Source organism: Fringilla coelebs (genome assembly GCF_963513975.1).
Source record: "Fringilla coelebs genome assembly, chromosome: 5".
Classification (NCBI taxonomy): Eukaryota; Metazoa; Chordata; class Aves; order Passeriformes; family Fringillidae; genus Fringilla; species Fringilla coelebs.
Window position 1 is genome coordinate 72,218,060 of NC_140033.1, and position 567,569 is coordinate 72,785,628.

General features: G+C 45.1%; 3 protein-coding genes across 7 annotated transcripts; 1 reads left to right on the forward strand and 2 right to left on the reverse strand.

Moving 5' to 3' along the window:
- Nucleotides 1-42,238: 42,238 nt before the first annotated feature.
- On the forward strand, nucleotides 42,239-325,061 carry SOX5 (SRY-box transcription factor 5; the record flags this gene model as incomplete). 5 transcript variants are annotated; one of them, XM_084206503.1, is made up of 15 exons in its annotated part: nucleotides 42,239-42,407; nucleotides 80,196-80,427; nucleotides 111,513-111,723; nucleotides 175,736-175,822; nucleotides 189,303-189,475; nucleotides 191,958-192,026; nucleotides 234,430-234,553; nucleotides 247,205-247,290; nucleotides 274,771-274,917; nucleotides 296,056-296,233; nucleotides 301,547-301,692; nucleotides 314,288-314,400; nucleotides 315,261-315,430; nucleotides 320,281-320,497; nucleotides 324,523-325,061. In XM_084206503.1, 15 exons carry the CDS (start codon nucleotides 42,370-42,372, stop codon nucleotides 324,824-324,826), a joined length of 2,295 nt encoding a protein of 764 aa, XP_084062629.1. In that variant the 3' UTR covers nucleotides 324,827-325,061. The 5 variants fall into 5 exon arrangements, with proteins under 5 accessions (XP_084062629.1, XP_084062628.1, XP_084062630.1 ...); XM_084206502.1 differs by having other exon boundaries at nucleotides 234,433-234,553; XM_084206504.1 differs by having other exon boundaries at nucleotides 80,196-80,322; nucleotides 234,433-234,553.
- Nucleotides 172,545-174,235, reverse strand: LOC311154229 (uncharacterized protein). The gene is made up of 2 exons (XM_084206508.1): nucleotides 173,972-174,235; nucleotides 172,545-173,885 (listed from the first exon to the last, which is right to left on the reverse strand). The coding sequence occupies exons 1-2, from the start codon at nucleotides 173,998-174,000 to the stop codon at nucleotides 172,994-172,996; spliced, it is 921 nt and encodes a 306-aa protein (XP_084062634.1). The 5' UTR covers nucleotides 174,001-174,235; the 3' UTR covers nucleotides 172,545-172,993.
- A 198,293-nt stretch (nucleotides 325,062-523,354) lies between the features above and the next one.
- On the reverse strand, nucleotides 523,355-552,479 carry ETNK1 (ethanolamine kinase 1). The gene is made up of 8 exons (XM_084206535.1): nucleotides 552,276-552,479; nucleotides 542,630-542,889; nucleotides 541,791-541,931; nucleotides 540,938-541,080; nucleotides 534,769-534,852; nucleotides 533,198-533,358; nucleotides 531,176-531,249; nucleotides 523,355-530,118 (listed from the first exon to the last, which is right to left on the reverse strand). Exons 1-8 carry the CDS (start codon nucleotides 552,429-552,431, stop codon nucleotides 530,046-530,048), a joined length of 1,092 nt encoding a protein of 363 aa, XP_084062661.1. The 5' UTR covers nucleotides 552,432-552,479; the 3' UTR covers nucleotides 523,355-530,045.
- Nucleotides 552,480-567,569: the final 15,090 nt, after the last annotated feature.

Consider the following 567,569-nt stretch of genomic DNA (forward strand, 5'->3'; position numbering starts at 1 on the left):
GAAGGACAGTTACCCAAGATCATGAAAACTGAGGGCTGTTCTCCTCCATCATCATTTCACTGGGGGGTGTCAACAGCAAGAAAAGATGGGATTTTATTCTTTGTGGCTTAGTTTTGGTCACAGATGGGGTTTCAGACTAGTAAAACCCTTCTTCCTCAGCTAACATCCCCAAAAAGCTCTGCATGAAGAGGCAGGCAGCACACTGAATGTGTCCCAAACACCCTGTTTTCCACCCCCAGGTTTGGGGTAAGGGACTCTGTGGTGTGCAGCGAAGCACAGCAGTTTGTGGCTTCTGCTGCTGCCACACGAGACCCCCCCAAAATGAGGAGCTACCCCTGCAGCTGCATGGGGAGTGAGAGCCAGGATGCTGCCATGGGGCAGCAGCCACAAAAGCCACTTTCCTACAGATACTGTCTTGTCCTGGCTTCAGCTGATTCCTGAATCATTAGCCCTAATGAAGAGCTTTTGTCATAATGGGGGAAAAAGAAAAAGAAAAAAGAAAATAAAAAAAAAGGAAAAGGAAAAAAAAAAGAAAAAGAACAGACAAGAAGGAGAAAAGATGGGGAATAGCTGGGATTATCTGTGTGCTGTCTCTCAGGTCCAGTGACAACAGGACTACAATGGGGAGCTTTCAGGGCTGCATATGGTCTTCCTTCCGAGGGAGTTGATTAAGCGACTCCGGATGAAATTGAAATCCTGTGATTTGACCTTTGTCTGGCCTGGGAGGACTGCAATTCGCATAACAATTTCCTTTTGTTCTTTGTTTGGAGTTATTAATCCAACATGAGCCTCGAATTAATCAGGGGTAGTGCGTTGTTACATTTCTAATTCACAGCTCCACTGCTTGTGTCTTTTTTAATTAAGGCCGAATGATAGCAGGCCTTAGCCCCTGATTGCAACACTTACTAACCACACATTGAGGGATGAAGAGGCTAAATAGGCAGAATGAGATTACTTCAAGGTTTCACTTAATTGTTTTTTCCTTTAAGTAAAGAGCACTGAATGAACATTGTTAATGCCGGGCTGCCAGCATTTCTGTTCTATATGTGTTGTGTGTGTGCGGCTGGGGGAGGCTGGGCTGGTGCACCTCCGAGCTCTAATGGCTCAAGGGTTTGTAAAACTGAAGCCTTTGGTTATTGATTTAAACCATTCCTCCCACCTCCCCTGGGGGGCAGGGGCAGGAGGAGGAGGAATGGAGTTAGAGAGCATTAAACTTCAGTTGGACGCGTGGATTTCCTTGTCTCCTCAGCGAACCCATGGTTTGTGTGGCTTTTCTTGCTGTTTGCAACTGGTTCAAAGGTATAAAAGGCAGGAAGATTGAAGGCTATCAGAGATGCTAAAGAAATGAGCTGACACCCACAAAGCTCCCCAAAGGCTGGGAGGGTTAATAATCACAATAAAATAAAGGCCAGGCAGTTGTGTCGCAGCAGATTTTGCTCATGGGAAGGATGTTTGGGTAATTTTCAAAAGCCATTTGTAAATTTGTATGGTGAGAGCCATTCAAGGCCACGAGGGCGCAGGTGCTCTTCCAGGGGAATGGTGTGGATGATCTCAGACAGATCCTGGGCAGCACAGTCTGTGCCAGACACTCAGGATGCCAGAAAAGAAAACACGCTGAGTGTCCAGCCTTGCAACGCTTGTTTACACAAACACTTCTGTTAACTTAAAAAAGAAGGGAAGGAATAAGAGGATTCATATTGCAGGTGTATGCCTAGTGTTTTGACCTCCTATGGTGCAGTGCTTTGGATAGGATTGTTGTGGAGAAAAGGTTAATATTTAGGCTCCCAAACCTTCAACTGCTGAATGTACAGCAGTCCGATTGAATTCCATTTGTACCACACACCTGCAATACCAGCTAGAGCTCTGTAATTGTGGGAACTAACTCCCTGCCTTGGTCCATCCATCCAAGGAGCTGGAAGAGCTCCTTGGATGTTTTCTGTAAAATGGCAAGCTGGTGTCAGGCACACCAGGGGCAGATCCAGAGCTGCTGTCTGACTCTGGCATGGCCCGTCCAGGCCAGCAGCACTGCTCCCACTTCTCTGAGTTCTGCTGTCTGGAGGCTGGTCCACACAGGATTATCTGATGAAACCTCTAGGTAGATCGAGCAAAACTGTGGTGTAAACTCCAAAGGAGAAAAATGTGCCAGGTAAAAAGCTTAGTTCTGTGTTTAGCAATCTACATTTTAAACTGGGTCTGCTTTGTCAGATGAGCTTGAAAGGAACAGGCTATATTTAGCCTTCCACAGAAATGTATATATTATGTGAAAACAAAAACACCCAAGTTAGCACACCAATCTTTAATCTGGCTTTCAGCTGGTGCAAGGAAGCACTAGTGACTTCTGTGATCAGCAGTGTCAACACGGGATTTGCACTGAACTGGGTTCACAGGTTCAAAGCCATTTTCTGCACTTTCCTGCTCTTTTCTTAGGTGCTGCCTGATCCTGTGTGTCAGCATACTTCTGGTAGGTTGCCAGCTCCCGTGCTGGGAGAAGTCAATGGGATAAGAAGATGCTCAGCATTAGTTGGAGCAGGGCTGCCTGACAAGCAGTTCAAGTACCTCACACATTATTTTGTTTTTCAGAGGCAGTTTTGATGCTGTTACATTAAATGACACCTTATTCTGCAGCTGAATCACACTTTGCATGGAGAGAATAGGATTAAGCACACAAGGATCTGACCATCTATTGCTGTTTATTTCTATTTAAAGACTGAACGCTTCACATTTGTCCACCTCGTTCTCTTTTTCCTAGAAATCTTTGCTGTGTTTGTTTACAGCAGACCCAATTCCAAAACTGAAATCTATTTTCAGTGCTGTTCTGTGTCTTAAGCCAGCATCATTCTTTTTGATTTTATTATATTACTGTTTGAACGTTCACTGTGGTTGATTTAAAGGTGTCACATTACACCTCTAAAGGCTCTCAGGATCAATATGTTATGTGAGGGTTTTAAATACTATCTCAGACCCCAAGGCCTGGTCTGCCCTGTGTCCTGTTCAAACCTCATGGCAGTGGTCATTCAAAGTGATATGTTTGGGGTACTTGTAAAATCTTCTTTTCCTCATTCTTGCACATAATGCTCAGCATTGGTGTATTCAGTGCCTCTCCTCAACAAACTTACAATGCCATGTAGTGCTTTGGGAGGGGTGAAAGAAGTTGTATAAACAGATGGCAGTGGAGTTGCAGTGGTTCTGGAAATGGTTAACCCTTGCTGTGAAGGGTCCTGCAGGAGCCACCTTCCTGCCAGTAGATTTCAGCACTTGGCTTGCTCTGCGTAACATGACGTTACTCAATCCTTTCAATTACTCTGTGAAGGAAACTAGGCTTCCTGCCATTCTCAGGAACCAGAAGACCAGGTCAGGGTGCATGATAGTGCCCTTCCATCCTTGCCCAAAGTGGGCACAGTTGCAGCTCTTTGAGGGACAGTCCCTGAAGCTCTGTAGGTGACCAACCTTTGCAGCCACACCGATCAACGCTGCTGAGCCCGCAGATCAAACCTAGAGTGACTTTTGATGCTGCTGCTCTTCCTGGCAGCTCTAAGCAATCTGTTGCTATTTATGCCACCTCTCTGTTGGGATCAAAGCTGCCCCGGGCTGGATGTGCTCCCCACGGTGACCAGCCAGCCCCGTGAGCCCCGCGCCCATCCGCGGCGTGCCCGTCCCACGGAGCTGGGGAGCCCGGCTGGCCCCAGCCCTGCTCCGCTGCTCCTCCTCGGGACATAAGGTAGAGATTAGGATTTAATGGTGCTTTGAGCTGCCCAGCGCTCCTCCCTCAGCGCTGTCTCCCGCCATCCCCCTGCCCTCCCTCCCTGCCATCAATGGGAGCCTTTGATGTGGCACAAGGGAAGACTGTTGGCTAACAGTCTGGAGCTGCCTCGTTCGAGCCAACCACCACATGAAAACAAATGTGAGCCATCATATTTCATTAACGGGCTGCCCCCCGCTCAAGTGCCCTTTTTGATGTGGGAGCTCATCCTGACAGGAATCAGGGAGATACGTGTGATTAAGGCCAGCAATAATAGTTAGTGCATTGTATTGTAAATTACCTTTCTGGGCCCTGCTACTTTATCAGCCCCACTGGCCTTGGCTTGGGTACATTTTTGACTACTCTGTATATACAGTGTATTAGCGCAATGGAGATCATTATGTGGCCTGTATTTGAGTCATTTTTATTTAAGATGCCAAACAATAAGCTGTTGATTGGGGGAACAAGAGGCGAACAATAATGTTCTGTGTCACATAATACACCACCATTTTCCAGCTTTGCTTTAGAAGGGCCCTCTTTATTGTTTTTGTATAAAAATGGTTCTTAGGAGGAGGAATATTTTGCTGAGGTATGTCATTATTTTGCAAATTTCTATTATCTCATCATGTTGTCTTCATTGTAAATTGCAGCTAATTAGGAACCTAGTTAGAGCCCCAGCTTTGAGGCTGGCTTTTTTGTGAAAAGAGCCCACCGATTACCGCACTACAAGAGAGGAAGGGAGAGAAAAAGGAGATTAATCTGGTTACCTAGGCGACACTCGCTTCCATCTGCGAGGAACAATACATTTTTGTTTCCTTGGCTCAGTTCAGATCTGTTTTGTTTAGGGGGGAAAAAAAAGAGAGAGAGAGGGAGAGGCAGAGAGAGAGAGAAGGGGAAAGAGGGAGAGGGAGAGGAGGCAGCCCCACAACAATGCTGGACTCTGTCTGGCCCCGGCTTACCCGTTTCCATCCCTCCGCAAGTTCGGGGTCTCGGGGGAGTGGGAAGATGAAAGAGATAAGCTCCAAAGTTGTCAAAGGTCGTAACCTTGCCACACAAAGCCAGCAGTTTTACTTCTAAATCCCCTTCTCCGAAAAAGCACTTAATGAAATAATATACTGTGCTTCTCAACACCCTGTAGTCTTTATTAGGCAGCCAGGCCCCAGAGATGCTGAATTTCAGGAGTCGGTTCAAACTTCGGGCTGAGCAGTTGTGATGGGGATTTGCTTAGAGACACAGACAACTTTTCTTGTACTTTCCTTCGTTAGCACTCTTCTGGCTTCCCTGACACTTGTTTTAAAGCTGCCTTCCCACAAAAGGCTGAGGTCTGTGAAGGCAGAGCATTCTTATTTTTTATTTTAAATTTCTATTTGGTCACCTTCACAAGGTCATGGCATAGCAGGCAACAGTGACCTGTACCTCTCTTGCTGTGCATCAGACTGTTAAACCCTTGTGTGGCTTTCGCATAGGGTAGACAATGCAGGCACATTATTTGCTTCTTGTTTTGGAGCAGCTTGCCAGGAGAAGGAAGGAGGTAATAACCAGAGCTGATAGAGCCTGGCCAAGAGCTCAGAAATGCTCACGAGGTCTTGAGCTGAACTGGCTGAACCCACAGCCTTTCTGATAAGCACAATGCTTTCTCCAGGTGTTATGTCATCATGTATAATGCTTTACTGCACAGCAGTGTTATGGATGATGACATAAAGTCACAAAAATATCAAAGTTACCAATTTTAGCTTGTCTGAGCTTTCCAAGCCCGGACTGTGCTGATCAAATCAGAGCAAGTATCAGGTTAACAACCCTAAACCTCTGATTCTGCATTGCTCTGGAGTACTGTGCTTGCATTTTCTTCCTCTGAAGAAGATTCCAAGAGCTGCTTCCGTGATGCGTTGCTCACTCTAACTGGACATGATGGTCATAGAGTTACAAAATTACCAGGGTTCAGGAGGAAGGGCTGAATGAAGGTAGGACTGACTTTTTGGGTGGGGAATGTGAGACATCTTGGGAGTGAAGTCACGGCTGAATTTCCAGTTCTGCTGCGTGCTCTCCCTTGGATCTTGGCCAATTAACTTGGCCTATTTCTGCCTCGGACCTCGACCTACATAGAGCAGGCAAAGCTGTACTCCTCCACCACGGAGAATAACTTGAGTCTTAATTAATTAATTAGTGTTTCAGGAAGAGTTTGAGGTGCAGGGCTCTGGGTGCAGGCAGGACATTATTCCTTGCCTCTCTGTCTCAGTGCACCTGAACGAGTTCTTCTGAGAAGAACTCCCAAGTGGGAATTAAATCAAACACACTAGACTCTGTTCCTTGGAGGGGCTTGCTGAGATGTTTTGCAGATGTGTGGATGCAGCAGTTGTCACCTCACAGACAATTAGCCCAGCTCTCCAAGCTCTGAGGAGAGCGCCCACGGTAATTCTGCAACGCCACAAAATGAGGTGAGGGAGGAAAAATGGCTCTGTGTTATCTGTGTGCAAAAAGGAGAAGGACAGCACCCTTCCCTACAGCATTGGCACTGTGTGAGGGAAAGGTCTGGAGATTGAGGTATCAATCAGAGACTCTCAGCAGTATAAAGAAAGGAAGAGGAATATTTTGCAAGTTTTTAAAACGGCAATTTTCTATTTTAGTAGCAATGTTAATTCTGAAGAAATCATAAATTTAGAATGCTCCAAAATTGTGAGGGACAGAAATCTTCACCCATTAGGAAGAACCAGAATTACTCCACATAACAAGTTAAAAATGTTACTTTGAACTACATTATAATTTGAGGAGACTCTAAAGTTAGCCTTCCTGTTCTTAAAGATGGGTGGAGAGCAGGAATTTAGTAACTTTTGTTGGCCTACATTGCCCTTGCATTTTGTGGAAAAGTGATGGGGTGTGGACAAGTAATGGGGCCCATCACTTGTTAGACAGAAATCCTAACGTAAATAAACTCATAAATATTACTCCTCCTCGGGTGTGCCACACACGCATTTGGTCACCAAGGAGCATTGTCTCCAGCTAAGAATTACCAAGGAAAGAAAGGAAGACCAGGATTCAAGAATTAAAAAAAAAAAGGATTTTAGGAAGCATTTCCAGGGTGACCAAGAGCTCTCCTGAATGCTGAAGCTACAGAGGTGGAAGAATATTCTCAGAGAATTGTTAAAAGTCTCAGGAAAGGCCAATGTCTGCTTCAGCCCCAGCATGGAGGGTGGGAGGTTTATTGTCAGTTCTGTCATTTATTGTCATCACAACAATGCCTTGCTAGGCACTTCTAAGGACACATTTAGATCAGTTTTGTACTTTTGAGGACGAGGAGATCTGCAAGCCCAGGGATGTCCTGGCACTGCTGCCGTGCCCTGCAGTGCTGTAAAAATGCCCAGATCAACCTGACTTAGAGCTGAGGTTCCTCCATGGCCAGCCAGCTGGGTTTGTGAGGTGGGGAAGGGGAGATGCTGTGGCCCCAGCAGCATGGCACGGGGAGCATGGCATGGGGACAGGTTCCCAGAGCCCCAGGACCTTTCTGCTGGGGACTCCAGCGCTTCCCTGGGGGCCTTTCCATCCTCATTGCTGCTCTGTGGAAAGGCTGCTCGGCTCCATCAAATCTGACAAAGCAGAAGCCAGAGGGGAGTATTTCTCCAGCCTCACTTCCCAACTTTTGTGCTGTGTTTTGCAGCAATGCAGAGTGTCATCTTGTTAGTCTGGAAGCTCCTCAAAGGGTTTCTGTTCAGCCAGTCCCTTATCAGAGGCAGTTAAAGAAATTTAGCTCTTAAATTCCCTTTCTTTTGAAACTCTTTTTTCTCTGTTCTGTAATGGTTTCCCTGTGTTTCCAGTCCATTACTGTCAGCTCTTTTTGGAATGTCAGATTGCATAAAAGTTGCTATAAACATTCAAGCAGAGCTTGAAGCAACCCCTGAATGAATGTTGTCTTTGCAAGCAAAGTCTTTGCTCCTGTACCAAAATAATTTCCGAATAATCATTGGAAGTATGAAGATCTGTGTTTATTCTAAGAATTGGTAATTATTTTTCATGTAGGACTTTGAGGAGGTGTGAAGAATTTGGAGGGACAAGTTACAGTAATTCATGTTTCATGGTCTGGCACTTTAAACAATTTTACCTCCTCTTTCACCTTTATGAGAAATTCCCTGGGAGAATGGGATCCATGGCAAATGTTTCCCACTTCAGCAGCCCTCAAGCAGCCACTCGCAGTGGGCGGTTTGGCCTTTTACACCACACTTAGAGTCAGAATTTTGTGGGGACAAACCCTCTGAAAACTGTCTTGTTCAACCCTTCACTCCAAGGAGGTGCAGCTGGAAGTTAATTCAAGTTGTTCAGGATCTTGGTCCATTTCTAAGCACCTGGTGCAGTGCTCTATCACCCTCACTCCCACTATTTTTTCTATATATTTCTCATTATTTCCTTTACTGTGATTGCCCTGCTGACCAGCCTAGCTGGATTTCAGTCCCATTTCAGAACCGTGTCAGAGGAATGCGTTTGATGGAGGGAATGTACTGGTACAGGATTGAACATCAGTGCCTTTTCTGGCAAACATGGGAGGTGCTGAGTGTGACAGAACTGTTGGTGCACCCTGGCTGTCAGAGGTGCTCATGAGTGACCTCCTCTCACCAGCACAGCTCTCTGGCTGTGCTCTCTGCCGTGGAGAGGAAAGGAGGGAGGAGAAGAGGGAAAATCCTGCTGCTCCTTAGGAAGCATGTCCAGTCTAAGGCAGCAGTGTCCCACACACAAATACACAAGTGAGCTGTAGATCCCCTCGTGCTTTGTCCCTTTCTGGGCCACGCCACATCAATGCCTTGACTGGGGGCGCTTGAAAGGACTTGAAAGCAAACAGTTCTGACCACTTCTACTTCTTCCTTCCTTTATTTTATCCATGGTTACCCAGCCCCAAATTGAGAGGGCTTCTGTGTGACATTTGTGTTTTCTTTGTGAGCAGAGAGCTATCTTTAGATTCTCATGACTGAATAAATTTTTCAGAGATAAGAGCTTTCCTTAAGACAGGCCCTATCATGTGGGCATTCCATGAGACTCTTTCTCCTTTCTACTTCATCCTCTTTCTGCTCCTTCAGAAGGGAAAAGGACCAGTGGAAACAGATTTTGAGGAAATATCTGGGGTTTAAAGGCTTTCTCAGGTTAATGTGGAACCAGCAGAAAAACTGTGCCCTCCTCTGCAGATGGAATTGTTCCCTGTTAGCTCTAGAGAAGCTGACAGATACATCCTATATTTCTTATAAAAACCAGGCTGGAGATCTTTGAGGAGGACTTCAGTCCAGTGCACAGAGCTTTTGTTGGCTGCTTTGTTAAATGCTTCGGTTCAACGGTGCAGAGAGTAAAACAGAAGTGTTGCCAGCAAGTACAATTTGAAAATAATAAATTAAACCCCAAAATGCAAGCTTGGCATAATAGTCTTGATATTATAAAATAATGATTCCTGCATCTCTTCTTTTTTTCTTTGACTTTTTGTTTCTGGACTTCTTCAGTGCATGCAGCTGGGCATTAACAGTAAATTTCAACTTTTTAAAAGTGAATCCCAACATGATCTAAATGTGGTCATTGATTGAAGGAGTTGCAGCTTTGAGAGAAGCACAGAGTGGAAGATCTGTGAGTAATGAAGGCTAATAGGACATTCAGAAAGTCAGTTCAGTTTGGATCAGCTCCTGCAGTCTTGGCTATGTGTAGGTGAATAGTTCAGAGGTCTGGAGTACAAGTTAATGTCATTATTGCTGAAAACAGCCCCTTAGACAACAAAAGGGAAGTGCAAAATTAACAAGAACAAGATGGTATACACAGGTGCTTAAAGTGTGTACAGCATTTATCAGGAACTCAATTGGAAACAATTTATGTATGATTTTTTTTTAAATTGAACCATTCAAAAATGCAAAGTTGACTGGCTGCCTTTCAGAAAGAAATGTATTTCCTTTGCTAGTGCCCCCTATGCACCTGCCTAGGGGGGCTAGTGAAGAAAATTTACACTTTCAACTAGTAAAGAGCAGCCTGATTGCTCTTTCTTCAGCCTTTCCCTCTGGAACTTCTCATCACATTGATGAGTAGCAATTAAAAAAATAAATAAATTGAGGGAAATTGAAGGACTGATGGTTTTTCATGCTTTGAAAAACGTGCCATTGTGAGTCAGATTGCAACAGAAGAAGACAAGGAAATTAGGAACTCTCAAGAGTTTTCCCTTCTCAGCTGTGCTTGTGTGTGATGTTACGGTGAAACTCCCAAACTGGGCTGATTGCAGACCCTGGGCTGACTGAGGGCTTTAAAATTTAGTGTAAGAGTCCAGTGCACTGTGCAGCATTCTGCACACTTTCTTTCTGCCATCTCATGTCCACTGTGGCCTTTAAGGACACCCTTCCATAGACAGTGCTTTGTCCTGTGTAAATGGTTCAGCAGCCAGAGCAAGGCTTTGGCCAGCAAGTCAATAAAACTTGCTGTGAATCTGCACATTTTCTATTGCATTCAACTTTTATGCTTCCAGAGTGAAGATGATTAACTTTTAAAAAGTTTGGAGAAGTTGACTTTAAACATTGTTGACAGTTTCAGGAATCGTTGGGCAGCCTGACATAATGTTATTCATGATGAGAGTGCTGTCAGCACAGATCAGGAGTGATACCAGACAGAAATGGAAGGCAATATTTTCCTTATAGGTTGTGGGGATTTAGCTGTGTGACTTCTATTAATAATGGGAGTTTTGCAGTTAATTCCCCAAGCATCATTTCCCCCCCCAAAAAAAATGCTGAAAACGTGCCCTGTAGTGTAGCTTGGCTGAAATTTTATGTTGGTTGTTGTTTGGACATTGAAGATCATCTCATCTGAGCAGTCACTCTGCTTCCAGTTTCCTCCAGGTGCTGCCGAGGAGCCAGCAGGGAGTTGGTTGTGGTTTAACCCCAGCTGGCAGCTAACCACTGCACAGGCTCCCTTTGCCCTTCCAGTGGGGCTGGGAAGGGGAAAAGTGAGAAAATGCACAAGTTAGGAACAGTTTGATAATTGAATTAAAGTGAAAGAATCATTTGCTGTACTGAAAAGGAAAGTAACAGAGATAAAAATAAACCTCAAGGAAAACAAGAGATGCAACTAAAATTCAGCTGTGGCGCTGGGTATGTTCCTGAGCCATTGGCCACCTTTCCTCCTGAGGTCCTGGCTGTGTCCTGGGCTCCTCCAGCCCCTCCCAGGCAGGGCAGAGTGAGGAGCTGACAGGTCTTTGGCTCAGGGCAAAAACTGCTCTCACCCTAAACCCAAAACACAGGATGTACTAACCACTGGGAAGAGAATTAACTCTATCCCAGCCGGAGCCAGGAGGGGACAGAGCTGCTGTGGTGGCCGGAGGGAGGAGTCTGGGGTTGGTTATCTGTCCCTTTCTGTGCATTTAAGGATCAGCAGCTGTCTCCCAGCAGAGGCACTGGCTCTGGGCAGATCCCACTCACAGAGCAGGACTGCCCCAGCAGGACCCTGTCCCCGCTCTGCAGTGGCACAGCAATGCCTCTGGTCCATTGGACACAATTCCTGAGTGAGTTTCTGCTCGGACCTTTCTTTTCCTGGGGTGTGTTCTCGCTGAGCTTCCAGCATATTGAATTGCAGCTTGCTTCAGATGATGCAGATGATATTGAGAACTGGCCTGGAAAAGTCAGCACCAGGGAAATGATGAGATGATCTACCCTGCAATCATTTTCTTTCTCTGTTACTCTCCAGCTGACCTCTCCCCAAGATCTGCAGTGCTTGGGACGTTGGGCAGAGGAGAGGACATTCTGTATGAGGACATCTCTGTGCTGGGTTTGTGTATGGCTCAGGGAGGAGAGGAAGGCTGCTGGCAATGGTCAGCCACAGGAAAATGGCTGAGTTTTCTTTTAAATTATTTACTTCTACTCCTCTTTAGAGCCTATGGAAATGTAGGGACTTGGAGAACTTCCTTCTCCAGCAGCAGTGCGGAAGAAACAAGTTTAAAAAATGAAACCAGTTTAAAAATATTTTGTAACTGCCATTGCAAACCTGAGTTAATGTATTTGCATGGCATAAAGCCGTGGCTGTGCCACTGCAGAACTCACCTGTTTGGCTGCACATCTCTGGTGAATAACCCACAGGTGTTGGCTACAAACCCAGCCCAGCAGGGAGGTCCAGCTCCTCCTGCTCATTGTCTTCCAATGTAAACTTTTTATTTTAGGATGAGATTGTACCTCTGGGTTTGCAAAGTGGGCATTAGTTTGTGATTGCTAATGTAATATAAATAGTAATAATGGCATCTTTGTATTTTTTTTGGCCACTGAATGTTTTGTGTCTTACTGTATCCATAATTATTTTTGCTTTCCCATACATTTTTTTTCATTTATTTTTAATGGAATTTGGAGAGGAGGAGAATAGAGGAAGCAGAATGTAGCAAACCATCAAAATCTGTGCTGAAAATGTTTGCATGCTTCCACTGAAAGGTCTTGCATCTCATTTTTAACCCACAGCTTCAATCCACTCTTGTTTCTGTTTGCCTTTAGAGTATTTCCAGTCATTGTATACTTATAAAATAATTAGCATACTTCAGAAACTACTATTTCTGTAAAGCCAAGGTTTCTATAGTATGAATTTTTCCCAGCTGTGCTAAAACACTCTTGAAATTAACATTAGCTTGATGAGATTTATGGGGGACTGGGTAAACAGGAGCAGCCTTTGTGCTGCTGTGGCTGAGGTTACCTCAGCACTTCCCATGCAACCTGAGTTTCCAGGTGCTTGCTTTGCCTGTCCCCACATCTGTTGCAGTGATGTTTGTTGTACATAATTTCAGGGTTTGTCACCCTATCAGATTCAAATTTAAGGTAGTTGAACGATTTTCTCCTTGAAGGTTTGTTTGGGGTGTTTTTTTCCCTTAATACCATTATGCAGACTTCCTTTCTTTCAAAGCAATTTGTTGGGCTCCCTGGCTATTCCTGATTTACCTTTGGTTTTGTAGGCACATCCCTTCAATATTTCATGCTGGATCTTGCAGAGCCCAGAGTGGCTGCAGGATGGAATATGAGTGAGTGCTTTGTGGGGCAGGAGCAGAGCAGGCTGAGCTCTGCCACTCCCTGCTCCTGACAGTCAGAGATGGGAACATTTGTGTCCCTTCCTGCCATTTCCCTTGGTTAATCAACTGCTGCCTGAAAAATTCTGTGAACTCTTAGAGAGAAGTGCATGTTTGACTTTGTTTATGGGCACTTATAAGCATGCAAAATATTTATTTATTCCAATTTGATGGAGTGCTAGTCCCAGCTTGACTGCAGATGTACTACAAAATGACTGGAAAACCCTTTTGTAATGCATCAGACACTGTAATGTGCAATCCATGTCCCATCCTTTAAACTCTTACGATGCTAAAACTTGGAATTGCTGCAGAATGCCAGGTAAAACTAATCTTTTTATGTAGGAGTTTAGGACACTTATACATCTTTATGCTGATTATGAGCAGTTCTAGTCTCTGTGGCAAATGTTTTAATTTATAAAACTTCTGAGACAAACTTGAAGTGCTCTAAAAAATGCAAATACAAAGGAACTCGGTGTTCTTCAAATGCTTCTCCCCAGGGTAAGGCTGGGTAACCACTGATTCTTAAAAAAAAAGAAGTGTGGCTTCCAAGGCTGAGCCGTGTCACGGGACCAGCTGCAGGGCACACTCTGACAAGGTCTGAGAGCAGCCCCACTCTGGCATTGCCAGGGGTCTGGGGGGCTCTCACACACGCTCTGCCCTATTCTGACAGCCCACAGGGCTCTGGGGCTGCAGCAGAGCTTTGCCACATCCTCTCTGGCTCTGCCTCCCCTCCCTGGGGCTCTCCATCTCTGATAAAGTGATAAAAGCGCTGCAAAAATCCAGAGGAGGATTTTTCACACAGCTCAGGAGGGCGAGGTCCAGCCACCCCAGCAACAATGAGTGTCACAAGCAGAGGAAGTGACTCGCAGTTTCCCTTTCATGTTCCGTGCTGGAGGAGAGCTGGGATCCTGGCTCCTTGGAGCAGCTCATGCCTTTCTGCTGAGCACTTTGTTGTGGCCTGCTCAGCTGATCTCCCTTTCCCTGGGTGCATGGGAAAATGGCATGATGCAGTCTGACTGCGTGAGGCCCAGGGCTATGGTGTTTAGCTTGTTCTATTGCCTCTCAGAGCATGGTTTCACTCCTGTCCTGATGAACCCTCTGCCAAAGGAGCCTTGAGTGTCAGGAGACATTCTCAAATTTCATGTACCTGGCTTTAATCCTATCAGTGAGCAGCAAACTAAAATTCCTGGCTTTATTTTGGTTAGTGTCCAGGGATAAAGAGAAGGATTCCTCCACCTACACCACAATGGCAGGGGTTGTGTTCTGTGGGGTTTTCTTCCCTCTGGCAGAACACTGGCGCTGCACATGGATCGATTCCTTAGCTTGGGTGGGTGTTGTGGGTCTGGCTGCTCTTTGCAGGCAATTCTGGGTGATTAATCCACGTGCAATTACTGCACTCAAAGTGGATGCATCTTCCCCAGAGACCCAAAGACAATCTGAAAAAAAAATCCATTTTATTAATTCCAGGTGAGTGTGAGGGTCTCTGCAATGAATGCTGCAATGCACCAAGGGCTTCCTGCTGGTGACCATGCCCTGTTCAGCACTGTTTCCTTGCTGCTGCCATCCTAATTGCCAAATTTATGCAGACATTGGCTGAAGTTTATCCAGGTACATGGTGCACTGAGCTGGGGAAGTTTGCATTATGGAGTGACTTGCTCAGTGTCTCTTGCTGAGGACTTGGTGACATAGATGTTCCATGTATGTTCATTTCCTTCATGCTTTTAGCACAACTTGTACTGAGCTACTAATCCAACAGACATGAATGGATTAATCTGGCCGTGAAAACACACACATGAGGCAAGTTTTATTCTTCAGTTCATCCTGGTGTACATGAAAGATAGCCCCCTCAGGGGTTCTGTCTACAAGCACTAGGGACTTCTCAGAGGAAGCTGCACTGACAGATCTCAGGTCAATACCATAATCATCCCTCACAGAGATTGATTCCAGACATACCGTAGGTAATGGATATATTTTTGTTCTGTTGGGATTTATGTCACTTTGTGGTCCAATTGTGCCAGACATTTTGTCCATCAAAGCAGGAGCATCTACACAGAGCAATAAAATAACAGCTTGTCTCCTTGGATCTAACAAATAAAAAACCAAAAATACTTTCTGATCCTTCAGGCTTTTCCAGATCTGGAGCACTGCAGAAGATTTATTGCAGTAGTGGGTATTGGCAAAAGTTGGCTGCTCGTGGCTTCCTGGGCTCTCTAAAGAAGCAGCTGGCAAAAGGTGATGGTTTCACCTGGCTCCTCCCTGGTGCTTTCCCTCCTCGCTCTGTGCCCCCTGTGGATGGTACATTGCTCCAGAGCAGCTGCAGAAATCCAATGGGGTGGCACAAAAACGGGGAAAAGGCAAACTGCTGGCGTGGGAAGGAACTGCTCAGAGTGTTAGACCTGGGGCAAAGATGCTGGGTGGCCTCTGTGCCTTGGGATGTAGTGCAGGGATCTCTTTGGGAAAAGCCACTCTTCTGTCTGGCAGGGAATGGCAGAGCAACCTGTGTGAGTTTACAGGGCTGGGTAAAACCAGAGCCTGCAGATCTGATGGATTTGGGTGTAACCCCAGCCACTCACAGCTCAGATTCCTGAACTGCCCTCCCTTGCCACCAACATGTCCCATGGTTTCCTCTAACCTCTTTCCTTCTGCATTTCCCTTTTGACTTCTTACAGCATCCCCCTCTGCACAGCAAGGCCTCTCCCTCTTTCCCTGGTCCTTTCTGTCTCCCTTGTTTTTCCTGAGGAACTCCCATTTTGTTGCTGTTTTTATCCAGCCAGCAGCCAGACCTGCTCCCAGCCCAGGGAGCTCCTGTGGCTGGGGGTGCCTGGCCCTGCCCCTGGGGTATCCAGGAGAAGCCCTTGGCATGTTGACACTCTGGGATGAAGTTGTCACCAGCCCTGGCTGATCTGACAGTGTTTGCTTTCCCTGCAGTTTTGGTTCAAAAGGAAACCAGTGTGTCTGGGGAGTAAAGCTGCAATTTGCTCCTAAAAAACCCATAACTTTATAAAAACACAGTGAAATAGTTGGCCATCGCAGAAGATAGCATGTTAGTGATCTGTGATAATTTTCTGAGGCTCTTAAACTTCCAGGTGATTTGTAAAAAATCTTCAGTTGTTAAATCAGAACTTTTAGGCAAGGGAAATGTATTTTTGATGGTAAATGTTCCCTGTTAGTAGGCAGATATCCAACTAACATCTGCAAATGTGGTATATTCTGAAGGGGGCAAATACTACTTGTGGCATAGTCTTCCTCTGCTTCAAAGAAATGCCATTAGTGCTTGTACAGGCTAATGAACTGAGCTCCAGGACTGAAATGCTCAGTCCATTCCCAGAGCTGTCACACCACGCTCAGCAGCAAAGCTCAGCCCCACTGTGTTACAGAAATGCCTGAATTTGTGGTGGATTTCTGATATCCTTGCATAGGTACCCCTCAGTACAACTCATTTCTTGGCCCATTTAGTTCCTTGCACAAAATCAGGCTTGTCAGGCCCAGTCCTGAATATCATTTGCTGAATGTTGCAAACAAGCAGCTGTCCTTGTGAAATCAGTGCTCAGAACAGAGATGTATTGCTTTGGTGCATTTCCCTGACCTAGGAGTGTTCTTAGCCAAGCCTTCTCCCAGTCCTGCCCCTTGTGCAAGACAGGTTAAAGAAAAGAACAAGAGCTGCAGCTGAATGCTGTGTCACATCTTCATTTCTAGTACAAGCCATGTTCCTTTCTCCCAGTCCTGAAAAAAAAAAGGTTTGAATCATTTGAGCAGGGGGAATATCTAATTAATGTAATATCAATAGATAATACGAATCCTTAAATGGTGCCAACTGCAAATTCCTGCCTCTTTTGATGTGTTACTTAGGCGTAATTTCATTTCAGCTGGAAAAAAAAGGAAAGGGTCAAATTTTGCCCTTCCAGGCAAATCCAAAGGCAACATTTACATCTAAATATACAATTAGGTCATAACAAATCACTGGATCAGTCAGTGAGCTGCCTGATCTTCTCTGCCTGGCAATCAAAGGGCAGATTCTGATACCATTTTGGTAAGGAGCCAAATTGGTTCCATCTACAGGAACAGACTCACAGGAACTTTAATGTGAGGGAACTTCTTAACTCACATTTCATACATGCATGAAAGCCTGTGGCTCCCTTCTAACCTGAGTTCTCAGATCTGAGTATTGAAAAGTGCTCCAGCCCTGGCAGCCCGCAGAGCTGCACGTGGATATGAAAAGTAGCTGGGACTGTAGCCCTCAGCAGTGACACCTTACATCATAAAAAGCCAAAAAAAAGTAAAAGATTTATCCCCCCAAATTCCCACATTTATCTTGAACAGCTCCCTGAAGCTGCACTTCAGGGTTTTTCCAGAATTCTGTTGATCCTTCTGTCAGTTCCTGTCTCTCCAGCTGTTGACAGTGACTTTCTCCTCCAGTACCCATTCAAACCAGTACATTTTAAATACTTTTGAATTGCTCTTTCATGCTACTCTGACACAGAACTCCAGTGAGGGCAATCAGAAACCGGGGGCTCCTTATCCTCATAAGGCTCCCGAGGTGCCAGCTCCCACTCTGCCATGCGTTGCTTTAAACTTTACCATGTTTTATAATCTCTTCAGCTGCGTGCTCTGCTGTCATCTGCAAACATTAAATATTTACCTTAAAAATCTAATGCACATCCCAGGAGCAGGAGAGGCTGTTAAATCCTCACAGAGGATTGCTGAGGTGGTGGGGAAGCCTCGGAGAGTGCAAGAACCACCAGGACTCTCCCACCTGTCTCTGGGAGCAGCTGGGTTGTGCAGGCTGGAGGGCAGGGCATGCACAACAGGCACAGAACATCAGTCATGGGAAGAGTTACCTGCTGTGAGAATGGCCTTGCCTGTGCTCTCAGGATGCTCAGGAATTCAGCTGGAAATCAGGGTGTGCCGCCTGCCCCACTCAGGGCACAGGGACTGCTTCTCCTGAGTAGCACTGCCACTTTTTTACTTGAAAGGGTCAACCTCTGGAGCATAGCATTTATTAAAACAGGCAAATATTGCTACAAAGTGAGTGCTCTAGAGAGTAGCAAAAATAGATGCCATCTCAATTTCCCACCGTTTCTGTCCCCATGCAATCCATTACATGATGCTGCACACTGGCTGGATTTCCACCTTGCTGTTGTATTAACCATCTCTCTGGTTGGGATCAACTCCATGTAAGGCTTTTCAAAGGTGGTGCTCTTGATCTGCTCCATTTTATATCTATTGTGCATTGGCTGCTGACCTGCCATCAATCAGCTCAAATGCCTCCGTGCCCTTTCCAGCCATTTTTGTTTTCTCTGTGTGTGCTGAGAATGAGATTTAAAGCAATGTGCCAGTGATTAAACAATTACTCTGTCCTGTCTCTTTCCTATCAACAGTTTGAAAGAGAAAAAAGCCAGCTATTCCTTTTTGTGTTTGACTGTGGTCTTGGGCTTTGAAACTAGTCTATGACAAAGTGGTGTCTGCTTAAATAATAATAATAATAATAATAATAATAATAATAATAATAATAATAATAATATTGTAACACAGGTGGCCTTTTCAATTCTATTTGGGGACCTTTAGCCATGCTAAAACAAAGAGAGCAATTTAATGCAGACTTTGATAATGTCATTTTTGGCCACCTGTTAATTCATGGACATGAAGAAGCTGAAATTGGATAGATCTTCTGAGCTAATAATGGCAGCAGTGTGAACTCATTTCCAAAGACAATTGTAAGGGTATTTGAAGGTGAGCATTGCTGTTTAGGGAAAGGGTGGGATCACCAGCTACCAACTGATAGTCAGTTTGGGCTGAGACTGCAGGACCCTGCTGTTGAACTGCTCTCCATGTCAGCAGCTGTTTGATGCTCTAGGAGGACTAAATGGCAGGAGAGGTTTGTAGCTGAGCTGAAGGGAAGCACAGGGCAGCTGATTCCCCACCCAGCTGGGAGGAGGATTGGCTGGCAGCCTGAGAATGTCTGGTGCATGTCTCCTCTTTGTCCCACAGAGCTCACTGAAGGGCACTGCTCCTCCATCTGCTCCCTGTGGAGGCACAGGCAGGGTCCCTGCCACTGCAGCTCACTGCAGGACACGCTCTGCCCTCCTGGATGCTCTCAGAGTGATCATTCCAGGTGGGTGAGAGCCCACAGAGACCACACGTTGTTTGTAAGGCTCCAGGGCTTTGGGTTTGTTTAGTTGTTTTTGTTTCTGGTGTTTCTGGACTCCACAGCAGCTCTGCTTCTTGACTGCCCCTCTGCAGGAGCTCATAAAATAAGGGAGGGAGGACACATGGAAAAGCAGGATGGCTGTGACACTGGAAATGACTTCCCCTTGCTCTTCCATTTCTCTCCTGGGCAAACATGCCATTCCACATGCAGTGTGTGACCTGCAGCCAGGGCTTAGGTCCTGGTCTTTTGACAGATGTAAGTTTAGTCCAGGTTCCTGCTTTTGCTAAAATGCACAGAAGAGCTGCAATGCAGCTAGGAAAAGCAGAAGTGCTGTTTCAGTTTATAAACTTCTTCTGAAGAAAGGATGTTCAATGGCATTAACTGGAATATCTAGTGCTGATTATGATTATCAGGTTAGCTTGTCTCTTAACAATGGCAGTGCTGTAACTGAGAGGCTTGCTCTTTTCCTCTTGCTGGTAATCAGTGTTTTGCCACGTGGCAAAAAAGATGGCACTTTAAGTTGTGAATATCTTGCAAAACTCGGCAAAAAAAGTATTTTCAGCCAGTTTTTAAATGCTTCAAAATTCTCTTCATTTCTATCACTGAATTCCTCAAATTCCACAGCAGAAAATCCATCCAAGTCCACCTCATTGCCCAAGTAGTGAGCTGAAGTGTGATGGTTGTGTCCCAGGGCTCTCCTTTGGGCGGAATGGGCAGAGCCAGTGCCTTTTGCTGCCGTGGCCTGAGGGGGATCAATGCCAGGCACTGCCAGGGGAGCAGCTGAGGAGGTCCTGAACACACAACCAGAAAATACCTGTTGCCAGCCTTTCATCTTTCCAAAACTGGTAGGTTGCATTTGAATCCATCTGTTGCCCCAAGCTGTGAGGTTTGCACACGGGGAAGGTGCCTGCCTTCTGTCAAAGCTGATCACCTTCAGTGGGCATCAGTGACTCACCAAGCCTCTGTAAAATGTGGGATATGTGAGGCTTTGCTTGTAAAATAAGCAGGAATGTTCTCCAGTGACTGTGTTTGCCAGGTGGTTTCAATGTAAAATACCTTTACAATTCGTTATGTTAGACTGATCCTTAGGGAGATTTAGGAGTACATCCATCTCTGGGGCCCCCAGAAGAAGGATGTGGGTGTGCTGGAACAAGTTCAGAGAAGAGCAGCTGAGCTGATCACAGGACTGAGAGCACCTCTCCAAGGGGACAGGCTGACAGCGTTGGGGCTGCTCAGCCTGGCAGTGGAAGGCTTCAGGAAGACCCTAAAAGGGCTTCAAGAAACCCAGAGAGGGACTTTTGCAAGGGCCTGTAGGGAAAGGGCAAAGGGGAACGGCTTCACACCGACAGAGAGCGGGTTTGGATGGGATATTGGGAAGAATTCTTTGCCATGAGGGTGGGCAGGCCTGGCACAGGGTGCCCAGAGCAGCTGGGACTGTGCCCCATCCCTGGAAAGGCTCCAGGCCAGGCTGGACGGGGCTCTGAGCTACCTGGGGCAGTGGGAGGTGTCCCTGCAAGGTGTTTGGAATGGCATCATCTTCAAGGCCACCTCCCACCCAAACTGTTCTGTGATTCCATTATTTAAATTCCTGAGTTCTACTAATTTTGGTGGAAGTTAGCAGCTCACAGAGCATTAGCATGGGTTTCTAAGTGACTCTGGTGCTGATGCTCATAGTACAGGTTTCATTTGGAATGGGAGGGAGGTGGTTCTCTGCCTGGGAAGAATGACAAATAACAGCTGAGGAGACTGAAAGGATGTGCACCATCCATTCCCACCAGAAAAGAGGATGGTTTGTGTCCCACAGCCTTGAGTTGAAAGTGCTTCCATATACTCAGGAGTGCAATTTGGCTGAGCCACTGGTGGAATACAGGAGTGAAGGTGGCACGGAGCTGCATGGACAGGCACAAAGAACTGAAGGGAAATGCCCCAACAACTGCAAGCAGCAGGCACAATTTGAACCCCAGACTTTTCCCAGCAGTGTATCTACCTGCATTCCCAGTGGTGAATTGGCAAGAACACATCCCAGAGTAATCCATTTGCAAGCATCTTTTCTGAAGTGAAAAAAAGAGCAGTTAATGCATATGCAGAAAGGAAAATATTCTTATCTCATTAACAGACTTTCTTTAAGCTTGCTAAGATTAGAATACTTAGTTATTTCAAATTGGTAAAACATGCATTCATTATAAACATGATTATAATGATAACTTTGTAGATAATAATCAATTATTTAAATATGAATTATTTCCCTACATTAGAGTCATGTTTTCAGCTATAATCACCTCGGGTGCTCAATTCCTCCCTCCTTTACAGCACCTCTGGCTGCATGTGGAACATTAACTATTTGCTTCCAGACACCCAGGAGACAGCCAGACACAGAACCAAAATTTACTGTGTTGTCCTGACCAACAAGTGAAACCTGTGCCTCCTTTAGACTTTCTTAGATGGGAAAAAAATGCCATGCAGATGGCCCTCTTAACTCACCTTTCTCCCCCCTCTCATTTTTATGAAAAAGCTTGCAGAAATGCACCAGGAGCAATGCTCATAGGACTAATAAATAACAAACTGATGTCCTGGCTGTTTGGAAGCGCATGCAGTCATCCATTTTTAATAAGAGTTCTGGGAAGATTAGCACCCTACAACAAGAGCTTCATTTTCAGGATTGCCAGGCTCAGTGGCACAACCAGCTCTCCTGGCTGGAATATGCCCCTGAACTCAGGTGAGGACTGAACCAAGTCCTTCTCTTCTCCTCGTGGTGTGGAGAAAATCCACCTTGAAATATTAGCTCTCCTGAGCACGTGTAACACGCTAAACATTTGTAAGGTAGGCTATTCACAACATTTATGTGCAGCCAGTGGAATTTAATCTCTTTTATTTCTTGCTCCAAGTCTTGTCAGTTGTTTCCCCCCATTCTTTAGTAGTCTCTTTAATATGGTTTGCACATACTTAATATATTCCCTCTGAGGTTCTCAGCACACTTTCAAGAGCTACTTTGGCCCTGCTATGACTCTGCAGCCTATCTAGAATGTAATAGCACTATAATATACCTTTTTTATAGATATATAAACTGAAACATTGAGAAGTTAAATGATTTGCTGGTGGTTATGTTCAGAGTCAATGATAGGAAGGAAGGAAGGAATTCATAGAACTCGACTATCAATATCCTGCTTTAACCTCCAGACACAGTGGTGCAATCCATCTCACCCAACTTCTGCTGCCTTTAAAGCAGATGCTGGGGCAAAAATTAGTTTCCTCTTCTTTCTTTCTGTCAAAGCAGAGATGCAACTCACTAAACCCTTTAGTAGTTATTTAGGAGGTGCCAAATTAATTCCATCCTGTGAGATGCCACTTCTCCCTGCTAGCTATGAATGGAGTGTAGATCTGATATTAGCAGCTCTGCTGAGATGTGTAATATTAGGTGAGACAGATCCCATCCGAGCTTCCCTTCCCATCCAGTTCAATTCTGAGTGCTAAGTGGCTCTTTATCAGGGTTTCTAGAAGAATACTTTGGCAATAAGAATAATTAAATACTTAAAGGGAAAACTTGGCTGCTACCAGATTTAGCCCAGGAAGAAAGGGTTTATTGTCACAGAGCACTGAGATGTGTATGGGGAGAGGAGGAATTTTGGAGCAGTTTTTAGCACGATGGGTCAGGGCCTAAGTTACTTAGGCACAGGAAGGTTCATCTGGAATTTTAAAATGTGCTTAAAGCACTACTTCTGTAAGCAGCTTTGAATGCTACAGAGGGATTGTCTAGTTACATTTTAAGGCATTTTTTAGAATCTGTCCCCAGGTACTTCAGGAAAAAAAATCTGTGGATATCATAAGGCAGGTTGAAGAGAAATTCATATTTCAGAGGGGGAGTAAAACATGCTGGAGAAACTGTAGTGTATTTGGGCACAGTGATTTATATGCTTGTAGGGATTAATAACTTCTTTACTTCATAAGTGCTCTGCAGCACAGCTGTGTCTCAGGCTGCACTCTCATTTCAGAGCAGCAGAGACAGCCCTGGACAGAAGTCCATTCCTGCAGGAGGTGAAACGCTACCAATAAACCACAAAACAAGGGCTGCCTGCAAAGCCTGACAAAGAGGGGGATGAAGCTGTTGAAACTCTGGCTGGACTGACAGTTTGTCTTAATATCTAAAATAACTTGTTAGGTCTCTGTGAGACCGCTGCATAATAATCCTGAGCAAATGTATTTCATTACTTCCATACTGCTGCAGTCTAACTGCTGCCTCTTGTTTCATAACTTGCCAAATGCCTGGGGCAGGAACTATGATTTTTCACAGTAGCAGCTACCATCCACTGGTGGCTGAGGTTCCTAGGCACTACATTATAGCAGTTCTGTTCTGATAATTGCATAGGTAAAGAGGCAGATGCTCAAAATTTCATATATTCCTAGATGGCTCACTGAATTGCAGGAATACAGAGGCAAAGAAAAGGTAGGGGGGGGGAAGGAAGGAAGGGAAGGAAGTGAAGAGTGTTATTGTATAATTTGTCATTTTTTTAACAGTCTCAAGCCCTAAAAATAGGCACCCATCTTTAGAAAGTTCAGGATTCGAGCAGAGTGGGGAAGGATCCTGTGCTGATGTCTGAAAATGTTTCTAATGGAATTTGGCTCGCTTCAACAGAATACAATGATAGGAGTGTTTTATGTTGGGCTGGGAAAGAAGGTAAGAATTTAATTATGAATATCTTTGTAAATAGACCATTTATCATCATGATGGATATAAAGCTGAAAACATGGCACGGCTGGCAAGCACATTCCTTAAGTGAATCTAACCTGAACTTAATAAAGAAATGCCAAACTAACTGCAGAACACTGCTCAGCCAAGAGCCAGGCTCCAGTCGATCATCCTGCCAGGTGACACTGTGGTTAATGCTGGGACAATACATCACCAGCAGTCCCAGCTGCTCCCAGCTCAGCAGAATTGGAGGATTTACTGCCCAGCAGCCAGGGAAGCACTGCCAGCGGCACAGGAGCCGGGGCACTGCTGCTCTCAGAGGAGGGGGAGCTGCAGCCTGCCTGGGGAAGGGGGAGCAGACACCCCAAAGAGGACTGGGGGCAGCTCCATCAGGTGCACTGCTGCTGGGTTTGGCTGGGAGTGAGGGGAGCAGAGCCCACGGCTGGAGGCAGTGCTGCTGGTTGTGCACAGTTTGGGAGCCTTCAAACATGACAGCTACTCACTGAAGATCTGAAAGAGGTGGGATGGCTCTTCTTCCCTCCACAGCTTTCTGAATGAGAGTAGGGATGGTAGTTTCTATGTCTCAGTTATGCTCAGAAAAGCGCCTTGCCAAAACCCTCAGAAAATTACTGTTTGTTTTCTCAGGCATCTTCAATTTTCACATGTGCAGTTGCTTTCCATTATCTATTCTGCCCTAACCACTGTGCTGTATTTATGTGTATTTACTCTCTGACTAATTGAAGGTGTTTGTCTGCTCCTGAAAGTGAACGAGGTATGTGAGTGTGTAGCAAGTGCAAGGGCACATGTGAGGAGCCCAGGATACAGACCCACAGCAGGGCCATGTGTCTTAGGTGTTTCTTTTCTCTGAAGTGTGTCTTCAGGCCAGGTATTTCAGGGGTTTCTTTTCTCTGCAGTGTGTCTTCAGGCCAGGTATTTCAGGTGTTTCTTTTCTCTGCAGTGTGTCTTCAGGCACTGGAGTTGCCCACATGCTTCCAGAAGGAAATTGAAGAGTTAAAATGAAACTGGCACACTGAGGAAGTTTGTGTTTCCTATCACTGTGCAAGTGTCAGGGAATGTGAAATGCTATTTTCCTTTGGTCCTCTGCCTCCCTGCTGCAATCAGTGCCCAGGCTGGGACATGGCTTGGGATCCTGGATGGATTTTGGGGGTGGAACTACGAGCTGCCTGCTTGGGGCACCAGTGGGTCAGGGTATGGGATGGCACACAGGGTATAGGGTGGCACACAGGGTATGGGATGGCACACAGGTTATAGGGTGGCACACAGGTTATATGTTGGCACACAGGGTAGGGGATGGCACACAGCTTATAGGGTGGCACACAGGTTATGGGATGGCACCCAGGTTATAGGGTGGCACACAGGGTATAGGATGGCACACAGGGTATGGGATGGCACACAGGTTATGGGATGGCACACAGGGTATGGGATGGCACACAGGGTATAGGGTGGCACACAGGGTATAGGATGGCACCCAGGTTATAGGGTGGGACACAGGTTATGGGATGGCACACAGGTTATAGGGTGGCACACAGGTTATATGTTGGCACACAGGGTAGGGGATGGCACACAGGGTAGGGGATGGCACTCAGGGTATAGGGTGGCACACAGGGTATAGGGTGGCACCCAGGTTATAGGGTGGCACACAGGGTATAGGGTGGCACCCAGGTTATAGAGTGGCACACAGGGTATGGGATGGCACACAGGTTATAGGGTGGCACCCAGGTTATAGGGTGGCACCCAGGGTATAGGGTGGCACCCAGGTTATAGGGTGGCACCCAGGGTATAGGGTGGCACCCAGGCCAGGGCAGGAGGCAGCTCAGGGCTCCTGCTGAGCTCCTGGCTCCCCAGAGCCCTGGCTCACACAGAGGCAAGGCAGTGCCAATCAGCTGATTGGCAGCACGTCTCCTCTTTGAGAGGCAGCGTCTGTTGGCTCCTGCAAAGTTCCTGCCAGCATTCTTAAACTCTAATTTGGGAAGGAAAATTGCAATCTGGCATGTCCCTGCTGGAAGGGTGCCGACCCCTGCTCCAGGCTGGCAGAGCAGGGGGATGAGGCTCCCTCTGTTCAGGGCAGCAGGAGTGCAGGGGATGAGGCTCCCTCTGTTCAGGGCAGCAGCAGTGGGATCTGAGCGGGGCTCCTCTGAAGGCAGCGGGCAATGGAGCTGTCCACGTGGTGACAGTGAACAAATTGTCTCTGCCCATTGTTGCTGGATGAGCCACTAGGTAACCAGATTGATTTTATGATCCCTCACTGAGTGTTCAGGACTGCTGCTTGAAAAAGACATCTTTTATCTGTCAGCCAGTAAATCTCACATGGAGTTGCAAACATACTGGAGAGCTAGAGCTCAGCAATACCATTTTTATGAATAGAAACATTTTCAGAATAGACACTCTCCTGAACACACAGTTGTTTTTACAGGAATTAAAGAAGTCCTTATGGTGGAGGGATAAGCCAACTCTGGATAAAATAAGAACCAGTCTATACTTTGATCTGCTGTTTGAACAGAACCATTTTGAAGAACTTAAGAAGTTCTGAGTTTTGTTGGTCTTTTCGCCTTCTTCCTTGCTTTTCTCTTTCCAGGTTTAACTGGAAGCAAACAGCAATACAATACAAGATAGGAGGCTTGTTCTCCCTATCATTGACATGGAATCTATCACATTTGCAACAAATGTTTTTTCTGGTTTATCAGCATTGCTGAAGATCTTGGATATTTGACATGCATGTAAAGCAAAAAGCTCTGTTGACCAAAATCCAAACAGCCCCCCAAAGAACTTGTCAGCTGTATGGCCACCACTGTGTGCCTCATCTTTTCAAAACAGCCATAAATCCCCAAGAAGGCAAACCAAGTATGAGCAAACCTTGAGTTTTATTTTGTTTTTCCTCAAATGACTGTTCACAACATCTCCAGGTCGCCCAGTGAGCAGTGTTCCATCCCTTGCCCCATCTCTGCCATTTCAGTAACAGATGATTGATGAGAGGACATCAGAGGAAGGTGCACAATGTAGTCCCACTGAAATCCACTCCAGTCTCAACTTTTCTCCTGTTTTCTACATTGCTTGCTGAGTGTTAGAGAAGCCAATAACACACTAACAGTGGCTCAAAGAAAATAGCCTCTCAATGAGAGAAATTGTGGCTGTTGAACCAAGAGTTTCACCAAGACCCATTGGTGAGTTTTTGTAGCAATTCTCTGCACTTATGCATTATTCTGTGTTTTGAAAGTGCTGTAAAAAAAACCTTACTGGCCTTGGAAGCCCCCTAAAATAACTACTGGCTTTTATTTTAGGATTGGGATGCTTAGTGCTGGGGTTGGCAAGACCTTAAAGATCTGCAAGGAGCTGGACCAACAGTGGCCTTGTGAAGTGGGGAACTGCTGCCCTGTGTCACCTGTGTGAATTAGCAGGCAGCTCATCCTGACCTCAGGGATGTTTCTGCACCTAGAGATGACTGATGTGTAGTTTTTGGTGGTGCACATTGAAATCAGTGTTCATTATGCAGTCACAATTGTTCAGAGATGGCCAAGTGTCTCTGCAGCGTTGTTTGGGAGAGCCCTGCTGCTGTCTGAGGCTGTCTTGGCTCAGTGTGTTGTTTAACTGCTCTGCAAGGGCCCTGTGGTGAGTCCTGCACATATCCTGGTGTGGTTTGACAGTAAAACCTAACAAAAATTGACTTTTGTCTCTCCTTGAGCTTTTGAGTGGCTTTGAGCAGACATTGAAGGTGTAGCACAGGTTTATATTTTTCAGAATCAAAGGTACTAGTTCCAAGACATTGCTCAATACCAGATTCAAGCTCTGGAGTTTACATGTATTTCCAGCCTGTTTCCTGTCAGGGAGTTTTATTCCAACCACATCCATTTTCTCTACACAGGGAATATCTTGTTCCCTTGAACTGGAGCTGCACTTAGGCTCAGATCTGCAAGTGTTTAATGTGAGCAGTGACAGAGCCTAAGTGCCTAAATGAAATCTTGTGATCCCAAGAACCTCCTCTTAGCTTCTGTCTGCCCTGATTGTGCTGAAACTTCTCAATTGTGAGAGATCCTTAACTTAAAATAAAGTGCACTCAGAAGTGCAGCTTTCTGGGCTGAAATGAGCAGCCTGGCACTTATCTGCCTCAAAGATCTCTCTGGATGCAGGATGGAAGGCTGCTCTGGGGGCTGCTCTCTCCTCCTGCCAGGGGGATAAGGCTGTGCTTCCCACTTGGAGGAGTGTGCCCTCAGCACCAGAATGCAGCTGGGGCTGCCTGGGGTCGGTCCTGTTTTTAATGGAATTGTTGAGATTGGCCAGAAAGAATGAAAGAGCGACTTGGCTGCAGAAAGGTATTTCTCTTCTAGCTTAATGGATTAGATAATGAAACCGTTCTAATGCTTCATCCCTGGTCATTGTCATGTAAAATGAAGGAGCAGGCCGTGGGAGGGAGTGTGGAAAGGGGAGTGCCATCTCTCCAGGTGTGTGTTCTAGCTGCAGTGCCAGTACAGTGCCATTGTGCTGCTCACATCTCCCACCAGTGCCCTTTCTGGACAGACTCTGGCTCAGCAGTTGCAGCTTTAGCAGCTGGTGGTTGGAATGGACTTTTGGGAAGAGCAGAGGAGGGCTGGCCCTGGCTGGCTTCTCCCTCCCCAGGGTGTCCCCCCTGCAGGTCCCAGCCAGGGAGCTCTTTGGGGAGCCCTGGCACTGCCCTCCCTCCCCCCTGCCCTGGGGAACTGGGATCCTTTTCCTTGCCCTAAAAGCAGCAGCCCAAGAGGGTCCAAAGGGACGGGACCAGCTTGGGTTGTGTGGCCCAAGGACAAGGAGCAGCCTCCTGGCAGCAGTGAGTGCCAGCACCCCTGGGGATGGGGCTTGACTCCTGTCCCCGGGCTCTTTAATGAGCTTCCTCCACAGAGCAGGGTGCCTGAGACACCTGGCACAGTGTACGGACAGACTGACAGACTGACTGACAGACAGACAGACAGGGGGTAGGGACAGCCTGCAGACAGACAGACTGACAGACTGACTGACAGACAGGGGGTATGGACAGCCTGCAGACAGACAGACAGACAGAGGGTAGGGACAGCCTACAGACAGACAGGGGGTAGGGACAGCCTGCAGACAGACAGACAGACAGACAAACAGACAAACAGACAGGGGGTAGGGACAGCCTACAGACAGACAGACAGACAGACAGACAGGGGTAGGGACAGCCTGCAGACAGACTGACAGACAGACAGGGGGTAGGGACAGCCGGCAGACAGACAGACAGACAGGGGGTAGGGACAGCCGGCAGACAGACTGATTGACAGACAGACAGACAAACAGACAGGGGGTAGGGACAGCCGACTGACAGATAGGGGGTATGGACAGCCTACAGACAGACAGGGGGTATGGACAGCCGACAGACAGACAGACAGACAGGGGTAGGGACAGCCTGCAGACAGACAGACAGACAGACAGGGGTAGGGACAGCCTGAAGACAGACAGACAGGGGGTAGGGACAGCCTGCAGACAGACAGACAGGGGTAGGGACAGACAGACAGACAGACAGACAGAGGTAGGGACAGCCTGCAGACAGGGTGTTAGTGGGGTGTGCTCGTGTGGGTGGGCTCCCCCTCTGCTCTCCCCGAGGAAGGAAGGTGCTGCTGCTGTTGGTTGTACTGCTGTGGGTTTCGCTGGGTGGGTTTGTGGCTGTGGGTGCTGCAGGTGCTGGCTGGGCTGGTTCTGGGGGGGCTGAAGCTGGGGTGCCAGGGGGCTCTGGGGCAGCCCCAGCCCCATCCAAGGGCCAGCACGTGGGCTGAGGCTGGGAGGGCAGTCAGAGCTGAGGCTGGCCAGGCTGCAGCATCCCTGGGACAGGGCTGGTGGCCCTGGGGCTGGGATGGGCTCCTGAGTCCTGGAGGGGGCCCCGGGGTGGGCTCCAGGTCTGCAGTCCTGCAGTTAGACCTGCTGGGCACAGCTTCACCATTCCGGGCTGCTCTGCGTTTTCTGAGCAGCCTAACCATGGGTTTGCTTTCACATCCTCTGAGATTAGTCTTTATTTCAGACAATGCTTTCAACACTAAAAGGGTCATAAAAATAGGCATTTCCTGAGAGCTTAGAAAGAAAAACTGTTAGTCTCCCATCCTTCTCCCTCCCCCAAATTATTTGATAATGGAATGGGAAGCTTTCCCATAATCTTTTGCTTGATTTTTGCTAATATGAACCTGTCAAAGATCATGGCATTTCCTTACTGTGTGATGTGGAGCCAGCTGGAACCATATAATCCACCCACGTTTTTCATCATCTTTGTATTCTGATAGGAGCTTCTGCTTAGGAAAAAAGAGAAAATACCTGTTATTCCTTCCTTGCTGTCATGGTGGCCACATTGAGGCTGTTTCCTCCTGGCTGAAGTCTGACTAAATCTCAATAAATGCCACCAGACCAAAAATAAAGGGTTTTCTGCCTGGAACCAACAGCTTACTCTTATGGCAGTTCAAGAGGCAAGTAAATTGAGAAATGACACTTTCCACTCAGTGCCCCAAATAAATAATTTCTAGGATGAGTAAGGAACATTCCTCCTTTGGCTTGAAGGTGCAGAGGTTTGGGTCTGAAAAAACACCTTCCTTTATGCTTAACCCTCTTTTCTTACAGAAAGGAGAATTTTCATGTGAGCATCTGGACGGGCTTACCAGAGAGCATGAGTAATTGCTGCTGCTATATGAATTGTTCTCTTCTTAACAAAAGCCATCCAAAGGATGGGCAGCCAGTGCAGAACACAGCTCCTCAGCCCCTTGGTTTCCAGGCCTGATGCCCCTGCAGCTGCAGGAAAGAATCTCTCCCATTTCCTCTCCCATTTCCTCCTGCTCTCTTAGTCCATCTTGCATCTGTTTTAACCATCAGGGTTCTGTATGTACCATCTCTCAAAGTCTAATCCATCGCTATGGACCCACCTAGTGACGGCTTTACAGATCCTTTATATTCATAAAGGCACTTGTAACAATCTTCTCATTATTTTTGTTAGGCTTGGGAGGTTTGGGTTCTGGCTTTGGTGGGGTTTTTTTTGGTGTTTGAAATATATTTCAGCCCCTGAAATGAGCACTTTCTCTGACTTCTTCCTCCAGTGAGAAAGCAATGATACTTCGGTGGTTACACGTGAATAAAAGCCTAAGTGCAAGGAGTGTGGTCACACTTGTCAGAAAATGACCACAAGTGCTCTGTAAAACCCATCACAGCATCACAGAGCTGGCTGTGAGGAAGTGTGAGGGATCTTTTATTCCCTGTCTGGGAATGGAGGAGATCTGTCCAGTCTGGAGTGATGCTGAGAGCCTGCCCAGGGCTCCTGGTCTGTGCTGGAGCCCCCTCAGGGGATGCTCTCAGCCTGAAACTCCTCTGGACACGCAGACTGCAAAGAATCAGCAACATGCTGTGGCTCTCAGAGATATCTGCTGCCTTGCTGCTTTGTACCTAGGACATCTTTGGACAGCCAGAAACAGCTCAGCCACACCTGGCTTCGGTGACTGATGCTGGGTGTGTGAAAATGCTCGGCAGGTGCTCCTGGTTTGTGCACAGGGGTCATGTGCAGTCAGGCTAACGAGGCAGGGGTGCCCAGGACTGGCTGTTCCTGTGATGGGGGACCCACTTCAGCGTGTGCCAGGGGTCTGCTGCCTTTGGGCTGCCCACAGAGGTGGGGCTGAGCCTCCCTCCTGCCATTCCTGCTATTCCTGAAGATCTCAGTAGTCCAACAAACTGCCCCTCAGAGGTTTGCTCACTCTTTGCTCCCCATTTAGTGAACCCCCAGTGTTATGTTAATAACTGAATATTCCCATATGAGCATTCATTGTGGTACACAGATCTAGTGTGTAACAACCTTTAACAACACACTTCTAGGAATTTTTCATTGACTGTCCTGTGTTTTAGAGATAGGCTGCAGGTCCTGTAAGGACATTGGAGAGAGTGGCAGAGATTGTGAACATTTACCAGAAATGAAACTGTGTTGGCAGGTAAAGTTTTAGTGCAATGAGATATTTCCTAAGGTTTATAAGAAATATGTCTTTATTTCAGTTTTAAACACCCTCAACCTGTAAGGTTTTGATTAATAGTGAAATTCTTCCATCCTGCTTTTATATACTTTCTCTCATGCTTATGAAAACACTCAAACCCCTCGCAGCAGCCACACAAAACTCTGCAGTCAGATTTGTAAAAGCAAGTCATTGGATCATTTCTCAAAAAACACCGTATTTTTCTTATATGGACTAGTCCATGGTTGGATTAGTCCAGCCACGTCCCATGTGAGAGTTTTGGTAGTCTCCATCCTCTTCCATGGTACAAAATGTACACTTTGTGCAACCGTCACATTTGTAAATATTTTTTCCCTCTGTACCGTAACACAGAATAAAAGTTCAGGTTTTCTTCCTTGCTGTTATAACACAGAATAAAAGGTAAAAAGGGTAACAGGTTTGCTGAAAAAGAAAATTATTTCTGAGTCATACTCAGTTGTATAAGGCTTAAGAGGGAAATCTAACCTGAAGCCATTCTTTTGCAATATTAAGGATTGGCTACTGTCAGAGAAAAAAGTGAAGGAAAAGCAGATGCTAAACTCATCAAATGAAGAGCAACAGAGCAGTGGGAAAAGTTGGACATCTCAAAACGTGCACCTGGAAATTGATGATGAGCTGAAATAGGGCTGCTAAATTAATATCTATTCTTTCCTTTTAATATTGGCTTCTAACCTGTAAGGTTGGGGAAAGCCATTTTTCTGCTTCTCTTTAATTGAACAGTAGAATTGATGCTGAGAATTAGTCTAATGACTTTTCTTTCCTCACTTGATAAATTGGTTGAAATGGTAATAAAAAATAAAATTAGGAGACATATAGATGAGTGTTGTGATACAATAGCTATCCATCAGCATAGCTTTTGTAGAGAAAAAAATAGGGAAAAAGATAATTGCTTGAGCTTGTCAACAAATCATAAAATACAATCATAAGATTTTTTTTTCCCTTTAATGGCAGTTTTTGAAAAAGACCTTAACAAGGTGCTTGAATAGATTGACTTCTGTATGAGGAAAAAACTACGAGAATTTTTAGAGGAAATATAAATAATAAAAATAGAAGTTTATTAAATCAAAGAAAGGGAGATCAGTTACTTTTTATTTTTTCAGTTATAAGAACAAGTCAGTTAATTGCAAGCACACAAAATAGGAAACAGTCTTTTGTGTAACTTGTAATTTACTTCTGGCTCAGAAGTAACATACATTTGGATTTATATACTTTTATGAAGTAGTAAAGCAGTTAAAGCATTCAGCAGGAGGTGAGGGACAGCAATGAGTTTCCCCCTCCTTAGAGAACACTTGTCCAGTCTGAGCCCCCTTGTCTGAAGTACCCAGGAGAAAATATCATGCACACCTGACCCTTACTGAGATCAGGCTCCACTTTGTGTCTGAGGCAGAGTCCTCACTGAAATTCCATGGGCATTTTTCAAACTAACAGAAGAAAAAATTGCTTTTATTAAGTGATGTACTTTTTTTTTTTTTTTTTTTCATGCAATGAAACACAAATCCTGGCAAAGTCATGTTCTGGTGGCCCTGTGTGTCATGGCCCACAAATCACCCCAAAAGCTGGGATCTTTTTAGAGATTGTAGGCACAAGGCTCTGTGTGGCTGCTTCTGTGCCAAATGCCTGTCCTGGCTGCACACAGCAGGTTTGAACTTTAACACAATATTGGGACCCTTCTGAAAAATTTATGGCAAGTTGTAAAATAAATGAAAAAGCCAAGGCCAGTTAAAAAACAAACTAACAAAAAACTGAAGAAGAAAGTAGCTGTCTCCTTCTCCTTTTAATTCCACCCAGTTTGCACCTGTGGAAGCACCTGCTGCCATTCTGTGGCTGGCTCAGAGCTCCTCAGGAGCAGCAGTTCCACCAGAACATTCTCCTTGGTGAACCCCTGCCCAGAGAATGAACCACACTGCTGTCAGAAAGGGCAGCAGCCACAGCTCAGGGAAATGGTGACAGGAACGATCCTGTGGGGGCAAATGGCAAAAAGGAACCTACAAATGGGATTCCATTTCTTGAAAAAGTGTTAAAAGACTCTCTTCTATCTGGTGTGGTGACATTACACTGTTTCTGCATTTCGATGTTTTTCCTCTGTATGGCTCAGACTGTTAGCATTCAGAAGTTGTCTAATTTATTTTATTTTATTTATTGGATGGGGTCAGGCACTTTGTAAATTATGGACTGCATTCTCAGTGAATCAAAATATTTAGGTTGCTTGTGTGCTTCAGCCCTTGGCATCGTGTCACTAATTACTTTAACACAACTCTGAAATAATGACAAAAAGAAAACGCATCGAAAAGAAAGAGAAATTAAACTTTGTACAACAAAACAAAAGCCACATTAGAAATAGAAAATGTTATTGAAAGCAAAAAGTGGGTGACCAAATGTGCAGTCTGGATTCAGTACAATGTTACATGGCAAGAGAAGAGACACTCAGCTCTGGATCTTCTCCAGGCAGAGGAAAATTTATGACATAAATTTTCTTTGATAAACATTCCTGAGAAACTTCTTTGTATTTTTATCTTAATGAATGTCTGTTTGTCTCAGTCCAGTGGTCTTTTTTTTTTCCCTATGTTTTTATATTCTTTTATATCTCCTTTCTGATTCTTTTATATTCTGAATATACCTCAATGGCAAGCGTTGCAGATCTGTCTTAGCAGCTAATTGGTACTAGAAAGCAGGCAGCCCTGGGCCTGGGTTGCATTAGGGCTTCTGAAGAGGGTCCCCAGATATTCTGATTTTCCCATATTTATGCTTCAGGACTCTGTGGCAGTATTTTCTCTGTTTTTCCCTGTACAAGGCACAGAAGCATTCCCAGGGGCCCCCAGCATTCTACCCTGGCAATGTTTCTGTCCCAGGTAATGAGAGATGAGGAGCAAGAGTTAAGCCTCCATAGAAAGAGCAATAACAAGCCATTGGTCTGCTTTATACCATACTTAGCTATTTATTTCTCTGTAATAGTGGCTGAATTGAAGTCTGTGTGCTGAAAGTCGGAGTGGAGATTTCTGCTCTTACTCAGAAGTGGAAAATCACTTATGAAACTTCATCAGAGCCCCGTTAAAATAAATGAAGGGTTACGTATGCTTTTGTAAGTGTAGAAGGGAGCTGTAACTCCACATCCTCATTGATTGCTGATCACTGCTCAAGGTGTGAGACAGCAATGTGCTTTATATCTCCTTCCCTTGCACTTAATGGCATTAGAATCACTGCTTAATTTAGAGTTTGATCTTCACAGGCACTCCTATAGCCAGTTAAATATCAATTGACTCCATTTAATAAACACTGACTTGTATTTATCTTATCAGACACTGTGTACATAATGTAGGGATCTCATGCATGGCATCCTAGAAAGGAATAGAGTTCCAAATTTGTTCTGAATTTGACATTTCAGCATTGCTATTTATGAAACATTTTCTAGATAGCAGTTACATGAGCCCTTATGATTATATAGACTAAAAGAGAATAGAATAGTTAAGAGTTTACAGAAGGTAGGAATGGTACCTCTGTTTGTGTTCTCTGTCTAATTGCAATTGCAGTCAAAACTGTAAACTGGTTCAGATAGAGGATATTTCTTAGCAAAAGCCTAATTCTGTTCCCCCAGTAAAATGTGAATGCCTGATGGTCACATTATTTGAAAGAACTTTATATTGCTACTTTTTGTAATCCAATGAAGGGAGCACAACCATGAATTAAACTCTGCTTGAGTCATGCACACCTGCAAAGAGTTCAATCTGGCTAGCTCAGGGTGGCTGTAGCTCTGTGCTAAAAGTGTCACAAATGACTGCAGTGGCACTCCAGGGAAACCACTTCTAGTAAGGGAAGCAGACAGTCAGTGTGGGTGTGGAGAATCTGGATGGCAAACACCAGAGCAAACCTCATGGCCGCAAGGGGAAGGCTGGAATGCCTTCACAAAACACATTTCTGGGTGATGTGCGCTGTTCCAAAAACAGCCTTGCACTTCTGGCTGCTTGATGATCCATGGGAGCAAAGCTGTTTGTTTCAAACCCAGAGCCCGTGGTGTACGAGCTAGAGCAGGGCAGAGTGGGAAAAGCAGTGGGATTAGAAAGACAGAGACAAAACGGGATGACTAACCTTGTGCAGGGGATCGGTCAAAAAAAGAGATGGAGCGGTTATTGGGGGAGTGATGAGGATGGGATAAGCACTGTGAGGGCCATGAAGAAGGGCCCAGTGGGTTGAGCAGGGACGTCTCAATTTCAGAGCACTGGGAATCAGCTCCACAATTGTTATCTACCACTGCAAGCAGACCAAAGCTGAGGGTTTGGGATACTCAGGCTCATTGTCTACCACTGCAAACTGACCAAAGGGGTGGGTTTGGGATACTCAGGCTCATTGTCTGCCATTGCAAGCAGACCAAAGGTGTGGTTAGGGATACTCAGGCTCATTGCCTACCACTGCAAGCAGACCAAAGGTGTGGTTTGGGATACTCAGGCTCGTTCTCTACCACTGCAAGCAGACCAGATCTGTGGGTTTAGCAGACTCAGGAGCTGATGCTGCCTGTGAAGTGCTGATGCCTACCAGCCCCTGCTCTGCACAAGCACCAGCAGAAGGGATCATTCCCTTGGCTGGGGGCTCTCTGCTCATGCTGGCCGTGGTGGCAGGCTGTGGGAATGTCACTGAGGGAGAAGGTCCCTGCTGGCACTGTCCCTGGGGGCTGCACAGGGAACAGCCCTGGGAGCAGGAAGGAGGAGGTGGAGCAGGGACACCAGCCCCAGGTGAGGCTGGGCTTTGGTCAGCATGGGATGCTCCATGCCATGTAACTGCACTGGAAAAAGCTCATTAAAAAAAAAAAAAACCTCAGAGCAATAGGTTCCTATTTTAGTAACATGGCATGTTCAGAACCTTAACTAGATTTCAAATTTACAGTTCCTCATTATCTTCTTAAATCATTTCAATCACAGTTCCTATCCACGGGTATGCTCTCTATTTTTGTGGATAAAATTTTTTTTGTAATGGTCCTGGTTTTATTTAATTTTTTTCCAAACTGCTTCTGTGCAGACCAAGGATACTAATACAAACAGTAAAGAGACCTTGCATACAAAAATAATAAAACAATAATAACCCACAAAATCGAGGGAGTTGGGAGACTGAGATACCAACACATGATACAAAACCAGGATTGTGTCACCTCACTAACATTTTTTGGTTTTACAATTAAAAGTTACTCGTTGCTGAAATAGACATGTAATTTAATTTTCAATGTGTTTACGTGTACTCTTTTAATTTCTGAAAATCCCTACTTATATTACAGTTTGAAAATATATTAATGTTGAGATTCCTTTACCCTGGCTGATTCAGAGTGGACAGGATAAAAGAGTGAGTTTCAGCCTCCTTAAAAAAAATAAATAGGGACTTTATTGTAATATTCAGGGAAGTTTGAATTTAGATGAAGGTTCAGATTTCTTTTTAAGGGTAGCATCAGTCCTTTTTACAGGGAGGGTTGCAGATGGTAGGGCCTTGCTAAAAGTGCAAGTGAATAACTGATAAATGAGGGCTTCCCACTTACAAATGAGATGGTTTTACTTTTCCTTGAAGAAATGCAGTAAATTGAAAAACTCTAAATAGCACAGAAATTTCAGTCCTCCAGACCGCCTTCTCCTTCTCAGATTTTGCTATACTAAATTCAGCATTCAGTTTTGCCAACACTGAACATGCCTGATGTGGCATTTACATTCTTTAAAAAAGGCATAGATTAGTTTTATTTCTAAGAGTTAACTTCTCCTCTTGACACATGTACTTAATTCCCATTAATGGAAATGGCAGCTAGGCATGCACACTGGAAGGAAAAATCTGTTCCTAAGCATCTGATCCAAACTGCATTGTAGCTAAACATTTCCATGCTCTGAAGTAAGCACTCATTATTTGCAAGATATTTTTCATAATAAATGCATCAGCCCCGCTCCATTCTCCCTCCACTCTCCCATGGTGTGTTGCAAACACCCTTTCTTAGAGTCTTACAGATTCATTCTTAACGCTGCAGTTGTTTGGAGTGTGTGCCTAAAAAAGAATATCCATTTAGGATCTTCAGAGTTTTGCATATTTTCTGTGAGAATTTTCCAGTAAATCGTTCTGTGGAACATCTTACATTGCCTTGGACTCTGTGGGTCTCTATTATTAAAACCTAGTGAAAATAACAAAACCCAAAAAGCTCTTTTTTTTTTTTCCCCCAGATCTTCTTTGCTTACAGTATTGCAGTATCTGCCAAAGGCACTAGACTGAAGTGATATCATTTAAGGATTTTAAAAAAAAAAACCCAGTGTTTCATTTAAGGTTTTCCTTCTTCCAGCATGCTTGTGTAAAGACTTGAGGATTCTGCCTGTGCAATATTCCAGAGTTACAGGATTTCTAACTTGAGCTGGGTGGATAATTCATTTTTTGCTTCACTTCTTGAATTGGAGAACCACAATAGCAAAAAAAAAAAAAAAAATCAGTTAAGCACAATAATTCTTATAGGAATTTATGATTTCAGTTGTGTCCCCTCATCCAAATGAAAATCAGAGCTTTTTTGTTTAGTTCAACCCAAATTGTCCTCTTTTACTGGGCCTTTCTTGTTTGGGCACCCCTTAAAGAAAGCAAAGCAAGGGAAATGCAGATTCACTGAATTGCTCATTTTTCTCATCAGACATTTGAACTTGTCTGAATTCTGAGTTTGAGAAGAAAGAACTGTGAGCATTAAATGTGGCTGCTGGAGGTTGCAAGTGGGTTTTGTAACTACCACCCACTCAGTAAAAAGGACCACCAGAGCTTCCTATTAGTAGTCAAAAGTTTCAGAACACGATAAAATTTCCTATGTTAAAAAGTGCACAGTTCCATGTTATGTACATTTTCTTCTTTCTCAGTGGTTATTTATCTGAACTTCTCAGTTTTTCCACTTTCTGATGTGCTAGCAGACTCTGTGACATGTCCTGGCAATGTCTAAAAAGCAAGCTAAAAGTCAATATGAAATGATTTTTAGAAGGGTTTCAAGATTCCCTCAAACCGCTTAACTTGCCTTTTCTCCATCTTGCAATTGCAGCTGAACTTCTTATGAGAAGGTAATTTCATCAGAAAGTGTGTACTTTACTGTCTGTATTGCAGTAATATATATATTATCCACATAATCCAGTATAGGACAAGGATACCATAATACAGAATTACTACAACAGCAACAGTAAGTTGTTTTTTTCTCCTCTTTGGACACCACTCTGTTTCTCCCCACTCATCTGGGAGCAGGAAGTCAGCAGCTGCAGAAAACATAAAATGAAGGTAATGGGGAAGAAGGTACCTGAGCACAAAATTTATTGGGCTAAGAGTAATTATAAACTAGGTTAAGTAAAAGAAGTGTTCATGACAGAACCACTCAAAGGGGAGATCTCAATTTCCTTTCTTACTTCCATTTCCTCTCCCCTTCTCAGCTCTCCCTTTTGCTCAGTTATCTTAACTTTCTCTCCCACACTTTGATTTTTCTTTTTCTCCTCCTTTTGCTACGGTTCTTTCTGCTTCTTCCTCATCTGGCCCATGTCTTCTTCTCTAACTCCTGATGCTGATGGTGGCTGCTTTGGTTTATAATCATATTAGCTGAGAGCCAGCAGAGCAGGAGCCCCAGTGTGCTGGGAATAATCCCAGCTTGGGGGGTGTGATCATTGTCCTGCACAAGCTCAAGTGGGAAATGATACAGGAAAGGGGTAAATACAGAGCAGACAAGGGCAGGCCCTGGTGGGAGAAGGGCAGTTGTGGGGAGGAGCTGAGTTGGTAAAAGGATGTGAGGTTAGAGCTGAATGGAGCTAACCTGCAAAGTATGGTTTGAGCCAAATGCTCGAGATTTATACTTCTTTTAATAAAAGGTGGTCCTAATTTTCTTCCAGATGTGGCTTCTGTGTCGCTTCACTCTGTAAACTCCTCCCAGGGCCAGGTGTGAGGGGAGGCAACAGGGGAAGCAAAGCAAGGGCTGGGACAGAAGCAGCAGCATTTATGGATGGGCAGTGGTGCATCAAGGGGAAAATGAAACACCAAGAAGAGGGGCCCTACAGAATGGGAATACAGAAATGAAGCATGGTTTAAACAAAACAATAAAAGTAAAAAAGTCTGGGGGGAAAAAAGCTCAAGTGCACATATATATTAAAAAAATATATATGTATGTTTGAGCAGCATCAGGGCTGCTGTCGACTGCGAGGCATGTGGGGTCTTTGTTTGTCATCCTTTTGCTGGAGTTGGCTAACTGTGTCAACTTGGGCAAGCTACTAAGCCTGCCTGCATCTCAGTTTCCTTATTTGAGGCCAAATTCTCTTACTAAGTAGCCTCCTACTCCACACAGAGATTTGCTGATTTGAATGGAGCCCCTGCAGAGTGAGATACTTTTCAATACAAATAAAGTTTTGGAATCGGCCCTAATTATATTTATTACCTGCAGAGGAGTAATGTGATACTTAACATGGTTTGAGACCCTCGGATGAAAGAGAAAGTATTCGGAATTGTTCTTTTTAATCATCTGCTGCCTTTTCAAAGTCTACTTCATGGCCGTCCTAAAAGGGATAGCCACTAAAACGCAAACGAAAAATCCGTGTAGACATTAACAGGTTTGTCAGGCTCCCACGAATGCACCTCTGTGGAAAATATGATTTGCTGGGGGCTACCGGAGGGAGCCGCTTTGCCCTGCCCCACGGTGAGGATCCGTGAGCTCTGGCCGAGGGCAGGAGCTGGCAGATCGTGCCGGGGGGAAGGCAGGCTGGAGGTGCCCCTGCTCATCCTCCTTTGTGCCCTGGCAAAGTTGGCGGCGGTGTGTGCCGCGGCCGATGAGCGGCTCGGCAGTGGCTTCGCTCCCGGTGATGGAAGGAGCAGCCCTGGCTCCCAGCTGGCAGTGCCTTCATACCCGCGCTGGGCTGACCGGCCCCCGCATGAGCCTGCTGCTTTCTAACATGTGCACCGGCAGCGAAAAGCAGCAAATGAAACAGTGTAGCTGCTGGATATTAAAAATAATAAGCTTTGCTATTTGGCATCCTTCTTAAGCCAGCGGGCATTAAAATTTTGAAAGTTTTATGGATGCTCCGTGCAAATATGTGTGTATATTTCAAGAAGTAAACTTGCAATCTCCGTGCCACTGGGAGGCAGGGATGAGAGGGGTGGCAATGGACCTAATCAAACTGCTGTGGGGTCAAAACCACGTGGGTTTTAAAGGCCCTTAATGTTGTCCAGCTGCAGATGAAAGCGGGGGAACGGAGAAAAGAATAGGGCAGGGGCACTGGAAAGAATGGGGCATAGATACGCGCTCCTGCGTGGGTGTGCGCGCACGTGTGTGCGAGAGAACGGGGCGCCCGATCTATTTCTCTTTCTTCCTTTCCCCTCCCGGCCCTGGCGGGGAGCTGAGTGCCAGGCCGGAGCCTGTTGCGGCACTGTGCGGGCAGGGCAGCCCGCTGATCCCCGGCTGATCTCCGCCGCGCTCCCCCATCGCTGCCCCGTGCCCGCCCGGCGCTCGGGGATGCCCGGCCGGGATGCGGGGGATGCCGGCGCGTCCGGGGCCCGATCCCTGCCCGCCTCCCTCGCCCGCAGATTTCTATCGGGGTGATTGAAGTGCGGCGGAGGCTGCGCTCGCCAGGCAGCCTAGGGGCTCTGCGGCCGCGCCTCGTCCACCTCGTTATCAGCGATTGTCTGGGCAGGGGAAGGAGAGAGGAGAGGGAGCGCGACCCAGGGACTGCTGCTCGCCCGGAGAGTGGGGGGGAAGGGGGGGTGGGATTAAAGAGAAAACGAGAAAAGCCCCAACAGATGAACGGAAAGTTTATTTTTGTTGTTGTTTGAACACCCGTGTGTGTGCGTTCGTGTGCGCGCCCGCTGTTTTGGCATGCGGCTACCTTTTCCCTTGCACACAACGGGGCTGTTTGATGGAGTTTGGAGCTGAGGAAACTTTGGGTTTGTTGCCAGGACGGTTCGCAGCACTTTGTGGAAAGCAAGAGCTAACAGTGAGACCGACAGAGTGAGTGACAAGTTGTTTACAGGTTTCCTTGAAGGGGCCTCTGCTATATTTCAATCTGTCAAAGTTGCTTTTCTTCCCTCAGAACAATGCCTGATTGTTGTGCGGGTGATTTTTTTTTTTTTTTCTTCCCCTACCCAAAGAGAGAGAGAGAGAGGGAGAGAGAAAGCGAGAGACCGGGAAGGGTGGGGGGAAAGGAATGAAAATTCTTCAGAGCACAAATGCCTTTGGTAATATTTTTATGTGTTTAATCTCTTCTCCCCTATTTCAACTCCGAGAGTTGATAACTGTTTCCATTTAATCAGTCTGCTCTTGTTTTATCTTCTTTCTCCACTGATCTTCCTCAGCGCAGGGGATTTGCTCCTGGTTTGCCGCTTTAGGTGGATTGTCGGACTGCTTTTTGTTTTATTCCCCTCCTCCCCCCCGCCCCCCCCCCCTTTATCCCCTCCACCCCTCCACGTTTTTTTAGGACACTGAAGGAGTTGACTTTTCCCGTTTGGCGGCGGCGGGCGAGCAGAATTAAAAGGAAAGGACAGGCCCCCGGAGGTCGCGCAGCGCGGCGCGGCGGGGGGAGCTGCGCGGAGCGCTGCGAGCGCGCTGCCCCTTTAAGAGACTGGTCAAGGAGTCCTCGCTCAGAGCGAGCGAGCCGGGAGGGAGGGAGGGAGAGGGAGGGAGGGAGAGAGCGAGCGAGAGAGAAAATCAATCGGTTTAGAAGGTTTGGACTCACTTGACAGGTTCAGTTGGAGGCGACCATAGGTGGCTGCTGTGACAAAGGGAAATTGTGCTTTTCCAGCATGCTAACTGACCCTGATTTACCTCAGGAGTTTGAAAGGTGAGTCGAGTTGTTGGGGCGGGGGTGTGTGTATGCGTGCGGGGGTGTCTCTTCCCCCTTTTTTTTTTTTTTTACCCGTTCTGTTCCGTGCTTTGTTTGTTATTGCATTATTATTTCTATTATTTTTTTTTTAATTCATCCGAGCACGCCTGTTGGCGCGCGTGTGCGCGGATGGGCAGCGGGCACACGGACACGCGGGGCCGGGCGCGCAACTCGGGCAGGAGGCCGGGCAGAAGGGAGATCGTGCTCCCTCCTCCCCGGGCCCGGCCGCGTCCCCGGCGCTCCCCCGGTGCCCCGGCGCCGTGTCAGTGCCCGGGCTGGCGGCCGCGCCGAGCCCCCGGCCCCGGGCGGCGCGCAGCTTTGTTCGGGGCCGCAGCGCTGCCGTGCCCTCCTGCCGCTCGCCCTCCGCTATTCCAGCCCGGCCGCCGAGCGCCGTGCCGGGCACGGCTCCCCGCAGCGCCCGGCAGCCCGGCCGAGCGCTCCGGGGATGCCCGGCGGCGGCCAGGCTCCCGGGCATCCTCCAACTTCCAGCCCCGGGCTCCCGTCAAACTTGGGAAGGCGCTGTGCCGAGCACATGACCTTTTGTTGATCTAGCAGGAGCTATTATTTTTAGGGAAGTTAACATCCCGGCCCTCCGTCAGGAGAACATCTTTCTGCCTGAGGAGAGAGGGGGGGAAGGAAAAAACCAAAGGGAAAAAGAAAGGGAAAAAGTGAAACTCTTGCCTCCAAGTTTTGGCCGTCGCCTCTCTCGCGGAGTGTCAGGAGCCGGGTCTGGGTATGACGAGCGGGCTTCGGGTGTGACGTAGATGTGCCCGGCTCCCCCTGCCCGACGCAGGAGCCTTCCCTGCCTGGGATCGAGTTTTTGCTGTCACTGGTGGTGGCTTGTGACCTCCGAGAGTTCCGTCCTGATTTCATACGATCTGGTTCTCCCGAGATGTTTGGAAGCGTTTTCTCAGGCTCTCGTACGTCCGTGCGTTGATGGTCCCGCATCCCTCCCCTCCGGCTTCTTCTTGAAAGGTTATTAATAGCCCCTTGTGCGGCTGCAGTAAACAACCCAAACTTTCATTTCCAAGCAGTAAATGAAAGAATGCCAGGATGCGCGTTACTGAGGTTTTTCTCATATTCGTGAAAGCTACCTCCTGTATAAACATTTGGTTGTATCTGACTATGCAATACAAGCTAGGTGCTAGACCAGCTGGTTAAAAATATGCTAAGTCAAGCTGTTCATCGTTCAAACCTACTGAATTTGATAGTAAAGGCATAGAAAAGAAGGCAAGATAAAAACATTTTAAGTGGGCTGAGGAACACGCATGCAAAGGAAGGACAGGAAAGAACGCTTGAATTAAAAGATCGGAGAAAATTAAAATTTGGAAATGCAGAAAAGAACTATTTTAACACGTTCAATCCTTGTTCTGAAACTAGAATGCTTCCTTATTAGAAAGTGAAATTGGCTAGGTTGCTCTACTCCAAGGTTGTCTTTAATGCAATTAATTTTCCAGACTTGGAATACTTGGCGTTTTCCTTCTGTTTGTTAGCATTACAGTAATAGGACAAAATTGGTTTTGTTCACGTGCGCTGCATTAACTCAGTTCAACTACCTGAGGAAACTGTTACTGTTTCTGATGTCAGATTTGATCTGGCATCATGCTCGTGTATTTGTCTTTTTCATGCAATCGATGGGTTCAAGTATTTCGTGTGCCTCCCTAAGTTTACACATAGAAATTTATAAGCGAGCGATTTTGATTATTCTTGAACTTCGTGATGAACACAATGCTTGTAAACTCTCTGAAGCAGAAAGAAGTCCTTTCATTTTCCTGCTGGGGGACTTTTTTTTTTTAGCTGAAGTCTCTCTGTGTTATAAATATAGATATTTATATAAATTTTATATATAAACAAGTCATTTGGGGCAACCATCATCCTTAGAATGAGCTTCTCTACTCCCTTCTTTTTTTTTTCTTTTTTTTTTTTTTTTTTTTTTGACCCTAGGCATACGTTTCATTTTCAGAGATCTCAGCTTTGCTCTTGTAAACATTCTAGTTAAATAATCAATACGCTGCTCTCCTTTTGCCATGCAGATAATAGCAAGCAGCAGAAATGGGAAGCAATAAAAATGAACCTCAGGATGTGCAATCTTTTTTAATTTTTTTTTTTTTTAAACAATTTTCCCTCAGCAGTTGAAATTGGGGATAGAGAGCAGTATCTTTGTTAATCATTACCATTTGTTTACATTGCGTGTGTTTGACTACAGTCACACACACACACACACACAGAGCCAGGCACTGTCCATGTCATACGAGTGTGTTTGTCAGGGAGCAGCCACGAGGACACACTTCCTCCTGCACGGGGATCTCAGACCCACGAACGCCTGCAGAGTTGTGTGTGTGTGCACGATGCACAGATCCTTGTTTTCGAGGTGTTTAGGAGAGGTTCTTCCCTCGGATCCTCAGTCGGCGCAGCTCTGCAGTCGCTTGGCGTCCAGCTTGTCGTAGCAGCGTGTCCCACTTCGGTTCTGTCACTGTGACCCGTCTCCCCCTGCTCGTGTTCAGCTCGAGCAGCAGTTGACGAGGAGGTACAGGTTTGTCAGGCAGAGTTGTTGGCAGCTCAGATCTCAGAGCGCCCGTGTGTCTCTCAGGAGCTCTCTCCTCTCTCCCCGTTGTCTTTCCCGTGAGGTTTTGGTGCATCTCGGTGAACTGCAAACACTTCAGAAACTTTCAGTCGCCCCGGCTGAGGAGAGCTGAATTCAGGGGCTTCTCTTCTGTGTCTGTGGCCATCAGCAGGGGGAATTTACGGCACGCTCTTGGAATGAAAATGATCCTCGCTATCAGACAAATAAACACTCATTAATTCATTCAGCATCACTGGTAAATTGCAGTAGGTTTTGTGAATTAACATGTATAATTAATTACCGTGTCAAAATTGTGAGGATTTTCGTCCTTCCCCGAGAAGTTCCTTGCACGCCTTTATTTCTGTTTGTGGTTGTTCAGCTGCCTGGTTGAGAGGAGCATCAGAATACGTACGGTGAGGGGGATGATGCTTGAAGCAGCTTTGTGGGGAGATATTAGAACTGGGATGCACTCCGTGTGTTTCACAGGGAAAGGGCAACTCCTGGGATGTGCTGTGGGAGCGCCTGTGGTTCTAAAGGTCCTGAAAAGAATAAGTCTTTTGTTGTTTGATTTTTTTCTCTCTCCCTTTTTTTTTTTTCTTTTTTTCCCTTTTTTTTTTTTTTAAAGTTGGGTCATTATACTTAAATATAACAAGTCTGGCCACAATAGAAAGAAAGTTTACTTCACTGAGGACAAGGTAGAGGCGTTGCAGCCGGAACCATCGCGGACAGCTGGGAAATTTACAGAATGATAAAAACTCAGAAATGCCCAACATAAAGTTTTAATGTCTTAATAAAATCTGATTAATGAAAAATAGATAAAGTGACTGCTTAACAATATCCCTAGTGTACGGAATGTTCTTAAACCCAAATTAATGACTGCATATTTACATTTCTCTGTAGGCTGAGAGAGAGGCTATGCTAGGCATCCAGACAGAGTGACATCCTTTCTTCATTATTTCCTTCACTTTTTTTCGTCTTTATTCTAGCATGCCAGTGGAAGGTAAAGTGGCATGCAGTACTTGTGGAAGGCGGTGGGTTAGAGCCTCTGTAGGGGAAAAAGGCCGAGCTGGAGAAGACAAAAGGCGTGGATGGGAGCAGTGGGGATGGGGACAGTGGAACAAGTTCAGCGCTGGCAGTCACTGGTGGCGTGCTCTCGGAACGTTCCCCGTTCTAGTGAATAGCTTGGAGAAGGGAAAGGCTCAGGGATGTAAAGCAAGCCTCTGCTGGGAGGAAAAAAATATACTTAGCTGCTTTACTGCTGCTCTGCACGAGTCATTTCAGACTCCCACTGAATTTATTTTGGGGTTGTACCAACACTGTCAAATGGAGAAGTCATTTTCTTAAAAGGAAACTTTGCGTATTCCTAAGTGCTTTTCTTAGCTAAAGTTACCCTAAAAGCTTTATTCTGCTGCATTTGCTGAGAATTTTGGAGAAAGAATAACACCTTTCCGTTACTCGGCTTGCTCAGAATGCTGTTCTGCTCTCCTAAAATCTACCTGTAGAAGTAGATTCTTTCATTTAAAAGATTACTATCGAGCTGAATCTTTTAACTTCATTGAGACATTTTGGGAAAAGGACTTGCTTGCTTAAGTTTATGGTTCTGAGGATCTGGGATTTGAAGAATAGATAGACTGCCAGTGTAAAGTTGCAGATCCTGGTTTTTCGCAGTGACAAAAATGAACAGTTTTATTTCTCTGAGATAGTTCTGAAGGAATTAATGCGTTTGCAGACTATTCATTAACGTCCTGCATGCACTAATTTAATTTGTTGCGCTTATGCTTGGCTAGGAAGAAGTTGACTGTTACAGATTACAGATTTTAATGAACATCTCAATAATTTACCAGTTGCTGAAATTGTGAACTTGTCTTGGAAGGCAAAAGCCCAAATGAGAGAGCTGATGAGTGACACACCAGCCTGCACAATTCGACTGTTGTATTCATTGCATTTGAATCAAATTGGGAGTTTGGCATTACTAATTCTGGGTGGCTGGCTCATCATATGCATTCAAGGAGTTAATTAAAACACACACAAACACATACACAGTCTCCCACCAAGCATCTTGCCGTGTTTATGTGCGTAGTGTGTTTGATTGGTACCTTTACATGGGCGAGGAATTGTTTTTCCTTCTCTTTCTGTCCAGAGATCTTAAATATATAACTAGTTTACAAAATATTTACTGCCTCTCGGGGAGCTTTAACGAGCATTTATGGCTTTATCATTTAGGAGGCACAGAGTATCTGGTTGAGTTACTTAAATGTGAAGCTGCCTGATAGAATGGGAATATGTGTCTGTACAATGTGATATATCCGTAGGTGTATAAAATACACTTTAAACAAGATTTATACGGGGAAAAAGAGTGTCTCCTCCCAAGGTACAGTTACAGTTTCTTCACATGCTTTTCATACTGGACTTGAAATCTAGGGTAACTTTATGTTTGTGTGAGATAACTGAGCTTCACAACTGTTGCAGAAGTCAGTCTGACATCCTCTTGACTTTCCATTTTATTTTATTTTGTTAATTTCTTGCTCAGGCCTGGCTATGGCATAATTAACTCAGGAATGGAAGGGGAAAAATGTTGTCATGCTTTACCAGACTGGAAATATTCAATGCCTGTGAATTCTGCTACTGTAGTCAAGAGAAAAGAAGTGCTCACAGCAATTAATCAATAGCTGTAGTGCCTCTCTGATGATGGCAAGGAGTTTGTTGTTTAACAAGCAGCATCCTTAAAAGCAGAGAGTATTTCCCTTTTAAAGTTCCTATGGATTTTTACCAAATGTGGGAAACTTGTGATGTCTCCTTCCTACAAAAGGTAAAATTATGTTGTACACAAATATGTTAAAACCCACAAGGCTGCAAAGTAAGCAAATCCTCGTCATGTTACTGAATTACCCCAACCAGACCTTCTGGAACTTTTGGGATGGGCTGTTTTTCTCTGGAGCTTTGGGTGGCTCTGGCCAGCGGGCGAGGGCCGCCAGGCGCGGGGATGTACGGGCGGCGTTCGTCCCGTTCCATCTCCTCCCACGGCCCCCTTGTCAAAACACCACCACGGCCACCACGTCCTCGCCCAGGCCCCGTGCCCAGGGTGCTGTCCCAGCTCTCCCACACCCTCCAGAGGGGCTGCCTTGCTCCGGGTGGCCTTGCCCAGGGTGCCCAAGGCGCCGCAGCCTCCGTGGAGAGACGCCGCTCGTCACCCCCACGGCCAGCCCTGCTCACCCCTTCCTTCCTTCCTTCCTTCCTGCCGTGCCAGCTGGGGAGGCAGGAGTGCCCCAAGGTGTTCCTGAGCCCACGTGTCCTTGGGACAGTGTGCAGCTCCGTGCACGGTAGCTCTTGGGAGACAGCGAATTCAGACGAGGTTCTGGAAGAGCTTTAGTGAGCCGGCGCTGCTCGCGGGGGCCATGGGGCTTGAAAAGAATGTGAGAAGTGGATGGAAACTGTGAGGTGTACAGGAGTAATTCAGAGAAGCTGCCTGCCTTTTTGGGGGATAGGTGCAAAATTTAATTGTTCAATTGTTTTAAGCAGACTAAAAGGAGATGAATTGCGTTTGCTAGAATTATCAGATGTTGGTATGAAGTTCAGGTGCTTCCCATGGTATTGGGGGAGCTGTTTGTTTTGAAAGAAATCAGCAAACATTTTCCAGTGTCCTGGTTTTGATCTGGCTTGGCACTTCTCTTGAACTTGTCCTTTTGTCATCTTGTTTAAAGAAAAAGAAAAATAATTCCAACATGATGATATTATTTTTGACTTGTGGGACTCAGAGGTAAAGTGAAAATGAGGAAAAGCTTCTGGCTCGCTTTGGCAGCCTGAAATTATATTGAACTTGTTTCCCTTAAAAGTATTGTGGGATTAATCGGGTAATATTTCTCAATACTCAAATTGCATTTATATTTTGCTATTTTTTAAATTTATGTTTAATATTTTAAATTAATGTTTAGTATTCCAGATTTCCTTTTCATACTTCCATTTATTTTAAAGACCAAGTATTGAAATTTATTTTGGCATATGCTTTTTGAGATCTATAATAATTTTACTTTGTTTTGCCATGAAGTTCTGCTTTTGTGTTTTCTCAAGTTCATATAGACTGTCTTCAGTTTTTTGGGTTGTGTTTTTTTCCCTAGGGTGTGGGTGTCTGACTGCTATTAGACCTAAACATACCACAAAATGTTGCCTTAGTGCTAATTTTCTTTGTGATTTTGTTATAGTTTTATCATTCCTCATTTGTTTCTGTCATAATTTTGTTACATTTGGGAGCAAAAACATAAGGAGAGTGAATTGATATTTAATTTCTTGTGTGAATAATCAAAATTCTTTTTAGTGGTGAGGAACTTGTAGGAGGGATACGTTCTATTTTTGTAGTTAAGAGCATTGTCTACATCTAGTGTTCTTCATGGACCTTTGGAGCTGTAGAGGAAGAAGCCCTTGGAATGTAGTTCATGTAAAGAGAACCCATACAGTTTGTCATCCTCTTGGTTTCTTTGATGCTGGGCTTAATTGTTTTAGGAATTTGGGAATGAAGAAACTGACCCAGCTTCCACTGATATATCTCAGAGGTTGGGCATGGCCAAAGTCAGCCTATCTGACAGCGAGCTGGACTAACACTGCCAGCAAAGAAGACCAAAACTAATGAAAATATCAATGGTTCTAAACAATTTTTAATGCTTTTATTGCTGTTTTTCACCGTAGTTACCTGGGGATGTTTCCCCCGCTGTTTTTTGCCGTTGTGGCCGGCAAGCCTCCCGCGATGTCGGGGCTGCGCGCGCCCCTCCGCGCAGACCCCTTCGTGTTTGTGCTCCGTGGTTTGGGGGTCTGCTGGGGGCACGGAGGGGCTGCGCTGCCACAGAGCATGGTGGGGTGAAAGATCAGAGTTCCTCCGTGGTTTGGGGGTCTGCTGGGGGCACGAAGGGGCTGCACTGCCGCAGAGCATGGTGGGGTGAAACCCATCACAGTCTGAAAGATCAGAGTGCATCTCCGCACGCCGTTTTATACATTTGGAAGTGTTCCTTGATTTAGGAGAGGGAATGTGTAATGAAGGGCAGGAAACGTTGTGTCCTCTGACCTTTAGGAGTGGCCTGCCTGGGTTAGGACTAAAGTCTTGGGCAGAGCTTTGTGCTGGGAGGGAGCTGTGGTTCTGAGTGCTGTGTCAGGCTGCAGAGAAGTCTTCTGCTTCCAGATGAATTCCCTTAGTGTCCTCATTGCATTCACTTTGTAAAACAAGACTGAAAGCATCTTCTCCCAAGAATTAGTGAGGTTTCAGTTCATCGGGTTTTATCCCTGAATTTCGATACCGTGGCCTCAGCAGGGCAGAGGCTTTTTTGGATAGACATGAGATGTGTGGGAAGGTGATGGTTGGTAAGGGCGGAGGGAAGGATGTTCTTACCCGTTTTGCATGTCTATTAACAAACTGGGTCATTTTGCTGTGTTGTATTTACATGACTTGTTCCTGGGATGGTGTGAAATGTGAATCACCAAAACATGATGATTATTTAAAAAAAAAAATAGGCTAAATGAAACATAACTGAAATAGAACTGAAAGGCTAAATGAAATCAACTGAAAACAGAACATGCAACATTATTCTTTTGGTACAGTTTCCTTCTGCAGTTGCTGAGTAAAGCCAAATAGTTCTTTTTTTCCATGTCTGTTAAAAATATCTGGGCTTTTGAATTTGAATATTACAGGGGCACGGAAAATACATTTCTCTCTTCAGGTTCAGGCTTTGATTTGTTTTTTGCTCCTGGGTTTTGGACACTGAAGTAGAAATTTATGGTGTGTTTTAAAGAGGGCTACTGGTTCTCATCTTTGTCAAAACCCCATGAACATCGGGCTGATTCTGGTTTTACAACTGAGATTAGACTTTGGCAGAATTTCTCGGTGGAAGGCTCTCCTCCTTTGCTTATGTTCTGTAAGTTCTGCTCACTTTTTCTGTTCTTGCCTAAAGTCTGAAATGAATTGTGTGACTCGGGAATGCACATTAGGCGTCTGCATGAAATGCCAGGCAAATTATAAGGAAAATGCTGTGCCCCTCTGCAGTGTGCCATGCATCTCTTTTATAGATCATCTTCATCTGTATTAGTGTCATTGATTTAGTGTGTTTTTGTAGAGTGCAAGCATCCTGAATCAGGACCCCATTATGCTTGTCACTGTACAAACACAAAAAAAGAAGGTTTCTTTCCATTCCACAGAGCAGCCTTTGTGCTTAGAGCTTAGAGTAATATAAATGTGTCTTTGTATGGGGAAAATTCAGAAACAGGGAGTAGGTAAGAGATCCCTAGCATGGTTCATGAATGAGATTTCAGTCCTGAAGCCATGCTTAACAATTTATAAATTGAGCAATATATGTGTATGGGTATTCTCTTTCTGTTTTTTTTTTCCCAGACACACGTATGGAGAAGTTGCTTTACTGTTAGAAGTACTGATATTATTAATAATAGATTTGTACTTCCTGTAAAGTCTTTTGATTAGGGATTCAGAGCATTTGGTAAGCATTGATATACAAATCATGAAGATTTCTGTGCTTTTTAGATTGAGAAGCGAGATTAGCCTCAACCTATAGATGAGTAAACTGAGGAATGCTGTCACAAAATCTTTTGCATGTGTGAGTTTAAAAAGTAACGATGCTGACTGGTAGTTCTGTTTTTTAACCTCGAGACACCCTCCTTTTCCCTTCTTGAGATCCTAAGAACTGCAAATTACAGACTTCTCTCTGTCCAATTATAATTTCTAAAGGTCTCATTCTAGCAAGATGAACTATAGTATTCAAATCGCTTAATATGTAAAATAGGGACTGTGGAGTATAATTAATAAAATAAATTAAAGGAATGTTTGCAGCCACAGTTGTATCGTTGAGGGCTGGGAGGGAGCACTGTTTGTAGACCCTCCAGTTATCTGAGCTGCTTCTGAACCAGCTCCTGACCTGGAGGCAAGTTTGGGTAGCTGGAGTTGGGCAGCAGCACCTGCTGTGCTTAAGCAGTAATTTGGGAAGCCCTGTGTGCTACAAACAGGTAAACTTTGGTCCTGGGGAACAGTTAACATTTCAGCTGTATGTACCACAACTGTCATAGGTTTTATCACCTAAGGACCAGGCATGAGGAGAGCCCAGGGAAAAATTGTTTATGTGGAGAGTATTGATGTGAGGAACAGACTCCTCTGGAAGTGGCAACGTAGGCAGCCACAGTGAGCAAACCAACCAGCCTAAGAGCAAAAACCCCGCTGCAGAACACAAAACGCGCCGTGATTCTGCCCCAAACATTTGACAACTGCTTTTTAAATGAGATCTGAAATGAACAAACTGATGCAGGCTTATTAAAAGGGAGGAATTATTTTCTTATTCACATTAAAAGTTCTTCTGTCTGTTTTAGGGTTTTTTTTTTCCTTGTTTCCAAGTGTATGCTCTGCAAGAGCAGAGCGGAAATGCTGAGGTCTGCAGGTGGCTTTACATCTAGGCTGTGTGCTGCATCCTTTACACACTGTTTAGAAAATGGGTATAAGCTGAAGTAGTCCTGGGTGGATTTGATCTCTGCTGCCTTTGAATATCATGACTAAGCTGTTAAGTTATTCTCTTTGATGAGCTTTTTAAGAGTGACATTACTTTCAAGATAATGGATTATGATCAGGCCAGTTCCATAGTGCTTCAGTCGTGGTTTTTCAGCTGTGTGTTCACAAAGACCTGTTTTGTGATAGGGCCAGTCCAGGCATCCTTTTAAAAAGTGCCCATTCATTCTGAGTGTTTGGGCTCAGTAGCACTGGAGTTCAGTGTCAGGCCCTAAAAACGTAGGCCTAATTAATTAATTAACGTCCCGCTGAACTCCATGAACAAGGCTGGTGTTCTTCACCCCCGTCCCCTGGATGGCATGGAGATGTGACTCGTGAGGAGATCACTGAGCAGAGTCCTGACTTTCCTTAACCTGCAGCAGATGCCCATGGCTTGCAGTGTCACCAGAGTTTCTAAGGCATCAGGAGGGATTTCTGCAGGCTTCAGCAGATCTGGGGATGTTGGGAGTTCCTTGTTGCTGTGCTTTGATGACAGGTTAACTATCTTTTTCTCCTAAACAAGTATGCCTGGCAGATCAGAATGATCTGAATGGCCATGATGAAAATTTACCTGAATTATGCCAGAGCTAACATCTGGCCCTTAGTGGACTTGGCACTGCACAGAAAATCAATCTTTGTTTTGAAACTGTGTGTTTCCTAAGGTACTAATTCCCAGTTGTGGCCAGCAAGGCCTATAGACAGACTGCTGCACAAAAATGCCTTCTTCCAAATATACATTTGTTTGATAACCCCAGTTTTCCAAAGTGTGACCTCTGTTAATTTGTCACCAGGCAAATTATTGTCACCTGTTCACTGATTCCATGAGAAGCCCAGGCAGACAGCAGAGCCCCATGCTGGTAAGCATTTCTGGTTGTGCTCTTTGTGGTAATAAGCAACCCACGTAGAAATTGACTGTGGTACCTGCAACGGAGGTGAGGTGATGAGTTGTCCAGGGTAGCAGGAACAGGTTCATCTTGTCTGGAACTGACTCCTCTGGAGCAGCTGAGCCTATCTGACATTTAATTTTTAAATAAACTAAATGTTTATCAGATAAGAAAGACAAAGTCTTTGTCTTAAAATTACCTACAGAATTTCCTGCTAGATGTTTCTTAGGAAGATGAAAACAAGATGAATGGAGTTTCTGCTGTTGTGTTTGGGTAGAATTTGATGTGGAAGCCTGTATAAACACTTAGAGCATAAGAGAGTATTATTTTTAAAAGGAGATAAATACAATAGCTTTTTACATACGTGTGCAGTCTATTGAAAGGCCATCCAAAGCCCTGATACCAATTTAAGATTATGATCTTTTGCCTTAGTTATACATCTGGGAGGTATTAGCTGAACGTTTTGTGGAGAACTGTGAATACCTTAGTTGCCAGTTGTCTAAAGTGCAGCTAATGATTGCTTCAGTGCCAGTGTTTTGATGGCTGGAACCTAGGCCTGAATATGAATACAAAGAACTCCATCTGAAAAAAACGCATGTGCGCGCACACTTCTTATACAAAACAGATTTCAACCATCTGCTTGGCACTTAGCTTTGCAGCTATAGGCTCTGATATGAAAGGGAGCACTGTCCAGATTATGAAGGGTATCACTTTCGCTGGCACCTCAGGAAAATCCCAGTGTTTTAGAGAGCTCGTTTGTCCAGTGGTTTTCTTGGGTGCAATAATGCAAACAACACCCTTCTGGCCAAAATCTTGTGTCTGCCGTCGTTGCTCTGATGGCAGCGCCTCCCTTACCCTTGCAAAAGATATTCTGTAGTGAGGCAAAGTTTCTGCTCTGCACCTCAGCATTTCCAAGTGTATCAGAGGAGGCTGGATGAGTGGCCCTTGGAAGTGACACCCCAGATGGTTTATGACACAAAGCACTGTTTGCTCAGGAATACGCTGTGTGGCAGAGTCTGTTGCCCAAGCACTGCGGAGCGTGTCAAATCAGCGTGGAAGTTAATGGACCAAAAGCTCTTCTGAATTTAACACTTTCCCATTTGATTGGAATTTACAGCTCTAAATCAGGACCACGGGCTTCCTGTAGTGGTGCAGTGCTGGAAAGTACAGTTGATACCATGAATTACAGGACTGTAATACAATCATTTTGATCCAGTTCGTCTCTTTAAAGGTTGAGAATGAATGAGACGGACTAAAACCTGTGGTAAAACCCTATTTATGAAATGTATAGCTATATAAAATAAATTTTGAAAGTTAGGAGATTTGATTATGTGGGAATTTGGTACTCTCACCAGTTCATGTTTTACCCTTAAGTTAAGCAGAGGAAAATCCACCATAAGAGAAAAATAAACAATCTGTGGAGCTTTCGCTCTTTGTTAGCAATTGTCCATAAAATATGCAGGGCAAAACAGTTTCTCCTTTCCTTTTCTTCCCTGAAAGCCCTTCTTTGACAGGGCTTGATAGTATTTTCCCTTAGGTGCATGTTTGGAAAAAGGTGGCAGGAAGGCAAGCTCCTGTGTGTGCCCAAGCCTCTGTGTTTGGCCATCCATTCGTGCTCTTAGTCCCGCACTGGTAACAGGGCTGAGGGTCCTTGCTGCTGTGTCTGCAGAGCTGCTTCTGTCAGTTCCTCGTGTTTCTGGTGCTTTCCTCAGTAAATGTACTGCTGAGTTATAGGTGGGGCTGGATTATTTGCTTCCAAGACGTCAGGAGGGTGAATAAAAGGACTGATTGATATTTACGTTCTCGTTTTAATAAAAAATTCATTTTCTGTATGTTATTTAGCCTCAAGTAAATGCTACTTTAAACTATTACATTTTATAAGCCTGAGCCTGGCTTTTTGTGGAGAAGGTCTGAGATACTGAAAGACAGATAAAGTTGGATTTCTATGGTTAAAATTATGATAATATTGGAAACTTAAAAGCCTCTGCATAGTTTTAGTTGAATCGTGGTGTGTGGACCGCAAAAATCCGACTCTTTTAGAAAATGTGTGTGAAATAAGCCTTAACAGTATTAATGTTTTCAGTCCCAGCAAGAAGATAGACTTGCAGCCCCCTCTCTGTATTATCCCCATCCTTTCTCCTCCACAGCTGCTTCCCTGCCACATTCTCCCCACTTGTAGTCCCACTTGCTTTCTGTGTTTTTATGAGGAGTCCTGTTACTGTCCCAGGTGGGGATTAGAACAATAAACCTGTGCAGTTTAAGGAAGCTCTGAGGCCCTTTCAGTGGTGATGGAAAGAAAGCCAGTTCTGCCCCCACGGTGTCACCATGCCTCCCTGGAGCAGCTTAACCATCTTATTGATGAAGAGCTCTTCGTGTTGTGTGCTGTAAAATGGGTTTCTTCAGGAGCAGGGAGCAGCAGCCTGTTGGGCACTAGTGATTGCACAAGAATGGGCTCCTGTATTCAGGGATGGGGAGAAGGAACTCTCTAAAAAAACCAGTTTGGAGTGAATTCATAATGAGACCTTTGCTGCTCAGCCTTCGTGCTCTTTGAAATTTTAGAGGGGAAAGTTTTCTTGACCAATGTCAACAGTTTGGTAATTTTCGTTGCTTCCCCTCCTCCCTTTAGGCAATATAGTCGTATTTATTGTCAGTTTATTTTCTGTAGATTCCTCCAGTCCTCTGTGGTTGGGAGGGATTTCTGGAGTGACTGCATGGCAAGGTAAATTAGAGATGGCAGTTGGTGGTGTGGGAGGAAGGGTTGGGAGGAGGAGGAGGCAGAGGGTAGGAGAATGCAGCTACAGTTTTTAAACAACCTCCCAATTGTCCCCCTTTTTATTAAAATGGCAGCTTTTAAACCAGACCCCTGAAATGTTTAATTTGATTTACACTGTTAAGGCTAAGTTTCCCCTATGCTCTAAATATGAGATGAGCAAATATCTTGCCCTCCCCCTTCTTTTTTTTCTTTTAATTTCTTCTTTCGTTTCCAGCTCTGAAATTCTGGTTGTCTCTTTCTGGTCTCTTTGTGTTGTTTTTAAGGAAACTGCTGCATTCCATCACCCTTTCCACTAAGTTTAGCTCTCTGATCTATGGAAAACTGGAGATGGAGCGAGGCTGGTTTTCAGAGGAGGATGCTCTGGTGATTTTCAGCAAGTTTGGTGTTGCCATCAGCTGCATCTGTGTTAAACCTGGGTGCAAATGACCAGGTTTAACGGTTGGACTTCAACCTTCCTTGTGGCCTGTCTTTCCATGATCCCAAATAAAGTGGGGTTTGCACCATGCAGGTGCCAAATGGCAATGGCATGGCAGCCTGCCCGTGTTGGACTGTGTAGCTCCAGCCCCCGAGGGAAGGCGAGGTCAGGGATGTGGCACTGCAGGACCCTGGGAATCCCTTGGATTGGGGGTCAGGCACTGCAGGACCTTGGGAATCCCTTGGATTGGGGGTCAGGCACTGCAGGACCTTGGGAATCCCTTGGATTGGGGGTCAGGGATGTGGCACTGCAGGACCCTGGGAATCCCTTGGATTGGGGGTCAGGGATGTGGCACTGCAGGACCTTGGGAATCCTTGGATTGGGGGTCAGGGATGTGGCACTGCAGGACCTTGGGAATCCCTTGGATTGGGGGTCAGGGATGTGGCACTGCAGGACTTTGGGAATCCTTGGATTGGGGGTCAGGGATGTGGCACTGCAGGACTTTGGGAATCCTTGGATTGGGGGTCAGGGATGTGGCACTGCAGGACCTTGGGAATCCTTGGATTGGGGGTCAGGGATGTGGCACTGCAGGACCTTGGGAATCCCTTGGATTGGGGGTCAGGGATGTGGCACTGCAGGATCTTGGGAATCCCTTGGATTGGGGGTCAGGGATGTGGCACTGCAGGACCCTGGGAATCCCTTGGATTGGGGGTCAGGGATGTGGCACTGCAGGACCCTGGGAATCCCTTGGATTGGGGGTCAGGGATGTGGCACTGCAGGACCCTGGGAATCCCTTGGATTGGGGGTCAGGCACTGCAGGACTTTGGGAATCCCTTGGATTGGGGGTCAGTGCTTCCTTCCTGTTGCTCACTAGGAGTGAGCAGGGTTTCTCATCTCCCACAACATAACATCTGCACTTTCAGAGACCCTGGTGTTATATTTAACACTGAAAGCAGGAGGAAGGCATGAGTGTGTGTGTAGGAAGAGTATATGATTTTCATAAAGAAATAAAAAATTGTTTGGGAAAACACTGCGTGTGAGCCAGCCATACAAAGCACTTGGGAGTCCTTTTGGAATTATGGGGCACTTGTGAGTGCTTTTCATCGTTTGGTTCATGCAGTCTCTTTGGAAATATACCCCTTCCATGGGTATTTTAGGGAAAAACAAGAGCTCATTTTTCCCTCTCCTAATTTTTATCTGTGTGAAACATCCAAGTGAGTGCCTGAAGTAAGTTGTTTGCCTTTTTAAACCCTGTACCAGGTAGAGTTCAGTAAAGCAAGACAAGTGCAATGTAACTGAGAACTATTGTGCAGATTACCTGTTTTTCCTTTGAGATGAAAACAGCCTGGGGGAATAGGGGGCTCTGTGTAGCACCAGGGGTGGGTCTTGTATTGTGTTTTTAATTTTAGAGACACCTGGGGAGAGTAGCAGGTGAATGTTTGGTTTGACCAGGTGCCTGTGTCAGTCCTGTTTTCAGCTTTAGAAAGGAGAACAAGGGCTGAGTGAGCCCAGAGAGCAGTGTTTGCTCCCACCTCCAGAGCTTTTATTGCTGGCTCTGGAGCAGCTCTGGGTAGTGGGAACATCCCGGGAAGTTTGTTCTTCCTCTCCCTTTGCAGGGTGGTGGTGTGAATGAACAGAGGCTGTGCTTGTCACTGGGCTCCTTGCACAAACCTCACATTCATGTGCCACCGTGGGGCTCTGTCCAGCTCCCACTGCAGACAATTGTGAGCCTCTCATTGACTTCGCTGGGTGTTGGATTGGGCCCATTAGACGGGAGGAAAATAAAGTGCAAGTGTTGTTAGCCGTGCCTATTGATGCTTTTCCTGGCACAAAGTACTGCAGATAATTGTTTCTAGATGAAATGCAGTTGCATCTAAGTATTACATTTATTAGCTTTTCAAAGGAGGGATAACCAAAGTGGACATATGGGGTATTTGAAGTGTGATTGTGTGAGACTAAGATAATTTCAGGAGAATAGCTTAAGTCGCAGGATATGTGTGATGCCCTTTGTATACGAGATGTGGGATTGTGGAATTTATTTTGCATGCGCTGGTTCTCACTGAGAAGGAATCCAGAATACAAATATATAGTCATATTTAGAATATATGAGGAGTGCAGCCTCGCTGCTGCAGACTTCCAGACCTGTTAATCAGGCCTGATAGTGATGTGATCTCTGGAAATACTTCAGTTAAGCAGGTTTAATCCTTATTAACAGTAAGTTGCTTGAAACCATTTTGGGTAAAGTCTGGGAAGGAATATAGTAGATTGAACACATAAATAAAGGCCAGCTCTGTTAGGCTTTGAGTGACTTTGATTCCTTTGAAGTTCTGTAGGTTTTGGACTTGCTAAAAGCATCGGGCCACGAGCAAAAGAGTTTTCACCTCATCTTCAAATATTCCTGCTGTAATTTTCAGTGTCATTCTCACGTTAAAACGGGGCACTGCTTACGTTTCTGGTATATTTTAGGTGTTTCCCCAGCCCTCACCATGGCTTGGTTAAGCCATGTGAGACAGGAAGATTAAACAGTCTGCTTTTCTTAAACCTTGTTCTGGAGTGCCCAGGTGCAGTGATGGATGCGGTTCCTCCAGGTTTTGGAAAGTTTCCTGTTGACTGCAGGGTGATGTAGCTGTGGCTGGCTGTGACCAGAGCCTGTTCCTAGCACAGAGGTGGCAGAGGGCAGTGCTTGTTTTGGGGCTTGTTTCAGGGCTTCCTCCCCATCCAGCGTGGGCTGGAGGGCAGGGATGAGGGGCAGGGCTTTTGTCGCTGCTGCTTTTTGGAAATGTGTTCAAAGAACTGTTTTGGAAGGTGATGGTGAGCTTGTTCCTACTATTTGCACTGCGTGGCCTAAACATTGTGCTCTTGTGTGAGGTAATAGATGTGGTTTGTGGTGGAATTATGAAAACATTGCTTTGTTATGATGATGATTGCAGAAAAAATCCCGACTACATGGTAACGTATTTGTAATATTTTATTGAAGCGAAACGTGGAAAATACAGCATAGCTTGGAGTCCCCTTGGAATGATTTCATGTCTGGGGAATGAAGAAGCAATTGTGAAACACTGAAATGGGTGTGTGTGACATCAGTGAAAGAATAGATTTTGGGCCATTATTTAAGTATAGTTTTTTTGTAAGTGTTTGTTTCTTTTGGAGTGGGGTTGTTCAGGTTTTTTTAGCATCCCTATTACTTGTTAATTCAGTGGGTAGCAGGATGCACTTTCACATGGCTAATAATCCAGATGAGAAGGCATATTCTTATTTTGTCCTGTGAAATGTAGGCAATATTTCCTAAAAGATCAAAAAGGTAACTGCTGCTCCTGTAGGGTCAGGAGTGGGCCATGGGTAACCCCTGACAAGTTCTGCACTGTAGTCACTGAAGGATGCCCAAGTAGGTAGATGGGGCAAGAGGACCCCAGACTCATTCCTCTCAACAGCTAGCCTTGAGGGAGAGCACTCAGAAAAGTAAACAAGAGGAGATTAATGCTCATTTCACACACTCCAGCTGGGCAGGCTGAACTCCTGCGCTCCCCAGCTATGCTGACCAAGAGGTTTGAAATCATTTTTTATTTTTTTTAATTGTTTTGTTTCCTCTTTGTTTACACAACCTGTTTTTGTTTCTTGCTTGATTTTAGGCAGTGGACATTACTAAGTCCGAAAGCTTGGACCTTTTATGGATTTATTTTTTTTTTTAGTTTACTAAGGGTATACAATTAAAGCAACACATTATGGCCAGGGCACTTAAACATCCTAGGTGTATAAAGTTTCTTGTTATCCTACTTTGAGAATTTTCACACTGCTAGGTGTGTGAGTATATTTCAGTTCTAAAGCTCTGCTTCATCTGCGCTTGGGGTGTTCAAATAATCAAGTCAGAATCCCTCAGTGTTTAGTTAGGAGTGTTTGTGTGAGGAGTGGGTGCCAGAAGAGCTGCACTGGAACAGTGTGTCACTGAACCAGCTAACCAGCACTGTTACTTGCTCCATCTTCCTTTTTTTGTGTGACTTTTTTCCATCTTTTTTGTTGTACATTGTGAAACACTAACATATTTATCATTCAGAGAGCTAAAACTTCTGCAGTATTTTCTTCCTGCCTCTTGGTAATGACATGTCTCCTATACAGCAGAGCAGGATCTACAGCAGAGATGTAATGAATGACCACAGTCAGTGACTGTGATGTGCAATTGATTTCTGTTTTTTGAAAATACACCCTTAATAATTAGTCATTTGGCTGAAGTACCCTGTTCTTCTGTATATGAGTTGTGTACAGAAAGAGGCATGATACATGTTATTGCTCACATGGCTGTGTCAATAATGACACAAGCTATATAGATGTGAAAAATGGACTAGAACAAATCATGGCAGAGAACTGAACTAAAATATTTTCCTTTAGGTAAATAGTGGCACTTTTTGGTGTGTTAAAAAAACCACAATCTCAGAACAATTATGTTTAAAAAAATCATCTCTAAATGTGCTATAATCAAGTCTGTGGGATACTTTTTCTGGGTGCCTCCTTTACCACTTTATAAAGTATTTGACCAAAGGTGCAGCATTCCATTTATTCTGTGAAGACAGTGATCTTTGGGTTCATGTTCTGTTTGCACAGGAATGTCCTTTTATAATGTCACAGGTCATACCAGACTAGCACAGCAGAGCAGTTGGACTGACAAGCTGTGGGTCCCTAGGAAATCACCACAGAATAATCAAAAGGAGATATTAGTAATTAGTGTTGTCAAGCTCAGAATTGAGTGCCCAGAGTTTCTGTTGGAATCAGCTGAGATCTGTGCAGGGTTGGGCATCCTGCTCAAGTCAAAAGGAGGTTTTAACTCCTGGAGGTCACTGGCCTCACAGAATCCCAGACTGGTTTGGGCTGGAAGGGACCTGGGAGTTCCCACTCCGAGACAGGGATGGCACCCCTGGGTCTGGGGCTGTGGAATGCTGCTCCTTGGAGCATCCGTGGTCCTGCTGGGCAGGGAAAAGGGAATGGAAGAAGGAATTGACACAGGAGGGATGGGGTGGGACTGCTTACCTGGGTGAGCTTGTGTGAGAGACACAGCTGCCTGCTTTCTGTCCCATTGCTGAATTTTGAATGGAAGGTGATGTGATACTGGGCCCTTGGCTCTTGCTGTTGGGTTATTTTTAGTTCTTTTGGGGTTTTTGGATGGTGGCAGTGGATCACTCAGAATTGCTTCCTTTTGTTCTGTAACCAGGGCGAAGGGGGAGGTTTGGTTGACAATTCATAGGTTGGGGAGGGTGCTGCTGGCAGTATAGAGGGGTAGCAAAAAGAGAGAAAAGGGAGACAAAGATATTTTTAGTCTTTTTAAGGCTGTACAGGTTTTGAGATTCATCACCAAGTGGAAAAAAGTGAGAAACCAAGGGAAATAATCCTGTTTATTTGACTAGGCCTTCCCTTGACTGTGTAAGCCATCATCATCCTGGTGCTGGTTGTCCTTTAATGTATAATTAGCCTGGAAGTGAATGTGGCTGCTGGGTGGTATGGGGAAGTATTTTTGCAGAAAAAACTAAATAAGGAAAAAATGGGCTGCTGGGGAAGAAAAGTCTTGTGTGGCTTTTCAGATTTTTGGTTAGGACAGTGTGTGCATGTAACTCTGGAAACCAGAAATGTCCTGAGTGGAGGTCCAGGGAGACTTCCCTGGGAGCAGTCTGGTTGGAACATGCCCCAGTTTATTGTGATGATGGTAACATTTGTGCTTCTGTTGTCCCCGTGTGCTGTGGCCTCAAGGTGCTTTACAAGCATTAAGGGATTACCTTGCACAGTGCCACTGAAAAATAGGTATTGTTGTGCCCCCTTCCCGTCCTGGGAGCTGTCCCAGGGAGCAGAGCAGCTCGGCTGTGCTTTGCCTGGAGAGAAGAGCTCCCATCAGTTTCCCCCAGGGCAGAGAGAGGCTTGAGTGGGTCAGGAGGAAGAGTTGGTGTCTGCGGGCTCTGGAGGGTTTGAGCTCTTCCCTTCGCTGCCTTCACACTGGGCTCGGGAGGCAAACTTGCAACCTTCGAGGGACACGAGGCAAAACTGTAATGAATTCATCCCTAATGGGCAGAGCAGTGAGGAATTCTGCTTAATCCACTGCTTGCTGTGAGGATGAAGTAAAGCTGAACATTTGAGTGGTGGAGAGGACAAGGGGAAGAGGGGGAGTGGGCAGTGAGAGGTGGACACAGGCAGACATTTCTTGGGCCACATGGGGAGAAATACCTATAAAAATAAGAGACCTTTCTTATTTTCTCCTCAGATTGCCTCTTGACTTAATTGGGTGAAATGCAAAGAAATAGACAATTAATTTTTTTTTAAATCACTAAATTTTCTCTTCCCCTTCTTGTCTTTCATTCAGTCCATGAGAGTCTCTGGAGTGTGAAATGTGAAGACACCAAATTGGAATTAATTTTGCTTTTTCATTTAACAGATTGTGTTACATTAACACCACACCATTGCCAAGCAGCAAACCTTTCCTTTCCTCAGATGTTCGCTGCTAATACAGACTAAGAACTGCTGAAAGAATGCTTATACTGAAATGCTTTATTTAAGTTTCTCCTCCCTTGTGGCTGGAGCGGGCCCTGATTCTGCTCAGATGTATTCACATGAGCAGGCTCACCGAGTTCTCTTTTATTGCTTCCTGGCAAGTGAGCTGGATTCTATTTCATATAACGTGGCCCAAGTTAGAATTTCAAAGCTCACTCAATCCTCAGAGAGACCTTTGCAAGACTCTTCTCCCATGCCTAGACAGGCACTAAACACACTGAGGGCACAATTGAATTAATCAGGACTGCTCATGTACAGAAAATCAACCGAGGTTCTGTTTGAGAGATGACAACTTTGATATCATCGTGTTCATTACCAGCCCAGGAATTGTTACTGCTCGTGTAACTGGATTATTAAATTGTTTGCTGATGACAAATCTTGTTTCCAATATTAAACATACATTGAGAGTCTTGGTGTAGTTCTCCTGGAAAGAATTACCTGTAAATCACATCACAGCATTTATCTTCCCTCCTTAAACTGTATTTTACTTGCACTTGTGCATGTGGGTTTGGTTTTTTTGTTTTATTTTCAGTCCTGGAAGTTTAACCCAGGGTATGAGAGGCAGTTCTCTGGCTCTCAGGACTGTTCAGTGAGGTGGTGCCATCTGACATTCCCCCTGTCCAGAGCAGAAGCACACCTTAATAGCTTGGGTGGATTCCTTTGTTTTCTTTGCTCAATATTCAAGTATTTATAGTTCAAGCTCCTGTAAGAGCAGCAGCCCATTCCCTGGCACCATCTCACTGATGGAAATACAAGTCTATTCCCTTCTTTTTGCCAGATTTGTGTCTCATCTCTCTGTAAGCTTCTGTTCCATTTCAGGCTTCCTGCCCTTTGAACTGGAAATTTCATATCTATTATTTAAAAGCTCCTGGGCTGCAACTGTAAACCTAAATTATTTGAATTTGAGTATCTGAGCAAAACTACCTTTAAGGGATGGCTCTTCTTTCAGCTGTGCTGCTGTTGTGTTTTTCCATCTTTATGGCTGTAATCCCGCTGCATTTGGAATTATCAGGGCTCAGTGTGGAGTTGTTGCCAGTGGACAGAGGTCATGAACCCAGGGAGCAGTCAGTCTGTTAAATGTGAGCAGAACTCTCTCACTCTGTGTGTGTGTGTTTCCAAGATGATGTGGTTGCCCAGCTGTAGAACTAGCCTGCATTTTGTGCAAAACCAGGGAGATGTGTTGCAGTGCTGCTGGAACTGCCATCCTCAGGTGTGCAGGGCTTCAGCTGCTGCTGCCTTACACCTGCAGCCCGTGGTGGTGCCAGAGCACCTGGTCAGGTGGTATTCTTACCTGATTCAGGAGGGTTTTACCTGTATATTTTACCTGTATTTTTGCCATCCTCAGGTGTGAAAGGCTTCAGCTGCTGCTGTGTTACACCTACAGCCCGTGGTGGTGTCAGAGCACCTGGGTCAGGGTGATTTTACCTGGTTCAGGGTGTTTTCACCTGTAGAACATCTTAAAGCTAAAGCAAGCTGCTGTGCTCTGTAACCATGCAGCCTCTTCTGGATACTATTGCCAGATACTGTATTTCTAAAAAACCTCATTACCTGCCTATATCTTCCCTCTGCTATTAAATTCTTTGCTTCCTTTTCACTCTGGTGTGATAATACATGATTAAATGGTTGTCAGGCTGGCAGTTTGTTGTGCTCCTGTTTGGGATCCTGGTTGTTTTTAAAGTGTGTGTGCCAGGTGTGTTTGGTCACACTGCAGGTGAGAGGTGTGTGACATCCATGGGACTGTGCATGGAAGGGGATTAAAACAGGAACTTAATCAGTGGAATGATAAACTTAATTAGTGGAATGTCAGGTGCTGTACTCTGGTGGCTGTATTTCCCAATTCTGAGAACTCTCTTCAGTGGGTGTACTCAGCAGTTCTGGAGAGCAGCTCTCAGAATGTTTGCATCAAGGCTGAACTGGATTTTGACAAGCAGACTCTGGCACAGAAAGGTCCTGCTCTGATCTTGTGTGATGAGGACCTTGATGGGGAACCCTTGGTCTGCTCCAGGGTTCATTTTCACAGACAAAGTCTGGAATGGTCTTTCCTAGATTTTTACTGTTAGCTTGTAAGCATTGACTTGCAGTAGAAGAAAATCACAGAACTGCCGAGGGAAGGATGAAGTTTGTGTGTGTCAGCTTGGCTTTGGCAGCACCAAACAATTTGCTCTTTGTTGAGCACAGTTGAATGGCTTTAAATTAATTGTAGCTGCTACTGTACATGGGAAGGTAAAGAATGTAAAATATACCATTAGTAAGAAATGCTTTCCCTTTGGTGGATAACTAATTTTTAAGCTGCCTGGAAAATGCAGTGGCTGGACAGAATTCCCTTAGCAAGGCAGCTGCCTGCCCTGGAACTTGGCTGGGTTTAATCAGGGCTGATTGCACAGGTGGCAGTGACAACAATGGCAGATTTTCTGAGAAATCTATTATTTTCACAGCGCTGCTGATGGAAGAAACGCTTAGTAGCAGCTGATAATTAATGATCAATTTGGAGATTATCACCAACAATTTACAAAGGTTGACTTTTCCTTTAGAAGTCCCTTTGGATAAACTGGATGGTAAATTACCTGCCTAAGGCTTTTACTTTACTTGTGCTAATAAGATGAAAATGAATATGTTTGAAGAGCTCTGAACTGAACTTTTCAGCCTGCCTGATAATCCATACAACTCTTCTTTAAACATCTTAAGTGAGTGAGCAAATAGAGCCTATAATAAAATTGAGAACTGTCACGTGGGCACGTTACCACCCTGTCTGAGTAATGGGGCATGACAAATAAGAGGCACTGCTGTCGAGTTCATATTTTCATTTTATGGCATGCATTAAATATTTGATCATCAGCCAGCACAGAGGAACAATTGGGCTGAGAGTATCATTTGCAAATAGATGGGTGAGATTTAGATTGTCACAGCCTGAGCACGGGATGGGGAACTTCTGTGTCAGTCTGTCTTCAGTAGTTCCTCTGTACTTTGTGCTGTTCAGACCACTTGAGGCCCCCTTCTGTATCTCCTCAGACTGGAAAGAGGAGTTAGTAATCTGTATTTACTTCAGAGGGGATAATAATCCTGATTTACTTCACAGGAGAAGGGATATGTGAAGAGTAATTAGTATTTGTAAGTGCTTTTAAGGATGATGAAAGGGGTAGTGCAAGTATGGAATGTTTGCTAGTAAATTGGGTACAAGAGAGAAGAGGAGTAAGATGAGTTTATAGATCTGGGAAGGTGCTTGGAGCCAGAGATGGGCTCCCAGTCAGATTTTCAGAAATCTAGAGGTATCTTAATACCTTAATATTTGAGATTTTCTTAGCAGCAAGGCAAACTATGGTTTTGGCACTTCAATATCTTTGCAAATCGGGCTTGTGCTTTATCTTGCTGTCATGTGGGGTGGGAAGGAGGTAGAGTGAAGTCAGCAGCTTGGTGAGAGCTGCACTTTCTGATCATCCCCTGGAAAGCAAGCACGGGGATGGAGGGTGAGGGAGAAGAGAGGAGAACAGTAAAAATCTTTGTACATCTGAGGGGCTCTTACAGGGGAGGGGTTTCCAGGCTGCTGAAAATGCCAGCCAGGGAAACTGGGCACTGGGGAACAGGAGGCAGTGACATTCTCCTGATAAAGGCTGGGTTTAGGGGTTTTTGCTTGTTTAGAGTTTTTTTTTGTTTGGTTCTTTTTTGTTTGGTTGGTTTTTTGTTTGTTTGCTTGGTTTTTGTTTGTTTAGTTGGTTTTTTGTTTTTGTTTGGGTTTTTTGTTTTATTTTGGTTTCGGTTTTTGGTTTGGCTTTTTTGGTGGGGTTTTTTTTTTGTTTTGTTTTGGTTTTTTTTTTTTGGTTGGTTAAGGTTTTGTTTTTGGGTTTTTTTGTTTGTTTTGGGTTTTTTGTTTTGGGGTTTTTTTTTGTTAGGTTTTTTCTTTTTTTTTTTTTTGGTTGAGTTGTTTTGTTTCAATTATCACCACCGGGAAAAGAAAAGAGGGTTGAATAGATTTTAATGTAAATATAGTCATTAGATTGAAACAAAACATTATTACAGTCTATTGGCAGGACTCCACGAAGGAACTTCCTTGAGAGTTGGACTCAATGAACCTTGTGGGTCCCTTCCCACTCAGAATATTGTGTGATTCTGTGAAACTTACTTCTGCAGTTTCAAAACACAGTAGCTGAGAGAAGTTAATTTTTGTCATCACTGAAGTGTCAGAGCCCACAAACCCAGTGGGTAAATCAGTGATATAAGTAATTAATGCAAGCAGCAATCACCAGGAGAATGTTTCCTTTTAAAAGAGGAGAATCTGAGCAGGCAGGGCATTTTATAAAGGCAGTTGAACATTCTTATCTCTTATGTAAAAACAGACAAACTGGGAGCCAGCAAGGTTCAGTAAATGATGTGGGAGCACACGGGACGTTGCTGTCTGAGGAACTCCTGATGCTGAGTCCTGTTTCATGGTCCCTCCTGGCACAGGAGGCATTCAGTGTCATCAGTCTGGTCAGAGCTCTGGTCCCTCCTGGCACAGGAGCATTCAGTGTCATCAGTCTGGTCAGAGCTCTGGTCCCTCCTGGCACAGGAGGCATTCAGTGTCATCAGCCTGGTCAGAGCTCTGGTCCCTCCTGGCACAGGAGCATTCAGTGTCATCACTCTGGTCAGAGCTCCGGTGTTTGTGCATCTTTGGCTATCATCCATGCAAAGGCCCTGCTCTCCTTCAGAAATCAATTCCTCTGGGTATTGCAGTCAGTGCTTTCTCCAGGTTTCATTCAGCTGCTCTGGAACTTGCCAGGTGACCACTTACCCAAATCAAAACTATTTAGTACCTTTTCTAAATACCAAACAGGACAGTGGACCTTTCCTGTTGTGTTTTGTAGCCAGTTGTGGCTGTTCACCTTGAAAACTTGGATTATCATTAGCCTGTGATACTGGGTGTTTGTTAATGGATGGTGCTGATGAATGCAGGAATTTTCTCCATGCCCAACTTATTGTGACTATAATCATCCCTGATCAATTGCTCTGGCTGCTGCAGCTAAGCCACAGAGTGGCCACAGGCATCCTCCAGTACAGAAGTTTTCTTTCTGGAGTTGCTTTCAGATAGATCACAAGGCTTTCTGTTGCCCTTTTTACATACAATTCAGGTACGTAAAAATGGTCTGCATTTTTACATGCCTGAATTTTGCATACCAAATCCATGTAGCTCATGCAGGAAAACCAGAAATTGATATATGTGCGGGGAGTGTAGAAGGAACAAAAAAACGTGGGAAGTAAGGAAGTTTGTTGTTCCTTTTTGGTTAAGAAATAAGTGAATTTTCTGAGATGCTCAGCACCTTCTGCCTGAAGGAATGCAGAATCCTCCTTCTCCTGGGGGCAGTGGTGCCTTTGGCATGCCTCATTTCCCATGCAGTGGTCACTTTCCTCATGGGCCTTCTGGCTTGGGTCTCAGATCTGAACATCTGGATTCAGATTCACTTCTCGTGTAATTGAGTGCATCCCCAGCAGGCAGAGGGGTTTTGGTAGAAGAAGTCTTTTCAGGAAAGCTGTTCTACCCTTGCCATGGCAGTGGCAGCCAGGTTTACTTTACTGCAAAGTGTGTTTATTCTTTTCAGAGGCCCTTGCTGTCATCTGAAGTCGGACTTCCATGGCAATATGTGCCTTGGACTGCTAAATTGTTCTAACACTTCTCAGTAAAAGCAGTGGCAAGCAAGAGCTTTTTAATGGTGATTTTTAGGTCTGTTTGAAGGCAGTGTGTGGAGAGCGTGATGGAGGGGAAGAGTCAAATGTTTATTTGAAGATGTGTTTGAATGAATCTTCCTACATAAATTTGCCAGTGTTAAGAAAGAGGGGCTCTGCCCCTTGTGGATCACAAAGGCCTCTCAGTGGGGGATGGTTTTGGTAATGGAAAAAACAAAAAAGGTTCCAGTGTGTGGTGGAGGAGGTAAAATAAACAAACACAATGGATGATTACTTCTCTCCATCAAGGCTTCTTTATCCTTGCAGGCTCAGTCAGTGGTCAGCATGTTAGCCAGCTGTCCTGGGGTAGGGCAGGTTTGGGAGAAAACCTCCAAAGGGGAGCAGCAGCCTCTGAGTTTCCTTGGAGGGCAGGATGTGCCTGAGAGTTTCCTTGGGAGGATGGAGGTTCCTGAGAGTTTCCTTGGGGGGATGGAGGTTCCTGAGAGTTTCCTTGGGGGATGGAGGTTTCCCTTCAGGCTTGTTCTCCTCCCTACCCCACTCCACAGCTTCCAAAGCTTTTTTAGGTGGACCACTTCTGGCAGTGGTGCTGCTGTGCCTGCCACTGCAGCCTTTCTGGAGGAGTATTGGAAGCCCTTTATGGTTCTGAGGGTTCACAAGGGCAGTCTCCCATTTTCAGAGGGGTCTCCCATTATCCTGTTTGTTGGTTTGTTTTTACCTCGCCTGCCAACATGCATTTGCTTGTGCAGGGACAGACGTGTGTTAGTGACATGACTCAGAGCTGTGTTTTTCTTACCTAGCAGCTCCAGCAGTGTCTGGAGTTAGTTTGAAAAGCTGGGTAATTATCAGCTGGTTATGATTGTTCTTTTCTCTTGCAAGTTTACAGGTGTCTCTTAAAACAAAGAAAGTAAAAATGCAGCTTTCAGGCACTGATGTCAGTCCATGTACCTGCATGAGGAAATGTGCTAGCATGTGCAGGCAGGTTCTGACAGTGTGCAGGAGTGCTGGAAATGAACCCTGGATGCTCAGAAATCAGGGAATTACAGCTGGGAGAGGGGCTTGTACAGCCCTGCTTGGCTGAGCCGCTGTGTGATCGCACCATGCCCGTTTCTAACGTGGGTCTTTAATTCTGATGTTTTTCTGATCAAACCTGGAAGGAGCACGGCAGCCCTGAGCTGGCAGAGGCAGAGCCACAGCGCAGGGTGCGCAGCCAGTGAGGCAGGAGCCCGCACACCGTGCCAGGCGTTTCTCCTGTTCCACCCCTCATTTGCTGGGCCAGAGATGATCCGTGCCTCTGAAGTCGGAGATAGGAATGGAAAACCACCTGAACACTTGAAAAAAGTTCATTTTTTCTCTTGGAACAGCAGAACATCTGAGTAGAATTATTTTTATTTGAACAATTTTTGTTTTACTCTATTGGTATTTCAGAGTAATTTTCTGAGGCAGCAATTTTCACTAGTTTCTGAAAAGCAACATCTGGGCTTTGGAACAATCTCTTTTCAGCTTTGAAAATCCTACCTCAAATTGCTTGTACGTTATAAATGTTCAACTTTTTTTTTTTTTTTTTCTTTTTTGGTGTTGGTGTTTTTTTAGCATAATGGAAAGGCAGTGATGTATTTATTCCCTGTGATTTAATCTTCAAGTTCAGTTTGATTTTTATTTCTTGGGGTCTCCAGGATTATTTGTTCCTGGGCCAAGAATGCACCTGCCATGTACAAACCCTCCAGAAAGGGAGGAGGACTCACATGGATGTGAACAAAAAAGAATAATAAAAATTCTGGGCAGCTGGAATTAACCTGTTGGGAAGAAAAGGTTTTCATCCATTAGAGACATTGCTCTGCTAAAGTTTATTTTTTTTTCACAGCTCCCTCCACCACGTACAGATGCAGAACTGATTTCACTGTGTGTAGTTCTTAAAGGTACAAATGGTTTCTCTGAGGCCTCAGCTCTGCTCCCACTAAACTTAATTAAAGGCCCAATATTTCAAGAGATGCAAGTTTGTGCTGCCAGTGGTTATCTACTTTAGTAGCATGATCAGTTTAGCCAGGAAATGTTCAGGACACCTGTGGATGGATGTGCTCATGTGTGCTGGTGGGTTTTTGCCTTTTTCCTTTTTTTTAAATTTTTTTTACAAAGTGCTGACATGGTGCAAATGTGGATGCAAGTGATGGTTGGAGCAGGAGTTAGATGATAAGGTAGAATGATGCTGCAAATTCAGATGAGTAAACACCAGTGGGTACCTTGAAAATAATTTTATAAGTGTAGTTATATGTAGATATCCTGGAAGGAACCACACGTGTAATACAAAGTTATTATTGTGGACTTAACAGGAGGGAAACTGAGAGTAAAGTGAAGGGGAAAATAAAGAAACTTCTAAAAATTTGTGTTTCTGATTTGTGATTACACACACACTGCAGAGGAAATGTTGCTTAGAAAATAGTTCAAGTGCATTTGTTGAGTTTAGAATTTAAATAAAGAAAGGGGAAAGGAGAGGGGGCTGAAGCTCAGTGTTTGCTTGGCACTCACATCAGACCCTGGCGTGGTGGAGGAGGGGGAAAGCTGTGCCATATTCTACCCAGATCTCAGTCAGAATAATGGCTCCTCACACTGAAGTCTGGGCATCTTTTGGGGGAGAATTCTTGTTATTAATGTTGATTCTGCTGAAATTAATTAATCATTTAACAATGCCTGAAGAAAAACTTGTGTCAGCTTGATTAGACAAATACTGCGAATGAACGAGAATGCAAAAGTTTTAATATTTACTAACTTTTCAAAATGAGCCCATCTTCCTCAAATTTCTACGTAATAAGTCAATCATAATAGTCATAATTTTAAGCAGTTTCAAGTCCTTGCCTTCATTTCTCTGTGGGAATTAGGTGTGCATGTCTGTGTGTGATGTGTGTGTTCCTTGTGTCTCCCACTCAGTGTCTGCGGCAGGACTGACGACTTTCCTGTCATTTTCAGGTATTAGTTTGTAGAGTGAAATCTCAAGGCTTGGAATTTCTAATTATTTGACTAGATCCTCTTTGTAGTTCAGCAGGCAGAGGAGTGGTGATTCCCTAATCTCGCAGTGATTGAGGTGGTGCTTTCAGCGGCCAGCCGTTCCTAAAACTTTACATGAAAAAAGCAAAGCTCTGCTATTTTTGTGGTGGCATGATGACAAATTTTACATCATAATAAAAAAGGATAATAAATAAATAAATAACGAAAAAGCAAGATGTATGAGGAGCTGAAGAGTCTGGGTACTTTTCTGAAAGGTTGGGGGCTGGAAGGAGAGGAAGCCAGAGTTAATTTGAGGATGCACTGGAAAATAAATGAGCTTGTGGATTTAATTCAAAATCATCCAAGCAGAGTCTTTTGCATGAAAGAAGCCAGTGATCAGGCTCAGTTTGCTTGAAACATCAGCGACTGCATCCTGCTGTTTCGGGGTTTGTGCTGGTGGACGCTGATCGTCCCTGACACCGCGGCGCCGCCGCCGTGCGCTCGCCGCCACCACCACGTGCCTCTCCTGCCTTGGACAAGTGCTCCAAACTCACAGCTTTTGCAGTTTCATCCCTTAGAATCACACTTCTCAGGAGCTGAAACCTCGTCCTGGTTTAAAAACATTTTCCTGGATTTTTGGCTCTTTTGGCTGATAATGCAGATGAGTGAAAGACAGAGGGGTGATGGAGTTGGAAGGCGCCAAACAAAACTCAGGAGAACACGGGTTCTCCTCTGAAGCTGACTTTGAGAGAGTGTCCCTGGGTGAGCTGCTGGATGCTCCTGCTCAGCACACACCAGTGTCTCTGTGAGATCCATGGAGGAATTAGGTAACATTGCTTACAGTGATACAGCAGATAGGAGTGTGTTCATGACCTTCCATAGGTAACATTGCTTACAGCGATACAGCAGATAGGAGTGTGTTCATGGCCTTCCATAGGTAATGTTCTATACAGTGATATAGCAGATAGGAGTGTGTTCATGACCTTCCATAGGTAACATTGCTTACAGTGATACAGCAGATAGGAGTGTGTTCATGGCCTTCCATAGGTAATATTCTATACAGTGATACAGCAGATAGGAGTGTGTTCATGTCCTTCCATAGGTAACATTGCTTACAGTGATACAGCAGATAGGAGTGTGTTCATGTCCTTCCATAGGTAATATTCTATACAGTGATACAGCAGATAGGAGTGTGTTCATGTCCTTCCATAGGTAACATTGCTTACAGTGATACAGCAGATAGGAGTGTGTTCATGGCCTTCCATAGGTAATATTCTGTACAGTGATACAGCAGATAGGAGTGTGTTCATGACCTTCCATAGGTAATATTCTGTACAGTGATACAGCAGATAGGAGTGTGTTCATGACCTTCCATAGGTAATGTTCTATACAGTGATACAGCAGATAGGAGTGTGTTCATGACCTCCCAAATTCTGTTTGGGTTGAAGGCTGCTTTCTTTCAGGCCGCAGTATTTCACTAAAAACTTGCTCATGCAGTCTTTCCCAGTTACCTGCTTCAAAAAGTCCCTGAAAAGCTTTGTGTAGCCCATGGTGGGAATGTTCAGCATGAACTTTTTTTTGAAAATGGATTTTTACTAGACTTGATTTTACATTGGTTTTTTTGGTACATAAATTCCTTGCAAGTGCAAGAAAATGGGGATGATAAAATTTCGGTGGATGGCATAGAATTTTTAGAAAGTGGTTTTTGATTTTTTTTTTCATTTTTCTAATAAAAAAAGGGCTTTGTTAACTTTTTTTTCAAGGACACATACCAACTTTAGTATTTGACAGAATCCAATCGGGTCAAATTGAAGCCATTTATTTACCACTGGAACTTGGAGCACTAGCTTTTCTCAAAAACCAGTTTCCACAGTATGTGGAATATCAGTTTATGAGCTGGGCTGCTGATATTACACTAAAATTTAAAATGGATTGGGAATAACATATTCCCATCCCATTTTATATTCAGAATTCTCTAAACTGGAGCACTGTCCAAAATTGTTCAAGTTACCCCATGCAGAGAGGAAATCTGGAAAGCCAAAGGGAGAAGGTGGGCTGGGTGAAATGGAAATTATGGGGTGCCCCTAAGCATAGGATTTCTTGTGGCAGCTCTAATAATAGGCAGGTGCACAGAAATATTACTCAGGTGATGCTGTAGTGATCTGGGTTTGTGTTAACAAAGTCGACTTGTTCACCAAAATCCCCTTTGAGTAACACGAGTGATTCGTAGCATAGGTGTGCTTTAAAAGGTAACTGATTGATATGATCCTGGAAAGTAATAATTAGCAGATTATCCTACCTCAGTGTGAGTGACAGATCAGAGCACGTTTCATGCTCAGTTTTTACTGATTAGCAGATTTTGGACTTCTTTTTCTTGGTGGTTTTTTTTTTTTTTAATTGTGGAATTACTTCAGTGAAGAATTCCAAACCAGGCTGTAAATGACTCAAAGATATTGCCAAATGAAGTCTGTTTTTAGTGGTATGTGTAGAAACAAGTCAGGCTTGCAGTTCCCAGTGGGACAGTGTGTGGGAGTCTGCCACCCTTACTCATGTTGAGTAATACCTTATTACACAAGTAATCTTGTCAAAATGAATAGAGTTGGTTTTTTTAGAGGTACTAGTTATTCAGTGTACATAAATAATGAATTACTTTGGGGCTAAAACAGAATGGAAACCATTGTTAGTGTCAACTGGCACCTCTTGGCAGGGCTGTGTGGAAGGAGAGATCATAGTTCCAGTGAACCTGGGAAGAAGTGTTCTATTAGCATTAAACGTGGTCAGGGAGGAGGCAGATGCATTGCTGACATTTTGTACAAGCCCGTGTTTGTGCATCTATGTGTGTGTGTGTATGGTTATACATCGATATATGTAGCAGGGCTGCTGTCTGTAATCATCATTATTTCCTGTGGAAATGCAGTCTGCAGCTTTCCAAGGAGGACTGTAATTCGAGGTAAATACCCCTGCAGAGAGGCAGACTGAGTCCCAGTGAGGTTTTTGGACTGGTTCAGCACTCGGTGTTTGATTTGGACTCGGGCCGTGTTCAGGAGCAAATTCCTGGTGCTGGGCTGGTGCTGCTCTGCTCCTCATCCTCTGCTCCCATCCCTGACCCTCAGGGCTGAGGGCTTTAAACTCTGGCCACGAGAAAGCCCCAGGAGGGTTTGTGGCAGCCAGGAGCTCGGAGGTGACGCTCCCATGCTGGTTCAGAGCTGGCCGTGCCGCTGCAGTCACGCCTGGTTACGGTGAGAAAACAACAGTGCCTCTCTTGATAAGGGGCAAAAGAGAGCCTTGCACAGTCAGAGTTCTGACATACAGTTTAAGTCATCTTTCTGCATCCTCTGGACTTGGAGCTGTCAGAGAGGCAAAGCCCGTGTTTGAATGGAAAAGCTTTTTATTTCTTTAAAAAGTGCACCAGCTATAATTATCCGTAACTTTGCAGGCCTGTTTTAATGCTGGTTTATAATTACAGGTCTTAATGCTAGATTATAGAAAGTCATTTATAAATAGTCAGAACAGAGGGGCTTGGGGAGTTTTTAACCTGTGGATTGCTGTGGGTTGTGTGATTGCTGTGACGGGATTTTGCCTGTGTGTGTACGGGGTGAGCTGTGCAGTGATTGATGAATCCCTTAATTAACTCCCAACAAGTTAAGATTTATGGCCTCATATCTTTTTCTCCTGACACATCTGTGTTTGACACTTTTGAAGACATGGATAAGCCCCTTCTCCAAAAGCTTTTGTAGGTATCTGAAATGTTTCTGAGGTATTTTGCTTAATGTAACAAGATTAGAGTTTTATGACACAAAATTTATTAAATTTTATGGCACGGACAATCGAGTTGGAAAGGATGCAGGTTGTGTGCTAGAGGGCACTATCTCCTTGAGTACTGAACACCACTTCAGATTTATTTTGGGAGTACAATCATGGATGAAATGAGCTGAAACCAATGAACAAATGGAGATGTAGTGGGGCACCCTTAAGTGAGGTTCTGTTAAAAATAGTAATAATAAAAAAAATATAGCTATGGAAAGATCACTTTTGTGAGACACTGAATCCAAGGGAAACAGCAAACAAGAAAAATAGTCATATTTAGCAGCCTGAAATTATTTGGATGGAACCAATAAGTGTAGGAAACAATTGATGTGGATGTAGTGTAGCTCTTACTTGCTCCAGTGGGAAAATCCAGCCATGCTGAAGTCGATGCAAAAACTCGGAGATCAATAGACACAGGGTATCAATTTAAGCCTACAAAGAGTCTGTTACAAATTGAAGGGCATAAAGAAATATTTGGAGAAACTGTTGTAATGTGAATCACATAAAATATTTGTTGGATAAGAGTGAGTTAGAACAATGAGGTTTTTACTTCCCCGAAAAAAAAATTCTTCCTACCAGGAAAAGCATTAATTTAATGAAAATTGAACAAAAAGAATGTTTGGGTTTTTTAACTGCAGTTTCTGCATATTAAGAAGCCTTTCTGAAAACAGGTCTCTTTGCAAGGAACAGTATCAAATTTGAATTCATCACCGGAGTTAAATCTTCAGTTCCATCTGAAGTACTGATAAAATCAAATATGGAGTTTCATAATTCCAGTGTGTCTGTGGAATGGTCTGGGTACAGCCTGTGTCCCTGTGCATCAGAACTTTGCAGATTTAGGTTCTCTAAAAAATTGCCACCTGCCTGTTTTTGTATTCACCAGAAATGATTAATGGCATTTCAAAATGCAATTCTTCTTGAAACAATGAAGTTGCAACAGATTTCATCTGCAGTGACACCTTTTACATTTGGAATCTGGTGTGCTGTATTGCTTTTGTACTTTTGAGAGTTACATCTTAGGATTTTGGGGTGTTTATTTTAAATCCTATCCATAAATTGGTGCTTCCTGTTCCATTGTAAATCTTCTTTCGGAGTGATGTAATTGAAAACCGTTCCAAATTTAAATTTGAGGAAAGGATCTTGAAGTCCTGTGAGCTGTGAACTGCTGTGTTATCACTGAGGGCAGATCCAGGATGTTTGCAGCCCTTTGTTAGGATGGGATAGGACTTCACTAGATCTAGATCTGTTCAAAGGAGCTCAGTTTCAGATAATGTTGCTGCTCAGAATTTAGCTGTTTCCCTTTCCCTGTTGTTCGTGGTGGGAACTCTGCTTGCATCTCAGATGTGGAATCTGTTAAGAGCTGGTATTAGCTCCGTAGGATAAACCAGATTTATGGAAATCATTAGGGGATGCGTGATGTGGGGGCATACCAAATTTGGGGAGTGAACCAATCAAGCTGTAGAGATGATGAAAGACGCTTGTAGATGACTTATTCTGGTTTCGTGTTTTCTAATTGGGAACCTCTCGCAGATTTGATCCTTTGCTACTACAGACTTTGACAGTTATTATCCTTTAGGAAGACATTTCAAAAAATAGATGTGGATCTATTAATTTATTTATTAAAATCTTCCATTTTCTTGTGGATATTTCCCAGATGCTCATAAGGAGTAAGAAATTTCTGTGAACCTAATTTTTGCCTGACTCAGGCTGGCTGTGGACAGAGCTGTCTGAACACAAATTGCATTTGATGTCTGAGCTGCCAGGTTTGTGTGTCCATTTCTTTGGGTGTTCTCAGAAGACTAACACAGATTAAAGCCTCAGCTTTGCTGCCTTAGACATTTGAGTGATTTGTTAGTCTTCCAGGATGGTGATGGGCACATGGCTTTTAATTTAAACTGGATGTATTAGAGACAAAAGGAAAAGTTTCTTCTGCCCTTTCTGCTTTCACTTTAGTTTGGTACAATCCAACCTGTAGGTTTTCATTTTAGATTAAAAGCAAAATAATCTCTGTTGTTGCAAGTGCATGGAGGTGGACACCTCTATCATCTTTGTTGTCTGTTTATATAAATTCCCTGCAGAAAATTATTTCATCCCTGTTGGGAACAGTGACAAGCAGGGGAAGATGATCTGAAACTCTATATTCACATCTCAAGTTAACAGAAGAGCTTTATTTCAGCGTGATGTTCAAAGTTTCCTTGTGAAGCAATGTGACAGAATCTGTGTTATTCTAGGTTAACAGCAGTAGGAGTTCTTGACACAGTTTGAGTATATAATATAAAATCCAAATCATCAATACAAAGCAAGGCATCCTCTCTCTCTGTAATTGTCAGAGTGAATTGCAGTGGAGACTTTTGTGCGAGGCTTACAATATTTTCAGTCATTTTATCAAATATAAATGTTCTAAAGTATAGAAAATTACTGTGGAATAATTGAGTAATGATCTTGTGTCCGTCCCTTTTTGTTTGCCAAAACTGAGACGACTGCTTAGTGCTGATTTTCAGAGAGATTTTGTAAATGCTCAGGCTTCTATTAAAGTACTGTTAAAATGAGTAACCAAAAAACTTAAATTCAGTAGCAAATGTCGATCTTGGTGCAGTACAGTGCAAAATATGAATAATTCACATTAACTTTAGGAGGGAGCTGTGTGGTTTCTGCAGAAGGGTTTGAGATCTGTCACATCAAACATAGCTGTAAAATGCTGAATTCAGTGGGCTAGTAGCAAACTGCCAGTAAGAGTCTATCTGGTGATCTCTGTCTTTGTGCATATGCTTTGCTGCAGACACGTAGGTGGGAAAGCCTAGAAGACAGAATTCAGGTAGGATGTATGAAGTGTTAGTCTGTTGGACTAAGGCAGACATTAATAGAAAATACAGATTGGTTCTCTGAGCACTGGCAATAGGTGCTGTTCAGAACAGGCAATGTGCAGCTGCATGTAGGTTCTGGTAGGGATTTTTTTTGTCTGAGTTTTTGTTGTTGGTTTTTCTGGGTTTTTTCCTTCTTTTTTTTTTTTTTTTAATATAATCTAACTTGGCTCAGGAGGCAAGCCTCAAAATGAGATCATTAGAAGCAAAATAAGTCTTAACAAAGGGCTGTTTAAAGTCGCTGTTTGTTTTCAGACCCAGTTGAGTGCTGCTGAGAACCATTCCGTGCTCAATATGCCAAATCCTGTGGACATGCTCCACCTCACAGCAGCCCCACACACGGCTCAGGGGCTGCTGGGCTCCTCAAGGGCAGCCCTTTAGCTGGGGAGGGGAGAATGAAAAATGGGGTCAGGAGAATCACAAATGCGAGGTTTTTGAGGAGGAGCAATATTACTTCAGCCCTTTTTTTAACTTTTGCGCACAAGTAGTCTTCAGTTTCCTCATTTATAACTTTATTTATTTTTTTTTCCCTGTGAAACATTTCCCTGTTTTTCCTTTCTTCTTTTGGCTGTGCCTGGAGGATTTCTCCTCGTTCTGCTCCTTGCAGATGCCCCTGTTAGCCCCGAGGGCCATCCCTGGACATACCCTGATTTTCATGAGCGAGGTTGCCGTAATTAGTCCCAGAATTTGTCTGTGTTTTAAGACTTCACTGTACCCCCCTCTGTTTTGGAGACCAAGCGGGAAGCGTTTTGGGCTCTGTAAGATTTTTAGTGGTGCTTCTCTTGAATGATACTTGAATTTGCCCATGATTTAGGTTTCTTTCAGTGCTTCTAAAAGTTGAAGATAAGCATGTTCTCTCAGACATTATCAAAAACCTCACAATGTAGGCTTGAATCTCAAATCAATAGTTCACAATGTAGGCCTGAATTTCAAATCATTATGTGGTTTTACAATGTGTGTTCTAGGTATCTTCCTTATGTATCCTTTTTTCTGTAGGTACAGATATAAATTACATTTTCATGAGGGTTTTTTTTCTGATCTGGCTATATGTGGATAGGAGGAATTTGATAGATAGCTAGAAAGATTTGATAGCAGATCTTCATTCAATCCTGACCTTCATTCAAAGCCCTGACTTTATGTTGTCAAAAACCTTAGATTATTAATGTCCAAGTGTTTAATTGCTTAACTATTCCAGATCTGCAAACCTGGAAAGATCCTTGCAACATGAGTGGAGCACTCAGTTGCTCACATGGGTGAAATTTTGTAAACACAGACGTTTTGGCCCGCTAGCAAGTTCTTTTATTGTACCGTATTTTATTTTACTTTATTTTTTTTATCAGTTGTGGTTGATAATGAGATGCAGATGATTATTCCTTAAAAGCCAGGTTGACAATAGCTCGTATCGGGAGACATTCTATCTTCATAGAGTCCCTTGCAAATGCAAAACTAGATGGGTATTTTTTAAAAGGAATTGCATTTCATTATGCAGTCTTAGGTGAATTTTCATGTTTGAGAAGCCAGAATACAAGAGAGCGCTATATTAGCGTATTATTCTCACAACAAACAAGGCACTGTTCTGTTGCTACCTGCTTGGCCATTGTTCCCAATTGTGTGTGCTTTGCAGTGGTATTTGGATGGTTTCCTGCTCTCTGCCAGCACAAAAAAGGCATTTCTGTTACAATGGCCCCTAACCACACAATGACGGCATTAAGGATTTATTTGGAGGTTTCATTATTTTCTCCTCTTTTGTTCCTTCCAGGATGTCTTCCAAGCGACCAGCCTCTCCGTATGGGGAAGCAGATGGAGAGGTAGCCATGGTGACAAGCAGACAGAAAGTGGGAGAAGAGGAGAGTGACGGGCTCCCAGCCTTTCACCTTCCCTTGCATGTGAGTTTTCCCAACAAGCCTCACTCTGAGGAATTTCAGCCAGTTTCTCTGCTGACGCAGGAGAACTGTGGCCATAGGACTCCCACTTCCCAGCACAACACAATGGTAGGTTTGCTTTGCTCTCTTGTGCTTACCTCCCTCCTGAGTTCTGCCCGGGCAGCGTTCGGCGCCCGCAGCTGCCCTCGGTGGGGCGTGCGGGGCTCGGCCGCGTACAGAGCATCCTCACCCCGGGCAGCTCTGCCCTGCTGGGCTGCCCCTGCCCTCCCCTCATCCCTCCCAGTGCAGCCTCCTCCTCACCTTTGCCTGGTGGCCTTGAGGGTGCTGGAAATGGGCTCGCTGCGCTGGTGTGAGTTGGAAGTGTTCAGCAAGCGGCAAACAGGTTTGGAGCGCTGCAAGTGAGAGTCACGTTTGGCATGGAGTCTGAAACATCACCCTGGTGCCAAGTTTGTGCAACAGTAAAGCACGAGAGACTGTAGAAAGGGCAAAAAAAACCCAAAAAACTGAATTCTGATGACCTAAGAACTCACATCTGATGTGTGATTCACGTCACAGATACCCACAATAAAATTTACCGTGCTGATGAAATCAAATCAGCTCACTCACTGCTTTTTGGCTTGTGAGGTTCCACTCTAGAGCTGACTCTGAGCACTCCATCCATGGCAGGCAGCATTCCAGGGGAAGCCCAGAACTGGCTGTGTCTTAAAGAAGGCAAAACAATGCCCTGTTCCTTGCTGGTATTGCAGTGTCCCTGTTCTGCGTTTGGGCCCTTCCCATGGAGCACTGATACATTTCCAGAAAGGCTGAAAGGGGCAGGGAAAGGCCCCCAGCCCCGAGGCACTTGCACAGAGCTCTGTTGTCAGCACAGAGCTCTTGCCTATTTACAAATTGGCTGTAACTTTTCTGCCGGTCCCCCACCTCCACTAGGGCACTGGTAATTTCACTGGAAGGGAAGATAATGAGTGGACCTGCATATTTGAAGGCTTTTAAAAAGGCATTGCAAAATAGGTGATAGTGTATTCTCATAAAAGCCTGCAAGAGCTCCACAGTGGTATTTAAGCCCTTACAGCTCATTATGCATATGTAACAAGCCCTAAGTAAAAAGCCTTAGGGATTATTATTTCTCATAGGACCAAGTCACTGGATATTCACTGAAGCTGCTCTCCTAGACAGAATAACTCATTGATCCTGATCCATTTCCCTTCCTTTTTTGGGCTAATGCTTAAGCTCAGGCAGTGCTTTGGAATACATAATTTCAGTTTGTGTTATTGCAACTTTACATGGAGAAAGAACATCACTGGAGAAATTACTCATGGGCAGACAATGTCATTATCTTTTTTTTGAGCTTGTTTATTTCTCATCCTTTATCTTATGTTTTATGGAGATGAAATTCATTAATGTAGCAGTTCCAGCCAGTGGGATGGGAGTGTATGTAACTAATGTATGGGCTTTGCTATAATGGGGCCTATTTTAAGAGAGTGTTTTGAAGATAAGGCATTGTTTCTGACAGCATTTAAGTCAATAGATGAATTTGTGATGGCACCAGTAGTGAAGAATCAGACCCTAATGAAATAAAAACATACTGTTTTCTATGGAGCCAGCAGGAGTATTTCAGCTACACCTCCCTGTGACCTTTGACTGCTCTTTAACTGATTTTAACTAACCCCTTTGCTTCCTTGGTCATTGTAGTTTTTGAGAACAAGAGGTTCAGCTGATCATCTAGTGTAGCTTCCTGCTGTGAAGGTTGTGTTTAATGTGATGTCAGTAAAGTGTTTTCTCTCTTTTTACCCTACAAGGTGCTGAATCATGGCGTGTTTTAGGTAGTTTTGCTGCAGCAGTGACGCACTGCAGCCTTACCTGAGGCAGCGTTTGGGGGGCTGTAAGGGTCTAGTTTTGTCTTCATACATATTTAAGAACACTGCCAGCCTGTATGAATGTAACATTTTGGTAATATCTCCATTTTAGTGAGGGCTGTGTTGTGAATCATCACTCAGGTAGTTCAGAAAGGATGCGGCCTGTGTGTCTCCAGAAGGAAGGAAGTGATCAGTCTAGATGAGTAAAACAGACATAATCACTCCCTCTGCTGTAGTGGTGTGTAGTTATCAGAGGGAAGTCACTGGGTAACATGTAGATGACTTCAGTTTGTGTGCTTAGCAGTGACAAAAATCATCCCCAAAGGGCATTCACTTTCTAACATTGCAGAGGACATTGTTGTACTGTTTCCATTGACTTTCTGCTGTTTTATCGTCTCTGGGAAGCAGATCCAGGTTGTGTGCAGGTGTGCACACAGCTCCACAGGCTGCAGGCTGATACAGTTCTATTGATAAAGCTCCAGGAGCTTCACACTTCCCAGCTTACCCTTCTGCAAGTTTACCCTATTGCACTTTACCAAGTTGTAATAACCTAGTGAGACAGCTCAAAATTCTTGGTCAATTCCTATAAGGACATCTTTAAACCTAACCAAAATTGGCAAAAATCTGCAGAGCCTATCCTCCCACCAAAATGAAGAGGAGTTTTCATTTTCTGAGGATGCTGGGAGTGCAGCCAGAGGAAGGTTGGTGCAGTGGGCACAGGCTGAACCAGAGGGCCCCTGTGAGCATCAGGAAATGCTGGTTTGGGTGGCTGGGCTTAGGAGCAGCTTGCCTGGGGGGCTCTCCCTCCTCAGAGGCACTCAGAAGTCACCTGGCCATGGTCCTGGCTGGCTCTCAGTGGCCCTGCCCGAGCAGGGGCTTGGGCCAGGTCTGCTCTGGACGTCTCCACCAGCCTCAGCCAAGGCAAGGGGTCACGCTGTCTCAGCCTTTCTCTTGATAGAAGAAACTGGATATGTCAAGTAGGAAAGCTCTCCTCCTGATAAGAAAAGAAACAATAATTTATCAGATTTAAAGCAACTGCTCAGTAGAGAATAAAAGGCAAATGGTTTGACCTGGAATACATCTGAGAGTCCCCTCAGGACGTTCGTGGCAGGCCATGAGCTTTGCAGGAAACACTTGAGGATTACAGTATCAGTCAATAGCTCTTCTGAAGAAACCCATTAAGGCTACAGTATTTGGAGAGCACAGTTGTTAGCTCATCTGAGTTACAAAGGTTTGTTTTACTTGTTTCTATTTGCCTGCCTTTATGTTCTATTTGTCTGCTTTTGCAACTCTCAAGACCACTGATCTCACCAATGGTGTCTGTGCGCTAAATTCTGGAAATGAGAAATGTCAAGGCTAAAAGTACTGATTAAAGTATTCCACAGGCATGGTGTGTTTAAATCAGACCATCCTTTTTAGCTACAGAATATCAGTGAAATGCAGGATGGGATTAAAGAAAAAAAAAAATAAAGAAGTACTGCAGAAAAGGTCACAGTGGTAAGCCATAATTTTGCCGTTCCCTGGTTGTTCCAAACTGATGACTATGACTGGACTGGTAGCTCACATTTGTCCTGCACTTTCAGTGGGATTTGGAATTCATTTTCAATAGTGCTTTAAATGGGCAGGAAATATTCTGGTGCACTGTTCGGTAACTTTGTTGCTTCACACTAAAAGCAGTTGTGTTTCTGTGGTGAGTGAAGTTACTCCTGTGTAACTTGGGAATAATATTAAGAATGGCAGTGCTGCTGGTCAGAGAGCTTACCAGCACGTTGCTTTGTGCTTTTCCTCCACTTGTTCGAGTAAAAGGTTGTTTAATGCTTCATTTGGATTCTCTTATCACATCTCTCCTGGCCTGTGCCTCACCTGTTGGTCTGGAGTTGTCAGCATATGAATGGTGGTGGATCAGAACAACAAGCACTGGAGCACTCAGCTATTATTCAGACCTTCCGAGGAGAATGGAAATCTGAATGCATATAGCTTTTTAAAAAGTCAAATAGGACTCTAATTATACTGAGCTAAAGAATGCATATTTAAAAAAAAAAAAAAAACAACCTCACAGTGGTTTTAGAGAAATTTTAATTTCCAGTGTACCTTTGAGCATCAAGCTTAGGATAAGTTATTGTGATGATACAATGCACAGTGTTGTGAACACCAGTGCCTTTACTGTGCCAGCTCTCATAATGAGAATTTCATTGTTTGGGGAGAGCAGTCTCCTACACTCTAGACAAAAGTGTAATTACTTTTGAACGATGTGGAATGTGCTCAGTTTAATAGCATGGAGAATAGATTCACAAAGATTCAGATAAAGCTAGCTTGGAAGCCATATGTGCAGTGTGGCAGTATGAAATTGTTAGCAGGCACCATAATTACAACACACACACACGCACACAATTTCACAGTTTAAACTAGAAACTGTTGTTTTTGTAAGAGATAGGCCTAGCTGAACAGGACTAGTTCAATTAAAATAAACCAGAAACAGTGGTAAGTTTGCCTTTGTCTGCTGTTCTTTCCCTCCTCTCTTAGTGGCAAATTGATATTTATAAGACGATGAAATTGCATTGTTGCAAACACTGCATTATAAATGTCATCACAAGAGTGGCTCATGGAAGCAGTTTCTGCAGATACGATTTTAGGCTTTTAGCAGGGCTCAGCCTTTACCCTTGCAGCATTCCAGGGAGTCCCAGTGTGGGCTGTTAGGAAGGGGAGCAGATGGAAAGGAGTGCAGTCAGGGCCCCTCCAAGAGCTGCAGGAGATGCTCCTGCTCTGTTTAGTGCAGTCCTCGAGGATCAGCTCTGCTGGGCCAGCTGATGACAGCTGGGTAACTCTGCTGTCTGCCTGAGAAGCATCCTGCCTTCAGGCTGGGCTGACCTGTGTGTCCCCCCTGTCCTGAGCCCTGCTCTCCCTCCTGTCCCACCCTGTGAGTCCTGCTCCAGGTGCAGCTCTGTTCTGGGGCACACAAACGCACTCACCTGCGTTCTTCAGGTGAGCCAGGGATCAGGGGCCATTCAGGAGCAGTGCACTTCTCTGGAAGTCTCCCTGTGTTTATTGAACCACCCTTTTAACACAGTGACTTTTGCATCCCTTGGAGCCATGGAAGACCAGGGTGGATACATTATTCCCAGCAGAAACACCTGCTGAAGTTTGAGGTGACCCGTTTGATCAGACTTTGAAAGGTCCAAAGGGACATTAAATAAGTAATGAACTAAGAAAACTTTTGGGTTTTTTCCCCTATCCCCAAGCAGAAAGATTAAAACTACATTTAAAACAATAACCTGACAAATCAAGACCAGACTTTTAACATATATTGCCTGGAATACAGGGAGCAGATGACTGTAGTTTTTAAAGGCCATGAAGAGAAGTGGAAACAGCAGTTGTTTGTTTTTGCTGAAGACCATCTTACTGTGAAGCAGTCATGTTTTTAATGGATTCATTTGAATTCAGTTAAGCAGAAAATAATCAACAGAAAAGTAAACACCTTTGTTTTATGGAAGTGCCGGGAACTGTATGTGTCCATTGTTTGCAAGTGATTATGTGCCTAGGCATCAATTCATTGACTTCATACTGGAAAATGTCTTCATTTAAACTTACAGCATAAATACCTGCAAAATCTCATTCAAGTGAGTAGCTGAAAAATTCTGCAGAAAAAAGAGATAGGTAGAACTGTAAAGCCCACATTTGGTAGGAATACTCAAACCAGATGCTCTCTCTTGTGAGGAAAAGAAAAGAACTATTAAATGCCCTATCAAAAAACTATGTAAGCAAAAAATGTGGTCATCTTTCTAAGCAACTTCAAAGTTGAGATAACTTCAAAATTTTGTTTCAAATCTGTGCTATCAATTTGAGGAGCACTGCTAATGTCTAGGATATGGAGAAATCCCCACTAGGACTGCAGGAGCAGTTGATAGCAGCAATCCAGACTACATTTAAATGTTCCTACTTCTTGATTCAGCTTTTGCTTCCAGCAGACGCTCCCTGTGTGTGACACCACACAGGTGGGGTCTGTCTCCATCCCGTTGGAAGTCACACAACAGCTGTGGACTTTGTGGAGTTCCTGCAGTCCAGGTCCATCCCCTGCGGCACTCTGCCCAAATTTATTCTGAAACTCCACCTTTTTTGGTGACAGCGAGTCTTTCTGGTGCTGTAGTGAGACACAAACTCTGCTGCCACTGAAGCACCCAATTCTCCATGGTTCTGAAAACAGAAGTCCAGGGAAATGTAGTTTGAAATTCTTGTGCTTTTCCTTTCAGTGACTGTGTGTCCTTTGGCCAAGGTGCTGCACTCATGAGAAGCTTTTGGCCCCAGGATCAGTGCAGCTGTTATCAGAGTGGAGAGCAGCACAGCAGGCTTCCATACTCCTATCTGACATATTCCCCAAGGCAGGGCTGTGGGAATCCTGAGTTGATTAGGTTTTGCCCCCTACATAGCACAAACTCCTCCTTTTGGACACCACCTTGACTCATTTTTGCTTCAGTAGTTGTTAATTCATTTTAGAACTTCCAGAACAGTTTCCTCATGCGCTTTGTGTTGCTCCACACACTTTTCATACCCATGGTACTTCTTCTGAGCAGCTGGTGTGGCTTTCTCCTTTTCTTTTCAGTGCAGGTGCAGATTTCTCTGTTTCCAGCCTTATAAGAGGAGCTTTACTCTATCAGTTCCTGTCTGCTTTCAGTTGTCCTCTGAAAACCTTTTTCTGCTTTGCCCATTTTCTTCCTCTGCTTGTGGTCATATTTAGCTTAGTCATTTTTATTATTTAATCCATTCTAAAGCCTTCTAGTAAATAGCTCTTATGAAGATGTTGCACAGCAAGAATGGGTGTTGAGCCATTTGTTTGGACAGAATGTCAATAAAGTAGGGGATGGTTGGTTTGTGATATGCAGCTCTACTTAGCACAGATATACCAAACCTAAAAGGCATTGTGAAGTGTTGGTCATGGCTTCTTGAATTTCGGGGCTGCAAGGAATTCCTGTGGTTATAAAGTGGCTCTGAGCAGTGCCAGAAGCTCCTGCCACACTCAGTGCTCACAGTTGTGCTGCACAGTCTCTCCCCTCGCTGTCAGAGGTTTGTGTCCATGGGAAGTTACCCTCTGCAGTTGGGATGGGAAGCATTTCTTGATTTTCTGTCCTTGCAATGGACAGGTGACGTGATCATGGTTTTTGCACCGTCTCTTCAAGTGTGATTTTTCAGGTCATGCAAAATTCAGTTGGATTAGGCTGTGCCAAGGCCAGCTTGCTTTCTCTAATTTTTCTTCCCACTGCTAATGTTTTTTCAGATTCACCAAAAGCAGTGGTGGTTGTAGTGGGAATGAAAATGGCCTTTGAAGTGCCATGTCATCCAGTGATGCTTTCTCCCTTTCATGGAGCTACCTGCATCCTCTTGTCTTCAGCACATCAGTGAAATACCACCTCCTTTTCTGCTGTAATAAAACAGTTATGAATTTCCTCTAGAAATTCATGGCTGAAGGAGGACTTTTGGCAAGTCAGACTGCAGATTTCATTATGTGTTCACTTGGGAATGGACATTTACCAGTGGTGGGTCAGCTCCTCAGATGTGTTCAGAGGCCTCCCCACAGGAGGAGACTGATGTGCTGCAACATCTCTGAACCAACCAGTGTTCCAAAGTGTTGGAAAGACAGTGAGATGGAGGAAACAAACTTTCTGAAGTCAAGGGTGTCGTGTATGCCTGGGGTAGCAAGCGTGTCTGAATGGTTTGGCCAGCCTTGCTGCAGGTTCTCTTTAACACCCTCAGGTTCTTTGTTTCTGTGTCTGGTTTAGTTGCAGCTGTGGGATCAGATCAGGCATTTCTGCTCTTTGCAAGGGAGAAGCAGACTGGTGAATCCCCTTAGTTTAGCATCACTAGATAAACCAGCCAAAGTCACTGCGTGGAGCTGTGCCCGGTGTGACTCGGGATAGCTTTTGCCAGGCAGTGCACACTAGGCTGTAATCATACATGGAAACAGTCTGCTTCAGCATCCTCTTTTCATGCTTTTAAACTGAACCCCCCCCAAGGAAAAAATGAGAGCTCTAAAGATTAACTTTCTGTGGTTTGTACAGGCAGCAAGCAAATTACACAGATTGTCTAAAGCATAGAACAGTAAAATCTAATATCAGACTGTTATTATCTTTATTTATATTGTACCAAGAGCATGATTTATTTTTATGGAGACAGGAAAAAAGAAACATTCCTGCCCCAGAATGCTTAGCTTATGACCCTGTTCCTGCAAAATAATCTGGTTGATTGGAACCTAATGCTGATGGTAGCAAGAGGGAGGGAAGGAGAGGTCACTGACTATAACTCCTTCTGCACATAGCTTTCTGTGGGATTGGATTTTGATGACAGAAAATAAGAAATATTATAGCAAAAAGGTAAAATCCTTCTGACATCTCAAGTCTGAATTACTGGGGTAGATTGTATGTGTATCTCTCCACTAAGTCATGTCAGAGGTGGAAGCTTGCATTGCTTGTTAATGCTGCTAGCCAGAAATAATGCAAAACATCCGTGCTTCAGACTCTGTGCTGATGTTCAGATTGAATTTAAAGTGTGGCTTTCATCTCTGGAGCTGTAAGTGAAACCTTCCTCTTTCCTTTCACTTTGGAGTGCTGCAGCTGCAGTCAGGAGACCTGCTCAGTTTTGGATCCCTCCGTGCTCAGATCCAGCATATCTGCTGAGCTTTCCAGAAAACACCCAGATACAAGTGCAGAGCTTAGCACTGAGGGTCTGGGGCTCTGCTAGGAGCAGGTTGCTTTCTTGCACAGTTTTCAGTTACATTTATGGAGCCTCAGTGATAAATTTCTGGTGATTATTGGAGCCTTGGTGCAGCATGAGGACATCTTGGCTTTTCTCATAGAGAAAAGAAGTTTTTTCATCCCACAGAATGGAGTTGGCCACTAACACATCAAACAAAGCCATGTAAATCTGAATGTCACTTTTGGGGTAAAGATTCAAGGGTGAAGTCTCCCCATACTGTCTGTTTAAAAAGTGTATGTTCAGAAGTGAGCTAGTAAATTCAGCTTTAACTTTATAGTTAATGGAAGTGAATAGAGGATAGTGGAGTGTGATTCATTGTGTCCTAACAGATCCTGTAAGTAGGTCAGAGAACTCACACCCTGGAAGTGCCTGTTTTCCTTCGTAGGTTACAGCTGGAGCTTAGGGTGTTAAGCTCAGCTCTTGATCCCTATTGTTTATAAATCTGTGGTTAGATAACTTCAACCAAAAAAGCTTTGAGTGAGAGGTAATTGCCTGGCCAGAGCATTTAATAATTCGTTGTTCATAAGCAAAGCTTTGCTATGTAGTGCTTAGCTCTGTTGGGAACAGAAAACATTCTGCATCTCAGAGTTCAAACCACTCAACTCACCTGAGTTTGTGGCCTGCATCTGTCTAATGACAGAGAGTGAGTCCATGGTGTATTCTTTACTTTTATAAATATTAAATCTGCCATCCCCCCACTTTTTTTTTCCAAATTCTTAAATTCCTATTGTCTTGAAAGAGACAGTAGCAGAGCATGGGGGAGAGAAGAATAGTTACGTGTATAAGACTTGTTTAAATTCTCTTTAAACCTGTTTGATAAACTGCTCTGGAAAGCAGTTTTCAGAATTTCATAGATCTACCAGCAGAGTTGCAAATAGAGTCCTTCAGTCCTGCAAAGAATACATCTGTGGCAGGTGATGTACTTTTCCTGTTTGCTTGTGGCCAGTGTAAACTTAGCTTTTGGGCAGTGACCATAGCTTCAGTTTTGAAGTTGTCAACATGAGTATTGGGTAATATATTGACACAGGGCCACAGTGAATTCCTGAGCTTTCCTTGTGAATTAACTGATTTGACTGAAATATTTACTTCTGTGTTTCGGACCTGTGTCTTTGTATTGCTCGGTAAAATGTCACTGAGTTGTTGGACTTGTCCTTTGATAAATACTAACAAAGATGGCAAGTTTTTTGTTTACTGGGTGAAATTAGATGTTATTTCCAGCTTCCAGGTTGCTAATTTATCACAGGCAATTCACTTCTGTCACCCATGGCTGTGCCAGTAGCATGGAAATTGTCCTTGCCCTTCATCTGTGATGGTCTCTGATCTCTGAGTTTCCACCCTCATGGAGATCACTGATGCCCTTCAGTGAGATTGGGGTTCAGTTCACCAAAGTTTAGGCACATGAAAGTTAGGGCTGTCTTCACAGTTTGTGTGAAAGATAACCACCTGCCTAGAACAACCTTTCTGATCTTAACAAAAGCACCCAGCGCAAGAAAGATGGATTACCCTCGGAAAGTGCTGGTCTGTTGACTGTGGAGGGAGCCTTGATGACTGGTTTAGACTGGGTGTCAAATTTTGGGGCTAAAATTAGGTGAGAGTAATCCCATCCACAGTACGTGGTGTTAAAGTGTCACTGTGCAAAAATTCCCCTGTTTTTCTGGAGAAGTAGCCATGTTCTAGGTCACCCTTTTTTTACAGAGGGGCTGGGGGTGTCATGTGTGAATATTCTATCAGAATTCTTTTTTAACCAGTACTGATGGTGTTTAGTGGGGCTTTAAGAACTGGGTATTCCCTAAAAGCAAACCTTTTCTTGTATGTCTATTAACTATTGTTAAGTTCAAATAATAAATAATGTGTTGATTAGCATCATCTACCAGAGAATAAAGAAACACAGAACACCTTAGAAAGGCCATTTTGGGAAGGTTCTCATAGTATTGAAAAATGGCATTAATTCTAGTGCCATTTCTAATTCCATCCATTCCCTTTTAAAATTTAGAGAATTAACAAATGTTATTAGAAATTCAAATGCTTAATAAAGCATTTTTCTGTCTTAGTATCAGCTGCAATGAGCATCAGGTTTTATTGTTCAGTTCAACTGATTACAGAGAAGGTATGTAACCTGTTAAAGATTTGATTTAGCCTTGCTTGGTCGTTTTTGCAAGTCCAAATACTATGTGCAGGCATAGCAATGTATTGGTTAAGCAACTGTAGTAAAATTCCAGCCTTACTCTGTAGAAACCTGTCTGCTGCATGTGTTTTAATTCTGCTTACGTCCTCCTCTGTGTTTAATCCAGAAAACGGGGATATGTACATGTGCACAGCTTCACGTTTTGGCACCGTGTTTGGTATATTGTGTGCTGTGACTTGTATCGTGCCTGCAGGCCATAGGAAAACGACACAAATTAAATGTGAAATAGAGGGAGACGTAATTTAAAACTTGCATCTTCTGGAGATGCAGTATGGCATCTGAGAGTTGCAACATATTGCAGCAAATTCCCCCTATTTGCCCAACAGCACGGGGGTGTTTTCAGCTGTGCAGGCTCGGCAGCATCCCTGGCTGGGAGAGCTGTGGCCGTGTTTCCTTCCAGCTCCAGCCTGGCCACTGCCACCCTGGCTCTGCCTCCTCCTTCTGTCTGCCTGCACAGGTCCTGCTCTCCCTGCCCTCCGTGTGGCTCTGGAATTCTATTTATTCTATTTACCTCACACTGACACGCGAGTTTTTTCCCTTTTCCCTTTTACATATGTTGTTTTCCTTCGTGCTGAGAAAACTCCACAGCCTGACAGGGCGCTTTTTTTTTCTTTCCCTTTTTTTTTTTTTTTTTTTAAGCACTCCAAATTCTATCCAGCTTTAAACTCTTATGTTTATAACCCTGAATATCTCTAAAATGTCTTTACCTAAAACACTTTATGGTTTTATTACCAGGTTTATGCCAGTAATAATATTCACATCAGCTTTCTTAGGGATAATCTTTAAGCAGAACCTAGCAAGAAAGGCTTTGAAAACTATCATTCCCAGGAACGCAAATCTGGGAACATGAAACATCGGTTTAATCGCCCTCCCTGACAACTTAACACGACAGATTGAAAAATACAAGCCGATATGGAAGTGGGATCAATGGATTATCAAAGTCCTAAACATCTTTTGCTGGGCGGGGGGAGGAGGGGAGCTCTGGGGTCCGCTGGCATGCGAAAAGCACCAAGTTTGCACGGCTTACCCGGGATCCGCCGTGCCTGACTGGCAGGGAAGTTGGAGGGAGAGAGAGAGATTTACATGAGGGAACTCAGGGGGCTTTGTCACGGCAATTGTATAAAGTGATATACAGTGCAAATCGACTCGAGCATGTCCCTGGATAGCAGGCGGTTTACAGCCTCTTCAAGCAGAGATTACTGCTTTATCTTGTCATACTAAATTAACGTGGCAGCACACTGTTAAACAGTGGTGACCTCTTCATCTGTGGAAATTGCTGCCTAGAGGAGAGATGGTATTTAAGACTCTCTCTCTCTCTCTCTCCCTCTCTCTCCTTTTCTCCCCTCCCCACTTTTCTCCATCCTCTTCCCTTCCTCCCTGTCTCCCTCTCTGTATCTTGTCTTTTTTAATTTTTTTTTTCTTTTTTTTTTTTTTCCCTGTAGGGCCCTGAGGCATTTTTGGGTTAGGTTGTAACATTAAAGACGAAAAGAAAGAAAGAAGGGGGAAGGGAGAGGCTTTTAACATCAAGGTGACAACAGCTATGTGTTAATTGGGCCTTTGTTGTTTGATTAATAGCCACTTTGGTGTAGAATATTAAGACAGTTGTTTGGACAACTTTCTAAAAATGACATGTCCTTTCAGTAAACTGGGATTAAGCGGTGTTCTCTGGTCTGCACATTTTAACTCCTTATTGTTATTGCATTTAGTCCTAAGCTTGCTGCTCCTTTGGAGCGAGCGTTCCATCCTGGCACCATCCTGGGCTGGCATGGAGTGCTGCAGCTCTCGGGGGCACTCCAGGGAGCTGCTTCTGAGGGTCAAGGTGATGGAAATACCTCTGCAGCGTGCTCCAGCTGCTGTGCTGGGCTATGGCTCAGAACGGAATAATGCTGCCAGCAGTGCAGTTGGGTGGGAGAAGGGAAAGAGCCATTTCACTGGGCTGGCAGCATGGTGCAGAACAGGAAAATTAAATCCCACGTTCCCATCTTTTTCAGTCAGCTGAGTCGGTTAAGGAGAGGATGACATTTCTTTAGACCAGGTTTTCTTTTCTTGGTTTTTCTGTTTACTATGCAGTGCTTCACCGTGGGTCCAATCCAAAGCTCTTTGAAGTCACTATAAAGACTGCTTTGTCCTTAATAGGCTTTGGATCAAGGCCCACATGACCTTAGGCAAATTATTGCAAATCAGTGTTATGAAGTGCTTGGAAATTTGCAAGCATACGTGTCCGAAGCGTTACTTTTTGATGTACTTCAAGAAACAGTTGGGAGGCCAGGTGAAATCGGGGTGGCCTTGGAGGTATCCATATGTGCTGAAAATGGAAATGGTGTGGGTGCAGGTTTGGGCTAAGGAGGCTTTCCCTTCCTCCTCCTGTGCTGGCTGATGAGTGTTCATCAGGTTCTCTTCCTGTGCTCTTGGGGTTGCCAGTGGACAAGAGAAAATGCTTTCACTTCCAAAACTCAGCGCCGACCCTGGCATGCCACAGGACTTCAACCACTTCAGTCCTATGACGATGGCTGTAGAAATTTAATTATATGAGATGAAAAAAGATGATGATCTATCTTGGATTTTTCCCTGCTGGAGACAATTGTTCCTTACTGTGAATTTCTTGAGCTGCCACCTACACAAGGATTGATGCAAAATTCTGTGCGTTTTGTATGTAACATTTTCAGAGGCAAGTTTTTATTCGCTTCCCTGGGATGCCAGCACAGCTTATTTTTGCAGCAGAATATTTGCCATTTCAGATGCGGTGCATCTGTGAACGCTGATGTTATCATTGTTTCCTTTGGTTGAATTTTGAAGGCCATTGAGCTAAGCAGTTATTCTAGAGATATGGAAAGGACTGGCTTCCTGATTTATTATCTGGAGAAATCGATGCGTTTGATAATTTATGTACGGCTTACAGAGGCCACATAAGCGCTCATGAATCGATCAGCAGCCAGCAGAAATGAAAGCTAACGAGCTCGTTTCAATAGCAAGTTGCTCATTAGCAGGTAGGCTCACTGATCTTCAGGGTTTCCAGTTCAAAGTCACATGCTTTTCCATGTCCTCGGAAGGAGCAGCTGCCTTGCAGAGAGCAGGAGCACAGAAAGAAAGCACGGCAAGGTTCTGGACGTTTTCTGGTGGCTTTGACAGAAATGTTCACAGCAAATGCTGGGCTGGAGGGGCAGCCATGCAACGGTCCATGGCTGTAGGGACATCACCTTTCTGCCTCTGAAATGGAGTGTGCTGGGGAATTGACAGGGGATGTGGGAAGAAGAGGGTAGGGGCCTTTCCTGTGCTTCTGCAGAGGAATCTCTGCATCACCAGCTCAGCATTTTCAGTCCAGGTTTCCTCCAGCTCAGAAGCCACGTGTGGGATGCCAGCCAGCAGGCAGGATGTCCTTTCCTCCATCCCCAGTCACCACTGTGCCCCATCCTGGTTAGATAACACCAGGCTGTGCCTTCTCCTCTCCTGATAACGTTTGATGCCTTGTTTGAAGTGCTTTGGTGCTGCTGGGAGGTTTTTTTGTGGGTGTACACAAAAACTGGCTTGTTCAGCTCAGTTGGGACCCTTCTTGGTAGAGATACCAAGCACTGAAAGAACAGGGAAATGAACCTTCTTTGAGGAAATACTCTAAGGGTCAGTACTGAGAGGTTTGGTAGATTGTATGTGCTGATGCTCATAGACATTCCTGAGAGCAGGGAACTGGTTTTAGCTTTGTGCATTCGTGGAGGATCCTGGTGTCCAGCACTACTGTTGGTTTTTTTTCTTGTGGTAAAGAAGCAAATTCATTTTTAGCCTTTTTGGAAAGTAAACCCACTGCTTTAATTACCAAACTTCTGATAAAATGTTCTTGAATCCTTATGTTGCTTGTATATATAAGTGTATATGTAAAAATATTTAGGTGTATATGTACAAACACATGTATTTCATCTATCTCCTTTAGACGTGAGGAATACACCACTTCTAATCAGACTGAAAAATCCCAAAAAAACAGTTTCTTGACAGAGTTGCCTGAGGCTCTTGCAAAAGAGGGACTCTCAAAACATATTTTAAAAATATTTTAAAAAAAGACAGATTTTCCAAATCTCAGGAATAGATTTTCAACTGCCTGATTTGGCTTGAAATGAGTTGGCTGAATCAGTTTCTTTTTCTTTTAAGTAAGTCTATAAAGCTTTGATGAATCTGGCTCATTGTTTAGCACTTATCTCATGAGTAAAGCTTGAGAGGTTTGGCTTGAAACTTACCAAATCACATCTTTGGAAAATGGCCCAAGCCTATTGATTTATCTGAAAAAAAAAAAAGAAATCCAGAGCAAAACACAACTAAAAAACCCTGATCCAGCTTAGTAAGTCCCTTGCAGATCTATAGAGCTTCTACTGAATGAGCACATCCATTTCTCACCATTTGTCAGCCCTGCACTTGATGGAACTGTAGGGCTGAGAGGGATTGGAGAGGTCACCCAGACCCAGGGATCAGCTGTACCAATGTCATTTCCTTCAGAGAATAGCCTGATTCTTGAAGTTGCTCAAGGCAGGAGCCTCAGAGCCTCCCAGTCTGTCTGGCCCCAGGTACTGCTGTCTCTGCCTTTAGAGAATCACTCCTGGCTCATCTTTCCTGCATCAGTTTTCTCCCATTAGTTCTTGTCCTAGCCACTGCAGCAAAAGGAAATACTCTCTTTTCTGCAGTAAAGGTTTTTGCATTTGAAGTGTGATATCACGTTTCCTTGTCCCAAGCTATCCTTTCAGTATATGGGACTCATGTCTCCACCATGTTTTTCTAAAAATTTTTTGTTGTTTTGTTGCTTCTGTGGAACTACTTAGGGCAGAATCATTCACATTTTACCAGCTATGTCTCCTGCTTAAATCCAGATGCTTTTCCATTAAGGACAGTGGTGTCTGCAGCAGGTGCATCTGAGATGCTGCTGAGAAGCTCTAATCCCAAGTGAAAACATGCTCTGGGTGGCTCAGACACCATTTCATAAACGATGCTCTGGAGATTTGTTCAATTAACTCGCAGTTAAATCCTCTCTTGTGCATTTTTCTGGTGGAAGGAAGGCTTTGTGAGCTGCTCTCTTTTGCTTGGGTACCTGGCAGAGGACAGGTTCTGCTGAGCTCTGAGTGCAGAGCTCTCAAATAGCAAAATGGATTATAATGCCTCCTGCACATCCCAAGCATTGTCAGAATCCTTCCTTAGGAGAAGAAAAAAGAAACGTTGAGTTTCCAAGACAAGGAGTTGGCAAGGGGGAAGTATTTGCAATTTAAGGCATTTCATCTGGAAGTCAATGGGAAAAAATAAACATTAGACCTCAGGATATCAATTTTATGAGTCGGGTTTAAAAAGTACTCAGTCCCCTAAACATGATTATTTTAATATGTATGCAGAAGTGTGCAGAAGGTTTAAAATCATAATCCATTTCCTTTTATTATCTTTAAGGAATAAACTGTTTGCACTAGTTGAAATAAGGTAACTAATATAATGAGGATTATGCTTTTCTGTATGTTATGAATGTAGTAAATCCTCTGTTAAAAAGGCATTATCTAGTCAATCTTTCCCCTTTATTAGATGACATTTAGTAGAAATTGACCTTGATGTCAGTCAGCATTTCCTGTTCCTTTTGCTGTGTTTTGGGCTACTTGATAAGAGAAAAGCCTCTTCCCCTTCAAGTGATTTTTTTCTCCCTTATCTCTTGATTTTTGCATTTTGGGGTGCTTGCCTCGTGACCACCAGAAGGAAGGGCTGAGGCAGCTGGGTGAGCTGCTGTGTTCATGGACTTGATGCATTTTTACCAAGTAGGGAACCAATTCAAAGGGGAGAGCAAAGCCAAGGAAGGTGGTTCATTTGCTGCCCACCACTGCTTTTTTTGGAGCTCTGCTGTGATAACTGCAGCTCCAGGGGTGAGCACCTGGGGGTTGATCCCAGCTGTGATCTGAGAGAGGCTGGAGGTGAGTCCAGGGTGTAGTGCAGTAGAGGGCTGTGTGCTGCCAGAGGAAAACCACTGTGCAAGAGAAGTTGGCAGTGATGGGCAGCACTCCCAGCAGATCATGACAGAATCCTCGTGTGGTAGAGCTGTCTTCTCTTCCCTCTCCCTCCTGACCCTTGCAGGATTTTGAACAAACCTCCCAACCTTTGGAGGTGCAAAGCGCTTCTGCAGTCAGAAAGTCAAAGGGGTTGATGGCAGATGACAGCTGGTGATGAGCAGCTCAACCCCCTGCTCAGTGCAGAATTTGAGCAGAATGTCACTGCAGAAAGATGGTGCAGAGATTTTGCAGAGTTGACAACCAGCACACGTCTTGTAATAAAAGAAATAAAGTTCACGTGGTGGTGGGAAAATGATGGACAGACACCTCAGCAAACAGGAATTTTGGGAGCAGGTGTACCCAAAATGCAGAAGTGTAGGTGGTGTAGGTGATTGGGGTGGGCTGTGCCCAATCAATCCCCCCGAATTGGCTCCAGCTGTGCAGGACAGGTGAGCAGCATTGAAGGGAACGAGCCCTGGAGTGCCCAGGGGCACTGACCAACCCCAGAGGGCACAGAGGGCACACAGGGGCACTGCATCAGCACCAGGGCAGAAAAGGCTGGGCTGGGGGACAAGGAGGGCAGATGCTGCAGCCTGCTGGAGTGGAATGGTGTTACTGTGTGTGGGCAGGAGCCTGAAGCCTTCTGGAGAGGTTTGGTGTCACTGGGTTTGGGGTGGAGGTTTCTGGAGAGGTTTGGTGTCACTGGGTTTGGGGTGGAGGTTTCTGGAGAGGTTTGGTGTCACTGGGTTTGGGGTGGAGGTTTCTGGAGAGGTTTGGTGTCACTGGGTTTGGGGTGGAGGTTTCTGGAGAGGTTTGGTGTCACTGGGTTTGGGGTGGAGGTTTCTGGAGAGGTTTGGTGTCACTGGGTTTGGGGTGGAGGTTTCTGGAGAGGTTTGGTGTCACTGGGTTTGGGGCGGAGGTTTCTGGAGAGGTTTGGGGTGAAGCCTCTGGTATTGTGTGGTGGTCGTCTCAGCTGCTATGTGTGCTGTGACAGTAGGGCCAGCTCTTCTGAATTTTCTGCTTGCATTTCTGAGGGAAGTCGTTGAAGTCCTGTATGTACATATTAGCCTGTATTGTTTCTGAGAAAGAAGATGGGGGGGGAAAAAAGGAACAAAAAAAAAACAAACCCACAAAATGAAAAAAGAAAGCTCTGAGATTTTGTCAAAGCCACTGTGATTTAAGGTGCAGCCCTTTAAAATGGATGACTGTGTTAAAACTGGCTGGAGGACTTGCCACAGGAATTGTGGTAGGAAATAGCTCTTCATCACCAGCAAAAGATCAGCTTGTACCATTACAGTTTCCTTTTTGCTTCCAGATTTATCAGTTCTCTGTCGGGTAGTCTTTTGAACTGTTTTGATAAATAATTGTACTTGTGAAGGTTAATGGAGTGTCAGTCCCTTATTTACTCTCCAGTCAAATGTAGTGCATGCTAGTCAGAAGTGTAGGTCATGCTGCATGACCAGCCGACCTTAGTGCTTTAAAGTGTGGTTATAGTCAGATAAATGACTGGAAAAATGACATTAGAGGGTCCTGTGTTTTCTGTCTTCCTGTGGCTTTTGAGGTCAAATTTAGTTGCATAAAAATATGATATTTCTATTAATTGCCTATAATGCTATAACTTCAACCAGGGTTTGAAAATATGCTGTGTCTCTTTTTGCTTCACATCATCCCTAGTAATAAACACTTTGCAAATGGTACTTAACTGGTTTTTTTGATGATATGTCTGCAAAGCAGAGTCCAGTTCTTTTTTTGTTGCTGTATTGACTCTTCAGTGCTGAGGGCAGTTAAAAAGAAATAGTCAATAAAGCAAGCAGATAGACATGACTCAGAAAATACATGGGGAGCAGCTATGTTCAATGTAGGTGACAATTTAAAGGCACTGTTCTGTTTATCCCCTGACATAGTTGGACATTCTCCTGTTTCAGAAGCAGAACACAGATACTTTCATCTAAACTTCCACTAATCTGTGTCAATTTAATGCAGCCCTGCAGTCAGAAGAATGACCAGCAATTTCCAAAGGTGTTTGTTGCTCTCTGTTTTCCAGTTTATTCTGCTTAGTGTCTTCACTGGATATTATGTTTCTTTTCAGTAGTTGAGGGATTTCAACAGCTAATTCTGACTGTGTTTTGTTTATCACTGTGCATCATCTGAGTTTTTAATTTACTCTGTTACTTCTAGGGAAGAAAGTTTTACTTTGCATTGAAGTGAATAATAGCTGACATGAAAATAAACAAACACGAGGGCTTGAAATCAAATGTGTTCAGGAAGTGAGACTTCCAGAACAGTTCAGTCTTCTGAAAATGTGATCCCATTGTTCACTGAAAATAACCTGTGGAGTTAAATGCAGTTTGCTCATGGGGATCTCCTGAAACTCTTGCTGAGTTTTTCAGCGTTCTGGCCAGCTCCTGTAGAAAACAAATGTGCTGAAATCTGGAAAAGCGTGTTGATGATCAAGATCCTAATGGAAAAAAGTTGACAAAAAGATTGGGTGTTTTAGGCAGTCCTCAGAAGTTCTCCCTTCAGTCACTGGAATCTAGTTTAGGTATTGCTGTTTGATTCCATGAGCCTTTCTAGTCCCAGGGTTCTCCTTGAAGGGGATGTTTTGGCTGGTTTGGGTAACTGTGGTTTATACACCCCAGCCTGGATCAGCATGGGCTGGGTTCAGGCTGTTTCAGACTGGATCCAATTACATCAGACTGGTTCTAACTGGTTCTGACTAACTCAGGCCTGTTTGGACCAGTCTGAGCTGGTTGGATGCAGTTTAGATCAGAAGTTGTGACTTAGTGTCATTGTAGCATCTTTTGACCCTCTATTTTTGAAAGTTTCTCTGAACCTGAAATGATGAGACACTCTGTAGTGTTTGATCAAAAAAAATAAAAAAATCAAATAAATCAGAGTATATTGAGAAGGGCTTTATATAAATGTGGGAGTGCAGCCTCCAGTAGTGCCAGAGGAGCTGTGGGGAGGACTGGGTGCCTTTCAGAGGGGCCACTCTTACATATCTCACTTTTACCCCCTTGTAACAGACAAATCAGCTCTCAGCACAGTTCCCCTTTACATGTCATGTGCATGTGATTTTCACTTTTATTTCACGTAATTGCATCTGTCCAGGCCATTTGTTTTTCAAGTAACTCATTCCCACATAAATGTACATCTGAAGATTTAAAAAAAAAATGAAATAAAAAAAATTATGTGACTCTTTTGAGTATGCCTAAATATATATACTGTAAGAGTAGACACTCATAGAGCAGAAGGGAAGAGGAAAATAAGAAAACCCTTCAAAATGCACTGTAATGTCTTCTAATGTGTAGAAATACATATATATATGCACACACATATACATATATGCATTTATATATATTTATGTATGTATATATATATTTATATGAATTGTGACTCAAAACCAAATACCCTGTCTTTGTGTTCACCCCTTCTCTGTGCTCAAGGTCTCTAGGTGCTCAATAGGAGCTTTTTAATTATTTTTCCCTGTTTGATGTTGCTGGATATAATGAATGCATGGCAGAGAAGTTTTTGTTAGAAACCCTCTGTACATCAGCTTAGTGCTGGTGGGTGCAGTGGTACCTGGTTGGATCACATCCTGAGACCCCATTTTAATAAATTTAAGAGCAGAAAGAGAGATTTTGTGAAACCATGCTCTGTTAGCCAAGCAGTGCTTCCTCACCATAAAGCAGCCTTACATTCTTTCCAGTCAAAGTGGAGAAAATTGTGCCTTTCTTATTTGGGTTGGGCAATTCTGTGGGTTTTTCAGCATCACTTCATGATGACTGAAACCTACAGGGAATACTCAGAAATCAGTGATTCAAAGAGGAATTTGGAGAAGAAGGGCTATTTCCAGCAAAAGTTATTCATTCTCTGCTGCTGGTGGGTAGTTGGCTGTGACTGTAGAAGAATTGATGTTCCTTGGGGTTTTTTTGGTTTGTTTGTGAACATGATGTACATCAGCGCACGAAATTAATTGTTGAGAAAAATACGTTGTGCACTTAGTCATCTACAGGAATTTGATTTCTTTAATGAAATGATATAAGAGAATGAGAATGAACTGCTTTAAAGCTAATAAAGATCGTTTGTATTACTCAGAATAATTTAGGTAAGTGATGAGAAAGGGGAGGGAAATTAGCATTTCTGTACAGTTTGCTTACTGTGTAATTCTTAATCAGGAATGTCACAACATCCCTCGATATCATCTTATCACAAAGGTCTCTTCATAGTAGGCAACGTGTGCTGCTGACTGCAGTTTACAGAAACAGAAGAAAGAATAACTCATCTGCAGAGTGAGAACAACTGTGAATCTGTCATAAATTAGAATTTATTAGGGTATTTTGCATCACTCAACCGCAGCCTGATCTGGTGAGGTCTGTGTGCATTTTAAATCTTGTTTAAGCTCTGCTTGGGTGAGCTTTAGAATGGGACTTAAATGGTGAAATGGCATCATGCTGCTCCCTGGAGTAGAACATCATGTCACCACCTGAGTGTAGTAAGAGGCAGGAGAGTGAGCAGGGGTTGGTTCCTGATAACCCTTGGGTGCTGAGTGCTCTGCCTTCCCTTTGGAGCCTGGCAGGGACAGCTCCTGACCTGCCCTGTGTGCAGGACCACCAAGGTGTTCTGTGGGGATTGGCTAAACTCTGGGCAAGCTCTGACCTGTGCTATGTTTATGTATCAGTGGGACATTGACTGACTCCTGTCATATTGATGTTTAATAATTATCCTGATATATTTGGCATTTTTGATCAAATACTGTCCTTTGAAGTGTGCAAATAAGTTTGATTCCTACTCTGCAAGCATGTTCTGTGGAACTGCCTTGCTGTCAAAGGATTTATTCTCTCTTTATAAGCACAGAATATGGATATTCCTTTTCTTTTTATATCCTGTGCAATTCTTCCTCCAAAGGTGAGAAAACTACTTTGGTTTGCACCAGAATTCCAAATTCTGTTTCACTAAAATTATGTAACAGTTGTAGGTAGGAAGAAAATCAAATTATAGAAGAGCAGTATAGGTGAAATAAATTTTGGAGGGAAAGCAAGTTTGTTAGTAACTGTAAAAGATTAAACCAATTACTGCTTGGCAAAATCTTGTAATGTTGCTTAAGTTAGTTGTAGACAAAGTAATGGAAGTCTGTGGAAAGCAGGTAACAGAATAAAGAACTCAGGTGAAAGCAGATCCATGATTCCCTTGGGCTGGATGATATTCATTGCAAAGATAAACAGGATGAACTTTCTGAACCAAAAGAGTTTCTTTTTTTTAATTCCTATTCTTTTGCTGTACTAAACTCCAGTGGACACAGTGAGGCTATTTTGCAAGTTGCTATTCTGTTTTAATAAAGTTATGTTTTCTGGCCCTTCTTGAAAAGGAAAACTTCCGGAAGATTGCTTTCAGAAGAAAGAAATAGTGTGATGCTAATCTCTGTGGAGGCAGAGACTGTTTTGATGGTTATCTTCTTGTAAGGCTTGTTATAATCTAAAAAAGCAAAAGAACAAATGCAAGGTAAAAGTAGATAAACAGATGTGAATTGAGAAGGCTCATGAAAAATACACAACGTGTGTGAAGCAGAACACGATTATTTAAGAAGTGTAGTGGATTTAGCCACATGCCTTTCACAGAATTGATGCCTTGAGAGGCTGCCCTAGAGCAGAGGCTGGGCAGAGTCCCAGAATAAAGCAGGGATTTATCCAAAGGATCTCCTCCATGGACCCACCTGGGGCAGCCCCAGAGCCCAGCCAGGGCTGCACCCAAGATGACCCAAAATGGCCCCAAAATGCCCGGCCGGGCACGGGGTCTCTCCCTGGGATCAGCTCTGCTCCATTTGCACCTTGCAGTTCATTGTCCCATCCCAGCTTCAGCCCCTGCAGTCCCACCCTGCTTGTTTTTCTCTCTGCAGCCCACGGGGTTTGTGCTCCTGGCTGAGATTTGGGTCATTTGTCCTTGGTGCCCAGCTGGAGCAGGAATTGTTTTGTCTCCCTGCTCTGTGCACAGAGCTCACCATCCCATAATGCAAAGCTCAGAACTGCACCCTAAAGCAGCACAGAACCTGAAAATATAAAATCTAAAACCTGAGGCATCATAACTATTTCATGTGTGGCTTTTCTTTACTTTCCTCTCAGCCAGGCAGCCAAAGGAATGAAGTGAAATCATCTGCCTGGTACAAGTTTTTGCAGGCTACCAGAGAGCAGATGAAGTAATCTGCCATCCCTTTCCATCTGCAGGGAACTGAAGTGTGAAAGCTGGGAGCAGTCCAGGAGCCACTGCTGGCCCATGGCATTCCTTTCATCCCGAGTTCTGTTCAGAGAGTCCTCTCCCCTCCTTCCAAGGAATTAGCACAGACAATGGGTTTGTTTCACACTAACAAAGCTGGTGATCAAACTGGCTTTGACACTCAACATAGGTTTTATTACACTCACAAGCCAGAGTTGTTGTATCTGGTTAGTAAGCTTGTATTTTTACAAAGATAATCGTTTTATACTGCATGATTTCCAAACTATTAGAAGGATTTAATGTATGCTGAAGCCTCTACCAAGCTGTTTTGATAAGCAGTCTTATTTTTTGTTTAGCAAGGTCTTACGGGCGATCTTTAGTCCCTCAGGGAAGAGCTCATAAAAGTCTTAAAAGTGCTTTTGCAGAGCTTTATTTATTATTTTTAAGCATGAAGATTACTAGCACAAAGATAACAAGGCTCTTGTAGTACAACATGTTCTTTGTTTTTGCAGGTTATAGCTAACATATTAGGAGTTCTCAGAATGCCAGTTTTGTTTGTTGAGTGTTTGGAGAGCAAATAGATGTAATCCTGTATTGCGTTATTTTCTTGAAATGAGTTTAGGCAGAGAAAGAAGCAGTAGGAGAGATCTGGTCTGAGGATGGGTGTCAGGAATCATGCCACTAACCACATTCACTCATTACAAGGTAGCTCTTACAGTTTTACTGTATCTAATATCTAACCATTTGCAAATTACTTTTATATATGGGGAACACTTCATTGCAAGAAATGGGACAAAGAGGTGGGCTAAAAATAAAGCCCAAGTATAGACCACAGAAGAAAATAATTTAACAAACCCATGCTTGGCTTTCAATGTAAAAAAGTTCTAAAATGTCACTCACAACATTTTCTCATATATTTTTACTGCAAACAGATCCACAGTTTGCATATAATTCTTTGATTTTTAATAAATCAAATCGAAATCATGGGATAAGCAGTAAGAAATACTGAACTTGTGCTGTATGTTTGGGGATGGGCTGGAATGCAGAAGGGCCAGAGGAGAAATGTTTGTTTTAAGGCATGGGTTATCAGATAGGCTGATAATGGTCTGGTGAGGAGGCACTGGAGTCACCCAGCCACCCCTGCTGGTTCCTCCTCTTTATTTTCAGACACTTAAAATGAAGCCAGGGAGAATTAACTGAATATGTGTGTTATTGTGCATTTTCAGAAATCCCACTAGGCGCCTCCTTCTATCTGTAGATACTTAAATCCTTGAAAAATCTGTTCCTATGCTCTCTAAATCTCAGAGGATAAAGTTAGAAATCAGTGCAAAACGGATTATAAGTTATTCCTTTTGTGCCAACGCGACCAGCTTCTTGCGGCTTATCTCTGAACCTTGTAAATGTTTGAAATTTTCTCTTGCTGGTGCAGTTGTGGCAGCAGTCTGAGTATTGTGGTGTTTGGAAAAAAACCAAGGTGCGTTTCAGTGTTCCTGTCAGATATTGTGGGGTGGCACTTGATATATGAGAGAATTCCCAATTTCCGGTTTGGGGTGGTTGGGCCGTGGTGCCCCACGGAGTCATGGAAGAGTAATATAAGGGCTGAGTCTTTATTGCATCAATAAAAATGAAAACACAACCACTGTGGGGCTTCCAGCCAATCATCTCTGGGCTTTTTATACCAATTATATAAAATGCCTCAAGCTGCAGGAACTATTCATTAATATCTCCGTTTACGTATGGAGGAAAAAGGTAAAAGAGGGGAAGGTGTCTGATGTAGCAGTTCCTGTGGCAGATGGTTGTCTTTTGGAGCTTTGAACCATTTTCAGACAGGTTCATGGATACCAAGCACTGAAAATACCTGTCAGTCTTCCCACTGAAACCTCTGCCAGTCTATCTTCATCAAGAAGAGGTCATTAATTAGATACAGCCCTTTATGTCAAATAAATACAAGCTGAAGGACAAGAGCTAGTAATGATTGCTAAAAATAAGTAATATTCCATTACAAAGTGAAATTTGAACATTTTAGAGGGAGAACAAGATGCCATCAGGACTGTATAAGTCTTGGTAGTACCTCCAAGATACGGATCATGAAGTTCCAAATATGTTGTGTCAGTAAAGCCAAATCAGTGTTTTACTTGAATGTGTTTCTCTTGATGGTAGCAGCATGGTCACAGTAAAAAGAAAACAAAAAGTGCATTTCTGTTCACTGTGTTTAGTTCACCTAGTTCAGGTAAAAGTCCTCTGCCACCGTGGCCTCTTCAGCTGACTCTTCTGATCCATTCCCTTCCTTCCTCACTCTCTGCTGTGTTTGATTTCCTTGTCATCATTAAAACCACAGTCCTAGGAGAAGAAGTAATCAGAATAAGGACAGTGGTTGTTTTTCATGGATCTGATAACCTTTGGATCTTTATATGATGCCCTTAACCCTTTTATCCCTCTTTGGGTTAAGTGTCAGTTCTTACTTCCCAACAGTGTATTTATCCTCTTCCACCTGATTTTCCCTTCTGTGACCTTCTGTGGTCTCCCCTTTGCTTATGGTGTCCTCCACTGTTTCATTTTCAATCTCCTTGGGACCCTTCCTCATCCACTGATGAGCAACTTCACTGCATGAGGAGGCTCACAGACCAAGGACTGTTTAAATACCAGATAGAAGGAAGGAAATTCCTACATGTGAAAGGTGCAGTGTCCCTTGAGAAGCCCTGTGGAATATGGATTTGTTTCACCTTCCTGAAGGTGCCAGGGCTGTGGTAATCCCTGCTCTGCAGCCCCTGTGACACAGCATTTCGAAGGGGACATTTTTCCAAACCACCTAAGTGATTTGAAAATATGATTCCCATTAAAAGACAATGGCACTCAAGTTCCTGTAGTAAGCTAATTGCATTAATTGAGGCAAAGATTGTAAATGGAATGCTTTTTTAAAGCAAAAATTAAGAGAATCCTTGCTTTGTGAATATTGTGTGTCTGTTTTGTTTCTTTTAAACGTTAACAAATATTGGAAATGTCAAGTTGAATTTTCTTGTAATTGCTGGTGGGCCTCCTGTGGGCAATGGAAGTATTTCTACAGCTTCCAGATTTTCCCTTGAAGTAGCTGTGCTGTTGAATCTTTCACATAGATACTCATTTCCTAAAATATTGTTGGGGAAAATAAATTTTAAAAAATAGGAAACGTTACTAAATTGCTGGAGAATCGTTTTTCAGAAGAGTGAAGTATTCTGTTTTCTGATTATCTCTTATGTCATACTGTTATCAGCTTCCTGGTCACTATGGAGACTATAAAATAGATAGGCCTACATGTCTAATGTAGAAAGCAGAGAAAAAACCCTGCCTTTGGTCTTCTTTACACATTCTGAAAGAGTGGAGCATGGGCAAAATTCCAGCTTAGAAAAAAAGAACCTTTTTGGTTGCTTTTAGGATCACAGGCTTCTGAAAATCAGACAATATCTGTGCTTGTTTTAAAGACACAAGTATTTTATTCCAGGTGTTTTTGGCTGCAAAACCAGCAGCTTGATTCTCATGATATATTTTTTTTTTCCCTGCAGATGCAGACTTCATGCATACCATATGGTGGTAATTAACAGTTTCAGACTCAGTTCTCAGTTTTCTTCTGCTTCGATTCTTGGTTGGTTTGGGACAAAATTTTAATGTCACAGAAGCAGAGTGTCTGAGTTTAATTGCAGACAGGAATAATGTGCATCTCTAGATGAGGAAGGAGAAGATGAGATCTATTTAGAGCACTAAGAGATATTTTGGAGATCTCACCGAGTACAACCTGTTTCTTTTCATTAAGCCTTTAAATGTTCCTCTGTAGAACTGAAATATGCCTCCCTTGGACCCTGGAAACAGAGGGAGACAATTTGAAAGATACAGCTGGAATGAAGAGTTTCTTTTAACAGCACAATGTTTGCACTTTTTATGAGAGCAAGGGTAACATTGTGTAATCTTTAAAAAAGATATTGCTCAGTGAGGACAAGTCCATTGTCCAGTGACATGACTTTTCCTGTCAATCACAAAGGTGACAAGGGGGCTAGATTAAGTAAAGCTTGCCCAAGATTAACAAAGGAAGATTATTGACCTCATCCTGAAAGGGCAGAAGCCTGTTTTATCATTAAACCTTGGAAGAGGTATTTCCTCCATAGGTGGAAAGCTGTTTGGCAATATCCAGGCCACTTTCTTGTAAATGAGCAGGTCTTCCCGTGGATTCTAGCTTGGACCGGGAGCAGAAGACACGGACCGAGGGCTGGTCCCTTCTGTGCTGCTGTTGCTTGGGAGGGAGAGAAGGGCTGGAGCGTTTGCTTCAGCGAGATCTGGGCAGCCCTTGTCCGCCTTCCTGAAGGGGGAAATCGAGAAGCAGCAGCCCCAGGTGTTGGGTGAGTACCGTCCCAGCTCGGGGCTGCAGGAGATGCTGGCCAGCACGCATCAGCAGAGCAGTTGGCAGGTGAACAGCAGAGCCCTGTCCTCCCTCAGCTGCTGCCTGCATAAAACTGCTACCAGGATTAGCAGTGCCAGGGGCTGGAATGTAATCAAACTTGAGCAGGTGAGATGGTTCTGCAGCTGGGAGAGGCTGTTCTCCAGGAACAGTGTTTGTCCACTGCTCTGCTGGCTCAGAGATGGGTCCTGTGTGTGGCTTGATGGACTTAATTGTACAATGTCAGTGGTAGATATTGATCTTTCTTAATTCCACTCTACAGTGCTGTTGCTGTTCTCTCAGTGAAACTGGAGAAAGTCGTGTCAATTTGTCCTTTTAAAAACGCAACCTGCTAAATCTCACTTGTTGGGAGGGAACTTCTTCTCAGGGGATTGATTTTAAACTCTTGCTGACAGACCTTTCTTGCCATTGAGGATTTCTCTCAGTGTTTTCAGGGGGACTGCATACTTCTGTATGCAGCATCAGAGCATTTTCTGTAGAGTTTTTTGGCTTTATGCAGCCATTGACACGAGCAGGTTTTATGTGGTGGAAGTGTCCTTTCTTTTTATGTGCTAGTAGTAAAAATCCAGACCCATTGAGAGCTTTTTCACATCTCCATGTAATGGCATAAAAAAGAACAAAATAAAAGGGAGGGACATGAAGTGAAAGGCAAGGTAACTGTTGCACATTTGTTGTTGTGAATGGCAGAATAAAAGGATCCTGGGCTTGTGGGGAAGCAGGTTCTGGAGCAGGTCCTCAGCAGCAGAAGCTGGGTGAGCTCTCCTCCCGCAGCACAGGGAGCAGAGGATCCCTCTTGGATTGCCAATCACGCCGTGGATGTGCCGTTGCCTCAGATCTTTCTGAATGAATTATTCACTGGTGTGCTGCAATTTAGCCCACTGAGATGTGATTGCAGCTGTTCCCCTACTGTATATGTGTTTTGATTGAGGCTTAAATCCCACAAGTGTATAAATAGCCATGTGTGTGATATGCAAACACTGCATACGTGCACACCTAACCAAGAGCTCCAAAGAGACTTTTCTGGGGGAATATATTTTAGTATCTAACTTACCTTTTAAAAAAGATCTGTGTAGAGCACTTTCCTTTCTCGGCCAGCTATGAAGTCTTTCTAACTGTGGTGTTACAAATGCTTTCAGCCAACATTGTAATGGGAGGTTATCTCTCTCATTAATGAATTTCTCATTCTGGGACCTTTATAATATAAGAGATTACTTGTGCCTGTTTTACAGGTAGGGAACTGAAATGCAGGGAGAAAAAGTTTTATTTTCCATGGTTCCACAGTGCATTTGAAAGAGCTAGGAACTGAGTATTCAGAGTCCTTCAGGATGCTTTGTTCACAGACTACTGCATTGCCCCCTCACAATTCCTTTTCCCCAGAAAGCACAGCAGAGTTTTAAAAACACTTGTGAGCTTCATTTGAAAGCCAAGCAATTTGTGATTCTGAAAACCATCTTATATTGCTTTACATAATCATTCAATCCTTGTGTTCTTGTGCTTCTTCTCTTATAGCAAACTGGTTTTATATTGAGAATGTATTTTAGATAGAAAACCCCGCTTGCCTGTACCCCAAATGTGCATGGAAACAGCAGTGGTGATACCTGAGGTTTAGGCAACTTTGTAAAATACACAAAGTATTTGTAAAACGCCGTGTGTGACACACAGAAACAGGAGGGAAAGTCTTTGGGACCTGCTTTGGATTAAAATAAAAAACCAGTTCCTGGTGAAATGAAGAAACACACTGTTCTACACATGACTGGTGGCATAGGTAGATTTAAGAACTGTAACTAAGGATGATGATATTTGGCTTATCTGTCTCAAAGTGTGAATAAGAAAGCAGCTTTCAAGATATTTCCTCTTTTAGCCTTGTGTGTAGGAAAAAAAAATTGCCACTTGGTGATAATGATTTTGAATTTTAGATAAAGTCTGAAATGATGCTGAAGTTAACCATTTTGTTTGTTTGGCTTGGTGTTAAAAAATCAGTTTACTCCAGTCTGTAGGTGAAAAAAACTGCATTTGGCTTCAACTAAGTTTTGAAGTCCAGTGTTAGCAACTAGGAGTTTTTCAAGTACAGAACAAAAATGGAGGGGGTTGGAAGGAAAGAAAAAAAGGAGCATTTCTGTTGATTGGAGTTGGAAAATTTTTTAGGGCTTGGTCAAAAGCTCATTGACGTCAGTAGAAAGTCTCTCATTAACATCACTGGGTTTGGTTTTTGGGGCATATGATGGCCCAGATTGTAATCTCAGTTAAATCCGATTCTGTTAGGGAATTTATTCTCTAGTATAACACATTCAAGCTGCTCCAAACTGTTTGCATTAAAAGTTTTCTTAACCATCAGCAATCTTTTTGCCACAACAAAGTAGCCTGTGAAAACAAATCTATTGCATGTTTTCCATGTAGCTTTACTGAGATTTTATTAAAGTAATTTGTGGCCACTTACGTTCTTTTATAAAAGTGCGTTTTTTTCTGTGATTATTTAAATACTGTGATTTATTAGAGCAGATATCAAAATTACTCCAAAAAATATAAAATTATAACAAAAATCGCTAAACACAGTGCATGTGCATATTTATAGACATATGTAACACTTTCATACCCTCTGAAATGAAGTGCAAAAATGAAAACAAAAAATTAAGACTTTTTCAACCAAGTCTGTAACTCATATAACATGATGATCCAGTGGCTTATTTAAAAAGCAATATTCATTAAACAGCTAGAGTACAAAAATAGCGAAAACGAAACCCCTGGGAAATGACATCAAAATAAAACAAAATAAAACCGACTCATGTTTACGGCATTGTATTTTGTGCAGAGTATTACCCTGCTGCAATCTGTTTGGAGACACTGACCTAAGTTTTTCAGGTACAGATGGCATATATCAGCAGAGGGAAAAATGGGTTTGGGAGCTGTGTACAGAAGGGTAGGGTACAACAGACATGAAAGGAGGAGGAATTGTGCAGAGAACGTTGCTTTAAGCTGGAGGAGATGTGGAGGAGAAGGCTCCTGCGTTAATGAAGGCAGGTTTGAAGATGCTGGAGCCAGTTTTGCTTTCCATTAAAATTAATGAGTAGACCTGTGTGGACTCTCACGTGAGGAGGGTTGTGTGCACGTTCCAGGAAGTCACTGAGTTTTGCCATTGTGCTGCCAGGGAAAGTCATTAGGACCACCTTTGTGAAAAATACTGTTTCTACAAGAAATGAAGGTTTAAGACAGAAGAGAATAGATTAGAAAACAGAAAGCAATTGCTTCGTCCTTTATAGATGGGAGATCTGCCTGAACTGAGTAAAAATATGGCATGTGGTGAAGGACATTTAATGTTTAGTTGCTATTTTATTTCTTAAAACAACTAGTCAATCAAGGCATTAAGTACTTTATAAAGTCAGGAAATTAATGGTCCTTGTAAAAATTGAAGGTTTTTTTAGAAAGAGAGCTGTAAAAGAACAAACAATTACAGGTAATCAATACCATTGTTATTAGGAAACCTATGAGAACAACACTTCTTCTCAATTAGGGAAAAACTGTACTTTATGTTTCTCTCTTGCAAGCTGATCTTTGTTCACTCCAGCCTGTAATCTTGGTTTATGCTTTATGGATAGGCTTTGTTCTGGCTGTTTTTGAAATGTTGCTTGCCTTTTTTAAAGGTTTCAACAGAAGAACAAATAGCAATGAACTCAAAGAACAAAGGATCGTTCTTCCTTTCTTTCCGCCGATTCCCCCCCCCCCCATCCCATTTCTTCAAGAAAACCAAGGAACATTTCATCTTGTTTTTTCTCCCCTTTCAGGAAGTTGATGGCAATAAAGTGATGTCTTCGTTTGCCCCGCACAACTCATCTACCTCACCCCTGAAGGCAGAAGAAGGTGGGCGCCAGGGCGGGGAGTCCCTGTCCAGCGCGGCGCTGGGCACCCCCGAGCGGCGCAAGGGCAGCCTGGCAGATGTCGTGGACACCCTCAAGCAAAGGAAAATGGAAGAGCTCATCAAAAACGAGCCAGAAGGTAAGGCCTGGGAAGCTGGCCAAAATTTCCTGTGTTCTTTTCTTTTCTCCAGATCCTTTGGATGCGTATACTTTTTAATCGTGCCGTTTTTCTGCTCTGCTTGCTTTTCCTTGCCAGCAGAATTAAAGAGCTTACAGTTCTTTTCTGCATTAGAGGTAAATTTTATCAGTGTCCCATCACAGCTAACGTTTTTAGCTTTTCCCAAAAAAGAGAGTCTAGTGGTGTTTTTGTTACAGTGGCAGCCTCCTCAGTATGCCTGCAGTGAGCCAATTTTAATCACCTGGGGGCTTTTACACCACTGGTCCCCTCTCCCCCATGTCTGGAACTAAAAGAAGTACTATTTATCATCAATGTTGGTGGCTTTCTGCAGGGATCTAGTGTGCAGGTCATTGTTTGAGAGGTAAGAAGGTAAATTGGGAGTTAGTGGAAGCCTTTGTGTGGGACACATCGTGGTTTGTTTAGGTGTAGTGCCCGTGCTGTACAGGCAGGGAAGGCAGGTGTTCCCTGCATTAAGTGTGGCCAGCAAGTCTCACCTGTGGCTCCCAGGTGTCACTCCTGGGGAATGGGTGTTTGAGGGTCTTTCTGAGACCCTCTCTCCAGCTGGTGGTGATAGCACTCGTGCTCTGTGGGCTGGGACTAAGACCAGAGATGAGGATTTTTAATTTTTGCCTGTTTGGGGCAGAGTCCAAGATGGAAGATGAAGCTCTTGTTGTGCTCTCTGTAGGTATCTGCATGTGTATTTACAGCTGCCTTTTTGGGGCACTGAGAGCCAGCTGTGGGAGCACACTGAGCCTTGTTTCCTAGGGCACAGTAAGGAGACTCTATTCTCATTTACACTCACCTATCCTGTTACAGAAATCTACTCAAAATGTTTAATGGCAGGGCTCTCAGGGCTCACCTCAGTGCTGAAGCATGGACTGGTAGCACCCACAAGAAAATCTCAGGACAATTTCCTGCATCCTGGAGTGGAAGTATGGACACAAACACACTGGCACATACAGGAGCATGGCAGGATTGTAAATTTGGCTTTCCTTGACTGGAGCACACAGTAAGGGTCTGCTGGGAAACAAATTCTTTGAGCATTTTTTTAATATTACTTACAAGATTTCTTTTGCATTTAGGCTGATGTCATGGTCAGTGCCACAGCATACCTTGTGCCTTTGGATGGAAGAGATTGCAGGGGGAATGGGTGGGAAGGAGACCAGGCTTTTATCTGAGGGAGCAGAGAACAAGGAGCTCTGGGCAGTGCATAAATACTCTGCTGAGCACGAGGTTGTACAGGCTGCACAGACTCCATTAGGGAAAGGCCACAGATAGACATGAGAATGGCTACAGAGCTTGTGCATTATCTCAGCTCTACTAAAATGAAAATATACAGTACAAACAAAAGATCTACAGCTTTGTGAAGAGATTGGGAGAGAGGGGAGGGGGAGCAACTGAATGTTGGGCTTTGCAAATGCGTGCGACAAAAAATCTTTTCTTCCCTCTAGCCATTGTTCTATTGTCTTTCAAAGGCCATTAAATTGAACAGCAGGTTGTGATGAAAATTTCATTAAGCCCTAGTTAAATCATTATGAGGGTGCCATATTCATGTCTCTGCTTACTCCCCATCCAGGAAAAAATGAATAGGAAAGAGTTGAGCTTTTTTTCCCCTTTCTCCTTAAAAGCGAACTAACAAAAGTTCAGAAGTTAGAAGAGAATGGGAAATGGGACATGAAACAAAAGGAGGCCAGAGAGGTGAGGTGGCTAGGAAGAAAATTAGACTTGCATAAGAGCATTGAAAGGTGGTGAGGGACAAATACATCATTTTGACAAGCCTCCCTCCCCCTTCCCTTCAGCCAACATGGTTGTTTTTAGAGTGGCTAATTAAAAAATATATATTTCTGGGTGCAGATGGCTAGACTGTTCTTAGAGGTCCTCTGCAAATATGAGTCTTTCCCCTAAATGAGATATATACCGATACAACACAGTGTCTTCTCTGTTTGAACTCCAGCAGAAAATTATTGTCATGTCTTCTTCATGCAGTGCTAAAGTAAAATTGTCAGTCATCACTGGTTGCTAGTCAGGTAATTAGCATATTAATGAATTTCCCTGTGAATGAGGTGTTACAAGTGGGAATCTTTGATAGTACATGTAGGTAAAAACGCAGCAATTTGTGATAAATGCATATTTCACTAATGATTTTTAGTCCTGCTAGTTTGTAGAGCTTTGTGGGATGAAGATCAAGAATCTTGGTTAAGCTTTGCTGCATTATGTCAACAAGAATAATATAATACTTTATTTCCCTTTGGGAAGAAAGGGAAACATTTGCACCAGTAGTTGAGGTTTAATTAAATCAATTTCCTGTGAATCTTTCAAAGACCAGATACAAGCCAGATTCCCATTTCTCTATGTACTCAAAAGTTTATATATTATTTAACTTGTACAATGGGCTGTGTTTGCTCTCTTTTTATTGTTTGAAATAGTCCTCTGAATTGCTGTGGGAAACGTGCTTTTCAAGCATTCTCTCAAATGGCCTGTTTTCCTCCAAATCAGAAAAAAGGGAAGGGCTCATAGACAACTTTAGGTCTCAATTCAAACCCTGTATCAGTCAGGGAAAGGGCTTCTTTTTTCTGAAATGGGCTTTAAGGACAAAGGAGATATTCCAAATAATTGATTTTTTGGTTGGACTCTTTCTAGGAAACTTCATTGAGACGAGGGAAACGGATTTCTAAAATTATGTTTTTTAGAAGATAAAAGTGAAAATTAGTAAATTTTGTTGGTCAAGGACAAGAATTTTTCCTTTTTAAACACAGTGCTCAGAGTGCAGCAATGCACACATGTAAACACTTCCCTGTGCTCACACAGGAGCTGATAAGGGAAGCATCACTCTCCACAGAAATGGTTTTCATGTAGATTTGTTGTGTGTGCACCCTTGGTTAATGTGCCCTGCAGGAGCCCACGCTGCCTGCTCTTCCAGAAGCTCAGCACTGCTTTTCCTCCTTGGCTATGAGCTGGGGGGACAGGGGGGGTGTTTTTATGGGGGTTTGTACTTAGCTCCAAAGCTCCTTGCTCCTTTTCTTTTCCCCCTAATTTTGCCATTTTCCTGCTGCTGGATGGAAGTGTGTGATTGACAATGAGTCATGCTGACACAGAGACATAAGTGTTCCAGTGGATCTGAAACTCGCTGAATTTTACTCATTACTAATACAGTGCTCATTTTTCTTCTCTCAAATTCTGTGGAAAATCCTTATATGCAGCTTTAGCATGAGGCCCCCAAAGGCATAAACCTATTACTGAAGTCACACAATGTTATTTTACATGAAACATTCTGTCCTTTCCAACTTGGGCTTCAGAAGAGGAGTCAGTCCCCTTTTATTCCTGGTGCACAATAATGAAGATAATGGAGTGGGTTTGGAGAAGCCTTATACACTGTGACAGACCTCAAGCCCTTGCCCTGAGGGTCGTCTGCCGACCATGGGATTCCTTTTGCAGCTAAAATCATTAGGAGAATGAGATACAGGCATGTTTTTCTTCTGTTTTCTTCAGGCATCAGAGGATGGCAGAGACTCTCTGTCTGTCTGTTCTCCTCATTTGTAGAAATGAAATGGAAATCTCTTTGAAGTCACTGAGCTTGACACAAGTTTGTGAAAGAAAAGACCAAAGCAGCCACTTAGCTTTTCCTTGCACTATTAATGTGATTGGATTGCTGTATTTTAATTTATGGCCTGTGCTTGTGGAAAATTAAATCTCTGAAGTCTCTGTAGCCTTTCCCCTAAACTTACGGCGGGCTTCTGGAAAGGAAAGAGGCAAACAAGTAAATTCCTCCCTATTTTTAGAATAAGCTGCAGTATTCTTTGGCTCCTTACGTCTCCTAACTTTTCATTAAGAATCAATCCTCTTTTTCTATTTTGGCAGTTTTAACAGGTTGTGTATCTGTTCATCTTTAAAGGCTTCACAGTGGGTTTTCTGAGGGCAGACCCGTGCTGTTGTATGGAATTTGTAGGAATTCTGTACAGAGAAGGATCATATGAACACCTACCTGCTGAGCTTGTGTGGGTGCAGTCATTCATCTGCAGCTCTTTCTTCTTTGGTCAGGACCTCTGGAACTCAATTCACTTGGGCTCTTCAAGTGAATACTTAGAATTTTCCATAAAAACACGTACACAGATGTACACACATACATACATGCGCACACACAATATATATAATAAATATACATGAACACACACACTCACAAATTATTAATGTATTGTGCTTCATATTTTTCCTGCTCCAAAATTTTGATCTTGCAGTCCTTAGGTCTTCAGAGGGGGAGCAGTAATGTCAGCTGTTTGGTAATGTGGGAATGTGTGTGTGTGCAGAGCTCTGACAGGCAATGTGGGTACTAGAGCCTCATGTATTGTGGTAGGCAGCAGTACTGTAAGTAATTACTTGTCGTGAAAAAAGGGATGAGAAGAGCCTCTTGGGCATGATTTTTGTCTTCTGAATGTCCCCCAAAGGCTGTTTGTATTTGATGTTGAAGTTTACATTATAAATCACAACACCTGTTAATGTGGTAATTTAAATGGCTGTTGTTTAAGCAGCTCTGTAATCTGTAAAAGTGAGCCATGCTGACTTCAGGCTCTCTAGCTGGGATGCCTCCTATCATTATGAAACTTTTAATGAACAAATCTTGTAAAAAAATCAAGATATCTCCCTCTTTTTAAGCCCCAGATTCCAAGGCAGGCCATTGATGGGCACAAGAAGGGTGGCCTTTGAAATGCAGGCTCCTGTTTTCAAATCACATCTGATGAGAAGGGAGGAAATCAAGTGCACAGATTCGGGAAAGGCCTAAGGATACTGTAATTGGCTGAGGTTTAAAGTTCTTTCATTTGGTTCCTCAGTGCCCCTTTGACAGAGTACGTGTTGGAGAGGCTTTGTAAAGCTTTTCCACTGAAGGACAGACAAGGGTACTTTGCAGCTGAGTGCTTTCAAGTTTTGCTGGTGCACTGCTGCTGCTGTGGAAGGATGCTTCAGGTGCCTGGTGGTTCCATGCTCATCTCTGCAGTCTGTCCCAGAAAACGTGTCTGTTCTTGTACAGCAGGCCAGCATCAAACTTCCATTGCTTCTTTCAGAGACCCTGCCATATGGAAATATGCCTTTGCATACTGCTGATACAAATAAAAAATAATTAAAACATTTGAAAGTTTATTTGTGAAATGGGCCTGTGGGGGGAGAAAGCCCTGTTAAATACTGTAGCTTAAATTTTTATTAACAAGTGCTTTAACTCTAGAACAGAGGTAGCCTAGTTTGAAGCCTTGCCAGCTCTGACTTGCTTTAAGTGAAGTTTATTCATTTGTTGCCTTCAGTTTTTAAGTGTTTGCCTTCCCAACAGTTTTGCCTGATAGTCACGGTTTATTTCAATGGATGTTTTCAAAGTTTGCTTAGATTCCCTTCCAACTCTCTCTTCTTGCATCCTCAAAGCTTTTTAGCTTTTGGATTTTTCTTCTTCCTTTTATAAAGGCATCTGAGGTGCTGATACAGCATCTTGAATATAGAAGAAAGCATTATGGTCAAGTGAGATACAGGAAACTCGTGCTTTTGGAGAGAAGATGCAGTCCCTCTCTCCCCCCCCCAGTTCAGAATGAAAGTCTCCTCTGATGAATCTCTACAATTAAAATTGCTTTCTGGGTTACGTTCCCTCTGTAATACTGAGCAAGCAGGAGCCAAAGCAGAATGCTTTCTCTTTTCACGTCTCATCTTTAACAGCACAACAGACAAGTGGTTCAGCAAGGCAAAAATAATTGTTTGGGCTCCTGTCTGCCCTTTATCCCCCAGACTCCTCACAAGCTGTGATTCATTTCAGTAGGGTTTTTCAAAATTTGCTGTCACTTTTGACCCCACATCATTTTGCTGTGCGTTTCCCCTGTTGTGTTCCACCTAGATCAGCTTGCACTTAACCTTTGGGTTTTTGTGCGCTCTTTTTAATTTTTTTATTGTTACTATGATTTTATTTTCATTCCCCTCCCCTGGAGAAGCCCCTAGCTTTCTGACCCTGGTGTGGTGCTGGCTGGGTGCTGGAGCAGCCTGTGCCCCCGCTGCAGACCCAGCTGTGTGGGGAGCGTGCCAGCTCCGTGTGCCGCGGCTCTCGGGGCCGTCACTTGTTCGGCGGTGAAGAGCCAGCCACCTGTTCCTCAGCCTCTTGTCCCTCCTGCTAAAGGTTCAAGCCCTTGCTGAATAGTAACATCTTAATCTGGGCAGCGTGCACACCATTTAGCTGGAACCTATTTGTCGAGCTCGCAGGATTTGTGGGATTTTTTTTTCCCCTTTCTCTTACCCCTGAGGCGCTTGTCACGACCGTGCATTTTAAAATTAATCAGACCTCCCAGGCTCGTGTGACTGCGTGGTTTAACATGAAGAAGTGGATATCGAGTATTTGCCCTAATTAAATAGGCCTGCTTGGTTTTGTTCTAGTGGGTGCTTGGTGTTTTTTTTAATAAGAGCTGCTGACAGAGGAGGCACGGCCGGCTCTGGAGTTGGTGGAGAGCTCACTTCAAAGTTTTCCTCGCCACCTGCGCCCTGGATGCTGAGACCTGAGGGCTCCCTGCCCTCTTTCTGAGCAGCACCATTTGTGGGAAGGGGGAAATTCAGCCAAATGGGAGAGGGAGCTGAGGGAAGGGGAGGTGAGGAGCTGGGCCGAGCATGTGCGCTGGCTTTTGGAGCTGATTAAGATGACCTGTCATCCTGTCTGATTAGCTTTAGCTCTCAGTCTGTGCCATCAGCTATTCACAAGGCTGTCTTGTGTCTGCTGTTTACCAGAAGCAAGGGAAAGCCTCTAGTACGGCAAGGAGCAACATTTGCAGCAACTCCCACTTGCTTGTTTAGCTAATGAAGTAGCCTTGTAAAAACACTCCTAAGTTTGGAGCTGCTGCTGAGCTTTATTAGATACTTGTCTGCTTAACGTCGGTGTTTTTAAGGTGGCTTGGGGGTTGTGAGCTTTATGCATCTGTGCACATCTCCTGCACTGTACACAGGCTGCACTGGAAGGCAGAATTCCTTTCAGCACCTTCCCTTCTGGGGCAGTTTAATTGTGCTGTGGTTTCTGCATTGCCTCAGGAGAAAGCGTGCTAAATGTGTAAGACTTCTCTGATGTATCAACTCAAAAAGTGCTCAAAAACCGAATGAAGGAGAGTTGGGGAGAACTCTCTGCCCTAAGCACCCTAAAACCTGTTACACAGTAATTAAGGGCTGATAGCATTTAGCAATTCAACAAGTTAGTTTTAGCCAAAAACTAGTAGAAAATTTGGAACAGTCAACATTTTTAGACAAAATGTTTCTTTGGAAATGATATTTTTTGTTTTTAAATGTTTAAGATGATTAATCTGAAAGAGAAATGAAAACATTTCAATTAGATTAAATAAAACACTTTGGGTCAGGTGGAAACAGCTTTTCCCCTGACTTGGTTTGGCAGCTGAAATTTAAAAATGCAAACTAGTCAAACAAAAATGAGTTGCAAAACCTGGTGAGGTTTTGGGGGTGTTTTTGTATCTAATGACCTGAGAGGACATGACCTGAGGAGGACATGAACAGGAAGGAAATGAACAGTTGTTTTACAGACACTTAAATATATCTGAATGTTGCACACTGTGGTTTGGAGGGCAATCTCTAATATTAGTCAGAAAAGCTTTCTTTCAAAATTCAATTTTCTCCAAACGTGCAAATTTCTATGCCTTCTGAAGCCTCAAGTCAGCAAAGTTCTGCAGCACCTAGGGCATGTTAACTGGGAGCAGATTTTGGAACATACAACATCAGATGTGCTTGGCCTGTCTTTGCACCCAAACCCTCAGAGTCTGTTCTAGAGGGACCAGTTGGTACACCCCAGAATTTTGCTTTGCTTTCTGTAAAAATTCTTGCAGCCAGTACCCAGTAAAAGGAAAAGCTGCATTTATTTATTTATTTCCATAACAGTTGAAATTGCTGAAGTAAAACCCAGCAGCTCGGTAGGATGATACTCCACTGATTTCAAAGTTTATTGTACATCCGTGCACTAACTCACTGCCATCTTCCTCTTCCTCTCCCAGCATTATTATTCCTACTTTATTTTTAATTTCAGGCCTTGGCAGAACCCAAAGGTAAAGAACATATTGACACTGCCAAGCATCTGTCTGGTGCTTGACAGCATCATAGAAACCCTTGCAGTGTTTCCTCTGGGTTGCCATTGGTTATTGAACAACACAATGCAAACGGTGCAGTGTGGGTGTGTGTGAAAAGGAAAGAAAGGTTGAGGTGGGGGGAAGGAGCCCTGCACGAGTAAATATGTCTTTCATCATCTCTTTTGTTTGGTCTGTTTGCTGGGTGCTATTCAGCAGGCAATAGGAGTTGTTTGACGGTTCTGCAGAGGGGTAGGAAACCTTTTCTTAAACTTTTATTCTCCTGCTCTTGTCTCAGTCCCTGAAGTTCCCTGCTTTTGTTTTTCTTGCCCCGTTTTGTTGTCACCTGTCTGTTGTTGAAGGGATTTTGTTGCTGCTGCCTGTCTGATGGGAGGTAAGCTGATACTCACGTCATGCTCCTGCTTGGGAGCATTCTTGGACAGGTGGAGTGGGCTTGAGAGAGCTTAGGAGAGATTTGCTGCTCTGCTCTTTGGGGCAATAGAGCTCTTTCAAGCTATATTTATTTATATAAATAAATGTATTAAAATGAAAGCTTGGAAGAGCTCTATTGGAGGAAAGTGAGAAGTGAATGAAGAGAAAAATCAAGCTCTGCTTTCTGCTGAAGAATGCCCTGCTAGCACTTGTGTGACTGGGTGAGGCTTTCTGAGATGTTTAGCCTTGATTTAATTCGTATTTAAGATTTCTCCTCCCAGCACATTAATATAATGTCAATGTAGAATGCGTTGCATGGTGTAATTACTGGAGAGAGCAGGAGTTGGGAAAACAGAGGTAATTGAACACATGGCTGTTTATTACAACAGGACAGTGCTCCTACGCTGGTATTTAGGGCATTAATAGGGAAGAATTGATTTGTTGTGTTAAGATGAATTCAATCACTGTTGCTTAGGCCTTTGTTTGCTCAGGCCCAGTTATGCTTTGTTTGTGTTATGTGCCCAAGAGGTTTACACACCACGGTGTGGCATTACTCATGCAGAGGGCTACGGAGCACACAGCCATTTACATGAACAAAGGACATTTTTCTTTTTGGCTCTGTTTATCTTCCTCTCCAGTTTTGTTGCCCTCTAATCTGTCTCCATCTCTCTCTCTCCCTCCTTTCCCCCCCTCTCCTTCCCACCCCAAACATTTCTAATCAATGCAGAGGTCCTCCCACATTCTTCCTTCCTCCTCCTCCTGGTTCACCCTCCTGGAGACAAATGGAGCAGTGACTGACAGCTGGCAACACGGGGCTGTGCTCTGGGCTAAAAGGTGGAAACAGGAGTGGTGGCTTCAAGGTTTTCCAAGGATTTCTGGGGCTGGGGGGAGCAAGGATTGCCTCCAGAGTGAGCAGAGGGGAACGAGCTGTGCCCTGCACGTCTCCACTCTGGGCCATGCCTTGAGAGGCTGCCCTGGAGCAGGGGCTGGGCAGAGTTCCAGAATAAATTAGGGATTTATTCAAAGGATCTCCTCCATGGACCCACCTGGGGCAGCCCCAGAGCCCAGCCAGGGCTGCACCCAAGATGACCCAAAATGGCCCCAAAATGCCCGGCCGGGCACGGGGTCTCTCCCTGGGATCAGCTCTGCTCCATTTGCACCTTGCAGTTCATTGTCCCATCCCAGCTTTAGTCCCTGCAGTCCCACCCTGCTTGTTTTTCTCTCTCCAGCCCACGGGGTTTGTGCTCCTGGCTGAGATTTGGGTCATTTGTCCTTGGTGCCCAGCTGGAGCAGGAATTGTTTTGTCTCCCTGCTCTGTGCACAGAGCTCACCATCCCCTGATGAGGAGCTCAGACCCACACACTAAAGCAGAATCAGAAAAATAGAAAATGTAAACCTGAGTCATCACAGAAGTCTGGTGTGATGGGATGTGTGCACCTTTGGTGGGTCCTGCTGGTTGTGCTCTGGAGGAGCCTTTGCAGGCACATCCTGGCACTGGAGGAGCATCCTGCCCTCTCCTCCCTGCTGCAGGTTGGAGGCAGGAGGACAAAGCCATCTGACTCAAGTTGAATTCCTGGCCTCCCTGTTGTGAGCAGCAGGGTTTGTATTTTAGGCTCATCATGAGGGGAATCTCATCTTGGTTTATCTCTGAGTGTGGGAGAGTTAATGGACACTTCAGGGGGATGTGGGCCCGATTCTGCTCTCAGATGTGAGTTCATCACTCCCACTGGATATGCAAGGGCTTTAGGAAGGCAGCGTTTGACCTACTCCAGGGCTGCTAAAGAACCCAACGTGACTTGTTTTTCTATCCCTCTACAGACAGGGATTAGGCCTGTTCCTAGAAGGAGCAGGATTAAAAGAACTGAAAGGTAACAACAACGGCCAGGTCCGTGGGGTCACTAATTGGTGGAAAATTTTATTGCCTAGCTGGTGAGGTACTTGTGTCTAAGCCCAGCAGTGCAGGATGGATTCCCTTTTGGGGTACAGAAAGTGATGGCTTAGGCAGCACCAGGAAGGAGAAGCACAGATGAGGGACACAGGGAGCCAGATCCTTCCTGTCAGGGAGAAAAAGCAATTTCCTACACTGCAACGTGCAAGCAACCTCCATTGTTCATCTGAGCTGTAATTTATTAAATTATTGAATCTGCAGATAAATAATAGACACACAGGAGATGAGCTCTGTGGATGTGGAGTCCAGCAGGGGCTGTTGGTTGTGTATGGGACGTGCTACTTGGCTACTAATTATAATTGTTTTCCTAAATATCCAGGAATTGCGGTTGCAAAGGCCAGCCCATATGCCCAAAGGAAAATATGATTTCCATCTCAAAAAAAACCCCAAATAATTATTGTACTGCGATGCCAATATACAGGAGTGATAACAGCCAAAGATACAAGAGCCTCAAAGCTGGGAACAGTGTCCAAGTGCTTTATCAGGAAGGAAAGTGCTCTCCTGCCTTGGAAGTGGTTATCCCAGTGTCCTGTTTTTGCAGCGCAGTTTGGAATGTGCCATCAGTCTTGTACTGTAGATTAGCCCACACAATCTTAAGGTAAATAGTCTAGAGACAAGGATCACGTGGCAGAAGAAATCTGCTTGGTTTTTTTATGCACCCTGATGTTTTTATGCTAAACTTCTTTTCCTTCTCTGTTTTGCCCACAACACATATCCCATTTCAGTAACTGAGCATCTTATCTCCCACAGAGTCAGGCATCAGGGGGAAAAGAAAAGAAAAAGCAAAAAAGTCACCAGCTAATCAGAAAATGGTTTCAGCTGTAGTGATTACTGTGTATTCACTTGATCCTGTAGGTTTGCTGGCTTGTTGCAAAGTGTAAAGCATGTTAGTGCGTTTTTGCTGAGATAGCTGTATGCAAGACCTAAATAAAGCCACGTATTTCCAAACAGTTATATTTCCATGTATATGAAATTAATATATGAAGATGAAACTAGAGGACAGCAGGCTCTTGCTAATGATTGTCAGCTGCAAAAATTCTGGATTCCACACTGATCTCGTGTACAGCTTTAATCAGCAGTGGTGTTTAACTAAATATGGAGACATTTCACTGAAGATTATTTTATTTTAAGTTGGGGTTTGGTTTTTTTTTGTGCATTTCCTCTTGCTGTATCATCTAATTGATTCACAGCTCCCATGAAGCTTTTGGGTATGGGGTGTCTGGGATGCCTCTCCAAACAAAATGCATTCTTCTCTTACTGGTCTGGCCGAGTCAGTCCTGTCTGAGTTCAGATGAATTAGGGAGCTTTCACTGGTAGGCATTCTATAACTAAGGATAGAGTTATTAGATGAATAATATACATAACAGAGCAGTTTAGGACCTTGAAAAAAGGTGCAGTCTTTTTGAGCCAACAATGGGGCTTTTTGTTACTTTTATTTTATTTTATTGTTAGGTAGGTTACTGGCTGGGAAAGCACAGAACCCAGTGGGTGCTGCACAGCACACATGACCCGACATTTTAAAGAAATGGGGCTCACAGAGGCAAAACAATGAGGGGTGCTTTGTCACACAGCCAGACCGCAGAGTTTCCCTAACGGTTCTCTGTAAACTCCTCTTGCTGGCTGTGGCTGTTGTTCTGGCCCCATGCCATGGCTCCAGCACACAGCAAGGTGCCCTGGAGCGCTGGGCAGAGCTCAGTGGCAGCCCCAGCCCCTCCTGGGCTCCCACAGGTTGGTGCTGACACTGATGTGTTGTGCTGGGCACGGTGGATGTGCCCCAGCAGTGAGCTGGGGGTGCCAGCCCCAGCCCTGCTCAGGGCACACGGGGGGCACTGTGCCTGCTGGCGGCTCACCTGCCTCATTGTGTCAGCAGACAGGCCCTGCAGACAGACAGACAGACAGGCAGGTGAAAAGGCACCCAGAGCAGGAGTGGAGGTGCTTGCTGTGTTTGCATAATCAGGCAGCACTGGGGGAAAATGGAACAGGGAGACAATTCCTCCAAGCTTTTCAGTATAAGGAGGTTAAAAGTTGTGCTTTAACGTTCTTCAGACCTTCCCTTCCCTCTTAGAAAATACACCTTTGCAATCTGATTTATCTTGGGATGGGCAAAATACTGGTGGAGATTTGTTTTGATTTTTTTGAATTGTTTATTTTTTTATATTTTTTTAATCTGTTCCTACTTGGAGAGCGCAGGGGGATTGTTTAAGCAGTGCTAGGTAGCTTTCCTCCCAGGCTGAATGCAGTCCATAAAGCTGTCACTTCTGTAGCTTAATACTGGGTCTTAATGTATTAATTCAAGGCTTTCAGTGATCTAGGACACAACATGTGCCAGGAGTGGGAACTAAAATTAGAGGCAGACTTTTGGCTGTGAGAGCTGCTTGAGGCTACTTGGGGTGACAGAGGAGGGAAGAGACCTGATGTCAGTCACAGTCCAGGGCTGTGGGATGGCCAAAGCATCCCCCAAAAGCAGTTTTTCTGCAGGTTTTTCTGCAGCACAGCCCGTGGTGAGTGGCCCTTCCTTTTTCTGTTTATCCCACTCGCTGATACTGCACTCAGTGCTTCATCTCACACTCCAGATCCATGGTGAAAGGGGTCTGAGTTCACTTGTTAGACCAGGAACTGGACTTTGCTGAACTGGGGTTGTAATTCCCATGCCCTCCCTCTTCCCACCTGCCCCCTTGAATAATAGCCAATCTTCTATAAAATGCACCTTAAAAAAGTGAAAACATTGCAAAATGTGAAACAAAGTGAGATTCCTGTGAAGGATTCTAAGTTTTCATTCATGGAAAGCAGCTCCTGACGATGTTTAAAAAAAAAAAGAGGCCAAGCAGGGCTGAGCAACAGAAAAATAGTTTCTTCCTCCTCCACTTCATTGGATGTATTTTATTATATAAATTTTTACGAGAATCTTTTCCCTGTAATTTTTTTTATATATCATAATTCTGTTAAGGGCTATGAATGAAGAGTAATTAGGCATTATTGTTTGGTTCTGTGGATTCTCTTGTGATTCTTTCTTGTTTACTTCACTCAAACTGTGGGCACTGTTCTGGCTGTGTAGAAATAATGAGTGTGTTACCTCATGAATATGAGATTACAGGGACCCTGTTTGAGATTGCTGTGCCACTCGTTCCTCCTCTGTGATTATTTCAGGCTATCTGGAACAAATTCCTTCTTTTTGAGTTCATAGACATTTCATCTTTACTAAAGCATCTTCAGTCTTTACCTTCCTCTGGCTTGTCTCTTTCTGATGGAATGAAGGCTGCACCTTGGCACTTCTGTGGCACTCACAGAGACATAAGGGGGGGCCTCATTCAAATGAGATACATTGGGATAATTCTGCAGTGAGAATTTTGCCTTCTATTCAAACAAAGAAAGATTGGTAAGTTTTTAATGGCAGGGGGAAAACACTTCTCCTCTGAAATCTGTACTGTGAATCTAAACTCTGATATTTTGCTCCTATTCATGTGCAGCACTTTCTTTGATGACTGCTGGAGTTCTGATCTCACAGAGAGCAGAGAATATCGGAGTTGAGATTTCCTGAGCACAGCTCAGGGGCTAATGTTGTGTTTAGTTTGTTTCACTAGATGCAAGCTAATCAGGGAATAATTAACAGTCAAAATGCCAAGGTCCTCGTTCATGTGAAGGATCTGGCATTGAAGTCCTCAATAAAGTAACACTCACATTGAATTCACCCAGACTTTAAACTGAGCAAATGCTTCAGGATTTGTCCCCGGCTTTTTTGTCACTGTCAGTTTTTAATGAGCATCCCATAAAAGTGTTGAACAATTGTACTGACTTTGATTTTTTTCAAGGTTTGGGAGAAAATTGCTTTCTCAGGTTGAGAAAAAAAAATGTTGAAACAAAAAAAGCACATTTTCTCATCGCGTGTTATTTAACATAGCCTTTGAATCTGCTTACACTATCTCACATCTCGCTTTCTGAGAGTTAGGGATGTTGCAAAGAGTATTGTGGGGAAAATGCAGGGAGGAAGGATCACATGCTAAATTCTTGGGGTCCAGGTAAGATTTAGACAGCAAGGCAGTTCCTGATGCGAGTTGTTTGTTTGTTTTATGAATGGAGGGGGAAGGATGCCCCTGGTGAGCTGACCGGGCAGGGACAGCGGTGTGTGAGTGCCCTGGGTGTGTGAGTGCCCTGGGCTGGGCAGGGGAGCAGCTCAGAGTGTCTGATCCAGCCTGCCCAGCCTCCCTCCATCACCCAGAGCTCCGGGCTGGGACAGATGGCTGCTGCCGAGCTGCGTGCGTGGGAGACAGGAACTTCCACATCTGATTTTTTACCATTTGGTAGTAATTAGTTTGTTGTATAAATTAACATTAACTGAACCGTTCTTCGGGCATTGTTTGTAATTATTCTTCGAGCCTCTGAGTTGGGGAAAGAAATAGAAAGTGGGGAAGGAACTGCTTCTTGTTTTGTGCAGGGAAAGGACTCTGTCATTAAGCAGAACAGAGCAGCAATTATCATTGCGTGCCCAGCAGACTGAAAACTTTGAAAAAGCCCTTTAGAAAGCGAGACTTTTTTTTTCCTCTGGAAATATTAATGGAAATTAATGATTTAGGTGTGCAGATAGGCTTTATAAAATTTGTAGGAATAAAGCATGGATGTAAGCAAGGGTAATCAGCCCTTCCTGACATCATCATTATTACTGCTGCCACGACTACCACTGCTGCTACTTTGATGTGTTTATAGGGAAGAGAGGGTTTATTTATTTTTTTAAATGCATGTTCTCTCAATGTTATTCCATTTTCCCCCCATTTCTGTAACGTTTCCTGATGTATTTGTGGTAGGCAGTAGGGATCTCGTGCTGCATTTCAGGAGATGAGCTCTTGCTGGTTTTCTCTGGGGATTTCTGTCATTTCCAGCAACCAGCCAAATCAGAATTGTCAGGAGAACAGCCTCTCACACGTTCCTTGGCACTTCTGCTTCCAGACTTGGGCAGAATCCAGACTTGCAGAGGTTCATGGACATGAAAAATAACAGGGAAAGTGCCCTCTGGTATTAGCCCAATATTTTAGGAACATATTGGGAATCCCTGGGTTCATTTGCTGGAAAAGTTCAATGCTTCAGCAAGTAAGGAAGTTTTATATCTCATTGTACTGAAGCTTTTCCCGTTCCTAGCCAGGAGTAGCTGAGAGCTGGTGCTGGTGTCTGTCCTTCAGCAGAGCTCTCCTGCCCTGGGTGCAAAGCTGGCAAGATGGGCAGTGTGGCCCTGAGCATTAAATCCTCTCACACAGAATGGGGTGCAGAAGTGAAGCTCAGGTAGAGCCCATCACACAGCACTGCCCAGCTTCATAAAATTAATTTAGTGGCCAGAGTATACCCTCCAGAGAAAGGCTCATGTGGCTTGAGTGTAAAGGTGTCCTGGAACTTTCCTGTGAAACAGAAGGAAGGCAGTTTTACACCCAGACTTGAAACTTGTCTGTGTAAATTGGTGTTTATTGTGGTTTTGCTTCAGCTTGTTGCGTGCAGGGCTCACACACAAGAGGAGAGTTTGGGTTTTATTTCTTCTCTCAGAATTGCTATTAATACTTACATTTGTCCAGGTAAGTAGTTTTGCCTGGACAACAAATTCTAAAAAAGGACTTGAGATTCTGAAATAAGTAAATAAATGCGGCTTAGTGAGGGGTTGTTCTGTTTTCCTTGGCACTGTGCTTTAGCCCATATGAAGCTTTGTGCTGTTTGGGGAAGAGGAAGGCGGGAGGGAGCGTGTGGGAGCTTTAGTGGCTGGAAATGCAGAGAGAATCTGAGCTGAGTGCGCTGAGACCTGAGCTGAGGGACAGCTACCACGGAGGGTTCCCTGTTTGCACTGGTCTGTGCTGTGACTGAGGGTGTCTGTGATTCTCCAGCCTTTGAGATCAATGAATCAAACGTTTTCTGACCTGTTCTGTTTCTACTCTCTGACCTGTTCTATTTCTATTCTCTGACCTGTTCTTTTGAGAGCTGCAGAGCCGAGGGTGCTGCCCATGCTGGGGTGCTGGTGACAGCCAGGTGCTTGGTGTGCAGTCAGCTCAGGCAGCCCTGAGCAGGTCAGCTCAGCCTGCTGGAGGGCTCCGGGCTGGGAGGGAAGAGCTGAAGGCTTTGTGGTTACACACGTGCAGCTACAGCATCACTGTAGGGCTGGGGTGCTTTCATCCCTGGAGGAATACAGCAGAAAAGATCAGTCCCGTGCTGAAGAGCACAGAGCAGGCTCAGGAAGCACAATTTCCTCAGGGCTTTTTCCTCTGTGGTGTTTTCTCACAGGTTTCCCACACGAATTTCGCTCTCTGTGTCCAGTGTCTGTGGTTTTCAGGTCTGGCTGGCAGTGACAGTGGCTGTGTGCCCCTTCACAGGGTGAAGCTGAGTTGTGTTGGGAGGCACAGCCTGGCAGAGGTCCTGCTGGACAGGAGGGGACACAGAGTGAGGAAGGAAGCTCCCTGGAGATGCTTGCCTTCACAGCTCAGCCCCGTGTGCACAGCCAGAACTGAGACTGCAGGTTGGGTTTGCAGGCAGGCTCGGGAGCAGAGCTCTCTCCTGCCTCAGGAGCAGCTGCAGAGTCAGGCTCACAGGGTTCCTGAGCCCAGAACAAGTTGGCACGCTGGCCTTGTGGGCTGCAAGCTCTACCAGGAGATGAGGTCTCCGTAGGTTGTCCTGGATTCTCCTTTCTTGGAGCAGACAGTTCTCCTGGAGCTCATCCCCAGAGCAGGGCTGTGCTGGGACATGCAGCTGTGGTCCTGCTGCAGGACACTGCAGGATGATAGCCTGAAAAGCAGAGGCAAAATCAGCCCCTCCTTGCCTGCCACATCAAACATTTCTTGCTGTCTCACGTGCTTATCCCGACGGGCCTCGCAGAATGGATTTATTTGTTTTGTGGACATGGAGTTATGAGCTGTGGCATGGCAGGAAGGTGAGGAATTCCTTGTTTTGTTTTCAGTTTGGGGGAGAAGCTAAGAAGGGTGGGAGGGAGCGTGTGGGAGCTCAAAGAGAATGCATTAATTAACCCAGGGGGATCCCTGGGATGCAGCAGTGAGGAGCTGCAGCTTTAAACCCAGTGATCTTTATCCATGGCTGGGTTTGGGTCACAGACCTCGGATCAGAGCTGGGGAGGAGGGCTGAGCGGGAGGGGGGGACAATGGGAACCAGATGTTTGCAGCTGTGGGGGTCTGGCCCCTCTGCTGCTGTGTGACAGGGCAGCAGTCTCCCTGCACTCAGAAGTGTGCCATTGTTCTCAGAGCCCCGTGCCCTGCCCAGGGAGGGGAGGGCTCACACGCACACATACGTGCTGCACACATGCACGCAGCCCGCACAGACAGCCCTGGCTCTGCTCCTCTCCTCTGCCCTACCTTTCTCAATGGCCCTGCAAGACTAAACAGGTGTTATCTACTTTTGATTTCAGTGCATTTAAATTAATCCTGTCAGCTCAGCTGTTAAAACAACTGTCATCTCCAGCTGTTAGTAATTTTCGACTGGGCACTTTTGCAGGTTGCCAAGTTCTGAGCCTGCATTGTGAATCTCTCGCTGCCTTTCTCTCTATAGTAACAATTTGGAGCTTTTTTAAAGGGGACTTGCATTGCACTGCTTTTACAGAGAACCCTGTTTATTACATATTGAAATAATATCATCACAAAACCCACCATCATCATGCCAGACTTTGGAATAAAGAGCGAAGCCATGTGTGGAGTGCGGTGCATATCAATCTTCTGTGGGCTTGCTGCAGCCTCTCTGTGCATTTTAAATTTGAATGAGAGATGAATCAACCTGAGAGTTTGGGAGGGAGGAGGAGAAGGGGCTCTAAATTTTTATTGCCAAAAATAGATGCTTTCATTTTAGAAGCACTGGTCTCTCTCTTCCCTTTTGTCTTAGTGTGCGTTTCATTTTCATGACTGAATTTACAGGCGGCACCTTGAGCTGAAAACATTTTAAATACCTTTCAGTTGTTAGATTCATGACACACACATGGTGTGTGTAAAACTTGTGGGAGAAGAGAAGTGGATGGCATTGGCTGCAGGTTCCTGATTTCAGCAGACCCTCTCCAGTGTGGCCTTTCCCCGTGTGGCCAGGATCTATAGCTCATTAGCAGCGCTCCAGAGGCAGCAGCACTTGTGGATTCCCTGACCCCAGTCCTGCCAGGGAGGAATCTCTGTGCCTTTAAGGTTTCCTCTCTCTGCACTTGTCTGGCCACACTTTCAGCTGGTGCAGAGCTGAGGCTGCTCCCTGGAGTTACAGTGCAAGCTGTCCTTAAAGCACTGGCAAGGGTTGTTCAGGTGGGTTTTGCCTGAATAATAAACCTGAAGGATTATTCAGGTGTTTTTTGCCCGTTGCTAAGAAAAGGATGTACTTAAGAAGTGGCTATAGGCAATCTTTTCCTCAGCAGACCAGGTAGCCAAATAAATGGGAATCTTTAAGAAAAACACCCATGTTTTCTATAGCTCCTACATAAATAAGGGCAGTGTTTCTATATCTTTTAGTAAAATAAAGATTTCCTTCTCCTTTCTTATAATTTTCAATATCTTTTACTTCTGAATTTCTTCACAAAAATTCTGCTAAAACAGGAGACACTCCCCAAATGTTACCAGAATAATTATTTTCCTTTCACTTTTTATTTTTGTGCTTTGACAAAAAAAAATATTTAAGGAAGGAAAAAAAAAAAAAATAACCGAAAACTTTTCCAATAAAGTGAAAAATAAAAAGAAAACTATTCTGAAGTACCATCTAATTCCCACCTTAGAATGTATCTCTGCTTTTTGGCATGTTCTGTAATACAGAATGAGCAACATCTCAAATTCCAGCACAGTTCTGAAGACCCTCACATTAATGCCTTCGTAGAAAAATGGAATTCTTTATGAGATAACTGGGTTCACATGCTCCAGTCTTTGGCTGTGCCATCATTATCTTTCTTCTCCTACAGTGGTGCCATTTCAGTAGAACATGAAGCAACTTCCTCAGGTAATTTGTAGTGAACAACTGTAAATTTTTCAGTGAAATCTTTTGTGTCCGTCTTAGTACTGAAATCTGGGAGGCCAGCTGTGGAGTGCACAGTGTGGATGGGTAGGACCAAATGACAGACAGACAGACATCAGAAATTGCCATTGCTGCTGTTACCAAGAGCTGGGGCTGCTTGTCTTGGATTCTGCTCATATTGCATGGTTAAATACTGGAGTTACAGTGGTGCACCAAACCTTTTTCTCTGTAGCTGAACATGTCCTTAATTCAGGAATTTGATGAACAGTATATTAATCCAAAGTTCTGGTTTCACAGAACCTGCTACTGGGCAGGAGTGTTGTTAGATCAAAGCAAGTACTGCCTGTAAAAAATACTGCTTTTTTGGAAAAGAGGCTGAAAAGGCTGGAAATTCAAATAAAGGAAAGATAGACTATGAGGGACTTCTCCCCCAAATTAAAAGCACTTTATTTTAGGGACGCTAAAGAGCTCAGGCCCTGGTGCAGTTTCATGTAGAGTGTGTAACTCTTTGTTTAAAGCTGCACCAAGCCCCTCTGGAGGATGCATTTCCAAATGTTCCTGCTGACAGGGATTTATCAGTCTAGGTTTAGTCTCTGCTTTGCAGGAAGCCCCCAGCTGTGTGGAAGGCAGCTGAATTTTGAAGGCAGACCCACTCGTGGTCTCTGGGGTGGATGCAGCTTCCTTGCTGCTCTCCCTCCACGTCTCAGCCCCACCACAAGCTCAGCTGGGTTGGACTCGTGGCTTCTGCAGCAAGCTGTGGCCATTCCTCAGTGCCAAATGCTGCTGAAGGTACAGCATTTTTTAGGATTAGGTGGTGTTAACTTAGTGCTGCAGAGTCTAATTTGCACATGTTTTCCTTGTCACCTTTTCTCTTCTGCACCTTTCTTTCCTTGCAGACACAGAGCTTCCCCCTCCTTTGGCATGGCACCCTTGTAAAAGTCAGGTAATCCCAGTGACATCAGTGGAATTACCTGTGTGTAAAATTCAAGTGATGCTGAACCATATCTTCGCCATCCAGAATGCGTGTCTGCTTTGCTTGCTCAAATTAAACTGTACTTCCAAACCTCTAGGGCTTTGTGCAATGTGAAAGATTCCATTAATCTTATCTGTATGCAGTAAAACCTTGTCAATTCACACTAATGATTCTGGGAGTTAACAGGTAAGCACATTTTTCAGCTGGCTTTCCCGCGGGTGAGGGACTGAACCTAAACTCTTGACCCGGCACGTCTAAATTTAGGGGTATTCAAAATGGGAATTTTGCAACTCGAGTCAATATTGAAATTTCCGTGACTCTGCGTGACACGGCTTTGGCCAACTGCTTTGTGTTTGACAATCCAAAGGTGTAGGAGATACCCACAGGAGCCATAATCCCCCAGAAGATAGGCAGAGCACACAGCCAGGGCTGGGGGCTCCGGAATGCCCTGGCCTGCCTGAGGAGGGGTCTGGGCACACAGGTGTTGGTGCTGCTGCATTCACAAAACCTCTTCCCATCCCAGGGGACCAGGGAAGCCCTTCCATGGGCCAGAACCCAGGGACTGGGATGCAGGAACGTTTTTCCATCCTTTTGTCCCTTCCCTGTGCACTTGGACTGAGTCAGGGAGGATTTACTGGAGCGTGACATTTGAGAGGAGAGGGAAGATTGCTCCATTGCTTTCACCATTGACCGAAAAAATACACAACACCAGGAGAGCCAGACTCTGTTTGTTTATTCCTTTCTGTTTAAGTCTTCCTCTGTCAGTTCCATGTCTTGTTTTTCCTTTCTTCCTACCAACTTGTCCACTCTTTCCACTTGTGTTCTTGGAGGAGCTCATTAGCATCTCTTAACTAGATCCAACAGAAACAGCAAAAATGGTAGAGAAGATTTGATATCAACAGGACATGGCTGTGTGAAGGGCCCTGCAATGTCAGTAGAGTGTAGAATACTGAGAGGCTTTTAATTAAGCAGTGTTTCTGTTAGATGAGATATTAAATGCAGTTCCTGACTGTTCTTGGAGATCTCTAACCCCAATATACAATAAACTGTGCTTCTCAACTTCCAGGAGGGCAACTTCAACTTCTCAATTTGCCAGGAGGGCAAATTGTAAATTACCAGTATTCTGCCATGGCCCACTGTGTGGTTGTTGTTATTTTGGAGAAACAGTGACATTTTCAATTCAGCTTGCTGTCCAGCAGTGACCATAAGTTAAGCTGAAGAAATCCTCATTTGCAGTCAAGGCTGTAATGTAAATGTAAATGTATTGCTCAAGTTGATAAAACTTTCCCAAGTAAACAAGCAGGAAATTCCCTGTCCTGCTCACTGTTGCCAGCAATCTTTGGTAGATGCACCTCAGAGTAACTGCACATTTTCACTTGGAACAGCTTCTTGGGTAGATTTGCTTCCAGCATGAGGACAGGGGAGGTTTTTCACTTTCCATGATAAAGCAGATTTGGTGCCTTTGAGCAAAGCCCCCTTTCTGTGCTGCTGCTGGTGTTCCTGACAGTGCAGTCCAGGGTTTTGTCCTCTCCAGGGACTGCTTGTCTGTGGTCCTGCGTGTGATTTTTGTGCTTCCCTCTCTGCCAGGGAAGATGGCATTTTACAGCACTTTTGGAAGAACACAGGAGATAAGCATGTTTACATGGCGCTGCTGGGCTGTCCCAAACCAAGTCAGCAGAGTGAAGATTAGGACTCTGGATTTCTGTGTGTGCCTACATGTGTGTGTGTTTGTGTTCCTCTGAGAAGCTGATGTAAACAGACGCCTATTTCTGCTTTTCTGTGGGGGACAGGAAAGACAAAGCCCCACATTTACATTATTCTTTAAAAACTGTGTTATGTTACAAACTCACTGAGGCAGAGGTGATGCTTACTTTATGTTTTCTTTATCAGTAACTACAATGTTAGTTAAAAAAATAGCTTACCTCACATACTGTGTCCCAATAAAGTAATGTTTCACTGTGATTTCCTTCAAAATTTTGCTTTAAAATTTCCAAAATCGTAGCATTTTCAGAACAGTTGATGTGAGAAAGAACTGCTGGAATTTTACCTTGAATATTATCTTTTTAAGTGGATTTTATTTTCGATTTGTGAAGAAGCCACAAAAGACACAATTCCAAGCAACTTTTCTCCCAGTCCATTTCTGTCTGCCTTTTTCCACAGCCAAAAGCTTTGGACTTGCCCATAAAATATTTTTCAGCAAGAGAAATGCTTATAAATATTTCACCTCAAGATAGAGCAGACAGTTTCATGCTAAGATAGGGGAGTAAGTGCAGCTTTTTCCCTGGTGAGAAAAATCCCTTTAGAACAAGTTCACTGTATTATTGCATTTTTTTTTTTCAGTTTCAGGGTATGGTTATGAGGAATTAAACGTGAGGTAAATGAAATACAAACATTTTCAGCTTGTCAGCTCTCTCTGATGCTTCCCTGCAGGTTTGCTGTACCTGTTGCAGGCTGCTGGAGTGTTGTCTCCTCTCGGGGGTCCCAGGTGGGCTCTGGATCACGGGGGTGCACAGCACTCGCTGGCTGTGTTCTGCAGGGTCATTCTGCAGCCTCTCTTCTGAGGAGGAGTTCAGATGCTTCTCATTTGGGCAGCATCCATGGCTGTTCAGGGGTCTTTCCATCTGAGGATGCTGTGAGATGTTAGGTCAAGCTGTTATCCTGGCAAGTCAGCCACATGAACCTTTCAGAATTGATGCTGCTCTTCTTTAATGCACTGTTCTCAGTTCATTTTTTTCCTGCTGGAGAGGCAGTGGGTCAGTTTGGTTCTGTGGTGTGAGATATTTCCTTTCATTGGTCTGTTTTACAGTTGTCAGTTTTGGTTTTAAGGGAGCAGAATGCTGTTGGGCATTCTGAGAGCACTTTGATATCCCTACAGCTGCAGGGAGAGGGGCTGGAGCAGTTTTAGGAGGCTTGGTTGGTTTCCCTGCCGAGGGATCTGCAGCAGGGCTCTGAGTGTCAGGGGAAGGAAGGCTCCTGCAAACAAGAAGGTCGATGTGAAACTGTGAAATACAGGAAATACAAACAGTAAAATGTAGGAATTTTCCTTTGATCCCTTTCCCATTGCTGCATAACAGTTTGCAAACTGTCTAGTCAGAACCCTCTCGCTGCTTTTTTGGACTTAGCTGAAAGCAATTTAATGGTAAATAAAACAGTCAATTACAAGCCCCTCGCTAGAGCTCAGCTCCCTCCTGTAGAACTGCCCCTGCCCTGTTCTTCTCCCTGTTCTTCTCTCTTTCCCCTGCTTCCATTGCATTGAAACAAAGTACTGGGAATGGTTTCTGTGCTTTAGGAGAAGCCATTTAACCCTTTCCATTGAGCATAAAAACCTGTATGGCAAGACAAAGGTGCTTCATGGAAAGAACTGTGACATCTTGTTCCATACTGCTCTCCCATATTTTGAGAAGGGGGCTAAGTCAGATTCTGACACCACCTGCCCTGCTTGGTGTGGCCCTCAAACAGCCAGGTGGGGATCCCTTGGTGGCAGCTGGGTGCCCAGAGGGGGCTGCAGGAGCAGCCTGGGCACGCTTCCCCTGCAGCAGGGTGTTGGGATGGGAACTGTAGTTCTGAGCCGTGACTTTGCCCTGCCTGCTGATGCCCATGTCACAGCTGGGATCTCCCTCCCAGCTGGGATTCCTGGGCTTTCTCCTGGCCCAGCCCTGCCTCTCCGTGGAGATGGTGATGGGAACTCAATATTTGAGGGATGTGGTGAGACTGTGTGATAGAAAAGTGCTGCTTCAGAATCCAAACATCTTCTTTGATTTCAGTGTGTGAATATGAACTTTATTGTCGTTTATCTTCTGTAATAGGTGATTTCTGACTATTCATAGCATTAAAAGAACTGCAAAAGATTAAATAAGTCCATGAGTTACCAGAGACCACAGGAAGTTGGTTGTATTGGCATTCTGTGGATCCTCCTAATTTTTTTAGAACAGTGAATACTTCAGGAGGGATTTTTGTGTTTTGGGTTTTTTTTGTATTTTTCTTTTGTATTTTTCATGCAGTCACTGGTGACAAAGAAACAGAGAAACCACAGACTAACAGTATTGCATGAAATGGCAGCACCAGGCTGCCTCGTGGCACTAAATAAATAAATAAAGCATTCACCATCCAGCCTGTTTGGCACACGTGTTGGCAAACTCAGAGAAAAAAAGGGAAGAAAATGACCTAGAGCTGCTGTGCTGTGTCCTCCCCTTAGCTGCTCTTCAGAGATACTTGCTGCCCAGCATTACCCTGCTGTTAGGCTGGTCTTTCTGCAAGGACAAAATGAGGAGTTTATTTCTTGGAACGCTTTCAGGAGTGCAGCAAACCCCAGATTTGTACCAGTGGTCCTATTCAGTGGCTGTCTCAGCCTGACAGAGTCAGGGGATGTCAGTGGGCTTGGATCAGGAGCCCAGAGGGGCTCCTGCTGGAATTCTCCTGTGCTGATGCAGGGATGCAGCCCCGTGGGAGCTGGAAGATTTTCCCCTCCTTGGAAGAGTTTTCTCTGTTTTCTCTGAGGCAGGGGTGGACTCCTGGAATGACTGCATGACACCTGTGTAGAGCCTGCTGTGGAAAAGCTCTTGTGAGCTGGCGTGGACAGACGTCAGGGCTGCTGCTAAGACACAATGCTCTGTCTTAAAAATAATTCCGTGCATAAATCTTCAAATCTGATCCAGTGGAGTTCTGAGGAAATTTCTGGATGACTTCAAATGCAAATAATGAGGGAGGCAAGCCCTTGAGTCTTGCTTTGAATGGAAGTGGCAGTGTGTAATTTCAGTTGAAAACAACTCGGGCTAATTTTGCCTTGACAGAATTCAGCCAAAATAAGTTTAGTTAAAAGGATTTGGTGTGCCACACGCAACTGATAGCTAACAGTTTGAAGGTTTACAAGGTTTCTTTTAATGTGGTTATGCTCAGACTGTATATCAGACAGCTTCAGGCTATTAAATTACACTCCTTGCTAGCACTCGCTTCTCAGCTTTTAGAATATTTTCCTTTCTGTTTGTGTATTAGTTAAACACCATCTCAGCAATGCAGAAGCCAACACGAACCTTCCTCCAGAATGATTTTGGGAGCAGGAGAATTCCATCCAGTGGCGGATCAATGTTTCATTTTGGGTTTTTCCTGAGCATTTTGGTTCTGTTTGGTCTCTGTCTGCACAGAACCTCCCATGCAGATCTGATCCCTTCAGGCTGCAGGGCTTCCTTCTGCAGTGCTGGGCAGGAGAGCTGGGCAGCCCTGGTTCCTGTTCCCTGCAGACCCCAGGGCAGCCCCCAGAGCCCACCTTGCCCTGGCTGCTGGGACGGGACACAGTGCTCCTGCTGCAGGCACAGAGACAGTCATCATCATCATCATCATCATCACCACCACCATCACCACCATCACCACTGTGCACAGTCACATTCCCACCTGAAAGCGAATAACTTGTGTTCACCCTCAGAGAAAACAAACTAAAGGAAAAAAAAAGGCACCTAGAACCTCAAAGTAATAAAAATGTGTAAGTTTAAGTTCTTTGAAAGGAGGTAATGATTGTAAAGTCTGTGTCCAGTTTTCAGATGAGGCTAATGGGCTTATTGAAGCGATTTCAACTTCCAGTGCAACTCAGGGCCAGGGGTCCTCTACTTTAGGACTTGGTTTCCCCCATTATTTAAATATTCTAAAGTTGCATTCTAATAGTTCTTCGGTATTTCTTTCAAGCAAAGTGCAACTTTGTATTTGGCTTACATTAGAAAAAAGAAACAAAACTAATATTGTTAAATGTCTATTAAAAAACCCCTGTTTTAAATCAGCACCGTTCTAGAAATGTGGTTCTGTCCCTTCATTGTTTAGCCAGGAACAGGATATTCCAGTGGCCCTGTGAGAAACAGCACATAGCACTTCTGCTCTTCTTTGCTCTGGTAGTCTCATTTGGAGTCAACAGAAGGAAGTATTTAACAAAAAAGAGCATAATTTACCCAATTTCTAATATGATGGACCGGAAAACCTGTTGATATAAGTTCTCTCTCTTTTTAATTCTATTACTTTAAACTAAAATTTAGTTTTTTTAAAGAGAGTTCACTTAAATCCCCCAAATCCTTCTCCACAATTTTAGGAGAGGTTCTTCTTAAATACTAGAATGGAGCTTTTCACAGCACCTTTGTAACAACCGGAGTAGATTTTGGTTTTGGTTCAAAAAAAAATTATGACAATATTAGTGTAGTATAAAACTCACTTTAATTGGACTCAGACCATGCTTTACAAAGGTGGATTTAGGGCTATATGTTAAATTTAGCACATCCTAAATAACTTTTTGAATTTGGGCCACGAAATACTCAGCATTCAGAAGAGTGGTGGTAGCTGTTTTCTCATGGTGTAGAGAATGCAGAAGAATTAAAAACTGAGCTGTCCTACTGCAATATGCAGTATACAAATTTCACTGTGGCCACACTAAAAGGAGGACTTTTTTGGATTTATTTAAATTTTGAAAACAATAGATTTGCCATATTCAGGTTGGCTATCTTTTACCTGCTGGCTTTTGCCTCTGGTAATAGCCAGTGACTGGAGATGGGCAGAGAAGTGTCAGAGAAGAAAACTGTAGGGAAAAGGAGATAAATGCTCAATGGACCTATGCAGACAGAGATGAGTGGTTTGTGTGAGTGGGAGGAGATCCAGGCTGGTTTTGGAAGGAATCCCTCCCTGTCTGAAACACCACTCCATCACTTCTGGCATGGCCTGCGTGCCCCCAAGGATCACCCTTGGCCTTAAAGGAACCTTTTGGGAACCTTTGGGCAGCCTTGCAGCTTCAGTATTTCACTTTGCAGTGTCTCCTGAGCAGCAGCCAGGTCCCTGCTGGGCAGGGCAGCGAGGAGCTGAGTTGAAATCCAGGCTGACACCCAAAGCTGCACCCCAGATCAGATCAGGGCACCCAGTGCAAGCATTGCCTTTTGTGTTAATGAACAGATGAAGGCCTGTGTGTCAGGTTTAAATCTGCAAACTTCTGTGGTTTGTGTATAAACACCAAAGCAGCATTAACGTTGCTTTAAACATGGCTTTGTTTGCTTTAATTTCCTATAAATTTGAGTCTGGCATTGAATGTGTCATTGGGTGTGATGAAGCTGGAGGGTAATATCTCACTCAAGTGCCATTTGTGTCGTCGTTCAGAACTGTGGTGATGCATTTGATGGTTCTTCTGCAGGGTCTGTGGTTATCTTTCTTATTTTCATTCTCATACACATCTGAGATACGTAGTCTGGGTCTGGGAGATTTGATTTGCTGCGTGAGTTGAAAGAATAGCGAAACTGATCCTCTGTTTTTATTTTATTTTATTTTCCTGCAATCTTGTAGACCTTGAAATCGAAACTGGCGTGTATGTAAATATGATCTTCCTTGGATCTTTTGAAAGTTGATTTTCTCCACAGGTAAATTACTCTGTGATTCTAACAGTGACTGTGGCGAAATCAGCCCAGTGGGGTATGGATTGAAGGGTTCTCCAGACCTCTGCAGTAATAATCCCTCTGCTCCGTGCATGGGTCTGTCACTGGGCTGGCTGTGCTCTGGGGCTGGAAAGAGCAGGAGAGATTCTGGCAGAGGAGTCAGGGTTTGGGTGGCCACTGAGTGAACACTAACTCAGGCCTGATGCTGCTTTAATCATCACCTGCCTGCCTAGTCCTAGGAGTTTTTTGCTCTGGTACAAAGTCAGGTAGAATAATTCCACAAAGCCACAAAAGAATATTTTCAGTCATAATTTTTTTTTCATAAAATGTTTCCTTGTTCAGTGTAAGGAGCAGTATTGCCCTGCTTGATTTCTGAAGTCTTTGTAAGAACAGAAAGTTTTTTCCACATACAAACATGTAGACATAGTGATGCACTTGAAAGTGTCAATGTATAAAAGAAATCTATATAAAACATGTTTCTCTTACAAAAAAAACCCCACATTATCCCCTCTTGTTCACATGGGATTGTTATTGCTGCAGTGCAAGGGCAGGATGTGCCATAGTTAACTCTTCATGTTGGCACAGAAGTACATATTAGCTTTACCTATCACACTTCCCTTACTCTTGGTGGTAAATATTACTAATCTATTGGAAGTGTGTATGCAAATTTTGGACAGAATAACAGCATGAACCTTTTGGGAAGTTAACAAGGTTAGGAGTGAATGGTGAAAAAGCTTCTGCATTATCCCATGCATTGCTTTTGTGCTGCTTCTATTCTAGCAGCACAGCCACGTGTCAGAGTGAAGTAACATTTAACATTTCCTATGTGAACATTGATTTCTGTCCCTCAGGTGCCTCCACATGCACGTAGAGCTGAGCCCTTCTGTGCTATCACAGGTTGGTCATCAGACATTTGGTCGAATTAAATTGAGGTTCTGCTGTGCATGTGTCCTGTCAGGTTAGCTCAAGGTTTAAGGTAACTCTGGAGCCAGGCTCTGCAGCTCTCTGTATTACTGATGGTGTTTCTCCATTTCATTCTGCTCTGGAGCAGGCTGACTTTCCCTCCAGACGTGTCAAGGACAGGGCAAATACTGTTTCTTGTGGGAACTCACATCAGCTGGGTCTAAAACTGTAAAGCCTGAGTCAGACTGGATCACTGAGGAAAGAAAAGTCCCAGTTACTGCAATATTTACTGGACATAGTTCTGCTTGGCTGCTGTGGGATTATGGAAAAAGGCTAAAGAAATAGGGACCTCCCACAAAACCCCAGTGCCCACCTTTCTTCCATCTGCAGTTCCCTGCTCCCTGGTTCTGCCGCTCCTCCATCCATCCCCGTGTGCAGGGCATTTCCAGCCCTCAGACGTGTCTGCTTCCCAGCAGCAGCACTGGGCTGTTTCTCCTGGAGCTTGTACCTCGTGGTTTGGGGTTGGGAGTGCATCTCCATTTGTTTGGGGAAGGCATCCAGCCTTTTCTTTGTGCTCCCACAGTTAAAACCAGCAGGAGAACCAAGCCCTCAGCGCTGTTGCCCACACTTTGTTAGACAGCTGTGCTCCAGATCCACAGCTCTCCAGACAGGATGGGGCTGGCAATCTTTCCCTGTGGTAACAGGCATGACAGCTTTGGTAGTGTTTGCTGGTTGGTTTTGATTTCTTTGTTCAAATACACAGTTCATGGAAGTGCTTCTTGGAGCTTTGCAGACCAATGGCAGTGGATGGCTTTTTTCTGAACTCTACCTCGTTGCTTATCAGAATCTTCCCAGTCATTATCAACAACTTTCACTTGCTCTGTTAGCTTTTTTCCAGATGTTACCAGTGTTAGGGATAATAACCTGATGGCCTGGAGGCCCCACGAGGTGCTGTAGGACTGTGCAATGTAGGAGGAAAAACCCACACATGTTACAAGATATACTCCTTGTACTTCCAAAGGGCTTTTCCATGTCAAGGGATCAATAATAATGCAGAATATTAGAATATGTACTGCAAGGATTAAAGCTGTCTGCAGTCTTCTAACGTCTCTGAAGACAATGCTGAGCGAGTCTGTACTCATCTAATCTTCACTTGACAAAATTTGGCATTCTCAAGCAGTGGAGCTGTCTTTTACAAAGCACTTGAAGGAAGTTAGACACTTAAATCCAGTGCTAATTTTGCTTAAAAATGGCAGCTTAAACTGTCAGATAGCAAGAAAGTAACGTTGCCCTTGTTACTCCTGTGTTTTTGTTTTTTTCCCTAGCTCAGAGGCTAAGCATTTCAGTGTGGACAGTCGAAGTTTGAGAAGTTAAAAGCAATCAAAAACAGAAGGACAGAAGGGGAATTTTCGGCGGTCCAATTAGTATGAATTATTTTCAGCATCTTGTGTGGCATAAATTAAGTTTTTCCTTTGTTGGCACTTGTGAAAAAATAACAGCTATTGATTAGGCCTGTCGAGCCCTCCTGGCCTGACAAGATATTTCACTGGAGTGTTGTGGGCACGGGCTAGAAATGATGCTGAGGGAGTGAGATCCTCTACGATCATCTCCTCTCCTCGTTATTTTTAGTGGGCTTTTTTTTAGATGTACTGTATACAGTAGAACCTTATTAAAGCCTCACTTAAGATCCTCAGATAATCACCCTCAGCAGGCTGCTCCCGAGAAGTTTTCAGGAGGCATTTTTAACTGCAGCAGGGTATTGATTCCTGCGGGGGGCGGGTGGGAGGTTGCTAATCCTGGCGCCGGGGTCAGAGCTGGTGCTCGTGTCCCCGATTCCTTATTTTAGGGGGAGTGGGCTGCGGGTGTGGGCGCAGCTCTGTCACTGATTAGAACTTGGTTGTTAGCTTTTGGTGCTGGCAGTCTGAAAAACTGTGAATGTTGTCTCCAATGTGGAGCAGATGTAGATTTTTACTCTGATGGAATGAAATGAGGGACCGGCACTGACAGTGGCATGAAGAAGGATTTCAGAGGTGACAGTGACAGGATCCAGGGTTTTGTTTTCGTTTTCAGATCTGAGCTGAGCAATAAATACTGTAATGCTTGCAAAGATATTTTGGAGCTGAGTATAAGCATCTTAGGGTGAGATGGACAAGTCTAAAGACTTCATGTCTCAGGTGAAACAGGTGGGAGAGACAAAGTTTTGAACTATTTGGTTTCCTGAATTTTTTTGTCCCTTTTAGTTCAGTATCAAAATTGTAATAAGAGGAAACACTGCTGCTCTGCTCTTTGAATATCTTCTAACCAGCATGGTCCATGTTTAAATGGAGCAGCAGCCTTTGGTACTTGAACAGCAAACGGTGTTAACCATCAGTAATCCCTGGCAGGGTGGATGGTATTGCTCCTGGGTGCTTCTCTATTTCTGGATTCTGAATAATCCCAGACAGTTGTGGTCATATGTTCCTTTGGCAAGAGGTGTCTTGAATTTCCTTACTGTTATCCAGTCAGAATTCCTGGAAAGCCATTTGGAGATAGATAAGATGTGATAAACACCGCAGTATGCAGACTGAGATTATCAGTTATGATACTGGTGGATAGTAGAATTCATTATGTTTTTCTTGTTTTTCTTCATTGGGGTTCAGGATGTTGTCAGGAATGATGATGTGTGTCAGAGAGAGTTTGAGTTCCAGGGCAAGGGTGTCCAGCTCTGGCTGCCAGGACATCTTTGTCAGTGGTCAAGGAGTGCATGGAGTTCAGAACAAACCCCCAGTACCAGCTCTGATGAGAGAGCAGTGAAGGAAAGGATTTAGGTTTGGTGAATCACAGAGAGGTTTGGGTTGGAAGGCACCCTAAAGATCCCCTCATTCCAACCTCCCTGCCGTGGGCAGCACACCTGCAGGGCCTGGGCATCCACAGCTCCTCTGGGCAGCCTGTGCCAGGGCCCCCCACGCCCTCAGCGTGGTTCCCATCCCCTTCCTCATTCGTGGTGGCCTTTTCCTCTCCTTTGCCAAGAAGTTCCCCCTTGAGGTGTCTCTGGTCCATTGTCTCTTTCTGGAGTTTCAGGTGGCTTCAGTTAAAAGCTCCCTTTGTTTTTTGGCTGAAGGGTGGCAGCCTTGCTTTTGGTGTTGGACCCCACAGCTGTAACTCTGTCCCTGTGGTGGGTGACTGAAATCCCTGCAGCACAGCCTGCAGAGGGGTGAGGGCTGGGCTCTGCAGAGACAGTCACTCCTGAGCGTGTTCAGGTTCCTTGGGGATGGCATTGGCCACGGGGACCCTCCTCTGGACACCTCCCTGGGGCACTGCTGCCTTCCCTGCCCCTGCCAGGGTCTGTTGGGGCAGTTTGGGCACCAGCCAGGACGTGTCTGCCAGGGAAGGGCTTTGGGAAGAGGAGAGAGCCTTGGGGAGAGCGCCTGAAGCTGGCTCTGTCGCCAGCAGGGCACCTGGGGACAGGGGGTGGTGTCCTGGCCACCCCTCTCCTAAAGCAGCCAGGACTCTCCCTTTAGGCTGCTGTTGCACCTGCTTTTGGGAGGAATGTACCCCAGGCAGGGTTGTTGAGCCCTGGAACAGGCTGCCCAGGGAGCTGGTGCTGTCACCCTCCCTGGAGGTGCTCAGGAGGCAGCTGGACGTGCCCCTGGGCGCTGTGCCCTACTTGGCAAGGTGGTGGTTGGCCAGAGGCTGGACTCGATGTCCTGGGGTCTTTTCCACCCTGACTGCCTCTGTGTGACCTTGCCTCTGCCTCTGGCCCTCCTGGGTGGCTTTGAGCCAGGCATTTCTTTTCCTGCCCTATTGTTCCCCCTTGGGAATAACCATGCCTTTGAAAACTAAAGCGGGAAGATCATGCAGCTGTTCAGGTGTACCAAAATCATCACGGATTCCATGGAATTGTCTTGGACCTGCCAGGAGAAGGTTTGGTCCTGTGCTGCTCTAGAGCTCCAGCCCCCTAAATGTGCTGGCTAGCCAGGGCATGGTGCCTCATCCTTAAACTTTCATGTCTGGAGGGCGCTTGGAGCATGTGAATCTGCTTTATAGGTTTTGGGAGGTAGAGCAGAAACTGAGCCAGAATCCTGGAACTTACCTGGCTCACATGTATTCATCACTAACCCTCCTGCTTTCATTGCTGCTGCTATTCCAGGCAGGACTTGGACCCTTTCTGTCCTTACAGAACCATTCCTTGGAATACTGTGTCCACAGCTCTCCTGGGGATATTTTGGAAGGGCTCCTTTATTCCTCTCCCCTGTTGATTTTCATACTCAAAGGACTAGATTTAAATGAGAGGGCATGTCTTTGACTTTAATAAGCTTTTAATAAAATCTGAAAAAAATGCCACCAAGAGCCCTGGAGGAGCAGTTTTTACGAGGGTTTGCCTCCCTGCTCCAACCCCTCAAGAGCCCATATTCTGTAAGAGCTGCTACCCTACACACCTGGCCATAATTAAGTGCTCTTTGTTTTTCTTTCAGTCTTACTCTTGCTTTACAAAACATGGTGTAATGTAGTATCGGGGAGAGCTTATAAAAGTATTAACTGAAAGTAAAGGAAAGCCTGACTGCCTGGTAAATGTGCCACCCAGTAAGAGACTTACTTATTTCCAGGCAAGCTTTAAAATGCTGACTGTTTGGAAGCTCTGGCTATTTCCCTTTACAGTAGGATCATTCGTTTTCTTTTCGTTTTATTTTTTCTGTTATGCTCCCCATCCTGATATTTTATTTAAGGGAAAGTTACAGGTAGATGAGGTTTCTTGCACACTCCTAGAAACCTGGCCATTTCGGGCTGAACGGGAGATAAACTGGTTAATAGGAACGGATCCCCCGAATTAAAACGCTTGGGTGGCATTGGGTTGAAAAGAAAAACGTGGAAGAGGACAAGAAGGAGGCGCAGTATGGACACCAGGCGTGATCTTGCCCTCCTTTCAGGTAGGAACGAGCCCAGCAGTTTTTAACAATCAGCCCTTGTGTGTTTGTGTGTTTTCCTTCCCTCCGTGTTGTTTCACAGTTATCTGTTAGTACCAGCAGTATTATTACACACAGATTAAAAGACAGGCAGCTTTTAGGCTCCCTGACAGTTGGCCAGAGCAGAGATTAGAGATAAAAGTTAATCCCGTGAGGTAATAGCAAAAAAAGAGTACAAAGACACGAGATGAGCCGATAATGGTTTGTTTAGGTAAGAAGGCTTCCCTTGCCTTGGCGATTGGCTCTTGCTCAGTGGCGCTTTGAGTGAGAGCTTCCCAAATCCTTCCCGAGGTGCAGAGCAGCAGGCCGGGGAGAGAGTGAGAGGGAAAAATGGGAGCCAGCAGCGGTAAAACATCATGAAATCATTGCAGCCATAAATGGAAGGTGCCGGACCATGGGGGAGATGAGAGATGTTTTCTTCCACAGCTGCAGAGCTATTAGTCAGTTAACACTTGGGCGGAGGGAGGCTGAAACAGTCTCTAAGTCAGGGTTTAAAATATCAAAGGAACTTATGTTTATGTTTCTTGTAAAGTGGAAAATAATTTGAAAATGTAGCAACATGAATATGACTTCAGGGTGGTTAAAATGTTAATAGCCTGATATATTTTAAGCTATGGCGTGCTCAGAGAGAAAAGTTTGCAAAGGTTTTTTGGACTTCACATGTATTTAGGAATGCTCTTAAATGCACGTGACATCCCAAATGAAATTCAAATAAATCCATCCCTTTCTAGTGAAGCTATGACGGGCTATTCAGCAGAAGATTAGGAACGTGAAACAAGGGACTCGTTCCCTCTCACAGCCCTATCATTTTGCAGCTAACACAGATAAATATGTGTTTGAAATGGAAGCTATCTACCAACCACTGGCAATCCAGCACTGCGCCGCAGTCACAAAATAGAAGAGGTGGAAATTCATATCTTTGTTTTTTTTAAACAAAGCCTGATGAAAGCAGTAGCATTCTGATTCTTGAGTACAGTAATAACACGATTCTGAAATAACCAATTAGCAAGCTGCAATTACTGTACCTGCCTCAAAGCTGGCTATTGCTGGCACCAGGCTAAGAAGGGAACTGTAACACAAATAGGAGTGTGCCTTGTTGTGGCATCTAGCCACTAGAATTGATGGAGGAAAGAAACCTGCCCTCACATTTCCTGCTTTGTCCTTCTCTTCTGATGAGGGCAGGAATAGCAGAAGATACAGTTATGAACAGGGAGAGTTCCAGAGTGACCATAAGAATGAGTTCCATAAGATATAATTTGTTCTATGCTCTGAATGTCTTCAGTTCCCCTAAGAACCTGTTTCAAGGAGTCAGTGAATCAAACTCTGCTTTATTCTTCTTTTCTGTCAAGGATAGAATAGCTGGGTATTAATTACAATTTCACTTAGAATATTAATGGAAGTTATTTGTGTGCTCACGATAAGGAGGTCTTGGAAGGAAAAGAGATGAGAAGGTTGGAAACGAACCAGTCAGATTTTGTCCTTAAACTTAGACAGAAGTAAAGCTGTTGTTTTTATGGTTTTTTAAATAGCATAACAAAACAGTTTGATCGCTCACTGGAGTGTTTGCCATCTCTCAGGCTCTGTGAGCTGTGGGACAGACAGGGCTTGTCACACTTGTGGTTAGCGTTCAAATTCATGAATTCTCGATTGTGCTTATTCATTGTTCAAGAGAGCTTGAGGTCTGAGACAGAAGTGTTAGTTAGCAATCAGTAAGTATTGTACTGTGTTCTGTTTCTAGGTTATGCATAACAGAAGTGTTTGCAAAAAGCCACCAGAAAGTGGGATGAAAGCACCACTCCACAAATCAGTAATCTGGTGGTTTTGCTTGAGAGGTGCAGCATTTCTCAGGGATTGTCAGTTTCCCTCAAACAGAGGAGCACAGGCTGAGTTAGGAGCACTGCAGGGCTCTCATGAGCACTGCTGTGTTCTCATGTATGACAGAGATCCCAGGGCTGGGATGTCCCAGGGCCAGCTGCTCCTGCAGAGCCCTCAGCTGCCTGCGAATGGCCTGGTGGTGCCCAGAGCTGCAGACACTTGCCAGGTGCTAACCTGTGAATCACAAGGGCTGATAGGAAGGAATCTTCCCTTTCAATATTTCCTCACAGAAAAAAAAAAAAAAAGCACTGTTATAACTTTATTTTCAAGTTAGACCTTTCTTCATTGAGTCTGTCCAAAATATGATGCAGTTTTGCATCCTTCTCTGCCTGAAAGGTATTTCATGTCCTGGTTTGTTTGGTTTTGTTTTGGTTTTGGCCACAGAAATTCCAGCCCCGTGTTCTCCTTTTGTGCTTGAACTAGCAGGAAACAGAAGTCAGAGTTAGGAGAATGTCCTTTTCCAAAGGAGCTCAGAGGAGTTGTTCTTCCTTAAACAATTTTGAAGCTCCTTGCTTTAGGCTTGGTTAGATTAGTACCAAGTCAGGTCATCAAAGTTTAAGAAGTTGTAAGAAACTGTGGTGACAAAATTAAGTGTCAATTTTTTTCTTTAGTACAATTAGACAAGAGAAGGAAACAAAAGCCTTTCCACTTGCCAAAAGAATTATCACCTTCCTCCCCTCTGTCAGAGGTAATTCCCATTTTTGGAAAACAACTTGCCATAGCATTCATAAACAGTGCTAATATCATTTGTTTCCAATAGAATTTCATGGTGCACAAAGCTTGCAAATAATTGGTCTGGGGGTAAATTGAGGGGAGGGCTTTTCCCCACTCTTTTTATCACTTGCTGCTGCCGTGTGTCATTCAGAGTCCAGCTCAATCAGGAGTCTATTACTGATAGCTGAACAATGTGGTGCCTGCAGGTCCTTTATGATGCAAAAGTGGCCAGTTGCATTGTGAACCCCTCAAAAGGCATTATATGAAAAAAGAACAAAAGAAAGGACTTTACATACAGGCCCTTAGATAGGAAAGTGATTCATTGGAAATAGAGTTTTGCCGTAATTTTGTTGTTTGGAATCCTCAGCTGAATAATGGGACTTGTTGAAGGATTTGATTGTGGTACTCAAAGGAATTCTGTGGAGTTCTGGGTGTCTCTCCCATCGGTGTGTCGGGTCTGCTGTGCCCCTCCAGCCCTGCATGCCAGTGCTTCTCAGATCCCTCCTTTTCCTGAAGGGTGAGAAATGAGGTGGTTTGGGCTGCCTGCAGCAGTTTGGAACCATACACGAGGCGCTCTCTGGGAGTGTCAAGGGTGGGTGTAAGGAGCCTGAGCACTCCTCAGAAGGGAAATAGATATTATCCAAAACCTGGTGAGGATTCTTTCAAAGTGAACCAAAACATATTCTGGAAGTCTTACCCCGGTGAAGGACCTTGTGTGAGTGAGAGGGAGCAGTGTGCAGGTCACCAGAGCAGTGTGTTTCGTGTTCCTTTGCAGGGGGGCATACTGGGGAAATGCTCTGTTTCCCATTACTGCAGTCAAACCTCACATGCTGATGATGTGCTGATAACGCCCTCGGCTTAGATGATTTTCAAATATTTGTGCACTTTTTCGACTGATAATCAGTAAATAAACAATTAAGTTCTACAAAAGTAGTTTTTTTAAAAACATTTTTTTGGTGTCCGTGGCTTTCACGGTCAGGCACCAAAAAGATGAAGTCTCAAGCTCCAGGAAACTGAGGGAGAATTAAAAGTATCCTCAGGTTCTTGTCAGGATCAAATTCTTTTTTCTGAACTGCCCTACTCCTAACTAAAAGCCAGAAGGTTTAGTGAAAATCAGTGTTTATGATCAGGAATGAAGCTGGGCTTTGTTAAATAAATGTAGCTTGGCTGTGTTACCACTGGAGACCTCCTGCTGAACTGATCATCTCAGAAGCTGCACCTTACTCAAAAGTTGGACCTTCCTGCCAGTGGTACCATGTATGCAAACAGCAGACAGTTGTATTGCATAAATCAAAATGGAAAATTTTGTCTTTGCTTTCTTGCCCTAGTTTTTGTTAATAGGGCAGTAGAGGAAAAAAAATAATAAGGGCCACAAATCGCTTTATCTCAAAAGGTAAACCTGTAGAAGATTTTGAGTAATTTTCTCTACTTACTGTTTTCTTTTCTTTCTGTCTTTTCACAGAAACAAAATTCTGTGCAGAGATGATCCATTTGATCAGAGAAAATAATCTTTAGCAAAAGAGAAAAATAACGAACAAATTTAAGCCAGATCTCTATCAGTAATTCACAGGAAGATGTGGAAAATTTTGGCTCTATTTTTTTTTCCAGTCTTTTCCAGCCTCCTACGCGTCTGGGTTGTAGGTGGGGTCAAGTTGGGAAGTGTTAAAAATCAGAGAAGAACAGTTAGTGATATGTTTAAAGTTTATCTGAAAGTAAGAAAAGCCACTTAGAAGACTTTCTTAGCAAGTGAACTTTGCTGATAATTCAAGAGGCCCAGGTGACGGAGGGATGTCTGCAGGTTGAAGGGGTTCCCTGAACTTGGGGGATTTAAAGGTTATTCCCGTCACCGGCGGCACAGAGCGCTCACCATGACTGGCAACTTGAGGGAGCACGCAGTTTTTACTCCATTGACTCTTGGCTACCGTTTTGTTCGTGCTCTGCTCTGTATTCTTGACAGCAAATTGATTTAACTTGCAGCAGGAAAGAGTGTGCGAGTGAGCAAAGCCCGCAGGAGAGGGGGAGAGAAAGAAACGTGTGAATGTGAAATGTAGCGGGGAGCAAGGCGAGGATACTGAATGGCAACATTTAGGCATTGACTGTGACATTGTATTAACGTTTTTAATGGATGTATGTAATAAAGTGACATGTAAATGGAGCACAAGGGGAGATATGACACTATATCTGGAAAAGGATAAAACAGTCCGTGAATACTGGGCTATTATAGCAGTTTGCAAACCTTGGATAAACTCAGTCAGCGGTTGTATAATTGGTTATTCAATCCCAAGCCTTGTTCACAGCTCCAAGCCAGGAACAGTGGGACCTGTTGCCAATTTGAGTGAATGCAGAGCCTGTGCTCGGCCGGAGCCCCTGGCTGGAGCCAGCCCTTTTCCTGTGGGCTGCCTTCCACCGCGTCTGCCACTGGCGCGCCCACAGTGGCCCTTTTGTTGTCAGGGGCTGGCTGCTGCTCCCCTCCTTTGCAAAACGTCTCACAGCTACACAAATAGAAGAAAATGGGAAAAGGGACTTACTGTAGCTTTTCTCTCCCCGAGTTAGACGTGGGGGCTTTGGGAAGGAGGCAGAGTCCCGGCAGTAAGGGAAGCTGCAGCGCGCTGCGGCCGGGTGAGGAAAGCACCGTCGCCTGCCAGGGCATGGTGGGAGCTGTGGGCGAGCTTGTCCCTCCAGAACCGTGCCCCAAGCCCTGCTGAGCAGCCTGGGGAGCTCTCTTTGCACAAGGCATCCCTGCCTGCCCGCTGCAGTGGCCCCTTGGACGAGCAGGGCAGCTCCTGCAGGGACCCGCTCCGTAGGAAGCTCCCAAACGTCGATGGTGTTGCCGTGGGTTTGTTGGGGAACCACTGGTGTGGAGGTTGTCTCTCTCCAAATATGGAGGCAGCATCATATCAGCCAGCTGGAGATGAACAGAGAGAGTGTTTTAAGCACCCTGGTTCCCTCCACCCTCATCCCTGCACACACAACTTTCCAGTAAAAGCAAGGAGATATTTATGGAATGTCCTGACTCAGAGGCCAGCTGTTTCTCTTCTAGTAAAATGGTAGTTAGAAATAAATCAGAGGAAGGTTTGATTTTGGTTGATGAAATAATGAATATTCAGTAATATATATAGAAGATGAGCCTGTATGAGCTAATGGTCCCTTCTGGTTTGCAGCTTTTTGTGAATGAAGCGGCAGTGCTGTGAATCCACAGTTTTCTCTTCTCCCTCCTTTTTTCCCCACTTTTCTCTAGCTTTCAGTAGTGGGATCTTGCTCCCTCGCAAGCCTTTCAGTTTCTCAGTGTACCTGGTTTTACAGCAGTAGTTTTGTAGTGTCCTCGTTCCCTATATGGGGAAGGGAATTATTGACACAGTAGACTATGCACAGGCTTTTTAAGTTACAAAATTGAGGTAATGGTTAAAAATTATATGCCTCTAGATCACAAAGAGATGGGCTTGGGGGCTAATCTCTTTACTGTCCTGATTTACTCTAGTTCAGAGAAAATAACACAGAGTGCCCGGTGTAATGAAAGGCTGCAATTCAATCAAGAGCTTCTGCTGAGGTCATATAATTTAAATAGTTACAGCACCTCTTCACTGAGTTACAGCCTTGATAATTCAGTACTTTGTTGTTATTTATGAGGGTAACTTTTCAAAGCAATCTGCATATCTCCCGCTAAAACCTGCTTTGAAAATTTTATACCATGATGTCATTGAAAAAGAATTTTTTTCTCTTGGTAAGAAAAGGGAAAAAAAAAAAAAAAGACAAAACCCCACACCAGCAAAATGAGAGGGGAAAGGAATGCATTGTTTTAGAATAGAAAATTAATCACTTGGAAATGGACTGGTTATTGTGAAGCAAATGCAGAAAGAGTATTGAACTTGTGATACATGAGAAAAACTACAGAAACTCCTGCCAAGGCTCTTAATGGAAAATACACCACACGTTTCACTATAAACACAGCTCTGGGAGCAGGCAGTTCCAGCACAGGACAGAAAAGGCCATTGTGGAGATCCATTTTTTTGATAATCACAGTTAATGTCACCCAGCCCTCACTGAAGCATTGTGTGGAGCAGCAGGAACACGATGCAGTGGGGGCTGCTGGAAGCCTTTGGGTGTTTGGGGTGTTCAGGTGGAGCAGGTGCAGTAGTGCTGTGTGCTGGGGAGCCTGGGGTGGTTTGGTCAGCAGGAGGATGCTCTGAAGGGATGAGAAGCCTCTCCCCACTGACAGTGACAAATCCACTCAAAATACACCTCATTTTCTTAGCTCCTCCAGTATTGTCTGTGTTTTGCATCACAGTGCACCTGGCTGCAGGGGTAGGGGTCTCCCTGAGGGGCTGTCTCCAGGTCAGGGAGTTGGAGGGTCTGACTGGAGATCCCACATCTCCTGCAGAAGGGGGAGTGCTTGAGATGCATCCTTCATTTAATGGAGCTAAGAGACTGGGGGGGTTAAAGGAATTTGTGGTAGCCCCAAATGTAATTTAAATGGGATGGAGGAAACTTTTCGTGCCTTGATTTTTTTTTTTTTTCCTGAGTTAGAAATGTTCAAAGCAGTAATCACAGCTTTTATATGTTCTAAACTCTCACCAAAAAAGTATCTGTAATATGTATGGAAACAAGTGTTTCAATGAAAGTCAGGTCAGGGCTTTGCAGAAGCCTGTCTTTTGTGCAGAGCTCTCAAGAAATGTGTACCTGTGGCGATGTTTTTTTTGTTTTTTTTTATTTTTCCTCTGGCAAAAGGAGAGGGAAGAGGAATAAAAAGTACAACACACTGCCTACCAAGTAAACCACAAGTCACAGCTGAGCTGCACATCTCCAACCCTGAATACTTGGAAGGCAAATTAATTTTTCTCTGTTAATTGTTTTAGAGTGGAATTTCATTCAAAAGACTCACAGAGAATGGTAGAATTTCTGTAGTCAAATTTAGAGCCAACTGATAGCTTTCATCTAGCTGTAGTAGGAATTGGAGCGCTGGAAGCTGAGATTTTCATAAAGATCTGGAAAAAGTTTGCTTTGGGAATTGCTGCATTACATTTCTACATTTCCCTTTTCTGCCTGAGTTACAATGAGCTCGAGATTATTTTTTTTTTCTTAATTAAGAATCTGTTACTTGCATTAAGAAATTATGGGTAACTGAGATGTGTATTCCTGCCTTTTTTCCTATAAAAAAACCCCAGCTGTTTTGTGTTCTCCTTAATCCTTGAACCACATAATACACGATATCCTGCCTCTTCTGTTATTTATACAGCCAAAGCTGATGGTGTCACTTTTAACTCTGCCATCCTGCAAGGAAAGGTAGAACATGTTCTGGAGAGGTAGAGCACGTTCTGGAAAATGCATTTTATGTTCTATATTACGCCCCAGAATGTGACCTTTACTTTTTAAATTAGGCCATCCTTTCTGTCTTGATGCAGCCTGTGTTCAGGTAGCTGGAAAGTGCTGTCTGGTGTCCCAGGAGCCTCCATCTCCATCACCTGCTGTAACAGGGCCTGGAATGGGGCAGCTGCCCGAGACAGGTGTGCTCAGGGCAGGCTCTCAGGGCTCACCAGCAGTTTGCAGGAGTGTCCCTGCAGCACTGCCATTCCTTTGGCAGGAGGAGCTCCCTGGTTAGAGCAGGGCAGATGGGTGAAACCAGCCCTGAGGAATTCTTTCCCTCTGCTCTGCCCTGTCACCATCGTGGTTTACGTGGCATTTGACCACGTTCCTGTGACTCGTCCCCTGCCTGCCCACAAAGGACATTGAAAAATGCTGCTGAAGGGAGAGGGGGGACAGGGGAGGGCGTGATTGTCAGGGGTTTGCAGTGGCAGAGTCCTAAGGCTCTGCTGAAAGCTGCAGTCGTCGGGGTGGGTGTGTGATACAGGAATTTATTCCACTGGCTTTCAAGGTGGAATGGACTGCTTCCATTTATGCCATAGCATCCCCCCAGGATTAAGTCATTTGTTTCTCTGGCATTCTCTTAAAGCCTGGCCACAAAAGAGAACTTTCTGAACAATGGGCCTGTTCCCCTATTCAGCCTTTTCTGATCTATTAAATTCCCTGTTACTCCATTCTGCAATTACTGCACACCCCACCTTCCCAGGCACCCTGTTCTCAGGCAAGCTGGGAATTCAGCCTTGACATTTGCCCCGCTCCACAGGAGCCCCACATCCCTCTGCTTCCCTCCACCACTTGTGGTACTGACTCTGGTCCTTTTCTGGCACACTGACATGCACCTGGTACGGCTCTCCTTCGTATCTGCACACCAGAGGACATTTATATACATTTATTCAAAGGCTTCTCTATCTTACTCAGAGAGAGGTGGGTTTAAGAGAAACTATTTCAGTCTCAGCCCTAGGTTTATCTCAGCATTGAAAAAGAAAAGCTGAATTGCCTGTAGTTCTTTTTCCAAGCATCTCTTGCTAGATGTGAAATAAATCTCTGTGTAAACTGCATATTGGTGAGCATTGTGTCTGAAAAAAAGGTAGGTACCATACTGAGATATCAGTGTTAGTCACAGAATTAAATCACAAAAGAATTTATTCCATATAATGGTTTGATAATGGTATTACTATTCAGAGTCCATCAGCATTAGCTGTTTCATTGTTAAAATTGAGGTGCAGTTGATACTGGACTTGGATTGATTTTTCTCACAGCTGTACCAACAGTTACCTGAGTGATTTCCATGCAAACATGAAAGTTTAGCTGAGTTTCTTGGGGACTTGGAGGTGGTTTGAGTCAATGTTCAGAGTTACCCCACAAACAGAGCCAGAAATCCCAGCAGCAGAGCTGCACACATCCCTGCACAGATCTGCCCTGTGGGTTCTTTCATGGATTTTTTCTTTTTTTGTGGAATATGCTCTTTGTTTACAGGTTTGATCTTTCTTTGAAGGAGCTGCCATTCCTAAAAAGCACCCACTTTTACTGTCAGGTCTTGCAAGGTTGCATTCCTGAGTGGGACCAGCTCCTGGGGAAGGTTTGTCTGGCCAGATCTCAGGTTGTGCATTATTCTGTGTGTCCCTGAGTCAGCTGTACCCAGCCAGTGCTTGGGATCACCATCCTACACACAAGTTTGGGTTTGGCTGTTCTGTCAGGAGGTGCCTGTCCCACTGAGCATCTTGACTTTGAGGCCAGGTTCTTGGGAGAGGCACCTTGTTTTAACAGAGCTGTTTCAGAAGATGCCTTTTTCCTTTTGTGCCATGAAAGGTAGAAATAATCCAGGTGAGAACACAAATGCAGGGATCACTGGTACCAGGTTTGTCTGACAGAGCAAAGTGCAGCTTCTGCCCGTTCACAGCAGAACCCAGACATCTTTACCACCACTGCCAGGTGAGGAATGAGTGGGATCCTGAGCTGCAGGTGTTGCAGATGTGCTGTGTGGTCTGTTCTGAGTGGCTCTTTCTTCTTCTAAACCCACTTCAGTTTCCCTGATGTTACAGGGCTGCACAGTGAGTGCTCTGGAGCTGCAGGAGGAGCTGATTCCTCGTTGGAGATCAGGGAGCAGGCACTGGAGCAGGCCCTCGGATGGGCAGTGAGCAGGGATCCGTGAGGATGGGCACACCTGCTCCTCGTGTGTGTTTAATGGAACACATCAGTGGCACAGACAGGTCTGCTGGATGAAGAGGGAGGAGGCTGATGCTAGGTGGCCATTGGTGAGGCTGGCAGTGCAGGAGTGAGAGAATTGCTTCTTGTTTCAGACTTCATCAGAGGAAATGCTGACATTCCCTTGTCTGTCTGTGTTCTTTTATCAGGGGGGATGTAGGGCCTCTTGGTTGTGCTCATTGTGCAAAGAGCTGCCCAGGGAATGACCCTAGCTCTGGGGAAGGGGCTCTGTTCCTGCCCTGCATTCACCTTCCTGCTCCTTGGTGATTCCTGAAGCCATCCTAAATGCAGATGAACCTTCTTGTGGATCTGGACAATCCACAGAGGAAATTTTATCATCCTAAGGTGAATGAAGGAAATTTTATAAAGCAGTCTGAAGAAGTTCTGCTGCAGGGTATGAGTGAGATTCCTCTGATAAAAAAGATACTTTCTCTTTGGCATGCTGGCAGTGATTTGAAGGCGTAGTTGATGCTTCAGTCTAAATCCTGTTGTGTTTTCTGCTGAGTTTCCCAGCTGTTTCACTTTCTGTGTGCTGGCTGAGGGTGGCTCCACGTTGGGGACAGTTCCCAGTAGCCAGGGAGTGGCTGCAGAGTTGCCCTGGCTCTCCTCTCCTTCAGTGCACTGTGTGATAAAGTACATTTTGGATTTGACAGACGAGGCCCCTTTCTTAGTCTTGCTCTTTCCTTGTTCTCAGCATTGTTTTCTTCATCTCCCTTCTCTTTTTTCCTCTTTGACTTTTCTGCTTTTACTTTCTGACTTTCCTTTCCCCTTGTCTAGAACTATTATGTTAAAGAGCTGTGCATAATAGACTTTCTCTGATTTCTCTTTGGGTATTTAGGGATTACCTGTCACAGCTGCTACATGGCTGAACCACCCGTGTATCTGGATGTTATTCCCTAACTCAGAAAGAAAAATGCTTGATCAAAAGGAAACCCAGTGTATTTCCTCACCATATTTATGCTGAAAATAACAGAGTCCAAAAAATCCGTGAATGGAGACAAGTGAGAACAAACAGAGCAAGTTGTCAAGGCAGATGGAATGCTGTACTTGAGTGGAGAAACCTGTGTGCAAGTCCTGGGAGATTATTTTAGGCAAGTCCAAGGATGGCATTAGCCTTAATAATTTCTACCTAATTTGACATAATGATTTCATGCAAGTATCATTTACACCACAGCTAGTAGTGTGATTTGCTCTGAAACTACCTGCACTTCAGAAGCTTTGATTTATAGTGTACTTTTTTAATGTTATTAATAATATTGTTGTCCCTGGCATCTGGCAGTGGATGGTTGAGATTTTGTGGTCACATATGTTGTGCAAGAGGCATTCAGGATGTGGAGTTGTTTAGCATCAGGCGTATGTGCTTTAATTCTCACTTCCAGGGGTAAAACAGTCTGTCATGCTTTGAAGAAGAATAGAAATCTGGGCCTAATGTCTGGGGGTTTTGTTGTTTCAGGGGGATATGCTTTCCAGTTTTCTGTTTTCAATTTTTAAAATTCTTTCAATGGTTTTATTAACATCCCAAATGAGTGTTTCCTAGTTCTTTCAATGTTACATTAAGTTCAAATTACGATAGTCCACATTTTGTCTGGGAAGTACATCCACAGCCTGATGTCTGTGTCCCTTTTGCTACACAGTCGTGTCAGTTTATAATTGAAATAAACAGCTCCAGATGATCAAAGATGTACACACTGTTACCTCAGTCTGATAGATAACACATGACTCTAACCCAGCCACTTCACAGTGTGTCAATACTTCGATGGGTTTTAGCTTTACACTTTCAACTTTCTGGTGTATTTGTGCTTCCAGGTCACCTGCTGGTTTACTGTTTTCGTTTGGACATGGAATTGCCTGATTTTCCTTCAGATTTACCTGATTTGCCAGGACAGTGACAGCACAGGGCTTGCATTTGATATGGTTTATCTGTTGCATACCATTTATTAACTGAGTAACCTCGTATGTGAATCAGAAGTATATTAGGATCAGAAAACATCTTGGCACAATTGTTTCTGCTGGCAGCAACACTTCTGAGTGCATTGTTTAAATGGGTGCAGTCATTTTCATTTAAGGGAAAATTAACTTTTCTTCCACCTGCCATTGTTCTCTGGAGAGGATTATGATGCAGTCAGCAAAATGCTAAGGAGGGAAAAGAAAAATTGCATCAACCTCAAGAGAGGGGATGTTCCATTTATCTGCTAATCTTGTAATTATCCCGAGAAAAAGCCCCAAATTCAGGGTGAGAGCCCCTCAGACCCGCAGCTCCCCGTGCTGTCGGTGTCGCTCCTGGCAGAGTGAGTGATGGCTGGGTGCAGCCCTGCCCAGCTCTGCGGGCTGACACCATCAATTATCCCGAGCCAAATGGACAGCCTTCATTAGCTGTGCACTTTGCGGCGAGAGCGGGAGCGCAGCGCTCGCCCGCTGTATTAAAAGTTAAAAAGCTCCTTGCTGGCACGGAAAGGGGAGGCTGGAGGAGGTACAATGGGGGACAGTGCCACAGAGCTAATAAATAAAAATAATAACTATTACCATTGCTTGAGTGACCCTGGGAGAAGAGCACTACTGAGCCATTTGTTGTTCCCTTTCACTTGTCAACAGCAGTGGCTTAAAAGCCTTCGCCATTGTTCAGGGCCTAATAGCACCTGTTGGGAAGATAGGAAGACAGCTGTCAAAAAAAAAAAAAAAAAGGAAAAACAGGGTGGGGGAGGAGGGTGGGAGCTGGTGATGATGCCAGTGAGCAGCACAGCTGCAGCAGGATATTTCCTGCTCCCGGTGGGAAGCAGCTCTGCCCCTGGCTGCTCCCTGGGGTGGGCACAGGGGTGCCCGGTGGGAGCTGGTGGCTCTGTGCCCCAAAGCAGGGAGAGCTCTCCCAGAATAACCCCAAACCCCCAATGGTGCAGCTCCCTGAGGAGGCTGCTTGTTTTGCTCACCTTTTCCCCTTGTTTCTCTGCGTTGCCCTGGGGCATTGCCAGATCAGACTCTTGGTCAGGACACCCCGGGAAGGGCCAGGAGCCCCGGGCACCAGCAGTGCCCTGGGCAGCCCTTCCTCCCTGAAAGAGCCAGAGCTGCTGGCAAGGGACAGCTGTGGCCAGGGCTGAAAGATGGGCTCTTTAGAAAATTGTTTCCTCAGCTTCATCACACCTAATCCTCGTGTTTTTCATTTGGAGGAAAATTACCAGCACTTCAGGACTCAATTTTTTCCCCATTTTTAAGTAAGTTGCTCTGAGATTTTCAGGTGAGAACGCTGTGGTCGCTGTGTGTGAAGGGTTACATTGCTGCTGTTGAATTTAGGATTTCAGAAGTGGAGTGGTTGAGCTTTGCAAGGATTTCCCTGGAATTCTAGCCAAACACTGTAGCTCTCAATTTGTTTTATGGTTATTTAGATTACATACTTCTGGGGGCTCTTGCTGCTTTGTTTTAGGGTTTGTTTGAGAATGCATTTAATTACTTTAAAAGTAACAGATCAGCATAAAGATCTTTTTGGTCAAAGGGTAAACCGTGGAATCTCCCTAGAACATCCTTCATGGTGTGTCAATACCTGTAAAAAAGCTGGTGCACGGTCATCTTTTTGAATGCCTTTTTTAAATCCCTCTTACTTATCAAGGATGTGCTGAAGATGTGAAAAATTAGCAGACCAAAACCGTGGCCCTCTGTTAATATTAACAAGATATTATGGCCCTTTAATTAGAGACTGGCTCAGTTGGTGGCACTAATACAGAAATGTATCTCAGGGGAATATGTATTCTGGTGGAGTATCTCTGTCCAACTGAGACAGAAAAACAAAGCTGAAGTGAAATTTAATGTTATTTAATTATAGATGTCTTTGTTTTTATGCTGTTACTCTTGAAATAGTCTCTGGAAATATTAAAATATCTTTGTGGTTTCAGGATTTCAGTGAAGCTCAGAATACTACCTCCTTCTGCCATCTGACACACTTTTATTGCTGGGTGGACCACTCCTGAGAAAATCAATTCCTTCTTTCATTTAGAGATGCCAGGAATTAAAGGGGCATTAGAAAGCTGAAGAACACAGAATAAGACAGAATTCTTCTTTTTTCATGCATAGGAGGGGTTTTCTTTAATTTCACTGTTGCCCTTCTTTTCATAAGGATTCCTACTGGTGGAGCTTCAATTAAAAAGGAAGGGGTTGCTGCTCAAGTGTTTGAAAGTGAGTTACTCTGTTTCATGTATTTATTTTTTGTACATCAGGAAAGAACTGGGCACATTTTAAAATTTCACTTTTGTTTTATTTAAAGTTTGATAAGGTTCAAAAACTTCCTTCAATCTGGCATGTTAATTTAATTAGGGGTGAAGAAGATAGTGCTAATAGGGAGCTGGAATCATCCTGAATAACGTGTGTGCAGAAAATGATGTTCCAGCCAGGCTGTGCCAGTGGAATGCCTCGTTTGGCAGAATGTGCTCTTTGGGCCTGGGTCTCCGAAGGCAGCCAGACCCTAATCCTTTCCAGAATGGGATTTGTGCTCCTGAGTGCCTTTGGGGACCCAAAGCACCCAACCCCAGCGGATTTCAGTGACAGAAGATGAGCTGTGCTTGGTGTGAGATCCTGTGCTGTTCCCAGAGCCCTTCTTGGGGGACACCATTGCTCCTCCAAAGCCTTGAGAGGCTGCCCTGGAGCAGAGGCTGGGCAGAGTTCCAGAACAAAGCAGGGATTTATCCAAAGGATCTCCTCCATGGACCCACCTGGGGCAGCACCAGAGCCCAGCCAGGGCTGCACCCAAGATGACCCAAAATGGCCCCAAAATGCCTGGCCGGGCACGGGGTCTCTCCCTGGGATCAGCTCTGCTCCATTTGCACCTTGCAGTTCATTGTCCCATCCCAGCTTCAGCCCCTGCAGTCCCACCCTGCTTGTTTTTCTCTCTGCAGCCCACGGGGTTTGTGCTCCTGGCTGAGATTTGGGTCATTTGTCCTTGGTGCCCAGCTGGAGCAGGAATTGTTTTGTCTCCCTGCTCTGTGCACAGAGCTCACCATGCCCTGATGTGGAGCTCAGACCCACACACTAAAGCAGCACAGAGTGTGAAAATATAAAAGCCAAACCAAGGTATCACTGCTGTGGAAATGGGAAGGGCAGGTTGCATCTGAGCCAGCCACATCCTACTGTGCATTTTCAGGACAGATATTTCAATGCAGGGTAACTGAGCAGTGGCTACAGACTGCACTGTTCTGGGGCTGTTTCAGAATAGCCTGGGGCTGTCCTGCCCCAGCTCCATGCAAATCTGAGGCAGCCAGCAGTGCCTCCAGGCTTGGTGTGGAAGGGCAGGTTGATGGAGGTGTGAGTGGAGCACACCCCTGCTGTGCAGGACAGGTGAGCAGCATTGAAGGGAACGAGCCCTGGAGTGCCCAGGGGCACTGACCAACCCCAGAGGGCACAGAGGGCACACAGGTGCACTGCATCAGCACCAGCACATAAAAGGCTGGGCTGGGGGACAAGGAGGGCAGATGCTGCAGCCTGCTGGAGTGGAATGGAGTTACTGTGTGTGGGCAGGAGCCTGAAGCCTTCTGGAGAGGTTTGGTGTTACTGGGTTTGGGGTGAAGCCCTCTGATGAGGTTTGGTGTCACTGGGTTTGGGGTGAAGCTTTCTGGTATTGTGTGGGGACACTCTGTGTGTCGTGGCCATCTCAGCTGCACAATATGCTGTGACAATAATTAGCTCACCAACAGGTAGTTCAGTGTATCTGAAGGCTATTCTCACTTTTCCTTCCTAAGAAACATCCCTGTAGTTCTAGGTAACTTTCTTGTGTGACTGGCAGTAGGCACTGGTGAGCAGTTGTGAAAGTAATGGCTTTGTATATTTGTGGGTAGAGTAGAATGGTGTGGTGGCATTCACAGATTATTGATTTGGATATTGAAATATTAAATAATTCATTTATGGAGCTATGGAACCTTTTCTGGCTATGTGAATTATTTTTAAAAAATACAAAAGGCAATGTTCTTTTACAAGAAATAACAAAATGTCTTATCATTCATACAGCACGATGGGCATTGCAAAAGGAAGCAAACACCTTGAAAAAAGTGTTGTATTTTTGAGCAGACACGAAATGAGGCCCTGTGTGCAGCAAGAACGCAATGGTAACCTGGTGCCATTGTGCACCCCAGGTGACTGCAGTCATCTGTGGGTACAGAAGTTGATTTTGTGCTCTGAAGAGAAAAGCTCTGTGAGCTAACATGTGGCTGGGATGGGGCTGGGGGTTCCAGGAGCAGGAGGGCTGGTTATCCCTGCCAGAGAAGGGAGCTTTTAGTGGGCTTGGAAGCTGCCCATGGACATATGCAGCCCAGCTGTTTCCTGCGCAGTGGTTGTGATGGAGCGGTGCAGAATCACACTGAGACGTGCTCCCAGAGCACCACAGCTCCCTAAGACTGGAACTTGGGTGTTTGCTTCAGCCCTGGGGGTTTGTGCCTGAAGTCTAAAAAACATTTTGTGTATTAAAGAAAACCCCAAGCCCACAGAAGCCAACAGCACAGCACTTTCTGGCCAGTGAGAGAAGCCCCAGGTAGCGTTGTGCTCAGCACCACATCTTTGCTTCTCACGCCTGAGCAGCCATGTCCCACATTTGAGCAATATTTACATTTATAGAGGTGTTTCCTAGTGTCTGCTCCAAAAGTTTAAACTGCTTTTAGACTGGTGAAAAATTGCAGTGCTTCCTGGAAGGCAAGAGAAAAATGTATGTTTTGTGGTCTTTGATTTCCAAATTTAAATACATTCTGTGTTGTGCCTGCTCGTGATTCATAGTGTCTTGCCTAGCTGCAAGTAGTTCCCTACAAGCATGATTCTGTTGATGGAGAACCATATGTGGATGCAGATGCTGCATGTCTATGTAACCTGCTGATACCAACCCTTCCTTCATAATAGTTGCTTTATTTTCCTTGCTATGAAAATTGTTTCTGATTTTGTATAGGTAAGAGCTTCTTAATAAAAAATGGGGGCATAAACAGAGAAATTTCTTCTGTCGACGTGTTTCTGTGCTCTGTTAAAAGCAGAGTGGAAATCTGCCCTCAATGTTGTTTCCTGATTTAGGCCAGAGAGGGTTTGGTGTGGTGCCTGAGCAGAGGAGAGGATGCCATGGGGTGGCATGTTGGTAGGTGAGGGTTGCAGGAGCGCTGGGTGGAACTGTGACTGACAGGTGGAACGTATTTATCACCACAGCAGAGGAAAAAGTGAATAAAGGGTGCCAGCCCAGGGTTTGCCAGTGCTCTCTTAATACAAAGGGAGGTGCTTGCCAGAAGTGGGAGGTGTATCAGGCAATGCTGAAGTTCATTCATGATAATTTGTGCCAACCAAATACTCCTTCCTCTAGGAATAGCTCCTGTTGGCAGGGGATGTTTGGTGGTCTGGCTGGGCATTGAGCAACCCTTGGCTTCTCTCTGTTCTTGCTGCACTTTGTGTCATCATCCTTGCCCAGGCCAAACATCTTCTGTGGATATTCTCCGTTCAGTCAAAGAAAGAACAGAGACAATTTCTCCCAGGCTGAGCCTGAGAATCTTAGAGGAAACAGAATTAAGACAATTATTCTCTCTCTTTAGCCATTGTTTATAGCTAGGGTTCTCCAGAGTGTGCTGTTCATGGCTCACCAGTAATGTGGGAGGTTTTCACTTAGAGACCAATCAGGTCTCAGCTTAGGGAGTGAGATAGAAAGCTCACCACTTCCTGCTAATAAATCATTATTCTGTTTCACCTTCTGATAGCTGGAGTCATCCATTCCATCCCTGACTCAACAGTGTCCTTTCACTTTTTTCCAGGCAGTATCTCCCCCTCAGCCCTGGGCAGTGTCTGCTCACTGGTTACAGACAGGGAACCCTTTGGGCACATCCTCGGCCATCAGACACCCTGCAGGTGGGGGGCTCCAGCACTCGCCCTTCTCCTGACTCACACCAGCCTCCTGCCCTTCAATCACTGCTGTCTCTGTGACACCAGAGGTTTCTCTCCCATTCCTCCTTCAGGGAGGCTCTTTTGGACCTGCCTGGTGTGGAGAGCTCCTGTTCCTCCCCTTGTCTCAGCGCAGTTCTGGAACTGCCTGCCTTTCTCTGGAAGCAGGCAGCTGGAGGACACCAGAGTTTGCTTTCAGTCAATGACCAGCAGGAGCTGAGAGAGGCAATAGGGATTTGGCAGCGAGCACATTGTGAGCCTTTCTGAGTGGATTTCTAGGGCTGTGCCCCTGGAGCCTGGATTGCAGAGAGCTGCTGGAGAGGCTGGGCCCGGAGGGAATGCTGTGCTGGACTGGGTTTTGGAAGGCTCCAAGGCAGGCCCAGGTGTGCTGCCACTGAGCTGAGAGCAGGATTAGGTCCACTCCCAAAGGGGAGCTACAGTGCTCCAAAAAAATGAACTTCAGGAAGTAGATTTAATTCAGCAGAAGTCTAGCAGTGATAAAAATTGTGCTTCTCTCTTACTATGGCTCTGTAGCCTTGTCCTTTTCCTGGGAACAAACCACTCCTTTCCTAGTGTGAAAACTTCAGGGCTATTGAGCAAGTCAGTGAAGCTGTATTTCAGTATCAAATGCAGGAGTAGAGGGATGGTGACATGCTCGTTAGCATACCAAAAATCAGATTTAAAAGCCCCTTAGTGTTAATTTACTGGGATGATTTGCTTTCCAGTAGTGCAGGGGCAGTTCCAGGGATGCACAGGTACATCCCCACGTGCAGATCAGAGCAGTGAATGTGGGACTCAGCTCCAGGGAAGGGGGCTTCATTCCATGTGCCCAAGGCCTGTGTGAGAGGTGCTGCCTGCTGGCATCCAAAACTCACCGCTGAGGCTGAGGGAGGCTGGGTGCTGCTTGGAGCAGAGGAGGTGGCAGGGCTGGGGGCACCAGAGCTGCTGGCACAGGCTCTGGGGCACTCACCGGTGGGCAGGGGCACCAGAGCTGCTGGCACAATTCACCAGTGGGCACTCACCATATGCAGTGATGCAGACAAGCATATGTGAGCAACAGAGGCAGGGGGAAAGGAGGAAAACCCCAGGTGCTGTAAGTATCTCTAGAAAGAGCTAATGACTGATAAACGCCTTCAGTGGAGGCAGCAGAAATAATTGTTGTGGATTAATTTGCATCTCTCTTGATTCAGTTGGGTGTCTCTTGGCCCGTGTTTAGTTGATGATTCCCGTTCTTTCCATCTCAGTCCTTCTCTTTGGTGCCCTCTCCGTAATCCTCTTCTGCAGCAGCATGTAACACTCCTCTTGGTGTGTCTGGAACAAAGGTGTCAAACATCACCGAGTTACTGTTCACAAGCAGCCTGTGAACAAGTCTTGCAGATGAATTCATCCTGTGCTGTGACTTGGGGCTGGTTTACTGTGTGCCATAGGACCACTGCTGACAGGTACTGGGGAGGACTCTGCTCAGGTGGGGCTTGGAAGAAGCAAAGGGGCAATTCTGGGTTCTTCTCCAAGGGTGAAGTAGGAGGTGTGAATACTCAGAACACCACGTGCAGCTTTCTGGAAATACAGAGCACTGCAATACATAGCTGTCCTGATGCACATCCAGAATCCGTCACCATACAACTCAGATTTTGCTATCTCATAGAAAACATGATTTTGGGGAATCTCAGAGGAGAGGAACAGTTGGAGTAGGGATCAGGAGTAGCAGTTCCTGTGTGCAGGCCACCTTTCCCAGTTTCAAGCTGCACATCATATGTGCAAGCATTAGAAGTTTTACTGAGTTTCCAGTGAATCCAGAGAATGCCTGCCTTGCAAACAAGAGACAGTGCTTATTTCTTCTCTTAATTTGAGAGCATCATCTTCCCAATCAGATCTAAAAAAAGCTGAACAAAGGATGACTTTGTTTCTGTATAACTCATGGAACCTCTACTGTCGTAACATTTTAAACAGTTATTTTTATTTAAGATGTGTAAATTTCAAATCTTTTTTTAATGGGGTACATAAATGACATAATAAATGTTTCTTTCCAAGACATGGTGCATAAGGTATTTCACAAGCAGTTACTGAAATGTGATAGTGTAATAAATGGGCAGGAGACAATTCTCCTTTTGATGCCTTTATTAAAAGTGATCAGCTCAGGATAGGGGCATTCGGCAGGTCTGCAGCTCCTGTCGCTGTTTCCCGGGTGACTCAGAGGAGGAGGAATCGTGCAGCAGCTCTGTCCACTGAGGGGCAGAGCTGGGGGTCCCGTCCTCACAAGAGCGCTAGGGTATTACCCGTCTTTCCTGCCGGCCAGTCCCGGGGTCCTCACTCGAGCTGTGGTCTTCTTCAGCTAGGGTGAGGGGCGACCGAGGCTTCCAGCATCTCTGCAGGCTTGGGACTCTGATATCCTGACCCCGCTCTACTCTTAGTTGAGTTGGCTCGTTGTTTTGGGGGTTTATTAGACGAGTTTGGGGGTTTTCACCCCCCGTTGCACCTTGGGTCTAGGATTTATTTGCATATCTCTGGATATCCCCCTCCCATCCCTTTAGAGAAACAGCCCCAGACAAGGTGATACTGGTACAATACAGCGTTAACTACTACATTAGCATTTCAATCTACTAGCATTTAGAGGACAGTAGGTTACGCCCTGCAGCTGTCTCTGCTGGGAAGGGACTGGGGGTCAGTCTCTTCCCCCCCCTTGTCATCCCCGGAGTGCCCCGTCCCCCCCCCTTGGTACCCGTGCCCCATGGGGGGGGCAGCCCGCCGCTCCCGGGACGCTCCCGGGACGGGCCGGTTCCCACTGACACCACCCGCGGGGGCTGCCCCGGCCCCGCCGGGACCCGTGCTGGGGAGGGGCCACCTCCACTCGTCTCTTGCCCCGGCGGGACCGCGCCGAAGGTGGGGGGTTGGGCCCGCAGTCACTGAGAACAAGCAGCAAAAAAGTACATTGTTACAGAACATTCCAACAACTTGAAATTACAAACTTTCAATTGGGCTCCCACTTGGCAATTCTGGGTTCTAGTTGTAAGCATAGCAGCCTAAGAAAATGGATAACCTATTTCTTGTTTATAACAGACCCCCCTTTTTTACTTTGATCGAGCTTAAACTCAAGCTCGCATCAACTTACAGTCTCGGACTAATGAGCATCAAATTTTCTTTAATCTCTTCAGCAGTCTCATAATTTTGGTTACTTAAACTTGTTACTATTTTTAGCTTTTTTTGGAACTTAATGTTGGTTTTAACAGCAGATATCAATATTTTAATAAAGTATAAACATAGTGCAAAGAGCAATCCCTCAAATATACTAAAAGTGGGGGAAAGTTACTGTTTCTAAAAAAAACCTTTTTCTTTCTGCCAGATTTACCAAGCTTACTTTAGTAACCTTTTGTTTAAAACTCTTAACATTCTTCTTCTACAGGGCACTCTCCCCAGAGCTGCTGCCTAAAAGTGGCAATATTCCAGGCCATCCAATAACTTTTCTCTTCATTTTGACAAAAGACCAATTGGGAGAGGTTAACACACTCAGGGTAAAAGTTGGTTTGGGCTCTCGACAAGGAGCTTACTTCCTCCTCACAGAGGGGTTGGTAGCACTTACTGCATGGCTCTGCTGGGCTCCCCAGAGCACCACCAGCAATCCAAGCCATCATTACTACCCTTCCCAAGAGTCCGGTATGGGTCATCTCACACAGACTGCCCACCCAGCCTTGCCTCTTGGGGATTTTACTGGGAAGAAGTCTCCAAGCCCTGTGGAGTTCTTTTTACCCATTTCTGTTCAAGCCTCTCTTGGTCTATTCCCTACTAATTTGGTCCATCCTGGGGAGGGTACTCTGTGGAAGATCAACCCAGAGCCTTTGGTCTTAAGTTGGGGGAGCTTAACTACTTATTAACCGCTTTTAACTTTTTACAACAATTTGCTCAAACACAGAACCTTCCCACAATCTCTTTAAGATATGCTATGGTTCAATACTAATCAATTTCCTTATACAGTCCATTAGTCTCTTTTTATAACAGTATACTTGCAATATGGATGAATATTGTCCAGTGCCCAGAGGTGAGAATGGTGGACTCTGGCCCAATGCCAGAAGAAGCCAATGCTGTACTCACAGTCCAATGCTAGAAAGTGTACCAATGCTAGGGGGTGAGTGGCGTGGGTTCTGGCCCAATGCCAGAAGAAGCCAATGCTGTACCCGGTCTGATGCCAGAGGATGTACCAATGCCAGGGGGTGAAACTGGTGTGGGTTCTGGCCCAATGCCAGAAGAAGCCAATGCTGTACCCGGTCCAATGCCAGAGGATGTACCAATGCTAGGGGGTGAGTGGTGTGGGTTCTGGCCCAATGCCAGAAGAAGCCAATGCTGTACCCAGTCCGATGCCAGAGGATGTACCAATGCCAGGGGGTGAAACTGGTGTGGATCTGGTCCAATGCCAGGTGTACCAATGCCAGGGGGTGAGTGGTATGGGATCTGGTGATGTGGGTCAAAATCTTCTGGTCTGCACAGTCGAGGCTGCAATTAGGAGTACCTGAAAGGAGCTTATAAATATAGGCATTAATGATCTACTACTTTATGGTTTTATGGAAACTCCATCTCCTGGGCTAATGTTATGTAAAGTTGGTAATTTCCCTTTTTCCATAGCTTGTATGTTTTTTTCTGATCTACTTTTACATACTCTATATTTTGCAAGGAGCTGCATTTCTTGCATCTATTATCTTAACTCTTCTAGTACTTTTTTTTCCCTTTTTTTCCTTTGTATCTTAGTAAATGTTTTTCTTAATGATTTATCCGTTCTTATCTATTCACTTCTTGTTTCTGTTTCTCACTTTCACTTGTAGCTTAAATACTGCTTTTCTATACTACTTTTAATCTCCTTAGTCTACATTCACTCACATTTCTACATTCACTCATTGTTCTTTCACCATCACACATACCTTTCATACTCTCAAGACACCGAGTGGATCTTTCTCGGGGCCTCCTGGAAGGGCCCTGACTCTGCTTGCCTCTGGTGCCTGTTCACCTGTAAGGCTGTCTGCCTGTCACTCACTCTCCAGCCTCGGCTCTCCCACACGCTTAGGAAATGCCAGGCTGGTTTGCAGGTCACACACACTCCTCAGCTAAAGCCCCGCTTTCCTCCTTCAGCCCACACCTCAGGGTTTATCTCTGCAACATTTCTTTGGGATAACTTCCTTATCTGTACTACCATATTCCCTTCTCTTGTGACAATCCCTACCCCCAAATGAACTTGTAGATCTTTTCCTCACAAATTTTTCTAGATTCGGCAGATAAAATTTGCTTCACCCTGTCTTGAGTTACCAATTATTTTTAACATCTTCAACCACTGATGATCTAAATGGTTTCCCTTCAGCCCAACACTTCACAAAATTTTCTCTCAATTACCATACCTTCTGGTATTTTGTTGAGACAGGACTTACCTGCTCCTGCATCAACCAAAAAAAAATTTAAATTCCTCATTTAGGGGTCCCACTGTGAAGTTTACCAAGGGCTCCTCTAGATGTTGCATTGGGTCCCCTAAAGTATAGAGCCCTTGACACCCCCAATCGTTCTCCTTAGGAATCCTTGCCTCCTCCTGGTGGTGGAACTGCCCATTCTTTTGTTACTTTCAATCTTGGGATATACTTGCTTGCTCCCGCACTTTCCCTAGCTACCGCAACCATGATCTTAGCCTTGGCCTTTAGTTTTTCTTCTTCCCTCTTTAAATATACCTTTAGTGCTTCTCTCAGAAAGCAAACAGCTCCTACCACTCCTCTCATAGGAACTTCCCTGAGAGGAAAAAGTCTCTCTGCCTTAGAGGCTTTGGATTGTGTGCCATAGTATGGCCCATCTCTAGGCAAACTACTTATCTGAGAGACGTTGGTGTTACCTTGAATTTTCTCTAGGTCTGGAGATGTCTCTAGTGATAACTGTTTATCTGGTAACGAGCCCTTCGTGTCCCAACTAGGAGGAGGCAAAGGGACAGCAATAGGAGGGGGAGAAGAACCTACATGCATGTTAAGTGGGGGTAGCAAAAGGGTGGAGAGGACAGAAGGTGGGGAAGACACTTGTGGTGGTGCAGAAGCACCTGGAGGAGCCAAAGAGGATGGTAAGGGAGTGGTTACCAGTGGAGATACCGGGTCTGCTATAGAAGAAGAAGCTAATGTGCTAGGAGGAAGAGGGATTTGAGGAGTTGGTAATGGGGGGGCAGCTGGGGGAAAGACTGGACTTTCCATTTGAGATACCCGGGGAAGAGGATTATAAGGTGGAGGGGCACTGGGAGGCAAATAATTTAGGGGATCCCATCTCTTACCAATTCCAGTCTCCCCTCCCTCCTTCCCTTCTTTCTTCCTCTGCACCCTACAAATTTGCACACCTTCATCCCCAATGGCACTCTTCAGCCAGCAATCTGCATACAATAATTGCTCAGGATCGGTATCCTCCCGAGCTGTCAGATAGTGGTTTAGCTGCTGACACATCCACTTATCTCTCGTCCCACACCAAGGCCATCCTCCCTGCACCTCCAGCTCTGGCCAAACCTCTACACAGTAATGGATCATCTTAACTTTGTCTAATCCTTCCGTGGCCTCTATAGAATCCCATTTTTCCAACAGTTCTCCTAAGGGACTATGGGGAGGTATATTCCTTAATCTTTGTCCCGTCTTCTTACTATTACAACCTCCCATTTTTTCTCACTCACTTGTTTGAGGAGCTCTCTCCACCAAACTAGATTTGCCAGTCAGGTAACACCTGCTCAATATCTCTAATCTATTGGGACTTACAAACAAACCCCGATCGCTTTTCACCGGGATTGGCACACAACTTCCACTTAATTCCCCGGGGGCCCCCCCCCTTACACTCTTAAATCCTGTTCAAGGAACGTTCTCCAAACTAGATTTTGCCTGACCCCTCAGGACTTTGGCCTAAAACAACTGCCTGATCTCTTGACTGCCTCTCGTAGGTCTTAGGTCTATCAGGACTTTAAACCACGAAACCCCTTGTTCGTGGCCCCGACGCCTTCGTCAGGTAACACCTGCCCAGTGTCTCTAATCCACTGGACTTACAAACAAACCCGCGGTCGCCTTCGCCGGGATTTGCACACAACTCCTACTTAATTCCCTCCGGAAGCCCGGAGGTGGGGACCCCCCCTTTACACTCCTAAGAAAAATCCTATTTGAGGAACGTTCTCCAAACTAGATTTGCCTGACCCCTCAGGACTTTGGCCTAAAACAACTGCCTGATCTCTTGACTGCCTCTCGTAGGTCTTAGGTCTATCAGGACTTTAAACCACGAAACCCCTTGTTCGTGGCCCCGACGCCTTCGTCAGGTAACACCTGCCCAGTGTCTCTAATCCACTGGGACTTACAAACAAACCCACGGTCGCCTTCGCCTGGATTTGCGCCTGACTCCCTTTGTCAGGACTTGATGTGCCTGCAGGACTTGTGACACTGCTCGAATCCCTTATCGAGCCTTACAACTTGCCTGACTTCCCTTTGTCAGGACTCTCAGGATGCATCCAACTCCCAAACCAATTACCTCCACACGCCTTGGAGGCGGGGACCCCCCCTTTACACTGCTCGAATTCCCTATCGAGCCTCACTGGCCTGACTCTTGGTCAGAATGCGTGCAACTCCTACCCAATTACCTCCACACGCCTTGGAGGCGGGGGTCCCCCCCCTTTAAACTGCTCGAATTCCCTATCGAGTCTCACTGGCCTGACTCTCTCGGTCAGGATGCGTGCCACTCACACCTTGGAGGTGGGGCCTTTCTATCCCCCCCCCCAGGAGGCGACTCACTCACTCCAATTTCATTCACTTCCCTCCGGTCCCGACCGGGTCCCTCGCGGGATGCCGGAAATGCGGTACTAGGAGGTCCCACTCGCTTCGAGAGACTGTGCTGCCAGCCCTCGTCTCATTCACACATCACTCGCTCGCCTCCCACTCCCGCCGCCGGATGTTTCTCACCAATCCGGCGCTCCTCTGCGTCACTGGTCCTGAGCCGATCTTCTCTGGTCCTGATAGCCAGCTGTCCCGGAGGTCCTAGGGTGGGTGGCCGGCCCGATTCCTGGTGTCCTCTGTGGGCGTGGCTATCCCGGACGAGCCCCCAAGCTGTAATAAATGGGCAGGAGACAATTCTCCTTTTGATGCCTTTATTAAAAGTGATCAGCTCAGGATAGGGGCATTCGGCAGGTCTGCAGCTCCTGTCGCTGTTTCCCGGGTGACTCAGAGGAGGAGGAATCGTGCAGCAGCTCTGTCCACTGAGGGGCAGAGCTGGGGGTCCCGTCCTCACAAGAGCGCTAGGGTATTACCCGTCTTTCCTGCCGGCCAGTCCCGGGGTCCTCACTCGAGCTGTGGTCTTCTTCAGCTAGGGTGAGGGGCGACCGAGGCTTCCAGCATCTCTGCAGGCTTGGGACTCTGATATCCTGACCCCGCTCTACTCTTAGTTGAGTTGGCTCGTTGTTTTGGGGGTTTATTAGACGAGTTTGGGGGTTTTCACCCCCCGTTGCACCTTGGGTCTAGGATTTATTTGCATATCTCTGGATATCCCCCTCCCATCCCTTTAGAGAAACAGCCCCAGACAAGGTGATACTGGTACAATACAGCGTTAACTACTACATTAGCATTTCAATCTACTAGCATTTAGAGGACAGTAGGTTACGCCCTGCAGCTGTCTCTGCTGGGAAGGGACTGGGGGTCAGTCTCTTCCCCCCCCTTGTCATCCCCGGAGTGCCCCGTCCCCCCCCCTTGGTACCCGTGCCCCATGGCGGGGGCAGCCCGCCGCTCCCGGGACGCTCCCGGGACGGGCCGGTTCCCACTGACACCACCCGCGGGGGCTGCCCCGGCCCCGCCGGGACCCGTGCTGGGGAGGGGCCACCTCCACTCGTCTCTTGCCCCGGCGGGACCGCGCCGAAGGTGGGGGGTTGGGCCCGCAGTCACTGAGAACAAGCAGCAAAAAAGTACATTGTTACAGAACATTCCAACAACTTGAAATTACAAACTTTCAATTGGGCTCCCACTTGGCAATTCTGGGTTCTAGTTGTAAGCATAGCAGCCTAAGAAAATGGATAACCTATTTCTTGTTTATAACAATAGGCTGAGTATATGAATAGTACATTTTATGTAAGTACAAGATGTGAACATGGTATATAATAGAATTAAACAAGCTGTAATCTAATCTAGGTCTTTGGCTCCGTAAAGCTATGGGGTGGGGAAGCTATTGTCTCTTGGAATTAAAGTTCTTTTTAAGTATTAGCAGAAGGATGATTATTTGCTGATTCTGTGTCAAAATTGTGTTGAAGTGTCTTATGTAAAAATGGCAGTTCAGATCAAGAGAGGTTTGAGACTAAGTTAGGACATCAATTTAATATGATTGCTTGGGGGTTTTTAAAGGAAAAAAATTCTATGTAATATTATTTTGAATAGTTAGCATACAGTATTTCAACAGGGGAAGCACTGATTAGATCACCACAATCTATTTTATGCCATCAGGATTGCTGAGGGGGCTTATAATTGTGTTAAATTTTCATATTACTCATATTCACACATTAATGAACAGATGCATTGTTACTATTGGGATTTTGCCATTTGGCCTTTCACATCTCTAATCGTGATTTCCTACTGCGATCTTTACCGTTCTCGCAGAAATTCAGTCACTGATACATGACCGTCCACGGCGTTCATTACTCCCCCCTTATCCGTGCGCGCGTCGCTCGCCGTGCTGGGCTGGAACGGGAGCCCTGCGGCGGGGCAGAGCTCCGAGTGCCCGGGGACTGACACCGGCACCGGCACCGGCACCGGCCCGGCCGCTCCCCGAGCCCCGCGGGGGCAGCGACTGGGGCGGGCAGCGCTTCGGGCAGCCGGGGATGCCGGCATACTGGGGTTCGGGCAGCCGGGGATGCCGGCACTCTGGGGTTCGGGCAGCCGGGGATGCCGGCACACTGGGGTTCGGGCAGCCGGGGATGCCGGCACTCTGGGGTTCGGGCAGCCTGGGATGCCGGCACACTGGGCTTCGGGCAAGGAAAGATGCCTGCAGGCGGGGATGCCGGCAAACCGGGATTCAGGCAAACGGGTTCTGGCAAGGAGGGATGCCGGCAAACTGGGATTCAGGCAAACAGGGGTTCGGGCAAGGAGGGATGCCGGCAAACAGGGGTTCGGGCAAGCAGGGATGCCGGCAGGCAGGGCAGCGCAGCGGGGCTCTGGCAGCCGCGGCTCCTGAGCGGCTCCTGTAGCTTTAAGGCAGCAAGTTAGGCAGGAGACTTGTGCTTCTTCACGAGCGTACCACGGCGAGTGTTTTGTCCAGCCGCGGGGGAAAAGCTTTGTCGCGGACTTTGCTGACAATGGACTTAAAAGTAAGGCGGGCTGCTTCTGGTGCCTGGAGGCTCCGGAGCCCATTGTCAGCTCACAATGGATCCCCGTTGCCGCATTCCTGCTTTGCAAAGGTTTGTTGGCTTTTAACGACTGACGGCTCTCCGCCTCAAATGCCGCGTTCGCTCCGGCCTGTTTACACGCCGTGCCGGAGCTTTCAGAAAAGCACGGAGCAATAATAATTAAAAAAATATATATATTAAAAAAAGAAACGAGGGAAAGGGGCAGTGTGTGTCTGACCTATTCACGCTGTGGGAAATGCTTTCCATCGTGGCTGCTCCGAGGGGACGGACGAAGTTCGGCAGCGGCCGGAGCCCGGCGGCGCCCCCGGCTCAGCGGCCGCGCTCGGAGCGCGCTCCGCCGGCAGCCCCGGGGCTCCGTGGGGTTAGAGACCCTTGAGGGGTCCCGGCGGAGAAACGTCCCTGGGGCGGCCGGGGATCAGCCCGGGAGCGGCCGGGGGCGCAGGAGGAGCTCGGGCCGCTGCCAGGTGCGCAAACCCGGAGCGGACCCAGCCCCTGCTGTGCTCTCGGTGCCATCCGGAGGTTGTCGCCGCTCTCCGGGCAGACGCGGGGCTGCCCCCGGCTGTCTGTCTGTCCCTCTGGCTGCGTGCGCACAGCCCGACTGATGAGAGGTGCGGGAGGGCATCCCTGGCACGGTGTTTCCCTGGGCACCGGGCTCCCCCCGCGGCGCAGAGCCGCCCCGAGGAGCCGCCGAGCTCCGAGCTGGGGACGGGAGGCGCAATTAGCCAAACGAGATAATGAAGGCTGCTCGGAATGGTTTTTACTGTGGGGAAAGTTAACCAGTTGCTAATAATTGTACGGTCTCTAGGCCAGACGGTCCCTTTGATAAGTTAACGTGTACTCCCTTTATGCTCCTGGTGGGGGGTAAACAAATGCCTGAACAAATACAAATACACATAAACACCAATGCGGAGAATAGCAGTATATGTCTTAGATCCAGATAATAAGTGTGGGTATTGTTATTTAGATGGCACATACTGGGACACTTATCTTTTAGTACACTCCATTTTCTAACTGAATGCAGTGCTAATCGTGGGATTGAAAGCTATTGTAATTGTGTACCCATCTAAATGCTGACAAGAATATACAATTACATTGTTTGGAATTGAGTTTAATGTTCTCTGAATTTTATTAGCATTTATATTTACTTATGCATTAAAATTCTACACAAAAAGAGGTCAGAACACAAGAGTTGCAGACATAAATATCAGACCCATCCACACCCTCGCTGCATTTTTCCTGAAAATACTGAACAAATATACTTTATTTTATTTTTAAAGGAAGTGATAGAATCTGAAATGAGCAAATAATGGGTTTCCATTCTAAGCGATGCCTTTTCTCCCTCTGGATTTTGCAGTCTTTTAAAGCTTTTTTCCATACCCAACTTTTTATTATTATTTATAATGCGTGTGTTACCGGAAAATCTTTCCACAGTGTGCTTACCACCACACGATGTTTAAACACACATTATAAAGTGGATGTAATTGTAAAGACTCAGAGGGATATAATTACATGTAGCAGATTTAGGAGCTAATTCTTTGCTTCTCTCTCTCTTTCTCTCTCTCTCTCTCTTTACTCCGCATTTTATCAACATAATTATTTTCTGACTGCAGACTAACACCCAGAAACTGACAGGCATCCATTATAGGCAGCAACTTGTTCACCAAATTGAAAAACAATGAACTGCAGGTTTATATGTGCCCATTGTAATACAGAATTACCGGAGCTTTGTTCCACTAGAGGAAAAAGCTAATGGTTTTGAAACAGCAGGTGACAAAACGCATTCAGATTTTTCTTTTTTGTTCTTTTTTTTTTTTTTTTTCCTTCTCTTCCCTCCCCTCTTATCAGTTTGTTGATGAAGTCATTACGAACTGGGGCCCAGAATAGGGTTGGCCTTATTTTTAGCAGATAGACTTTTAATGAGTTCTATTGTGGAGACAGTCATGTTGATTTGCTTACGTTTTTTTTCCCCCCCTTCACTCAGAAACTCCCAGTATTGAAAAGCTACTATCAAAGGACTGGAAAGACAAGCTTCTTGCCATGGGATCAGGGAACTTTGGAGAAATAAAAGGTAACGCTGTTTCTCTGCTAAAGGAAATTAAGAATGAATATACAGATACCGCTGGCTTTGTGGAACTTTGTCTGCTCCTCTTCCCCTCCCCTTCAAACACGGTAATTTGGGGTTTAAATGAAATGTATGCACTCCCATCTGTGATCATATAAATCAATGAAATGCTGCATTGCCCTAAGTGAATGAATTTACATTAAGCTTTTGTTGCATATATCGTTCTCCGTTATAAACGAGCACATCCTATTGCTGGATAGGGGGAAAAAAAAAGTCAGTATCAGACATATGTGGTACCAGAGTATAGCAGACCTCAGTTTCTGAAATTTGAGGGTGATCTGATTTCCATGTTTATTTTTGAACAGATTTTGATGATGTAGTTTTTTGGGGGGTTTTTTTGGTTGTTTTTTTTTGTTTGTTTGTTTGTTTTTTTACTTTTTTTTGCATGTAGGGAAGAATAAAAAGAGCAAAGTTTGTGTAATGGTACCTCTAGGTACTGAAATTGGCCAGTGCAGATTTTAAAAGACAGCGTACAACATCTGTGCACTAGAGCATGTTCTTTTAAAGCCGTACTCCAGAAGGAAAATGACAAAATTTGACCGCTCTCCAGCAGCAGTAGTTTCTGCTTTGCCAAGATATTTCCCCATTTTATATATCTGAGGTCGTTTTAGGGAACCTGTGGTTGTTTGTTTTCATGTGATTTAATATTTGTATAATTCCTCTGCAGTGCTTATGAGGAGGAACTCACTCAAAACACACGTGTCAAAAATTGCAAGTTTTCAGAGCAGCCATTATCACTCTGAAAAGAAACAGTGACTCTGATTCTTCTCCCGTTTATAGCAGCGTGCATCTGGAGTAGCAAAACTCAAGCCAGCGTTGTTTTGGAAATGTGAAAGTAGAATGAAGTTAAAATTAAGCCCTTCTCCTCCTGTGTTTATAAACAGGGCTCAGTTTCTGTCCATTACTTTGGAATGTTTGCTTGCTAATGTTGTCCCTGCTCTAGAGATGCTCGCTCAGGCAGGCTCCCAGACCTTGTGCTGGAGCTTTAAGGACCCTGTCCACAAGAGGTGTGCAATATTCAGTAAGGCACCCAGTACAAGATGCTCTCACAGGTTTGTGGGTTGGTGCAGATGCAGAGAAAGAGTTATTTTAATTCTTTGGGCCTTCCAGCCTGTCACTGATAAGCCACCAGCATTAGCCTGTGCTGTTCCACTGACTTACCCAAACCCAAAATATTCCCCTGGCTTCCCCAGGCTTCTCCCCAGGAGGCTGTAGTTCAAAGATACAAATTCATCCCATCTGTGGAATAGCTTTGTAACACAACACAGTGCTCCAGCCCCCAACTGGCTGAGATGCTGTTGTGGTGATGGTGATGATGGTGATTATTATGGCTCCAGAGGGTTCTTCCTTCCTGCTCCGTGTGTGTAAAGCAACAGGTCTCAAAGAGGAAGGGCAGCCCCTGGGCTTACCTGGCAGCTCTGGGTTTTGAAAGCACTTTGTTTCAAAATGACATCACCCCTTGCCATGATCTGATGCATCTGTAAGATATTTCAGGGACAGAGTGTGGGGAGAATCTTGGATCCCCACTTTTGGGTGTGTATTTCAGCAGGTCTCCCGCGGTGTGTGGAGCCTCTTTAATTCTTGACACGCTGGAACCTTTAGAAGGGCTCCCAGTGATTCTCCAGTGCCTTTGCACTCTGTAGAGCTGCTCTGAAGAGTGCTGTGCACTGAGAAGGTGGTCTCTTCCCGCTGCCTATGATCTTTTTCTTTTGGAGGGCAATCTTTTTTCTCCCTTCCTCTTTTTCCCTTTCACAAGCTAAACTTGAAAGCAGCAGCAGCCAGCTATATGCTACCACCAGAGAAATTCAACAGTCCTTTCAGTCGTGCCTGGGGGAAAGGATGGGGAGCAACAGCACAGCCTCAAAGAAGACTTTTCTCTGCTTTAATTTTTGGTTTTTAGCTTTTTATTTTGAACACAAGTCGAGTTATTGTTCTGTAGCTGTGTTCAAAAGGCTCACATCTGAGGCTTTTTAGTGCGACTGTGGTTCTGTGGTTGGGGGCACGGTTATTAGGTGTTTGGATCAAGTTTGGCAGTAAGCTGTGAAAACAGGCACTGGTTTATTTTTCCTACTGACTGCCGTGACAGTTGCAATTATTGTCCATTGTTCCTAGGTGGCTAGAAAGGAGGGAGGATACAATAGAGCATTGCCCTCTGGGGGTAAATGAATTTGACTTACAGATTCTTGGGGGGTCAGGCAGGCTGATTATTTAGTGCCCAGGAATGTGGTTTTCATGGCACCATCAGCCCTGAGCAGCCAACAAACAATGGCTCAGCTGTACTGCAGCTATATTTAGTGAGGCAGCAGGAAAGGTGTGCAAGTTGAGCTGCTCTGTACCCACACACACGTGTACAAACACACATATATTATGCTGCAGAATGATTTTGTCATTCTATAGTTACAAAGTTTTCCAGTTGTGATTTTTTAATTAACTTCTTTCTCTGTACTTGGCCTGGCAGCTGCGTTTTTTCCACCCCTCATTTCTCTATTAGTGATATTTGGAAACCCCCATCTGAGCACTGTCTTATGTTTAATACACCCTGGAATGGGGACAGCACTAGGAGCTGTCTTACACACACTGAACAGTTTTTTCCATTTAACTGTTCAGAATTTCATTGTGTTTTTCATTAGGTCTGGGGGAGTTTTAGTACATCATGTGCAAAAAGGCTCAGCACCAGGCTACATATTGTTAATGCCCAAGTCTGTGTTATTACCATTGAGTTTTATTATCTGGGAGAGATTAAAGAAAGGGAGATGAAGAGGAAGACTTTATTTTCTATTAGAGTGATTTCCTTTAAGCCAGAGAGCAGTAATATTTTATTAAAGACAGGGAAATTGGTGAGTGCTTGGAAGTGACCAGGCTCCCGTGTTCTGCATTCAGTTGTTTCTCTTGGTTGCTTTGTCACCTTTGGCTGCTGTTTAAACCCCCTTTCTTCATCTGCACACCCATAAAACAGAAGAGCCATCCCTGAGTGTCTGCAGAGAGGCAGCTGCAGATTGAAGATCGCACTTAGAAGGGTCTGTATCTATCCAGTTACTAATTGAAAGGGAAATGGGATGTTTTATTCCACAGCTGGACCCAAAGGTGCTGCCAGGGAATGCTCTTAAAATGGGGCAGCATCTAGAACCTTTCATGTCTGTAGAAATCGGAACTCAAATGCCTGTGCTTGTTCAGAGAGAGAGGCTGGGGCTAAATTACAAGTTTGGCACTAGAGGTTTCTTAAGAAATTCTGTTTTGATATCCATGGAATCTTTACTGTGCTCAAAACAAGTTGCTATATAACAAAACCTACAAAAGTGCTGTTTAATTAAGTATTTATAGTGAAACTGTAAAGCTGTATATTGACTCAGTTAAAGCCTGTTCAAACTTACTTATATCCATCCTATTCAAAACCAGGGCTCCAAAGGCCTCTGGATTATTCTTAGATAATGCATTTTATTGGATTCAGTGGCACAGAGCAATCTTCAGGTCTCAAACTGGGGGTGTGTAGGAAGGAAAATCATCCCCTTTTCTGCTGCCAGTGTAACTGCCTTGTTAGCTGTGCACTGCAGCAGGAAAGCAGGTGCTGTCCTCCAGGGTCACGAGGAAAAGGTATCCAAAATACATTTATTTCTCAATTATCAGTGATCATTCCTAGATATAACATTAACTTATTAATTAAATTCTAAAATGAAGCTCCTCTGTCGCTGGTGCTGGGCCTCAGGTGTATCATGGGTTGTCCAGCCTTGCTCACGCTGGGGTGAGTGAGGCAGCCTTACCCACGCTGGGAGCTCTTCTTAAAACTCCCTTGGTGTGCACAAAGCCTGGCTGCTGATCTCGCTGTCCATCTCTCCACTGTGCAAGGCACAGTAATGCATATTTTTTATGTTCCCCCCTTAGCTAATTTTGAATAGGTGTGTGGAACAAAAGGTTAAACAGACTTCTGTTTCCAGTCTTTCTGAGCTGGTTTTCTGTTGAAGGCATTGTTAACAGTGATTGTGCCCAAATCTCTCAAGGAAGACTGGGCAGGTCTGAATCGGATGTATTTTTGTTGTAGTTTGAAAGACCTTTTGTACTGTGCAGGTTAGTTTGTAAACAGCTCAGGTGAAGTTCTGTGCACTGCCTGTGGAAGGGATTGTTGGTGGGTTGAATCAGCTCTCCATTGTGTCCATGGAAATGTGGGTGACTCTGGAGGCTGTGCTGGGGTGAGCACACATTTGTGGAGGTGACTGAGGGTGAGATCAGCTCACCAGCCCTGCTCCCCACAGCACAGGGTTTGTTTTGTGTGAGGAGCTGGGTGCCAGGTCCAGGAGTGTCGGTGCAGGTGTGCCAGGTGGCTCTGGTGTGACACGGAGCTGTGCTTGCTGCAGCCTCTGCTGGTGCCCCTGTGCTCAGGGGAGGGGGCACCAGAGCAGGCAGGGAAGGGGTTTAGGGCTGCCAATAATGGCTAAAGAGAAATAATCCATTCAGCGATACTATGGCTCGTCAGAGCCCCTGAATTAAAGACATATGTTATGTAGATTCAATGTATGGATTAAAAGGGATAATCTGGTAGGTGACACACAGAATCTTGAGATAAGTGAGCTGTGCAGATTCCTGTATGGATTGTGAGGGATAATTCCAGTTAAGTAATGCTGCACAAGTTGGAGACAAGTAAGCTCTGGGTAGTGCTCAGGTTATGTGCAGTAATCCAGTGAGTGACACTTTGGATCACATAATCTGTAAACTAAAGACAAGAAATTCTGCATTTACATGTGGACAGGAAGGAGGAGGGGGAAAGGGAGAAAGATTATTCATGGGGAATACACTGGGTTTAAACCTTTGACTAATACAGCGCAGATCCCCAGGAGATGTGTCAATTTTGCATTTGCAAATTAACGGTTCAGAAGTGTTTGCAAACTTGTGTCAGCTCTGGATGTTCTGCATTATTTTTCTGTGAGCGGTATTTTAAGTGGAGTGGCAAGAGAAGGAGGGTGAGAGTCGAAAGTGAAGGAGGTATGTTGGATTGTCAGCTTTTAACCATGATAAATTCAGTATTCGTTGCAACCTACTTGGTGTCTTCTTCTTTGTGTTGACTTTTTTGAGGGGTTTAATAGCAGCAAATTGCAAAGGGAGCTTTAGTCCTTTGTTAACCTTCCAGAAGGGCTGGGGTGCATGGGATCCTGCCCAGCTGCACCCAGGGAATGCTGAGTTTCAGGAGGAAATTGGGCAGGTTGCTCACAGGGCAGTAGGGTACCCTGAGGCTGCAGAGAGGCAGCCAGGGCTGGCTGAGCCATGCCAACACAGACCTCTTCAGGCCAGGAGAAAGCCTGAGGGAGAGGCTGTGGCTGCGTGGAACTGCTCCTCTTGGACCCACAGTGTGGATGTGGGGTTGGAGGGATTTTTTTAAAAGCATGTAAAAATGTTATTTTATAGCAAAGCAGCTAATTCAGGTTGTTCTGGATTTTTGTACATAAAGGTATTTAATTTGGTCTCCAAAAGTCAGGTTCTAATTTTATTTTTAAGATGTGATTATTGATAGAGATAATAGAATAAAATTGAACTATTGAGGTTGTAAATGTCAATGACTTTGTTTGAACGTATGGGGGCCAAACCACTATATTTAAAAATTATTCAGACACTTGGGTCCTAAAGCTGTGTTTCATGGCTCTAAAATTACCTGTAGAGCTGAATGTCACTGAGCTACAACTGCTAGTTTGTCACAACAAAGCAAACACACACGCACACACTTTTTACTCTCTCTCCTGCTGCTGCATAAAATTCCAGCAGCAAACGCTATTTTCCTAGCCTAGTTCTAACTTCTTGTCTAGACAGTAAAACAATGAGTAACCTCTGAGAAGCAGTCTGAGTACAAACAAAGTAGTCTATTCCTTTTGTAACCTTGACAGTGAGTTGCTAACCTGGTTGAATACCAAGCTTTGTGTGTACCAAAACTGCTTTCTGACAGCACAGAAAGAGTGCTCAGTGACAGCCTCTTTCCAGCCTTGTGAGACACCACAGTGCTGGCTTGGTACAGAGCAGCTGAGCTTTTCCCCCACAGAATATGAGTTCTTGAGGCTAGTAATGGCAAAAGAGGGTAATTGCCCATAATTTGGTTTTACTCATTCTTCACCTTGCTCTAACATCATGAAAGATTAAGAATGTCTGTCTGCTGAAATAAATACCTTCCTTATATCTCACTGTCCTGCAATGGATTTTTACTTGTCAGACAGAGAAGATTCATTACATAAATCTGTAGGTACAGGCAAATCAGTTGGAATTGTGCACTTTTTCTTTCCTTGTTTCTGGGTCTGGAGCCTGTGGCTTGCCAAGTAAAAAGCAGTCAGAAAGTTTTCTCTCATTATGCTGACTTGCCCTAGCAATAAGATGAAATAATTGAATTTAGCAAGGTGGGTAGTTGTAAGATGCAGTCATTGTGTAGCAAAGTTGGCTTAAATGCTGAAGGGAAAATGCCAGTTTTCAGATGTTTTTGTCCTGCCAGCTGCAGGATTTGGTGGCCTGAGGAGCTCTGTCCTAGTCCCTAGTGGAGCACTCTGCAGTGTGGATCAGGGAGGCACCAGGGGAGGTGGCACAAGGTCCCAGGCACGGACCCACCCGTCCCAGCAGGAGCAGAATGTAAAGTACAGTCCCACTGCTTGGCCACAAAGGTTTCACCCTGCTGCTCAGTGGCAGGGGGAAGAAGATGTTAAATTGTCAGCTCACCTCAGCCAGTTGGATGTGTTTATCAGCCTGCTTTTCCTGGAGGAAACATCAGCTCCCCGTTGCTTTACGTGTGACTTCAGGTGGTGCCAGCAGCACCAATGGGAATACTCCTCTTTACACTTCTGTTATAAATAGAATTTTAGATTTTTATTTAGGGAGAGCATGACACAGATTAGTCTGCTTCAAAGTAGAAGACTAGATGGCCTGCCTGTTTTACTTTCCTGGTTTCCTTACTAAGCAAATTATTGTTGGGTTTAGATTTCTAAAATGGTAAGGTTAAAACTGGCACGAGGAGTGAGGAAAAAATAGTTGAGACTGAGATGAGAATGATACTGTGGAGGAAAGATGCTGTAAGAAAGCCCTCTGAAAAAGATAGTTATTTCATGGACTGCTGATAATTTTATTTATTCTTTGGATTTGGTACAGTTAGGACTAGTAGGATTTTACTCTTTCTGAGGATGGCTTGGTTAATAGCCTGTTCAGTTTGAAAAACCTTCATTTTTGTATTAAAACTGTAACCTTTGCTGGCTAAAAAAGCCTGCTGCAAAGGCACAGCGTTGCAGGAAATGCTTGGAGGTGACTCAGTCTTTAGCTCATGCATGGGCTGCACTCAGCCCTCGGCTCAGGGCTGTTACATCAAAGTCACAGAGGCTGTGCCGTGGCAGGGCTCTTGCTCCATGAGCTGGATGACATCAATAATTGCTTCATTCATAAGGGTCCCCTTGGCTGAAACCCTACCTAGTCTCCAACTGGGTCAAACACAGACTTAATTATCTATTTAACGTGTATTACTGTTAAAAGTCAGTGGGGAAATTCTTGGCCTTGCTGCAGTAGTTCTGCTGGTGACTTCATCGAGGCAGCAATAAAACCTCCTACACCACATAAAGTGCAGAATGACTTTCAGAGAGTTGCTAAAAACTTTGTGCCTTGGTTTGCTCTTGAAAAACATAATGCATGCCATCACTTTCTACCTGCAAACAGTCTTTAAGAAGATCAATTAGGTGCTGCTTTGAAATTAAAAAATGCTTTATACTGCACGCTCTAATTATTATTATACATCCTAGCATTATTTGAATACAGAGTACTTCAAAATATTCTTATTTCCATTTAATGAGTTTTTCCCCTGTAGAAAACTTTGTAGATACAGGAGCCTTTTTTTCCTTTTGTAAGCACAGCTAATGATACGACCATAATACAATATTATTATGTCTTCCAGCCTTTGTGCTTGCACATTGTTTTCTTTGATTTCCCTTTGAAAGACAGACCCTGACAGTTCAGAAGCTGTTCAGGCAGTCCCTGTGACGCTGACCTGGCTGGGCAGGTGGGTTTCACTGCCTGCCCAGGTGGGTGGGTGAGCACAGGGCAGCCCTGGCGGGGCCATCCCGGGTCTGTGCAGGGGACAGGGGCTGGGACAGCCTGGCCACAGCCCTGTCCCTGGGGCAGGCACATCCCCCTGGCTGCCAGCACACCTCCCACCGCCTGAACGTGTGCGGCAGGAGCTGCAAATGCCTGGTAAAGAAAATACTGGCTTTCCTAATTTCTCATTTACATTCCCGTTCTGTCTAAGAAATTAGAACAAAGTATTTACTGTTTTGATCGCAGAAGCGGCTCCTCTGCCTTTTTTTTGCTCTGGTTCTGTTTTGGGTGGGTATGCCAAGGTTTCTCCTGTTCCTTTTCTCACTTTAAGTGTGTCATTTGGTCATATTGGTGTCTTCATTCTAATGTTTATTAAAATGTTACTGTCACTGCCAGTCTGAGACTGTGAATCAGAACTAAGAATGTGTAATAGTTTATTTCACATTTGAGTAAATTTCTTCTACTACTTAAACACTATTATGGGTAGTGTTGATCTGAGATGGAGTTTAGGTTTGGTGCTACAGAATGCCACTCATCTGAGTCTTCTATTATTGCCATCTGCTGTGGGTGTTGCATCCACAACATGGGGTTTTTCCTGAGTTTCTGTTCATGGTGGTGGAGGACAAGCTGACACATCTGGAGAGCATCTTTTCTTGGTTCTTGATGCAGTTACCAACCTGCAGTGTGTGCTTTGACAGTCCTTTGCCTGAGCTGTTTCCCTCAGTTGCGGAGAATCCACATTTTGCCAAATTCACACTGCAGTGAAGGATCACAGAGAGCACCTACAGCAGCCTCCTGAAGGGCAGGTGGCTGGTGGTTAAAGGCTTTGCTGGACATGAGATGAGCAGTGTCTGTTTGTCCTGGCTCTCAGGGTAAGTCAGAGCAATGCTTGAGGCATTCTTTCGAGGCTCTCACTCAGCATTTCTGTGGAGTGCTCCAGCTTGCTGTCAAGGTGTGCCCTGCTGTGATGGACACTTGTGGTTTGCTGGCAGCCCTGCTCCCTGCCTGGGGTGAGAGCACTGGGATGTGGAAAGGCCAGCCCCAGGGCCATGCCCAGCTCTGCCCAGGGCCATGCCCAGCCCTGCCCAGAGCCATGCCCAGCCCTGGAGCCATGCCCAGCCCCGGGGCCATGCCCAGCTCTGTGCTTGGAGCAGCCCCCAGGGAATTCAGGAAGGAAGCAGCTGGAAGTAGGTGGCTGTGGGGACAGGGGTTGGCACCCCCTCCCAAGTTCCAGCAGGGTCAGCAGCCGTGTGGATAGTTCATTAATTCCTGAGGAGCATCTTCTGAGCGGCTGTCTTTACTTGTTGTTGGCTTAGTTGCTTGAAATGCTGACGTGTTTTGCCCTGCAAGCTGCAGAACTCTTTTAGTGGAAATCCCTTGGCTGCCAAGGCACTTCACCCCATGATACAGGTTTAGATCTCGTGCAGGTTAACCCAGAGAAAATAGTGAGGGTAGGACAAAAGTCCACCATTCTTGTTTACCCCCAGCCTACAGCTCCAACTCTGTAGTAAAAAATTCCTGGAGCTGATTGTACTCATGTAGTGACCCCAGTGTTGGCCTCAGCTCACCATTAAATAAATAACACTGTGCACGCCTTGGCCTCTGTGTGTTGTGCAGAGCAATACAGGACTGGCCATGGCAATGGGAAATGGCACTTCTGTTGAACATTTTCAGAAAAGTAATTATAGGAGAGGTGTGCTAGGTAATGAGGCTAGCATAAAAAATACCAAACTTAAACTAAATGCAAACACTTAACATTATTGTAAAGACTGTGACTCAAGTACTTCCCTTTTTTATTTTCATTTTCACACATTTACAAGCCAGCAGTTACCTGCAAGATATGTCAAAACTGTGATTCATCATCAGTGGAGCTTCCATGGATGTGTGAGTAAGACAAGGGGAAATTGCACAGAACTCACCATCTCTCATTAGAGCCACATAACTGATCTTTTTTTTGCCTCTGGTTTTGTGCAGGCCACTTGAGAGTATGGCTATCCAAGTTCTTACTTTGCAAGGAATTATTACCTCAAAGAATTGAAATTATCATTAAGTACTATTCCAGTTACTGGAAGGATGGCTTAGTCCTGGGGAAAAAAGTACCTACTAAGCCATGTTTTCCAGGAAGTATTCTCCAAGAGAAGGTTTTTTTTTATAAAGCTGATGCTGATAAATTTTCCCTTTTGGTTTATTAGCAAACTGAAATAGCTCGAGAAATATCATGCAAAAGTCTGCTTTTGCCAGAGTACTTTCACTGCAGCTGTATAAACCCCAGGAATTATGCATTGTACTTAGCAAGGAGGATATCAAACACCCCTTGTGGGCCTTGCAGATTGTCTTTAAAAACAGAATAACAATGAAGAGACAGTGAGGTTGTGCCCGGCTGCGTGCTGCGGTGTGGGTTGGTGTCTGCAGTGGCAGTGCCTGCTCTCAGCTCCCAGGGCTTGGCTGGCAAGGTCAGCAGGGCACCTGCAGAGCCCAGGGACACCTTGCAGTGCCCCAGGCTGTGCAAAGCCCTGGAAATTGAGCGTTTCCCAGGATGGGGCATCCACCACCTCCCTGGGCACCCATTTCAGTGTGTTACCACCTTCATTGTAAACTGCTTCTTCCCTCCTTTAGTAAGAACCATTGCCTCCTGTCCTGTCACAGCAGGCCCTGCTAAGAGGTTTGTCTCCATCTTTAAAAGCCCGTTTTAGGTCTGGAAGGTGTCTCTGGAGCTTTCTTTTTTCCAGGCTGAGCAGCCCAAAAGCTCTCAGCCTCTGAGAAGAGAGGTGCTCCAGCCCTGAGGATGCTCTGGCCTCCCCTGCCCTCTTCCAGCACATCCCTGGCCTTGCTGTGCTCAGCACCACGAGCTGCAGGCTGCCCCTTGCTCTTGGGGCTCAGATGGAGCTGCTGGAGGGTTTTCCTGCTCTGTGCCAGCCAGGCAGGCTGTGGGGTGTCCCGGTGCAGGAGGGATGTCCCTGCCTGTGCCCTCCCCTCCGCAGCCTGCGCACACGGGGCTGCAGAGCAGCGCGGCTCTTCTGCCTCTCTTGGCAACTGTGAGCTCTCTGCCTGTCACTTTGCACATGTGGAAATGTTTTTCCACCTTTCAGATTAACTTGAAGATGGGGATTAATTTAACTTCACAAAGGGCTTTTTGATTCCCAGCTGAAAGCTGCTGTAGGAGCTGGAAACGCAGGGATGCAGCAGCGGTGCTGAGGAGCTGTGCTGTGTGCTGGACAGTGATTTCTTTCTGCCTACCCTCTCTCCAGGGCTGAGGCAGTCCTGAGTGTTCCTTCTTTCTCTAGGACCTTCTTCTCCTCTCTCTCATGCTTGCATCCACTCTCAGTAAAAGCCAGGGATAAAGTATCTGCCGAATCAATAACCAAACACAGAATATTTTGTTCTCAGGTGTTTCGGTGGCAGCATCAGTGCACGGCAGTTTCATTAGAGGAGCTTTATGGTGAACCCAGTGGGCAGGCTGGGCAGGGGCTGCCTCCCAGAACAATTCTGCACCTTTCCCTGGGGAGCAGCAAATACAGGGTGCAAGAGTGGCCGTGGAAACCTCCGATGAATTCCGTGGCCAGGTGGCAAACGCATTACTTGTGGCAGTTCTCTGTCTCCAGCGTTGGAAGGGAAGCTCAGAGTTAGAAGTGTTTTCTTCAGCCCTGAGAGTGTTTTAGCACTGGCTCCCATTCCCTCTCACAGCTTTTAGCAGAGCAGGTTTAAAGGCCTGTGCTTTCTGTTGCAGTGTGTTTCTCGAGTTTCCAGCTTGTACCACAGTTTTTCTGGAGGCTTTATCTGAGAATCTTCTGCTGTAGTTCTTTGTTATGTGGTGAGAATATTTTCACAGAAATTTCTAGAACCCTAATGAAAAACAATTCAGTTACATTTCTTCTGTGACATTTTTTTCTGGTGGTTCTCTACTTGCATATGGCTGTCTACAGATGGGTTTAAGTGCTTGGACTTGGCTAGTGCAGCAAATGGGATGTTGCTTGGGATCACATCATTGAAACTAGGTAAAAGTAACCAAAAAAAAAAAGTAAATTAAGCCAACTCTCAAGCAAAGAGCCCTCCCAGTGGCACCTCAAAGGCTGTGGTGGTGGTGCAGCCTTTCAGAGCAAGAGGAGAGGATTCACCATCACAGACATTTCAATCCAGGCTAGCAAGCTGTATTAAATATTGCAGGGAACATTCCTGCACTGGCAGGGGGGTAGGCTAAATGAGCTATTACCAGTAGCTCTTTCCATGTCTGACTGATAGTTGGCTAGGAACATGCTTGCTGGAGTCGCCAATTTTTTTTTCTTTTTCCCTTTTTTTTTTTTTTTTCACTTGGAGAGCACTGGTGACATTGGCAGAAGAATGCTTCCTGTGTTTGGAAGGGGTTTGTATGGCAGGGTAGTCCCAAAAGCAGGCTATTTTCAGAGGAGGCATTGACACTGATAGCCTTAATCCTTTCCTAAGGGCTTTTTAGAAAGGTTTTCATAGGCTCTGACTCATGTGAGAGGGTGTGGTGGTATTGGGGATATCTGTGGATTAGCTGCTACACATATTTTCAGGTCTTTGAAATTCACAGTCAAATGATCCTACGTATATTAAAAGTGCCTTTTTTTTTTTTTTTTTTTTTGTAGTGTATGATTCATAGCTTTTGATTTTTCTTGGAATTTTTTCTTCCCTTCTCTTATAACCACTGTCCTTCTGGGTAGAAAAATAATTTCTCCAGCATGGTTATGAAAGTGAGGTAGTGAGTTCCTCTGTCTGTGTGTGCTGAACTCCACCATAAAAAACATCTAACAGTACAAATGAGAGTGATGGTGAGTTGTGTTTAACTCACATTTTGGAGATGTTTATAAAAGAATTTTTCCTTTTAAGTTGTGCCTTGGTGGCAGCAACAGCAGTAGGAGTTACTGACAATTTCAATACTGTATAATTTAATCCTAATCAGGGATGTGGATGATACAACAGGTTATAGAGGGGTGCTAATGCTTACCCTACATCAATGCTTTGACACTGCAGAAACTGCATCTTTCTCCTAAGTTTCTGCCATAAATGTTGTCTTACACACCTGGAAGGGTTGATTTTTGATCCCCAGTGTTTAAAACTTGAAACTTCCTCAAAACAGGCAGTATTATTTCCCTCTGTTAATCTGACAGAAAGGCAGTGCAAAGCAGCTGAAAGGGCAAAGAACCATTGCAGGGGGACCCCAGCTCAAGGCCTGTGTACAGATTCACCCTCCATGGCTCCTGTTCCTGTCCAGGAGCAGGTCTTTGTGTGCAGCACATTGCAACCTGCCGCTGCTCTCTGCTTACAGCAAAGCTGCAGAATAAAGAGAAAATAAAGAGCTGCATCTCTCTAAACATTCTCTCTTCTCCTCCCCCCCTTTTTCCTTTCTCCCCCGCCATATGATGCCCAGGGACTCCCGAAAGCCTGGCTGAGAAGGAGAGGCAGCTCATGGGCATGATCAATCAGCTGACCAGCCTGAGGGAGCAGCTGCTGGCAGCCCACGACGAGCAGAAGAAGCTGGCAGCGTCTCAGATCGAGAAGCAGCGGCAGCAAATGGAGCTGGCCAAGCAGCAGCAGGAGCAGGTGAGTGAGCCTGCAGGGCCTGCCCCTCTCTGCAAGGGCTGCCCAGCAGCTTGGCTTCAGCCTCTGTGCCCCCAAGGTGCTCTGTGCCCAAAATCCTTTCTGTGCCCCAAAGGTGCTCTGCACCCAAAATCCTCTCCGTGCCCCAAAGGTGCTCTGCACCCAAAATCCTTTCCGTCCGTTCTCCGAGGTGGGAGAGTTTGAACAAAAATGCATTAGGAGAATGCTGCACAGTTTAATCCTAATCATGGACATAGATGATATAACAGGTTATAGAGGGATGTTAATGCTTACAAACTTAATTTGCAATATATCCATCCTGGAGTTGTTCAGAGCCTGCTGCCAGCAATGCCAAGGCTGTGGGTTCAGTCTCTTCATTCAGGAGTTGGACTGGATGGTCCCTGTGAGTCCCTTGCAGCTCAGAGTATTCTGCAGTTCTCTGTTATCTTCAGTACTGTTAGGCTTTTTGAATCATCTGTAAATAAACAGGCAAATCCAGCCCTCCTGAATAATCCCCCAAAGCTGCTTTAATTCAGAAATACTGAACAGGTATAGAAAGAACAAGATGCAGCACTTGGGTTGTAACGTGAGACGTGAAGAGGTTGGGTTTTGCCAGCTGTGGAAAAAAGCAGAGATTAATATAAGGTCAGTGAGCAAGTGTGACTTTTTTTCTTCTGCACTTGAGAGGCTTATTTTCAGTTCTTGCAAATATGCCCTTCTCTGGAAATGCAGACATGACTTTCACATGTGATCCCTTCCAATGGGCACACATGGACACATAACATTTTAGGCAAAAACATAACTTCTCTCACAGATTTCACTGGGCAGATTTTAACAGAAATTAGTGTCTGCTTTTGTACTTGAACATGAGCAGTGAATATTTATCTAGTTTAAAACTTTATCACAGAATTGCAGCTCTGTGATTTTTATGAAACTCACAAAATTCTTTGAAATCTGTCATAGTTGTCATATTCAGTGTTGATATTGTACTTAAGCAAGTCTTAAGATTTCTAAGGCACTGCTGCTACCTTCAGACATTTAAGCCTTGGTTTTCCCTGGTTTTAATTATTTAGAAATCTTTTCTTGAACAAGGGGTATTTTGGCCTCGCACCTGAAAGCCCCCATGAGGGGAGCAGAAGTGACTTACCTCGAGCTGCAGAGTTTGTGTCCGGCTGTTGTTGGGACAGCAAAGGCAGAGGAAGGAGTGGAGGTGGAATTGGGAAGATGGTTTCACCAGGAGACATCCTGTGCCAGCTATTCCCTTCACCCTGCCTCCTGAAGTCACCAGTGCCACAGCGTGGCTGAGGGGTTTGACAAGGAAAAAGAAAATGAAGGCAATAAGAAATTAGGATAACTAGGGCTTCTTTTAATTGAAGAAATTGTGTATACTTCTTTATTATGCAGAAATGAAAATACCCAAACTCTGAAAAAAATGTAGAGGTAAAAATTATTTTTCTTTCTTAAAAAAGGCTCCAGAAAGAAAACATTCGTTTGCTCTGTTAGATGTGGAGCTATGAGTGAGCGTTTCTTATGCAAATAGTCTAATAATAGAAAGAAAAGAAGCTGCCCAAGGGGAAGAAAGCACAGAACTTCCCCCAGTAAGTCTGTGTAAGTTACCAGTGACCCTGAGGTGTGTACCTGACACAGGGGAGAGCAGAGCCCTTTCCAGTGTATGTGCTGCACTGGCTGTTCATGGCAGCTGAGCTCTTGTGACGAGTTCATGAAAGTTTTCAAATTTGCTGTTGAAGTTCAAGGATGGTTTATCTCCCTCCAGCCTTTGGAGCTCTTCACTCCACTCTGTTACTGTCTGCTCCTTCCCTTGGTGGGTGTAAAGTGCGTCCACAGCAGCATTTGCAGCATTGAGGGAGGTGGGAGTCCTTCTGGAAGGCTGCCCTTGGTTTTGGAGGAGCCTTGGGAGGGCTGCAGGTGCCTCCACAAGCCAGGCTGATGCTGAGCCTTGTGCCCCATCTCCTGCAGCTGATACACACCTTGGAGAGCCAGGGATTTCTCCAAGCTCAGCTCCAGTCTCTCCCTGCCTGTTTCTGCATTAAAAAGTGCACTAAGAACCTTGCTCCATGGTGTCACATTGCCGTCTTTGGGGGGTTTTTGAGCAGGTGGTGCCAAACAGAAGAGTATTCCTGGCCATCCTACTTTGTTGCTTTTTCTGCCCTCCTCCACCACATTTTGGTTTCTCTGCTGGTGCTGTTCTCTCTCCTGGGGAATTTGAGCAGTGCCATTTCAGGAAGGTTTTTGCATAGGTCCTGGTCTCGTGTGCAGCTCAGCATTTTGCATGAGAGTCCCTTTCTCACTGGTGTTGGCAATGAAGTGAACACGTGCCCCCTGCTCCAGCAGCAGTCTCTGCCCTCGGAGGTTCCTTAGCTCAGGGGAGAGGTTTGAAGAGCTGAGCAGGGTCAGAGCTTCCTGTGGATGGACTCTGGGAATGGTGATCCATATCTCATGTTTCTTCTGTGCAATTTCTTCACAGATTGCAAGACAACAGCAGCAGCTTCTGCAGCAGCAGCACAAAATTAACCTTCTTCAGCAGCAGATCCAGGTCAGAGACGCATCTCCTCCCACACCCCTGTTATTCTCCCTTTCCCTTCCCCACTCTTTCCCTCAGCCATTGTTGCCACAGTTTCTTTAAGAATCTCTGCAGTTGGCTGGCATCTTGTTCATGGAAACACAAGAGGATTTTATCTGTCATTTAGCAAAAAAAAAGGTCAGTTTTTGGAAGGCCTTATGTGATTAACGTGGTTCTTGTGGGGTCAGGAAGAAGCTGCTAGAGGAGCTGGTCATGCAAGCAGGATAGAGTATAAAATAACTCAGGAATTTGCAGGACCAGTCCTCTTTCCTCAGGAGTGACAAAAGCATTGCCAGAAAGAGTTTGTTTGGAACCAGTGTCTTACAGCTCTGTTTTTGAGGCTTTGCTGAGGTGATCGATCATCCTCAGTGGTTGATAATCAAGTTCACCTTCTTCCCTCCGCCTGAGGTGTTGGGAGTCTGGAAATTTTCATTTGTGGGGAGGTATTGTGTGAGTGAGGAGCTGGCCAGAAGGCTGGTTAGGTTCAGGAGAGCAGCTGTGTAAGTCCCAGGTACCTGCAGCTTTGTTCCCAGGAGTAGAAGTTGTTGTTAAACCAGCATACCCAGTAAACTCCATTGAGCCTCTTTCTGCCATGCTGTATTCAGAAGTTTCTTTTCATGCCATTGACTGTATTTCATTTTCTTCCATGTGCATGCCCCTGTTTTGGGAACAATGCAAATCAATTTGCCTGTGAAGGTTTCCATGGAATAACAAAGGAGGTTTGACTTCTTACAGATACCTGGGACCAGGGTGAAGCCTCTGGTTGTTTAATCTTGCAGTTTTGTACAGAGCATTGCAGCTTGCTGTACAGTGTGTTCTGTTTGTTCAGTAGCAGCAGGATTCTCCTTCCACAGCTTTTCATCAGCATTTCAGAGGGAGTTGACTAAAATTATCAATCACAATTGGAACCCATTTAAGAAAACCTAATTCCAGGCAGATCAGAGGAGCTGTATGGCTTCATACTGGAAGAAAACTTGGCTGTGTCATTCCAGAGGACATTCTGTATCTGGACTTGGGCATGTATGAAAAACTCCTGGGAAGGTCCAGCCCTCTGTTATAAGGCAACTTCTATACAAGATGTGCTTTGATGAAAATAATTTTGAGATTGGTAAGGCTTGATTTGGCCTCAACCTCTGTACTCTTTTCTGCTTCCTAATTTGTGTGTGGGAGGGGTTTTTCATTATTGCTGCATTTTTAATAAGACTTTAAAAGAAAAACAATAGCAAAACCTGTACAATAGCAAAGAAAATATTTGCATTTTTAGCGTTTAGCCATGGCAGCGAGAGAGGAAGTTGTTTTATAAGCAGTGAATAAAAATAAATTGAAGTAATGTAATTTGACCCCAACCCTTTAAAGTTTTAATGCCTTGTAGATAAGAATGAAGTATGTTGTTTTTAGGGTAGTGAAGAAAACCCTGGTTATTGATAATGAGATATAGAGCCTTTCATCTCTTGATCCCTGGTCCAAGTTTGACCTAAGTCAGTAGTAAATGAAAGTCAGCCAAGTCCCATCTGATGGAAGCTGCAGTCCTCAGAAACGATTTGGGGGTCTGGCTCTGGGAGTTGCAGATGAAATATTGCCCCTGCTGAGGTCAGGATTTCACCTCCAGGGTGCACTTCACACAGACCCCATCAGATCTGTGGCACCCTCCTTTTGGATGGCCAGGCAGGAGAGGTCAGGAGTGGAGCAGGCAGGGGGACAGTGCTGTTCTCTCATTCCCACAGGGCTGATCTGTTTGTTGTGAAATTTGGGTGATACTGCACAGGCAGCCTGGGCAGTTCCATGCCCGAATGATCCTGAAGTCTCATGAATCCTGGCTGAAGCCACAACTCTGAAGGGAAAAACATTAAAAAAATTAAAAAAAAAATCTTTATTGACAATGAATGCAAAGCAAAACATTTCTCCTCAGTTAGTGACTGTCAGAGAAGAAACAGTTCTTAAAGAAATCTTCCTTTGTAGGTGAATGAAGGCCATGAAGTGCCCCTAACATGCCCATGTTCAGAATGGTCAGTGAGTTTACAGGCAGCCTCTGGGTGATGGGCGGTGGAGGAGAACTGTGACAGGAATGTAGCTGTGAGTTCAGCTTCTCTGACCTTGCCCTAATTAATCTAACAGGCCTCTGTCACACCGGCCTGAGGTTTTGAAATAGCATGAGATTTATTGACAGGGAAATATTCCTACAAAGAGTGGATAACTGTTTGACTTAGGTGCAGCTGAATGATTGTGCTGTAGCTATGAACTCAACTTATTTATGACAAAGGAATCGTTTTACTTGAGCCAATTTTTTTCTAAGCTTGTAAGAGCTGCCATAATTCCTTATAAATTATTGCACAGAAAAAAGCCATTGAAATATTGTATTGAAAGCATAATACCCTAAGGTTAGAGAAAAGCATAACCTGGCTGACCCCATGATTTATGAGTCCTTTCTCTCAGTGTGCTAACTTGGAAACAGTTCCCTTTCTCCTTAGCCCATCTCACAGTCCATAACCAGGGAGAGACTGTGAGTCCCTCTCCTCCTCAGAGGACTGCAGATGCTCAGTGGAGCTGCAGCTCAGTTAAACCAGCACTTCTGGGATGCTGGAGAAAGATGTTTGAGTTCCTCAGGCTTAGAAAAATGGGCCTGGCATGTGAGTCTCTAAGTGACACGTCTTTTCCAAGCCCATCTCTGCTGAACTCATTGGAAGGTGGGGTCACTAAAACAGAAAACAAGGAGTTTGTATAGAGAGTTGAGTAAACTGGAGCAAAGTTGCAGATTAGATTAAATTTGAGGATCTGTACGACCTCAAGATGCTAAAATGGGATCTAGGTGGGATTTTGTGTTTTGGTAAACACTTATAATCTTTTTTTCTACATTTCAGGATGTTCTAGACCTAATTTCTGAAGAGGTTTGAGTTTGTCTGAATGATTAGCTAACCCTGCCCTGTTTTTGTGCCCCTCTGGGATGCAGCCCCCATGCACACTGCCTTCTGCTCTGCCCATCTTTGTGGCTGAGGTTTTCCCTGGAAGCTTTCTGCCTGCTGAGTGCTGGGGCTGTTCTCCTGCACCCCTGGTCCTGCTGTTCTGCCCCAGATGGAGCTGGAATCTGGATTTTCCCAGCCCTTGTGCTGTGTTTGAGGCTGGCAGTGACCTGCAGCTGCAGGGCAGGCTGGCACTGGTACAGCTCTGCAAGTTCTGGCTTCAGCTGGGTTTTGTCCTGCAGGGCTCGTGGAGCTCTCCAGGTTACCCTCTCCTCTCCTCTGCTGCTGTGCCCTTGCTCTGGGGCTCTGCAGTCCATCTGAGCCGGGCAGAGAGGGGCACAGCCTTGGGAGGGGATCCAGGGCATCCCTGAATTGTTCCCCCTCCTTCCAGGGTGAGCTGCAGGGCTGGGAGGGCTCCTGCAGCCCCAGACAAAGCCTGGCCCGGGATGCCGAGGGAAGGGTTTGCTTTGGAGCTCGCTGACAAATGTCACTTTAATTGAACTGTATCTAAAATGAAATATGGTTGTTAAAATTCATAAAGCAATTCATATTCAGCAGGGCACTGTTGATAAAATAGGTCAACCTTGCAGCCTAAATTGTGATAAAACTGATACTGCTAATCTCACAATTTTGTAGAAAACCTGACAATGTTTTATGTTTTTCCCTCAAGCCCCAGCTCTTGGAGTCATGTGATGACAAAAATGCCAGCTTTCATTTCTCCCAAATGTAAACTTCCAACTCTCAGATTTCCAGGCAAAATCTGAAACCATGAGCACTACAAGTTCCAAAATTAGAAGGCAAACAAAACAGAGGCCAAATGCTGTTTTCTAATCTGTTCTGATTTTTAGTCAAAATTTTTTTTGGAGAGCCCAGCTCAAGATCTTGGAACACTTCAGGTTGCCAATAATGTAAAACTAAGATCTCAAAGCAGCAGGCAGCAAAAACACTGCTTTACAGCGTTCCTAACATTTAGGCCACAGTTTTGTTTGACTTTTTTGGTTTGACACTGTCAGTAATTGGTTACTAATTTGTGTTCTTTGCTGAGTGACATACTCAGCCCAAGAACCAAGTGCTTTCTGAAACTTGAGGGCAGTTCCTGCCAGACAGCAATCTGTGTTTTAGGAGAGGGTTTTCATTTTCCTTCAGAGCTGGAGCAGATGTTTTAATGGGACCCTTTTTTTGTGAGTAGGTTTGGATCCCTGAGAGCGAGGGGATCCCAGCTAAATTCTGAAGCAAAGCTGGAACCGGTGTCTCTGGCCTGAAATATGGGAATCATCTCCCCAGCACTACAGCTGTGTTAAAGAGGGGATAATTTTATTCAGGGCTGAAGGTGCACACAGGAGGTTCTGCAAGGGGGCTGTTCAGTCCAGGCTCTCTGTGCATGGAGCAGTTTTGACCCCGTTCCCACAAACCCCAGCCCAGGTTCCCAATTCCCAGTGCTTTTGTCTGTCACTGCATTCCTGGGCCACCTGTCTTCTTCTCACCTCCCAGCTCTCCTGGCTGACAGCAGCTTTTGCAGGCCTTGCTCCTCTGCTGGAAGTCTCAGAGGCACAGCAGAGTGGAATTAACCCTTTCAGCGCCAGCCCTGCGGGGGGATGTGGCTTTGCCAGCCCCTGGGTGGGCGCCTTGCTGTGCCTGGAGCTCTGAGAGCCTCAGCAGCTTGTCCCTGGGGCAGGGTGGGCATTGTGAGCCTCGGGGCTGTCCTGGCTCTCCCCTGCCCTGTGTGTCCTGCCAGCTCCACAGAGGGCTTTGCTCTGGGGATCTGTGTCCAGGCTTCCCCCCTGTCCGCTGGCTCCGTCCCCTTCCCCATCAGTGCTGAGAGAGATCAAGAGATGCTGAGTTCTCCAACCAAAATATTCCCCTTCTCACTGTCTTCTGAGGTTTGAGATGTTCCAATTTGGAATGTAATAAAAGTCTTGAACTGAGAATTTCCTGCAGGATGGCTAGTCCGTTTTTCAGCCAGATCTGTTTTTCAGAACGTAGCTGTGTTTTTGGGGAGGAAAGAGGGATTTGGTTTCTGAGTTACACAGAAGTTCAGCAAAATATTTCTTAAGCTTAACATGCAAAGTTTTGAAATGACACAGTTGTTATTGTCAAAACTTTCCAAACAGCGAGAGGTTCTGGGCTGATTCCAGTCTTCCAAAACAGTGGTAGAGACCTGCTTCCAGAGTGCTTTGGACACCATCATTTACCCACCAGTAATGGCAATAATTTTTGTTGTTTGGATTTGTTGTTCGCTTTGCACTCCTCAGGTGAGCGATCCTCTGTTACCCCGAGCTGGCTGTGTGATATCCAGGCCCATTTGTGTTCTTTTTGGCTTTTTGTAGAAGGTACAAACTTGTCTAAGTTTCTCTCTCTTGTTGAGAGAAAACACCGATTAAGTAACTGTACAAAAAGAAATGTGAAGTTTTCCCTGCCCCAACAAGTTTGCAGTCTTTAATTATATTTCCAACATGGCCAAGCCTTTCATTTTCTGTCTGCTACTTCAAAACAAACTCCAGCAGGCCACTATGAGCTAAATACTTGGAGAGCTTTGGGTTTCTAACAAGGAGGGCAGAGACCCTTACTCCTGTCTTTGCCCTGTCAGTGTCTCCTCAGGGCAGCCACAAGGTCTTGGGGCATGTCTGTCCTGGTTCCCAAGCAGAGCTCTCAGGGGTTTTAAAGGGCTGGAGGTGTGAGTCCTTCCCTGGAGACAGGACAATGAGCAGCTGCTGCACAAGGGCCTGCTTACAGGTTCAGCAATGCCTCTTGCTCCTGGATTCCCCTTTTCCCTGCGAATTCTGCTCCTCTGAGAAGGCAGTGGCAGCAGAGCAGGGCTTTGTGCTGCTACAGTCTCTTTGCAAGCCCTTGCAAGGCAGAACAGAATTTGTTTTTCCACAGCCAGAGTCCTCTTTGCATGTTGGAGAGAGGTGAGGACGGAAGGTTTCCTTGGTAAGACAATAAAACTGCTGAAGCAGTGCCTGATGCAGCTCCTGCTGAACGTGGAGAAAAGGCTCTTGTTCATGTTAGCAGGAGTTTAATGGGACCTTTCTTCAGTAGGAAACTGTGAGAAAGTATCTTCTTCACTCTCCAGAATATTTTTAGAGCAGCCTCTGTCCACTGGAGTGGTTTGTTTTTGCTTTTGTTTTGGTTTTTTTTTGCCAGTGTGGATGTGACAAGCTGTGAGTGCAGAGTCAGGCTGAGGCTGTTGGAGTCCTGGTGGACGTGGGGACACTCTGTCCACATCCATCATGTGTCAGGAGCAGCTGTTTTCCTGCAGCTTACAAACAGGGCAGGCTGCACTCGGGGAGAGCCCAGGAGGAGTCACACTGCAGCCTTTCCCATGACTCTGCAACCTCTTCCCAAAGCCCCGGGCTGCCAGCAGAGAGGCAGAACAATTGTTCCTCACAGAGCTCTGCAGCTGATCTCCGATCAGTTATCAGAGGGACTCGCCTCTCCCTTGGGCAGGAGGATCCCCTGGGAAAGAAGTTATCCAAAACCACACACATGCATGCACAAAACCAAAAACAAACAAACAACCCAAAGAGAACAACAACTCCCCCCCAAAGGAAAAAACACACAGAAACCCTTGGGGCTGGGGGGGACATAGGGAAAAGGGGGGGGAAGAAAAATCAGCGAGAATGAGCTAATTGCTTTCTGTCCTCTCAGCTTCAGCTAATTACATTTGTGGCAGACTGGACTTTGAGTAACCTGTGGGCCTTCATTTCCCTCCTTAGCAGGAAAGTTCAGTTCTGTAAAAGGTTGTTGGGGTCTGTATGTGTACCTCTTTCAGTGCAGAGGATCAGTTTGCATAGTTTTAACTCCACAGGTAACCCTTGGCAAGTTCCTGCAGGTAGTTTGAGCTCAGGCCCTTTCTGTACCCTTCTGCCATCCCAACTTGTGGACTGGTGTTGTTGTGCCAGTGCAAACCAGGAGGAAACTGTGCTTAAAACCTGCATGGGCTCAGCTGGCCAGTGCATGGGTTGGGGTTTGATCCCCATAAAGGCCATTCCCTGAAGAACTGAACCTTTGTGCGTGGGTCCCTTCAAACTCTGAGTGTTCTGTAGTTCTGTGAACTTGAATTTATTGGAAATGCAAGGGCGTGTTTGATTGAGGTAAATCAGGTTTTTTTGCCTATACTGAGCTACTTGATGGCAGTAGCACTTGTTTTCTCCAGTGTTACTGGTCCAAATGTTCTCAAATTATAACACTGTTTTCAACTTCATGACTTTTTTCTTGCCATTTTAGCATCTTTTCTTAATTTACTTTCTGTTACTGAGCTTTCAGTGTTCCCATTTTCCAGTTCTCTCACACAATCACAAGGAGAGGCCAGAAACTTTTTTTTTTGGTTAAAAACCAGAGCACTGAAACACCCCAAACAATCCAGCATCCTAGACTGCAAGGAAAAGGCCAGTGGTCAAATCCAGTCATCCCAGCTGGCCGCACTGTGCTCTACGGCTTCATCTTGGTCCCTGTCTCCTCAGCGGGCATTTCAGGGCCCTGACTTTTTTGGGGTTTTTTTTGTTGGTTTTTTTTTTGTGTTGTTTTCAGATCCCTTCTCCAATTTCTGCATCTCTTATCATCAGCTTTGTCCACTGTCTTTCCCTTTCAGCTCCCTGGCGCTGAGTGCCCTTCCTTAGGCAGCTGCCCACCCTTTCCTGCAGCAGCCTCTCCTCCACCAGCCCTCCCTCTGCCCTCCTGTGTTTCCACGGCCTTTTTGGTGGTGGTGTCTGGCATTTTGCAGGCTGCAGAGCAGCCCCTGTCCTTCTGTGAGTGTTTGTGCTCAGGGGGTGCCAGGTGAGCTCTGCCTGTGCAGGTGTGGGCACAGGGACACAAGGTGCCACTGTCAGTGCCTGGAGAAGCACAGGCTCTCCGTGGCTGTGGTGTCTGTATGGAGGGTGTGTAATCCTGAGCACTTCTGCTGTACAGCCAAAAAAAGGCTGCCACTGCTGCCTCTGCGGTGAGGTGAAGCAGGAGATAACAATAAATTTTTTACTGCTGGCTGGCAGAGGTGTTTAGGATGTGTTTTCTTTATATCTTCATCCGCCCCTAATTGAAGATGCTTTAAAATTGAATGACTAGCAGTCAAAACGTGTTTGCTTCAAACTGAGAAGAAAAATGCTGGTGTCTCTTCTTGCAAGCTGATTGCGCTTTGTACACAGCTGACAGCCACAGTCACTTTGAGTGACTGATAAGTGGGAAGCTTTGCCACTTATCAAGGAATGCACGCTGAAAAGAAAGGACTGGAGCCGTTCAGATGCTTTGGCATGTTCAAAATAACATCTCACATCAGTCAGGCTCAGAAGCACTAGGAGACATTTCAAAATAAACTTTATATCTATCTATCTATCTAGAGGCAAGAATTCAATTTAACAGACAGATCGCTGTGTGGCACCGCGTTGGCTCTGGAAACAAGAGCATCCTCACAAGGGTCACCAGTGCAGAATGACTCACATGGCTGCGTGGTTGGACACCATTTGTTGTAGGGTCTCACCCCCCCTAGAACAAAACAAACTTTGAAAATTCACAGCTGTGAATTATTCTGGTGATTTCTCTAAACTGGGGCTTTGTGGCCCTGTCATATTTAGTTTATGTGGCACAGGACATCCTGAAGGATCCCTAAGAGAATGACACTCTAAGGTGAATTCAGATCTCATTTATTTCCTATTCAGCATCAGGGAGTGTGCTTGGGAGTGTATGGCTCTTACTCAGAAATGGTTCTTAAGGTTTCTTTAGGAGTTTTCTGTGTTTTGTAGCGGTGCACAGCATGAACAGAGGATGTAATTTTTGGGTCAGTGTTTGTTAATGCTATTTTTTAGTGATGTCTATAATGGGAGATTCTGGCCTGCAGGAGTATGAGGGTACATTTTCTTGTCCTGGCTGTAATAGCAGTGGTGTCACAGTGCAGGGTTTGGGCTGGTGCACTGGGTGTGATGATGTTTCACCTGTTGGATGTGCAAGCACAGGAGATGGGATGGGAATCTCCAGTGGCAGGACAGGGAGACACATCAAGTGGTGTGTCCTATCCCACAATGGAATTTGGTCAGATCATAGTGTTGGTCTGCATCCATTAGCACTGCTCAAACAAAAAACCTGCTGCCAGGTTCACAGCTCTAACAACCCTGGGGCTGTTGGTGTGTAAGGATCATTATCTTTTGTTGTGATTCTAAGCACTGGGCATCTCATTCTGCCCAGTGATTCCCTCTGAAATGTTGCTTTTCTAGCCCAAATGGCTGTCTTTGAGACAGGAATTGTGTTTGGCATTCCAGGGTTGCCACCAGCACCCAGCCCTGTGTCAAGAGGAGGAGATCTGAGGATCATTTAGTTCTGTTGCCAGTGACTTGCTTTTCTGAGTCACACTTGCCACGTTGAGTGACACCAGCTCTGTTCTGGTGGCTCATTCCAACAGAGCCCTTCAGAGTCTCCCCTGGGATAATGGCTCAGATGATTCAGAGGGAAGAGCTGCTTCCACCCCTGAGCCATGCCATTGTCTTCACCACCCTGGGCTCTCCTGGGTGTCCAGAGGCTGATGCTGCCTTCCCTGCAAGGCTCAGGAGGCCAGGGGAGATGGCAAGAGGCCAAGGGAGGCAGTTTTGATTTAGTTGTCCGCTTTCTGTCGCTTTCCTGCTGCTGAATTGCAATGTGTAAGTGACAGTGGCAGCCAGCTCTTAAAGAAGAGTAAATGATATTTCATAGTTCCTTGAGAGGCTCTGTTGGAGGGGGGATGTGAGTGACCCCTGCTTAAAATTCTGGAGGAAGAGAGGGAAAGGTGCAGTTGTCTTGTGAAAGTCTCAGTTGAACAAAGATTACCTGCATGGTCATGGATCTCGTGTCAGCTGTCTTCATTTTGCATCTTGTGTGGAGTCTTCATTAAGTTCGCTTTTCACGTGAAAGTTGAATAAAATTTGTAACGGTTAAATAATTTTAAGGAACCATTTCAGATTTTTATTCAGATGGATTTAAAATACACTTTGGAGAGATTTAGAGGTATATGTCAGAGTTTCTTGTATTTTAAGTAAATAAAAGAATTTAAGTTCCAAGATAAGCGTAATAAACTTATAAAAAATAAATTGAAGACTTAGATGGAAAGTAATAATAGTGAAATGAGACAAATTTAATTCACAGTGCTTGGAGCTCATAAGTATTTGGTACAATTTTACAAAAAAAATATTTTACAATGTGTGTGTTATAATGTTTTTTTTTTCAAAATTGGCTTATTTAAAAGATGAGAGTGATACTGTTCAGCAGATTATTCTGCAGTTGGAACTTGGCTAGTTTCAAAAAAATACCAATTTAAAATGGATTTGACAGAAATGATTGAAATATTTCTATACTCTTGTGTGCTGTGAACACTGTGTGCAAAGAAATACATTATTTAGGTAACAAAGTAAGGCATTTGGAAGTTACAAGTGCCAGAATGAGGTGAAATAGATACCTTTATTTTATTCTCATGTGTGTCTTGGTCATACATGTTGAATAAAAAAATTGTATTCCAGAATTACATGATAATATAACTGTAAACCAAAATCACAGGTGGGAAAATTAAAATTACGCCGACAGCCTTAATTCTGACATTCCCTGATGTTCAGTTCCTTGACTTGTCAGGCAGTGGGGCATTCCTTCAGCTGGTTTTCAGTGGTTTGATGGCTGTGAAAGCTCAGACTGCAGCATTCTGCAGGTCAGTGTGGAGTGTCAGTGTGGGAGAGGTGCCAGCTGGCACTGCAGTCACAGGAGAAGTGCTGGCCTCTCCTGGGCCAGCCAGCCAGTTCCCTGCCTGTGGTGGACAAGAGCCTGTCCTCTGAAGTCCCCTCTTTTTCTGTGTCACATTTCCTTTCTTCCTCCAGTTTTGAGTTTGGTTTTTTTCCAATTTGGTCTCCATCAAAATGGAGAAGACCTTTTTTTTCCTGTTGTTGTCCTCTCCAGAAAGGCAGATGAGGGATGGAGTGCCTTTGTTGAATTTGGACTGCTGGTGTTTTAAATGGAGTTTGACTCCTTTTTTTCAGCACCTTCCATTTGTTCCTCCCATTCTCCCTCAGTGCTCAGTGGGGTTGGGACTGGATCAGTTTGTGCCACTAATCAATTATTTTCTCCTAAATTACCCCATTCTTTGTGCTTTAGCAAAAAAAAAAAAAAAACCCAAAACCCTGAGGCTGATGGTAGAGTGTTTGATGGAAGCTGTTACAGCATTTGTCCCTTTAAAGCTCTATGTGGTGAGAATATATTTTCTTATCTTGCAAACTGTGTGTAGAATCTCGTGTGCCATTTAAACATTTCTGAGCTGCTGTGAATAAGCAAGAGGGGCTTTTTCATGTGCTGTATGTAATAAGTTTTAAGTTAGTAACATCCCTAAGATCACATACATCTAAATGGAGCATAATTTCCGATTTCTTTAGGCTGGGAGTTCAGATGTGTAGCCCAGGAATCAGTCAGTGTCTGTGAGGCAGCTCGCTGTCCCACTCTCACCTTACACACACGTGTGAGCTGTCCCAGACCCACTTTTGTGCCTGCACTGGGAATGCCCCATTTCAGATATCAGGCACAAACAGGACTGCTTTGCTCTCCTGGGCATTGATTTTCAATGGCTCTGAAGGAATTTAGGGGGAAGGAAGGATGTTTTTGCAGGTGGGGCTCACAGGTTAGGAATAGTTCCTGAATTGCAGCTCAGGGTAGCTGGGAACTTTTCAGGGCTTTATGAGCTCTCCAGCCATGCTGGCAGTTCTGATCTGAGATCATGGCAAATTGAGAGAACCCTGGATTTGGGGCAGGGCATTGATGAGCACAGAATTTCCCAGGGATGCACACAGACTGATGCATGTAAAACAAGAAGCAATATAGGCAGAAATGCGCTCTAATTACTTCAAATTAGAAAAAAATCCAGAAATACATCTTTCAGGCTTCTTCTTTTCCCCTTCTGTGGTTCTCTGAATGTCTCCCTGGCTGTAGACTCCCTGCAAATGTTGCCTCTGTTTTTCCATAGAACCTGTTTCTGGCAGCAGGAGGTTTCCCTGGGCAGGATAGCTCACCAGGTGCATGACAGATCCAGGAATTTCTTTGTCATTGTATTGGTCAGCAAAGTTTTGGAAAGCCGATATATTCTAGTGACCAGAATTAGAAGTCAACTCTATTTCTTGCATTTATTCTTTATTTGAAATGAAAGGCAGTCTTCAAATTATATTTTTGAAGAATTTTAGCTTTCTATGTCATGAGTTTCAGAGTAGTTTTTAACTCTATTTCCCTTGCATTATTTTTTAATGCACAGTTCAGTTCAGAATTCCTGTCTTTTTGGTACAATCAGAATAAAGAAACTTGAATTGTAATCAATATACTGACATAGAATTCTTTATTAAGAATATTGCACCTCTTATTTAAAACAGAACATCCGTTCTGGGAATTGTTCACATCCCCTTTGTGTGCTTGGGTGGATTTGTGTAAATCTCAAGTTTGCTTTCTGCACCTTTTGAGAAGGTTGGTTGAGCTCAGTGTCCTCTTAGCAGAAACTGTTGCAGAGATCCCGTGGGAGGAGAATTGTCCATTGTGTTCCTCTGAGATCTGGCTATCTCTTTTCCTGGAGCTGGGCTCAGGCGAGTTTGTTCTTCCACTCAGAGATATCTTAGGAGGTTCCTGTCCTTTCTGCTGCCTAGGAAGCAGAGCTCAGATACATAAATTGTATTTGTTGCCATCATATAATCTGTGCAACTTCCCTGCAAATACAGAGAATTGTGCTTTCCCCAGCTGTTCGTTTGATAGGATTCTGGTCCTGCATTTAGAGCAAACCGTGCTTCTCCCATTCCCATTGTTTGGAGCACGGCCTCCCCTCTATACCTATTGTTTGTTTTGTCTTGGTGTGTTGTGCATAACAGGTGTTTCTTTCAGGCAGCCCGGGCTGCAAGGCAAGGGCTTCCTTTATGGCAGATCTCCTGAGACTTGGATGAAACTCTTCTTTGTGATAAAAATGCCAGTGCCTTTAAATGAATTGCACGTGAAATGTGTCTTTGCACAATTTCTCTGTCCCTCTGCCCTCCCTGCTTCTCTGGCTCTCTTTGCTCTGTGTGTGGGGTTTGCCTTTTCTCCTGTTGGCCAAAGAACTGATTCCTTTTTGCCTTCCCAGTGCTGTGCTCCCCTCAGAGCCTGGGTGCAGCCACGGGAAAGGTTTAAAAAGAGCAAACTGTTCCTGCAAAAAGAGCTTGCTTTCCTCCAGGGTTCCTTGTCACTGCCCCACAAATGCCATCATCCTCAGAGGAGCGTCCTCCCTGGGAGCCCTGGGCAGAGGCTGAGCCCTTCCTCTGCATCCACTGGAGCTGGTGATGCTCTGCTGGGTTCCAGGTACCACAGACACTTTTCTGCCTGCCTTGCTCTTGTTTTTCACACAGCCTCACCTGGAGCTGAGCAGGAGCCCCTGCTGTTCATCCCTTTGTGCCTTGGTGTGGGGATGTGTGGGGAGGAGCTGGGGGGCAGCAGGCAGAGTGCCCACATAAATCAGAACCTTCTCCAGTGAGCATTCAATATTTCAGTTCTTTGTTTAGAGTGAGATGTCCACGTTCCAGTACAATCCTAGTGGCTGACTCTCTAGGTGTTAGGAAAGGCAGAGAAGTGGAAACCAAAGAGGGGCAGGAGCCTTGCACTGTGTTCTTGGCTGGTTCATTGGCTCATGTTGTCCTGACAGAATATTGCTGACCTATAATGCATTATTTTCATGCCCTTCTCTCCGTGCCCAGACATTTATTGGTTGGAAGCCCCAGGGGTGAGCAGATACAAAGCTGTGTTAGTCACAGGAGATGTAATGGATGTCCTGGGAGCTGTGCCAAACAATTAAGAATATAGGCATGATGATTTTCAGGGTGAGCTAAAGCTCCAGAGAGTGTTGCATCTGTGCAGGCTGCCCTGGGAAGCTGCAGAAGTGGGGTACCTTTCACCATTTCAGGGTTCCAAAGGCAGGGCACGTCCAGGGAATGAGCAGAGATGGACTCTTGCTTTCAGCCTGGGACAGAACCTTCTGCTGGTGGCTTTCTGTTGCTTTGACTCCAAAATGTCATCCCCAGTGCCACCATCAGCTGCCCTCTGCACACAGTGTGGTTCTCCTGCTGCAGTGGCAGGGGTGTCAGCACAGCCTGGATGTGACACTAGCTTTGGATCTATTTTAGTGCTTCGCTCCGTGGCACTGGCAGTGGCAGCATCTGTGGAAAATCTGCAGACAACTGTCAGAAAGCGTGTTTGAAGGGTGTTTAATTTAGAAACATTGAGCCCCCCCAGGCTGACATTTGCTTTAGCATGCAGTAGTTAACAGGGGAAGATGGGACTATACTAATGCCATATAATGCTGTTTCCTAAAAGGCTGCTTTCTGGTGAAATGTGTTCTCTGCTGTTGGTGCTGCATTACTGATTGACTCGAAACCCATGAAGTTTCACTTGGTTTTACTATGGTAAAATGTTTACATGTTGATTGAAGGAGCCTGGAATTCCCTCCTCTTGTACAAAACAGCACAAAATCCAAACATGAGCATTTAGAGACGCTTTGTGCTGAAATAAATGACCAAGACGAGGACAAGCCTGACGTGATGTAACAATTTATCAAGTTCCACATGGTTTCTTCTCTGTATTACTTTTCTTAATGTTTAAGGAACCCGAGCCGCCGTTTTAGTACTTAAATACAAGGGAGGAGAGATTGTTTTTAAAAAGCAGGCTGTTCTGGAAGCAGCCCTTTCTGGAGTTCAGGCATGCAGACCTCACTCCCAGTTCGAGAGTGGGCACATGTTCTGAGAGCCTCACAGCCGTGGGCTCCTGTGAGACATCATCTCCCTCTCCTTCAGGAGGAGCCCTTCTGTGGGAGGTTAAGCCATTTTCCACCCAAGGGGGCCTTGGGGGGCTTCCTTGCCAGCCTGTCACTGCTGCTCCTGCATTTCACAGGACACAAATGGCTGGGGAAGATGAAACTGGAAAGCTTTATAAATATGATTGCCTGGCAAAAGATTCTGAGAGTATGGAAACTGTGAGATTGAAATGAAAGCAAGCTTTGAGTTCCCTCAGCTACTGAACAACTGGAAAACAACGGTGTGGCCAGTTGAAGGTGATCCCCTTTGGATGGAACAACACCCTCTGCTTGCAGGCAGCTCCAAGGGGCAGAGCAGACCCCGCCAGCTTGGCAGAAGGGGCCCAGAGAGGAATTTTTAGGGTTTAAAATGGAACACAGTGTGGTAATGTAATGATTCTTATAGGCTGTATGTAAATGCTAAGGGATTTGTAGCTTGTGTTAGATTGGTTAGTGAGAATTAGAATATTCAGCACAGAAGATTTATGGTATTGTAACGGGAACTTGGTCCTCTTTTGCTTTCTTACTCTCTTTACTCTTCCTCTCATCCTCTTTCCCAGGCTCTTGCCTTCTCTCTCTTTCCCACTCTCTTCTCTCCTCTCAATCCTGCTCTGAGCTGTGGCTGGCAGCTCCCAGCAGGGCTGTGCGCCCAGGCCCTTTGCAGTGAACCCCAAATTCCGCCAGCTGCCCTGGTGGGAGCTCAAGCCTTCCTTCCCCCGTGGGCTGGGGGGCTCCCTTGGCGCTGTCCCCGCTGTCCCTGGGTGCCACAGGGCAGGGTGCCTCCTGAGCCCCGCCTGCAGCTCACCTGCCCAGGAGGATTGCTGCTCACCAGCCTGCCTTAAGACGGCTTTGCATGCCAGAGGCTGATTTTCCCCATTTTGGGACCATCACTCAGTGGAAGTGTCAGAAAGAGGGGAGGATGAGCGGCGAGTTCCATTAACCAGGGGGAGGAAAGCGCTCTGGAATTATCTCCTGGCTCCATGTTTGCTGGGGTTTTGCATTAGCAGCAGCCAAGTCACGGTGTGTTGACACAGTCTAATGTGCAATGACATAATACCTGGAGTATGGAGACAGTGAGAGGCGCAAAATCAAACTTATCTGAGTTTTCACAGGAAAAGAAGGGATTAAACTTTGCTGGTTAAAATATGGATTTTTATTTTTTTAATAGAAACTATCCTAGTTCGATTGAGATAAACCTACTCAGATCTAATTCTCTCCAGTCCCTGGGAAAAGTGGGCCTTAAGATGTTGAGCCTATTTGCCCAATCCCTTTTTTTAGAAATAAAGATTAGGGTAGGAAGTTTGGTCCTTATCTCTAAGGTTCTTACTGCTTCAGAAAGAAACTGAAATACTTACATGAAGGACACTTTCTTGAACTTGTGATTTGTCTTCTCTCAGATTATTTCGTAAGCTTTGGCAATGTAGATTTCCCACAATGCTTGGCTATTTTTGTTGTACACCTCCTAGAGGAACCGTGATAAATAGTTGTTACTTCCTATTAAACAGCAGAAAGAGATGTCAAAATACTCCAGTGGCTTGAAATTCAAATGTTCCTCCCTGTGCATGGAAACTTTGCTCTGGAAGCATCATCCCTTATTTCATAACTGCCAGGTATGATTCTGCTCTGCCTTTTCATCCCTTGTAGTTACTTATAGCTCTACAAAATAGCATTAAATCCCCACGTTTTACTTGCATTTCAGAGTCTGTTTGCACGGATATTTGTGCATGATCCAGATCTTACATAGCGCCGTCATCACTGGATCTTGGAATATTTTTCTTTCTCTTTTTTTTTTTTTTTTTTCCTTCTTTCTTTTTAAAGCATCCTGTTTTTCAGACCAGGGGAATTGAGGACAGAGGGGAAGCAGCTTGCACATTGTTAGGCTGCAGCTCATTGCCAGAACCAGGAACAGAACCCAGATTGTCAGGCGTCTCCCATTGGGCCGCAGCACAGAATGGGAACTGAAGTGCAGTTATCAAAGATTCAGGCCGTCTAGGGTTTTATCTTCTGCCTCCACTTCTGCTGCTTTTCAATAGAATTTCCCATCTCACTGCAAGAAATTGAATGCAGACTGCAGTGGTTGGGAGAATGAGGCAGGGAAGCAGGCAGAAAAGACTCTCTCATTCCCAGAGTCAGATTTATGTTGGTGCCATTCCACTGAATCACATCAATTGAGTTTAATGCAGAAAAACTGATCTGCTCCATCAATAAAATATAAGTGAATAAGTGGTAAAAAGTTTATGAGGGTCTGTTTCCGTCCTCTTCAAGGTAACAAAACAATTTTCCTTGTATTTTTAGCATTTGCTGTGTTTCAGTTTTTCCAGATCCAGTATTGTGATAGAGCCAAGGCTCTGTCAGCACATACCTTCCCTTTTGAAGCACCCCTGGATTCCATGAGAACTGCCCAAACAAATCAGAGTGTCAGGCCCTCACCAGTGACTGTGCACTGCCCTGGAGCGCTGCTGGGTTTGTGTTCCATCCTGGCTGTGCTCAGTGCCAGTGGCATGCCTGCCCGTGTGTCTTTTTTCCCCTGGATTGCTCCGCTCCAGCTCCTGGTGGTTTGTTCGCTGCCTTGCTTTCTTCTCTCTCCATTTCTGGTCCTTGCCCTGCTTTCCTGCCGTGCCCTGCCTACCTAAGGCCAGCTCGGTGTGTTGAACAGGCACAATGGCCGTGCCCATCCCATCTCTCCCCCTCCTCCCCCGTTTCTCATTTAATGGCTTGCTAATAATGGAGCCACAAAGGCGACGGCAGGGGCGGCACAAACACAGCTCACCTACGGCTGAGCTGCTGATGCTTTAGAATTAAAAAACAAAACAGGATTATTATGATCATAAAAGCCAAGGCAGGTGCTGGGTACTTGGTTTATTTGCTGATTAAAACAGTCCCAGTGTGACATCTTTTGGTGTAATAAACTAAAGAGGGAGGAGGATTATTGCATCCCCAAGGCATCGAGGCTACTTGAACAGAAAATATTTGAGGGCCATCTCATTGTAAGGGACGCCATATATCACTGCAGGCTGGGAACATACCTGTTTGGCAGGGTGGGGGACAAGAAGTCAAACATTCAGAGTGATCAATCAGCTGCCAGGGCATTCATTTCCCTCTGTTTTGGCTTGGTCCCTAGTAAAGACCCCAAGAAAGCAGAGGGGGCCCTGCTTGAAGCTGTGCCTGTGCCACTGAACAGGATGTCAGGTAGTGGAGGCAAGGGACATGATGCCTTCCTTGGCTCTCCCATCTCCAGAGTAAGATGCCCAGCCTCTGTTAGGCATGGTGAGCCCTTGTGCTTTCTTAAGCCAATATTACAGTGTTTTGGATTAAGTTGGAAAAATCCTTAATCCTGTTCATCCTCTTCTGAATATATTGTGCTTGTGTTTGTATTAAAATGCTTTCCTAGGTTTGTCTTTCCTGTTGTTTTTTTTAATAAATCTGTTACCCCACGACCAGTAGAATTTTATTTTGTGAAAACAGGTTTTAGCCATAAGTGCCCTCATTTTTCTTTAGACTTACATGAAGTTTTTGCATAGAAGAAACTTCGCTGTGGTGGGAGTTTGATCTTTACACTTTTGTGTGTGTGTCACATGAATTCTCTGCATTATGCAATTAACAGTTTCTTCTGGAGCCTGATGCTCCAAATCTGCAAGTGCAGTAGATACTTTCCCTTTGCCAGGCAGCTTCAGGCTAAACGTTTAGACTGCCACTCTGAGTTAATTAAACACCTATTTGAAGTTAAGCTGTTGAATGGCAAATAAAATAAAATGGTTGTTCCAGCCCCGTGAAGTGGTTATTGAGGTTGACACTACATTTTCTGCTTTGTTCTTTTCTGCTTTTCAGTCTCTCTACTTGCTCCCCATGCTGCTTCTTTAGGAAGGGCCACAGTATCTGACAGACAAGCTACCTTTAGCAAAGGTAGTGCTGGCTGATGGTTCAGAGAGCATGGATGCAGAAATAATGCTGGTAGTCCTAGTCAAAGTTTGACATTTTGCAGTGTTCCTCGTAAGAACAGCACAATTTCATCTCTACCAGCTCCAGCTGAAAATATCAATCAGAAAAGGCAGCAGTAGATCTGGCAGAACACTTCACTGTAACTGTTGTACCTCTGGAATGAAAGAATACAGTGGGCTCTGCTTTTATTCCTCATTTGTTTCCATTTTCCATAGTTGTTCCAATCTTCTGCTGCCATGGGAAATGGATGTTCCCCAGGTAGGCAGCTCTCTTCACGAGACACCTGTGCCTGTCTTGCTGCTTGTAGGAATATTGGGTTTTCTTGGGTAAAAATACAATTCACTGAGGTTGTGCAGGTAATTGAGGGATTCAGCGTTTGTTTTAAAATGGGGTGATAGTCTAAAGCATAAAACCTTGTTGCTTTGGTAAACATCTAATATTTTTAGTGAAAGACTGAGTTTTTTACCCATAAGTGTTTTAAGCATGAAGTCTTAGAAAGCAGGGAAATGTTACAGCGCCCATTATAAAAGAAATAATAAAATCTTTTGTCTTTAGAAAATGTTGTTTCAGGAGAATAAATTTCTCTAGGACTGGTGGTCAAGGCAGAAGTCTCTGGGTGTTTGTTAAAAAATGTCACTTTCTTTAAGCTCCTGTTTGTGTTCACATACAAACACATCTGCATTTCTGGAGTTCACTGAGCTGCTTTACAACATCTGATGATTTTGTTTAGCAGCCTCACATACTCTAGGAGAGGGGTGCTCTTGGACTTCAGAGGGAAAACAGAATGAGAATTAATTTCTTGTTCAGTTAGTGTCAGAAGCAGCTAGACATATGAAAGAAACTGGAATCTTCTTAGACTGCCTGTTTGATTTTGGAGGAGGCTTAGATGTTTACTGAAATCTCCAGCCTTTCGGAATTCACTTGTGAGTGCTTTGTTCAGCGCTGCCGCTGGAAAAAGTACATGTCACCAGAAGAATAATGCTTTTTTTACCAGCTGGGCTAATATCTCTGCACTGAGAATTTTGTGTGTGTGCATGTGTAAGTCAGCACTGACAATTCAGCGAGGCACTGGGACAGAAATGGGCTTGGCTCTAAGAGTTTCCAGAGTGTATCAAGTGATGCTGGCTTAGTTTTTCCTTAGATTGTATCCCAGTAAAACCATAGTTGGTTTTGTTCACGTGACTGTAGCTTCTTTATCTGCTGAATTCTGCAGGGAAAGCATGTTCTTACTGCACTGCTGCTGTTGCATGATCCAGTCTGGCTGAGCAGTGGACCTTTGCAGAGCAGGCTGCAGCAGCTCTCCCAGGCAGCTCTCCTTAGAAATGCCATCTTCACTCAAGTGCACACCTGGGTGGGAGTTCTGGATGAGTGTTTGCAAGTACACCTGCAAAGCCAGCAGACCTCAGGAGAATGGATGTCACAGGGTCCTGAGCAAGAGAGCCCCCTCGTCCTCAGGTGTGTTTGCACAGAAATCTGGAAAGGCAAAGCCATTTTTAACTTCCCAGACACCACTGAGCATGAGCATTACATAAGGGAAGGTGAAGTTTGGAGGAATTAATGATTTTAAGAGGTCACACAGAAACCTGATTCTTACAGCTAAGCAAGACAAGACCATGTTGTTCCTCAGGTGGGGCTGATCCAGATGATCTCTGAAGGAGCTGTTTTACCATCCTTCCTTTTTGGAATGGTGGTTATACCATGGTGAGATGGGATAGGGGTTAGAAACTGTAAGGCAGAAAAATTTGTAAGAAAAATATTTCTGTTGGTTACATCTTTGCTTTTTAATGGCATTGTAAAGAATTTTCCTTTTCTTCCTTGAAATACACAGGATGTTCTTTAATTACATTATAATCCTATCCACACTGCTGCTTGCAGTGCCTCTGTAGAGTCTCAGACACTCTGAACTCTTAATTATTCAATGAGATACAGATTTAAAGCAATTGGATTGTGTACTGGATAAGATACCAGTTTAGTCCTGTCCTCACTCTATAATCCAAGCTTATATGGGACAGAGTTTATCTGGGTGCTGACCTGTGTCTTTTATCAAATTCAGATGGACTCTGTAGACACTTAGCTGTCAAGGTTCAATATTAGGCACCAGTCTGGAGAACCAGGTGCTTTTTCATGGCCAGCAAATCAGAAAAGTGATAAATTAGTTGTGATTCAAGTGCCTTAATCTCTGGCTAGAGGGAACATAAATCTTGGACTAACCTCAAATGAACTTGTTAGATCTCTTCACAAAGCTCCTCTGACTTCTCTGTTCTTTAACTTGCAGCACCATCATCTTCCTCCCTCTCAAGCAGATCCACGTTCCAAATCTCCTTCTCTAAAATCCAGCTTTTTCTGCTGCCTAAAAATTTCAGCCACTCTTTTGTCAATCTTACAACTTGATTGCTGAGTCTTCTGTTGTCATTCTGTGTCATGCTGACATTCCATTACCTCCCTGTTCTCTTGGCAGGACATTCCCCAGACACCATCATCTCTTCACTGCTGTTGATATTACTGGGCCCAGCTCTTCCCTTCAGCCTAGGCATTGCTCCCTGTTTTCCAAACATGAAATTCCAGTTTGGTGTTGTTTCCCCAAGGTTCTTCACAGGTCTTCCACTTGCATTTCTCCTCTCCGTGGTTCATGCCAATTGTCATCTGCTCTGTTGGTGACACCCTCCCCCCTCCCAGTGTTTTGTTTGTTCACTTTTCCTGTGCTGTCTTACATTTTATTCCCAAGTACCTCAAGTCTGTTGAATAACCTTTCCAGAAGGGTCCAGCCTTCCATATTGCCCAAATTATTTATCAAGTTTTACTACAGCTGTTGCCTACAGACAATTATCAAACTCATGAAATCTAAACTACATCCAGGCACAGAACCCTAAATAATATTTTAATAGATATAGAAGATATAATATCTACTCCTCTCTACTATATCATGTTTTCCACTTGTGGTATCTTGCCTTAAAAAAAGATTAAAACATGCAGGACTCTCTTTGATCATGCACAGTCAGAGGCTGGACCTCTGGAGTCCTTTGAACTTCCTCACAGTCCAGGTAATAAATGGTGACAGTAAGAGAAAGATTAATTTATCTTCACTTGCTTCCCTCTCCGAATCAAGCTGGATTCTGAGAGTGTTTCTGTGTGTGATACAGGAGGGCCATGTGATGGTGAGAGTCACATCCCACCAATTACTTGCTCCTTTACTGCACAAATTCCTGAAGTTGTTCCTTCTGATGGGTTAATTATCCCAACGAGCTCCATCTCCATAGGCACGGATCAGTCCATCCATGTATGTTCCAGGCTTGTGACATTGTTTAGGTTGGGGATTGCTGTGAAATCTGGACTCAGATTTGGTCTTGCAGCATCAGTTTCTCGCTGCTTCCCACCATCTGCTCACCAGAATTTCTGTTGCTGCTAATGCCTGGGCTCAGGAATGCTGAGGAGCTTTTCTTTTCAGAGAGGATGCGACCAAATTCAAACCCACTTGTGCTATTCCCATGCAGTGCAAGTGCACTTTGAATTGTCACTGTCTCTGTCACACACAGCACTCGTTCCCCCCGTGCCACAGAAAGCAAAAGGCAAGCGGTGAAAAACCCCAAAGCCAGCTGATGTTACCTGTTCCCTCTCTGGAGCTCCTGCAGCTTTCAGAACGTTTGTGTGCAGCTGAGCCAAGGCAAGGTAGCAGTGGGATTATTAGTGGAGAGAGCAGCTTAGGAGAAACATGAAAAGGGGCCCAGCTCTTATTCTGATTCCCTTTTTTCCCATGCAGTTAAAAAGAGAGAATCGTTTCAACGTGCTTCTGTCAGACTCCTTTCAGTGGCCTCTTTTTCCCAGCAAAGTTACCGGCAGCTTCATTCATGAGATGATCTCGAAGGTTGTTTCAGTGTCACTGGGATACAGTTAAAGTGTTTTCTAAAGGGTACCACTCAAGTGGAAAGGCGCCTGGTAGGAAAAATAAGGCCCTTGCAGAAAAAGAGCAGCAGCCCATCAGATCTTGCTTTTTCAAACCAGGCAGGTTCCCCCTTGGAAAGATTAATTACATTCAGGTTTGGAAGACAGCCTTGCTGTGGTTTTTTTCTCCTAGCATTAGAAAAGATAAAGGGCATGATTAGTGTGCACAAAGGCTCTGATCAAACCAGCGCTGGGGTTTGTGACAGGAGGTTCAAACACTTTATGGATCACTGGTGCTGACAGGTAGATCACACAAGCCTTAAACAGATGTTTAGCAAGAAGATGAATGTGTGAGATCTCAAACATGCAGGACTCCTTTGCCTGCCCATAGTAGGCTGTGAAGCATTAAAAAATGTGGGGGTTTTTGGGGTTTGGTTTTTTTAGCTGCCCTGCTAAAAAGGGAACAGGAATCCTACTAATCAGCTTGCATTGAATTTTGTAATTTTCTTGTAATTGAAATTAAATATGGCTAGGTCCTTGAAGCTGTTTAAGTTCTTCTTTTAGAAATGATGGCTGTTCTTTTGGGATGTGTGACCCCGCTTTGCCCTCTCTAGGAAACTGCAGCAGTGAGCCAGTGGCTGTGAATGCTCCAAGGGCCAAGGTGCATGTGGGATGCTCAGCTGGAACAGAGATCTGTTCAAATTAAATTACAAAGGTCTCTTTACCAGGGAGCCTCAGAGGCAATGGCTTTCCACGGGATGTGTGTTCTCTGCATCAGCACAGTGACTTGAAAATGCAGTGGTTATGTAAGCAAACTGTATTTATCAGACCTCTTGGAACATTTTGAGATGTTGATACGACGGGAGGAAAATATTGCATCCGTGCCATTCATTACAAAAATCCAGAAGTTCTGGGCATGATTTGTAGTACCTCCTCAAGAGAAATTACCTGTAGCCTTGCCCTTTGTAGTCACAGAATCCACTCATTTGGAGGTGTGAATGTCCTGTGGGGGGGACAAGCAGAGACCCTCCCTATCTAGCAGGATATTAAGACCTTGGCAGAATGTCTGATGGATGTCAGACACCTGGAGGGATCTATTCAATTTAGAAATGGGCTCAAGCCAAAAAATTCAGAGCCCAGTCTCAGATTTGAACGCTCCTGAGTTCAAGGATTTATTTTTTTTACATAAAGTGTTTAAGCCAGTCCATATGATTAATCAAATTGCAGAATTTAGTCTGGGCATGGAGTACAAGCACCCCTAAAATGCAATAGTATTTTTTTAGTGTTTTATTTAGATGGTCTGGAAAGCCTCTATCCAGGGTTTGATCTCTTTGTCATCAGCCTTAAAAGAAGTTGGTTCATAAGTGTTGGTTCATAAGTGTGGGGGCTTTATTTTTTCTACTCTCCTCCCCCATTTACTGGTTTTTAATTCTTTTTAAAGAAATGCATAAGAAAAGGTGTTTGTAAGCAACTTCCCAAATTATTTTTTGCCATCCACAAGTTTAGAGCTGCCTGTTTGAATATTTCCCAGAAAGTATTGTTCTTATGTGACAACAGGTCAGAAAGACTCTGCATTAATTACACTAACATATGGTTATTAACAGATTCTAGCTCAGGGAGCAATACTTTACAATGTTATCTTCCACATAGTCAGATGTTAGCCATATTGTCAGTGCTGGCAGCTATTGTTTCACTCATTTACTTCACAGAGCTAATTACTCCCTAATAATAACTTTACCTTGGAGTTTTTCACTTGCTTGTGCCAGCAAACCTGTTCACACTACATATGCTAATTATTGGCACTTATTCATTATGTTAAGATAGCTTTAAGTTCAAGCTGTGCAGCCTGGCTTTCGGTATGGAGCCAGCTGGCTGCAAAGTTCCACCTTTTTTTTTTTCCTTTTTTTTTCCCCTTTCTTTTTTTTTAAACTAAAGTCGTTAAAAGTTTTAATATGGGCCTATCTTGTTCTCTTTACAAGATTCAGCCATTCAGGAATTCAGGCTCGTAGTTGGTTGCTCATGGACAATTCCAAGTTTATAAGGAGCTCCTGGTTTTCTTTAACTATTTCTCAGAGCTTGCAGTGAGGTCTTTTCTGTTTAGTGGATTGTAAATTCATTTGTAATTGGAAGCCATTCACCAAAATTTAATTTACCATTAATTTTGTTCCTTCCCTCACCAGTTCTGTCTCTATGCCTGGTACATCACTCACTACATTTTTCCCCTGGAAGTCCCAAGGCTTCTCAGTGCCTGGTGATTTTGGGTTTGTTTCTCTGTGCTTTTGGTGTCCAAGGGCCTAAAACATCAATGAGCTTTGTATGGATGGATTCACTGATTTGCCCTGGGATCAACCTAAGTACAGCAAATCAGATCATTCAGATTTGCAGCCTAAACCAGACAATTTTCATGGGATTTGGTCTATTCCATCTTTCCAGAGTTCTCAATGATCCCTTTTCACACCCTAGAATAGAGCATATTTTCATAAAACCCAGAGAAATGTGGTGTCTTCTAAAGATAAAATACTGTCCTTGATTTGCATGAAGAATTTTATGAATACCAACTGAACATCTACAGGGGAATCAAAGACAATTGATGGCTGATCCTGGTTAATGTTGTGTATAAAATATGGGATGGTAAAAAAGGGCAGCTTCAGCTGTGACTCTTGGGGAGTCCTGTGTCACATCATCATCATCTGCTGCTTTTCCTCTGCCTGCTGAATTGGTAATTTTCTGAAGTTCTGAAAGAAACTGTTTTTGTCCAAGATAAGGGGAGCATACGTGACATCCCTTCATTTTATATCAGTAGAAAGAGGAGACTGAAATCTTCCCTGTGTAAGAATTCAGCCCACAGAGGAAAAAAATACCAAAATCTGCCTCCCTGTGAGCTAAGGGTTTTATATTCTGTAAACTGTTGAGCTACCCTGACATTAGAACTAAAAGGGTTGTTTTAAGCTCTGGTCTCGCTCATTTATTAAGAAAAAAGTGTGCAGCAAACTGCCATTTGGCCATCTTATCTCCCTGGTGTGCACAGTGCACACATTAGGGATTCTCTCCGTGCTGGTTGCAGTATCAAAGAAAACGTGGAGGAATTAAGTGAGATTATTTCATAAACAGGAAAGGTGAAATCTCTCCTCTTCTGTACACGTGTACTTCCCTCCACTGTCAGTGTGATCAGGTTTTGTGTACCTCAGTGCAGAATTTGGCTGTGAAATAGGAGAGAAAAAGCAGGACAACCAAAACTGAAAGGTGAGATTTAATTGAAATAAAAACATTGTTTCCTGCAACATCCCATTTTATGAGTGTTAGATTGGATTCTGCTCCAGTACAATTCCAGTATTGGCAATAAAGACTCTGAATACAATTCCTAATGAAGCTGAAGTAAGCAGACTTTTAGTTGAGCCATAATAGATGAACTTCACAGATCCTATTGACAAGAAAGAAACGACTCATTATGTTTAGAGAAGGTTTGAACCAAACCCTTCAAGCTGTGATACAACTTTCTCAGGAGCTGACCTTTTATGGGAGGCCAGGCCTAAGTGCCAGACCTGATTTCACTGTGGAGGTCTGGGTTGAGACTTGGAGCTTTGTGCCTTAGACTGTTAAAGAGCCTGGTGTCACTGCTCAGGCAGCTGCTGGATTTTTACCTTGGTGGCCTTCTGCTTTCTTGATAGACCTAAAACATTATGGAGGCAGCTGTGCCACCACAAATACAGCTGTACAAAATGCACCTCTGTTTTGGTTTGTAGCAACAAGATGTTACTGCCTTGTCCAAGGAACTGAGGTGGGACATGGCTGAAGGAGCTGTGCTGGGAAGCTGGTGGAGTATTTCAGGGCTGTGACTGGGAATGCTTGTTTGTTTAAGGCTGTTTCCTCAAGGAAAACTGAGAGAACACTTTTTCTTCTTTTTTTCCCTTTGTTTTTCTTTTTTTTTAATATAAAAACTTAGTTCCTCCTCAGATTCTTGGCACTCCTTAAATCTGCTGGAGCCTGACGGACTGTTCTGGTGCTCTCAATGCACCTGAGAGTTACTTCCCAAACATGCCTTTCCTCCTGCTAGATCTTGCCAAGATCTTTTGTATAAACCTCATTTGAAGTTTCTAGGACACAGTAACGTGGCATGAAGGAGCCCTAGAAGAATTTTCAAAATATGATTAACACCTCTTTCTAAGTCCCGTATCACAAAAAGATCTTGGCCAAATTGCCTGTAATTCAGCTGCAGCTATGTTCTGTGCCAGCTGACCACCTGTAAAGGATGAATGGGCTCCAGAGATAGGAGGAACTAGGCAGAAGGGGTCTAATCTGGGCATTTTTCTGTGCTCTGAAGCGTGCCCTCTGTGAGTTGCTGGTTTACAGCAAAAGCCAGTCTCACCTGTAGCTGTGGGCAGCGTGTGTTCTGTGTGAGGTGTGGGGAGAGCAGGGATGTGCCCTGGTGCCCTGGGGAGGGCTGATGGCTTGGGAGGGATGTGTTACCTGCCCCTGCTGTGTTCTGCTCCCTATCTCCAGCTGATAGCAGTGAAACCTTTATGCTGCCTTCTACTGTAACACAATGTGTGAAAGGAGCTTAATTTAAACACCTGTTTCACTAGGTTTTGGAGTGGTTTAGGAGAGTTATTGGGGTACACTTCTGAGAGTCCTTCTACTGCTAAACTTTTTGGTCCCATAGTCAAATTAACTTACAGAGCTTACATGGATCAGCTTTTCTGTAGGTAATGCTTTGATGGGAGCCTTATGTGTGGAGCTGCCTCAAAGCTACATGCACCTGCTGTGGGCAACATTGGGAAGCTCTGAAAAGTCTATTTCTTCTAATAATCATAGAATCATAGGCTAGTCTGGGTTGGAAGTGATCTTAAAGATCATCTGGTTCCAGCTTCCTGCCATGGTTACCTTCCCCTGTCCCAGGTGCTCCCGGCACTGCCAGGGATCCAGGGGCAGCCCCAGCTGCTCTGGGCACCCTGTGCCAGTGCTCACCGCCCTCACAGGGAGAAATTTCTTTCTGATATCCCATCTAAACCTCCTCTCTGTCAGTGTGAGGCCATTCCCCCTGTCCTGTCACTGCGTGCTCCTGTAAACAGCCATCTCCATCTTTCTGGCAGGGTACTCCATGGAAACTCTTCCATTTTACCTCCTGTGGGTTGCAAGACCCAAAGGCTCCAAAGTGCCTCTGGCCTAGGACTGGCTGTGGGTGTTTTTACTGAGAAGTTGGGAAGGAAAAGGCCTGTGTGTGTCAATGTGCTGCAGAGGAAATGCCCTGCAGGGTGGCATCCCTGCCCAGGAGAGCGCTGCTGTGCCAGGAGCTGTCAGCTGGACGTGCTGAATGCTCCTGTGCGCTGGGCTGGGCTCTCCCCTGGCAGAGCAGCCCTGCTCTGCACCTGCCCGTGGACTCTGCACGGGGCATCTGCTCCTGGGAGCGCTGTGGGTAAATATGTGTGTAAATAGCAGGGCATGTGCACGTACACACACATTCCCAGTTGGGATAAATACCGGGGAGGAGGCTCGGAGCTCGCTGCTCTCGGCTGGTGCGCGATGTGTGAGACGTGTGCGCACACGTCTCTGCAGAACGTGTGTGTTTATGTGTCTGTGTGGGCACAGATGATGCAGTGTGGGCACAGACAGGCAAACATGCTGCACTGCATTAGCTGCACTCCAGTCTGGGGGGCTCACTGGGAGCTTTAATGGAACATCAGCAGAGACTTCTTGTAAAGATCCCCAACTTGGGCATTCTCACGTTTTTCTGGCTACAAACTGAGCATAGTGAAACGTCATGGGGACTTAACCCAGTGGCTGAATCTGAGGCAGGTCAAATCCCTGGGAAGATCAAGGTGCAGAGCCAGAGCAGCCCCTGGGTGTGCTCAGCATTCAGTCATTTCAGGACAGACGTTGTCAGGCCGTTCTCTGGACCAGCTGCTGTTCCAGGACGGAGCCAAATCACTTTTTTTCAATCACTTGAAAAAAAGCTTCTAAGTTCAACTTCAGGCACTGCAGCACTTCTGGCTGGAAAATAAATATTGAAACCATTTGATGAACTGAAGATGCTTCTTCATGGGTCCTCAGTGGCGTGGTGGGAGTTTGAAGCTGGTCACCAACGTTGTCATTTGTCTGTGCGATGCCTTGCAGGTGTGCTGGGCACAGAGGTGAGCAGGCACATGTTGTCACCCCGTGTGTCTGGACACATGGCTCAGTTTGCTGCACCAGGACATTGTGCCCTGCAGCCCTGGGGCAGCCCAGGAAAGGCATCTGCAGGCAGGACCTTGGGATAAGCACAGAATCGTGCTCAGAGGGTCCCAGAGAAGGAGGGTGTGTGTTCACAGACAGCGCCCAGCTGTTCCAAGCAGGATTACCAGGGCTTTAATGGGGAGCACAGATGGAATCAGCACCATTGTCCAGAGTATGCTGGGGCAGAGGCTAAAGTGTGAAGGATGATCAGCAGAGAGCTGATTGGAAAGGAAAAGGGAAAAAAAAAAACAAAGTAAGAAAAAAGAGGAGGGGGAAAATAAAATCCCCTTGTTCTCAGAAAAGCAAAGGGATTGCTGCTGTCCAGTGGGGAGGGTGAGGAGGAAATAGTTCCCAAAGCTTGCTTTCATGGTCAGCAGGCATTGTAAGGATGGCACAGGTCATGTGTTGTGTGCAGCTGTTTGGAGGCTCTTACAGAACTGTTAGAGACTTAGCAGGGCCCATTATTCAAGGCAGCAAGGCAGTTTTACTGGATATGGACTGCTGCAATTGTATAAGCTCTCCATTGTGTGAGCACTAATTTAGAGTGCTGCCATAAGCCAGCCATACAATCCAGGCTGCCCATGAATGAGTGAGTCATGCTGATGAAAGGGCTCAGAGCACACAGCTCTGACTTCTAGTCTTAAAGGGACCCAGTGTGTTCAGAATGGGTCACATTTTAATGAACAAACTCGCTGCTGGCTAAATATTTTAGGCTCGAACTGCTAAAATAATCCTTTTCTTTTTGGAGAGAGGTATTGAACCCAAACACTTGGGATAGTTTTTCATTGGCCTTACCACGGCTCAGATGTATCTTTACTTACTGGTTTTTATGAGATACTGAAGTGTTGCTAATGTGCTTGTATAAACATTACAGGTTTCAAGGGCACTGGGTAAGCCAGCACTTTAAGCCTGAACCATTCCTTTAGGTGCCAGGGAGCTCCATGATTGTTTTATTAAAAAGCATTTGGCTGCAGGAGGGCAGCTGGTATTTTGTGAATGATGTCCATGCACAGATACAAATGTGGTGCTGTATTGCATCAGTGTCTTTCTCTTGCCTTTCCTGCAAAGGACATGACAGCACTGTTAGTGATGCCTCAGGTTTAGCTTTTATATTTTCTCATTCTGTGCTGCTTTATTGTGTGGGTCTGGGCTCATATTATGGGATGGTGAGCTCTGTGCACAGAGCAGGGAGACAAAACAATTCCTGCTCCAGCTGGGCACCAAGGACAAATGACCCAAATCTCAGCCCAGGAGCACAAACCCCGTGGGCTGCAGAGAGAAAAACAAGCAGGGTGGGACTGCAGGGGCTGAAGCTGGGATGGGACAATGAACTGCAAGGTGCAGATGGAGCAGAGCTGATCCCAGGGAGAGACCCCGTGCCCGGCCGGGCATTTTGGGGCCATTTTGGGTCATCTTGGGTGCAGCCCTGGCTGGGCTCTGGTGCTGCCCCAGGTGGGTCCATGGAGGAGATCCTTTGGATAAATCCCTGCTTTATTCTGGGACTCTGCCCAGCCTCTGCTCCAGGGCAGCCTCTCAAGGCATCATTAGGACCCCTAACATAGATGCAGCTCTTTTGGAAAGGTATTTTTCAGCGTGGCTTAGGGTGACATCAGAAAAGAGAATCTCCTCTCTGGTGACAGCACTCAGCCTTGGGGAGCATCCAGCAGCCCTTCTGGAGCTCCCATCAGGTCCTGTCCAGGTACCTTTAGCCAGACCCTTTAGGAGCCTGGCTCTGAAGCTCTGAGGGATCTGAACATGCACAGCAGCTGCTGGTGTGAGCTGAGAACTTTCTGTTTCTCCTCTTGTGCATGCCCTGGATCTGCCCTGGGTTGAACTCCTGAGTGTGAGCTCCCCCCAAGGGTCCCTGCAGTCCCGAGATGAGGCAGAGCAGCTTTGGCAGTGCCCCGGAGGTGCCTGGGGCACAGGGCAGGGCTGTGGAGGGCAGTGCCTTCCTTCCCACATACCCCACTTCATAAACAGGGATAGTCCTTTTTTTCCTTTTCTTTTTTTCTTTTTTCTTTTTTTTTTTTTTTAAATGAAGTATCCTGGTGAAATTGAAGAAACTGGATTGGGATTTGTGTGTCCTTATGGCTATTCCCACTGTGTCTCCCCCACCTCATGAGAGACAAGGCCTGTCTCCTCATCTGCTGGAACCGGGCTTTAAGCAAAGCAAGATGTACTGCTCATGTCATAGATGGAGGGAAAAAAAGGTGTCTGTAATAGGTGTCAATAATATTAATAATAATAATAATAGCAGCTCAGTGTCCTGCTGGTGAGGGCATTTGAACCTGTGTTCTGCTCTATAGATGCCTTGTCCTTTTTTAAAAAAATTAAATTACAATAAATGATTTTATATATATATATATATTAAAATGAGCTTTTTTTTCACTGATCTGCTGAGTGCCATTGGGATCAATTTGTATTGACTTCAGCAGAGCAAGGACTCAACACAAAGTTCCTACAGGTCAAATTTTGCCCTTAAAAAAATTATGATTATTACAAAGTCTCTTTTCTGAGCTGAATACTTCTTAAAAGGTAAAGGCATTTAAAAAATCATTTATTACTTGATGTTTTCATCGTGTTTACTGCTCATTTCCTTTCTGATCTAACTGTCAAATTAAGTTTATTGAGTCAGTTTTGTTTAATTAGTTTAATTTTACTTGTTCAGCAGCACTGCCAGAGTTGTACTTTTTAGATTCACAGCTCTGAATGAAAATATTCCCAGTGACTGGCAAGACAAAACAAAAAACAAAAGTGGAAATGGAATTACTAAAATATTTTTATTTGCTCGGGTAAAATGTTTCCAGAATTGAAATTTGGAGCAGAAAATTTGTAAGGATCCCGGTAACTTGGCTTGCTAACTTCAATCCTTTCCTGCTGAGGTCTCAGAACTTCTGCTCACCTTTTTGGAGTCAGGTCCAGCGCACAAAGCCTGGGAAGTGTTGGTCTTTCCATGGCCTGGGGATAAATCAATTGATCAGAAAATTCCTTCTGTTACTAAAGAGGAGTGGATGGCTCAGGAGCAGAACTTACACAAAGCCTGAGTGCCCGGGTTCTGCCTGGAAGAGATGGATAATGTCCCTGGAGCAATCTCAGAGATTTCTCAGTGCTCCCTGGCATCCTTCTGTCCCAGACACATCCCCTGCACCTTTCCTTCGGTGTGCAAATGCACAATTAAACCCTCAACAGCTAAGGATGAATGTGCTAATAGTTTATTTTCATGAATGGGGAGAGTGTGGGAGCACCTCAAAGAGCAAAGAGAGGCTGGGCAGTTACAATAGATAAGAATCTGCTCCCTGCCTTTGTGGAAGACAATGGATTTTGTGAATATTCTGCTTCCTCTCCAGGCAGCGAGCTGGTATGGTTAACCAGAATTGTTGAGTAATTGTTCTGTGGTTGAGAACAAAATGCTGAATTAAACTGTTCCCAGCACAATAATTGTGTGATTACAGCATTTATGTTGCTGGCCAAAAGAACAGTCATTAGGTTTGGAAGACTTACCAAAACCACAGTCGGAGGGAAAAAATGCAAATCACATGTAAATTGTCCTCTAATACCTATAGTGGCTTAAAAATTGATCTAGGAGTATGGTATGGGTGTATTTAAGGGCAGTCAAGCCAGAAAAAAAAGATTGTACATTGAAGAAGTACTTCAGACTGGGGAGAAAATCCCCAGAGGTGATTGATGTTCATTGTCTGTGCTCCTCCCCCTCTGCTGAGATCCTGTTTTCCTGCATTTTGCATGGGCTGTGCCTGTGAAAGCCCTGCTCCCCCTGGGGCACACCTGCCAGGGGGCTCTGGGTGGGGCTGCCACGCCCAGCCACACCTGGGCCACGCCCATGCCAGCACAGGTGTTTGTCTGACCCGTGGTGATGATGGGTGTCCTTGGCAGGTGGGCCATTTCCTTCTCCATTGCACAGGCTCTGTCTACAAGTGCCAAGGAAACAATTGCATGTAGTCTCCTTTTTTTTTTCCTCTTTCTTCCTTTTTGTGTTTTTCCTTTTATTTTTAATAATAAGAGGGGTGGAGGAAGACAAGGGAGAACTGAAGGTGACAGCAAAGGAGAAAAAGATACAATGTTTTGGGCAATCAAAATATTTGTAGCTGCAATTTAGTGGAGTAAAAAGCTGCAGGATTTGGCCAGCTGCTTACCTGGCTGTACACAGAAATCAGATGGTGAGATGTCTCAGTTTTATCACTCTACCTACAGCTAATTGTGCTTTAACTGTATGGCTGTCACTAGATTGTAGGCACAAAATTAGAGACTGTCTTCAGCCCTATTCAGAAAATGTTCCCAAACAAAATCCTCGTGAATAACATTTTTTATGAGGATTTTGGTAACAGGGGTACAAAAAGCGTCAGGAGGTGAATGGAAGAGTGGTGACGTTTCTGCTGAAATTGTATTTGTTCTGCAACTTGAGTCTGTGTTGCTTTTGAAATCAAACTTTTGATGGTAAACCTGAATTGTGCTGAGGAACAGTTCCACTGTCAGAAGGGACAGTCAGAAACAAGTCTGAGCAGCTGAGGGACTGAAAAGAGTCTTTATTGTGCGTGTCCCTGGCAGTAATTAGAGGCTGTCCAGCACTGAAGCTGTGTTTGCTGCGAGGATTTCTAATAACATGTGCTCAGAGTTGTCCTGGCCATTTGTTCATGGAGCAGGGATTTCCAAGATCTTACAGAAAGCAGTGAAACTCAATATACAGCAGTAACAGTGATGATGATAATGATAATAATGGTGGTATATTGTCTTCAGAAAAGAATGACACTTAGCTGCTTGAAAATGATGCCACACTTACCCTGACACATGTATCTGACTGAATAATAATAAAACTGGGGCAAGAAGAGGGGTCATTCAAAGGGTTTAGTCCATGGATTTTAGTCTAAGCTTTCATGAGCAGTCCCAGTTCTGCAGGAGCCTAACTGATCAAACATGAAGGATGTTTTGTCCCCTGTAGTTCACTAGTTTGTATTCAGTTTTATTAGCTATGTCCCTGTTTAAAGAAGGCAAGAGGAGGTAATGACTTTGAGTGCAGACACTTTTTTTTAGTTCTCTAAGTCTATTTTTTCTCCCTCTCTCTGGATGGTATGATTTTAAGTGGATGACTTTGATAAGACTTTCTTGTTTGTGTATAGCATTGCACTATTCAGCAGCTGAATGGGTTTTGAATTTCTGCCCACTACATGATATTAAATAACCCCTGTTTCTTCCCCATCGCCTACACACTGAAATTGCTGTTTTGTTTTGTTTTTTTTTTAATTAATGATATTCCATTTGTCAAAGAGATACTGAGTGAAAAATACATCTTGAGACCTCAGGGGTTTGTTTGAAAGGACACCCTCAGCATTGTGTCAAAAATGAGGTGATGGAACTGGCCATCATCTCCTAAGTGCAGTGGTTTCCTAACTGGAGCTGTTCTCCCTGTTTCAGTGGAAGAATCTGGGGTTTGGAACAGCAAAAATACTGCTGCAGTTTATGCATCAAAATTATTAGTTACTGGTGTTTGAATATATTATGGAAGAATCAACAGGGGGTAAAGGGAGAGGTTTAACAGCTGGCCTTTAGACAGTGCCTCTGAATAACTTCAAATGACAAAAAATACACTTTTTAAAGTGTAATGGCATCAGCTGTGCTCTTGCCACCCCTTTCTTGATTTTTTCAGAAAAATGCGCTAAAGAAATCTTTTGTGAATAGGCTCCCTCCCCAAAAGCTGCATTACTTCAGTCTACACACGAGTAAGGACCCTGCTTAGAATAAATTTAGAGAATATTTAGAAGCAATATGAATATTATTTTAGAAAATCACTTAGAATGAATTACTTAAGCTGCATTCTCAACCTGAAAACCATTTTGGGCGGTTTTGTAGCCGAGCATTTCATGGTCCTGTTTGCAGCCTTTGCACAAAAACATTCACAACCATACTGTGGTGTCAGGATGAGCCCAAAGGGGCCCTGGAAGCACTGAAAAGGTGGCAGGGTGGGGCATTGCCCCCAGGTGACAGAGCTTACTGTCAGAAAACAGCCCGGCTTCTCCTGTGTTGCTGTGCAGCACCAGAGTTTATTTCCTGTTCATTTGCTAATTTCCTTGTCCTCAGCTGGATCTGTTGACTTCCAACATTCATGGAAGTTCTTGAAAAGTCATTTTTGGATTATTCCTCTCCCTCTCTTTTAACCCTGTGCCAGTTCTGAGCCTTCCCACCCATCCCTATATTTTTTATAGTCTAGCCATTGATTTATAACGTTGAGATTTGCAGAGTCAAGCATGAAGAAGCCCTGTTCTCCTAGAGGAAAAGTCCTCTTGGTTCCCCCCTCCTCTCTGGAGCCCTCAGACGTGCTGGAATAGAAGCAGTGCTGTCCCTGCTCCTCACCAGTGCTGCTTTGGCAGCAGGCTGTGATGCACAAGACTTTGGATCTGGTAGAGGGAGAGCCCTGAGTCCCCAGAGCAGAGACTGGATGGAAGGAGGGCTGGGTGAGCACCCACATGGCAAAACTCAGCCCCCTCAGTCCTTCTAGAATTCCCCAGATGACGTGGGAAAGGCTGCTGTCAGCAGTGACGAGGGAGGTGCATTGCTCTGTGTCCCTGATTCCTTCTGGCATGTACAAATAAGCCCAGAGTTCATTATATTCTGAATAACTGAACCCATCTATCATAGATGAGCTAACTGCAGAAAAGAGTGCACGTGCTGCTCAAGGAATTATCCTACATGCTGTCTTCCAAATCACATCAGGAAAGCTCCCACCTGTTTTCTTTTCCCTGACAAATGTTTCACTGGATAGCTTCTGCTGCAGCCATCAGCCCTGGCCCAGGGCTCGCTGGGGAGAGCATTAGCCAGGCATATGGAAACTGTGCTCTGTCATATGCTGCAGGCAGCACCAGGCTCTCCTGCACGTCCAGAGATTTTCCACTTTGAGGGAAGTGACTTTGTGCATTAACTCTTGATCAGGAGGGCTGCATGTAGGAGCAGCTCACTGGTAGCCAACAAAAACACAAATAAAGAACAATACAGCATCTGAATCAGCAGTTTTGACGGCCAGAAGTCTGTGGCAGATTTCCCCTACAGTCCTGGTTTATTCTTCTAGGAAGGGCACTAACATTTAAACAAAGTGCTCAGGTGCTTGGAAGCTGTGCCTCGAGAAACTCAGTGTTTGTGTGACTATTAAGGTGAAATAAGATGGTGTGCCCAAAACTGTGGTCATGGTGCCTCAAAAGCCCATTTGCCAACTTCAGCCTCTTCATGAAACAAGGAGCTCAGTCCACAAAACAATGAATCTGCTTCACTTATAAAAATGAAAGGGCAAATTATTATAATGTTGCTCTTGAGCTGGGATTAGGAGGGGCTCTTTTGAGAGTGCCCTTCAGTCTTGCAGTGTAGCTGTTACCTGAATTCCAGTCACTGGCTCTGAAGGTCCTGGTGTGGCCAGAGACCCCCACTCACTGGGGTCTTGTGCAGCCTGTGTGAACTCTTAGGCTTTTGTCTTAAAACAGCTGGAATGAATTCTAGTTTTTGTACTTTTTATTTGGGCTGTTTGTTCCAGTACCTTTGTGGCAGAGCTGCCCTCTAGGTAACTTCCATGCCAAGTTGCACAAACAAGAATACTTGTTAAACCTTATCCCATGCAAAAAAAAAAAGTCATCTTTCTGCTTTTCTCTCCTCTCTTTTTTCCATACTAAATAAAATATTAAAAAAAAAATGTTTTGAAGTTCTTTATTTTAGTTACAGAAGAGAAAATGAGCAACAAATGAACTGCCTTTTTCCTTTGGAAGTGTCCAAGGGTTGTTCCTGAATGTGAAAGGTCCTTTTGGCCTCTGTCCTGCCAAGTGCTGCTGGAGGTCTGTCTGTCAGCGTTGCATTTTGGGCTGTGGCATGAGCTGGAGGAGGGAGGCCTTGGAAGGAAGTTATCAGCATGGAAACAGCTACTGTCTGTATTACTTGGCAGTGTCAGGCACTTTGCTGCACTTAGTTCAAAAGGCTGTGTGTGTTAATTTACAGGCTTTATGTGAGATGAATTGGAGATGGATGCTGGTAGTGACACCCAGGCTCTCTTGCAGGACTGAGCTAAGGTGGAAAGTTTCCAGCCTGAAAAGCCTTGCTTCTTTAAAATGGAAAATGCTTCTGCATTTCCCTGAGATGCATTCTGAAAGTTTGTTCCTTGTGTTTTCCATGACCAGGTTGCATCCCTTTAGGGATTGTGTCCATATTCCATCAAACTAACCATTTTTTCCACGCCAGCACTCAGTAAAGCTGTCCTGTGCTAGCAGGGATGGGGAGCTGTCTCCCTGCTCCCCTGGTTCATCCTCCCTGGCATCACCCTGTGGGAGTTTAGTGCCAGCACTGTCCCTGCTTGCAGCCAGCTGTGGGAGCAGCCAGAGCTGCTGGGTGAGCTCAGCTGTGTGCACAGGGACATTCTGGGGAGCTCTGCTGTGAATTGGCTAAGCCTCACACACAGCACAGGGAGGAATCATACCCAGGGCCCAGATCATCCACTGCAGAAGAGGTTATTAGGAATTAAAAATGCACCTCTACCTCCTGGCACCCTCCTTGTGCTGCACAGCCTGGGCACTCAGGGAGCACCCCAGAAAAAGGCACCTCACAGAAGGAGGAGGAGGAGGGATCACCCCACAGCTGGATCGGCAGGGCTGCCTGCTCTGTGGGCTCAGGACAGGCTTGTGTCAACTTGGGGAACTGATACACAGCAGAGAAAAACATTTTCTTGTCTTATTTTAAACATCACTGAAAGGGAAAATAGCAGATTGTAGTTATATGGGGACATATATTTTTATTTCCCTTAAGATAGACACGGGGAGGGGGGTGAGGTAAGGAAGGCCAACACATGTGCTAATTAAAGAATGCAGTCCTTCAGCAGAGTGTGTGGCACTGGGAGCCAAGTGTTTCTGGAGGAAGGGGGACAAATGCAATTAAACATGTCATTTTTGAAGGACAGATTTGTGTTGCTGCATGTGAAATTGTGCGTTGCATTCTTCCCTGAACAGTGGAAGAGATGCTTAACTTCCAAACAAGTCACAAGCAAGAAGATATTCCTACAACACTTTGAAGTTAATCAAATCATTCATGTGCATCCACTCTTCTGGGAATGTAAAATCTGAACTTATTTGGGGCAGCTGAGAATAACTCCAATGAAAATAAAAATTAGCCACACCTCTACATGGAAAAAGCACGTCGGAGTCCATTTCACAGAGATGCTCATGCAGCTCCTGAAGGGCATCTTCTGAGCAGGTCAGGAGTGAAGGACTGTGCAGAGCTTGGTCAGGGTGTAGAGCAGAGAGGGCACTCAGTAATTCATTATCCATCCCCAACCTCACCAAAAGGAATAGAATTGCTTCTGAAGAGCTAGAGGTTGGTGCTTCAGCAGTATTTGCCCCTCAGTGGAAAATGTTGTGTACATATATGTGTGTGTATATATATATACATATATCTATATATATATATGCTGGGAAATGCACTGAGATATTTACCTTGGAGAGAGGAAAACTTGCATAAAAGTTGATGCTAATAAATATGTAACAAACAGCTGCAGAAATGAAATCGGAGGAAGTGTATAAAGAGAAAATAGATAGAACTAATAGCAGCTGCTATTTTAGGGGCTTAGGTTTGCTGAAAGTGTGGATTTATGTTACTTGAGAAATGGGATAAGCCTTCTAGGATAGGCAAGAGTCATATGGAGGGGAAGCTCTGAACTTTAAGGATTCTGTCTGGAAGCAGGGGCAATGAAGAACCAAAATAAGGTCCTGCATGCTTCCCTGACCCTGGCATTCTCTAAGCCACAAATGTCCAACTTTGCCATCTTAATGTTCCTTTAAACTACTTTCCTGTGTAGCTATTTACATGGTGACCCAAAGCACACATGAGTTTTTACAGAAAATAGAGCTGTAGTTGTCAAGTGTTTGCAATCTAAATTTGTGGAAGTCGCAGCAGGAGCTAGTAACAATCAGTGGGGGTAACTGTTAAAAACATTCTGCTTGGTGCTTAGGTAGCTGTGGTAACCATAGTATGTTCCTAAAAGGGGATAGGGGAGCAGAATTTAGGTGGAAATACTACAGTTCTAACGAAGCAGAGACTCCTGGAAATATTGACTGTGACTGTGTTCAGTGCAGTGTCTTTGTGTGCTTGGGTTTGTTTTGGTCAGGTCATCAAGGACAGGCACAGATTGGTGAGGATGCTGGCCCAGGCTTCAACAGCTTGAGTTGGCTCCAGGTTTGCCAACAAATTCCCTTTGATATGGTGGGCCATTTAGGGCCAGACTTTTCAGAGGCACTGAAAGAAATAAAGATAGGTGGAGGCACTTCTCAAACTCAGAGATCTCTGCAGGCAGCTGTGGGGGTTTCCCCCTCGGACAGGTGATTTACTCCTGGTTGCTTGCCCTGTGCTCACACTGATTTTTGCATTGATAACTTTTTTAGGGGTGGGCTTTTTTTTGGATTTTCAGTGGAAGCTGTGGAGGTTTCCTGGTGTGGTGGTTTGGCACTGGCCCACAGGAGCCCACAGCAGCCACCCACTCACCCTCCCCTGCCACAGCTGGGCAGAGGAGAGAAGGAAAATAATGAAGGGTTCACAGTGTGCTCCACTGACCCAGTGGCAACAGTATGGAAAACCAGGAAAATCCTGGAGGGTTGTGTCTGTATCCTCCAGACCAACATCTTAAAGTAGGTAAGGAGTTACAAGGTGAAATTGTAGCTCATTAAATCCATTGGGAATTTTGTGAGGATTTAAAATAGAGTTGTGTCCTTTAGGATGTTGCAGCTGAGAAGAGGTCACACGTAGAGAGGCTGGCCAGTGGAGAATCTTGACAGCTGTGTGAATTATTAGATTGTTGAAGAGGTGTTTCATTTATGGACATATGTCCATTAGCAGAACAAACTGAAGGGCTTGGAAAATAGCCCTGATTTGCAGTCCATTATATTCAAATTAGAAATGCAGTATCAAGAAGTTACAATACAGAAAATATTTGAAGGTATGTAAGCTTCCAATAAAAATAAAAAACATTTGAGAGATTTAACCGATAATAAAAGATATTTGAGATATTTAACTGATGTAGTAATACCTTGAAAAGAAAAAAAAAGGGTAAACACCTTAGATGTAAAACTCAGAAGGAGGGCCTGTGTTCAATGCCACTTGAAGCAGTTGTATCCTAGCAATTCCAGTTAATAATAATGATAAGCATAAGGAGTTAAAATGTAGTAGTTAAAGGAGCCATAAAAATGAAGAGTCCATAATTTGTATGATATTGTGTCAGGTAATCGGATTAAAATAAAGGAATGTTTGCATTTATTTGTGTTTAGGAGAAAATGAAGTGTAGCTGAGTGCTGCTCCATACATTCCATCCTGGAATGAAAATCACATTGTTTTGACTGTGTTATTTCTATATCCATGCAAACCATCCTCATCACTCCATAGTTTTTACCTCCCTAATGCAAATAGGGTTGTGTCATTTGACACGAGGGGCTCTAAGGCCCCTCGGAGAGTAAAGAGCAGCAGCAATCTGAAAAAAAAAATGAAATGCAGCAGTCAGATTTAGGAAGAAAGGGCATTTTCCTGGTAAATGTTTTCCTAAATGGGAATTTTTCAGTGTGGTGTTTTGCTCGTGTGTTTGGCAGTCACTTGGAATCAAGTGCAGACTTAAGCTACATTGTGGGCTTGGCAATGACAATTTGTGTGTGTGTGGTGCTTCAGTTATATTAGCCCTGGAGGCAGAGTTAACACTTGCAGTGGGACAAGAGTATTTGCAGTCATCAGAGAACTTTGCAGTCAGCTTCAATAACATCACTCCATTTTTTTCACTTTTTTTTAACATTTTTTTTGGCAGCAAAGCACTTAGTAGAACCATCTGTCTTTCTATTAGTGTTTTTTGAGTCCTGTTTTGAAGCTTCTTCGCTTGGCAAAGTCACTTTCATCCTTGGAAACCATTTAAAAAAAAAGTTCTGTGGCTTTTTGCCGAAGAAGAGTACTATGCAAAAATTCCACATGGCTGTTCATTTTTGTTCTAAAAGAATACAGTTACTTTGTCTTTGTCTTAAAAAATAAAAAAAAAAGGCAAAAAAAAAGCAAAACGCAAGACCTCAAACAAACAAAAAATGAACACATGAAGCTAAGGCAGGTATTGGACAGCTCAAGGATATCTGTGCAGATAGAGAGCAAATCATATTTTTAATGGTTTTTTTCTCCTGTAATTCAGCTGAAAATATGTATGCCTTCTAATTAACAGGATCAGAATAGAAAGACAAATATTGAAGTAACAAAAAATGGATCAAGCTGGTTCAGTGAGTGGAGCTACATCTACTCTATCTTTCAGCCTCAATCTTAATCTCTCACTGCGAGAATTTCTGTCAACAGTGCTCTTGAACTCTATGCTTGGAAATTGTTTCAGACCGTACAGACACAGTCAGCACACACAGGGGTGTTGCCAGCTCCAGGCATAAATTAAAAGAGATGGTAATCCCAAGTTTTGTATCACTGTTTTGCCTGGTAATGGTGTTGGGTGAACCAAGATGTGGCCTGGATTTTAAGGAGAATAAATGAAAATAGAAGTAAGTGGAAATGGTGTATTCTGAGCAGCGGCAGCCAAGGACTGGGGCAGGTTCTCTTTCCCAGTTCTGTCAGGCAGCAGTGAAGGGAGTGACACCCTCCTGCACCCCTCAGCATTGAAGGGCTTGTTGATACTCTGATTTTCTGAGTTACTTAAGCACAAAATAAATTCTAGTTTTCGAAGACATCTCCATCTCCAGTGCCTCAGCTTTACAGTGCCATTAAAATCGAGATGAGGTCTCTTAAAAAGGAGCCAGTCCTTCTTGACTGACTGATCTGGCCAGTGCAGGGGGGGTTTAAATTCAAACTAGGCATTCAGCATTTTAATCCAGCAAACTTTGTGTTTCTCATCTGTGTGAAATACAGCGACAGCTTCCATTTCTATCAATTATGGAAGCTATTAACGGAACTGGGTAAAAGCAGCAGCAGTAGATGTTGTGCCATGGCCCACTTCCAGCTTTGGTGACTAATTTCTGCATGGCTTTAGTCCCCTGCAGTACAATATAATATTTTCCACTTCCTGACTTGCACGGTTGTGCAGAGTTGCTGTGCAAAGCTGAACGCCTAGCCCTTCAGACATGGCCCTTTGATTTGTGAATCAAGGGTCTCAGCCTTTTTTCTGAGAATTCATCTTTCCACATGTACAAATAAGTGTGTATGAGCGTGTATGAGCAGAAAAACAGCATTGGCTGTGCTGTGTGCTCCTTGTGCACTTATTTTTCCTTTCTGAGGAGGTGTCTTTGTGAAAGCTGCTGTCTGATACAGACACTGCTCCACAGCTCAGCAGAAGAGAAGGAGGTACCCCCTACAGCCAGAGATAGTGAGTCATCGTGAACTGTGGGGGGAATCATTAAGTGGGATATAGAAATGCCAGAGTGAAACATTTCAGTTTATTTTGGATTCGTGTCGTTCCCATGAAGTGTGTGGTGATGAAGGTGAAGCCCCGCAGCTGATGCTGCTGGGACACCCCAGTATGAAGAGGTGCATTCAGGCCAGACCTCTCAGATCAGCAGTGAGAGAGACACTGTCCCCCCCAAAGTTCTGTGTTTGATTCTCCCTCTCTGTTCAGCAGGTCCAGGGTCAGCTGCCTCCATTGATGATCCCCGTGTTCCCTCCAGACCAGCGAACCCTGGCAGCAGCTGCTCAGCAAGGATTCCTCCTTCCTCCTGGCTTCAGCTACAAGGCGGGATGCAGTAAGTGCTGGGCATTGCTGTAGCTGCAAGGGGGCATTACAGGGCACAGCTGGGATGAAAGAAGCAGCCTGTCGATGGACAAAGCCATCAGCTTGCAGAGATGAGTGTGAAAAGGGGATTGGTTGTTACAGCATGAGAAAAGCCTGTCAGAGATGAAGGATGTGTTCCTGCACAGCGGCCAAACATCTGACACAAGAGGTGCGTTTGTGCACCTTCTCCCTGACAGGTCTTTCTGACAAGTGAACATGCTCATGACCACAAACTTGCATCTGAAGAGAAGCTATTTGAAACTTCCCAATAAATTTCAACACTGTTGTAAGAAAACATGTTTTTTCCTGGAGCAGACTGCTTGCTATTTGTGAACTGAGGGCCTATTCTAGTCTCTTTCTTCACACAGAGCTCACATTAATCTCAACGGAGGTTCTGCACAGAGATCAAAGATAGCATATGCCTTTCAGTTTGATGGACTAACACAAACTCTGAGGATATTTGTGAGAGCCTAACACTTAAAAATATAGCATCTACTTTTTTTAATCTTTGAAAGATTTGTATTGTTCTCTACATTCTGCAGATTTTTTTTATATTTTATTTAAGCCTTCTATAGGATTTCATCTTCCTGTCAACACGATGAGAATAAATACAAGTCAAGAAATAATGAAGGAACTTTATTTCTGTGAATAAACTTAGCTAGAGCGTGAATTTCACAGACTTGTGTTCGTGCACTTGTAGAACTCTTCTGCCATCGGTTTTCTACCGAGTTATCCAGGACTTGCTTGTTCTACCCCCCTCTGTCTCTGGTTTGGGTGTTTGTTATGTCCATGTCATTGTATCCATCTGTATCCTTGACTAACTCATTAATTCATCAGTTGGTGTGAGTTACTCAGCACTTGCCACTGCTGCATTTTTTGTGAACTTAGAACATAAAAATATTTCTTTAGTTAAGCTGGCTTAGCCCACAATTTCAGATTTCTCTCAGCTTGTGAACATCACAGACACCGTACTTGAGCACTAACTCAGTTTCTTTGGCCACTAACACCTTTTCCTGATATTTTACAGACTGGGACCACTATTGCAAATACTGTTCCAAACACTTCCCATCCCTCAGCAGCTGCAGTGCCAAAACATGGTCTCATTCAGTTCTTCCAGTGATTTCACACACTCATTCTCTCAGTGATTCACATTGCAGAATGTGTAGCTGTGAGCCACGCTGAATGTGAGCGCTACCATCACTGTGGGTCTGGAAAAGGTCAGCAAAGCACGCTGTTAGACAGATCTGGCAGATGATATTGTTTCCATGTTAGTCAAGTCCAGTTGGGGTAGAAGGAGCTGAGGTGGTTTTTTCCCTTCTTTGTACTGCGTGCACATCAACTCCATGATAGTCCTGTAGTTCCTCACACCTATGGAATATTAACTCCATGATAATCCAGTAGTTCCTCACATCTATGGAATATTAACTCCATGATAGTCCTGTAGTTCCTCACATCTATGGAATATTGACTCCATGATAGTCCTGTAGTTCCTCACATCTATGGAATATTAACTCCATGATAATCCTGTAGTTCCTCACATCTATGGAATATTAACTCCATGATAATCCTGTAGTTCCTCACACCTATGGAATATTAATTCCATGATAGTCCTGTAGTTCCTCACACCTATGGAATATTAACTCCATGATAATCCTGTAGTTCCTCACATCTATGGAATATTAACTCCATGATAGTCCTGTAGTTCCTCACATCTATGGAATATTAACTCCATGATAATCCTGTAGTTCCTCACACCTATGGAATATTAACTCCATGATAGTCCTGTAGTTCCTCACATCTATGGAATATTAACTCCATGATAATCCTGTAGTTCCTCACACCTATGGAATATTAACTCCATGATAGTCCTGTAGTTCCTCACATCTATGGAATATTAACTCCATGATAGTCCTGTAGTTCCTCACATCTGTGGAATAGATGTGACATTACGTGTTTGTGTAACCCTGAAAATTGAAAGGCAAAAAGAGCAAAGTTTCTGCTGCTTCTGGCAGTGAGGCTTGGAATGAACAGCGTGCCAAGATGTAGGGCTGAGCAGGAGCCAGTGGAAAAAGGCAGCTCTGTGTTTGGTGGTTGCCTGGCACGTTTGGCTGAGTTTGACTGAGAAGCTGAGGAGAAGTGATAAGTAGTCCAAAGGGTTTCTTCCTTTCACTCAGCATCTGGAGTAAACAAAAACTCACATTTAGCCACACCTGGAAAGCTTCACCCAGCTGCCTTCAAACCACAATACGTTCACGTCAAGTCATGTTTTTGACAGACCACTAAAACATACTTCTCCCATATTTTTGCTTGCCCTGCTGTGTATCAGTCCACTTGGGAAAGTCTGTAAGCCAGAGAGCTTTGGATACAATTTCCTTAAGCCCCTGGGTGACTTAGGAGACTAACCCTCCTTTTTAAGAGTGACAGAGGCGCTAGGATCTAAGCCTTAGAGGTGTTGACCAAAGTTGTACTGCAGATTTCAGTGCAGTGACCTGTGCTGGTTGAGCTGAGCTGGAGGGGGTTGTAGTACCAGCACTGTGCTGCAACACAGAATGCCCAGCAGATTAATTTGCTCAGCTTCTGAATGGGTTAAATACCTGATTTTCACTGAGGTTGCTTTTGGGAGCAAAGCCCTCCTGGGAACTTCCAAAGACCCCACCAGCATCTTCTGTACATGACTGCCTTTTAAACTCTGTGGTTTAAAATCAGGGTATGTGCCTGACAAAAATGGAGTCTCACTTCCACATCATCCCAGTCTTTTTGGAAAACCTGCCCTTCCTTCTGGACTGATTGCATTTTTCAGAATTGTTTTCTGTGGCTGACTGATGGAAATTCTCTAGTGATGATTCTGTTATTTATTAGCATTAACAACCTGCAGATAGGAATGATAAAAATCTCCGTGTGACTGTTCAGTTCCAGTTGCAAAGAACATAAAGCTATGAAAGTTTTCACATACTGTTCCTCAAGAAAAGTGAGATTTGAAAATGTGGGGGAGAAGGAAGAGAGAATTATTGCAACACCCAATATTTTCATAACTAGCCAGTGATGCAGAGCTCCTTGACCTTGAATATCTGTTGGAGACACATTGAAAGGGACATTTGTGCTGCTCTGCACCCTGCCCCTGTGAGAAGTCAGGACTCCAGAAGGTGATGTATGGGCCAAGCTTCTTGGTTAAGCATTCTCAAACTTGCTTCTGTCCAGGCTGGGACAGCAAGGACTCTCTGTTAAAATTGCTTAAACTGAGTTGGTTCTTTTTCATGGAAACTGTTGGGAAGGGATTAAAGAGCAGCCTGGTCACAGTGGAAGCCTTTGCAGGGGCTGTGGTGGGAGCTGTTGGTCTCTTCAGCCCAGCTAGAATGTGTGACCAAGGCTCAGGGTGTGCAAAAGAGAAGAAATAATGAATAGCTGTACTGCTGTTTAATTTTCATTCAGCTTAGATAATAAAACCTAATTGAACTCGCTCAGTGCTTTCTGACCCACCTGTGTCTCCCCAGAGGGGGTGAGATGTGAGTCCCCCAGAGGTTTCAGAGTGTGTGAGTGGGAGGGTTCCTCAGGCAGTGCTTACCAGGGGCCTCATCACACACCAGACAGAGCCTGGAGAAGAAGAGCACTGCTTCCTCTGCACAAACTTTGTTTTCTGAGCATTTAGACTGAAGAGAATACAAAAATAATTGTAACAGTCGATAGCAGTGGTCCACTTGGACTCCTTCCATGGCAGATACCCAAGGAAGAGCAGGGCAGAAGTGCACTGATACTTTATCCCCATCCTTTGCCAGCTTGCAGTGACTGAGGACTCAGGGACCTTTTAACCCAGTGGTGGCATCACTGTGAGATGTGGTGTTGAAAACAAAGAGTTTTTCTCTGCTTGGTTCCAGCCTGATGGAAAACATTCTAGAGAGATGAAATGCTCAAAAAAACCCCGCAAGATCAGTCTCTATTATGTGCAGAGCAAATGATTCAATTATGCTTTTCCAAATATTTTTCAAAATTGGGTAAATAAAGGGAAGAGAGGGGTAAATATTTTCTCCGTGGTTACATGGCAGGTCATGGTCTTTGGCTTCCAATTTGATGTACTACATTTCCTTTTCTTTCTTTTTCTCCATAGCAGATCATGCTTGGGAGTGGCTTGGGTTTTCATTTTGTTTTGTTTTTTTAAACAGATGGTTTGCATTACATAAGGGACAATTTACACAAGTTGACACTTCCCCTTTTTTCTCTATGGCATATTGTGTGGTGGTAAAGTTGGCAGAGATGAAGGGAGGAACTTCTATTAGGATTACATTTCTATTTGAGAAAAAGATTCATAATCTCTGGTTCCAGTTAATTTTTAACCTCCATACCTAGATATAATTGTATGTATAAAATACTTAATATTATTATTTACAGCTGAATTCTTTTTCTTATGAAAAGAAAAAGTTGGCAGTATGTGATGGGCTGTATAGTCCCCAATTAGCAAGGTAAATACTGATTACACACTTATTCACCCTGTATTTAGTTATTCATGCAATGTGTGCTATTTGAAATTTAAGTTTTTTGAGTTTTTCATGCAAACCTCTTTATATGTATGTTATTATATGCATAATATGTAATTTTTAGATAGATATATAATGCAAATTTTTCATAAAGGGCTGACGTTTCAAGGTTAGTTGTTGCCTTAGTTAGTGACTGGCAGCATGAGCAGATTTGAGGAGCTGACCCAGCATCCCAACTGTTTAAACTGCTTTAGCAGCAGGAGAGCACCTTCCATTTCAGCTGGTGCTGAAATCAAACCCAGTCTGATCGCTGCATTTCCCAGAGCTTCTCCCACATTTGGGCTCCCCAGATTGGCTCAGGTCATTTAACCCTTCTTTCCTTCTCATCCCATTCCCTTCTCACTGGTTACTCCTGCTGGTCCAGCCCTCCTGGTGGTACTCACCAGATAATAGACACAGCTCCCAGATTTTAGCAATGGCAAGGGAAATGTCAGCTCTGCTGAGGTCTGAGGAGCTGTTGCTGTTGACTTCACTGAAGTCAGATTTCACACCAGATGATACAGATCTGCTAGGGCCACTCTTAGAAATAATTAGAATTTATTTAGAGCTAATTAATATTTGAGAAGTGCTTTGAAAGCATAAAAATGGTGCAAGTGATAGAAGAGACAAAGTTTTGTATTGTGCCCTTTAAAAACTGCATAGTTCTGCCTCTGAGCAAGCTGCTTGTCATTTGTAGGTAGTATGATCCTTTTATTAATGCACACATGTATGGATCTGTATGATCCTTTTATTAATGCACACAGGTATGGGTCTGTATGATCCTTTTATTATTGCACATATGGGTCTGTATGATCCTTTTATTATTGCACATATGGGTCTGTATGATCCTTTTATTAATGCACACATGTATGGATCTGTATGATCCTTTTATTATTGCACACATGTATGGGTCTCTATGACCCTTTTATTAATGCACATATGGGTCTTTATGATCCTTTTATTAATGCACACATGTATGGATCTGTATGATCCTTTTATTAATGCACACATGTATGGATGTGTATGGTGAATATTAGAGTATTAAGGCATGGCTGTGTCTCCTATGCAAGAGATCCTGAAGAGTGTGAAATAAAGATTTGGGGCAGCACAAGGGACTGCTTCTGGGGGCTGAGCTAGGAAAAGGCAGAAGGGGTTAGGATGAGGACAGAGCTCTCTGGGTCAGCACGGTCAGAAGGTTTCCATGCCTCTACATCTGCAGCACTGTTTGCCAGTGGTTTCCGGGGTGTCAGAGCAGCCCAAATTTTGATGGGTCTTCCATAATTAGTGATCTAAGATAGATTAATTTAAGAAACTGCACCCCAGCACTTCTTAAAACATTTGATCATAATGCCAAAAGGGAAGGAAACGTTGACTTGTGCCTAAAGCAGTGGGGTGTGTTCTGTCAGTCCTGAGGCTTTTCAGGATGACTGAAGCTGCTGAATTCCACTGAGTTTCTTCTGTAGAAGATGAAGAACCACTCACCTTGTTTTCTAAATTAAGGTGTGCAAGAAATTGAATTATTTGGAGGTTTTTAGGATTTGTTTTCTTTTCTTTGGAAGCAATAATTGCCAAGTCTGTATTTCCCGAAATGGGATTTACCCCAAGTACATCTTCCAGGTTATTGGCAAGTTCTCAGGAATAGATACTCTTTTATTTGCTGATACCTGTGTTATTTTTATGGCAATATGACAAATTTTGGAAACAAGAATTGTTTTTCTTTGCCCATTTGTCCTGTGCCCTGTGGATAATTTGTTGTAACAAATCATGTTGTGTTTGCGGTCAGATGTCATCAACACGAGGTTTTTTTGAAAGCACTTTAATCACTATTTCAACCATATCCAATTGGAGGGGAGATCATTGAATATACCATACATTTTATATGTCTTACATATCAGCTTGTTGCTGCTGGAAGTGTTCTAAATAATTCACAGAAATTTATTGATGAAATATCTGATTTCCTCTTAAAATTGGCAGAATATGAGAGATGAACAAGTCAAGCCTAATGTAATTGAAATATGCTGAATTTACCATTCATCTCTGTTCTGAACAATAATTCTGATGTCTGATAAAAGTGAAGCTCTCAGTTAATTGGTTCCTCACGTAATACAATAAAATTAATGTTTAGGAGTTAAATACCATAAAGTTCCTCAGGGAAAATTGCTGATGTGTCTCTGTTTTTCAGTCACATGTTTCATGTTTAATGGAGTATCATGTGGATTGTCTTACAATTTTACTTGTGCTCTGTGCCCGTGTTTCTGTCTTCTAAAGAGACTTGAGTGCTAATTTCTGATTTAACTGTGTCAGCTGACACACAGGTCATGACAATCCCCAAATCACAAGGAAAAAATATTGGCATTGCTGTGTTTTTATCAGGATGGCAAAAACAGAAGCTGTGTTGTGAAGACCACATGCTGCAGCTTCTTTGTGAGGATAGATGGTGGTCATCTTCCAGGGCTGCTGTTCATGCCTTGGACAGGAATGAGCGTATGACCCAACCCTGGTTTCCCCCAGGTCAGGGAGAGCAGTGGCACTGTGGATATTGTGGATAGGCACAGCAAGGAGCAGGTTTTGGTTTCCCCCAGGTCAGGGAGAGCAGTGGCACTGTGGATATTGTGGATGGGCACAGCAAGGAGCAGGTTTTGGTTTCCCCCAGGTCAGGGAGAGCACTGTGGATATTGTGGATAGGCACAGCCAGGAGCAGGTTTTGGTTTCCCCCAGGTCAGGGAGAGCAGTGGCACTGTGGATATTGTGGATAGGCACAGCCAGGAGCAGGTTTTGGTTTCCCCCAGGTCAGGGAGAGCAGTGGCACTGTGGATATTGTGGATAGGCACAGCCAGGAGCAGGTTTTGGGGGCAGCTCTGCCTCTCAGCACCCACGGGGCTGTGATGGCTCTGTGGGGTTGCAGATGGAATGGAAGGAGACAGGGCTGCAGAACAGAACAACACAGCTGAGGCTGTTTCTAAATGAAAGGGTTCCCTAGCTCCCCATCCCTCTGTGGCTTCTCCTCACAATTCCAGTGACAGCAAAGCACAGGCAGAGCAGTGGGGACCTGTGAAACAGGCTGGCAGTTTCAGCTCAGTTTCTAGGCATGAACAATTACTCTTACTCCACCATTATCCATAGCTGGACAACAGAATAAAGTCCTGGATGTTTAAATTCATGGGCAGGTACAAACCTTCATGGAAATACTTTGGCTTTCCTTGGAAGCTGGAGTTTTTGAGTAAGCGTGATTTATTCCACAGGTATAGAAAGAAAAACATTTAAAAATGTGTATTCTGAACTCAGGGGTTGTTCTGTTGGCAGGGGTGTCTGAAGGCTTGCATGCAGCCTCTTGCTCCAGGCAGGGTCCTCAAGGAGATGGGATCAGATCACTCAGGGCTTGCTCAGCTGGCCCTGCCAAGCTCCAAGGACAGAGTGCAGCTCCCAGCCTCTGGCTGTCCTTGTGGGGAAGGTCTGAACCAGCTGGGATTTCCTTTTGGAAGCCACTGGGGGTGTCTTCTTCGTGCTCTTTTTCTTATTGATTGAAAGCCAGAAACCAGGGAACGCTGCTCATGTCTTTCACAGCCTCCCACTCCTTTTTCTGCATGTCCACCATCCCACCAAGAGGATGAAAGGAAAATGAGACTGAGAATAAATGAGTGGGGAGAAGAGATGCAGTGCCTTACCTGTCAGCTGGCCATCAGCTGTGATTATTCATTATAAATACACTTAAGTGATAAATTGAGTGTAAAATTATTGTGGCTTTTTCTAGAATTTGTCAAAAATTGGGGGAAGAGAATGTAGAATTCCTTTTCAGTCAACAGAATGTACTATAAGAAAATGGTTATTTTGGTATTTTTCATGGAATTTAGTTTAGCATGCTGGTCTTGGAAATTATAATTTAAGTGTTGGGGTTTGTTCCGTACTCTTATTCTTTACACTGTTTTCTTTTCTCCTTCTGTGATCTCCAACTTCTTTTTCATTTGCTATCCCAGAAAGGTAGGAGAAAAGCAATGAGTTTTTTAAAAATCACAGGGAATAAATGCCCTACTTCTCCTCTTCTGGTATCCTTCTTTTAAGAGAAGAAAATTTCAGGAAAAAAAATCAGTGTTCTATTGTTTCATATAATCAGGCTCAACTTTAAAATCCTGTCAAAACATTATAATTTAACATTAGCATGTAACTTGATTTATATAGCAAGTAAGACAATTGTGCCTGCTCTGAAGAGCTTGCAGCCTGTCAGGAGACAAGACAAGACACTGGGGGGGATTACACCATGAAGGAGAATAAATGAGATGAGTGACAGAAAAAGGAATACAAAAACCATCTTCAGGGTTTTGGTGAATGGTGCAACAGACATTATGTTAACTCTTATGCTTTATTTTCACTTTAAGAAAAAAAATCCTAATGTTTTTTAACTTTAAAAACTCCTTTGATAAAATTTTGCAAAACATATAAATGGTTTAGGAGCCATTGTAGTATTTCCACAAGTACAGAATGGTTTCATACCTGTGAGCTGGTAGCCAGTCATCTGAAGATGAAGTTCCTAAACACAGAGCTGTTATTTTGTGTGCTGGGACAGGATGTCCCCTTGGCTCTGGCCCTCAGCTCAACTGCTGCAGAAAAGGGTTTTCAGTGGGGATCACAGGAGAATTCATAGAAAGAGTAGTTTGAAAGTGAATGTGCTTCATGAAAAATCCTCTTGTAAGCAAGATCTTGGAAGATTATTTTGGGCAAGGATGAAGGTGTGATTTGAAATTGAAAGAAGTTGCAGTGCATAAATTATCAGAAAGAGGTTCTGGGTATGTTTGTGGAAGATGGACCAGAAGAAGGATAGAGAGAGAAATAAAGTTTTGGCACAGAATTGAGGACTCAGCCTTGTGCTCTGCCCTGATCCACTGGCACTGCCCACAGTGGGCACCAATAATATTCCTCTCTGTTCTGATATTCCCCCTCTGCTATCCCCCCTCAGCTCCCCCAGGCTGACATTTCTTTCCCCTCCTCTTCTTCAGCTGCTGCATCACCAGTGCATAAATCCTGGGTCCTCCTTATGTAGCCAGCCTTGAAGAATTCTGCTCTTCAAAGTGATGTCACCAGCTAGCTGGGAAATAATTATGTATTAGGCAATAATACACCAGCTAATGAAATGGTTTCTACCTTGTTGTCACCATAAAAATCTCAGCCTTTGATCTGCTCCGTGTTTTACCATATGGCCTACTAAAGAAAAACAACAATAAAACTTCTCTCTGCTGCTTTGTTTGTTCAAAAAGTCCACACATAACAAGAGAGGTGGCTTGGAACATGAAATGACTGCACAAAATGTTTCTTTTGTTGGCTGAAAGATGCTCCTGCCTGCATGCATTTGATTAATAATGAATTTTATAAATGGAAATGTAGTATGGTTGTTTGAGATTTTATTGGTGTTTTCAGAGTTTTCAGACTTGTGAGTGGCTTGGGAAATACCCATTTCTGAGGACTGCCTGTCTTCTCTCACATTCCTGAAATGCTCCTAGAGCTTGGGAGAAAAATGTAGCTACTTTTTACATCTAAAAATAAGATATTTACCGAAGATGTAGTGTAAAGACACGCATTTCCCAGCTAAAACTAAAATCTGGGGGAAACTAGCTTTTAGCTAAAACAGTTTAGTCAATAAGTCCACTCTGATATGGGAATAAATTTAAGGATACAGTGAAAGGTGTAGCCTGTTCTAGAGCAACAGCAAAACCTGTGTATTTCTCAGACAAGACCTGAGATCTTGGCTGGTATTTTGAGGGCTGGCAGCTGCTCCTGCTCTGTGTGGTGTCAGGACCTGAATGCTTCATGGACAGAGCTCCAGAACCTTCCCTGGTCTGGAGAGCTGTCTGTGGGTTTTACTCCTGGCTCTTCCTCTGGGCTCTTGGTGGGAACAGTGGGATTTATGGATTGGCACGATGGACTGAGGCTGTGAGTGGAGAAAAATGTGGGAGAGCGCAGGGAAGCTGATCTTGCAATAGATGTGTTTTAGTACAAATCATTCAGAACTAGGAATTTAATGGGCTGTAAGAATCAGCATCCTACTGAGAAAATGTCCCTCGTTCTTTTTTGTTTTCAGTTGAAAAATTAAACATTTTATCTTCTGTCATGGTGGTTTTTTGATCAGAATGTCATCTTTCGGAGGGAGTTTTGGAATGATGCTGAGCTCACTCTGTGGGGATGCAGCTGAACACCTTTGTCCCTGGCTCTCTGACCACTGTTGCCTTTTTCTCTGTGCCTTCACGTGTCTGAGGCCACTGCTCAGGTCACAAGGTGCTCTCCAGAAAATGCCAAGTCAGAAAGATTTTTGATTCAGCCCCTGATAGGAAAAGGAAGGTGGGTGCCTCAGAAAGCAAAATAGGACTGGACAATGTAAAACAATGGCATTCACTGGGGAAGAAAAAGAAAGCCAAGCATGTCAGGAAATCTGTGCCCACTGACAAATAAATAAATAGAATTGTTGTGGCCTGGGGCTGGTGCAGTCCCCTGGGAATGGGGATGCCTGGTGGACATTTTGGTTTGCATTGCTTGGCTGGCCAGCCCTGAATGGCTGTGAGGCTTCAGTCAACAGAGCATTGCTTGAGATGTTCTCAAACATAAACCTGCACATTTATTTAAGTCAGATATCTGTTACGATGCTTTGCCAGCCCAGTTGCTGTTGGTCCTCCATCACTAGAAGTTGTGGTGTTTAGTTCTTGACAGGGAGATCAAAATCCTTGAATGACAAGGTCTAACTGAAGAAGGTTGCACTATAAAAAGGGAAAATAAACATTAGCCACTTAACTGAATGTGTGCACACCAACACAGCCTGTTTCTAACTTTTTTTTTTAATTACCTAAATTTATTTCCCTTTGTTTTCTGTTTCCTATAATCAAGGCTTGATAACATTTGAAACTTTAATTCAATAATAAGTATTAATGATTGTACAAAACACCCTGCATTACCTCCTTAATTGTCTTTTGTATTTTTTTGCCTAGTTCATTCAAAAATGCACAATAAAGGGGAACACTTTTAATATGTCTTTTTAAGGAAATGTAGAGCAACATTTAGGTAGATTTTCCTGATAGAGTGTTCTGCTTTTTCCACAGTCTCATTTCCATAGTCTGTTTTTGTGCTACAGAAATCAGGCATGCCACCAGAACACAGGGACATACAGAAATGCTCTATGAGCCTTATTTGGGCGGAAGTGTTAAAATATTTTATCACCTGAAGAAGCAATATAATGTGTGTAACACTTCTTACTATTTTTGCTGGTTTTTCTCATAGTTTTGTGGATGGGGTAGTATGAAGTTTATTTTAACAAACCAGAAGTGTTAGAGTTGACCAAAAGTGAGCTCTCCATATCATTAAAATGAGCCGGTCTCCATCTCAATTTTTGCCATTTCAGGTAATTTTCCTTCATGAGTGCCTGCAATTTTTCTTAAAACCTTTACTGGCTCCCTTTATCTCATTAAGCACAATGCAGTTCTTGCTAAAACTTGAAGTAGTTTTCCTTCAGAAGCAAAATTGAGTCTCAAGTCATGAAGCGGAGTTGGTGCAGGGATTTCAAAGGCCTGTATCTGATTTCCTTAGCTTCACGTGCTTTTTCCTGTTGCAGGATCAAACCTTGCCACTAAAGTGAGGTTTTTTTTCCCCTCCTGAAAGAAAGCAGTGTTCAATTGAGTGCCATTTCTGCTCTGCGTGAGGCTCAGTTTGCTAACAGTGAGCGGAGTTTAGTTAACTTCATATTTTGGACAAGCTTGTAAATTTGTTCCCTTCTAATGCTGTGATCTTATCAAGGTTGTACTGTTTTCCTTTTCTTCTCCTCCACCCCCATCTTCTTTCTTTCCTTTTTTTGAAGTGCAGCCTTCTGATCAATGTGCACTTTTTTTTCCCCCCATTTCCCTAAATACATCATGAAAAAGGATGAGGTTTCCGCCTTAATTGCTTGTGCTTTTATTCACATTCCTCTCCCAGCCAGAATCGTGAAAAGAGTGTTAGTAAAAGGCTGCACAATAGAGCTTTTCATTAGGCCTCAACGAGGCACACAAAAGAAGGCTTTTGGAAAGAGTGAATGCAGGACTTTAATTTGCAGGTGGAGAGCAGATAAAAGGTGCTGACGCCTCTATTATTCTCTTACTTAGGTGACCCCTACCCCGTTCAGCTGATCCCAACTACCATGGCAGCTGCTGCCGCAGCAACGCCGGGCTTAGGCCCTCTCCAACTGCAGGTAAGTCCAGCACAATGCAGGGGAGGCAGAGGTTAAGTCAACATGAACACCAGTTTTCCTTTCCTGGAGCACAGCGCAGTTAACAGGGCTCTCTGGGCTCTCCTCTCGGCGCAGAACTTGCCTCTGAAGCAGAAGAGCCGTCAAATGATAACACGTTTCACGTTTTCCTCTCACCTTGCTGGAAGTTTTTGTTGCTTTTTTGTGTCCCTGTTGTCAAGTTAACTACTTTTAGGTTTGTACTTTGAATTTCCTCGTAGCAGTACGTTTGCTTTTCTTGCTGACGTGGTTTAACCCCAGACAACAGCTCAGTGCTACAGCCGGTCTCTGGCTTCCCAAGAGTGGGAATGGGAAATGCGAGGTAAAACCTGGAGTGAGATAAGAACGGTTCCATAAATGATATCACATAAAATGCAATAGCAGAAATAGCAATGATTGTCATGGAAAAGAGAGAAGCATAAAGCCCAAGAAAACAATTTCTCTCCACCTGCTGACCAGTGCCAGCCTGGCCCAGGCAGTGGTTGACCCCTCCTGAGCCCGTGTCCCCAGCTCATTAACTGAACGTGACGTTCTCTGGTGTGGAATATTCCTTTGGCCCCTTCAGATCAGCTGTCCCAGCCTTGCTGCCTCCCAGCGTTCTTGTGCAGCTTCTCACAACTTGAGAAATCCCTGATTTAGGGTAAGAATTACTTAGCAGCAGCCAAAACACGGATGTGTTACCAAACGTTATTGTCATCCTAAATCCAAAGCACAGCACTGTACCAGCTGCTGAGAAGAAAGGCAGGGCTATCCCAGCTGAAACCAGGACACTTTTCCATTAGACCATTCTCCTGCAGGCTGTGAAGTCCCAAAATGCTGAAATGGGTTGTCAGGCAGAAGAGCTGTGTCCTGACAAGCACTTTTAAACTGCTTAGAAGTCGTTAACGTGATTATGTCCTTTTAGGCCATAAGCTCTTCAGAGCAATAACTGGCCCCTCCTACTGTGTTTTATGGTACCCAGAGCATTTGAGGCACTGCTGTATTGCAGATAATTGGTGATTATTCTAATTTAACATAGACAATGAGAGAACAGGTGGAAAGATACTGAAGGGTTTGAGTTTTTTTCAGCTACAATAAAGAGTTGACCTGGTAGCCAGGTGTTTCTGATTGAGACTGTCAGGATTCTGAATTTTGGAGGCATTAGGCTGTCCATGGTAATGGACAATGCTAGCAAGTCTGTGGATGTTCCTGATCAGCCACACAGCCCTTGTTGAGTCCCTGGAATTAGGCAAATATGGTGTCCATTGCCACAGTGGGACTTTTGCTGCCTGGCATGTATGTTGGGTGGTAGGAGGAAGCCAAGAACTGTTTGGGGCTGAGAGGAAATCCAGATCCAAATAGTCTCTGATCCTGCAAAGTCTGGATTGCCATTCTCTTCTAGAAACATAAAAGCCCCAAGCTCTGCCCTGCAAGTGCATCTCATTGCTGTTTGCCAGGTGCCATGCAGCAGCAGAGCTCTGTACCTGCTTGGGCAGGCTCAGCCTTTCTGACTGGCTCTGGGAAATGCATCCTCCAGCCCAGCCTGGCCCACATCCCTGTGGAGCAGACATCAGATATTCCAGTTGTTTGGCCAGCCTGCTAGAGCGTGGGACACAGTTCTGGGGAAGATTTTTTTTTTTTTTTTTTTTGCTTTATTTTTTATTTTATTTTAACACAGCCAGCGGAAGTGAGCTGAGTTTCGCAGAAATAGCTGCCAGTGTGTAAGCTGACACATTCCATGCACCACAGAGGTTAATACATTCATTCCTATTGTGCCTTTGTATGAAAAGCAACATTGTCTGCGTGTTAGTTTCTGATTCTCTGAGTTACAAATACTGTGGGCGGCGTAGGAATCATGGGAGCCATAGAAGTCATCCCTCTGAACTGAATTTCAGTATTGATAAAGTGCTTTTAATAGCCAAACACACATGAACAGACATATGGAAGCAAGAGGGAGGGAAGGAGGAAAAGCAAACATGGAGCTAGCTAGCAATGCAAAAACAACACTCTGATTCTAATTCTTATCTTTTCAGTCATTCAAGCTGGTCCTAAAATAATGCCTCAGTGCTCCAGTAAGATGGTAGGGTGGATTACTTTCGTTTCAGGACCAGCTTTGGGCTGCATCTCTGCATGCTGTGGGCTGAAGGATCCTGGTTAAAATAGGCTCTATCACAATAACAGTTTTCTTGTTAAAAGGTGGGCTTTGTGCAAGAGTGACTGCCGTCATAAGGATCTTAGGGTGAGTTTAGGTTATGGAAAAGTTGAGAGCCTCAAAGGCCTCTTGTTTCTGTGCAGAGGACATTAAAATGAAAATATTGACCAAATTCACCTATGTTGTTTTGCTACATGTCTGGAGTTAGAGGGAGAGTTTGGCAGCCAGTCAGTGGGAGAGGCTCAAATTCCTGACTTAGCAGACTCTTAGATTTTTCAGATCTGATCTCTAAGGGCATGTATATGCTAGAAATAAATTGAAGCTGATTTTTCTTCGCATCTTGCCAGTGATTTTTAGCTATCACTGCAGTCTATCTGATAGAAATTGGACATGCCTCTTAACTTCTGGTGCCATTTAAAAGAGTCAGGCTAGGTTTGCTTCTGGAATGGTTTTATCATACAGGATTCAAAACAGATGCCCACCTATGCTAACATGAATAGAGCTCAGCTTAGTTCCTGGACTAGAAAGAGTGTGCCTTCCAAACTCTGTACAAATCCAGTTTAGCTCAGCGGTGACTTTGTTGAGTCATAAAGAAAGATTCATGTTTGAATGTTTTTGGTCCAAACCCACCTTTAAATGGCTTTGCAGTCCCTTTCAAGGAGGAGCTCTTCTTACTTCAGACATTCCCCTGCTTAACTTAAAATTCTGGCGTTCCCTGCACACCCTCTGTCATCTGGTCATCAGGCAGGAAAAGGTCAGAAAAGTGGCATGTTCCCTCTTTTCTTCTCTCTCTATCCTCCGTATCACTCATCTTTCAGACTTTGTGTACTTGAAGCAGGGGAGATCAAAGGACCTGACACAATGCTCAGTTTGTTGCTCCCAGCAAAATTCGATACACAGCGTTATCTCAGAGAAGACAAAGCCAAGGAATGTCTCTTGTTTGTTTATGGAACAATAAACACGTCTTTGTTATTTCACTAGAGAATTTTAAGTCGGGTCATGGCTTCAGTAGTGTACTGTGAGATCAACAGGAAGTGCTTTTTTTATCCCTGGTTGTCAAAATCGCATTTTTGTTTTTGTAAATGAAACGCACACTGTTTATAGAAGAAGCACCTGGTTGCTTTCCCGTGGCAAAGCACCTCTCTGTCAGTGAGGATGCAGTCCCTCATTTTGAGGTGCCCTGTTGGCTCACAGTGATGGATTTGTCATCCAAAGCTCCCCTTCCTCTCCCCGCCTCCGAGTCCCCTCTGGGGTGCTCAGATTCTGATATTTGCCACGTGGGATTGCCCTGATTTCCAGGATCCACAGAGACACCAATGGCTCGGATGGAAGCTGACCCTTGCAGCGTGAGATGTTGTAAAGGAAGCAGAGGGATGGGGCTGCCTTGGAAAAGCTGGAACTGCCTCGCTGCAAGCTTGAACCTGTCCTCTGATAAAGCTCTGTCTGTCAGTCCCAAGGATTCACTCATTCCCACTTGCAATGGCAAGAATGCCATTTGGGGGGAAAAAAGCGGTTTTAGCTTTCCTGTTACCGAGAAAAGTCAGTCCCGAGCATTACTGTGGTGAAATCCCTCTGGGTAAGCACACAGGTTTTTTATGTCAGCTTTTCCCCTCCTAAACATCACCTGGTCTTGTTCCTCAGGGGTGGTGCAGGATGGCGGCTGTGATACCTTACGTTTCAAATACACGAGAGAGAAGCTGGACGTGAATTGTGTTTTACTGAACAAGGCCAATGACTCAGCAGTACTGCTGGATGCCTTGGGGGATGTTTTCCTGTGTGCCTCAGCAGAGGAGGGAACTCAGTTCCTCCATCCTGAAGATCAACATTCCAAGCTGTAAACATAGATGTGGGGTAACAAGTTTTGCACAAACTGATCTGCAGGGTTTGTTCTGGTGCCAGTCATCGTGGGCATAGCTAAGTAGGGAATAGATGTTACCGTAAGTCTGAGCAAACTCTTTATCAAATTGCATCTGAAAGTTTCTTTTCTGATAAAAAGTATTTTGTGAGTAGTTTCTGAGCATTAGGAAAGAGGGGAACTAATCACACAGTGTGAAAACTGGGAGGAATCTGCACCGTTGGGAGTGGGAATGGGTCAGATTTCCCAGATTGCTTGTTTGATAACCAGATAGTGACAACAACTGATTAATTGGCAGTAACACAAATGCTGTATATACCCATAACTCCATTGAGAGATAATGCTGGATGAATAATGACAGCTGCCTGTGCAGTCTTACTGTATGGACATTTTGTGTCCTGTCAAAACACCAGAGCAGTCTGATGTAATACAGACTTCCTGCAAACATCTGCTCTTGGGAAAAAAACACCCCAAAAAGTTGGGAGTGCCAGCATTCAAACTTTCTTCCCTCTCCATCTCAGCATGAAGCAGGGCTTCACAATTATTTGTGGTTGTGTTCAGCCTCATGTCCAAATCTGTCAGTGTGTGAACCAGGGGAATCTGCCATCAGTGTCTGTGTGAAAGCATTTTAGCTGGGTCTGAGTTCTGGACACCAGTCCTTAGGAGAGTCCTGGGTTCTCTGTTTGTACACAGATGAGGAGCCTTAGACCTTGGACCTTAAGCAGTCTGACCGAGTTTTTTAGTCTCTACTTCTTATATTAAGTACTTGGGTCAATTGGTTTTTCTTACTACAGACCTGTTCTCTTAGCTGTGTGGTAAGATGCATACCAGGGACTGAACTTAAATGGAATTCTAAAAACTGGACCAGAGTTTTGGAAATATTTGGGCCTCAAGCAGACACTGATGTTAGAGATAAGATTTTGACAAAAATGTAGCCTGTGTGGAGTTGGAGGGCTGTGCAGGATTGTTCATCCTGCTGTTATTTAGGTGTCAGCTCAGTACAAATTTTCCTTTGGAAAGCCTTGCTTGTAGGCATCCCAAGGATCCATAATCACTGGGAAGGACAGAGCACTCTAACAAGTGTGCAGCTGCTGGTCAGGAGGCAGAGTGTTCCAGTGGTCACACAAGTATTCCATGAAACATCTGTTACCTTTTTTTTTTTTTTTTTTCCTTACATACCAGCTTCCTTTTGGCTTCTTGACCATTGCAGGGATGAGCTGCAGATCTGCACTCACCACTCCAGGCTGTTTCTCTGGAGTATCTCCTTGAGTTTCATTTGAAATGTTGCTGAGGACAGAACTTCCCCTTGCTCTTCAAGAGATATTGGCCTGCATTAATTGTCAAGCACATGTAGTAACTGGGGGCTTTTTTGCAGATCTCTTTCTGATTTCTTGCTATAATCTCTATTTATAACCAGTTTTGCCAGATTAGGCAGTTGACCTTCCAGTGTTACAGCACCTCAGATCTGTGAAAGAAGACTGAAAAAGCTGTACAGACACTGGAGTGGTGCATCTGAATATTGAAAAACCTTATTCTTCCCTTGTTTTGGGGAGTCAGGTTGCCAGAGCTGCAAAGACATCTGAATTATTTCTGGTGAGGGAAAGTCTAGCACCCCGTTATTGTGCCCAGTGAATGCAGCCAAGAGATGGCAATGCTTCATCCATTATTCATGGACTCTGCACTGGTGACCTCTTTGGATATTACTGTAAGCACTTCTTTGCTTACAGGGAGGTACCCTGGTTTTTAGCAGTGCAGGTTATTTCTTCTGTTTGCTGGGCAGTGTCTTGCTTTAAATACCATCTGAGCTGGCTTTTCAACAGTGAGAATATCCTGTCCCTGTTTGCTTTTTACTTCACCTGTCCTCATAATTGGACTCTGACTTCATTTGTAGGGATTGAATCATTAGTGCACAGTTTAATTACAGTATTATAATACTCATGCAATCCACTTAAGTATTAAAAAAAAAAAAGTTGAATTAGTTTTTCACTATGAGCACACACATCTGGGGACAAAAACAACCAAGTGCAGGACAAGTGCCATTTCTCATTAGCATAACCAGGAGATGGCAGTTGTCCATCTGCCATTAGCTCAGTGCATGGCTGTGCTGTTTCCTGTGGCCATCACAAGCAACAATTATAAGAGCAGTAATAAAGCAACAGTTTTTGTTGGATACCCTTTGAAATAGTTTTTTTTAAATTGTTGCATTATGCAGGTTATTCTATAGATATTACATATATTCTATTATATATAGAATATATAATAATTATTGTAATCTAATGTGTTCTATTATATAGAGAATATAATATCTTCTATCTATTATTCTGTATTCCCTGCTTCTGTCCACCACTTCTTTCTGGCTGGGTAAGTGAATTGTTGGCCACCAGGTGTTTGCCACCTGTACTGCCCATGGTAGCCAAGGTGGCTATTTCAAAAGGGTCAGGGAAGACCAAGGTCCTACAGCTAGAAACAGGTGGAACTCTCCATGTGAAAGAAGCTACAGCCATCCAACCAGGGTGAAGAGCTCTGGGCTGTCGTGGGGTAAGTTGTCTTCTAAAAGTTTCATCTTTCCAAGGTTTCTTGGGTTTTTCATGAAGCCTTAGTGATGATTTTAAGGTACTAAAGATACTAAAAGTAAGGGGTGGGGTGAGAGGCCGTGGATTGCCAAGAGCACCTCTGAAAAATCTCAACATTTTTAAATGAAAAAGTTCCTCTCAGTTAACTCCTTGCAACTCCAGGGGCAGCCACTTTCACTTTCTGGGCACCTGCTGGGCACTGGAGGTTGGGGTAGGCTGTGTAAAAGCATGAACCACAGAGCACAGCTCAAGTAAATCTCATTCTTGGTGGGTAAATGGGCTTTGGAGTTGGCATTCAAGTAACCCATTCTTGCCTTTGACAGAATCTTACAGAACCTTATGAGTAAACCCACTATATCCTATTGAAATAGATTTGGAGGAAAAGCTTGCTCACATCATTTTATCAGAACCCAGTCAGTTCAGGGAGGACAGTGATTGCAGAAGGCTGCACAGAAGTGCTTTGTGCTTATTGAGCACTGTGGGTACCTGAACACACCACAGCAGACATTTGCAGGCAGTAAATCCCCATGGTAAAACAATACCAAGGCCACTCCGTGCCTTGTCAAATTAGAGCTCCCTCCCCGCTCCAGGGGAAGGAATTAGCAGGGGTGGCACATTCATTTTGTCTAGATTAACAGTCCTTCCTGCAGAACTTTCAGACTCCATCCGTATCCATGAACAATGGAAAAAGACTGAAAAACGCCCAGCCTGCGTGCCTTCCAGTGGTGGCTCAGGCCTGCTGCCTGCTCTGCTAGCAGAGCTGTGTGTGCATCAGTGAGCTCTCCTCCAGGTCAGACTGAGCTCCCTCTCCCCCTCCTGCAGCCCTGAGTCTGCAGGGCAGACAGACAGAAGCACACATATGATTAATACGGCACAGCTGCAGGAGTGACTCATTTGCATATGTATTAATAGAGGCAAAAACAACAATTCAATTACATCCAGAGCCATTCTGCATACTAAGAACATATGCAAATGGCCTGCAAGGAGTGCAGCCAGCCTTCTCCCTGGCTCCTGGGCTCACAGGGGCTCCGAGTGCTCAGGAAGGAAGAAATCCTGGTAGGAGCTGCTCATGCAGCTCCTGCTGCTCCTGCCCCAGCCCTGGGGTCCTAGGAGGCCCTTGGGCCATGGAAATAGCCCATCTTTGCTGTGTTATTTCCCAGTTACCAGCTCCATGCTGCTGTCTCTTCACCTATGGGCCCCAGCGTGAGGACAGCGAATCCTTGTGTTCCACATGCACACATTTATCTGATTTCTTGCTTTCACCTCACCACTCGTGTTGGCTCCGTTTGGCTTTGTCCTTCTCTGCCACAAGATTCCTCCTCTCATGAATTGGCCCCAAATACCCATTTCTGGGCCTTTTCCTTGGTGGGACCTTGTAGATCTGATCACAGTATTATTCAGGGATTTTCTGCTAGGGGACCATTAATCCTTTTAATGGCTCTGAAGGGTGTCTCAGAGAAGTTGAGCTGTTTTAGGCAGACTGTTCTATCACCATGCATTGGTCTTTGTCTCTGCTAAGAAAGTTGTGGAGTTCTGAAATGGAAAAGGTGAAAACCCCCAGGTGCTCAGTGGTTCACCCTGCAGCTGATGGGGAGCTCGATAACTGGTACAGAATCTGATTCTGGTGACAGAAACAGATGTTCTCTGAGCCTTGCAGGAATTTATTGGGCAGTAGTTTAGAGCAGCTTTCAGAAGCAGGTTGCAATATTGCAGCACTGGAGCTTATGCTATAGGAGCACTTAGGCTGTAAGTGAAGTTTTTTAGCTGTAAGTTGTTCCCTAACTTGGTGTTTTAATTAAAAACCATCTCCATCCTCAGTGTGCTTTTCATACAGCCCTTCACACCTGTGAGGTGCTGCAGAATGTCAGGCCAGGATCCATGGCCAGCATCACCGTTTTGGGAAGGTGAGGCATTGCACACTGACCTGCATGGGCTTGTCAGACAGAGCTGTGTTTGATCTGGAGAGCAGATAAGGAGTCACTGAAACCTTTGGAACCCTACAAGGCATTGAGATGCCCTGGGGCAGCTCAGGGTCCCAGGCAGCCTGAATCAGGGGCTGTTTGTGTGAGACATCTCCAGGTGTGAGCAGGGCAGATAAAATGGGTCATGCCGGGCGGGGAGGGTGTGTGACTGTCTGGCGGGTGTGCCTGCGAGGTCAGGCGTCCTTCCCTTCTTTGCTCTTGCAGAAATGTTACACTTGTTCCTTTCTGGGGTTAGCCTGCCAGACGGAAGCAGATTACTCCTTGATTATTTATAAGGCATTAATTTTAGATGAATATTGCTGAAGTAACTGACATCATAAGTAGTTTTAGCAGCCAGCAGAAGAGCCTGCTTGCAGATTGGAATATGACAGGCTTCACTTACTCGGTGTCCTAAGACAAAGTCTGAGTGTTTGAGGGAAGAGACCAGGAGTGGAGGCCCCTGTGTCAGCCAGGGCTTGGTTTGTGTCTGTGCCATGGAACCCTGACTCCAGATCGTGGAACTGTGCTGTCAGAGCTGAGTTCAGCCAGCTGCGAGACAGAACCAGTGTCAGAACAGCAGCAGTGGCAGCACCAGCCTGCCAGTGTCCTCAGCCAGGGGGGGGAAAGAGCATCTGAGAGTTCTCACACTGCCCCAAAGCCACTTCTGCTGTCAAAGAGGTAAATCACAACCCTTGTACACACCTTGAGATGCTTCACTTGCTGTACTGGCCACAGTGCAGGTTGAGAGGTGTTTGTGTTTCACATTGTTTCTTGGCTTACTTTCATTGGGAATTCATGCTCTTGGGAAAGGTCTGTATGAAAAATCTGGTAACAGACACAGAGAAACTTTTTTTTTCCTCCCCTTACTTTGTGTCCTTTGCACATTGCAGACACTGGGTTTGGAAAGAGTTGGCTTGTGCTACTGGTTTTCCTATTATGTTGTTTGCTCTTCTCAGAGGGATGTTGCTGAAAAGAAGATTATATAATCATGCAAATCAGCTTGTATAATCCTGAGCAAACTGTCCAGAGGGGGGAGAGGAGGGGAACCACGCTGAGTGGGGCTGGGCTGGCTGGGGAGCTCGCTCTGCAGTCCCAAACTGGGCCCTGCTGGGGCTCCTCAGAACGGGGGAGCTGCAGTCAGCCTGGGAAGGTTTTGTGGATGTTTCTGGAGTTCTCTGTGCTGAACTCTGCCAGCAGTGTGTGTTTGCAGTCCCCAGCAGAGCAGAACTGCAAATCAGTGATGTGCTCGCTCTTCAGTGCCTGTGGGACAGCGCTGCCAATAACAGGGGCACCCTGACAAACCTGCACTAACCAAAAAATACCTGCTGGTACAGACCCACTGCTTTGGGTCCTGCAGGCATTCACCCTAAAACAGCGCAGGAAATCCTCTCTGGAGTGTTGCTCTCTGTTGTGCCCAGATCAGATGACATGGTTTGCTGTAGCTGCAGATTGGTGTCCTATCTGAATGTGGAAGGATTTCTGTTTATGCCTCATTTCTCACTGCAGTCTGCTTCAGGGCCATTTTTGTTGCCCAAAGTTTAGGTCACTTTCAGTAGCCAAGGCAGAAGGGGACAGGAGTGAGCAAACAGAACAGTAAATGTGTGCACGAGGAGCCTGGCCTGGGACACAAACCGCATATGGCAAGAACTGTGCAAGCCTTTGGAAGTTTCTGAACTCTTACCCTTGCTTTTATTAAGTCTGATTCCTTGCCAGGCTTGAGTGTTAGCAGCCAGGGTATTTAATCACCCTTTTATGAATGGGGGCTAATATTAGGCACAGTTTGAAACTATGAGATACCTAATTACTGTAGCTCAAAGTGTTAGACAACAAACCACTGAGGTCAGGGGCCTTGGTCTGTTTTGCTTTCCAAAGTCATCAACTGAACTTTTCTCAGTAGAAGATACCAGGTATGTGGGGATGCAGCTTGCACAGTGTCAAATTTCATTACTCTTTTGTGCCAGGATAATCTAAGCTTGTGCCTGAAGTTAAGTCAAAGTGCAATTTTTTCCCCAATAGGCTCAGTTTCCCCAAATTCCTTTTCTCCTTTCAGGGGTCTCTTCATGCTTTCAGCTCTAGTGAATTTTGTAAGATCAATCTGAACAAGAAAATTTGGACTACTTGTAGCTGTACCTGTAGCCCCTAGTATTCCTCAAGAGCAGCTTTTAAACTTTGCCATCTGCATGAGCTCTGCTCCCTGGAGTCTGATTCCTAGACTGGCTTCCGAGTAGCCCTTTCCCCTTGTGCAGCTGCCTTGTTTGTTTCTGTTCCATTCACTGGATAGCTGAGGAGAAAAGCCCTGCAGACTGCTGGATTTCCATCCTCAGCCCTGCAGACTGCTGGATTTCCATCCTCAGCCCTTAGCCATAGGGCTGGTCACCTCACAGGTGAGGTACCTGCCTGGAAATGTGCTGCAGAGTGGTTAAGGGCCCTGTCTTGGGGGCTGACAGACTCTGGAATTCCAGGGAGCAGGGCTGGCAGAAAGCTGCTGGGGGACTTGTTTTTCCTTAGCGGGCAAACATACAAATGGAACAAAATAAAAATAATAAAAGCAAAAGAAAAGGCAGGTATGCAAGGAAGAAGAGAGCTGGGGTGGTACCTGTGCCCTGCCTGCTGTGCTCAGGGGATGAGGTTGTTAACCCTTCAGAGAGCTGGGGTGGTACCTGTGCCCTGCCTGCTGTGCTCAGGGCTCCACAGAAGCATCATTCCGCTGTGTGTCCCTGCAGGGCAGGGCTGGGGACAGGTGCTTGTCCCTGAGCACACCTGGGCAGCAGCACCTGGGGCTCTCTGCCCTCCTGGGGCAGTGTCAGCTCTGCAGGGGACTCCTCTCCCCGTGCTGCAGTGGGGAGCTGCACCTGGCAGCAAATCCTTTTCTGTCCCTTTCCCCTCCCGTGGCTCCAGACAGTCTTGGTGAGTTAAAGCAGTGTGTTCCCCATGAACACACCAAAACAGAGTGTTGTGATGGTGTTATCAGAGTGGTTGAGGCCGTTCCTCTGGAACACAGCAGCATATTTATTTCCTGAAGGGAAATATATGGTTCTGGCTGAATTTGGCACAAGAACATGGCTGAAGTCCTGGTTCATCTCTCATGTAGATTTTACCATTAAAATCTGAACTTCCGGAAATTTAAAAATTCACATTAGGAGCAGTGATAGGTGTGCTACGTTTTATGCTGTTGTCATCTTACTGCAGGAGTTCCATGCTTCCTCAGTGATTCATGGGCAGCTCCTCACAGCACTGACTCCTTCTCCTGCACAGCCATCAAACTCCAGCTCTCTTCTCAGCCAGCCAACCCCCCCTTTTATAGCCCCCATCCTCACTGCACACAGGGCAGGCCTGTTCTTAACCCCTGGTAACTGGTACAGCTGCAGCTCCTCAGGGCTGAGCTTGCCTTCTGCACATCTCTGTTCTACAATCCATCCCCACACCTTACAGCAGGTGCAACTGCCCTTAAAAATCTCTTATTTCTCCACAGGAGTTCTGCATTAGTGTTTGTTCAGTATTCCAGTTTTTATTTTACCAGCTAGGGATTCTTGGTGTGGAGGGTAAGCAATACATGGCATGAGAGAATCACAGAGTGGCCTGTGTTGGGACAGCCCTTACACATCCCCTGGTTCCATACACATCCCCTGGTTCCATACACATCACCTGTTCCCATACACATCACCTGTTCCTGTACACATTCCCTATTTCCATTGCCATCCCCTGTTCCCATACACATCACCTGGTTCCATACACATCACCTGTTCCCATACACATCCCCTGTATCCATACACATCCCCTGTATCCATACACATCACCTGTTCCCATACACATCACATGTTCCCATACACATCCCCTGTTCCCATACACGTCCCCTGTATCCATACACATCGCCTGTTCCTATACACATCACCTGGTTCCATACACATCACCTGTTCCCATACACATCACCTGTTCCCATACACATCCCCTGTATCCATACACATCACCTGTTCCCATACACATCCCCTGTTCCCATACACATCCCCTGTTCCCATACACATCCCCTGTTCCCATACACATCACCTGGTTCCATACACATCCCCCGTTCCCATACACATCACCTGTATCCATACACATCCCCTGTTCCCATACACATCACCTGGTTCCATACACATCACCTGTTCCTATACACATCACCTGTTCCTATACACATCACCTGTCCCATACACATCCCCTGGTTCCATACACATCCCCTATTTCCATTCCCATCACCTGTTCCTATACACATCCCCCATTCCCATACACATCACCTGTATCCATTCCCATCCCTTGTTCCCATTCCCATCCCCTCTTTCCATTCCCATCACCTGTTTCCAGCCCCCTGTTTGGGCAGGGACACCTGCTGCTGCCCCAGGTGCTCCCAGCCCCATCCAGCCTGGCCCTGGGCACTGCCAGGGATCCAGGGACAGCCACAGCTGTTCTGGGCACCCCGTGCCAGGGCCTCAGCACTGGAAGATTCCTTCCAACCCCTGATTGCCCCCCTCTGTGCCAGTGTGAAGCCATTCTCCCTTGTCCTGTACCACTGCCCCACCTTTCCTGGGGCTCCCTCCGGGCACTGAGGGCCACATTTGGGTCACCCCAGAGCCTTCCCTTTCCCGGCTGAGCAAGCCCAGCTCTCTCAGCCTTTCCTTGTGGCAGAGGAGCTGCCTGCCCACAGTGACCTCAGTGTCCCCTGGGCTCCCTGCAGCAGCTGCTGTGCCGTGCTGGGCTGCAGGAGGCAGCTCTGCAGCTCTCCTGAGCAGGGAGCATCCCTGAACTCCCCACGTCCCACAGTGCCTGTGCCTGCCCAGGGCAGAGCTCTCTCAGGCTGCCATCCCTGCTGATCCCATTGCCACGGCAGCTTTGCTTTGTGCTCGGCCCTGCTGCGGGGCTGGGGAGGGAAATGTGGGCCCTGGGGATCCGTGGGGGCTTGGGAAGGATTTTCAAAGAGCCCTGAAGGGATCTGGGAGCCCAGCAAGAATTTATTTCCTACGGTGGCTTTGAGAATGGGATGTGCAGCCCTGGCACTTCATCCTTGCTCCTTTCCACAGCTATTTTTTATTTTCCCCAGCTTTGGTTGTGTGGAAAGGAGAAAATGGTCAAAATTCTGTCAGCCTGTGTGATGGTGAGCTGGTGCTCATTTGGTGACACAGTTTGCTTGGGATACACTGAAAGACACATGTGCTTGGCCTCTCCTGCCTCCAGCCCAGGTCACATTTGGGTGGCACATTTGAGTTTCAGTGCTTCTTTCACTTACAGTGGGGAAAAGAGAGTGAGCAGCATTTCCCAGCACATTGTGCACTTGGGTGTCCTTTCTGCACACTTGTTCTGCAGGATTTTGTCATCACACAGCTGTGGGGCTCCAACCAGGCTGCCCTGCCCCAAAAGCAGGGTTTGCAATCACACAGCTGTGGGGCTCCAAGCTGCCCTGCCCCAAAAGCAGGGTTTTTATCCTGATCCTTACCCTGCTGTGTGGGCACGGGGAGATGTGTGCATAACCTGAGCTCAGAAAGAAGTTAGAAGAGATTCTAACTTCTAACTTTCTATGAAGAGAAAAAGCCATGGCCTACCCAGTTCAAACTCACAGTGTTCTGGTTGGATTTAAGCATTTCTCGAGTCTGATTGCTTTCATTTGTTTCGCAAGAGTTCCCTCAGATTATTTTCTTTCGCCTCCCCTTCATTGCTCCTCTGGAGCAAGTCCTTCAGGGATGTAGGATGGGGAGATGCTTGCCCAGCAAATGCTTCTTTCACACCACACTGGGTGGCATTACAGGTTTGTTTTCACTAAAAGGTATTGTTCCCCAGCAAGTGTGGAGAGAAATGACTACTACAAACTGAGGAAATGTTCCATTTTTTTAGAAAAGCTGATTTGTCACTTTCCTCGTTGACTATGAACTGAAGAGACGTCCAACCCTTAAAACACTTTCTCCCCCCTTTTCCTTTTTATTGCCTGGAATCTTAAGAGCTTTATCATTTGCAGTCATAAAATGAAAATATACACCAAACCCTCAAAGGGCAAGTATGAAATTAAATTATATTTGGGCAGCTGTAACCTTTTAAAACGATCAGATTCCAGTTAATGTATTTCTTCCTGTTCTGAATGCTGCCATGGTGTTTGATGGTGGGAAGCAGTCCAAAGGGCATTGGGAGATAATAAATTCACTGGAAATTTCACCCTGAGGCGAGCCTCCATCCACCACGGCTTCCATTTAGCAGGACTGACCTAAAAATCTTGTCACATCCAAAGGTCACTTAGGTTGGGCTTGGTGTGTCCCATCCATCTCTGCCTGGTGCCGAGAGTGACGGCTGGGCTGGGGACTCGGGGTGCCAGGGAGGCGGGAGGGGACGCTGGGGCAGCTCCTGGGGGAGCAGAGCCCGTCTGGGGGTCCCTGTGCCCCGGGGCACTCAGGGGACAGGGCACAGTGACCATGGGCTCTGGGCAGGGCAGTGCCAGCTCTGCAGGGACACCTTGGACTGGCCCCGAGCATCCCCCGCCTGCTGCCAGCCTGGGTGGGCACACAGCTCCCAGCTGGGCAGGGCCCCGCTGCACGGAGGGTCAGGGGTCTCCAGAGCTGGGAGGGGACATCTGCAACAACAATGGCTCTGAGGGAGACATTTTATTATAATTATAAAGATAAATTTGTGATTATAAATACATTTATATCATTATATATATTATACTATTTATTAAATAGTATCATATAGTAATATAAGTATTATAATGTAACTATCATAACATAATACTACAAGTATTATAACATAATAATTATTCTATATATTAAATATATTAAGATGTTTATATAATTATAATATACATTTATAATTATTAGTTATTCTTTTTATTATTATAATATATTATGTATAATTTTATTTTATTTATTATTATTAGAATTATTCCAGTTAATTTGGTAATACATTTCCAATAATCATAATAATTTGGTAAGATATTTCCAATAATAATAATAATTTGGTAAGATATTTCCAATGTCATGAGGAAATCTGTGACGTGCATTCTCTAGGATGTTGCTTATCCTAAGCTCATTAAAATCAGTATAATCCTCTCACACAATAAATGAAGGCAAAGGGCCCTTCAGGATGACTGTTGTCTTTCAGTCAAAGTTCCTCCTCCTGCAGCTGAAAGCTCCAGTGGACCCTCCCTGTGCTTGCAGTACATTAAATATTGAGGTCAGGGCCTGGAGTTGCAGAACAGAAGTGTGTTTGAAGGACAGAGATCCAGCTCACCAGAATTGCTCTCCCTTAGTTGGGGATGGGCCCTGCAGCATATGTCCCTGGTACGCTGGGGGTGTGAATCTCCTTCTCCAGTTTCCCTGGGAGGAGGATGAGGCAGGCAGACAGACAGACAGACAGACAGGCTGCCAGTCCCTGCTGGGCTGAGGAGCCAAGGGCTCCCTCTGCCACAGCCTGGCTGGCTGGGAAAAGGAGCTGCTCAGTGTCCTTGTGCAGGGTGGGAACAGCCACTGCTGAGAGAAACTCCTGGGTGTGCGACCAGCACCAGTCTGGTTCTTTGGGAGACCTTAGGCTGGAGATAAAAATGAAAAGTGAATTATTAAATAAAAGCTCTGTGACCTTGGCCATGTGAGAAAAACCATCCAATGAAATACACGGGTTCCAAGATTCCCAGGATATTGACTAAGTCAGGCTTGTAGCTCCTCCTGGAAATCTGCTGATGCCTCTCGGTGAATTTCAGTAAATCAGACCCTTCTGAGGAGGACTGTGAGTTGTGTGTTCCCTTGCTTGTTAAAGCGGAGCTGAACCGTTATTTTCAGAAGAGTTTCACACATTCTTACAAACATACTATATTTGAGGCAAACACAGTAAAGAAGGGCAGCATTGGCCAGCTGTCAGTGTTTGTCTTCATTTTCCTTGGGTTCACACCCCACTCTATGTTAACATATATGTTCTCCACACAAAGCCAGAGGAGTTTGCAGGCAGCTTTGGGGAGCTGTGTGCCCTTCCCCACGTGGTGTACCCTGAAGGTGCAGCTCTGTGCCTTGCCCACTGGAGACTGAGGGAGACAAAGCCTCTCTCCATCAGCCTTGTACAACAAGAAAAAGGGAAATGTGTGTTTGCCATGAGATACAGAGAGGACAGGTATCATTTTTTTAACAATTACATAGGTGTGCTGAGCACAGACTAGCTACTTTTTCCCTTTTTTTTTTATTCAGGATGCTGGGATGAGGATAACCTTTAGCCATGGATGCCTAACATGTATAAATCATCTGGCATAACATTGCAAGTTCCATTCCAGTTTTTATACAGCAAGATGAGGGTTACCAGCTCAGACTGTTCCCACTTCATGTCCCTTTTCTACTGTGGCTCCTTTTTCATTTTCCTGGGTAATCCCAGTCAGTAAGCTAGTAATGGTAGACCATAAAGTCAGAATATTTCTGTGGTGGCTGCAGGGGCATGGAGCAGCAGGACCAGCTGCCTCTGCAGCTGGAGCAGTTGGAATTTGGGCTGGCCATGGAGCAGGGGTCAGAGGGGACTCCCAGCTCCCTGTGTCAGTGGAGTTTTCCATCTCTGGGAGGTGTGGGGATCCCATGGTGCTGCTCCCAGGGCATTGCTTCCCTGTGCTTCCATAGCCACGTTCTTCCCATTGCACACCAGATGACTTTGGGCAGCTGTCAGAGATCCTGATGGTGATGTTCTCAAATACCCACAGGAGTGTGGATGGTGAGGGTGAGGATTGCCTGTCGTGGCTGTGATCCTGGCAAGTGCTCTCTGCTGCTGTAGCCCTGGCTTTTCCTGTGCTGAATGTGATCACTGAGCAGAGGCCTGTGCTGGGCTGTGAGCTGGAGAAGCTGAGAGATGTTTTGCAGTTGCTGACTTTGGCACAAACAAGGAGCGTCCCTGCGTAATGGAGGGCTGCAGTGTTCATTGCTGCCTCCCACGCTGGGGCAGTGCTGCTGTTTGTCACAGAAAAGTTCCATGGCAGGAATGTTCCAGATGTAAACAACAGCAGGCAGAGACCTTCCCTCTTCTGGATTGTTCTGGATTGCCCGTCCCTGATCATTGGCAAGGAAGGGACTGTGGGGAAGGCATTGCTGCCCTGAGGAGGGAGGCAGGGAGAGTCCCTGCTCGCCATCCCAGTGTGGGAGGGAGGTCAGGTTACCAGCTGGACACTGAGGGGGCCAGGGGTGCTGCTCACCTCCCTCTGCAGCCACCCTGAGCAGCCCCAAGGGCCCGTCCGACAGGCTGCGCATCACCTGCAGGCAGATGTTGGAACATCTGCAGGGGGCTGCTGGAGCCAGGGCTGGGGGACTGCAGCCAGCAGTGGTGCTTCTGTCACAGCCCCTGGAAAGGCTCAGAGGACAGCCTCTGAGCTCAGGAAAGGAGAGCAGGAGCATTCCACCTCTGCCAGACTTGTGGGCAGAGTGCTGGAGGTGGCAGAGGAGCACAAGTGGAGTTCCTCTCCAATAGTCCATAATAATAATAATAATGAGGAAGTCTAGGTATTGTCTGTGCTTTGCCAAAGTCACTCTTAGCCTTGGAATGTGTGAGCATTTCACCTGAAAAAAAATATAAATTACTGAGTTCCAGACTGAATTAAACACAGAACTGTTCAAATAGCTTCTATTTGAGAGTGCCTCTAATTCACACCCACTCAGACACCTCCTCGCTCATTAACCCCATCCTCAGGCCCAAGGAACTCAAGTGAAACGAGATGGCTTTGGGAATGAGGTAATAAACAAAGATTTCTGGAGGATGTTATTACTTCATGATAGCAGCTCTTGTTGGTGTGACTGCAGTAAAAGCTTCTTGGTGTTTCCATTGCAAACTCTTTGGTGCTCCCACCCCTTCTGCTTTGTAGACAGCTACTCAGCCAGAAGCAATTTAAAATGTGCTTTTACATCAATTTTGACTCATTTTTTTGGATTGAAAAGAGTTTCGTGTTTTGATACTTCATTATAAAACATGAAAATTGCTGGGGTTTTTTCCTCCTAATCCAAATTTCCAGATGAACAATTCAAAGATATGGATTAGCTCTTTTTATAACCTAGCTGTATTATTAACAATTGAAAAATGTCTCCTAAGATAATTTCAGTATTTAATGGTTTTGTACAAGCAGATCCATCTTTCTGTTACAAATTTCCATATTGGAAATTGGTATGGAGGGCAGATTTCAAAAAGCACTGTTTTCACTCAGGAGTCTATTTTCTTTTATTTTTCTTTTTCTTTTTTTTTCCCAGTTTACTCAGTGCCTCAAAAAAAGTTGTGAAAGCCAATTTAATAAATAATCAGGGATGGATCAGATGTACTGATGGTTTATAGAGCTTGTTGCTAGTTAATCAGTGTTAATGTGGTTACTGTGGAATACGTGGGATTCTTTGGGAGGTAAATGGCAGCTCGTGGCCCTGCTGGCAGTGAATGACCAAAATGATCCTTTTTTCCTCAAGAACCAGAATTCAGAGGGGTGAGTTTGTGCCTTCCCCCTTGTCTAGTCCCAGGAGCAGAGTGCTGAGGAGGCAGAGCAGAGGGGGCCCTTCCTTAGGGTGACCTGTGGAGACAGGATGGCCCCGTGGCAGGGAGGGATGGTGGGAGAAGGCTAATTAATTACTTTATTATACTATATCACTCTATATTATATTACACTATGCTACATTGCATCCAAACTGAATCTGCCCAGCACTCAGCTCTGCACACACTGCCCAGAATCTCGTGCCTGTCAGTGACTGTCCTGACACACTCACACACACCTGGCCCTGACAGGGCAGGGAACAAAACCCCATCACTGTGGGGAAACAATATCCACATTGATTCTGCTGTGCCACCAGCACAGGCACAGCAAGGGAGATGAGAATTGTGTTTTCTTTCTCTGAGGTTCAGAGAAATATTCTTGGGAAGAATGGTGCCTTGCTTTTCTCTGTGAAGAAAAAGCTGGTGGCAGTAACCCAGATGAGCTGGGATGATATGGGTCAGTGGGAGGAATGTGGAGGAGGTTGCATTTCCCTGGCTGGACTGATGCTGGGGACAGAAGCTCCAGCCATCCCTGGCTGTCCTTGTGGACTGGTGGCACCAGAGCAGCCCTGCAGAGCTCCAGAGTTCAGCTCTGGCTCTCCTTGTGAGTGCACAGCAGGAGAGGGACATGATGAAGGGTGAAGATGAAATTCCCTTTGGCTTTCAGTGCCCTTGCTGTGCCTGCAGCTCCCCAAGGCTCCAGTGCAGAGGTGCCAAGAGGAGCCCTGGAGGGAGATCCTGTGCACGGGCTGCAGCCTGGCCTTGCAGTGGGACTGGACCCTACTGGCTGCGGTTTCTGGTGGTGGGAGGCACAAACTGAATCCTCAGGGATTTCAGATGTTTGCTGAGACCACTTTGAGGGAACAAATTCTGCAAGAATTAAAGACTGAACCTCTGTCCATGTCCTAATGGAGTATGGAAAGTGTCACTGTTCCCATTACATCAGTGTAAGCATGGAAATAGTGAGATGAACCAAAAAACATCTTCTTATGTTATTTCCTGAGAAGTTTGCCAAAGCTTCACAGAGGTTCCAGGCTCTCTGGAGTTTTATGGGCTCCACTGGAGGGGCAGTTTTACAGAGCACACCCATTTTATCATAAAATCAAAGAATAAGAAATCGAACAGCTATTGGTTCTGTTACTTCATTTTGTGAAAGAGGGACTCTCCTCTAATGAAGCAGACTCCAAAATAATTACATTAATGGAGAGCTTCCTGCTCTCTCAGCAAGCCTGTGTTCAAACAATGGCACTCCCCTACTCCAACATCTCCTCTGTGCAGCCTGCCCCCTCCCAGGCCCCAGCACCCCCAAGTTACAGGAGAGGTCAATTTAGTTGAATGTATTTGAAAATTTTCTGTGGCACAGAAACTCATAAACTGGGAAGGTTACACTGTAGGAGTGACATGCTTCTCCCCCAAAATAATAACCTTGCTCTACTTTCTCCACTCCAAAAATAAAATAAAATAATATAAAATAACTTACTCAGCCGAATAAAGATGCTGTGTCACATTCTATTCGTACTTCTTGCTAAGGAAAATGGGAAACAGAAAAAAAATCTCTTCAGAACTATTGTAGAAATCAATTTGGTTTGGTTTAGCTCTCAGAGCAAGCCCATTTTCTTCTGCAGCTTGGATGGTCTGTCCATCCCTGGCCTCTGCCTTTCAGTATTCTACCTGTGCTTCCTCCTTTCTGGGCTCTTCCCAGGGAGGCTGGGCACGGTGGAGCAGCTCAGACACAGTGCTGAGCTCCCCTTCAAGGCACAAACACACACTCCTTCCTCTGCCAGGCTGGGGGAGAGCAGCCCTGCTTGTGCTGGCCTGGGCATGTGTCACTCCTGCACTGCATCCAGACCCTGTGGCCACGCAGTACAGCTCAGATCAAAGAGCAAATTAAGTTTGAGTGAGCTGAGCAGATGTCACTGAACTCCTGGATGTGTCAGATAAATGAGGAACAATGTTAATTTATCCCTCCAAGGACGTTGGATACAACTGCAGGATACTTAAGGTTCAAGAATGCTCTTAGTGTTAAAAGAAAAACAGGAAAGAAAATGTTCCTCATTTGACTGTTTGATACCAGAGTTAACAGATAAAGATTCAACTATAGGGGGGCAGAAAGTGTCCAAGTGCGAGTTTTACATCTGTTGCTTTTCCCCTCCAACAAACTAATTTGGCATTGCTGCTTCTGCTAGGTGATTACCATCTCCTTGCTACTTTGAAGAGAGACTTCATATTTTAGGACTCACTTTTCAAGAAAAAGTTCCTAGAGCAGGCTGAGTGCAGATACCTGTTTCACTGCTTCATGCCCGGAGAAGAGGGACAAGTCCCCAAGGAATCTCAGAATATAATCAATATATAGGAACGTGATACCATATCAGCATTCAAGTCAGCAAATCCTTGTTCTCAAAATAAGAAATGCAGTTGACCTTAATCTTTCCACTACAAGCTCTGCACTTAACTTCAGGAGACACGGAGTATTCAGATTTGGAGTAATTAATTCAGTATCAGTCCTAAAGCAGGCACAGATTTTCCCTGACTTAATTCCCTGTTGAATACAACAACTTAAAATGCAAACAGAAAATCTATAAATAAAAACTGGAGAAAGAGTTGCTTAAGGAAATGTGTGTAAAATAGTGAAACGCCTTAATTATAGCTCAGCAATCTGAAATATAGAGAACCTTATTTACAGTAATTCTGCTGGCACTGCTTGCTTGTTAACTACTCTGGTCACTTAATGGATAACAGTGAATGATTTTGTACAGTACCAGTCAAGTCAGGCAATGCAATATGAAATAAGTGTTTTGTCAAAAGGCCACTCAGAGAATTTTGGTCTCTCAAATGAAAAATTATACTTACTTGAGTCAGGTGTGCTGAGCTAGTTGCCAAAAATCTGGATATATGTATAAAAAGCCAGAGCTCCTGGGAAGCATACCTGTGGTAAACAAAAAGGCTGTGGTGGGGATTTTTGTAAGGAGTGAAATGTCTGTTCCTTGAGTGACTCGGAGCTGCTGATGTGCAGAGCTGTGCTGGAGCAGCAGCAGTGGAACCTTCACTCAGACACTTCATTGCAGAGCAGTCAGCTCTGTCCTGAGCCCTGGAGGAGCTCCTGGTGAAGGGAGGCAGCTCACAGAAGCTGCCCCTCCTGAGCTGCTGGTGCCTGCTGGCACTGCCCCAGTCTGGCTCTGCCCTGTGTCCCCAGGCTGTAAGAGGTGTCCTGGCTTTAAAGACAACCTGTGGCCATTCTTCCTGACATTAGAGGGTCCATTGCATGGAAATATTAATAATAGTGGCAGCAAGAATACATGACATTCTGGTGCTGCACAGCAAACTAAAGGAATAAATTGTTGCCAGCTTGTTTTTTTTTAATATTTTAGAACACGTACAATATTAATTACTTTCCTAGAAGGGGACGCTTTATCTGCAGCATTTCATCCAACAGGCTTTTTCCAGAAGACATTATCAAATTTCCTCTCCAATTGCATTCCATGTAGTCACTCGATTTCAATTAGTGTCACATGGTGTGAACATGGTATGGATGAGTATGTAGGCCACTTGGGCAGTTTTCCAGTTAAAATCTCTTTACTGGTGAGGAGCAGACAATCTGAAATCCGCGGTTTGCAATGATATTTTATCCCAGAGACTCACAGATCTGTTGGTCTCTGATGGGAAGTGTCCCTTGATGAGTTCCTGCAGTTCCATCCTGCAGAAGGACTGTCTTCTCGCTCAGGCTGGGACAGAGGAGCCGCCAGGTCTGGGCTCTAATCAGGAGTTCCCTTCGCTCGTCCTGTGTCACCGGGGGCTGTCACTCGTGTCGTGGGTGCTGCCTCTCACCTTGCTAAGAGCTGAACAGAGTTATCCACTGGCACAATTGAGGACTGCTGTTCAAGGAAAGCTGCTTTTCTTCACATTTCAGGGCGTTAGAGTTGGTGTCCTTGCCACAGAAGCTCCTGCAAATACAGAGTTGTACTTTGGTTCAAATGTGTCCTCCCCATCAAAGTGACACCAGTTTCTAACAAAACTCAGAGCTGCCCTAAGTTGCACGTGCACGTTTTGCTTCCTTCACTCCTCCAGAGTCAAAGCAAGCGTTGTTTTGGCCGGGTGACTGCAGGGGGTTGTTCTCAGGGGCAGGGGCTGCAGCCTGGAGCCCAGAGATCAGCCAGCAGAGCCCTGTTTTGGGGAGCCTCGTGGTCACTGCCTCCAGCAGTGATGTTTTTCTAACGTGAGAGGGGTGGTGGTCACTGAGGCTGTGCCTGGGTACAAGTGGAGCCTTGTTCTCTTTGTGAATGCTGCACAGTTTTTTCTAATGAGAACTTGTTTTCCTCAACGTTTCCTTCTAAGTCTCAGGGTTTTTTTAAGGCTGGGGAGACTATTATGTTGTCTAGTCTGACAGAACAAGATGTAAAGTATTACTGAGCACAATAAATCTTGTTTAAAGTTCACCTTCATGGAACACATCTGATCTTGACTGAAGCATCACGAGTCAGAATTTCTCTAGGTAGCTGCTCCACGTGTCACCAACGCTCCATGATTAGAAGCAGTACATTAATTATCTATTAACTGGCCCAGTCCCAAATTTCTAATAATTATTATTGTTCCTTGATACATGATGTATTTACCTGCCTTCTTCTCTTTGGCTAAATGCAGAGACTAGCCAGGATGGGAGTTTCCAAGGAAGGCAGCAGGGTGTTGAGGCCATGGGAAGGAGCAGGGCAGCTTTTCTGTGTTAAGCCCGGTTTCTCTAGTCTCATGTGTGTGGTTCACATTTTGGGGTGAATTCATGCAGCTTGCTGGTTTTTGCTTGGTGATTAAAGGAACCTTCAGTGCAGACAAGGTCCTTTGCCCCAGAGGGTCTGCACACCTCAGCCCTGGGACAGGGCAGCTCCCTGTGGGAATTGTTTGGGATAAAGGCAGGTGTGAGGTGGAGCAGGAATCGCTCTCAGCTGTGTTCAGCACTGTGTGGAACAAACCAAAATAAAATAAATCCCCAAATAAACTGAAATACTGTTCAGTGCATCTCAGGATCCTGAGCCCCGTTGTTGTTATCTGAAATTACCCCAAAGTGGAAGCTAGCAAATTCACCTTGCAATGTGTTCTCTGGTGAGTTTTTAAAGGAGCCTGCTGTCCTTGTGTTCAAATATTATCTTTGTTTTCTGACAATCCCCCATTGGATGCAAGCAAGGAGCACTTACAAGCCTTTGCTGAAGTTTGGATGTATAATTTCCCTGTCCCTTTGAAATGTTTGACTAACAATCTTTGAAGGAAACTCAGACAAAAATAAAATCTGGCATTTCAAATATGTAAATAAAGAACTTTTTTTGGTAGGATATCTAGCAAGCATTGCTACCAATCACTAATGAGTGCAACTTTAATTCTAATTTCTGTAGCTTTTATCTGTATTGCCAGTAATTTAAAAACCTGTCTCACAGTAGGATGTACATCAGATGTTTGTCTTCAGTGAATTCTTTTTTCCTTTTCAACTGAAAAAACACCTGAGCAGATTCAAAATTAGGCAAAATTGCAAAATTCTTTTTGCCTTAATCTAAGTTTTCAGGCCTTATGTAAGCATAAATTTGAGGTAAAGAAAAATGAAATTCATGTATTCTGAGTGAGTCTCATTTTATACCATTCCCCCCTCCCACCCCTGATTATGCAAAACAAACAAAAAAAAAAACAAAAACAAAGAGCAAGGCCATTCATGTGTGTATTTTTAATGATGGGTCTCAGAATGACAAAGAAATGGAAGTGGTGGATCAGCCATCAGTTCAGACACTCAGGGACTGTGGTTTGGAAATTCATCACTGTGGTATCATCACGGCAAAACCTCTTTATCAGAAACAAATTTATTGCAGTACCCAATTCAGTTCCCACTGCCACCTGTCTCTCGCTGTGTTTTTTTTATGAACAGCTCTTAATCTCCACTGTTCACTAATAAAAATATTTTAATAAGAGATAATACTGTAATCCAAATGCCTATAGGTGCTTGAATCAACTGTTCCTGCCTGTGTAATTGCTGGCACTTTGTTCACCCCTTTTGAAAATCGCCATTAAATCTCATTCTCATTTTCTGTATTAATAGAACAAGAACTCATTTTTAGTGTGCCCTCGGAGCAGTAATGAGCATTGTTAACGTGCAACAACAATGCCCAAGGGGAAAGTTTCCGAGGCTGGCCTCACCTCAGGGCTCTGCTGTTGGTGTGCTGCAGTCATGCAGCCAAGAGCTCTCAGAACTGGCCCATCCAGACAGTTCAGATGCATATTCCTGCTCAGTGTATTGGAAGAATTATAAATGGTTTTGGTGGTGACCTAGGGAGAAAGGGGTTTTTGGTTTGATACCTTAAAAATAGAGGGGCAGCATTAAAAAATTAACAATACCTCCTGCTTATTTTAAAGTGTATCAAATTGTGCTTTTGTTCTGATGATTTTGCTTCCTTGCAGATTTTCATAAGAGGTTAATGAGAAGAGATTAACAAAACATGCAATATTGCACATGGGCAGGGGAGAGGAAACATAATCATTTAGTTCCAAACAAACAAACAATAGATGTTACTTTTTAATTGCTTTCTCAGCAGCCCAATTCTGCCTTCCTAAAGAAGTATTATGTATTTTTTGAACTTCAGAATATTGCCCTTATTTATTATATATAGCAAAACTAAGCCTGCCAAAGCTGTAGTGCTTCACTGATGGCAAGGGGATGCCTTGGCCACAGTAAAGCAGTCAAGACCCTATAGATAAAAAGTCCTAGAGATAAAAAGTCCTTATACCCTACCCTTGGTTTCATGACTGTGTAGGATACAAGGATTTTTATCTATAGGGTCCTGACTGCTTTACTGTGGCCAAGGCATCCCCTTGCCATCAGTGAAGCACTACAGCTTTGGGCAGGTTTAGTTTTGCTATGGATAATAAGTAAGTGCAATATTCTGAATTTAAAAAGATAATACTTCTTCAAGAAGGCAGAATTGGGCTCCTGAAATAGCAATTAAAAAGTAACATCTATTGTTTGTTTATAGCTAAAGGATTATGTTTCCTCTCCCCTGCCCATTCGCAATATTGCATGGTTTTAGATGTATTTTAGATGATAGTTTAATATTTCTGCAGAGGTTTATTGATTGTTCTGAAATCTGATGCCATTAGAGAAGCAGGGGTAGAAATGTTCTTTGGTTGGAGTTCAGTTTGTCCATTAGATGGATGCACAAATTATTGTCATTTATCCCTCTTGTTTCACAGCACTTGGTCACATCACGGCCTTTCTTTGGGTATAAGCTGGAGATGTCCTGAAATATTTAAAAATGAATAGACAGGTTCAACAGTGCAAAAGCTCAAAACTAGTGAAACTTAAAGAAATGTGCCATGTGTTGTGTATTTCTTTCCCTTTTTTGAAATAGGAGCAATCTTCCTGGTTAGACAGGTTTCAGACCCTTGCAATTTCACAAACACATGCTTTTCCTTTGAGAGCTGGGCCTGATACTGCTCCTTCTGTAGAATAGTTGGTTTGTGTTGCAGACAGAGACTTTTAAGAGAGGACTCTAACAAGGGACCTTTTATAAATTTTTATTGAATGTTTGGTTTTAATTCTCAAAATAAATCGCATTGAGGTGAGATGTTGAATCTGATAACAGGAGGACAGGGTTTTAAAAAGCATGAATGAAGGCTTTATAGATTTTGTTTCACCCCTCTTCCAGGTTACTCCACAGCATACTGTGTGTTTCATTCTCTTCAGGTATGCCCATCCCTGAAACAAGAGTAAAGCATACATTTGAAATTTCACACATTCCATGTTTTCACCTGAAAATAAGGCTTTCTTCTGGGCTGTTGTGTGGAAAAATTCCTTCCCAGTGCTTATTGGGTCTGTGCATCTATCACGGAAAGGTTTCTTAGAATTAACTGGGGCTTCTAATAATTACTGGACAGCACTTTATTCACCTATCAATATATGTGTATGTTTATATTGACTCTGGTGGTTCCCCACAACTCAACTGAGAGCGGACTCCTGCAGTAACTACTAAATAAAATGTTGGCATTCCCTGGGACAGCCTGGGGGAAAAGAGGAAAAAGACAGCAAGTGAAAGACCTGGGCTGGAGCACAGAGCCCATCGCACCCAGCAGCTTCCCAGGGCTGGGGCAGTTGCTGTGGGATGCTGCTGTGCCTGGGCTGTCCCAGGAAGGGAAGGATGTGCCGCAGCCCAGGCAGGCCAGGGGGATCAGCAGGGCCTGTCCTAGCCCCTGGGCACACAGGGGGGCTGGGACACTCCTGGTGGTGAGGATGAGTCACAGAAGTGAGGAGTACAATTCATGTCTTCAACACACACGTGCTAAATAAAAAATGCCGTTGCAGGGAAAGCGCCTCCTCTGCCGTGGGAGGGGTTTTGGGAAGGTGCTTTATGGACTGATGGATGTGTTGGTGGTTTCTGTGCCTCCCCAGCCCATGATCTCTCCTCTCTGTTTGTCTCTCAGCAGTTGTATGCTGCCCAGCTGGCTGCCATGCAGGTGTCTCCTGGAGGCAAGATCCCTGGCATTGCCCAGGGGAGCCTTGGTGCTGCCGTGTCCCCCACCAGCATCCACACAGACAAGAGCACAACCAGCCCTCCTCCCAAGAGCAAGGTACTGTACCCGGGGCTCGGGATGTGCCCTGCAAGGGGAGGACCCTGTTAACACATCTGGGAGGAATTCAGCTGAGGAATGCAGGGACAAAGCAGTCCTCTGTGGGTGACAGCAAGAGCTGGGTAAAAAATGTGAAAAATGTGTCCTTCCTTTTTGTTAGTGCCCTCCAGCGTGCTGTCCACGTCCTCTGTCACGTCAGGAAAGATTCCCTGAATTGACTGTGGTGTCTTGTTGGTACCCTCACAGTAAAGCAGCACAGATTAAAAATAACCAGACAAATAAATAATACCATTGTCAGCCCAGTGAGATCCATGTTCAGGGAATGAGAGGCATGGCTGGAAAGCTGCTGTGCAGATGAATCAAGCTCTAGGTCATCTCTTTTCTCTCTCCTTACTGTAGAGTCTCTGACTTCCTGTGGCTTTTCCTTGGCTTGGCCGCTTGGAGCAAGAAATCACCAAGCTGTGCAATACCTGATTGTAGATCTTTGGGGTTTCTAAAAAGTGTTTGGTCACCCAGTTTGTGCATTTTGCCAGGTGGGGAAAGGGGGGGGTCTTGTGTGTGTCTGGCAGCTTGTAGATCTCCTACACTTAAAGTCTCGGGGTTGAATTTGCTTCTCCTGTGCAGCAGGAGAGTTTCTCAGGAGATCTGAGGGGCACAGTGTGGATTTTGTGGCAATTGCAAGATTCCAAGGCCTGCCATATCTGCTGGTAACATCAGGCATAACCATTTTTACTGGCAGCTGTCAGGATCAGCTCTGTTCTCTGCTTTGTTTTATTGCTTTTTCATGATTTCAGGCATTCCAGTGCCTTTGGCTTGCAGCTCCGTAGGAGACAAACAGAACTTACTTTGCAAAATGGGGGGGGGGGGGCAAAAATAAGCTAAAAAAGTGGGCCAGAAGGAAAGGAAGGGGGCTCCAAAAGGCTGTAAAATTGTGCAGAGTAGGTCCTGTGCTGCATGCTGTTTTCAATCTGCTGTGTGCCAGTTGGAGGCTGGGAGAGAGCACGAGGGAAGGAGAAGGGATAATGCTGAGAAATGATAGAGTGGCTGTGACCTCCCAGCTCAGCCTGGAAATCCCAGACATTGATTTCACTTAGCATTCCTGCTGAGAGAGCCGGGAGTTCAGCTGGGATAAAAGAACAAGGCTCTGTTCTAATGGTAATGGGGTGTGACAGACACATCCCTCTGTCTGTCCTCGGCAGCAGCGAGGTGGGAGCTGCACTCGGGGCACCTGACCTGCCTGGGCTGCTGTGCCAGTGCTGCTCTGAGCTGTGAACCCAGCCTGGGAGCACAGTTATTTATCATACTAAACGGGAAAGAAACCTTTCTAGAGCCCCCAGTAATTAGAATAGGGCTCACACAACAGTGCAGTGGCCTGGCTCACAAAACACATTGGCAAATCCATCATAATGGCAGAAACTGAGGCTTATGTGTTGGAGCTAAACACCTTCCTTGGTGTCTGTGTGGACCTTTCTTTGCTTTTTCAAAGCTTGTTTGTGTTCAAGAGCTCCAAAAGTTTATTTTCTTTGCTGATTTTTTTATATGTAATTTTTTCTAACTGTCGTCAGGGAATACGTCTTGTTTCACAGACTTTTTTAATTTATTTTTTTTAAATCCCCATAAGCAATTTGGTTCCTGAATTACTTTGTGGTGATCTCTCTCACTCTTACTGTACAGACCTCCACAGAGGAGTAGTTAATGCCTTAGAATAGCTTCAGTAGATGCTGTTTACCGAATCTCTGTTTTCAGCCCACAGTTTACACTGGCACAGCTTTGGTAATACCCTCGAGTGTTTGGAGACAAGGAGACAGCCTTACCTGAGAGTGTGTCAAGCTACTGGCAAACATCTAGGTCACTTCTGAAAAGCTGTGGCATTTTCTTCTCTTGCGTGGTGTTAAAGTTAGCGTGCTGCTCTTTGCAAGGATTCTTCAAAGTCAGCCTCAGCAGCAGATGGAACAACTGTTGGCTCTAGAAATGCTGAGAAGCATCAGGGGGAGTTTGCCAAGGATCATCCTTTAAATCTAGTAAGACTTGAAAACATCCCTGAAACTCCTCTAAGACCTTGGCAGCTCCTGTTTTGGCAGGGCTGTTCTCGGTGCGGTGTCGGAGCGCAGGCTGCCCGCTCTCCCGCGGCAGCGGTGACCCGAGGCGCCCGTCCTGCCCGGGCTCTGCCCCGAGGAGCCCGCAGAGGGGCTGCCGTGCTGCCTGCTGCACGCACTCCGGCAGGGCTGCCGAGGATCCGAGCTGGGGCTGCTCCTCCTTCCAAGGAGCAGCTCCTGCCAGCAGAGCCATGGAAGTAGCGGGGCTGGTGGAGGCTGTCCAAGGAGAGGCGCGCGTCCTGCGGAAACGGATCTCGGCACGGCTCCTCGGGGTGCCGGGCACAGCCGGTGTGCCATCCCCATCCCAGCCTCCTCCCCAGCCAGGCAGCCAGCTGGGCTTTGCCAGGCTGGGCTGCAGCTCCAAGTCTGCCTTAGCACGCCCTGCCTGGGCGGTGCCGGTGCTGCCCTGCTGGGCAGGGGTGCAGGTGAGGACCGGCAGAACGGCTGCCCTGCCCTCCTCCAGGTTCTGCCAAGCCTCCAGCTTGCACAGGGCCATGCACAAGGTCAAATAGAGCAGTGTTGTGGGCACTCTGTTTGTCTGAACTGTGACCTGTGCCGTGCTGCCAGGGCTCCCACCTGATAGCCCTCAGTGCCTTCAGATCAGGTGTTTTATACCTGCACGAGGAGAACAGCTCCAGCCTTCAGATCAGGTGCTTTATACCTGCATGAGAACAGCTCCAGCCCTCAGTGCCTTCAGATCAGGTGCTTTATACCCTGCACAAGGACAGCAGCTCCAGCCCTCAGTGCCTTCAGATCAGGTGTTTTATACCTGCATGAGGAGAACAGCTCCAGCCTTCAGGTCAGGTGTTTTATACCTGCATGAGAACAGCTCCAGCCCTCAGTACCTTCAGATCAGGTGCTTTATACCCTGCATAAGGACAGCAGCTCCAGCCTTCAGCGCCTTCAGTGCCTTCAGATCAGGTGCTGCATACCTGCGTGAGGACAGCAGCGTCACCCCCGCTTGGAAATGGTCAGGGCCCTGCTGATTCCTGCCTTTGTGTCTGGCTTTTAATGTGGCATGGGTAAATACAGCATCTAGTGCCTGCATGCTGCAATATTCTGGCCCTTTCCATGTGACCTTTCAAGCGCAGTAGTTCTGGAGTGAGTTTTCAGTGCAGGTTGTAAATGTAGCCAAACATTCCCCCGTTAAATGGAGCAGAGTGCATTGTCTGTAGCATCTGCTGTAAACCAGGAGCGATTCAGTGTGAAATGTGACAGCAGAGAGTTCCTGGGCACTTCTTTTTTAACCTTGCTGTGGCCTCAGCCCTAACCCTACTCCCACTTGTGTCTCCATCAATGACAAGAGCGCACAGGTTGTCCAAATCAATTTTTTTTTGTTGTATCCAAATACCTCTGGCAGTGATGCTCTGCAGTAGCACCTGGGAGTTGTGACAAGCAGAGGAAATGTGTTTCAGCCAAGGCAGAGGCAGCAGGAGCAGCTGGATGCACACAGTCAGCTTCTCCTCAGCTGCAGTATTCAGGGAAATATCGATCTGAGTCTTTAACTGAGAGGGTGCTTTAGTTTCACATTATCTGATCACCAAAGGGAATTTTCTTCATGTCACCTGTAGGCAACAATTCAATGGCCTTTGAAAGTTCTAGTGCTTGTGCAGATGGGCCTTGAGGGGGCCAGAGTCTCTGCAGAAGACCTCCTTCCCTTCTGGAGGGGTGTCTGCTCCATCCTAATCCTGGGAAGGGCAGGGGCTGCAGACACTGCTGGCCTTCTTAGCAGGTCCACGGGAGACCAGGGGGAAATGAAGAGTGAGAGCCTTTGGAAATGGGCATTTTAACTCAGACACACCACAGGCTGTGTTGGTAGGAAAGGTGAGGGAGCTGTGGGGAGCTGGCTGAGGATTTTCCTGTCCCAGCTATAACTGATGTTATAACCTAGTTTTGGTAGGAAAGCTTTCTTTATAAAAATATAGCAGGGGAAAAAAAAAGGAAATTCCTTTTCCTTATTTCCTTGTCTGGAGGAAAGAAGAAAAAGGCCCATGAAACTCGTCTCTGTGATATTTCTGATTCTATTTCAGGCAAATTGTTGACTTGAACTTCATTTTCAATGACTACCCTCAGCAGCCCTGTTAAGTTGGGTGCATTTGTCTCCCTTTCTCTCATGTCTCCCTTTCATATGGTAGTGCAGAATGTGGAATTTTGTCCTGGGGAGATCTTGGGGAAACATTAGTCCCCATTATGTGCACAGCTGCATCACTCACTTGCCACATGACTGAGTGTGGAGGAGCCTGGTGAAATGGAAAGCATCTAATTTAAATTGACAAAATGCCTGTGTACAGGTGATCAAAGGGCGTGATTGTGTTGGAGGGGGACAAATTCTTATCCCTGAAAAGCAGAGAAGAGGAACCTGTCTGGAACAGCACATGTTAGGCTCCAGGTACTGATGGCAGTCCTTGTCCTGTTCAGTGGCTGCAGAGCTCAGCAGCTGCTGAATGCCTGGCCCAGCAACAGGAAATTCAGGCATCCTCATCTCAGTAGAGTACTGAGGTATTTTAGAACAAAGGACAGCAGTTCTCACCCAAGTGATGCAAGACACAGCATCCCTGGTAAAACACTGGGCTATATTTACACAACTTTTATCCCCAGCATTTGCAAGCTCTTCTATTTTTGAGAGTTTCCAGGCTGGACACAATTCTTCATATGTCACTGATTTAAAAAATAAATCCTGGCTAAATTAATCTATTAATCTTTTCAGCACCGGAATAACAATTAGCACTAGAATATTACACATCAGTACATCCAAACCATTTCCAGTGATTGCACTTCCCAGTCCCTTGCCAGAGCCTCAGACAGGTCAGAAATAGCTGTGAGGTAATCAAGGGAAGGCTTACAGTGCAGAGGCAGTGATGAGTAGGGAGCTGCAAACCCATCTGTGCTGGGCTCTTTCTTCAGTCTCCCTGCCCATCTCGTGGGTAATAATCTCTTTACCTGGGAGCCTCTCTCCTTTGCTGCCCATGCTTTTGATCCTAAATAGTAAAATGGGAGCTGGTGACAGAATCTTTGAAGTTGTTTTCCTCTTCCTTGCTCTCCTGCCTGTATCTGACATGCAGGCATACAAACAATGACTTTTTAAACCATTTGCTGGAGCACAGAGAAATGATGAGTATTAATGGAACTTCTTAAGGTGCTTTTCTAAAAGAGCAAATGGGCTCCAAACAATAAAAGCAATGTTAATAGCAGCATCTAAACAGCAGCAGCCGGGCCTTGCACAGCATTCTGCTGTCTAACAGCCCTCCTTACTTGCCTAAAAATAAATTAGATATGTGGAGGGGCTCCTAGGATGAGCTGCCCACAGCTCCTCTTCCCTGATCCCTTGGCCTCACCAGCAGAGCTGCCAGGCCATTAACCCTTGTCAGGCTCAGCTGGCACTTCTTACAGTGAAAACTCAGAGGAAAATACAATAAAAAAGGGGAAAAACCCTCCAAAATCTCTGATGGCAAAGCAGAAGTGAGATACACAAGTATTGAGCAAGACTGCTTTATTCCTGAGAGAGAGGTCCTCAGGAACCAGAGGGAGCAGCAGAGGTGCAAAGCCAGGGGTGAAACCAGGCAGTGTGTCCTTTTGGTGCTGTTCTTTGCTGTCAGTGCCTTCTGAACCTGGGGTAAATAAATCTCACTGCTGGGGAGGGCAGCAGGCAGCGGCTCTCATGGGTTTTGTGTCAGTGATCCCATTCCTGCTGAGCACCCAGGTATTTGTTGCAGCGGGCACTGGGGCTCCCAGGAGGTGTTTCCAGAGCCCCTCCGTGCTCAGGGCTGCTGGGACCTGCTCGGTGTCTGACCCTGCTACCTGTCAGGCTCCTCAGAAACACCTGAGCATTAACTTCCCAGAAGCTTTCCTGGCAGAGCTGCCCTTCTTCTCTCAGGTGGAACAAAGAGCTGGGATGAGAAAGAGCAGAGGAGACTGGATTGGTCCCCAATGAGAAAACAGTGTCACAGAGTCAAGGGTTTGTTAATGCCACTGAGAGAGCTGTTGAGCTGATGGTGCCAGTTGTCCACAAAGTCCTAAAAATAGCATTAAAGGGCTTTAGGAGAGCTGCAATCTGGAGCTGCATAATGCAACAGAGAAAAAATTTGATTTTTCTGGGTGCCGTGGTTTTTGCTGATACTCCTTGAATTTGGGTGGCCTTGGTCTGTAGGGAGAGTTTAAAAATATTTAGTAGAAGGTCTTTATGCTGAAGAAGGGGAACCAGCCATGAGGAGGAATACATGAAGTTCATTCTTCCCTGTGGGCTGCTGAGTGTGGCAGCCCTGAAAAGATGGGGAGCCAATATTAGCTCAAAGTTAAATATGGATAACAAACCGGGGAGTTAGCCAATATCACGTTAATGTATCCTTTCCTTCAGAGTGTGGAATTCTTGTTAAAGGTTATCCTCTATTCCAGAGATTTTTTAGACTCTGGGCTGTTAAGAGTCTCTGAAGCAGGGATGTGTTTATCCAGGAGCCCAGGCTTGTGCAGGTGATGGCAGTAGCAGTGTACCTGTCTCAGGGATTAGGGGCAGCTTGGCACCAAGCAGAGAACTCTCACTGTCCCAGATAATTCCAGAGAGGAACCAGGTACATCCTGTCAGGAGTTAAATCTTCCCTTTGGCAGCTCCAGACCGTGTGTTTGAGCATGTCCCTGTGTGTCAGTGGCCAAAAGGAAAGTGCAGAGGCTCTGGTGGCAGGAGTGTGTAGTGGCAGCAGCAGAGCCACCCCACACCTCGTGTACAGCTCCTTTCAGCACAGGCAGGGAATTTCTGAGGTGGTGGAATGAAGTCCCAGTGTGATCAGTCTGACAGAAGCTGCTTGTTTTGTCTGCACAAGGGTTTGTATCCATGCTGCATGCTGGATTTGAAATTAGCTCCCCTTGACATGCTCTGACAGAATGCAGCTCAAAGTAAGCAGCAGGGAAACGCGTTGTGCGGGAAGGATTCCTGAATGATAATCACCTAACAAGGGAGCTCCAAAAATATTTTAATCTGAAACATTCTAACTCTAATCCCTGCTAGCTGTGGATATCTGAGGAGAAGCAAAATATAGCAGCAGAGTGGAAAAATCAGTTTTCTTTTCAAATTCAACAAGACGGTTTCTTTTGGATTAGTATTAACTTTAGATTTACATGAAGCGCTTGGCAAGTGTTTCACTCAGGTTTCTCAGAACTACACGTGTTGTGCAGAATGCAGTTTGAATTGGTCAGAGTAAAATGAGCTGTTGCAAAAGAGGGATTCAGAGACATTATGTGGAAAGCATCACTTTAGAGTACACATATTTTTCAAAGCAGGGTGGCTGTGTGTTTTGATTTTATAATGGAGCCTCCTTAAGGTCCAAGGTCCTGAAGTCTTGTGAGCGTGTAAGAATCTCATTTAAACAAAAATCTTCGTGTTGTCATGCCTGAAACTTAGAGATTGGTATAAATGTATCTCAAAGGCTTAGAAAGCAGCTAAGAAAATTAATCTATGAGTTACTTTCTTATTAAAGTGGGATTAATTTTCAGTCTCAAATGATAGAAGATTTCATCTTGACAATTCTGCTAAGACATAAGTACCTCACGGCAGAATTAGACTTTCTAGTGTAGAATCTCCCAGTAAAAGTGTTTCAGTAGTGTCCAGAGAGAAAATTCAGGAGTATCCAGAGAACATCAGAGGCAGACAAGCTGATGAGACAGGAGCTACCATATGAAACTGGTTTAAAATTTCCCTCTTGGTCGCGTGTCCTCATCCATTAATGCTGTCAGAGTGTGGATTCCAGTGTGTACATTTTGTGCTAGTGAATGAGTTCAGCTTCTCTTTGTTTCATTTCAAGTTGGTACATTTTTCCTTGCTGCTTTTGAAGAAAAGATAAGCTAGTGCCAGAACTGGTAAAACAAAAAAGATATTAGGAATAAAGTGTTAGATAAAAGATTTCTGAGTACCTTGGAGGGGAAGACCATGGGAGCAGCACAGAGAGACTTTTTCAATTTAGAGTCCTGATGTTACAGAAGTGTTTTAACTTTTGAGGTATTTCATATTGAGGTATTTCATATGTCATCCAGCTTTCCTGGTGGCTGTGCCAGCACCCAGGGGCTGTGCTGCTGTGTTGGGGACCTGTGTGTGTGTGTGTTTGTGGATGGAGCCCAGCAGTCTGTCCGGGCTCTCCCAGCTGCTGTGCCAGGCAGTGACATCTCAGTCAGCATCAGCCACGCTGAGCTGTGTGAGTGCAGCCACACTGCAGCCACAGAGCTGTGTCACTGCAGCCACACTGAGCTGTGTCACTGCAGCCACACTGCAGCCACACTGCAGCCACCACTGCAGCCACCACTGCAGCCACACTGCAGCCACACTGAGCTGTGTCACTGCAGCCACCACTGCAGCCACCACTGCAGCCACCACTGCAGCCACCACTGCAGCCACAGAGCTGTGTCACTGCAGCCACACTGCAGCCACACTGAGCTGTGTCACTGCAGCCACCACTGCAGCCACCACTGCAGCCACCACTGCAGCCACAGAGCTGTGTCACTGCAGCCACACTGCAGCCACCACTGCAGCCACAGAGCTGTGTCATTGCAGCCACCACTGCAGCCACACTGAGCTGTGTCACTGCAGCCACCACTGCAGCCAGCACTGCAGCCAGCACTGCAGCCACAGAGCTGTGTCATTGCAGCCACACTGCAGCCACCACTGCAGCCACCACTGCAGCCACCACTGCAGCCACAGAGCTGTGTCACTGCAGCCACACTGCAGCCACCACTGCAGCCACAGAGCTGTGTCATTGCAGCCACCACTGCAGCCACACTGAGCTGTGTCACTGCAGCCACACTGCAGCCACACTGCAGCCACCACTGCAGCCACACTGCAGCCACCACTGCAGCCACAGAGCTGTGTCATTGCAGCCACCACTGCAGCCACACTGAGCTGTGTCACTGCAGCCACACTGCAGCCACCACTGCAGCCACCACTGCAGCCACACTGCAGCCACCACTGCAGCCACACTGAGCTGTGTCACTGCAGCCACCACTGCAGCCACACTGCAGCCACCACTGCAGCCACCACTGCAGCCACCACTGCAGCCACCACTGCAGCCACCACTGCAGCCACAGAGCTGTGTCATTGCAGCCACACTGCAGCCACGCTGAGCTGTGTCACTGCAGCCACAGAGCTGTGTCACTGCAGCCACCACTGCAGCCACCACTGCAGCCACCACTGCAGCCACAGAGCTGTGTCACTGCAGTTCCACAGCCCAAACCCAGCCTGACACCCCATGCAGATTGGGCACAGAGTGCTCTCCCAAGGGCACTTCCCAGGTGCATTTATCCTCTCCGGGATGCTCCAGAGAAAGCACTGCACCATAAATGCAGTGACAGGGTCAGTAAAGCAGCTTTAATTCAGTGTACAATTAGCAGAAAACACGTGCCTGTAGCAATCCTGGAGAGCGTTTTTGCTGTGTGGGTTCTTGGGAATTTCTTTCTTTGCAAAGGTGGCTCTCTCAGGGAGAGCAGTCATTCCAGGTCACTGATTATTTTTATCTTTAGCCATGCTAGGAGCTGTATAGGCTTCAGGTTACAGCTGTAAGTTAATATATTTTGAATTTAACTTGTTGGTTGCCTTGGTCAGTCTTGAGCTCTGCTAATCTAAACTCTTGGGTTTTTTCTGCTTTGCTTGCAGATCAGAATGACTCCTTTTTGTGCTTATTTCCAATACTCTTAGTCTTCTCTGAAATGATCTTCTTTTATTTTCTGGCTACTCTCCTTCTAGTTTCAGATGTCCACAGGAAATAGAGTTGGCAATTAAAACCCTGAAATTAATGAATTTATCTCAATTTGCTTATTATTTGTCCCAAATGAGTGGATAGTCTTTTCCTTCAACATTTTCTTTAAGGCCCAGACCAAATTTGGGGTGAGGAAAGTGCAGCACACGCATCCCCCCAGCCCTTGTGCACACTCACACGGATGGGTGTGGAGGTTAAAGCGTCTCACACTCGCACAGCTCTCAGCACTGGGGCATCTGGAATGTGCTGTGTCCTGTGCTGCTGTTCCCCACCCCAGTGAGGGGGCTCAGGCTGCCAGGATTCCCTCGATGGGGTCTTTGGGACTCCCTTTGTGCCCCTCTCTGGGCTCCAGCAGAGCAAATGGTGCTGGGTGAATATGTGTTATTACTGGTGAGGAGATAAAATTATCTTGTGCTTTCCAAGTGCCCCAGTGTCCTGTCTTGATGGTAATTAACTGGTGACATACACATTGGGTCAGTGCTCTAGGATTTGTGCCCAGAATAAGTCACAGAAACACAGCAGCTTTGGCATAGGAGAAAAGGGTGAAGGGGGCTTTTTTCCCTTTTTTTTTTCTTTTTTTTTTTTCTTATGGATAAGATATGAAAACTGCCCAGAGCTGGCCCTGTTCAGAAAAAGCAAATCAGTCTCTTAGAATTCGTTTTCTAAGATGTCAACTTCCCTCTCATACACTTCTGTGAGGACAAAGAATGTCTTAACATCTGTACTGAAGTCATCATTAAAATAAAAGATCAGTAGGCATCAGCTATAAATCATCAAGAAATAGCTCGTGGGTAACCTTTGACACAGCTGAACCTCCTGGAGATGAGCCAGAGCTGGATTCTCTGCCTTCAGTGAAGCCAGTAGGTGCACTGGAGGTCTCCTCTCTCCCTGTCTCTCTTTCCATCTCTGACAGCGTCAGCTTCTGGGAGGTAGAAGTGCTCTGGCTGAGTGATGGAAATGCATCTGGATGTGTTCTTCAATAGACATTTGTTTTATGCCTGAAAAGAATAGGTTGGTCTTAATAGTGTGGTGCTGGGGGTTTTAAAGGTATTTTGTGAGGCAGTTGTCAGCATTACAAAAACTATTTTAACCAATTGTTTAGGCTTGAGGAGCAGCATGGAGTAGCTATTGTGTGTGGTTGCATGCATGTTCTCCAGAACTCACAGGGAAGGGGTAGATAAAAATCTGCCTAATTTGACATAATGGAATTTTAGCTTTCCTGTGATCTGACTTCAAATTCCTGCTGAGTCTCTACAGTGTAACAAAAATACTAGTTTGCTGTTGTTAATTTTAATTTCTAAGATGCAAGGTTTTAAAAGGAGCTGAAAGTATTCAGCATCTCATGGGGACAAACTATGAGTCTTACTAATGAATCCAGCAATTAGTGGTTCATTGTGCCTGCCAGCAATTTGGCCCCAGTTCTGGTCCTGATGGTGGTTTCACTTCTGCTGGTGTGAAGCAGGAATAGGATCTGAAGTCTGTGCACCAAGGGGGGCTGAATACTTCTTCAGCACTCTTCTGCATTCAGCAGCAAATATAATAAATAGGTAGGGCCAGTATGGGTGTGTATATATGGATATATCTATATATATATAGAGAGAGAAACATACAACATCAGTAGGAGTTCCTAAAGCTAAAGGGCTGCAAATGTTGGTGTTGCCACGCAGTTCCACAGACATGTCTGGTGTGTCCCCAGCATGGAACAAACCCTTTTCCTGGGGGAAGGTTGTCTGGCCCCAGTTTTGTCAGGGAGTTGAGACAAAGGGTGACCCTTGGCTTTCTGAGCCATGTGCTCTTGTGCAGAGCACTAGGGTTGATATTTGGTGCCATTTTAGGGCAGCTTCACAGGGCTGTTAGTGGCCATGCTCAGGTAAGGAAGGGCTTGCTCAGAGTCACAGAGAAAGTTTGGTGCAAGGTCAGGAGCTGAGCCTGGGTCTCTTTGGCATGACCTGCAGCTGAAAAAGGGCCTGGCTGCAGCAATTCCAGCCATTCCCAGGAGATGTTCTCTCATGTGGGATCATGGATGGGGTACAAGAATTAAACACATCCTTCTCTGAGTGCAGTATTTACTGAATTGTGTGTTGGCTTTCAGCATTCCCTAGAGTACCTGAAACTGCCTCCAGTTTCTGCAGCTGCTGATTAGATTTCATCTTGCTGCTAAAAGGAGGTGAAACATAAAGATATCCAGCAGGATTGAGTGTAAATTCATTTTGATTTTAGTGATCTGGGATGTTTTCAATAGCGTGCAAACATTAAAGACAGATGAGCTTTGTATTGATGGTTTTCCTTCTACAAGCTATTAGTTTGGAAAAACAAATTGTCAAGCAGGTCATGGCTGCAGTAACAAACACATTTTGCCCTTTCTGTTGCAGTTGTGTGTATCTGTACATAAATGCAGGGCACATTATCTTTGCATATTCCTAGGCTGTGCTTGCTGCCTCTCCTAGTGAGAAATCTGCCTAGGCTGCATAGAGATATCCAAAGGCAGAGAAAGCACAGGTGTTTTTTGAAAAGGAATTTCTTAGCCCCCTGCCAGTTGTCCAAGCTGTTTGAAATCTCTTTCTTTCAAGGTCTTTGGACTTCTTTCCTCTAAAGTATTCAACAGCTGGGTTTTTTTTGTTGTTGTCGTTTTTGGGGGGTTTTTTTGAGGGGTGGGGGGAGGATTGGTTTTGTTTTGTCTTTTTTCCCCCTGAATCTTAGCAACTGTGAGCATCCCTGCCTCTCCTGCCTGACCACAGCAGGATGAGGGGTCTGTTGCTAATTTGTTTTGATATGGTTCTCTTTGGTCTGTATTCTTTTTGAAATTAATTCCTTTTGCAGGTGTGGGGTTAGAGGTGGTGGTGTGCTCCCAGCGAAGGTGTCATCCACCACAGAGAGGAGGTGGGAGGCTTTGATCACTGTGGCTTCTGTTTTCTTGTTGTTCATTTAAAATGTACCAGTTTGTAATGCTGTTTGGCTTTGCAGGTCCTTGTTTTATTTCCTTCCAAGTCTTCCCCCATCCTTGCAGGTTTGTTTTTATTGCTGCTCATTCTGCGTAACGTTTACTGGGGATTATTCCTTGCAAGGTGGGGACTCCAGGTTCAGTTTAGGCAGCAATGAAATCCAGTCCAATGTCTTATTTCCATTTTTAAACAGCCTTGTTATGGGTGGAAGAGGGCATTAATAAAGACACAACACCACATGGTCAGAATTATGCAGAAAGGATTAAAAAACCCAAAATTAACTGGGGCACAGACCACTACACCCAGCACAATTTCAGGAATAGATAAGCACAGATCAAGCTGCCTGACCTCTCTCTGCTTTTTTTGCAACTTGTTTTGAAGCAGCTGGACATTTTAGGAGGTTCAGTGCAGTATCAGAGGAACTCCCAAACACTGCTCTGAGGAAGAGTGGCTCTGTTCTTCCTCGTGACTCAGCTGTTTGCTCACTGTGTGAGATTAGGCAAATCATTTAGCCACTTTGTGCCTTATTCTTCCCAGCTGTAAAATAAGGCAAAAGCTGTCAGAGTAATTACAAGCTCTAATTAATTAATATTTCCTATGGTACACTGGAGAAGTGATTTTTTTTTTCTCCTCCTATACTTTACTGGTACCATGTATTTCAGTGGGGGCAGTTTGGGAGAAGCAGCCTTCATAGGAGGAGTCCTTTCCCATCCTTTGCCCCACAATGCTGTGATCCTTTCTAATGATTCTTACTGCATGTGATGTGATTTTCATGGTGAAAATTGTGAAAAATGAGTTGTCATCTTCCCCTGCAGATTTTCACTGTCTGCTGCTGACCTGTGCCTAAGTCACTCCTGCTGCTTAGCCTCTGACCTGAGTGCTTCATGAATAAATAACATTATACCAAATAAACAGGTGGAGCAGTGCTGTGAGCAGTTCAGCTGAACAATGGATGCAAAAAGCCAACAGCAGGGCCCGGGTTTGGCATGAAGCCAGACAAGGGGAATCCCAAGTGAAGGACAGTCCCTCTGCCCTGGCTCCTGCTTTATCCTTACTCAGCATGCACCCTTCTCATTTCAGGACCAGCCTGGCAAGATCTGCTCAGCTTCACTGAAGCTTTTCTGGACGTGAGGCTGCTGAGTTAAATTTCCACTCACTCAGAGATGCAGCATGGGGAGGAGGTTTTTCACTCTGAGGTGCAAGCAGGGGCTAAAAGCTCTTTGTTCCTGCAGTTTATTTCCATGCTGTACTGAAAATGCTCTTCCTGGGTCCTCTCAGCAAGGTGGTGAGCAGCTCTCACTTCTGCTGCTTCCAGTCAAACAGAAGAGCAAATGCCCAATTAGAAGAATAATGGTGAGAGGACTAAGTAATTTACTTCTGTGTGGATGAAAACCAGTGCTGAAATTTGGGTCTGCATTGGGATAAGCATCCATAACTCATCTGGTTTCCCTAGAGGTTGGTGGGACTGAAAACTCATGTTCAAGGAAAATGAGCCTGGAAATCTCCTACTGGCTGCTTTCCTCAAACACATTGTGCTATTTGTCTGTGGAGATTACTAGCAGAGTTCACAGGGATGGCTGGGCATTCTGACAGTCCAAAGGCAGCCAGGAGCTGCAAGTGTGCTTTGGAGGATTTGTCTCTGAAGATTTGTGCAGCTAAACAAATGAATTTCAGTAAACACATCGCAGGCTGTTCACTCTGCTCGGCTGCATGTGCGGTGTGTTCCCTTGGCCAAGCAGCCTGCCTTGTGCTCCCCAGGACCCCAGAGGGCCAGGTCCCAGTGCAGGCTCCCTGCAGACCTTTCAGGAGCTGTTTGTGTGTGCAGAGGTGTGAGCAGATGCTGCTCCAAGGGAAGGGATCCCTGGGCTTGGGGAGCAGCAGGACTGAAGTGACCCCAGAGTTTCGTGGTTTCTCTCTGTGTTTTCAGCCTGTGTGCTCTGTGCCTGACAGCACAGGTGCTGCAGACTGAGTGCATGTGTCACATGCAGAGGTGTGGGCTGGAGGCGAGGAGCCTGCCTTCTCACCAGCAGGTCACTCTGCATGCTCCTCGAGTGTCCTTCCTGTGTCTGCTGGGGCATCCTGCACACAGCTTTGGCAAACAGCACTGCTGAACACAGACTGGAAACCAGCCAGCAGCCCCCTGGCTTTTACTGGGACAGTCTGTGTGGTGGCTGACTTCTTTCCTGACAGCTCCCCTTCCTGCAAAGAGAAAGGAGAGGGGAGGGTGATAGGGATCTCTCTGAGAGGAAGAAGTCCCAGGATATCCTCACTGGGAGTCCCTGGTGTTGCAGAAGAAGGCTGGGGGGGAAGTCCTCTCTGTGCCAGGTGCTACAGAACAGCTTCCCTTGCTGTGTTCTGCACCGCTGCTCTCCATGAACGAGGGTGGAGGCTGTGCAGCAATCCTCCCAGCCTGTAAATCAGCCCTGGGGAGCAACTTATTCATTGAGTGGTTCCCTGCATGCAGAGCAGAGAACAGAAAGAGTGTCTGTCACAGGTGTAAGGCAGCTCAGCTTCCCCCTTTGTTCTGAGCCCCATGAATGAGAGTATTTGGGCAGTGACAGTGAAGTGCTAACTTGGGTCGGACTTGCCCCGAGTCCAGAAGTACCTGCCTCCTGAGAGAAACTCATGCAGGAAAAGATACTTAGCAAAGCAACACCATTAAAAAAAAGATTTAAAAATTAAAAAAAAAAATCTGTTTTTCCTCATACCTGCCCTCATCCTTCTCTTCAGTGCCTTTTCCTTTCTCACCAGAGTCTGGTCATGCCTTCTACTTTTGCTGCTGAAACTTGTGGGCAAGCATATGACAAAGTGACTTCTCTGAACCTGAAGAAGAATTCTGTGTGTTTATTCCAGCATCATAACCAAGATACCTGGTTTTATGTCTCATATGTGTTTTTCTACATAGTTAGAGAAATTTCCACCTTTGCAGGAAGGGACACATTATTCTTAATCAAAACTTGAGAATGTGGCAGGAGGAGGTACAGCTGCAGATGAGCATTATCTAATTCACCCATCCTGTCATGTGAACATCCCTGCTTAATTTAATACAATTATTTCATCAGTGAGGATAATATCAGCAGCATGATTCATTTATCCAACATGGTTCACAACTGCCTTTACCTCTTGGCTCCTTATTATCCCTCCTGATGGTTCCACCACGAGTGGCTTCAGGAGCAGGGGAGGGCATGGGAAGGAAGCTGCCAGTGTCTGTGTGTGTGTGTGGACAGCTGTAGTCCTGAGGAACGCTGATTCCAGAGGGGTTTTTGCATCTGTGCTGTGGTACCTCGGTTCCTCATTTTGGTTAGACGTTTTTGGATCAGCAGGAGTCGGGATAAGCCACTGAGTGGCTGCATTGTTCAGTGGCAACAATAGCATCATTGTCTTCTGCCCCAGACATGCCAGTGAGTGCTCCATATTTTGCATTTCTATTGAAATTAAGATCTCCAGGAAACAGAACCAGGGTGGGGGAATGAGGCTTTGTTTCTCTTGAGGTGGCAGAGGCAATCTTGCAGGAGCCCCCCTCCCTGGCTTCTTATTTCTAGCTCATGTGGCTGTAATTTGTACTGTCAAGGTCATTTAAATAGGCAGCAAGATGTGGTGAATGTGTTCCCAGAGGTCATGAAAAGCCTCTTTAGCAGAGCAGGCTGGGCTGTGCTTAAGCCAGGTCATTTAAGCACATTTCTGTGCCAGTCAGATGATACCCAGAGCAGTTGATGATTTTGTAATAAACCCTGCAACCTGGGCTTCCAGCGTGTGCCACAGTGGGATCCAGCACTCGGTTTAAAGGACACTACAGTAACTCAGTAACTGTATTTTAGTAGTGCACTACCCTTCCAACGTGTGAACAGGAGTGAGATTAGGATTATCAAATCCTGATCAATTGTCTGGGTTCCTCACCAGCAGCCCCACCCCCCTTTTCATTCTCTTGGCTGGTTCATTCATGTGGGCTATCAGTGTTCTGTTCAGCTCTCGGTGTTGAAATAGTGCCATTTTTAATAAATGGTTTAGAGAGTTTCTCCAAATCAGATTTTAGCCCCTTCTTTTCCCATATCTGTTCTCCGTGGAGATGAATTAACCTTTTATCCTAGGAGGAAGTAAATAGAGACAGCATGATGGCAAGATTAGCAAAGACATCATTTCAGCCAGCTTTTCCAAGGCTGGTGACTGAGAGTCAGAATTCCTGGGTCTGTCTGAAGCTCTGCTGCTGCTCCTGCCTGGCTGTGGCCAAATCCCTTCCTTTTCCCCTCTTTCATTTTTCCTCCATGTTAATAAGCACTTGGTGTTAACCTATAGCATTTTACCTTCCCAGATGTAAAACCTTAATGACAGCACTGTGATCCACACTCAGCTTGCCAGCAGCATTTCTGTTTGTGTGGCCTGTCAGGCACTTGAACTTGGAGATTTTCTGTGTCTGAGGTTTGAAGTGAGACAGCTCAGAGTTATACTAATCCAGGTTGAGTGAAGCTGCAAAATACAGCGCTTGGATATTTTACTTACCCCCAAATCCTGGTGTAGGTGGAGGGTTCTTTCCTCAAATACCTAGATACAACCTGGGGAAAAATCTGGAGGAAATCAAGGATTTCAAGTTCCCTGAATTCAAGTTTTGGTTGATGAGTCTTCCAGCCCTGGGAAGCAAATCAGTTCTCCCTAAAGCAGCGACTGTGTGACCCAGCTGTGATGCAGGGGATGGGAATCTCTTTGCCAGTGCTTTGCTTTCTGTGGGGACATTCTATTAGCCTCTCTCCTGTGATTTTGTTTATGCTTTATTCTTTACGTTTATTTTGTGCCCGTGTGTATTTTGTTTTGTAAGACAAATGTGCTGCTTTTAAAGAGGCATTTCATAACCTTTAATCAAGATCATATTTTATTTTCATCACATGTGTGTTTATATTATTAGAAGCCTTTTGGGTCTTAACGTCTTCTAGTCCCAGCATTAATGTTTTGGCTGATATATAAATAAATGTTTGACTTTAACTCTTTAAAAAATCCTGGCTTGGGAAAAAAGCCCACCTTATCGATGTCATCTTAGACTAGCTGCATTTCAAAAATAGGCAGGGACCAATCAATGCTTTCTCTAATAAAAACTGAGTGCAGGGAGTAATTCTAGATTCTGTGATCCACTGCATAAAATCAAATCTCCTGGCTGTTGAAAGATACCATCTACCTGAAGAGAAGATGCTCCATCTGGGCTTTATCTTTTATGTCTCTTACTTGCACGAGCAGTCTGGCATAATGGGGAAAACTCTGCTGATCTGTAATGTGGCAGAATGTTAGCTGGGAGGTTTTATAGTTGAAAATAAAGGTGGACTAGCATCTAATTCTTATTGGGGTTACACAGGCTCAGGTCAATAATGGAGACAGCACAGTTCCTGGTTTAAGCTGGAAGAGCAGAGGATTCTGAATTGATGGCTGCAGAAAGGGAAAAGAGTAACTTGTTTCACTGTCTGAAGATCCTAACAGTCATCTTCACACTTAACACAATTGTATGTTATTACTTGTCCTCCAGATATTTTTCAGAGTCCTTTGGAATAAATCAGTGTAGTTCCACTATTGTAAAGGAAATGACTGAAGTTATTACCAAATCCTGATGCAACGCAGGATTTTTAATGCATTTGACTTCCAGCGAGGATTTGAGAATGCTCTTGGAAATAACAGAAGTAAAAATGTTATGAAGACCAAACAGTGAAGTAGTATCATTTTGTAAATATATATAATAGCTGAAAATTGTTTACTTATCCTCCTTTATGAGAAGCAAGCTTCTGTGACCTCCGATTAATTTACCATTAGCCTGAGCACACAATGAAAGTGAATGAAGGGGCAATTTGGAATGACATTTATCAGCTCTGGAGCTGTCGACTTCTATTATTTCCACAAGGCCTTCTATTTCTTGGCTTCAGAGAAGGCTGTGCTGACTTGAATGAAGAGGAGCATTCTCACTCCCAGGAATAGTTGCAACACAAACAGCCTCATTGCTCGATGCCTACAACGGGGAAGAAACCACTCACGTTAAATGAGATCAGAGCCACCCTTGAGTAGTGGGCTTGGACAGGCCCCTGCCTTCACACCAGGTTAAAAAAGGGAATAGAGGAGCTGAGAAAAGGGAGAGGGAAGGAGATCAGCCTCTAGGGATAGGAGAGCTGAGGGGCTGAGGATGAGGCTGGAAGCCTTTCCCAGTGGGATGTGGTGGGACCCACGCTGCCCTTGCCTTGGTGAGAGCCATCCCCACCAGGACCAGCTGCTGCTCTGTCAGACTGCTCTGGGCAGAGAGCACCTTGCAGCTTTCTGTGCCATGTCTGACATGGATCAGCCCCTTTTGGTGAGACTTCCAGCAGAGCTGAAGGATCCAGCGTGGGGAAACCAAACGCCCTTGGGCTGAGCTGGAACAAGGCTGTGGGCAGGTTTGCTTTGCTTCTCAGGCTGAATTCCAGATAAATACATGGCTTGGTTCAGGGATCCTTCTCTAGCACAGGGTCACTGTCTTTGGTTGCTTTGTTGGCTCATTTGCACTCAAAACTTTAATGCAACTAACTCAGCACTGATTTCGCAACACTGTGGTTGGAATGTTGTGAGACTTCTTTATTTTTTAATTGAAATCAGGGGAGCAGCAAAGTGAGTCCCCTTCCATTTGGCTGGTATGTTATTTTATTCTAATTTTATCTGTTGTATTCTACTACAATGGATTTGTATTTCTGTAAAGTAACAAATCCCTTCTAAAAATGTCAAATTCCAGTTTTACTGGTGACGTTTTTAACCCTGCAGCCTAAATCTCCTGGAAGATGAACAGAACTCTGCCATCTAGGTACCTAATTCACTTCTGGGCGTATAGTATGTAGGCTCCTAAGGCAATCCTATGCACTGCTTTTTTTCCCATTTATTTTATGCACAAGTTGCCTCTAGGATGGCTTCAGCATCACTTTAAGGATGACAGCTTTGTCCACTATGCCTCTGATAACGTTTATCTGCTATGACTGTCACAAAACTGTAGAAATATAACCAAATGTAGAAATATAATCAAATATAACAAAGGTGCTTTGCTCAGAGGCAATGGAAGAGTTACATGACAGAGCTTTGCAGAATTGTCTTTATGTTTGGAGACATCTCCATCGTAGTTCCATGAGCAATAGCAGCTGTAAAATTCCTTCTTTCCTGTGTGGAAGAGAATCACTGTTACGTGATAGTTACAGAGACTTTGGTGGTAACAGAAAAACACTCAAACACAAAAAAACCCCACAAGAACCAGAAGCTGAGTCTCATCTCACTCAGCTCTGCATTGTTGTAAGTCAGGAATAATTCTGACTAAATGTACTTACAATTTAGGGAGGCCAGAACAGTTTCCTCAGTGCCTAGAGCTGGAGCCCAGCTGTCTGCTGAAGCCCTTCTCATATCTAAAGGACGACTGTCCTAAGTCACAGTGTCAGACAGGAGCCCAGCTATTGTGTGATGATTTGGTCTGATATCACATCCATTAGTTCTGCTTATTTAAAAGTCAGTTAAATTCACTTCTAAAATGTTCCCCTTGTTGAAAATCCTCTTCTCCCTTCTCTGTTGTTTTTTTTTTTTTCTTATTGTATTTTACTTTGGTCGAACAAAAATACATTACTTGGCATTTTAGGTTTTTTTACAGCACTGCCTGTCACTCTTGTCTGTAATCAAGCCAGGTTTAGGAATAATTCCATTGCTCTGCAAAAAATGTCACCCAGTTTTTCTATTGTCACATAATAATAATAATAATTGCTGATATCTAGAAGTTCAGCTTTGCGCCAGATAAAAACATTCTGGAGATGTGTGCAGAATTACCCAAGTTATTGTGTCAGGTTTTGTTAAGGTGGAAGAGAAGTATTTATTTCCTATGCTGGTTTTGTGCTTGGAATTCTAAGTCTGGGACGTTCAGGGGAAAATACAAGTTAAAACAAAAGAAAAACCAAAGAAAAGGCACACCAAAAAAAAACCATTGAAAATAATCCAACTGACCTCCCATCCACTAGTTTGCCCAGTTGGGCTGGTGGTTGAGTGTTAAGCGAAGATGGTCTTCAGTTTTTACTTCATTAATGAATAAAAGACCCCAAATGAAATATAACTGTAAAATTGCTCTCTATTTTCACTCCAGAAGTGAGTGTCTTGTTGATGGGAGTAGTTTCTTCAGAGACAGTGCAGAGGGATGATGTTCTGTGATCATGTCACACTAATTTTCCAGTTTATCAGTCACTGCAGTCCCAAGCTGGAGTGACAGGATGGTATCACATTTGATCTTCATGTGTGTGATACTCAGGTTTGGGTCCTGAGAGCTGCAGCCCTGCCTTGGCTGGGCAGGGCTGTGCCAGCAGCCCTTGGCTGATAACAAACATCCTTTCTGCTCTGCTTCCACAGGATGAAGTGGCCCAGCCTCTCAACCTTTCAGCCAAACCCAAGACATCCGATGGCAAATCTCCCACGTCCCCCACCTCTCCTCACATGCCAGCTCTGAGAATAAACAGTGGGGCCAGTTCACTAAAGTCCTCTGTGCCAGCAACACTAGCGAGTCCTTCAGCCAGAGCCAACACAATAGGTGAGCTCAGCCTGTCTGTCCCTCTGAGTGCTCTGTCTGTCCCTCTGAGTGCTCTGTCTGTCCCTCTGAGTGCTCTGTCTGTCCTCCCATCCCCGTGTGTTTGTCCCCCCAGCCCCATGTGTCCCCCCAGCCCTGTGTGTGTCCCCCCAGCCCCATGTGTGTGTCCCCCTCAGAAGAAGGGGTATGTCCTGCTGGGAAGGGTTTTTATCAGCCAGTGCCAGGCAGGCTGCCCAGAGCTGCCCAGGGTGACCATCCTGCTCCAGCTGGTTGGGGTGGGTGCAGAAGCTCAGAGACTTTCCTGTCAGGAGAGGAATCTCAGCTTCCCCAGAGTCAGAAAACAAGGACTGTGTGATTTCAGATGCTGCTTTAACTCCTGATAACTGCTGTAAGGTTTTAATGGCACACATTACAGAGACCTGCTGATGGTGGGTCCTGGAGACCCATGACATTGTACCCTCTCATCTGAAAGTGGTGGATGAGCTTTCAGAAACATCTCTTAAAAGTCTACATCTTTCCAAAATTACAAGTTTAATTCTCAGTCCATCCAAATGCTGAATGCAATATTATTTCACCTTGCTGTAATAAGCAAAACAATCACCAGGTTCACTGAAGAAAAACACAAATTTGTTGCTCTATGTTGCAAAAAGTCTTGACTGGCTGTGTTTAACATTGTTCCAGAAAACAGTGATAGTTCCTCCTCCTGTCCAAATTGTCTTTGCCTGAGGACATCTAAATAGTAACAGTCCTACTGGTAATTTCCTAAACCTGAGGTGTCACAGGGACTGTCCTCTGTGTGTGTAAGGAAATGTGCACACACCCCATCCTGATCCTTCTAGCTGAAACGCTGTATTCCCTGAAGGGGATTGAGTATAACCTGGAGCAGGGTTCTGTTGTGTAAACAAGCTCTGTTCTGGGAATTGAGTGGGCCAGATGTACTTTTTCTGCTGTCTCCTAAAGCATCTCCTGCCTGGCCACTTTCAGGGGTAGCACAGAAAACCCCAAAAGAAGCCCTAGGTCAGACCTGTCAGAAGCTGTGTCTGTGATACAGCAGTGCTGTGCAGCAATATTTATCTGGTATGACACATTACAATTATATAAATATTTTAAAATATCTTATTACTAATTGTTATTGTCTGTGTTTTTATTAACCCTACACTCTTTAACTGTGATGCATAGTAATGTATTTTATCTTCGGTTTGCTTGACCCTGCTGCTCTCCGTGCACAATGCATCGAATTTCATTTTTTTCACATTAGATTTTTTTGTCCTTAAGTAGAGGGAACATTGTATTTCCATGGCAAGTTAAGCATCTGACTCGCATTTCAGTGGCAAGGCATCTCTTGTTCTCCCCTCTCCAATCCTCTTTCCCTGCACACCTGGTATTTACCGTAGGTTTGAGACCCCTGCAATTTACTTCTTCTAACAAGGTGCAGATTTTGAAATGCTGTACCTTTAATGAGTGATAATGTAATTGGATAAAAGCTGTGAGGATGAACAGAGCTTTAAAGGTCACTCTTGTAAGAAGAATTAATGTGTTATACCATTAATAAACCATGGAAAACTGTGGAGCAAAAGATAACATATTTAAGTTATTGTTAATGACATAGAGTTCACTGCTGTATATCTCCCTGCTACAAATATAGAAAGTGACTTTTTGAGGTTGCTGAGCAGTATCAGTGTGCATGCTGTATGTGTAAGATAAGCTGTCTTTAGCTGGTGCAGGAGCTGGATGGACTCTCCCAGCAAAGGTTTATCCTTCACTGGAGGACTGCACGAAGGAGAAGCTCCTGAACTGCCTGCACAGTCTCCTGCTCACTGCTAGGTCAGCTCCAGCCCAGCCACAGCAAGCAGGGCTGGTGGCCATGGTGACACTCTGGGAGCTTGGGTGACATCCCATGTCACCCTCCAGCAGGAGCCACACCAGGAGAAACCTGGGCAGCATTTTTAGCACAAGGATGGGGCAGGGAAGCCGGATCACTTTCTGCTCCTGAGGGATAAATCCCTCCACAAAGAGCCCCTGTCAGCCTCTTGTCAGACACCTCCACTCTGGAATGGTTGGAGCTGTCAGCACGAGGCAGCTGTCTGTCTGTCTGTCTGTCCTGGGTGTGCACAGCCCCCTTGGTGCACACAGCTGTCTGTCTGTCCTGGGTGTGCACAGCTGTCTGTCTGTCCTGGGTGTGCACAGCCCTCCCTGCTGCACACAGCTGTCTGTCTGTCCTGGGTGTGCACAGCTGTCTGTCTGTCCTGGGTGTGCACAGCCCCCTTGGTGCACACAGCTGTCTGTCTGTCTGTGCTGGGTGTGCACAGCCCCCTTGGTGCACACAGCTGTCTGTCTGTCTGTGCTGGGTGTGCACAGCCCCCTTGGTGCACACAGCTGTCTGTCTGTCTGTGCTGGGTGTGCACAGCCCCCTTGCTGCGCACAGCTGTCTGTCTGTCCTGGGTGTGCACAGCCCCCTTGCTGCGCACAGCTGTCTGTCTGTCCTGGGTGTGCACAGCCCCCTTGCTGCACACAGCTGTCTGTCTGTCCTGGGTGTGCACAGCCCCCTTGCTGCACACAGCTGTCTGTCTGTCCTGGGTGTGCACAGCCCCCTTGCTGCACACAGCTGTCTGTCTGTCTGTCCTGGGTGTGCACAGCCCCCTTGCTGCACACAGCTGTCTGTCTGTCCTGGGTGTGCACAGCCCCCTTGCTGCACACAGCTGTCTGTCTGTCCCTCTCAGCACCCCCCTGCAATGAGCCCTGCTGTGTGCACACCCCTCGGCCCCTTGGCTCCAGGGCATGCAGAAATGCTGTGCAGTGCTCAGCTCTCTGCGGGGACACCAGCCCAGCGCCCTGGGGATGCTCAGCAGGGCTGCACTCAGGCTTGCAGCTCTCAGCCCTTTGCTGGCCATCCCCACAGCTCAGAAATGGTGCCACAGACTGAGCAGTCACAAATGTCATGGCTCCATGGATGACTTTAAATCCAAGCTTTTCTTTTTGGGAACGGGCATATGTCCGTGTTCTAAAAACAGAAACAACTTCTCTCTGCTCTTTGCCATTATCTGCAACATCTCTGTGCTAGTTTGGCAATCCTTGGAACTAAGTTCATTTTATGTAATGCGGTTCCCCTCTCTGTCAATAATTCACCACCTACCCTAAACAACAATAATTTACATTCAACTCGCTTCTATATTAATCATTTCCCTGCACACCAGCATCTTGGCAGCTACTGAAAAACATAAGGAGTGCTTGCTTTTATTCACTGTCATGTGCCAAACTGTCTCAAAGATAGCAGTATTCAGGAAAAGCCAAATAGTCTGGAGAAGGGCATGAATTCCAGCTCCTAGGCAAATTTGGCTCTGTTACAGACTGAAAGTATTATACCTAGACAACAGCAAAAGCAGCACTAATACTGCTGTTTGTTTGTTTATTTGCTTCCTTTTTAATTTATTCTGACTACATGCAAGGTTGATCAGATGCAAAGGTTAACAGATGCAAACTGGGAAGAAACCAGGCAAGTTGGTAAAATGGAGATTAAAAAAAAAAAAAAAAGAAAAATCAGCTGTGCTGGTGCAGGCTATGTTCTTCCTTATGCTGGGAAAACTGGAATTACTGGAGTTCCATTGGCTGGGAACTACTGAACTGGGTCATTTCATAAAAGCAATGTGGATCGAGTTATTTTATACAAAACTCTCAGAGTTCCTGGGGTTTTAGCCAACATCTAGCTGTTAGTGCAATTAGCAACAGTCAAACTGCACAGGAACTTTTCTTTCTAGCTGTTGTTCTCCAAGGAGGATGGGAGTATCAGTCCCACTCTATCCACAGTCAAGAAAAACCAACAATAAAACCCCAGACCAAGCTGAAATCCTGACAGCAGCACAGCATTGAACTAATCTGACATCAGCTTCTTCCCCAGAAATGTTTCAAGCAGCAAGACAATGTCCTGCATTTTTGGCAATCAGCAGATCAGATAGAAGAGTCTAGCAATACAACAGGGATGTGTAATCTGACATGATTAGACAAGGCTCTTTAGGAACAGAACATTCATAATTGAGACAAAGAAAGAGTATTAATAACACTTTCCTAACACGGCAGTTAGCCATTTTATATTTCCTTTCTTTAATCTTAGTGTTTTTCAACAAATCATGGGATTTAATAGCGTGTTTTGGCAGATTAGAGGATTTATGGCCCAGATGTTTTTTGTTCTAAAAATGGATTAGGGTGTAAAGTTTGCTGGAATCCATGGAACATGTTGAGGCAAGCCGGTCATTTTGTGTGTGATTAGTGCCTGCCTTCTGTCTCACAGTCCCTCCATCTGTCACAATTCACCAATGGATCTGGTTAGATTTAGCCTCATGTCACAAACAGAAGTCCCTTTTCTGGGCAATTTCATATTACAGATTCATTTTATGCCGTTTTTATGCCCTAGTTAAAAGACAGAAAGAAGTCTGTGTGTGTGTCCGTGTGTGTGTGCACGTGTGGGGATGTGCAGGGGGACGGGGAGGTTGATAGATATTAGCCTCTACTCTAATATCTAAAACTAGACTGGGGCTTGGAGTCTCCCATCAGTATTCTACCCTACAAATCACATGCAGATCATAATAAGTATAATCTACGGTACTCTAAAGGAAAAAAAACGACAGTGTCACATTTAAAATTAAATAGTATTAGCTGGGCCGGTGATGCTTGTAACATTTTAAAAGGCAATAATTCAGTGACTACTAAGGCTAAGCCCTGGGCTGTGAATTTGCAGCAAAACAGTGGACATTTGACCTACTATTAGCAGCATGAATAGGAGTGGGAATGTAGGTGCGTGTAGCTGTGGTTTCTCGTGCGTTTATGAATGACAGGTGGTGGTGGGGAGTGTTCAGTGGATGAGGTTTTTCTTCTCAGCCATTATGCATTTCATATGTACAGCAAACCACCGCCACCTGTGGTTTATTTTAATGTATTCACGAGTTGGAGAAGGGGAAGAATGAAACGGTCTGTTTTGAAGAGTTTGGGATTGCTGGCGTGATCAAAGCTTCCCCTGACTCGTACCCAGCTCCATCCTGCTGCAAACAAAGCCCAGGGCCAGGCTCTGCAGTGTCAGGGAAATATTGAGACTAATGGGATCAAATAGCAGCAGTGAGGATTTGGCAGGGAGGTTTCTCAGGCTCCGTGTCCAGGTGGCTCTATCATAGCAGCAGCAGAATTGCAGAGCACACACAGGTTGGTGGGCATTGCCTTCTAACTCTCCCTCATTAATAATGATAAACTGCATTCCACTGCTGGGGCTGAAGTGTTTTCCTGCAACTTTCTGGTTCTAAAGGCATCCTTTCTTCTGTGCTGTCCCAGGTTATTTAAATGACCACGATGCTGTCACCAAGGCCATCCAGGAGGCCCGGCAGATGAAGGAGCAGCTACGGAGGGAGCAGCAGGTGCTGGATGGGAAGGTGGCCGTGGTCAACAGCCTGGGTCTCAATAACTGCAGGACAGAAAAAGTGAGTTTCCCAGACTACTCCTGCAAAGGGTCAGAGTGTTCTTTTGCCTCTCCCCTCAGATGCACAGCTTCTTCCTCCCTTCTCGTCCTCCTTCTTCTTCTTCTATTTTTCCTTCCCCGTTTTTGAAAGAGAGTAGTTCAAAAAAAGTGAAAAGCCAAAAGATGACATGACAGAGAGACCTGAGACCCCTGAGGGAGAGTGGGGAGGAGGCAGAGATAGTTAAAGCCCTCACGAGAACTTTGGAGACCACTAATTCTCTGTTCCAGCCTGTCAACATGTATTAAGAGAAGGTGATCTTGGAAATCTCTGGGTCTAAGTGGAAATCTTGCTTTATGGAAATGCTTACATGTGTTTGTGAGATGAGCTGGATTTGGAAATATTCAAGCTTCTTTAGGAACATAAGCTTTGCTGATACTCAGGCTCAGCTTCTGGGTATTTAGCCTTGTGAGGTCGTCATATATGATATTTTGTGACCATTGCAATGTAGCACTGTCATGTCACGTTAGATGACTGAACAGAATTGAAAAGGAGAGAGTTGACAGCACAAACTGCACCAAATATTTGCAGTGAAACTTAGAGGCAGCAGGACGTATGGGCCTTACCCTGTCTGCTCTTGGACTGGCCTGTGAAGCTGTGGTACCAAAATGCCAACACAGTGGGTATTCTCTAGGGAATTGGTGTGTGCACTGCCTTGCCTTGTGGAGGGTGAATAGCCCTGCCACGTTCCCTGTGAGCTGTCCTTCCCGTGCTGCCACCAGGACACACATCTCTGCTCTGGTGTGTCTCAGCCCCATGTGCTGAGCCAGCCTTCCCCCTGCTCCTCTCCCTCCCTGCTGTGTTTTCTGGGCGATACAGTACAAGGTTCCCATTGTCACATTTGGTGTCAGCTGCATTTAACTGAGGCCACTTCCACTGTAAGGTCTGTGCAGTTCACTGAGACAGGCAGACAAATAGATGGAATAGAAATGATCAGCTATTTAGCAGAAACTTGAAACCCAGTCATCCCGGGAAGCTTGCGAGTCAAACAGGATTGTCCAGAGTGAGCAGATTGCTGATTTGGATGGCTTTCCATTGTGCCTGGTTTTAGATGGAGTTTGATCAATAAGCTGTGAGGAGCCAGCAGCCTGTGTAATGAATGTTAAGTGTCCGTGTGAGCCGCTCAGCGCTGCCCTGCTTCCCTCGGCCTGTCCCGGGTGTCAGCGATGCAGGGGTGGCTCCCGTCCCATCACTTTGGAGAGGAGGGGAAGGAGAACAGAGGTCAGTGCAGTGGGTGTCTGGCAGCACCTCCACTCTGTCTCAGGAGAGCGAGGGTGCTGCTGTGGGGAGAGGGAAAGAGAGGGCTGGAGCCTGTTTATGGCGTTTCGCAGAGAAGAGCACCAGAAGGGAAAAGGGAAAAGCAGAGTGTCAGATATAAGAAGAAGTGATCACAAGCACAAAGGAATTTATATTCAAATATTTAAGCATTCTTGAAAGGATGCTCGGAGCAGAAATTCCTTTTCTGTGCTCCCCATGTAGAAATGACTTTAACACTCAGGCAGATGCTAATGCAAAGTGACTCCAGCTATTCCTTGCAAGCATAGCTAAATTGCCCTTATTTGTTAAGCGCATTGAATTCAGCTGTGGATACAGCAGTTGGTTGCATTCAGAAAGCATCTGTACCCTTTTTTTCTTTTTTCTTTTTTTTTTTTTTTTTTTTTTTTTTTTTAATCCTCCAAAGCAGAGACAACTCTACCTATCTCCCCCCTCTCCTCCCTTGTGCTGGCTGGGAATTGTCAAGTGACAACCGACCAAATCCTTTTGGACAGGAAGCCTTCATCCTGAGTTCTATATACTTGCAAAGCAGGCCTTGTGGTTGGATCAGGAAGCCCATTAAAAGCACTTTGATGGTATGGAAATTCATCTTCATGAAGCACCCAGGCCCCTAAGCAGCATGCTGTTTAGCTGTGGTTACAGATCAGTCATTCACATCGGAGGGCAGTAATTGTGCTGACGGCTTGTTCGGCAATGGAAGCACATAAAATAATCCCAGGCCCTCCACCATGGCATTGCCAGTTAATCTTCTTTAATACAGATCAGCTGTTGTTCTAACACATGACTTTATGCTGGCTCTAGTGACTCTGCACAGCCTTTTGATTAAGTAACAGGAGTGGAACCATCTGCATTCACTTTATTCTGTTACTTTCCTATTCTTGGGATTCTCCTTATTCCTTCTGTTTTCACTTCACACCCTCAACCTCAGTTGAAGTTTATTTTCCTCTCTAATTCATACCTCCTGCTAGGCTCGTGGAGGGCAGACAGGGGTTCTTTTACAAGGTAGCAGGAAGAAAAAATGGTTTGCTCAATAGAGAATTTTTCTAAAGCAACTCTAGGCTTTGGGGTTTTTGATGCAATTAATGCCAGACCTTTATTGGGGCTCACTGATTTGAACTCGATGATCTCAGAAATGTTTTCCAACCTAATTGATTCTGTGATTTATTTTAATATGTGAAGTTCATCTCCAGACAAACAATCCAACTCCTCTAAAGTTTGTGTATTTTTCCTCTAGGACATTAAGCTTTTCTTACTAAGAGCAAGATTTGAGAGAAAACGAGTTTTTAATTTTAATTAAAGTTTATTCTGATTTTCTCTGTTGTCAGAGATGGTTGGGAATTTGGTTGGCAAGAAATAGTGCTGCAGTTTCCCTTTGGAGCAGCTCAAGGTCCCACCACAGGACTAAGTGGCAGCCCCTGAACTTTGGAGACATCGTGTCTGTCACTTTTGCTTCCTGACCAGAGAATGGGAGATGGGGGATGGAATTAAGATGTAATTATTCTATTTTATCCCAATGTATATCTATATATCCCTGGGCATATTAGTACTTGGAGATGCACATTAGTATTTATAGGTAACAAACACTCATCTGGGGCTATCCCAGTTTTTCTCCCTTCTTTGTTGCAGGGGGTAGTGTACTTTTGGAGGCCTGTGATTCCCTGTTGAGCTCTTTATTGCAGGAATTGCTTCTGCAGCCTTCCAGTGCAAGGGGGCTCAGTGACATTCCCAGTCTTTTGGGAGAGTCCTGGTGGGGATTTGTCTGCCAGGGGTAGCTGGGCAGGCTAGGGGCTGGAAATCTTCTTTGGGAGTCTCTGTTGAAGCTCTTTGGGCTCTTCAGATGTGTCCTGTTTTCTTTCTCATGTTCCCAGAGGGGCTGATCCCTGTGGACAGACAGACATGCCAGCTGAGGCAGGAGTCAGACAGGATTTTTGTGGAAATACAGACAAACTATATAAAAGGAGTCATACATAAGAAAAGACTTTTTAAAATGGCTAAGATGATTTGGGTGAGTCACTTTTTGGGCATCCAACTTGGACCATCTTGACGGATTTGATTTTCAGAGGATTACAGTAAAAACTTTGAGCATCAGTATGAACACGGATTTTACTAAGACCTATTTTAATTGCAAATGCAGTAAAACATATTTTTACATTACTTTTCTTGGAAACATTTCCTTGTATAAATGAGAAGAGTGTGTTTTTGTGGTTTCTTGGAAACCCGAGAGCATAGCTTTATTTGTAATTGTCATCTACAGTTAATTATAGCTTGATACATAAACAGTGTTACCTGGGGTAAACAGCACAACAGGCAGTGTCAGCCAGGGAGCTCTGGCTGCTGTTCAGCCCCAGAACAGCCAGGGAGGTGGACACAAGCCCCAAGGGCCAGCAGGGTGTGTGTGCACCCAGCCTGACCCCACTCTGCACCCAGAGCTGCACATGGCCAGGCTCACAGGGATCCCCACTGCTCCGGGCTCAGGGTGTACAGAGGAGCATCAGGGCACACAGGCAGCACCTCCTGCTCCTTGTCACTGCTCTGGTCTCTCAGTTCAGCCCCAGAACAGCCAGGGAGGTGCACACAAGCACCAAGGGCCAGCAGGGTGTGTGTGCACCCAGCCTGACCCCACTCTGCACCCAGAGCTGCGCATGGCCAGGCTCACAGGGATCCCCGCTGCTCCGGGCTCAGGGGTGTACCCTGGCACAGAGGAGCAGCAGGGCACACAGGCAGCACCTCCTGCTCCTTGTCACTGCTTGCTGGGTGCTGGCCAGCTGTGTGAGGACAGCCAGCCCCGGGAGCCTCGCTGGTGTGCAGGGATGGAGCTGTGCTCCCAGCTGAGTGCATCCCAGTACCCCCCTTCCCTTCCCTTCCCTTGCTGGGCTGAACCTGCACTGAGTTCTCCCTGTCCCTGCTTGCAGTGTGTCCTTTTAAAAGGCTCTGACAGGGACTTGTCTGCTGGCCTGTGACTAAAGGGCTGTTTGTAGCAATATTTACTGCAGCACTGAGAGCCGGAGCCATTACTCATGCTTATGGAGCACGGGGTTCAGGATGCCTTTCCTCCCGTTCCCAATCCCCCCTCCTCCCTCCATCCTCCCCACTCCCACCCCCAGCTCTCCCTCTTCCCCTTAAGAAAGTGCCAAACGTGGGATGACAGTGACCAATGTTGACTTAATGTGGATGTTTAATAATGAAAAAAGTGTGTCGGTTCCAGCGTGGGTTACAAATGGCAGGAAGTACATCGGGTGGCAGCCCTGCAATAATTTTACATCCATCATCCCTCTGATGCCTCGCTGGCTGCCTGATGGATGGGGAGAGCACAGTTAACTCTTAGGAAACCGCTGGGATCTGCTGAGCTGAAGTGGATTTTGGCCCTGCTCTCCCCTTGGGAAGAAGGGCAATATTAAGGATCTCAAACCTGCAGCTCCTGCTGCCTTTGAGCAATGAAACACTGGAGCTCACTTTGCTGAACACACACGGAGCAGCTGGTTTAACACATGACATTTAAATTTTTCTTGCAGTAGAGAATTTTGCTTCAAGAACTTTTTTTCCTTCCCCTAATGGTTAGATTTGAACCAGAAAGTCAAGAGAAAATGGCAGGACAGAAGGGCAGGCAGGAGAAGAAGAGAGAAGGGTTGGCACCACAGACAAACCCTGGGCTTGCTGCAGACACTGAGAGGCCGTGGGTCAGGCTAGGCTGAGGAAGTTGTGATGATTGAAAGTGGGACCTGGTGCAAGCAGGAGAAACCCACTGAAAATTACCCCAGAGGCACAGTGCTCACATCATACGCCAGATCCCTTTGCGGGAGTTGAAACCTGCCCAGGTTCATCATTTCTGTCGTATTTTACTGGAAAATTTGACTTCAGCATTCTGCACGACTAGCAGAGGCTGTGTCAGGCACAGATATTACACACACTTCTCCCTGCAAGCCCTGGATGCAGCTTGCAGCCCGCGGTGCTGCCTGGCCTGGCAGCCCCAGCAGAGCTGCTCCGCGCAGCGCTGTCCTGTTCCCTGCAGGCTCCCTCTGCGCTGTGGCACCAGGCTGTGCCTGCAGACTGCCACTGTGCCCTGCACCCCCAGCACCCTCTGCCTGCTCTCTGAGTTCGTTCTCTGGGGCTCTCACCCCGCAGGAATCCTCGTGTGGGATTGCAGCCCTCTCTGTCCCTGCTGTCAGCGCACAGCGCTGAGTTTTCAGAGTGTCACGAGCCGAGCAGGTATCGTGCCATCACCCACCATCACCGGGGTGCCAGACTTCAGTCAGCAGCCCCAGCAGGGCCGTGCATGGCCAAGGGATCCTGTTCAACAGGGCTGCTGCACCCACCGCCATTTCTCCTGAAACTTTGCACAAATTGAATTTAAAAAACACAGGGCAGGCTTGCACACTGCAAAGATCAAAATTGGTTTTGCCCAACACAAAGCAATGAACATTTTGATTTACTTCACCTGAAAGTTTATCCACTTATTATCTGTCCCCTTCCCCTTCCTCCCTCCTTTTTTTTTTTCTTTTTTTTTTTTTTTTGCCATTTGCTTTGTGGAGCTTGTGTATATTTATATTTACAGCCTCTGCATTTAATGGCCACATGCCTTGTTTTCACAGATGGCCAGTGGAAGAACTCCCCTCCCCCTTTTCCTTTAGCAGAGCCTGCCTTTGGTTTGGCTGCTTTTGTCACAGTGCCACTACTCTCAGTTAGCAAGTGCCTACGCACGAGAGGGAGAGATTCTGCAGGGAGGGCTCTTTCCTTCCCCCAAAGATTTTAGCTCTTCATTTTAAAACACTGCTTTTTTCCCCCTCCTGATTGACCATCATTTATTAAATGCCCAGCTCCATTTTTCAGAGACGAGCTGTGGGTATTTATGGGCGCCCTTGGTGCCTTGTGGTGGCAGGGATGCATGGGCAGGGCTGGCTGATAACAAACAAAGGCTGCAGAGGGAGGGATGGGTTCTGCCCGTGGCTCTGTGTGTGTGGAAGTGCAGCTGAGGCTCAGGGGAGCAGCAGGCAGAGAGGCAGGGGGACAGCCCTGGCCCAGGTAGGTGCTGAGGTCCAGATGGGAATTCACACTTGCTTCACTCCAAGGGACAGAGGTTGGGAGCGTTCACAGCCCAGTGTGGGTCGGGGAGGACTGCAGCTGTTTATGCTCTTGTTTTATGAAACCCAATAAAGATGGATCAACTTCCTCCTGAAAGTAAAACCACAGCAGTGACGTGGAGTCCTTGTTACGACTCTGGAGCTTTTGGGGTCCTTGGGTTTAAGTTCTAAGCTGTGCCCCACAGCCATGAGATCTTATTACTTCCTGAGGTTTTTTATTATTTTCATGTGATCACATGTCCCGAGTCACTGGAGCTTTCACACTGGACTCACACCAGTGCAGCACCTCTCTCCAGTGTAACAGAGGCTGGACCAGGTTCTGCTGTGAGTTGTGTCCATTTGGGTCCAGAGGGTCAGCCTGACCTGCTCAGCAGGGCTGGAAGAAGTGTGAGCAGAGGTACAGCAGCCTTCAGCATTTGAGTACCTCCAGCATTTGGGTTCCTTCTAGGGAGAAATGGGGAGAAAGTATTCTGTAATGGCTGTGTTGCTGCTGTGTGGCTGAGTCACCCATTGTTTGTGACACAGTTGCCAGGAAAGCAGAGTCTGTGTTCTTGCTTTCTCTTTGCATGCATGCAGACCCTCCTTCCCAGGAAATCCTGTGTGGGTTGTGATTTTCCTCTGGTTTCATTTCAGTGTGCCCCCCTGTCCCCCAGCTGACGTTTCCTTCGCAGGCTGATCAGCTGTACCAGCTGTCTGACTGGCTGGGGAGCCCCTGGTTGACATTTCCATGGCACATTTCATCCAGAGACCTCAGCCCTCCTCACAGTGATGGGAAAGCATCGCTGTCTCCGTGCCGTGGAGTTCAGGAAATTAAGGTGCAGTGGCTGAGCAATTCACAGAGCGTTAGTTACAGGCCATGTCAGCCCAAGGAGCAGTCTGGAGGAGAAATTGGGTCAGGGAACTCTTAACCTATTTGCAGTCAGCAGATTACAGCTGGATCTGCTCGAGGTCAGTGCCCCTGCCCGAGCTCCAACAACTTTCCTGAGAAGGAAACAGCGTCTCAGCCTTCTGCTTTCATTCCTTTTCCTTTGTATTCCTTCCTCAGAATCATGGGCTGGGCCAGCCCTGGGTGCATTTCCATGTGAAAGTCCTGGCTGGCTCTGTCTCCCAGAGAGCATGACCAGGGAGAAGCAGGACCTCGGTGTCCTCTAGAATTGCTGCTTCCCATCCCTTTCCTTCCAAGCCAAATAATGCACTTTATGAATGAAGTCATTCTTTCATTCTTTCTCAAACAAAGAATTAATAAAAGAAAAAAACAAAACACAAAAAAAAAACACCTTAGGGGCCTGACCCTTGCCAGGTTATTGAGGACTTTCCTCTTTTCATTTCAGTGGGCTCTGCATGCCTTCGGTGCTTTTAAAGATACTGACTTGAGAACCCCTAGAACCTGCAGCCCTGTGTCCACAGTGCCCCCCAAGGAGAAATGGCTGTGTGGTTTGAGCAGGTTCTCTCTGTGAAACAGGTGTGTGTTCCTGAGAGAGCAGTGGTTAAATCTCCAGCTCTTCATGGGCATTCTGAGCTGTCCCTGTAACCCCCTGTAACACCAGCTCTGTGCTGAGCCTGGTGACCCTTCATGTGCACTGCAGATCAGGCAGTGCTTTCTGGGCACTGTTGGAGCAATGTGGCTTTTAACAAGTGCTGTAAACCAACAGGTATGGCTCCAGCTGATGTAGCCCCAACTTACACTGCCTGTCATCAGTTTGAAAGGAGTACCATAAAATCAGGAAGAGCCACATATAAAGGCTGTTCTTTTATTTTCTTGTTTCTAATGCTGCTTTTAGATTCTGTGGGTGGATTATTCCATGAAAAATAGAGATCTTGGATAAGCAAGATTGAAAGAGCTGAGGGGGTGGTGAATGCATTGTTTCTTCATACTCAACTTTGATGCAACAACAAAAAATCTCCCAAATGATAACTTGCTGTGACATTCTAAATAATCTTTCATCTTCTTTGGTGGTCCACAGAGTTTATATAATTGGAAGGCTGAACCCCTTCTTTGTTGTTTCTTGCATTTTCATTACTACAGTAGAAGACTATAAAATTGTGCAGCCAGAAGGGGTTTAACAATTACTGAGTCAACATTTGAAAGTCTCACTCTATTTTATCATTTATGCATGTGCTTTTTATGAGTTTTACAGCCCTGCAGGCGTTGCTTAAGCAAGGTCCATTGCAGTGGTGGATCTATAACTGCTTTTTTTTATTTTGCTTTCCTTGGTACCATGTGCCATCAGCAAGAGCCACAATTCCACACTCAGAAAGAAATTACAGGCTTGAGATGGTAATTTTTGTGGAAGATTCAGGAGTGCTAATTTCAGTTACTAAAACATTTATCAGCCTTACTAAGGAACCTTTGTCAAGTCCCATAAAATGTGGCTCAGTTTCCCTTCTGGTGAGCAGTTAGTAATCCTGCCTTTCTTTGTGAAATTTTGTGGGTAATTCAGCGATGAGTGAAGAACACTTGGAGACGCAGAAAAACCCAAATCCAAGTCAAAGATCCCTCTGAAAGAAGCTGGAAATCCTCTAGGAGCAGTCAGAGGTGTGGCAGGGCCATGGCCAGGCTTGGGCAGTGGGCACGGTGCCTGCTGTGGGGCACCATGGCATTCCTGGGCAGGAGCAGAGCCTGCCCTGCAGATAATCCATCCTGTGCAGAGGCTGGGCACAGCCCTCACTGCTGCCAGCTGTGCCCTGGGATGGAGGGAGGGATGGTCCCAGTGCCCCCGAGCCCTGCAGGGACCCTGCAGTGCCCCAGGGATGGAGGTGAGGGATGGAGGTGAGGGATGGAGGTGAGGGATGGAGGTGAGGGATGGTCCCAGTGCCCCCCAGCCCTGCAGCCCCCCAGGGATGGTCCCAGTGCCCCCCAAGCAGTGCTGGGGGAGCAGGGAGGGCAGGAGGCAAAGCCAGCAGGATGTTTTTGTTTCTCAGACCTTCCAAGGGCTTGCTTCACTTTCATCTAGTAGTGGGAGGAGTTCTGGCAAACAGGATCAGGCTGTTCTACATATGTTTTGACTCTTCTTGTTTTATGTTTCTTCTATGAAAGAGACTGCAACCAAGTTCTTGTCATTTTTAGATCAATGTTTTGTTAAACTACGACAGCTATCCATGACAGAGAGCCAAGTAACTTTTGCAGCTGACCACAAAACTGAGTCTGACTTGTGGTGCTTAGTCATTTCTTATATTTTTTTTCACATGACATACTCCATGTGTGTATGTGTTTTTGTTCTTTTAAATATAATTAGAGCATTTCTAGGAGTTGTGGTACAGATCAGTCTTCTGTGGCAGGTTAATTTCGCTGATTAATAAAGTTTTAGAAATTTCTCATCACATTGTGGCTGTTGATGAAACCTCTCTGGTTATACTTTGAACAACTGGGCTATTTTGAAAATGAATGCTCTCTACAGTATTATCTTCTCTGGTTTACCCATTAGAATTTTAAATGATCCAGTCAACAGAGCTCTTGCTGCCCCTCCAGAGAGTCTCTCCTACAATCCAATAGAAATGATGATTGGGAAGCCCTTCATAAAGAAATAAAACACTAATAAAATGTCTTTCAGCCTTCTGAGACCTGATACAAAATCCAGAAATTTGGAATCCCTTCATGTTTAGCAAGAGATGGCTGTGTTTCTTCTCCTGGAAGGACAGGACTGCTCCTTGCTGTTTGTTCTTGCTGCTTTGTGCTGTCTGATTTTTAGAATTGCTTGTCTCACAAGCTGAGTCAGGCTCTGACCAAGGAGCCAGAGCTGGGCTAGGTCAGGCTCTGACCAAGGAGCCAGAGCTGGGCTAGGTCAGGCTCAGACCAGGGTCAGGCTCAGACCAGGGTCAGGCTCTGACCAGGGTCAGGCTCTCAAGGAGCCCAAGCTGGGCTAGGTCAGGCTCAGAGCAGGCTCAGGCTCAGGCCAGGGTCAGGCTCAGACCAGGGTCAGGCTCTCACAGAGCCCAAGCTGGGCTAGGTCAGGCTCAGACCAGGCTCAGGCTCTGTCCAGGGTCAGGCTCAGACCAGGCTCAGGCTCTCACGGAGCCCAAGCTGGGCTAGGTCAGGCTCAGACCAGGGTCAGGCTCAGACCAGGCTCAGGCTCAGAGCAGGCTCAGGCTCAGACCAGGCTCAGGCTCAGAGCAGGGTCAGGCTCTCACAGAGCCCTGCCTGGCTGTGCCTTGCAGGAACATTCCAGAGTGTCCCCTGAGCTGGGCACTGTCCAGAGGTGTCCCCAGAGTGTGCTGGTGGTGGAACTGCCTCTGCCTCCCAGAGCTGCATTTCCTGCCTGAAGAAGAAGGCTCAGCCCATGCCCTGTGCGCTCTCAGCCCTGTTTTTCCAAAAGGTGCCTCAAAAAAAGTCTGCAGCAGAGTAACTCCCCTCCCCCATAATGCAGCAACAAGAGAAAATGTTCTTTTAATTCTAGCTTGGTGCCACTGTTTTAAAATGATTCCTGACATTTTAATTCCTGACATGAAAATTTTTGAACTCTAGCATTATGAAGTTGACAGTAAATAGATTTTTTTTTTCTGAGGAAAAACTGTTGACTTCCATTATATATCTGCAATCAATTTGGAAGAAATACAAAGTCACCTTAGTCCTGACTTTTTGACTTCTGACATGCTGCTTTGGAAATGAGAGCTGAGTTAAAAACAGTGGATCAAAGAGTTTGGTGAAGCTAAATGCCTGACTAGTTCAGGTGCTAATTTGAAGGTTCTCCAAGCTTTCTGGATCTGCTGTGCCTGGTAGTGTTATGGAAACCCTTCTGCTTGGGATAGGCTGAGTGTGCTGCAGGAGCTTTTCCTGCAAAAACCAAGAGGAGAACTCCTCTTGATTGCTTTCCATGCTGAAGTGTCAGGGTGTAGACAAAGCACCAGGAGTGTGAAAGGGATTTGTAGTGAAAATGAATGTGAGGAATAGGAAAGTTAACCTCCTGTTCCCTAAACTCTGAAAATACAAAGTGGAGCAGATTAGCCTTGTTTCTGACTCTTCCTGAGAAAACCTTTGTGCAGTGACTTACATGAATTTGAACCATTCTTTGAATTGCAGATGCAGGGACATCACTTTGCAGGAAGCATTTCTGTATTTGCATTGTTCTCTTTTCTGTTTTCCTGTGTACCACATCCCAGTGACATTATTAGGCTACATGAAACAGTTGCCATGTGGAAACTGAAAGTTTTTTTAGTTTATTGATCTCTTACAGCCAACAGGAGTAGAATAGAAAAAGGAAGCAGAAATCTTTTCTTTCAGGAAGAAGCTCAAAAGAATTTTTTTGACTGGAGCCACTTCATTATCATGCCACATCATTTCATTTTCTTAGCTTTGCAAAAGGCACGGTGCCTGAGATTTTGAAATGTTAGTATTGCTTCCCTGAAAGACTTATTTTTAAACATATGATTGTCAGGAAGAAAGAGTGCTCATGAGCAGAAGTCATTGGGAAAACAAAAACAGTTGGAAAATGGAACACCTTTGTGTTTGTAAAGTCAAACAATTCTGGGGGAAGAGAGGTGTTTGGAAGAGGACGTTGGAATGAATTGCCCCAGCGTGTTGTTCTGGCAGGCTGTAGACAGATGAGTTGGCAGCACACAGCAGCCTGTTGCAATCCAGGGTTCACAGTTGGAGCTGACCAGATGAGTGATGGACGGGGTGTGAGTGGGGTTGGACAGAACAGTCTGGACAAGAACACAAACTGCTGCCCAAGATCATGCTGAATTCAGGCTGAACCTTTCCCAAGGTCTGAGTCAGTTTGAACTGTAGGGTGTTTTTTCTTGCCCTATGGGCTGCTTCCTAAAATACTGCCTTTTAAAAAAGAAACAGAGCAAAGCCATCCATGTCTGCACTTGGATTGCAGGCTAGAAATAGAGTGCTACAGTAAATGCATTGCAAAAGAGCATGTGTCACCTAAACTTCAGGCCAGCTCTGCAGTCCCAGGAACACAGAGAGTTGAAGTATTCTTCAGATGTGCAGCCAGTTTTATCATGCCTAACTAAGCCAATCTTTTCAACACTATGGAGTTTGCTTATCAGCAGCTAATGAGCAAGTTTTGAAAAGGACTTGATGGTAGAGTCTGTAACTCTTCCAGAAAAAGCATTGTTATTTATTCTTCGATACATGGCTCAGTAAACTCTTGTGTACAGTTATCTAGCTTCCCTATAAACCTCCTAAATAATGTCCAAACTTTGGAGTTATAATATTTAATTATTTTCCTGATCCACATCCTGTCATCCTGCCCATATAGGACAAAACCACACTGGAGACCCTGACCCAGCAGCTGGCAGTAAAGCAGAGTGAAGATGGGAAGTTCAGCCACGCAATGATGGATTTCAACATGAGTGGAGATTCTGATGGTCAGTACCAATGGCTTTTCCTGATTTCCAGCTTTGTGTGTGTGTGTGAATGGGATCTGAGGGAGAGTCCAGTGCTTTGGAAGGCCATGAGGAGTGCGAGCTGTTAGCAATAAGTGGCTATGAAACGAGGCAGGAGGAAGTGATTCATCATGGCGTGTTTTAAGTATGGAGATGATTTTTAACCATCCCTCTGTCCACTGAAGGTCTCAAGGTGGGACCAAAAATGTATTTCTGATAATAAAAGGGACTAAAGGAGGCATGTATGTGTGGGGTAAGTGTGATCACACAGGGAAGCCATCAAGTGTAGACCTGATCCTCCATAAGTGCTGTGTGCTCTGCATCTGTGGGGGCTTTATTGGTTTGATGGAGTGAGCACAATGTTTATTTGTTTCTCTGCTATTGCATATATTGTTAAGGAGATGTAAGCACAAAAACAGGCCAGTATGCAAATATCCATTTGCTAGTTAGAGAATTGCTTAAGAAGAGATGCCCAGTGTTGCCATCTATCACACCTTTTCTGTCACAGAAAAGGCGAAGAAAGGTGACATAATATGACCAGCATTCTGTAAGCAAGAAAGGATGAAAATAGAAAGTGAACCTGCATTAATAAGTACATATTTGGTTTCTGTAATTAAGCAGTAAAAGGTGGCATAGAAAGGCTGTGTAATACTTTGTATTTAAAAGCAGTGAAAGCTCCTTATCGGGCGTGTGACTGAATGAACAGAACGACTGAAGCGGGCACTCCGCAGTGTGCTAACCTCGGCCGGCGGTGCGTGCCGGCCCCGCAGCGTGCAGCCCCGGCGGGTGCCGTGGCACGGGAGCCGTGCCGCACCCCACGGAGCCCTGTCCTTGCCTTGCAGGCAGCGCGGGGGTCTCGGAGTCGCGCATCTACCGGGAGTCGCGCGGCCGCGGCAGCAACGAGCCGCACATCAAGCGCCCCATGAACGCCTTCATGGTGTGGGCCAAGGACGAGCGCAGGAAGATCCTGCAGGCCTTCCCCGACATGCACAACTCCAACATCAGCAAGATCCTAGGTAAGAGCCAGCTGGGGAGATCCTGACCGAGCAGAAGTTCTTCTTTCTCTCTTGTCCCTCAGTTGCCGCAGCAAGAACAGCGGTGGGAGCTTCCTCTGTGCTGCCCAGCAGGGTGGGTTAACCGCAGCCTGGAGTATTCTCTGGAATTATGGGGATTGGGGTGGTGGTTTTGCCGTGCACGGAGCAGAGATGGAGTAGCCTGCAGTTCCTAGGTTTTCCTTTTTAGACACGGGGGTTGTGTTCTCCCTTTCCAGAGAGCAGTAAGCTCACCAGGCTGCCAGAGCTTCTCCACTAGATGGACAGTGGCTTAGCCAGTTCATCTCTCAGTTCCCTCAGGCCCTGCAGGTGTCTCTCAGCAGGCCCCACGGACTTGTGCGCATTCAGGTTCTTGAACCAGATCTTCTGCTACAGTGGGTGGTTCTTCATTCTTTGTACATTGAAAAAAGTTTTTTTTAAACTGTGATTTCCATATTATCTGCTCTTCACATCCTGATCAATATTTGTCTTGAGCATCATCTGCTGAACTCATGCCAGTTCTTCCAACGGGTCAGATGTGATCAGATTCTCAGGACCATGTTTTGTCCAAAGTTACTCCTCTGTGCTGTGCTGGATGATGCAGTAGGTGACTAGTGAGGCTCACTGAGGCCAGTGAATTACTTCTCAGCAGAAAAATAATACATCTATGACCAAATTAGAGAGATTGTATTTTTACAAATAAAGACAGCTACAGGACCTAAGCATCCCTCAGTCCAGTAGCTAAGCAGGGAATGTGTTTACCTGTGCTGCAGATCTCACTGGTTTTGCAGGCTGCTCAAGAGATGAAGTGCAGTTCTGATGGCAGCATTAACCAGCTGCAGGGCTGGTAAATATGCCAGGTTTAGACTGGTCAGAGGTTTGAGGCTTCCCCTGATTAGAGTGGTATTATGAAAAGTTAGCAGGGGGCATGTGGAAATGAGATAAATTGGTTGGAGAAGCAAAATGTATTGCCACGGATGGCAGATGTGATGATATTAACCCATGATTTAAAGGGTGGTAGGAGATGATTAGATTAGTTATGGGAACAGGATTAGAAGGCTAAATTGGTTATGTTGATGGCAATAGAACCTTATACTGGTTAAAAGTGATTATACTGGTCAGAGGTGTATGATGTGATTAGCCGGAGGACACGGCAGTAATAGTTTTGGTCTGTTTCTAAATTGAGAGTAGACCTGGTTAAACCTGTTTTTAAGTAATCAGCCTCAGAAATCTACAAGATCATTCTTGAATGGCCCTTTTCATATAGAAAGTACAAAGAGAGCTTGATGTTTTCCCTCTTAACTGATTGTTTGGGATAACCACCTCCGACAGCACGCTGCTAATTCATTCTGCTTAAAACAGGCTCTTGAGCTGGGCTGACATTTTACGCAGTCTCTGGGGATCCTGGTTGACATTTTAAAGGGCTTCTAAGCATTTTATAATACCCTAAAATCTGGTTTTAATAAGCCATTCTGCTGAAATTGTTAACATAAGGAATCACCTTTTACTATTTGGCGCTAGATCAGGGAGATATGGAGACATCTTTTTCTGATTAGATATACAGTAGTTGGAGTAAAATGTGCAAATTCATTACAGATCCTGTTGAGGTGACAGACAGTATAGCTGACTCCAAACTCTCTGTTTTGCTGCCAGATATGGGGAAAAGCAAGGTCTGAGACAGTGAAAGATGATGTTTCTATTTCTTTACAGCATCACATTTGATTTTTTTTTTTTCTCATTCTACGTGTGCAATAGAGAGGGATGTCCTGGCATCTTCCTTCTTGGCAGAAAGATTACAAAGTTCTTCCCTCAGCTGCAAAAGGCCAGGCTTTTGAAGCCAGCAGGGAGCTGTCTGTTAGCTGGCACAGGGTGACCAATTAGAGCTCACAGTTCAGCCAGGTATTAGAGTGTCCTTATTAGAAAGCCACAATTTCTCCTTCCCATTTTTCCAGCAGCACTGCTCCACGTTGAGGTCACAGAGCTTGTTGTCACACAGAGTAACTTGGATTGAGTTCTACCAATCGAGGGTCATTTTTACAGTAAAATGAGAGGAGGTGCCCTTCCCAGCACTAGAATTCTCTAGGGATTATGTTTGACACTGTGGTATTATGTTTTGAGCATAAAAATGAGATACACGGATTTGTCACTAAATTCATCTGTGCATACGTTTGTCATCCATCTGTTCATTGCAACTTAAACTTGTGGATAATGGTTTTTTTAGTAAATTGTTAAAAAAGTGCTAAAATGGGACTGCTGGACCCTGTCAATTTAATAATGCATTGTTTAGATATTTCGGAAATATTTTAATTAATTTCACTGAGAAATCTACGTAAAGATTTTAGGGGGAAAATGAAGTTAATTACCAGCTTCAGAAATTCACTTGGAATGTATATGTGTGTTTATACGAATGTGTACACATACCTATACATTATGCAAGGGTTTGTCTATATGAGAACGTTTTTAAACATAAAATCAGCCTGATCCAGGTACTCAGATGGAAAAATGTCAGTCTAATGCACTGAAAGTTAGAGAGCATTGCAAAGAGCTGAAATTGCAAAGAGCTGAAAATTCTTGTCAGAGAAACTTGGCTTAAAATGAGCAGTGAGCAGAGCTCTGAACCTTGCACGTGTGTGCCTGGAGCACAAGTGTCTGGGCAGGGGTGAGGGCATCTCTCTTCTGCCCTGACTCAAAGATTTGCCCTCTCCAGATGTGCTGCCAGTCACACACAGCTGTGTGGGCACAGCTCTGGCTGCCTGGCTCAGCTGAGGGGCAGGAGCTGTGCTTGGTGCTGCAAAGTCTTCGAATTTGGGGTTTTTTCCCTAAATGCTTTGGCCACCACATCAGGGAGAGTTGTGCTGGAGCCCTGCTTGTGGTTTTGCATGCATCCAGGGAGGGGAATGGGCTCCTGTTTCATGGTCAAGGAGAAAAGCCCTGCATGCCTGACCCACTCACAGCTTTCCAACACAGATGGTGAGCAGGGAGCTCGCTCAGGTTGGTGTGCAGTGTTGTGACAGTCACTGTGTCATTCATCCCCAAGTCCAGGAGGAAAGTCGCTGTCATTTTTCCAGCCACTCCCTTTGCCAGGAGAAGCTGGGAATCATTTCTGTGCAGGAGCCCAAGCAGCTGAGCAGGATTCTGGTGCCAGGGGTGCTGCCCTGTGTAGCACAGAGCCCTGGCACCAGTGCCCAGGCACAGACACCTCCTCTGTGTGGCATTAGAGGGGACATGCAGGAGTTTCAGTCCAGACCCTAAAAGGCAGTTATGGGGCTGGGCCGAAGCTGATACCAATGTCATGAAACTCCTTCCCATTCCAGGACTAGCTGGGGTTCTCTGCATGCTGTAAACAGGGTGAAAGAACACGGGTTTGAGTTCAAAGCAGTGTTTGCTGAGAAAGGCATGCCCGCTGCCCCTTTCAGGACAAAGACATCGGTGTTCATCCATTGCTTATCTCTGGATGTGAGGGCAGCTGGTACCAGCTCCTCTCTGGAAGCACAGACTGCAGCATGGAATAGAGATTCCATGGGGAAAATGGTGTCAGTGATCAGAAGGGGCCTTTCTAGAGGGAATGAAAGTGTTCTCTTTCCTGGGGAAAGGATAACTGTGCTCCCTCTACTGCAAGTCTTGGGGGTACAGTGGGATAAGACCAGCCTGAGGAGTAGCATGAGCTGACCATAAAAAATGAGGAACAAGAGGAAGTCAAGTATGACATATGGCATTATGAACCCATTACATTGAAAAACTATTCAAACAGTTTTCCAGTGGGAAACTTGACTATTTTCCACTAAAGTTTTCTTTTTAGGCCACAGGTTTCACAGCTTGAACTATTCCTGTTATTTGAAATGTATCTTACCCTGAAGCACTTCTATATTTAATGGAAAAATAAAATGGGGTAACTGATTCAAGAACTTTTACTTCCTGCTCCCATCTGATATCCTTTAAGAAATATAAGTTTATAACTTTCAGCAGGCAGTTGAAAACAATTCTGAAGTCTTTACTATATCCCTGTGTCAAATATCCATATTAGTCAGAAACCAGGGCTGCCAGCAATGAAGCCATGGTGCAGCTCCTGGGAAAGGAGTGCCAGTAGCCCTGTGCTTTTCCCTTCACGACACAGTAAATTCTTTCTCTTTGGGCTGACAGTGTTTCCCAGCCCTTGTTCCTGGAGTTCAAACCCCACTGACACACATGGGATAGTTGATAGCTTTCAGAGGCAGTGCTTTAGGGTCTGTGCAGGCTCCTGTACCTGACTGCAGAGCATTTACAGTCGGCTCCTCTCCTGAGCGCCACCCTGGGAGCCAGAAAGACCCAGTGTTTGTCAGGAAGGATTGGGCTGTGGACTTGTGCATATCCAGCTCTGATGCCTTGATCCAGCTGTGGGTCACAGACAGCAGCCCATGGAGTGGAGCCTTCCATGAACAGGAGCTGTGAACAGGCACGGGGCCAGGGGAAGTGTGGGGCCACAGCAGAGCAGACTCTGTGTGTCCATCCCTCCAAAACACACTGCCTTGTTTCCGGGAACAGTTTCAGGGGTTGCCTGTTGTCAGGATCGTGGTTTTACTGCCCACCTGAAAGGCTTTGTAAGGTAGATAAGTTTCAGTAAAACATTGGGTCAGAATTTCCAGTGCCACCTCTCTCTGCGTCTTGGCCATCCCCAGGAGGTTTATGAGTCAGATACAAACAGGAGCAGAACCCTGTCTAGAAGCTCTGACAGATTCCCAGCCCAAAGCCAAGTGGCCTTGGGTGCCATCTTCTGGGTGACCTACTTGTTTCCTGCCTGGCAGCCCTTGGGGATGAGCGGCATCTCATCTCTGTTTATTTTCTGTGTCCCGTGGCAGGGTCTCGCTGGAAAGCTATGACCAACCTCGAGAAGCAGCCATACTACGAGGAGCAGGCCCGGCTGAGCAAGCAGCACCTGGAGAAGTACCCCGACTACAAGTACAAGCCGCGGCCCAAGCGCACGTGCCTGGTGGACGGCAAGAAGCTGCGCATCGGCGAGTACAAGGCCATCATGCGCAACCGGCGCCAGGAGATGAGGCAGTACTTCAACGTCGGGTAGGCAGCTCCCCACCCTCACCCCCCAAAACCAGCAGCACCAGGGGATTCTTCCTTCTTTGTTGTAGTTCCTTGGAGAGAGCGTTAGGCGCTGCTCACAGACAATGAGAGCAGCAGAGTGTTCCGGGAGGAGGTTGGGCAGCTTTGGGAACCTTTTTGCTGGCTCTGTTTTACACTCAACATCTCAGCCAGCTGTCCCATTTCCCCTCTGATCATAAGAAAAAAGGCTTTAGGATTTTCTAATGAAACGTATTTCTAACGAAATAAGTCTTCTAGTAAAGCCTTACAACTATTAGGAGGCCTCAGAGAGAGTACCTGAAGGAATCTGTGGTAGAGCCTCGGGATCCAAAAGCCAAAAGAAGAAGCTTGCATTCAGTAGGATCTGTGGCAAGTGGTCTGCAAAAGGACTGCTGAGCACACTGGGATGTGGACGTGGCTCAGTTGATTGATGCCAGTATTCCCATCATGTCTGCATTGTTCATTTGTCCTTCCAGGGAGTGTCTTACAGTCCAGCAAGTTAAATGCTTTCTGTTGAGCAGAAATGTTAAGGCCAGTTCTGATAAACAGCTAATAGATCAGTTTGATATGATTAGAATGAAATATGCCTAGAAGACTAGCATATATTTTCCTTCTCCAGCTATTCCTTGCTGTTGGTTACAACAGATCAAAAAGAATCCAAAGTAATAAAATATTCCATGATTTTTCTGTATTCATGTGAGAAAATTAAAAGCTACACAGGGATCCTAAAAAAACTCAAAACCAGCAACAAGAGCGACCCCCTGACATAATGGAATTTGTGTTCTGTTTCATCTGAGTTTGGAATCCTTTCAGTATTAACTGGGTTGCACATCTCTTCAGTTAATGGCTGGAAGTAGCAATAAGGGGGAGAGAGAGCATCTATCCAGTGACTGTTAAGTGTCAGCAGCCTGTGTTTTAAACAGCTACAGTGTGCATTGTTAGAATAAGCTGCTCAGCAGAGAAATTTGAGCTGCTTAACCCTGTGGTGCTGGCAGGTCCAGTGATCCCAGTGGTAAGCACTGAAACAAACACAGGGAAGTCAGCCAACATTTGGCATCAAGAGATTAAAAAAGAGGAGGGGGCCTTATGGAAAAAGAATAGGTGGCAACAGAGCCCCCCAAACGCTGCTTATCTGGTTAACATGCATGCCTCATCATGGGCAAAAATTAACCTTGTAGCATTCTGCCTACAGAAATTCAGCTTTCCAAACAGGGCTGACATTGAAATCAAGATGTTTCTGGGGGTGATTTGCACCGGGGCACGCCCAGGGTGAACTCTTTGTGGAAGCAGCTGTCAGAGTGGCCCGTGGCTGCAGGCACCAGGCACAGCCCTGCCCTCCTGTTTAGGTGCCACACCTGCTGCATCCCCCAGCACAGGTCATTTAGGGCAAACTCCCAAACACCAGCCCAGCTCCTGCCTGGCACCACAGCAAGTGCTTGGTTGAGCAGCAGCTGTGGCTGTGCTGGAGGCATCCCAGCGGGAAGGGTTGGGAATTTTTTCATGTTCCCAATTTCAGTGTCCTCGTCTTCAGTGGTAGCGTGTCAGGCATGGCCTGCTGAGAGCCCTCATACATTAGTGTCTGAGGACTGCTGCAAGATCCTCCAGGCTGGACATCCCAGAGAGGTGGAAAAATGCTATTCTTCAATTATTTAATATTTGGAAAGCACTCTGAAAAGCACCATTTAAGTGCAAAGTGTTCCTATTGTTAAATATTAAAACCAGTTTAAGTGTGCAGAATGTTGTTGCAGGGATGCTGACTCCAGAAAACAAAAGCCTTCCTCCTGAATTAAGAATAAAATGCAAATTAGATCTGCTCTCTACTTTAAGAGCTGTATCTTCAGCTGAGACAGCTTGGGTTGTTTCAGAAACGTGGAAACAGGGGCTCTGTGGAGGGAGGCCTTGCTGGGATGGCAGGCAGGAAGTATCTGAAAATGCAGCAAGCAATTCCAAACAAGTCTAAAGCTGCTTGGCAGAGGAGAGCCTTTCAGGATCACTGTACTGTGTGAGGCTTACTGTGCAGCCAGGGCACAGGCGGGCAGGGGAACAGGGAAGGGTTTCATTCTTAATTAAGAATGTTCATCTCAAGAGACTCTGCCCTGTCTCCTGTGGCAAGGCTTTTCAGTGCAGATGGACACACCGCTGATGACATTACAATGTGCAGCATGTACTGAACAGAATTACTGCAATGGAATTACTTCATGCAGGAAGGCAACAAAAGCAGCGTGAATTTTAAACCTCTGGGCTTGTCGGGACTCTGAGGCTTCTCAGGGAAACAAACACTGGTATAACACAGCTAGTGTTCTTGATGCTAAGGGAATTTCTGTGCCCTGGAATAATTCTTCTTTCATTACTGCAGACAGGTTTCCGAGGCTTAGACGCTGTGTAAAGGCATCCTGTAGGAAATTTTCTCAAATGCTCACGTTGTTTCCTCGCTTTTTATCTATTTTTCAGTAATGCCCTCTTCCGTTTTAGGTCTGCCTTTTCCCAGTTTTACCCACCTTCCTCCAGAGAGTCTGCTTTTCACAAGGGCTGCTCCCAGTGGAAACTCTCACCTTCCAGGGGGAGGCCTTTAGTGACCCATCCTGTGAACTCATCTTGGCTCCAGAAAGCCCACTGTTCCCCTCCCTGGTGGTGAGCAGCTCCCTGAAGGAATGTGGAGTCAGTGTTGTCTCTGCTTTCGCCTCATCCAGAGGCATTTTCCTGCAGCACCTTCCCAGTCCTGTGCAGACCCTGCTGCCTCTCTCCTGTTGGCAGTGTGTGTCTGGTTACTGTGGCTCCAACGTCCACTCCCAATAGCAAGCTGGACCTTTTAAAAGGAAGCTTTTCAAAATATGCGGGTTTAAGTTGGACCACAGCTGGCAAGCACGTTCAGTTTTGGGTGGCACCAGGCTGAAAAGACATTTCCCCCACAGGCAGGCCAGCTGAAGCTGTGTAGCTCAGGTATGGCTAGAGATGCTTTCAGAGGCGGGGGTTTCTTGTCAGTGGAGTTCATCTGGGTTCGTTTGTGGAGCTCAGGTACAGCTAGAGATGCTTACAGAGGTGGAGTTTTCTTATCAGTGGAATTGATTTGGATTTGTTTGTGGAGCATGGCTCGGTGAGTTTCGGATGCTGGTGCAAGAATTCCTGTGCATGCCCAGGAGTTTCCACTGTTGAGCTCGCCCCCGCTGTGTTCCATGCAGCATTCCAACCCCCTGCACTCTCTCCTGTTGTTTTGGTTTTTTAGTTATTTGATGTTTATATTTTTGTAACGATTTTTTTTATGTAATTAATGGAAATAATTTATTGTTTTGTAATTTTTTATAGAGGAGGGGAAATTCAATGGATTGTTGGTTAGTTTAGTGTCATTGGAGAGGTGTCACTTTTTAATTTACTGCCGCTTTTGGAAATCCATAAATATTGGAGTCAGAAGTTGAACTTTGTTCTTTTTTACCTTAGGAAGTTGCAAGTTCAGGTCGCTTTATTTCATATCCTCTAACAGTGCTCTGCTCCCGGCAGGCAACAGGCACAGCTGCCGCTGTTAGGTACTTACTGGAAATCATTTATTGTTTTGTGGTTTTTTATGGAGGAGGAGAAATCTGATGGGTTGTTGGTTAGTTTAGTGTCATTGGAGAGGTGTCACTCTTTAATTTACTGTCTCTTTTGGAAATCCATGAACATTGGAGCCAAAATCAAACCTCCTTCTGGGTTACCTAGGCGGTCGCGTGTCGGGTGGCGTTGTTCCGCATGCCCTAACAGCCCTGTCTCCCGTAGGCAACAGGCACAGCTGCCGCTGTTAGGTACTTACTGGAAATCATTTATTGTTTTGTGGATTTTTATGGAGGAGGAGAAATCTGATGGATTGTTGGTTAGTTTAGCGTCACTGGAGAGGTGTCACTCTTTAATTTACTGTCGCTTTTGGAAACCCATGAACATTGGAGCCAGAAATGGAACCTCCTTCTGGGTTACGGCAGGCGGTCGCGTGTCGGGTGCCGTTGTTCCGCGAGCCCTAACAGCCCTGTCTCCCACAGGCAACAGGCGCAGTTGCCGCTGGCCACGGCGGGCGTGGTGTACCCGGGAGCCATCGCCATGGCGGGCATGCCCTCGCCCCACCTGCCCTCGGAGCACTCGAGCGTGTCCAGCAGCCCCGAGCCCGGCCTGCCCGCGCTGCCCGGCGCCTACGGGCCCAAGGGCGACGAGCCGCTCGTCAAGGAGGAGCTGCAGCCCGACGAGGCCAACGGCGACGTCTACGACGACTACGACGAGGAGGAGGAGGACCCCGATGCAGACTATGGCAGTGACAGTGAAAACCACATGGCGGGCCAGGCCAACTGATGGGGGCCGCCGCTCGCCACGCGGGACTGCGGGAGGAAAGGAAACAGATCGATCAATAACGCCCCAGCTGGTTCATCCTTGCCAGTGGCCAAGCACATTAACTTTCTCATACACTGACTGTTACTTTAACTGTTAGTCTTAACTAGTTGGGACATCAGCTGACTAATAGACATCAGCCTGCAACAGGAGAAAAAAGGCTCAGAAGAAAGGAAACAAAGACGACGACGACAACAACAGAATGATATAAGCTATGGGTAAAATAATGCCAGTAATTCAGCTGCTATACCCAAGCACTGAAGTCTTACCCGTTGACCTTTTATTATTATTATTTTTTTTTCAAATAAACTTTATGGCTGTTTGTTCTACAATGTTCTAGAAATTCTCACTCAGGTACACAGTGCCAACAAGTGGCTTGTGAATGTGTTTTGTTGTTTTGTGCTACAGTTTAAAGAGAAATAATTTTTTTTTTTTTGGTAATGCACCTGACAGGAAAAAAAAAAAGATAAAATTCCTTTTACCCCCCTCTGTCTCCTCCTCCTCTTCATCCTCTTCTTCCTCCTCCTCCTCTCCCTGTCAAATCTGGGTCAGAAGTGTGTGTGTGTGCGTGCCTGTGCGCGTGGCTGGCAAGGAAGGAAGCGGGGAGTCTCTCTGTTAACCCCAACAAGCATTTCCTTTCAAGAGAGGACTTCTCTTCATCAGTTGCACACCATACTGAGTCTTTGAGCAAGTGCCAAATTTGTACTAAAGCGCTGAACTAGTCCAATTTGCTTTTTTTAGGTTGGTCTCTTCTTGTTTTGTTTTTCTTTGGCTTTTCATTTGCTTCTTGCTCTGTCTTAAGTTAGGACAGTGTTATATCTTAGACAATCCCTTGAAGAACCTGATATACCAGCAGCTGGTGAGATTAGACATATATTTTTGCTTTTGCTTTTGCTTTTTAAAGGAAACTGTAGGTGCTGTTCTCAGGTGAAAAAAAAAAAAAGAGAGAGAGAGACATAAGAAATTTAGAGAAAAAATATTTTATGGTCTTGGATTTTCATGTGTGCGTGTTTATGGTACTAATAAGAATAATCTTGGACTATCGTGAGCAAAAAGCATGTTCCAGAATGAAGTTCTTCACCCTCCAAGGGACTTGGTCTGTAAGAAACCTTTACTTTTAGTTTGCACTTCAAGTGGCAGCATAAACAAGATAAAAGGCTTGTCCAAAATGGGGTTTGTTCTGCACTGGAAATGTTACCAAGTGCTGAGCTTAATTAAGGTGCCACCACCCGGGCCCAGTTCTGATGAACTCTACCCTTCAGGATGGCTGAGTACTGATTTCTAAATCAAGAGGCAATTTTTTTTTTTTTCTACTGACTTCTTTTTCTCCTGTGCACTGGCAGAAATTCTTCTTTGACCAGTGGGATGTTTGTGTGGGAAGGAGGGCTGATGGCTGTGAGGAGCTTTCCAGATTCCAGGTGGGGTTACAGGAGCCCAGCCTGGTGCAGTGCTGTTTCCCTGGCTGCTGCCTCCCCCAGCTGAAGAATCATTTTGTGTGCTGAGCTGTCCCCAGGCTGTTGGGGTGCGCTCCCGTGGGCAGCCCCAGCTGCGGAGGGGCTCCAGGAGCTGCTCTGTGCCTGCCAAGGACGCTCCTGGCGCCGCACTGGGCAAACCTTTCCTCTGGTTTGTTTCTTCAGCTGAGGATGCGCCTTGGTGTTGCTCCCCAGTGAATCCCAGCCCAGAGGGAGCTGCACTGCTGCTGTTGTCCCCTCTAACCCGTGGGGTCAGCCCCACACCCAGTTTTCAGTGAGACCCCAGCCCAGAGCTCCCAGAGCCCTGCTCAGCCCTGCTTTGGCAGGCAGCCCCTCGCTCAGGCGAGTTCAGCCCTCGGTGCCAGGAGCAGGACCATGAGCAGGACAGGCAGGAGGGGGGAATGCCTTTCTTTGCCTCTGGAAATCCCACTTGAAGTGTAAGCTGACCTCTGCAGACCTCGTGCAAAGCAAAAAGCAAATGCCGTTGAACACTTAGGACGATGCTCCCATGTGTGGGCATGTGACAGTTGCACCCTGCTACATCTCTTTTCTTTTTCTCTGTTTTCCCCGTTTTGATTTCCACCTCTGCTTTGAAAAATTCTTTTCTATTTTCTCTCTCTCAGAAGATTTGCTCTGAAATTATGCTTGGAGTAGCTGATCATATCCTCCGTGTCAGAGAGGGTTCTTTTTTGTTTGTATTTGATGACTGTGTTGGGGTTTTTTTTTTCAGTTGAACTGCCTCTTCTTGCTAGTGTTGAATGGTAATTATAATAATAATAATAATGGTCAGCTGTTCCCAGATTAGTAAATTATGTATAATTTATTTACACCCCCCCCCTTTTTTAACTTTATTTTATTCTGTTCTAATTTGGCAGTGCAGCAAATGAAGCTGTTAGGCTATTTAAAATGGATACCCCTCCCCACCTTACCTTTTTATATATATATAAATATATATATATATACATATGAAAACAAATCGCTTCTTCTTCTGCTCACACCATTTCTCTTTCTTTTATTTTAATTTTGGCCCCAGCCATGTCAACTTCTGATGTTTATTATGATGGAGTGAATTAATGGGAGTGTTGTTTTCAATCTTAATTAACTTCTGCTCTCTCATCACTCATTTTAGTTATTTAATTACACCAGTCATCTAGAGCCAATTTTTTTGAAGCACTCTGTTTGGATAAGAAGGAAAAAAAAAATAGACAATTGTTTTTATATCATTACTATGTACAATGTGAAAACAGATATTTGCTCCTTTTTATTTTATTTTTTTTTAAACTTTCAAATTTGTTCCCTGTCTTTGTGAACAAATTACTTCTGACTCTTGTGGGTTCACCTCACATTTGCTGGACGCTTGATCTCCACCACAGTTGAGAGACTCTCTGGTTTAATTGTGTCACTCTGGGCCACCAAGATACTTTGTTTTAGCTCCAGGTAGGTGCCAGGGGGGCTTGGGCTGGGAAGGGGCGCTTGGGCTTCAGTGGGACCAAGCTCCAGCCCTGAATGCCCTGGGGGAGGCTGCTGGGGGCAGCCTGGGGGCTCCAGGGATGGGCACTGCCTGGTGTGCCCAGCCTGGTGTGCCCAGTCTGCTGTCCCTGGCTCCAGGGATGGGCACTGCCTGGTGTGCCCATCCTGCTGTCCCTGGCTCCAGGGATGGCCCCAGCCTGCTGTCCCTGGCACAGGGGGTCAGACCAAGCCCTCCCCGAGCCCCCAGCTCCCCCCTGCCCCAGCCAGGGCTGCCAATTCCATGCAGGTTCCTTGGAGAGGCTGTGCCCAGCCTGCCTCTCCCTGGGGCAGCTGTAGCACTATCCAGCTCCTCCACCCTTGGGATGTTGAAACCGATGCAGAAATGTTAAAAAGGAAAGAAAAAAAGAGGCCAAAAGATCAAGACATTAGTTTTTCAGAAATGGCTCTGGGGTTCCAAACCAGCGAAATGCTTCGTGCCCATGCTAATGTTTTCTGAGGTCCAAGGATGAGCACCCACATGTCCTTCAGCAGTTGAAGACCAGATTTGAAAATAGGATACTGTTTGTCCCTCTTGAATTTTCTGGGGAAAGAAAACCTAAAAAAAAAAAAAAAAGCAAAATATGCATTTATTAAAAATTATCTTCTTGTCTTGTTTCTTTTTTTTTTTTTTTTCCTGGGCTCTGTGCCCTGGAGCACGTAGAAAAACCAGGTTAGAAGGGATCAGGATTTATTAACCTAGAAGCTCATGGAGGCCCTCGTGCCAGGGTGGGCTCTGTTCCCCTCTTCCCTGGAAGCTGGCAAGGCAGGATGCTCCTGGGGGCTGCCTGGGGGGGTCAGGCACCTCCTCCTGAGTGGGAGAAGGCACCATGCACCTTGGGAGCTTGAGAAGGAGCATCTCCAGCAGTGGGGAAAAGGGGAAAAGAAAGGAAAAAAACTGAGGCACTTGCTTTTAAGCTCAATTAAATAACACAGAGTATATCCTTTTTTCCATTTATTCATGCCTTATATTAGTAAAATAGGATTTTTAAGTGCATTTAACATCTTTATCTAACCGTTCCGCTGTATTAATCAGGCCCCCAGAAAAGAACACTAGCTATTATTATAGCATTTAATTAGTTTTGTAACCAAATCCTCTTATTATGAATGCATACGGAAGAAATTCTTTCTTCGAAGACATTATTTCAAAGATTTGGTTACTGCGGTAGACTGTCTTTAATTAAATCATTTTTTAGAAAGTAAATTGTCTTTAACCTTTTTACAGCACATTTTCAGAGCTTTTTCTTTTTAATCCAAAGAGCTGAGCTGTTATTGTCCCCGAAGAAGCCTCTGACACCACGTTTGTAACATCAGGAGTAGTGACGCTGGGTGGAGGTGCAGGTCTGAGCAGGAATCCCTGTGCTGCCGGGCGGGGCGGCTGTGGGCAGCAGGGCAGGTGTGTGGCACAGGCACAGGACCCTTCTTTGTCTGAGCACTGCTGGTGGAGCATCCCTCCCTCCGCAGGGAGCTCTGCCACTCGCTGGCGGGGGATCCGAGTGTGTCCTCAACTCACAGGGCATGGGCTGTCTGTTTAGCTTGGTTTATATTTACATTTTTTCGACTTTATCTTAACTTGTCAGTTTCCCAGATTGAAGAACGTGTCAAGTTCGTTTTTTCTACTGACTGATTTCTCTACTCCCCAGTGTTTTTTGTCACTGGTTTGCTGAAACAGTATTTATATAGCTCCATTGGCTCTAAAGCTCTTACTCCTTCTAACGTTTTGGATTTTACAAGTGAAATGAAAATAGAAAAGAAATAGAGACAATCAAATGCCTGGAGCTTAAAACAAAGTATGTGCAACCTACCATCTCACTTGAAATTTAATAAAAGAAATAATTATGTAAATATAACATAGAGTTATAGATTTATATTTTGTTCATAACACATAGTGTAATATAAGTTGTATATTTTCATGTTTTGGTTTTATGTTATCATTCATGCCACAATAAATGAAAAAAAACAGGAGTTGATGTACTCTTTAAAAAAAATACGATGTGGATTGCCACCATCCTGGGTTTTTGGTTTTGGTTTTTGGGTTTTTTGTTTCTTTTGCATTCCCCTTTTTCAGTATTACTGCCCTGCAAGGCACCAATAAAACAGCAAATGTGTTCTTTACCTATCCTGTGGTCTGTTTCCCGCTTCTTCCAGCAAAGGGCGTGCTGGCCAGCCTTCCTGCCAAGAGAGCAAAACACCTGGGCTCCAGCAGCAGGAAATGAGATTTAGATCAGCTTACCAGGCTGCTCCGAGATGGGAGAATTTCATCAAGGCCAGGGCAGAAATCAGGCCAGGTTTCAGACCCTGGTGTCAGAGCAGAGGCAGGGGCAGGCCCTGGGCAGAGGGGCCAGGGCAGTGTGCAGTGGGCAGGGAGGGTCTGCCCCGTGCCCCCTGCCCAGGCTGGCTTCTCCCTGAGCCTGCTGTGCCCAGGGAATGCCCAATTATAAACAGGGACGCCGAGCTGCTGAAAAAATAGCTCTGCTCTGAGTTAGTCACAATGTCCCAACATGCTGCCTAAACAGTTCATGGAGTTTTGACAGCAGCATATGGCAGCAAGTGGGATGAAATGAATTTGTACCTGGTTTTGACAGTAAGTTATTCTGATGGGCGCTTACTCTCAAGTGCCTACGGCTTGACAGATGCCACTCTGTGGTTCCAGATTTCCTGAAGGGAAAAGGCAATATTTGGGGAAGCAGGAGGAGAGCCTATGAACCTGTCCCCACTGCTCTGGTTTGCCAGGCTGTCCTCCGTGCTCGTCCTGTCAGGGAGGTGGCACCTCAAACTTCCCAGCAGCAAAGAGAGATCTGCTCTGGCAGCCCCTGCTGCAGCCAAGGGCACCTGCAGAGCACCTGGCCAGTGCCAGTGGGCATGGGCTGGAGAACAACGCTGTGCTGGTGGCTCAGGCCAGTACAGGTCAGGATGCTTTAACTCCTCAGAATCCTTCTTCTGGCACTGTCAGCAGCAGGTGATGAAAGGAGCCCTCCCTGGTGCTGCCATGGCCCACCTGCCCACCTGGACCAGCAGGTGAGATGGAGTGACTTACAACGTTCTTCCTTTTTTCTTTTTCTTCTTTTTTTTTTTTTTTTTTTTTTTTTTTTTTTTTTGGTTTTTTTGTTTTCCTTTTTGGTGGGGCTGGTACCTGACAGAAACAAAAAATGTTCCCTACACCTGTGGTGGAAAAATGTCAAGGAGAACCTGAGACAATCTAAGCTGAAGATACATCAAAACTGTAATATGTGTGGATAAGGCTGGGCTTTGCAAAACCAGGAATGACAACCAGCTAAACCCGAAGTATGCAGCTGAAGTGAAAAAAAAGTTTCTGGTGTCCTTAAGTGATATGGCCCAGCCTTGGGAGTGGTACAAATTCTCTCCCTAGACAAGTTGTGAGGGGGTTTTGCTTGGTTGTTTTTTTTAATTTTTTTTTTCAAAAACTTCTGAAACACTCCAGCAATTGCCTGTAGCAGGAAGGAAGAAGATGAGGATAATTATGACATTAGACTATTTTAAAAGGCAGACGTGTGCCAATTAGCGCGTTCCTCCCCAGAAGGAGGGAGGCAGGCTCTGTGCGTGTGGGAGAGTGAGGAGACCCCCCCAGCAGGCAGCAGAGGTGATGGCAGCGTATGTGCCTCCCCAGGAGCTCAGCACCGGGGCTCTGCAGCGCTGAGAGCAGGGCAGGAGCCTGGCAGCGAGCTCTGCTGATAAATCCTCAGCAATGCAGAGGAAAGCAACGTGCCAGAGGAGCGGGCAGCGTCTGTCTGTCGGGCCAGCCAGGGGAGAGCGGTGCTGCCGAGGTACAGACAATCCTTGAACATATTTCTCTCAGGAGTCTGCTGCCTGAGACCAGCCAGAGAGTTGGAGTAGCTCATTTCAGCCCCTGGGATGCTCTGACGGTGTCTGGGGGTGTTGCACTGGCACCGGGGCACTGCAGTCAGGGATTCCTGCTAACCACAGACAGGACAGAGAAAGCAGCACTGCACATCCTGGGCCTGACCCAGGTGGGGTGGGCAGCCCTGGGAGCATCGGCTGTGCCCCAGCTGCAGCACAGCCCTGCTGGGCAGGGAGGCGGCACAGCCTGCCCTCCCTCTCTGGGACGGACTAGCAGGGCACTGCAGCAGCTCCTGAGTGCTCCTCTCTGGTGAGTAAATGTGACCTGAGGCCACGCAGGAGAAATCCTGCAGGCTCCAGCTGTGATTCGGAGCTGCTGCTGTCCAGACTTCAGTCATGCAAATATTGCACTCACAATGCCCCTATGGCATTGCCCAGGGTGTCACAGTTCCCAGAGCCACACAGAACTGTGTGAGTGCAAACCCTGCACTCTGCACTGCAGCCCTGCCCCTATGGCATTGCCCAGGGTGTCACAGTTCCCAGAGCACACAGAGCTGTGTGAGTGCAAAAAGTGCAAACCCTGCACTCTGCACTGCAGCCCTGCCCCTATGGCATTGCCCAGGGTGTCACAGTTCCCCCTGCCCACACAGAGCTGTGTGAGTGCAAACCCTGCCCTCTGCACTGCAGCCCTGCCCCTCTGGCATTGCCCAGGGGTGTCACAGTTCCCCCTGCCCACACAGAGCTGTGTGAATGCAAACACTGCACTCTGCACTGCAGCCCTGCCCCTGTGGCATTGCCCAGGGTGTCACAGTTCCCCTGCACACACAGAGCTGTGTGAGTGCAAACCCTGCCCTCTGCACTGCAGCCCTGCCCCTATGGCATTGCCCAGGGTGTCACAGTTCCCCTGCACACACAGAGCTGTGTGAGTGCAAACCCTGCCCTCTGCACTGCAGCCCTGCCCCTATGGCATTGCCCAGGGGTGTCACAGTTCCCCCTGCCCACACAGAGCTGTGTGAATGCAAACACTGCACTCTGCACTGCAGCCCTGCCCCTGTGGCATTGCCCAGGGTGTCACAGTTCCCCTGCACACACAGAGCTGTGTGAGTGCAAACCCTGCCCTCTGCACTGCAGCCCTGCCCCTATGGCATTGCCCAGGGTGTCACAGTTCCCCTGCACACACAGAGCTGTGTGAGTGCAAACCCTGCCCTCTGCACTGCAGCCCTGCCCCTATGGCATTGCCCAGGGTGTCACAGTTCCCCCTGCCCACACAGAGCTGTGTGAGTGCAAACAGTGCAAACCCTGCACTCTGCACTGCAGCCCTGCCCCTGTGGCATTGCCCAGGGTGTCACAGTTCCCCTGCACACACAGAGCTGTGTGAGTGCAAACAGTGCAAACCCTGCCCTCTGCACTGCAGCTGTGTCCCTATGGCATTGCCCAGGGTGTCACAGTTCCCAGAGCTCACACAGAGCTGTGTGAGTGCAAACACTGCACTCTGCACTGCAGCCCTGCCCCTGTGGCATTGCCCACTGCCCTCATCCCAGTGCCCACACACAGCTGTGCACCTCCCACCTCCCCTGGCCCCACATCTGGCCTGGCCACGTGGGGATCCAGCCCTGGGGGCCCCTGGCTGCCTGCAATGTCCTGAGGGATGGCCCGGTGCTGGGTGGTCAGGGTTTGGGGTGCTGGGTGCTTTTCCAGCTGGCACAGCAGCGGGTGTGGGCAGAGGGGCAGCAGGGAGAGGGGCACAGCTCAGCTGGAGCTGTCCTGCAGCACAGACAGGTGCTGCTCAGAGCCCTGGATCCCCACAAGCCCAGCTCCATAAGGCTGAGGAGGGTGTGGTGGGGCTTCCCACCCACCAACCTGATCAGAGAGAACTGCTTGACATGAGACCAATCATTTCGTGATTTTGGGGGTGGTTATTTGCAGATTTACAGCCATTTACCTTTTAGGATGCTCCCAAACTTGCTGTCAGAGGCGGCGTGGAATGTTAGCGGTGCTGTGTGTCACCTGCTGGCAGGAGGGAGGAGGGCTGCTGTGCCCCCAGATGTGTGTCACCTGCTGGCAGGAGGGAGGAGGGCTGCTGTGCCCCCAGATGTGTGTCACCTGCTGCGCCACAGGGACCCTTGTGAGCACAGTGACCACCCCTGGACAGGGCTGCTGGTGACTTCAGGCAGTCCCTGTGCTCAGCTGGGTGCCAGCCAGCTGTGGGGCTGTGCAGGGCTCAGTGGGGCTGTGCAGGGCTCAGGGGGGCTGTGCAGGGCTCAGGGGGGCTGTGCAGGGCTCAGTGGAGCTGTGCAGGGCTCAGGGGGGCTGTGCAGGGCTATGGGGGGCTGTGCAGGGCTCAGGGGGGCTGCCTGGGGTGCCAGCCCAGCCATGGGGCTGTGCAGGGCTCAGGGGGGCTGTGCAGGGCTCAGTGGGGCTGTGCAGGGCTCAGGGGGACTGTGCAGGGCTCAGTGGGGCTGTGCAGGGCTCAGGGGGGCTGCCTGAGGTGCCAGCCCAGCCGTGGGTCTGTGCAGGGCTCAGTGGGGCTGTGCAGGGCTCAGGGGGGCTGTGCAGGGCTCAGTGGGGCTGTGCAGGGCTCAGGGGGGCTGTGCAGGGCTCAGTGGGGCTGTGCAGGGCTCAGGGGGGCTGCCTGGGGTGCCAGCCCAGCCGTGGGGCTGTGCAGGGCTGCCTGAGGACGGGGCTCAAGCTCAGCCCTGCACAGCCCCTCCCGTGCCCCCCAGAGCATCCCCACCCGGGGATTTGTGTCACTTTAACTCCACATTATCAGCACCGCTCCCACAGCACTGAATGCCTCACCCAGCACGGATAAATCAATGCCTCCCCTTGTATTTAACAGAGATATGGCTTAAATACAGTCAGTAAATCAAAGTAATTATTTAAAATTAAAATGATTTAAGAGAGTTAATCTGGGAGGATGGCAGGGTGGTTACAGAAGCAGCTGAGATGCAGGACTTGAGCAGCTATTCCTGACTCTGTCAGGGACTTGCTCCACAACTTCAGGAAAATTACTCAGCCCATCTCTAAGACTGCTATAATAATGCCTACTTCAAAGGGGTGTTATGAGGTTTAATTCATTAATGCCTGCAAAGCACTTTGAGATCTTTGGATTAAAGGCACTACAGTGCAAAGTATTATTAGCTACAGGAAAAGCTCTCAGACAAGCATGGCATTAAGTGTGTGCAGTTTAAAAAAAATAGGAAGAAAAAAAACCCCAAAGATGAGCAAATTGGGTGGTTTGGGTTTGTTTTTTCTCTGTGGCCAGGTTTCCATTAGTCAGATCTGTGCTCTGCTAAACCAACAGGGATGGGACAGCTCAGGGTCTGATTTCGTTGTCACTTCTAGAGCTCCCATATTTTTAACACAACTGTTTGGATCTGGGGCTTCTTCTAGGGGCTTCATTTTATCAAAATCCAGCTTTTGTGCATCAAAAGCCTACCCAACTTCCCTCTAAGGATGTATTTACCCACTGAGTTAAACAAGGAGAAAATAATTTTCCTTTGTATTGATGACTTCAGGGTTTTTTTAATTCAGTTTGTGCATTTACTTTCCCAATGAAAAGTCTATTCCATTTGATTTTAAAGGGCTAAGATTTTCAATACTGGTAATTACCTGGAATCCAGAGGGATTTTTTTATCACAAAACGGGGTCTGTTTAATTATCTCTAGTGGAGCTGATCCACCCACTGTGAGTGTAATTGCAAACAGACAAATTGGGACTGACACCCAGAATTGGGCTAAATGGAGGAATTCTTTTTAGGGACTGCCTTGCTCCCGAGGATGAATTTATTTCTGATGTTTAGTTTCAAGAGCAAACAGCCAAAGGTAGCAGGTTGTTTCTGCAGGTCCAGGTTCAAATCTTGTCTGATCTCATTCCCTCAGTGCCTGTGTATCAGTCCCACGGGGCAGGGATCAGCAGGATTCCTCCCACCAAACCCAGGCAGCGAGGGAGAGGACACAAAAAATGTTCCCAAACAAAGTGCTGAGGAACACCCTTAAAGCTGTCACACCTGCCTTGTTACCTGAATTCATATGGATCTAACTTAGCTTTCATTCTTTGTACTTTTGAAACTTTTCAAGTGGAACTTATTGGCTTAAAAATAAATATAACCAACAGCCCACCCTCGCCCCCCTTAATGAAAAGACAGCAACACAACAGCTTAGAATTTTATTTTTTTTTTAAACAAGCATTTCTGACTGCCGTGAGGGAAACCTTTAAACTTCACTTTGTTTCCTGGTCCCATTGAAAGAGAAGACAGAGGAAGTGAAGTATAAGTGATTGTGGCTCCCAGAGATGCTTTGTTTCTCTCCTGATAGAATCTGAAACTTCATGTAGGTGGTGGGTAGAGCCATGGTAACCTGCTTTCTTCTGACTGAATGGGGAGGGTCAAGATATTATCGTATCAAGGAGGAAGAAATTGCATGGGCATTCCCCCCAGACAATACAGACAGTTCTGACAGCATGATCAAAACAACTGGATAACTTTTTTCTTTTCTCACAGACACACCAATGTTTAAATGACAGCTGAAAGCAGATGATGGACTAAACACATTATTCTCTGTTCCATGTACTTTTTTATAATGGAAGTATATCTTGAAGACTATATTCAAGTTGATCAAATAATAAGTCAATTTGTCAATAAAACAGATTAGGCAACCTGTCTGCTGAGATGATATCTGTCAAACAACATATTTTTGTTAACACAATTTGGAAGCAAATGCCTTCACAAAATACAATGCATAAAAAACCCTCAATGCCACTTTGAAGTTTATTGAAACAGACTTCTGCCTTGTTTCAGCTACAGGCATTTAGACTTCCTTAAAGTTTTAGTAGCTAGCTAACAAACCACCCTTTGGAAAGGACTAGAAGGAAGTGTTCCTGGCCTGGTGGGCACTGTCTGCTGCCAGGATCTGGATTTATTCCCAAGTCTCTTGGCAATGTCCACTCTGTGGGCACCAGCCACCATCAGAGGGGTTGCTGCAGGCTGTTCCCATCTCTCACTCCCCAAATTTGGTGCAGGCTGTCCCCATCTCTCACTCCCTGTTTTGGTGCAGGCTGTCCCCATCTCTCCATTCCCTGTTTTGGTGCAGGCTGTCCCCATCTCTCACTCCCTGTTTTGGTGCAGGCTGTTCCCATCTCTCCATTCCCTGGATTTGGTGCAGGCTGTCCCCATCTCTCACTCCCTGTTTTGGTGCAGGCTGTTCCCATCTCTCACTCCCTGTTTTGGTGCAGGCTGTTCCCATCTCTCCATTCCCTGGATTTGGGGCAGGCTGTCCCCATCTCTCACTCCCTGGATTTGGTGCAGGCTGTTCCCATCTCTCCATTCCCTGTTTTGGTGCAGGCTGTTCCCATCTCTCCATTCCCTGTTTTGGTGCAGGCTGTTCCCATCTCTCCATTCCCTGGATTTGGTGCAGGCTGTCCCCATCTCTCCATCCCTGTTTTGGTGCAGGCTGTTCCCATCTCTCATTCCCTGTTTTGGTGCAGGCTGTCCCCATCTCTCACTCCCTGTTTTGGTGCAGGCTGTCCCCATCTCTCCATCCCTGTTTTGGTGCAGGCTGTTCCCATCTCTCATTCCCTGGATTTGGTGCAGGCTGTTCCCATCTCTCACACCCTGGATTTGGTGCAGGCTGTTCCCATCTCTCCATTCCCTGGATTTGGTGCAGGCTGTTCCCATCTCTCCATTCCCTGTTTTGGTGCAGGCTGTTCCCATCTCTCCATTCCCTGTTTTGGTGCAGGCTGTCCCCATCTCTCACTCCCTGGATTTGGTGCAGGCTGTTCCCACCTCTCACTCCCTGGATTTGGTGCAGGCTGTTCCCATCTCTCATTCCCTGTTTTGGTGCAGGCTGTTCCCATCTCTCACTCCCTGTTTTGGTGCAGGCTGTTCCCATCTCTCCATTCCCTGTTTTGGTGCAGGCTGTTCCCATCTCTCCATTCCCTGGATTTGGTGCAGGCTGTTCCCATCTCTCCATTCCCTGGATTTGGTGCAGGCTGTTCCCATCTCTCCATTCCCTGTTTTGGTGCAGGCTGTTCCCATCTCTCCATTCCCTGTTTTGGTGCAGGCTGTTCCCATCTCTCTATTCCCTGGTGGTTCAGTTTGTGGGATTTTCTCCCACTCCCTTCCTGTGCCAATGCCAGGGAAAACGGGGCTGGTGCAGAAACTCAGATTCTCCTTTCCCAGCTGGGGAGAATCTTGTCATGTGCACTAATGAGTAGGCTGATAGTTCAAAGAGAGCTGGTTTGGGTTTGATTTATGTTTTGTTGGTTTGTTTGGGGTTTTTTTCACAGAACTGGGGAAGTATTTTGTTGCTCAGCTCTCTGATGCAAGGGCTGAGGAAACTGAAGCTGCTCCAAAGTGTGAACAGGCTGCAGCAGGAGGATCAGCTGTGCTGCCTGAGCACCAAGCAAACAAACAAAAGGAGGGATTAAATCCTGACAGAGATTGAAGGACTTTCCCACCCAGGCTTGCCTCCACAGATTCAGGCTGCTGTTAAGAACTAATGGAATAATTTGCTATTGCTCTCAGTATTGCATCCACACCTCATGGGACAGAGGAGCTTCCATTCAGAAAAGTCTTTCCAAAATCCCCAAATGTGGAAAGTATATTCTGAAAGGTACAGATTGTTTAAAAATAATAAAACTCTGCAGAAGATATTTAAAGGCAGCAGTGGAAAGAGATGGGTATTAGAAAGAATAGAAGTCCAAAAACCCTGTCAGAAATGTACGTCAAAACATTATTTTCTGTGGTGAAATTATTATAAAAGTCAAAGATCTCCCCATGAAGTCTGCTGAGGAGCTCATTCAAGTCCTTGAGGTGGAAATGCCATTCCCAGAAGTGACCAGCACACCTGTAGGACCCTGAGCCCCCTTCCAGGTCTGTCCAACCCTCGGAGTTTGTGTGATCACAGGCTGATGTCAGGGGTGCTGAATTGTGCAGCCAGTCCTCCAAACCTTGAAGCAGGAGATAGCCAGCAATCCACTCTCATTCAGAACAACTCCAAACAGTTTGGCATGTCTCCACATTGTAAGGAACCAGTGTTACCCCTAGCAATTGCTCTTTAAAGCAAAAACATGTGCAAAGTGTCTTCATTCAGCCTACTAGTATCATATGTCAATCACATTCAGGATGCAGAACTGGCCAGCAATATCCTAAAAAAAAAGAAATCATCTCTCTTGTTTGAATCACTTTGAATTAACTTGACTCTGTCATGTTACTGGCAAGAATATTCTCTCTTGAGCAGCTGATTTCTAATTTTTTTTCTTTTTTTTTTTTTGGTTTGTTGGTTTTTTGGTCTTGGTCTTTGGATTTGTCTGCAAGTTCCAAGGATCTGGTTTAAGATTCACAAGACCAGCTTTAGCCTGGGGCTCTGGCAAGCAATTGGACAGTGGCCACAGGGCACTGGGGCTTACTGACACCCCTCAGAACCTCTGCAGGTCTGCAAGCTAAGAGGTTTACAGCCCTGCAGTAGCTCATTCTGCAGAAATAACAATTTGTGAGTTCATGCCAGCAGAAATGACAGGTATTTATGATAACACCTGTGTGTGTGTGATTTACCTATGCTTATATTTAAGTGGCATTGGCTGTTTGCTTTGTGACCCAATGGTGGCATTGACACTTATTAAGCTAAAGCCAGAGAAAGGCAGGATGGATCTAAAATTCTATCAGATCCTCAGAATTCCTCTTTTTAACAAAAAAAAAGTGAACTATTTATATTTAAATATATAAATATAAATTAAATGTATAAATTTTAAATTTAAATTTATAAATTAAATATAAATATATAAATAAATATTTATGTTGAAATATCCTTATTATTTGCTGTTTTTCTTTCCTGGGGCCCTGGCTCAGCACAGAGGCACAGATGTGCTGCCTTCCCCACAAATCTGAGGCCAGCCTTCCCCTTGTAGCTCCAAGGCTGTCTCATGGCTCTGCTGTGACCACGGTGACAGCCCCACCAGCCTGGCAAATGTACCACTGTCCTCTTTGGGCAAATGTACCACTGCCCTCTTTCTCTGGGCAAATGTACCACTGCCCTCTTTCTCTGGGCAAATGTACCACTGCCCTCTCTGGGCAAATGTACCACTGCCCTCTCTGGGCAAAGGTGCTGCTCCCTCTGCCACACCTGGCTGTTGTACCTATCATTTCTCCCAGTCCTTTCCTGTTTTACCTTGCATTCTCCCCGTTCTTTCCTGCTGTACCTTGCATTCTCCCAGCTCTTTGCTGTGTAATTTTTATTCTCCCAGTCCTTTCCTGTTGTACCTTGCATTTTTCCCAGCTCTTTGCTGTGTACCCTGCATTCTCCCAGCTCTTTCCTGTTCTACCTTGCATTCTCCCAGCTCTTTGCTGTGTAATTTTCATTCTCCCAGCTCTGGCTGTCCTCAGGGAGGCCAGGGGCAGGGTCAGCCCCATGTTGCAGTGAATTCATAGTGATTTAAAGGTAACAATTTGTCCGATTTCAGGCCCACAGGTGGCCAAGCCCCTTTGCCTGCTGGTTGGAGCAGTTCAGGTCAGGCTGCTGCCCCAGGCAGGAGCCCTGTCCAGCAGGCAGGTGCAGGGCCAGGCTCAGAAATGGGGGCTGGAAAACCAGGGGCAAATCCTGCCCCTTCTGCCAGGAACGGCCCAGGTAGGTCAGGAATTCAGACTGCTCTCTCCTGGTTCTTCCACCTGCTGCAAATCTCCTCCCTCAGCCCACTGTGAGCACGCTCTGCAGTAAGGGAGGCAGAAATCCTGCTTCCACCCCTCAGCTGGCAGCAGATCCACCCCACTGCTTTTGTGGCACTGGGGGAACATTATTTACCTTCCAAAAGTTATAACTGAATTTGCTGTACCTCGATGTTGAACAGCTCCTTGTAATGTTACCAAGAGATGACATCACTGAAACTTATTTTTGTGTCATTATCCTCACCCAAGGTAAATATGGAATGTTGTCAGGCCACTGTGTGATGTAAATATGTCATCATCATTTGTCTTTACACATCATAAATATTTTATTATATGACATTATTACACCTCCAGATATCTTTTTCCATATGAATAGTAATTACTCAAAGTATTTACTGTAATTATGTCACTTGATGAAATTACAGTAATTACATCGAAAAATGATAGCCCATGACTAATGAGTTAAAATAGCATGGAAATTCACATTAAAAAAATGCATTAGAAATGTTAAGGATCTGAGGCAAACTTACAAAAGCCAGGAAATTCACAATTAAGAATTTAATCTCTAGTAACATTTCAGTGCACTACAGTTTTACTTTGCTTGGCAGAAGAAGGAAAGGAGGGGAGAAAACCCCCAAAAGAGGCATTGCCTGAATAGGAATAAAGTGGAAAAGGGAACTGTGTGGGGCACAAAGTATTTTGTCCAAGGTGCACAGCACTGCCCAGCAGCACCCAAAGGTGCTGCACCAGGAGCAGGGAGCAGAGACAGGGAGAGAAAAGGAGAGGATAAAAGGAAATAAGGAAAGGGGAAAAGTGAGAAGGAGAAATTCTGTTTCCAGTTAGAATACCCAGTAATAATTTAATATATGGTGCCATGTTAGCAAATGTGCTATTCATATTTATGAAAGGCTTAATAGATGCAGCTGCATCCTTTAACAAATGATTCTGAGGCCTGGTATGAAAGGCATGAGTAAGAAATGCTGAACAGATGATGCTGTGACAAGCTGTTACAACGCCTGCTACAAGACGTCAATATTATTAAATCTATGGGCTTGCTTAGCACATGAATATAAATAATTCTTATGCATGCTACAAATTGCCATGCTTTATTAATAATGAAGTGTTTATAAATGGAACCTTGCTGTAAAGCATTATTAAATGCAGCTACTCAGAGGGCCTTGGAGTAATGCTGTAGTAGAGTTACCGTGCTGAGACACAGCCTGGAAATCCAGCTTTGCTTTACTGTTCCCCTCCACTGGGCTCAGGCACTCCGGGCTTCTGAAAAGCCGTGGGGCAGGGGCCACCAGCAGTCCCTGGGTGAAAGCTGCTGCTGTCACATCCTCTGTCACTCTGGAATCCCTCTGGCCTCACCTGGATGGGATTTACACCAGGGAGTAACTCCTGATCAGCCCTGCTGGAAGGGACACGTGCCCTGGGCCACTGGATTTTCCCTCGGAGTGAGAGCTGCCAGGAAGGAAACCAGCTGTGTGCTGGGAGGGCTCTTTGGGGGACAGGAAAAGGCAAAACCGAGAACAACAGCACGTGGGGTGGGAAAGGGCCCTTCCCCGGGGTCTCAGATACCCTGCCCTTCCACAGACACGTCCCAAGGAATCACAAAGAGACCTCTTTGCAGGGGCTCTCCCTGCACAGAACACTCTGCTTTTCCACAGGTGCCCATGACTCAGCAGCGGTGGCTTCTGGCTTCCTTCATCTGCTCTGAGCACCGTGCCCAGAGCATCGCTGGCTGTCCCTCTTCTAACCATTTCATGCCTTCATGATTGGTGTCCCTCTTCTAGCCATTTCATGCCTTCATGATTGGTGTTTGAGGCTCCAGTACCCCCTGGAACGTCCCCATGCACCTACAGACCACAGAACGTGTGCCTCAGCCTGCAGAGATTCGAGTCCTGTAACAAAATGACATCCTGTGAGATGGCAAAGAAAGAAACAAAGTTTTTTACATTCTCAACTACTTTTCTTTTATTTCCAAAAGTATTTTAGTTAAAGTTTAAAGTGGATGGTGGGGGTGGAGTGGGAGGGGTCTGGTTTTTAATCATCTACCTCTTCTACCTTTTAAAGCTAACATTTTTTAAACAGTTTTTCACAAACCCTGTGTTATTTTGATGACGGGCCCTGCGATACAGTGAGAGGGCCACAAATGACCTGATGTGAGAGGGGTGTAAATGCTCATAGCTGGGGGGTCAGTGGAGGCAAAACCCCCCAGCTGAGCTGGTACCATGTACAGCTGGGAAAAGAGATGTGTGAGCACCACAAGCACTGATGGGCAGCGCCTGTTCTCATCCAGCTCTGCTCCCTGATGCCAGCAGGGACAGCACAGGTGCACCCAGTCAGTGGTGATTGGGGTGGGCTGTGCCCAATCCATCCCCCCGAATTGGCTCCAGCTGTGCAGGACAGGTGAGCAGCATTGAAGGGAACGAGCCCTGGAGTGCCCAGGGGCACTGACCAACCCCAGAGGGCACAGAGGGCACACAGGGGCACTGCATCAGCACCAGGGCACAAAAGGCTGGGCTGGGGGACAAGGAGGGCAGATGCTGCAGCCTGCTGGAGTGGAATGGAGTTACTGTGTGTGGGCAGGAGCCTGAAGCCTTCTGGAGAGGTTTGGTGTCACTGGGTCGGGGGTGGAGGTTTCTGAAGAGGTTTGGTGTCACTGGGTTTGGGGTGGGGGTTTCTGGAGAGGTTTGGTGTCGCTGTGTTTGGGGTGAAGCCTTCAGAAATCATCTGGGGATACTCTGGCTATTGTGGCTGTCTCAGCTGTGGTGAGTCCTGTGGCACAGGGGGATGTAGAGCACTTCATGTATCACCTCTGTTATCACCCAGGAGTTGAAAAACAAACCAAAGTATTACCTAACTGCATGGAGCTCAGAAATGGTGCAGATGGTTTCATTCTAAGCTCTGGGCAGAAGTTCAAATAGATTTTTTTCAAACAGATTCATACTTACACTGACCAAAGCCTTGGCCTTCCTTTTGTTTTCACTCCAGAGTTTCATGGCACACACAGATGAATGTAAAACAGGCATGCTGAGGGACTTGTATTTATCTCTTAGCCTTTATGTGATTGCAATCTCCCCTGTCTTCATGCAATAGTTTCTGGTCAGTTTACAGTCCCTCATTCATCTCATATCACTATTTTTCTTTGTTTCCCCATTCTTCATCATTCATTTCCGAGCCAACTTTTCACTTATTCCAAGACTCCTGCTCCCAAACATTATTATTAACCTTGGATGTGGACCTGTGTCCAAAGCTTTCTCTGAAGTGTCAGCAGCTCTGGCATTTTGTTACAAGATTTGCCATGGTGTTCCAGGACCCTCCTCACTAAGACCCTCGGGGTCACCCTGGGGGTTCCAGCCCCCGGTGCAGAGGGAGCTGTGGAAGCACAGCAGCACTCTCCCCCAGCTCCCCCTGGGGCAGGGGGCTTCACACATCTCCACAAGGGAAGGGGCACTGCCAGGAGGGGCAGGGAGGGGGCACAGCCTGGGCACAGCTGGGGGGCCATGGAGGGGGCACAGCCCTGCTGAGGGCCTGGCTGGCCACATCTGGGGGGCCATGGAGGGGGCACAGCCCCCTGTGCCTGCCTGGGACCGGGGTCACAGGGGTCCCAGGATGAAGGAAGAGATGAGAATGTTGACTCCCTGTTCAGAAGGCTTGGTTTATTATGTTATGATATATATGATATGAAAAACGATACTAAAAGAATAGAAGGAAGGATTTCATCAGAAGGCAGCTAAGAATAGAAAAGCAATGAATAACAAAGGTTTGTCTCTGACCAGGACAGTCTGGAAAGCTGGGCTGGGATTGGCCATTAATTAGAAACAACCACATGAGCCCAATCCCAGACCCACCTGTTGCATCCCACAGCAGCAGACAATCATTGTTTGCATTTTGTTCCTGAGGCCTCTCAGCCTCTCAGGAGGAACAATCCTAAGGAAAGGATTTTTCATAGAACATGTTGGTGACACCTGGCATGTGCTGCTGGCCTGGCAGCCCAGCTGCCCCCTGAGCCCCAGGACAGCAGAGCAGCCCCTGGAGCAGCCCAGGAGTTTTCCAGCTGTGAGCTGCTGGCCAGCCTGGCTCCTGAGCCCCTCTGTGTGTGTGTGTGCAGCCAGCAGCAAAGCAAACTGTGTTAGAGACCCTGCAGGAAAGGGACAATGACCCCTGGCAGCCAGCACAGCTCCTCAGAGGGGCTCAAAGTGCCCAGCAGAGTTTATTAAAGCCCCAGGAAGCCCAGTGAGCCTGGAAATACCGTGGCAGGCAGGTTAAACGCAGCCCAAGGAGAAAGCAGGGTGCAGCAGCAGGGCTGTCACCCACCCTGTGCCCAGCCTGTCTGCCAGGCCAGGTCCCCCTGCATCCCCAGGGCTGCCCTGGAGCAGCATCTCCCCTCTGCCCTGGCCCAGCAGCCTGCTCCCCGGGGTGGGGGACACCCTGGGTGACAGCAGGGTCCTGCTCAGCCTGCATTTACACACTCAGCTCCTGCAGCACTTCTGATTTATACATTTCTCTGTTTAGATGATGTGTGAATTCCTTGTACACTTTTTTTCCTCAGAGTCATGCAGGGAGTGTTTGTGCATCTGTATTGTGCTCTACTTCTCCTCATGTTCACAGATTTTTATTAAAATATTTCCATAAAACAGGTTGTTACCAGAAATACATGAACACATACAAATTAATACATAAAAACAGATGAGTTCTATAGAATATTTACAAACAATGGGATAGAATTCAAAACTTCTCACAAACACAGCATACAAACAAGCACGTACATACCCCATGTTTACCAGCATTTATTTTAAGGGTTCCTCGGTAGAGCTGAGGTAGGCTTAGGCTGACAATCTTTTCCTTCCCACTGCAGACTGAGGGGAAATCAAAAGGGACCTCAGTTAACAGCCAAGTGGAAAAGATCTTATTTTGTGTCCAGCCTGCAGAAATAAACACCCACAGTGTGAGCTGGGCTGCAGACAGAGCTGGCACGGGCAAGGCTCAGCCCTGGTGTGTGGAAAAGGGAGCTCAGAGCCCTCTGGGCAGAGCTGGGCTGGAGCTCAGGGCCGGTCCCACGTCCTGGCTGCTGGCCCTGCAGCCCTTCTCTTTGCTAGCTGGAACCTTGGAAGGAGATAAACGCCTTGGTGAATGAAAAAGAACCCACAGGGCAGCACTCAGAGAGCAGGTGTGCCACCAAGCTCTGCAGAGGGAGAACAATCCCAAGGGCTGATGCCTTTCCTGACCTCCAGCCCAAAAGAAGGGTTAAACAGTAGGAACAAGGGGTTTGAAATGCAATTGTGGCTTTATTAGCTCAGATCAGCAAAGGCAGAGGAGCCAAGTGATTTATTCAGCTTCATGTGAGCCCCTGGTTTGCCCCAGAGCCCTGAGCCGAGGTGTTGGGGGCTGGCAGGAGCCCAGGGGCCGAGGTGTGCTCTCCTGGCTGGGGCTCCAGCTCCCATTCCCCAGGAGCAGGGTCCCAGCCCTTGCCCACCCCCAGGAGCAGGGTCCCAGCCCTTGCCCACCCCCAGGAGCAGGGTCCCAGCCCTTGCCCACCCCCAGGAGCAGGGTCCCAGCCCGTGCCCATTCCCCAGGAGCAGGGTTCCAGCCCCTGCCCAGCCCTGCTGGGCTCCCAGGTGTGCCCTGGCCCCAGGGCAGCCCCCGTTGGCATTGCCCGTGCCCAGGGCAGGGCTGGCTGGCCCTGGAGCTGTCCTGCCCTGCAGCCCCAGATCCCTGCCTGCCCTCCTGGCAAACAGGAGCCCTGCTAGGGCTGGGAGGGGCAGGGCTGCCTTTGCCTCCTGCTCCAGCAGGAGCTTGTTCTGTCAGCGTTTGCCAGAGCTGGGAGTGTGAAATTGGCTGTTCTCGTGCTGCCTGCACCAGCGCTGCAGTTTGAAAGTGCAGGCAGTTCATTCCAGTTGTTGACTCAAGCTGCTGTTGAAAGGTACTTCATTTCCCAACTCTTCCCCCTATAAATAGATTAGGGGTTACGTGAGAGTCAAGTTGTGCTCGTTTGTCCTCCCTCTAGATGGATTTCCCATGGCTGCTTATCCATCAGCTCCCCCCTGCCCTTAACACAATTTGTTTCTCAAATTAATTTAGCTTGCTCACTCTCATTGCCCCACAGCCAAAAAAAAAAATTGTCTTCCCTTTCAAGAAAAACAAAACAAAAAAGAAAAACTAAAAAACAAACCACCCAAAAAACAAAAAAAAAGAAAAGAAAAAAAACCCAAACCCCACCCAAAAACTAACCAAAAAAAGAAAAAGAAAAACCAAACCCACCCAAAAACTAACAAAAAAAAAATATCAAACAAAAAAAAAACCTCCCCCACTTTGGAACCAATATCTTTTGGAAGGGAGCTTGAGCAATGTGTGCCTTGAAGCTCTGACTGGCAGAGCTAGAGCAGATGTGTCTTTTGGAGAGGTGAACGTTTGTGTCAGCAGCCTGGGAGGTCCCAGGGCCGGGAGCTCCATCAGTGCTTCCAGGGGCTGAGCGTGCCCACAGCTCACTGTCACTCGCCTGATCTCTGATCTGGAGCTGCAAAATTCATTTACTCCTCACCATGTAACATAGAGCTGAGCAGAATTAGAAAAGGTCTGTGTCTTATCTCTGGAGATGCCAGATCCTTATCTGCCACACCTGCTCCAGAGCCCTTGATCAGAGGGGAAGGAAACCAGCAGGACTTTACACATAACTGTGAATAGCTGGGGGTTTCCAGGCGTGCTTGTCTCTGAATAACAGTGCTCTGAGGCACAAATAGGGATTTGTGCTTGCTCGAGGCACCCAGAACATTCTGGTAACCCAAAGTGCAGATGGATGGTTTTTAACTTGTGGAAGGACCGTGCCATTCAGCCAGAGCAATCCCACACAGCCTTCCTGGGCACGCTTTGGCTGTCTGTGGTGTTAAAATTAGAGGGTTGCCAAGGGCTGTCCCTCACCTGGACCACAGCCAGTGCTCCCACTGCCCTGCTGGCCCTCATGAGGTCTAGGTGGTAAAATACAGATCTTAAATGCTCTTAAGTCGATCTTGAACGCTTCTTGAAGTAGAAGGTGTATAAGGTAGCATGGTTTGGGGCTATTCCTTCCTTAAACCCTTTAGATGGGCTGGCAGGAGGATACTGAGCAGCAGTCAATGAACAGTGCAGCCAGATGTTCGTGATTCTGCGCTCCAGATGTGAAAATAAACATTTGGTGGGAAGCTGCCCGCCAGAACTATCCGTGGGATGCTCTGGTGTCTTTACAGAGAATTACCATACTTTAAAATGGCATTGGTGTTATCCTTTTGTTCTAAGAACTGAAACGAGTCCCACGTGCCAGGCAGCCCCTGCCCAGCTGAGATCCAAGTGGGTGTGAGTGTGACAACTGCTCCGTGCAGAAAGAAAGGGGAGAGTGGCTTTTAAATAAGGACTCTTCAAGATAAACAAATAAAACTGCCATTTAGCTGTCACTTTGCATGGTGTATATCTCACCCCGTGCCCCTGTAATTGTTGCCAGTGGTTCCACACATGAATTGCATGGTGGGGCACAGAAAATTGTTAAGGTAATAGGTCAGGGTCCATCATTGCCACCAGAGGTTTTCAGGAGCTCTCAAACCCTGCTCAGCACAAGTGTGCATTTAAATGAGGCTCACGCTGCCTTTCAGAGAAGCCCACTTAACTCTTGCTGGTTCAAAATCCACAGTGCAGAAAGTGGCATCACAATTGAACAGGTACCTTAAAACTGATTTGGGTGACCCCCATATTCTTCAGGGGTTTGGTGTGCAAAGTTTCCCCGTCCCTTTGCTCCTGTGACTTGGATATTTGCCTATTCTGAAGTAACTATTGTTATTTTGCTGCACCTGGGTTTAGGAGTTTTTAAATTATTATTAATTTTTACTTCAGAAAGAGGTTTGTTCCTTCTTTCTTTTTAAATGATCCTTGCAGTGATAAATTGAGATTCCCCACAGACCTGACATTTTGAAGTTGACCCCTGGCCCTCCCCAGAGTTTCTCTGCTCTGCACCAAAGCATGGAGGGACACCCCAGTTCCCCCTCTCCCTGCTGCCTCCCCAGCCCCTGGTTTGGTGGGATGGAGTCGCTCTCCTTCCCAGCCAGCCCTGAGCTCACTCCTTGCCCTGGCTCAGCCCGTGCTCTGAGCTGCAGTGCAGAGATCATTGCTGCACTGCTGCAGCTTTACCCGGCATGTTGGGCACCGTGGGAGCCACTGGGGTCACTGCTGGGCACCGTGGGAGCCACTGGGGTCACTGCTCAGTACTGTGGGAGCCACTGGGGTCACTGCTCAGCACTGTGGGAGCCACTGGGGTCACTGCTGGGCACTGTGGGAACCACTGGAGTCACTGCTCAGTGCTGTGGGATCCACTGGGGTCACTGCTCAGGTACCGTGGGAACCACTGGGGTCACTGCTCAGCACCGTGGGAGCCACTGGGGTCACTGCTGGGCACCGTGGGAGCCACTGGGGTCACTGCTCAGCACTGTGGGAGCCACTGGGGTCACTGCTGGGCACTATGGGAACCACTGGGGTCACTGCTCAGCACTGTGGGAGCCACTGGGGTCACTGCTCAGCTATGATGGGATCCACTGGGGTCACTGCTCAGTGCTGTGGGATCCACTGGGGTCACTGCTCAGCTGAGACAGTTCTGCACCCATCTCTCCTTCACTCTGCTTCTCTCTGGCTGCAGCACCTGGCTGCATACAGGGCAGCACAGGGGGGATGGCTTCACCCTGACAGAGAGGGGCTGGGCTGGATATGGGGAGGGATTCCTCCCTGGGAGAGTGGGGATTTGGGCTGGATTTGGGGAGGGATTCCTCCCTGGGAGGGCAGTGATCTGGGCTGGATTTGGGGAGGGATTCCTCCCTGGGAGAGTGGGGCTGGGCTGGATTTGGGGAGGGATTCCTCCCTGGGAGAGTGGGGGTTTGGGATGGATTTGGGGAGGGATTCCTCCCTGGGAGGTCAGTGATTTGGGCTGGATTTGGGGAGGGATTCCTCCCTGGGAGGACAGTGATCTGGGCTAGATTTGGGGGGGGATTCCTCCTTGGGAGGGCAGTGATTTGGGCTGGATTTGGGGAGGGATTCCTCCCTGGGAGGGCAGTGATTTGGGCTGGATTTGGGGAGGGATTCCTCCCTGGAAGGGCAGTGATTTGGATTTGGGGAGGGATTCCTCCCTGGTGCAGCTTTCCCAGCGCAGCTGTGGCTGCCCCATTCAAGGCCAGGTCAGCTGGGCTTTGAGGAACCTGTTCTTCTGGCAGGTGTCCCAGCCCGTGGCAGGGAGGTAGGAACAAGATGATCTTTAAGGTCTGTAGTGGTTTTGGTTTGTTAATTTAAGATGTTTTGAATTTTAAAAGTTCTTGGTTCATGGATTAACTTTTTCTATGATATCTAAAGGGGACAAACATCAGCTTTGCTCCCCTCTCTGTACTGAGGTGTCAGAACAGCCCCACTGAGGTGTGATGTGACTCCCAGGGCTGCATGGAAACAGACCTGGGCTCTCCCAAACTCCTCTCTCCCATGGCCAAATTCATGCACTTCAAGGCCAACAAAAGCAAACAAACCTCCTCAATAACCTTTCATATTTTCCTGTCTCCAAAGGGGTTTTCTTCAGCTTTGGTAAATACTGGGTTAGCAAAATCAAGAATTGTTCTTCCTCTGGGCTGCACAGCAAGAGCTATAGCAGTCAAACATCAAGTAATATGGTTTTCATATAGCATAAAGCGTTAACACAATACCAAGTTATATTATGTGATTTTATTAACTCGTATAAGTAAACACAGATTGCATTAAAAGCTGTTCCATTTTTATTTTTTAAATGTTTATATTTGAAAAAATAGCCCAAACTACAGAAGCCAGTTATTTTCTGAAACTACAAAAATTAGCTGTCTGCAGATCAGCTTAATTTAAAGGCTTTCTGTCTTCTTTGAAAAGGTTAGGAAAGCTGTGGCCAAAGAGGACCCTGTGAACCTACTTATTAAGATTTCAAAAGCTTTTTGACAAGTTCCCATAAGATGAGAGCACAAAATAAAATAATTATGAATCAAATGCTAGAAAAAGCTCATAAAGAAATTAAACCCGCTTTAAAGTCAGACAGTCTCACTTTGTTTTAATCATTTTCTGCCACAGTTACATGTGGCTGCAGCAAAAGAAAAAGCGACTACTGTGCAGTGTTGTTTCATCTGGGCTTCAGGCCTTTGTATGGAAAAGTTAATTCAAAAACTTTCCAGACTGTCTCAGGAAAAGAACTAAAAGAGCACCATCTTGCTAATGGAAATGTTTTAGGAAAAAAGAAAAAAAAATCCAACAAAACCCAACATAACAACAAAACGAATTTCATTTGAACTTTAAGTTTAGCAAAGTGTCGTGCAGAACACAAATCCCAGGCACTGCTGTCACCCACTGTGAGATGTCTTCATCTGCAAAGTCTGCAGAGCAATGGCACTTGACAGTGTCTCAGGATTTGGGCTGATAGGAGAAATAATGCCCTGTGCATATGCTGAGACATCCAGAGCCACAGAGGGAACTGCAGAGACAGCCCTCATGAAAGATGCTGCGTGCTCGCTGTCAATATGTTGGATGAACATTTGCCCTCTGGACTATATATATTTCAATAGATAATCATCTTTTCCAAGCATTTCCATTTTGCTGTCAGAATTGTATATGACAAGTTTTTATTTTGCTCCTGATGATGGTGGTGCCTCAGTCTGTGCTGCCTTTCAGGGCAGCAGAGTGTCTGCACGGAATGAGGAGCACTCTGGCTCAGCTAGGACAGACAGACAGACACAGCTTTCACCAGCACAGGAACCCTTTAAAATAGGAAGCAGATACCAATACCTCTCTGAAAGGCAGGAAAAGCACATTTCCTTGTATTCACTGTGGGCTCTTTTCATTAATTTTATCTGGGAACAATGTAAAGGTACACAGATATGCACACACACAATTACTCTTCACAGAATCACAGTCCCACTGCAGGGACAATGGCCTTGGTATGGAAATCACCTTGACTAAGACAGATAAATGGTTTCTCTGCCTTGAAAAGGCTTCCTTGCTTAGAGAAAATAAAAAGAAGTAACACCAGCTTTCTGTTTACCAGATAGAGGCAATGCATTATCAAACCCCAGAAGCCTTTTCAAAACCAAATTATGTGAGCTTTTCTTTAACCCATGGATGCACACATCCCTGAACTGGGACAGTACTTCACACCTGTTAGAAAATCACAGGACGGCATTGCAGGCACTAAATTCACATTTTCCACATCTGCTCTTTCCCTCAGTACATCACAAGGGATTCCAGTGTGTCAGAAACATCCGGGCCCAGTGAGATGCTGCAAAATTAACCTTAAACCCTGCTTCAAACCAAGTGCTTTGCACACCTGTTGCAGAGCAAACTTCTGTTCCATCCATGTGCATGGACAGATGTGCCAGGACAGCTGGGAGAAGAGATTCCATCCTGCAGCACTGGCCACAGGTTCCCTGGGCTCTGATACTCACCACAGGACCCCTGGTGTAGCTGATAACACTGGGATCACCTGGTGTAGCTGATAACACTGATACTCACCTGGTGTAACTGATAACACTGATACTCACCTGGTGTAACTGATAACACTGGTACTCACCTGGTGTAGCTGATAACACTGGGATCACCTGGTGTAGCTGATAACACTGATACTCACCTGGTGTAACTGATAACACTGGGATCACCTGGTGTAACTGATAACACTGGTACTCACCTGGTGTAGCTGATAACACTGGGATCACCTGGTGTAGCTGATAACACTGATACTCACCTGGTGTAACTGATAACACTGGGATCACCTGGTGTAACTGATAACACTGGTACTCACCTGGTGTAGCTGATAACACTGGGATCACCTGGTGTAGCTGATAACACTGGGATCACCTGGTGTAGCTGATAACACTGGTACTCACCTGGTGTAACTGATAACACTGGGATCACCTGGTGTAGCTGATAACACTGGTACTCACCTGGTGTAGCTGATAACACTGGTACTCACCTGGTGTAACTGATAACACTGGTACTACCAGATCCCCTGATGTAGCTGATAACACTGATACTCACCTGGTGTAACTGATAACCCTGATACTCACCAGACCCCTGGTGGAGCTGATAACACTGGTACCCCCCTCAGGAGCCCTGGGTTACCTGGTAACACTGATACTGACCAGATTCCCTGGTGTCACTTCATGCTGACAACTTTTTATTTTTGTCTAAGCATGCCAGCAAGACTTGATAGTCAGTAAATAAGAGAAAGTTACAGATTTTATATGGTTATAGATTATTTTTATACAGTTATAGATGTATAAAAATTCCAGGCACTAAACTAATTCCATCTGAACTAGTAAAATTCTGATTGTCCCACTAATTATTCTGTTAAAGCACTCCCAAATTAAGACCCTTGTAAATGCCCAAGAGAGCCCCATGTTGTGATCCTCCAGTGAGACCTGGAAGCCAAGTTGTGTCATCAGAGCATCCTGCAGCCTGGCTGAAACTTTCAATAATTGGTGCAGAGCCCTGCTGAGATGGAGCATGATGAGATGGCAGCCAGTGTCACTGTGAGTCAGAGTGGGAAACACAGCAAAACAATGTCACTGGATGTCTGCAGAGACAATGTTGTGATCTGAGGAGAGGCAAAATGCTGTCAATGGGAGTCTATATGCTGTAGATAGCATTACCACAGCATGTGAATAAAGGCAAAATGATGTCAGGGCAATACACAATATGCTCAAGACAGAATATATTTAGTCTGAATAGAAAATCTGTCATGTAAAAGAGCTGCATTGATTCTCATCTTCCACAGTGATGTGTTGTCATTTCTTTCACTGACTGTCTTTTTTATTTAGATTTACCCTATAGCCCAATCTGAGGGGTTTTTCACATTAACACTTCCCTTACTTGCCATAAGCAAGCCCACTACCACTGACTTTTTAACCTCTGGATTATGTTATTCAAAAGAAAAATGGATTTTATCCAAAACCTCAACTAAAAAAAACCCCAGCTATATCCACACTAGATTTAGTGGGTCCAAGAATTGGACTGGAGAAATAAAACAAACTTGCCTATGAGATACATGGCTCCATACACACACATGGGTACCCAGACAGAATTCTACCCACCTATGATCAGGGCAACTAAAATTATTGAGGGGAAAACAGATTAATATTTTTTAAATAAATGTATGGTATTTATGCAAAAAAAATTCCAGTCATAACCTTGCATGATTCACATTTGAGTAAAATGTGGTCTCATACCCAAATTAGTTTAATTGGTATAAATTTCTCCTTTTTTCTTAAGTATAAGATTGTTAAACTGTGGCTCCAAGTAATTTTTGGTTTTGTTTGTGGTCCTTCCAATGTCAGTGACACCTCCATGTCCTGAAGTGTCAGGTAATTTCTGTCAGGGCAGGGATGCTCCAGCTGCCAGGGGAAATGAAATGCCTCCTGTATATTCTGGGCCCTGTTCACAATGGAGGCACAGCCTCCACCTCAAATCTTTCTTGAGCAGCCACTTTCCAAAAGGATATTTCCAAAGAAAGATTTCCAAACTGTCCCAAAGTTCAGGCTCTCCTGGTGTGCTCAGGTTGAGCCTGGACTCTGAAATGTGGGGATCCCCTCCTGGAGGCACAAACTGCCCAAAGCAGCAGGAGAGCAAAGCTCTGGGGAGCTGCTGCACCCTGCTCCTTCTCCTCCCACCAGAATGCTGCAGAGTTCAGCTTTGGAAGGAGAATTGGGGGATTAACTCCTGGCTGCAAGGGGGGCTGGGGCAAAGCTGCCAGCACCCAGGAGAATGGGCTGGGGGCTGAAACAGCCCTGGAGCTGGGCCATGGGTGGGCTGGGGACACAGGGCACCCAGCAGGAAGGCTGGGCTTGGACAGGGCCTGGGGTCTGTTCTGTCTGTCCTGCAGAAAGCTCTTCTTTGGTTACAGAGTTCTCTGGGAAGGAGGAATTCTGTAGGGATTCTGTGTCCTGCTCCGCCCACACCTCTGTGAGGATGCTCCAGCGCGTTGGGAAAAAACACAAATTCAGATCCAGCCACGATCATCCTTCAGGGGTTGTGTAGACAGCCTTAGTCCAGATTTTTCCTGCTTGTGCTGTTTTGAATTTCAACCTTTACTTTGCAGCAGCAATAGTGTTCCCATGTTTAATTTGCCTCTCATCTGGATAATGATAATGAGCTGTTATTGACTGGCATTTCTAGTTCAGTGCTGCAAACATTGGGTAGGATTCATAAAATGCTCCTCTTATGCCAGCCAAAATTAGTGGTGGTTTTGAGGCAAAAGGCCAGATTCATCAAAAGGATAATGGGCAGATATATTTTTGTTTGGTTTTTTTAGAATTTTAATGACCAAATTGCATTGCTATTCATTGTTTATCTATTTTAGAATTCTATCAGATAGCTTTGGTGATAGCTACCTAATTTCTGTATTTATAGGAAACTGGCACAAATTGAGAAAACAGAACAATTCCATGTTTATGAAGCATGAATTCTCACAGTAAATGTCAATATAATGTGCATTAATAGGAAGAATTCTACAGTAAATCACATATACATTTAATATGTGATTCTTGTGCAGAGAGCCTCCAGCTTGGCTATTTAGTAATGTAGTGCCCATCTGCAATGATGCTCCACCATTATCCAGAAATCAAGATTTAAAATTAAATCTTGGTTTAAAATATATCATGCACATGGACATTTGTAAGGTGAGTGTGGTCTGTGTTTGCCAGACTTACAGAAAATAAGGAGTGGATGTAATTTTGGCAGTTTAAGAACTCCATTTGTGCTAGGTACACCTTCTGCCAGTGCCTACTTGGATCTCATGCTTAAATTTAGCATGGGATTTCCTCTCCTGGTGGATGTCCTGGAAATATGAGAAAATGTGGGTTTTTTTCCCACTGAAGTGGTTTGGGAAACAGACCCCAGAGCATCTTGAGCTGGGCAGCACCAAGGGAAGGGGCTTCTGCCTCACAGGAGCAGCCTGTCCTTGGGGGCTGCAGGGCGTGCAGAAAGGTCCTCTTAAAAAATGTATTCAACAACTCAGTTAAAATCATCCTTGTAGCAGCACCCTGGCATGGGAATCCCTGGAGCACACAGAAGCAGAGAGAATGAGGTTGGAAAAGGCTCCAGACCCTTCCCCACAGTGTGCTGCTTCAAGCTCCTGCAAGCTGAAGCAAAACTATGAGAGGCAGGTCCCCCAGAGACTTAGGGCTTCAGTTATTCCTCCTTTGCCTGGATTCATTAAAGTCAAAGTCTTTTCTGCATGGCTTGTGGGAGGCAAGCCCCTGATAACCTATTTGTTCTGCTTCATGGCAACGTGGCACCTCCAGACTCTTGGTGTTCCAGACAAGGCAGAAATTGTGTCTGGATCACGAAAATCTCCCAGAGAATGTCTGCCCAGGCAAAAGCCTGGCACTTGTAGCTCATAGCACAAATGTGGCTTCTCCTGTCTGGAAATCTCTTGAAATGAAGACTGTGTCAGGCAGAAAAAATATTCCACGCCTTGGGTGGAGAGATGGCAGTGCACGAGGCACCTCAGAGGAAGAGACACGAGCTGTGTCACACTCTGCTCCTCCCTGATGTGCTCCACAAGGTCCTGCAGCTGTCCCTGCTCCCCCCTGACACTGAACTCGTGGTGTCCCCAAAGGCAGGGACAGAGGGAAGGGTCCAGAGGGAGCTGGGTGACCTCTGCTCCACGTGTGAGTGATGTTTTTAGAGAACATCATCTGAGATAATCCCCTGGGAATGGGTTCTTGGCTTAATCCCTGTGACTGTGGTGCAGTTTGTCCCAGCTGGAGGTCCTGTGCCGCCAGGTTCACCTTGGTCAGAGAGCAGTGTGGTGTGCAGTCACGGAGCTGCCGTGCTGGTCTGGGGTCAGGAGCCTTGGAGATGGTGGGGAAGTGCTGCAGTGCATGGCTCTGCACTCTCCTTGCTCTGCTTGTTCCTCACTCTTGCCATCTGTACAGCACTGCTCATGAATTCTTCACTTCTCATCTCCTGGTTCTGGGGGTATGAGCAAAACTTCCAGGAATCTCAGCACAGCCAATCAAAACTTCTCCATAACTGCAAAAATCAGGCAAAGCTGATGAAAAGTTCCCAATAGCTGCAGGAGTGCAGTGTGGGTGAACAGTCCAGTCCTGGTGGGGAAGGAGCTGGGCAGGAGAGCCAGGAGTCTGTGTGAGATGTGAAATCCTCCCCACAGCTCCATCCATCACAGCTCCATCCATCCATCCATCCATCCCAGCTCCATCCATCCCAGCTCCATCCATCCATCCATCCATCCATCCATCCATCCATCCATCCATCCATCCATCCCAGCTCCATCCATCCCAGCTCCATCCATCCCAGCTCCATCCATCCATCCATCCATCCATCCATCCATCCATCCATCCATCCATCCATCCATCCATCCCAGCTCCATCCATCCCACTCCATCCATCCCAGCTCCATCCATCCCACTCCATCCATCCCAGCTCCATCCATCCATCCATCCATCCATCCATCCATCCATCCATCCATCCATCCATCCATCCATCCATCCCAGCTCCATCCATCCCAGCTCCATCCATCCCAGCTCCATCCATCCCAGCTCCATCCATCCATCCATCCATCCATCCATCCATCCATCCATCCATCCATCCATCTATCCATCCATCCATCCATCCCAGCTCCATCCATCCATCCATCCATCCATCCATCCATCCATCCATCCATCCATCCATCTATCCATCCATCCATCCATCCATCCATCCATCCATCCATCCATCCATCCATCCCAGCTCCATCCATCCATCCATCCATCCCAGCTCCATCCATCCATCCATCCATCCATCCATCCATCCATCCATCCATCCATCCATCCATCCATCCATCCCAAGGCTGGGGGAGCAGGGGAGGCAGGAGTCTGTGTGAGATGTGAAATCCTGCTCACATTCCATCCCTCCCAGCTCCCTGGGTGCTGTGGCCCTGCAGAACAAGGCTGGGGGAGCAGCTTTGGCCCAGTGGGGAGCTCCAGGAAGGCTGCAGAGCCTGAGGCGCAGCTCAGCCTGCACAGAGCTCTCAGCCTGCTCAGGAGACACCCAGGATAACAAAACCCAGCCTGAGAGACAGGAAAATTGCTGGTCAGGAAAAGGTCATATTAAACCCAGCAAAATCCTTTCTTTAAAAAGATCCACCCCCCTGAAGACGTCTGACACTTCCAGGGATATTTGTGCTGCAGCACAGACGTGCAGCCCTGAGCTCATTTGATGGTGGAGTTTCAGGGGGTTCTTCTAGGCTGTTTTTGTAATTAAACCTTGAAAAGAAGGCAAATATGAAATAAATTCAAAGGTCCATAAAACTGCTGCCTTCCCGCATGAGGCTTACCTTTCCTTAATTCAGAGTGAGCTCTTCTGCCTTCCTGTGCACAGAAACGTGGCTGAGGGACACATCAGTCCACACATCCTCCTAAAGCAAGGGGCTGCCTCCAGTGCAACCAGGGTCTGACCCATTTAGGAGATTTTCCTGCTACTTTTCTATAAAAATAAACTACTTCAAGATAGAATGCTCAGATTAGGTTTTAAAAAACAGAAATGCTTTCCTAAGAATTTGAATAATAGTTGTAGGAAGCAGTTTAGTTGTTTGGTTAATTATCCTTTTTACTCCCAGCTCTTAATGTGATGATGTTGATTTCACTTCTAGAGAAGTGCTAACTGGATATGACTAATAAATGGTGTTAAAAAGATAGCAGCTTCAGAAATGAAACCTTCTGAGCATTTTAACCTCTGTCATGTGCACACAGTAGGTTTTGGCAACTAATTGCTGTCTACTGAGATATAGATATTGCTCTGAGCAAACACCAGGAGCTGTTTTTTTTGCTTTACTATGTATGCAGCACGTCCCGGCCTTCATGAAAAACTTTGGAAAACTTTGCAGATTGATAAAATTCTGCCAGAGAGCCAAGTATGTTCCTTATTATTTTTCCCCAGGTGTTTTGTTTAAATGACCAGTCTCTGTGCCCTCAGAGCAGAATCCTGTTTGCACAGGCAGGCCCCATTCCTGCAGTACATGGGCCATCCCCATCCCATCCCATCCCCATCCCATCCCATCCCATCCCATCCCATCCCATCCCATCCCATCCCATCCCATCCCATCCCATCCCATCCCACCTGGGCACCCTGGTCCCTGCCAGAGCTGGACTTGCAGGGTGGAATGAGACTTTCCTTCCCATCCTGGTGGCACTGACACCTTCCCCACACCTGCTGGCTGAGCACCAGGGTGGCACTTGCTCCTAAACAAGGTCCAGATCCTGCCAATAAGTGTTTTGGGGCATATATTGGGTGTGAGAGCTGCCATGCAGAAATGCAGGTTTTAACCTGATTTTTCTTGGCAGGAATTAGAGAGATGGGGTCCCAATCTAACCAGCTGGGGAGGCTTAACAGTTTCATACACCATTTTTATAGTTGAAAAGAGGCTAAAAGCTATAGAGCACAACACAAACACCTAAAAATTAAGTCTCTGAAGTTGTAATTTTGACCTCTCTCAAGTGCATACATTCATATTGCCCTTATATATACAATCAGATTCCTATTTTTCTAAAATCCATGGTTCTTGCACTCCCCTGCAGGCGCTGAATGTTTTCCATGGAGCTGCCCAGCGAAGTGTCTCTGAAAATCTTCTCTCTTATGGCAGGCTCAGAGACAGCACCCAGGTCTCCAGAAGTGCTCAGAGCTTCAGCTGCCAAAGAGTCACAGCTCTCCATTAAGCTTTAGTTTTCAGTGAGATTTTGGGGCTGGGCAAGACTGACATTTTCCTGGGGGTACAGACAGACCAAAGGGTCCCCTGGATCCCCAAAATCTCTCCTCCAAACCCAAGTGCTTTTGAGCAAAGTGCTGGTGAGAATTCTCCCCACTGCCTGAACCGTGGCATTCCTCCTTAATGGCATTTTCAGAACTGCCTAAAGGAGCCTAGCTGAAACTTTCCAGAAAAAGTTTGCTCGAGACACCTGGCATGGAAAAATTCAGCCTAAGTAATTTAGAGCTGCAAAGTTATAAGCAACTAAAAACAAAGTCTTGTAATGGGAAATGTCAGGCAATTTTGGGTTCTGATGGTACTAACAGCTCTGTCTGTTACAATGTGAAAAATAAAGAGAGACAAGAGGAAAAAAAGACAGACAGAATTATAAATTATAATAGGAGAAAGCTTGCTTACTGGAAGAGGTGGGTTTAGGAGATTTTTGGATGTGAATGAAAGGACATTTGACAGATGAGGTCATGGAGGCTGTTTAATGTGCTGGAGGGACCAGGAGTGAGGGCATAAAGCTGAGAGTGAGCAAGGGGGAAAGAGCAAGATAAGGCTGATGGAGGGAGTCCTGAGAGGGCAGATGGAGGACAAAATGTACAATGGTACCAAAAACCCTACTATCAGAGTTCTCCTGTTATGGTCATTAAGGAAACAATCCATGGAACAACATCTGGCTCCTCTGGAATTCTCTGGTACCTTGTGGTGCAGAACAGAACCAGAACCAGGATGGAACTGCTCCTCCTGAAGAGACATCCTATGTAAATCCAGCTGCTTGTAAATATCTGAGCCCACTTCTCACAAGTCATTGCTGCTGCTCGTTTCTAAATAAAACATTTCCCAAGGTCCTCACTCCTACTAGCTGCTGACTCCAGTGGAATCCAGCAGGAAGCAGAAAATATCTCAAAGGCAGAATCTGACTTTGAGATTGTTCTTTAGATCCCAGTGCCCAATTCTGAATTCCTTCATTTCTTTGGGACCTTTTGAAGATCTGTGCACTGCAGAGCCCATGCCAGCTGTCACTCTAAATATTTCTTGACTTGGAAGGGTCCAGTTGAGTTTGATGAGTTTAATGCACAGTTCTAGTTTTTATTTTCTTTTCTATCTAATCATGGTCTGATTCTAGCGGCCATAAGATCTTACCCAGCATCACCAGAGCATTGCTCAGCACCACACATGTATTTCTGTCAGTTCTCCTTGCCTATGGGAATGCTGTATCTGTATCCTTTATGGCATGGCTATATCCCCCAGCTCTGGAGAAGTGTCTTCATTCCTTCCAGTCCTTTGGACTGAGGCCAGTCATGGCTAATTTTGTGACAAAAGGTCTGAAGAACCAGCCTTCATTTTCCTTTGTTTTCCAAATAGAAAGGCTTCAGACTTCACTGAATTTTGAACCTCCTACAAGTTTTCATGGTGCAGGATTGGCTCCTGACTGCTCCCCCTGCACCTCTGGGCCAGGTGCTTTGAGCCACCCATCACTCAGGGAAAGCATTTTCTCCAGTAACATGCTAAGATCATATTTATTTGGGAACTGCTTGGAAATCTGTCATTATGGTGCTTGTGACAGCTTGACAAGGCCTGTTGCCATGGAAAAGATTTGTGATGTTGTATAAATATATTCCTAGGTCAGAAGTTCTATGTGTTTTTTGGACACGGATGTTAAAGGGAAAAAGAATGACTAAACATTTTAAAAAGCAGAATAATACAAAATAACAACAATAACTAACATTTGATACCACATTTCTGCCCAGTAACCAAACAAACAATTCCTCAAAGCATTTAATTTATGCTGCAGCAATCCTGCTAGCCATGAAAGTTCATTTCTTTCCAAGGTTCACCCCCATCCTTACAATATTCTTATAGCAGTCATTTGGCAGTACTGATGCTGCTCTGGAGCAGAGCAGCAGCCCAGGGAGCTGCTGTCCCTGCCCTCTCTCTGCCTTTCCATCAGGCAGGGCTGGCAGCCCCGGCTGCTGCCACCTCCTGTGTGCCCAGGGCACCCACTGACACCCAGCCTGCCTGGGTTTGGTGAACACTGGGACTGGGCAGGAAAAGAGGCAGCAAAAGCCTGGAGAGAGCAGGAGAGAGAGCTCAGGAGAGGTTTTCCTGCAGAGCAGGGGCTCTGGCTGGGCAGGGTGCAGGAGAGGGGCACTCAGGGATGGGCAGGGGCTGTGCTCTGTCACCCTGCCATGCTCTGTGACCCTGCTGTGCTCTGTCACCCTGCTGGTTCAGCCCCAGTGCACCCTCCTGGCACAGGAACAGCTCCCCAGCCCTTTCTGTGCCTGGAACCCCTCTGCCTCCCTGCAGGGGTGTCTGAGCGTGGGCCAGCCCGGGCTGAGCTCCTGTCCTGGCTCAGGCAGCAGCCCCAGGCTCTGTGTGTGTGCCAGAGCCCAGGATGAGGGATGGCTCTGCAGGAGGATGCTCTCTGACCCAGGAGTGCCCAGGAAAGCTCTGGCCAGGTCTCCTCACCTGCTGCTCACAGAGAGCCAGGGCACTGGCCACAGCAGATGTCCCAGAGCTTGCTGGGTTTCCTTAGTCATCCCCCAGGACATGAGTGGTTTGCAAAAATAGAATTATGGTCCTAAAAAAAAAAAGAAAAAAATCATGAAGAATCACGAATCCTCCAAATCTGCTCCTAGCCACAGACACTGTTGATTAGCCAGTTCTTTTCCCACCACAGGAACTCTCTCTGTTCTATTTCTTCCATAAGGTTTTTGGCTTCTGTTTGGTGTTTTTTGTTTGTTTCCTTAATTATATCCCATCAAACTCTGAAGCGCTGTTTTTGAGATCCTTAAACATCAAAATACCATATATTTTCATTTAAAGTTCCCTGACACTTTATCCCAATTTTTAAGTTCTAACTTCAAACAAGAGGGAAATGTCTGGAAGCAGAGAAATGAGAATTGATCTATAGTTTGAATGCAAGCCACAAATATGCCATGAGAATATAGACACATGCACATAGTGCCATCAAGAAAAAGATCCCAACCCTCCCACACTTTTTACACATTACAACATATTAAAAATTATTTCTGGACATAGTGAAATATGTTAAAATTAAAAAAAAAAAAAGCCTAGAAAGTTGCAAGTACCTCCAGAATTTTCTCCAGTATCAGGCACAGAATTAAACCTGCTTTTTCCTCAGAAAAACTTCCATGGCAGTTCAGTAACTTCACCTCGATTTTCAGACGCTGTGGTCTTCCAAAGGAATGTAAATCAGAGAGGTGGAATGTGCTTTGCTGCCTGCTCTGGCAGGAAGAGCAGCACACAACAATCAGAACTGAGACCCCACTGGGCAAGCCAGGTGCCCACCAGGTGCAAAGTGCTCAGGGATCCTCGTTTCACTGCACAGGTCACAGCTGTGCTGGCCAGCAGCTCAGGAACACCCCGGGGCTGCTTTGGGATGAAAGGAGCTGAGCCTTGGCTGGGCAGCACCACTGGCATGAGTGTGGAGTGCTGGCATTAATGGATTAATTAATTAATTAATGTGCACACACAGCAGCAGAGGGGATGTGGCTCTGCTCTCCTGGGCTCTGCAGCCAGGCAAAGGTCTCAGCCCCCTTTGGAGAGGGGCTGCTACACACAGCCCTGCTCAGCAAGCCCTGCAAACCTCCCCTGGCAATTCATCTTTCAGCTTGGGATCCATGAAAGCTTTTAAGCACGAGATTCTAAATAAGGAACCAGAAAATGTTGCTGTTTCTCACCATAATTGCAAACTGAAAATAAGCACTTATACAGCCTAGCCCAAATATTTAGTTAAAGAACAGGTTTATAACTAAGGATACCTTAAAAAGTGTTTGAATTATTATATACACTACTTAAACTGTTAAACTGTCAGCTTAGACTTTTGTATATCTACCTCATTAGCCTGCCTCCAGCACCTGTGGTAGGTGCATCTGCATTTTTAAATTTTGTGTTTTTCCATGCTTTATGCATCCTGTAAAACGCCTTGAGAACTTTATGAGGGATGCTGTGTTAAAATGTGTGATTATAAATATGATTTAAATGTCTGAAGCACCACAGTGATTATTGCTCAATAAGGCAGCCCTCGTGGCAGGCTGGTCTGCACGCTGTGCTGGCTCTGTGCAGAGCAGTGCCATGAATTGCTCACTGGGGTTAGGGTGCCCTTTGTCTCTGCTCCTGCCCGTGCCCCAGGGATGCTGAGATGCTCCAACTGGGCTCCCATCAATTGCTGGACCACAAACAGCCCTGGGGACTGGAGATGGGAGGTGCTCAGCGTGCCATCCCTCCCAGGGAGCTGGATGCACTGCACCAGGAGCCTTAGAAGAGCTGCTTTAGATTTGGCTATCGTGTCAGGATTGACTTTTGCTTAAGAAAAAAACAAACATGAGGACCATTTAATCTTGAATACTGTTTAAAAGACTTCAAGGAGGACAATTGTGGAAATACAAAATCCCCGTGGGACAGAAGGAATTAAGATTAAAATTCCCTTGGAACATTTGTGGCAAAAGCCAAACAAGCTGCTACCAAAGGCTGGTGGGTGAAAAAGCACATTTTCCTGTGAAGGCTGCTCCTGCTCTGGGCCAGTCTGTGTGAAGCCACGGGACTGAGAGCAGCCTCGTGGGGTTTCCTGAGCAAGGGGAAAGCGCTGCAGTTGTGGCAGAGAGGAGATGTTGGAGATGTTTTCAGTCCTCCTGGAGGACTGCTGACACAGGGAGTCACCTGGAGCTCACCTGGAGACATCCCCAGCCCTCCCTGCGCTGCTCTCGGGCTGTCACTCATTTCCCTCACCAAAAGCAGCACAAGAAATACAAACTAAACAGCGTGGCACTGAAGGGGTTAAAGTCCCACCATTCTGTCATTCTTGACGGGTTTTTTCTTTTCTTCCAGTTCATTTTTTTCCTCAAAAGAGTGTGCACATTATTTTTACCTTAGGTGTATCTACTTCACTTGTTTTACTTTTCAGACAGTTACCTGGCTGTGAGCCAGCACTGCAAACTCAAACCCTGCCATTTATTTTAGGATTTGCTTTTGTTATTCTCTCCTGAATTCCATATTTTTTCATTTCTTATTACTTTATGTCATGCCTCCTTTTTTTAAATTTTTTTTTTCCTTTTCTCTGTTAGATCTGTCTGGTTTCTGCCACTCACCATTGGTAGCTGAGCCATCAGAGCAGAATGAAAAGCTGCACAGTAGCTCAAGTTATGGATGTATTGTACAGATATATTGCTGTCACCTCCCCACCACTGAAAATGCAAGCAGCAAGCAGAAAACCAGCAGAGCTCAGTCGGGTCAGCAATGCAGACTGCAGCCCTTTGAGCTATGCCAAGTCACAAGGAATTTGGGCTTGTGAGGATACCAGAGGCATTGGGCTTTTTGTAAGAAAAGACTCTGTTTATTGGAGCTGAAAGCAATACAATAACAATGAGAATAAGCATGGACATGATGAAAAGCAAACAAAAGCAGCCCAAGTCTCAGCCTGAGTGTAATATACACATTGATTCTTTTTATTCCTAAAAAGAGCAAGAAAGTATTCATAGCAGCTGGTCTCAGCCCAAAAGTTTGTTTGGATCCCTGCATCATGCCCTCATACTCTTCAGGACTCTACACAGCTGTCACTGGAATGATCCTGGAGAAATCCCCATCCAATGCTAAGAATTATTTATTTTTCCTTGCTGCTAAACATATTTTGCTGTTAGAGATGTGCAGGGAAACGCAAACATGGCAGAGAAACAAAGGCCAATCTTCTAAAAATGGACACTTCCAATTAGTCTGTTACACTTGTAAGAAGCAGCCTGGTTTCTCACCAGAGCTGGGCTCTGTCAGCCTCCAGAGTGCTCTGGGGAGCAGGAGCTGTGAAAACCTGCAGGGGTTTTGTGTTTTTGTGTTTTTGTGCTCCCTGGACAGCTGTGTGCCCACATCCCTGTGCCCTGCAGCTCTCCCCGTGGCTGGAGAGGAGGGAAAGGCGAGGGTGGCTGGGACCAAGGGCTGGAGGTGAGGAGCTGCCCCCAGCCCACCCTGCAGGACTTCCCAGCCAGGACCTGTCTGTGTGTGTGCCACCCCTCCCTGGCTGTCCCCAGCCCTGCCATCCAGGACAGCCTGCCCCTGGGCAGCAGCAAAGCACCGAGCTCCCTGTCCTGCGCTCCCTGACCTGATGTGCCAGTGGAACATGCACCAGGATGGCAAATGCCATTTAATCTTCGTAATCCAGGCAGATTATGCTCAGAACTTCACCTCTATCTGCTCACAGCATTATCTCCTTTCAAAAATGCCACATGGCTTTTTTTAGCCAAGGTTCACCCTTTGCAAGACTCGTTTTAGTGCCCAGATCTCTCATCCCGCCTGCCCTGGGGCACTGTGTGGATTTCCACATTTCTTGGGTGCTCTTCTCAAAGTGCAGCATGGCAGTGATCATTTCCATTCTGAACTTGCATTTCTGAAATCTGGGTTAGCTGAGAGCAGCACTGGGGAAATGGTAATTAGTGTCCTGATTATTGTTTTCACAAATATTTATTATTGTATTAGTGTCCTGATATTGTTTTATTGGGGTAGCTGAGAGCAGCAGTGGGGAAATGGTAATTAGTGTCCAGAGTAGAAAGTTTATCCCTCCTCTTTTAAAATAGTTGTTTCAGTGGCCTGTTTTAATTAAGGAGGCACATAACTCCAGAGCAGGAAGGACAAGGGGTCCCCTTCAGTGTCATCATTGTTTTGCAAATTATTGCCAGCCATGCTTGCACAACAAAATTACCAGTCCTGTTTAAGAACCTTTCTGTGGTGGTATAGAAAACTTTTGTCACTGACTTCAGCTGCAGCAGGTCCAAGTTCTGAAAGCCCTCAAATCCTCTTCCCTTTGGCCATTCTTGTACTTAATCCTTGCTGTGAACTGAACGAGGCAATGAACCTACGGAAAATAATGTTAATAATGCACTTAATCAATAATAATCACAAAATTGCAGGCTACATTGTAGGCTATATTCATGATGAGGGCTAAGCTGAAGTTACACACACAGCCTTGATGCTGGCATTTCCCAGTTATTGATGTTTGACTTTGCATCCTTTCTGAAGCCTTTGAATGAAGCTGGCAGTGGTAGCTAATGGAGCTAATGGATCATTTTTTATGCTATTATTACAACTTTCCTTCGGTGTCTCATGGAGAATTTCACAGCTGTGCCCTTCATAAACAATGAGGATAGAAATTTGCCTGTCTGCATGTTTAAGCTGCTGAGTTTTCATCAAGGTTTTTTAGAGTTCTGATAGCTTTGGACAGCCCTGTCACTGCAATTCCTTCCCTGTGACTCAGTCCAAGCTGCATCACTCAGAGTGGGAGCTGGGTAACTCATCTGGGGGACCAAAGCTGGAATAAGCCCTTCATGAACTTGGCTTTTTTCTATTTTTTCAGACACTTCATCTGCCTACACACACTTTTACCTCTTTTCATTGTCACTGCTGTTTGAGGGTCCCTTGCACCATACCCAGGGCTGAAATGCTGAGCTGTGACTCACTTCAAACCTGTGCTGTTCTAGTGAGCAATGATCACTCACAAAAAGCTCCTGTCCCATTTCAAAGCTCAGGGAGCACCAGGGATTTCAGGGCAGGCTCAGGAGGGCTGGGTCCCTGTGTGACTGTGGACACAAGGCCATCCTGGTGACCTCCAGGCTTCCAAAGGGAATCCCTCCAGATGGAATATTTAGAAATCACTTCAAGGGACCCTCATGTGAGACCATAGCCCTGCCATCCAGCTCTTGGCCCTGCAGTGAAAGTGCAATATGCACTGCTAATGCTCCACTGTGCAGGACAGTGAGGTGCATACATATCATGAATGAAGTCAAATATCTCACTGATGTAGCTGTTAAATTAAATTTTACTCTCATAAATCTATTGTCCCCCACTCACACAATTATTTAAAAAAAAAGAAGTCAAAACATCAGGAGAGAGTGTTAAATGTTCATCTGATATTAAGCTACAGCTGTGCTATTTGGAGTTTACAGTAGATAAGGTTACAGCAGACAATAATCTCACCACCTGCTGGAGAAAGCAATTAGAGGAGAGGAGCACTCAATAGCTGTTTTTCTTTGCCACACCATTTTCATTGATGATACATTAGGCTGTGAGACAGTTTACTTTGAATGGAATGCAAAATAAGCACCCAAAATTTCCAATTCCTTTGGTTTCAGACACAGCAAAATTTGAAGAAATTAAAATTAGACACACTTTGCAGCAGTTCACAGGGTTATCTAGCAGAAACTTGAGAAGTCTGGAAATAGGTTAAATATGACTTTAAAATCCTGGTTTCAGTATCTGACTAGTTACACTAGTATTATCCTACCTATAGAAGCATTTTGCCTGTAGACCACCCCCAGTGAGAAAATTGGTTTTCACAGCATTTCCATTATTACTTGTGAGACAAATTTCCAGAGGTTTAAAAATTAATTCATAGCAACGTTACTGCAGGTTAGGAATGAATTTAGAACGCTCCTTTCCTGTACCCCTTCCTCAGACATTTTCAACATTGCAATTGGTGGCATTGCCAATGAATTGGAGAAGTTTTCCTCGGTGCAAGATCTGAAAAAAGGAGGGGGCAGGGGAAGGGAAGGGAAAAGCCCCAAGCCCTTGCTGACAGCAGTGGCTGTGCCAGCTCCTGCAGGGATATATCCAGGAACACACAACACCAAGGCTTAGGCTCAGCCCTCAAAAGTGTTGCCAGTAGGAGCTGTGGGAGCATCTTGTAAATACAGATGAATTTTAAATTAAAAAAGAACTTAAACAAACCAAACATAACTTTTTCCTGAACTAGAAACATCACTGTCTCTTAATTACACTCTGTATGCAAATGTCTTTAAGAAATCTGTGCTAAATAGGTCCATGAACAAGGCTGGGGACTGTGCTTGCCATGTGCTATTGCCATGGAAATTCTGATCATCCTTTTGGAAGGAGTCTGGATCCATGTACTTTTATTTAACTCTCCTGGGACTGGAAGTTTACTAGTTGTGCTTTTGTTCTTAATGGCTATCCAGCAATTACACATGTATTTATAATTCCTTTTGCATGAACTTATTCTTCAGAAATATTTGAAAGGAAAATGGAGGTAAAAAGTGATGAAGAAAGAGTCATTTTACCCTTGGCTGAGAATGCAAGATGTACTGGAAGGAGTGCACACGGTGTAGCACTCACATTCTCTAAACAGAAAGAGACATAATCCTCTCTCCCAGGTTTTTTCCTAGAAAAGCACAGAGAGAAGAAGAAAAACCAATTCTTATGTCTACTTACTGCTCCTGTTATTTTTACACATGTAGAATGTGTTTAAAAGATTGTTTACCAGAAAGAATTTAATAATTAGATTCTAGTGATGGTTGTTTATATTAATTAACCAATCACTCAAAGCTGTGTCCTGGCTATCTCAAACAGTCATGAGTTCTTCTTTAATACCATGTAACATCTCTGTAACACAGTGTAGTATCATGTTTGTCCCTGACTCTGCTCTCCTCACATCTCAAGGCTCAGCTTTCCCTCTGCTCCCACAAGCACCAGAGGCATGGAGGAGGCAGCAGACTGTGCCCAGCTCTGGCATCCTTGTCTCAGGGCTGCACCCTGCCTTACTAATTGGAGTGGAGCTCGTCTGCATCCCCAGCCCAATCTGCACACACAGGACGAGATGAAGCTGTCTGAGGCAGTGATGCTGGGCAGAAATTTGCAATTGATTATGTCTTATTTGTCCTCACCAGCTGAAACCTGGACAGGTCTCGTGGGAAATGGAGAACATTTGTTGCACAGCTTATTTCTGCTATTCCTTTTCCAGCATTTCTTAGCAAGGAATTCAACAGGGCTTGGCCAGCGATGCCCGCTACCCAGATATCCCATCCTGTTGAATTTTGTGCCCAGCTTTACATCCTTGACACTAATTCTTGTGCTGGATCCTCCACTGCTTCTCTCAGACCTTTTGTGGTATCTCCTGGGATGTAATGAAAAGTGCTTTCCACGCTGCCAGGGCAGGCTAATTACAGGACACACTCTGCAAGTGTCTTATTAACCATTCCTGCCACAGAAATGCAGACAGATGGCCTGAGAATCCTTTCAGCAGGGTCCGAATTTTATTTTTTTTTCCCTATACCTAAAGTTGCTTGTTTTTTCATAGTTTTTTTCATAGTTTTTTCATAGCTTTTTCATAGTTTTTTCAAATGGCCAGCTCTCAGGAGCAGGATCTGCATGGGCAAGCCAGTGCCTCTCCCATGCCCAGTTCCCTGCTCTGAGTGCCAGCCAGCTTTCAGGGTGAGCTCCTGTCTGTCCAGAGGGTGTGTGCCTCTCCTGAGAGCTCAGGATGACCTGGCTGACCCCTGGGGCCTGAAATGCTCCAGGTCTGTGCTTGGCCACGTGCTCGTAAGGGTTCTATGAAGACAAGTCATAATTAATGCAGTCTCTGGTGGAAGTCAGTGCCTGCTTGCTCTCAGCAGCTATCAGTAGGCTGCACTGCTCTGCCAGGCAGCTGACAGACAGACAGACAGACAGACAGACAGACAGACAAAGCTGGCCAATTAGCACTGCCTGGTGTGCCCAGCTCTGCTCAAGGACAGCAGGTACCCTTCAGTGCTCAGCTCAGTGAAGCTGGGTGCCCCAAGGCGTGCTTCAGTTCCATGGAAATGAGTGAGCTTTCCTCAGTTCCTGCCCTGGGGCACTCCCAGGCTGCCCTGCTTGGATGGGATATCCCTTCCCACCTTTGAATCTGGTATCTTCATTTTTGTCTCCTCAAGGATTTACTGCACTGGGGATTTTTCCCCCAGGTGGTTTTAGGGAGTCAGTCTGCACCAAGACCTCTCCACATTCAGGGTAGAGAAGGATGAACAAACAGCAAACACCCAGAAGATTCGTTTGTACACGAGCAAGGGAACAATCCCATCTGCACAATCAGCATTTCAAGGAGGTGTTGAAGTATTCAAAGGTTGTTTTCAGTGTGTGAGAGAGGGAGCATCCAAGGCAGGCTCTCCAAGCACTGCAGTCCTGTGTCCTCCACTGACACTCCTGGCTCTTCTTGCTCCCTGCTGCCCTTCAGAGCCCTCCCAGAGGGGCTCCTGCTGCTGCCTGACAGGAGGAGGAGGAGGAGGAGCAGGGAGTGTCCCCTCGAGTGCACCACTGCAAGGCAGCTCAGCACACACCTGGCACACAAGGCACCAGCCCCTTCCCTCCCTGAGCCTGATTCCAGCCTGGGAATAAACAGGAATAATCTGCCTCTTCACTTTGAAATTTGCCATCTCCAAGTCAAATAAGCTCCACATTGCCTCTTAAAGACTGAAAAATAAATAGCAGGGGAATGTGCTCTGCTGGATGGATTCCTTTCAGCAGGTAGCTGCATCAACTAAATCTTGGCAGCAGAACTTCAAGTGAATGAAGTATTATGGCTGATGGGCTTAAGCCTTTCTTCTGCTAATGCTGTGCAGGAAAGATTGTGACTGAAATAGGTATAATTAGTAAACCGTGATTGAATTCTCAGCATCAAGAAGACAACAACTCTTTCACAGTTTCTACTTTGATGTCATCTCTCATCTGTAAAGCTGTTCTACTCAGAACCACTTGAAGGTATTTTTCTTTTGAATTGGCTGCTTTAGACTGTCTTTAGTGCTAGATTATCTGTGTCAGGTTTAACACAAGCTGTCTGGATGCAGGATGATTTTTCGTTTCATGGTAAAACACAGCATTCTTCTAAACTCTGCTTCCAGTTTGTGATGAAGGTGCTTCTCGCTTGAATCTCATGTTGCTGATTTCCAAACACCCAGAATCTGGATCAACAATCTTACAATCTTCTGCATTGCTATTTTTGTTTTATTTACACTTCACAGTAACAACTTGGGTGATAATGACTTGCTACAGTCACTGTCTCTCTGCTGACAAGAGCAGAGATCTGTCATCATCTCCTATCTCGTAGCATTTTGCACTTTTGTATCTGCTGTAGTGTATTACCAGCACTTCACAAGTCCTCCGTCTCAAGCACTTGTTTTTGGTTGGTTTTTTCCCTGGAAAAGATACTATTCACATTATATCTTGCTTCCTCCACTCGGAGCTTTTCTCGGTGCCCTCCTAGCAGGGTCTCCTGAAACAGAGAGCTGTTTTTTGCTCTTTTGATGTAATAATGCACAAAAGACTTTTCTGGTAACTGTGCTGCAGAATTGTTGGCAACATCGATGATCTTTCACCAGCACGCAAGTTTCTGCTGTAACCACACCTTCAATGTTGAGGAAATTGATTCCATGATTTTATGTCTTAAAACTGGCTTGTTGGTTTTTGAAACACACACTGTGTGTGCTTGGAAAGGTGCTGGCTGGTACCACCTGATTTTCCAGTTCTTTCTGCCTCTGCTTCAGAGCAGCAATGAAAACAGCAGAAATTTGTGTTTTATGGACAAAAACTCCAGCAGCAGGGTGGGAGCAGGAGCACAGGTAGCAGGCATACAGAGCAATTATATTGTGGTACCCAAATTTTGTTTCAGCACTCAGCACTCTGGGAAAGCTGCTCATGCAGAAAAGTTACCACAGGTGAAAAAAAAGGTATGGCAAAGCAAACCAACACACATGCCTCAGTCAGGCTTCAACCCCTCCTCACTGGGACCCAGCTCATGGATGAAATTCTTATATTCCAAGTGGATATATGGACTGGAAGCATAGAGTTAACAGGACACACTTCCTGTCTGCATCTGAGAAAAATCATCCACTAATTTTCTGCTGATCATCTTTTAAAAAAAGCTTTGACATCTAATTAGTTATTTTCTTTTTAAATATCATCTTTTGTCTTTGGAGTATTACAATGTCCCTGTGAAATACAAGAAATCTTGTGGATTTAGGAGCTTTGTGAATGAGGGGAATAATTAAATGGGGTCACCGTGTTGATGCTTTGTAGCATGACATGGAACTAACACCCACTTCTTGGTTTTTAGAGAACTGAAAAAAAATCCTTCATCTAATTAGTTTCTTTTATCTGGCAAGCAAAGGTACCTCCTCTCCCTTTCTTGTGAATGCAACACCTTGAAGATGAGAAGTGTTCCGTGAGGACCAGCAGCAAAGCAGCAAAGTGAGGAGGGAAGAGCTGTCTGTGCGAGGCCGCAGAAGACCTGAAGGCAAATTTGAGTTTAGACGTAATCCTGGCCAAGCAGCACCAGGAGCTGCAACCCACGTGAAATGAAGCCCCTGTTTGCATTTTCCTTCTCCACACCCCAGGGAATTGTCACCAGGGGGAGAAGAAAGGCACATTTCCCTACCAGACCCTGCTCTCCCCTTCCCTCGATGTATAACATATAAAAATGACATATAATATTATAATATACTAATTATAATTATGTAAAGGTCATGGGTCAGGCACAGGGACAAAGCCACTCCACTAGACCTCCAAAGGCCAAATCTAAGGGAAGTAGCGACACAGAGTTAAAATAATACACAATATTATAATATATTATATATATATAAATAATATATAATATTATTTTATATTTATAATTAATTTTATATTTATATTTTTATATACATATTATTTTACATATTACATATTTTATCTAGTATATTTTAATAGATTATGTTTATAATCTATTTCTCATATATAGCTAGAATTTATCTATTTCATATTTATATATTATAGATTATATTTTTATATCATATACGTTATATATGAGTAATATATAATACTACAAGATATATAATTGTAATCTATAGAAATATAAATATCTATTTATTTTTACACAGATTATATATGTAACGTTATATATTATTTTTATATATTATATATGTAATATTACATCTTATTTTATATAACATTATTATATTATTATATATTATATAAATAATATATAATATTACAATATACATAATTGTAACCTATATAAATATAAATAATGTTATTTACCAATATATAAATAATTATATATATATATATATCTCTATGATGAAAGCAAAGGTTTCCCACTTCCAGGGGCCCCTCCAGCTGCCCCATGCTCACACCCCTGCAGCTGGGGCAGGAACCTCTTGGGAGTGCCGTGGGACCCGTGCTGAGGGGCAGCTGCACACAGACAGACAGACGGACAGACAGACAGACGGACAGACAGACAGACAGGCAGGCAGTGCCGCGGGAGGGCGGCTGTGCAGAGCGCTCCTGCGCCGCTCGGGCTGGCACATCTCCCCGCACACCTCTCCTCCCGCAGGCGCTCGGGCTGGATTAGAGGGATTAGGAGCTGCTCGATAAATATGAATGGAGCTGCGGCTTGATGTGGAAAAAGGTTTTCACTGTTCCTTTCTCTATGAATGAATCATGAACCGAAATTTCTGCAAGTGCATTAGAAATTAATTCCTGGAGACTCTTTTTTTTCTCCTCAGGCTGGAAAGCTGAATACCTAAATTTTATAATGGGGAAAATATTTAATTTATCTGAGAATCTCTTGCTTCAAACCCTAATTTCTAACTGCAATATTCACTATGTAGATTATTCCAATAAAACAACACAACATTGCAATCTATTTCAACTACAAGGATCCACTTAGAGGAAAAAGAATAATCTGATTTGGTAGCATGTTTTTGCTGTACCAAATGACTCCATCTGATCAAGTCTCCCCAGTGCTGTGCTGCACGCTTTCACTGGTCTGAAGCTGAGAAAAAATTGTTCTAAGGAATTCGTCTGCAGTTTTGGGGTTTTTTTTCCTTGGGTTGTTGTTGTTTGGTTGTGGGTTTTTGGTTGGTTTTTTTGGTTCAGGGTTTTTTTGGCAATTTTTTTTTTCTTTTGCAATAACAGGCTGCTGTCCCAAAGTTTGGAAATGTTGGTTTGCTCTATTCGTTAACTCACAGTACATCTTACATATGTGGCTATGTACATACAGGCATTTATGGATATATAAACTTGAGATCTAATTTTATATTCATACTTGTTTGGGTCTAAGTGCACGTGTAGGATGGCCAGTCACTGAGACGTGTTTTGTTTGGAATTTGTTCATTTTCCTTGCACTGGAGGTGTCCATCAATTCCTGGCTGAAAACAAAAACACCCCGAGCACAAACTTCAGCAAGTCCCAGGCATGTACAAAGAAACTCACACCTCTGAGCACCTCTGAGCACATCATGAGCAAAATCTGGGGAACTTTTGGTCTCCTGTTCTGAGGAAGTGGGGCTTCTCTCATTGTCCCACACAGGGATCTGTTGAGCTGTCTGTCTGTCTGTCTGCCACCACCCCCCGTCTTTCAATAAGGTGTGAACACGTTTCCCTCTGCCAGCCTGATCTGTGGGAAGCCTGAAGGATGGTGAGAGGGAAAGCAGCAGCTCGGTGAGCCCAGCTCAGTAAGCCCAGCTTGGTGAGTCCAGTTCGGTAAGCCCAGCTCAGTCAGCCCGGCTCAGTGAGCCCGGCTCAGTAAACCCAGCTCAGTAAGCCCAACTCGGTGAGCCCAGCTCAGTAAACCCAGCTCAGTAAGCCCAACTCGGTGAGCCCAGCTCAGTGAGCCCAGCTTGGTGAGCCCAGCTCAGTAAGCCCGGCTCAGTGAGCCCAGCTCAGTAAGCCCAGCTCAGTGAGCCCAGCTTGGTGAGCCCAGCTCAGTAAGCCCGGCTCAGTGAGCCCAGCTCAGTGAGCACAGAGCCCAGCTCAGTAAGCCCAGCTTACTTTTCTTTTAAAATTAGAATTTAAATTTTAATATGAGAATTTTTTGGTGTATGTGTCTCTTGCAGAAATGGGTTCTTCTGTAAAATGAGGTTTCTATAGAAATTTTTCATTTGGTTTCAGTTTAAAAACCTGACTTGTCCATACCTGTACCTGCTATACCTTCACAGAAGCCAACAAAATTAAACCAGAAAGAACAATCACCTTGCACAACATGCTTTGTAGGAATGACAGACTTTTCTTCCTCCCTGGAATCAAAATATCACTGGAAGTAAATCTGCATCTCCACTGTACCTCTGTAGGAAACATTGTCTTATAAATTCTTATTGTTTGAAAACTAGGTCAGCCAATTGTCCAAAAATAACAATCAAAAAGAAAGAGAGAAGAACTGCTGGAAACAAATCCATATTCCAAATTTCAGTTATCCTGCTCTTGAGGTAGTCAGGCTTGGGTGCAGTTAATGAACCTTTGAGATGGAGATTGGGTTGTGTGTCTCTTATCTTCATTCTCTGTGATTTTAGAAAAACATGTGCATGTGTGAGGGCACTTCCTTGTTCCTCTGATGATTTATCAAATCTTTGTGGGATGGTTTTGTTTCCTGCTATGAAATGCAAATGTAGCCTGCAGTGCTCCTGCTGTCTGTATAAAGGTTAAAAAGATATATAGATATACATTTAATGCTATTCTTGCCACTTGAAGGACTGGATTTGAATTATGATTCTAGCACCATAAAGATTTTTCACTGTCTACATTTCCTGATTTTAGTTGGAGGGCTTTTAATTACCTTTTCTTGAAACTCTGCACTTTCACTTTTGAAAGCACAGCCCAGCTGCAGACAGACCAAGACTGTCTTGGCTGTGACAAGAAGTGGAAGCTGGGCTATGAGTGTTGAAAATCAGATGAAAAAGAGGTTTTTATAAATCCTGTGACCATCCTGTGCACCAATCTGAGCACAGACTTTTTTGTGCATCAGCTGATCATACACATTCAAATTTTTTTCCATCCTTTTGCCTGTGGGTTCCATGCCAGTGAAAGGAGATTTCTTTTTTTTGGTTGCTTTTCCTTGCTCCAGGGTGGGTTTCATACCAGTCTTGCTCCTTGCCTTCTCAACAGATGAAGGTGAAAAATGCTTACCACTTTCTTTCTCTTACAAGATGCCTGCTGGTGGCCTTCATCATGCATCTGTTCTTTTAGGTCTTTTTTTCTCCTCTGACTCATTTTAACACTTACCAGCTTCAAGTTCTGCTTCTCCCAAAGTCCTGAGAATGCAGATAAAAATTCCTTTCTCCTAAATCTCAATCCTTTGCTTTCTAACTTGTTGTTAATATAGTTTAAGCTAGGAAAGAAAATACATTTTTTTGGAATGGCCTGGCCATGTGCCAAGGTGTGGCAAAGACAAGCTATAGAAATGAAATCTGCATTCCATAGGAACCAAAAAGCAAAAACCATCTTTCTGAACAATTCTTTAGCCATGTTTAAAGTTTGAGCTCAGCTAAGACAAACTGATCCATGTGATTCCCATGCCAGCAGAACTTGGCTCCAGTGGGACCAGGTGAGTGGGAGCAGCTGTGGCAGACAGGAGCTGATGCTCAGAACCACTCTGGGTGCTTTCCTCGGGCAGGTTTCAATTCCCCATTTGTCACACACTTAATTCTGGCAAACTGGGAGGCTGGGCAGGAAATGCTCCTTCAGTCCGTGCATTTTTCAAACAGTTGTCATCCTCCAAGACAAAACTCCGTGGTAATTCCCTCTGTTTTTGCTGCTGCTATTTCTCAGCAGGATTTGCTGCCTGTTCTTGCAGGGGGTCAGCCAGACTTTGTCTTTCTCACAGTTTCAGTTTCCTACTGGGATTAAGGGTCTAGCATATTTCTGCAACAAATCAACTGAACCTAAAATAAACAAACCTTCTGAACAACACGGCTCCGGTACGTGCCTGCCCTTTTGGAGCCAGCTGAAAGGCTTTTGTGAGGTGTTCCAGAGGGAAACTGAGGCAAATACTTGGTTTTAGTGAATGCTCATCAAAGTTATGGCACATTTTGTAGTTTGTGAGGCTTATTTTTAGGACATGAACTGTTTCTTCAGATGTGTTTTTTTCCCAGCCATGCACTCTGCGATTCTTCCCAGAAATGGTACTTTGCATTGCTTTGAAGAATCCCAGGGTACCCTGCAGACTGTGAATAATAATTTGTCACTGCAAATTTATGACAGAAAGCAGTACAGATTTCTCTACAGATCCAAAACCCCAGATGTTGGCCCACGATATTGATTTTCACACCTCCCTCTGCTCACCCCAGGAGCTCAGGGATGCCCTCTTTGCCCCAGGAGCCTCCCCACGGGCTGCTCCTCCCTGAAACCCTGCTCTGCCTGGTGGCGTGTCCCCACAGTGCCACCAAAGGCAGGGACAGAGGCAGGCTCCCAGCCAGGTGGTGAGCAGATCTCAGCCTGCCAGGGGAGCTGCCCTGCGGGTCGCTGTGTCCCCATGGCCCCTTCCCTCCCTGCTGCCCTCCCACAGCCCCTCTGCTTTCCCACGGGCCCCTCTTCCCTCCTGGGGGGCTCACAGAGGGGATGTGGGGCCAGGCTGGGGGCTCACCTGAGCACACAGCTCCTCCTGAGCAGCATTCCCAGGTGTGAGGGCTCACCTGAGCAGCATTCCCCCCAGGCTGGGGGCTCACCTGAGCACACAGCACCCCTTGAGCAGCATTCCCAGGTGTGGGGGCTCACCTGAGCACACAGCTCCTCCTGAGCAGCATTCCCAGGTGTGGGGGCTCACCTGAGCAGCATCCCCAGGTGTGGGGGTCCTGCTGCCAGGACACCTGCTGCTGCCCCAGGATGTCCCACAGGAACCAAGGTGTCATTGCCTGCCCCAGAGAGGGCACAGCCCTCGAAGCAGCGCTCCCCACCCAGGGAAGAGCCTCTGGCTCACCCCTTCACTGACAGGCACTCCCACCATCCAGCACCAACACTCACCTGGGCACAGCCTGCCTGCCTGTCTCAGGTGACACTTTTAACTGCTGCCTCATCAGTAAATGGAGAACTTTTGGAGAGGAACAGAAATGTCTCCACAGTGCTGAATGCATTTCCAATGGGAGAGGGGGTGAAACTCCCACAGAGATGTGGAAGAGACAGAAGAGAGGGCTGGTAACAGAATTCAGTGCCTGGCAGTGAAACACAAAGGTACCACTGGTGCTCCATTGGGAAGGTTTGTGCTAGTCACTCTGCTCCTCCTGATAGAGAAGCCATAAAAGGCCCCTGTAGTGCTGGCGCTGCTCAGGAGTGCTGTGATGGCCATGGCAAGTGTGCTGGGGGAGAGAAGCAGCACAGGGCTCCTCCCTGCAGCAGGTGAGGCTGGCCCAGGTGTGCTGGGATGTCCAGCTCAGGTACTCGCTGTGCTGCAAAGCTTCGGGGGCAGAGCTGGCTCCTCTCCATCCAGGACTTCATTCTCTGGGCAAACACACAGGTCTGAGAGCAAAGGTATTCACTGGGCTCAGATACAGCTATTTCCATAGCAATGTTCTGAATTTGAAAGGTCCTTGACTGACGTTCCTGACACGCTCTCCAATGATCAAGTGTCACAAAAAGGGGCTCCTTTTGATCTCATTAACCAGCTAAGTGAACCATACTCTAAACCTAGAATGGCATTTTCATGATTTAAATTTTTATCAGCCTGTTTCAAATTGAAAGGCTGATTAATTTTAATAGGATTTCCACCATAAATGGGAAAACTGTCCAAATTTTGTTACCAATACATTTTTCACCCGAAACGCTCTGGAGTAAAAAGATATTTAATCAGGTAACTAAAGCCAAATCAGGCCAGCCTGCACTATGAGCTTGTCTCATGCATAAGTCTCCCTTAAATTCATTTCCAGGTGTTTATGGACAAGCAGAGATGTTCAACATGGAATGGCAGCTCTTTGTGCAAATTTGTGTAAATACTTCGTTATTCATCTCAGCTATAAATTACAGCTAATTTGAAGTCCTGTCTGAAAAACTTTGTTACAAAAGCTGTCAGACATTAGTTTAAAAAAAATAGAGAGAGAGCAGAAAAAACTCTCTTAGATTAATGTCACTGAATTTAATCAAAAATGTCTACTGCTTAATAGAGAGAGACCTGCAGAAGCTGCAGAATTGTAAGACATGATTTCTCACTTTAAAAAGATGAGTTTCTATTGGCCTGACTCTGTAAGGTTGTCCTCAACTAAGCATAATTTTGACCCAAAAAGTTTAAAAGGTTGAAATAAAAATGCAAATCCAAGTGCTGGGCTTGCAGCACAAAAGGTTCTTTGGAAGGCAATGAAATATTAAATATCACATGGTTATCTTCTTATTTTTATTTACTTATTGGGGAGCTTTGCTTTTTTTCCTTGCTTTTCTCCCTTTTTCATTATTTCAGTGTTTCCTTTCATGCTGGAAATCCACTCTGTGCAGTATGAGTCAAGGATCCTGTACCTACTTGAAACACAAGGACCTTTCCTAATTAGAAAAGAGTGGTTTGTGTGCTACGCTGCGTCCTGCATTTGGATAACAATAGAAAGTTAATAACAAGCCATGAAAGGAAGCTAATAGGTAGCTAATATGTTTTGTTTTGTAAGATTATGAAGTTGATCAGCTTTTTTGAAATTAATTTTATCACTGACATCCTGTAGCAATAAATGATCAGATCTATTATACATAATTAGCTATCATTTGTGGTTGTGCCTCCCCAGATAATTTCCTGCTCATTGTGAGCCAGGACAGACACTCAGCAGGCACAGCAACCTGCACAGTGTCAGTCTGTAAACAGCACCAAGGGAAGGTGGGGACTGGAAACCCAAGTCCCCAAAGTTTCCTCAGTGTGTGGCTGAGTTTCCAGGGCCCTGGAGACACATGAAGTGTGTGCCCCCCTTTCCTCCTCTGGGTCCTGGCTGAGACACTGCCTGCCTTCCTGAAGGGTTTCCACAGTCCTGGATGAAAGTCCAGGGTATTATTGTAGTTATAGCTCTCATAGCTCTGCTTTCCCAGGTCTTTGCTAGTTGATAATGCAGCGTGAGCTGCTGCAAATTGAGAGCATTTGCTTGCAAATAATAAAGGATATTTGCTTCAGCAGCCCTACCTCTGCTCATTCCTTCTCATGGCAGGTAGGAATATGCATCTTTGCTGCATTAGAGCAAAAAAGCAACAGATTATTCTTCAAAGCTAACTGAAGAAGTTAACGTTTTCCCCTTTATGTTCTTCTTTGCTCAGATAGAATCTCCTGTGCATTTTAAAAGTTCCCAGGTTTGTTAAAGCCACTCCCTTTCCAGCTGAGTGTCAACACCTTGTTGCTGGATTCCCCCTCCCTCTTAATTGTATTCAAAAGTGAAGATTGCCTGTGTAACAGGTATGTGATTTCCTCCCAGCTACTAGCAACATGAGCACTGATTTGATCACAGAATGGGGAAATGGATCAGCCATTATTCAACAGAAATAACCTGCCTGAGGCAGGTGGAATTCATTCAGGAAAAGCTTCCAAAAGTGATGCAGCTCTCAGCACTCACCCACCCTTTGGCTGTACCCAGCTGAAATATTTGTCCTGGCTTATGAGAGAAAGGGGTGTCCAGCCCCTTGTTGATGGGAAAAGCAAAATGGAATATTCCCTAAAAAGGTTTTCTCGGTTCCACAGATGGATAGGGAGCTCAGCTGGCACCCAGGATTTCCTCACCTGCCACGGGTGATGCAGGTGTGGGGTGACTCAGGAGAGCTGGCCAAAACACTTTTTGGGTTCTTTCCCTGTGCAGACCAAGGGAGAAACAGCCATCAAACACTCCAGAGCTGTGGGTCTGACAGCTCCCCTGGCAGCTCTCAGGTGTCCAGTGCTCAAGCCCTTAGAACTTCAGAGAGCGGAATTTGTAACATCCCAGCCCAAAGTGTGGCAGCCAAGGGGAAAAGCATCATCTCCAGGACACAAACCAATTTTCTTCTGCTCTGAAACAAGGAGTGATTATCCTCACTGTGCTCCCTGCTCTGCATTTGGCAGGTGCTCTAAAAAGGGAAGTTATCCCTTATCTCTCCTGGAGCCTCCAGAGCAGATTCCAGATCCCCCCGTGCAGCTGGCATTTACATCCACGGAGGTTTGGGTGTGACCAGCTCAGGGTTTTGCTGCAGCTCCTTAACCCAAGCACTTTTCTGTATTTCTTGGCTAAGGGAGGCTCATACTCTAGGGGAAGTACATGTTCTAGGGCACTCACAAATATCTGAAGGCAGCACAAGAGCTGAGTTAAATCTTTTTGACCTGTTTTTAGTCCATACTGGGACCAATGTGCAGCAATACAATGAGGTAAAGGTTTGAAAGTGGGTGCAGAGAACTTTAGTCTAAGCATCCACTGATGATTTTTAATCTCATACCCTCAAAATAATGTATATCTAAAAAAATCTTACTTTTTTATTGTCAGCACCTTCATAGCAGAGCTTTTTTAAAAGCTAGCAGCTTCAGCACAGGCTTTCCTTGAATACCTAAAAAACAAAAAGGAGGTTGGTAGAAGAATGTGAATGATTTAAGAATGAGAAGCTTTCATCTCCTGAAACATTTCAAACATGCTGAAAAATAGATTGCAGCACTAAAAAAATAAAGACTTAAAAATATTTAAAATAAGTTCGTTTTCTTTTTGCTTGAATTACTCTGCAAAACCTGAGACCTAAAACTCCCCAAAGAACTTGCATTGTAATTTCTTGTTATATACTTTCAAGAGAAATCCCATTTTCACTTAAATTGTGCCAAGTAAACATTTATTTATATATTTTACCAGAAGGAACTAGAGCAGACAGCAGGTAGAATAAAAACACCTGCAAACATTTCAGAGTGCTATTCTTCTTAGTTAAATTTGAAATATTCACCAAGAGCCTGTCAAAATGCCCCATTCAGCATCACTGTCCAGCTCTGGCTCTATTTTAAAGAATAAGATTTTCAACTTTCAGAGGGTGTCTTTATCTCCCATGAAGATTGCAGCATCAGTCATTCATTGATTTTGTGGCACTACTTCTGCTGTGGAAGGTACAGATTTGATTTTTAATTATTTTTTCATAGCTGTCGATATTTTTATAAATGTAAATACACGCACACACACACACACACACTCTTAGCAGCCACTTTGAAATGGTAAATGTCTTTTCCCAAGACTCTGAGAGCAAAATAAATCAGTCAGGGGGGCTCCTGAAAGAGGATGGTTAACAACCTCAGCAGACAGAAATTTGGAAAATCAGGATTGCTGGTGGCTCCAGTTCAGACTTTGATTTTTCTGTTGGAGCAGTTCTGGCATGTTTTGATTCTGCTCTGTGTCCCTGGGTGTGCAGGGAAGTGTGGCAGGGAGCTCCTGAGGTGGTGGACAGCAAATGGCAGGTGCTGCAGAATCTAACATGATAATTGGCCAAGGGACTGCTGACACTTTGCCAGCTTGATTTTAATACCTGCCACAGCTGTGGCATCCCCAAACAGCCTATAATTGAGCTAAAACATCATAAAGATATTCAGTGTCATAAAAGCACCATTCTATTTAACCTTCCTGTAACAACTTTAAGAACAGTAATCTGTTAGAGTAGGCTGCATGTCTGGCACATGATAGTGGATGAGAATGAGTAATCAAATCTTAAATATGTATTTGTGGCAATATTGCCTCAAAGTTTTTGCAAACATGGCTAAAAAGTATGTGATGGGAAGAAATAAAGACACAGAAAGCAGAATAACATTTCCTGGTCCTTGGCTGGGAGCTGGAAGCAGTTTCCCAGTACACCAACAGGTGTTTCATTTGTGGCTGCACATCACTGTGAGCCAGGGCAAGCCAAACCAAAGCCACAGTGCCCCAAATCTGAGCAAAATCTCATCCCACAAGAATCAGCACACAAGGCTTAAATTGGGAGTAACTGATTAAATATGGGGCAACTAATTGCATTTTATTATTAATTCATTTCTTTCCTGATTGTCTGGTGGTTTCTATGTCTTAAATATCTATTTGATATTGATATATTGATATCAGTATATCAAACAGATATTTAATCTATTTGATATATTGATATATTCTCCTGCAAAGTAAAAGGGAGCAAATTATATCCATGCCCCAATTGTGTAAGTACAGAAACCCAAATGAAGAACCTCAGGAGAGGATTTTTTATAGTGCTGAAACCCACACTTTGGGTGTTAACCCACACTTGGGGGTTCCCTGTGCAGAAACCCACACTCTGTGGGGTCTCAGGGTTTCCTCAGTTTCCCCCCATACTGCTCTGACCCATCTCAGTGCTGTTAAAAGTATAAAATGCTAAAACTGATGCAGCCAGAAGCTGCTTTAGCCCGGCCTGAGCAGTGCTGGGCTGAAGCTGAGAGGAGAGTCTGAGCTCTCAGAGACTGTGAACTCTCACTCTGGGCAGGGTTTTGAGGCTGTCCATGGGTTTGAAGTCCTGCCCTTTCAGAGCAGCCAGTGACTGAGCCTGAGCACCCCCAGATACACCTCATTACAATGTGAGATGGAAAACACGAGACAAAAGCACTGCCTTTTGACATGTGTGAACGTGGATCCTTCCTCTTCCTCAGGCCATAAAGCAGAGGCAGAACCATGGCACAGTTTTGCAGGGGGAAAGGAGCACTGAGACCTTTTCTCCACCTTTTCCTCCAAGTGCTGCCGTGCTCAGGAACGCCTGGCTGAGCCTGCCAGCCCCTGCACCAGCTCACCTGGCTGGCTGCAGGCTGCTCTGCCCCAGACCCTTCGTGCCTGCCTTGGATCTCCACAGCCCAAACTGCTGTGCAAAAGCAGCCCGAGAGTCCCCCAGGGCTGGCTGGATTTCTCCATGCCAGAAAAAGGCACCTGACCCAGAACATGGCATTTTCTGTGCCTGGAACAAGTCCAGGGCTGCAAACCTGGCTGATGAGATCTTACCTGCCGAGGAGGGGAAAAAGAAAATGTGCTGGGGGTTACACAGGGCTGGCACTCTGCTTTCTCTAGCAGGCTTCTCAGGGGCTCCCCAGGGTGACTCTGAGTGCCTGGGCACGTTCCCTTTCATGTCTGTGAAATGGAGCTGTGTTTATCCACCTCACTCCTGCCTCGATGCAAAACCTTTCATACCTGTGCAGGGATTTGCACAACAGCAGTGCAAGGTACTGCACACACTTGTGACAATGGGGAAGAGCCCTGCCATGGGCTAGGGCTTTATTTTTGTTAGAAATCCAAAAGAACAATAGTGACTCAAGCCACTTTTACAATTTACTCTTAACTTACCAATCTAACTAAGACTAGAATTTGCCCCGGTGTCAGATTCTAGAATATTCATAAATAATGACATAAATAGCAAGCACAGAATTAAGCAATTAATGAGTTCTCTTTAGCACATGAAAGGCCCTGCTGCAGCCCCTTCAGCTCCTGCTAATGAGAGCAGCAGCCAGCCTCTCCCACAGGCACCTGCCAGCCCTGCCAGGCACTGCAGCAGCTTGGGCAGGGCACCCATGGCACCCATGGAACTCAGCATGGCACCCATGGCACACAGAGAGCACCCATGGCACCCATGGCACTCAGAGGGCACCCATGGGACACAGAGAGCACCCATGACACTCAGCATGGCACCCATGGCACTCAGATAGCACCCATGGCACACAGCATGGCACACAGAGAGCACCCATGGCACACAGAGGGGCACCCATGGCACCTATGGCACACAGAGAGCACCCATGGCACACAGAGGAGCACCCATGGCACACAGAGGGGCACCCATGGCACCCATGGCACACAGAGGGGCACCCATGGCACACAGAGAGCACCCATGGCACACAGAGGGGCACCCATGGCACACAGAGGGCACCCATGGCACTCAGAGAGCACCCATGGCACCCATGGCACACAGAGAGCACCCATGGCACACAGAGGGGCACCCATGGCACACAGAGGGCACCCATGGCACTCAGAGAGCACCCATGGCACCCATGGCACACAGAGAGCACCCATGGCACACAGAGGGGCACCCATGGCACACAGAGGGCACCCAGCATGGCACAGCCCTCCTGGCTCAGCAGGATGCCCAGGGGCACAGCCAGGCTGCCCACCAGGCCAACACTTGGCTTCACAGTTTCTCAAACTTAGGCAAAAAGGCCAAACTTCCAGAGTCTTTGGAAACACCAATTTTTGGTGCTTTGAGTTGAGATTTTCCTTCTTTGCCACATGAATCCACTTTGTGAGAACAGACTTGAGCAGAAGAAAGCCAATTATCTGACAACTTAAGAGGTGGGGGGAGTTAAAATACTTGCTAAACAATAATGAAACTAATGTTGAATAGCATTCAATTAATATTTATAACATGCAGCAATATTAACAGCAGAATTAACTTATTTTTGTATGTCTGACAGCTCTCTAGTTGATTAAGAATTGCATTATGGTACTTTGCATATTTCCCATGCAAATACAGTATTATTTGCAGAATTATTTTTATCCTTAATTGAGGCTTTGTTTGGAAATCACTGTTTTCTCCTCCGCTGAAGCTTTGTAAATGATCTTATTAGGGATGTGATTTTTTCCCTATCACTTTCTCACACAAATTTATATTACAAGCATTTACATATCATGTATATCTCAAAGTGCAAATTACAGTCTAGCTGGGTTTGTGGGAAGAATCAGTGCAGAGTTCCTCAGGAAACCACGGGAAGTGTGCTCAGCCCCATTTCCACGGCACACCTCCTGCACAGCTCAGGACTTTGCTCAGCTGGTTTCCAGCAGCTTTGGGCAGGGATGAGGGCAGGGGAAGCAGAGAGAGGGGCTGGAGCTCCCACGGGGAGCTGGGAGCATCCCCAGCACATCCCAGGGGCACCTGGGCAGGGGCTCGTGTGCCTGGGTTAGGACAGTGGCAGCCAAACGTGAATGAAATCTGGCTGTGATGGTGAGAACAGCTAAGGATAATAACTGACTTCATCCAAAACATCATTTCAGAGGAGGAGTGGGAGCCTCCATGACATAAGTGATTTCAAATTTCCCTGGCAAAAGCATGAGGCAATAAACAGGCTGAATCCTGCCCTGGTTCAGGGTGATGGGATCACAAACTTCTCCTCCTCCCACTCCAGGGCTCTGTGCTAAAGGTCTGCACTGCTCCAGAGAGAAAACAGCACAAAGGTGGGGGAGACAGAGGGAACAGAGAAGGAGGCGGTTTGCTGGTGCTTTTAAATATTTTCCCACCTTGATCATGATCTTTTCACTTGCACCCAGCCCCGCTTCCAACAAGAAGGAAACAAAAAGGATTTTGTGGCAATGAGAGCTTATCTCTGTCTCTGCTTTCTTACTTTTCTCCTTGGATGAAATTCAGATGCCAGGCTGTGAAAAAAAAAAAAAAAAAGAAAGAAACAAAAAGCATCTTCCTGTTGCCAGTTTTTCAGGCACTCCAGAGACAGCCAGGGTGGCATGTTTTGGATCTACATCTGTATTTTCATGCTCTTTTGGCACTCCTTTTCTTCCAAGTAATTTACATCCTTTTAGATTCTGTAGAAACAATAACTACCAAGCTATTTAGAACTTTCTATTAAAGAATAATAATCAGATTTTCTATAAATTACAGTTTAAAAAAAGCTGTAAGGGGGAAAAAGGAAATCAGCTCACCCTGGCAGACAAGTATAAACTCAAAAGAGCTGAATTCATGCCCTGCTCTGCCAGAAACTTCATTTCTGCCATTGGATGGACCACAGCCTCTGTCCATCCCTGGGGGCAGGCAGCAGGCACAGCTGGCCCTCCCTGCACACAGAGCCTGGGGGACACTGCCACTGCAGCAGCAGGAGGAGGAGGAGGAGGAGGAGGAGGAGGAGGAGGAGGAGGAGGAAGAGTTCTCTCTCTTTGGCACTTAGACTGGGTGAGGGGGAGAAGCCCTTTGCAGTCCAACATCCTGACATTCAGGCTGAATTCCCATTTATACTCCTAATCTCTGATAGACAGAAACACAATGTATAGCACACACTGCTTCCTGAGACAGAGTCTCTTTCATTAATATTATTATTATTATTAGTAGTAGTAGTAGCAGTAGTAGTGTTGTTGTTGTTGTTTATTGTTGATTATTGTTTATTATTATTATCCCCTCCTAGCTTTAAGCTGCCCACAATGTGTCCCTGACAAACAGGCAGGACCTCTCCTCAGAAGTGGGAGCGTGGCCTCAAATCCCCTAAGAATAAGAACAAAAATGAAAATAAATTTCTCACAGCATGACTGGGCGCTGTCAGTCCTGCCCAGGCAGTGGGGAGGGGAGGGGAAGGTGTTTCCTTTGGGGATATTTGATGGCTTCACCCAGCTCTCCCCTGCAGGCAGCCCTGCCTGCCCCCTCCAGCTCTGATGGAATTTGGGATGGCAGGGACACAGCCCTGCTGCTCAGCCCCACAAGTGCACTCACTGAGCTGCCAGGCTGAGCCTGCTCCTCTGAACTGACCCATTCTTCAGCTTCTGGGCTTTCCTCACCCTGCTGCAGCTCAGGGCAGTGTGGGGCTCTTCCTCCTTCCAAAAGGAGATGCAGGGTGGGGCAGGGTGGCAATAACAACTGTGGGAGAAAAGTTAGCTTGAAGAAATGGAAGAGAGCACTTCGATCCCTCTTTGGTCATGTTTTGAAAGTGAAATGAAGGAGGCAGCCTCCTGATTTAAATTGTTTAAGAAATAAGAGAAATAGTAAGAAAAGTGCACTGTGTATACAAAAAAAAAAAAAACCTCTAAAATTTGCCTGAGTGTAAGTATGCAAACGAGTTCAGAGTTTTCCAAATATGGACTCTGTGCAAGTCAGAGGGGCATAAGCCAGGTCTCATGAGTAAACAAAATAAAAGTACCAGAGGGAATGTTTTAATAGCTCCTTTCAATTCCCAGTTCAAATAGATTCCTGGCTTGGTTTGCCCAAGTGAAGCCACGAAGCTGGGGCTGCCATGGGTGTGTGCCCCTGAGCCCCCAGGGCCAGGCTGCAGCACAGAGGGCACCCAGCACAGCCCAGAGGGGCACAGGGAGCTGCAGCAGCCAGCCAGAGAGCCAGAGCACCATTACCAGGGGCTGCTGTGGAATAAACACGGGAACTGCTGGGAATTCACTGCAAATCTTGTGTGCTGAACTTTCCCAGAAAAGCACATTAGAGATTTGGGGTGCCCATGTTCAGCTGAGCAGGGATTTGGGGTGCCCAGGTTAATCTGAGCAGGTATTTGGGGTGCCCAGGCTTATCTGAGCAGGGATTTGGGGTGCCCATGTTTATCTGAGCAGGGAGTTGGGGTGTCCAGGTTAATCTGAGCAGGATTTGGGGTGTCCATGTTCAGCTGAGCAGGGATTTGGGGTGCCCAGGTTTATCTGAGCAGGGATTTGGGGTGCCCATGTTTATCTGAGCAGGGAGTTGGGGTGCCCAGGTTTACCTGAGCAGGGATTTGGGGTGTCCAGGTTTACCTGAGCAGGATTTGGGGTGCCCAGGTTTACCTGAGCAGGGATTTGGGGTGCCCATGTTTACCTGAGCAGGGATTTGGGGTGCCCATGTTTATCTGAGCAGGGATTTGGGGTGCCCATGTTTATCTGAGCAGGGAGTTGGGGTGCCCAGGTTAATCTGAGCAGGGATTTGGGGTGTCCATGTTCAGCTGAGCAGGGAGTTGGGGTGCCCAGGTTAATCTGAGCAGGGATTTGGGGTGCCCAGGTTTACCTGAGCAGGGATTTGGGGTGCCCATGTTCAGCTGAGCAGGGATTTGGGGTGCCCATGTTCAGCTGAGCAGGATTTGGGGTGCCCATGTTCAGCTGAGCAGGGATTTGGGGTGCCCAGGTCCAGCCCCTGCCCTGGCTCTGCCACAGCAGCCCCAGAGCTGCCCTTTCCCAGCACGGTGCCTCAGTTTGCACACTCAGGCACTGGAGGTGATGTACCTGTGTCCAATGGTTGCAGATCTGCCAGCAGGAGCAGATTCCAGCATTTCTAGTGAAAGCAGGGCCTTCTAGAATCCTCCCTGCTGTTGGATCACCAGATGTCTCTGTGCAGGTCAGTGAACTTTGCTGGTCCCCAGTGCAAGCCCTGCCAGCTGGGCACACACCTTGTACCCTCTGTGCAGAGGACTGGCAACAACAAATTACATTTTCAAAGTCCTTTGGAGGAATTAAGCACTGAAAGTGATCATTCAAATCACCACAAAGGGCCAGAAAGTTGACCACTAAAATTAAAGGCACCAATTCTCCATCAAATTACTGCCAATTTTCTTTACTTAAATGAATTTTAGTGGCCCAAACCTGACTGAAAAACTGTTACTTGTGAATGGTAAAACCACCTATGGTTTTTAAACCTGATACCTCTCTTTCATCCATGCCTGTGTGACTGACTCATTTTCAGCTAAATTACTCCAGAGAGATCCATTTCTGCCTGGCTCTGTGCCTGCTGTCCCGTTGCACAGAGGCACATTCAGTCAGTAAACTCAGTGCCATTGCTGGGAGCTTTCTGAAGAGGGATATGTAGAAAAGAAGAAAAATGTCCCAGTGCCATGAGCTACTGCTCAAAACTCATAAATAAGATCTTCACCAGGACCTATAATTTAAAGAGGAAGGTTAGCTGTAGCAATATGAATTATATTTTTCCTCCAGCCCACTCTAATATCCTTTGCTCCTCAGACCCCTCTTTTAGCAGGTGGACAGGCAGGTTTGTAATGGGAGCAGGGCTCTGGCTGGGATCCCAGTTTCACCCTCAGAGCTGGATGGATGTGATCAATTTATCCCTTTCCTGCCCTGATTTGTCTGCTGGCAAATCACCAAGCAATTCCCAGCTAAGAAAACGCCACTGCAGGATGATAGAGAGGGTGAAATGGAGAGCAGCTCCCTCCTCAATAGAGCTGCAGGTGATGAGGTCAGTGAGAGGCCTTCAGGTGGAAAGTAAAATTCAGCAGCTAGAAGGCAGCTCCCACCTTGTTTACACTCCTGGACTGACACATTTTGTGTGCCTGGCCAATGAAAGCTACTTCAGATGCATTTAAGTCTTGTAGAAGGCAGAGCTTCCTTTTTTAATGCCTCCTGAGAGAGACCTCACACTGAAAATGTCGCTGCCAAGGGGCTCCTGTGTCACAGAGACACGGGAGCGAGCCCAGGTACCCACACAGGTACCCACACCTGGCCTGGATCCCTCTGACCTGGGGGTGCCCTGAGCTGGGGGAGCACCTGGGGGGCACAGCTGGGGAGCAAGGTGTCTCCAGTGAGCCCTGACAGCAAACAGAGACCTAAATCAGCCAGGAGAAACGTGCCCTCGGGCTCCTGGCACCCTGCAAGGGCTCTGGGGAAAGGCACCGTGTCTGTGCCGGGGCAAAGCCAGCCTGGGGCTCTCAGCTGTGCCTCTCAGCCCCTGGCTGGCCAGGCAGGCTCACAGCTGGGCTGAAAACCCCTTGGTCTCTGCCTCCTCCTGGCTGGAGCAGCTCCCACAGCTGGGGCACAGCTGGGCAGGAGGGCACAGCTGGGAGGTGTGCTCACCTGGGGACTCTGAGCCCCTGGGGCAGCTCCCCCAGCTGTGGCACAGATGTGAAGGGCACAGCTGGGAGGTGTGCTCACCTGGGGACTGAACTCTGAGCCCCTGGAGCAGCTCCCACAGCTGTGACACAGATGTGGAGGGCACAGCTGGGAGGTGTGCTCACCTGGGGACTGAGCCCCTGGAGCAGCTCCCACAGCTGGGGCACAGCTGGGCAGGAGGGCACAGCTGGGAGGTGTGCTCACCTGGGGACTGAGCCCCTGGAGCAGCTCCCACAGCTGTGGCACAGCTGGGCAGGAGGGCACAGCTGGGAGGTGTGCTCACCTGGGGACTCTGAGCCCCTGGAGCAGCTCCCCCAGCTGTGGCACAGATGTGGAGGGCACAGCTGGGAGGTGTGCTCACCTGGGGACTCTGAGCCCCTGCAGCAGCTCCCCCAGCTGTGGCACAGATGTGGAGGGCACAGCTGGGAGGTGTGCTCACCTGGGGACTGAGCCCTCTGGAGCAGCTCCCCCAGCTGTGGCACAGATGTGGAGGGCACAGCTGGGAGGTGTGCTCACCTGGGGACCCTGGATCAGGAGGAGGCTGTTTGAGCCATGGGCACAGGGGGGCACAGGCAGGCAGGTATCACCTCCTGTCACCCTGGGGATGCTCAGGGGGCAGCCCTGCCCCACAGGGCCTGCTGGGACAGTCTCTGCTCGTGCCTGTGCAGGTTTCTTTGCTGAGTGACAAATCCAATCCAGCAAGGACAGCTGGACCTGCAGAGGACACTGGAAGAAAGGTGAGGAAATGACTTGACCTCAGAACAGGAAAATAAATATTTCAGGAGGTCTCTGGCAGGAATGGCAGGGAAGAGAAGATCTCAAGAACCTGGAACTGGTTTTTCATGGATCAGAGTTTGTGTAGGCTGTGTTTTCTTTTCTCAATGAGTGGACTTCCACCCCTCAGGCTGCCTGCAGATCCCATCACAACAGGCCCAGTGGAAGCAGCAGGTCACTCCCAGATGGCAGATGTTGCTGAACAAGCACAAAAGCACGGAGGAGTCATGAGGACATGAGTCACTAATTCCTTTCAGTCCTCCTTCCAATTACCTCCTGCCCCTTAACAGGAAAATAGCTACCACAGAGCACAGGCAGGAACATCCATGGACAGACAGAAAGCTTGGGAGACCACAAATATTATTTAGGAAGCATCTGCAGATTTAAAGAAATTACACATTACTTCTTGTATATTTGCTTATAGAACATCGTAAAGGAAAATCCGATGTCAGCCAGCTAATTCAGCCCAGGGTAATCAGCCCAATTTCCCAGATTTGCATGGTGCCCCAGTAAATCCTGCAGCACATTCCTGCCTCCAGAGCCACCCCACGGGTGCTGACAAGGGCAGAAATGGCTCTTTGCTGTCCTCAGCATGAGGCATTCCTCACAGGGCTGAGGATTAAACGTGCCTCTTTCAAACAGATTGCCTTCTCTTCAAATTGATGTTAGTTAAACAAAGCTATCTTTTCCTATCACAATATTTATGCTTGCTACTGGCTCTTCTCTCTGCAAGTTACTTGCTAGTGAAAGGTGGTGATCAGGAAGGAGGGAAAGTCTGTGTTTTGAGACTCTTCTATTTATGAAAGAGAATGGAAGAAAGATGAAGTAGCATTAATTCATCTTACAATGTTTTCATAGCAGAAAAAAGAGTTGGCAAAAAGTGCACTCTGCAAGCTCAGGCAGGCCGCTCCCAGGGCTGTGCTGCCATTTGCCCCAGGCCAATTATATTTTACATGATCAACACACCCAATAATTAAATAATTAATTGGCCTCTTTTGGATCCCCTATAAAACGTCATGGACCAGAGAGTGTTTGTGATTCCTGCTGCAGAAACATCTGGTTCTTTTTTTCTGCAATCAGCACGAAACCTGAAGGGGCCCGAATTCAAAAGCAATTATATTTTATGTCATTTATGTGCATTACAGGCCGACAAATTTAACTTGTAGGAATATGTGATCCCACCCTCCCTGTCCAATTTATGTTGATTGCATTTTCAGACAGCCATGGAAAGAGCTGTTGCAGCCTGATAAAAGCTGTTGATCCATCAACTCCTATAACTTCTCCCCAGAGTTCACAGTAACAAAATTGCTGTTCTGACCAAAAAGCTGCTGCTAGGCTCTGCTTCCCTTCCAGAGGGATTCTCGTGAGGGAAAACCCCAGGAAAGGGCTCTGTACATGTGCTTTGCAGCAGGTCCTTCTCTTCCTCTCAGCCTTCATCCCTTTTGAAAGAGAAACTGATCCCTTTAAAAACAGCTTTACTTGGCAAGCAGCAGACTTCCCTGAGAAGAGTCCACAGGTGCAGAATTTGGGTGGTTTCAGGTCCCCCTTCCCACAGAAGGCACCTTTTGATGCTGGAGCTTTGCTGTTTCCCAGGGGTACCCCCTGCAGTAAGGCAGGTCTGATGGAGCACCTCAAATCCATTTCCTGCTGCAGTGACCCTGGGGGACACCCTGGGTACCCCTGCTGTCAGTGCCAGAGGGAACACATCCTGTGAGCTGTCTCTGAACCACAGTCCCTTCCCTGAGCTGTGCTGGGAGGCCTGACCAGCATCGTGGCCACGCTCTCAGCACAGCTCACCTGTGGGTGCCAGGTCAGTGCTGGGGAAGATGTGGAGGTAGAAAATTGCATTCAGATAAATGTTTTAATCAGTTTCTTAGCTTGGGAAAGTAGGGAAGGATTCTACCTTTCCTCTCCATGTATACATCTACCTTTCCTCTCCATCTATACAGGTCACTTATGTGGACTGAGAAATCCCCCAGATTTTGCTGCAGCTAACCTTCAGCAATGTAAATCACATGCAGGTGAGTGATCACAGCTGGTAAAGATGCCTGGCTTGCTTGCTTCAGCCCTGTGCCCTTTCTCAGAGGCTCTGATGGTGCCCCTGCCACCGCCTCTTCCCTCCCTGGACACTGTCACCTCCCTCCCACTGCTGCCAGGGCTGGGCTCTGCAGAGCCAGGGCAGCCCCAGGCCAGGAGGGCTGGGACGGGCCAGGATCCATCCCTGGGGGCTGTGGGTCTGTCCAGCCCTGGAGCTGTGGGTCTGTCCCATCCCTGGGAGCTGTGGGTCTGTCCCAGCCCTGGAGCTGTGGGTCTGTCCCAGCCCTGGGGGCTGTGGGTCTGTCCCATTCCCTGGAGCTGTGGGTCTGTCCCATTCCCTGGAGCTGTGGGTCTGTCCCAGCCCTGGAGCTGTGGGTCTGTCCATCCCTGGGAGCTGTGGGTCTGTCCCAGCCCTGGGGGCTGTGGGTCTGTCCCATTCCCTGGAGTTGTGGGTCTGTCCCAGCCCTGGCAGCTGTGGGTCTGTCCATCCCTGGCAGCTGTGGGTCTGTCCATCCCTGGCAGCTGTGGGTCTGTCCCATTCCTGGGAGTTCTGTCCCAGCCCTGGGAGCTGTGGGTCTGTCCATCCCTGGGAGCTGTGGGTCTGTCCCATCCCTGGAGTTCTGTCCCATCCCTGGGGGCTGTGGGTCTGTCCCATTCCCTGGCAGCTGTGGGTCTGTCCCATTCCCTGGCAGCTGTGGGTCTGTCCCATTCCCTTCCCTAGGAGTTCTGTCCCATCCCTGGGGGCTGTGGGTCTGTCCCATCCCTGGGGGCTGTGGGTCTGTCCATCCCTGGCAGCTGTGGGTCTGTCCCATTCCCTGGCAGCTGTGGGTCTGTCCCATTCCCTGGCAGCTGTGGGTCTGTCCCATCCCTGGCAGCTGTGGGTCTGTCCCATCCCTGGCAGCTGTGGGTCTGTCCCATCCCTGGAGTTCTGTCCCATCCCTGGGGGCTGTGGGTCTGTCCCTTCCCTGGCAGCTGTGGGTCTGTCCATCCCTGGCCCCTCTGCAGGGTGCTCACCCTTCCTGCTGAGCTGCCTCAGCCCTTGGAGAGGCTCTGCCAGGGAGTTTTGGGATGAGTTTTGCCAAGGCTTTGGCCATCCCCACCCACTTGCAGCTGCAGGGCTATACATCAGCTCCAGCACCATATAGCCAGACCACAGTGCTCCTTCTTTCCACTGAGAGGCAGCTAAAAATACCTCACATACTTTCCTAATGTTCCTTCTCCACATAAACAACCTCTGTGGGAGGAAGTGGCTTGCACATTTTTGTCTGGTGGGGTGGCTCACGCTGAGAGAGCCCTGAAGAACGCCTCTATGAGACCAGGCTAGCAGATGAGCAAGGCTGCTGCCAAATCTGGGCTGGAAAGAAGGGAACTAGGTAGGCCCTGCATACCTGCTGAAGTTCTGAAAGGTTCTTCTACTCTACAAATAACTTTTAGGCCAACTGGAAAACTTTCAGGAGAGGTGAGAGCTCACACAACCATCACCTCTGGAGTCCCAGCACCCACTGCTCACAAGCAGGACTGATGGTGTCTCAGCACCTCTCAAAATCAGGCCCAAAGCACCTCAAGCTGGTGCTCAAAAAGCAGAAATAATTCCTGCAGGTTTTTACTTAAACCAACAGCAGTTTCCCAGGCAAGCTTTGCCAGCACAACACAAGTGAGGCACCTTTTGTACAGAGAATTTGCAGCAGTGGGAAGAAAGGCCACTTACCTAGGCAGGTAACTCAGGCAAGCCAGCATTCCCACACCTGTGCAATACTCCTCAGCTCACCCTGAGGCCATTTGTGCCAGCCAGTCCCTGGTAAGATTGAAAGATTACAAAACAATCAGGAAAAGTTTAAAATGATGCAGTCAGTATGCATCAGTCAGTAACATCTCCTGTAACCATCCTGAAGCACCCAGAACCCTTGCTGATGTGAGTCCCTAAAGCAGGCAAACCTCCAGGTCCTCCACTGGAACCCATGGCCACATGCTCCCAGACTGCAATGGGGTGAAGAGTCTTTTCAAACATATTCAGAGAGAATGGGGTTTTTTGGTTTTTAATTTTGTTTGGGGCTTTGTTTGGTTTTTTGGGGGGAGAGGGTGTTTGTTGTTGTGTGTTTTTTGGGTTTTTTTCTTCTCATGTAGGACCTCAGCTTCAGAGGGCTGAGCCAACACTCCTCTATTCTGCTGTATTTAGCACATCAGGGACAGTCTGGAGGAGTCATGCCTATCCCCCTGCCCATTTACAGGGAAAGCTCCTCCAGAAGCCCTGCCAGGCTCCTTGCCCACATTCCCAGCAGCTGTTCTGGGTGGCTGAAGGTCTCAGTGCCCTGCTGGCCGCAGCAGCTCCTTTGTTCCTGCTCCCCTGGCCCTGGTGCAGCTCAGCTGACAGCAGCAGGCCATGTGCCAGAGGCAGGCACACGTCCCATTATCTGTAGCACCTCAGGAGGGATGCTCAGACCAAACTTCCTAACCACAGTGGCACTTTAGGTGGGGAAAGCTTGTCCTAGTCGTGCCTGTATTGAGCCTTTTCTACCCAGAGAACACAAATCTCCACAAAACACAAGGCCATTCCCAACAAAAAAAAAGGCTCCTTCCACAGCAGCTTGAACTATATTGTTCATTTTGTCCCCAGGACCATTACTGTTGCTAGAAGAACCTCGGTGTATTTATCCAAACACCTATCAAATGTAGGAGGCATCAGAAAAAAGACCTCTCATCCCGTTCTGCCAGCCAAGAACTTGGAGATACAGTGAGGCTCCAGACAAACAGCTTTCCCCTGACTCAGATGTGTTCCAAGAGCACACCTGGGGCACTCCCAAACCCACCAAACCCAGAGGTCACCACTGGCTGGCCAGTTGTTCCCTCTCCTTATGGCATTTGAGTTCAGCTATGCTGTCTGAACCACTTCAGGCTCCAGAGCTGAAATTTGCCTGTTCCAAGTTAAGAAGCGCTCACAGAAATTAATGAGGGCAGTAACACCAAAAAAGAGAAAGAGCAAGAAGATGGCAATCTGTTACAGTACACAGTTGTTCCCTAAATGAATATCTGTCCATGGCATGATGGCACACTTCTGAGAGGATTTAGCTGCTTGCCTCATTGCCTCTGGGAGTGATGGAGCCTCCACCCACAAAATCTCCTGCTGGCTATCAGTCCCTGCAGTTTAAGGGCACACAGGTTGACTATGGTTTTCCCAGCAAGTCTGCCCTAGACTTCCCTGGGAATCGAGTTTTCCCAGCAGCAAACAGCCAAGCCTTTGTGGGATGGAGCTCTGGAAGAGCCCTCCTCTCCCTGCAGGGGGTTGGGCTCACGTGGCATTTTGGAGCATTTCTCTTGGATCAAGCTTTCTCAAACAATCCTCAGAAAAGCTGACATCTCTGGATTTTCCCCAAATACTCCATAAATCAGTGGTGAGGGGTATCCACCGAGGCTTTAGTGGGTTCAGATTTATTTCTCCCCTCTGCCTGGGCAGGTTTGAATCCCCTTCCACTGAACTCTCTACCCAGGGGACTCTGTTGTACACACAAGGAGGGCTCTTGCAGACTCCTCCTGAAGCCCTTCCAGTGTGCTCAGACTGATGGAGAATTCATTGGGCAGAGAGAGTACAAGTGAGAGAATCAGCATGGCTCCATGGCCTGGTGATGAGGGCATTCCCAAAGGGAGGAGAGCTCAGTTTTGTTCCTGCTCTAATGGCCATTTAATGCTGCCCCATTAGATTATATCATCCTGTACCAATCCCCCCATATTACATGCACACATATATTCAGATGGGATGGAAAACAGCCACTTCAGTGACACACATTTCTTCTCTGACATCCTGCTCACAGGCTGCCATCAGCTCTGCCCTCTGAAGTCATCCTTGTTCTTTCCCCTCTCTGGACAATTTCGTTCTTGCAGCCCACAGGAAGCATTTTTGGTGGGAGGATGCAGCTGTACCTGGTGGTGAGAGCTCCCTGGGCTCAGTGCCCCAGGCCAGGCTGTTCCCACCCCTCTGGCTCCTGGGCAGGTCCCCCCTCAAACAGCACACCTCCTGTGCTGCCAGGCTGGGGACAGCACCTCGGAGGGCAGCAGGGAGCCTAACAAACACAGAATTACAGATGCCTTTAGCCTAACACAGAATTACAGATACCTTTAGCCTAACACAGAATTACAGATACCTTTAGCCTAACACAGAATTACAGATGCCTTTAGCCCAACACAGAATTACAGATGCCTTTAGCCCAACACAGAATTACAGATGCCTTTAGCCTAACACAGAATTACAGATGCCTTTATTCTGAGGAAGTGTCAGCTGTTTGCTACCTGAGCCCTTTCCTGCATCCCCCTGCTAAAGGCCAGTCCATTCAGCCAAGCAGAGTCCTAAATTCTGGACCAGAATTACACTGATTTCCCAATATAAGCAGATCTGTGTCTAGCTAATAAGCAGATGGGAGAGTTCAGAGGAAAACTGAAGTGATAATGTTGCTAGGAGTTTCAAAATTATTTCATAGTGGTTGCAGTGTTTTAGGGAGGGGTATTTGTAATCATGCAGCTTATGATTCATGATCAGTATTATGAGGCTGTGGCTGAAAACTGCCCAGTCTTTGCCCTGGCATGGATATTTATAGATGGGTAAGCCAGGAACAACTGGATATCAACAGGGAGAGGCCTTTGGACATAGCTACTGAAAGCAGAACCAAGACATCAAGCAGGGAGTGTGGCTCTAAAATAAATGCCAGTCTTAAACAAAGGCCATGCACATGCCAGCTAGCAGAACAAAACCAGACCCTCAAGTGAAATGCAAGAGCAAAGGCAAGGTCCTTCCAGCAGAGGAGGGCTCTGCACAGACAGGGAAGGCACAGAGGAACCTCAGCCCAAAGAACACATCCTGGTCCTGTGGCAGGAGGGAGCTGGTGGAGCACAGCCTGGGGCACTTCTGGAGCTATTGGAAACACTCGAGGTGTGGTTTAAAACTGAAGTTAAGGGATGCACAAGGCTGCTCTGCAAAATCTGCAGGGTTTGCTTCCTTACTCCAGCTTTGTTTTGGTTCTGGGAGTCTGCCTCAGCAGGTTGATGCCTTTGGGAGGTTCTCAGGAGAAAAGGAGTGGAGTGTGCTGCTGCTTGAGGATCTGGCCCAGAGACCCCAAGCCAGCAGCAGGGACTGAATATTGGTCACTCTCTGAAAACTTAAAGCTTATTGTGGCTCTGGCCCCCAGGATTCTCAAACAGGCAATATAACTTCCTCTAAAGACTGGGAAAGTGAGATCTGGAATGAACTGGAAGCCGAGCCTGGGCTACTTGTGCTTCCCTCAGCTTTGTACACACATTTTCTATTTCTTTTCTTGGCTTTGTGAGAGCTATGAATCAGCCCTGCCATGGATACAGTCTAACAAAGAGGTGTCTGTGTTTTATTGGGGGTGAAACATATGTCTTCCTACATCGCTCATGGTTAATGTTAACAAAACTGCCTAATGCCAGCAAAAACCTATACACAGAGACACGGAGATATACAGAGACATCTTGGGAAAAAATAAAAAAAAAAGAAAATTTTTATGTAAAACCTCAGCTTAACAAATCCACTACAAAAAGATCTCCATCCATTGCTCATCACGGCCGGCTGCACCTTGCTTATCTGCCGGAATGTTAAAAAGATCTTAAAATATCCAACTATCTCCATGCTTAGTGGATAATACTCTTTCTCACCCAGGCAAACGTTGATTCTAAAACATTTTTCATTACACATTGGCTGAGCTAGACTGGGTGATGCTGCCCCTGACGCCTGTAAGTGAGAGGAGAGGTGTGCAGGGCTGTGCTGCTCTGACCCCTCTGGCACATCCTCACCTGCTCAGGTGTGAACAGCAGCTGGGCTGAGCTCAGGGCAGGCTGAGCCAGGCCCAGCAGAGCTTGGTCTCTGCCCTGGGTCACTGTCCCAGCCCTGCTGCAGGATCTCAGCTCTGGGCTGAGCAGGGATTGTCCTCAGGGCTGCATCCCTCCATGCAGTTTATTTCCAATGTTTGGGAAAGGTGCATTTTAGTAAGTGTATCATGAACCAAACTCTTCTCTGCCTTGAAAATTACTTTAAAATATCATTCACTAAGAAGTTATTCACTTTCATCTAATCAATCTATTCATAAAGTAAAAACTCTAGAATGTAGCACCTATATTAAATAGCTATTTTAATTGGATAGAAAGCAGACCTACCCTGAACCACTGTAGCCAGAGCCTTTCTTTCTTAGGGAGTGCAGCCTGGATGGATTTGAGAGGACTTGTACAAGTGCCTTCCCTGCTGACCTCTCAGACACATGTGCATGCACACGTGCACACACACAGAGAGCCCACACGTAAATTTTTCAAATGGAGATTTGGTGCTGCTTCAGACTGCAGGATTCAGAACCCTAAAACTTTAGGAAATGGGAGTTGGACATTCTGCGCCCTGACCAGCCTATGGACTTTTTTTGTTACAGAAAAATGTTAGCAGACTCCCAGCCAGAGTAATTTTATGTACTCTTTGTTCAAGGCTTTGCTGTGTGTATCTCATGAGCTGATAATTCCTGCTTTCAAGAACCTTCCCGCTGTCTTATTCTGTCTCACTCCTCTGAAAGCCAGGGCTGATACAGGACAACATCTCACAGCCCCTCCTCCTGCCCTGTGGCCTTGTATGAACAGTCTTTAATTTCCCCATGCAGAAAGGAAAAACACTTGTCTCCAGTACAGCAAGAGTCTCGAATGCAGAAACATCTGCCTACCAGAATTTAAATAAGGAACAAAGCTCATTTCTGGTAAGTTCTCCCACCAGCAGCAGCAAGAACACACCGTGTTTCCTGCCATGATGACCTTTATCTTTGAGTAAGAGAGCAGCAAAACAAGGAAAGAGCAAACACAAAGTTCCTAGAGGAGAGCACAGCATGTCCTGCCTCTACAGCGCATCGCAGGACAAGCAAGAAGTAAAAGCCTTTAAGAGAGACATCACAAAGGCAGATGCCAGGGCAGAAGCAGATACAGCTGAAGGAAGAACACACAGTCACTCAGCCCACCATGTCCTCTGGAACACCAGGTTTGGGATTTCCAGGAAGTTTAATGCCATTGTTTGTGGTAAACACCAACCTGGGCACAGCTCAGTGCCAGGATCTGTTGTTCCAGTGATTGTTGCCATTGTTTAGCAAAACAAATGTGGAAGAGGTGAAATGTGGGTCTGTGCTGGCTCTGAAACAGGAGAGCCCTGCTGAAGGGGAGGAAACAAAGGAAAACACAGAGACACACAACGAGCCACAAAACTGCGACAATAACCCCAAAGACACCGGCAATAAAAGCAGAAGCAGACAGGAGCAAAAAGTCTCAGAAATAAATTAATCTCAAATTCAGAATCTTCCTCTTCCACCAATTTTTGGCGGTGCTTTTTTACTGGTAGCTTTTTTTCCAGTGGAGAGTGCTCCACATTAAGTCTGGCTTTCAGAGTATTGTTTTAATATTGTTCTCTAAAAGAGAGACAAGCACTTCACTAACAAAAGCTGTCATTATCTCAGTCAGGAGACAACATATCACACCCTCTGGACAAAAGGCAGGAAGCTGAAGCAGAGGCAGGCCCTGCTGTGGTTAATTCTTCTTTAGTTACCCACAGCACAAGCCTTTGTGTGCAATAATATACACAATGTACAGAAACTCCCCACAAAACCACCTAAGCCTACATCAGGGAGGGTCATTTTCAAGATTAGAGCTCAAGTTCCAATACTCCATGAATATCCCAAGCTTGGAAAAAGTCATGCTGGAGTTGTCACCAATCCTCCTCTCAAGCCTGTGTAAACTCACTGAAATCCACTGTACTTGCAGCAGAGCCTGACTTCATTTGTCCCCTAAAAGAATTAACACAAACCTTTCACTGCCTGGGTGGGAGGGCTGTGAGCAAAGCAAGGTCCCCACGTAACCTGATTTCCAGGAGCACCAGCTGGAAATCAGCCTTTGCCAAAAGCTCTTCAGAACTTCTGAAAAAAAAAAAAAAAAGTTACATGTTTCAGTATGGAATTCTGAATTTCAGACACTAAGTTCAGGGTGCCTTTCTGCTGGACCTTGAGCCAGTGAAATCTGCTGAATTCACCATCAGTTACCACTCTGCAGCCCCTTGGCCTTGTGGAGGCATTTAACTGAAATGTGCAGAATATCTTAAATGTGCACTACTGGGGATTTTCGGATTTTCTTACATTTTGCAGCTAACTTCAGGTGGAGCCAGTCCCTAGGTTCAGGCAGAACAGGTTCCTGTGGAAAACTTGAAAGAAACAGATTTACATCCAGCTGCAGGGAAAAAAGCCCATGTACTGTGACAGAGCTCACTTTTCACACCTATTCCATGTCAACACCTGTTTAGCTGCAGGTTTTTGAAAAAGCAATGACTTGCTCCAACACTGCTGTACAAGCACTTTATTTCTACATACATGATTAATTTTAATTTTATTTCACGGTATCCAGCATAAGCCATTTCTAGCATACATCTATAATGCATTGTGGGTAGAAAGAGACTCTCAGATGCACGCAGAGCAGCGAGTTCTAGGGAGGCAGATCATTTCCTTCACTTAATAATAGTTTTCTTTCCTCTTGGCTGCAGACTTTCATAACTAGCACCATGCCAAGCATTCGAAGGCTGGATTATGGCCTGTCGTAGTTGATTATTTTTGTCAGCAGGCTGACCCAGCCTGCCCTTTTCTTGTGTTGTTCCTTCTGTTTCCATTTTTCATGTCATCCAGCTTTTCATCTTGTCAATCAGCTTTTGACTTCCTGATTAAAGTGTCTGTCACACGAGCAGCCTGGTCTCCAGTCAGTTGTTTAATTTGTTCCTCATGGCATCCAATTGAGTTATTCATCTGGCCCAGCTGTTCCCAAGTGCTTCCAGCATCACTTTCTCGTGTGTTTGGGTTTAACCTCTAGATCTATGTACAACAGTGTGAATTGTTCCATTCATTCTGTTGACTGGGGATCGCTCTGCCTCTGTCTCATGCCTTGACACTGCTAGGAAGGCTGCTACTGTATTCTGTGGCTGAACCAGCTGAGAGGAAAGCAGTTTCACCCCGCTGTTATGGTAACAAGTACAACCAAACACACTCCTTCCCCAGCATTCCAGCAGGACCAGTCTTTAACAATTAGGAACACGTAATGGAAAGCTCTGCTCTCAGGGATCTGAATCCACCCAAAAAATAATGTTGATGACACTTGGCAGGAGGAGAGAAACGTTGCTCTGCCAGGAATTTTTAGCATTCGCTTGAAATCAGTTCTCTTCATTATCATGAGGGCTGTTTGCTCAGTGCCAAGTCTAGGCCTGGTAGAAAGCAGCCATAACTCCCAGTGACTTATGTGGGAGTTGCACAAGCTCACAGCAGGGCTAAATTTGGGGATCTGACTGAAGTCACACAGTTCCTGCTGGAACAATGGAATTTAAATCAATTCAGTGTCATCACAGCAGAATGCTTAAATCTTGTTGTGTTGCGTTAATTGCTGCTTTTCAGCAAGAATTAGGCAAGAAGGATTAGCATTAAAATCTGACTCTAGTCCATGTTTTTTCCCTCTGGAACAATAACTGTTATGCCTCAGTTTCCCTACAGGATATAGCAATGCACGCGTTACCTTGGGATGAAGGAATAATTGTTATTAAAGGAGTTAAAGATGAAAAATGCTGAGTATCATTATTTATGATTCATAGAAGCTAACCTAACTGAGAAGAATGTTGGATTGGTTTTGAATTTTGTGTTACAGGGGAGGAAGACATTGTCTGATAACAAACTCCCGTGTTTTTATGGGGCTCAGGTGAAGTCCATGCCATGGGGCACATGCTGATTGTTTCAGGGTCTGGGAAGAATGTCTCCTCCTTCTCAGTTCCTCCATTGTTTCATCCTTGCACCCTGTCTTCTGCTGCATCACAAAGTATTGCCATCTGCTCCTGGCAGGATGACTCAATTACCCTTCCCATACAAGAAATCCTCTGCCTTAGTGTAAATTTATATCACATTTACATAAGATTTATCTGATAAAAGTATAGAGAGAAAAATTCCCTCTCAAGCTGGGTAGATTTTCAGCAGATTGCAGCTTTTTTCCCATTGTGCTGACAGCAGTTTCTCCACAGACACACCAGGATTCAGAGTGCTGATTCCACAGCACTGTGAGTTCTCAGCAGAGCTGTATGCACCAGAAGAGCTGTATCAACCCCAAACGAGCTCAGCCAGCTCCTGCTGGATGCCTGTCCACATCCCAGGAGCTGCCAGCTCCCCTGGCACCCCTGGCACCACGGGACCCTCGGTGGGAGCCCAGCCCTGGCTGCCCTGGCTCTGAGGAGCCCTTCCATCCCTGGGGCTCCCTTGGAGCAGCCCTGTGCCTGTGCTGGGGCTAAACAAATCACTCCAGCTTCCACCACCTTCACACCTTCCCAAGCCTTACTTTTTCCTCCTCTCATTCTCTCTCCCTTCTTCTTTTTTCTTGGATAAACAGCCTAAAGTTTTGTTTGCTTGTTAAGAAAACTTTCCAATTGTGACTTCGCGTTTATTTGGAAATCAAAGGTGCGCAAAGGATCAGAAAATATCTCCAGCAGCATTTGGGGCCTGAAGCCATGATGCATGTAAAAGATTCCTGCTTTCCTCTTACTTTCCCACTGACTCTCTAGAGACATCCAAAGGACCTTTTTGACAGAATGCAACCTGGCTTTAATAGGATTAAATGGCTTCCATTCTACTAGAGATTTGTTTGAGAAGGACTGGTCCTGAAAAACACTGCTGTGAAGCACATGAAATAATAATAAAATAATAATTTGTATTATCAGTTTGAAATAATTTGTATGCAAAGTGCATTTTATCTGGTAAGAGCTTGTATTTTCTTACTTAGCAATATTTTAGGACAGGTTGAAAAATATGACAGAGCAGGGTGAACATGTGCACTCGGCCTAGTAAGTCTGCACTTTCTGCCAGTGTCTGAGTCTCTCCTGGGTGGAAAAGTAGAAAGAGAGAGTTATGACAAACAAGCTGCATCCCTGGGCCACTTGCCATGGACCACTCACAGCGGGCTGTGCAGTTCGCTGGTACTGCTGGGCTTGCTCGGAAGCTTTGCCCTCAGCCCTGAATTCAGTGTCTTGTACAATTTCCATGCAGCTCCACTCCCTCTTGGTTAGTCAAGAAAATAATTGCAGGATGTCTCAAAGCTGCCCTTCCCCCAGCATCTTGGATCACAAAATAACTGCAGGCGCAATATGTTATGCAAGTCTGTGATCATCCCTCTAATTTCTTATAAAAGATATGACCTCGTTATCAATGAGGATATTTTTAAAGCACTGATCATCTGAGTTAAAACTTCATGGAGAGAAATGCAAAATGCATTCTTATCTCTCTTAAAGGCCAACTCCACACTGGTGGCACTCGATTCAAATTCCATGTGGTTTCCTTTGCAGGCAGAGCCTACTACACCACTCATGGAGATGCACAAAATACAAGCTGAAATTCTGTGGTGCAGGGGAATTCTTGAGAGGTTATGCTACCATACTTGAGGGGGGACTGACTTTACTAACACCTGAGAAGGAAACTTGTCTGCCAGGCACATCGTTTTCAGGCCAATTCTAAAAACTTGAGCAGTATAAACTCCAAATCAGAGGGAGTTATTCAGGTGCATTTCAGGACCATGCCTGAGCAGGTTATGCAGGAGAATGTATCTGTCAGGTCCTGACACCTTTTGGTTTGTGCATTACCCACTGAGCAGCCAGGAAGGCATTTTATTGCCCATGCTCAATATGGACTGCAATAGGAGTACAGTCAGTACTCTTCCTCAGACATTTTACATTTGTTCCCTTTCTTTTTTCCCTCCTTTCCTTTTTTTTTTCAGCCTGAAAGAAAGGTTTCTTCAGGTAAAGGTGAAGCTCTGTGCATACATTTTGCTCTTTCTGCACCTAACGAGAGGGTGTCTGTGCTCCAAGAAGACAGAAGATCCACAGCCCCCTCATTCCTTTTGCCTTTGAAGTTCCCAAGGAGTGACTGAAATATCAATATGTTTACTGAGCACAGAGGAAAAAGCACTCTGCCCAGGGTGAATAACTGGGTTTAGGATGGCTTACAGAACCTCCTCTGTGGAAGAGGACGAGCTTCAGGGCACATATAAATATGCAATCTAGGCTGTAGTCATCCTCCAGCCCCAGGAAAGGCCTGTGTTTAACAAGCACATTTCATATGCAACCTGGTTCAGCTTCTGTGCACTAACGACTCCTGCAATTAAGCTGTGCTGCTAGCCAATTAACTCGCTTGCTTTTCATATTGGAGGAGCAAACACAGGCAGGTATTTAACCCCTTTTGTGCCCTTGGGCCATCAGCATGCCTAACGTGGGAGACTGTAATTGTAAATCCTCACAGACACGGTTTTTCTTCTGTTATATTAGGAGGTGGCAAAATGAAGCAGCATGATTGAATATTGAAAAGGCTGGAAAACTTTATGGGTATTGCTACTACTAATAGCCACCTTATGTGTAAGTGAAAACTTTGCATGGGAGGATCTAAAAACTTCCCAGTATGCATATAAGGATAATTTCACTTATCACTGAACTTCTAGTGTGGGAAAGGAAGGCTCCATCAGACACACAGCCAGCCCAGCACTCGGTGACAATCCTCAGTGCTCTGTAACCTCACATCAGCACATCCTCTGCTGGGGAGGGGACACTGTGTGCTCTTCCCCAGGTTAGAAGCCACTAGCTGTCACCAGAGGTGTCATCAAAAGCTAGTTTATTCTCCTTTGTTCTTCCTGAGTATAGGAAATTGTCAATTTTTCTAGAGCTATAAAGGATTAATATTATATATAATATTATTGGTTTTGTTGTTGTTATTATTAATTTAGTTCCAGCTTCAGTACATTCAGTTTCAACACATCATCCCTTACCTATCTATACTAAACGCTGGACTAGGTGATACTTTCATGCACTCTCCATGCACATTTCCATTTAAAATTTTACTGGAAAATTGTGAACTATCCTTTTTTTTTATGTGTGTGAATAGAGCCTTTAATGCTTGAGGTTAAATGAATGGTGTAGTTTTTGGCTAGGTGTCAAAGACTTAACAGAACTTGTACTATAATCTTCTCACAGGAAAAAACAAATAGTTTTACACTGAGGTATTTGGAAACAGGTGTGCTGAACAATTACAGAATGTTACAGCTCTTAGAGGCAGCCCTCCAGAAATTAGGTCTGAAAATGCAAGGCAACACTATCACATTGATAAAATTTCTGCTGCCAAATCCCACTGGACAGGAGAAAACCTGAGTGCAGCACCAGGAGAAGATGTGCTCACTGCTATGTCAGGGCATGGCGCAGCCAGAGCTGCTGCCAAGAGGTCTGGGAGGAAAACAAAAGGAAAGTTCCCTTCTGCTCCCACCCCAGAGCCACCCCTGCCCGGAGCAGCAAACCCCTGGCACAGCCAGCAGGGAGCTGGATGGAGCCACCAGCCCCTCCTGCTGTGGGGCCACATGCTCTACATGGGCAGCAGCTGCTTCTGCTGGTTCTGCTCTTTCCCAAAGCACCCCACACTCCTCCCCGTTTTACCCCATCTCCTTCTCCTTCCCATCCAATCCCCTCTGCCCTGTTTCTCCTGCTTGGTCGTCATCCAGGTCAGAAAAACTCTTCCATGGAAGTTGCAAAGCCAAGATTTCACTTCCACCTCCTGATTTCTAAAAGATATCCAGAAACAATAGCAAGCATTTCAAAGTCGTTATTGGTCCACAAAAAACAAATCCAGCCTCCAAACCATCCTCTGAAATATGCTCCTGCCTTTACAAAAACTGTGTCCCCAGGAACATTTGCATAACAGATCTTTACCAGGATCTCTGAACTTCCTTTGCACTTTTGTACTTTGAGAAAAATACTGTCAGAAACTAATTGGTCTTGTTAATCAATTCTGATTTATCTGCTCCCTCGAGACAAGGTGATCCCACTCTTCACCCCACAAATCCCCCACTTCACGTCTGCAGTGCTTCCATGTGGCGTACGGGGAAGTTCCTCTCTGACTCTCTCCACGTTCAGGTTACGGCCCTACCATTATTTTAGTATCTGTAGCTACACATTTTATTGCTGGTCACAGAATTATTCCTCTCCATTTTCAGATTCAGGGGCTCTGTTTGACTCTGTGCCCTCCTCTGATCCCAGAGACAATTCTCTGCCTTTGCCAGGGCTGCCAGGGAGCGTCTCTGTTGAAGGATGAAAACACATTAGCTGATCTTTGATGCTTAAAGAGAGGGGAGAGACCTGCAGACCTTCCTGCACATTAGACAGTGCAGCACATTTGTATGCTCCCAGCAGAGCTGGCAGGTCTCACCCAAGGTCAGCTCGGCTCCACAGCCTGGCCCAGGAACCTCCCCAGCCAGGTTTGCACATCCCAGCTGCAAACCAAGGCTAAAGGGGGAAGCTGGGCTGGAGCAAAGAGAAACAAACCCCAATTCTTTGTCCTGCTGCTGTGTTTCCCTGAAAAGATGAAGTTAACAGCGTCCAAGATGCGTGGAGCAGAGAGAGGGGCTGGAGAGGTGTGCCCTGCCTCAGCCCCAGAGCCCAGAAATGCACACACACCCACCTAGGATGGGCAAGGAGCCATTTCACTTTACAGTCTAAGACTGCATCGTCTGCTGCTTGAAACGCCTAAGAGAGGGAAAGAGAAACATTTCAGAAGTGTCCATGCTCCTCTTTGGGCTTGCCAAGGGAAAGGATGTTCCCACCCCAGGCTGGTGAGATTTCCTGATCTTATTATGGCTTCTAATGGGACAGAGACTTCCTAATCTTACTTTATATTGTGAATTCTTACCAGATGCTGTTGAAAGAAAAGTATATTTTTCTTGAGAAGACAATCCTTTGTTTCTAAGGGAAACTAAAACATAAGACCACTGTCATTCTGCTTTGTGCTAACCAAATGGCTTTTGGCATTATTTCGTCAAAACAGAAATAATAAAAAAGAAATTTTAGCTCTCAATCCAATGGCACCCATCTACTGTGTTTGGTAGTTCCTCTTTTTAGATCTGCCATTCCAGACAACCTCACATTCAGCTGCAGAAGTGCTCATCAGGCCTCGATTGCCCAGGGATTTGGTTGAGTGATCACGGAAAGGACTCACAAGGATCACCAAAAGATCGCTCCTGATCTGGAAGGGACTTACAAGGATCACCAAAAGATCGCACCTGATCTGGAAGGGACTCACAAGGATCACCAAAAGATCGCTCCTGAGCTGGAAGGGACTCACAAGGATCACCAAAAGATCGCTCCTGAGCTGGAAGGGACTCACAAGGATCACCAAAGCCTAGCTCCTGGCCCTGGGCGGGACAGCCCAAGGGTCACACCAAGAGATCAGTGATTGTGTGATGAGTTGTTAATTTCTTTTGTGTTATTGGAGGGATGGAGCATGAAAATGGAACCTGAGCACCAACCCCAACGATAAAACCTAACTCCCACATGATAGTACTGCATTCCAAATGTACAAAATCTATACACACACAAACAGACCCTCACACCCAGTTCTCCAGCAATCCTTGTTGTATGTAAATGTAAGCCATTATAATCCCCATACAAAATTAATTACAGTCAGAAATTCCCACATTCCTATTTTCAGAGGGTTACCAGATAGGATTTTAATTTGGCTCTGCTGTCTTTTCAAAATAAAAGCTCTTTCCTTAACATTTATGAGGACTCCAAGATTAATTGCATTCATCTTTATCAAGTCTTGAAACTGGCTGATATATTTAAATGAGCTAAAATTAAAAGGTTTGAGGCAACTGAAGTCTCTTCAATAAACTGAAGAAAATTTTCCAAAAGACTATGGAAGCAGTGTTGACCAAATCTGTAAAGAAGAAAGATTTTAAACTAATGAGTTGCCAAGTGGATCCTTTTCTTAATTATTCTTCCTTCCAAAGAATTAGTGAGTGAAAGGCTTAAAGAAGATGAAGAGAAATTGGAATGTTACCCACGGTCTATAAACAAGACTTAAATTAGTCTTTCACTTGGCCCACGATAATTCCATTGTATATCCTGCCATATTCTAATGTCTCTGTCTCACCTTCCTGTGGCTCTGAACTCCCAAGAGTTGTGATTTTGACAAGAGCTGAGTTTGTCTAAAGGCTGGGATGAGGAGGTACAAGCCATGGCAGCTCTAGGCAGATTCCTATTTTGACAGGAGCAATGACTCACTGCGCCACCATGGACAAATCGTTCAATTTTCTTATGATTTAGTCAACAAAACTATAAAATTATTAAAAGACAAAAAAAGAAAAACATAAAGTCCCCAGATTTTGCTGAAAAACAAATCCTCCTCTGAGCTCAGCTGGTGAATAAATGACAAAAACAACAAGATGAAACATGGGTGTAACCCACAGCTTTGCCAAATATACCACAAAAATATGGAGAAGTAGAGAGGAAGAAAAGGCATGGGGGAAAAAAGAACAGCAGGCACACTGGAATGCCCCAAAGCACATGAAATCATATGAACAGAAACAAGTCCAACAAAAGAGAGTATGGATGCCCACAGGGTGGTGAGTGGGAGGATGCACTCCAAAGAAAAACAGCAACCAAATGATCTAATGCTCTTTTCATCACAAAGCAGCCTTTAAAAGCAGAGTCTCATCCTTCGTGGGGTGAGTGTGACCAGGGCTGGAAGTGCCTGGGGACCAGGCCAGCCAGGCTGCACCCAGGGAACATCTGGGCTCTGTCCAGGGGAGAGGTGGGGTGCCCCAGCAGGGCTGGCCCCATTTCCACCCTCCGTGGGGCAGCCTGGGCTCCCCCTGGCCAGGGCAGCAGCAGGAGGAGCTGCCCCAGCCCCGCCGAGGCTGCGGAGCAGGGAGGACGTGAAACAAGCAGGAAAACAATGAGCAGCGGAACAGTCAAAGTCAGGCCTGCAGCACAAGAGAGGCTACAAAGGTATCTTCAAAGGCTTTTCTGGGGGATAGAAAACAGGAGCAGACAGCATACATATTAATGAACCAGAAACAATATTGAAAAACAACCTATTATCCTTACTCAGATCAAAAGAACACGGAGATTAACACCTCAGATATCAGACCCCTGCAACAGGAGAGTGGGTTTAGCAGCAAGCCTGCCTCTCCCATCTCCCTTTGGTTCTGTGATGGGACCGGGCAAAGAGGGGCAGGTTTGTTTTGAGGAGCGAGTGAGACTACAGCTGCACAGCAGAAGGTTAAAAAGTAAAGCAAAAGTAAAAGGAAAGTAAAAAAAGGCATTAAAACCGAGAAAAGACCCAGTAAAATCTGGATGAGCATGGGAGGAAGGTGAAAATGAAAATTATCTGGGCTCCAGTGGACAGGCAAGATTGCCTTTCCTTGCTTGAGGGGAGTGCTGAAGAACTTGGGGTTGGATGTGGAATTATTTGCAGAGCCCCCACTGAAGTGCCCAGGGGGTTTCTGGTGGCTGCCAGGCTCCTGCCCACCTCGGAGCCCTCCTCTCCTCCAAGCCTGGGGGCTGCCAGCCCTGCACAGGACAGAGAGGGACACTGCTCATCCCTACAAAGGCATTTCAGTCTGAAATCAGAGCCATTCCCTGCTGGGGCTGGATCCATTTGCAAGGGGAATGGCTCCATGATCTGACAAGCCTTTTGTATATTTAACTTCTTTGATAGATAAAATAGCAATCTGACCAAATTAGATTTTTCTCTTGACAATTTTCCATAGCACAAACGATTATTTAGGGACTCCTACCCTTTGCATGAAACTATTCCTGCACAGCTAGGGCATTTTTGATATTGAAACAAGAACTGCTCCAGAAGGGGTTACAGTAAGGAAATGTACCTTTGGGAGGGCAGCAGAGACACCACCATCCTCTGGCACAGGCTTCATCACAAACCCTTCTTCCCAGACACCCAGCATTTGCTAGCAGCTCTCATCTGCTCAGGGCATTGAACTTCACAACATCTTCTTTCTCATTTTCTGCACTCATTTTCATACTTGCACTGATGAAGAAATGGGCTCAAAATATAAAGGTAGAATTGAGCACATTTTTCATCCCAGCTATGATGCTTCAGGAATTAAACAACCTGAAAACAAACCTAGATTAGCCACAAGTGGGACTGAACAAAATTTACACCTTCCTGAGTCCAGCAGAAGCTTTGCTGCTGATGGCAAAGGTTTTCACTTTATTTTGTATGCAGGATTCACTAGGTAAGAGGTGCTTGTCCTATTCTTGCTACAGCCATTTTCATCATTCCAACCGTTTTAAAGATTACCCAGACTTTTCCCAGCCTTGATAGGAAGCGAGTCCCTGGTCACAAGGCAGAACATAGGAAATTTCAGGCAGATTTGAGGAAGAGCTTTTTCAAGATTAAAGCAAACAGCCAGTGGGGCAGCTGGCCAGGCAAACTGGGATCTCCCTCTTCTGAGGGATTAAAGGCTCTTGGGGCACAGCCCTGAGCCCTCAGCTGACAGAAGGGTTTGCAGCAGGACTCTGGGCTGGAGGAGCTCTGGAATTGCCCCCAAGTGCTGTGGGGAGCTGCCTGCAGCAAGGCTGGGGCTCACCCCAGAACTGCACAGTGTGGGCTCCATCTCTGCCCTCCCAGCCTGCAGACACCACTGAAAACTCTGTCAAATGCTGAGGGTAAAGCCAGAGCTGCTGAACTCAACCAGCACCACTTGCAGGAAGATGAGACTGGTCCAAATTGCTGTTTTGCACAGTAGAAATGCTGTGGTGCTAAAAGACTCAGCATTTAACTGGACCCTCCTGTATTTTACTGAAACTTTGCATTGGTGTGAAGCCCACTCCAAACTGTCCTTTCTGCACAACAGTAGGGGCATAAGAGGTTTTGGTTTACCACCAAGAAGGTGGAGCAGGTTCTGGCTTGGGCTCTGCCTCCTTCAGCCTCAGCAGCGACCAAATTCCACATGAGGAGGGACAGGACCTGCTCCAGGGCTCTCCAATCCTGCAAAGCTCCTTCCTCTTCACACTGAGTGGGAAATTTTGCATGAACAGACTGATGCCTGACATTTCTAATGACTGTTGGTCCGGCCAGATTTGAAATACCAAAGCCTTTTTCTGTAGTATTTTTCTATTTCTGTCTCCAATTTTCCCCCTCTCCAGATTTTCTTACCTTCTTTTTCCATACATTCACCCTCTGCCTCACTCCCAAGAAGGTAAGAAAGAAAGAAGGATGTAGAAACTTGCATTACTGTGTAGGTGGGAGGAATTAGCAAACAGCATTTTAAATTTCCATTCCTGCTGCAATCGGGACTGTTCTAGTTTTACACACAAAATCAGCAGAACCCATTTTCCAGTCTTTCCTAGACCAGTAAGAGGGTTTCAGATGCCTCCTGAAAGCCACTCAAACCACTGAAGTTTTCATCAATTAACCAATCTAAAATTACCATTCATTCAATTATGTTTAATGCCAAGAAAAAATATATAGGAAGTGGTTAAATATATAGGAAGTGGTCAAATATATAGGAAGTGGTTAAGTGTACGATGGGAAATGATGAAAAGAGGTTCAAGCAGATGAGTCCCAAGGGATCACTGTTTCCTCAGGTCTGAGGCAGAGCCCCTGGGGGCAGGAGGAGCTCCCAGTGGGTCACAGAGGACGAGTACTTTACCATGGGTGTGTATTTGACCACGTGGGCATTCAGGAAAAGAAGAATTTTTTTTTCCCTTGATGCAGCAGGTCTTGGTTTCCAAAAGTCTGGGCCACAATGTGGAGCACCGTGGTCTGAGGCAGTGGGATGCTCCCAGCCCACGGCTCAGGGAGTTTCTAGAGGAGTTTCAGGACATGTTTGTGCCTAATGGTGTTCCCACAACCCCTGCACAACAGGACAAACACATGACCCCACTCTTCTGACAGAGCATGCAGTCATTTTCTGAGCTACCTGAGAACTGAAAAAACACCAAAAACCCCAGAGGTTTGAAAGACAGACGGGAGGGATGATTTCCTCACACCCTGAATGGAATAGAAATTGTTGCTGGCCTTTGGTCCATCCATCACTCAAGTGGTGCAGCTCACTCACCAAGCCCAGCCACAACTGCTCTGGCTCCAGGCTGGGTTAAATGAGCCAGTCTTTGCAGCTCATGCCTGAAACAGCAGTCAGAAATTCCTCCTGAAGGCTGCACTCCCCCAGACCCACCCAGGAGGGGCTGTTCTCTGCTGTTACTCAGGAAAGCACATTGCCCTCCAGGGCAAACTGCATTTCTGGATAAAATATGTTGTATCCTCCTGACACCAGTCAGGAGTCAGAGTTTCCAGCTGCCTCCTTAGAATGGATTCTTGAGAGCACCCATCCACAAATCAGCTAAAAACAGTTATCAGGGTTTCAACACAGCCAAGGAAGCAGTGCAGAGTTTTCTCACAAATAAGGACAAAAGCCTCACACGGGCTGGGGACAGAGGAGTTCTGATGAAAATTGTGAGCACCAGCCCTGGAGAGCCTAGGTGTGCATGAGGAATATTCCCCCTTTTGTCTCTCCCACCTCTCAGCCCTCAGCCTCACTAGCAGTGACCATAAGCTTGGACTTTAAAGAATTAAAGCCATTATCAAGTCTGTGTCAGGTGTGTGTAGGCACTCAGGTGTGACACAGACTGTGCTCCTCCTTCCACCACAAAAAGAGATCCTTCCATTCTCTATTGTTATCCTAACCCAAGGGTAATTTTCAGAGCTCCTAAGCCATTTATGGGCTAGGAAATGTAAAGGCCAAATTGTGTTGGCCATTTATTTCTAAAGAGAACAGCTAATCAATTCCTAGTTGAATTTAGTCCAATATAACAGTTGCAAAATATGTTCTATTAGCTGTTAGTGCTCTCTGGGGATCTGCCATGTGCTCCATGTTTTGAGGTTTTTTTCTTTCAGCTGTGAAATACTTCTCTAAAAGTTAACTTTCAATTAAAAAATAGAGACATGTAATTTGGGTCAGGGACTAGACTGAGATTAAGACTGGAGTTTTGTCCTTGGTTGCACAACTGACCTCTTGTGGGGTCTAGGACAAGACACCTTCTCTTTGTCTGGCTTATTTTGCCCTGCCTTTGCTGCCTTTTGCCTGGTTGAATAAAGAGCCCTCAGTGAGGAAAGGCATGTCTGACCAGCTTGACTGCTGCCTACAACAAAGTGACTGGAAGTGTGGAAAAGTACAGAGGAGCAGCTGCCATTTACCTTGACTTCAGCCAGCCTTTAGGCACTGAACACTAGTATTCAGGTTGAAATCCCACAGTAGAAAGATGGACAGCTTGTTGGCTAAAACACTGGCTGGCTGTTCAAGGCTCAGCAGGTTGTGAGCAGTGGGTCACACCCCGAGTGCCTGCAGTGTTTAATGCCTTTATTCACGTCATGTTGGACTGGCAGTGCAACTGTGTACCTGCAAACCCAGCCTCATTCAGCTCATTTCACTGCACACACGCTGAATAAACATCTGAGCTGGTTCTAGACCACAGCTCACCCCACCAGGACAGAGGTGACACTGCTCTGCCAGGTGCCCCGTGCCCTCCTGCCCCTCTCCAGGACCTCCAGGGAAGCAGCTCCAGCTCCTTTCTGACAGTGCCCTGTGGGACTGAGCAGCTGAAGCACTGCAAGGTGCCCCAATAACCCCTGTGCAAGGAGCAGGAGCCACGGAGGAAAAGGCTTGCTGGGCAGGTGCTGGGGAGCTGCACTCCTGGGGAGCAGCTGCTCCTCAGCCTCTGGGAGGACAGGGGGAGCCACCCCTGAGCTGGCACACCTGAGCTGACACACCTGAGCTGACACACCTGAGCTGGCACACCTGAGCTGGCACACCTGAGCTGACACACCTGAGCTGACACCCCTGAGCTGGCACCCCTGAGCTGGCACACCTGAGCCTGCACACCTGAGCTGGCACACCTGAGCTGGCACACCTGAGCTGACACCCCTGAGCTGACACACCTGAGCCTGCACACCTGAGCTGGCACACCTGAGCTGACACCCCTGAGCTGACACACCTGAGCCTGCACACCTGAGCCGGCACACCTGAGCTGACACCCCTGAGCTGACACACCTGAGCCTGCACACCTGAGCTGACACCCCTGAGCTGACACACCTGAGCCTGCACACCTGAGCTGACACACCTGAGCTGGCACCCCTGAGCTGGTGCCCCTGAGCTGGCACCCCTGAGCTGACACACCTGAGCTGACACACCTGAGCTGGCACACCTGAGCTGACACACCTGAGCTGACACACCTGAGCTGGCACACCTGAGCCGGCACACCTGAGCTGGCACACCTGAGCTGACACACCTGAGCTGGCAGCCCTGAGCTGACACACCTGAGCTGACACACCTGAGCTGGCACACCTGAGCTGACACACCTGAGCACCCTGGGCTCCCAGCAGGTGCGCAGGGAGTCCTGCTCTGCCTCCTGTGCTGGGGCCCAGCGCTGCACTGGGCAGGAGCCTTTTGCCTCTGCCAGCCCTGGGTGTCTGTCCCCGGGCCAAGGCACACGGTGAGCTGGGGGGTCACTTCCCAAGGGCACACATAATTCAGCATTCCCCACAGCAGCTGAGAGGTAAAAAGCTGTCACCTCTGAAAACCTGGCAGATCCCAGTCCTTTATTTCCTTTCCTATTCCTCCTCATGCTTTAAAATGAACATTTTTGTTTTGGATGAAATGGAATGTATGTTTGCATTTTACACTAAATAAATGTTTTCAGATTTCCATTTTGGCAAGAAAAACAAAAAACGAAGTTCCATTTGGTTTGACTCTAACTTATTTTTTTCCTCCCTCTTTTTTAGTTTCGGCACTCTAGCTGAAAAAATCACAATTATTCTCACAGCCTTAGTCACACGTTTTCCAGGCAGTGCCTGAAATGTTTCCTTTCAAATCTTTGCAAGCATTTTATAGGTTGTCATTTCACTGCTGCTTCAAGAACAAGAGGCTGCAATTCTTCCAAGTGAACAGCTTCGATGACTTTCCTGACTGATGCAAATGTGTTACACTGTTGACAAATACTAACCACAGAGATGACTTGGCTATAGCTGTTTGCTGGAACTGGTGTTTCCCCTGAAAATTCTCTCCCCCCACCCCGTCAAACAGAGCATGCTGTTTTAACAAGTTAGAGATTAAGACATTCTTTTTGTATGCCTCATCTTTTATCTAGAGAAACAATAAGTGACTTGTTTAGAGGAGCCTGGTTGGTGACTGACATGGGTATAAATTGGGTTAAATGGGTATAATGGGTACAAATGGTTCCCTGATGGAGGGCAGGCACTGAGTGCAGGGCAGAGAGCATCCCCTGCCCTACAGCTCACTGAGCCCATGGCCAGGGGGCCTGGGCAGCTCAGCTGCAGCCCCACATTCCCACTCAGAGAGGAAGCAGAGAGTGCTCTGGGGCAGGGTGGGAGGCTCAGCGCTGGGGCAGTGCTGGGGATGTGCCCTGGAGAGCCAGGCACAGGAGCTGATCCAGCTGGAACAGCCCATGCCACTGGTGTCCTTCAGCACTGCCAGAGTCAGCCCAAGGAGCCTCGAGCTCCCCACTGAGCAATGGGCAACCCAAATTCACCCCTGAGCAATGGCCAACCCAAATTCACCCCTGAGCAATGGGCAACCCAAATTCACCCCTGAGCAATGGGCAACCCAAATTCACCCCTGAGCAATGGGCAACCCAAATTCACCCCTGAGCAATGGGCAACCCAAATTCACCCCTGAGCAATGGGCAACCCAAATTCACCCCTGAGCAATGGGCAACCCAAATTCACCCCTGAGCAATGGCCAACCCAAATTCACCCCTGAGCAATGGCCAACCCAAATTCACCCCTGAGCAATGGGCAACCCAAATTCACCCCTGAGCAATGGGCAACCCAAATTCACCCCTGAGGAATGGGCAACCCAAATTCACACCTGAGCAATGGGCAACCCAAATTAACCCCTGAGGAATGGGCAACCCAAATTAACCCCTGAGCAATGGGCAACCCAAATTCACCCCTGAGGAATGGGCAACCCAAATTCACCCCTGAGCAATGGGCAACCCAAATTCACCCCTGAGCAATGGCCAACCCAAATTCACCCCTGAGCAATGGGCAATCCAAATTCACCCCTGAGCAATGGGCAACCCAAATTCACCCCTGAGCAATGTGCAACCCAAATTCACCCCTGAGCAATGGGCAACCCAAATTCACCCCTGAGCAATGGGCAATCCAAATTCACCCCTGAGCAATGGGCAACCCAAATTCACCCCTGAGGAATGTGCAACCCAAATTCACCCCTGAGCAATGTGCAACCCAAATTCACACCTGAGCAATGTGCAACCCAAATTCACCCCTGAGCAATGGGCAACCCAAATTCACACCTGAGGAATGTGCAACCCAGATTCACCCCTGAGGAATGGGCAACCCAAATTGACACCTGACAGAAGGTGTGGGGAGGTGCAGGGGTTGCACAGACAAAAGCCTCAGGCTGTACAAAAGGCAGCTCTGCCCCTGCTCCCTGGCCAGTGCTTGCTGTGGGAAATGCATCCATACTTATGGAGCCAAGTCCTGAACCAGCTCCTAAAAAACACAGATGAACAGAAAGGTGATGGGAGCAATTTGGTCCCAGTGGTTTAGCGGCCACAGTCAGTGCCAAGAGGCTTCAAGAGGGAGCAAATCTGGTGAATCCTTACTCCAACTCCATGTCCAAAAGCAGTTCTCAGCCACATCAAAATTACTACAAGGGAAAGAATTAAAACAACAAATAAATTGCTTTTTAGAACTACTAATCCGCATGGATTAACAGCCATAACTCAATTTTAGAGAGATGACTGGATTTTCATAACACATGCAGACACACACAAAATAGACATCAGGATATTTGGGCTCAGTTAAATATTTAAATAAGATCAAAATAAAATTAAAATAGTTTTTGTATTTCATATTTGTGTTTTTAATTGACTGGAAAATGGAAATAAGACATTGAAATACTGTGTTAATATCTATGCTATCTCCACTGGCTACACAAAGATTTGCTTCTGATTTTAAAGTTTCTCAGCTCAAGAAGATGTAGATTTTCTTGGCAACAGCTGCTGTGTAAAATATTCTGAGATAGAATTTTTTATCATAATTAATAATAGATGAAAATTTCTGCGTTTTTGATGTTCTAAACTCTATGCTGTTTGATTTACGATGTCTTTATAGTTGTTTTTCTAGTAATTCTCTGCCTCTTTCTGTTGGTATAAGGGTGGTAGTCTCTTTTATTTCCCTAGTGGAGTTGGTAGGTTACTCTTTTCTGCCTTCTCTCCTTCTTTTTCTGCAAATACATTTCACCAAGTTCCCCTTTCTTCCGTAATGAGACTGATCCCTCCGTTCCCTGAGTTTGCTGCTGTGGAATGTTTTCCTTTCCGTGTTTTCCACTCTTCTGTTGGCTGCCCCAGCAGTGACAAGCGTGGAGGGGCTGTGGCAGCAGGAGCCCGTTCTGCCCAGGCTCTCTGCAATGAATATTTCACACTGAGGGGGCTGAAGGGCTGCACTTGGGGCTGGGGCTTGGGGTTTTGGCCTTGCATGAGGATCCTTTCCTTTGGCAGTGAGGTTTTAGGGATGTGTGCCTTGCCAAATGGACCAGAGAAAGTATTGATTAACACCACCAGGACTGGGATTAATGAGGGCACAGGTGCCCACAGGTGCTGCTGGGGGAGCAGTGACAGTGGCCAGGGTGCTCCTGACAGCTGCACTTAAAGGTGCCAAAGAGACTGGGGACATGTTCCAGGAAATGTTTGCACCTCAAAGGTGAATGTTTGGAACAAGCCTGACCTGCTGTTAACACCTGAGAATAATTAAGAAACAAAGGAATCAGGGATTTTCTTCAGAACTGAATTGATAGGAGAAGGAGTTCCGAGTTCAAACTGAAAAGGGGAAATTCAGGTTAAAAATCCTTCCCTGGGAGGGTGTGAGGCCCTGGCACAGGGTACCCAGGGGGGCTGGGGCTGTCCCTGCATCCCTGCAGTGCCCAGGCCGGGCTGGATGGGGCTGGGAGCCCCTGGGACAGTGGAGAACATCCCTGCCCAGGGCAGGGGGTGGAGAGGGGTGATCCTACAGGTCTCTTCTGTCCCAAACCATTCTATCATGCTGTGATTCTGGGAATAAAGCAGCTTCAGGGAAAAGTGTTCAATCCCTGATGGGACTGGGAGGCTCTGAATTCCTGCAAACCAGGCTCAGACAAGCTCAGCCCACTGAGGACAGCCTGGCCAGGGTGGCTATTCACAAATGCAGGGAATTTTTGTTTATAAATAAGCAAAATCCCCCTCCAAAGAATCTCCAGACAAAAATAAAAAATGCCCTCTGTGGCTCTTTCTCAGCATTACTGCACATGGAAGCCCAGCAGAGAAGCCACTGCTGTGAGAGCAAGGTGGGAGTGAGCAATGCCTCCTTCTCTGCTGCCCCTGCCCATGCCAGCTCCCAGGGCCCTGTCCATCCCTCCCCTCTGTGCACCAGGACTGGCAGCCACCTCCAGGCATCTGCAGCACCTCCACTCCTTGGACAGCTGCTTCTCACTGGGTTTCCTTCAGAAGAACAAGCTCTGCCCCTTATGTCACCCAGCTCCTGTGCTCTGGGTTCCTTTTCCCATAAAAGCAATTTATTTCCTATACTGCAATGTGCCATATGGGTGCATTCAGGGTAGTGTGGCTTTTTCTACTGACTGCATTTTATTTGTAACACTGCACTTTCCATTAAAGACTTTGGCAAAGGCAATGGAGAATCATAGTTTAAATATAATAATACTAATTTACCATCCTTCCTTTCTTCCCTTCCCTTGTTTTTGTTTTTTGATTTTAATTAACAAACAACTGCTAGTGCAGAGACACTAATTTCTCCTTCAATAATCCCAGATAATATTCTGGCATTCCTCAGTAAATTGGGCCTTCTAAAAGCTATGTCTGGGTGGTCCATGGTCATCTGTCTAGAACCAGGCCGTTCCCAGGCAGCATTGTTTTCTCTTTAATAAAAAAAATTGCTGAGCAATAAGTGTCCTTCAAATCAGTGCAATTTTCAGTGCTGGTCAGGAAGTAAGAGTTAGGCTTATTAAAAACCCTCACTTCCATTTTAAGGCTGCTATCACTGCTGTCTTAGAGCCTGACAATTGTTACCTGATGGTGCTATTTGACACTCTGTTATCTGTTAATTTGAGAAATGTCATTACTGTTCACACCTGGCCTTCATACAACATTCCTCATCCTGAGGGATCTGTCCAAGTTGCTCAGAGCCTGGCCAGGCACCGACTCATCTGCAAGAACAAACCTGGGGTCTGTGCAGGAACAGAGGGGGTTCAGGCACACACTGCAGCATCCTGCAGCAAGGTCTGTGTGAAATGAGGAGAGGTGGGGAAACCCATCAAGTGCACGTGGCAGTCTGAAGCATCAGGAACTAATTGAGGCAATTAAATACTCCAGGCAAGGTTTGGGCCCTTCGTGGCAGTGGCAATGCAGCCATGCATCAAAAGAAATTGCTGTGTCTGAATGTGGTAAGAGAGAATTCATTTCACAGCTGGCACGGCCCCTGGTGTAACAACAGCCCAATGTTTCTAACAGGGATGACTTTGGAAAAGTCTGATTCAAGCAGGATGATTTAAAACCAGGTACTGAGCATCACCCACTGTCACAGACCTGCTGCACTAATGCCCAAAGCTTCCCACGCCCTCCTTTTTCAGCTCATCCAAGATGGGAGGACCACAGTGGGTCTGACAGCTCTTGGTGCAGTGGTGTTCAGCTGCTGGAGAGCAAACAGAGCCAAAGCACAGGAATAGCCCTGAGCACCAGGGATGGAGCAGGTCACACTTGTGACTGCTGCTAGAGATGGCCCCTGACTCAGGGGGTGACAGCAGCCACAACAATGCACACTAGCCACGACAATGAGCACTTCCATAAAAATATGGGAATAAGCAACACAAATTATAGGTATTCTTACACTAAAATACAGCAAAAATAAGTCTATTAAACCATTGGCACTGCAGCTGGTCACAAATTACAGGTGTCCTGCAAAAGCAAGTGATTGTTTTCTAACAGTCCCAGCAGTGCAGGAGCTCTCGAGCACTGGCCCTCAAATCCAATCTGGCAGTGCACAAACAATGTGCAGAGCCAGGGCTGCCCCCGGGGATTCCAGACCTGGAAATGTGTGTCACAGGGAAGCACTTGAGGCATGCAAAGGCCTAAAAGTGGCTCACCAACCCACAAAACTTGTGAGCCTCTGGCTTGGGAGAACAGGGAGAACAACCCTGCTGAAATTACAGGAACACGAGCAGAAAAATAATTCCTATACCAGAGCTTGGTCGGGTCAGTAGGATGTCCAAACACCCCACAGTTTTTTAATAACCAGAAGTTCACTTTGTTTTACTTGGAAATGTACCTTCTTGGACGTTGCAGAGCCATTGATATAATTTATTCAGCAAAATATTTGCTTACTACTGATTCAGCAGGCAGGTCAAAGGTTCACTTGGCAATCCTCTGTGTGCATTATCCAGCCTCAGCCCTCCCTGAGAACTGCTCCATTCACAAGTTCAGATGAGATAACCACCTACAACAGTGGGAGGGCTGCCAGAAGAATTCCAGACGGATTCCAGAGGTGCTCACTTAGTCATAAATGTTTTGAACATAAATTTTAGTCAGAGTTAATAATACTGAGAGCATCATTCCAAGAGTCCAACAGTTTATGGATAAAAATTGCCGGGTTTACCAATAAAAGTGCAAGTTCCATTTGTTCCATTACACCAACTGAGACCATTTTTCCATGAAATAGATTTCTTTGATGTGTCCATTAACATAAGATTGGGAGGCAGCTCTTGAGCCATCAGGGCCAAACATCCTCCAGCTATCACTAACAGTCACATCCCTCTGTCTCTTACACAGAGCTAGAATTGACTGCATTTTACACCAGCTCCAGTTTTACTCTTGCTGCATCCCAGAAGATGCTGCTCAAAACGTCATAAATATAATGTTTATAGACTTTTTTTTTGTCTTCTAACTTCCTGAAGCTTTTGTGTCTGGTTAAATGCACTGAATCTTTTATCCTGGCACCGAGTTTACCTCCACTGGTTAATTATTTTGATGCTGTAAGTACAGAAATGATAGAGAGACCACACAGCAAAAACATACAGTCTAAAGAGCGTCTACAAAGCTCTCCACCACTATTCCTTTTAAATAGCAGTGAAGAGGAGAACATAGCTACAGTGGCTCAGTCCAACCATCCCTCCACCTTTCCTGGAGGCTCCTTTCAGTCCTGCCCCCAGCCCTGTGTGACCCCCAGACACATCAGGGGCAAAGCTGATGGAAGGGCACCACAGCAAACTGGGCAGTTCTGACAGGGCTCTATCCTTACATGACAGCATTTGTCTCATAAAAAAACTTAAAATAATATTTTTTTAAAAGAAACTTAGGCAGGAAAACCCAGGCATGGAATAGCTTTTCAGCTATAAAATCATTCCGTGGCTTATTCTAAGCAGGTTGACTCGGTAGGAGTAAACTTCTTGACTTGCTAGAAGTCAACAAGTCTTCCTGAGGTAACTCAAGGGAAAAAAGACTGCCAAGATGTCATTTAAAATTATATCAGAAGGCATTGTGAAAAGTTGTCTATGTTGCAGGGGAAAGTAGTGTCTCCAAATAGCTATTTTTCCTGGACAAAAATGTTTGTAAACTTTTAAAAACACTTTACCTATAATATTTCTTGGGTTTCCTAGTTAAAAGAAATGAAAGAAATTAGAGTTTTAAAGGATGGGAAAAGTTAAAATTTAAAAATCATATCTATATATATATATTTTTTAGCTATTGAAAGATTGTATCCAGGCTTACTGCTGCATTAAAATCCTGAACAGTCTCTATGGCAATTTTCAGTGTTTCTTGTCACTGAAAAAAAAAATCATATTTCAAAAAAAAAAGTTGAAAACAAAGTGTGTTAAAGAGCAACATTAAGCAGATTACATCCTTGCCACTAATTAACAGCACAAGTAGTAAATACTTAATAAAGGCAAGCTGGTTACATAAGAATGTAAAGTGTTTATACATGAATTGGTACATTTTAGGATTATTGATGAAAACTCAACTGCCTGAATAGGCTGTGTAATTTTATCTAGTGATTCTCGAATCAATGGAAGGTACAAATGAAGTTGAACATAGATCTGTGTAAATGTATGGTTATATTTCCAAAGATATCAGTCTGGATTTACAGCCTGTCATTAACAGGAACTTACAGCACCTCTAACTTCATCATTTCAGAGCTCACTCAGTAGAATCTGCACCTCCTGAAGAACAGGCACAGAAGAGACACAGTTCTTGCTGGAGAAGAACAACAATTTGTGTGGAATCATGCTTTAATGAATAAAAAGCTGTGGTCATAAATCTGGAGGAGAAATTAGTGTGGCAACTCAGAATAAATGAACACATTTCAAGGCAATGTATTATTTGTACACGCAATTGCCAGTCAGGAGAGATACTCTGTACAGACTGCCAGGGGTGGGAAATCCCTGCTCACACATCTTGGCTACACCAGATTCTCATAGCAGAAGTTCATGAAACATCCACAGTGGAAGGATGAAACATCTTTTGACCACGACACTTCTGCTTCCATCTCACCACATCAAAATTTCCTGAAAACATACTGCTTCACAGTTGGTAAAATAAATCATCAGTGTTGCTTCTTTCTCATGCCATGGATGTCATATGCCATCACGTGTGCACATAATAGTGCTTTGTCCTGTCCCACACCCAAACCCTCCTGCTCAGTGACAGAGCCATTCAGCAGGGTGTCTGCTCACTCCCACAGGGAAGGCACAGTGAACTCTTCTCAGCTGTAGCTGCATTTCACAAGAAGTGCTGAACTGCTTTGCACTCAGACATTGTTTGGAAACATATTCCATCCTTTTATAGAAACAGGTTCTCCAGCTAAAGCCACGGCTGTAACTACTGCACAAGATGAATAAAAAGCACATCTTTGCCAAAACTTTGCCAGTGTCCCACTCCCCATGCTTGTAACCTGCTGGAAAACAGCAACTCTAACTTTTCCCAAACCTCATTCATTTAAAAATAAAGGTTACACCCAGGCCCAAGTCCAACAGTGAAATCAGCAATATAAACAGGATGGAAAAATCAGTTCTCCTCACATATGGAGAGTTATAAAAGGTAGGTGACATATGGAATCTGTATTTCACTCAGGTCACAGCTTTGTTCTAACACTTTCTCTTACTCTTTAACCTATTGAGAAAGTGGTTTTCAGTCAAGGAGATGGAGATCCAAAAGAAAACCTACTGACTGTTCAGTCTGAAGCCTTCTCAGGACAGGATGTCTGCCCCCAAGAAAGACGTGGTACATAACAAATATGCAGCCTGTGTGGAGGATAAGTGCTTGGATTAAAAAGCAAACAAATAAAAACTCAGAAAAAGTTTATTATGGGAAGCTCCAGGTTTTTTCATATTCTGTATATTCATGAGAGAAGGAAAATATGAAAACTAAAATTTTTGTGGGATGGGAAAACTGTTTCCTGCCCATCTTTGACCCCTCAGTGTAAAACTGCTTAGCGCTTTGCTTTGCAGCACAAATATTTCTGGCTATGGTTCCATCTGTTATGTATTAGTGAAATATTTCTGATATTCAGCATTCTTTTAAACAGCACTATTACAATTTCATCGAGAAAGGTTAATAGCTAAGTAATAGTCTGACAGGTTTACAGTGGATGGTATTTCTGGAAAGAGTATTTGCTGTTTAGCATTTCTAAAGGAGAGCTGTTAAAATTTCAACCAAAGCGTTCCTGAAACTTCAAGATGATGTATCATATGTGGGGTGATTACACAGAGTATTACTCTTGAGATGTTTTTTCAAGGAAATTTGACTATTTTTAACACTTAACTTAAGACTTTAAATGGTAATTTTGAGTTCATCATAGCTAACCATAAAGATAACTTGGTATCAGTTTTTGAAATGTTCCTTCTCTGGGCTACATGTTGATGGAGGGTGTTTATTTGCACAGTGAATTTTATAGTCCTTACAGTCATGGAAGAGATGCTGTAATCTTAAGAAGCCAAAAACCACACAGAACAAGGAAGGAAATGAAAAATCCCAAACTGAAGACCTCCAGGAAATGTCTGCTCAAACAGCAAATGGGTCTCACTCCCATTCCACGGCAGCTCCTTTCTGCAGGCACTCCCTGCACTGGAGCTTTTCCTGCCAGCCCCATCTGCACTAAGGACTGGGCAGCTGTTCTCCCAGATGTGCACAGCTGGAGCAGAGCTGCCCCTGGCTCAGGCTGAGCCACAGACTCAGATGCTTCAGAGCCTTTCTCTCAGGATGAGGGTCCCAGGGGCTTGCCTCTAGCTGGGTGTTTGTTCTGAGCTCTTATCATAAGATCTTTAAATAAAATTGTAAGATCTTATTACAAGACCTGTAAACTCTTGGCTCCTGGTCATCATCAAGAGCTGTGAGCTGAGCTCACCTTTTCCAGAGCAGGCTCTCCCAATATCCCTGTGGTGTGGCTGTGCCTTTTGAGTCCCCAGGGGCAGGAGAAAGGGGGGCAGACACCAAATGCCTTTTTTGCTGTTTGCTGTGAGGGTGACTGAGCCCTGGCACAGGCTGCACAGGAAGTTAGGGAGGCTCCATCCCTGATTATATTCCAAATCTGCTGGCCATGGTCCTGGCAAGCCAGCTCCACCCCACCTGAGCAGGAGAATTCAGGGAGTGGGACAGTGCTGCTTTACCTCAGAGAAGGGAGAAGCAGCTCAGGGGAGCTCCCCCCACTCACCCTCTCCTCAGGAGCACTGCTCCTCTCCCCTGAAGGTGCAGGAGCAGGGCAGAGCAGCTGTATTTACCACAGGGCACCTGCAGGCACAGGAGTGCCCTGGGCAGCATTTGTGCAGCTGCATGGACACCCCAAACCAGGGTGCTGGGCGATAGGAACGGGTCCTGCACGCCTCAGCAGCACCTGTGCTCCAGGGACAGCATGGGGACGGCCAGCAGAGCCCATGGGGGAGCCAGATGCCCTGCACAGCCCTGTCAGAACAGCTCTGTGCCTTGGCCCCCAGAGCCTGCTGCAGCACAGGCACTGCTGACCCTGAGATGCTTTTCTCCACCAGGACTGCCAGAGCCCAGCAGAGCTGCCCCTCTCCAGGCGCTCCCCAGAGCTGTGCCCTGCTCCAGCTCCAGACTGGGCTGGAAAGGCAGCTGCTGCTGAAGGGTCCCTTTGCAGCTGCTGCTGAAGGGTCCCTTTGCAGCTGCTGCTGAAGGGGTCCCTTTGCAGCTCTGGTTGAGGAGCCACCCCCTGCTAGCAGACCCATCTTGATGCAAAACTGCAGCCCTGACTTTTCACAAGCTCCTCAGCAAAACCTTGGCAAGGCTGACAAACAAACAGGAAATCTCACACGCAGGATTTACAGTTTTGAACTAAAGAGAAACCTTGGTTTAAACGTACATCGTTTTAATCTGGGAAGAAAATAAGCAAATATGGCACGAAGAAGAGCTCGCAGCTAGACTGCAATAAAGAAATCTTACACACAGAGAAGTTTGTCTGCAATTCTTGCAACCCAAAGCTGTCAGTCAGGAGGGACTGGGAGAAGTGAGGCAGCGCTTGTGATGTGGACTGGAGCTCACCAGAGACCAACTGATTTGCTCCTGTGACCTAGCACAAATTTGAAATTCCTGTCTCCAGAGGTAAAAGGTTAATGGAATAACCTATTTTTCATCTAGCTCCCTACTGCAGAACACCCTTTTAATTATTGCTATTATTTATTGATTTATGGAGTAACATGCAACATAAGGTACTCAGCAAGGAAATTATGAAGCATATAAAACACAGTTAAAATGATCAAAGAGATGTCTGATCTGAAGAGATCTGTGGTGACAAATATGGAAAAGCACTTCTCCGTCCTGGAGACAAACATCAACTTCCCCGGGTCTGGTTATGCAGACACAGAAAATACACACACAAAAGAATCCATCAGTAAGTTTAAATAAGAAAAAGAGGGATGCTAAAAACCCACACTTGTTTAGAAATGTGAAAACTGTTTTACAATGAATTTTTATCCTATTAAGGATCCAGCTATGAAGGGCAGGACATTGTAATTCTTAGTACCAGTCAGATAACAGATCGGTGACCCAAACTTCTTCCAGGCTCATGAAAATCACTTGGGCTGTTTTAAAGCCACAGCAGGCGAAGCAGCATTTGAAGCCACATTGTCCTGAAGTAAAAAGAACCAAACCCTGCTGGAGTCAGAAGGGATGTCCCAATGCTCTGACCCACAGCAGGGCTCCCAAAGGCTGCAGGAGACCAGGAGAAGCTGCAGGAGCTGGGAAATACCAGGGATGTTGCTGTGTCCCAGTGCCCAGCAGCAGGAATGGGATGGGAGCAGGGAGGGGAGCAGGCTGGCTGGGCTGTGTCCCTGTGCTCCCCAGGAATGGGATGGGAGCAGGGATGGGAGCAGGCTGGCTGGGCTGTGTCCCTGCAATCCCCAGGAATGGGAGCAGGGATGGGAGCAGGCTGGCTGGGCTGTGTCCCAGTGCCCAGCAGCAGGGATGGGAGCAGGGATGGGAGCAGGGATGGGAGCAGGCTGTCTGGGCTGTGTCCCTGTGCTCCCCAGGAATGGGATGGGAGCAGGGATGGGAGCAGGCTGGCTGGGCTGTGTCCCTGTGCTCCCCAGGAATGGGATGGGAGCAGGGATGGGAGCAGGCTGGCTGGGCTGTGTCCCTGTGCTCCCCAGGAAAGGGAGCAGGGATGGGAGCAGGCTGGCTGGGCTGTGTCCCTGTGCTCCCCAGGAAAGGGAGCAGGGATGGGAGCAGGCTGGCTGGGCTGTGTCCCAGTGCCCAGCAGCAGGGGTGGGAGCAGGCTGGCTGTGTCCCTGTGCTCCCCAGGAGCCCTGTGCACACACACACACACTCCCAGCCCTCACACTCGGGGCTGGGCTGCCTTTGCTGCTCCCCAGTGATGCAGCCTGGAGCCAGCAGCTTCAAAGGAGCACATCAAAGCTGGATGCACAGCACAGAGGAGCCCGGGAAGCAGGGTGGCATCTCTTCCCTCCCCAGCGAATTTGGAACTTCAGGGGGCTCCCCAAAGGACACATGAGTGATTAAAAAAAGGGAAACTGTCCTTTCTATCCTAGGGAAAGAGGGGTAGAGACCCGGGAGAGGCAGATGGAGGAAGTAATGAAAATTTCTGTCTATTAATGCATCTCCTGGATAGCCTGCTATGCTGGCAAGGGAGGGGGGGGGCAGAAAAAAGAACTAAGTTTCATCTTTGTTTCATTGGTACTTTTTCCTTTAGTTTCATATGAGTCACAAATGCTTAAAAGGATGAAATGAGCATGTGCAGCCTGACTGAGAGAGGAGACAGGCAATTACTGAGGCTCTGGGCCGCAATATCAGCTGCCTGCTGACTCCTGCCATTGAATTAAAACAATCGTAAGAACGGTGCAAGGACTTGCCCTTGTCCTGCTTGTCTGTGTGTTTATTTAATTTTCTGTCCAACTGACTCTCAAATAAATTGGGAACAGCTGCTGTGTTTTTGATTCAGTAGCTCCATTACCCCCCAATGACATCATTCTGGGCACGCTCACCAACAATAGGTCATTATGCAGCAATTACTTTATTGATTTATGGAACTTTCTGAGCTCCACCAGGAATATGCACATTCAGGGGAAAAAGGGCTGTTCCTGCTGCACTGCTGGGAGCAGCGAGCTGCTGCAGTGGGCAGGAACAGTATTATGGACACAAAACAGAATTCAGGTTACAAAGGGAAAAGACATTTTCACCATTGGTTAGTTGTCAAAGGAAAAAGAAGATCAGATTTCAGAGGAGGATCCTGCTGTGAACTGATGTTTAGGAGGCATGATTTAATGTGGCAATTCAGGGTGTGATGCAAGTAAAAGTGCAAAGTAACGGAGTGGCAGGGAGAACATGCCATGTTTGCTATCCTGGGCTGATGCATGGCCTTCTTAGGGACTGCAAAAAGCATTTAGGAATTATTGTCACATGCAAACATTGGCTTTCTTCTGTTCCTACTGGTCTATTAGATCAGCCATCCTTTGTACTTCAGACACTCTTCCAAGGGAGGAATGCTAAAGCACTGTAGTGATCAGTGGTATGACCTCTCAGCTCCTGATCATCTGCTTGGTTTGAAATCAAGAAATTTTGAAGACAACTGATGCTACAAATTAAAGCAATTTGTCATCTTCTGTATTTAAAAAAACCAAATTGTTGGAACACACTAACCAAAAAGGTGCCACTGTGGTCAATAAAATTGATTAATTTACAATATTTTAAAGCAGAATGGACATTGATCTGCGTGGAACACAGGCAGAAATATCTCTTTCATGAAACTTTCAGAAGAGGGCAAATACCTGCAGAAACTCTGCCTGATTATGTATTTGAATATATGAATGAGGCTTATGCTTACACCTCTCAATATTTACTTTTAAATCTTCACTCACCTGCTTTTCTTTGCACTGAAGAACATAAATGTCTTTGCACTGGAATCTAAAAATGGCTCAGTGCAGTCATCAGGAGAATCACTGCAACTCCCAAGGATCTAGAGAAGGATGCCTGAGCAGCACAGTGTTCAGCAAGAGCAGAGTGCTTCAGACAGATATTGAAACTTAACTCATTTCATTTGTTGTGATATGGCCAATCATTCTTTCCACATCAAATACATGCTAATGTTTGAAAAGTTGAGGTTTTTTCAGCAAAGTTATCCTGGATGGAAGAAATATCCTAATTTTTAGGAGATCATGCTTTGAAATGCAAAAAAACCTGAACAGATCTGCTGGTACCACATTAGCAGAAATGACATTAAATGAAGTAAGATATTATGATTGAAATAATATCATACCTGTATTTGATAATATTTTTTGCATTTCATATATTAAATATAATCAAATTATCTGAATGTTCCAATGGCACAAGTTTAACTCCTTTTTTTTCTGCTTGTGACATTTGCACTTTGATTGAAAAACATGAAGGGATGTGAGATTCCTTCTCCTCAGTCTGGTTACTCTTTAAATATCTGCAATACAGCTGTTGGGTTGTACTTGCATCACCCGAAGAGTTTGCCATGAAGTCAGGCATGCCTGTTTTAGCAATGCCCTTGTAACAGACTGGAAATGTCCCCATGGTCCCTGTGCTGGCAGTGCCCCTGTGCCCCCTACTCTGGCAATGTCCCCTGTGTCCCCTGGGTGCTCCCCTGGCCCATGAGCCCACAGAGCCCTCCTTGGCCCCGGGGAGCTGGCAGGGACAGGGACAGGGACAGGGACAGGGACAGGGACAAATCCACAGAGCACCTGGGGATGGAGAGCAGGGCAGGGAGCACTGGGTGCTGAAATTCCCCTCTGGCTGCTGGAAATCCTTCAAAGGCAGCAGGCTGGCGTGCCACCAAAGCCAGCTGCCAGTGCCAGAGCACATTTCTATGGAACATCAAGGGACAGATTTTGCAGCCATGCCATAAATAATGCACCTTTTCCTCGGGAGAGGTGAGATGTGGTTCTACAGAAGTTAATAGCCCTAACTGGATTTGCAGGGGCACAGAATCTTTTCAGCATGTTAAGGCCTCCGTTGATGACTTCTGGCTTTAAGTTATGTCTCCTTAGTTTAAAAATTCCACCTGGAGTTATTAGCAATGAAAAGGAATTCCCCCCTCTGCCAGCAGCCTGCTGGTGCTGAGAAGGCTGCAGGGGTTACACAAGTGCCCATTGTGAGCCTTTGCAAGGAGCAGGTTCCTCATGAAATGGACATTCCTCCTGACAGGAGTGACTGAGATAAACCCCACATTCCAATGCAGGGCTTGGAACTGGATCTACATCCCAACCCAAACCATTCCATGATCTCTACCAAGTGATGTAATTACCCTGTATCAGTGTGCAATGCTAGACCTCCACAATGCCCCCGTGTCCCTTTTCCACCTTGAAACCTTGAACAGTAGGTAAGCAGTTCTCTACATCATTTTTTATCCCCAAAAGGCACAGGAGGTAAGAGAGACAGTAGTTAAATGAACTGCCTACTGCCAATAAAGATCAGTGCCAGAGGTAGGAGCAGAAGTCAAGTTCTGGATCTTCTAACAAGATTTCTCCATGTAACTACACTCACCATTTGCAGATATTAAAGAAATGTTTACATTGAAAAATGCCAGGAGAGAACCCTCCTTCCGTAAGGGTATCTGTCCCGTTGTTCCCAGAAAGAGACACAAAGCTACAAAGGCAAGCAGCCAGTCAGATAGTTACAGACACAGCCAAGGGATGCATTAGCCACCACAATCACTGCCTGTCCTCAGCCAGGGAAGATTCAAATTCTGCCCCTTGGCCTGCCCAGCCTGGCTTTCGGTCCTGTGGGGTTTTTTCTCCCTCTGTACAATTTCCAGTCGCTCTGGGTACTTTGAGCAGCTTTGTGTTGGAGCTCCCCAGCAGACTGTGGCACAAGCCTCTCCCCGGTGCTGGGCTCAGATCCACCCCTGGGAGCCCCCCTGGGCTCAGACAGCCCCACAAAACTGATTGCTGCCCATTGGCAAAGACTGCTTTCCACCCTAAACACGGTTTTCCAGCTGAACCTCGCTGCTCTGCGGAGATACACTTTTGAAAAGTAGAGCTGAGCATAAAATGCCATTATTAAGTGGCGTGTACCGGGGAGGTATGGCCTCAGAAACCTGGCAGTAACTTACTCTGCTCGTGGCTCCTACTTTGTTAGACTCCAAGGAGCCATGAATCTATCTTGTCCCTAAAAAACTGAAAGAGGGGGCCTTTAAAATGAACATAATGCTTAATTTATATGCCACAGGAGCAGCATATCAAGGCCTCAGTGCTGATTAGACCCAGATGTTGGTAACAATGTTAGTGTTATGGACCGACTGCAGGTGAGGGAATAAATCCCTTTCCCTGGGACCCGCAGCAATCAGACCAGTGGTTTCTTCTGGCTCTCAGCTCAGTTTTCAATTAGCACCACAATGGTATTGTTGTTCTCCAGCATTAGATCATATGTCATGTAAATGAAGTTGAATATACACTTTAACTTGACAAGGTGATTAAGGCCAAGGATACATATGTTCACTATTTTAACACGATCGAGGTTAAAAAATAATAATAAAAAATAGCCCTGACGTGCCATGAAGTTGTTATTACTTTGGCTTATCGGTAGATTTTCACATTTTATTTTCATAAAACAGAACATAGTGCAAAGCAGGGCTAGAGTAGAATTTGAATAAAAGGCAGACAAAAACATTATATGCGTAAAATTATATGTGTGTGTATGTGTTGTGTGAGTACAATATTTAATTATGGACTTCCTTGTTTTTATGTGACAGTCTGACGTCTGAAAACTTGGGTCCCTCTTTACTTCCTTTGCCAGTTTTCTGTGCTCTCCCTTTACCTTTCCCTTTCATGCCAATGAATAGTGCATGCACCACTATTTCCACAGGAGAAGAAACAGAAATATTCCTGAAAAGCCATCTCTGTTAGAGCAATGAATCCAGCTCATCAGTGCCAGAGCTGTTCTCCCTCTCTCCTTTGGGCTTCATGATATTTAGAACACCACCATGGCTCACTAAAACATCTTAAGGGCTCTGGAAGTAAAGGGGCCACACTCCTCTCCACACATGCATAATTCCCAGTAATGTCAGTGGCCATTACCTCTGCTAAGAGTGCAGCTACCAATATTTTTCTTATATGTTCACCTTCATCAGGTTCTTTCTGCCAGAGCTCTGGGACCGTGTATTTTTCAGTGGTAGCAAAACAAAAATAAAAGGGAAAACCTTGTGGAAGTACAGTTAAAGAATGACATGACCAGCACAGAGGCAGGTTCTGATATATTGTTTGCAGGACAAGATGATTTCTCTTTTCTGGTGGTACGAGGGAATTGCAGACACAAATCCCTCATGGTCCCTGAGGCTGTCAGGTGCTACCAGGGGTTATCAAGCACCAATGATTGCTCCCACAGGGCATCACAAAACTTCTTCTGGGCCTTATCCTGAACTCAGGACAAGTGCACAAGGACCAGAGCCCACTGCCATGCAGGCCCAGTGAACCTCCACCCAGAAATCTGCATTTGCACTCAGGGAGCAGGGCTCAGGGGTTTATTAAAGAAGGAATATCATCTTTTCTGCCTTTGCTTACACCCAGTGCAGGTGTTTCTGGTGTTCCTGGGCAGCTGGGCAGGGAGCCACAGAGAAACATCCCTGAATGAGGCACGGCTTGGTGTGACAGCCATGAGCTGCAGGGCTGGGATACCACACTCATCCTGTTCCCATCCTTTGTTACTCTGCACACAGGAACCTCCCACCTGTCCCTCCCTGCAAGGAAGGGATGCAGGAGCTGACAAACAGGAACTGGCCTGATGTGCTTCCACCACTTCCATACCTTCCAACAGAGATGCCAAAGCAAAGTGCATAGCACAGACCACATAAATATTCAATTAATAAAAGGAACTCTGTGAACTTTGATCAGAAACAAGTATTTTCTATCTCTTGTGTGATCCCCAGTAATTCCAAAACATTTGTGTTCCCTTCCCTTAGGTACATCCCTTCCTCTTGCCTTGAACTTTTCCTGCCAAGCCCTTGTGAAAGCAGCTGCAGCTGCGCATCCCAAGGCTGGGACAGCTGAAGAATGAAGTGCTGACCCTGGGTGTTACTGTTGGATAACCACACACTGCTGGCACTAGTCACAGAGCCACAATTTGGTACCCCAACTTTTGCTCCAAATGCCATGAGAAACGTGTTCTGCCTATGAGGAGTAATAGTTCAAGATGCCAGAGAAAAACAAGCCTGGTTAGTGTAGGGTTTGAGAACTCAACACTTCTCTGCTGCAGAGGTTTCAGACACAACCTGAGAACTCATACATCTCCCTGTGAGGAGCTGCAGATCCTAGGAAGTCTGGGATTCCTGACTTGGGGGAAGCTGGGGGAAAAGCCAGCACAGAAGTGGCAAAATTAAAAGCACAACAATCCCAGAAAGACAACCAAGGCAGAATGCTACCTGGGCTTTGTTAGAATTTACAGTCCACTCCTGGGAAGCCTTTGAATTTCCAGGAGTTCAGGTGTGCTGAAAGAGATGTTGTCTGCCCTGTTCCAGCTATTTCTGGTTATAAAAATTGAGAAAAATATCCTATAGTGATGAAGTAATCTGGAAACTTGCCTCATGCAGTTTTATCCACCCTGTATTGACTCAGGACACTGAAAAGCCCTAGGACAGGTGATGTGGGAAATAAAAATAAAATCTTCAGTTTTAATGATTGATCAGTGGGGACCACTGGCACACTCACTCACAGGTGACAGGGCTCACACAAACAATGTCCTGTTTGTGCCTCTTACACAGGAGATGCATTGAAAATCATTCACCTCTGTTAAAAAGCACTGCCTTGGTAACAATGTCAACGTAAATTAACTTCAGCAGAACCGCCAGCAACAGAAGTTAGTAACGATGTGTAAGATTTCACTTACAGAAGGGCTTCAGAACTTTGTACATCTTCGAGGCAGGAAACCATAAACTCAATTGAGGGACAGGGTTCTTTCTTCTGAACATTCCCTCAAAGGTGTGCCCTGTATGGTTAACAATTCTGCTGAACAACAATTAATCCATGCTGACAAATCTGCCAGAGGTATTGGAGCAACCAGCTTAAGAGTCAACAGGTTATTCCCCATGTACCTGAACAGAGGCCTTTGTGTAACATTTCAGCAGTAAATTCTCATAATAAGAGTGCTCACACTGGTATTTAAAAACTGTATTAATGACATTTGACTCCTATATGGAAGCTTTAGAGTTCAGAGGCTGCAAAGATTTTTCTCTTCTCTCATGCAGCTGGGTATATTCTTTGAACTGGGGAATGATGAAGGAATTTCTACACAAGATTTGTCTCTAGCAAAGATGTTCAGAACAGGAGGGCTCCTCCAGGAATTCATTCTACCAGCCTTAAGAGAAATCAAAGTCCGACTCAGGGTCAGGGGAGGCAGAACAGAAAGCAGCTCCCTCAAGGTCAAATCCATCTCCAGTAGCATGGCCACAGTGAAGACGGGGGGAATAACCTAGAACTCCAAACATAATTTCCTTTCTTGGTTCTCAGCTGTTCCATTTGCCTTTCACCTGTTACTCCACTCACTGTCCTAGACACCAAGTCACCTTTTACACTGCTAACAACAGTGCCCACAAAGGCAAAGTTAAAGGTGCAGTTGAGTAAAGCAGCAGCAGGAAACAAGCCAATGTAGTACTAGCTCTAGCTTAGAGCAAACTGTAACCTCATGTAGTACTAGCTCTTAGAGCAAGCTGTAACCTCATGTAGTACTAGCTCTAACTTAGAGCAAACTGATAACCTCATGTAGTACTAGCTCTAACTCACAGCAAACTGATAACCTCATGTAGTACTAGCTCTAACTTAGAGCAGACTGATAACCTCATGTAGTACTAGCTCTAACTTAGAGCAAACTGATAACCTCATGTAGTACTAGCTCTAACTTAGAGCAAACTGATAACCTCATGTAGTACTAGCTCTAACTTAGAGCAAGCTGTACCCTCATGTAGTACTAGCTCCAACTTAGAGCAGACTGATAACCTCATGTAGTACTAGCTCTAACTTAGAGCAAGCTGATAACCTCATGTAGTACTAGCTCTAACTTAGAGCAGACTGATAACCACATGTAGTACTAGCTCTAGCTTAGAGCAAACTGTAACCTCATGTAGTACTAGCTCTAACTTAGAGCAGACTGATAACCTCATGTAGTACTAGCTCTAACTTAGAGCAGACTGATAACCTCATGTAGTACTAGCTCTAACTTAGAGCAAGCTGATAACCACATGTAGTACTAGCTCTAACTTAGAACAGACTGATAACCTCATGTAGTACCAGCTCTAACTCACAGCAAGCTGTACCCTGGTGCAGCACCAGCTCTAACTCACGCCTCCACCCCGTCCCAGCTGCAGTGTCCCCTCTGCCCCTTGTCTTGCTGGCCACAGGTGCTGACAGTGAGCCCTGCCCTGCCTGCAGCCCCCTGAGATGTCACACACCCTCACACCTCCTTGGCTGTAGGGTCACTTGGTGTTTCTTTATCAACCTCCTCTATGAAAGTTTTCAGTGCTTCACAGCCCAGCCATTAAATTTTGCTCCAGGCTGAAGCTTCTTACAAAAGGTTTCATTCTAGAAGCTTTTTTTTTTTTTTTAATATATTTTCAAAGGGATCTCTTTGGTCATTTTTAAAACATAAAAAAGGTACCAAAAAAAAAAAAGTGAATTGGTTTTAGGCCATCTTTAGGGCTCATCATAATTCAGAAACAACTCAGAGCTGGCTGGTTTTTGTGTTTGAAGCCTGTCTACTGAGTTCGTACTGGCACTTTTTATTGCATTTCTAATATGCATGTCTATAAATAAGTAGTCCTACACCTTTTTATGGTTATCACAGTTTCTTTTTCTCCCCCATAGGCTGAAATCCTGCCTGTGTGACTCATGGAAAGTAATCCACACAAACATGATAAGCAGTTCTAGGCCTCCATTTTTAGCAACTAAATTCTAGAGAACAAATCCTTACTTCATTTAGTTGTGCTTTTTACATTTCACATTAACATAGAACTTCAGTAGCCTTGAATGCTGCTTGGCACCTCAGTGTTTGTGCTGAAATTAATTCCAGCCCTGGCCACTCTGACGTTTTAATTCCAGTTTTAGGAAGACATGCTTGCCAGCAGTGCTGCCTGCAGCTGATCCTGCTGGAAGTGCCCAGCTTTCTGTTCTGCTCCTGCAGCCAGGCAGAGCCCGCCCTGACTGCCTAAAGCCCCCCAGAGCCCCTGGCACGGCAGACAGAGGGACAGAGTGTCCTTGGGGCACACAGGAGTGATGTGTGAGCCCTGTGTGAGCCCTCCCGGAGGAGCAGACACACAGACACACAGACACACAGACACACAGACACCTCCACCACACCTCCGTGGGCTCCCAGGGAAGAGCCTGACTGCCTGACCCTGGGCTTGGGGTCTGGAGAGCTGCAGATGGGCTCCTCTGTGAAAGAGAAGACACAACAAACAAACAAAAAACAAGAACCCAAACAAAAACAAAAGATCCCAAGTCTAAAATGTGGCTGGTTTGAAAACAACTTGGCACTCGTGTGTTTGGCTGTTTTCTAGATCACCATCACAACTGCTGCTACAATCACAAACATTTAGATCTAGATCCTTCCTGCTGTATCAGGATGTCCTTTGAGGAGGGAGAAAAGGTAACTTGGGCTTTCTCACTGGTGGAGGCATTTTCTGAGGTGAGGCAATCTTATTCTTAGTGCAGTTCACCGAGCTGCTTGTAGCATAAGAGACTAGCCCTCCAATTATGTGGTTTATATCTTTCTAAGGTTTTCAGCCAATTTATTTCTGCAGGAAAGTGTATCTTTAAATTGTGAAAACCACTCCATAAATTCTGAGTGAGAACAGTCAAGGTCTGATACCTTATCTGTGCTCTGACTGTATAGAAGGTCACATCATCAGCATGTAGATGTACAGAATATTTCATGACCTATCCAGCGTTGACAGGTCATTAATAAAAACTGTGAAAGTAAAAGCCCTCTAATTAGCTCCTGAGGTAACTTTGTGTGTAACACTTTCACCCCAGATCCAGCACCATTAAACAGAATGACTGGTGGTTGCTCTCTGGTGCATCCAGAGATCCATGGCACCGAGTGAAACTCAGCCAAACTCAGAATATGTTGTGATTTACTGCAACAAAGGCCACAGTCAGACCCATACAGAGCTCCCACATAAAAAATGATGATGTGTGTCTGTAACAATATCAAGGTTACCTTGAAAAGAGCAAAGTGGCAGGCCAGAAACAAGACTAAAATAGGGTCAGCACATTCTCTTTGAAAGGAACCCTCATTAATTTCTGAGCAATTGGGAGAAAACAGAAAGCACAAATAGCTTATAATTAGGGCAGTACAAAAGGGGTACTAAAGCAGCATTTCAACTGGTTGATTAGCTCAAATTAGAAAGAAGATATTGCAATAAAGACCCAGCAACAGGTTTGAGAAGAGCTGCCAGAAAGCATTTAGAGAAACACAGGTGAGGCTCCCAGTGGCCACCACGCTGACGAGAACTGGGCTGGGAGCAAGGAGCCACTTCTGTTACGTGGACTTGGTTTCTGCACTGCAGGGGACTGAAAGCACATTTTCATCATCATTTGTGAGGCAAGGCAAGGCTAAGGATCCAGGTGCTACCAGAGAGAAGACAAAATGCTTTTTCTAAGACAGCCCCAGGTGCTCAGAGCCCATCCAGCTGGCGCTGGGCACTGCCAGGGCAGCCAGGATTCTCTGAGCAGCCTGCTCCTGCCTCACCACCCTCCCAGGAAGGAACTGCTTCCCAACCCCAATCCAAACCTGCTCTCTGCCAGCAAAGCCATTCCCCCTCTCCTGCCACCCCAGAGTCTCCCCACTGTCTGCAGGCTCCCTCCAGGCACTGGGGGCCAGTTAGGTCACCCCAAATCCTTCTCCTCCCCAGCTGAGCAAGCCCAGCTCTCTGGGCCTGTCTGGGGTCGGTGTTTCCACGTCTCCATGGCTGTGCTGCCCCTCCAGACCCTGCCCAGGTGAAGCTCCCCACAGGCCAGCACACCTCCAGCACATCCATGGACATGGCATGGCCTGAACAGATGCTCAGCCATGCTTCTGTCTCCAGGCTCCTAATCTGCACCAGATTCTGCTGGGGGAGAAAGGCTGATAATTTCCAGCCTATCAATCCCCCTCATTTCCCTTCCTGTTTTGCAGACACGTTTGATGGTGTTGGTTGCTTGATGAATATGCACAGATATTTACTCCAAAGCTTGCAGCTTGATGTTCTTTGATAGGCACTTCCAGTATTCTCTATTCAAATGAACATAACTCTTCTATACAAGTAGACTAAATGTCAACTCACAAGCTGATTAGAAAGAATGTTAAAACATTCAAGTTTTTAGTGCAGAACCAGACATCCACAACTTGAGAAAGAAAAATGTGTGTGTAGCAGATGCAAGCAGGTTGGGACAGCCAGGTTTGGCCACAGGAGACAGCCAGCCAAATGGAAGCAGGCTGGATGGGAAAGGACCTCAGCCACTGGTGTCTCAGTGTTCCTTCCTGGTCATAGCTGAAAGCAAAGTACTGCAACTACAGAACACCCAGAGCCAGCTCTCTCTGTCTGGAGGAGCTGAGCCCGAGTGAAGAAATGCACAAATACAAAACTCCGCTCTAATATGCAGAAGAAAACAACATGCTGCTCTCTTCACCTAAATCTAAGCCTTCAGAGAAATCTGATGATCTTATTTAGTCCATAGATTAAGATCTCAGCCAAAATGTAATAAAATTACAATAAAGGTTATGTATCAATAAGGTGTCAGTTGTGCACAGGGATGAAGTATTCTAGTCATAATTAAATTTCAAATCTAATTACAATTTGAGGAGTCCTTTTAATTACATTGCAATATTTTGCTTTTGTAGGAAGATGATTGCTATAGCATCTTTTATCTGTAATTTTCTTTTAATTAAAAAATGTAAATAAATCAAAACCAGCTACTTAAAATACTTACATCTTAAATGAGAAGCAAACAAAAAAAGCAGGGGTTTCACCATCCAGGTCTTATCTACTGAATCACACCTAGGCACAGTATGGAGGGCAAGGGGGGTGCCTGACAAAGGGTGAATGTTACATGATCACCAATTTCTTCCACATAACCAGAATGGCCGAATTACTGTGGCCAAAGGAGAAGGAAATAAGCTTCCTGAGAGCAAAGAATGTCAGGCAGGAAGGGTACAGAACCTTTCCTTCAGGAGCTGTTGGGATCCTGTGCCAGGCTGCTGGGGCTGCCCTGCACTGCCCTGCTCCAGCCAATGCAGGGCTCAGCAGCTCCAGGTGCTGTGCTCAGCAGCACCCACCAGCCTCCCTTCATTGCCACATTCTGCACCAAAATTATTCAACCAAATCAACCCAACACTTGCAGTGGAATTTCATTCCTTAAACTAATTACTTCTTTTCTAAGAAAAACTGCAATTTTTTTTTTGAAAGCTATTAATTTAGTCTGGCTGTTAGAGTTCATGTCAGGACATCACATGAGCCTCACCAGACAATTTCATTTTTAATCAAATCCCAACTTTTCTGTTAATAGCTCTGGGTTGTTGGCTTTTAACTTCAGCACAAACATTTTCTAATTTTCAATTGCAATTTATGTGTCTAATGCAACATCATAATGTCATTGTGCAACAACAGTCTGTGTAGAACCTGAAGATAATTTTTAAAAATCCTTAATTGGGACTATTTTGTACCACGAAAATGATGTTTTCACATCAGCAGAAAAAGACCAAGTGTTGGCATTCGTATGCAGCATGTGCTCTGAAGCTGAGCAAGAACAAGAGCTGGTGTTTGCAGTGAGCACAGGACAGTGTTTCACACTTGGTGGGACCAGTGCAGTGCCAGTTTGGTGACACAGCTCCCTAAAGGTGCCATCCCTACAGAACTGAGCTTGCTCTCATTTCTGGTTTTTTTCCCCTCTGGTTTGCTCTGATTTCCCTTTTTAATGGCTGTTTTTGGGCCAGAGGAGCAGTGGGTGTGGGTTTGCAGCTCGGCCCTGGCCAGGGTCAGGAGCTGGGTGCTCAGAGCTGAGGTTGTGCAGCGCAGCTCCCACCAGAGCCCCCCCAGCCCCCTGGCCCAGCAGCTCTGGACCCCCCAGCACCCCAGCAGTGCCAATTCCCTGCAGCAGCCCCGGCCAGGCTGTCACTGCTGCTCCTGTTTTCCACTCCAGCATCCCTGCCAGCCTCCCCCAGGCTCGCAGGGATTACCTGAGCAGGCTCACTCCTGACAGGGAGCACCCAGGAGAGGCACCAGGGCAGCTCCACTGCCAGGGACAGGGCACCCCTGGGCACCAGGGTGGGCCTGGCCAGCCTGTCCTGCCAGAGAGCACCTGGCCAGGGGTGTCACCTGTGTGAGCCCGGCAGGGCAGGGCAGGGCAGGGCAGGGCTGGGCTGGGCAGGGCTGGGCTGGGCTGGGCTGGGCAGGGCAGGGCACAGCTCCCCTGGCCCTGGGCTGGGCAGGGCACAGCTCCAGGCAGCAGCAGGGGCTGAGCCAGGCCAGGCCAGCAGCCCAGGGGACACTGTGACTCAGAGGAACCTCTGGCTCTGCTCCCCATCCTTCCCACGCCTTCCCTGCTGGGGACAGTGTCAGCCCCAGAGGGCAGCGAGCCCCCGCAGCCCTCTGAGGTCATACAGACACGCAGACAGGACAGACAGACACACAGACAGGGTGTCTGTGCCCAGGCTCCTCTCCTGGAGCCCCCTGCCCACATCTGGGGCTGGCCCAGCCCAGGGGAGACAGCCAAGGGAGAGCCCAGAGTGCCCAAGCCAACGGAGCCCTGAGGGAAAAAACTGATCTGGCAGGAGACAGGGGACAGCAGAAACTGTGTCTTTGCTGCCAGGAGACAGAGCCAGGGACCAGCCATTGCTGGTGCTTGAGAGAAACATAGTCCTGATGCTGCAGCAGTTGTGGGGGGCTGAGAAGAACCCCCTGCCAGAGCTGCCAGTAAAGGGCACAGGCGCTGTGAGCCCCTGGAGCCCCTCATCCCACTGAAACAGAGCAAAATGAACAGAGAACACCCCGAGCTGGTCTCAGAAGCTGCATTATTGTTTTCCCAAGGAAGCTGGGCAAAGGGGTGACCTGCACACCACCCAGGGAGATGATGCCTGGTGCAGATGCAGGAGGGCTGGTGTGGAGCTGCCACCAGAGCCTGCCACCGGTGCCATGGCAAAGCTTAGCTGGCCCCTGTGAGCCCTGGAGCCAGGCAGAAACCTGCCCAGGAGTGGCACAAACCTTGCTGACAGTGCTTTTGGTGCTGTGAAACTTCAAGCCCTGAGACCTGGAGCTGGGTTTCTGAAAATACCAAAAAGCTTGCATGTTTAACCTACAAGTATTTTGAAGGGTACATACAGAAAAAAAACCCAATTCCACAAAAATCCCAAGCTGACCGATCCTGTAAACACTTGTGACTTCTAAATTAGCCTTGAATTTTTTGGGTGGGTTAGCCAGTGATACCACACACCAAAACACCTCAGAAAAAGCTGCAGAATGTACTGCACTCACCCTGCCAGTCAAAAATATGAGAAACATGTTCACTTTTAATAACAGCCGCAAGGAAGAACTGCACACTGTGATGGAGGGGATAACCCCACGGCACTGCCATTCCCTCTGCATTCCCTCATTTTACTGCACGCTCACCCTGCTCAGCAGCCCCACTGCCTCTGTGCCCCGTCCCAGGGTGCTGCCCATGCACACACTGCACCCCCAGGGAAAGCTTGCCCGCTCCCTGATGGCCCCAGCTGGGTCTGGGGCTGGCCCAGGACAGCCCTGAGCCAGGTCAGCCCTGAGCTCCTGCTCACCCCAGCACTGCACCCTGTGAGCCAGGACAGCCCTGAGTGAGGAGCACTGCACTCCTGCTCACCCCAGCACCCTGTGAGCCAGGACAGCCCTGAGCCCCTGCTCACCCCAGCACCCTGTGAGCCAGGACAGCCCTGAGCCCCTGCTCACCCCAGCACCCTGTGAGCCAGGACAGCCCGGGCAGGCGCCGGCTGGGGACACACACAGCTGTGGTGGGCACTCCCAACACCCCTTATCCATCTCCTCCTGACTCCTGCCCCTGTCCCAGGCTGGCACAGCCTGTTGGGGCAGTGCTCCCCACAGCCCCACAGTGTCAGTCTGTCTGTGCTCTCCCCCTCCCCTGGCTCTGCTCGCAGCTCCCACTGAGCAGGAGCAGCCTCAGATCTCAAACTGATTGTGACCCTTCCCAGTGCCATTGTCTCTGTGTTTGCTGCTGCTCTGGAAGGGCACAGCTTATCCCCACTTGCTGATTTCCCTCCATCCTTCCAGACTTCATCTCTGGTCATTTTGCCACAGTTTTACTTCCAGATCACTTGCCAGACCACTTGTAGCTTTTTTTTTTTTTTCTCCTGAGCTGCTCTGCAGAGGTTCTGTGCTTTGGTTCTGTGCAAGCCTCTCAGTATCAACTTTTTCCCCCTTGTCCTCTACCAGCCAAAGATTATCCATATAAAGCAATTTAAAACACACCATTAAAAAGCCTCCTTGCCACAGCATTCCCAGTTATTTTAGTTTTAGGCTTCTATCCTAGATTACTATAATATTTTTTTAAATTCATTTTTCCAAGATCAAGTCCAAAAATATCTGATCTGACAGGCAGTGGTAGAACACTGCAGAAATACCTTCCCAAACGCAGGAGCAGCTGCATGATTTACAGCTCCTGTTCCCTGTTTAGTTCGATGTCTGGAAAGGCTGGGACCTGAGCGTTTGATCCCAGTTGTTTTTGCTAATTTGATTCACGGCCCTTTCTGGCAGAGCTGCTGCCTTCTCAGCGCAGGGCTGGCCCAGCTGAGGTCGTGGCAGACAGTGACAGTGGCAGAAATGGGGTCACTCAGCACAAGGAGCTGCTGAGGGCAGAGCACGGCAGCGGTCTGGGCAATGAGCAGCTCCAGCGCTGCAGAGGGAACTGTGCTGGCAAAGAGGGACCTTGGCTGCAGGGCACGGAGCAGCAGGGACACCCAGGCTGGGCTGCAGGCAGTCTGGCAGCACCCTGGGAGCTGCTGGTGCTCTGCAGTGGGGTGGGGAGATGGTCAATAACGCTGCTGCTGGGAGTGCTGCTCTCCAAAATGCTCTGCGCTGAGCCAGGGCCAGCCTGACACCTTGCACCATCACCCCAAGCTCTGTAGCTGCTGAGCTCCTCAGGTCAAGTTTAGACCCTAATAGACCCATTGAGTTAATTAGGGGAGGTAAATTGTCTCTGGTTGTTAACTAGAACGGCAGAAACAGTTGAGGGGACAGGGGATGGCAAGGGGACTGCGCTGAGATTACACAGGGATTTTATTTTATTCTCAGGAATAAGGCTTGTTTTAGGGAACAAAATGAGCGAGGTGGAGACACAATGTCATTTCCTGAAGGGATTGAAAGGGAAGACAGAGCCCTGGGCAAGTGGCAGCACCTTAATCTCTGAGCTATTAGAGTGCTGGTCTTAGCAGAGGAGAAGCCTTTGCAAAACCTATAATATATTTTAGTACCATGTAACAAAAGCATTAAGCTGCTATTGAGCAATCTCTAGAGTGAAAAGGACCTGGTATCAGGTCATGGCCAGGGATTTTATTGGTCTGCAGGATCACTGAGGGATGTATTTAAAATGTTGATTAATCCTTTAGACCCTAAGTGTGGACTCCATTCCTTTTGGCATATGTGGTTTGCATCTTTGAATAGGTAGTATGACATATTTATGTATGAGATTATCAATTACTGTGTGATGAGTGATTAAATTTATATGTTCAAAACCTGATGGACTTTGTTTTCCATTTAAAGAAATCTGTGCTCATAGGGAAAGCATAAATCATCAGCCCATTCTTAAAAGGCAATGATTGCAGAATAATAATTTATAATAACAACATTAATATCAATTATTCTGCCTGCAAGAACAATTCCTGCATACGCTAAAATATGAATGTGAAAGCCAGAAGATTATATGTTCTTTTTCTTCTGACTTACAAAGGCTCCTGCACTGCCCTTCCTGCAAGGGGCAAAGGCTTTTATAGTCACATCTAACTGCACTTCTGATAATGCAAATATCACACACTGTGACACTGCACACACTGGACTCAGCAGCGCGTTCAGTCAGTACCAGTAACCAACCTGGAACTGGAGCAAGGCTGCCGAGGGGGAGAATCCAACCAGGAGCTCTGAACCACTAAAGTGATGTTACAGAATCCCAGATACTGAACTAAATCTCTTGTTTCAAGAGCAATAGGTAAAACAGGTGTGTGTATTGATAATTCACTGGGATTTTTTGTTCTTGCTGGAAGATTATAAATGACCTCAGACAAAGCCCATGGTCATTGCTCAGTCCCTCTCCCAGTAAGGTGGGAAGTGCTCTGGTGTTAATGGAAGGTCTCTGACAGGAGAATGTGCCCCCTTGGCTTGTTGTGATCACATCAGACACTGGCTTGGCAAACACATTCTCAAACTCAAACAGCAAAGCTTCAGCAGAAAAAATGTACAGCCAAGAGCCATGTTGACTTAAGAAATGAGCATGTTCACATAAAGTAAGAGCTGACCTAAACCAGATCATTGCATTCTCCGAGGTTTGTAAAATAAGATATAAAAAAATGGTTTTGTATGTCTCTGCACTTCAACACCCACTGGAGAGGCTGCAGTTATGGGTTCTTTGGAAATGCAAATTAGACAACAGCGCCTGATTTTGCCTGGCACAAGAAAGGGAAGCGCTAAAATATTTTGTGATGGGTCTGAGCCAGAAGTCTAGAAGCCTAGATTTAAAGCTAGAGGTTTAGATTGATCTTTAAAAGAAAAGCTATTGTCACAGATTTTCTATTCCCACGGAATTCAGGACATACTGAAATCTCCTGAAAACTGATATTCTCCTGAGATTTTCTACCTCCCATTTTCCATCAAGTTTGTACAAAAGCACTACCTCATTTCATGGCTAATTTTGAAAACTTGCCTAAGAAATGTGAGACCAAACCACAAAGTTTGGATAGTGATCTGTACTTTATTAGAAGTATTAGAATCACAACTGCACCATTTTGAATAATTCCCACTAGGTCTGAACTGAAAAATAATACTGGGCTTGTCTCTAAACCCTGGAACAAACTCTGCTCCAAGTTATGGCCAGCAAAATAACTGGGGGGCGTTATTGGCCTGGCTTTCCCTTCCTCCTGGGACCACTTAATGGATATATATCTATTCCACCAGTGAACATTTGCAAATTAATGTCCTTCCATTTTGTAATGCTTCCCCAGCATTGCCCTGTCCTTGACGTCAGCACGCACATTTCTATTCAAGAGATCGTTACTATTATTTTAAAACAGATGGTTTGAACATAATCCACATAAATAGTAGATTGGCAGTGCCAGTCATGATGGCATGTGCAGAAAAGAGCTGGCTGATACAACAATATTTAAAGATTAGCAGTCTGGGACACTAGAAATGACAGTGTCTCTTGCCACTGAACCTAATGCTTGTGCTGTGGCATTCAAAGAAAGGCACAGCAGTCATCGTGCCAAGAGATCTGGTAAACTCACAGATTAAAAAAAAAAGTTTGAGTTTTACTGTAGCTCTCTACTGAAAACAGTGGGGAGTGGCACAGAGCCCTTCAGAAAAAGGAGGTTTGAAACTCACACTCCTTCCTGTCCTTGTGTTGGCACCAACAGATGGAGGGCTCACAAAAATCTGTGCCTTGGCCACTTCTGTGAACATGCCAGGCATGGCTCTGACTTTGTCTCTGGGACACTGGGAAATTACCATTAATGTAAAATATGTTATTGTTTAAAATTACCTATAATCGGTGTCCAGCAGAAGCTGCAAAAACACGTGTATTTTAGAATACACATCTACACAGTGCCTGTGTGCTCTGCAGCTGACCCTGCTGCAGCTGGCAGGAGGAATGAGACATCCCCCCAGCCATCCCTTGTGTGTCCAGGACACTTCATCAGAACCTCCACTGAACAGCCCACCTCCCTGCTGCAAGGCCAACATTCCCTGTGCTTGGGATGCCACTGCTCCCCTCCCACTCCTGTGCACACCATGAGCTCACAGGATGCTTTGTGCTGGAAGGGACACTGAAGGCCAGCCTGTTCCCACGCCCTGCAAGGGGCAGCAGCACATTTCATTAGAGCAGGCTGTTCAGAGCCTCATCCAGCCTGGCCTTGAGCACTTCCAGGAATGGGGCATCCATCCTGCCCTGGGAAACCCATGCCAGGGCCTCAGCACCATCACAAGGCAGAGTTTCTCCCCAGTCTCCACTCCAGGCTAATGTCTGTCCTCAGTTTTAAGCCATTCCCCTTTGTCCTGGCTCTTGCTTGCCTGCAGGACTCCTAGGTCTTCTTGAGCAACCCAGGTTCAAATTTTTCCTACCTGCAAGATCAGCTAAGACCTGTCTGGATTTTTCATTAGGGTTTTGACACGCATGTCCTTATTTTAGCTCCAGGGCAACATTCTCACTGAGGTCAGGAAGGAGAACCGAGACCAGTGCAGCACCCCATAAATAGCAGGAAACAATAAAACCAGCAGGGCTGTCAGTGTGGCTCCCATTGTTGGTGAAGGGAAGGGGTGATGTGCTGCTTTGAACACCAGAGCTAACAAACGGCACATTTTTAATTTCAGTAGCTTGTCCAGGGACTAAAAGCTTCAAATGCACAACAAAGCCTTTGAGGTGTTACACGTGATGCACATTCACAAGTCATGCAGGCTGCCCACAACTCTTGTTTAACCACATGACACTCCAGTGCAGCAGCCAGCCTCATGCTCAGAGTGCCACTGCTGCCTTCCCAGCCACGTGCTGATATGCCTCAAGGGGATTTACCCAGGATTTATCCAGGGGGGAAAGAAAAAAAAGATAAATTGGTTGAAAACCAATTCGCTTGCAGGCTCCTAAGAACATTACAGCATATGTGGAAATGTAAAACAGCTTCTTGTGCAAGCCATAACACACTAACAGAAAAACCACTTCTTCAAACTATCAAAGCCAGAGATAATTTGATAGAACCTCACAAATCCCATAATCTACTGTAAGCAGTAGCTAAGACTTTGGCTTCACCCATGCGTCTGCAACTGGGGGAGAAGCAGGAGGATAATTTATCCGAGTCTGGGGTAATGAAGTGTTAACAAAAACCATATGAAGTTATTACCACAGCCACAGGTCGCAGCGTGTGAAGGAAGGAGGATCTCAGGAGACCCACCTATTTTCAATCATCTCCTGCTTCATAGCTCATCCAAAGGTGTTCACCAAAACAGGAGGCAAGCACCAGAAATTAAATGATTCATTAGGCCTAATGAACAATGCTGATCATATCTTCTCTAAAATGCAGTCAGCTGACATTGATATATACATAGTTTAACTCGTTCTTCCCAACTTTATTAGGTACATATGTCTACAGCAGACACAAATGGAACATTCTACAACTAGGCTCCAAGCCAAAAACTAATTTATTCTTTAATGTGGTAGTGATTACTTGGTGGTTCCTTGAGCAGAGATGACAGGTCTGAGCTAATGGAGTTGTACCGTAAGTTAATATAAATCATGACAGAGCAATTAATTACAGAAACCACTGTAAATCCCTTTGTTAGTTTTCCCCATCACCAGAAGGATTTAATAATGTTCATTTTGCTAAGTTCCAGTGACATTTACAAGTCTTAAAACAATTTTTAATCAAATCAATATCTCTGGCTGCTAAATTTAGTTGTGCTTTGCTAGCAAGTGCTGGAATGCATGGATGGTAATGTTTCCTACCTTCTGTTCAAGCCAGTGCTGCTGGAGCCCCACACTTCCTCTGCACCTCCTTACAATGAGTAATTGGGATTATTTTCTTAATGAGCAGCATAAGAAGCAAGTGCATCCGAAGGAATTAGGAGACAGTGAGCGAGACAGATACAAAAATACCAGTGCTTATGATGCATCTCAGTTCAAAAATTTAACTGAATTTCCCCTAATTAGCAGAAAACTCTGCAAACCAAAGGACTGTGGTTTGTGTGGGAAGAAGGGCATTGCAACAGAGCTCTGAGCAAGCCTACATGGCAAAGACAGGATCCAGGGCACAGAGATCTCCTTCTGTCCCTAAACCCAAAATTGCCCAAGTCTGTTTCAGTGTGAGCTGAAGGCATCCCTGAACACCCCAGGGGCTGTGGCTGGTGCTCTGACACACTGCTGGGCAGGGGAGAGCCTCTCTGTCCCTGAAGCTACATTTATAAATCTAGGATAATCATACTCCCTCTGTTTGTCACACCATTACATCCCCTGTCCATAGTTTTTGTGAATGTTATTGACACAAAGGGAGTTGTGAGGCCAAGTGCACTGCAAGGAAATCAGCAGGACTGGCAATAACAGTCCTGCAGGACTATTGCAGGTAAGTTACTGTGCCACACTGAATATTCACAAAGCAGTTTGGAGAGGGTCATTATAAGCATCAAGAACAATTAGGTCCAGTCTGTGCTTTCCTAAAAGGGTTTTAGTTTTGAAATGGACTTTTGTGAGAGCAGGATTAAAACTATTATATCTTAGCGGGGCTCTTTTCATTTATATGGGGTTTTTTAACATTATTGTCATCAGCCCCCCAAAAATCCAGCTGGTTACTCAATTTTTCAGCAAAGTACTTTAGAAGAGATATTTAGTTTTACTCTGCAAAAAACAGAGGACAGCAACTTACCAGCTCTGGATTGTTATTTTGCTCTGTCCTTAGCAGCAACAACAACAAAATCTGGGGAGCTTTGGCACCGTGCTGCATTTAGATCAGTCCCTTTCCCTTCATACCTAATGAACACAGGCACAACAATGGCTCTCAGATCTCTGACATCCCCAAGGGACTGCACAGGGGTCATGGACTCTGAGCACCAGCACATCAGCACAGAATAGCAATAATAATACACAAAATAAAAAAAGAAGTACAACTTCAAAGTCACTGCTGGGTGCAAGGTTTCTTCTTTAGAAGCCTTGTAGCAAGTTGTACCTTATTTATTTCATTTCAAGTACTTATTTAATTCATTTGGTGGGTTTCAGCACTAATGTAGTAATACAGTTCCTTGGCCCATGACCTGTGTGCTATTCCCCATGGACAGGAATGAATTGTTATAGCTTTTTTTCTTATTCTTTTTTATTTTTTCCCTTCAAGTGTAAAAACAAAACAAGAAGATCTAAAGAAAGAATGGGAGAGAGAAAAAGAAAAATCCAGACTTTAACAAAATAATTACTCCTACTGAGGTTCAAAGGATGAGCTGATACAGAGTTCTTCATCTCCAGTTTCCATTTCTGCCGGGTCTTTGTGTAAATAGCATGGATTGGGAACTAGAGTTTCATTTCTTTTGTTCTTCCTCTGGACAACTGCTTTCCATTTTACCTCAGATGACACCAAACCATTGTGACAGAGGCCCCCAAGACCTTGCTGTGATTCTGTAATAACTTAAATTCCCCACTTTCCCAGAGTGCACCAAGACATTAGGCTTTTATATCTTGAGCTGCTGCATTAAATCCTAATGGAAAATTTCTCTTCTAACTTAGGAACTACCTTATTCCCCATGAATAAACAATGGCAGCATATGGATCAAGAGTGACCTCTGACACCTCTGTCTTTAATGCAGGAATCACTGTAAAAATTGATTTCCTTTCACCCTCCAGCAACGAGGTCTTCCCTGTGTAGAATTAAACACATAGAAAGCAGAAGATGCATTCAAATGCAGTCCTGGGAGTAGAGGCATTTCATTCAATATGCAGCCATGCTGGAGGCTCAGACCAATCTGAGATTCAATTTGCATTATAATTCTAAAAATAATAATTCTCTAATGAGAATATTTGAGTATATGTAACTGTGCAGACATGAAATTCACTCCAGGAAAAAAACCCAAACAAGCACAACTGATTTTCTGTGGGGAGTTTAAAGGAAACCAAGAAAGTCAAAAACCAAAAAACATAACAACATCAAAAGATCCCTACCACCAAAACAAAGAAAATCAAAAGCTGACCTTTTTTGCAATGTTCTTAGTTGGCTGTGTGCTTTCTGAAGTAAACACTAAAAGTCTAAAAGACACCCAAGCAGGAAGTGCTTCCCTTCTGAGGAAGGAAGGAAGGAAGGAAGGAAGGAAGGACACACAGCCCCAGCATCAGCCCTTCTCAGGGCTGGGAAGGGGCTGGAGCTGCTCTCAGTGCAAGGGGCTGCTCCTGTCCCAGCCAGCACTGCCCCACAAAGGGTGCTCACTGACAGAACCAACATCTGCTATTGCTGTTTGTCCTGCAGTAAGGAAAACCACAACTCCTTAGAGACAAAGACAAACCACACCTCAACCTAAATACTAGAAACTATTCATACACCTCCTCTTTTTTTCTGAATGGAAAATGGACCAAGAAGCAAAACTTATTGTGCCTTCTGAATATAACCAGTAAATAAAAATGAGCTGAAATATCATGTCCTTCTAAACAGCTGCTTTTTCCTTTTACTGAGATCCTGAGCCCCCATCCCCCAGTCACAATCTATCACATTGCAAAAACCAATATAACATTTCCTACCAAATTGTTAGAACACTAGCTAGGACTAATATTTTTCTTTCTTCGTGCCTTTCTAGGATCTGGCCTTCAAACTGTTGTGGAGTAAGGTGTCAGCCCATACTAGAAATAAATTCTGCCACGCTGTCTTTGTCTGGCAGTGGCTTCACTTTGAATTCAAAGTTTAGATGTACCTGAGAAGAAGGATGATGGCTAAGCTAAAAGGAGGAACAGAGACAGAAGCATTCTCAAACAGACCAGATCTCAGCCCAAATAAATCCACAGCTCATTTCTGAGGAATACCTGTGGCCACATCTGGAGTGAAACCAGCAGCCAACACAGCGTGTGGCTGAAAGAGAAACAGCATTGCCTGACTTGCTCCTTTTCTGAGTTCCTGCACTGAACTTAGTGCTCCTCCAGGCAGCCTGACAGCTGCTAAGGCAGCAGCTTACTGGGCAGCATTTTGAAATCACTGATCTTTGTTATGGGCTTCATTATTTGATACTTATTTGCCTTGTATAATTTCAAAAAAAAAGCAGTTTCTCCACTGTCTGTAGCTTCAACAGCTTCAATCCAACAGCACCTGGATTTAACTTCTCTATCAACAATATCCCGATACCAAGTCTCAGCTCCTCTAAGGGAAGCTGAGAATTAGATTTATTAGCTTGATAAGCTTCTTTTCTAGATGATGCTTAGCAGGGCTAGGAAGATGATGACTATTTAAATGCTTTTCCATTGCCATTTACAAAGCACATTTGTGCAGCAGGGGGCACAGGGGGCTGCCAGGGCCCTGGGTGAGAGGAGAGCACCAGGGTGTGTCTGCCAGCAGCTCTGCAAGGGCAGCTCAGCAGGGATGCAGAGGGATGGGGCTGGGCTGCACCCAGGGCAGCGGAGCTCGGGGAGCTCCCCAGGCACAGCACTGGCACAGCACTGGCATCAATAACCTCCACATTTCCATGGGCTCCCCAGGCACAGCACTGGCACAGCACTGGCATCAATAACCTCCACATTTCCATGGGCTCCCCAGGCACAGCACTGGCACAGCACTGGCATCAATAACCTCCACATTTCCATGGGCTCCCCAGGCACAGCACTGGCACAGCACTGGCACAGCACTGGCACAGCACTGGCATCAATAACCTCCACATTTCCATGGGCTCTCCAGGCACAGCACTGGCACAGCACAGGCACAGCACTGGCATCAATAACCTCCACATTTCCATGGGCTCCCCAGGCACAGCACTGGCAATAGCAGTCCTGGCATCAATAACTTCCACTTCCAATAACTCTGGGCTGGGCACATCACACCCTGGTATGGCATTCACATTCTCTGAACACAGACGCAGAACTCCCTCTCTCAGGGCTTTTCCTGGAGAAGCACAGAGAGAAGAAGAGAAAAACAATTCTTATCTCTACTTGCTGCTCCTGTTGTTCTGCCCATGTGGACTGTGCTAGGAAGATTGTTTACCTGAAGGGATTTGCCAGTTGGATTCTGCTGAGGATTGTTCTGTTTCCTTGGCCAACTGGCTCGAAGCTGTGTCCTGGCTGTCTCAGACAGTCCCCAGTTTTCTCTAGTATTGTTTGTAGTACAGTTATAGTATGGTGTAATGTAATATAATGGAGTTGAATAGAGCAGTTCAGCCTTCTGAATCAATGGAGTCAGGTGACAATCACTCCCAGACACTGGGGTTGTCCTTCCCAGACACTGGGGTTGTCATTCCCAGACACTGGGGTCCCCCTGATTTTGCTGTTCTGGCACCTGCCTTGCAGGAGGAGATGCCCTGCATTCCCTCCATGCAGCCCCCCAAAGGATGCAGCCCCAGCACTCTGAGAAGCCCCCATGAAAGCACTCAGCAAAGAGCAGGGTTACAAATGACACTGACACAGCCTTGGTCAAAGCTGAGTACTGGGCAAGGCCCCCTTCATTTCAGAGCTCCTCAGCCCTGTGTTTGGAGGTAGCCTGTGGCAAAGGGGATGATGCAGAACTGTCACAAAGACCAGGAGCACTCAGAGGAGGAAGGAACCAGATTTGAGTGGCCAGAACAGCCCCAGCTCTCCTTGCCTGTGGTTCTTTCCTGGAACTGCAAGTTACCATCTCTGACTGACAGCACTTCAACACCTCACAGATAAGTAGATGAGTTTCCCTCCAAACAGTGATACTGCACACCTGAATAAGTTGCTTGTAATGAGGTTTACATTTTAACCTTACAGCACCTTTTTTAATTCAAATAGTGCTGACCATTTGAGGGAGCTGAAAAATTCACAGACCCCAGAACACTCTTTGATTAGAAGTGGTTGTTAACTGTGAAGATCAGAGTGATTTCTTCTGCTCCTTGCTCATTTTCCTGCATTCTTGCTTTACAGGAAGCTCATTAACAGATCAGTTTGCCCAGTTTGTCATCTGTTTCATTATGCAAAATACATTGGTTTCATTTACCTTTTCTGTGAAAAAATCAGCTATCTTCAGCAAGATAAAATGGTTTCTTTGGGTTTCTTTTCAACCTCTGAACAGCTCAAAAATCTCTAAAATCTCCACTGGTGGTAAAATAGGAGGGAACCCTGATGTGTGCCAATTGCAAGGTAATGATCTTTATGTTCCCTTTTAAGTGGGAAGTGCAATAGCTTCGAAAGCTGACCACTAGGCAAACCTCACATGGACCTGAAAGGAAAATAAAGTAGTTTAAAAGCTCTCTGATCAAAAGATCTATTTGACAGAAAAATTAAAGAAGGAATTCCTAAAATGGAGCTTTAGTTCCCAACTCTTTGGTTTTACAATATCTATGGGAATTAAGTGCAAGAAGAGTTTTGGTTAACTTTTCTTATTTCTTGACCCTTTAAGAAAAGTTATGGTGTTCTCTTCACTAAATAGATCAGAAACTCCTCAGCCCGTGGATCTGCTTCAATATTTTTCTGAAACTGAGAGGATCACAACTGTCCAGCCCCACATAAACACATCAGGACCCTACAGAGATGGAATGCTGTAAACAGTGCTGTTTCTTGGAGATGCACTGCAGACTCACAGAGATGCATGAAAAAATACACACCTTTCCAATATAAAAAATTCACAGAATGATAGAATGGTCTGGGTTGGAAGGGACCTGACAAATCATCTCCTTCCAGCCCCTGCCCTGGTCAGGAACACTCCCACTGTCCCAGGCTGCTCCAGCCCCAGCCAGCCTGGCCTGGGCACTGCCAGGGATCCAGGGGCAGCCCCAGCTGCTCTGGGCACCTGTGCCAGGGCCTGCCCACCTTCCCAGCAAAAAATTTTAGCAGGACTTTTTTAGCCATAGAAACCTTTCTTGGTTGTAGAAATGGGTTTGGGGTTTGCTTGAGTTGTTTTCTTTTATTTATTTTTTGTATCTAATAAAGCATTCCTAAGCAATTCCTAATCATCATGCATATTCCTGTGTTCAAACCTTTCTCCCACTCACTTTTGCCCCTGATTGTTTTCCACTTTGGGAAACTGGGTTTTCAGAACAGTTTATATAAGAATATAATGTTGTACTCCCCAAAACAAAAGACTGAAACCTTATTGTGCCTCCAAATATGGGAAGCACTATGGAAAGTTTTCTTGCTATCATGAAACGCAAGCTATCTGAAATCTGAATTATTTTGGCCCATGTCTGCCCCCCAAAACACAAACTATCTGAAATCTGAATTATTTTGGCCCATGTCTTCCTCCCAAGACTTCCTCACCCATTATAAGGCAGCTCTCTGCATTGCAAGACTGCAGCTGTGTGGTGAATACTTCAATGGAATCAAGTCAAGGCAGAGTATAAAACTCCCATTTTCCACAGAAAAATCAAAATAGGTAGGAATCTGCATCTTTCAGTTTTTGGGAGTTTTTCAGAGAGACTTTAAAAATGCATTACAAATAGGATTTTCTGCAGCAAAACCTGAAAAAATTATTATGAAAACAGTTTTGTTTCCATTTTTGCATGCAAAATCAAAGATAACCAGATGAAGAAATTTGCCTCTTCATTTAGTGTAATTCTTGGTCTTTTCTTAAGCTTGTGTTGCCAAGGTGTTAATAATTCAACCACAGAGATTGCATAAAAATGGAACTCCCAACACATGAAAAAAGCTGAAAAACTAAAAGCCTTTTTTTTTCTTTTTCTTTTTTCCTTTTCCCCCACAAAGACAGCTCTAGTTTGAAAATTCCAAATTGTTCCCAAGGTAGAACTATTGAATATAAATATGCTGCTGGATTTTTTGGCTGCTGCCTGCCCAGCTGGCAGGCTGCTCAGCTCTCTGCATTTGGGGAAGTGTAGAACCCAGGGAGCAGTTCCTGGGAAAACCAGAGGAAGGAAAACAGGCAGCTTGGTTTTTCAGAATTTCCCTGTCCTTCAGTTTTTCTCCCTCTCTTCTAATTCTCTTCCCACAGAACCTTGAATGGGTTTCTATGCTCAACTGGCTGAATCTTTGCTGTGATAAGTGACACTGTGGTGTAGTTCTTCTTTTGCCAATGTTACTTAATTTTCTAGAGTCTGCCAGTAAACTTCTGTGTATTTTTACCTCTTGAGAATATTTGGTTGAAATGTTCTCCTTTGCATCTGCCCAAGCAAAAGAACTTGGGTTTAGTCTGAGCTGTGAGTGGCTGCAGCCCACCTGGTAACCTGTGGGATTCATCCACAAATCTGCTGCCAGAAAATCTGAGATAAACCATTGAATGGGATGCAGGGCAGGTGGAAAACTTGCTAGCAAAGATTGTGGTATGGAGAATTGAATAATAAATGCAAAAATGCAACAGCTTGAGTGATGAGGCAGCTCTCGCTCTAAAGCACCAGAATGCAGAGAAGCTCCTCTGACAATGACTTCACAAAAAGCTGCAACATTTTCAATTGCCTGAGGGGTGTTTATTATTTATACTTAGGTATGCACAGATCTTGAGCATGCCATGATCTGTCTTACATCTGCCACCCTCCCAAATTAATTTTTATTGTAGGAATCATTCAGAGTTCATCGCTGCTGGGGAGCCTGTTCATTGAAACTCATTATTGTTCTAATGAATTACACACAAGAGCTGTAAGTGATTACATTATAATAGTCAGAGTCAGCCATTCAATGAAAATTTAATTACAGACTACAGGGACGTGACAAAAAGAATCCACGGCTGTGTTCTGGAATGCAGGCACAGCTGGATACTGAAACTCTCCTTGCACTTGTGCTGTCTCCTAACCACAGCCAAGTTCTGAGCTCCAGAACAGGAGCTGGAGCAGCTGCCCTGCCCTCCCCTCCAGAGGCAGCTCTGGACGTCTTCTGTTCAGTCCTTGGTGGCCCAGTCTTTGTCAGCAGCGGTGGGAACAACCCTCAGCCAGCAGAGAGTCAGAGTGCTTCAGTCTGGAGGGACACTGAGCCCCTACCATGGAACACCTGCCACTGTCCCAGCCCTGAAGGGACACTGAGCCCCTACCATGGAACACCTGCCACTGTCCCAGCCCTGAAGGGACACTGAGCACTGAGCTCCTGCCATGGAACACCTGCCACTGTCCCAGCCCTGAAGGGACACTGAGCACTGAGCTGGTTCTGTTTTGGGTAGCAGAGCTGCCAGACTGGTTCTGTTTTGGGTAGCAGAGCTGCCAAACTGGTTCTGTTTCGGGTATCAGAGCTGCCAAACTGGTTCTGTTTCGGGTATCAGAGCTGCCAAACTGGTTCTATTTTGGGTAGCAGAGCTGCCAGACTGGTTCTATTTTGGGTAGCAGAGCTGCCAGACTGGTTCTGTTTTGGGTAGCAGAGCTGCCAGACTGGTTCTGTTTTGGGTAGCAGAGTGCCAAACTGGTTCTATTTTGAGTATCAGAGTGCCAAACTGGTTCTATTTTGGGTAGCAGAGTGCCAAAGTGGTTCTATTTTGGGTATCAGAGTGCCAAACTGGTTCTATTTTGGGTAGCAGAGTGCCAAAGTGGTTCTATTTTGGGTAGCAGAGCTGCCAAACTGGTTCTATTTTGGGTATCAGAGTGCCAAACTGGTTCTATTTTGGGTATCAGAGTGCCAAACTGGTTCTATTTTGGGTATCAGAGTGCCAAACTGGTTCTATTTTGGGTATCAGAGTGCCAAACTGGTTCTATTTTGGGTATCAGAGTGCCAAACTGGTTCTATTTTGGGTATCTGTTGGCCATGCCAGGTATATGGCAGGCACCCACCGTAACAGGCATTTAAATAAGGAGCAAATCTGTGGGGTACCAAGAAAGAGACACCAAGGGAGATGAACTTCTAAAACTATGGTCTACCAGTGGAACACAAAAAAAGTACATGTAAACCTTTTCTACCAAGTGATACTGCAGCATAAAATGTTTAGAAAAAATCTTACAAACTCCAGAAGAAACTTTTTGTATCAGTAAAACATAGAAAGTGTCACAACCCTGCAACACTTGGGCAGTGTTTATCCAGCCTGAGAGAAAGTAGAGGTATGTGGACTGTTACAAGAATATTTTCCACTATCATAAGGGAATCTTAAGTTTGGACAATTTTCATACAAATAGGATTTTACAAGTTGGTTGTGATCCAAAACAGAATAAGTGAACCACTTCACTTTGCATATGAGCAATTAATTATCCTTCTAACAAAACTGATTGTACTGAGAGCACATTTTTTCCCCCAAGGAAAAAAAACCCTACAAAATTTTAACCAATTAAAATCAAGGAACTAATAAAAACCATCAGCAATTAACATGTAATATGTGAATATGATTTGCTCTGATTCTATTTAAAAAGCCATACAGAGGAAATAAGCACTTTGCTGTATCTGGTGGGGAAAGAGATGTAAAAGAAATAAAGGAAGGGATGAATGAAAAGGGAGGGGAGTTGATGTAGATTTGATACTGTAGTGATAATTTAGCTTGGTTCTAAGAACACTGGGCAATAAATAGCCTCATAAATGAGCTGGGTAAACTCTGAGGGTGCAGCAAGGAGCCATTTACTGCCTTGTAACCTCAACAGCAAACTAAAATTATCTCCTAAATAACAGGTTTTCTGCTTGCACTGAATCACTGTGAAACAGAGGGACATTAACTTGCCTGTATCTCTCCCCTGGTTACCAGTAAAATGAGCAGTGTGAATTAATTCCAGGTAATGTGAGCTGTCACTATTTTTAGCAAATTCAACCTTGAAAACTTTTTCAAATGGATGGAAGTGAAAGCCAGGCTGTGTTTGGGGCTCACTGAGCCCTTAAAACACCAAGGAATTGCTGCCTTCTGGTGACCCTCCACCTGAAAACCCTCCCAGAACAAAGCTGGCACGGGAACTGTGGGGCACTGACACCAACAAGGGCTGGGGACACCCAGGGGGATCCCTGCTCCAATTCATGCTCTGGCTGACAAAAACCAACCTGGACACTTCATGAGGTTTCTACCAACTTTTCCTCTCGCCTATGTTTGTGTCTCACCTGCAGGAAACACTTTTGAGCTGGGCATGCATTGGCATTATAACCAGGAGTTAACTGGCCTTACAAAATTCTATAAAAGGCAAAGACCAACAAACAGTGTAAAAGGGTAGAACAAAATGTTCTTTGTCAAATGCAAGTTCAAGTTTGCACTCAGAAATACACAAAGATCTATAACAATAATATTTATGTGTCACTTATCTAGTATCTTAGATATTTTACAATGAAATGAAAAATCATTCCCAAGTTACAAGAGTAAAAGTTAGTATAAAAATACAAGTTTGTATAAAAACATAAATAAAATCAAGATACAATGCCAAGAGCTTTCTGGAATAGAGATGTTTTCATTTCAGCACAACTTGTGTTGGTTCACAGGTCAAAAAGTCACATGGGCAAAGCTGCTGGCAATATGTCAAGTGCTCTTGAATATGCCAGCTGTCCCCTTTCCTTCTCCAGGGGCTGAATATTAACATAAAAGCATTTTTGCCCTTTGAGGCTGCCCTGCCAGCAGGGGGAATGGAAGGTCTCTCTGCAGAGGAAGGTAAATCACTGAGCAGTGGGAGCTCCTGGTGCTGGAATGGGCACCTGGACTGGGGGGATTGCCAGCCCAGGTGGGTTTCCCAAGCTCAGACATGGCCATGGGAACAATCACCATCCACAGCTTTTTCCACAGAGCCTGCTCAGATTCTGGAGAGCAGGGAAGGCAGGACAGGCAGGGCAAGGCTGGAAGGGTGAGGGGAGGATGCCCAGCCCGAGGCACTGGCAAAGAGAAAACCTTCTGAGAAATGAATGTGCTGCTCCTGCTCAGAGGATCTGGCTCTTCCCTACATTTCCAATGCAATTATCTAAGAAATCACACTGACTCCATGTCACCTGTTGGGCACCCTTTGCCAGACAGAAACCGACTTCCAAAGCTCTGAATTATCTCCACTAATTAGCCGAGGAAGCAAGAGTGTACTGTAGTGAGAAATTACCAAAAATATTAGAAACAAGTTCTTTAAAAGACTGGAAGTCAGAAACTGCTGTTTTGAACACTGAGCTCCAGGTCTGCAGGAGTCTCATGGCACTCTCCTGGCAAACTGAGCTTAGCCAAGCCCTTCAGATACGTTCTGGAAAAGTAAATGGTCCGTGGGGTCTTGTGGGTAAGAGGTGACACAGTCATCCTCCTGGCAGTGACATGTGCCAAGCAAAGCCACTGGATAAACATAACCCCCCCTAAATATGAAACACCTAATCAAAGCAAAAGTTCAGGCATGACATAAGAGATATTAACAATTATATCAGACATGCTCTGCCAAAAACGGGGGGAAGGCACAGACTGGGACAAAGAGAAGAAGGAACACCAGGAACACCAGGAACACCTTCCCTGGGCCCTGCCAGACTGTGCAGGGCCAGCCCCACTCCTGGGCTGAGCCACACCAGAGCCAAATTGGGGCTTGCACTGAGCCTCCACCAGGAGCTCACCCCCTCATACCCTGTACACCCCCTGCCCCCCAGGCTTCCTCCAAAATTCCCAGCACAACACAAGCAAGGGAAAGCTTTCTGTCCAGTTTGAGAACTTTTCCATCCATGGACTGCAATTTGGTGGCACACGTCACACTCTGAAGACACAGAGATGAAAAGAACCTGAAAGGCAGTTCAAACCTGCCTTTAAAGAGACTCTAAAGTTATGGAAGTCCTCTTGCCTAACAGTACAGCCATGAATGGGGGCTAGCAAGACTGCTAAATCAGCTAACAGAGAAAACTGGGAACATACCAGGGGAAAGTGCAGCTTCTCCATAATTCTGCCAAGCTCAATGCTTGTTTTGACTCCTCAAGTTAAATGCAGCAAGTTATTTCTGTTCCAGTCAGTGAAAAATGTGAAACTACCAAGAGGGGTTGTAAGAGACAGAAAAGTCTTTTGAAAGGAGGAGTCATAAATAAGAAAAAACAACCCCTTTGCTTTTTGCTAGCAGGAGGAGAAAAAAATTAATGGAACTAAGTCCAGTGTGTATCAGCAGCACATTTATTCCTAAAACACTTGCTGAATCCTATAGATTGCCTTATCATAGGCAATTATTATTACATTTATATTATTAAAAATTAAATTTAATCTGGCATTCAGCATAACTCTCTAATTCAGCAGTTTGACATACACATCAGCTTTCTGGAGATGTAGTGAAGATTTCAGGAGTGTGCCAAAAGCAGTGAATATTAGTGAATCTCTAGTCAAATCTGTTCTGAAGTAATTTCCCCTGAAAACAGAGACCATTGAATGAAGTTTGGCTTGGACAGCAAGATGCCATCAACACTTTCAATGTCCATTTTGAAATTTTCATCTGGAGAATTTTAATTAACATTTCCTGAGTGCAAATATCTCTTCTAGCTAGAGCCTCTGACTTCCTCTAAAAAAAGAATTGAAAGTCCATTTCTTCCACCCTGGCTGGAGGTGAACATAGGTCATTGCCCTCAGAGGCTGCCAGTTTTTCAAACATGCTGAGCAATTCTGCATTCTCAGTTCAGTAAGTGACTTGGATAATCCTACTTGTGAAAATCTGCTTCCCTGGGAGAGCCAAGTGAGGGAATCTGTGCAGCATCTGCAGGCAGAAAGTCAGGGTTGCATGTAAAAGTCACAAATATGAGTATATATGTACATTGTTGTGTTCATGTATTTTCATGTATAGCCATGGTTCCCATGAGCAGTCCAGCAAAGTCCACTGCTGCCTATGGAATAATTCCTTTGTGTGCCAAATGCAGACTGCACACAAGCTGGTAGAATACAGAACTGTTCCATACTCTTGAAATGCATCCACTTGCCAACAAAACGTGGAAATCTGAACAAGAGATTCATAAGGATTGCAGTAAAGTCCAGGCATTGGGAATATTGTCACAGAACCCCTGGTAAGCCCTAGACAATCTTACAGAATGAGAACACGTGGTGAGAAGTCCACACGTGGGTAACTTGACCTTATTACCACAATGCAGTTCAGCATATGTGGAGGGAAAGAAAAAATTATTTATAAAGAAAAGCAACGTGGTCACTGCCTATTTCTAGTTATCAGCTGAAATGACAAAAAATGAACACATCAATACATTAATTTCTCCTGCCAACCAATACAAAATTGCCACATCCAAAATGCAGATTAGACACTCTTATTGCTAGTCTTTGCCTGTGACACTTTATCCTTTTCTTTTTCATCTTCTCTAAAAACTTATCTCAAGGTTCACATCTTGTGCCATTTCCTGTCCTTGCATTCTCTTTCCCTAGAACAAGGTTTTTAAAGCCTTTTTCCTTCTGTGAAGAGCAGCACTTCACCTGACCCGTTCTGGCCTTTCAGTAGGAGTTAGCTGCTAATTCACAGGTGTGGACAATTTCCTCCCCGATGCTCTGTGTCTTTAGCAGGCTGCAAGAAAGCGCTGGAAACACTGAAGCACTGAAAAGTCAATCTGTGCTTTTCTTCCAGGGGCTCTCTGGGATCTCTCATCACCCCAGCACCAAACCTCTGCAGTCCTGATGCCCCGGTAACCAGGACCGCAGGAAAAATAAAAACCCACAAAAGGCTGGGTCTGAAAACCCCCAGTGAAAGAGATGCCCCCAAAAGGGGGTTGATCCATGCAGAAAGGAGAGCTCAGCTCCCACTCCTGCCGGGGCTGCCCAGCCACACAGGCTCTGCCCGGAGCTGAGGGAGAACAGAGATGCTCCAGCACAGAATCCTCTCCCAAGGTACCCAGCAAGGCAATAAAATCACAGAGGAGCCGGGCAGGAACACTGGTGGCAATAGAAACCACAGCAGGGGTCACAAGGATGCAGCTAAAAAGAGGAATCTTTTATTATGTGTTTTCTGACAGCTTCAGCATACAAGCTGGTCTGTATGGGTGGTAATTAGAGTTCTGATTCTGGGATGATGAGAGAGATCTGGAAACATGCATGGGACAGACTCCTGAGACTCAACCACTCATCCTAATTAAAACCTATTATGAAAAATCAGCATTGCCTTTTTCCTTTCTTCGAAGTTATATTAATTTGATAAAACAAGCATCAGACTTTTGAATGTTAATCAAAGAAATAACAATTTCACAGGACAGGTCTTTAAAATTCTCCCTCTTTTACTTTCATAGAGAAGACTGGAGTTGAAAAAACCTGGAAGAAATGTTTTCCCATTATTGCTCAACAAGAAATAGGCAGCTAATCAAAAGAAGATGCAGCAAAAACAAAAATACACAAAGCCCCACATCTGCTCTCTCAATAAGGTATCAGAAAAATCCTCTCTGTTTCTGTGTAATGAGACAGCATATTTTAAAATACAGGAGGGGAAATTTCCAAAGCAGCAAGCTGATAAACCATCTAGATCCTGCTGACTCTACTCTGGCCACAGCTGAATTCCCAGTGAATCTTTGACAAGATATCCCCGAGGATGACCAAAGGTGCCAGCTGCTCCTGGTGTAAAGCCGTGGGCTGCCTGTGGAAAACCACAGAGCAATCAAATTCCTTTTCATAAAATCATAAAAGTCAAAGCAGCTTCCATGTTCCTTTCACAGAGGACCATTCCCCTCTGGCACCAGGTGAGGTTTCCTCTGGGAAGAAGAGGAAATTGCATTTTTAGTTCCAGGCCACAGAGCAGAAGCTGACTTTGTCCCTGACCACCTTTTCTGGAGATTTTAAACTGGGTTTGTACCTGATGGTGCTGCAGCTGAGGTCAAACCCCGGCTGCAAGGCCATGAGTGAGCACTGCCAAGCCCTGCCAGGCTCGCTGCAGCTCCCCACCCATTTGTCCAAACACAGAAGATGCAGGTTTAATAATCCCTGAACACGGTGGAGACCTGCTCTTTGGCAGGAGGCAGAGATGGCCACAGGTGAGCTGCTGGGAGGCACAGAAAGCAAAGAACAGCAGCCACACATCAATGGTTTCCACAGAAAAGGATATGTCAAGAGAAAAGAAAAGAAAAAACAATGAAAGAGATGATCTTCTGGGGTTTGACCACCTGGGGGGGAATAGGTCTGGTAGCCTCTTAAGATCCTGTGGGATTTTGTTTTCACAAACACAGTCCTGCATAATTCTGCTTTCAGATCATTCCCGGTAACTCTGTAAATATTTTCTTCAGTGTGCCTTTTTGAATGAATTTTATACACTTTGGAATTTTACTTTGAATTTCTGCTTTTAAAAAATCATGATGGAAACTCATTTTCCACTTCTGGAATTTGCCTGGTCTCACTTGGAATTGTAGAACCAAAACCATGCCAAGCTCTGTAGCTTGCAAATACTTTTAACCATTTGGGTTGAGATTCATGACTGCATTGCTATGTGGTTTCATATTTTGTTGTAAAAATATTCCATGGTATAGATAATTATCAGAGTCAAGACAAGGCAGATGAGTTCTCAAATCCAAAACAATTATTTTAGAACAAAACTGTTTATCGACTTCTGTATGGTTTTGGAAAACCTTTAATTACTACAACATAATAGTTTTTACTTTCCTTTCTCTTTTAGGCCAGAGAAACTTAAAGTGGTAGAGGAAAAGCTCTTGATGCATATTTTAGCCAATATCAGAAAAATCTGATTGATCACCTCCAGCCCAGTTTTTTCACCTGTGTTTCAGGTGCACCCAGGCCACTCTCAAAGAGAAGTCAGCTCTAATCCCCAGATCCCAAATAGCAAGCACCAAGTTTTGTTTTCACAGATTAAAAACACGCAAATAAAGGGAAGGTGTCAAAATAACAGCAAACAGAACACTTAAATGTCGGCGTGCTACAAAATTGAAGTGGTAAACAAATATTAGAAGTGGTACAGAAGTGCAGCCTTCTCTCCTTCACATAAATTACCACACTGCCCAATCTCAAAAACTGTTACATAGAACTTCAAACTAAAAATAAGGGGCTGCCAGAAACACTGAATTTTGGGAATGAAAATGAGCCCAACACGTAAAGACACTTCCAAAGGCTCCCCCACCTCCAGCCCACTCTGCAGGAGCCCCCAGCTCCCCTGCTCCTGCCCCAGCCCCTGGACACTGCCCCAGCCCCTGGACACTGCCCCAGCCCCTGGACACTGCCCATTCCAAACCTGGACACTGCCCCAGCCCCTGGACACTGCCCATTCCAAGCCTGGACACTGCCTGAGCTCCTGCCCATTCCAAACCTGGGCAGGGAGGGCAGAGCCCGGGATAGGGGGACAGGCAGACTCAGCTCCGTGGTCAGGCCAGGGGCAGAGGCTGCAGGGCACCTCGGGGTGCAGCTGGGGAGCAGGGGTGCCCCAACCACACCCCAGGTGAAACAGCCATTCCCACAGCTCTGAGACTTCCATGGGAAGAAAGGCTGAGAGATTCCTGCCCACGTACTTGAATTAGTTCCCAGTCACAGACACCCCAGTTTCTTCCCCTTCCTTTCTGCGACCCTTCTGGGTGCAGGTGGAGAGCTGGTGTTAGGTGTTGTTTACTCTGCTATATGCCAAGCTGATGCTTTTCAAACTCAAAAGGTGTTTTGTAATAATTTCTCAAGTATTACGTGGTTTTGAAGCTCTTCTAAGGCTAAAGTTGTGATACCAACACAATGTGTCAGCTACACAACCAAAACCCTGCAATATAGACCCACTACAAAAGTAGATTTTACAGCATTGAGCCCAAGAACTGTTTGGGTGTAGAGTGAAATCCTCACCACATTAAATTCATTTTTAAAATTGCTGATGACTTCAACAGAACAAATGTTTGGCATTTTGCTTTTAAGTTGAATGTTTCAGAGAAATCTTTTTTCCTCCCCCTTCCTGACTAAAGGTTAGGAAGCAAACTAAAGCTTCTGAAAAGATGAGTAAAATTTCATCACTTGCAGTCCACAGTGACTCTGTCAGAACATGATGGGGCAAGCTTTGATATTCATGTTAAAAATAGGGTCAACAGAAAAAGCAAGCCTTTCCTAACAATGAGGTGGCAGAGTTTGTTCTCCACCACCATTTTTGGAGTGGTAGGAATAGCATTGATCTCTGTACACTGTACTGGTCAGTAACTGCCTTGCAGCACTGGGGTGCAAAGTTCATTTGCTTGTTCACAAACAAAACCCCATCCAGTCTTCCAGGGCTCAGCTCATAAAAGGAGTAGGTTCTCCATGCAAATTCTTCTTCTTCAAATGTTTCCATCTGTGCCTCTCTTTGTGGAGAATGCCAGCTATTAATACTGCACTGGCAACTCCAGCTCTAATTCCTACAATTCCAGCTTTTCAATGTTTTCAAGATAACGTTATTAACAGAGAAGAATTTACAATTAATAAGTGGCAGGGAAAAAATTTTAAAAAGTAAAAAGAAATAGCAAAGCACATCCCTAAAAAGAAAATATTTATAAAATGGTGTATACACCATCACTTGGGCATGCTGAGTCCCAAAAGCAACACCAAGAGACAGTGCTTGTTTTCCTTTTCTTCTGCAAAACGACAATGAAGTGATAATGACCTCAGGAGTGTGAGTGTTTATTCCATCTTCGGCCCATTTGATGTGGTTTTGGCCTATGGAACAGTTAAAGGCTAAATGTATTTTAAGTGGGCTAAACCCAAGGTAAACACATGTCCCTGAGGTCATTATTTCCATTATATGACAGCTTGCATAAAACACCAAAAGCATTGTAAAAACAGTGTAAACTTTTAAAACATATTCTCTTGTAGGCCAGCACAACTTTTAGAAAGTGTATACTGTTTCTAAGCAATTGTTTCTTCTATTGTCAAAGTTTCTTCTTCAGGAACAGAGAAACCAAAGTTTATTTGGACTTTGGCTATACATGAGATAGTCTGGGCTTTGTAAATCCCACCCATGGCACTGGAAAATGCAAACAGTGTATCCAAGCATTACCATGCTCATAACAACTGTGTACATGGAGATGTCTGTCAGCTGCGCTGCAGCTCGGGAGATTTGATCTGCATGAAGATTGTCAGTGGGTTCAAAGCACACCAAGACTTTACCTGGGGTACACAAGCAATTGAATGGACAAGAGTTCATTGCTGTCACCAAGAAAATCACATTGGAACAGCTCCTCCTTGCTTTTGATGCATGCTTGGATGTGAATAATGACAAGGGAGCCAAGGAAGCTGTTTGGAGAACACCCCTCTTCCTCCCCAGGTGAGCCAGGGCAGGGGGCCCTTTCCCAGTGCCAGTGCTCAGATTTCCCCTGCACTTTGGGGTTGTGCTGGCCAAGGCTGTCACTAGACCATTTATTGACTCCCACTCCCCTTTTCCTTCCCACCTTGCCCAGACACAAAACTGGCATGGTCTGTACTGCTGGCTCTGTCCTGCTGCTGCCCTTAGTGTGCCACAGTGCCTCAGAGCTTGAGATCTGTTCTCCACATAGAAAGTTAGGGATGCAAAGACTCATTTTTGAGCAAAATAACACAAAACCCCTGGAATAATTCTTTTTCTCACTATCTGTTTAAACACCTAATCCTGCATACCCTGAAGTTACCCAGATCATCTTTGTTTCTGCATTCTGAACATCAAGAAGGAACCCAAAATTCTACATGTTTTCTCAAAAGGGTTCTGCAGACCCAGGAGGAGGATTTGGGAGGCATTGTGCCCTCAGGCTGTCCATTGTGCTGCAGTTCATTTACAGCACCTCTGTCCCAGCCACCCAGAGCAGAAGAAAGTGAAAAGCACAGACTCTTACCCATGGGCATGTTACAAGACAAAACTATGGCTGAGTCTAAACCCACACCTGGATTTCATCTGTTTTCAGTCTGCCTCCTTCTCCTCACCCTGTCCAAAATGTCTCTTTGTTATATTATTAATTACTGTTGGTTCAGGACAAAGGCAGTAATTTCTTTAACCTTTTCTGAGTCCTCTGTAGCAGACCTTTCCCCACTGGGAGCAAGAACACCAGGAGAGCAGGCAGGTTCTAATCATACCATCCCTTTGTTCCAGAGTGCAGCTTGCCCAGATTTAGCTTTTGGTGCATTTGTGTTTGTGGAAGCTGAAGCTCTTCTGCCCTCCAGACAAAGACTATCCTATCCTTTCTCATTGGAGCATCCATCCTTTCAGAGAGAAGCAAATGCTGCTGCACCATACTCTTAATAACTTATGCCATTTACCAATGTGTGTTAGTGTGTGACTGTAATGCCTGAAGTAGTTCCATGCAATTAGAAAATAAAAAAAAAAACAAAAGCTTTGTTGTGGGTGAAATAGGGGCTGGACTCTAGAAGGAATTTCAGGATTCAGATTGAAGGATTGAGAGGTTTAGCAATATGAAAAACACTGTTTACATGACCTTAAAAGGCTCAGAGCAATTTGGATTTTGTCATTCCTGCAGAAATTTCTCCCATTACTCTCTGTTACAATCTGCTGAGCCGTTCTTAGCCTCATTGAGCCAACATCCCCACTGAACTGGAGCTGTGTGCAGGTAAACCTGCTGCCATTGCTGGGTTTGTGTGGGAGCAGGTGGAGCCCTGCTGAAAGCAAGCAACAGCTGCACTGCCCCTGCCCCTGCCAGCCTCTCCTGGCCAGCCACAGACAGCAAAGTGTCCCTGTGCCCCTCCTGAACGGTGACCCTGGTGGAGAAACCACAGGGCCAAAGCATCCATGAGGGGGAGAGCTCTGCCTCCATCTGCTCCTGCCAAGCCAGGACCTGAGGTAACCACACCTGCCCTGCCACTGCTGCTTGTGATGGTGATAATTTCATTTTTGGGTTGTTCTTTGGCCAGCTCTGGGCCCTGCCATAAAATGTTCCTCCTGTCAGTGAACGGGAGCAACCAACGCCTGCCTGCCCGCTGTACTGGCAGAGAGCAGCAGAGATATTTACTGGAAAGTGCTGGCTGGAAAAAAGAGAAAAAGAATGAAACAAAAAAAAGGACAAGGAAGAAGTGGTTCAATAGGGAATGTCTTTTGTGGAAGAGACAGCAAAAAATGGGGCAAAGCGGACAATGAAGAAAAAAGGATATTTCATCTCTTACACCAGAGAAAATCCACTGACTTCAGGGGAGTTACTGTGACTTTTGTCCAGATTCCTGTTTTGAAAGAAAGCAATAAGGAGAGATTCATTGTGGGCAAAAAAAAAAAAAAAGGTAAGCAGAAGAAAATACACAGATTTTAGAAAAGAAAGGGAAATCCTGGATAGAGTATTAAAAAAGGACCCTAACAACTTTTACAAAACACTGTTTCCCTCTCTCCTGTACTTCTCCAGCTGCTTCTTCAAACTAACTGCATCCAAGCAATTTTTTTTTTTTCATTCCCCAACATTCTATAGGCAGATTTATGTATCAAAATATTGCAGCCATAAAAACAATAACTTTCCACATTAGGAAGTGAAGCAAACAAAGTCCTGGTGCTGCTGGGAGCACATCCTGCCTGCCCAGGAGCAGGAGGAGGCAGCTGCACATGTAAAGGTGTTTGCATCCCCAGGATTTTGGTTGCTAGGATTCCTGGCCCCCTTCTTCCCCTCCCTCCCCCTCTCCCTGTGCTCCTTATGAAATGACACTGAAAAGAAGGGAGGAGAAATGGCTTTACAGCTTTGATCTTATTTTCCACTCTCTCCTTTCCATGTCTGGTTCTCCTAGAATGGCAACAGCCAGGCATACTTTTTTCTTCCTGAAATGGTCCCATTCTGTGCCTTTCCAGTGATATCTGTATTTTTTCTTTTATTAGTGGTTCTCTAATTCCTCAATTTCTTTTTACTTTCTCACCTTCATACCATCTTCCTCTGACTTTTTTCTTTTTTGACAACGTATACAATTGTGTTTATCTTTTTTTATAGAACTAAAATATGCAGGGACAAATAAAAACATCTTGGAAAAAAAGGATAATTGCACTCCTATAACATTACATACCCTGTGTTGAATTTGCATACTGTATCAATAGTTTTCACAATACTCCCAAGAAATAGCAAGGAAAGAAAAGAAGAGGGGTGTTCTATGCCAAGAACATCCCTGAAGAAAAAAGCCAGCCATTCTTTTTGAACGCTAAGAAAACAGTGTTTTACTGCTCAGAGCCCACACTACCCTCCCTCAGCAGAGAAATATCTGTAAGCTGCCTGCCCTGGCAGAGGATTCACAGCCCACCACAGTTCCCTGCTCTTTTGGATATTGAATCAGCTCACTGCACACCCAAGGCTGGGCTGGGCAGCTGCTACCTGACTTATTCTGGTACCCACCACAGAGAGCTTCTTGGCAGAGGCTTCCATCTGCTGCCTCGCCCAGCTCTCAGCTGGAAAATGCAGAATTGTTTGGATACTCTCACTAAGCCTTAAGTGGGATACTCTGGCCTGGGGTACTTGGTCCCTGGGTGGCTGATGGGATTTCTCCGTGCTTCAGGCCAAAATGAATATTAATGTAGGTAGGAGAAAAGGAAATGAGGGGAAGAAAGAGCAGAGGGGAAAAGCAAAATAGGTGGAGAAATAGTCAATTAAACTTCTGGTGGGCTGAGAAAGAAATGAGCAGTAGCCCCTGATGGAATATGAATTGCAGTTTGGCAAGCACCAGGGATGAATCACAACATCTGGCAGCCTAGGTGTTACTGTTTATCTAAACCACCCACAACATCTGTGTGAGCAGGTCCTGCCAGTCCCACTGCCTGGTGTCATGTCTGATGTCAGGGTGCAGAAATGTTGCACAAGGCTCTGCTGAACAGCCCCCAGTGGAACTCTGGGCCAGAACTCCCTCCCCAGGGAGAACATGCAGGCAATGGGCAGCCACACTGAAATCACAGGAACTTCCACCCACAGAGGCAAAGCATGGCTTTGCCCCAGTAATGAAGATTTCTGCTGCTTAAATTAATTATTTGTACAGAGCCAGCAACTTGGGGTAACCAGGGTAGGAGCCCAGGCATCCTGACTGCTATACAGGGACCCTGATACACATCCCAAATAATATTCCCTTCCTGGTCTCTGTTTGAGTGTACCAAGCTTGGCTCTGACTGAATTCATTGCCTAAATCCAATTATAAAAGAAACATTTTAAATGGCATTATAGAAAAAGAGGCTCATTCCTTTGCATGAGGACCATGTCTAACATAAATACTAGTCTTCACATCCAGAAGGAGAACAAGGGGATCTGACCTGACCAAATCCCTGCCTTTCCATGATACTAGAAAACAGAGAACAGTAAAACCTAAATTTGCCCTGGCACAAGAATTAGAAGCAGAATACCATTGGTCTCATGTTATAAAAGGTGAAACACCATATTGCTGGAGTGACATATTCTGCTTTTGTGTTCCACTGGAACTCATAGTCACGTGAAAGGGGAACTTAAAACTGTGCTTTTAGCTCCAGGACTGAAAAACTCCAGCTGAATTTTCTGTAAGCCCAGTCATTTTCTTATTAACCAGAAGGAAAAGGACAGAGCCCATTACCAAGTCCTGGAAAGATTTCATTAATTACATGGCCCCCCACTAGATTCAGTACGTAAGTATCTGTTCCAGTAGGAAATGGACAGGGAGACTTTGAAAACTTTTAAGCATATTCCTATACATTTTGCAATTTAACACTGCAAAACATATTCTAGATCTATCCTCAAGTTATTGTGAAATACAACACCTATTCTTAAAAACAAAGGGGGAACAACCATCCAGGAGGGTTTGTGTCACCCTGCTGCACACAAAGTGCCAGAAGCCAGCACAGCCAGCTCTGCTGCTGCACGGGGAACAGAGCACTGCCTTTGCCATTGCCTTCTCCACAGAACCTTCCCCTGGGCAGGAGTGAATGCTTGGCTCAGCTCTGGGATCAGTCTGATCCCTTCTCCTGGGCAGGAGTCTGTGCTTGGCTCACCTCTGGGATCAGTCTGATCCCTTCTCCTAGGCAGGGCTCACCTCTGGGATCAGTCTGATCCCTTCTCCTGGGCAGGGCTCACCTCTGGGATCAGTCTGATCCCTTCTCCTGGGCAGGGCTCACCTCTGGGATCAGTCTGATCCCTTCTCCTGGGCAGGGCTCACCTCTGGGATCAGTCTGATCCCTTCTCCTGGGCAGGAGTCTGGGCTTGGCTCACCTCTGGGATCAAAGTCTGCCCTGACCTGCATGGCACCCCCTGTGCTGGGTGTGACAGGGCACTGACAGCCTCAGGAACAACTGCAGCACAGGCAAAGTCCAGTCTAAAAGTGAAATCCTGCTCTATAAAAGTCAGCATTTAGAGAGAACTGGCATTGTTCAGCCAACAGGAGCCAAGGCTCCAGGGTAACCTCACTGGAGCCTTCCAGAACCTGAAGGGAACCTACAGGAAAGGTGGGAGGAACTATTCACAAGTCCTGGGGTGACAGGACAGGGGGAATGGCTTCACACTGACAGGGAGTGGGTTTGGATGGGATATTGGGATGCAATTCCTCCCTGGCAGGGTGGGCAGGCCCTGGCACAGGTGCCCAGAGCAGCTGGGGCTGCCCCTGGATCCCTGGCAGTGCCCAGGCCAGGCTGGACACTGGGGCTGGAGCAGCCTGGGACAGTGGGAGGTGTCCCTGCCATGGCAGGGCTAGAACAAGATGAGCCCGAGGTTCCTACCAACCCAAGCCATCCTGTGATTGATTTTATAACATGTGCCAGGTGTCCAGGAGCCAAGGCATTTCACATACAGATTATAACAAAACTAAAGTCCATCTTGTTATTTTTTGTCTGTTGAAAGCTTCTGCAGTGCAGACATACATTATTGAAACAAAGTTTGGTGGCATGTTGGAAATGCAGGGAACACATTTTAAGAATTTTATTTGATAATGTAAACCACAAGGTTTACTGTACCAATTGTATTATTCAGGTACATATTTAATTCAGTACAAAGGAACTGGACCTGAACTTATTTGTAGCTGCCACAGAATTCCCATTTTATCCCAGGATTCCCCAGGGTGCTGCAGGAACAAGAGGCTCTTGATGCAGAATTTAGATCCAGCCTCCACCCAGCACATGGAACACGTGAAGGGCAAACCACGAGCAGGCAGGGAAGTGGATTTTTCTCCATTTACACTGCATTATTGAAGGTAACAGCACTGCACACAGGCTCACCTGCCTGAATCCAAAATCAGGCCAATGAACATCACTTAAGACCCTTTAAATTTGAAACACAGCAACTAAAACCAAGCAAATCTAGAGGGGCCAGAGATGGCTTTCAGCTTGGGACACAGACTAGAAGTGGAGCTATTGATCCAAAACCCACTCACTTTATTTGAGCTTCCTCCAGTTCCTGATGAATTTTGCATTTCCCTGAAGTTGCTGTTGTTGAGAGTCACGGAACAAACTTCCTAAATTAACCATAGGCATGAACGAAGCACTGTATTTGTCATAAGAGTTTCTCAAGATCTGTAAAAGGTACCTGCATTTCAACAGAGATTTATACTAATGAACAATCATCTGCTCTTCTTTCACAGTCAGAGTGCATTTGCAGTCTCCTCTGTGCACATTTTTCCCTTTGTGTTCTCTAACTAAACCTTGGAAATGGTCTGGGAAAGTGCATTTATAGCAAGAGGTGACAACTAGGGTTGAATGCCTAGAGTTTACTTTGTGAAAGGAGAGCAAATTTGATTTTTCCATGACTTGCAACAATAGCAACTTTGACTAAATGCAAAGAAAGAAAATAGGACAAAACAGCTCCTGCTCCTCCTTACCAGGAGAAAAGCTGAAAAAAAAACAATTTCCCTTTTTATCCTGGATTTTTTCTTTTTAAGTAAGCTAAGTACTAATCTTCCCTGGTATCTGAGGAATCAAGAAATACCACAAACATTTATCCTTCATTAACAAAAACATAAAAGAGAAGTTTCATAAGAATTAGTCCTAACCTGGTGTTCAGCTTTACCTGTCACCCCAGGGGTGGCCACAGTCTCTCTTAATTACAGAGATGGTTCAGGATTCCAGCCCTGAGTCTGGAGGTTGGCTGTGGTTCATACAATTCACAGTAAAGAATTCAAGGTGTGCATTAGCACCTGGGGACCCGAGGGTCCAGGAGGGCTCAGCAGGGCCTCAGGCAGTGAAAGGGCTGGCTCCTGAACAGCACACTCTCTGAAGAAAGCAAACACTGGCAGAAGGCTCTCCACAATTGTTTTTCAACTACAAATAACTATCAAACACTCCAGTCTTCCATAAGATCATTTTAAATCCTCCACAAAGGATGCTTCAATATGGCTTTTGTCAGGAAGGAGGTGTGGAGGGGCTATCCTGCTTCTCAGCTAGCTGGACACCTTGAGTCAGCCAGCCCTAATTCCTGGAGCTCTGTAATGCCTCTTCTTCCTCACATATTTCTAACTAGGATGCACCAAGGTCCTTAAGCCCTTGAGCCCCCATGGGTGGGACAGAGCAGGGCTAAGAGAACAGGAAATGCCAGAGCCAGTTAAAATGGCCCCAAAAATCTCACCCCAAACCATGGGAGTGTGCTGGGGAGGGCTCTGCTCCCACAGCCACCACTCCAGTCTGGGGCTGACATCAGGGACAGGTCCTGCAGGAGGAGAGCCTGCATTTGAGATGGTGCAAAAAGGAGAGAAATGCACTGGGGCACAGGCACATAATAAACAAGGATGGGAAGATTGATTCATGGACTGAAGTCTGGAAAGAGTGAATATGGGAGAGGAGTGGCAAGAGTTTAGCAACAGCAAGCACTGGAGTAGAAGTAACTTGATAGAATAAGCAACAGAAAAGTTTAGTCTGAATAGGAACAAATACTTCTTAATGGCAAGGTACCTTAGGCTGTGGAACAGCCCCCAGAGACACCTCAGCTGCAGGTAGCAGAAACCAGAGGAGACAAAGCACTTGAGAATTCACTGGGGGCTGGGGAACAGCCATGGCCTGCCTTTATCCCATAGGGGTTTTCCATCTCTAACCTGTGTGACTCACCTGACATTCATTGGCATCGGGGTCTGTATCAAACTAAAGTGCAAGCCCTAGATTTTAACAGACAGTGAGCAGTTTTCCTGGCACAGCTTTTCAGCAAAATGGAAAAAAGTAACAATAATGTTACAGACCCGAGTGTCACAATCAGCTGCAGAAGATTTATGTCATGCTAAGAAGTATGTTTAGAGTGATGCCATTCTGTTGTTATGCTGGCAGATAAAATCTGTAGCACCTCCAGAAGTGCCTCTCAGTTGAGATGCCGTGTGTGCTCCACAATGAGTAACTGAATCAAACTGAAATCTGAGGTAGGAGTGAAAAACTGTTTTCCTGAGAGAACTACATCTCATCATCCTGTCCAGGACAAAGGTGGAAGGAACCATATGAATCCTTTAAGAACACTGATTTTAACAATGATCTTCTCTCTGTTTCTTAGGTAAAGTCATGATGGTTTGGACACCTACAAGCAAAATCCTACCTGTTTTTGCAGTTAAATTTTGCCAACCTCTCCTCCCAGGGTTAAGAGCCCTAGTGAGAAGGATTACCTGAGGCAATTTAAACTGCTCCTTCACTTAGCACCAGATTTAGCCCCATTTTATAAAAGATTTCCCAGCAGGTTATTTGGTATCTGCACTTTCAGACTTTTTGTGTCAACCAGGAGCTGACTGATGTAAGCCCAGTGCCATGGCTGGGAGTGGTGGCAAAACCCACCTGCAAAAAGATCTCCAGCATAAGGACCAATGTTCTGAGCCACGAGCACCAAGGCCAAGATTGCAGGAGGGTGCAGAGGAGGACAAACACGGATTGGGGTCATTGAAGAGCAGTTTGGATTCAACTAAAAAGTAGTGTGCATGCCTCTGTCCTGCCAGCCAGACCCCTCCTCTCAAATGGCCATCTTCTCCAGCAGCCAGGAGTGGCACACCTTTGGGGGCCAGGATTTTTACATTTTCGTTTTTACATTGCCCAAGTCTGTTTGTCTCCAATTAAAGTATGCAGGGTGGTCAGGAGCCTTCTACCAAAAAATGCACTTCATTTAGCCAACTAAATTAATTTCATGCCTTCTACTGAACCCTACTCAGACACTTTTAATGTTCTATGTCTTTTCTGACTGGGAGCAGATCTGAACAAACAAAAGGAAAAGACTCATGCTGTTAATAATGAGCCACCTGAGCCGCTAAGTTCCCCATTTTTTTGCACATTTACATTTTTTGGAGACACTGGAGTTATTTAAATAACCTTTGTTGTATGAAGGGCTCTCTCTGAGCCCTCCATGCCATGCAAGGCACCCCAGACTGAAAGTCAGCTCCTTGACCTTTTATTCTCAGGCTGGGGAATGAGACATGCCAGGCACTCACAGGATCTGCCCCTGGGCACCATTCTGGGTAAGTTACTTGGACAGCACCTCTGCCAGCTGATTCACAAAGTGCAATCTGCATAAGCTCTTGAAAAGAAATGCTCATTAATATTCCTAGCCAGAGGCAAGTGTGCTACAGCTCAGTGAGAGAAAGGGTCAGGGAAAGGGGAAAAAAAAAGGAAAAGAAGGGAAAAGATTGGAAGGCCCCACAGAACAAGTCAGTACCCCAGACAAATGGAGCCTTTGTTGGGGGAAGAAGAACAGACCATTCTGCTCCAGGAAGAACTATGCAAATAGGCTGGGAACAAGAAGCTATTCTCTCTTCTATTTTTATCAGTAACCCAAGAGCATCAGAGAGGCTGAGACAGCCCCTTCCCAAGGATACTTGGGCAGTTTAATGGAACCAAACAAAAGGACTGGGGACTTCCACAGAGCATCCTCCTTCAGTCGGCAAAGCAACTGCAAAAGCTCTAGGTTCAGCCAAAACTTTCTAGGGGTACATTCCCTTCCCCCATTGTTCTCCCTTCCCTCAATTTGCATCTCTGCTCCCCTCCCCGTGCTCCATCCCTGGAATTAGGCTTCTCCTCAGCTATGGAAATTTCCATCTCACTACAGTAAATGCAGGGATTTTGCTAGTACAGGGAATCAATAAGAAGGTTGTGACAGAACATATGTTTTTATCTGAAAACAGGAATCGCCTGCCATTCTCCTCCCCCACTTCAAGAAAAAGGAAAAAAAATAGAAAAGAGGTGGTTATGTTATAGTTACTAATTTTCTTTTGATCTAAGTGATATATTGCTTTTCCTATTAGGATTTCATTTGCTTTAGCATGAAGAGATCAGCAAGTAAGTTGTTTTAATTAGACAGGTACTAAAGAGTTTGATAGTAATTTGAATACTGACAAGCTGGAGTGCTCACTGGTCCATGAACAGAAAAGACATTATAGTGTTCAACCTGCCTGAAGAGAAAAACTCCCTTAAATATTTTACAGGCAAGAGAAAAACAGAAAAGAAAGTTATGCCAAATGGAGAGATGAAGCACAAGCAATAGGGTGCCAAGGCTGACCTGTGAGCCACCTGCAAAACTTGTTATCTCCCTGTCTGGAGTGGGAGCTCCTTAGCAAGAGCCTGGTTCAGCAACATTTGCTGCAGAGGGGTATAAACTTGGAGCACAGAGCCTAGAAAGCCTCTTCTCACAAACAAGGTTTTGGAGCATCCCTGTAGATGCCAGTGCCCAAGAAGGGCGAGTCATAAACGTGTCATAAAAAGCAGCTACGTGCACAGAAAAGGAGAAGCACACAAATGTGGGGCTTGTGCAGGTAGGCTTGCTGCTCCTTGCCACAGTGCAGCCTGTGTGTGCCTCCTCTGGGCTGTCCACAGCTGTGGCTTCCTCCTGTTCCACACCATTTCCCCAAGGGAGCTTCCTGCCAGGAACACATCCAGGGCAGCATGTGTGTCAGCTTATCAATGATCAATTCCTTAAAATTCCTTAAAAAAGGCCCCCCAGGAACCTTCTCTGGATTGCAGGATTATCATCCCTCCACTCATCTCTCTTCTCTTGCTGCTACAGGAGCAACTTCTTTTCTCCTCTGCCTTTCTTCAGGCAAACTGTTCTTCCAGGAGCAGGGCTGCTGGCCCAGCAAAGGCTCTGCTTCAGCTGAGCTTTCTCTATTACTGCTGCTCAAAAACTCCAACAAAAAGGAGCACTGATAGCCTAACTGAGCCAAACAAACAAACATATGTATAAATTCATACATATGCTGACTAGGCAGCTGGGATCTCCAGCTTCTGAGCACATGAACGTGAGCCCCCATACACAGAATTAACTCAGCTGTGCCAGTCTGCATTGCAGCCACTGAAACCTGGCCTGGAAGAGACTCTGAATCATCATACATGTCCCCTGCAGGACAAGCTGCTCTCTTCCCTGTCACTACTTGCAGCAGCAGAGAGATTCCCATTGACTCCCACAATGAGATGGGTAATGCCAAAGGTGCAACACCAGTAAAAAAGGAAAGCAAAGCTGCAGTGAAAGTGCTGCACCAATATGAAACGTATTGAGTTAATGAAAGGTCTCCTCCAAAACGCCAAACAGCCCTGATCCTCCTCTAGTGGGTGGAAATAGATACATGGTGCTGAGAGCCTGGTGTGGTGCCCAGATCCACAAACTGCCCTGCAGCATTTTAGAAGAATGGCACAGCTGCTATCTTTAGGAGTGAGAGCTGGAATTTCAAAGTTGCCAGAGTCTTTTAATTTCTTTGGGTTATGAATGTTTAACTCATGCAAATTTCTTTGAAAGTCACATTAAAATATTCAGAAGTGGGACTTGTTTGAGGATACTGCACATCATCTGTGAGAGGCAGAGTTGCCTGGTGACTGGAAGAGGATTGCAGGGCAATCCCCATTATTCATTTCCATTCAGGACTCTGGCCCAAATTGCTGGGCCACCATGGGCAATGCACCATTTCCTCAGCTCACACATAGATAAAACAAACAATATTTCCTATTCCCTGAGAATTCCATGGTAAATCTTATTTAGTTACAATAGACATGGTTGTGTGTTTTCCATCAATCACCTGGAGTTCAGACAATCACTCAGATGGAGACCTGCATCATCTCATGCTGCTCTGAACTGCACAGCCAGTGCAACAATGATTTCTGAATAATTAAGGGCATAGTTTACAAATCCTTAATTTTCCTATACTTTGGATTTAGGTAGAAACTAAAAATAAATTATTGTTGACACGGCTATTTTCTCTCTCTCTCTTAGTTCATGATCTTAGTAAAGTCCTCACATCCCTTTCTTGATTTTTTTATTGAAATGCACTTTGCTTTGAAGCTAGTTGTTCTTTACTATTTAGAATTGCTGGCCAGCCAACTAAAATGCCTCTAGCTAATCCCAGCTTTGTGCCCAAAGCACAAATAGGTTGCACTCAATGGAATTAGGAAAAAGAAGTAAAGCCATGAGGAAAAGCAAATGCTCTGCTCAGACCCCACTCAAACTGAAGTTACAGAAGGACCTGCTGCTGTTTCTGCTGTCATGTGCAGGGTTCTGCAGATCCATTCTGCAAACACACCTCCTAAAAAGCAGCAGGGTTCTGTTCTGTGCTGGCTGCTGTAACAAGGGTCTGACAAGCGGGGATACTTCTAAAGCAAGACAGGTATTTATCTTCTGGCTCCAGTAATTTGGTGTTGGTCAGATTTTAGAAAACTCACAGCAGTTCAGTTCATCAAATGCAGAGACAAGAGTGGCAGTATGCAGGAAGGGCATTTACAAACACATGCAAAGACGTATTTAAACCACAGTGAAGGCAGATAATAATTGGCCAATTCACTGAATTATGTGTCAATCATTTTGATTTACATGTTTCTAATACTAATTTTTCAGCCCTGAGTTCCTCTCCTCCTGACTTCCACAAAAACTCCCCTTCTTTTTCCAAGTTCCCTGCTCCTTCTTTTTAATTTGCTGGAATTTCCATTCCATCTCAATACAATCCACTCTAGGTAAAAACTCATCTTCCCACATCCTTCCTGTCACTGTATTTCTGATGTTGCCTCCTATGTTCATTCTCACTTAGAACCACTTGCCCTTCTCTGCCCTTTTCAGTGGGGAGAAGATTTTGTGGTGGAGATCCACAGTTAAAAACCCTGATCCTTCAGCTCTTAGCATTTTCATGTCCTGCCTACCTCACTCTTTTTGGAGTTTACCACTCCTGCTGCTTTTTCCTTGGCTTTCTCTGCAGGCTCACCTGCCCTGTGAAACACCTGAGGAGCTCAAAGTCTCTCCCAGCCTCTCCCCCTGCCTCCTGTGCCAGGCCCACTTGTCTTGCAGTGCCTGGAGTGAAACTGTCAAACAGCAGAGCACAGCTAGATGGGCAGTACTGATTGCTCAGACTTTTTGTTTTACACCACTGGTTTGGTGATTTAGAGCCTCAGGCAGACTCATCTGCTGCCCCACACTCTCTGGTTTTATTCTCCTGCAAATGTGAGTTTGGAATTGGATGGCAAATACAAACATTGCCACAACTCTTGCAATGAAAGTGACTGTAGGAGCTATTCCCACTGCTTGAAATCCATCCCAAGATGATAACCCATCTCCATCAGGCTTCAAAAGTGAGTTGAAACTCAGTGGAGTGTAGATTCTTAAGTGCCTGGATCACTTCTGAAAACAGAATTCTGAAGGATTTTTTAAATATTACCCTCTTTAGATTTGGGATCCTCATTTTTCTGTCTTTGCTCATAGTCAAAGCATAAGTCAGACACCTGTGGTCAGTATTGCAGAGCAAAGGATATCAACATTCCTCAGCATTATTTTCCACTCTACAATATTTAAGATATATAAAAGCCAAACTTCCAAACTGAACTTTTAGCTACACATCTGTCAGACCCAAAGGCTTCTTTCTAGAAATAAAATACTGTTGTTAGTCCCTGCACACATGTATATAAAATAAACTCTCCCTTGAGTTCTCAATGTTACACAATGATGAGTGCTGCTTTACCTGTGTGAACTAGGACATCCAGCCTCAAATGAGTCAATCCAAACGCTTTCTAAAAATTACCATTCAGAAAAACTCCTGTCTGTGTGAAGCTTCCCCCCAACATGGGGGTCCCCAGCCTTTGCCAGGGAAGCTGCTGCTTTCTCAAATCTTCCTGTGTCATTCCTGATGTTCATGTTTTCTCTGAGGCCCACTGATGGAGTTCCCACAACCTCTCCTGCATTGTCCCTCTGCTCTTCTGTAGCTGCACATCATTGCCACATATCCCCCAGTCCTTGCTTTTATATCTTAGGAGGAAATTCATTTACTTTTCCTTCACAGGTCACATTTCCTGGGCCTCTGGTCACTATCCCTGTTCTCCTCTGCATTTTCTGCTGCCAGTCCACATCTTTCTTGACTGCACTACACAAAAGCAGATACAGCCTTAAAGCTGAGGGATTACAGATGCCAAAAAAAGCAGAAAAGTGTCATGGGCCACGCAGGTTATACTGCTGTTGATCCTTTCCAAAATGATATTTGCCTTTTCCACAAGAGCATGACATTGTTGGCTTACATTTGACTTTTGCTCTCCTGTCTCTCTCGGGTCCTGCTCCACAGAGCTTCCATCAAAGGCTTTTCCCTCAACTTGAACCTGTGTGATATGAGCCTGAGTGTGACACTTGTAACTCTTCCCTTAAATTGTGTTTTAACAAGGGGTACTTTTTGCTCTAATCTGGGTCTTCTGGGTCTCTCAGTCCCTCCTAGCACCATGTCACATGGGAATTCATGCGTGCTCTCTCTTGTCACCCAAATTGCATCTGAAGTCCTGACTGGCTCTGCACCCAGGACAGACTCCTGCAGAACACCTTAAACCCACCCTTTTATTTTGACAGCAAAGCCCTGATAATTCTCTACATTCACTCTCCTAACTGATTTTGGGCCCCATTCACCAGTATTAGGTCATTTATCAAAATGTCACAAGACACTGACAAAAGCCTAAAGTGAAAATATGTCCTCTGCTGCTTTTCCTATATCCACAGGGTATGATAGCCTCTCACAAAAGGAAGTTAGATTACCTTGGCATGACTTTTGACAAATCCATTTGGTGGCTCTTCATCTTCTTAACTTCTCTTTGCTTACAAAGAGCATTATTGGTTACTTCTCCCAGAATTTTTCTGGGTCTAAAAGGAAAGAGAGCAGGGCAAAAACACCCCAGTTCCTTTTCCTGAGCGTTTTGTGTCTCAAAAGCAAGCGGTGACAGCTCCAAGGGTACTTCATCCATCCCAAGCAGCAGTTCCTCAAGACCACTGACTTTAAATCATTTAGGTATTTTCAGTCATGTTTTAGCAATGAGAGAGACAGCAGGAGTGTTCTTCACTTTGAATTATTGATCATCAAATTGCAGGTTTTGCATGGAAGCATTTCCAAGGACTCCTGACCCAATGTGCGACCCTGGATCAGGCTGGAATCCTCAGCCCAAAGGGGGGCAAGTACTCACAAGATCCACCGTAATTAAACCTGCTTAATTGACCCTGTTACAGCTCACTTTCTCAGCTCTCTTGTGACTTGAGAGATGATATTTTCCTATTTCATGTCTCTGAAAAACATGTGAGTGCTATTTGTGGTGGTAGGTCATCTCTCTCTTGACTGTGTGAAGACAACAGCCCAGTGTACTTGCACTGAGTTAATATTTTACTGCTTCCAAAGGAAAAAACTAGAAACAAATAAACAAACAACAACTCCTTTTGTTTGCTGGCCTTCTTTTCAAGTATCAGATAAATCACAAGATGCCTGAAGTTACCAATAACAGGGACAATAAATGCAGACTAATGCCAGCAAACCAGTCACATGCCTCCTGCTTTTGCAGGGCCTGATCATGTGTTGACTCCTGCAGCTAGAGAGGATGCAGTTTTATAGGTGCTTCAGATCTTTGACTGCTTATCAAAGCTTCTTGGCCCTAAGATTTGTGACCATTACCAGGACAGAGATGCTGGCAGCAGTTCCTGACTCTGCTCGCATGGGAAAAGCCCAGAGGCATTTTTCAACAGTTGTTTTATTTTCCAGCTCTACTTTAATTTGGAAGATGACCAATTAATGGATTAATTTTTGTTCTCTTAAACTCACTGACTTCAGCCAAGCAGCAAAAGGCTAATCTCTTCCTGGAGTTGTCTGAGTTGTCTCTTCACTCACTACCATTAAGCAAATTTTGGCAAACTTCCTTCAAAGTTTGCCTCACTAAAACATAAACTCACTGAACTGTGAGGTTGTCCTGGTTTGTGAGACGGGCACTCTCCTTAACTGAGGCAGTTCTACACCTTTCCAGAGACCAGCACATGATCCTGAACAGGGGGGCACTGCCCCCTGCCCCTTCCATCTAATTAATAAGATTATTTAAGGTCCCAGTAATCCACCAAACCAAAAGTAACTGCTAACCTTGGCAAATGCCAAAAGAAGAAATGAAGGGGAGTTTTGCAGACAGCCTATGTGATCCTCCACTGCTGGATGGCCTGGGCTGGTTTTCTCCCCATACAAAACACCACTAGAGGAGCTGCACAGTGGCTGTGCCTTGAATGAACACAGTGAACATCTCCCTGTCAGGTTCCTAATGACACCTTGCTGGGTCGTGCCAGCTGAGGACGCTGCCAATAAATGTCTGCTTTTCTATCTCTTTCAGACATAGGACAAAATTCCAAGTGGTTGCTGCTTGGTAAACGATGCTCAGATGTTGAGAAGAGCAAGTCATTCTGGAATGCCAGCACCAGGGAAGCTGGAAGTCAAACTCCTCATTACTCTAATCCCTAAAGCTTTCTTGGAAACATGATTCTCCATTTTCCATTCTCCCCTGGTTTTGATTCTTTCAAATATTTGAATGCACCACTTATTTTACAGTCAGAAATGATACCCCATTTGCTTTCTGCCTTCCCCTGGATCAGCATAATTTTCCTTTTACTTTAAAAAAGCCAAAGCATTCTCAAGTTGCAGCCCTTGACAGGCAGCAGTGCTGCATCTCTATCCCTGCATGTGCACCCAGCAAGAGCAGAAGCAGCTGCCACTGGTGCCCAGACCTCCCTCCCCTCAGCCTGACAACCTGTCTTAATGTTGAAAAACAGTTCAAGGTAGCACTTGAGACCAAACATGCCATTTTTCTTGTCAAAATGAAAGCTGTAAATTTTAAGCCTAATGCTTAATGTATCCAGATATTGAACAGAGGGACTTTTATCCTCAGCTTAATGGTCTGTCTAAAATCATCAAAAAAGATTACTTAAAAATTCAAGGTCCTCAGAGGTCCCATAAAAATTGTGTGAACCATTTTTTTCAGAGCTTTTGGGGAGGATAGGGGATCCTTTCATATATTTTTCTTTCCTTTTGCTTTTTTCCAAATGCAAGGGGAAGGCATGTACAGAAAGATTTCTATCTCCTTTCTTCCCGAGCTTGAAAGACTTGCAGGGAGCTGTGACTACACTGGGGCCACCAGAGCTCGGGCTGGAGTGAATTAGCCCAGCTCCAGCAGTTGGCAAGGAACGAGAACAATTCACCAGCAGCGATGTCCCAGGCTGCTCCATCCCAAAGCTGCATCTCTCTGAAATGAGATCCAACCCTCCCAGCACTGCTCAGGGACTCCAGACTCACTCCCAACCTCGTGTCTGTGGGGTTTGTTTGTTCTGCTAACCTGGGTGAGATGGCTGAGGATTTAAGGTGCCGTTTGTTTAGTTTGCAGATGTTAAATGGGGAGGGTCAGCTGTGATTTCTCACAGGGATTTCAGAGAAGGTTTGCACAATCCCACCCTCACATACAAACCCTGGAACTGCTGGCAGAGCTCCCAGTGTCAGTGCAAACCCCCCTTTCCCCAGAACAGCAAAGTATCTCCTGGTCCCTGGCCCTGCAACCCTTCCAGTGCCCAGAGGTGTCTTCCAGGACTGGGATATTCCCAGGAAAAGGCAAAGAACACTTAAAACAACCCTCACGACCTTCAGTCTCCATACACACCTCCCAAAACCTCCCATGGACTGAAAACATACAGAAATGTGTACTGGCAAATCTTTTCCCCCTGCATCTGTAGCTTTGCAGAACTAAAAACTAAATACACTTTGAATCCATCCAACTAAAAGCTTTTTAAGTGCATCAACATCTGTCCATACCTACAAGCCACACTGTATTCAAACGTTTGTGTTTGTCTGTAACTTGCAATAAAAAGCATTAATAAAATAACAAGTGTACACAGATTATAGGCTGCATTTTGAAATGTTAGTAAACACAGTGTTTATATGTCAGACCATAATGTTTCCAGGCAAGCTGTAGGTAGGAGCCAGCTTTACAAAAGCTTTCTAATTGTTTCTTTATTTCTGTTCCCAACTTTCCATCATACTTTCTTTTTGCAAAAAAGAGCACACAATCCTCACATTGTGGCAGCCCTTTGGGCAAAATATATTAAAATTTAAGACTCATGTACCATATCTGAAATGATAGTTCCACAAACAAGTAAGACCCAGAAAATTCCTTGTTCAGTTATGCTTTTGCAAAAAGCAAAAATATCAGGAAAGAACTTTGCTTCTTCTGATTTTACACACATGAGCTGAAATCTTGCCAAGATTTTAGAAAGCAGGGATATGTAAACACCAAAGTTTAAGGGTATCATTTCTTTAATCAAGCATAGCAGTTGTGCATACATGCAGCTTCAGTGAACATACTTAACTCCCCATGTTCAGCTGCTCCAAATCCACTTTTTCTCCTCAAACTTTGAGCTAAATCAATTTACATAATCTGTGGATCTGTCCCTGCCTCTCCAAAATGGTGCTGCAAACTTTACCAAGCTTACTTGTAAGATTTCTAGCACCTCCACTTTCTATTTTTGGTTAACAGTATCATACAAGCAACCTGATTCTTGTTTTCAAGCTAGTCTTTCAGTCCTTCCATGGCCAAAGTGCTCCAGCACTTTGCTACCTGTTTAAATTGCTAAAGGGATTTGATCTCACTTCAGATCTAGAAAAAGGTTTGGAAGTGTGCTTGTTTGCAAGTTGTTGGTTTGGGTTATTTCCCTCTCAAAGGTAATTATGTGTGGTTATCAGGTTAAACAAAGGACACTACATGAGAAAAAGCAAATTTTCCACAGCTTTGGCTCTACAGATAATGCTATCAAAAATATATACGTTTCAGTTTAAAATTAATTGCAACTATTATAACCATTTTATAAGTTTTTCAAGAAAACTCAAGAGTTGGTAGTTAATTTTTAGAAAGGAAAATTAACTTGTCTTACAATAACTATGTCCAGAGGGTGTGAAACATTCTCATAGTGCCAGATCTCCTATGCTGGGAAATAAAATAATTTCAGGGGAGGAAAATGTGCTGCTCAGCAATCCTGGGGCAGCCCCAGCCAGGTGTTATTCAAGGGGAGGCATCAGGCAAAGAGCAGTGTCAAACTGCTCCTGCATTACCTGTGCCTCTCCCTCCCTGTTCAGTGGAGCATTTTTAATAAAACAACTCCAATAAATGCATTCAATAATTGTTGGAATTGCTGCTCTGCGTTCTGTCATAGATGGTTTATGGACAACCATCAATTCATTCTGCTCATCACTCTAACAAGTTCAATGTACTGCTCAGAGCAAAGGATGACTATTTATTTAACAGCTTTTGGCAGGAAAATTTGTTGCGTGCCACAACTTTACAAAGAACATTAAAATCAATGACAATTTATAAACCAAAGACTTGGAATTGTGCTTTGGACTCCCATAATTCATCAGAATAAAGCTGTCAGATACCTTTTATTATAAATTAATAGCATGCTGTCTAGCAGCTTGGCAGCAGCAGCCGTTTTGCCAGGTTAGCAGTGACATCTTGTGGTATTTTCACCCATTGCTGCTGCTTTCAGCTTCCCTGTAAATGCTGGGTTATCTCCTCGTAGCACAGAGAGGGCAAAAAAAATTTATCTCATCGTGCACGCATCAACATCAATAAGGTAATAACAAAAGAAAGTGATCTTGGCAAGTATGCTACTACTAATGTAATCCTGAAATTTGGAATAGAGGAAGACATTTTTATATATTCCTTTTGCCAGTCATGTTGGATATTTCTTGGTCTGATGTTACAGTTACTGACAAATTTACTCATCTCCTAATGCACGCTTTGGTATCTTTATAATCAATATTTATTTAGTGTGAAGATGGGCTTTCATGCTATATTGGTTTGGGAAATCCACGTTTTAAAGGTCTGAGATCTAACCTTCCTAAACTCTTCCACTTTAAAGTAAAGTATTCTTTTACCTTTTTCAGATGCTCCCACAAAACCCACACGTCTTAAATTTCTCTTTTCAGGATCCACTAAAATCATGTACAGAGGAGTAAAAAAGCATTATTGAATGCTGCAGGAGGGAAGGTCTCTGTTTATTCCATGATCTGCAGGGCAGCTACTCTTGGTTTCACGTCAGTAAAAATGAAGCAGTTCTTTATACACTCCTGTTTTTCAATTATTTTTCTATTTCCTGTGACTACAAAATGATATCTGGAAGTTTTAAGGAAACTGTATCTGTTTCCAGGAGCTTTATCGGCTTACAGAGGCCCTGATGATGAAAAGAGCACATGAAAGATGAAGAATGTTCTTTTGGGACACAGAGATGACAATTTCCCAGCCATCACAGTGAATGGTAACACAGAGAGGAGCAGTCCTTACATCCCCACACACTCACCCTCCTATGTTATATTGTGGTTATATTCTGAGGAAAGGTCTGTGTTTGATCCTGCCCTGAGAACAAGGATGGCTATAACCTGCTCTGGCTATATTCTGAGGACAGGTCTGTGTTTATTCCTGCCCTGAGAACAAGGATGGTGTGAGCAGCAGTTCCCAGGCTGGCAGGCTCCTCCATGGCATGCACAGCACAGCTGGGCACAGAGCAGGGAGCCCTGAGAGCCAGGGTGGAGGTGCCCGGGTGCCCAAGGAGAGCTGATCCACGTGCCCCTGGCAGCTGCTGTCAGAGCAGCTCTCTCCCATCCCCAGCCTCTCCAAAGTTTCCTTTTCCCTGGGAGCAGCCCCTGGCTGCCAGAGGGGAGTGCTGTACATGGGCTGGGGAGGGTCTCACTCCCACAGGATGTGCTCCCTGCAGTCAGAAGGCATTGGAGCAGACTTACAATGACCTCTAAAATATCAGCATTCTGATAACCAAAAATACCCCATCAAAGATTAAAACATAATGCATATGCCAGTACAGAGGCATATCCCAGTGTTCTTAGCAGGAATCTATACAAGATAAAAGCTTTTAATATTTAAATCTCAGAGGACTTTGAAGCATTGCCCATTCCTGCAACTTTATAACAAATCTAACACAGGGATGTTCACTGTAAACCCCAGGTCTTCTAGCATTCAACAATGCAAAGTTTTTTTGGGGGGAATGGGGGGGTCCACTGGGGGGAAAAAAAAAAAAAAACAACAAAAACACCTCACACTCCAGTGCAAGGATTATATAATAGGAAGACACTAAATGCACTATGGAACTGTGGATACCAATGTTTCAGGTTCAAAGGGCAAGAGAGGAAAATCCAAGCTCTGCAATTTAAAGGATCTCACCACCTGTAATGCAGTGTTTTTATACCAACACAGCTGATTTATGATTTTTCTCATACAGCATTCAAAAGAGGTCCCAGAGATTCCTTACCTGGCAGAGGTATGGATGATAATTTCTGACATGGGTTAAGATTTCTAGTGCATCCCTCATGGTTACATTGCTCTCAAAGAGCATATATCTGCTCTAACTTCCCAGGTTTGTTTACAGCTGCTCACACACTACTGGAAGTTATTCCCAAGAATGACAACTCCGCTTTGCCGGGTTTTCATGAATTATTTTTGCAATTGGCTCAAAACTTGAGCCCATACCAGTCATAAGAACTTTTGTTCTCTCTGCTCCCTTCACTGATCGTTCACAATCCATCATGTTTGCCACACCAGCACCAGCCCCTAAAATCTGGGTCTGGCCTGGTGCCCAATGTCACTCCCTGGCTGTCCCTGGGAACCCCTGCCCCTGCTCTGGTAGGGCTCAGGGGGCATCACCTGTATTCAGGAGGCTTGGGAGCAGTTCCCTGCCTTTGCTGGGCTTTGAGTGAAAGTACAGGCTGCCTTATAAGAGTCCCAGCCCAATAATACACCACTAAAACCATAAACCAAGCTAATCTAGATTAAAATGGGATGGAATGGCAGTAACCTGCCACAGAGAGGTCACAACACTGTGTCCTCAGTGTGCACACAAACCTGGAAAGGGCTGTCACAGCACATTTTAGCAAATGCTCTAGCAGAGGTGGTGAAAGGCATTGCCTGCATTCCCTATTTGAGCCACAGGGCACAGAGCTCTGTCACACCCCACGTGCCACACAGGGCACCCTGGCTGCTGGAGGACAGGGAACGCTGCTGCAGTCATCCCACAGACCAAAGCTCCTAGCAGGGTCCCAGGGGCCACATTCAGCAGCAGTAAAGGGTGAAGGGGAACATGCCAGGCCCCTTTGGAGCTGTCCATGACCTCTGACTGGCAGGCACATGAAGCCCAGGGCCCCTGCAGGGGCAGAAGGGATGGCACAGGAGGGAGCTGGCAGAGACTCACTGCCACAGCCCTTCCTGCTCTGTCAGTGCTCCCCTGCTCACCTACACCCACCCAGCCCCTCTGGCCCACCACAATGCTGGACAGCCTTCTCTTTTTAAACCACTTTCAGGATCCGTGCATCAGTTCCAACTGGTCACTGGGGCTTGGGACACCGGTGTTATTAAATTAGGAGATGGCACAAAGGGCATAACCTGGGATCAGCTGGAGCACAGCTGCAGAACCTGCTCTGCACTGACTGCTGTAGCTCATGCTACCTTTGGCTTCATTCTCAGCCTAGAATGATCTGGCTGTTTCCACATCCTAATTTCAGCCTGGGAATCAGTCATACTTATCCTAGAAAGCTTTTAGTAGCTTATTTTCTCTGGCCTTGTGAATGATGTGTGCAGCCTCACAACTCACCTCTGGTTCACCACAGTTGGAGGCACCTCAGTGAGTCACATCAGCAAGGCTTACACGGGGTGAAGCACATGCTTTGGTTGGTGTGGCACAGCACCACCAGACAGCAAAGCAAGAAAGAGCAAACACCTTGCTAGGCTGCAGAGTGCCCTGCCACAAAGGCTACAGAGACACAGATGTTGAAACCAGAGTGAGCAAGCAAAACCTTGTGGTTTCTGCATCCATCACTCACAAGCTAGCAAGAGGAAATGTGGTCTGTAATAGGCAGGACTGCCCAACAATTGGCTCTTTGGGAGCTCCTGCAAATGCCACTGAGACTGCTAAATTCCTGCCCTGACTTGGTACAACCAAGTGATGAATGGACTGCTGCCCAGGACCAGGCATGAAGGTTTCTTCATTCCTAAATATGCATCTAAAAGCTTAACAAAGCATGTTCCCAGCATCTGCTCTCTCCAAAAAATCAACACAGAAACACTGCAAATCTTGGTTCCTTATGAGACTGAGATTTTCTGCACTTCTTGTTCAAGCAGGACTGCAATTACTCTATCACAAAAATAGCTTTATTGTGATAGAGAACAAACTCAAGAGCTTATGAGGTATCATATACACACACATTGCAGAGCTCCAATTCCTGCAGTGCCTTATTTTTGAAAAGTCTTGGAAGTAGATGTCTCTAATTTTCCGAAACCAGACCAAAGATACCTGAAAAGAACTGCTTGAAATCAAATGGAGAGTTTGCTATCACCACCAGCAGTTAATGCAAGACTTCGGCAGTGACAAACTCTGGAAAGCAAATCAATTGTTGAAATTCAGGCAAACTAAGCAGAAAAAGAAAATATGTAAAGCCTGTTCCCAAAAACCTGGTTTACATCTACTTTTGCTTCCAAGTCCCTGTGTATTAAGCAGGTCATAAAAGCATGCTGGGAAGCTGTTTGAATTCCTCTGGTGAGGAGTGCCAAAAGCTTTCTCCAAGCTCAGAACTAGAGCTAGTTAGAAAACAGGAAATGTTTTGCATAACATTTTTGCAAGCCAGGGAGCTGAACATTATCCATGATTAAGACAAACATGAAACAAAGGGGTTTCACCTACAACACAAGCAAATGTCATGTACAGGATTCCACATTTGGAGTCAGGCAAAGAAGAAAAACTCACTCCTGACTACACCTAATTCCAGCTAAAATATCTTTATCTACTCCAGTCCTATCCCTTGCTAATGGATTTTTTTCTTGGGTCTCCAAGTAGTCAGAATGCACAAGATTTGTTCTCTATTATCACCTAAAGAAAGCTGAAAGGGCAGAACTCCACGGCTTTCTCTGCTGGTTGGTTCTGAGCAGCAGCTCTGCCATCTCCATGACTCTCCAGTTCTCCCCATTTCCTGATATAATTTTACATTACAAATCTGCTACGGAAGGAATAATGACATGGATAACACACCAAAGGCTTTATTAAACTGAATACAGCATATGGTGCTCGTTTTCTGGCAACCAGTCACACCAAGGAAAGGCAGAAATCCCAGCCCCAGAACAGTCCTGTCAGCAAGCACTGTGACAAGGGAATACTGCAAATACCTGGCTGGAAACAACAGCCTCACTCAGCTCACAGCAGCTCCACCACTGCTCCAGAGCTGTTCTAAACACAGGGAGGAAAAGCAGTGTTTGGTGTGACGGCAAAAATGGATCAACTCCAGCAAATAAAGCTACAAAGTGCCAAGGAGAGGTATCCAGTCGGGTTTTTAGCCTTGTAATTTAGAGTCCTCTTTGCACAACTGGCACAAAACTGCTGAGATGCATCCTGAGTTAGCTGAAAATATAGAACAGGTCCAAAATATGCTCCCAAGACTCTCTGTGCAGAGAAATATCACCAATCCAATCTCTAAAATGGCTTTTGGTTTGTATTGGAATCCTTTAGCTGGAGTCTGAAGGTGCCACATGCAAAACAAAAAGTGAGTGGGAAGAAAATGCTAACAGCTGAAATTAGCCACCTAATTGGGTTGGGCTTAACTCTACAGAAAAAGGTCCGAGTACTGATTATGTGAATAATCAGAGTAAATTAAAAAAACAGGTCTCCAAATAACCTAGGTTTAAAATTATTTTAAAAACCATAGGGAAAAAAATGCTTTCCTCCTGTAACAATGAAGTTCAGTGAAAATATGCATTGGTTTTAAATGTAAGGAAAGTACATAAGAAGGTGAAACTTTGAGTGGTGCATGCTGTCTCTACACACTGAAATGTTTGTATAAATAAGTATACAAATCAGTATGCATATGACCCTGAGCAGTTCATAAGTCTGAAGCCTTTCTACCAAATGTGAAGTCATGATAAAAACACTTAAACTGTCTAAGATGCAATAGTGTCTCAGCATGGAAAGAGAAAAAAGACTCCAATTCACATGTTCAGAACCTGTGCTTGTCCTCTATACTTTGTGTTGCTTCTCATAAATGTTTGGTTTTTTTAAAATAATCACACTTGAGCACAGAGTGTGCTTTGAGCAGAGTTTGCAAAAAGATGACAGGGATGGCCTTATCTTGTAAAGAAAAATAGGGAAAAAAGGAAGAGCTAGCACATATTTATTACCATATGGGCTTGGGAGATATTAGTTACAAGACAAGAATTCAACCCTGTAAACAGAGAAAAATAACTGTGGCAAGAGGAGCTGAACTGCTTCAGTCAGGAACAAAAAAGAAATATTGCTGCTGCAAATTAGAATCATAAATTCACAGTGAGATTTTAACAAAAAGTAAAATCTTTAATTTAGATAAAGAATGCAAATACTAAAACCAAAAGTGATGGAAGTTTCAGGCACAAGAAAATGGTCCCTGGATGCCTCCCACTGGCACAAGTCAGGTAGGGGATGCTTTAGCTGGTAAATGGCTTTGGTGTTCTTTCACCTGTTATATTCAAATGTCCATTGGTCACAACAGTAAAGCAGAGAAAAATGCAGCCCATCCAAGGTGTAATATATGAGGAAGAATACCTTCAGCAAAGAAGTTCAAGTTTCCAATATCTAGACTTTAATGACTACAAACCGAGAAAACTTAAAGTATTCAGAATTGTACAAGCTATATATTCAGACTTGGAACTGCAGCTATATTGGTCTTGAAGAAAATATTGTCTGACAGGCACACAAAAAGGAGATAAAACTAGACCGTAAAAAAAGAGGCAAAATTCCCATTGACTTCAGCAGTCAAGACTAGAATTATAGTACATTTTGCTGCTCTCTGTTTCAGGAAGAATAATTAAAAAAAAAAAAAAAAAAAAAAACCAAACTTGTTCAACCCTACTGTTCTCCCTGGCCACAGTCACCCAACCACTCTGTTCCTCCTCAGTCACACCCTTTTTCTGAGGTGCCCAGGCCTCCCCAGGCTGCTGCAGGTGGCACTCAGGAATCCAGGACACATCATGGAATTTTTTGTGCGCTCTTCCTTGCAAGAGTGAGGGAGCCAGACCAAACCAGACAGATCCTATACAGAATCCTCCTGCATACAGTCAGAAAAAACCCTTTTATTATAACTAAAGAGCACAACACCTCACATAGAATGTGTATACACTAATTAAGGTTAGCTCTCCTAAGCTTTCCTGGGATGTATCTAAAAACACAACTTCAGCTTTTCCAGTTATAAAGCGTTGAGATGTAACTGAAAGAGGCAAATCACATTCTGCACTCAAAGTGTGGAGAAGATGCCTGATTATCTGCATAACTCTGGCATACTTTGCCTGAGCTATGAAAGGATAAATCTTTCCCTCTTCTTTGAAGTCTTTTTTTTTTAAATAGCATCTTAAAGATTTTGCATGTCCCTTCCTCCCCCTGCTTTGTAAAAGAACATAAGTATCCTAGGATTGCTGAGTTTAGAACATGTGAATTATAGAGATCTTTAAGTCTTCACAGCAGCTGTTTTTCAAGCACTGTTCTTAAATCATAAATGATAGAATAAAATGAAAAAAAAAACCAAACAGGGCTCTGGGAAGAAAGTGTATTTGATCCTGCAAGACATTTCAGGAAAGCACTTAAGAATCCTCTTAATTAACAGGGATTATTCATTTCTGCAAAAGGAATGCCTAAACACTTAGCTGGCTAGGCTGGAAGCCTGGAACTCTGTGATCATGACATCTCCCATTCCTGAATGCCCACATCTTGGAGGAAATGCTGCAAGACTATCAGAGCGCAGCATGGACAGGTTGGGGCTTTTTAATTAGAAAAACTGAAATAAAACAGTTTTCAATTTCTCACACACAGAAACAGCAGCGTGGGCAGCACCAAGGAATCCATCCAGCCCCTGGCCAAGCACTGCTCGTGCCCAGCTATTGAGCCCATCCATTGTGGTGCCAGGGGGACAAGGGACACCAGGAGCTCCTCGTGCCTCCAGGCTCTTCTTGGGTGGGCAATGGTGAGCAGGGTTTGTGCCTTGCACAGCTGTCTGGAGCAGAAAGCCATCAGCATCTCACCCCACCTCAGCAGGTCCTCGGGGTTTGTCCCCAGCTCATCCCCTGCCCAGCTGAGAGCCTGCGAGACAAGGAGGGGCCTCCACGGGCTGCTGCTCTGCTGGCCCCCAACACGGGCGCTCAAGGAGCCCTTCCTGGTGGGCCTCCCTGCTGGCAACATGGCCATCCCCAACCTGGGGACACACGGGGCAGGGGGCCAGCCCCAGCCTGACCCTTCCCACTGCTCTGCCCTGCCTCAGGCTTGGCCCTCTGATGCAGCGAGGAGCAAACACCAACATCTCACAGCAATCAGCTCTTTAGCCAGTGGTGGCACAGCACTGCAGAGCAGGGGAAGGGCAGGGAGGAAAGGGAGAATACCCAGCCTGACCCCAATATGCAGCTGCAGAGCTGAGCAGACCCGAGTGGCAGTACCTGAAGGGTGGAAGGTGCTGGAGCTGGCAGTAAGCTCCTACTACTTTGCCAGTAGGGTGCTGGAGACATTTTGCCACCCTAGACAGCTACAGCAACAGGGAGCCCGCTCCAACCTACAGAAACCTCATTTACCTCAATCATGTTTCTTTACCTGACACTTCTGCCTTAGGAATAAGACACTGTTTTTCTTACCAAATTGAAGGAAGGAGCTTATCTCCCATAAGAACACATTGAAAAGCTTGAATGCCCTGAATTTGCTCAAGAGAAAAAAATTCAAAGCATACAAATATGACCAAAAGCAATAGCAAGGGTAGTCTTGCAGCATCAAAGATTTATATCTTACTGTGTTGGACCTCAGCCTCCTTCCTTCCTGTTTTCCTGAGTGCCAAGATTTTAGCTTTAGCACTTCATTTCTAGCTTGTGAGGGAGGATATGTGGAATGGGCTTCTCCCCCCTTACAACAAACACAGAAGAAAAAGGTTGTTCCTGCTTGCTTTTCCTTTGTCCCCTAAATGCAGCATGGCATTTGTTGGCCTGCTGTCACCAATGTCCCAAAGCCCAGGGGTCTGGGGGTACCCTGAGGGACACCAGCACAGGAACAGGGCACAGGGATCCTGGAGCTCCCTGGGAACCCACATTTAGCCTTTGTGCTCTCTGTGAGCTCACATTCTGGGGTACCCTGAGGGACAGAGCACAGGAACAGGGCACAGGGCTCCTGGAGCCCACATTTAGCCTTTGTGCTCTCACATTCTGGGAGCCAGTACATCACAAACCAAAGCAGCTGGAGAAAGCTCTTCCTGGACCATGCCCAAGTGGAGCAGTTGCATGAAGGATTTCAGCAGCTTCCAAGGAAGAAATTCAAAGACATCAAGGCATGTGACAACCCTGGCAAACTGCTACAGTCTCCTTGGTGGAAAATTATGTTGAATCTTGTTGGAAAAAGTGTCTCTTTCTCTTACCTACAGAAGATGAAACAATTTATACCACTGAGTTTAATCACTCAATTCCCTCAAAGAAGCCAGAGCTCCTACTTAAAATACCTCAGTTTATCCTGTTTCTAGTAAAAAAAAAACCCTAATAATTTATTTTTATAAAACAATATCAAGAATCCTTGCACAAATTTAGTGCAAATGAGTGTAAACAGGCACAGCTCCACTGTAGTCAAGGTTACTAAACTGATGTGAAAATGCTCACTGGATAGAAAGCAAAAATATTTGCAGAAGCACACCCTGGAAACCCTACAGACAAACAGGATCAAATTCTTTTCAGCTGCACAGCTGGACAACAGATAAAATTCACTGACAGCAACGCAAGGGCTGTGATTTGCAGTGAGGTAACAAAGAACTTGGCTCCTGTATTTTTGTGGATATCATTAAGAAAACAAGTTCTTTGGCTAGGCTATAAAAACAACAGAATCTTTAAACAGGCATCATGCAAAGGAAGTTGGGAGCATCATTGAGTCAAGGAAGCCAGATCTTCTGCAGATGCAAATTAAAAGTGGCTTCACTGGAGAGCATTAGCTGTCCTAATTTACAGCAGTTGGAGGCTGAATAGCCATCTCAGCAATGCTCTTGGGGAGGAAACAGACTGCATTTATAAAGGAATTTTCATCTTCACAGTGTTTTAATAACTAATTCCTTCTGTTGCCTTTTCCAGCCCAGAAATGAAACAAGATAATTTCAGTATGGGAGGTAATATAAAAGTGGATCTTCATTGAAGGCTTTCAGGGGCAGTTATGCAAAGATGTCCACAAAAGCTCACCCACACAGGGTGAATATAATTTTTATACATTTAGCAAATTATTGTCATTGACAAGAAAGCATCAGTTAGCAGGACAAGTGGGGACGGAATGCCCCTCAGTCAAGCCCCTTCTCTGGAGACCCCATGGCACTGGCTGTATTTTTGTGGTAGTCTGTCCATGAAATCTATCTCCAAAAGTGGTTCCCAGCCCTGGCAGCCAGAGACAGCCAAGAGGGCACAGGGGTCTTAGAGCTCTGGAATTTGTTTGGTCTTTATGCCTGGGGAAAGGGCATGGAAAATTACTGGGAAAATTAGCCACTAACTCAATAGGCTATAGAGCTACAAATATAGGTGTGAAGAACACAGAGAACACCTTAAAGAAAAAAGGCAAAAACCAAAATGGCCTCACTTCAGCCAATATCCCTAAGGAAATCAAACCCCTGGTTGAGGGGAGGGTATTTCCAGTGGTATCTCAGCTTCACATATGACAAGATGTTGCTGCCAGCCCTGACAAAAATTAAAATATATAAAAGTATGTATGAATGCACATTAATTCCTCCCTATTCATCAGGAGCAGTATTTCCTGGAATACACATCCATCACACCAGTTCTCCACTGAAACTACCCGCTCTTTCCTAGGCTTCCACCTTCTCTGGCAAAAACCACAGAATTGCAGAATGGCTTGGGCTAGAAGGGACCTTAAAGATCATCCAGTTCCAGCCCCCAGGTAGCTCAGAGCCCCATCCAGCCCAGCCTTGGGCACTGCCAGGGACGCAGCCACAGCTGCTCTGGGCACCCTGTGCCACGGCCTCAGCACTCTTTCAGGATTGCTCCTGTGCATCTAACCTAGGTTTTTCCCCCCTCTCAGTGTGAAGCCATCAGCCTTTGTCCTGTTGCTGCAGTTTCTGATGCAGAGCCCCTCTGTGGTTCCCTGGCCCCCTCAGCCCTGGACAAAAGGAGAGGCTTTGGCTGGGAGAGCCCCCAGACTCCCTCCTGCAAACACCTGATCTGCACCAACAGCAAGAAGAACTTTCTCTCAACTCAGATTTCAGTTCTAGGATTTGGATCCGAACCTTGCAGGGAGAGAAAACCCCCCAGGATGATTTTCCTCAGCCTGCGCTTGGGTGAGTGCTGCCTGTCCCAGCAGCACCCCTGCACAGAGGGGCTCCTCCCCAGGGCCAGCTCCCCTCTGGCCCTGCTCTCCTCTCTCTCCAGCAGCAATTCCAGCCCATGCAGAGAAACAACGTGCCTGCTCCCCTGGGACACATGCCACCCTCCACAGGTCTCTCCCTCTGCCATGGTTCAAGGTCAAAAGCATTTCCATTTTCTCAGCTTGGAGGGCTTTCCCCCTGCACCTATTGCTGAGCTGAACCACAGCCACTGAACTGAAACCAGCTTTCCCAAAACCAAATGCCATGTACCTGCCAGACAGGGTCTTCTTACAGAAACTGTGTGTGGGACAGAAACACCACCACATTCAGAATTATGAACCAGCTCTTAAAATGCAAATCCAAAAGCCCCTTTTTTATTACCTGCGGAGCAAACAAAACACAATTCAACCTTCAACTGTTCATAGTAAAAAAAAATACAAATGCAGGTTATAATTGTACAATGCTGGATTAATGGTCCAGTTATGCAATAATATTCTACATGTGTCTCAGGTCCCAGTGATGCAACCATACAAACCCATTAAAAGGCAATTTCTATTAAATATGCAATCCCATAATTAGGCTGACTTTTCCAATTTCTGCTCATTTAAGAGGATGTTTTAATAACTTGGGACTAAGACTGCTCATATCTAGCCTGGTCATGTCACCATGCTCAGAAAATCACCATAACCAGCAGTACTGGGTTCTTCTCCTAAAGGTGCTCACACACTGTTTTAGGTGCCTTAAGTAGCTCCTGAATAAACTCAAAGTGGCAGTAAGTTATTTGCTATATCTCTGCACAATTAGCTCCCTCCACCAGCAAGCTCCAGCTTGAATTTTAAAGAAAACTCAAGGTCACAGGCAGAACCTGGCTACTCTCTTGTCAGTTTGTTTGGCTTTTTCTTTCCCACATCCAGAGAAAACCCTCTTAATAGAAAATTTTGCAACAACATTGCTTGCTTTGATGCCCAAAAGAATTTGAGCCCTAAAGAGCTCAAATACCTTTACTTTGTGCTTGGAAATTGTGATGGGTTCTTTCAGGAAGTGCCACCAATGCCAGAACTATGTACCAGGTTTTACACTTGCCATTTGGGATGGCAGGAGGCCTCGCACTCCCTTTTAAGCGGATTCTGCTTTTAAAACATACCAGTCAGGTGGAACATTGCAATATTTTGCCCCAGACTTTACAATGTCAGTTCAGAACTTACAAGTGTGAGCAATCAGCAGTGAACTTGCTGTTTTTCAAAGGGAGAAAGTAGAAGTGAAGAGTGTTTCTCCTCTCACAGAAATAACCTGCACAAGTTCCCAAGAGCTCGGAATGACTTGGCGAAGACTCAGAAGACATTTTTGCTCCTCTGCTACTGGGATAAAGTAATTTGGAACTCTCTCAGAAGCTGTGAGTCCCAGCAGGTACCTTGGGCACTGCAGTCTGGCCTTTGCAGTGACCTCAGTGTACCCAAAGCTTCACTGCACAGCCACAGCACCACCCCTGATGCTGCCACAGTAGCTGCTTCTCCTCTCACCTCAAAGAGGTGACCACAAGGCAGAACTCTGGTCTTATTCACCTCCAAAAATTATTCTAAAGATTGACTTCCAGTTTACTCTTCTGGCCTAAAACAAGAGCCAGATCTTTAGCTCAAAATAGGTTCACAGACATCAGTATGATGACTTGATAAAAAGCCCCACTTTCACAGAGAAAGAAGGAATACAATAACCACATTATTTTAATTATCTTATGCTGGATTACAGTTTGTGGGTATGTCCATCACCTGGCAGCACAGTTTTTTGTGGCTGTAAAGAACATTTTATTTGGAAGAGAAATTCAATAGAATGTCTTTTCTTGAAAAACTGTGCACCATAAGCATTATTTTGTAGTAGTTTATCCACTAAAGTAAGAATTTATGGCAGCTTAATTCCCTGAGTTAAAGGGGAGAGAAATTTAAATGATGCTGCAAAGGTAACTAGGCTACCAAGAAGCAGATGGCTTTAATTACCTATTTACAGGATTGTTTATATTGGGAATTTGAAAGAGACACACAGTTTAGAAACAATACTCATTGTGGGAATACTCTGTACATTTTAATTAAACTGTATTTTAAATGGGAATAAAATGAGATTATTGAATGCTACCCAAACTCAAATTGAAACCTAAAAATCACATGTGCCTTGCACACAAGCATTGTGGGATATCAGATGTGCACCAGGATGCACAAATCCGTGCCTGCCAGGACTCACCCTCGTTTCGGCTCCTGCTGCAGCAGACCTGCCAAGAGGCCAGGCTGGGAGAGGCAGTGCCATGCACAGAGCCAGGCTAACTTGTGTTTCTGAGCTCAGCAGAGCTGGCTGAGGTTAATTTAAACGCTTGTGCAGGACCTCAGTGACCTGAGCATCCTTTCCCTGAGCCTCCTTTGGCAGTGCCAGAACCCAAGGCACCTCCAGCTCTGAGCAGGTCAGACCTGCTGGCCTGGCCCAGCCCTGATTTGGGGTGAAGGTACCTGGAGCTCATTGGGGTGCTCACACCAGTGCTGGAGGAAAAGCTTCCACCCAGAAATGTTGCTGGCCTCTCTCACCTGCTCATAGACATTTTCCACCTCCCCTCAGTAGGTTGGCTGAGCCCTAGGAGTCTGAATTCCTAACCAGACACAAAAGTAACTCAGCCAGAATAAAAGGTTTTTTCAGAGGCAGCAGCAGGAGAGGGCAGGAGCAGCCAGCCCTCCCTGCAGCAGAAAGCAGAGCTGCTGGCCATGAAAGCACCAATATTATATAAACATATTGCACAACAGCTGGAACATCAAGGCCCCCTAGGGCTGCCCAGGGTCTTGGTTAAAGGGTGTTTTCCTTCAGATCTCCTGTCCCACCCACTCCTCACCCAGTGCTTTCATGGTGCAAACATGAGCACAGACAACAGCAGCCAGGCTAGCAACAGCCAAACCAAACAGCTTGAGGGTGCCCAACCTCTGCACATCCCCTGGCACACTAAATCCCCGGGAAAAGGCATGCACTACAGCACTCCAACCCACACCACCTCTCACACCTCCTAACAGATCAGTCTAAAATTACTCTTTAAATTAAGCTGGTTAATCAATGACAGGCATTATCTACACCCCAGGCCCACAATGAGCACTTTTTTATAATCAAGATCAAACATAAGGAGCATAAACACACTAATAATTTAAGCGAGCAAATTATGTCTGCACAGAAAATACACTTAAGGAAGGGCCAGTCAGCTTCAGTGACTCAGCAAAAACACACCCCTGGGGCAAAGCATGATTACAGTATATGGTCTACAAATGAAGAGAATAACCAAGTCAAGACAAAATTCAAATGTATGGCAGAGGCTCTGAGGTGCTCCCAGGTCAGAACAAGAGAAGACATATTGAAAATTTCACATCTGAGACACAACAAGAGCAGCAGAAGCCCTACCTCTTGCATTTCCTGGAAAAACTGAAAATATTCATGACTCCACAGAGAAAAAGCTGAGCCAAGACATAGTATTAGAGAGAGAAAAGGTCACCAGGAATTTCCCTCCCAGCTTTTGGTATAACAACATGCCCTCCACATATTCTGCTGACATGCAGCAGCTCCCTCAGTCCCCAGAACAGAAGTGCACCACCAGAAAGGGATGGTAATTGTTCTTTGGGACTTCAGAAATCTGAATTGAAGAATTCCTCTCTTCAAGCTGCGGTTTGTTCTGGAGGCCATTACATTAAAATTCAGTTACTTCTGGCCATGGTCTCAGCAGGACAAACCTAAACTCAGCATCCATGAGTTTTTCTGCCCTTCCAAACCCTCTGGACACACCTGCACCTCTGCTCTGGGGTAAAGCCCATGGCAGTGAGACCACAGGCAGTTCCTGAAGTGCACACTGTGAGAGTCCACTCCAGACCAGGCTGTCACAACAGCATGGACCAGAGATCACCTGCAAATTTCTCACAAATAAGGAGACTTTAATCTCACGTGTAAGCAATCTAACGAAACTAAAAGGGAAAAATAAGTCTAACAAGCATTTGAAGCTTAGCCTGGTATTGTTTCCATTGCCAATAAAAGTGATTATAGAAACAAAAGGATTGACTTATTTCCTTTGTCCTGTAAAGTCTGAATGATCCAGCTTGCTCATATTGATAGGGAGAAGTGCACAAGGTGCAAAGCCTCAGAATGAGTCCATCCCACATTGTCAAACCACATTACAGCTCCATAGAACTCCAGAGCTGCAGCAGCCTGTGCCAGCTGGGGGCCCACTCCACATGAAAAAATCCTGGCCAAAAGATGGAAGTGGCAGAATTTCCACTGCATACAGCAGGACTGGATGCTGTCACTGACAGCCTCTTCTATTTTTCATCAGTGACCAGTTTCCAAGGCTTATCTTTATCACACTTACAGATCTCAGGTACAGGTTTACTGTCCCTATTTATAAACATTAGCTTTTTGTAATTTTTTTAATATTTTCTTCCTCCTGCCAAAACCATTTTTTGGCATACTGACTGCAGCCTTCTGGACTACCCTAATCCCTGAGAAGACTGAGACACAGAACTAACTGAAATTGTCTAGTACAGCCAACACTGTGCTTAAAATAGTTTCCCATGCTTTTAATCTATTTTTACTGGCTAGGGCAAGATTTAATCCCTCAGTTACAGGGTTGTGCCTTAGATTTTATTTTTAAATGTGTTAGAAACTTTTAAATATCTGGTTTACTACATGTATTTTCTGATATGCGTTAGATAACTTCAAACCAATATAAAATTAGGAGACACAAGTTAGTCTTCAGCAAGCAGAAATATCACAGAACTTGTCTTTTCCAGAAGGGTGCCTTACACTGAAAGTCTCATTATCTTCATGTCAGTGCATGGCTATCCCTGGGGGACATCCATGTTTGCAATGCATGGTCACCACGGTCTCCATTGAGGCTTATTCTTTTCTTTTTCCCACAAACCAGTTGCCCACAGTGCCATTTGTATCCACCTTATGCTACTAGAAAAACCAAAATAATTGCAGTTATTAAAATATATACATATAATTGCTCAGAAGTTTGCTCTGGTTTCTGTTGGCTTTCTGTTCAGCTATGGCAATGGGTGAAAGCAAAGACCTGCAGGAATATCACAGTGGCGGTGTAATCAGTTTTAGGATTACCTGGAGGACAGCTATCAGAGGGTATTGACAGTGACAGATGTTATGCCACTCAAGTCCTTTATTTGTATTTAGGAGTGCAGGCTCATTCTGTCTTTCTCAATCTCCAGAAACTGTTTTTGGTCTTTTGGTTACCAAGCAGTAGCAATCTGGAATAATTTTATGGAGTTTGCAATTGAATTTTAGTGTTTAGCGTTTTTCCCCTTTCAAGGCAGACAGGATGAAACCCTGGCAGTCCCTGAGAGCAGGATCCCACATTTTAAATACAGTAACAGGACTGGACAGACAAAAAGCTTGTAATGTCTGACCCAACACCCCCAAAACCAGCCCCTGTACCCCGTGACTGACACACTTCTGGTGTGTGGGAGTGTTTTATACAGCAGGCCTCACAGGAGAGAGCCTGGACATCAATTACAGGAAACTGAAATAACAATCTGGAGACTGCTCAAGGGCTTCCTAGAGCTCTGCGGCAGCAGGCAGGGGCACACAGGAGGGGTCAGAGCCACCAAGCAGCATTATCCCATCCCACCTGCTCTACCCCACCCCTCCAGTGCTGTGCCCTTCCCACAGTCCCCATAAAGGCACAGAAATTCAACTTTGCAGGCTGCAGAGAGCAAAAGGGCATTTCCTGAGCCACCCCAGGGCCAAGGGCTGACCAGAGCAAACCTCTGGCCATCCTGCCTTCCTTCCCAGTGAAATGGCACCCAGCAGGCTCAGCTGTAGAGAGGGCAAGAGTAAAGTTCGAGTCTGCTTCTCGTGGCTGGAAAGCCAGTCCTGATAACAAGAACCTTGTGCTCCTGCTCTTGGCTCACAAGGCTCAAGCTTAAGGTACACTGACATTTGACCTGTAGCAAGAGACAAGGTTGGTTATTCTGAGCTCTGCACACATGAACACATGCACACATGAGAGAGTTGTCCTTAAATAACTTAGCTGTCAGTTCCTCCTCAAAGCTGGGCAGGTAATGCCAGCCTCTATCAAGTGCAAAAGTGGCTCAATTAACATTTTATAAATTCATCTGAGATGTCAGAAGTACTACTTAAATATCAAAAGCTCAGTATGAGCTTCTTCTAGCCTATTAGAAGTGGAAAAGTAATTTGCTCCAGATTTGAGGAATCCTCTAGAAGTGATCCATGACTGAAATGATGAGACATCAGTGATATCTACACAACTAATAGGCAGGCAAACAAGCCTACAACTTCCATTAAATATTTATTAAGGTTTTATTAATTTACAAGTACATACTCATTAGGAAAACTCCCACATTTCTACCACTTGACAAGCAGTGCCTCTAGCATAACACTGTAACTGGGACCTGTGATCAAAGATAGCTGCCTCAAACATATTGGATCCTAATAATAAAGTTAACCATCAGAAACAATACCAGTTATTGAAACAGACTTGTAAATTAGTCACTTGGATATCAAAAAGTCACTTACATGTAGCATATGTATGAGTCAAATATGGCCTTTTGCTGCAGCTCCTTCACTTCCACAAAAAAGCAGGGCTGCTCTGCCAGGCAAGTTAAGCAGCTTTTTGCTTTATCACTGTGTGGACCAACTGTAATTTGACATCTTTTTGGAATTAAAATTCTCTTACATCAAATTCTTTCCTGTGAAAAAATGGGGTTTTTTTCAAGGTCAAGGGATGGAGGGAGAGGTGTTTGTTCAATTTTAGGGACATTTGATTTTCTCCTAATGTGTTTTCTATTTTTTTTTGTAATTGAAAGAGGACTTCAAGAAGACTTTTTTAAAATGCAATTGCATAGAAATGCAGAGTACTTTCTTTAATTATTAAAATGAGAATAATTTAATTATGTCCCAAAAATTAACAAGAATATTTGCTGTCTTATTGGCAGGTTCCAAAAGTGCCCCAATGGCTGCTGGGTTATAACTTAACCGGTGGGGCAGTTATAACTAAGTATTCTTGCAGGAAGCACTCAGAAATAGCTACTAGTTTCCATTTGTAGTAATGTAAATTTACCTGATTATAGAAGAGGAAAGCTACTCCCAGAACACAGATCAACTCCTAAAATACAAATGATCACTCACTAAAAGCAAATAAGAAGCTGATGCTAACATTTGTGTGCCTTGGAAATGTAAAACACTGCGTACAACTAATGCCAAACAAACTTAATATTTGTTAGTTAAAAATGAAAGAAAACTTTCATTTTTCCTATGTTTCTTGGTGAATCTTCTCTCATTGTTTCAGGTTAACATACTGCTTGTTTAAAAAGATACAGTGCAGGCAAGGAAAAAACCCCACATTTCAACCTTAAAAAATACATATAAAACATGGCCTCGTGCACAAAAATTTTCTTCACAGCAGACCAGTAATAGGGACACCCTTGGCATATACCTTACAAGCATATACACAAAGATCCATTTATTCTACTACCTCTAAAACACCTGATGGTCCCAGACTAATGCATCCACAACCATCCTCCCTAGAAAAATGAGACTCTAATAGTTTTATTGGTAAACTGAATCTGGAACTGTGGCTTCCAGGCTCTCTCTCTTTCCCAGTCCTCAAAGTTCAGAAAAAGAATCATGATTTGTAAAATTAAGAAGGTTTTCTAAGCAACTTCTCAAAAACTGACTTCCCCACCACACACGCACAACTGGGGGGGGGGGGCAGGGGAGGGGAAAGTTCTTGCTTCCTCATTGGTTTTAATAAATGCAAAACCAAGTTTCTAACAACACACATTTTTAAATCATGTAACAATCAATACTGTAGAAGTGACAGGCAGCTCAGGTGCACTGACTTCAAGGTGCCACATCCACATGGAGACACCCACAGCAACTTGGCTTTAATAATGAGGTTGTATTTAATCATTTTTTCCCATTGAAAACCTTGGCCCAGGCTTCTCCTAAGTGTCATTGCAGTAGAAACTGTGCCCTGATTTCTGCCTGAGAAAAGATGCCTTTCTTCTCCAGTGCAAGCAGAGACTCCATCTCCCTGCTGCTGGAGCACACCTTCATCTCCTTCCCCCCATAATTAAGGCTGACTTATCTTATGTGGGCCATTCACCTCTTCTTTAACAGGAGCAGCCTGCTAAAAGAGCTGAGAGGTTTACAGGAAGGAAGCAGTTAAATGATAAAAATGTGAAATGTTATGCAGCAAGCTGTGTACAATTAACTAGAATTCAAATATACACCTTGTTCCAATCCAAGCCATTTATGAGATAAAAATAGTCTGCTAGAAGAATGTCATGATTAATGAGGTGAGACTCCAGCTAATTACTGTTTCCTCCAGAAGTAATTAGGTTGGCATTGCTAATCAAGATGAATGAACACTCTGACCCGCTTTTTTAAATGTAAAACTATGAGCTGCAGCAGCAATAACATCATTTAGTTCAGGCAATGTAGTCTTTATTAGGCTTGTAGTTTGATTAAATTCTTTTGTTATACCAGGCTTTCCACACATGAACAGATGAATGCTGTGATGTTCAAAGAGTTTGTCACCCTTAATTAAAGGCTGAAAAGGCTTGTTCAATTCATGGGGCAGTACACAGGACAGCTCCAAATTGATAGCTTTTAAGTGGGGGATAACTGGGGGAGTCAGAGGGTTTCCCATCTGCAAGAGGATCCCTCCCTCCTCCCACAGTTTCCTGTCTTAATAGCGGGAAAATCAGTATCAGATATTTTTGCATTGATTCCATTAGGCAATTCTCATTTAATCCGAGCAGCTTTTCATATACAGCTCCACTTTTACAGAGTGAATCCATTATGAGTTCATTTATTGCTCTGTGTCTGACTGTGGCCCTTTTGAACCCAGCCCCAGAGCAGCCTCGTGTCCCACCATCCCCATCACAACTACACAATTTCACCTGGGAAGGAGGTTGGGAAAGTGACACCTGAATGATGTAGGGATACAGCATGTTAAAGCAGAGTTAACACCTGGTACTTTCTTTTTTTACCTCTTACTAGCAGATAAAGCACTCCCTTGTAACCAGGATTAATTTCAGCCAAACATCAGGTCCAAATTTTCACCTAGCACTTTAATTTACAGCATAAATGACTGGGTAAGGAGGCGCCGCTCAGCCCAGTCCCAGCCTGCTGGATGTGTTTGGTGCTTGAGCAGCACAGCAGGTGAGCAGAGGGGCCCCAGGCCCAGCCACGGGCACAGGGAGGGACAGGGCTGGTGGCACAGGAGCCCTGGCCTGCCCCAGCAGCAGGGGCAGGTCCCTCCCTTCCCACATGGTAAATTCTGTAAATGTGGAGCACAAAGACCTGCCTGAGCCCCATGGCACTGCAGCACGAGCAGGAGCTGACCCCAGCACGTGGCAGGAGTGTCACACTGAAACCAGCCCCTCAGCCCCAGCACACCCTGCCCAGCACTGCCTCAGGTGAGGGCAGAGCTCCCACCGGGCCTTGCCCGTGGCCACTCCAGCACACAGCAGGAGTGTGCCACCAAGCCGGGCCCTCAGCCCCAGCACACCCTGCCCAGCACTGCTGTGAGGGCAGAGCTCCCACCGGGCCTTGCCCGTGGCCACTCCAGCACACAGCAGGAGTGTGCCACTGAGCCGGGCCCTCAGCCCCAGCACTGCAGTGCCTCAGGTGAGGGCAGAGCTCCCACCGAGCCCGGCCCCTCAGCCCCAGCACTGCAGTGCCTCAGGTGAAGGCAGAGCTGCCACCGAGCAGGCCCCTCAGTCCCAGCACACCCTGCCCAGCACTGCAGTGCCTCAGGTGAGGGCAGAGCTCCCGCCACGGCACCCCAGCCCCAGCACTGCAGTGTCTCAGGTGAGGGCAGAGCTCCCACCATGGCACCCCAGCCCCAGCACATCCTGCCTCAGGTGAGGGCAGAGCTCCCACCATGGCACCCCAGCCCCAGCACATCCTGCCTCAGGTGAGGGCAGAGCTCCCACCATGGCACCCCAGCCCCAGCACATCCTGCCTCAGGTGAGGGCAGAGCTCCCACCATGGCACCCCAGCCCCAGCACTGCAGTGCCTCAGGTGAAGGCAGAGCTCCCATCATGGCACCCCAGCCCCAGCACTGCAGTGCCTCAGGTGAAGGCAGAGCTCCCACCATGGCACCCCAGCCCCAGCACGTCCTGCCTCAGGTGAAGGCAGAGCTCCCCCCGGGCCAGCACACACAGGTGCCGTTCCCCTGCCTCGGTGAGGCTTTGCTCAGCCCTCAGCAGCCCCACAGCCACCCCAGCAGGCAGGAGCAGCTCGCAGCTCCCCACACCTTCAGCACAGGGCTTGTAGGACCGGGGATGCCCCCTCTAGCCACAGCACCATGGACAGACAGACAGCAGCTCCCTGAGGGAGCTTTTACTCATTCTCATTTTACTTAGTGAATCAACTTGCTGGTTACAGATTGCTGCAATGACAAACTCGCTAGGAAACCAGAAAGAGAAACATCCACCATTCCTCAGAGCTCCACTTCCCCTCCCGGCAGTGCCCCTTCATGGCTGTGGGCAGGATAGTGCACAGTCACCCTCTGCTTCCTTTCAGCGCTTGAACAAGGAAGTATACAGTGTAGAAAGTTATTTTAAAATGCAAAACAAGTGAAAGACACTTCCTATAGCTGCACACCTTGTTTCTCAGGCATTCTGAGCTCACAAGTCACAGAGTCACTTATGTTGGAAAGACCTCTAAGGTCACCGACCAACCTTTAGCCCAGCACCACCCTTATTCACCACCACACCACAATCCTAAGTGCCACATGCAAATGTCTTCTGAAAACTCCCCTGGACAGCTGGTTTCAGTGATTTACCAAAATTTCAATGTAGAAGTTTTTCCTTGTGTCCAATCTAAAACCCTCCTGGTGCAATTTGAGGCCATTATCTCTCATCATTTTCTGTTACTTGGCAGAAGAGACTGATTCACCTCCCCTTCTTTTTATAGCCTCCTTTCAAGGAGTTGAAGAGAGTCATAACACCCCCTTCTGAGGCTCCTTTTCTCCAGACTAAACACCCCCAGCTCCCTAAAATTCTCCTCCTAAAATGTGTGCTCCAGATCTGTCCCCATCCCTATCACCCTTCTCTGGACACACTCCAGCTCCTCAACATCTTCCTTGCAGTGAGGGACCCAAACTAAAGACAGGATTCAAGGCGCAGCTGTGTCACAGCACATCACAGTTGAGACAGCCACAATACCCAGAATATCCCCACACAATTTCAGAAACCTCCACCCCAAACCCAGTGACACCAAACCTCTCCAGAAACCTCCACCCCAAACCCAGTGACACCAAACCTCTCCAGAAGGCTTCAGGCTCCTGCCCACACACAGTAACTCCATTCCACTCCAGCAGGCTGCAGCATCTGCCCTCCTTGTCCCCCAGCCCAGCCTTTTATGTGCTGGTGCTGATGCAGTGCACCTGTGTGCCCTCTGTGCCCTCTGGGGTTGGTCAGTGTCCCTGGGCACTCCAGGGCTCGTTCCCTTCAATGCTGCTCACCTGTCCTGCACAGCTGGAGCCAATTTGGGGTGATTGGGCACAGCCCACCCCAATCACCACTGACTGGGTGCACCTGTGCTCTGGTTTCCTCACAGCCCAGGGAGAGGTGTGAAAGGAAGGCTTCAGGCACTGTGCTCTGACCTGTGCTGACCCCAGTAAGCAAGGCTGAGTGTTTCTTTTTTAATACAGTTGGTTTACGTGTTCCTGGCTATCAATTACACAGGTACATGGTTACCTTACACAGGGTATCATGTACACAGGTTATCAATTGCCTTGCAGCCCCTAAAAGTGAAGCATGTCACTTCTGAGCTGCTACATGCTACTGAAGCAACTCTGGTGATTTACTCATGGAAGTTTCATTGGCCTGCCCAAGCTGCTCATTCACTTTTACTGACACATCCCCTTAATTCCTGTTTTGAGAACCTTGGTTAACTGACTCCAATTAAAGCAGGTGACCCCATAAAGCAAGAGATTTCTAAATCTCTGCCACAAAGGTGTTTCCCTTTCTCTCCACACATTATTTCCATGCATTCCTGCTGGGTGTGTTCCAGGGCTCTCCAAAAGGTCTTGTTGCACAGAACAGGGGCAGCAGCTTTTCTGCTGCTTGAGTGTAATCATTTCCATCTCCCAGCCTGCTGCTGCCACAGTGCAGGCGTGGCATCAGTGCTTTCCTTGGACTCCTTCAGATGCATCACTCTGGGCTGCTTCTTTCCCTGAGAAAGTGTAGCGTATAGGAACTGTTAGATATTTTTTGGCTCTTCCGTCCCATATATGCCCTCTAAATATGTCACAGTGCGGTGTGATGTCCCCTTGAAGGTCTGCCAGGAAACAAACCTGGAGAGACAGGGGATGTAGAGGATGAACTCTCATTTTGTATGAGATCTGATTGGTTGCCTTTTTTTTTTTTTAAGTAATTTTTTTATTAGTAGAACTACAAACATCTTTGCTGCCAAAGACTGATCTCTACCCTAGCAGTGTAAGCAAAATTATTCTTAGCTCCCCTTTTTTTTTTTTTGGCTGATAATAAGACCCAAGGGTAGCCTAAGAAATACTGAGAGAATTAAAATTTTGGATGGCTAAATGAAAACTTCAAGCCAAAAAAGGCAAATGAAGTAAGAAGAATTAATAAGCCCATGAGGCTACTGCTGGTGCTCAGCTCATGTCAGGGTAGGGACCTTGCATCATGCACATGGCAGCTATCACCTAGCATGCAGAAAGGAGGGTGGAGCCCACATCCCACCAGTGAGCTCATCTCCATGCTGATCCTACACTCCCCAGATTCTGGAGCACAACTGCTGCTGTTTGAGCAGGAGCTGAGCTCAGCCCTGCCAGCCAGGCGCCATAGAGGGTCAGGAATTTCCAGACTGCTCCTCAGGCCAGTCCACCCCCACCAGCTGATGTTGTTTATAAGTCCCTGTACCCTCTCTGCTTGAAGAGAATCTACATCCACCTACTCTCTGCACTTCCTGAGCTGCTGATGTACCACAGAGCTGCACTTGGCCAGCCTGGGGATCTGTCCCACAAACACTGGTGCATGCACCAGTAAAATCTGGTTTACAAAGGTTAGGTGTCTATGAGTGCCCAAACCACAGGGCAAATAAAGAGATCAGTAACATTTCTCAGACCCAAAGTGTATTAACCTGAAATGGAGAAATATTTATGGAGTATTCAGGGAGGCTCCCAGTTCTCTCCCCTGTTACCAGCCAAAGTATCACATGCAATGTTTATCATGCTTGCAGTCAGTCTGGTTTGGACAACAGATAGCAGAGGGAGCTGGTTTTCCCACCTGCATAAGCAGCTGGAAGAGCTTGTCCCCATGCACAAACGAGGAAGAGCAGCTTTTTAATATCAGCAGCAGAGCTGGGTGTACAAAAGTTGGTTTGGCATACAAAAGTGGGCGCAAGGACCATGTAGTTCCCTCTTCCCATGTAGTTTTTTGGGCTGGCTTTTTTGGGGGAGGAGGTAGAGCTGGGTTTTTGGTGGGTTTTTTTGCTCCTTCCAGCAGTTTTCCAGCCTTCAGATCTTGTCAGGTTTGTGAAAAGAACAGCTGGGATTTGAACAAAATTGTTCTTGTGCTTTTTCAGAGCCCCCTGCTCATTGTGCTGCTGTAGTGATGGCTGAGAGAACATGGGCACACAACTGGGCTTGTCTGCTGCAGCTTTCCTTCAGCTAATTCAGGTTCTGCAAGTCTTGATGTGAGTTTTTCTCCCTGAAAGAGTAAAATTGAAAAAGTCACTGATGATCTGTTCTTTGGCTCTATTTTGGTGCCAGTGCATCATTTAGCACTACAGCAACCATCAATACCCATTCAGGCACTATCACAAAGCTTTTCCCTAACATTCACTGTGTCATTTAGAAAGTGATAAAAATCCCAGTTAGAGCAGTATATTCTTTTGTGGTCCCCTAGTTCCAGCAACCTTTTAAGGTACTGGACAAAATTAGCAACAAATTACTTTATGAATACCGAGTCCTTTTGTTGCAGTGTTCTGAGAGTTTGCAATACTGTCAGATTTGAATTAAATATAACAAAAATTAAGCTACTTTGTGTGGCTGCTTGCTTAGACAGTGAGGTAATTATATATAATAAGGAGATCTGATTAACAATCACTCCTAGTCATGGCAACCTCACACCATTATTGAGCTTAACACGAAGACAGATTGTTATATTGTTTTGGAATGTGGGAAACTAGCAATAGCAGCAGCACACCATCAGCTTAATATGTGGAGTAGAGTAGGAGTTTTAACATTGCAGTGAATTAAACAGCTGCAGTGAATTAATTGTTACCAATATTTTATTTTTTCAGGGAGTAGGTTTTGCACACGGGTTAAAGAACTGTAAGATGCTCAGTAGCTTGTACACTGTTCCTTCAGCAAAAATACCATAATGTCCAAGATTTTGTTGCTCAAAATATAAACAACTCTATGGGTACTGGTTTTTATTTGTTTTGAAAGGAGACCACAGCACAAAATCTTTGTTGTCCTAGCACAAGGAGATGTGATGGCAGTAGTAACAATAAACATCCTGGAGGAGACATCTTCAGCACTGAGCCCAACCCCAGCAGTTCCCCAGTGCCTTCCTTTCAGCCATCGTGCCATGGGCTAAGGTGTCGGGAGTACATGCTACTGTGAATTTACAGTGCCAGTGATTTTTTCATTTGGGCAGCCGAACAGAAACAGGGAGTTCAGACACAATATTTCCTTCACGCATGGCTCAAGGGCTTTTGTTCCCTCTGCCCGAGCAGCCCTGAGGGCACACACCCTGTTTACCCTGAAGGATGGAAAGGGGAATTTTATTAATAATGCATTTTTCCCCTGTGTTGGTAAAGTGTCTTGTCCAGGGTTAGAATAAGCAGCTCTATTTTGGGACTCTCCGTCTCAAGCGCGTGGCATTTTAAACTCAGGGAAGCAGCTGGAAAAGAAAATGTCACATTCAGTTCTGTTCAGGACTGAGTTTTGAATCTTGGCTAAGCTTAACCAGCCAATCAAGGAGTGTAAATCAGCTTGCTGATTTGTGCCTCTGAAAAGCAAACAGCTCCAGCCTAACCACACACCAAATAAACAGCCATGCTTTTCAAAGGGGACAATACATAAAGCTGTGAAACTCTTCTCAGCAGAGCAGGAGGAGAGCTGGGAGGGAGGCAGCACCAGGAAGAACTCATTAGTACTGTGGGGATTTAGGAAACATTTGAGACAAATTTCAAAGATGAGAGTGCACACAGAGCAGAAACCTCTTACAGGCAGCAGTAGCCAAGCTGAGCTCCCAAACACTCCAGAGCGGCTCCCACGCTGGGACTGACACAAGCCAGCACAGCCACTTGGCATGGGCAGCATCTCACACATCCAAAGGTCCATCTGGGGGAAAAAGTTATTGGGTGAGGGGGTGATAGGGTAGCCAGGAAAAGCACATGGACACCAAGAAAAGCAAGAGCTGCACTCAGGCAGGGGGTCAGTAGCTATCAGAAAGTGTTCGGTGTCACTGTGCACAGCCCCACTGGGACAGCGAGCCCCTGCTCCAGGGAGGCTGGAAAGGCAAATAAGGCACAGAGAGCCATGGGGAAGGAAGGGCAGAGGACAGAAAGGACAATCACTGTGCTTGTGTTTGTTACCCGTGAAAATGACCCAGCGTTTATAGAAATAATGCAGCAACAGCTGGATCCCTGTTCAGAGCACCATTTGTGCAGGGAACAGAGGCACCCTGGGACTCTCCGGCCTGGAGGAGAGGGAACCTGATCTTCCGTGGACTGGGGGCTGCAGTGAAGGGCAGGAGGGGGAGATTTGTGGCTCCTTCTCAGTATCTAAGACCTAAGGACACGAAATGAATTATCTTGCAACAGAACTGGAATGAGCGGAGGAAGCACTATTCCATGTGGCACATAATTAAGCTCAAACACAGATAATTCTGGAAGCCAAAAGTATAGTATAGTTGAAAATGTAGTTTGACAAATTCATGGAGGAAAATCTATTACGGGCCGTGCAACACAAAGCCACAAGTCTCCAGCTCAGACATCCCTGAGCAATGGGGAGGGGAAAGTTTTATGACACATTAGACCCCCTTCCTGCACTCTTTTTTTGATTTTCATAGGAAGCAGAAAATGTTGTCTGCTCTGGCACACTACTGCCATCCCAGTGTTCCCAAAGTAGCTGCCCAGGCTGTTGTCACTGGAGGGTCCCTAGACCCAGCTGGGTGGCTGGCTGTACCCTGCAGGGTCTGCTGGGAAAACTTCCTGTCTGCACCTACTCTTCCCCCTGGGTAGGGTGTGCCCTGTGCCTTTTATATCTCAGCTATACCAAGATTTTTCTACTCCATGAGGAAGATTACATTATAGAAAGGAATGAAATACTAATTTGAAAAGCTTGATCAGGGTCACATCCCAAATTAAGTAGAAGGAAGATTCCTGTCCAAATCCTGCAGACGGCTGGGGGTGGCAACCAGTCTGCCTCAGGTTTCAGTCCTATTTTCTCCTAGAGCACACTGAACTCATCATCTCACTGAACAAGCTTTAGCAGTGAGCAATTGCAAATAAGCTAAATCCAGAGAAGTCTGCATGGATTGGAGGCAAAATGCAGTGTTCTTGTCCAGAGAGCAGAGCTATCCATGAAAAAATGTAGAAGTAATCTAGTCCTTCTTAAAAACAAACAAGGAAACATACAACCCTCCTCTGTTCTTTGATCATAGTGATCTTTACATAATCACCTTTGGGTGCAAGGCTGGCATGGAAAATTCCAGTCCAAATGGTGAAAGTTTGAGAAAGCTAGACATGAAACAAGGAAGCTATAGATGAAACCAGGTTTTAACTACCTCAGGCACATGCAATCAGTCTTCTCATTGAAGGGTGTGAAATCCATTTACTGAGGAGACAGCACAGTGAGGCCAAGTTGTTCTTGTGCACAGCACCCAGGGTGTGCAGGGGCACCCTGCCTGCCACAAGCTGCTGTGCCCACCCTGCTCTTCAGCACATTTCACAATTGCAGGCTTTCACATACAGGTGTAATCAACATTTCAGATGGACTGAACTGAAAATGTCCTCTGAGCAACTTTTCACAAGGGCAGGTAGTGATAGGACATGGGGAAGAGTTTTAAACTGAAAGAGGAGAGATTCAGGTTAGATGTCAGGAAGAAATTCCTTACTCAGAGTGTAGGGAGGTACTGAAAGGGTTTACCCCAACAAGTTGTGGCTGCCTCATCCCTGGAAGTGTTCAAGGCCAGGCTGGATGGGGCTCTGAGCAACCTGGTCTAGCGGGAGGTGTTCCTGCCGAGGGCAGGGGGGTGGAATGAGATGATCTTAAAGGTCTCAGCCAACCCAGATCATTCTGTGATTCTATGATTTGTAACTCCTCTCTTCGGTGTCCATCTGAAAATATCAGTTCTGCTCCTGCACTGCCCAGAGGCCTTAGGGAGCACCTGGCAGACTTTCTATTTAGAATTAATTCTGTATTACTGTCTCACACATTTTTGCTCTCCTTGGACAGGTTCAACAGGCTTGAAGGCAGCAGAAGCACTGTTTCTGAAAATCCAGCTGACAGATAACTGTGGTCTCCACAGGCTGCCTGCTGGGCCCTCTCTGATGCAGCAATAAACAGAACGGTGCTGTAAAAGCCTGGCTGCTGGACAGCATTCTCCTGATAAGCTTCTCCTGAATAAAAGAAGAAAATTGCACATACCTGGTCATGTTACAGTGAGGATAAGCACAAACCAAGCAATAGAGAAGTTCATATGTTTAATGCTTCCTGCTTGCACTTCTCTGCTTATATTTCTTCAGTATCTCTTGCTACATGACTGCTAGTTTTGTTTGGGTTGAATGTTTTCCTAATTCTCTTTCACTCCTTGCTTTTCTTGAATTTGTTAGGTATTGCTCTGGGACACAAAGTAAGCAGGAAATCTTGTGAGGCATCTTTTTATCTAGTTCTGTGAAATTCAGTTTGAAAAGCAGAGCCTGTGTCCTCTTTAGATAGAGGAGCCAAAGAAATGGTACTCTGCATTTATAAACTGCACAGTTTGTCACTAGGCCCGTGTATTCTGCTACCAGCACTGAATATGCTGCCTTAACCACAAAAACCCAGCTCCTGTCTCAGGATCTGTAAGCACCTGAATCCAAATCCCATCACTTCTCCTGTTCTATCAGTGTTCTTTACTGTCTGAGTGCTGTAAGCAAAGCATCTTCCTTACGCACCACTGGTATTAAAGGTCCTTGAGGAAAAGTTGGGTTCTCGGTCAAAAATGTGATTTATTGAATTTGCATGGGGGAATAAAGTTTAGTAAAATTCTCTTCCTGAAGCAAAAGAGCATCCAGGTCAGTCATTGCTACTGTTGCTCTGCAATGCTAATGAGAGAAAATGCAGTAATTTTTTGTCACTTGGAACATGACTCAGAATAAGAGACAGACGATCTACTGATTTGGAGTTGTTACTTTAATTAAGGAGTCACTTAATGAGTTAATGGTACTTTAGATGTAAGTATCTAAGCCTGCAGAAATTTTAGGAACACTGTAAGCTTTTGTATTTCAAAAGCAGCTTGGGTTAAGATTATTTATCCTTCAGAGGTGACATCTCAGCTTTGCAGATGGAGAGAGGACTTGGAGTTCTAGAGAGATTAGTCACTGCCAGTAACATCACCACTATACAATAAAGAAAGTATATTTAGGAGTATAATGGTGCTGCTACACAGGGAGAGCAGTTCCATAGCTGAGGTAAAAGTTTGTTACTTTTAATGAAAAATGTTGACACCGTAGGCAATGAATTATTTTTCTTAAATATTCTTTTGTCCAAAATTTCACACCATAAAGGTTTGGACATGTACAAGCTGAACTACTGAAGCTGAAAATAGCATACACGATGTTTTAGCCAAATATTTCACCAGGCTGGATACTTAGTGGCTAGTATTAAAGAGTTTTAAAGTTTAATTGTACTTTGGAAATAAAATTTTTTCTTTTTAAAGAAAAAACAAATCAAACACTCACTAAAGAAAATATTTTTTGTTGAGAAAACCAAAACAGTAACAGATTTCAGTCTTGGTGCATGATACAGAATTGAAAACAGACATTTTCCCTAGGAATGTCCATTTCATCAAATTTTCCACTTTGACCAAGCTGTTGTTTTTCTACACACAAGGCGGGGGAGGACTTTCATGACCATTTTTCTATTACCTCTACTATAATTTCTTACTTTTCATATTGTGCCCACCTTTAGTTGCGTTACAGAGCTGCTGGCTGCCCCCACCCTATCAGGTTTAGGCTCTTGCTGGGAATCACAGAATAATTTGTGTTGGAAAGGACCTTAAAGATCATCTTGTTCTAGCCCTGCCATGGCAGGGACACCTCTCACTGTCCCAGGTGCTCCCAGCCCCATCCAGCCTGGCACTGGGCACTGCCAGGGATCCAGGGGCAGCCCCAGCTGCTCTGGGCACCTGTGCCAGGGCCTGCCCACCCTGCCAGGGAACAATTCCTGCCCAGTGTCCCATCCAAACCCACTCCCTGTCAGTTTGAGGCCATTCCTTCCTACCCTGTCACCCCTTGGGAATAGTTTCTCTCCATGTTTCCTGTCAGCTCTCTTTGGGCCCTGCAAGGCCACCAAGGTGACCCCAAAGCTTCTCCTGCCCAGGTGAGCACCCCCAGCTGTGCCAGCCTTTCCTCTCAGCAGAGCTGCTCCAGCCCTCTGCTCACCCTGGTGAGCTCTGGGCTCCTGCAGCAGCTCCAGCTCCTCCTGTGCTGGCCCAGCCCTGCAGGTGAGATCTCACCTGAGGGCAGAGGGGCAGAGCCCCAGGCTCAGCCCAGCACAGGGGTTTGGGCTCCCAGGGCACAGCCAGGGCACCTCTCACCCTGCAGTGCCCTCAGCTCCTTCTCCCAGGGCTGCTCCAGGTGCCCATTCCCCAGCTGGCTCGACCATGGAAAGGCTTCCTTTGGGACTTGTTTGTGACTTACTGGTTTTAGAGCAGCTCTCTTGCACCACAGCTTGACACAGGCAAGTGTTTCCTTCTCACATTTATTAGTGAGCAATGCCTTCAGCTCCTCTGCAGTGTAAAATCTTCAGTCAGCTCCTAACTCCACTTGGTCATTTATAAAACCACCCACTCCAAGGGGCAGGTTCTAGATTTACTTCTCATCCCCTCACTGTGCTTTTCCAAGTTCTTGTGTGGCAGGAGAGCTGTTCCATGAGGAGCTTTTCCCAGCCATCTCTGCAGAGCTGTGCAGGGGCAGGAGAGGTCACTGGGGCTCTGGGGCACCAGCAATGCCTGGCTCAGATCAGGATGGCTCAGCCCCACAGGGCTCAGCAGTGGGACTGTTCCTTTGTCATGGGCAAAGCTCAGCCTGGCTGCAGCTGGGGCAGGAGGAGGGCAGTGGAAGGGACAGGGGAGCACAGAGGCTGAAATGAGGAACCCATAATGGAGCCAGAAGGTGCAGCAAGAGACAGAGTTGTGCCCAGCACTCCATTTGTGAGTTGGCTGACAGAGCCCAGTGTGCTGTTTGCGTGAGGATCCTGGGCCAGTTTGTGAGAGGAGCCATCCTGGGAGGGGGAACAGGGCAGGGCCCCCAATCCTGGGGAGGGGGGAACAGGGCAGGGCCCCCAATCGTGGGAGGGGGGAACAGGACAGAGGCCCAGCTCTGGCCTCTGCCACTCTCTCCTGCTCAGATCCCAGGCAGCAGCACTGGCCCAAGGGTCAGGATGGGAGCTTCAGCTCCACTGGGTGAGAGCACAGCTTCCACCTCTTAAACCACAACCCTTCAAGATGAAGAACTGCGAGAACGCAACTTGAATTGCTAAAAATTAAGAAAAAGAACAACCAAAACTTTAAAATACATATTATTCCAATTTTATGAAGAGACAAAATGAGCTCACTTTAGTAGGTGGAACAATGTTATTATTGCAACTAAACCACTGTTACTGCTTATCGTTTGCAGAATGGGTGTTAAATAGATCAGGATTGCAAACTTACCTTGTGGAAAATTCAGGGCTGTGGAGAGGAGCTGAAAAGGTTTCCAAATCAGAGCAAAATCTTGTGACTTCAAAATTCAGTAATGCATTAAAATTTGCTTTCAATTTAATTTAGAACAGTGAACATATTTCCAATAATTCATTTGGATAATGTTTATCCATCTCATTTGAGCATCTCTTATGTGAAATATGATGTGTTAGCTGGTGTATTTAATATGAAACATGTTAAAGATAATTTAATATAGAAAGAAAATGAAATGAAAACATGATAAAGTCAAAACAATTTTATCTTGTATCAAAAAAATGTTTTGATATTATTAGAATAAATCAAGAAAGTAAAAATGAAATGTTTTGACTTCTCCTTGTTAAAAATATTTGTCAAAATTCTTGCAAATTGACACATTCTTGCAAAACATTTGGACTTTGACAAACAGAATTCTTTTTACAGAAGAATTGTTTTGCTGAGCTCTAATTAAAAACTGGCTAACTCACAGATCTCAAAAAATAGGTGTCAGTGGTGAATTATTACTGGGAGTCAACTATACGATGAGAGGGAATAGTTTATGGGCCAGTGCCACTTAATATTCTGACCTGAGATCCTGAAATAAATACAAAAACACTTCTGAAAGGTTTCTGGGTGCTGAGGAGTGCAGCAGAGGGACCAGGGCCATGACAGTATGATGGGATCTCTTTGGGAGACCTGTGACTCAAATATCAGCTGTTTCAAGCCAGGAAAGTCCAGACCCTGCCCTACAAACAATCCTGCCTTGTCAGGACAGGACCAAGGGGTTTTAATGAATAAACAACTGAGCAGCGAGGGAAAGCTGGGAGCAGCAAACAAGATACTGAGAGAGACCAGTGCAGGAAGGTGGAGTCTTGCTCTGACACCAGCAACTTCAGCTGGGAGAGTGGAAAAATCCCTGAGGAAAGGATAAGTCAGTCAGAGCCCTCTGTTATTTTGCCCATCAAAGACTGAAAAGTGATGAGGGAAAGTGAGGATAAAAGGTTACTGGGGGTTCTTTAGGGACAGAGTTTTAAAAAGGAGTTTAAAGCAGACAAGTTCAGAGGAAAAATGAAGCAACTTCTTTTACTGGTGACAGTAGAAACATGGTAATTATCAACATGATAAACTCATCATTTCAGGATGTCTAAATCAAAACTTTACTGAAGACACAAGTTACTTTGGTTCAGCCCAGGAGAAGAAGAGGGAAAATTATCTAACCTGAGTCATAGAGAAGAACAGAATAAGTGTTTTTTTAAATATCCACTACATTTATAATCTATGGGAGTTTACACATCAACTATTTGAACATGGTGAGTAATCTGAAGATAGCCAAGATTTTTTAACTGAATCAAATTATGCCAAAAATCAGGAATTTATTATCAATGCTGTCAACAGTTGTTGAAAGTGGATGATTGGATTAAAAACACTGTCCTGGACATGGTTTCACAAAATTCTTTCTAACTCAAAATTTTGGTACTAAATCGAATGAGACTGAGCTTTTAACCTTCATTTCAGGAACAGACAAAGAGAGCAGATCTAGAATGATTGCCCTGGACGCAGGGAGACACAGAGGAGTGAGAGATACCTGCTTTACTTCCTGATTCAGAGCTTCCCTGGTGCCTCCTCCACTGCCCAAGGCCTCAGAATATTTTCAGCAAACAGAACATTTCTGTAGAAACATTTCACTCTCAGCAAGCACCATTTTATTAGGAGAGAAATTAAAACTTGATCAATAGATCAGTGTTTAATTCCTGCTCGTGCTACAAAACTAACTGTGCAGAACTGGGTTTGCAATTCGTATTTCTATTATGTTCTTGTCTACATGTAAAATGGGAATCTGAGCTTCTTCCACCCTTATATCCATGGGTGGAAGAGTTTCTCTCTCCCTGTGTGGGCATACTTACACACAAAGTAAGAAGCACATCAGCTCATTTGTAACATAGATGATGCTTGTCCTTCTACTGCTCTATTTAAAAAAATACAGCCAACAGCTAGAAAGTGCAAGTCAGATTTTATCTGCCATCCATGGCTTGAATATTATATATTCAATAACATATGGAATTATTTGAAGAAATGAATTTATTGTATGCCATGTGTTTCTCTGCAGAACAATGTGACAGTGGGATAACATTTTGCAATTTCAGACCGTTTCCCATGGCAAGGAAATTACATTTGCCAGCCAGCTGGTTCCTTTAACTCCATTGAAGATGCACATGATGGATACTGGTTAGAGTGGGAGACAGAAGCCCTGCTCACTCTAGCTTAACAGCAAGCACTCTGGGAAAGGTTCAGCTGAGAGCAAACCAGCTCCTGGAACCAGAGCTGGCATCTGCTTGCCACTCTCTTCAATATCTCCTCCCCCTCATCTTGGCTGCTCCCTCTCATTTCATGTCCCTGTTTTTAAACCCTCCACTGTCTCCCATGTCAGTGCACCTTTTCATTAATCCCTGTTTTCCACTGTCCCATAAATCTTTCCTTGCCTTTCTCCTCCACAGTGGTAGCTCCTCTTCCCATCAGGGAAATACATTCTTCTTGCTGATCCCTGTGAATGAAGATCCCATATTTCAATACATGAATATCCCTTGATACTATTGTTAGTATTGTTATCTGTGATATATTAAGAAATTACTTGCACACAGTGCTCTAGTTTAGGTAACAAGGTGGTGGTTGGTCAAAGTTTGGTCTTTTCCAACCTCAATGATTCTGTGGTCCCATGATTTTACTCTTCCCCCTAATATAGCTCTACCTCAGACAACTCCCATTTTAACCACAAACATTAGCATTCACAGAGGTCAAGATCAGAGTAAAACATTTTCTTGGTCTAGTGCATAAGATACAGAAAACAGCTTTTCCTTGTGCAGAATTATTAGACAATTTCATTAGTTTTCTTTAATCTGTTTCTGGAATCTTGCTTCTAGTCAGCAACTGCAGCGAGAGACTGCACCTTTTGGGTCAGACACAGAATCACAGAACCACAGAGGTGGGAAAAGACCTCCAAGACCATGGAGTTCCCTTTTGGCTGAGCTCCTCCTTCTCAGTAAACCACAAAGTCCTCGTGGAGTTGCCTCTAGAGCACTTCCAGGGATGATGACTCCAGCACTTCCCTTGGCAGCCCATGCCAGGGCTGGACAACCCCCCGGTGAAGAAACTCTTCCTGCTGTCCAGGCTGAACCTGTCCTGGCTCACTGGGGCCATTGCTCCTGTCCCGTGGCTGGCTGCCTGCCAGGAGCTGTGAGTCCCCAGGACACACACCAAGGAAAAGCTTTTGTTTCCTCTACAGCTCTACCAGTCTGGCACCTGCATGGCAGCTGACCTTGCAGAGGTGGGTGAATTAAGTCAGCTCTGTTTTATGCAGAAGAAGCATCAAGAAGCTTGAGAGAGTTTGGTGCAGATAAAACACTGCCATTTGCTCATTATCAGAACTGACAGGCGTGCTGGGACAGCCAGGAACCCACTGCTCCTCCTGTAGCTCCTCAACACAACCTGTTGCACAACCCAAAAGAGTTAAGACCGGCCAGTAGACCCCTAGACATCATTTTTCCAAACTTAAATTTAAGTTTTACCTTCACAGCTTCACTGAATTCTGTGCTAGGAGCCAGGGGAGCCCAGTGAATCCACGTGCAGAGGCTGGATCAACACTGCAGCTCAGAGCAACTTCAGAGCTCTCACATTGTCACCCCAGCCCAGAGAAAAGCGGAGCAGCAGCTGCTCACAAGCTCAAGCTTCAGCACAACTTTCAGAGAGTAGCTTAATTATTTAAAAGGTCAAATAAAAGTTTTGTGTGTCTCCCTCTCCCCACAGTCTTTTCGTGTTACTTCACTGATAAAATCTGGGGAGGACATGCTGCTGTTGTTATAGTGCAACAGGATTGGCAAAGCCCCACTTTAGAAAAGTGTAGGTTGTAGCATGCATGACTAATGATTAATGATGCTCATTAAAAAATGAAGTTCTGATGAAATTCATTAATGCTTGGCTTGAGTCTTGCTAACAGTTATGCAACATTAAGAGCAAGGCAATTACAGATCTTGGCTGCAACTCATTGAGAGATAAAAGAATACCCTTTTTCCTGTTTAACTCAATGTATGACATGCTGCAGTACAGAAAAGAGCTGTCTTGAAAAAGCTTCTCCAACAATGAGACACAGCCTGCAGCTCCATTGCCACCTGCGGGTAAGTGCTGGAGTCTGTCATCCTGCTTTATTTCCCACAGCACAGGGGGAAAAGTGCCCACAGAAAAGAAGGATGAGAAGTAAAAGCCATGCTTCTAACTCACCCTGGGGATGTGCTGAGGTCTGAGCAGCGGGCCTCAGCCAGAGCTGACTTACAAGATGGACCCTGGGCAATATGTGGCTGACACCACCAGTATTATTTAGCTAAAAATACATGAGTGACATGCTGAAGCTATCTGTTTAACACCAAACCAACTGCTTTAGAAACTTTCACATAACCTTAGGCAGTTATCTGCAAGCTACGTAGCATTTCAAGAATGTTCCCCAACTGACATGAACAGAGACTTGGTAGTAGGGTATTTTATGGGAAACCCTCCCGGCCAAGGCAGGGCCCTGGCCAAGCCCTGGTCCCTGCTGTTGGGAACACCTGGTCAGCCAGAAAATAGTTTCAAGTAGGCATCACCTTTGGCCTCAGGTGAGTACTTTTACTTCAACAGTTTTATAGTGATCCTTTCACACTCCTAAAAATCTAAAAACCAGATGAGCAATGTTATTCTAAACAGCACAGCAAGAGACTGGGGTAAGGGTAAACTGCCTAGTGGCTGTAGGAAATATTAACGAGGAATGGGAAGGAAACATAGATATAATCATTGTATCTATTGACAATGTATTCATGTCAAATATATTAGCCTATAATCCTATATACATCCTAAATAACCCAAATCAGCTTTGTATTGTTATTAAGGTTAAAGGTGCTATTTTGAATTCACTCAGGAAAACTCCTGGGAGTGCATACTTTATACAGATGACATTTAAGTATCCTAGGCATTGAAATCCACTACACATGCCATTGTTTTCCCTCCTATTTTATGTCTGTACTATGCTCTTTATCTAAAGAAGAATTAATAACTTACTCAGGACCATATTTTCTGGGTTGGCCTCAAAAAACCTCTTGATTACTTCCCATGGACAACTTCCATCTCAGTCTGAGCTTACTCTGAACATTCTGGCCAAACTGTGGAATGAAGGATTTTCATTCAGGGAAGAAAAGAAGGATTGCAGGTTACCTTGGATTAATTCACCAGCACAGGTCTCCTTTCCACTACAACTACAACAGTGAACAATGATTAGCCACAGCTTAGCCCTCCCTGTGGCACTCTGAGGATTTGAGCAGTGGATGCCAGAGAAACACCCACGGGGGCCTCTAAGCAGCAATTCAGTAGCGACAGTAACCCCAGAAACCCAGCCACACTCTAGTCCCTATGAAATTGAAATCATAGGAGGTTTGAAGGAATCCTAGAAGATCATCCAGCTCCAACTCCCTGCCATGGGCAGGGACACTCTACCCTCCCAGGCTGCTCAGAGCCTGGCCTTGAGCACATTGCAGCTGATCCACAAGCAGGTATCTAACCCAGTGCCACTGGCACTGGATGCAGAGCTTATTTCCAGCATCACGGATCAGCCTATAAAATGGGCCCCCGGAGGTAAAACAGCACTTATGAGGCATAAATTGAACTCCAGTGCAGTCCTAACTTTGCACGCTTTCCTCCTTGACCTCATTGGCAGTGATCCCTCCTGACACCCACATTCCATATAACTCCTGTCTTCCACGTTAAATTTCAGCCTATTGAACATGCAAAACTGATAACAATTAACTCGGTGCAAGGCAAATTCTAGCTCAAAATATTTATTTTTAGCTGCACTGTCAATCCCATGGAGAGGTATGCATTTGGACACAAGCTGAAACCCTTTAAGAGCTCTTGACTATTCTGTACCAAGAGTTCTCAAACCTGGGGAAAGCAAAATCACCACAATATATACCAACAGCGCCATTAGAAACCAACTTTATTGTTGCACTTTGAAATTATTTACACAATATAAATCTCTTTGAAAGGTACATTACTTCCTTTAATCAGTGGTAGAAGGCCTTAGAATAATTTCAATCACATTTAGCTCAAAAGAAATACAATTCACTCCAATGAATAGATGATGCACCTAAACACCACAACACACAAGAGGCATGGGGACTCTTTGGGGGGATGACAGTGCTCGAGGATGACAAAGGCTCTTTTATAAACTGAGCTCAGTTTACTCACAGGACATGAGTGGACTTGTGTTTAAAAGAACACTGAAAAATCCGCAGTAACAAAGAAAATGACACAAAATGGAATATATTCCTCATATGCTGTGGTCCTGTGTCTGCAAGGGTTTTAGTGAAGAGGCTCAGAACCAGGGGCTCCAGCTTGAAGCCACACCTCAAAGATTGGGTACATCCTCAGTGCTGAGACTATCCAAAGCACTTGTGCACCAACAGCAGCAATAACTACCACACTGTGATACAAAATGGTATATGGAAACTTGCTACAAAAGAAAAGAACTCTTTCACACACTGAAGGCTGGACACTTATTTTCTGATAACACTTAGGAATTACTACTACCAAAAATTTAGAAACACATACTTTTTCTCCAGTTCATGCAGTATTTTATCCATTTTATACGACATTTTTTACATTTCTCTTCCAGGGTCTCTTTCATCTTGCATTTTGTACGGGTCTCTATGTGGGGAAAAAACCCAAAACCACTTAATAGAGGAAAAACAATTGCGATGCCACAAAAATAGGCTGGTGTAGCACCTGAAGTTATGTCAGCATTTAGCATCAAAGTTTGCTTGCTAGATTTCAAGTAATTTGTTTTCCTTTCAATTTCCATGACGCTTCCCTCTGTGTCACCTCTCTACAAACACCAAACAAAGACATTGGGGAAGTCCATGAACTAAATTCTACAACACAGGGAACTGTGATAGCAGCTTGACAACTTCAGAAGGCTGCAGAAACAGAGCGTGAAACCTCGAACCAAAAATTTCATCATCTGGTCAAGTCTGGCCATCTAAGGTCCCAGTGGTATTCAGGGCCATGCCAGTGAGTTTTCTGACATTTCCCAAAAGTAATAAAACCCTTTATGAAAGAATTCTGTGCAGAGCACCATCCACACTATTAAATACACAGAAAACCCCAAACCACAATGTATTGCAAACTTATCAGCTACAAAGGTGCTTCCTTTTTTATAAATGATTTTTTGAACAGTCTCTTCCCTCTCTCCACAAGCTGACTGGTTTCCTAATTACATAATCTCTACAGATCAGACCAGCTGTAAAAGTCACTTAAAAAGAAAAACATTTTAAAATCAAACAATGCCTTATCCACTGTCTCAGCACTTCACTTGGATGGAGCACCTCCTTACAACGAGCCTGTGCAAACATTTCACACATTTCCCTTCCCACTGAAGGTCTCTAAACCACAAAGTCTGGTTTAATCCAACACATCCATCTGGAGTGGTGTGATTTCTCACTGTTGAGAGCCCCTTCCCTAAAGATCCTGTGTCTGGCTAACAGAACATCTACCCTGCACAAGCTCAGAGGGCTTGGTTTTTCCTATCTTTCACAGCTATTGAAAACAGTTTGCCACTCACAGTCATAAAGAGGGAAGAAAAATCATCTGCAAGACTGCTCCACATCAGCCTTGCATTCCCTTAAGGTCTGAAAAAATGCTTTCTGCTCCACTACCATGATTACAACCTGCTGGGTGGGGAAGATGAGAGCAGATAGTTGCCAAGTGCAGCAGTTTAGCAATCTTAACACAACGAATAACAAAAAACCATGAAAACAAGGAACACACAAGCACCTGAAACGTGAGACACGCTCAACCTGCTCTGCAAACTAGAACAGGGACTACCCCAAACAAGAGATCACAGCGCCACTGCGGTTTGGAACAAAGTTTTATTTCATCAAAAAGTTACCCAATTTTAAGATTTCTTTTGGTACGAGTAACAAAAGAGTATTTGAAAGTTTCTGTTACCTACCAAAGGCTTTAGAAAAATCTGAGCTTCATTCTGAAACAAACTTTACCCTTTATAATTTACTCTTGTCCTTAAACCATGAGAGTAAACAAGCATATTCAATACCTTGCTACAACAAAAAGTTGAAATTCCAAGTGAGTGATTTCCTTTTACTTACATTTATCAAGCCCATCCTTCCTCTTGACTAGCACTTCTTGGATAAACTCCCTTCCCAGGACCTTTGTAACCTCAAGTGTCACCACAGGTAAGGCTGAGAGGTTGCACAAACTGCATCAAGGTCAATTTGTCAGATGGAGAGCGAGATTTGCAAACCAGAACTTTCCAGCTGAGGTATTCAACACACCAGTGAGAAGAAGAAACTAAGAGTTTGAAGGACACCATGGAGTTCATAACAGACAACGAAAGGCAACAGTGATGAAACACAGTCAGGGAAAAAACTAACCTTTGTTATGTCTGTGTTTCCAAAGTTAAAGGCCTCTTCAGAAAGGGACTTCTTACACAAAAAAAAAAAAAATCTGATGAGAAGTCATGACTGACAAAGCAGAATGTCATTTTAGTCCAAAAGGAAATAGTGATAAGCCAAGTATGGAAAGAAAGATTTTGGATTCATGTTTATGCTAAAAGAAGTAGGATTGTGGGCACAAGGAGGAGGGGGAAGGAACACACAGGGAAAAGAGCTATAAGTTTTAAATACTCTATAGTTCTAACGTTGAGGTAAATTAATTCACAGAACTCTGAGTGATTTGGGCATTCAGTATAAGCGTTTACAAGTTAGCAACTAATCCTATTAAAAGGCTACATCCACCAAAAGCATTTGAGGGACTCTATCACAGCTACCTCAATCAGTGTCCCCATGGGAGCACACACTTGAGGAGTGCTTCAATCCAACAGCCTTAATTTAGAGGTCAACAGCATTCAAGAATGCATAGGAAACGTTTGGAAGTTTAAAGAAACAATTTTAACAGCTTTCCCTATCCCACTGGTACTGCAGACACCTCTGACACATGGTTTGCCCTATTATAAGAACAGATTTTCTCTTAATCTAAGTACTGTATAGATCTCTTCATTCCCAGAATCATTCCCAAGAGCAAGATTTCAAAAAAGCTAATGGGGGGGAAAAAGACACTGGGTGTCCAAGGCTATAAATGGATATCTTAACATGAAAGTGTTAAGTATTATGCTGCGTTATAAATCAATTTAACAACAGAAGTCCGCACACAGAGTTAGATTTCTTCTTTACAACAAGATTTCTACAAAATAGGAGAGAATACAATGCAATACACAAGTCCATAAATGCAAGATAGAGTACAATTCACACTAATTTACAAATGGTTATTTACACTGTTGTATATACATGTACAGTCAGACCTGGTTAATGCAAATTTCGCGTCCTTTTCAAAAGCAAATCAACAAGCGTCAATGAAGGTATTTAAAACTATGTGACAGGAGACTGGTGACCGTTCAGAAATCTTTAGTGCTTGAGTGACCTAAGAAATTAGGTCTGGATTAGCCAGATCTGACTGAAGAAATGAGAAGGAAAAAAAATCACACTATTCTGCTTTACAAAAGCAACCAGGCCACTACAGTCTATTGACTTGATGCTATTTCTGCAAGAATGCCCAGATTAATGATCCTCTTTATATTTACAATATAGCTTTAACTACAGCAAGAATTATTAATTTTGGCATTCATGCCCTTAGCTTAACAAAGGCAACAGAGTATCTTCTTGGCAAGTCACAGTCAAAACTATTACAGGATGTTTCTAGAGCTCAGTCATTTTTTGTCCTCCTTCCAGTATCTTCATGTTGCTATTACAGAGACCAAGATAAATTAAATGAAACAAGTACATGTTTTCTAGTACCTAACTTACATTCAGAATGTCCTGTATTCACAGTTTCAAGCTACCTTACCATCTGTAATGCAAATTACTACTTCCAACTGAATGCCTCTGTAGATATTCCTCAGGAAACGAGGATATCAGAGTGCTACTGGCTCAAAGGGATGTGGAACAAGGCCCAAGGCAACTGGCATTGCATTTTGGGAGATGCTTTACAGTATTTCCTCAGAGCTGATCACAAATGGATTTAACCTGCACTCCTCTTGAGAGAAAGCTGATGCAGAGCAGTGCTGAAGTGAATTCCAACGTGCAAACTTAAAGCCTTGACCAGTACTGCAAAGTCCACCACTGTAACCTGTGACAGGTTGTGCTCCTTCAAAGTGGCTCAGGAAAAGCTGGGACTGTTTGCTACCTGCTTCAAAGTGCTTTCACAGGATTCACTCCACAAGGATGAGACTGAGCTGCAGTCAGGAAAAGCTTTGGTTCTGCGGAAGCAAACTTCCACTCCTGCAGTTATTGCTACTTGAGCTATACAAACAAAATACTACTGACAAAAATTACAGTAACTCCAAACCTAAGTAGTACTGGTACCTGAAAAGGGAATGTGTTTTGCCAGCCATTGGGAAACTTAGGATCTGTCAGCTGTTGGATTTCCCAAGACCAAATGAACTTCACAGCCTTCTTTCAAAATATTTCATAAATACAAAGCAACACTGTCAGAAATAAAGCCATTGCTTGGAAGAAAATAGCAACAAAGAGTTCAAAAATCTTTAACAATCTTAGTTCCAAGGAACTAAGATTCTTGCTGAACTTAAAGGAAATACAAGACAGCAGGGTATTATTCATCAAATGTCAGTAAAGTCCATAGGGAGAAAGTACAGAAGATTAAGGACTTCAGTGCCCTCATGAGCTCTAGCAACATCCTTGATAACTGCTACAAAGTAAATGATAAATGTCTATTTAAGCTATTTGTTTCAAATCAAAGAGAGTTTGTCCAGTATAGTAGCCTCCAGCTAATGAAAATGGTTACCTCATTTCAAGTTACAAGAAAACTCCCAGCTCTCACATTTGTATAGATTTTTAAGGTTTTGACTGAATAAAAATAAAATGAAAACATTCAGAGATTAATATAAACAAGAGGAAAAAAATCCTAAACGGTGCTTTTGTAAAACAACATAATACCATTGGAAATGGTCTTTATTGGTGAAGATTTTTCATTCACATGAGTTTTCTTTGTCCTGAATCACTCCAAGCTTTTGTAAAGCACACGGGTATGTACGTGTGTACATGCCATACACACGTACACACACTGCCGTGTGCCATAAAGCAATTTTGAATAAATATCTTTGCTGGAGCCTGTACAACAGACTCCCCACCTAAGTTTGTGTTTGCATGCGCTCGTGCACACGCACAGACTTTGTACACGTGGGCACTTATGTGACCAAAGTGCAAAGTTTTTCAGAGTATCATCAGAGTCTGCCTAGCCCCAAACCACATTGCTGGGCTTGAGCTTTCTGCTGTGGGTTCCTTTCCATCTCCTGCCCCACAACCCCACCCTCCCTTTCACAGTTAAAGCCTCTTTTCCACACAAACTTATGCATTGTTCCATTAGGTAAACATTTTCTTTTCAGTTAACATTTTGTAATCCAGACCATTCTTGGTATAATAGCTTTAAGAAACAAAATGTGTGAGATGATCAAAGCCTCACTGCCAAAGTCATACACTTTCCCATAATGTCCTTCACACTGGAGGCTTTGAAAAGCAATTTGCTGACAGAAAAAAAAATAAAAAAAAAAAAACAAAACCACCAGACATACCAGAATTTGCACAACTACAGGGCCAGGCATTTAAGACTTAAGAGTCCAAGGTTAGAAGGGGACAAAGCAGAAAGTCATCATCGATACAGGAGCTGTGAACCTATGTCTTGCTCCCAGTGCCACAGGAGTTCTGCTCTCCTGTCACGGGTCCAACAGTCCGTTCTGCCACTGGAGCACCACAGATAGAGACAGCAGAGTTCAAATCCAGAATCAAGTTGCAAAAAGGAAGAGAGATTTGGAATAGTGGTGCTTGGATTCTAAGAGTACACGTAACAAACAAGCGGCTTTCCCAGGGAAGCTGGGGATGGCAGGCCGTCCGCCCAACGCCAGCGGGTGGTACAATATCCTCAGAGAATCTTGTGGTCACAGAACTTCAACATTTCTACAGCCCAATCCGGGCCAAAAAAAATCAAAATGTTACTAATCATTTCAACAAGCTGCTTGATTCTTGTGCAAAATAAAAGTACCATCCTATGGAAAGCTACCTTTAAAAAAAAAGGGGGGAAATGAAGATCATCCTAACCCTTCTCCCTAGATATACCACACTAGAGACCTCACAAGTCTATTGACACTCCTTTTGCTCGTAGGCCTCTAAAAGAACAATTGTCTCTGACATGTCTTCTTCAGCATAAGTGAATGCAACTTCAATAAAATAAGTTGTTAAATGAATCCTTTGGAACAACTTCACTGTCTGCACCCAACTTTAACACAAACTGATGAAAGCAGCAACGGAATCATGTTAAACGTATAATAAATAATTCACATACAACATATGTTAAATTACAAAGAAGGATTAAATTGCCATTTCTACAACTTTTTATAGATTTAGCAAGTTTCTAATCCGTTTTATATCAACAGCAGTACGTATGTTCTTCATAATAAATTTAACATTGAAGGACTGTCTAGAGGCATTATTTATAAAGCAAGAACCACCAAGTGAGCATTACAGCACTTCAACAAATGTTTAGCTTTTTTCCAGTATCTGTTCTCAGAAAAGATTCAGGGGATGTCTATCCACTTGGTAAGAGTCCTCCTCTTCATTACTCAGGAAGAGTTAACGCCATGACCTCCAGTTTCATTTTGAAATACTGGTTAAACCGAACAATTGCATACCTAGTCAAAGGGAGAGAGACATTCCAGGTTAGGAACAGCTAACACTTCACATGACAACAGCCATACTAAGTAGGACTAGTCAAAATTCCACTGACCCCAGCACTCTCTTTCCAAAATTGACCCTTAGCAGCTGCCAAAGGAAGAAATTAGGAACAGAGCAATGATATAATAGAACTTCTCCACCACCCTCCAATCCCAGCTTGCAAAAGAGATGCAGCTGCAGGATTACCAAGGGCAGAGCCTGTTTCAAAGGACTGCCCAGCGGGTGCAGTGCCGGGAACTGGATCCCCACGGTTCCAACAAGTGCCAAAGCTGACAATGTGATCGCTGGTGGTGCCACCCCCTCTAGCGGGCACTGCCGGGCACTGCAGGCAATCGGCCTTGCCCACAAAAATGACATTACACAGCCCAGAAAACCGGCTCGGTGCAAAAAACCCTCACGTGGGACCTTCTGCCAGCTAAAATGATTAATTCTATCACCTTGCTCGGTCCCCAATGGAGAAATTAATTCCTCTGCTTGTTGCCATGAAAGACCATTTTAAAACGGCCAAAGACACAGATATCTACCTGAAATAGAACTTAACGTTCATGGGTGGTAGAAAGACACTTTAAAACAAAAATAGCAACTTCCAGGACCAATACTCCATGCAATAAGTAATCGAGCTCTTTTGTACTATATCCTTGACTCTCACTGTTGGAAATGTGGGTCTTGCACCTGACAGATAGCACACCTTACTGACCACCTTGCCTTTTATGCTTCTGTCTCCTCAGCAAAAAAACACTTGATTCCCAAAAACATTATGTTCCTTGCCTTGTAAACTATGTGTTTTAGCGCAGAGGCACATAATTTAGAGAACTTTCAGCAATAAAAAACACTGACAGACAGCTTTTACTGCCCTGTTCTCCATTACAAATGAAGAGTTTTATTGTATGATCACAGAGGTCAGGTGTGTTGCTCAGATCTCAGTTTCTAATAGCGGGGGTGTTGGACTAAATGGCCCCACAAGTTCCTTCCACCCTCTAGTATTCTGTGATTGTACACAGTAAGCACACTTACCCTAGAAAATCAAAATCGATGGTGGAATATTTGGCTTGAATAAGAGCCCACAATCCCCAAAAGAAGTGAGAAGCCTGAAAGAAAAAAAAATTAGCAGCAAAAAATTAACCTTATCTTAAATCTAACACATAAACATATTCTCACACAGACAAAACTTCATCTATAAGAGAACACTCAAACCCCAATCTTTTTGTAAAGTCATTTAATCTCTTTACCAAAGAGATTTATAAGTAGTATTACAGAATAAATTACCCACAAGCAGACAAGGAAATCCATTGGAGTCTCCCTCCCCATGTTGAAAGCAGCAACTGATTGTTGCTTCCAATAAGAAAGAATGTTCCATTTATAAACTATGTCACCTATTAAGTAGATTGTTGTATGACTATATACACCATGCTAAAAAATGCACAGAATGTAACCACCACCTCTACTGCTGTAAATTTCTATTACTCCACATGTATTGAACTCCACTGCAAACAGGAAATTCCTTTTGAATTTTCAATTACACCCTTAGACCTGTATAATTACACTCACTTTCACTGCTGGCTCGGACAAAGAGATGCAATGCTTTAAGAAAAGCTCTATTTCATCAGCATTTACACATTTCTCATCTGTTCCAGACTTGCTTCCATTAAGAGTCCAGAGAATTAGCCTGGAGGCCACTTTCAGATTGAAAGTATGGATCATATTAATGATATGTTAATACACCTCAAAATGAACATGTGATGGCCACAAGCTTGACAGTGTCCTGTGGAAGACACTTCTGGGCAGACTTTGAACTTCAGTAGAGGACTGCTCACACTAATTGCCTAAATGGCTTCCTGAAGCTTACATGGAACACTTGACCCGGAATTTCATAGACATCCATGGACACACCCAAAAACACCTCAAACCAGCAGCTGATCTGTGCCCATGTGAATCCTGTACCTCTGGTTCAGATAACTTGGCCAGAGAGCTGCAGTTCATCACTCTACATCAACATCCATGAACTTTCTGCCAAGTTTCCCCTTGCCAAAGCTCCCCACATGAACTGACACAAGAGTCACAGGGTGTTTGTGCACCACAGGTATTCTACAGGCAAGTCCTGACCTGCTCTCTAAACACAACCCATCCTCTTAAACATTACTATGGCCACAGTTTGAAACTGACAAGACTGCTATTTATTTTCAAACAGACCACCAGCTTGCTAAACTGCAGCTCTAAGTATCCTAAATGAATGGGCCAGCTGAATTGGACAGTAACAACCAACATTTTAAAAGAATAGCAGCACACAAGCCATTGGTTTTAAAGCTCGTTTAATAATCAGCTTCCTGTGAACTCTACTTCCTTACAGCAGCCAGTAGCTTTTGCCAGAAAACTCAGGGTATTACAGTAACAGAGGTGTGCTTGAATGAGTAGGAAAGAGAACTAAAATGAGGCCAAAGTAGCTACTTGAGCTGTACTCCTCCTACAAATGTTATTCTTCAGAAGAAAAAACATACAAGCACTTCAGCTGTAACATCTCCTGTCACATCATCTAGGCAAAACAAGATCAGCAAGAGAATCTAGAGTGACCTACTTATCTGCAAAAGACAAAATAAATTAAATCCATATATTCTAGTTTAACAGAATGTTATCATCTTATTTTTAAAAAGGCTTTTAAAGCTTATATGTCTTCATGAAGCACTACCTTGTTCTTCTGTCTTCTTACCACTACAAGCAAAAATTCAACAAAGACCCACTATAAGCTGTGGCCAACTTAAACTTGCCAAGCCAACAAACAGCCAACAAATCCTCACTCAAAGCTTATCTCCTCATTTTCTGAATGTGCAGTACCTCTTTCACTAGGAATATTATACTGAGAATATTTAATAGGCAACAGAGAAGCAAGTTTCCATAGAATAGCAAAGTTCTATTTCTCATGGAAGTTTTCTTTACATCTCACTACACTCAAATTCAAGAAAATAGCAACTACCTTTGTTCAAAGAGTATCAGGTTTCTCTGCATCATTTAAAATATTCTAATCAAGTGTTTGTTACTCACCAGTGCAAACTGATTGACTTGGACATAAAGAACTTCAACTTCTTTTTCACTGACTTCTGTGCCAAATCCTTTATATTCTTTGTAGGCCTCAAGGTAAGATCTCAGCCATTGCTCCTGTAATTTTCTGTTGGGATAAAGGCTGTAGTCTACCTCATTTACTCCTAGGAAAATTACAAGAACACTATCAGAACCTTATGTTGCATAAAAAGACCATGAGAAACCCTTTAGTACTACCAATAGTAGTCCATTACTGTGCCCTGTGCCCCTTCCCACCCCAACACACAGGCACAGATTGATGTGAACAAATAACCCCATTTCTACTTTAACCTCACCTCAAATTACATGCTGCCAACAATGTCCCACATACAAGTCAGAGTGTTCTACACTACGAATTTATATTTCCAGCCAGATAGAGTCTGCTTGTATGTTGGGATTCAGCACCTTGGGCTTTGAGAAAAATTATTTGCTTTATGAAACAAAAACCCTCGTAAACAGATCAAATATGACATTTTGTAGGAAAAGAGACTTGTACGCCACAACATCCCAAGCCAAATCCAGATGCATGCCGAGTTGTCACTGAGCCCACATCTGAAGAAAACTTACTGTGAGTCTGCCTCTCTCCTCCACAGGGCACTGGCAGAATTAGGAGCCCATAACTCATCTTTATCCTATTTTTCTTCCTATACTGGAGGTGCTTAGTCACAGGCTATAGGGAGTCTGCCAGGAGCCCCAAGCCTGGATCACAGTTCACTTGCATTATCACTCCCAATGAATTCAGGAATTCTCGTTAATTTAACTTGCTTTCCAAATGGTTAAATTACCAACTATACAACTCAAATTACCAAGCACACACACTGATTTCTTCTTTTTTTTTTTTTAAAGTTATCTAAACTGAACATTGTTTTTAAAGCAACTAGTAGATTAAGGCTCTTCATTTCACCACAGTGTGCTTTCCATCTGCTCTGATTATTCTGTAGGTTTTCCCTGCTGGCCCATGCTCTGAAATAGTACAGCTGACACTTGAGGTCATTTCTCCCTTATGGAGTAAGGGGAATGGGCACTTGATGTAAAAAATTTGAACTAGTTAATAAATTAATCTAAAACCACCATATTCCTAAAATCCCACCTTTCCCCTATGACAGTCTCAGCCTTTACCTCTTGTTTTAGGACAGGCCAAGTACTTGGGGCACAAATTCAAAACCACCACCAAACACAGAATCCTGCCTTCTGGCACTGTGGAATCCCACAGGATGTTGTCAACATGCACCTCTAGAGTGACATCCACAGTATTTCACCACAGTGGGCTGTCTCTGCTGTGCCACCTTGCAGGAGGACAGGGTGAAAGCTGTGTGTTCTGAACTTATCTAACTATCAGAACTTAGGACATATTTCCAGCTCTGAGTTAGAACACCTGCAAAGGAAGGGCACAAGCAGTCTGCAAAATGAGACAGCAACACATCCTGAGCTGACAGCTGTAAGCATGTAACCAGATACACAGACAAAAACAAGAATGAGTTTGTTGGAGATTTTAATAAAACCAGACAACTCTCACCTCAGAACCCAGTTCTTACCTGCAAATTCATTGAAGTGATTTCCAATGTCATAAGCCAGGTAGTTGTACCCAGAGTACTCATAGTCTATGAACTGCACATCACCTGTGTGAGAGACAACCGCAGCAACATTAGAGTCCAGATCAAATCAAGCACCAGCCCTGATCCTTTGGCGTCCTTTGAAGATTTTTGGGGTAAACAAACCACAAACCCATTTGTACCTAGTTGTGTGCACTCAGACATCTCAGGGTAAGGCTGCAACTTCTACAATATGAGATATTTAAGGGTAAATATTCATTCAGCAAAGCTCTTAAATTCAGAGCTTACAATTCTCTCTGCTTCGAGTCTGAGTAGGAGAATTTCAATTTTAAATTCTACCACATGAGGGCCTCCCTTACTCTCAAAAAGAGAAGTACAGCAGCACATTCTTTCTTTAAACTTCATGTAGAAATAGCAGATCATTTTCTCCCTGACAAAAAATAATATTCTGTTTATTTATCACACAAATGTGCAGCCCCAGTGGACTAACACATTGCGACATGCTGATACTTCCTGTTTCCTCTACCACTCTTACAAAGCAAGATTACTCTAAACTGTTGCTTTTTTTAGGCTGGATTCAACTAGCCTCAATAAACCATCAGACTAAGATCGCCAAAGCTACCAAACTATGTAGCATTGTGTACACAAGGGCTGATCAAGCAGCAAAACACAGCTCCAAATGTTTCCAAATTATGTTCACCCTCACTGAAGCTGGGGAAAATGCATTGAACGTGCTCAAGAGTACACAGAACAGCACATAGAACAGTCAAAATGTAAATGAGATTGATCAGGTAAAACTAGAGCTCTTGTATTTTAAGGGAAACCAGCAAAAATACTAAAATCCCAGAAAATTAAGCAATGGGTTAACATAAGATCTGTTTGCATTAGAACATTAAAAAGTAAAACCTTACATTTCTCACTGCTGTACTAAGTAATTTTCACCATCGCGCCCTTCTTCCTCTACTCTTTTTTTATCGCTACCTGCATGATTTAATTAACAAAGCACTCATTCTATTATAATGAAAACTCTTTTAACATGACTTAAAACTCTAGGCTAAAAAGAAAATCAGGAACAATGTTGAAATGAAGTACATTATGTATGTATTTCCTAAACTAAGGACTTTAAGTGCCTATTACACTTCCTCCTTAAGATTTAGGAATATTGTACATCTCAAGTAAAATAGTTTCACCAATGTCCTGACCAAGTTAGCAGAGGAGTTTGTTAGAAGTGTTCTTTGCTATGCAGTTCATCTTTGCCATTCTTGAACTCCTACCGCAATTATGTTTTCCACATGGACAAATCTTTTTGTCTGAGCGCTTAAAACGGAAATTAAACTCTACAACACAAATATAATTACTTAGCCACAAATCCTCCAAGTCCGAGTTCACCCTTACTTCCACTGAACGAGAGGCTTGCTTACCAAGGTCATGATGTTAAATCTTTTAGATTCTAACAAACCAACAGTCTTCAAAGTGGCAAGTTCCTTCCAGGAAATTCTGTTGGCAGTGGAAAAAAAATGAAGTTCTCTAGAGCTTTGAAGCAGCAAATCCTACAGCAGCTGCAGGCAAGATCTTACTGTCACGGCTGAACTTGTGCTCTGCCTGACTGACTCCTCTGTGCTACTTTTCACAGCACACACCTCTAAAGCCAGTTAAAATCCCAACCCTGGCTAATGTTCTGCTACAAAGGTGATCTCCTGACCCCCTTCTGCCCCCCAGACATTTAATATCATTTGTATTGAGAGGCTTGTTTTCTTCCTTCCTTACCTAAAATCCAAACACAGCAGGTGAAAGTCTGCTAGTAAAATATGAACATAAATACTTTCAATTTGTCATTAGCAGATTTCACCTAGAACATCCCTAGGTGGCATCATGAATTTTTAATTACATTTAAACAACTTACTTTCAGATATAAAGAATATTACATAGAAGCAGGAATTGAAGCTAACAAGATATGGGTGGGGCTGTTACCAGGCACTGTCCTCACAAAGCAGGAACAAGTACATACCCCAGCCTTTTGGTAGAAGATGGAGAAGACTTGGCAAACAACCATTTGATAAGAAAAAAGTTCAAAGCAAAAAAGCTTTGCATTTACACTGATCCATTTCAGACTCATACTACAGTGCAATTCAACCTTTTAAATTAATTTTTGCACAACTGCTTAAAACTAAATATGCACAGTTCTTTGTTGAACTGAAAGCAAAAACTTTGATGTTTTCTGCTTCAAAAATGTGCAACATAGATGTACGTATACATATAAGTACATACACACATACACATCTACATTATTATTGTTTAAATCAGGGTATTTTAATATTTACTGTAGTTCATACGAGAAAGACACTTCTAAAAGCTCTGGTGTACATTACTGGCTTAGCAGGTAGCTGTTGTTTCAAGATTTCCAAAAGATATACAAATTGTATATCCCATCAATACTCCTGAGAGCAAGAGACACTGGTCTAACTGTATTTGTGCTTTATTAAAATGAGAAAATTTGAAAACAAGCTCTCTGGAGAAGCTACAGCTACTGACAGAAATAGGCATGTTAAGAGTGTGCAATATTTCAAGCTGAAACACATTTCTTTTTTCCAGGCATTTCCTAGGGAAGACAACATGCAACATACCCCACAAAACCCACAGGAAGGTCCAGAATTCACTGTATTCCATATCCCAGAAATGCACTTTTACATAGAGCAAGTAGCAACCAACAAAGCATCTGCTGGATCTCCTCAGGGATCTGACAGGTAGGACACCTCTCTTCCCAGCTGCTTTTCCTTTTCTATGGTTTCATAGGGAAAGCATTTCCCCTGCCAAGTCTTGGCTGTAGCTACCAAGCTGAAGGATGTACCCTGAGTTCTGTCCCATCCTGCTCACTGAGCCCCTGGAAAACAGCTTCAAAGACAAGGATCTGTGCTAGGAACACGCTTGGAAATTCACAAACAGCTCACCCACCCAAAGGATAATTTTAGCTATAAATACCCAAAAGAGCTCTGCAAAACACAACGGGTTTTAAGATCAAAACCAGAAGCCTAAAAAATGCCTCCATCTTCAGAAGCACTGAGCACCCACACACTCCTACCAAGGATCACAGAAAACATTGGGTAGGCAGAGGGAATAAACAGAACAAAACTATCCATCTACCTACACACAACTCCCTGCCAGCTGATTTTCATATATGCAAAAAGAGCACACATAGAAACAGAAAAACACTCTGATGCTGGATCTTGTTGAATAGCAAGTATTTGAATGCTCTTAAAATATCAGGTATTTTTGGAAATTCCCAGGTCACGCTGGAGAGAGAAAAAAAAAACAAGCAAACAAATTTAGGAGCATCAAAACACAAAGTCTATAAATAAGAAGCACCAAGCTTCAAGCATATTTTGAATATTCTTGATGTCAAAACTGCAATAAAAAGCAATGTGAAGTGCTGAACTATATCCTTTAAAGAGTAGATGACAGTGATAATTATAAGTTATGTAAAGTACCACTTGCAGATTTCCATATCCTGAGTGACTGAGAATGGACATTAACAAAACAGCAAGAGGCAGAGTTCTCTCAGCCACAGCAGGAACAAATTCAAATGGAGTGAGACTCCATTAAATGAAGTTAACACTCAACATGAGCTCTTCCAGGCTCATAAATAAGGACAGGAGACAGATTTTTCTTAGAAGCAGTATGTGGCATGACTATGACTTTTCTTTCAACTCTGAAAACTTTGTGAATTTAATGCAGAGGACACGTCTAAGGCAAAGCTCAGGAACAAGCCATAATTATTCATACTGCGTTGGACACAAGTCCTAGTACATCCTGATAGTCTGTAGCCTAAACACATCTCCACACATCCCTCCAACCAGTAAATGTGCAAATTAAGCATTCAAAAACAAAATTATAAATACAGTATTACTAAAATAAATTATGTTTCCTTTGTGATAGCTTCTGAAAAGCCAGACAATACTACCAGTTTTCCACAAATTTTAATGAGGAATAAAGACAAAATAAGGTAGTTAATCTAGAAAATCCATTTTCTCTTGTTTTCAGTTTAGGGTCCTCTGGATACACAGAGGCTTTTCTAGATGGAAGAGTGAATTTAGCCACAGTATTGCATTCACCAAAAATGTTAACTACTTTCAGAAAATTTGATGCCATGCCTAGTGAAGCTCATCTTTTAAAAGATTACATTTTGTGCTCTTGCAAAATTTTCTTTCATACCAAGAAAAGCTTTTGCTCTGTTAAACACAATTCCAGTTACACGTTTCTTTACAGTTAAAGCTGGGCTTCCTGCTGATGCTCTGTAAAAAACAGCTTCCAAATGACAACCATCCTTTCTACAGATGGCATTGAGGATTGGTTACTATGAAAATGGTCCCTGCTGCACCCAGATTGTACAGGTTTTACAACACAGTACACGTACAGTGTTCAAACAAATTTAATAATATATTTACTTCACATTTCCAAGTGTTTCCCCCAGCTGTTTGCAGCTTTCTTGAAGCCTAAGTACTTTACAAACCTCCCTCTCCCCACCCAGTCTCCAAACTCTAAACACACACACACTTGTTACTGTAGGATTGCTCACAAGGGATGCACTGCTGGCATTGTTTTTCCCTCATTCTGCTTACAAAAAGAAAAGCACAGCATTTGTTTTTCCAATTAGGAGCTTCAAACATATCAACCACAACAGGGAAGTTTTAAAAGGAATTCCTCAGATCTTTTTGTTGCATGCTTCTGCTATGAAAAGGGACTACAAAAATTACTTTTATCTCAGTGGCTCTGCTCTGGAATGCTAAAAGCCAAGGTAATTTCAGCACTTAAAAAAACCCACATGGTAAAAAGAGATTTAGTTTTGGTACTACAGTATCACAACTCCAAGTGTCTAAGACTACAAGTCTGGCCTTATGCACACCTTTGATGCTTTCCCCCCTTTCTCTTTTTAAGCAGAGCTATAGTCCATCATTGAAACTCAGTAAAAACCCTCAAGCTTGGTACTGAACTCACAGAATTTAAAATCTATGTTATTAGCATTGTTAGGGTGCATACACACATACAGGCATATATAACTTAAAGCAATTCCCTTCAAAGGTAGTATTACTCAGAGGGAAACTTGGACACAAATCACCAAAAGAGTTTATTTCCTCAGTTCACATGGTGATACAGACATGATGCAGAATTCACATACGATGCAGAAATGTGTTAGCACATACAGCCAGTTTTCATACTAGAACCTGCACCAGCTTGGTTTTTGTTGTTCTTTTTCTTTAGGAGTTAAGGCACATAACTCACATACCAACAATCTTACTCAACTGGCACAAAAATATGCAGCTACTAGAAGGAATGCATCATCCTTATTTCAAGAGAAAACCTTGTAATCTGATTAGTCACATTCAGCTGAGCTCATGTATTTGAAATGGGAGGAAAATTGTGTATTTTTACTGCACAGTGGCCATTTTAGTGTCACAAGTTTGCCTTGTTTAATTCCTGATTGATTCACTTAGTAACCGAGCCCTAAACCACTAAAATCAATAAGCTGTGGGTTTATATAGAAGCTTTAAGAGATCTTAGTAACATGAACTATGAGCTAAATGTATAGTAATAGAAACAAAACTGCAATTCCTTTTTGCCAAGATGTGTGCTGCCTACAACTGTTTAAACAAAGCATGTATCTACAAAAGAAATCTTACAAGATGTCTGTGTACCTCATGCAGAAAACAAATGGAGCTACTGAATGCAGTAATTAATATCACTAAGATACTTCATTATGAAAGGGTATTCCCCACAATCACAATCCAGAAAAAAATGTTGCAGGAGACAATTTTCATGTTATTTTCTATACTTGCATGATCTTCTTTTCTTCCTAAAAGCTTTACACAACCAGAACAGAATTAGCATTCAGTTACATACTTTGAAGCCCAAGCATACAGGCAAGCTGGGGATTAACAAATTTACGTGGTCATTAAAGAAAAGCAAGGAACACTGATTTTCTTCCTCTATACAGTAGCATACAGATGAGAATTAGCTAATTAAGCACAGGTATCACGACCATCACACTGGGTCTCAAAAGCTCAAACTGAGTTCACCCCAACAAGTGAGTAAACACCACCACTGATGCAGCACAGCGATTACAGCACAGACAAAGCCCCTCACTACTCACACCTACCTCTTTTCTTGTTGTAAATAATATTCTTACACAACAGGTCATTGTGGCAGAGCACCACTGGTGATCCTAAATTTGACAGTCTCTCCTTCATCCAGGCCATCTCTTCCTGAAGAACTTGAGGACTCGGAATGTCCCTTAAGAACCTTCCCAGGTATAAGGAAACAAGAGTTAACATTTACTACTCTGTGTTCCATAGTAAGCATTTGTAATGAAGTCCTTTTCTCCACATTCTTCCTGCCAATAGTTCAACAGACCCTCTCCCAAATCCGGGCACTCTTTCCCAAGGCACAACAGCAGTCAAATTATGACAATCATTTTTCTCTGTCCTCCCCAGAAAACGATTTTCTGAAAATTGCCTGTGCTATAAACACAACAGCAGTCCAAGAATCAGGAGCAGAACAGGAATACACTCCCACACATTTTAAAGGTGAAAAGATTAGAAGAATTTCTGCATGAATTTCTTTCATTTTTTGTTCACATTCCGGTACTTCCTCCAAGAAGAATACACAATAGTATTAGGTACCATATGTATCAATGCTGAGGAAATCAGCACTAAGTTTTAGTCTGGTCACAGTATACACTTCAATCGCCATTTTGTTCTCTATATTTTCAGTTACCTACGCATGTTTTCTCTGGTTTTTTAGGAATTTGATGTTGTAAAAGAAAAACCACTTTGCTAGAGCATTCTTTAATGACAATGCAGCAAGAAGGGTATCCATGATTTCAAAGTCATACAAAATATTTTTAAGCTGGAGTCTGCCTTCTGAGCAACATAAAGTCTGATGATATTGTAAAAACACAAATTCCAGCAAAAGGAATGTGAAGTCTGGAAAGTACATGATGAAATACCCACCTTTTATTTACTTCCTCATCTGCAAATTCTGTGGGTATGAGAGAGAAGTATTTCCCCATTTTCAGCCACAAATTGGATTTAGGGATCCATCCATTGTGTGCATGAATAGTATGGATTTTAGCAAGCTGTCTAGCAATGAGTCTAAAAAAAATTAAAATTAAATTAATGTAATATTTATCTGAAAAATTCTAAAAAATACAGCTCAGGAATTCAAAGAGGGTTTAAACAAGAGGAGCACAGCCATAGGGCAGCACATTTCAAGACTCAAAGTTCATGAGGATCACTACCTGTGTGAAGGGAAGGGGGAAGTACTGGAGTTCAGTTACAGCACACAAACTTCACCTGCATTTACAGTCTACCCTTGCAAGTATTGATTTAAATTAGCTGCTATTTTTAGGCAAACACATTTCAGTGTACACATGAAAAACTAAAATCTTACAACATCAGCACTTTCTGCTCACTGCTAACAGTTTAAAAAAATCATTTCTCCGTGGAACTTTCTAGTATCTATTCACAAAAGGAATGTCTTGGAAACAGCTGGAAATACTTGGACCGAGTTCAAGCCCCCTACAACTCCACCACATTCAATGACCTCCATAATGGTGATGTGCCAGTGTCAAACACAATAACCAGACCTTTAATGAGTACAGTGTTCTGTGGAGGCATCAGGATCACTGATCAGCACTCAAATACCAGAACTAAGGCAGTGTGAACATCAGCTTAGTACAGGCTTACAGAAATACACATTTTCTGCTCAAACTCAACTCCAAGTCCTTCAGGCCAGGCAGAACTTCCTAAACGCAGAATGAAATGAGATTTTAAAGAGTTTAAAAGCTTACCTGAAGATGTCAGGATTGCAGACGTGCTCTGGATCCAGGGCCTCTCCCTGCATGAACTCGTAGCACAGGCCGTTGTTGAAGGTGCAGTAGAGCTGTGGGGCACAGCCGTGGGCCTGCAGCACTCGGAAGCTCTTCACCTCCTCGTCCCTGTCCACCAGCAGCTCCGTCTTGTTCCCATAGATGCGGACCAGCACCACATCGTCCCTCGTGTCACCCACGTAGCAGCCAATCAGCTTATTGGTGATCCCATCAGTGAACAGCTGCAAAACAAACAACACAGTGAGCAACCCAACTCTGCAGCCTCCACAAGCAGGAGGGAATGCTGAGTTACTGGTGATCCCATCACTGAGCAGCTGCAAAGCACACACAGGGCAGTGAGCAACTCAACTCTGCAGCCTCAACAAGGAAGGGAAGGCGGAGTTATCCCTTGGCGCCCAAAACACACATGTTTACTAGACTGAGCGCTAGGAAATAAAATCTTAAAGACAGAGGAGTATCATGAAGAAAACACTTGAATATAAATGTGGGGTTTTTTTGTATTTACAGTCATGTCTCTTCTTCTACTCTGTGCCCTCAAAACCCTAACTCTTAATTCAACCCTCCCACAAAACATTCTCACAGTAAAACAAGTAAGCAGCAAAAAGCAGCTTCAAGTTGGATAACAAGCATTTTTTAATTCTTAATAGCAATGAGGTCAGAAAACCAGCTGAAGAAGAGAAACCTATTTATCAGTATCAGAATACTAAGTGTTCAATGACAACAGTTTGATTTCCTAATTTACTCATGTCCAGTCATGCACCCTCTGATATGACTTCTGCCTCAAGACCTACGTCAGGCCCAGAACAAAAATACTGACAAATGCAGTGATCTGTTGCGTCAGACATTATTCTAAGCCATGGTATTTAATGAAAAACTGCTTTTGCTAAAAACACACACCAACAACAGGAAACATACCTACAGGCAACATCATTCTTTAGAACCTTGGACAGTTTGGGTGGGGTTTTGTTACAGGCTGGGGGGAGGAAGGTGTTTAGGGGGTATTTTTTGTTTGTTTTATAAAACAGAAAAACAAAATTCAGGAAGTTTAACTTCTATTCCCCCCCCCCACTTCAAGATATAGCCTTTATTTTGAAAAGTAGTACCACTCAAACATAAGTGACAGATGATTTCCAAATCTCAGGGGTTTAGAAAAATTGAGAATTAGGAGCAAATTTTTTTTTAATTACTAAAGGAAAAAAAAAATCCGAGGTTGGGTCAAGTCTCCCTGTTTAGGAAAAGACAAGACTTTCAGAGTAGATGTGTTTTAGCTCATATGCCTTGCTTTCCCCAACACCCCTAATTTGATGAGGTCAACAGACTCATCAACGCAGAATAAAGTGGGGAAGCTTCAGCTGTCATCACAAATTAGTGGAATTTTCCAAGCTCCTGAAGAAAGATGCAGAAGATACAAAGGTACTCTGTTTTCTTGAACAGTTACAAACACTCAATCTTGAAGAAGTAGGTATAGCAAAATTATATAACTTCCATCTAGACTGGGTAACCATAAATTCAAGTAAAGCTGCTTCCAAGGCCTCTTTGACTGACTCAAAATTAAGACTTTACAATTTATGGGCACATCTTCCTATTAGCTGTGACTTTAATAACTCAAGATGAATAATGAAGAATCCTGAACAGTGTTCATAGTAACTGTGACAATGCCAAGCACTGCACAACTAAGAAAACTGTTCCACTTAGCACCAGAGATACTGGGCTTGAGCAGTGCTTCATGGATTTGAATAGGCAGTACTTCAATGCATTTCAAATGCTTGTAAATCACAAATTACACCCTTATACTATAAATGTTCCCATTCATAACCTTCCCAGTCATACATGTACGGTCACAAAACTCAGATGAGACAGGGACCTCCGGGGATCCTCTAGTTAAACCACCCTGCTCAAGTAGGGCCAGGCAGAGCCAGCTGCCCAGGACTGTGCCCAGGGCAATCTCCAGGAATTCTGGAGACTTTGTAACCTTTATAACTTGTCTGGCAGCACATTCCAGCATTTGACTAGTCTCGTGGTAAAAAAGCATTTTCTTTTGTTGAGATGAAACTTCATACATGTTACTGTGTGCCCACTGCCTTGTCTGTTACTGGGCTCTGAGAGGAGACTGAACGTATATTCAATTCCCCCTCCCCAGGTATTTATACATCTAAGATCCTAGCAAGTCTCCCTTTTTCAAGGCCAAATATGAAAGATTCTCCAGGTCCCTCTGTAATCTTCATGAACCTTTGCTGGACCTTCTCCAATGACCATGTGTCTTCCTTCTACTGGTGAGCCAAGAGCAGAACACAAGCACCTAAAGATGGCAAATCAGCATACAAGTACTGATTCTTATACCTTCTAACATAAACCCAGAATGAATTCATTTAAAAAGTACCAAGTTCACTTTGCAGAAGTGTTTCGTGTTGAGCTGTTCCAGTCAAAAAGTCTCTTGTCTGTCATACTTAGATAAAATCTTCCAAAATATAGTTTAGAGGAAAAAAAAAAAAAGTACAATGAAAAAGACACAGCTCTAGGGTAATCAGAAAGAGTGATACTACAAAAAAATATGCTAATAGTGCTGGTGCAAAGAAACAGTAAGGATTTGAGTTGTTATGCTGTTGAACAGAAACTACTGGGCTCATTCCACTTTCTGTCATAGGTCTATTATCCCCGAAAAACAAGTTTCATTAGCACTAATAAAAAGAAATCTGCAACAAGGAAATTGGACTCCCTCAACTATTAATTTAGGAACTCTACTGATTAGCATCTATTTGTAACATGCTGCTACAAATAATTATTTACACCCAGGAGCACTTTAGCTCTTGCTTCTTAAAAAGGCAGAAGGGTTCACTTACTTTTCTAATAACATAATTCAAAGTAGACAATTTCCTTATTCCATCATAAGAAAACATCTAGTGTCTGCCACCACCAGTAAAAGAACATAATAGTCACTTTATACTTTTATTCAGAATGCCTTTACCATTTAAAGAATCAGCTTAAAAGGCCTTGCCCAAAAGATAACCTGAAATGAATCAGAGTAATACAGGAGCTCTATATCAAAAGCATCAGTTGAGCATGAAAAGCAGAGAATAGACTCTGATGATGTGGATAAGACAATCAGTAAAGTATCAAGGCCATGTGGAAGATGGAAGAATCTACAGAATGCAATGAAAATAGAAAATTCTGGGAATAAATTTTAAAAATACAGAGACAACAGGGGTTAAGAACACAATGCCACACAGAAAAATCTCCGGCAGCGAGATCCTGACCCATCTCTAATCCACAAAAAGTTAATTACTGTGATATGCGCTTATCACAGCTTAATACATACTTTCACATGAGCTGATTCAAAGGTCAAACTAAACTCAGAAACATTTCTGGAAATTATATTTATACTGCCCACAATCAGATCTAGCTTGACTCCAAGGCTTTCCAGAAAAAAAGAAACTCTTTAATGAAATGCAGACTTAAGGTGAGAAAGCTACAAATAAGCTTAAATTACTTAAGTCTCAGAGAGCAGCACATGATACAAGCAAGACATGAAGCACCTTTGAGCTTACCCTAAAAGCACTGTTACTAGGTTATTAGATTCCTGGAAAGGGCATATGATGCATCTGCTTCCATCTAATAAGCAGGTGTTCCATGAAAAGCTTCTCTCTAATCCCTTTGTTCCAAGTGTTCAGAAGAATGAGAATGAAATTGCAACCACATGTAACAAGAACAAATAGACAGAAACAAAAGTGTCATGGGGCAAAGTAGAAAGTACTTATGACTCAGAAGGGCTGACTTTTCCCTTCTAGACGGAGTTATGACATCCACAGGAGGAAAACACAGGAAACGGTACTGCAGTGCCATAAAAACACAACAGTGATGTGAAACTGCAGGAATAAGCAGGAATTCCCCACATTCTGCTGCTGAACCCCAGACCTCCAGAAAGGAACAGACTTCAATAACATGCTTCTTTAATGCTCACAAACCCTCAACTTTGTATTGTAAACCTAAGTTGATCTTTTTTCTGGAAAAGTATAGTCTACACAAGCACATCCACAGGTATATAGTTCAAGAACTGAATTCTTTGGAACAAGGCTAGTTATTTCTCTCTGTGGCTATTGTAGCTGCCTTTCTGTAGCTATTCATAAAAGAAGGACAAAGTACAACTGCAGGAAAATGCCTTGGGTAAATTCCCACATGACCAGTCTCATTCAGATGTCTCCAGGCTCTGGAGCCATATCCTCCAGGTCATTTCACTCAGCAGGTGAAAGCCGCTGTCTGCAGGATTTAGGGGGTCAGATGATCAGGGGCGAGATCATTTGGTGTTAAAAATACCAAAAAAGCAGGAAGCAAGCAAGTGTGCAGCACTGCTCCGCCAAGTTCAGCCAGAGGCTGAGCTCCAGCTTCTGCTGAGCTCCTGGGGTGCTGTGCAGGACAGCAGCCTGGAGACAGCAGTGTTCACAGCAGATGGTGCTGTGTAATCTTCACAGGGCTCTTCTGCCCTACAAACCATACGCACTTCAGCCTCACGATGTAGGGGGGATTTCTCTTGGGTTCAGGGCTGGTTTTGATTGGAATGCATGACAATATGTGAAAGCTTTTGGTGGGGTTTTTTTGGGAGGGGGTGGGGGCTGTTTTGGTTTGGGATTGGTTTGGGTGTTTGTTTGGTTTTGGGTTTTTTTTTAATGCCAGGAAAAAAAATAATTAGTTACTTATTTTTCACCCTGTTTCTGAAGAATATTCTTCTACCTGAAAACAGTCAACATCAGGTAACTAGTTAACACTTTGAAAGTGATGAATTTGCTTTACAAATTTTGTGATGCTGACGAAAACAGCTACAGATTTTTAAACAATAATAATAGTTTAAAAAAGCTAATAGGAAAGGAGCCTAAGACTTTATTCTAAATCAAATAATTAATTTGCTATTCCTCCCCCAAAAGATTTTGATCTGAAATGCCTGGGGGCTGGGGAGGGAGGGGCAAAGGGACAGGAACTAAACTGTCTTGGACTATTCCTTTCCAATGTTACAAGCCTGTAGTGTAAGTTATCTCCCTGCACATGGACTCCTCCAAGCTGTGCCTAAACAAACATTGATTCCCTGTAATCACAACCTCAGTCACCACTGAGCACCCTCTACCATGCACAGCTGAATGACATCAGGCACACATGGCATATCACTCACATTAAATGCCACTACAGTTTCTACCCCACACAGACACCACACAAACCTTTAGAAACAAGGGACTGAGATTATCAAGCTTCAACAGAAGCTGAAACAGACTGGAGAAACCAACCCAGCCTCCAAGGACATCCAATCCTGCTGGCATTTCCCCCTGACTGTGGCACTGCATTCAAGGCACACCTCAAATTACAGTTTTTCCACAAAACATCAGTAATGCAGCCCAGTCTGCAGCTCTAACTTTTCTTATTCTTCTCCTCACTCATCACTTCTCCATTTGGAGCTATCAGCACTTCTCTGTGGATTCAGTCCTTCCTCTTTATGTGGCAACTGCTTTCTCAACTGCTGAAGGGGGTGATGTGCCAAAACCAGCTGAGCAATAAGCATCTCACTTGAAAAATGTTAACAGCGCTGGGATACAAAATAAAGTTAGTTTACTTTGTTTCCCAGACACTAACATTTTCAATTATTTCAATGCTTTTAAACCCACGCTCAGTCTGTTTAAATAAACTAAAAAATATTCCAACAAGTTCAGAACTCTGAACCAAATGACAGTTTGTTATAAAAAGAATATCAACACAAGCAAATAAATTCGATCAGCAGCCAGAAAATACTGCCTGAAGAAAGGCTACTGAGTGCAAGTCAGGATGAAAAATTCAAGGAAAAAAGACAAAAGCTAAGCTGGTAAACATAAAAGCAGGTGGGTGGTTGTTTCACTGGCAAAAGTACAATTTCCTGTACGCCTTGGGTCCATCCCATTCACATTTCATAGCTGCAGGAACAAATCTTTGCAAATTATAAAGTGTTGCAGTAGCAAAGTCATGCCAAGTGTTGATAAGTGCAAAGACAAGGAAATCCAGGAGAGAAAAACCAAAACAAAACCAAAAAACAACACAGTACCAAAAAACAAGGAAGACCCAAATATTTCAGACAATTAAAAAAAGCAAATTAATCCAACTTATTTGGAGATGATAGTTGCTTGCAGGATTTGCATGGGGAGGTTATGGAGTGTCTTTATGAAAAATTTAATCCCCTTTGCAAAACAAATTCTTTCCACCTCTCCTCAGGTTTCATCCAGGACAGGAGCACTCTTTGCCAGCCTAACATTTTCATGATTTTAGATCTTTGAATGATTCCTCAGTAAATTTCTTCCCACATATACCATTCTGGTCTACCCAAATAATGGTATAAATTAACACTATTGGTATTAAGCCTTTTCATCAACAAAAACAGGCAGCCTTTATTCTCAATACTAAATATTATTTCAGAATGGTAAGAAATTCTGATACAGTGCAGGTTTTTCCTGCACTGTAACATTACACTGCCAAGAAGAAATTGTGTATTGTCCTACTGAATCTTTCTTTGCCAGACTTACAAGAGGTAGACAGTCATGGGATAAAAGAATCCTGAATCAGCACTACTGAAGTGGTAACTAATTCTCCCATACTGTAAGCAAACATTGATCTTCCTTGAATCTCCACAAGAGAAAAAATAAGGAATTTGTAAGGTGGGCAAAAAAATCCAATCTGTGAGCGCATTTTAATGTAGGAAGGGTAACACAACCTCTTTTAAAAAGTAAAGAGTAAAAACAACTGAGTTTTTATATTTCATTAAGAATCATGCAGAATATAAAAACTGGAATGGCCACTGTCAAAATTCAGGCAGTTTACAAAACTCAGGCCTGTTTAGAGCTAGAAATGCATTTTTAAGTGAAATTTAAGAAAAAAACTGTTTCTGATGTTCACAACGGCCAGTTTCTGAATTTTGCAAGCAGTGACTTTCTCTGCAGAAGTTTGGGAAAGACCTCCAAAGATTCCTTCTAACCAGCATTGCAATTACTAAAAAACAGCCATTCCAGAAAAAGTGTCTACTGCAAAGAGCAGTTCGGGAGGCAGAAAATCAAGCACCCAGTTCTATACAGTTCCTCGGACATTTTCAGCTGACAAGTGCACAACATATATGAAGATGAGTGTTTAGGCAGAAAAATTCTGTTTCTCCCTAGCAATGTGGGATAACTTGAACATTTGTACTGCCCTTTAGGGACAAAATTAATCTATAACTTTATATAAAGAAGACACCTTACAGTATTGCTGCTTCCATTTCAAAAAGTAACAGGTGATGCTTCTGATGTTATAGCCTTGCTGATAAGTAATGCACTAAAAATTAATATCTTCAGTGCTTATTTTCATCATCCATCCTACATTTGTGTTTTATGCTATGGTGCAAAAAAAAAATTCAAATGTTAAAATATATCCTGATTTCAGGTACTTCTAAATCTTAGGGAAAGCAAGGATTAAGCATTAACCTATACTAACTACAGTTTCGAAGTAGTTTAGCTGACTAAACAAATTAACTCGCAACAGTAAATTTTTGCAAGAGAAGTTAATTAACTTTTTCAAATCAAACTCTGGACTCTTCAACTGCTTACTAAGTGTTCTGACCCAAGAATTACTAAGAGCAAAGGTAGTAAATGGCAGAGTTCACCTGAAGAAGCAGTAGTTCATTAAACCCATCACCGTGCTATCATTAAACCTATTCTTTGTTCACTTTGCTGTTTCAGATTAGTCAGGCATATTTTCCACGCACCACAGGAATGCCACCCTCATCTCCCTCCTAAACACACCCATCTAAAGGGCGGACTCCGGGGCATCCTCCTGCTCGCAGACAGAAAGAGCCAACACCTGCCTGTACCCTGCAGGCACCCCATGAATCTGCTCTGGCTGCACTGCTGCTGGAGCCTGCTCCGAACCACAGGCACTCCTGCTCCTACACACTCACTGCAGCTTCAGCAGCAGCTAGAGAGTTAAAAATAAAAGGCCAGAGCCAAAGGGCTTTGTGAATAGAACACTCTTCCGTTGTTCAAAAGGAAAACACCAAGCTAAGAAGTTGTGTTCTTACAGTAACTTGGTTAAAACTAAACTCAAGACATTTTTTAGACAGAAACCAATAACCACAGACAGCAATCTCCTAGTTCAGTTCCGTGGGACCAGTCAAGTGTTCCACAGAGACATTCCACACCAATGGTACTGGTGGGTTTTATTCTGTTAATTGTTTCTTGCAAAGGAAGTGGCAGAAGAAGCAACTTCTTTTTCTTAAAGCTACTACCCCTTTACCCAAAAGACAGTCATCCCTGCTTAACAAGATAATGTTTTGGCTTCATTTTTGAACAATCCCGAATAAAAGACATAAAAATTTTTTGCTGAGAACTGCAGTCATCAGAGAACCAAAAAAATAAAACTATTTATAACTTTATGTAGCCCTGCGAGGAGCAGCAAGTTGGATTATGCTAATAGATCCCTCCCAACTCAAGATATTCTATAAACTTTCACAACCTCGTTTACCTTTACATGTTGTAAAAAGCTATTTTCATTGCACCTCGAGATGTTGGGACTGTGCATAATTTATGGCCACTCCCTCAGATTACTTAAGAAAAGCTCATTAGCTTAATTTTTATGCTAATGGGACTGTCATGTATCAAGTTCCATTTTTCTTTCAAGACACCAGAAAATTTCAGTCAAATTATATGCCATTACCTCAACGTGCTCAGCTTTCCTATACAAATTAGTTCAGCAGCTCTCCAAAGAGAAACTTCAGTGAAATGAGACACCTCCACGTAATAACAACTGCTGAATAATACAGCTGAGCATACAATAAAATGCTCAACCAACCACAGGCTGAACCGCTATTTCCGCCAGGCAAATGGCTAGAGTTTTTGAGTCCAGGGGCCATGTTAAGTATATTCTAGAAGCACAAAAGCAGCCAATCCTCCGGCAGATGACTCGTCATAAGTCCCAACGCCTGCTCACCTAGAGAGCAGCAGAGACAGCAGCGGTGCTTCTGCCAGGAGTAGCGAGCACAGGCCTCAGCGGGGCTGCTGCCAGCAGCTGAACCGCCAGCCAAACCCCAGCCCGGATGCGAGCACAAGACAGATATTTATTATGTTTTTTATTGCAGGAAGCACCCGACAAGGCTGCACCGCCTGTGGGAGCGCCCCGGGCGGCGGAGCGGCCCGCTCTGCCCCCGGCTCACCAACACGCCCAGCCAGCACAGACACGGCGCGGGTGACGCCAGGAGCGGCTCCCGCTCCCTCCCTCGGCCCGGCTCCGGAGCTCTCCCCGCCGCCAGCGCGGGCAGCCGAGCTCCGGCGGGCAGGGCACAGCAGGAGGAGGACGCGAGCGGGCGGCAGGGAGGACGGAAGGAGGGAGGGAAGGAAGGAGGCAGCCGGGGATGCTGCGCGCCGCCCCGCCCCGCCGCCGGGCCGCCCAGCAAATGGGGCTCCGCGCAGGGGGCTGCGGCGGCGAGCGGGGGAAGGAGGGAGGGAGGGGAGGAAACAAGGCGGCAGCTCCCCCGCACAATGGCCGCCCGCCCTCGCCCCTGCCTCGCCTGCTGCTCCCCTCCCTGCCGGCCCGGGCTGCCGCAGCCCAGCGCGCAGCGGCCCGCGGACCCCCGTACCTGCAGCGTCACCTCCTCGGGTCTCCAGTGCGGGCGCAGCCGGCGCAGGAGCTGCAGGGCGCCCTGGCGATAGCCGGGCCCCTCCCGCTCGCTGACCGTGATGTCCAGCTTGGGCACCTCCGGCGAGCCAGGCGGGACGTGGATGTAGTTGGACATGACAGCGGGAAGGACGCGGCGCGACACGGAGACACGAGAGTAGGCGGCCCTCCCTGGCGCTCCCTCCGCGGCGGAGCCGGCAACTGACGGGGAAATTTCCACTTGGGCTCCCGATAAAGCGGCTCCACCTCCCCGGCTGCAGCGCGGAGCAGCCTGGGAGAGCGGGCGGAGCCGGAGCTGGGCGGAGCCTGACCCCCGCCCGCCCCCTCCGGGGTCCGGCCCGCGCCCTGCAGGGTCTCGCTGTCCCCTCAGGCACCTGCTCGGCCCCTCAGGCACCTGCCCGTCCCCTCCGGAGCCCCGCTGTCCCTTCAGGCTCCCGCTGTCCCTTCAGGCACCTGCCCGTCCCCTCCGGAGCCCTGCTGTCCCTTCAGGCTCCCGCTGTCCCTTCAGGCACCTGCCCGTCCCCTCCGGAGCCCCGCCCATCCCCTCAGGCACCTGCCCGTCCCTTCCAGGCTCCCGCTCACCCCCTCAGGCACCTGCCCGTCCCCTCCGGAGCCCCGCTGTCCCCTCGCATCACCCTGCCCGGGAGGTGATTTCCCGAATGTGTCCGGGGCTGCTGCCGTGAAGGAATGCGGGCAGTTCCCGGGGAGCGGCTGACCCTCGCCGGCTCGGAGTTCCCTGCTGCGGTTCATTTTTTGTCTTTAATTTGGTCCCGGCTTTCGGAAGCCCTCACCGCGCCTCGCCTCAGGGCGCGCACCTGCTCAGCACCTTGATCCGCTCCTCCTACACAGCAGATTCCTTCTTTCATTTTTTTTCTCCTCACTTATTTTATTTTTATGGAAATCTTGTTGCCTTGAAGTTATTTTCACCGAAAAAAAAAAAAAAAAAAAAAAAAAGAAAGGAAAAAAGGAAAAAAACCAGCTCAGACTACACCACAGCTTGTGTGGTGGGGAAAAAAATCCCATCTTTTTTAGAAATATTTTGATGCTCCCCCTAATAGTCCTACGAGTACCTGCCTCCTTTCACATCCTGGGATTTTCCCACAGAGGAAACACCGACCAAGTTCTTCTGTAAGAACTGAATTGAGTTGGACAAAGACACAAGAACTATGAAAGCAGAGTTCTGGTCAGGCTGAAGAGCTGTTACTCTGAAACAGACACAGGTCAGCGCATCTTAAATCTTTGTATTCTTTTCCGTCTAAACTTTGATTCAGACCAGGTATTTAAAATATGCAGAGCCAGGAATCTGTCTGGGAGAGCTCAATAAATAAATTTTCCTTCAGCTGTATTTTAAATTAAAATTTAATGTTTATGGGTTTATGTTATTAACGTAAGTATGTTATTCATTAATAGGATTTTTCTTTCAAGTATTGAAGGGGAAAGAACATCAGGGTCTGAATCAAATTTCAAATGCCATAAATTTCACCCATTTCTTCCATTAGCTCATTTCACTTTTTCTTCTTTGAAAGTAAGGATATTTTGAAATTTCAATGCTTTGAAAAATAGTTTTCTTTTAACACATTCACCTTCATAAACTTTTTAGCCCTATAAGTCAATATTGCCATAGAGGTATGTATCACTCTGCCAGATCAAGCATGTGATTCATAGTGGCCTCTGCTTCTGCTTAGGCAGTTTGGTAGATGATAAACTAAGATTTATTTATAGATTAAGTCCAAAGAGATATTTTGTTGAAATAAAAAGGTTGAATGCTCTGGCTTCCAAATGTTAATTTCAACAAGAACTGGTCTAAACAGAGATTCCATCTTGCCAATGCTGAGAATAATAAATACACCCGAATGTTTCAGTTATTAACTCTGAGAAGCCTTGTGAATTTACCCAAGTCTGATCAGATTTCCATAAGTTGTTTGTGAGTGTATTTTTAACAGAAAAGGGGGAAGCTGAATCATTTATGGTGCTTAGATTGTTCAGGAATGATGAGAGCTGAACTTCTGTATACTAACTATTTACAAAGGATGTGAAAGAACCTTGAACACTTGGGCAGTAGCAATGCTCATCTTTCTGGTCATGTTATAAAGACACACCCTTTTGGCTTGTCCTCGTGGTGCATGGGGAATTCTTAATTCCTGGGGTTTTATTAAAAAAGAAATTACCATTTTTCTTAATTCCTGTTATTTTAATCAATAAAAGTTACAGTTAGCTACTCACCTGGTTTCCTTCCCTTTTAACCTTCTGTTTCCCACAAATACTTGCTGTGTCCAGATCAAACCCCAAAGAAATGTGTTTTCTCTTAATGCTTGGTACATTTGCAGGTACACCACACCAAACCAAACTCATTCTAAGGCTGGTCAGAGATGTTCACTACAAGGAACTGAAGAAAACAGGATGTTTTACTTCTCTCCCAGGCCTGTGCTCTACCAGTCTGACCTGCTTCTCCTCCTTGTTCTGCTATTCTCTTTTCCTTTTCTGCTATTCAGGAACCATGTTGTGCCATTTAATTTATTCCTACACTTTTCACCTTGCCTTTCGGACAGTGCTGGACGTTTATAAATGCTTAAAAATTTTTTTTAAAAGGCATAAAGACCAACATCAGGATCAGTTTTAACTTTCCAGGTGCAGTTCACTTGGCTGCTTTCCAGAGCCAGTAATTCAGTAATTGCTTCAGAAGGACTCACTGCATAAATGTGACTAGAAATAGGACCTAGGTTAATTAATTTTAACAGCATTTTGCATAGTAGTGTTTCAAAATGTTTTATGTTGTCCTAATCTCACCAGTAAAAAACTGAGTCATCAGAAGGTTTAAATGTGCCATTAGACCAGACAGTGGGCTTGGGCATAATTTTCTGACTTCCAGTCCTGTCCTTTGATCACAGGATTTCTTCAGTGCATTCAAGCATATAATTTCTGTTCATTGTCCCACATGTGTTACTTGTGTCAGGATGAATCACATCTCTCTACACATGGTATAAAACTGTAAGTCAGCTCTTACATATTTATTTATTTATTTATTATATTAATTTTTTAAGTGCCTGGTGGCCTAGCATCATCCAGCAGCATCCAACAGCATCCTAGCAACAACTCTTGACACACAAAGTTGATCATTCTGTCATGTTTATTGTATTCCATAAACAGATTTTGTTTTAATCTCAGAGAAAATGAGCTTGAAATAGTTGATTTTATACAAATCTTGACAGTTTAGAAATTTCTTAAATATGGATACTGCTTGGTATATTGTTGAAATGGTAAAAAGTCCTCTCTGGTGCAAGTTGCTTGACACAATAATAGGTTATAGCTTTTTCAAGTGTACTTTGAAAGCTATATGAGACAGAGTAAAAAGCCTCAAGGCTCATTGCAGTTTCACAGCTTGATTTTCTAGTAGGCTCCCAACGGTCACTCATGTGACAGGTTCCACGTGATAACCTAGCTCCTGACCATCTAAGCCCTTTTCCCAGCATGGCAGTGGTGAGCTGCGCCAGGTACTGTGGAGGGGAGAGGTTTCCAGCTGAGCTGCTCCGGGTTTCACAGGGAAGTCTCAGAAGTTCCTGGAGGAAGCCTGGACATCTGTGAATGGCCTTGTTACCTCCAGGGCCTCTCCAGGTGAGTTCGTTCTGTGCTGTCCCTGGTCATGAGCTGTGCGTGAGCAGTGACCCAGTCACACCCTGCTGGAAACCTCAGCAAACTAAACAAGCCCCTGCACCAGGCCTGCTAATTCAACTCAACCAGCAAGAGACAAACCTGATAAAACCTGCCCAACTCAGTAGAAACAGAGACATGCTTGCACTTCAGCAGGTGCTAAATCAAAACAAGCAGCTTAGAAAGGAATTCTGCAGTTTCTCCATGCTGTATGTTTGTTTAGGACTATTTATAAAACAATATAGCCACTAAGTTAAAAGAAAGAAGAAAAAAATCTTCATTTTAGTTACACTATTCAAAAAAGACCTGTACCAAAAAATAGGGATTAAACAAAGCAACACAAAATCATAATTAAGGCCAATGCCTGTATTCATTCTAGCAGATTAAGCTGTATTTGAAAAGTAGTTTCAGGTTGACTAATCCTTGACTAAACTTGAACTCTACATGTGTCCAATGATTTACCCTATCCTCGTGTTTTTCTCAAGGGCAACAAGTACACATCTTGCATAAGTACCCAAAAGAGTCTACTTCAGCAGATTTAAAATCTCTTGCATTCAAGAATAAATCCTCCTGCAACAATACAGGAGGAGGAGTTGTATGGCTTTTGTACTTTCTAGAAATTTATGCTTTTCTAACATTTTATTGACTAATCAAACATCCTCCTACAAGGGAAAGTTATAAACATCAGCAATTTAAAACACAGTCTTTGAAAAGGACAATATCAACTATGCATTTAAATGTCATGCAAGCTGTAAAAGAAGCCTAGAATACTTATTCCTCTTTCTAAGGTACTATCAGAATGTCATTGTGTATTCTCTAGTGAAATCTCTAATCAATTTTACAGTACAAAGGGGGGCAGAAAGGAGATGGCTGAACGAAATTAAAACAATTAAAAACTGTGTAGGGAATTATCTTGAGGGACTGAGAGCATGGTCATCACAGATAAATGACTGCCACTTTACATTCAGCTTGAATCAGTGAGAAAGGAGAGAGAAACCTCATGGACTGGGAGCTGGCTGAGTGGCAGATCTCATGTGCTGGTGACCAGAGTCCAGGTGGAAGCTTGTAGCTTGGTGTCCCCAAGGGCCAGCCTTGTTCACCTCACTCACCAGGGACCTGGGTGACAATCAGCACCTCTGCTGATGATACAAAGCTGGGAGGAGTGGCTGATCCACCTGACAGCTGAGCTACCCGTCTGTAAAACTTGGACAGCTGGGCACCGCAGAGTTCCACAGGAGCAAAGCTCCACCAGCCCCAGCACAGGCTGGGGATGGCCTGCTGGGAAGCAGCTCTGCAGGGAAGCACCAGGGAACCCAGGTGGACCAAAGGCTGTCATGAGCCAGCACTGTGTTCCTGTGGCCAAGAAGGCCAGTGGCATCCTGGAGTGCATTGAGAAGAGCAGTGCCAGCAGATCGAGGGGGCCACCTCTGGGGGGCTGTGACCCGTTCTGGGCTCCCCAGGACAAGAAAGGCTAGGAAATGCTTTGAGACAGCCCCGTGGAGAGCTGTGGAGACCATTGGGAGCTCCAAAAAAGCTGGGAGAGCTGGGTCTGTTCAGCCTGGAGAAGCGATGGCTCAGAGGGGACCTCACCAACACTTCTCAACAGCAGAACGTGCTGGTGCTCTGTGACAGGAACAGGGGCAGTGGGCACAAACAAACACAGGAAGATCTGTCTGATGAAAAAGGGAAACTTTACTTTGAAGGTGACAGGGCACTGGACAGGCTGCCCAGAGAGGCCATGGGGTGTCCTTATCAGGAAATACTCAAAACTCACCTGCACTTGATCCTGTACAACCTGCTCTCCAGGTGAGGAGAGAGGTTGGACCAGAGGATCTCCTGAGGTGCCTTCCTACCCCACCCATTTTGTGATTCTGTGAAAGGCAAAGAAAGGTGTCAAAGAGGGGAGATGAGAGATGGAAGGAAAAGAGCAGGAAATTGTTGCAATTCTGTGTTAATGAGAGAAGAGTTTATTAAACTGGCTTATGTGTGTTCTTCACAAAAACACCATTCCCAGCAACTTTCTTGGTAGTTTCAAGAAGTCAAGGACTAAAAAACCAGAAACTATGCAAAAGTTGCACGGCATTCTTGTGCTTATGACCAGCTCCTTTCCATTAAATTGACAGATGACCAGGAGGACTCCGGGCCAGCACCACAACATCCTTTTCATAAGCATTCCAGCTTGTGTGCTGAGGCCCATGTGTCCAGCAGACTCCAAGCTGGATGCTCTTTTTGTGCCCCTGTGTGCACCTTCTCTCTAGGTCTTGCTTCCAACCTTGTTTATGGCCCATTTCCTACAGAATTAAGGTTAATGTGACCAGATTTTGTGTCTGCCCTCCATTAATGATTCAAGAAGGAGCAACTTTAGAATTTCACTAGGTCATTAAATACCAAGGATAGTTTTAAATCCTATAATTGGGAATTACTAAACAGGTGGAGCCTACAATCTTCACGTCATCATCTCAGGCTGCTTTTGAAAGCCCTACAGATTATTATTATTATTGTTTCCAGGATTATTTCATTATTCACCTTATAGATTTTATTTACCTCAAGGCATTGGTTCTCAGGGGGCTGGCAAAAGAAGTAACGTGGGCACAAGAGAAGAACAGCTCAGAACAGCCTGATATTTAATCATAGGTTGTAAATATCTTTTACAGACTTGTCTGTTTGCAACTGTCACTAAGCATTGAAAATTACTAATTTAGTCAGCTTCATTTATATTTTTTTAACGGAGATCTTGGATCATTAGTTACATTACATTTCAGGTTTAAGAATAATAAAGCTATGTTTTCCTCTTGGAAAAGTAAAACAATATTATGATAAAAAAAAAAAAAATTACAGAATTATTGCAACTATACCAAAGGTAAAGGGCCAAACTTTGCCCAGTTCTCTATCTTCCACCGAGCTCCGGCGCTCTACAGCCACAGGAAGCACAGAGGACTGCTGGGGAGGAGAATTGCTTCCCTGGCTCCTGCAGCTTGGACACCAGCATGAAGCAATCAGGAGGGTAATCAAGGAGAAAGGTATACAAGAATTGCCACAAGAACATTGTGTCTTACTAGAAGTTCCCAGTGCTGGCGAAATTCAGAGTTTATGTTTTCTCAAAACATCTTGAAAGAGAACTGAAGTCTCACAGCAGTATAAGCAAACACAGAATCTTTACTGGCTTTCCTAGATTCTGGTTCTTGCTCCTCTTCCCTTAAACTATTTTGGATCGTGTAGCAGATCTAGCTCTGCAGTCTGCACTTGAAGATGTGGCACACCAGCAAAGTTTGTGGTTTTGTGAATCCACCGAGCTTTTAACATGTGAAAAGCAAGGAATATTCATTCTGCTCCCCCCAGCCCTCCCCCTTCCCCCCAGGCACCAGAGGTGTGGAGGCTGCCTCTGATTCTTTCTGGCTCGCTGGAATTTTGCATTTCTGTGTCAGCTGGGCCTCCCTGCCCGCACTCCTTGAAGGCTGAGTACACCCAGAACACAGAAAATCTTGTGCAAGCAACTGCAGCTGCAGCATTTTTGTTCTCTGTGATCCATGTGTCTATGGCTTCGGTGTTATTCTGATAGTTCCATTTTTATCTAGATGTGAAGTTTCTAAGTGAGGAGAATTTTTGTTTGGAACATACTGATTTCCCTGGTATTTGTTACAATTGGCTGTATTTCGAGTATGTCAGGCGCTTAGTCAGCTGTTCCTGCAACTGAGACTTGTTTTTCTTCTTTTTATCCCTTTCATCCAGTGGAAAAAGTTTCCTGCTGCTCTCCCTACTGATATTTGATATCCTATCTCCAACTGATGCACATATTTAACTTTTAAAGAACAGCACGTCATCTAGCTCTGCTAATTAAGACTCCTTCTGGTTTTGTATTGTTTGGTTTTCTTTTGTTGTTTTGTGTTTTTTGGTTTTCACTGAAAGATTGTTTTGAAGGTATTACTTCTCAGAGGAATGACTTTTTCTAATCCAGCTCCCTCTTCTTAGCAATAATAATTTTTAAAATCAGTTGCCCATGCTTTGTAGCAATGTATTTATTTAATCTTCAGCACTAAAGGAATGTTTACAGGGAGCAAAGCAGCCAGTCAGCAGCTTTTTTGAATGTCTGCTACAAGTCATTATAATGCAAAAAAGTAGGGAACTTGAGAGATTTGGTTTTGGTTTCTGTAGAAGTGTTTTAAATTCTAACAGCATTCCTGATAATCATCTTTCCTCCTCTTTTTCTTTTTTTTTTTCTTTTTTTTTTTTTACAGGAAATAATCTTTCTGGCCCCACCACCAACTACTTACAGTGGAAAGCAGCAGTGGGAAGCCCTTAATATGTAGCTATTGATGATGTTATCAAAATGTGTTACTAAGAGAAAGTCTAAAAGCTGTCCACTGATCTTTTTAGGATGACTCTGTGACAAAACCATTCAGAAAACACTGAACTCCCTGCCTACCTTTACAACTATTTCTTTCCCACTGTCTTTGGGCACAGGAAGTTCCAAGTGGTAAAAACCCACAGGTACGCAAAAGCAGGAGTACTGAAGGGATGTTAGAAGGGTAGGTGGACTGATGCTGTCCTCTGAGGGATTCATTGCCCAGATTTATGTGTTTCTATAAAAACCTGCAATGCTGTTCATAGACCCTCAGTGGTGGACCAGTGGAATTCGTGAGAGAGCAGCTCTGGGACAATCACTTCCAGTTCAGTAGATCTTTGTCTTCCTTTGCTTTGCTAAGTTGCTTAAAGTCATTGGTTCAAAGTCAATTTCCTTGTTCTTCTTAAAGTGTCCCCAAACCAGCTCTGAAATAGCTTCAATCAGATCTTTCTTACAAGGCAGCACCACAGTGTGATGAAGGAAGTAAAACAATCCCAAATATCTGAACCTTCAGAATCTACTTAAAAAAAAAAAAAAAGGCAAACAAAACAAACTAAAAACAAATCACCTTTAAAATCCCCTTGATAAATTTCAGGTCACAGCTTATTGGTGGTTCACTTTGCGCCAGTCAGGGATTTACATTTCCTCCACCAAGAAGGAAAACCTTTCTACCACAAAAGTTGATGCCAAAACCTAAACCTCTGGCCAAAGCTATTTTCCCTACAATAACATCTCCCTTGCTTACTCTTTTATAAAGCAACTTCTTAACTGCTTCCAGAAATATTCTGGGCATCTACTCCTCTCTGGTATATTTTAATTTGCCCTTTTTACCTTTGCGGTGTTTTTCAGCATTCTTTCCTCAGTTAGCTGTTCACATTTGATCCTCATAATTCCCTGGATGTTTTAATTGAAAAAAAAAAAGAAATAACAAAAAAAAAAAAAAAAAGAAAAAAGAAAAAAGTGAAAAAATCTTCTCTTGGATAGAAAAAATTACAAATAAGAGGTTTTACCTGGTCAAAGGAGCATTGAAAAATCTGAATTTTGTATGGGAAGGATCACAGAGTAGAACACAAATACAAAAAAAGCAGTTTTGATGCAGTTGCTGAAACTATAATCAAGATAGAAAAAGGTTAGAAAATGAAATGTAATTAGTATAAGGTTTGGGGTTTTTGAATACTTTATTGGGACATACAACCTTAATGGGGTAGGGAGGATGGCAGAAAAGCTGCACGGTAGAGAGCCTTAGTCTTGAAGTTCAAGAAGCAGCTGAAACCGGCACAGCAGCAGCCATGGAGAAGCACTTCCCATGTCTGTGACCCTCTTCTACAAAAGCCCAAAGGTAATCCCAGTTTTACATGAGGAAAAGCTGTTCTATGGGAGCACAGGGCCAGTGAAAGCAGTACAGGCATTTAAAAAATAAGATAAGCTGTTTCCATAGGTATAGTCTACGGAAACCTTTTCCAAAAACCACTCATTACTTCTATGACCCTTAGCAGAAAACAGGGAATTCATACAATAAAATTTATGTCCAATGAATTTAGAAAAAATAAAGAATGACTTTTTTTTAGCTGAAATAGGCATATAGAAAATAGTGCTTCAGGTACTTTAGGTAAATTTTGTGGCTGAATAATTTCAGAGCTGATGGTAATACATGAAGTTATTGCACATACCAAGGTAAGGATAATTAAGATAAGGGTGATTAAATGTCATTCTCATATAGTATAAATTAAATTGTCAAAAGTCAGGAGGTAGTATTTTCTTCCAAAGTTTTTTATTGCACAGTGTATATTTTTAGGGAATATTAAAATATGTTCACCTGTTTCTGGAAGCCTCTGCTTCTTGGATACATCTGGTAATAGCAGAGTGGGTCACTGATATCATCTGGCATTAGATTACTTTTGGTGTCTGTGGTGCAAAGCCACCAGGGCTGCAAACACACCTCTGCAGGAATTTTTTTTGCAGGGGCACCCATATATTGCATTGTGGATATATTCTAAAGAATGTAGCCATCTTCAGTACATTTGAAATTTCCTGGTTTGGTATTGTGTAAGCATTGGAAGCTTTTCCTCCATTGAGTATTCAGAACAAGTGCTGCTGAGCATTGGCGTGGAGATCTGAGGGAAGCAGAGTGCTGCCACCAGCCCTTTCTGCTGCCTTAATGAGCTCCCAGCCCTGCAGGGGCAGTCCAAGGCCCAGAGGGAGAATTCCCTGTGCTTCCCATGCACAGGCACGGCTGGCACTCACCAGCTGCTACTGCGTGCGTGCAGCACACACAGAGCAGGTTTTAGTTCCTGCACCTCCGTGTCTGGAATTGCACTGTTACTGGGCATTGCTCTGCTTTATGGACTTGTCTGCCTCATTAATGTGCTGCACTTATCAAACAGGCAGAGGGAATCCCAGGCTGTACTGGAAAAGGTACTCACAGCAGGGACTACCTGCAAATCTAGAGGTAAAGAAGTAGGGGGACTGTAGCACAAACACTGTCAAGACCTCACATGAAACACCAAGTCCAATTCAGGCCTCATACATGAAAAAACAAATCAGAAAAAGAAAACAAGTATGGATAAAGGAGAACAGCATACTAAAGTAAATGGAGACCCCCATCCTCCTGGAAGCTTGGCTAGTTCCACTCAGTACCAGCAGAGCTGTGTGGACAGAACCATTCATGACAATGCACGGATGTATCCTGAAGGCAAAATGTACATTTGGCTATAAAACAGCATTAGCGTGCAAAAAATAAATCAGGCATATATTGATACTGGAGTTCTTGCTGGAAATTTCTAATTGTGCACAGAGGTCCTAAAACAGACTTCAAATATGAACAGTGGGGGCAAGAAATGTCTCAATTAAACAACAACAACAGCAACAAAAACTCACCACAAAAACACACAAAAAACCTCCCAAAAACAAAACCCCAACCAAACAACAAGCATAATTAAATCACAAGAATCCTAATCACTCTGTCCTCTTTGAGACTGAGTCAAAAATAGCAAGCTTCTTGCTGGGTAGTGTAACGTCTGTAAGGAATACCAGACATTCCCAGGAATGCTAGAGCTGTACTTTAAATTCAGCATCCCAATATTTTCAGTTGTTGCAATTTGGAATGAGGAGAGTTATGCAGAGAAGCATAACCCAGCATGCAACCAGCCCACCCCCAGCCAAGGGTTTTGATACTTTTGTGCATCTGACCATCTGGTTGTAACAGAATTATTCTTTTTCCAGATTACTTTTTAGCTGCACCAATTTCAACAACCTGATTTTGTTCATCACAATTTAGATACTGCCAGTTAACAAGGCTGTGAGTGAGGATTGCATTTTAGTGCATAACAAAGTCATTTTCACTGGCTGTGCGAAAAAGGCATGTCTACCACCATGAATAGAAAACGAAACTGACACAAAGCTGGTTTATGAGGGGAAGGAGCCACTCAGTATCACAGAGAGATTTGAAATACAACTTCTCCAACAGCCTGCTCTGAGAGCACAGCCTCAGCTAGAGCCTGGGAAAGATCAGAGCTGCAAAACCTTCATCTGAAAGGCTGAGCTGCTACTTCTCTGCTGCAAGCAAATAACAAAAAGTGTCCATGGAAACCATTTTTATGCTGCTTATCTAACAATCCCTGAGCAAAAAACCTTGGAAGATGTGAATTGCAAAGGACAGGCAAGTATCTAAAATGGCAGGGGAGTCATCATCTTTACACACCTCTCTGCTGGTTCCCCACCCTGGTGGCATCACTGCCAAAGACATTCCGTCTCTGAGCTCCGTCCCTGCTCCCGTCTCTGTAAGGATCCCAGAGTGTGTGTGTGCGCCCAACCCTTCACAGCGGACCCCTGAGAGCTCCTTCTCAGGGATAACAAGCCAGGCACTTCTAGCAGAGCTTCCCTAGGCTCAGCTCAGCTCTTGGACTGTGAGCAGTCTGACTACTCCGACCACCAGCCCCCATCCGTGGCTACACAGAAACTCAAACCTGTCTGTGATACAGCTCATCTACTGGGACTGTTCACACGTTCTTTATCTCAGACACAGCTGAAAACCAACCAAGCCCTGCATGCATGTGTTTATTAGGCAAGATTGTACATGGCAGGTATTCAAGAAAAACTCTTCAAATGTTATCTGAGACAGTTTGTGCTTTTTTAAACTTGAAGATCTGTGCTATCAAGCTGTTTCCCCACACATGCAAACAAAAACGAGGTTAAAATAATATTCAATCTGTATTAATTTCAAAACAATCCTCCAAAATTAAGTGAAGGCTGATGAAGTGATTAATCTATTGATTTGAGGCACTGAAACTTAACATAGTGCTTTGAGATAATCTCTAGCATAAATGGAAAATCACTGGAAAGGAAAGGCACAGATAAAATAGGAAACTCCACGTACTAGCAGTTAATTTGTTGGATTTAGAATTAGGCCTCCAAAGATCGCAGCTATGCTTTACAACAAATTCTTGGAATGGTTGTCCTTTGCAAATTGATTATATACATTTCTTCACTCACAGCAATAAGATCAGGACGCCCAGTAAGTTTTCTTACTACTGAAAAATCATGTGTGAAATATCTCAAGACTGGGAGTGTAAAATTATGACACAAATGTAGTGAACGTGTTCAAAAATGAGGATGGATGTACTGGAATATTTTTATTTCTCCTTGCCTTTTTCAGACTGCTAAAATTAGCAAAGGATGGTCTGTTCTTAGTCCTGATATTAATAACAGCAAGATAGTGGAAATCTTTCTTACTCCAAGAGCCTAAATTGTAGAATGGCAGTCATATATCTGTGTACATGAAAACTCTCATGTAGCTACTATAGAGAGGGGGTTTTTTGTTACTTCTTAAAATACAGTAGTGTGTCTCCTTATTTTGGTTTAATATTAGTTTCATTTTAATTTTGGTATAATTTTCCCAGCTGCTAGGTGCTTTGGTTCTAGAAAGATGCACAGTCATTTTGCAAAATTCTGTATAATTAAGCAATTTATTTAGCAAGTATTTCTCAAGTCATGCTGTTCATAATAATCTTGGCTAAGAAAATCAAAGCAGCATATCCCTCAGCTGCTATCAAGATATAATTCCAAGGTGATGATCATAATTCTCCCATACATAAAAGCAGAGAAAGGCAGCACAGGCCTGACAAATGAGAATTTTTGTGCTTTGAAGGCAGTCTAAAGACGCTGTCCTTGCATTTCAAAAGCCCCATAAATTTCTGTTACCAGGGTCAAATGCAGCACTGGAGACAGCTCTGCCTGGAGTGAGCTAAGACAGTACTCAAAGAGCAAGCACCAGTGAGAGGTTTCTCCTTTAGCCAGCTTGTACTGGACAGGAGCTTTTACTTGAGAATTCGGGTGGTAAATAGAGTTTGTTCAAATGACTAACAATCAAGAAAGTGAACTGGATAATTCCTGTTGGATAATAAGGAATGATCCTTCTATCTTCTTTCCACTGTGCATAACTCACTTCTATGAATCCACAGAGATATATAAATTAAGAGTTTTTAAAAGGCTTGTGGGGTTATCCTGCAGTTCTTGAACTTTTCTGCTTTGTCTGTGAACGGATAGTTCCTTCTGACCTCAGGTGGGAATGCATTCAGGAATAAAGATCGGTCCAAAGTGAATATTTGCTTTGTTAGAATTATTCCTCTTGTTCCATTAACCCAACAGCCATGGATAAGAAGACTCAGAATTCAGATCCTGAGCCTGTTGGCTTGGCAAAACACAAACTCCTCTGTATCATGTTTTGACAACAAACAGGTATCACTGTGTAGACACAAGCTTGAATTCCACTCTTGTAAGAAGCTGGATGTGAGGCATTACATACTTCTAAAACCAGAACTCAGCGGTTTGCTTTGTTAATGAGTTTTATTTTTGATATATTTAATACTTGAACATTTAATAACTCACATCACCATGTCCATTTCAAATGGAACACATGAAGCAAATGCATCACATAGTTATTAAGAGCTGTGATCACTCCAGGTTTTGAATACAATTATAATCCAATTTAATGTCTTTAATGCACCAGAGAATAACTTGCATTTCTTGTGAAGTATCTTGAAGACTACTCTAAGGACAGTTTATGCAGTTACTACAGTTAAAATAATCTCCTTGGCAGCACAGAGTGACCTGAGGAGCAGCACTTCTGTGCTCCTCCTGCCTTTGCCACAGCTGTTGATGAGACAGGGACAGTGGCTTTAATAAGCATTACAATACTTCAAAAGTGCAGGATCATCACCTTTGATTGTGACAGCAATTTCGATATATAAATGCAGACATTCATTAATATGCCCGTGGTTTGGTGTGGGACCTGAATAAATGATCTATTTATTACATTTAGGTAGGAAAAAGGAAAAGACCAACATAAAATAACATTACGTAATGAAATGTAACATAACCAGCAAATATAACTGTTTTAGTAACTGTGGAAGTGTAATATATATTACTGGCACAATTAAATATCTCATTTGTCTCGACCCTTAAAAGCAAAAGAGGCAGAAATTCTGAAAGTGTCACTGAAGGACTATTTATTTTTTTAAGGCTATAAATACTGCTGCTGACAAGCGCATTTAATTAAATTATTTACTAGGTGTTGGCTAATTAACTAGGACACTGTACATGGAAGGACTCTGAGTAGCTATTATTATTCTGGTGTAACTCAAGATCTGGGTGGAGCATGTGCACATGGTTCTGATTCAATCTCTGGGAACTGATACCCCAGTTATGCCATTGCCACTCAGAAAAAGCACCAAGTCATGTGCAATCTCATTTCCCTCACAGAACTGTGAGAAAGAGAAATGAGATCAAATTACTTCCTGAGAACGTGGCATCAGATCCAGTTGCTTGATTCCCCTGTAGGCAATTGCATTCATTCCTCTGTTAGTGAATATTTATTTTATCCAACTTCTTTCAAGGCTAGATGGAAATTGAGACCTTCAGACAGCAATAGTACAATGAAACAGAATTATAATTATTATGATTTGAATGGCTCTATTTTTACAAACTGCTTGATATGGACCAAACCCCAAACTGCTGAAGTCCACAGAAGATTGACATGAGTAGACTGCTGGAAAGGTGTTACATTCAGAAGAATACAGTGCTAAGATCTCATTTCCAAAGGAAATAATTTCCTTTGATATACAGGAAACAAGTGTACATAAAAAACCCCAGAAATATAATTTTAGGACTATGACATATGGGTTTTATTTTTACCCTTTTGAATGTAAGCCTTGAGAATAATTCTTGCCTTCTTTTCTCCTTAAAGGACAACTAGGTTTTATTCAATTC

Bases quoted from the DNA above. Each gene is read 5' to 3' on its own strand.
- LOC311154229 (XM_084206508.1), bottom strand. From the start codon at position 174,000: ATGGAAAGCATTTCCCACAGCGTGAATAG. The intron at 173,886-173,971 runs GTCAGACACACA...CTTTTCTGAAAG, and splicing joins ATTTCCCACAGCGTGAATAG to CTCCGGCACGGCGTGTAAAC.
- ETNK1 (XM_084206535.1), bottom strand. From the start codon at position 552,431: ATGTCCAACTACATCCACGTCCCGCCTGGCTCGCCGGAGGTGCCCAAG. The intron at 541,081-541,790 runs GTGGGTATTTCA...ATACCTGGGAAG, and splicing joins GATGAGGAAGTAAATAAAAG to GTTCTTAAGGGACATTCCGA. The intron at 533,359-534,768 runs GTAAGAACTGGG...TAATTTTCCTAG, and splicing joins TCACTTCAATGAATTTGCAG to GAGTAAATGAGGTAGACTAC.